This window comes from Molossus molossus, unplaced genomic scaffold, assembly GCF_014108415.1.
Source record: "Molossus molossus isolate mMolMol1 unplaced genomic scaffold, mMolMol1.p scaffold_m16_p_16, whole genome shotgun sequence".
In the NCBI taxonomy this organism is placed as follows: Eukaryota; Metazoa; Chordata; class Mammalia; order Chiroptera; family Molossidae; genus Molossus; species Molossus molossus.
In genome coordinates, this window is record NW_023425351.1 from 1,721,659 (window position 1) to 2,298,374 (window position 576,716).

The following is a 576,716-nucleotide window of genomic DNA, read 5'->3' on the forward strand; positions in this document are numbered from 1 at the left end:
GAGCATCAACCCTGTACCAAGAGGTCGTGGGTTCAATTCCTGGTCAGGGCACATGCCCAGGTTGGGGCCGATCCCCAGTGGGGGGCATGCCGGAGGCGGCCAGTCGATGTTCTCTCTCATCGATGTTTCCATCTCTCTCTCCCTCTCCTTTCCTCTCTCTCTAAAATCAATAAAGGGAAAAAATAAAAATATAAGAAATAATAGCTTTAAAAAGTACATCTTCTAAAAAAGATCCTTGACCATATCAGGACACTCTTTTTAAAACTGGATTGGTTCTGATTCATGGACCACAGGCTTCTATTTTGAGACACGGAGGGGCAGCTGCAAGGCAGGAGGCAAGCGGAGGCCGAGCTCCAGGAGCGCTGCGGACACGTGGGTGCTGCAGCCAGGAGGCTCCTCCCCCCGCCGCTCAGGTCCCGGCCGCCTCGCAGCCGCCTCCCGGGAGGGTCATGGTGAGGTTAGGCGGGCGCGCAGCGCAGTTTCTGCCGCCCAGGAGACCAGGAGGGGCGGAAACAGTCATCTGGTCACCTGGCCTTGTTAAACACACACCGGCCGGGGTCGGGCTGCACCCCAAGGCTGTGGGGGCCTGGGCCGCGCTCTTTCAGCCTGTCCCAGCCCCTGCGCCGCCTTCTCCGCGCTGCTCTTCTTTTTTATTTTTTTATTGATTAATTTTTGTTACAGATGATTCTCCTTTTTTCCCCCACTGATTCCCCCTCCCCCTCCCTCCCTGCCCCTTCCCCAGATTGTTGTCCATGTCCACTGTTCATGCATACATGCGTATAAGTTCTGTGGTCCATCCCTCCCCCAGCTCCCCACTCCTTAGGGGATTGTCGGTCTGTACCCCGCTTCCGCGTCTCTGGGACTACCCATTCCTCAGACTGTTATGTTCATCATATTCCACAAATCAGTGAGATCATATGCTCTTCTTGAACCTTCCTCTTTTGAACCGGCCCTGACGGCGGGCGAAATGGGATGCTCTCTCCTGCGTTGCGGTGGCTGTGCTGTCTTCCAGTCACCGCGTACGCGTCCACTGAGCTTCCTCGGACAGTGTCTCCTGCAGTGCAGGCCACCAGTCCCCACACCTCAGGATGCTGCAGCCCCGGTGCTAAGCAGAGCGTCTGCCCCGTGGCAGAGCCGCCAGCAGTGGTTTAAACTGTTGAATTGTAAATAGTATGAAAGACTTCGGCAACCACTCAGAAATTTTTACAGCCAAATAAATTAATATCCTGTTCACCTCAGTTTACTCCTTTCAGTTGTTGGGACATAACATTTGGATTGTTTGAAATAATCAACTTTAACTGTACTTTTCTCCTTTTTTTTTTTTTTTTGCATGTGGCAATTGATGTGTTTGCTGTTTAAATGGTATTGCACAGGCCAAAGGTGATAGAAAGGTGTAGCTCTGCAGCTTCGTGTCCTGCTCAGTCGTAGAGAGTGGCAGGAATGTCCCAAAGGTGAGGCCTGAGGTCACAACAGCAGCATTCTGGATGTCCAGCCATGACTCAAGCTACATGTTTTCCCTACTCATTTTAAAGGACACTGTTTATTTCTCTACCATATCAAAAATTATTCTTATGTTTATTTTTGTTTGTATTGAATATTGAACCTTAGAATACAAATTGATTTCTCATTTCAAATGTGTATTCACATGAAAGTTATATGCTTTCTCCTAATATTTGGGTGCTCCGTTATCTTTTTTTTTTTTCTTTTCAGGAAAAAAAGCATTAAAACATAAAATAGGTTTTACAATAATATAAAAAGAAAATGTAGATCAAAGTTGGAACTGACTTGTCTTTGTAATGCTACCTTAACTTTATAGCTGATCAAAAGCATGATGTATAACATAAAGAGTGTTTAAGTTAACTTGAAAAAAATATACTCGTATTTTACTTATGATGGCATTAAAATATAAAGCCATAAAACATTGGTGTTGATAAATGGCTATTTCTAAAACTATATATAATAAGGTAACTTTTAGCAGTTAATTCTCCACCCCAAATGAAGTATATATTTGTGTTTTTTCTTGAAATGAAGCGAAAAAGCATGAGAATGAATTCTCAGGGAACAAAAGCCACGATGCTCAGTGAGTGGGATTGTTTCACGCAGAAGCATCTGGTGTCGGAAGCTGCGGAGACACGGTAGGAGTCTCTGCAGGGTGATTGCGGGCAGGTGGGCAATGCTACGGTGAAAATCTACAAAAGGGCCCTCGGACCACACACAGGGGACACCCACCCAAGACAGAGGGGCTAGGAAGTCTTTCTAGAAAATGTTGCGCCTGAGTTGAGTCTTGAAAAAGTCGGAGGCGTCACTAGGTGAACGGGTTGAAAGGGAGCCGCGTTCCGGCAGGAGGCAGTGGTGAGCAGACGGGCCAGCGCGGCCAAGCAGGGCACTGCTCTCCTGGAAGTGAAGGGACCGGAACACGAGGGCTCACACCCTAAGGCACAAGCTCACGTCAGGGAGGTCACCCGAAAAGCAGAGAGAGTCCCTCTCGATCCTTGGCACTGGAGGAATGAAGACAAGGGTGCTCGTGACTGAGGGGGAGCCTGGAGAACAGGGAGAGGACCCCTGTGCTGGCCTCTGATTTCTCTGTAAATGCATTGCTGAGATCGTCTTCTGTGAGGAAGGAGAGGGGAGCAGTGTGTTTATGAAGGTGCTGAAGGCTGGAATATCAGCTGTGGGGAAAGGGACAGAGAGCTGACCATGCGAGCCTCGAGACGTGACCACTGCTCAGCGTGCGCCGTCCTCTGCATCAGCCGTGGAGCTCAGTCCACAGGAGTCCAGCTGTCAGGTGGAGCTGAGGTTTGGGTTTCACCTGGGACAGGAAACAGGATGGAGGGTGGAGGAGGTTGGAGAGATGCCACACGATGGGCTGTGGGTCCTAACTGAATAGGGAAGGAGTGGACAGGATGCATCCAATTCAAAGTAGACACTGAGCTCAGAGGTCCAGGACAGGGGCGGAAGAAACAAACATATGAGAACCTGGGAAAGGTGGAGGGTGTGTTTAACAATGTAGCGTGTTGGAGCTTAAAGTTCTAATGGTGGAGAAGTTCTGCAAAAGGCCAGGAGATCCATCTGAAAAACGACTGGAAACAATGATATCATTTCATAAAAGAGCACAGTGAAAATGAAACAATGAAGTCTTAAAGAATCTCATTATTTTCACTTCTAGGATTTATTCACCAGGAATTAATTTAGGATGACACAAATATTATTAACAACCTACGATGTTCGTCAGAGCCATGTAAGGAAAAGCGAATGATTGCAAACAGCTCGAAAGTAAAATAGCGGATGAGGGCTTAAGTGAATTATGATACATCAAAATATCTGTGGACGTATTCATTGGCAAAACCTTTATGGAAGCAAGTTGGCCCTGTCCATCAATTTTAAATGCAAATACCATTTAATTGGGAGTTTCATTTCTGCAAATGTTCCCTACAGATATATGTATTCACATGCAACATGAAGAACGCACAGATACTTTGTTGCTGCCTAGCTTGTAAATGTGAAATGCCCATCAGTCAGGAACTGCCTGGGAACAGTGGGGTCCATCCATTGAGCTGGGAAAACCCTTTACTGATGGGAATTGTTCTCCAGGATACAGTAAAAAGCAGTACAACAAGGTTCAAAACAGGATGTGCTGGATAATGCCATCTATGTAAAAAGGGGGAAGCCCATAGGTGTATTTACATAGGTATGTTTAATTCTTTCCGGATAAAATTTTCAGAAAATAATAGCATTAATTACTACTGAGAATGGAATTTGGAACGGGACAAAAATGGGAAAGAAAACCTGCATAGCTGTTTTATCACACCTCTTTTCTTTGTGACTTTTTAATTATAACAATGTGTGACCATTTGAAAATTTAAAGACTCAATCTTTTAATGTAACACATGTGAAAGTTATTGTGCATTTTTATTTTAGTGACTTGGAGTTATATTTAAATAATGAGCCTGGGAGAAATGAAGAGAAAATTATAAAAGAATATTATACATCTCTTGTATAATGCAGACATAGGAATATTATAAGAAAATATCCCCCAAAATATTAGTAATGGATATAACTGGTGGTGGGATTGGATTGCAAGTAATTTTTATTCTCCTTGTTTACTTGACTACTTCTCAGTGTACATGCCTTATTTAAATTTGGTAAATTGGACCAATGTGCCATGAATTTTATTATTTAAGGGAAAGTGTTAAAAAAAAAAACAAAAAAAACCTTTCAGATAACCCCTGATCTAGTCTTTCAAATGTGGAAGGTATGGTGTAAATAGTGGGCACTAAAATTTAATAAAGATAAATGTAAAATATCTTCCATTTGAATAAAAGACTAGTCTTTGGACAGATGTACCTGCTAAGAATTTATTAGTACATAAACAAACAAAAAAAAACAAAATAAAATCACTGATATAAACTAAGAGAATATTGCAAAAATGAGTCTCCAAAAGAAATCTAATGAAAAATAGTATAGATTTTGAGAAGGCACTCATAATTCACAAAATAAATGGGGATTCTCCTTTACATCTTCAGCATAATTGACCATAAAGAAATAGCTCACATTAAACATTTCAGATCAATGAGCACACCCTATAAGTACAGCGTCTTACAAAATCTTGCTTTCAGGCAAAAGCTAGGAATTTTAGTAAAATTTTAAAGTAAAATCTAAAATACCACTGTATTTTTTTAACTTGCTAATTCACAAATCTATTAAATGCATAGTCATGAAAGAGATCAAAAGGGATGTTAGGTTCATTCATGGCACAAAAAAATTTCTTTTAGAGTTTGTATTCAATATATCTATTCTAGTTCAATTTAGATTTTTTGAGTGTTTTTAGAAATTTTTGAAACTCCTAAGCACTAAGAACATATATGTGTCCATCACTCTCCAGATCCCATCTGCTCTCTTCACAGGTACATGACAGGGGTACTGTTACCATGGATGCACCGATACTGATCTATTATTATTACCAGAAGTCCATAGTCCACATTTGGGTTCACCGTTTAGGTTATTCTCTGAGTTCTGACTAGTGCATGATGACAGAATCTCACCACAACAGTGTCATGTGGGATATTTTCACAGCCCTAAGAATGCATTTGCACAAATGGCAGCGCCGTCTTTGTTCTCCCCAGCAACGAGTGAGCGTGACTGTGGCCCACTTCAGCACCAGCACTTGGTGCTGTCGTGTCTTGGATTTAGCCGTTCTAATAGCGGTGAGTAGTATCTCTCTGAAGCTTTAGTGGGCCATCCCTGTCCACATAGGGTGCCGAGCGTCTTTCTTATCCCTCCTTGTGATCTGTAGATCTTCTTCGGCGAGCTGACTATTCCAATACGTTGCCTATTTTCAAATTCTTTTCTTTTATTTAATTAATTAATTAATTAATTAATTAATTAATTAATTTTTGTTACAGATGTTTCTCCCTTTTCCCCACTGATTCCCCTCTCTTCCTCCCTCCCTGCCCTATCCCCAGCTTTGTTGACCATGTACATTATTCATGCATACATTCATATAAGTTCTGTGGTTTATATCCCCCCCATCCCCTCTTCTGGGGATTGTCAGTCTGTACCCCATTTCCACGTCTCTGGGACTACCCCATTTCTCAGACTGTTATGTTCATTATATTCCACAAATAAGTGAGATCATGTGATATTTGTCTTTCTCTGCTTGGCTTCTTTCATTTAGAATAATACTCTCCAGGTCCTTCCATATCGTCTTAAAGGATAAGAGGTTTTTCTTTCTTACAGCTGCATAGTACTTCATTGTGTATATGTACCACAGCTTTTTTATCCATTTGTCTACTGATGGACACTTGGGCTGTTTCCAGATCTTAGCTATGGTAAATAGTGCAGCTACAAACATGGGGGTACATATATTCTTTCTGATTGGTGCTTCAGGCTTCTTAGGGTATATTTCTACAAGTGGGATCATTGAGTCAAATGGAAGTTCAATTTTTAATTTTTTGAGGTAACACCATATTGTTTTCCACAGTGTCTGTACCAGTCTGCATTCCCACCAGCAGTGTACTAGAGTCCCCTTTTCTCCACACCCTCACCAACACTTGTTGTTTGAAGATTTGTTGATGGCGGCCATTCTGACAGGTGTGAGGTGATACCTCATTGTGGTTTTAATTTGCATCTCTCTGATGATTAGTGATGTTGAGCATTTCTTCATATGTCGCTTAGTCATTTGTATGTCCTGTTTGGAGAGGTGTCTATTTAGTTCCTCTGCCCATTTTTTAATTGGATTCTTTGTCCTCCTTTTGTTGAGTTGTATGAGCACTCTATATATATTGGAAATTAATGCCTTATCTGATATATCATTGGCAATTATATTCTCCCATACAGTGGGTTGCCTTTCCATTTTGATGATTGTATCTTTTGCTGTGCAGCAGCTTTTGAGTTTGATGTCCCATGTGTTCATTTTCTCCTTTGTTTCTGTTGCCTTAGGTGATGTATGAGTGAAAATTCTGCTGCATATGATATCTGAAATTTTGTTGCCTACAATTTTTTCTAGGATTTTTATGAATTCATGAGTCACATTTAAGTCTTTCATTCATTTTGAGTTCATTTTTGTGTATGGTGTAAGTTGATAGTCTAGTTTCATGTTTTTGCATGTAGCTGTCCAGTTTTCCCAACACCATTTATTAAAGAGGCTGTCTTTACTCCACTGTATGCTCTTGCCACCTTTGTCAAATATTAATTGAGCATATTGCCTTGGGTCCATTTCTGGGTTCTCTATTCTGTTCCACTGGTCTGTATGCCTGTTCTTGTGCCAGTACCAGGCTGTTTTGATTACATTGGCTTTGTAGTATAACCTGATATCTGGTATTGTGATCTCACCTACTTTGTCCTTCTTTTTCAAGATTATTGTGGCTATTCGAGATCTTTTTTTGGTATCATATGAACTTTTGAAGTATTTGTTCTAGTTCTGTGAAGTATGTCTTGCTATTTTGATGGGGATTGCATTGAATCTATACATTGCTTTGGGTAGTATGGACATTTTAATGATGTTGATTTTTCCAATCCATGAACAAGGTATTTGCTTCCAATTTTTTTATATCTTCCACTATTTCTTTTTTCAATGGCCTGTAGTTTTCTGCAAATAGGTCCTTTATATCTTTGGTTAAGTTTATTCCTCGGTATCTTAATTTTTTTGCTGCGATGGTAAATGGGATTTTTTTTTAGTTTCTCTTTCTGTGAGTTCATCATTGGTGTATAAGAATGCCATCGATTATTTGAAATTAATTTTGTATCCTGCAACTTTGCCAAATTTATTTATTAAGTCTAGTAGATTTTTGATGGAGTCTTTGGGATTTTCTATGTATAGTATCATGCTATCTGTGAATAATAACAGTTTCACTTCCTCCTTTCCAATTTGGATCCCTTTTAATTTTTTTCCTGTCTGATTGCTGTGGCTAAGACTTCCAGTACTATGTTAAATAAGAGTGGTGAAAGTGGGCATCCTTGTCTTGTTCCTGTTCTTAAGGAAAATGCTTTTAATTTTTGCACATTGAGTATGATGTTGACTGTAGGTATTTCATATATGGCCTTTATTATGGTGAGATATGTTTCCTCTATTCCCACATTGCTGAGCATTTTTATCAGAAATGGGTACTGGATTTGTCTAATGCTTTCTCAGCATCTATAGATATGATCATATGATTTTTACCTTTCATTTTGTTTATGTGGTGTATCACATTTATTGATTTGCGAATATTGTACCAACCTTGCATCCCTGGGATGAAACCCACTTAGCCATGGTGAACAATTTTTTTGATGTATTGCTGGATTTGACTTGCTAGTATTTTGTGCAGGATTTTGGCATCTATATTCATTAGGAATATTGACCTGTACTTCTCTTTCTTTGTAGTGTGTTTTTCTGGTTTTGGAATTATAATTATGCTGGCTTCATAAAACAAGTTTGGAGGTCTTCCTTCTTTTTGAATTTTTTGAAATAGTTTGAGGAGAATGGGTATTAATTCTTCTTTGTATGTTCAGTAAAATTCCCCCATGAAGTCGTCCGGGCCTGGGCTTTTGTTTGCTAGGAGAGTCTTGATTGCATCTTCTTTTGTTGTTACTGGTCAGTTCAAGTTTTCTATCTCTTCCCGGTTCAGTTTTGGGAGACTGTGTGTTTCTAGAAATTTGTCCATTTTGCTTAGATTGTTGAATTTGTTGCCATATAATTGTTCATAATATTTGTTAACAATCCTTTGTATTTCTGTGGTGTCAGTTATTATTTCTCCTCGTTCATTTCTGATTTTGTGTATTTGGGTTCTCTCTCTTTGTTTCTTGGTGAGTCTAGCTAAGGGTCCATCAATCTTGTTTTTATCTTCTCAAAGAACCAGCTCTTTGTTTCATTGATCCTTTGAATTGTTTTTTTGGTCTCCATGTCATTTATTTTTGCTCTGATCTTTACTATTTCCTTCCTTCTACTTGCTCTGGGGTTTTCTTTTTGTTTGCTTGCTAATTCTTTAAGTTGTGAGGTTAGATAGTGTATTAAAATTTTTTCTTGCTTCTTGAGGTAGGCCTGTAGTGCTATGAACTTTCCTCTCAGAACTGCTTTCACTGCATCCCATAGGTTTTGTGGTGGTGTGTGTTTGTTTGTTTTTTCGTTTCCAGGAAGTTTTTAATTTCTTCCTTGATTTCCATGGTACCCATTTATTGTTCAGAAACATGCTATTTAGCCTTCATGTTTTCAAATGTCTTTGTATGTTCTTGTTGCAATTGATTTTTAGTTGTATGTCATTGTGATCTGAGAAGATGCTTGATATGATTTCAATCTTCCTGAACTTGTAGAGACTTAGTTTGTGTCCTAACATGTGGTCTATCTTTGAGAATGTCCCATATACACTTGAGAAGAATGTGAATTCTGCAATTTTGAGGTGTAATTCTCTGTAGATATCTATTAAATCCATTTGATCTAGCACTTTATTTAGAGTCTGTGTTTCCTTGTTAATTTTTTCTCTAAAAGATCTATCCAGTAATGTCAGCGGGATATTGAAGTCCCCTGCTATGATTGTATTGCTGTTGATTTCTCCTTTGAAGTCCTCCAAAAGATTTTTAATATATATTGGTGCTCCTATATTGGGTGCATATATGTTTACCAAGTTTATATCTTCCTGTTGGATAGATCCTTTCAATATTATGTAGTGGCCTTCTTTGTCTCTAGTTATGGCCTTCATTTTGAAATCTACTTTATCAGATATGAGTATAGCTACCCCAGCTTCTTTTTGCTTTCCATTTGCTTAAAAGATTTTTTTATATCTCTTCACTTTCAACCTATGTGAGTCTTTTGGTGTGAGGTGGGTTTCTTCTAAACAGCATATATGTGAGTTATGCTTTCTTATTCAGTCAGCTACTCTGTGTCTTTTTATCGGAGCATTCAAACCATTTACATTTAAGGTGATAATTGAAATGTACTTATTTATTGCCATTTTTGTTTAGTGTGGTTCTATTTTTATTTCTATTCCTTCTACTAATTACAGCACTCCTTTCAGCATATCTTGCAGTGCTGGTTTGGTGTTAATATATTCCCTTAGCCTTTTTTTTTGTCTGGTAAGCTCTTTATTTGACCTTCTACTTTGAATGATAGCCTTGCTGGATAGAGTAGTCTTGGATTCAGATCCTTGTTTTTTATGACTTTGATTACTTCATGCCACTCCCTTCTGGCTGGTAGTGTTTCTGTTGGGAAGTCAGCTGAGAGTCTTATGCAGTTTCCTTTGTAGGTAAACTGTTGCTTATCTCTAGCTGCCTTTAGGATTCTCTTTGTCTTTAATTTTGGGCATTTTAATGACTGTGTGTCTTGGTGTGGGCCTGTTTGGGTTCATCTTATTTGAGGCTTTCTGTGCTTCTTGAACTTGAATGCCTTCTTCCTTCACCTAGTTAGGAAAGCTTTCTGTTACTATTTCTTCAAATATATTCTCTAACTCTTGCCCATTTTCTTCTTCTTCAGGGACTCTTATGATGTGAATGTTATTACATTTCCAGTTGTCCCACAGTTTTCTTAAGCTGTCTTTCTGTTTTTTAATTGTTTTTTCCTTTTGGTTTTTTGATTGGTTGATTTTTTTCTACCTTGTCTTCTAATTCACTGATCCGGTCCTCAGCTTCCTCTACTCTGCTGGTTAGTCCTTACAATGTGTTCTTCATTTCTGCTATGTCATTCTTCATTTCCACTTGGTTGGTTTTCAAAGTTTCTATATCTTTACTCATGGTGCTGATGTCCTTACTCATGCTGTTGAGCTTCCTCGAGACCATGGCTCTGAACTCTACCTCTGATAATTTGCTTAGCTGCATTTCATTGATCTCATCTTTGATAGAGTTCTCTTGTTTTTTCATTTGGGGTTTGTTTCTTTGTTTCACCATTTTGGCTATCTGAGTGAGTTTTGGAGCCTGCCGAATTTTCCCTGTGGGTGTTGGTGTTCTGCTGTTTGTGGCTCCCTCTGCTGGGTTTGGATGAAACTGGGTGGGCCCATGTTAAACACCACTGTCAAGTCTTACTGTCCTTGGTAGATTTGCAAGCCCAGGAACGGTTCAGTTATCCTCTAGTTTTTTCCTGGAGGCTAGTAGTCTCAGTTACTCAGTGCCTTGGAAGGTAGCCCTGGTGTCCTGCATAAGAGGATTTCCAGAGGGTGGTATAGATACTGGCTATTAATGAGCATTTCTTTATGTCACCTGGAATAGGCTAAATCTCAGAGGGCGGGGCTGCTGCTTTTCCCCAAAGCTCTGGGAGGGAGCACACTTGCCACTGTCCTTTGTGGCCACAACTCAGCAAATCTCTGAGTGCCCCCCATATCCCAAATGTCCCCACAGAGTTCCAGCCCGGTCTGCCCTCCCTCTGCCATAGCCCCCAGGTGAGTGGCTGTGGCTATTTTAGCACTCTGTCCTGGCTCTCTGTGCTCTGGAGTGGGCTTGGTCTTTATTCCCCAAGTGCACCGCTCATAGCTAAGATTGCTGCTGTACCTTGGCTCCCAGACCGCCAACCTCTTGAGCCTCCACAGATCCTACCTGTGTCCCTGATTATATGGTCCTATCCTGATGCTTTTCTGTTGCTTTTTATCCTAGGACTTGTCTTTATTTTAGTTGTAATTCCTCATTGGTCCTGGGAGATCTTCTGAGTAGCTTCTATTCACTCCCCCTCCATTTTCACATTCTCTACGCATATCTTTTGTGTAGCTGGGTCACACAGGCCTTCCTGGTGGCCCTGCACCTGCAGGTCCCACGGGTAAGTTGATCACACAGTCCCGTTGGGGACCCGGCTCTATGCCTAAATTATGCATTGCTGGGTGGCACAGGCCTCTCTGGTGTTTCAGGTTCCTGCAGGTCCTGTGGGTAACTAGATCACGCAGGCCCTGCTGGGTCACACAGGCCTCTCTGGTGCTTCAGCACCCTGCAGGTCCTGGGGGTAACTAGATCACGCAGTCCCTGCTGGGTCGCACAGGCCTCTCTGGGGCTCAGGCTTCCCATTGCTCTTGTGAGCTACTGGACCGCACAGACCTCTGTGGAGCCCCAGGTCTTGCCGCTGGTGGCTGGGGAGTGCTGCTGCCCCCTGGAGCTCAACTTCTGCTCAGCTTTTGCTGAAGTTTTTGGGGATGGGTCTCAGGTGCTGGTCTGTGTTTCTGTTGCCTGGGGATGGACGTCTGCACCCCAGCCTCTGTTGCTGGGGTTACATCTGGACTCTGATTGGGCTGCTACTTCGGGGGATGGTGCTGGGCTCTAGGCTGTTTGTGGCTTCCATGACAGGCACCTTGGGAGCTCCACTACTGTGCACTGATCTGTGTTGATGCAGAGTGTCCACTGGTCCAATGGTGCCAGGTGCACTGGTGGGCTCAGGTTGCTGGGCCCTAGCTGCTCCCACTGCCTCCTCCCAGGTAAGACCCAGGATCTTCCAAAGTGGTGGGACCTCCGCTTAGCGCAGGGAGAAGGTCCCTGAAGGGCCGCTCACCGTGGTAGCCGGTGCTCTGTCCACAGCACAGGGACCTTCTGCTCCGTGGCTCCGCACTGCTCGGGTTTGGTCGTCCACCTTCTCGTCCACTCACACTCTCTCACAAACTCGGTCACTCTCTCACACACTCACCCTCCCTCAGGTCCTGCCCGCTGCCATCTTTTTTCTCCAGTTCTTTTCTTATTGTTGAGTCCAAGCACTTTTTGTGTGTGTTAGGTACCGGTTCTTTCTCAGGGATGTCTTTTTCAGATACTGTCTCCCAGCCTGTGACTTCTTTTGTTCTCTGATGGTCTGTCACAGAGCACAAGTGTTATTTTAATGACATTCAACGGGGTTGGTTTTTTTTTTTTTCTTTCATGGATTATGCTTTTAGTTTTGTATCTAGAAAGTCAACACCAAACCCTGTCACTAGATTTTTTAACTAGTTCATTTTTAGTTCATTTTTATGAGAGATGCAAGGTCTGTGTCTAAGTTTATTTTCTGCAAATGGATGTCAAGTTATCCCAGCATTATTTATTTAAAAGGCCTTTGTGAAAGTTGCATTTTTTTCTGTTTTATTTGCTGACTCTCTGGTCCCCTCACCAACTGCACAGCTTCCACCTCATTTCTACTACCTACTCCAAGTCTTCCCCTTACAATTCCAGTCTTGGGGAAGAAAGATTTCCTATTTTTCCAAACATGTCTAAGGGAAGAATCTCTTCTGTAGCATTCCTGAGGCTCACCGTGAAATCCTCTTTAAGGGACAGGTGACTGTCCCGTGAAGGAAGCTGTCCCGGTCCTGGATAACCCGAGGTGCAATTCATCCGCGCCTTCAGCCCAGACCACACACCCTCCGTGTGTCCTGTACCCGGAGTCGCTCAGTGAGCCTAAAAAGACAGGATCCTATTTGCTCTTCCACAGCATGACTGTGGTGTGTGTCAGAGGACCTCTCCCTGGAACCGCCCTGTCCTGTCAGGCGTCCCTAACGCGATGGTGACGTGCGCTCGAGTGCAGGCTCCCTGTGTGCTCCTCCCGGCGTTACCGGCTCCAAGTACAGGCGCTCGCGAAGGCACAGCGGGCTCTGTCCTCTCTGACCCGAACAGCCCCTTTGTTAATTGAGCCTTAAATCATCGGTACTTTGGCTGTCAAAATAACATAATGCACCAGTATATTAACTTCATTACGAAATTGCAGGTGCCTGGTGGCCATGTTCAGTATTGTTTGGCAGGTGTGGGGAATCTCTGTGTGAGGGGCCGTGTGGGACCGTGGTCAGGGGACTTGTTTTAATTGACAAGTTTTCATTGAATTGAATATTATACCAAGGTATCCAAAGAGGCAGTGTTCTGCAAGGGTCCCTGGGCGTGGACGGCGGCCCCGATTTGGAAGGTAGACGCGAATAAGTAACTGAGTTTCTTTGAGCATCGGTTTACTCCTGTGTGAAATAATGACAGTAACAATTCTTTCCCAATCTATCTTCTAGTGAGTTTTGAGAAATGAATGTGAGAATATCCATGAAAATTATTTTTAAGTAAGGTTCACTGAGGAGTAATTTACAGACAGTAAAAAATCGCCCTTCTCGCTGTACAGCTGTCTTAGTTCCCACCGATCGCGGGGTCGCGTTGGCACTGCCGGTGTGGGCCCATCCGTCAACCATGTCCCCGCCTCTGCTCACTGTGTGCCCCAGAAAACATTGGTCTATCTTGTGTTCTCCTGTTGTTGACTTTTTATTAAATGTACCCAGGTGCCACCGGTTGAGAAGATGATGTGAGTTTCGAGTGTCCCGTGTTACGTATGCATCATCTGCACGTAGCATCCTGTGCTCAGTTCCCAAAGCACAGTCTTCTCTGTGTCCCACACATGTGACCCCGCAGGTGCCTTTGCAGAAGGAGTCAGACCGCTCGGTTCCTTCACTTTCACCGATGTTCTCGGAGGCTCACCACGCTGACACCTCCCCTGTGCTGTGTTCCTCCGCACTCACCTCTGAAGAAGAGATTTTAAAAATTGTGTTAAAGTCCAGTTACTCTATTTTGAAAAAAATAAAACTATTGCTTTTATTATAATTATGTTATTATTAAATCACTTCGCTGAGTGAAGAGACATCTGCCCGTGTAGAACACAGACGCGAGCATTTCCGTCGTCTTCGCGAGCCTGCACCGTGACTTTGGGTTTTTTTTTTGTTTTGTTTTTTTGTTTTTTTTAATCCTCACCTGAGGATATTTTTCCATTTTTTGTACAGACAGAGTGGGAGGGAGAGAGAGGAAGGGAGAGAGAGACAGAAACATCGACATGAAGGGACACATCGAGTGGCTGCCACCCGCACGACCAACCAGGGCCGGGGACAAACTGCAACCGAAGTACATGCCCTTAGCGGGAACTGAACCCGGGTCTCTCCGGACCACAGGCCGACGCTCTAACCGCTGAGCTGAACCGGCCAGGGCATGCACCGTGACTTTGGAAACGTGCGTTACTTCCCCGTGGGCACTGCATTCCCAGGGGCACAGGGCGGGAGACCCAGCTCCATCCTGTCTGTGGGCGTGCAGGTCGAGATGGAACTGAGAACGGGGTGGTTTCCTCAGAGCGTGTGGGACCAAAGGCCAGGGTGTGATTGAGTGTGCGGGTTTTTTATTTTCCTGTTGCCAAAAAAAGCCCTTCTGAGCTGAACAAGAAAGGTATAAAATTAGGGTAATTGCACACTTCAGATTTCAGTAGCAGCAGGAGTGCTGCTGGCAATTCAGTGTCTTACGGAGGTGAGGCCGCTGGCCTGTGCTGAGGCCCATGCAGGGGACGCTGCCCGCTCTCCTGGGGACTCTGCGTGCTCCCGGGAGGGGCCCTCGGGGCCCCCAGGAATGCCAGCCTGTCCCAGAGCCAGCCGCTCCACATCTGAAAGATTCCCTGTCCTTTTTGGTTTGCTCCTAATTCACTGGTCATTTGTACAATTATATGTTAGAGGGATGACCACACAGCAAAGAATTCCAGTCGAACTCGGCTTGTCAGTGTGGGAAGCTGTGGTTGCCATCGTCTGGGGGCTCCCTTCCCTGAAACACAGAAGCCACGTAAATGCCACCTAGACTTCCGCCTCGGACCCTGCGCGGGTCAGAAGGACCTTTTGCTGGCATGCGGTCATCACTGACACTTCCTTGCAGTATTGGGCAAATAAAAATGGAATAAACATGGGGCATCCTATCAGAAGGAAGACTTCTCCTCAAAATTGTTGCTTTTCCAATTTTTTTATGTAGAACATCAAATTACACCATACCCATGTAAAATAGATCAAATCGGTATATTGCAAAGTTATTGCTATAAACAGGAATATGGATTTTTTTAAGTAAAGCTTTGGATTTGAGGTTTTTTAAGGTAAAACAAAATACTATCAAGGCTCAGAAGTTCCCTAGTCTCCCCGATGCCACAGCACCATTAATTAGGGTGTATGGGATTGCAGGGTAGCCGACATTCTATGAAAATAAGCAAATCAGCATTTTTCTAAGCAAACCTCATTTGAATGGACATTTCATGTCCTAACGGTGTCCTCGGAGAAATGTCTCACCCTCTGTGAGCATCAGTCTGTGTCTATAAAATGGAGATGTCCCAGTTTCTTGAGGGATTTGTGAGAATAAAATGAATTATATTGATAATGTTCTTGGGATATGTACTTGGCGTGTAAAAATCACTGTGGAGTGTTGGTTTCACGAGGGAGACAGTCCGGCGATGCCGGAAGCCGGACAGCGACTCAGCATCGACATTGGAGGCGCAGGTCTGGCGGGCAGGCTTCTCGGCAGACACCGCTGCCTTGACCGGTTTGAATCTTTATCCTTTCATAGAAGTATTCGGAGGATTTACCCCGCGTCCGCTAACTTCTGGCTGCTGTCCAGAGGCCTCAGCACCCACGCACACCATTCACGTTTCAGCTGATCGTCCCTTCGTCCCTCACGCACCCGTCGTTCAGAACCAGGGGGTCCTTGGTGCTACGTGTCTGTGTGTGGGCTTGGCTGCCTCTCGGGTCCTCTTCGAAGGGAGACACATTTATGACTTTTTGTAAAAGGGAAAAAGGATGTCTGGTGGCAGATGGCAGGTGAAGACATACAAGGAACAGGCTGTACTGTCCTCGCAGGGATCTGGAGGGCTTTCACCGAGCTGCAGGAAGGGTTGGTTTAGGAGGAAAGTCCAACACAGTGAACTCGGAGACCTAAGAGGTCACAGAGTCTCGTAGCGTTTGGGGACCGCGTCCATTGGATTGGAATTCCCGGAGCACGTAGGGGAGGCTGGGGGTCAGACTGGACACCGCTGGACCAGACCACAGCGGCCTGAGAGCTCCCTGTGGACAGACAGGTCTTCCTGGGGTGGGCGCTCCAATCAGCAGGCGAGGACACGGCTCAGAACTTTCCGGGACATCGGTCTGGGCACGATTATGAGTTTGGAAGAGGATGAAAACGATGTTTTGACTTATTCTTACTTTTCCAAAATCTCCCCTTTATTCTTCTAACAGCTCCCCAAATATGTCTTGCAGGAAACTTTTATGTGGATTGGCAACCACTTGCTTACCTAAAAGGGTTTGTTTGTAGGGAACTGTCTGAAACTGCGCAAAACACCCTTCCTGTGGTGTCTGTGAGACCAAACCCCTGGCCGCGTGGCCACGGCTTGAGTACGCCGTCAGCCCAGGGGAAATTCCGGAGCTTGGAATTCTTTCTCATGGTCTTCCCTTTCTCCTGCAACTCTGCAGGAAGGGGGGCAGAGGGGTCCGGCTCCTTTAGAATAATCTATGTATTACCAGTTAGATTTATATGTGTTCTCCCTTTGCCTTTTGAAACTACCTTATTCAGAATTTTTAAGAATTAAACCCTCAATATGTAATGTAATATTTTGGTTATAAATTCTTAAGAAGACTCTAAACTATATGCTTAAAAATCAGCCCTGCCCTGGCTGGTTTGGCTCCGCGGTTAAACTTTGGCCCATGGATCAGAGAGGCCCGGGTTCAGTTCCCGCTAAGGGCACGTACCTCAGTTGCAGTTTGTCCCCGGCCCCGGTTAGGGTTGTGTGGGTGGGAACCATTTGATGTGTCTCTTTTGCATTGATATTTCTCTCTCTCTCTCTCTTCCTCCCTTTCTCCCTCCCACTCTGTCTGAAGATAAATGCAAAACTGTCCTCAGGTGAGGATAAAAAAAAAAAGAAAATCAGCCAATGTAGCTTAATGGTTGAGTGTCAACCCCGGCACCAAGAAGTTTCTGGTTCAATTCTTGGTCAGGGCACATGCCCAGGTAGTGGGCCCGACCCCCAGTGTGGGGCGTGCAGGAGGCAGCCAGTCTATGAGAGTTCTCTCTCATTGATGATTCTATCTCTCCCTCTCCCTTCCTCTCTCTCTAAAATCAATAAGAAAGAAAAAAATTCAAAAAGTAAATAAAAGAAAAGGCTTCTGTCTGGCTGGTAAGGGGATAGGTCAAGGGTGGGAGAATGCATTTGCTTCGGGAAAGGAGATGTTAGGAGCATATATTTGTGGCAAAAGCAATTCTGAAGAATCAGACCTTTCGGTGGAAGTCAAGGCAGGACTGGAAGGTGATTCCACGAGATGACGTTGAAGAAAAGGACCACAGGTGTCGCGGGCCCTGCGATGCAGGTCGTGGGCTCACACCGAGATGCCTCTTGTGTTTCATGCTTCATGACGCTCCGTCAAGGGCAGGCCTTACGCACGCTGTTGTCCAGGTTCAGTCCCAGCTCTTTCTGTTCTCTGGTCTGCAGTGGCTCTGTGGCCATGTGGCCCTGAACCACAGGTGGCCTCTGGCTCCCGTGTCCCCGTGGCCCACGTCTGCGCTGCAGGAGGGAACTGTGCGTGTGGACGGTGGTGTTCTCCTGGTCAGTCCCCGGCCCTGTGACTCTCTCGCCAGGGCCCCCGCCCCCTTCAGTGCCCGACCTCCTGTCATGGTCACTGTGTCCAAGGGCGGAAGTACTCAGCAGTGTTTGAAAGTGGGATTTCAGTGAAAACCAGTCAATTACTCTTCCCAGAGAGTGATTTCTAACATTTCATCTTGATTCTCAGAACCGAGACAGTAAGATATCTGGCATTATTTCTTACAAAATGACTGCAGGATTCGGGGGACAGTGTACTACCGGCCAAATGGGCCTGAATAGTCATCCCAGCAGCCGAAACAATAAAGTACAAGAATAGCAGAGTAGAGACTCCTTTCTCCTAGGTGAGGTATTATTTATTTTCTATTGAGTTTATTGGGGTGACATTAGTTAATAAAATGATATAGGTTCAGGTACACAGTTCTGGAATACATTCTCTGTATATTGTATTGTTGAAAAACAAAGTTGTTTTTTTTAATTCCATAGATAAGGTAACATAAATTTTTTTCATATTTTAAACTCCCTCTCATCTCTTTCCAGCATAGCGTCCTAGGGGAATATCATCAGAACCCTCCGTGAGACAGGACATGCATCCGTGTGGCGGATTACTACTATGACTAAAACCAGAAGTTTTACGTAGACTGAGACTCCTGAGCCCTCTAAGTCTCATTTCCTTTTGTAAAGAACCCTTTCTGAAAATCTTCTAGATTGCCCACTTTAAGCCTTCACCTAAGGTTCCAGACCGCTGCACGCAGAGGTCACCTGAGGACCGGATGCTTCACTGAGGGCACTGTCCTGCTTCCACCCCGGACCTTGTCCTCAGACACGGGCCACGGGGCATCAACTCAGAGCAGAGTTTGTCCAGCCTTTGTATTAACCACAAAACTGGCACACGGTTATTTTTCCAAAATGACTGGACCCTGCATTGAGGATTCAGAGTGACTGACACTCTAAAACTAAGGATCCGTCTCACCCTGGGAAGCAACCAGGGTAGTTATATCCAAACCACTTTGTTTCTTACCTTCGAGATGGTCCGTTGCTGAGAGTTTCAGTGTCTTTCCGGGAGACTAGCACAGTGTTGTTACAATGAATGATTATTCATAAGGGAGGTCGAGGTTGTGCAGCGGGAAGCACACAGGGAACCTGGCTCCGACTTACACTCTGGTCCCTCCCCACCCAGTGTCTAAACATTACAAACCGTGTGTCTGTCGTAATTTGAGAGCATCTGCTTAATAAAACTCCAGCTGTTGTCTGTCTGTCTGTCTTCCCAGCGCAGTGTTGACTCTGCAGACAGTCGGGAAGCAGGTAGGAGTTGGAATTCAACACCGACCTGAGCAAAGGGATTCTGATTCATAGGAACATTTTAGACCATCTCACTGAGGAGGGGCGAGAGAATGAACATGCTGGGAACTCATTTTGTTTCCAAAGGAATTGTCATCAATTCAATCACAGATATTTGCTGAGCACTTACTATGGATCTTACCGGAAACCATTGCTAATGTGTTTTAATTAGTCATACAATACACTTGAACTACTAGACAGGGGGAGAAGGGAGTACAGAGACCCTTACTTTGATTGTTTTCAAACAAATAGGCTTTGATGACTAATGCATTATATTTAAAGCTGAATAAAAACAGTAACGATATTTTGAACTATTCAAGAGATATCCATCTGGTGTATGTTCCAAGTTTGCAACATTATGAAGAATAACTGGAAAAGATAAAACCAAGAGGTGGGTTTCACTTGACAGAACCATGACCAGGAGGCTGAGTGGGTCCCTGATGCTGAGGTCGCCTGCCTCACTGAGGGGACAGTGTTGAAAGGACTCCCTTAGGAAAACCACTGTTTTTATTTAGGAATGTGCCTTCGGCTTTGCAGTTAAGGACTTCTGTTAGATAAGGAAGGAAAACAGGCAGCCTCAACGCTGATGGAAGAAACCGCTCCGCAGAAAGTGCACACAGGCCTTGGAGGGTGGAGGCAAGTGAGTGGAGAGGGGGCCGGGGAAGGGGCCGGGGCCGTGGTCAGAGGCTGGGGTTCTTGGTCAGGAGTGAGCAGCCCTTTTCTAGCCATCCTGCTAGGACACAGAAGGGCCAGCGGTGGCAACAATGACTTTTATGTCCCTACGCACGGCTGATTCCGAGCACTGAGGCACAGACCCAGAAAGTGGCCCAGGTAGATTTAATAATTAGTTTTCTCTGCAGCGGACGGATGACCTCATAGGTGAGGAACTAGCACAATAAAGGTGCACAGTGAAAGGTGCAAAGGGAATTGGATACTTTTACATTCCTTTAATTCTCTATATTAGGATAATGTTTAGTGTCATATGAGTTTACACTCCGAGCATAGTTGCTACACAATAGATGCTTTGTTATTGTAACCAGTGGGTATGAAGAGCAGAGATGGAGTTGGGTTAGCAGAAGGTGTTGATGTCTTGGCCAGAGAGAAATGTAAGGACAATTAGAATTTGAAAACAGATTGTTTTTAAATTATTTGTGCCAGAAACATATCCATCACCTCTAAAAGCTTCCTCCTACCCTCCTGATTTGTTATACTCATCTCCAAACTCATTAAGCCATGTACATAAAATATGTACAGCTGTTTGTGTCAATTATACCTCCAAAAAGTGATTTTTTAAAAAAGAGATACATAACTATTATAAATAGTGTTTGTCTAAATCTCATTTCCCAATTTCTCACTAGATCATATAGAAAGACATTGCTTTTTGCATGTTGACCTTGCATCCTGTAATATAACAAAGTTTAAATATTAGGTTTTTATAACATTCATAAAGATATTTTCCATAAACAATGGTATTGTCTACAGATAAAGACCATTATACTTCTTGATTTCTTATCTATGTGCCTCCTATTTGTTTTTCTTAGAGTACTGCGTTGGCTAGCAATTTCAGTGTTGAAAAGGAGTGGCAATATCAGATACTTTCCTGGGCCCTTCTCTGGGGAGTGGGGCTGATAGTTCACATTCCATATGGTGTACACTGTGGGTTCACGGGTGCCTTTGTCTGGCCAAGGAAGGTCCCTCCATTCCCATTTTTAATTATATTGAAAACATACCTTGGTCAATGCTCACAGAAGTCCTGTTTATAATAATCAAAACCTGGAAACAGTTTTAATATCTATCTGCAAAAGAATGGGTGAAGAAAGTGAATAGATAAAAACAAAGTGTAATATATATTCATGCAACAGAATGTTTGACAATTAAAAAAAGGATCCACTGATAACATGTACCAACATGGACAGACTTTGCAGACATCATAAGAAGCTAGACAGAAAAGAGTGCATGTATTCCATTTGTATAATGACATAGAAAAGTACATCTATGGTGTGGAATTAGAAATTTAAAAGATTATTTCCTGAGGCCAGACAGTGGGGTTTGACTGGGAATTGACAAGAGAAGAAATGGGTGAAGTGTTCTTGTTTTCCTTTTTCTTTTTTAGTTTAAATACATTGAATTAAAAACAATAAAGTCAGTGACCCTCCCCCCAAATAAACAAAGAAACAAATAAATGAGACTAGACCTGAGTATAGCTTGATTGACTAAAATATACAGCGATTTTCAAGTTAGGTCCTAACTCTCAGAACTAATACATTTGCAAATAGGCAGGTTCCAAGTATAAATAGGCTTAATTTTTTAAAGAAGAATTTTAAAAACCTGAATTTGGTACAACTTTGTGAGTCCAATTCAATTGAAATGGAAACTAATACAATGACATATCCTCAGCTTATCTCTAGTTTATTATTTTAATTCATAGTAATTCCTGAGCACTAGCCCAAATGATGGAGTTTGAGTATGAAACATAAAATCTTTGCTATCTTAACACAAAAGAAGCCATTAAATAAAACTGTCCCTTTGACTCGGTGGACGGTGGCTTTCTCGAGAACAGCTGTGGTATTCCCTCCGCAGAGCAGACGTGTTCAATGTCGGCTGATGCGCTGATGTCTCAGCACAGACCAGGGTGACCAGAATCTGTCTTCCTGGTTTGCTTCGGGACATCCCAGGAAGATCCTACTTCCCCACCCAGAATCCAGATACGGGGCATAATCTAGTGCCTCAGACGTTTTCATTAAAAAAGAAGAAGGAAAAAAGGGACAAGAGAATATTCTGAGTGATGAAAACACCCTGTATCTGGTGTAAATGTATACAATTGTCAGCCCTCATAACACTGAACATTTAAGTGCTAGTTTTAGTATATGTGAATAACACCTCATTTTTAAAAGAAAATAAGGCCGGCCGGTGTGGCTCAGTGGACTGAGCGTGTCCCGTGGACTGAGAGGTCCGGGTTCCATTCCCGGGTCAGGGCACGAGCCGGGTTGCAGCTCGATCCCCAGCAGGGGGCGTGCAGGAGGCGGCTGATGGATGCAGCTCTCTCACATCCATGTTTGTATCTCTCTCTCTTCCTCTCTCTCTAAAAAAACCAATAAACACATATTTTCAACAAAGAAAAAAGAAAATAAAACCCTGAATTTTTAGAAAGCACCTGTGTTCTAATATTGTTCTGTAGACATGTCCACAACTATGTGAGGGAAACTGGTACATTCATTCTAGAGTGGGTTTGCTTCGGTTCCCATATGCGTATGGTTAGCACTTGACTGGAAACAAACCAACCAATAAACAGAAAATTAAAAAGCAATGGGGAGAAACACACTATTGAGACCAGAGTAGTAGCACCTTTACATCTTTATTTTCTGAAAAAGGACAGAGGTAGCATCCCGGATCCCAAGGCATTTTTTAAAAAATACCCCGTGTAATACTTACCTCCACCTCCAGCCCTGTCCTAGGGTCTGTCGTCAAAGTCTGTGCTGGCCTGGTGATGTGAGTGTTCAGCACAGCCAGTTTTATTTTGTCGCTGTCGCTTTTGTGTGCTCACTTACACTCAAAGAATAATTTTGTTCTGTTTTGTTTACTATTCAACAATGCAACTGTTTATCTGTGCTTATCTGCAAGCAAGTAGCTACTTTTATTTTTTAATTTTTTTTTCTTTATTGATTTTAGAGAGAAAGGAAGGGAGAGAGAGAGAGAGATAGAAACATCGATGAGAGAGAGCATTGATCAGCCGCCCCCTGCACGCCCCCTACTGGGGATTTGGCCCACAACCTGGGCATGGGCTCTGACCGGGAATTGAACCGGCAACCACTTGGTGCAGGGTCGAAGCTCAACCACGGAGCCACACCAGCCGGACTAAGATGCATTTTTAAATCAGCACCTACTTAATGCGCCTTCCCCTCCTGAGAAACTTTCACTGAGTTGGTAGGTTTCTTGAAACAGATAGCACCTTGGAAATCAAGATAAAGCGTTATTCAATAAGCTGGGTCATCTAAGGACCATGTCGTGGGTACCCGCCCTGCCAGGACGAGGTGAAGAATGGGAAGCTGCACTCTCCTCGCGTCCCTAACGGTAAAATGAGCGAGAGCAAGCGACTAGAGGACGGCGCCCTCGGTGTCTCCTGCAGCCTCGGCGCGCGGGTTTAATGCTGCAGGGTGAGCAGGGAGGGCTGGGTCGTTCTGGGTGCGATCAGAGGAAGATGGGGTGCAGGCGGGAGAGGACAGAACGAAGCAGCTTGTGAAGCATCAGGCAGTGGGCAGGGAGAGGTGAGTTCTGGTCCAACTGTTCAACTTCAGTGGTGAGCAGAACCTTTTTTTTTTAAATCCTCACCCAAGGATGTTTTCTTATTTATTTTCAAATGGAGTGGAGGGAGGGGAAGAGAGAGAGAGAGAGAGAGAGAGAGAGAGAAACATCAATGTGAGAGGGACACATTGACTGGTTGCCTCCCGGACGACCCGACCAGGGCCAGGGACCAACCACAACCGAGGTACATGCCCTTGACTGGAATCAAACCCGAGACTCTTTGGTCTGTGGGCTGATGCTCTAACCACTGAGCACACACCACCAGGGCTGAACAGAACCCTTTCAAAGGGAAGAACTCTCTTCCCAATTGGTAGCGTTAACACAACTGATTTTTATTGTTATTTTTACCTATGTGATATTTCTTCTGTTCAACAACAGTAAAGGTCCCAAACCTATTTGGTCGTTAAGTAGGGAACAGAGTCACAAAACCAGCTCAGGCCTCATTAGCCACATCGATTGAAAGGGATATGCCGTGTTCTTTGGAGCACGGGGAACTCATTTTGAACCGGCTGACCCAGCGATCTGTGAATCAGGCCCGTCCATGGAAGTATTTCTCAAAATAGGATTCATGATCATTACGACCAACAATGGCTAGTGTCATGGGTTCTAAACCCTTTCCACACCTGCCACCGACTTGTTTCCAGGCAGTATCTTTGGACTCTCGGTAAGAGTCAAGCGCGGCCCGTGACCCCTCTCACCACCGGGCCCCCGGCAGGCCCTTTGCTGAGTCATCTGGCTCTAACTCGCTGATGCTGGAGCTCTGGGAGCCCATCCTCCTTCTGCCTCTGTGCTTCAGTAATCTAATAGGTCCCGGAATGTCTGTCCCTCCGTATCCTAGAAACATCGCATCGATGTCCAACCCAGACTTCTCCCTTAAACTCCGAAGTTCTATATTAAACTACATTGAACTGCCTGCCTGGTGTGGCTCAGTGGTTGAGCGCTGACCCAGCACCAAGAGGTCGCGGGTTTGATTCCCGGTCAGGGCACATGCCCAGGTTGTGGGCCTGATCCCCAGTGGGGGGCATGCAGGAGGCGGCCAATCAATGTTCTCTCTTATGAATGTTTCTCTCTCTCTCTCCCTCTCTGTCTAAAAATCAATAAAGGAAAAAAATTTTTTTTCAATTTCTAAAAATAATAAAAAATAAATGACTGTGTGGGTGCAGGATGTGAAGTACCACCACTCGGCCTCAGGTGGGTTCAGCCCTTCCAGCGGGTCACTCGGGGACTCTGGAAAGGGGTTGTGGGAGATGTTTCAGAGACTGTATGATGGGGACTGTCTGAATTAGCGTCTACATTGAACACAATGTGTTTTCTTTTCTTTGTTGACCACCTTCCCCTGTGTCACCTGTCCCCCCACCCCTGACAACCTTCCATCTCTGAGTACTTTGTTCTCTGTATCTGTGAGTTCATTTTTTAGATCCTATATATAAGTAAAATTATATGGTATTTGTCTTTCTCTGTCTGACTTATTTCTGAGCATAACGCCCTCAAGGTCCTCCTATGTTGTTGAAATGGTAGGGTTTCCTTCCTTTTATGGCTGACTGACACCCGTTGTATATGCACGCTACACCTTCCTTACGCATTCGCACAGGGGTGGACACGTCCATGTTTCTGCCTTGGTTGTTGTAAATAATGCTGAAGTAGACATGGAGTGCAGATATCTTTTTGAGATAGTGATTTCATTTTCTTCAGATAAATAACCAGAAGTGGAATTGCTGGATCCAATGGTAGTTTTATTTTATTTTTTTGAGAAATCTTCATACTGTTTTCCATGGTGGTTGCACTAATTTACATTCCCACCAGCAGTGCAGTGGGGTCCCCTTTTCTCCGTCCTAGCCAACGTTTTTATCGTTTTGATGATAGCCTTCTGACAGGCAGGAGATGACATCTCAATGTGGTTTTGATCTGCGTTTCCCTGGCGATGAGTGATGCTGAGCACCTTTTCATACACTCCTTGTTCATTTGTATGTCTTCTTTGGAAAATGTCTCTTCAGGTCCTCTGCCCATTTTAATAGGATTGTTTTCTGTTGAGTTGTAGGAGTCTTGTGCATGTTGGATATGAGCCCCGGGTCAGCTCTATGCTTTGCAGACATGTCTCCCGTTCGGCAGGTGCCTGTGTGCTCCTTGAGGTTTTCCTCGGCGGCAGGAGGAGGCTTTTCAGTTCGCTGCAGCCTCACCTGTTACAATGTTTGTGTTTGTTGCCTTTGCTTTGGTGTCAAATCCAAAATATTATTGTCATGCTTTTTTCTTTTAAGTGATACAACAGGACAATTAAAGTATTAAAATTTGCAAATAACCAAAGCCATTGTTTCGAAGTTAGAGCAACAAAACACTTTTTTAGGCAAAGCTCCTTCAGGACACTGGTTAGAACGGCCTGGTGGACGTGCCGGCCGCTCCCCGCGGGGCGACTGGATGACGGGTAATGAGGAAACCAGAGAGACTTATTTATCAGAATTCTTTAGATACAATTGCAGAAATTACCTTTTGCTTCAGAGCACTTCTTTACAGAATCTTCATAGATGATACCCACCCTCGGGATTGGTGGAGCTTTCCTGGGAAAGGTCCTTTAAGGGTGAGATTATTTCCTCACCTGGGCAGGACGCAACGAACCATGGCCCGAGGCCAAATCTGGCCTGCCACCAGCTTTGGTCAGTCCTGTTTATTGGGACAAAGCCCAGTTTATTCATTTACATATTGTCTGAGGCTGTGTGGAAGCTTCAGGGTAAATTGAGTCCTTAAAACAGAAACCAATATCACACGATCTCACATATGTGTGCAATCCGGCTAACGAAACAGGACCACAGACCAGGAGGCAGGGAACCCACTGAGGGACCTCAGAGGAAGAGGTAGGAGGGCGGGAAGAGATTCATCAAAGAACGTGCCTGCGTGTAGGCACAGCCGGAGGCCACGGACACAGTGCGGAAGGCCTGGCTGGGGCCAAGGGCAATGGGCACCTCTGCACTAGTCTCAACCATGAAACAAAATACAATAAACAGAGACCAAATAGTCTGTAAGCCTCGTATTTTTACTGTCTGTCCCTTTACAGAAAAAAAAAAAGGTTGCAAACATTTTATTCATCACATTTTATACAAAGAACTGGGTTTATTCTTTAAGGAGTTTGTGTGTGTAACTGTGGTCCTGGGGAAGAGGGAAGCAGAGGGTCAGAGTCCGGGGGATGTGGGCAGCGGGGTCCACTCCCGGAGGACAGCGTCACTGTCTCACTGTCCGGGGGCTGTGGGCAGCGGGGTCCACTCCCGGAGGACAGCGTCACTGTCTCACTGTCCGGGGGCTGTGGGCAGCGGGGTCCACTCCCGGAGGACAGCGTCACTGTCTCACTGTCCGGGGGTGTGGGCAGCGGGGTCCACTCCCGGAGGACAGTGTCACTGTCTCACTGTCCGGGGGGTGTGGGCAGCGGGGTCCACTCCCGGAGGACAGCGTCACTGTCTCACTGTCCGGGGGGTGTGGGCAGCGGGGTCCACTCCCGGAGGACAGCGTCACTGTCTCACTGTCCGGGGGGTGTGGGCAGCGGGGTCCACTCCCGGAGGACAGCGTCACTGTCTCACTGTCCGGGGGGTGTGGGCAGCGGGGTCCAGTCCCGGAGGACAGCGTCACTGTCTCACTGTCCGGGGGGTGTGGGCAGCGGCGTCCACTCCCGGAGGACAGCGTCACTAGGGAGCTGTGCTGCTGGCCAGGGGAACACGTCAGTGTCCCTGACGTGAGATTATGAAATACCGACTCTGTGTCGCAGTCATACTGGAACCAAAATAGCATTTACAGAGAAAGAATGATTGAAGCGTTAGCATCCGTCCAAGGTGGAGTCGCACGAAATAACTTATCACGGGATGATTTATCACTTTGCTTTGTCGAGACAGTTATTTTCATGGTACAAATACTTTGTGTCTGGAAATGATTGTAACAAATGTTCTCCTTCTCCCTTCAGCGTAAATTGCATCACCTGCTTCACAGGTTGGGCAGTAGGAATACAGCCGAAGATGGTCCTCGTCCAATTAATTGCATGAGTTATCACTTACCCATTTCAGCACAAGCTACAGTTGGGTTTTGGAGGCCTTCTCCCCATCCAGATGCTGCAGGCTCAGGGCTTCCTTAGTCCAAGGAATACCCAGAGGGAAAGCCAGGGCACCCAGGTTCCATCCACAGTGGCCCTTGGCCCCCATGGCTGTCCCCGCCACAAACTGCTCCTGAGGCAGAACTTCCTCTTCTCTGGGCCCTGGGGTGGACCTCTGAGCTCTGCTCCTTTCTTCCAGGGCCTCCTTGGACTATTTACAATGCTCTGTTTCCTCCTTTAAAATATTTTGTTATTGGCTCAGCCAGTGTGGCTCAGTGGTTGAGCATCAACCCTGCACCAAGAGGTCGCTGGTTCGATTCCCAGTCAGGGCACATGCCCAGGTTGTGGGCCCGATCCCCAGTGGGGGGCGTGCAGGAGGCAGCCAATAGATGTTCTCTCTCATTGGTGATTCTATCTCTCTCCCTCTCCCTTCCTCTCTCTCTAAGGTCAAAAAAATACACACACACACACACACACACACATTTATTTTTTTAATTTATAAAATTTATAAACATTTATTTAAAAAAATTTGTTATTACCAAGGTCAGGGGCATATTGGCCAGAGCGCTGCGGCCAAGCCCCTGCTCCGTGCTCACAGCGACACTCGCCACATACGCATCCCCAGAGGCCCTGCAGGAGGTTCGTACAAAGAACGTCTCCAAGGTAACACTGCGCCCCCCTTGGCAGGACGTGGGCCACAGCTTCCCGTGTCTCAAAGGATATGGAACGTCCGCCTCACGAGCTATCCTCGTACCTTTTAGAAATGGCATTAGTAAGAAGTGTAATTGGAAATACTAAGTGCTTTTGAGTGTAAAAGAGCTGCCAAAGTATGTAAGAAGTATCACTTCTGTAATCTGGGCTGGAACACTGACAATAAGCCCAGTTATCAAAATAAAGGGAGGCATATAAAGGCTGAATAAGAAGATACATCTGTTTAAACAAATGTCCAGTCTTATTCACAATTTTCACTTGCTACCTATGTTTACAAAGTATACTGCTCCATTATTTGTACTCCAAGAGTTTCCCTCTCAAACCTGAGCACATGTAAACGCTGTTACACTGTAACAAAGGAGGTGCTTTCGGAACACGTCACTGATTCACACAGGCAACGTGCATGGGATTTGGAAATTGTTTTAACTACCTTGTTGGTCTTTTATTTCCACTTATCTTCACTCTGCAAATGTCAGGTGCTCATCTGTTTATCATCTTACTCTTTACAAACGTAAAATTCAGCAGACTTGCGTACTGTCTCTCTCCATTGGTTGCCTTCAGCTCCTCGCCATCAGGAGCGGGAGTGAGCTCGTAAGGCCCGTCTTCAAAAGCAGAGACGGAAACCACTGCGTTACCCGGTACCAGTCACTGCCACGTCTTTTGTCGTGGGAAGACACTGACTTGGAAGAGAGCACACAGACCGCTCCCGCCCTCACTAGCTGTGTGCTCTCTGAACAGTCCCGAACCGCTCTGCGCGTGTGCCCGCCTGCTCCCATGGGTGAGGTGACGAACAGCAGCGGACCCGTCTGCCAAATTCATTCTTCTCTTGACTTTGTCATCTCAGCCTCACAGCAGTTGCTGTTGAACCATTGAGACCCCAGACTCTTTTTCATGGAAAGCAGCCAGGTAGTGAAGGACTAGTCGCGTATGAGATATAAAACGTCACAGTCCAGAGTGTTCACGCCTGGCCGTATGGCCCGCAGCTGTTCATCTTTCATTGGAGGGCTGCATCTGGAAGCCAGAGACACCTTCAAAGGAAGTTGGGTATGATTGACAGGTTGGGTGTCTTGTCACTCCCGGTGTTGATTATTGATTTAATAACTATCAACTCCTCATCATGACGTACTTGATTGACGCAATTATCTAACCAAGCAAATGCAGCTACTGCGTATATGCTTAATTCATGTCAAGACATTGCTATCATTCTCAGAATGAACTCTCCCAGTGAAGCAAACATTAGATTATATATATCCATGAAAACATATGAGTATGTTCATATGCACACACACACACACACACACACACACACACACACACACATCCAAACCAGACCTAGATTATCAAGAACACTTCTCATCACAATCAGATACAAAGTAACTACCAAGAACACTTCACATCACAAACAAAGTAACACAACTGCAATTTCATCTTCAAACTTTTCCTGCCTTTTAGCATTTATTATAAGCAATCAGTGTAGTGTTAGGACAGTTTTAATATTTTTGCCAGGGTATCATGGCCTTGATATGTGAAAAAGAGGGAGAAAGGGAGGAAGGAAGAACTTTCCTCTCACGCCCATGGGAACGCCCAAGAGGGCTAAGCCCAGGAAGAAAACAGGTCGCAGGCCAAGCATGCCTTTGTGACAGCTGCCTGGGTGTGCAGCATCCTGTCACAGCTCTGGGGGAAATGGGTCAGGGTTCTTCTTGGGATTGTGGTCTAAGATTGGACCTCTTAACACCCATTAGAACCACCATCCGGAGCCTGGGACCCTACTGCGTTGTGGTAGTAGGTAGAGAACCGATACGTACTGCATTATGGTACAGAAACGTGTCCCCGTGGTCACAAGTCTCAAACATGTATGTGGAGGCCAAACAAGACAGAGGACCCATGTAAGGCCTGAATCACTTCACTCAGGCCCCCAACTCAGGGGCAAGGTATGGGTGTGTCCCTTTCATGCCACGGTCGCTGCTAGTAACAGGTGTCTCGTCAGATGGCTCAAAATCCACCCACTGATGACCTCCTCCCTTGCTTGTACATAAGTGTAAGTGGAAAGACTGACATGTGGGTGTGACCTGTCATAATAGACTCAACTCTTCCGATTGCGTAGGTAGGGATAGCAACGTTCAGATTATTTACAATGTTTTCTTCGTCTATGTCATGCACACAGATTCAGGAAAGGAAGTGAATGATTTTTAACTTGACTTTTATTTTTGACACGTAAAGAAATCTCCCCGTGTCTCCTGCTGGAGGCCAACACAACTTTGTTGTGGTCCTGCATCACGTGTCTCGGAGACGCTAGTATCATGTAATAGCAGATTTATAAATTACAAATCCATGAAGGAGTTTTGTGCTCCAGAGATAAGCTCTGGAGCCTGCTCCTTGTGGACAGAGTATCATCCCCTGGGTGTTATTTTCATTGTCTGATTAGCTCTCCAAATCCTAGTTGCTTATCGGGCAGGATCAAGTCCTCTTCCATAGTCAGTGTCATTTTCTGTGATCGGATGGGATGATACCATATGCATAATTCCATTAATTACTCACTTGGGCTAAAAGGCCTCATCACAGCTACTAATGGGTCTCCTTTCAGGGCTGGTTAGCACAGCGCCCCCCCGGGTGCTCAGTGTCTGGCAGCGAGATGCTCTTCTGACCTCTGGGTGCTCAGGGTCCTCCTCTTCGGTCTCCGGTGTGGAGAGTCTGCAAGGCCACAATTGCTGACCATTTGTTTCATCATCGCAGCTTCTGTGGACCTCTATACATTTTGCTCCTATCATATCCAATGGAACTGCCCTTTTCCAGTACAGGTTTCCCTTGCCTGAAGGTAGGGTGTTCCTGTGAACCCTTTCACACCTAGAGAGGGCACAAGCTGAAGACGCAGTTACCGGTGATTCGCAGGGAACAATGTCGGACACCCCCGACCCCGCGTTCAGTGCGCCCTGACGTGGCTCATTCCATTTGCAGCAACGGACAGGGTGACTCATGTCGTTTTACACACACCCTCTCCCTTCTCCGGTCTCGTGGGCTTTCCCTCGCTGCCAAACAAACTCTGAGCACGATTTTCTTTTTCCTTTTGTCATAAAAGCGAAAATCATCTTCGTACTTCCTCAGTTGTAGGCTTTCATGAAAGCAAAGAGGAATAGACTGAACTTTGCAGAGCTGAGGAGACCTGTACATTATCTTAGGGGATCAGTGATGATGACATACTGTCCACAGATGCCGTGTGACCACGGTGCAAGAGAAAAGCACAACCACACGCTGCCGAAGTCGAACTGTTGCATTTCCTGAAAGGAGAGGGAACTTTGTATGATTCCAAAGAACAAGGCCAAAGTATCGGCCATGATAACTCTATTTAGCTTTGCTTTTCTGTCACCTATCGATGGTTAACAAACTACTGATTCAGGGGATGAGGGTGTTTTTGGCTAATGTTTTTCTTCTTTTGTGCAAACTATCAAATGCACGCTTTATTAGGCAAAACTGCGTTAGTACTTATTGTGTGGATAGTCTTATGAGAAACAGGTAGAAATACAATGTGAAGAATATGCAATCAGCTTTCTTCGGTATCTTACATTGTTGTGGATACGTTTATAATAATTTTTTAAATATGTTTTTATTGATTTTTTAGAGAGAGAGCAATAGAAACATCGATGTGAGAGAGAAACATCAATCGGCCACCTACCGCATGCTCCCTCCTGGGGATGGAGCCCACAACCCAGGCGTACGCCCTGATGGGGAATCGAACCGGTACCTCTCAGTCCGTGGGTCGATGCTCAATCCACTGAGCCATACCAGCAGGGCTATAATAATTTTTAAAATATCTTTTTCAAACTAAATGACCCTCCTTGTTATCAATAACATATTGACATATTGGTTTACGGAAAAGAGGAGTAAAATTAAGTTAATGACTTGTGAGGTCTGTGAGCAACTCTTAAACAAAATGATGCCACAATCAAATAATTGAATGTGTGCATCCTCTCACATAGTAACCACCCCCTCATCCTTGAGAAGCTTGTGCACCCTCTTACCTTCAGGTATACCACACAACACTGTTAACTATAGTCACCTTGTTGTTCTTTACATCTTCAGAACTTACTCATCATCATAGCTGAAACACGGTACCCTTGACCGGTGTCTCCGTTTCCCTCTCTCCAACCTTTGGTATTGGTCTACTCCCTGCTTCTGTGGGCTTGACTAATTAAGATTCCACATATAGCCCTGGCCGGTTTGGCTCAGCGGTTAGAACGTCCACCTGCGGTCCTGAGAGACCTGGGTTCAGTTCCCGCTAAGGGCATGTACCTCGGTTGCAGTTTGTCCCCGGCCCTGGTTGGTCGTGCGGATGGCAGCCACTCGATGTGTCCCTTTCATGTCGATGTTTCCCTCTCTCTCTCTTTCTCTCTCTCCCTGCCACTCTAGCTGTACAAAAAAATGGAAAAATGTCCTCGGGTGAGGATAAAAAAAAAAAAAAAAAAAGATTCCACATATAATTGAGAACCACAATGTATACATTTATCAAAATGCCAAGCTGTACACCTTAAATATATTCAATTTTTATTTGTTGATTATACCTCCATAAAAAAGAAAAAAACAAGAAAAAAATGAAAGACATTGAAAACCAGTAATAAGATCAGAGATGGGTTATTATTTTTTTAAATTTTTTTTGTTAATCCTCACTGGAGGATATTTTTTTCATTGATGTTTAGAGAGAGTAGAGGGGAGGGAGAGAAGAGGGGGGAGAGAGGGGTGAAGAGAGAGAGAGACACATGGGTGTGAGAGAGACAGACTGATTGGTTACCTCCCGCACCCTCCCTGACCAGGGCCAGGGATCAAATCTGCAACCCGGTGTGTGCGGTGACTGGGAATCCAATTCCTGCCCCTGTGCCGCATGAGCCAATGCTCTAAGCAGTGCTCTGCAGGCCAGGCTTGGAGAATTTTTTTTTACTTAAATCTTACTTTCCCATGTTACCACCTTCTAAGCAATGAAACAGTTGTGTATTTGAAGCATTGAACACAAGTGGCCAGCCCTGCTGTGGACTGCGCGCCTGGTGTGTGGTTTAGGGAGCCCACAGGCAGGGGAGCCGCCCGGAGGGAGCGGTGGTGCTGCTCAGCTTCCCGGGAAAAGGCCCAACCCTGGAGCCACAGAGGGCGCAGCAAACCCACTGGCATTTCTTAAGAAACAGCCAGTCCTCCTGATTTGAGGGCAGTATACATGAAATGATTTTTAACGCATTTTTTTCTCCTACACCCCGGGTGCTCTGAGGCAGTACACATGTACCACCCTGTATGCAATACGTAAAACAACTTTCTATAAAACTGAGCTGTAATGACTTCAAAAGCAGACTGTCAGCACGTGACCGGTGGCTGCTTTCGGTGTGCTGTGCTCTGCCTGCTGGGGAGCCTCCTCGGGCCTCCAAGCCGGGCTTCGGTTAGCGCCTGTACCCGCGCCCAGCGACCCCAGAGCTCCCGTACCCGCGCCCAGAGACCCGGGAGCTCCCGTACCCGCGCCCAGAGACCCGGGAGCTCCCATACCCGCGCCCAGAGACCCGGGAGCTCCCGTACCCGCGCCCAGAGACCCGGGAGCTCCCGTACCCGCGCCCAGCGACCCGAGAGCTCCCGTACCCGCGCCCAGAGACCCGGGAGCTCCCCGTACCCGCGCCCAGAGACCCGGGAGCTCCCGTACCCGCGCCCAGAGACCCCAGAGCTCCCGTACCCGCGCCCAGAGACCCGGGAGCTCCCGTACCCGCGCCCAGAGACCCCAGAGCTCCCGTACCCGCGCCCAGAGACCCCAGAGCGGCAGCCAGGGCGCGTCCTGTCCGCTGCGGCCTTCGCACTTGCTCATTGCATGGCTCTGTACATATTTTTAATTAACTATTTTAAGTGCTGCTATTTAATATCTTTTCCTGTAGCTGTGGAATGAAAAATGTTCTTTTTATATTGAGGCCCTGGCATAAATGGGAATATTCACAATTAACGTGGTGCTAATGAAGGCACTTAAAATCGAGGTCTTCACGCTTTATTGTCCCTCCTTGTGTCCAATCTAATACCAATGTGGGGGTTCATACAGATATTTGTAGGAAAAACTTCATTCTGAGAAGTCACTTCTAAATGCTTGGCATCTAAAATGTTACTAAGTGGAAATTAATTGCTTTTTATATATAAAAAAAAAGCAACAGGACATTTTACACACTGTGTAATCGCATTAACGTAATGACTGGCTGCGCGAATGCAGTTGAACGGGATCTGGGCGCTCGGGAGGGGCCGGGCGCTGGGCTCGCCTGGGAAGGGGCCGTGTCCGTTCCTGCTGAGCAGGTTTTGATTCTCAAAATAATTAGTTCTGTCAAAAAATTAATTTTGTTGACAGGACCAAATTGAGAATATGCAACCTACCTCACATACATTATAATTATTTCCAGTGTCCTGTGGACACGATGATCTCAAACAATAACCTTCAATTCCGGCTGTCAAACTCCATCAGATCATTTCTTCTGAGACCCCCGTGAATAACCTTGAAGGGACAGGGAGGTCCTCACGGAATGCCCTAGGTGCGGAATGCTCCTTTGTCTCTGAGCGTGCTGGGTGGGAGCTAGGAAGGGCTAGTTTTACAGAACTCTGCGCCAGGAGGTGAGTCGAAAACCAATATTTAAATTTTAATTTACCATTTTCTGATGTTCTTTTAAAAGGTGCAGTGATGTCTTTCTCTTGCTCTCCAAAGTTAGGTAACATTTAAAAAATAAGTACTGTTTGCCCTTCAAATGTCATCGCACATGCAATTTCACTTTCTGCACGGATGTTTTATTATTTATTTATTTATTTTTTAATCCTCACCTGAGGACATTTTCCCAGTTTTTGTTCAGATAGAGTGGGGAGGGAGAGAGAGAGAGAGAAACATCGACGTGAAAGGGACACATCGAGTGGCTGCTTCCCGCATGACCCAACCAGGCCCAGGGACAAACTGCCACTGAGGCACATGCCCTTAGCGGGAACCGAACCCAGGTCTCTCTGGACCTCAGGCCGATGATCTAACCACTGAGCAAAACCAGCCAGGGCTTCATGGATGTTTTAGAACACTAGAAATAATGAATCATGTCTTAACATACACACTGTTTATTAGCTAATTAAAATTTTTTGTTTGTTTTTTAGAGAGAGAGAGAGAGGAAGGGAGAGGCTGAGAGAGATAGAAACATCCATGAGAGAGAACATTGATTGGCCGCCTCCTGCATGCCCCCCACTGGGGATCAGGCCACAACCTGGGCATGTGCCCTGACTGGGAATCGAACCGGTGACCTCTTGGTGCAGGGTCGATGTTCAACCACTGAGCCACACTGGGCTGGCTAATAGCATCAAAATATTTCCATTTAACATTATTCTGTAAATCCATGGTCAATGCAATAAAACAAACATGATAGTATTTTTCAGAATGACCATTTCTTACAGACAACATGATAACCAATATACAAACGAAAAAATCACTAGAATAAATATGAGTGTTGAAGACGCATTTTATTGCGCGCGCGCTCTCTCTCTCTCGCATAAAATCAAAATCTTTGGGGATGATTCTCAGGTATCATTTTTTTTTTTTTTTTTTTTTTTTTTATCCTCACCCGAGGACATAGTTTCACTTTTTGTTCAGGTAGAGTGGGAGGAAGAGAGAGGAACAGAGAGAGAGAGAGAAACATCGATGTGAAAGAAACACATCGAGTGGCTGCCACCCGCACAACCAACCAGGGTTGGGGACAAACTGCAACCGAGGTACATGCCCTTAGCGGGAACCGAACCCGGGTCTCTCAGGACCGCAGGCCGACGCTCTAACCGCTGAGCCAAACCGGCCAGGGCTCAGGTATCATTTTTTTAAAAATCTCCTTAGGTGGTTCTTTAGTACAACCAGGATTAGGACCTGTTGATCTATATTTTTTTAAATTATATTAGAATTTTTTGCTCAATAATTCTTTTTTAAGTTTTAAGCAAATAAAGTTCTCTCAGCCATGTTTCTGGAAGGTAAGATTGACTATTGTAAAGATGTAGATTTTTTACCAAATTAATTTATAATTTAATAGTAATCCAATCACAACAGCAGTTTTTCAACACAACGATCAGTGATTCAAGAGTCCTTGTCTGAGAGCGGATGCCGCGTGTGCGTTTCGCTGGGAAGGAAGCCGGGAGACAGGCCGCAGCGTCAGACACCCACCGACACTCTGTGCAGACAGGGACCGCGGGACCTGGGTCTCTGAGCGCATAGGGTTGCGCAGACCGTTAGGGAGGCTCCGTGGATTGAGCGGCGGCCCATGGACTGAGAGGTTCTGGTTTGATTCCAGGTCAGAGCACATGCCAGGGTTGCAGGCTCAACCCCAGTAGGGGCGTGCAGACGACAGCTGATCTTTGTTTCTCTCTCACATGGATGTTTTAATTTTTCTCTCCCTTCTTCTCTTTCTAAAAAGTCAATAAAACAGGCTTGCTGGGTGTGGCTCAATGATTGAGCGTTTACCCATGTGCCAAGAGGTCACAGGTTCGATTCCTGGTCAGGGCACGTGCCCAGGTTGAGGGCCTGATCCCCAGTGGGGGACATGCAGGAGGCGGCCAATAGATGTTGTCTCTCATCGATGTTTCTAGCTCTCTCTCCTTCTCCCTTCCTCTCTCTCTAAAAAAATCAATGATGAAAAATGTGTAAAAATAAATAATCAATAAAAACATATAAAATAAATAAATAAAAATAAAAGAAATAAAATGACTATCAGGGAAGTTTGTTAAAGTTGCGATAATGTTAGTAGGTGGCAAGATTAGATAAATAGCATTCAGCAAAACGCTAGCAGCATCCATTGTTCCTGGGGACACTCAGTATATGGTGGCTATTTTTATTTACACATATGCTATCATTTTTACTCAGGTGCAACTATCATTATGTGTTGAAATTTGCTTTGCTTTTTTTTTTCCATATCTTATTTGGATTTGTTAGCAAGTTGTGCGAGGAATGCATGCTATTTCGGTGGGGACGGTGGCTGGTGACTCAGTGAACTGGAGTGACACCAGAATCGCCCTGTTCTCTGGACCTCTGCACTGTTTCCAGGGACCCTGTGACTCTCTCATGACCAACGGTCCCAAGTGGACCCCTGTGCCATCGCTGATATTTTACGTGTTTACTCTGCACACAGATGTAGTGATAATTGCCTTCCTCTGCATCCCAGCTATACAAGGAAGGTGGTACCACTGTTCTGGTCTTACAGGTCGGGCAGATGACATGAGGGGCCTTGACTGACTTTCTCAAGGACACCAGGTCACCGCAGACACTGCCATTTGAACCGGGCGGCCTGACCCCAGACCCGGCGCCTCCAGCTTCTGTTCTGGCCGCCGTTCCTCTAACTCAATTAAACAGAAAATTGGATTTCACCAAGTTCCAGCTCTGTCATTAATTATTACCAAGTTTCCAGTTCAAATTGTTTTCTAAAACATTAATAATCAAACTGTTTTGTGAAGTATTGGGTCATTAGGGAATTTTTTTTTTTAGGTTTGGAAATATATTTAGTTATGCTAAATGAAATAATGATTTTTCTCATGGAAAGGAAGTTAAGTATTTCGTTTTTCTAAATCTCATTAGAATTAAAAACGGTTTTAGAACTTGAGTAAAATAATATATTAGGTCACAGTAGACTAATTTCTAGTTACTTTGTATTTTATCCAAAAATGTGGTTTAAATTATTCCACAGATAAAAAAAAAAATTAATCTACATTTATAAGATTCTCATACTGTGTGTGACTTTTAAGTAGTTGAATGGAGCAGGAATACAAGTAAAATTTTACCTGGTGGAAATAACATTTTTAGATTGAATACTGTTGGCATAAATCACTGTGCAGTTTAAAAGTTCACAAGACCCAACATTTTGCTCCCTCCTGAAGGTGAAAAAATAAGTTTACACCTGAAACTCATCACAAAGCAGCATTTAATGTAACCACAATTGTACATACTTGTGTAGCCAGAGAAAAGCTATCATCCAGCCGGTATTGATCTAGAAACCACTGCATTTGACACAAGTGTCTAGGACATACGCGTGAACTAGGTTTTTGTCACTGACCAGCCACAGTAACGACGGTAGTTTTGCACTGTCTCCCATTTTTCCCACTACCCTTGCCCCATCTCCTTTTCTGAAAGAAAAACAAAAGCTACCATTACTACCATACTGTCCCCAAAGCCCATGGACCCATCAGATCTAGAAACAGAGTCATCTGCACGTCAGATTCTGCTCTGACTGACCTTTGAGGAGCGCAGGTGTGAAGAGTTGAATTAAGAATCGTTCTAAGTTCAGGAGGCACAGCTATCATTGGTCCATGTGCGACTCCCGTCCTTCTGATTAATTCTTTAATTATCAGGCACAGAATGTAATGACGGCTTCTCCAGGCGAGCTGTTCTGCAGGGAGGCGGCGAGCAGAAAGCGTGGCTGGTGGGAGCTCGGAGGCTTTGGTCGGAAACGCAGGCTTGGCATCTGGTGAGGACCTTGTGATTAGGGGAACGGCAAACGGCTACCCAAGTACAGAGATATTAACTCGCCGTCAAGGATGGGTTGTCGGATCTCATTACACAGAGGTTCCGTCTGCCCTTGTGCTCTGTGACACAGGAGCTCAGCCCAGGGGACAACAGCTAACAAGGCTATTGTCCCCCCCCAGTAACAGCAGGTGCTTGGCACCCAGGAGGCCCTGCACTGGCAGAGGGGGCTCTGGCCGCTGACTGGACAGTCTGTGGACAGTCAGAAGCCACCAGCTCATGTGTGTCGTGTACCTGGTAATGATCAGGTCCCAATGACCCTGCAGAGACGCAGGTGTTCCTCTGGCTGACCTGGGTGCAGGGCGGAGCCTTTCTTGAGGAGGAGGAGTAGGACATTTCAGGAATGGACACCTGGCGGTAGATAAATGACTGACATTTCTGAGACTGTTGTCAGCACCGAACATTTAAATCAACTTGTTGGCTTGATAAACAGAGTCCATGTTCTCCTACTGGGCACCGTGGTGGGAGTGGGCAGGGCAGGTAACTGGAGGAAGGTATATCTGACACGTGGAAAGATCCCACAGTGCTTTAGAAACACAGTTTTTTCAAAAAATATATATTTTTTTCTTGTTCACAGTATTACACTTTCCTCATTTTCCCCATTTAGCCCCCCAGGGCCTTCACTATACTATTGTCTGTGTCTGGGGGTAAGCATATAAGTATATATGCATTTTGGTTTATCTCTTCTCACCCCCGTTCCCCTCTGAGATATGTCCGTGTGTTCCATGCCCCCATGCCTCGGGACTTATGTTGTTGGTCAATTCATTTTGTTCATCAGATTCCATAAATAATGAGAACATGTGATATTTGTTTTTCTCTGATTGAATTATTTCACTTAGCATAATGCTTTTCAGGTCCCTCTATGCTGTTTCAAAGGGTAAGAGAGTCTTCTTTTATACAGCTGCATAGTATTCCATGATGTCAATGTACCACAGCTTTTTTTTCCCCACTCATCTACTGATGGACACTTAGAGCACTTATTTTTAAAGAGAGAGAGAGAAGAAGAAGGGAGAGAGAGCTAGAAACATCCATGTGAGAGCGAAACATCGATCGGCTTCCTCCTGCACAGCCCCGACTGGGGATAGAGCCCAAAACCTGAGCTTGTGCCCCGACCAGGAACTGAACCAGGACCTCTCTGTTCATGGGACGATGCTCTATCCACATCCACTGAGCCACAGTGGCAGCACTATTTTTAAGATTTGTATCCCTCAGAATAGAGTTCTTGTATCATGGATGTTCTGGTTTGCACAGAGAAGGGCATACGATCCTCTAATTTATGAACAAGGTAAATATTTTCCAAGTGCTTGAGACCTTTACTAAAAGACCGAGGACTGAGTAAACGCAGTGGTGCGTACTACCTGCATCACAGACAGGGGCATCATATAATGTAAGTGCTGAATCAGGGGTCAGCTGGTCTGGGACTCAGCCTGGAGCTGCATGATCAGTATCACTGGACACGAGTATGAAATGCTTTCTGTGCAAACAGCACCAATAATACGCAAGTCCCGTCTCCTTCCCATGGCCGCTATATGAATGGAAACAATCGCAGTGAAACATTTTGTAAACCTCAAGTTGCTGTACAGGTGCAAAATAATTCAAATGAAATGTGGAAAGACTGGTGACGTGCTAGCGAGGTGGACCGTGAACGTGGATTAAATAGCACTATTCCATGATGAGTGTGTGCACGTTATCTGCAATTGTTCTGTAAAAGTTTTGAAACACTTGTGTTGGGTTTCAGCCTGTAAAAAGTGGAACCCATTCTGCTTGGAGGAAATCAAGGGTACCAAGAATAAGCATTTTGCCTTTATCGTGATTCTTACTCTATTGCTGTTCTTTTTAAACCAGCTGAAGATGCATCATAAAAATTCTAATAATAAAGGAACTGAAACAGATTTTTCAACTCGAGTAGACATATTTTATATAATTTAAGGACTAATTATAACTAGATTTTTCAAGTAGGGTAAATATTCATGAACATGGTAATGACTATGTTTCTTAAATAACTAGTCTGAGGACTCTAAAAATATTTTTCTACTTACACATTTGCTTGCCTAATTATTTTTAGAAAAAAATACACTTAGCATGTTAATTACAGATATATTCTCTCGTAAAAGGTATTTGTTGGAGAAAGAAAAATTCCTAAAAACAATACCATGCACTGTCTGCTACAGTCTGTGAGGGGTGGGGTGTCTGCCGGGATGGACCATCTTCTGATGGACAGGTCACCAGGGCTGGTGCTGGTGGTGGTGCTTTGAAGGAGGGACCATCTGGGAGCAAGAAGGAACAAGACTGAATGCATTGGAGGCGCTCTGCCCCGTCCAGTCCTTTAGCATTGAAATGTCAAGGGAGCGCTGCTGCCCTCAGAGCACCAGGGGGTGGGGCTATGACGAGCAGACATTGGTTTGAATCCAGACTCCACCTGGGATCCGTGTGCATCATCTCATTGGTCTGTGCAATGTGAAAACACTGCCTTGCTTTCGGGGGTTTTGGTTCAGTGCTAACTTATGAACTGTCTGGAAAAGACATGGACAAGTCTTGGAGCCCAGCAAGGCACAGCTCTGGGGAACCCAGTGGGAGACCTGAGAGCATACAGTGCCCTCAGCCATGATTCTAACCTTTATGTTGGGTGTGGACTGTGGGCTTCAGGTATGGACTACAGGCATGGGCTGTATGTGTGGGCTGCAGGCATGGGCTACAAGTGTGGGCTATATGTGTAGACTGCAGGCGTGGGCTACAGGCATGGGCTACAGGCATGGGCTACAGGTGTGGGCTGCAGGCGTGGGCTACAGGCATGGGCTATAGGCATGGACTACAGGTGTGGGCTGCAGGCATGGGCTGCAGGCATGGGCTACAGGTGTGGGCTACAGGTGTGGGCTGCAGGTATGGACTACAGGCATGGGCTGTATGTGTGGGCTGCAGGCATGGGCTACAAGTGTGGGCTATATGTGTAGACTGCAGGCGTGGGCTACAGGCATGGGCTACAGGCATGGGCTACAGGTGTGGGCTGCAGGCGTGGGCTACAGGCATGGGCTATAGGCATGGACTACAGGTGTGGGCTGCAGGCATGGGCTGCAGGCATGGGCTACAGGTGTGGGCTACAGGTGTGGGCTGCAGGCGTGGGCTGCAGGTGTGGGCTACAGGTGTGGGCTGCAGGCGTGGGCTGCAGGCATGGGCTACAGGCATGGGCTACAGGCATGGACTACAGGTGTGGGCTGCAGGCGTGGGCTACAGGTGTGGGCTACAGGTGTGGGCTACAGGCGTGGGCTGTATGTGTGGGCTGCAGGCATGGGCTATAGGCATGGACTACAGGTGTGGGCTGCAGGCGTGGGCTACAGGTGTGGGCTGCAGGTATGGACTACAGGCATGGGCTGTATGTGTGGGCTGCAGGCATGGGCTACAAGTGTGGGTTATATGTGTAGACTGCAGGCATGGGCTACAGGTGTGGGCTGCAGGCGTGGGCTACAGGTGTGGGCTGCAGGCGTGGGCTGCAGGCGTGGGCTGCAGGCGTGGGCTGCAGGCGTGGACTACAGGTGTGGGCTGCAGGCGTGGGCTATAGGCATGGGCTACAGGTGTGGGCTGCAGGCATGGGCTACAGGTGTGGGCTGCAGGCGTGGACTACAGGTGTGGGCTGCAGGCGTGGACTATAGGCATGGACTACAGGCGTGGGCTGCAGGCATGGGCTACTGGCGTGGGCTGCAGGCGTGGGCTACAGGCGTGGGCTATAGGCGTGGACTACAGGTGTGGGCTGCAGACGTGGGCTATAGGCATGGACTACAGGTGTGGGCTGCAGGCGTGGGCTACAGGTGTGGGCTGCAGGCGTGGGCTATAGGCGTGGACTACAGGTGTGGGCTGCAGGCATGGGCTACAGGTGTGGGCTGCAGGCATGGGCTACAGGCGTGGGCTGCAGGCGTGGGCTACAGGCATGGGCTATAGGCGTGGACTACAGGTGTGGGCTGCAGGCGTGGGCTATAGGCGTGGACTACAGGTGTGGGCTATAGGCATGGACTACAGGTGTGGGCTATAGGCATGGGCTACAGGTGTGGGCTGCAGGCGTGGGCTATAGGCATGGACTACAGGTGTGGGCTATAGGCATGGACTACAGGTGTGGGCTATAGGCATGGGCTACAGGTGTGGGCTATAGGCATGGACTACAGGTGTGGGCTATAGGCATGGACTACAGGTGTGGGCTATAGGCATGGGCTACAGGTGTGGGCTGCAGGCATGGGCTACAGGTGTGGGCTATAGGCATGGGCTACAGGTGTGGGCTGCAGGCATGGACTACAGGTGTGGGCTGCAGGCATGGACTACAGGTGTGGGCTGCAGGCATGGACTACAGGTGTGGGCTGCAGGCATGGACTACAGGCGTGGGCTGCAGGCATGGGCTACAGGCATGGGCTGCAGGCATGGGCTACAGGTGTGGGCTGCAGGCGTGGGCTACAGGTGTGGGCTATAGGCATGGGCTACAGGTGTGGGCTGCAGGCATGGGCTACAGGCATGGGCTGCAGGCATGGGCTACAGGTGTGGGCTGCAGGCGTGGGCTACAGGTGTGGGCTATAGGCATGGGCTACAGGTGTGGGCTGCAGGCGTGGGCTACAGGTGTGGGCTGCAGGAGTGGGCTTCCCCAGGAAGGACTGTGCAGGTGCTGGTGTTACCGTAGGTGAGGACGTCCTCTGGAGAGGCTGAGAGTCCTGGCAGGTGGCTCCCTAAAAGTGGCTGTTATATGTGAAGTATTTTATGGGATGTGGAGATAATCAGACAACACTGCAGGCGAGGCCGTGGACGGCGCAGTAGGTAAGAAAGCACCGCCGTCTTTTAAAGATCATTTTGGCTCAGGACGCTCAAGACTATAAAACCCGCTTACATAGTTGCAATAACCTATGATTTTCTGTGTAAGTCTTTGCCACGCTGAGGTCATTACTGTTTGTGTTTATCACCATAAGCGCTATTCAATTTTATTTTACCAAATAAACTCCACAGATACCCACTAAACAATAGCTCCATCGCGAAAGCAATTATTTCTAAATATACTTCAGTAAAAAAACAAGCTTTTATATTATAGATGGAGGGAAACACTCCCCACCCAATTTTTTTAATGGTTCTTCTTCTTCTCTGAATCTGTTGTGCATCGTGGGTGCTGAGATGTTTTCGTAGAGAGAAGTGTTTTAGGCACATTTTACATGCTGAGCTCTGTCCCGACGCGAACTGCCTGTCCTGTTCTGTTCTGAGCATGAGTCCTCTCAGACTCTTCAGAGATGGCAGTACAGCAGTAGCTGATAGTTTCTTCCATAGCTCTGCTTCTTGAAGCTGTGCTTCTGCTGTTTGCCGAAGTATGCTCGTCTCTGAAAGATTACTTATGTTAGCCTACTTAATTTCATATGCATTTAATTTACATAGCTCTTCTGTTTGATTTAGATGGTTGGTCATGCCAGAAGGGTAATGATCACTATCTCTGCATGTAGGGACACATTATATGTATATAAATATTCAAATTATATTTATGTATATATAAATATTCAAATTGTGTATATTTTATAAATATTCAAATTGTACATATATATAATTTTCAAATTATATGTTTATATATATATGTTTGCATATAGATTAAAATTTTCCATTGGCACAACAGGGAAACACACGTTCCTGGCACATGAGCTCCAGAAGAGCCTGTTACAAATGTCAGCAAACCAGAGAGAATTTCTCCTTCTGCAGAATCTCTGACTGCTTCTGTCGGAAACTTTGACTCCCGGCAAAATCCATCTTTCTATCTTTGAGAGCAGTGGATTAACCAACGCCCACTGTCTCAAAAGTCTCTAAAGAAAACAATGTAGTTGCTCTTTGCCTGTTTGGGGGAGTTGGAGGGGTACTGTTGCTGTAGCTGTTTATATTTAATTCAAATAGAGCTGAATCTCCATGAGAGCTGAAAATATTGAGTCATTGCTCCGCCTGGGCATTCATATTTTAATGTTTACAGCAAGTAAGTGGACTCATTGGAATGAGTTAAGCACCTAATTTGTTCAAAACCCTGAGCTAAATTATATAAGGAAGAATTAATACAGACATGACATCCCTGGACAGTGTGGCTCAGTGGGTGGAGTGTCGTCCCATGGACTGAGAAGTCCGGGTTCAGTTCCCGGTCAGGGCACAGGCCTGGGTTGCAGGCTTGATCCCCAGTAGGGGGCGTGCAGGAGGCGGCTGATCGATGTTTCTCTTTCCCTTTCCTCTCTCTCTAAAAAATCTTTTTTAAAGAAGTATAATATAAATAAATATTTTCCTACTAAGAAAAAGAATGCAAGTAAGAAAGTCCGAAAGGAGAGACACGGGCCATGAGCAGCGCACTTTGTTGCACATGTCTCCTCAGAGGGTCGGCTAAGTCCCCGGTGAGCACAGACCTGCCTGCCCTGTGGCGGTGACGCCTTGCCCAGGACTCGGACTCCGGACGTGAAGTCCAGCGGAGCAGCGTTCTGGTGCCTCGCTCGCGCAGCGCGGGCCGTCCCAGCCCTGCGGTCTCAGACACCGCCGTAACCGTGGGCTCCGAGGCGTCGCCGTGACGTCGTCCGGAAACTCTGCGGTGACGACCCTGTTGAACCAAGGGCACATAGTAAACCAAGTGAAGGGTGAGAGTCATTGTTTTGGTTAATTCTCACCCAACGATATTTTTCCACTGATTCTTTTTTTTTTAGGTAGAGAAGGAGAGAGGAAGGAACATCGATGTGAGAGGGACACAGCGATTGGTTGCCTCGCAAACGACCCCGACTGGGGCCAAGAGCTGAACCCGGCAACCCTTCAGTTTCAGGGCCGACGCTCTGACCACTCCGGGGCGGTAAGGGCTTCTTCATGGCAGAAAGGGTCAGGGCTCCAGCTGCAAGCCAGGCTGCGTACCAGGGCTCAACACCACTCTGCCTCCCAGGCCGAGCTGTCCTGCGATCACGTCCCCAGTGGCAGGTGCTGGTGCAGGTGGTTCCCTGGCCTGGGGGCGGACTCTCCAGCTGCCCATCCAGGTTTCATGTCATTCTGAGACACAGGTCTGTTCTGGCCACATCCTGTCATGTGGGTTCAGTGCAGACATTTGTACGTGATAAGCCGTTTCTCCCGGCGCCTGGGTAATTTACCGTGTGAATATCAATCTCTGTCTCATCAGCCTGGAGCTCACAGGAGCCGCATCCGGCACATTCTGAATAAATGCAGCAGTCTGCCTTGACTTGGCCCCTCTCTGGCATCTCCCCTTCCTGCCAGGCCTCCCACAGACTGCCTCCTGCTCTGCAGCAGAAACTGTAGGGGACACTTCTCACGCAAAGGTTCAGAAGGAGCCCCGGCCACCCCTGTCACCCGAGTAGGCGAAATGTACCCTGCATCACCCAGCCCCGCTTGCGAAGCCGCATAAACCACGAAGGCCATTGCTGAGAGTGTGCGGAGAGTCGAACACCGGGCTCTGCGACATCGCGTCCTGGTCACGCACCTCTGCTGGGGCTCCAGCTGGGTCCGCACACCCAAATCAAGGGACCTGCAGATCCTCGTCGCCATGAGCCAGGTGAACACCAGCCATGGCCATGACCTGTCCCTTGGTAATTAAACCCTCTCTGGTATGCCATTCACAAGAATCCTGTTGAGAATAGCGTGCTAACTTCAGGATTACGCAGATCTCAGATGTAATGTCAGAGGCTGTGTCCTGTCTCCAGAGGAGCCTGTGAAACGCTCTTTGGGAAGCACCTGTTTCTCACTAGAAATCAGGTGCAGGTTCCGCCAAAGAGAATGTACCAGCTTACCGGAGAATTGCCTGAGAACGTGGACGGTGCAAAGGGAGATCTAAGAGACCCTTGGATCAACTCAGTGTCCCTGCAAATAGATGAATCTAATCTTCCCTGAAGAAAGAGTGGACGGCGTGAATTTCTAAGCTCTGCATGGATTCTGAGTCGTAACTGCGCTAACAATTCCTGTGTGCCAAATAGTGTTCAGTCCTGCACACACCTCGCTGAGGCCTTCAGCTCATTTGTCAGGAGCTGCCAGTGTTCCTGAACCTCAGGCGGGAACCGAGACAGCACGAACGACTGCGCAGTGCCAGATCCTGGGGTCACCGAAGGACAGCGTCCTTGAAACCAAAGGGAACGTCCTCCCCACATCTGACAAGTCCTACCAGTGTTAGAACCCAACACAAAGTCTCTGCAAAGGCTACAAACGTCCCGTGACTAACACATTCGAGTGGCACAGGTATCTCAGGCCTACGGTCAGCCCTGTCCTTACTGTGATTTCCGGAGTAAGGTCTTAAAAAGTCTTCACCTATGGGTGATCATTAATAATAACAACCCCAAAGCTATGACTTAGAAAGGGGCATCATAATTTTTCATTTCTCCATTGCCTGCGTCTTCTGATCCTTGTGGAGAGGCTGCGTCGTGTGGTGAAGGAGAAGGAGACGTGGGAAGCCTTGGAGATCACCGCAGCCTAGTGCAGCCACAGAGAGGCTCTGCTCTGCCAGAGGAAATGATGTTCCGGCGGCTGTGTGCAGCCCTGGCAGCACGTGGCCTCGTTCGCGCCCTGCATCTGCATTCACAGCAGTGGGGCTGGAGGAGCCGCTGAACAGGATTTTTATCTGATCCAGACACTCAATAGGTTTTTTCACTATATCATTTTTATTGGTGCTTAATACAACCCTGCACATTCTTGCCTGTGGGGAGAACTGCGCCCCTGCGTGGATCGTGGGCGTTTATTTATATTTTGGAGAGTGCATACGTTTCAGGGCCTTGGTTGTGGGATTTAAGACCCTTGGCTCTAGGGCCAGTCTTCGCAAAGCCTGGTCGATAATGAGCGAAGGCTGTTCATCTCTGTGGGCAGCTTAGTGGCCTCTGTGAAATCACTCAGTGGTCTGAGCTTCCCTCCCGCGGGAACTGCCCTGATTGACAGTTTGAGCAAAGAAGACAAGAGTGGAATGGACCCTTAACTAGGCGTGAGTGGATTTCTCCCGTGGGCATGGCAGAGTTGACCTGCAGCTCAGTTCTAAGCGCCTGAGTGGTTAACGATGAGGATGTGTTTCATTCTGAGGAGGGACGTGAGGCTGGAGGAGGCTCACCCAGGGGCACACAAAGCCCCCTGCCTGCCTGTCCACTGCTGGCCTCGCACATTGCGTCAGCTGGACGGGACTGGGTGCTGTCTGTGCTCTGCCCCTCCAGTCACCTGCTTCGTTTTGTTAACATGAACCGTTCACACCATGATCACTGTGTGACTCACAGAAGAGAAGAATGCACGGTTGTGTTTTCTACTCTGTTTTATAGGCTGCCGCCCGTGGCCCTGCCGAGTGCCTGCCCTGGTAGCAGTGTCACAGGGTGTCTGCCCTTGGTCACAAGCCCTGAGTAGGGAGAGCACCCATCCCAGTGTCTCCCGTGACTCGGAGGAAGCCTATGCTTACTTGTCCCGTTTCCCAGGCCCCTCATCATGCAAGAGGGTGCTGCCCCGATTGACCAATCCCCCCACATCAAGTGGGAAGAGCCGGTGCGTGCTGGTCGGACTTCTCCAGTCAGGCTGCCTGGTGGGAGCTGTCCTGGTCGTGACCACAGACCGCGTCGACGACCACTCGTGTGGGTCACGGTTCTCTGGCAGAAGAGAACGCTTTTAAGAATTTCATGTTCAGTAAATTTTCTAGAAAGGTATCAGTTGGCCTATGTTCTAGACACTACGAGGGGACTTCAGGAAAACCCCATGGAATGAGTACTTTTTAATTTTATCACTATATGTTTTTATCCCTTGGAATCTATTTGTCTTTGATTTAAATTTGGTGGTTATTCCTTATTTGTAACCATGTCATTTTCTAAAATCTTTCAAACTGCCCAGCTGGTGTGGCTCAGTGGTTGAGCGTCGACCCTGCACCAAGAGGTCACCGGTTCGATTCCCGTCAGGGCACATGCCCAGGTCGTGGGCCCATCCCCAGTGGGGGGCGTGCAGGAGGCGGCCAGTCAATGTTCTCTCTCATCGATGTTTCTATCTCTCTCTCCTTCTGCCCTCCTCTCTCTCTCTAAAATCAATAAAGAAAAAATTTAAATAATAGTAATAAAATAAAATAAAATCTTTTAAACTGAATTTAGTGATTGGATAGTAGTGAACCGTGACAGGATCCCAGATAGAACAGGTATAAAACACCAACCCAGCCTGTAGGCACAGAGGGAGCTCACCCGTTCCCCATAACTCCGAGGTGGGATGACGCGGCCGATGGGACTTTAGGGATTAACTTATGTCCCCTCAAAGTGTCTGTGCTGGAGCCCTGACCCCTGCAGTGCTGTGTGGAGGCGGGCCCCCTGGGAGGGCAGGAGGGTGGGCTCCATGGTGGGGTCCGAGTCCTTATGAGGAAGCGACCCAGGCCAGAGCTCAGCCTCTCTCCACCGTGTGAGGACATGAGGAGGGGGCCACCTGCGAGCCAGGAGACGTCTGCCCCAGGACCTCTGTCAGGAGGCACCTCAACGGTGGACGTCCAGCCTCCAGAGCCTGGAGGAAGGACCGTCTGCTGCTCCGTCGCCCGGGCCGGGCGCTGTGCTGCGCAAGCTCGAGTGACAGCTGCATGAACGGAGGAAGGGCTGCGGGTCACTGTTCCCTTCTCTGCTCTTGAAGCGGGGACTGTACCGGCACCTTCCAGACGGTCGCCATGTCCACGTGGAGGTGTCTGACCCTCACACCCCTGGTGACGGTTCCTTGTAGACCCGCCCTTTGCCAGAGAGTGGCTGGGCCTGCAGCTCCTCATTAAACATTTCCCAAGAGGTGGTTTCACACACAGCATTATTCCTTGTTTACAAACCTTCATTTACTAGTTTACGTTGTCCAAGATGGTTTTAAGCTTAACACAAAAGTTCACTAATATTTCAGATTCTTAATTAAGTTTGAAATGTTGACTTTCCAATATCCATTGATTGATTTTTAGTGTTATTTACAGTAACCAATACAAAATCATTAACTTTTTGTCACCATAGTTGTTATATTATCCACACCTATATAGTTATATTTATATATTTTTTGCTCTCCAAGGATGTACTCTGTCTTCAGATGAAAAATATGTATTTCTTGGTAGTTAATGGTCCTAGTTAAATCCAATCACTGCTTTAAGATGTTTTAGCTAGCATTGTTTGCTTTACAAAATGAATGATATTCTTATTTTATATAGTAATTTTACTTTTATGTTGCTTAAGTAACTATATTTAATGTCTATGCTCTACCTTGAGTTGTTGAAATACTATCATTTGCCTAATTTTTAAATTTCTCTACATGTTGTGAAGTGGTATTTTAAATCATTTTTTCTTTCTAAAATCTCTCGTATTAATCAATTTTCTGTGAAATTTATCATATTGCCTTTATTATCAGTGGGTCCTTACTAATGGCAAAATATTTTATAACTTTACATTTCCTATATGCAAACTAGTTAATTAAAAAGAAAATGGAAGTTGAGTTTTTAGGTTCTTACTTGATGCTGTTGCCACAACATTATACTCAGTGTCTGAGGTGCATAGTTTTAAAAAAGTATGAAGAATGATTGGTGGTGAATGTAATGAACGTGTTTCCAGGACCTTTGCGTGTCGGAGCTGCCGCCTGTGCTCTGCTCATTACTTACAGCTGCCTACCCGGATGGAGGTGCAGACAGAAAGGCTGTGGCAAGTCAAGAACATTCACGTGCAGTGTTTTAAGTTTCTTTGTAATCAACCATTGCGTGTTTAGTAAACATCAGCTACACACCATTGTGACACCCCAACATGTTAAAATGGAACCTGTAGATGTCACAAAATGTGCATTTAACAAAGGAAAATTGAATCATTTGTATTAACATTTTTAAAGAATAACAACTTTGGAGCTGTGCCTGGGAAACTTCAAACACAAGTTCATTTTTCTCTTAATGCTCGGGAATTATGCTGGGTCTGTGGTTAGCGCCGCCCTCGCTACCTTGTAGCCAAATCAAGAAACAGCTCAGCCTCCCCTCCTACCAAGTCCGAGGCCTTCCCCTCTCTGCGGGTCAACCTGCCGAGTCGGGACTGAACACCCTGAATGCAGCCCTAGGGCGGAGCTGGCTCCACAGGCCTGGAGCTGAGTCCCCCGCGGGGGCGGGAAGGCTGTGGGACCTTTCTGGGAAACAGCTGAAGACAGACAGCTCAGCTGTGGGCAGTTCCATCTGGTCCACAAAGGAGCTTCCGTACTTGGAATCTTTACTGAGCTTGTTGGAATGTTCATCTGAGAAATCTTTGCAATCTGAAAAAACTGGAAACAGCTAAGTGTTCATCAAGAAAATGAAGAAAACGATGGTATAGTTTTATTACCACGCAACTACTTAAGTTATAGCCAATAAGATTATTTAACAACATAATAAAATGGGTGTTTTAATAATAAACAGTGGTCCTTGGTATGTAGCTTATACTGACTTTTTTCCTAATTCACAAATTTTCTAAGTATTAGGAAAAATGACAAGGGAACTATGACATTGTAACAGTCCTGTCTTCCGCCGGCACCCGGTTTCTCCCTCTCCTTGCGCGTGTGCTCACCCTTCACGTGTCCACGCTCCCTGGAACCCTCGCTGAGAAACCCACACCTGGCTCATTTCAGGGAGCGGTCTGAGGTGTAAGACTGAATCTTCATTTTAACTGGATTGATCTTTATTCTGTACCAAGTAGACTTGGTGATTCCCCATGAAAACAGTGTCCGAAGATATTTTGCAAAATAATGTTTATGACACATAAGATCTTGAAGAAGTGTCACTGGTGAATATAAGTTCTAGCTTTCCAAACTGTAGATGGTATTCTTAAGAATAAATTTAGCCTGGCTGGTGTGGCTCAGTGGTGAGCGTAGACCCATGCACAAGAGGTCGCTGGTGTGATTCCGGGTCAGGGCACATGCCCAGGTTGTGGGCCCGACCCCGTGCAGGAGGCGGCCAGTCGATGTTCTCTCTCATCAATGTTTCTATCTCTCTCCCTCTCCCTTTCTCTCTCTCTAAAAGCAATAAAGAAAAAAAATATTTTTTTAAAGAATAAATTCAGCCCTGGCCGGTTTGGCTCAGCGGTTGGAGCGTCGGCCTGCGGTCCAGAGAGACCCGGGTTCGATTCCCGCTAAGGGCACGTACTTCGGTTGCAGTTTGTCCCCAGCCCTAGTTGGTTGTGCGGGTGGCAGCCACTCGATGTGTCCCTTCACGTCGATGTTTCTCTCTCTCTCTCTCTTCCCCTCTCTCGCTCCCGCTCTATCTGAACAAAAAATGGAAAAATGTCCTCGGGCAAGGATAAAAAAAAAAAAAAAAAAAAAAGAATAAATTCAACCTTTTTTTGACATTCTTTTGGTTTATTTTGTCCAACAAAAGATACTTCAGTGCATTTGCTTATTACAGGTCAGTTTTCCCTTTTTTTTCTAATTATAAATCTGAGCAATTTTTATACCAACTTGTTTAATGAAAAAAGTATTCAAATCCATGAAGATGAATTAAAAAATATTAGGAAAACCACTGTCTTCTTGAGCATGCTGAGAAGTTGACTGTGTGCTGACTGAATTCTGTCAATATCTTTAAATAATTAGTTCAGCCCTGGCTGGTTTGGCTAAGCTGTTAGAGCATTGGCCTGTGGACCAAAGAGTCCCGGGTCCGTTTCCTGCCAAGGGCACATAGTTCGGTTGTGCGGTGGCAACCAATCAGTGTGTCTCTCTCACATCAGTGTTTCTCTCCCCACCCCCCTCTGTCTGAAGGTAAATGTTACAATATCCTCAGGTGAGGATTAAAAAACAAAACAAAAACTAATGATTAATTCAAATATCTGCTTCAAGAAGTGTTATGTGGTCCTCTCAAATAGATATGAACTTTCTAATTTTCAGAAATTCAATGCTCTCTGCCTTGTAGCATTTGCCAGACGTGACTTTCTATGATAGCATCCGCTGTAGACCTCAGGCGGCAGCGACCAGGGTGCGACGTGTGCCCTCTCATTAGTTTCCGGTCCTCGGACATTTTACCAGGCTCTTGGACGTGGTGTGTGCTAGTATTGTCGGTTGACTTTCTTGAACACCTGGGCATTTCTTGTTGTCACTATTATTTTTGTGGCTCAATCTTCATTCAGTATGAGTGTCTGAGTGAATCTAAATGTTTGATTGGAAATCCACCACCACTTAAATTAAGAGGCTGGAATATACTTCCCTGTCAATTTTGCTCCAAAATGTTTCCTCTAAAGCCCATTTAAACATTGTCTTTATTTCATAATTAATGTATCCTTTTTAGATTCAATGGTGGAAATCTCTCTCAAACACAGAGAAGAAGGCTGTATTTATTCTAAACACATTCTTTTAGAGTTACAGAGCATTCGTCTTTCCTAGTCTGGTATTGTTGTCATGAAAACCCTGCTTGGAAATTAGTCCTGATACGGCAGCTATTTGACATTCTATTTGGTTCTTCTAAACTATATCTAATATCGTCATATCGCTCACAAGTTTTGGGGGCCCAAAAACATACATGAATAGCCAAATTGTTTCTGGTTCACATTTACCCTATATTTTTAAAGGACCAGAGCCCTGTTAGTCTTTTCGGGTAGAATGACCCAGTGAAACGCTGCCTTGATTGTAATCAAGTAGAACTCAAGCTCAGTATCCCAAGCACACAAGCCACATTTCAGGCCCTCAAAGTCCTGCGGGTTATGGACTTCCCTTCTGGATGGTGCAGCTGTAGAACATTCCGTCATTACAGAACTTTCTGTGGTTACATTGTCTCCTTATTGTAGCTCAGTCTGCACAGAAACCTCAAGCAGCTTAACTCAAAAGCAGACACATTCTCCATTAGTTGCATTTTTACTGAATCATTCCCTTTTCCTTGTCATTTATTTTGTAGTTGTAACATTGCCCGACTGTCCTTCGTTGTTGTTTTTTCTTTTGTTTTGTTTTTGTTTTTTAGAATGTAGGGATTTTTCCAAAGTCTGAGAGCTCCCTGATTTTCCCCGTTACTGCTGGGTTTCAGTAATCCCATTATGATGTGTCTGGCGGGGCTTTGCTCTATGTTTCTTCCAATTGAGATTCAGAGAGATTCTGGGATCTGTGAGGTCATCATTTTCATCCAATTTAGAAGATTTTTGGCCATTATTTTTTTAAACATGTTTGCCCCTTCACACGAGATGTTAAAGGACTAGACATTTGTCACACAGGTTCCTGATGCTCTGCATTATGTTTTCCCAGTGTTTTATCACTATGACATGTTTTAGATACTTATTCTCAATTTCTGTAACTTCAAATTCACAGATCAGTTCTTCTGAAGAATCTTATCACTTACAATATTCATCAAGTGTATTTTTAAATGCTTCATAATATATTTTTATCCTTACATGTTCCATCTGATTCATTTTATATATATTTTTTTCTCTCCTGGTTTTGGGTACATTTTTCGATTCTTGGCATCTCCAGGAGTTTTTGATTAGATGCTAAAGATTTTATATTTTATGTTGTTGAGTGTTTGGGTTTTTTTTTTTTTTTAAGAAGTATTATAGTTTGCTCTGGGAGACATTCGGGTGTTTTTGGTTTAGTTTGAAATTTCATCTTAAAATTTATTTTTAAGGTGTGTTGGGGACGTTGCAGAGTACCTTTCACTGTAGGGACCATTTATCTCCATGTCTAAGCCCTGGCCCTTGAGGGTCTAACTTTGTGCATTAGGAGCCGACTTGGACTTGCCACAGTGAGTGGCAGGAACTTGAGTGACCCTCGGCCTCTGTGGGTCGCGAACCCACCAGCTCACAGCTCCCCAACACTGCAGCCAACCTCAGCCTCCTGACGTGCAGCCCTGCACATGCATCCCAGGAGTCAGCACAGATTCGCGAGACCTCGATGACTTGGTAGCTCTCTCTTCTCCCTGTGCCCACCGGTCCCTGGGTACGGTGGCGTGTGTAATGAGACCTCAGGGTACAGCTGTGCCCTCATATTAATCGGACACAGGGTCGCCATCAAAGACAGACCACTGGGTTCTGTAACCATGGATGGACCTAATCTAACAATTCTTGTGTTTGTATCCCTGTCTGGGTGTCTGGGAAATAAAACATCGGCAATGCAAATAGTTTATTCTTAAAAATAACTCTACAGTTTTTCCAAAAATATCATATAAGAGCAAGAGTAAAATATTATTTCTGGGGATTATATTCCTGACGTTGGCTGAGGGACGAGAAAGGTTACCACCCATCAGCTCCAGAGCCCACAATTGGTCTTTCAGTTTGATGTGCCCCTGGTGTGATTCAGCTACTCTGGATTACATGAAGCGGCTGAATGTTTAAAATGCACCTATCCACCTTGGTGTTCCTTGCTTCCCTTGATTCTCAGAGTGTTTGTCTTGAGGTAAGCGAGAGCTTAAATTGCAGGCGCTTTTACAAAGTATCAGCTTGTCATCCCTGCAGCCCGCACCTGGAGACCCCGAGTAACTCAGGAAGGAGCCGCTGGAATGTAGCAAAGCTGGAGCGGAGCCAGGGGCAGGTTATCCTGTTCCTGACCGTGTGCTCTCCGCTTTCAGTGACTCACTGCATGTTTCTGACATTCACCCATTGTAAGGAGATCTATGTAACCTTGAAGGTGCAACATCTAGGAAAATTCTAATCCTCCAAGAAGTAAGAGCAAGCTGTCTGACTTAAACCCTTTTATGTGACTTGGTTGCTCCTGATCTCAGAGTTGCTGGTTCAAGAGCACAGGAAGTTTGTTAGCAGATCCATTCACATGTCTCTAAGACTTCCACATTTAATGCTCAAATTAGAAATGTCATTGAAGCCTGGTCACTGCGGTTCAGATAGTTGAATGTCGTGCCTTACACTAAGAGATCATTGGTTCGACTCTCAGTCAGGGCACAAACCTGGGTTGAGGGCTCCATCCCCAGTAGGGGGCATGCAGGAGGCAGGGTGTGTGTGCAGGAGGCAGTGTGGGGGGCGTGCAGCAGGCAGTGTGGGGAGTGTGCGGGAGGCAGTGTGGGGGGTGTGGGAGGCAGTGTGGGGTGTGTGCAGGCAACAGTGTGGGGGGCGTGTAGCAGGCAGTGTGGGGATGTGCGGGAGGCAGTGTGGGGGTTGCAGGAGGCAGGGTGTGTGTGCAGGTGGCAGTGTGGGGGTGTGTGCAGGTGGCAGTGTGGGGGTGTGTGCAGGTGGCAGTGTGGGGGTGTGCGGGAGGCAGTGTGGGGGTTGCAGGAGGCAGGGTGTGTGTGCAGGTGGCAGTGTGGGGGTGTGTGCAGGAGGCAGTGTGGGGGTGTGCGGGAGGCAGCGTGGGGGTGTGTGGGAGGCAGCGTGGGGAGTGTGCGGGAGGCAGCGTGGGGGTGTGTGCAGGAGGCAGCGTGGGGGTGTGTGCAGGAGGCAGTGTGGGGGTGTGTGCAGGAGGCAGTGTGGGGGTGTGCGGGAGGCAGTGTGGGGAGTGTGCGGGAGGCAGTGTGGGGGTGTGCGGGAGGCAGTGTGGGGGTGTGTGCGGGAGGCAGCGTGGGGGTGTGTGGGAGGCAGCGTGGGGAGTGTGCGGGAGGCAGCGTGGGGGTGTGCGGGAGGCAGTGTGGGGGTGTGTGCAGGAGTCAGCGTGGGGGTGTGCGGGAGTCAGCGTGGGGGTGTGCGGGAGTCAGCGGGTGTGTGCGGGAGGCAGCGTGGGGGTGTGCGGGAGGCAGCGTGGGGGTGTGTGCGGGAGGCAGCGTGGGGGTGTGCGCGGGAGGCAGCGTGGGGGTGTGCGGGAGGCAGCGTGGGGTTGTGCGCGGGAGGCAGCGTGGGGTTGTGCGGGAGGCAGCGTGGGGAGTGTGCGGGAGGCAGCGTGGGGGTGTGCGGGAGGCCGCGTGGGGGTGTGCGCGCGAGGCCGCGTGGGGGTGTGCGCGGGAGGCCGCGTGGGGGTGTGCGGGAGGCCGCGTGGGGGTGTGCGGGAGGCTGCGTGGGGTTGTGCGGGAGGCCGCGTGGGGTTGTGCGCGGGAGGCCGCGTGGGGTTGTGCGGGAGGCCGCGTGGGGTTGCGTGCGGGAGGCCGCGTGGGGTTGCGCGGGAGGCAGCTTGGGGGTGTGCGGGAGGCAGCGTGGGGGGTGTGCGGGAGGCGGGGGGTGTGTTTGCGGGAGGCAGGGGGTGTGTTTGCGGGAGGCAGCGTGTGTGTGTGTGTGGGAGGCAGCGTGGGGAGTGTGCGGGAGGCAGTGTGGGGGTGTGTGCGGGAGGCAGTGTGGGGAGTGTGCGGGAGGCAGTGTGGGGGGGTGTGCGGGAGGCAGCGTGGGGGGGTGCGGGAGGCAGGGGGTGTGTGTGCGGGAGGCAGCGGGTGTGTGTGGGAAGCAGCGTGGGGATGTGCGGGAGGCAGCGTGGGGTGTGCGGGAGGCAGCGTGGGGTGTGCGGGAGGCACCGTGGGGTGTGCGGGAGGCAGCGTGGGGGTGTGCGGGAGGCAGCGTGGGGGTGTGCGGGAGGCAGGAAGGGCAATGATAAATGTTTGTATCTCCCCCTCTCTCTTTCTCTAAAAATGTCAATGAAGAAAATTTTTAAAGCAAAATGTGTTATTTGGAATTACTTTTTAAAGAAGCACTTCAATTATTTTTATAACTATGAGACCAAAGCAGATTCTTCATATACACATTTATTTGGCACTGATAAAATGTTTCCGTTAGCTAATGCTCAACATGGTTATCAATGTCCTTGTGGAATGTAGTTCCCTGTGTGGGTGTCTTTGGTGACGGGCGCTTTATAAGAGAATATCAAGCAGCTGAAAACTGGTGCTTAGTAAACACTGTTGAATGAATGAATGGAAGGATGAGAGAATGAATGAATGCATTTTTAAAGCCTTGAAAACTAAACCTGTAAGTGCTAGAGTACTTAGAAATAAAATTTTTATTGAGCTTAATTAAGCATATTAAACACTATGCCAAACTCACAGAACTGTTTTTGGAAAGACTAGCCATTTTAGGCAATGTAAGAGCTGTTAGTTAAATGAATTAAAAACGAGGTTGAGAGAAGAAATTTCAGCACAGACACCCAGTCCACTAATTTGCTAATCATTGAATGAAAACCAGCTATATAGGCGACTTCTTTGTGTTTTTTGAGGGAGGGCTGTCATGTGATATCTGTTCAGTTAAGGAGAATGTACTGAAAGTCTTCTGGTTCATTTTATTATTTTTTTTATGTTTTCTTAATGTTGAGTTTTCTAACTGAATTTTTTATTTTAAACACCTCTTTTCCTTTTCCACAGCATGTCATGGAGTGGATTGTCAGTTTCCAGTAGGAGGGTTCTAGTAGGAAAGAAACAAAAATGTGGAGATAAAAATCCACCTTCTCAACAATAAATGGAGGTCACATTCCCTTATTCCATCATAGCTGTGTGGGATTTTCTTTTCTGTTGATAAAATAAGGTGGCTTAGTCCTCAGACTTGCTTCTAAAGAACTGATAGACTTAAAAATAAAAACTAGGCAAGGTTGAGCCATGATGCAGGGCTCCACTGTGGGTGGAGAAGGCAGGAATCCATTCCTCGCGCTACGCGAAGTCATTACCAGTGCGGTTTCACCTGTTACCCTAATAACCTTACTCTCCAAACACGCAGCCACGCCCAGGGACCTGAGGTGACCTGTGCCGTCTGAAAACGGCGAAAAGCCAGTGCGCGATGCCTGTCCCGGCCGGCGGAGCATTTACCTTTCGTTGTTGTTTCCTCTGTTTCAGGATTAAAACACAGTGACCCAACCATGACGGGCAAAACCCAGACCAGCAACGTCACCAATAAGAATGACCCCAAGTCCATCAACTCCCGCGTTTTCATCGGCAATCTCAACACAGCCATTGTCAAGAAGGTTGACATCGAAGCCATTTTCTCCAAGTACGGGAAAATAGTGGGCTGCTCCGTGCACAAGGGGTACGCGTTTGTGCAGTACCTGAGCGAGCGGCACGCGCGAGCCGCGGTGGCCGGGGAGAACGCCAGGGTCCTCGCGGGCCAGCCCCTGGGTGAGTGATGCGACCGCGGTCAGGCTCTGCGCGACCGACGGGCCGGGGCTCCCTGCGGAGCCAGCGCGGTGGCCGTACTGTTCCGGGGTGCGGGTCTCACTGTCCAGTCTCCACACTGGGGCCTGCTGCACGGCCCTGTCCCCTGCGCCCGCCCTGCCAGAGGCAGCGCGTGAAAAGCGGGCGTGAGATTTCGTGGGATTTCGTGGGATTTGGTTCGAAGCGGTGTCTGTCTTCCACTCTGCTGTGCAGAGAATTAAATTGCTCCGTGTACTTGTTGACGCAGGAATGTCCGAAGCTGGAGGATGTCGGTAAAAGTGTATTGGCGCCAGCTGATGGCGCTGCTGAGAAGCAGGATCTGAGCGCTCTGGAGAAGGACAGTCTTTCAGGATGTTTATGCGTTTAGAACAACGGGGGTGCCCTGGCTGGTTTGTCTCAGTGGTTAGAGCATCGGCCAGTGGTCCCCAGAGACCCGGGTTCGGTTCCCGCTAAGGGCACGTACCTTGGTTGCAGTTTGTCCCCAGCCCTGGTTGGTCGTGCAGGTGGCAGCCACTGATGTGTCCCTTTCACATTGATGTTTCCCTCTCTCTCTCTCTCCCCCTCCCACTCTATCTGAACAAAAATGGAAAAAAAGTCCTCGGTGAGGATAGAAAAAATAATAATAAAAGAACAACGGCGGGGGGGGGGTGACTCAAGGAAGATTACCAGGAGGTGGCAGGAGACAGGGTTCGGGGATGCTGACAAGACCATGCACTTCCTGGAGTGTGGTCACACTTCTGAGGGGTCAGAAATTGGCTTACTGCTGGCCTGCCAAAGGTGTGTGCAGATGGTGTACACGCATGAGGGACAGGGCTTGTTCAGAACCCTTCACCAAGGAACGCAGGGGCCGGGTGTGCCAGGCTCCGCGACCTGTCCAGGGGGAAGCTGCGATCAGACACTGTGAGGTCATTTCGGTCACTGGACTTGTTAGACTTCTTGTAGAAAGATGTTCCATCCACCTGCTTATACTACTGGTTCTTAGGGTGCTAATGTGTTTTTCTCCTTTTCTGTTTTTACTTTTGGGGGAGAAGGGATAGAAAAAGAGCAAAAGGAGGTAAATTTTCAGAACTGGAAAAAGAATATAACCCACTCATTATTATCAAGTCAGGAATCATGCCTCTTCCCTCATGTGCAGGACACAGAACTATACCCAGTGTCCAAGGAATAACACAGTTTCTTTCAAAGAAAGGAGAAGAATCTAGTCTAAGGTAAAATGAAAACATTTAGAAGAAAATATTTTGTAATTAATATATAGATAAAAAGTAAAAATTAATCTATTACTTTACATAAGGAAAAAAGTATAATGTGTATACCAGTGGTTCCCTCATTTATGACTAGGTCCATATGTGCATCCTCCTCTGGATCTCTGCAGGTGTCCCAGCTTCACACGCCCGGAACAGACTCTCCGTTCCCGAAGCCCCGCCCTGCTTCACCCCTGCTCTCCCCGTCACGGTAACGGAAGCTTTCGTTGATCAGGTTTTCAAACAAAAACCCAGTGCTCAACCCTGATTCCCCTCTTCCCCCAACCCTCCAGGTATAATCCATCACCCCCCTTCTGCCATCAGTGTGCCCCAAACCCAATCACCTTTGAAATGTCTACCAATGTCCATGTCACCTGGTCCACCTGTATCTCAGGTGCACTATGAAATGGCCCTCTGAGCGGTGTGTGTCCCCACTGTCATGGAGTCCCTTGAGAACACAGCTGAGATTGTGCCGCACACTGGCTCCTGAACCCTGACACCTTGCCCTCACCCCGGATGGGAGTGTCTTCTGTCCCGACCTCTGGAGCCCAGCCCTGCTACATAACCACGCCCTCCGCCCCACTCCTCTCGACCCCTGGGACCAGGGTGACATTCCCAGGCTGTTCCCGCCTCACAGGCTTTGGGTGTGTCCTGCTCACAGGACAGCTCCCTGCCCTTACTGTGAGCTAGCTCCAGCCCCTCTTCCCCAGGGAGGCTGTCCTGCCCGCTGTTTCAATGCAGTGGAGGCCGGGGGCTACTCTGCAGACAAGACCCTCGGCCTTGAATTCATTGAGCTGCTCTTACACTTCAGCCTCCCTCAGCACACTGTGCCCCAGGGGAAGACACCTTGGTTTGTCCCTCGCCTCCCGCCTCTGACGATGGGAGGGACCCCCACCTTTCTGGGGGAAAGGGCAGTGGGTGGCATTTGATCCATTTATTCGGGGGTTCTTAAAAAGTCAGACTCTAGATGTGAAAGTCTTCTGAAATGGAAAAAAAAAATTGAAGCACAATTTCTATAATGGCAAAAGCCCCTTACAAAGTTTATCTCGGTTATGTAATGAAACGTAAATGTGAAAAGGGAGATACTAAGCTAGCCTCTTAACAGGCTGCTGGATTTGGAGTCTGAGTTTGTTACTATTGGACGTATTTCTTATGTTTTAAATCTAAATCTAGTCGTTGGAACCTTTTCTCTTCAAACACATTATGTGAAAGATGACGTAGACTTTTTAAGTGTTTAACGCTGACCATTTTTTTTTTTATGTGAGTTCACATATAAAACGTCCTTTTGTACTGAAATACCACGCAGAGCTCGGAGACCGAGTCTAGACGGGTGTCATACTGGCTTCACGACACGCACGCCATAAACAGTCCTTGGTAGTATCTTTATTTTTAGATTATTTCACCATAATGAGTCTTGCTCAAGACACAGTTTATAAACTGGAGAAATCAGTTATCAGTGGTAGGAGGAACCCAACACCAAAAACAACTCGTCTGTCCAAACCAGCCTTGCCCTTGGGTGAGGGAGATGCCGCTGCCCTCTGCCCTCCCAGGTCCTCGGCCTGGACGGAGCTCCCGCGCGGGCTCAGTCAAGCTGGCGTGGACTAACCGAAGGGAGAGCAGTGTGATGTGTGCGTACACAGACCATCCGTGATGGCAGAGATGAGCAAAGCGGGCAGCTTCTGATTTTCAACAGCGAGGTGCTGCATTTGGGGAGATTTTACGGGACAAAGACACTTAGGTCCGGCTGCTCACTGGTAGGTGGAAGGGAGGGAGGGCTGGGCGGGGCAGTGGTGCCGGAGTAGCGAGGCCTGCTCACACGGGCACCTCGGCCCTCGCTCCTACCTCTGGTGACAAGGGTCTCTCAGCCCTGCCCCCAAGAGGACAGGCTCACAGGGAGATTGATTTCCTGCCTGTGAGGGGACAAGGGAGGGCCAGCGGCTCCCCCTGGCCCTGACTGCTTATTAAGTAACTTTAATTCAATGTAATCAATATGCCACTCTGGGATAACTGGGGGTGGCCTGCCCTGGGGCCTGAAACTGAAAGCTGTATACAGGTCCCTGTCGTCTCTAAACAGTCGAGCTTCGACAAAGAATCCATGAAATAGAGAGCGAAGTGGATTCGCTGCGTTAGAATGTCTCACGAATGCCGCAGGGCTTCGAAGGACAGCATGGGGGAGGAGAGTGCTCGTTCTGAAGGCGGTCTGGCGGGGAGTCTTAGTCCTGACCTGGAAGGAAGGATGGACACTCATGGGCAGAAGGGAAGGGACGGGAGAGGGGTGCTACCTAAGGGCAGAGAAGAAAACCACACGCAGAGCCCATCACGCGTGGCCAGGATGCACTGAGTGTGCTGGTGTCCTCAGCTGCCAGTCTGCATCCGGAGCGAGCTTTCCGATGTGCAGATCTGATCGCGTCACCCTCTGATACACTTTCAGTGATGTGTCTGTGTTCTCAGAAAAAAAGACTGAAACACTTGCTGTGGACACTCGAAGATTTCTTTCTTCTCATCCGCTGCTTTCTGTCACCACACTCCCAGCCTTGCTTGGTCTTCGTCTCAGTTGACTTTTTTCCATTCTTTGAACAAGTCATCTTCATCACCTCCCCAGGACCTTTGCACATGCTATCTCACTGTGTGGAATGTCCTTCCCTACTGGGCACCCCCACGTCACCCTGCCTCTTCAGCCTTCAGATCCCAGATCAAACGTGATTCCTTAGAAACCTGCTTTGATCCCTCAAGCCTCATGGGAATGTCTTACCTCCTTTCCAGCCGGCATGTTCTTTGCCGATCTGTTTCTGCATTTACAGGTCCGTCGTCGGTGCGCGTGCCTTCTCTCCTAAGCCAGGTTCCCTGGGACCAGTGCCTGTGTGTTTTTGTGCGTCCTCTGGGCGCTGGCAAGGTTGACACGTCCATGGTGGAGACCCAGTGCCCGTGGGGGAAGGGCTGGATGGCGAAACGGGTGGCTTTCACTAGAGGGCTCTTCCCCACCCTCTCCAACACAACAAGGTGAAGACAGAGAGCGAGCAGGAGGAGGAGGAGAGAAGGAGGCGGGAGCTCGTTCCCTGCACAGTGAGGAAGGACAGTCGGGTTCTCCACAGAGCAGATGCCTTGGGCTCCTTGTGTGGCAACCGGGCATTCAGTCTCTTCAAACAGCACCCCAGAGACAGCTACTCAGTAGGCCAGATCCAGTTTTTAAAAATATAATCCAGTCTTCAATAAGGATCAAATATTAAGGCATCTCTATTTTAGTCCGAGGTTACAGTAAATGGCATACCGGTTTAAAGAAAGGTTTTATCGCGATGGACATCCTCTCCATTCCTTCAAGTGCCCCTGTCATAGTTTTGTTACTCACGGCTAGACTTCTGCCCAGGGTGTCACCCCTCCAGGTTCTCTCCGGCAGATGTCTCCCCTGGCTCTCCCAGTGCTGAGAGGCGGGCACAGGGGTCTGCATGCCTCTGCCACGGGCTGGAGCTCAGCTGGGAACCCTCTCGGTACCCACAGACGGCGGGCAGAGGATCACACTCACCTTCCGACCCGAATCCCTTCCGCCTTGATCCTCGCCGGCAATTCTTTTCCTATCCGTGCATCAGGAGGGTGACTGCACTTCACCGTCCCAGCCAGGACATGTCCGAGTGAGGAGAGGTGCTGTTGTCATCCGGCCGTGCCGCCAGGCCTAAACCAGAATGTCCCTGAAGGCATGGCCCTCGCTGTCTGTGGATCCTAGTGAAGCAAGCTGCCACCCACCTGTCTTTCTCACAGGGCAGTGTGTGCTGCCCTGGTTACGGTAGCCATGCCCAGTGTCAGATGAAACCTGACATTTCAATAGTTAATAGAATTGAAATTGATTTCCTCACATAAGGAGCCATCAGTGCACCGAGGAGACGAGAGGGTGGGGTGGGTACTGTTCTCTTTCACCCGAGGACCAGCGCTGGGAGCCCTGGCATCTTGGCGTGGGTGGCTCCCAGGCTCCTGAAGGAAGTCAAAGCAGCAGCCGGAGAGCAAAGCGAGGCCGCAGCTCCGCCGTGTGGTCGTCAGCCTGCAGGTGGCGCTCGCGTCTGCTTCCCCCGCCGAGCACCCCTGGTGCAGGCCGCTGGGCGCCGGCGCCCCAACCCCAGAGGCAGGAAGAATAGAAACCTTGGCTGTGTTGGTTACAAGCCATTTGCTGAATGTTCTCTATCGATTTACTTTCTCGTCTGTGAGTGAAATGAGCCCGTGGCTGCGGGCCCTGGTGGCCTTCCGGCCGTGTTTCCTAACCTCAGCGGGACTGAAGTGTGGAGCCCTTGTTTGGGGGCCACTTGATGCATTTCGTGGTGCTCAGCAGCAGACCTGAGTGCCCGGAGCGCCCCTCCCAGCAGGGACAACCAAAACAGTGCCCAGATGTCACCAACGTCCTCTGAGGAGCAACATCACACTGCTTTAGAATAATCATAACAGAACGAACTCCTCCAGATGACCCTCCAGATGAAGGATGTAAAACAATGCTTTGCGTTGTTTTGACAATAGCTCTGAATTCTAATGAGGAGCCCCCTTTCCTGTCGTCCAGAAAACAGCCCGACGCATTTCCGAGGGATCCCCCACCTGCGGGGGACTGATCCTTAAAACACAAACGCCAGGAACACCCTGATCTGTCTGTACAGTGGACATGTGTTTATGTTGACTGATTTTAGATAGAAAAATGAATAGTTTTTTATTTATTCCTCTCTCATGTCCATCTTCAATATAACGTCCTTCAGAGATGTGCCTCTCCCCCATGGAACCCCTGCACTCGACGCTGGGTGGCTGCAGGAAGCCCGTGCAAGTGCTACTCGGCGCTCGGGATGATGTCCAGGCCCAGGCCTGTTCCAGCAGTGCACTGAAAGCTGGTGACAGCGCAGAAAGCGAGACGTGCAGCCTCCCTGGGTCATGCTGCCTCAACCGGACGCAGTGGTTCATCCCTGTACCCGTCTTGCTCCGTGTCGGTCGGGTCGTTCCCCGCGGCCCCGGCGGGACGAGGCGCGGCTGCCCTGGTGCGGACACGCCGACGGGCGCCGCAGTGCCGACCGGCCATCAGTGCGCACGCACCCCGAGGTCCACCGCCGAACCGAACCGGGAGAAGTGCGCCTGTCGCACCGTGAGCCCCTCATGGAAGTCTCATCAACATCCAAGCATGCGGCAGAGGATCGGAACGCTGGAAGCAAAACAGTATTATATAAATCCTTACGGTTGGCACTTACACAAAAAGAAGAAACATATTTTTGCTTCAGTGTCTAGAGAACATATTGTCATCATTCTTCCTCAACTTGATAGTTTGACGAAGCGTTCTGTTCCCATGATACAGATCATTAAGTTAATTCTTTAGTAGGTTCAGCCCTGGCTGTAAGGAGCATAGGAATGTTGAATTAGTACATATTTGAGCTTTTATTCCTTTGGTATAATTCACCATTCCAGCTTTCTTTCTGCACTAAAGAAATGTCCAACACATCCCTGTATTTTATTTTATTTTTTATGATTAAAAGATTTACAACCCAGTATTTTAAACAACCAATTTTCCAACAGATTTTATATTATACAGATATTTAAGTGGGTATCAACAGCAGAATGTTAACTTTAGATAACTTTTGTTTATTTATTTTATCAAACTGTAATTTATGAAAGTTTAAAATGACAAAAAACACAAATGTACAATAATAGAGAACTAGTAAACTGAATATTAAGCATTCATTAGAGGGATAATATATAACAATATATGTATGTATGTACATATCTACATATCAAAACTTACTATTTTGTGATAGGATTATTAGTAATTTATATTTTGTTCATTATATCAATTCTCATCTTATTTCTAGAATTTTTTTTAGTGAAGACACTATTACAGATGGTCCCCATTTTCTCTTCCTTTATTTTGTCCATTATATTCCAAAAATAAGTGAGATCATGTGGTATTTGTCTTTCTGTGATTGGCTTATTTCACTTAGCATAATACTCTCCGGGTCCCTCCATGTCATCTCAAAGGGTAAGAGATCTTTCTTTCTTAAGCTGCATAGTATTCCATTGTGTAAATGGACCACAGCTTTTTTATCCATTCGTGTACTGATGGACACTTGGGCTGTTTACAGATCTTAGCAATTGTAAATAGTGCTGCTATGAACATAGGGGTACATGTATTCTTTCTGATTGGTGTTTCGGACTTCTTAGGATATATTCCTAGAAGTGGGATCACTGGATCAAATGGCAGTTCAATTTTTAATTTTTTGAGGAAACACCATAGTGATTTCCATAGTGGCTGTACCAGTCTGCATTCCCACCAGCAGTGTACTAGAGTCCCCTTTTCTCCATACCTTCGCCAGCACTTGTTGTTTGATGTTTTATTGATGGCAGCCATTCTGACAGGTGTGAGGTGATACTTCATAGTTGTTTGAATTTGCATCTCTCTGATGATTAGTGATGAGCATTTTTTCATGTCTATTGGCTATTTGTATGTCCTTGCGGGAGATGTGTCTATTCAGGTCCTTTGCCCATTTTTTATTGGGTTGTTTGTCTTTCTGGTGTTGAGTTGTAGAAGTTCTTCATGTATTTTGAAAATTAACCCCTTATCAGATGTATCATTGGTGAATATGTTCTCCCAAAAAGTGGGTTCCCTTTCCATTTTGCTAATGGTTTATTTTGCTGTGCAGAAGCTTTTTGTTTGATGTACTGCCCTTTGTTTATATTTCTCTTTGTTTCCCTTGCTCTAGGAGAGAGAGATGACCATTATGTTTGTTTCAAATTCTATTCACAAGGCTGAAGGGTCTTGAATGGTACATTAGGGTGAAGGAGTAAAGAATTACTTAGGACATGGTATTCAGTATAAGTTATTTTTATGTACTCTTTTCTGTGGTTGAGAGAAATATGTCACCATTTTAAACATTTTTTGTAATAACACCTTTATTTATATGTTACTTTCAGCTATCAGACTTCTCAGAGACATTCAGTGCACGTTCTGTTGTATCTTTAAAATGATCTTATCAACCCCCTTCAAGGAAGCTGTATAATGGATTCCATTCGTCCTGTTTTACAAATAAGGGACTTTGTAATGAATGTATTGAATGTTAAAGAGAATATGTTTTCATGAAGGTAAAAGTCTTTGAACTTTCTTCTAATGTTTTCAAAATTACTGTAAATTACCCTTAATTCTACTAACCTAAGCACATGTCTGCCGTCCAGGAGTTGCCCATGAAGTTTTCATCACTTCCCTCTTCATCTTCGTGCCCCTGTTCTCAGAAAGTATTCAAAGCACAGTGCACATTTCAGGTTTCCAGTAATTAAACAGAGCTACTTAATATGCTGTAAACAAATGCTAATTAGCAAACTTCCATAATAGAGTGAATTATGGAACTAACGGTCTGCCAGCCAAGGAGATGCATGTCCCCATATGTGATGGAAAGCCTGTGGGATTTTCTCAGTGCCTCTAAATTGGTTATTGGACTCAGTGGCTGAACCTGAATTAGCAGAAGCAGTGGGGGTAGCTACGTCCTTGAGCAGTTTCTTCTCCACCACTGGAAACTCCTGAGCAACCTTTAAAAGGATCTTATTAGTTCTAACTCATTCTAACTTATCCCCCAGAACAAAGCTGGATGTAATACTGTATAGAGCACAATACCTCAGGTTACCTTTAATCCGGTTAATAAAATGTACAAAAGTCACTTGTGAACTAATTTCAGGATACTGTAGTAATAGGAACATTTATTCTTTGAACAGTATGTGTGCAATTGTGTTAGATGCTTGCCAAAATATGCTAAGCCCTAGCCCAGACGGTGTGGCTCAGTGGTTGAGCATTGACCCAGGCACCAAGAGGTCACTGGTTCGATTCCCGGTCAAGGCACATGTCCAGGTTGTGGGCCCGATCCTCAGTGGGGGGCACACAGGAGGTGGTCAGTCAATGTTCTCTCTCATTTATGTTTCTATCTCTCTGTCCCTCTCCCTTCCTCTCTCTCTAAAATCAATAAAGAAAAAAACATTTTTTTAATATAAGATAAGCCCTAAAGGCACATAGAAAAACAAAGCAACACCAAAATTAGATTAGGTTAGCCCGGCCAGTGTGGCTCAGTGGCTGAGCGTCGTCCCATGCACTAGGAGGTTGCCAGACCAAATTCCCGGTCAGGGCACATGCCCAGGTTTCACGCCTGATCTCCAGTCGGGGACATGCAGGAGGCAGCCAAATGGTGTTTCTCTCTCATCAATGTTTCTATCTGTCTCTCCCTCTCCCTTCCTCTCTCTAAAATCAATTTTTTTAAAAACATATTAAAGTAAAATAATACAATAAAATAGATGACTTCCCTTGGCACTGTTTTCTTATCTGCAAAACGGACAGTCATAGAAAGACCCAGCTTCGAAGGGGCTGTGTAGAGACGGTGAACAGCTCCCGTGGAGTCTCGTGGGCCTCAGTTGTCTTCAGCCCGAAATAATCCACATGCCAGGGCGGCACATGTTGGGAAGACTCATACTGAGCACCTATTATAAATAAATAAATAAATAGTACATAATATAAATGTAAATATAAATATATTAGCACATATTTTATATATAAGTATATATAGAATTATATTATTATCAACTGATGTATATAATTTCACATATGCTGTAGATACACTGTAAATAGTACTGATAATACTGTGAATGGCACCATTTGGGACATTTTATTTTCTAATCGCTCATCACCGGTATGTATATGTATTAACATACTTACAGATTTTCTAAATTCAGTTATTAATTCTCACAGTTTACTCTCTGTTTTGTTGTTTTCAGATTTTAAAAATATTTTATGTGTACAGCTATGTCTTTTGCAAATAGTGACAGTTTAATTTCTCATCTTCCAACATGTTTAATTTCTCTCCCTGCCCGGTTACCATGGCTGACCACCCCTAACGTAACACTGCGGAGTTGGAGCGGGGCAGAAAGCTGTCAGTATTTTGGGCTTGTCATTTGCCACAGGATTTTATTTTTGTCCAATGTTCCTATCATACTAAGGAAGTTCTCTTTATATTTCTAGTTGGCTATTAATTTTCACTGAATTTCATTCAATACTTCTTCTGCATATATGGAAATGAACAGTTGGTCTTTCTCCTTTATTCTTCAAGGTAGAGAACGACAGTGGTCTGTGGACGCCTGCCATTGCCTTCTTGGCCTGTCCGCGCAGTCCTGCTGTTGCGGGGAAGCCTCGGAGCGTCCCTCTCCTCCCGCTCTCGGGGGTTTCCATGGGACTGACGTTATCTGTGTCGTGGATACTTGGAGAATTCACCAACGGCACCATTTGAGCCAGTAGAGTTTTGTGGGAAAATCTTTAATAGACATTCAGTAGTTTTAATAGACATAAAACTATTCAGATTTATATAAGGTTTTTATTGCTTTCTTTTTAAGGGAGAGGGAGAGAGATAGATAGAAATATCCTTGAGAAAGAAGCATCAACATTGATTGGCCCGGCCGGTGTGGCTCATTTGTTGAGCGTTGACCCTGCACCGAGAGGTCACTGGTTCAATTCCCTGTCAGGGCACATGCCCAGGTTGCGGGCCCCATCCCTGGTGGTGGGCATGCAGGAGGCAGCCCATGGCTTTTTCAGATTTTTAAAATTATTCTTGTGCCAGTTTTGGAGAGAGAAATTTTCTAAGGGATCTGCTAATTTGATATATATTTTCAAATGTACGGACCTAAAGCCATTCATGGTATTCTCATATTTCATTATCATTAGGATTTTTAAGGATGTCTATTTGCAAATCCTAATGTTGGTAACTTTAGGCTTAACTTCTTTAGTCAGTTTAGTCATTTATTCAAATAACTGAATTATGGCTTTGTGTATTTTCTCTATTGCATATTTGCTTTGTTTTATTAATCTGTAATCTTATCTCTATTATTTGTTTCTACTCTGGTTTAATTTGCTACTCTTTCTGTAGCTTCATGGATGAAGACTTAGATAATTAATTTTCTGCTTTCCATGTTTTTTAAAACTGCATTTAATTATTTGATTCTGAACACAGCTCTCACTTCATCCCACATGTTCAAATACTGCATATGTTCAGAATACATTAGTTGATAAGTATTTTCTAATTCATATTGATATTTCTTTTTTGGTCTATTGGTTATTTCAAAGTTTGTTACTGAATTTATAATTTTTTAAATAGATTTTTGTTTAATTCCAACCAGAGCATGAATGAATTAAGATACACCGAGACCTCTTTGGTAGCTGGGTGGTCAGTGTGTATGTGCCCTGTGTGCAGTTGGTAACCAGTCTCTGTGTTTGGCAGATTCTGGTGTGTTCAAACGGCAATAATTGCTCATTGAATTTATCTGCTGTTATCATTATTGATGTTTGTCTTTTTTTTTTCATCAATTATTACAAGAGGTGATTTTGATAATGGATTCATCCATTTTTCTTTTTAATTCTTTTAATTTTTGCTTTATATATTTGAAGCAATAATATTTGGTAATGACACGCTTGAAATTATTGTATCTTTCTAATGGGTTCATCCTTTTATTAGTATGATGTTTCTCTCTCTCTACAGTAATAATTTTTGTCTTAAGGAAAAACTAAACATAGCAAACTCACGTCCTTCTGATTAATGTTTTCATAGTGTCTCATTTTTCATCCATTTTAATTTCGGTGATTCTGTGTCTATTTAAAGCAGGCTTGTCAGCAACATGTGATCTTTTAAATACACAGTCTGACAGCTATGTCTTTTACTTGTCATGATTTATTCACATTTAGTTATGATATATTTGAATTTATGTCTATGAGTTGGATATTTTTTCCATTTGTTCTATGGTTCACATGTTATTTTTTTCTTGCTTGCCTTTGTGAGATTATCTTTTTTTATTGTTTTATATTTTCCATACTATTAGCTTACGAGTTCTACAGATGTTTCCGTTCTTGTCCTGTCACCCTAGAGACTGCAGCAGGTACCCATGACTGATCTGTTTAATGTATATGATCCTTTCTTCCACTTTCCTGAAACCCCGGGTGCACAGAACATTTTGAATTATAATTGTCATGGATTTTAATTTTGCATATATTTTGCTTCATTTCTTAACTGTGTGTTTCAGCGATTTGCAACTTTATACAAAAGTAGAGAAGGTGGTGTAATGAACCAAATGCGCCCATGTGCCCATCTTGGCAATTGGCAGCTCACAGACGGGTTGCATTTTGCTGTCCTTCAGCCATTTTCCCTCTACTCCCTGACTCGTTTTGAAGCAAGTCCCTGACATGTAATTTAATCTGCAGGTATTTCATTCAGAATATATAAAATATAAATTAACAAAAAACATAACCATAATATCATGATTTCACCAAATATAATTTGTCTTTAATATCAGTCGAATAATAACTCCCTGTTTTCCACAATTCCCTCTCTTATACTTTAATTTAAAATGAATTTCTTTGAATCAGAATTTAAATATGATACAAAGATTGAGATCTGTGAATATGTCCCTAAATTCTCTAAATGTACTGGCTCTCCTCATATATACCTCATCTCTCCTGCAATTTATCTATTGAAAGAACTGGGTCATTTGTCCTATAAAGTTTCACAGGCTATTTGGTATAACAGCATCCCTGCGGTATCATTTAATATGCTGCTCTCTTCCTTATATTCCCTGAAAACTGTTAGTGATATCTAAAGGCTCGATCAGATCCAGTTGGAATTTTTAAAGATTTCTTCCCATGCAATCATAGGTACTTCCATCAAAAGGTACATGGCTGGTTTTCTCTCCTGATAATTAGCCACTGAATGTGGTCATTGATTTCTTTTTTGTTTCTTTGTTTATTAGCTGTAATTATTCTAAAAAGAGATACTTCATGTACTTCATTACCTCGAGGGACTATTGTATAGGAAAAAATAGGATACTATTGATTCTTTCTGTTCATACTAATATTCATAAAGTGGTTCCCTAGCCCTCACTCAAGATTAAAAATGAGTTTTACAAAAATGATTATAATTTTTGAGCTCAAGAATTAACCGTAGTTAATATGTTTCCATAGAGCTGTAATTTCAATTAACAATGAAACTATCCTGCGCTTGCTTGTGGTGCCGTATTCAAATTGTCCTTTAGTCATGTTGACATGACTATAGTAGTCTGATAGATTTCCTCTATCTCTGATATGGAAAAAATGTTCCAGGAACATCATCTCTTGCCCAATACAGTGAAATATTAGACAGCCCTAAAAATAAGGCAATTCTTCCATTTGCTTTTCTGAAACATATTTTGTTTTACAACTATGTGCAATACTTACATGATGCCAAATCAAATGGAAAACCAGATATATTCAAAGTGGTTTAGCTTTTATCTCTATCCACTCTAACCAGTGCTCTCTGCCCCATAAAAATAGCTATTTATTTATCTATGTATCTAGATTTATCCATCTTTTATCTGAACTCTAATCTGTCTGCTTATATACCCTCCATTGTAGATAAGTGATAACATACTAAAAGTACTTTTATCCATGTCTTATTTTTACTTAGTCTATTCTGGTAATGATTCCAAATCTCTGAGATATTCATGTTCTTTTTCACAACTGCATACTACTGTATCATGTACGTGTTCTGTGTACTTTAGTTTATCAATCAGACCTCTGAAGTGGACATTTGAGTTTTCCCAACCTTCCCCTATTACAAATAGCGCTGCAGTAAGTAGCCTTGTAACACGTTATTATAAATTTTATTCAGGGTACTTTGAGCTACATTCCTAGAAATGAGAAAATGGCAATTTTCCCCAGGTTTTCCACTGAATAGCTGTTTTTTAATTATCATAGCAGTTTTATTAAAATTAAATTTATTTTATTTATTGGAACTTCTTGTTTTATTTACTTTTCTATTGAAAGTTAGATTTCTATCAAGTAAAGTCTAGAGAAGAATAGAAATGGTACATGAAATTAGCATTTTCAAATATTGTTATAACAGAAACATCAGAATTTTTTAACAATATAACTTTTCATTGTCTCTGTGAACAGGCTTGGTTGTGTGTATTGATGAGCATGGTGGTTTCTGGGTTGAAGAGGGGAATATCATGAGACAGTTTCTACCTCAGGAGTAATTACACCCAGACCGAGCTGAGGTCCTGGGATGAAGAGATGGCTTTGCATCTGGGTGTGGGGTGCTGGGTGAACACGGGATAAATTAAGGGAGAAGCTGAGCTGAGGTAAATTTGGGAAGCATTTTCTTCTCTAAAAGGTGACTTTTGGGTTAAACCGTTAAGTAGCTAAGGACTTGATGAAATTGATAGATGAGTGAATTCTAGTTAAGAGGGACAGCTTTTCCAGACAGAACTGTAAGGAAAGGACGTCCCGAAGCAGATGACACAGAGAGGGGCCTCACAGCAGGGGTGGCAAGATAGGAGACAGGGAAGGTGACTGCAGAGAATGTTCATCTGTAATGCGCAAGTGCCCCTGGGTCCCTGCAGCAGTGTGCACGGTGGGCGAGACATGGAGACAGCCGAAGTGCCCTTCATTAGGTGATCGATAAAGAAGATGTGGTACATTTATATAATGGAACATGACTCAGCCATAGAAAAGATGAAATACTGCCATTTGTGACCACACAAATGGACCTTGAACACATCACGCTAAGCAAAATAACTCATACAGGAAAAGCTAAGAACCCTATTATTTTACTCACATGTGGAACATACAACTAAAAGCAACAAAAGAAGGCCCGGCTGGTGTGGTTCAGTGGCTGAGCATCGACCCTGCACCAAAAGGTCCCCAGTTCAATTCCTGGTCAGGGCTCATGCCCAGGTTGTGGGCCCAATCCCCAGTGGGGGGCATGCAGGAGGCGGCCAATTCATATTCTCTCTCATCAATGTTTCTATATCTCTCCCTCTCCCTTCCTCTCTCTCTAAAATCAATAAAGAAAAAATATTTTTAAATAAAAACAACAAAAAAACAAACAAGACACACAACAAAGGAAAACTCATAGACACGACAATAGTATTGTCATCACCAGAGGAGAGGGGAGGGGGGAGGTCGTCAGGGAACAAGGGGGTCAAAGATTTGACTTTGGGTAGTAAACATACAATGCAATATACAGGTGATATATTCTAGAACTGTACACTTGAAACCTGTATAATTTTATTAACCAATGTCACCCCAATTAATATGAGAAAAAATTAAAAATGAAAGATAGTGGGTCCGTGTGGGTACCCATGTCTATTTTGTTCATGGCTGTATTCTGATCTCCTTGGCCGGTGCACACTGCTGAGTAAATATTGACAAGAATCCTTGTCATTCCTCCCATCGCTGGACCAAGATATCAACTGTGTAAATGCAAAAGAATCATTTAATCATGCATTTATTTCTAACTCTGCTTTGAATGCAGACCGCAAAGGGATACAACAGTGCCTGGCTCTGCGGGTCGTCACGTTCTCCTGGAGGCTGCAGAACGTCAGGGATAGATATCATTTCAGTACATCTGAGAGGTTCCTGCCAGAGGGGAATAAAGGAGTGACCATCAGAAACTGTCAGGAGACCAAGTTTTACAACTTGTTATTGGATGTGGAACATGGGGGAAAGATGTGTGAAAACGAGTGGGAAAATCACTCGGAAGCTGGGCAGACCTGGGTTTCAGAAACATTGTCAGAAACAAGCAGTGTGGTTATGCGTCCAGTTAAATTTAGAACTTTAGAAACGTGTTTGCCCATCATGCGAGCTGCGGTGGGATGTGTATTTTCTGGAAAATGGGGACACAGTGTGGCTGTGTGAAGTGAAGCCATGGGGGACGTACTGTGCGCTCTGCCTCCCACTCTGACAAGGCGAGCAAACTGCCCGCCTGCAGGTGAGAGCGGCCCGCGGGGGCTGGACGAACACAGCTGACGGCGGTGCTCCCCTCGACACCGCTCCGTCCTGTGAGCTTGGCACTGTTCCAGCTGCTACTCTGAGTTGGACCTTTGTTTGGACGTCGGCTTCTAATGAGACCACGTTCTTCTTCATATCTGCTCTGTTTGCACCTTGTTACAGCTTCATGCAGTAGGCGCTCACATTGACTCGGTCCAATTCACCCGCCTCCCATTTAAAATATTTCCATCACATCTTTATTTAGAAGTAGCTTTTATGCCCTGGCCGATTTGGCTCAGCGGTTGGAGCATCGGCCTGCGGACTAGAGAGTCCCAGGTTTGGTTCTCACTAGGGGCACATACAAAGAAGAAGTAGCATTTAGAGTGTGCAAGTTATTCTAGTTAAAGAGTCCTCAACATTAGACAGAGTGATCATGGAAAAGGGGCCAGGGAATAAAGTGCTTAAAGATGCTGAGAAGGGGTGGGGTCAAACGGAAGGAGAGACAAGAATGTCCATACACAAAGAACATACACACATAGAGATACACACAGAGAGAACACACACACACACATGCATACACAGAGATACATGCACACATACACAGAACATGCACACATGCATACAAAAATACATGCACACACTTGCACACAGAGAACATGAACACAACCCATACACAGAGATATATAGCACACATGCACATGAATACACATGCATACACAGAGATACATGCACACACAAACCCAGAAATACATGCACACACAAGAGATATATACCTAAATGAGCTGCATGAGGAAAAATCTTATGCCATTATTTGAAGAAAATTAAATGTTAATATACAAATATTTGAAAATTTTAAAAAATTGATTTTATACATAAAGGAAGGGAGAAGGGGAGAGAGAGAAACATCGATGTGATAGTGCAACATCTGTGGTCTGCCTCCTGCATACTCCCTGCTGGGAACTGAGCCACGGGACCCGCGCCCTGACAGGGAATCGAACCAGGCCCTCTCAGTGCACGGACAGTGCCCAGCCAACTGAGCCACACCGGCCAGGGCCGAAGTTTAAACAATTCAAGTTCACATCAATCAAATCTAAATAATCAGATACGGAAAAGAAGCCACTCCTCATCGCCAAGTGTGGCGGGAAGGCCCGGCAGGGCTGGAGCGGAGGGGGCCGGCCCGTGGGGACACCGCCCACCAGCACCACGCGATCCTCACGGGGCACTGTGGGCCTGAGCTCTGCACCCCAAACTGTTTCATGGTAAAAATAACACAATTAAACCTTAGCAATGTTCCCCAAATATTATTTATTAAATTATTTCAGAAACTCGTAAAGGAGGTAGCATAACCTTCATTGGAGGTGTTAAGAACATCATGAAATTTCGTCATTTCCTGGCCTCTGTGCCTGGAAAGAAAAATGAATGAGAATGTAATAAAAATCGGGCCATAAACCCAAGTAAAATCAAACCAGAGATGACAGCGGACCTTTCAGAAATTAATGTTCCCGGCCTTGGTCGCCTGCCTCCTCCTCCGGACGCGCATCTTGTTAGCAGATATTTCTATGCCGCTAGCCTAGCGCCACCACGTGGCCGAGGCAGCAAAAGGAACCGTTGTTCCGACATTCACTGTGAGATGAATCAACTTTGTACTCAGGACTATTTTAAAATACTTTGCAATACTAAATTACACTCTAAAAAAACGCTTTAAAACAAAGAATTAATGTGACAATCACATTCTTAATAGAGTTTTATTTTCTCATATTCCTTTAATTCTCTTACTGAATTGAAATTTAATAGGTTCCTTTTAGAAATTTGATGATCATGAGGCAGTCGTGGTTTTATAACAACAAAATTCCTTTGAAATTAACTAATCATGGCCGAAAGACATCTATCCGTGTTTGTGGGCTATAATATTTTATCATTAGCCAAAATCATCTCGGAATTCTTCGTCTTGTCTTAATGAGACCATCACACTGAGGATCAGAAAGTGAGACAAGTCACTGCGTCTTCGGCAGTTCACTGTGCTTTGCTTCCCAGCCAGAATGCGTTCCATGCAAAGCAACATAATATCAAAGTGACCGGGTTAATGATCAGCCAGTGTTTTATTGCACGTACATATAAACCCACATACCAGGTGCCTTTGTCTCTGCAAGGACCATTTACCAAAAACAGTTCAAAAAAGCAAAAATACAAAACATTGCGAACCATATTCCAGTCACTATTTGCGTCAATCGAACACTGAAGACGAGGCAGAGCTGTGGTTCCAGTACTCACAACAGCCCAGGTGTACTTCTCACCAACGCCTGGCGGTTCTGGGGGCTTCCTCTCCGGTCTCAGAAGAATCCTTCTGCCCACAAAATTTTCCATTTCCTTATCATAACCAAGCCCCAGTCAGGTCCACTCCCAGGTCACAGCACCTCTGCAAACAGGCCCTCATGGACAACAGTCCGCCAGCCCCTGGATGAAGAATCCTAGGTCAGTCCATGTATAGGAAATGTAATGTGGAAAGCATTCTGTAGGTCTACACAGAATTCTTGATAAATTATTTCTTCCAAAAAATAGAGTATGACCAAGTATCCATTTTCATCCTGTGCGAGTCCTGTTTTGGGCCCAGTTAGGACATTTTCGAGGATAATTTTGAGTCTACCATGTGGTGCCTCTGAGGGCTGTCTCTGGATCCGAATTCCATGCAACACATCCCTCCTCCATAGTCATGTGCTGACACTTCCTTCTCATCTGAGAAGCTGTTTCCATGACAATCAGACACCTCTCCGTCCGGCACAACAGCGCATCCCCAGTGGCTAGCACACGGCCTGTGTGCACTTACTTGGGGGACATTTACTGGGCCCGGTAGAGCCCCACTGGGGTGCCCCATGCCACAAACTCATCAGGGGCATCTCTTCTTTCACCGATGGGTCCAAATCCATTCTAGGAACCATTTTCCTAACCAATGGCCTTTTTTTTCCTTTTCTATTAAGTTTCTCGAGATGACATTAGTGAACAAAGTTATATAGCTTTTCGTGTACCATTCTATTTGATGGACTAAAAGTAATGCTAAAGTTTTGTTAGAAACTTATTGAAGAGCATGTTCTAAGGTTTCTTTTAATGTCTTAGAGATAAGTTTAGCTTCTAAAATCCGGCCTCTGGTCTTCTAGCAGCGGCCCGTGGGCATCGTGTAGGACATCTCCTGAGTATGTGAGGGTCCCTGGAGCCTCTAGGGCAGTTTCTTCATGCAAATGTCATCACCGTGGAGACGTCACAGCCAAGCCACTGGCTGACAGCTCAGGGTGAGATGTCACAAAGGGAGAAGCACCTCAGGACGGGCACATCAGGGATCCTGAGTACAACTTCCAGGGTTTTGCACAATCTGCTTTTACAAACAATCATGAACATTAAACAGAACGTCAGAATCTAAAATGACTGGCTCCTGGGCTCTCTCAGCAGCAGACTTCCCGGGGATGTTTACACTCCTCCCCAGATGAATGGCTTTCATATCGTACCTATTTGCCAGAACAATGTGACAAATGATCAAAACAAAATAAGGTCATTTGATTAAGGACAAGAGTGATGTATGCAAAATAGTATTAAAATGACTACATGTATTTAAATTGCACATGGGCTCCCCCTTCCAGAATTAAAGCAAAGAGGAGGGAAATGCGAAGATGATGGATGAGGGACGAGGGGAAGTGTATTAAGGGACAAGGCAGCAGGAGTGTTACACGAAGGACCCCGTTTCACACCTGTCACACAGCGGAGACAGATGCTGTTGGTTCAGTTGTTCCGGTGAGGACGCTGGCGGTCTTGTCCAGCACCAGCAGCAAATGTCTGCTCTGGAGTCTTCTCGGGGCGCTGAGCCTGGCGACGGAGCTGCGGCCGTCTGGGCTGTGTCACCACATCCCAGGCACACTGCTGATAGTGGTCACCTTTGCCACCTCAGGCTGGACTCCCCGCAGGGACTCCCGTGGGCAGTCATCTCTGGGGCAGGGCCGCCGGGAAATCCACTTTGACTAATACGCCCAGCAGGCTGGGTACTGTTGCTGCAAAGACAAGCTAGACATGTGCTCCTCTGCGTGGCTGCTGCGTCTGCTCCTGACTGTGAGGACACCAGCGTGTGCTGGGCCCGGGCCCTGAGCCTGAGGCTGCGAGGACCACACACAGGGCCGCGTGACCACAGCCTGGAACAGCCACGGCGGCCACGGCGGAGCATGTGAGTGGGAAAGAAAGCCCACCGCCCCGGGATTCTGGGCTCAGTGAATCCACAGTGTACCTTAGAGAAATCTGACTTGCTAATCCCAGGCTTAGTCTGTCTTCTCAGCCGACTCCCTGGGCTGGTCGTGCATCCAGCTGCCGTCCCCTTAGCCCGGGTCGGCTTTTCCAGACCATGTCCTGCACAGCTGGGGCCCGCAGGTGCCCTGTGCCGGCCTGCACCCCCGCCTCCCGCAGAGCCGGTGGGGGGGGGGGCGCTCCCTGCAGCAAGAAATAGGCCTGAGTCTCAGTGTGTCACTTTAAACTGTTCTGCGAAGTAACACTGGATCTAGGAATTCCGAGCACAGACATTCTTTCTTGAAACGGATTCAGGCAAAGTGCCTGTGTCCCTGGCCACGTCCCCTTGAGAGCGAGTGGGCCAAGCCTTTCTCCACTGGGAAAACGCACCAGTGCATTGCTCTTCTTTCAGCTGACCTTTGTCTTTCACCCGAGACCGACGTGTCCTTGGGAAAAGGACTCTGCCAGGCCGACATACAAGGACAGGGATGGTTTCCCGTGGCCTGGCTGCTTCAGTGACAGCCGTGTTTGCGTGGGAGGAGGTAGCGGCTCTCCTGGTGCTCCACTTCAGGCTGGTTTTTAAAAATTGTCTGGGGATGAGAGTTGCCATTCCTGTTAGCTGAACTCATTTCTGTAGCTTTAATGTTTTCCCGGTTCTGCAATTATCAGGGTGTGTGTGTGTGTGTGTGTGTGTGTGTGTGTGTGTTTCTTTCCCTGGGTTTATGTTGACCTATATATACTGAAATTAGAATTGAACATTTCTGGTCGCTGCAGAGGGACGTTCTGACGGAGAGAATCGGGCGGCGTGGGCGGCCTCCGACGCCTGCTGCAGGCTCTGGGCTCCGCCCTCGCGATCGCTCCGCACCTTCGGGTTTTGTCCTTGGCGAAGCTTTGAGCTCGGCAGCACCTGAAACACCTCTCTCCTCCCCTAAAGCAGGTCACTAGCCTCGCTGCTGGGAAGGAACATAGCAATCCCCAGGAATGTCCAGCTACAAACAAAATAGCGAAACCACAGGAAATATTGCTCACATTTTTATGTAATTATCATCAGATTTTTTTTTCGAAAAATGATTGAATATTCATTGTCAGAGGCCCAAAATCGCATTTTTTGTTCATTGGTATGGTTCTCCATCTAATATTTTTGTGGAAGTGGCTGTGCAGTATTTTCTATTGATTTGGGGGAAATGATAACACTCTTTTTATCGTTGTGTTAGCGGTTTGATTAATGAGGTGTTTTGGGTAGCAGGTTCATAAATATTTATTATGAGAATTATTCTGAAACCGTGCAAATGCACAGGGAGATGGGGGGGAGCACTGGGCTTGCGGGTGTGCAGGGGTTTCCGAGAAGCAGACAGGGAATGTCCCACGGCCGACGCAACCACGAAACACAGTGGGGGCAGCCTGAAGGGCAGACATGAGAGCCTTTGTCCTTCATTTCTTAAATTTTAAGCCATCGACATAACCTTTGCTGTAAGTAGGACCATTGCTTCTTCAGAAAATACTGATTTCTGATAGAATTAAATTTGCGTCTCATGCTGATTGGCTGTTCAAATAAACGACTGTGGCTTCGGCTGATTAAATCGGACTGTTTAGTATTTTGACTCATCACCGGAGCATGAGAAGTGGTATGGCAAAACGAGAAGATTAGCATGTGATTACCAAGTAAAGAGTAACAAGGTACAGACCCAGTATAAAAATAAAAATGCTGTTCATGACCGTGATAACTCACTTCAGAATACAGGGCCGCGGGTGGGGAGCAGTTGCGTCGTAGGATGTGGCCTGGCTGTGGTCCAGTATTGGCAGTGTCCGGTCAGGGCAGCTCTGGAGGGACGGACCTGGGGAAAGGAAGCTGCTGGGAGGCCCCGAGGGTCAGCGACAAGTTCCAAGGGGCTGCAGAGGCTTCCTGAGTGACAGCTCCACCCCAGCCTTGCAGAAGCAACATGGGGGGTGGGGGGCTTTTTTAAGTCGCCAGAAACACATACTACCTCTGGCCAATCGAAACCGACAGAATGTATTGAAAGGCTGTGAGAGCTCACAGCATCCCTGAGAAGGTGGGGGACCCACACACAGAGACCAGGTTTCATAATTTCTCCTTAATAGCCTGTATCTTGGAAACACCAGTGGTTTGGGACAGATTTAAGGACTTTCGTGTAAGCAAAAGCTGAGTCAAAAGCTTTTTTTTTTCTAATTCCCAGGCATCACTACACTGCAGTGAACTTAGATTTTTTTTTATCCTCACCCGAGGACATTTTTGCATTTATCTTCAGACAGAAGTGGGAGAGAGAGAGGAATGTAGAGAGAGAGAGAAACATCCATGTGAGAGAGACACATCGACTGGTTGCCACACACACGACCCAACCAGGGCCCAGGGACAAACTGCAACCAAGGTACGTGCCCTTAGCGGGAATCGAACCCGGTTCTCTCTGGTCCTCAGGCCAACGCTCTAACTTCTGAGCCAAACCGGCCAGGGCAAACTTAGATTGTTTTTTGGTTGTTTTTACACACAGAAAATGGCTTCCCCAGAAATAAAGCATTTTTCCCCTTAAACTGTGGTTACATAAATGTTTTAAAGGGCTGCCTCTCTGTTATTTATTTCACTTTTTCAGCTCATAATATTATGAATCTGTTGCTTATTTTAATTTTTTCTTTATTGATTTTAAAGAGAGAGGAAGGGAGAGGGAGAGAGAGATAGAAACATCGATGAGAGAGAACATCCATTGGCCGCCTCCTGCATGCTCCTCACTGGGGATCAGGCCCACAACCTGGGCATGTGCCCTGACCGGGAATCGAACCAGTGACCTCTCGGTGTATGGGTCGATGCTCAACCACTGAGCCACACCAGCTGGGCTCTGTTGCTTATTTTAATAACATGATTCTCTATACTATATTTTTGAGATATACTTTATTATAGGTTTTTGTCAAATGTTATGTTTCATTGTTTGGACTTCTTTATTTGATATTTGAGGGGCATAATGTTAACAATACAAAGATTCCAGTGTGAATTCAGAAGGTCCTAGATTTTTACATGTGTGCAAACGTGTACTCACCAACATCGCTGGAGGGTATGACGGCAAAAGGAAAAGTATCTTCACACAAACTACCCTGAAGTGAGTGTATATTGTCCTGTAGCCATTGTCCCTCTGATTTAATTCCTCTAACATGTTTGTTCTGTCGATTCTCGCCTTGAGATCAGTGGGATGGATAGAAAAAGTGGCCCAAAAATAGAAGTTCAGTAGCTCTGCCTTTCTCAGTGGTCTGTTGTTTTTTTGTTTTGTTTTGTTTTTAAATTATTTTTATTAATTTATTTTTGTTATAGATGTTTCTTCTTTTTCTCCCACTGACACCCTCCTCCCCACCCCCCGCCCCAGCATTGCTGTCTGTGTCCATCGGCTACGCACACGTGCATCTCAGTCCGGTGGTCGGTGTCTGTTGAGATCAGTCCCCTTCTGGTAGGTGCCGCGTGCGCCAGCCCTTGTTGTCTGATGATGTGTCGCCGGCGGGAATTCTGGCAGGTGTGAGGGGCTTCGTCATAGTTGTTTTAATTTGCATCTCTCTGATGATTAGTGACGTTGAGCATTTTCTCACATGTTTTTCGGCCATTTGTATATCCTGTTTAGGAAAATGTCTATTCAGGTCCTCTGCCCACTTTTTAATTGGGTTTTTTGTTTTCCTTTTGTTGAGTTGTATGAGTACTCTGTATATTTTGAATATTAACCCCTTGCGCAATCTATCATTGGTAAATATGTTCTCCCAGAGAATGGATTCCCTTTCCATTTTGATGATTGTATCTTTTGCTGTGCAGAAGCTTTTTAGTTTGATGTAGTCCCATATGTTCATTTTCTCCTTTGTTTCTCTTGCCTTAGGTGTTGTATCAGTGAAAATTCTGTTACATGTGATATCTGAGATTTTTCTGCCTAACTTTTCTTCTATAATTTTTATGATTTTATGAGTTACATTTAAGTCTTTTATTCATTTTGAGTCTATTTTTGTGTGTGGTGTAGGTGGTCTCGTTTCAGTTTTTTGAGTAGGTACTGGAAAGGGTGTGGAGAAAAGGGGACTCTAGTACACTGCTGGTGGGAATGCAGACTGGTACAGCCACTATGGAAAAAAATATTGTATTTCCTCAAAAAATTAAGAATTAGCCCTGGCTAGTTTGGCTCAGCGGTTGAGCATTGGCCTGTGGACCAGAGAGTCCCGGGTTCGGTTCCCACTAGGGGTACATACCACCAAAAAAAAAAATAAGAAGAAGAATTGAACTGCCATTTGACCCAGTGATCCCACTTCTGGGAATATATCCTAAGAAGCCTGAAACACCAATCAGAAAGAATATATGTACTCCTATGTTCATAGCAGAACTGTTTACAATAGCTAAGATCTGGAAACAGCCCAAGTGTCCATCAGTAGATGAGTGGATAAAAAAGCTGTGGTACATGTACACAGTGGAGTACTATGCAGCTGTAAGAAAGATCTCTTATCCTTTGAGACGACATGGAGGGACCTGGAGAGCATCATGCTAAGCGAAATAAGCCAGTCAGAGAAAGACAAATACCACATGTCCTCACTTATTTATGGAATAGTAGGAACAAAATATGCTGACAATAAAAATACATCCAGAGACGTGGAAGTAGGGAACAGACTGACAAACATTAAAGGGATGGGGGATGGGTGGGTTGGGAAGAGATAAACCAAAGAACTGCTATGCATGTGTGCATAACCAATGGACACAGAGTGGGGAAATCAGGAGGGGGTGGGAGCGGGAAAGAGGGGGCCAGTGGGGGTCAGAGGGAGTAAAATGGGGGGGACATCTGTAATACTTTCAAGAATAAAGATTTTAAAAAATGAAAAAATAAAAAAAGAGAGTAGCTGAGACAGAACTCTTCCTCAGGACGAGTCAGCCACTGGCTGTCCAAGCTGCTCTGGAAGGGCCCTGGTTTCAGCCTGTCGCAGTGGCATAGTTCCGTCACAGGTCCACCTGGCTGTGGCTCGCTGTGAAACCTGGACAGCTGACCCTCTGAGCTGCCGCAGCGCCCTCACCTGTGAAATGTGGCAGATCACCCCCGGCGAAGAATTGTTAGGGTTCCGTAGACCATTGATATAGACCAAATAGAGCAGACTTCTTGTTCCCTTATCCCAGCCCTCCCCTGTCCGTGAAGATGGGAGTGTTCATTTGCTTCTGCCTCAGTACATTGGACACAAAACCAGCTCATTGGGATTCCGTCCGGCAGGAGCTCGGTCTCAGCTTCGGCTGTGTCTGCAATGGACCATCACGTGTGGCTTTTCCCCGGCGCCGTTAGACGGAAAGCCATCCGGGCGTCTTTAGGAGAAAGAATGATGACCCTGAACTGCACAGAACATTTCTCGCCTCCTCACCCTGAGCCCTTCATTCTTGGTCTTTTTAACAGAAAGTCTTTCTGCAACAAAAAAAATTTTAAACCATGTCCTGCTGGTCTGCTGCTATAGGGGACACCCCAAAAATGACAAATCCCAAATCAATCCACAGTGAGAAATGGTGGGTAGGGTGGGTCAGCGAACCTTCAAAACGGTAGATCTGCTCCTGAATTGGCGTCAGAATTCAGTCCTGCTGACTGAGGTGTTTTTGCCCTGGTGGCGTCACTCAGTTGATTAGAGCATCATCCTGATACACACCAAGGTTGCAGGTTCGATCCCGGCCAGGGCCCATAGAAGAATTAACCAATGATGCATAACTAAGTGGAGCCACAAATCATTCTGTCTCTCTCTCTCAAATCAATAAGTGAAAAAGAGAGACTTGAGAATGCTATGGTAGAATCAAGGATTTCTTTTTTTATACATAAAGCAAGTGTTTTTGTTTGACTCACATTATACTTATTATATTCAATAGGCATGATTGCTTTCCTCGGTCATTTTATTCATGGATGACAAGTGCAGGCCGGCCCCTGGGTGTCTGTTCGGAGGTATTGTCACTGAGACATCATACCCATGCTATTTTCAGGGGTTGCTGACCTTTATGGTTCCATTATCCAAGTTAATGTGGGAATGAAATGAGGCAGTAATCTTGAGAGTAAATAATCCCAAATTTCCTGGGTGATACCACATTTTTTAAAAAAATAAGATGTGGCCCTGGCCGGTTTGGCTCAGCAGTTGGAGCGTCGGCCTGCGGTACAGAGAGACCCGGGTTCGGTTCCCGCTAAGGGCACGTACCTCGGTTGCAGTTTGTCCCCGGCCCTGGTTGGTCGTGCGGGTGGCAGCCACTCGATGTGTCCCTTTCACATCCATGTTTCTCTCTCTCTCTCTCTTCCTCTCTCTCCCTCCCACTCTGTCTGTACAAAGAATGGAAAAATGTCCTCGGGTGAGGATAAAAAAATAAATAAAAAATAAAAAAATAAGATGTGGGCAGAATAGATACAGGTTTTTTTCCTAAAACCAGTAATTATATTTGGATAAGTCATTTAAATTATTGAAACACTGGGCCTCAATGTCCCCAACTCTCCAAAATAAGAGAGTTAACACTGTTTTCTTTCAGCCATATACTCAAGTCTGTGATCATATTTGTTTTTTCCAAGGGACTGTGGTCACATATCTGACTATAATTCTGTCACTGTTTCTTTTTTAACTTCTCCCATTCCTAGAACAGCCTCCTCATTTTCATTGAATCTGGGCAGCATTACATCTTAGAATAGTTCAAATTATCACTGTAAGAATTAACTTGTTAAAAAATAAAATATTTTCTTAATACAAAGATTTAGTGCTTCTCAAAATTTGAGTTGTATAAAATACCTTAAAATTTTATTTTATTTATTCTTTTTTTTCTTTATTGATTTTAGTGAGAGAGGATGGAAGAGATAGAGTCATGGATGAGAGAGAACATCGATTGGCCGCCTCCTGCACGCCCCCACTGGGGATCGGGCCCACAACCTGGGCATGTGCCCTGACCGGGAATTGAACCGGTGACCTCTTGGTGCAGGGTCAACGCCCAACCACTGAGCCATACAGGCCGGGACCACCTACTTTATTTAGCTTAAGGTTTTGATAGGTCTTGGATTTGTAAGTTTATTGATTTTATTAAATTTGAATATTTTTATCAAATACATTTTGGTCTCCCACTCCTTTTTGAACTCCATGTATATTAAACATTTGAATATTTTTAGCGGGTTTTCTGAAGTTCTTGATTTTTTTTTCCATTAATTGTGTTTGTAATTCAGTTTGGATAGTTGCTATTTCTGTGTCTACAGTAATCTTTTCTAGGATAGCGTCAAATAAACTATGAATCCCACACATTGTGTTCTTCACTCTGACATGTGTTTTTAATCTGTAAGTTCAACTTGGTGTTTTATGTACCTGCCGTTTCCTCGTTGTTATATTTATGTCTTCCTTTCAATCTTGAGTCCACCTAGAACATCTCTTTAAAAGTCTGTGCCCAAAACAACTTGATTAAAAAGTGGCCAAAGACCCTAACAGACACTTCACCCCGGTAGGTGTACAGAGGGCAGGTGGATCTGAAGAGACGCTGTCTGTCCTCAGGGAGGGGCAAAGGAAGACGAGATGCCACCGCACCCCCGTGAGATGACCAGCAGCCTTGGGGACGCACTTGCGGATTTCCGGGTCTCTGCCCGGAGCTACCTGTTCTCTAGTCCTTTGCCCTGGGGGCCCAGCTGCCTCAGCTTCCCACACCTGTGTCCCTGCCTCATGCACTCAGCAAACCTGTCTTAGCCGCACCTGTGTCCCGCTGTTCCTGGGCAGGGATCTGGAACACACCACTGCAGAAAGGGGGGGTGCATGGGAGTCACTCATGTCCTTTTCTCGGGGTTCTCAGACCCGCCTGTCCGCTGATCCTGTCTGAACCTGCGTGTTCCGTGTGTGTTCACATATCCAGTCTCATGGCGAGCGGGCGAGGTGATTTTAGTAACATGCATGGTTGGGAATGGCAGTCCATCACGCTGTGTGCTGATGTTTACACCTGGCAACAAGGCCAAGCATCTGGGCGTGTCCGCATTCACCTGTCAGACCAGGACTTGGCTGAGGATTCCCAGCTACTGTTTCCGTTCGGGGCCAGTGGAACCCTAGTGCTCCGGCGACGTGGAGGATGAAGCCCTGGGATGCGCGGTTCTGTGCGTCTCCACCCCGCGTCACGCTAAGCAGGCAGTTGCTGTCATCTCGCTCCCTGGCTGACGCAGGGGGCTCAGACTTGCCCGTTAAAAAGGGGAAACATCACTAGGGTTTAAAACAATAGCATTCCATCGGTATTCTGCTTTAGAGAGGAACAGTCCTTCCTATTTATTTTAGTGCCTCTGAATCTCCCAGTTACTCTCCCGTTAAAACCGCACGTGTGTCTGTTGCTTGTTTTAAATCAAAACTAAAAGCGCATCTCTTGCTCGTCACCGAACGCGCACAGAAAACCGTGCCTGTGAAATGCACGCCCTTCTGTGAAAGAGAGCGCTCAGGAAAAGTGTCCCTCGGGTAGGCCGAAAGACGTGTCGCCTTCAGCAGATCCCGGAAAGGGCGCGCTCGCTTTGCTTTGCTTTGGGCTGAGCATAAATGACTCCAAGGAACGTGCGCTTTCCCTTGGGGCCTCAGCGCGGGGCAGTAACGCCGGCCTGCAGGGAGCTGTTCCCTCCCAGGGCTCAGGGGGGCAGCTCGCTCAATAAGGGATCGTTCTTTGCGGCCTCTTTTGCTGATACAGCCCGAGCTCATGCTTGATGCTCGTGTGCATCTCGGGGTACCCACGGCCCGGTGGCCCCACCAGAGGCCCCTTCTCGCGTGAACCTCACCAGCGGAGGGGGGAGCGGGGCAGTGGGGAGGGAGCGGCGCTTGCGTCACCGCGGTGATCAGAAATGAAGGCTGAGGGTGAAACATGGGGTGAGTCCATCACACCCTTTCCTAAGTATAAAGCAAGAAGATGATTGTGATAGTTTATCCAGTAGTTAGTATGAAAAGTAGCGTCACCGTCACGGACGGGAGCAGAAAATGGCCAGCCGAAGGGGCCGTGCGTTTCCCTTTCCAGGACCGTTGACCTGTGGGCTTGGGGGAGACTCCGTACAATTCTGAGTTCAGACCGTGAGCGGAGCCCCTTTCACGGACTTCCCTGGAGAGTGCTCCTCTGTCCTTTACCCTGGACGTGAATAAAGCAGACAGGGAAGGGGAGTGGTCAGGAACCCTAACCAGAAGTTGAAAACACAGAACGGACTTTTTAAAGCATGTGTTTTCTCTATCCTGCAAAGCTATCATTTAGAATTGATGGACATAGCAAGGGTTTCCCAGACAAGAAAAAGCTAAAGGAGTTCATCACCACCAAACCAGTAGTATTATATGAAATGTTGACGGGTCTTCTTGAAGGAGAAGAACAAAAATATGAACAATAAAATGGCAATAAATACATATCAATCAACAACTGAATCTTTAAACAAAATGAGCAAGCAGAACAGAAACAGACTCATAGATACAGAGAACTTTATGTTGCTTGCCAGGTGGGGGGATGGGTGAAAAAGATGAAAGGATTAAGAAGTACAAATTGGTTGTTATACTGATGAACCTCAAAAGGAAGCAGGGAGGTAGGGTGGGAAGACATAAACCAAAGAACTTCTGGGCATATGTGCATAACCAATGGACACAGACAATAGTGTAGGGAAGGCAGGACGGGGGCAGGATTGGGGGGGGGTCCATGGGGGAAAAGGAGGGGACATCTGTAATACATTCAACAATAAAGATGAGTTAAAAAAAATAAAGCATGTGTTTTGATCACTGTGCATGAAATTCAGCCCCACAGGTAGGTGTCCGTGTGTAATTGAGATTGCAAAAGAACATGGGGTGGACCTTGGGAGACGAGCCCCAAGTCTGATTTTGCTGGAGACTAGACAAGTCCAAGGTGAGGCAGGAGGCAGATACCTGTGTGCCTTGAGGCCAAGATGGAGTGCCCTCGGGCACTGTGTTCGCTCTTCAGGGGGCACAGACGCCCTCAGCCCCCGCAGCAGCCTGGCAGAGGTCAGGAGCTCCAGGGCTGGGCAGATTGAACCTGACGCCGCGGGCCCTCCGTGTGACCTCAGCACAGTCTTGCCTCTGATTACTGTCTGCGCAGTGAGAGAAGCCAGGATCGCCTCCTAGCGTTTGTGTCCAGCTGAGTGAAGACGTGTGTACATACATAAATACACCGCATACACAGTACGAGGTGGAGCAGCAGTAATAACCACACCTGGTCTCTTCACAAGCACATCGCACCTGCCGGTCCTCAGGAAGGCACCGATTCCTGGCAGAAGCCCCACCAAGCGAGGCTTCCACCGCCCAGAGCCCACCCTGGTGCTCGCCCACCCGCCTGCCGGCTGCCGCTCACTGGACCTCTGACTGTCCATGGAGCTGACAGGTGTCTTCCCACAGCTGTCACCTGACAGCTTTCGGGTCCTCCCGAGCAGAGCCGTGACAGGAAGGCCACCAGACCCGCGGGCAGCAGCCGCACGTGGCGCGATGACACACTTCTCGCGGGAAGGACAGCCGGTCTGACGACTCTCAGCCGCTGACACCCCCACCTGGTCGGCAGAGCGCACGCAGGGTTCAGACGCTGATGGATGGGAGCGGGCAGAGAGGCAGAATGTCAGGCTCTGAGGACGGAGCTGCAGGCGGGTCCCAGCAGCCTCAGAGGGGAGATGTCTGGAGCTGGGAGTGACAGTGACGAGTGGCAGCCTGTCGGGAGTGCCGGCCGCGGTGCTGGACCGAAGCAGAGAGGACTCGCTTCTGCCTGCACAGTTACTGCACCTGCCGTGGCTTTTCCTGAAATAAACTTTGAATTTACTGTTGAAATGTTTGTAAAAATTTTCTTTTTAAAACAGGTCCCAGGATATTGAGACTGTGTTCAAAGATGATTTTATTTCATATGTTTTTATCACTGTGGTCTCTACTTTAAGAGGTGTTAAATCTTGGAAGATAGAAATGAATGACATTTGTGAGAGGAAAATACATTTAAAGTGAGTGAGAAAATAAAGGCACTGTGTGAAAAAGGTTGATGCATTTTAGTGTGAAGATAGAGAAAAGAATGTAAAATATTCAGAATTTTAAATAGGACAACAAACCAGTAAATAAATCCTTAGTTTCATAAAAGTCAGCATCTAATGGGACCATTAGTTTCACTGTGTGCGTGTCTAACACCAAGTCTTTTCCCCTTATTTTGGAAAGACAGGCAATTAAAATGCATATATCAGTGACGTGGGTGACAGAGATCGTTGGATATGCTAAAGTCAGTCTTCTTGCTTTTCAGAATTGGAGAAAATTGCGGCAAGACAAGAATTATTATAAAACACAACAATTTTATTATGCTCAGCTGCCATGGTGCAATCTGTTTTCTTTCACTAATAAGTATCAAATCATTCTTCTAAGCAAAAATGATAGTTCAGTCCAGTTCTGTCCAACAGATAAAACACGTGAATTACAGTTAAAGTTTCAACTTTCTAGGAGTCAAATTAACAAAAATAAGTAAAAATTAACAGGTGAAATTACTATCTAATGTATTCTAGTTAAACCACTACCCAAAATATTACCGTTTTAGACATGTAATCAATATAAGAACTACTGAGGTAATATCCAAAATATTATGTGGGTGGTGAGTCAATGTAAAATTTTAATGAGATTTTAGGAAACCTTTCTCAGACTCGGCCCCCCAGTTCTGGCGTGTGTTTTCCCTGCGCAGCTCCTCCGTTCTATCAGCTGCACAGCTTGAGGTCATTCCCCTCCGTTCCACTCATCCGTTTATTGTGAGCTTGAAGTCCATAAATGACACATTCATTAATGGCAGGTGCATTTTATGGGCTGTATTCTACGCTAAATAATATTATCAAGTTCTACCTGGTAGTATTCTAATTCCGGCTAAGGAATATGCACTTTCAGCGGGCTGTCTCAGGTGCCCTTATCATTGTGAATATCGTTAAAATTATTAAAATCATTCCCTTTGCATACCAGTCACCCCAGATTGAATCAGAAAAACACAATGTTTTTATTATGCTCAGCTCCCATGGTCGGTCTTCAAAGGGGCAGAGCAGGGGCGTCTTGTCTCTGATCTGCAAGTTCTGGGCCCTTGAACGGGAGACTGGACCGCGGGCGTCATCCGGAATCTCCTGCAGTCGCTAGTCTGGTGTCTAATCAGGGAGACTGGACAAGAGCCGCCCGCCACAGCGCCCCCATGTGTCCATCCGCATGAGTGGCTCCTCACAGCGGTTGCCCTAGTGTTTGGACTTCTCTCAAGGGGCTCAGGGCTTCAAGGGCAGCAAGTAAGACCCAAGTCCATTGTTTCTCAGGACTTAGAAGCCCCAGAGTGTCATTTCCACTCCTTTGTATTGGTGACAGGCGTGTCCTGAAGGTCAGTTCAAATGCAAAGGGGGGTGACGTGGACACACCTCTCTAGAGGGTGAAGGAGCTTGAGTAAATGTTCGCAAAGCACCCCATTGTTTGGCTCCTGAGGAGTTTGCATCACCATCTCCACCATGAAGCGTGACCTGAGAACGTGGCCCAGGCTTTCTCCGCAGGAGCGGCAGAGCTCACTGGAGAGGAGGGACGGCGTTTCTGGATGCCCAGAGCTGAACCTGCCCCAGGCGTGAGGCGTGGAGTCGTGAGGGCGGCACCAGCTGATGGCAGGCTCGGTGGTCTGCAGGGCATGGCATGCGGTGGGTGCTAGAAAATGGGGAGCTGTCGTGTCCCGGAGAACAGTCACCATGACGACAACTCTCTATGTTCCAGCCCCAACAACACTTGCGACACATTTCCCTCGATTATGTTACTTGAGTTCTCTTAAGCCTCTGTTTCCCTTTCGTAAAGTGAAGGTCATAGTAGTCCATTTTATAGGCTATTAATAGTATCAAATGCAATAATCTGCATAAAATGTTTATGATAGGGCCTGGTACACATTCAGCTGAGTATTTTATACATGTTTGTCCATAACTTCAACAAGAACTTTGAATCAACAATGTATGCCCAGCTGGTGTGGCTCAGTGGTTGAGTGTTGACCCTGCACCAAGAGGCGCCAGTTCGATTCCCAGTCAGGGCACATGCCCAGGCTGTGGGCCTGATCCCCAGTGGGGGGCGTGCAGGAGGCGGCCAGTTGATGTTCTCTCTCATCAATGTTTCCATCTCTCTCCCAGCCTCTCCTTCCTCTCTCTTTCAAATCAATAAAGAAAAAAGAAAACAATGTAGAAGAAGAGTTAGTTTTATTTCAATCCATACAGAGAGGACAGTTCTGGAGCAGATTAATTATGATTTATTTTATTAGATAAGATTATTTATGTTCTTGAAATAGTCTAAACAGTCATCAAATCGAGTAAATTTTCAGATTGATATTAATAGTCACTGGTCCTCTATTGAAAACATTTAAAAATGTTTTAAAAATAGGATAACCAGGTGTGTTCACACATGACTGACTCTCACCGTGGTGTAGAACGTTGAGAGTTCCACGCTTCCTCGTGATTCCAATCCACACATGTCGTTTCTCCGAGTCCTTGCTAAGTGGCCAAGAAACTGCCGATGTAGGTGTTCAAGTATGTTTAACCAGAAGTTTCTACTCCAGTGGTGACTATCAGAGTTTACAACTGGTTAACTTTACCGATTCATATCGAGGAGTGCTTTTATTGTATATCCTGTCATAATGAATGCAACTTGAACTTTTGTTCGAATGTTACCTCTTACCTGAACAGTGAGTCGAGCCATGTTGGAGATGGTCCGTCAGGCTGCCGCTCTTTCCCTTGTCTGGGGGTTGCCCTAGTCCTCCTTACCTGTCAGCAGAGTAGCTGATCATGAGAGTGTCCCAGGCCGTCCAGGCTGGTTTGGTATATAACGCAGGTGTAGTCCAGTATCTGTAATGCATTGATCATAAACTACGCCTAGAGTTGTGTCTCATTGTAATGACCAATATGACGTACACAATCTTTATAGGCTAAAAGCTACATATAGTTTGGGATGCTATGAGACACTGATTTAAATTTTCTTTATTCCCAAATAATTGATGACATTCTTGACTTACTTCCTGACTCCATCTCTCTGTACACTAGGGGGCAGGGAGCGGCCTTAGTAAGAAAGAACAATGATACTGATTCGCTCTTTGGCTTCCTTGTTCCTGCGTTCTCTTATCCTAGTAAAAACTGATCCAGCCCTGGCCGGTTTGGCTCATGGTTAGAGCGTCGGCCTGCGGTCCGGAGAGACCCGGGTTCGGTTCCCACTAAGAGCACGTACCTTGGTTGCAGTTTGTCCCCAGCCCTGGTTGGGTCGTGTGAGTGGCAACCACTCGATGTGTCCCTTTCACGTCGATGTTTTTCTCTCTCTCTCTCCCTCTCACTCTATCTGAACAAAATATCAAAAAATGTCCTCGGGTGAGGATAAAAAAAAAAAACTGATCCAACATTTTCGGGACCTTCTGACAAATAACAATGCTATTTTCATAAAATGAAATAACTTCATAGGCTGTTTACCCTTCAGTTTACATGTGAACTTACTGATTCCAGGATTGTGGCTGGCTAGGCTGAGTGTTTCTGGACTGTCGAGTTTGAAAGTTTTCCTAATTAGTTGTTGAATTCCTGAATATGGGTTATAAAATTAATTGATAAAAGCGGTATCTGTATGTACTAAACTTCCTTTCTGTCTACGTTCAGACCGTACAGTCATCTACAGTTGTATTATGTTTCTGGAAGAGTGAGAGAAATCCCTACACACTGAAAAAGCTTATTTTTAAAACTAATGTTCTCAATGGCGTAATGTAAGTCAAGCACTGCTTGGAGGCAAAAATATCTGGCATCACTAAATCCTTGCAACAAATGGTGATGTAAGTTATCTTTGAAAAGTCAAGAAAACAGAAGCTTATAAATGGTGAAATTATTCTGCAGGAAAAGGTTTAGAGCCTAAATATAACCCGTGACTGCAAAGCTTAGCTTTCCCATGTATTTGGTGAAAATGGAATTTTTTTTTTTTTTTTTGGTGGTACATGTCCCTAGCGGGAACCAAACCTGGGAGTCTCTGGTCCGCAGGCTGATGCTCAACCACTGAGCCAAACTGGCCAGGGCTGGATATATTTTTAATTGGAAAAAATCTAGGTAATATCAGAACAGATTATATGAGAGAACACAAAGGAATTTATGAAAACAAATGTGTCACATTTACATAATTTTTTACCTTTCTTTAATATCTTCAGGGATTTAATATTTAATAAATATCTTTAGGGATTAAATATATTTAATTCAATGGGGATAAAATAATGTTTTACTATTTGTTATTCTTTTAAAAGTTATGAATCTTTCTCTCTCTTCCTCTCTCTCCCTCCCGCTCTATCTGAACTAAAATGGAGAAATGTCCTCGGGTGAGGATAAAAAATTAATAATAATAAAAAAATAAATAAAAATTATGAATCTTTGCCTTGGCTGGTTTGGCTCAGTGGTTAGAGCATCGGCCCATGGACCGAAAAGTCACAGGTTCAACTCCAGTCAAGGACACGTAACTCGGTCGCAGTTCATCCCCAGCCCTGGTCGGGTCGTGCAGGAGGCAACCAGTCGATGTGTCCCTCTCACGTTGATGTTTCTCTCTCTCCCTCCTACTCCATCTGATGATAAATAGAAAAATATCCTCAGGCGAGAATTTTAAAAATAATAAATAAGTAAAAGTTATGAATCTTTCAAGTTTCTTTTTCCGTGAAATAATATCTTTTGCAATCACCTGAGATGCACAGACGCAAAGAAGCTGACTAATGCTTGTGTTAAAGAGCTGAGATTGGTGAGCTGAAAACTTTAAGACAATAGCAGTTACCTAGAGATAGTAGACCCCTGAAACACACCTCCTTTCCGTCATCTCGTATCTTCTTAAGGTTGGGAAGGAACTGCTGGACAGGTGACTTTTACGTCTCTGGAATGCTTTCTGTGAACGACTGTACATAGAGCACCTCTGTTCTGTGCGTGTTACTCAGAGTCTGCGGTAGCTCATCCCTGGTTCTGCATCGCTAGCTGTTCGATGATTACATCTGGTCCTTCCCTGACTTGAGACTTTCTGGTCCATGTTGCCTCAGACTGTGAGCTTGAGTCCTTGTGGTTGTTGCAGGTGTTTTCATAACGGTGATGAAATTGCACTATGCACTTGAGAATCTCTCCCTTTGCTCTTAAGTATCAGGTATTTCTCTGTGTGCCATGATGCCACTCATGTTCTTCAGAATGCATTAACCTTTATCCTCCGGTTGTGTCTGGTCTGTCTGTCTCATTTGGGATGAAGGGCCCCTGGGAAAAGTCTGATTCAATGCCGTGTGCATTCTACACTCATCACATGAGCTCAGTAAATACTTGTTAATGAATATTGTCAACATTATTAGTGCATGTTATAGATTAATAGTAGTAATAACAATATACATTGACTATTACTGGAAGGAGATAACTAGACTCAAGTCTCCTTGATAAGGGAATACAATTAATGTGCATGTGTATATGTATGTGTATACATTATATATACGCACACACATACATACACACATATATATGCATATACAGGGTGGCCCCAAAAAATGTCTTCAGGGTGTCTATAGATTCTATTATATTCTGAAAAGGAAATGTATTTTAATAAAAACTGGCTTTATAACTATTCAAAATTGTGTATACATTTTTGGGATGTGTGTGTGTGTGTGTGTGTGTGTATTTGACAATTATTGTTTTTCACATCCACATTATAATAGAAAATATTTCTTGGATGAACATTTTATGATTCATTTAAATATACTTTAAAATAATCATGCAAGTAAGCAAAATATGGCTACATGTGGTTTGCGCTCACATTTGAGTTATTCAGAAATGTCTTTTCTTTACACATTAACAAAGATGCCAAGTACACCCAGTATTCTGTACACATGGAGACAAAGTCCATTGGGAAAGAAAGCAGCCGTGTGCTGTCCATGGTGCTGAGACAGGGTGGGGTGTGCAGAGGGGAAGGGTGTGGAGGAATCCCTTTAAAAAATTGCTGTTTAAGATGTTTTTTCTTATTCCAGATGGGGCTGGTCTTGTTGAGCACTACCTGTATTTAAGCTTCAAGGAACCCGAGGAGGCATTTGGTGTCTGTGTTCATGTGGGAGTTTGTGATGACCTTGTCCACGGTCACACAGCAGAGGTCTGAATCAAGGTCGGCCATGCCCAGGGCCTCCGCTTCCTTGTCTCCTTGATGACACCCCCAATACGGCTTTAAGTTCCAATGAATTTGACAGTTAGGAAGCCTGCCCTCATTGATGTATTAATGGATGAATAATGAACTAGAATGTGAATTGCTGATAGTTATGATCCTTAGGAGATTAGCAAGTAGTAGTATTTAAATGCTTAGTCTCAAGCTGATATGGTAAAGTTGAGCTGGAAAATCAGAGTGCATAGTCTTTTATTTTCTTTAAAAAACTGTCCTTGGCAGATTTCTGTGTGGTCCTAGGGCTAGAGGTAAATCTCATATTTTTATATTTTAAGAATGCCTTCTGACCTGATAATACTCTGGACTTACAGGAGAGGCATGTTCTGTGACCCAGTATTGTTAGAGTGCCACAGAAAGTGTTTTATGATTTCTACATCACTGTAAGAAAATGATAGGACTCATTGTGTTCACTTTGTCTGGGTGAGAGGGCGACACTGGTGTCTACGCTGTCCATGGCTGAAAAATGGATTGTTACTGAACGTATCATTACACTCAGCACTCGGTGACAAGCTTCAAGAAGCAATCCTCACGCTGGAGGAGAACAGGCAGAGAGAGCCCTGTTAGCCACACACGGGGTTTATCTGCTGTTCACAAGCTCTCTCCGAAGAAGACAGGGTTGTGGAATAGAGATACAGAAAACGGGACCTTCTCTTCCCTCATTCTGATGGCAGACTGACATACAGTATTTCCAGCTAAAAGTTATAGTAGCTGCTTTTCTATTAATTTCTAGATTTATTTGAGATTACAGAGATAGCATGAAAGCAGGTCCTGGAAGCTGCTGACGTCATGCTGCCCGGCAGTCTCTTTTCTCTTCAGAGTGACCCCCTGAATTTTAGAATGTTTCATAGTAGTTTTGAAACATTAGGTTAAGTATCTCTTCCCCAAATTGTGCTCCAGAGACATTGTTCCATAAAGTATCACAGTTCACCATAGTTCACATAGAAAAATATTCCGTTGGGTGAACAAAATTAAGTTGTTGTTTTTTGTTTTTTTTTCTGTAACACTTTTTAGAAGTTTTCACCTCCCAGGGAACCGTTAGGGTATGTAGCATTTCAAACCTGATTTGACCTTTTAAAAATCCAAAAATAAGGACTCTCATGGCATGAGAACACACATAAAGTGCCACAGGTATTAACTGAAATTTTAAATTAAGTCCTTCTATGTATATAAAACACAAGGGACAGTTGAGTGGGACTTTCTAGATGTCTCCAGTTGTTGCTGAAAATCTCAGACCAGGAATAACAGATTATGACTAGTCCACAATCTACTAAGAATGGCTAGCAGGCAACTCTTCTTCATTCCACATGAGACAAGACCAGAAATCCCACAGGATGGTGGCAGAAAGCCACGCAAAGCAAGTTGTCAATTTCATGGAGAATGTTGTCATTTCATTTGCCCAGTTCTCCTGCTCCCCACCCATTCCAGACACACACACACACACACACATACACACACACAGAGGAGGGGACTGCTGCTCCCTCCTCTCAGCCAAGGGACCCACTTTTTTTTTTTTTTTATCCTCACCCGAGGACATTTTTCCATTTTTTGCACAGATAGAGTGGGAGGGAGAGAGAGGAAGAGAGAGAGAGAGACAGAAACATCGACGTGAAAGGGACACATCAAGTGGCTGCCACCCGCACGACCAACCAGGGCCGGGGACAAACTGCAACCGAGGTACATGCCCTTAGCGGGAACCGAACCCGGGTCTCTCCGGACCGCAGGCTGATGTTCTAACTGCTGAGTCAAACCGGCCAGGGCAAGGGACCCACTTTTAAACGTGGAGTTCTGCTCATGGTCCATACAGCTTCCATCTCCTCCACTGCGGAGCTGCTGCTGAGCTCTAGAAATGCACAGGGCTAACCTGTGCACAGGAGGGACACTCAGCCAGGTATGTCTTGAGAGACCTAGATCTAGGTCATTGAATTAAGGAGCATAGAGACCAGGGCCTGGTCCTCATGTCTCCATTGTTCCGAGCGTGGGCAGTTACGGGGAAGCAGGCAAGCTAAGGAACGGAGCCTGTGTTTCTGCATGTCCAAACCACGTTGCAGGTGTGAGTCTCCAGTGCGCTGAGGGGTCCTGTCGAGCGTCAGGGCAGCGTCAGCTCAAGGCTACCTGCTGGGGAGAAAGGAGCTGTGCCCTGGATGGCAGCTGGGCTGGGAGGAGTGTTAGGGTGGCCCAGCCCACGTCAGGGAACCGTGCAGTCCCACGCACAGGGAGTGGGTTCTGGAAACCACAGATGTGCCCCTAAAAGCCAGTGTTTGTAGACCGCCATTGTGGGGGCATGACCATCAGCCAGCGTTAGCTGAGGGAGGCTGCGCTGAAGCTGGGACAGACTTCACCGCTGCCCTTCCTCCTGGCATTGACCCTGGGAAGTGCAGTGACAGAGGCCAGGGGAGCTAATGACGTAGCCATACTCCCTCCCCACTGGGGGTCCAGACCCAGAGTTCAGGCCAAAGATGAAGCAGAAGAAAAGCTTCAAACTGGATGTCAGCGTGAACCTTTGATGGTGTACGGCTGGAGTTACTAATGACTAAGGGTGGCTTCTGTTTGGGGGCCTCACCTTCGACCTGACACCTGTTCTCATGATTGACAGCAACCGACCATGAATGTCTAAAGTCCATGGAGAACACATCCAGCAGGCTCATGGATTTTCCGAAGTCCAGTTGGAACTTATGGGTTTGGGGAAAACAAGACCTTTTTCTGATTGTGTCCTGCAAGGTGCAGCCAGTCAGATGTGCCAGGGGCAGGCGCTAGGTTCAACTTCCTTGTTTTCAGCTTCGTGTTATCAAGTTATGTCACTTACCCAAAATCATGCAGACGTGTCGACATCAGCTGAACTTGATTACACCACACTTAGAAGTAACATGTATTTTACATACAGGTGATAAAAATTAGATAGATAGATAGATAGATAGATCATTAATGAACACAATTTACTCTGATAATATATATTTCAGAACATCAGATTATATATTAGAAAACCACTTTTAAACAGCCAGTATTGCACTTTATGACCCCAGTCTGCAGCGAGAAGCCCAGTTATCATATGACTCGTGTCCCGTCCTCAGATCTGGCGGTCACAGGACCAGGAGGCTCATGGCAACTGAACTGAGCCACCCAGGTCAGACTTTAGGAGAACATCAGAACACCAAAAAGGGAAAAGAAGCATATGAATATGATATAACCTCAGGTACTCTATTTTGTAAAATTATTAACAAGGCACATGTAATGTTTCTATATCACGTAGCTGGTGGCAAAGACGTCAATCCTTGTATTATCTGTACATTGAACAAGACAAATTGATTTTATTCTATTGAGAGGATCCAGTTACTGAGAAATGAGGAAAACACACAGAAGCCCGTTAGCGCCAGGGGCCACGTGTGGTCAGTAACGACGCGTGGCCTTCTCTGGTTTAGTTTTTTTGTTCCGCGCCTTTTCGAGCACATAGTTGCCCTGATTCATTTCTTTAGAGAAAAGTCAAACACTTCATCCCTCTCAAAACAGCAAGGGGACACCACAGCCATCCCGTCAGTGTGGTCGCAGGTTCTGTCCTTCAGTTCATTTTTCTGGTCCTGAATTATCTGTAAATAACAAACATTAGCTTATCGGTAACAATTGGGTCGGCACATAAAAGCCGTTCAGTAATTTCTTGTGATCATAGACTATGGGTCATCTTCTGCAGCCAAGAAAGAGAATCCAGATTCAGAATTTTTCACGAGGCTGGACTTGAGGCTGCCAGCAGCCGGCATTCCGGCGGGGAGTGGAACATGGGCCCGGGCTCCGCTGCTCCCTGATGCGAACAGTCCAGCAGGAAATGAGTCTGAGGAACATTTGAAGGAAGTGTTTGTGGAAGGAGGATTAGAGCTTCGCGCCAGTGAAACTGCAAAATTTATTTTTAGACAATTTTTAATTCAAGAAACAACACGTTTACAAGCAGAACAATCGCGTGTGGAAATGCCAGCTGCGGCGGACGGCGAGAGCCTTCTCCTGGGCGAACCTGGCTGCTCCTAACCAAAGGCGATCTGACGTTGTCAGGAAAGCTGATTATCAAAAAGGCATTTCTGCAATCAGATCTGGAAGAAATGATGATGTTAATTCTAAGGTCCCTTCTGAATTTAAGATTCCTAGATTGTATTTCTTTTTCCACTTATAAAACCCGTCAGCTCTCTCATCGACATTGGTCTTGTCTCATTAATTATAAGTATCTCTGTCTAGCTCCTTGGTAGATTTTGTTCTCTATAGAGTGTAGTAACCAGATTTTATTTATAGTCGTATCTCCTTCAGGAGATCTAGAAGCCTTGAACAGAGAGGGCACCAAAGCTATTGGAGTATGTTATGAAATCAAATGTAATAATTTCTTAAACGACATATAAGAGAAATAGTTACAGTAACATTAAAGTAGCATTTTTATGAGAGACAGCTTTCAGGACCTGTGAGGAGTGTGAGGGTCTGCCTAACCTGTATCTAAGAGGTTAGCCCACCTACCTGAACACCCAACATTCTTGGCTCAGAGAATACCACAGTTGCATGAATGTTAACACGACTCAAGGCCCCCAAGTTAGACAAAGGACTGTATTACTCACAGTACAGCTTAGTGCACCAGCCTCCGCAGGTGCGGCTCGGTGCCCCTGACTCCCAGATGGTGCGTGCCCAGTGGGTTGCATTATAGGACAGAAATCTGAGCTTGCATGGAGAACCCCAAATCTTTTTTTATGGGTAGTAACCATGTTTTCCTCTGCTCCAAAGGGATAAATGTCTACACCTTCCTAGGTTGTTTGGAATATAAATATTTTTGAAAAGTTAGTGCAAAGAAAGTTTAGCTAGTGCCTGTCACAAGACACGCAGAAATATGGGAAATACAGAGAATCGTCTTCTGAAGATATCGCTCGAGACGTGTTTCTACCTTGTGAAGTAAGAAGACCAATGTTTGCAGCAGACTTTGATGTGTGACGGTGATGGGGAAGAGGAAAGGACACGAAAAGTGAAATTTTCAGATCCAATGTGTTCAACGTGACCTTGAGACTATGCATCCGCTCTAAATAAAGAGGCTGCCCAGTGAGCAGACAACGCTGCCATGACTACCATGGTACTGGTGACTTTTACTTACTGTAGGACGCCTATAATTCCATCTTACCCATTGCTGTGTCTTCTTGGTTGTTCAGATGTACCTGTGTTCATCTTCCTTTCCGAGCCACACACGTGAGCAGCTAATTAGTGCATTTTGGGGGACGGTGATCAAACCAGGATGGGAGACTATTTTAAAATTGACCTATAAAACACAATTTTCAGAAAGCCAGGTCCTCTAGAAATAGTGCTGTAACATAGCTGCTTCCCACACCCGGAGACCAGCAATTCTGTCCAAGTCATGGGAAGACGTAGTGGATATTGTAATGGAAATACACTGGAACAAGACCTTTTTATTCTTTAAAAGTTTTAGAGGTAGCAAGCTTCTTTAAAAAAAAATAATAACAGTGTTCTGTCTCCCTCCATAGATGGGTGACTTTATACTTTGATACACAGCTGTCTATTTAGGATGTCTGAAGTGTGTGGTTTAAATGTCCTTAAATGCTATGAAACTGCTATAAATAATTATGAATCTTGATCTCACTGAATCTGTTGTCATCATTAACATCAAATGCTATTTTTGAAGTGCTTAATGGAATGTGGACCAGTGAAGTCTACTGGGGAAAAAGGTAATTGATGCATACCAAAATCAAGTAGGCGACTGTAATGAGATCTATTCTCCCACCACACTAGTACTTAGGACAGAGGGAAAATATCCAATAGCTCAGGTAGAACCGAGCAGACTGGGTTTCAGAGAACAAACATAAAAATTACAACTTTCATAAAACGTTTCGACAATCATAAAAAGAACTGAATGTCATATTTGCTTTATTACATTTGTCATTTCTGCCTTCATCATTCTCTGATTTTCATCCAAGGATAGAGTCCACTAATAGATGAACGTTGTTTCCTCTAACAGACACGTGTTCAGCGGGCAGGATGCCTGAGAATCCCTGAGCCATGCCCCAGGTGATAGGGCACAGCGTGAACCGTGCCCAGAGCTCCAGCGCGAGGCCCCAGACCACAGTCACGTGTGTCTGCTTCTCACAGCAGCTCCTCCTGGTCACATTTCAAATGGATTTGTGTGGATTTTATCCTCTACTTTCAAATAAATATAATTAAATGAATATCTTTTTTTGGGGGGGGGGGTATGTGCCCCTAGCAGGAACCGAACCCAGGACTCTCTGGTCCGCAGGCCGATGCTCCAATCGCTGAGCCTAACCGGCCAGGGCTAAATGAATATCTTAATTTCTTAATTTAGAAGAAACAAAGAGAGTATTTAAAGGCCAGACTGAGGCTCCAGAGACCTACAGAACCCCTCTTCTTCAGTAGGACGAGAGGGTTCTGAGCACAGGCCCTGGAGAAGGGATATTTAGTAGAACTCTGTCCCTACCCCTGATTCTTTGGGCAGTCGACAGGAAATAATCAGTCCTTGTAATCCTCAGTTTCCTTCTGTTTATTGTTTTTTCAATTACAGTTTACACTCAGTTTATGTCATATTAGTTTCAGGTGTGCAGCATAGTGGTCAGATATCTGTATAATTTACAGTCTCCCCGCCCCAATAAGTCTAGTACCCTCAGGGCTGCATACAGTTATTACATTATCGACTATATCTGTATGCTGTACTTTACATCTGCCTGTTTTGTACCTTTTTCTTTCATCCTCACCTGAGGATATTTTTTCATTTGTCTTCATATAGAGCGGGGGCGGGGGGAGAGAGAGAAAGAAATATCTTTGTGAGAGAGACACATTGATTGGCTACCTCCTGTATGACCTCGACCAGGGCTGGGGACTGGACCGCAACCAAGGTCCGTGCCCTTGACTGAAGTCGATCTTGAAACTCTTTGGTCTGCGGGCCGACACTCTAACCTCTGAACCAACCCAGGGCGGTTTTGTGCTTCTTAGCCCTCCTGTTTGATAGGTACTGTACCATGCCATCAAGGTTGCGCAGATCGAAGGAGAGAGCATAGACCCCCTTATGCATGTAAAATTGTATGATTTCAGCCTCTCTAGACTCAATTTCTTTAACTCTGAAAATAAGACTAAACTCTATGGTCTCTAAGGCCTTTCCAGCTCTGACTTTATATATAAGCGGTGTCCTTTATATTTTTACCTGGGGCTCCTTGTTTGCTATTGCCTATGGTTCTGCTCAGTTTTGCTGTCTTTCTAAAGCGATTTTTAAAAATTATTCACTGAGCGGTGGCACCTCAGGATTAGAACACAGACGTATAATCATGCATGCACCCCACTCCCTCAGGACAGACAACCAATATCAGGGCACCTGCAGACTGTTCATGCACAGTCTTTCTACTCCCTGGCCCTCATCCTTTCTGATCGCACCCAGTGCTGGGGACCAGAGTGACAGAGACAAGAAAAGAGACAGGGAGAGACACAGACAAGGACTGGGACACAGAGACAGAGACAAGAAAGAGGCAGAGAGAGAGAGATAAAGAAACAGAGGCAGAGACAAAAAGACAGGGACAGATATTGACTGAGTATCCGCTCATTCCACAGTCTCATGCCATGAGACGCTGGCCATAGGGAGCGAGGGTCGGCTGTCACAGGAGCACGGACATCTGACAGAATTTGGGTTCTGGGATACAGACCGTTTCCACCAAGAACAGCTCTTGATTTGCAGAAAGTGCCCACATTGGTAAAAGGCCAAATGATCCAACATTTTAAGCAGTGAACTCAATTGTCTTTAGAGTCTAGACATTATTTGATACTACATTAGACACTGAGAGTAGTTTAGAAACTCTTTTTTTGGCATGAAAAATAGCAGTAAGTGGTGTCTCTAATATCTTTAGTGAGAAAATTACCAGAGAGGTAATTTAGAATTTATATGGGAGGCATATGACTCAATAATTACCTATTTTCATAAAAAGTTCATCCTTTTTTTTTTTTGAGGTTGTAACTATAGATTTTTTTTTAGTGTGAGAGATTCATACACATGCGTATAAGTAGCTAATGACCTCACGGCCGCTGCTCGACAGAAATCTGGGTGGCTTCTTGTGTGCACCCAACGTGGTTGCAGTTCCGGGATGTGCACGAGGTCACTGCTGACACACCTGATCACCCATCCAGCTTCCATAGGTTGTAAGTAACGAGACGACAATATCTCAGCCACTGATTTGACAGAACACATCAAATGCCATCACCCAGCCACTGAGAAATGTGTCCTTGACAAGGAAAAGTTGGACATTGATTTTCTTAATTGATTTAAAAATTTCAAAAGTCATATTGATATCTCTTAAATGAGTATCTTAGTGCCTCTTAAAACATCTCCATACGTCTTACATAGTTTTGCTCATAGAAAAAGCCGGGTTGGCTTCTCCCAAAGATGGGCAGTGGTCTTCCTGCGGACGCTGCGGCCTCTAGGGTCCCTGGAGCAGCGTGGAGCCTCCCCTCCCTTGGCTGTAATCAAAGTACCCCGTGCGGCTCCTGTCCCCACCGCTCAGAGTTACGCAGGAAATGACACGGTCCGCCTCGATTCTGCCATGTCATGGGGGATGTGCCTTCCTTTTCCAAGAACCCTTTTTTTTAATCCTCACCCGAGGGCATTTTTGCATTTATCTATGGGAGGAAGAGAGAGAGAAACATCGATGTGAGAGAGACATATCAAGTGGTTGCCACCCGCACAACCCCAACTGGGGCCGGGGACATACTGCAACCGAGGTACGTGCCCTTAGCGGGAACCAAACCTGGTACTCTCTGGTCTGCGGGCCAACGCTCTAACCGCTGAGCTACCGGCCAGGGCTGAATAGAATACTTTTTAAACAGCTCCTCTGATAACCTTCCCCTATGATTCCCAAGGGAAGGAAATGCGCTTGCTGTTCTCAGGACTGGCTGATTGCTACTCGATGAGATTACAGAACATATCTGCTTCTAAAGATATGTATTCTCTGCCATGCCACATGGTGAACAATGTATCCCTGCATCTGGAATGATCTGTGTACTAAGAACAGAGAAAGAATATACTGAACAAGCGTTGGATATTTTGGTCATTGGTTTCTTTGAAAATGCTCACACAAATTACAGTTACATAATAGACTTTTTTCCTGGGATACCTTTAATACCTTAGTTTTATAAAATGGGGTAACTGTAAATATCAGAGGTCAGATAGGGTCCCTTGAAGGAAAGTGGAGGCCACAGTGGATTCCTCGTGTGGCAGATGTACCACCTTTGAGCCCTCAGTTACTTTTCTGGGGCCCAGTAACAAGGCACCACACATGGGGGGCTTCAGACAAAGGAATGGGTTCTCCCAGGCTGGAAATGAGAGTCTGGAATTAAGGGGTGAGCGGAGTTGGAGTCTTCTGAGTTCCTGGAGAGGGGCTGCAGCCCTGGGCGTCCCTGGGGTGCGGAGGCACCGGGCCAGCCTCTGCCTTCAGACTCCACAGCACCCTCCCTGCGTATGTCTATCTCTTCCTACAGGATCACCAGCCATAGCGGATCAGGGTTCACTCCAGGGACCTCACTTTAACCTCAGTGCATCTTCCAAGCCCCTATTTCCAAAGAGGGTCCCATTTGGGGGCCCCAGGGTTAAACGTCAGCATGTCGTTCCATAGCAAATGTGTTGGAAGGACAGCCGTCAACCCCTAACAGGCGAGTCGGGTTTGCAAATTCAGCAGCAGAAAGGCAATGGCAGGTACTGCCGAGACTCTCAGCTGAACACTGACAGGCGCCGCAGGGGGTTTCGGGGTTGTTTTCTGTGTGAGTCGGTGTGCCCATTTCACACTAAGAAACAACTGGGCATAACACACATCGTAAACACACCAACACAACTGTTTTCGGTGAATTAGCGGGTTTTATAGGAAGACCATTGAACTTGTGGTCTAGCATGCTGATTTTTCAGTAAAAGATGCTATTGACAATATGAATATTGAAACCTAGGCTAGCTTGTTAAGCTCTTCTATAGTTTTAAAAATTTAATTTGTTAAGAAAGAAGTCCAGAAAGATGCCTAAAATATATATTGACACATTGATTCTTTCTTAGCAAGTAAAATTTTGAAATTATATAACTATAAAATCTCCACTTGAACAAAGGCTTATGTAACTTTAAAATCACATAATAATAATAATAATAATAATAATAATAATAATAATAAAAATCACCACTTGAGCCCGGCTGGTGTGGCTCAGTGGCTGAGCGTCGACCCTGCACCAAGAGGTCCCAGTTCGATTCCCGGTCAGGGCACAGGCCCAGGTTGTGGGTCTGATCCCCAGTGGGGGGCGTGCAGGAGGTGGCCAATCGATGTTCTCTCTCATCTATGTTTTTATCTCTCTCTCCCTCTCCTTTCCTCTCTCTCTAAAATCAATAAAGAAAAATATATTTTTTAAAAGTCTCCACTTGAACCAAGTCCTTACAAGGGTAACCCTGTAGGAGTTTTCTGTTGGACATTCACTGCTGACACCACAGGAGAATGGTTTCTGCTCACTGGATTTTGAGATGTTCCCTCTACTTCTTCTTACCGCTCTTTCTGCATAGTGCCATAGCTCAGTGACACCCTCAGACAGTGTAGGCTGTGACATGCAGGCATCATGCAAACTTCTGGGTTCCAGACATCTGGACTCATGTACCAGAGACCAATATTAACTGAGTAACTGTGGTAACAAGGGTGACTGTGTTTGGCACACAGGTGTCTAGGTCACAAAGCCAGAATTTAAGGAAACAGGAAAAGACATGTTGCTGTAATTAAGGACACATAAATGTCATTAAGAAACTGATAGAATGCAGCTTTTTGTTATTGACTCTCATGACAGCCTTTTGAGGTGTCAGTGTGCACCATGTGCTTCATCCAATTCAATGATTTCTTTAGGGTATTCACAGGGTCGTGCGACTATCACCATAATCGATTTTAGAACATTCTCAAGCCCAGGAAGAGACCTCATACCTTTAGCAGCCTCCTTCCTAGGCAATAACTCTTCTGTTTTCTATTTCTAAGTGCTTGGCTATTCTGGACCCTCCATATAAATCAAATTATACACCGTGTGGTCTTCATGGCTACCTTCTTTCTGTTAGCATAATAGTTTCAAGGGTTCATCCACGATGTAGCATGTGGATACACCTCATTTTATTTATACGTTCATCAGTTGGTGTAAATTTGGGTTTTTCTACTATTTGACTATTTGATTAATGTGGTTATGAACAGAGGTGTACACAGTTTTGTGTGCACATTGGGTTTCATTGCTCTTGGATATATACTTAGGAAGGTAATTGCTGAGTCTAATAGCAACTTTATGTTTAATCCCTGGAGAAACTACCAGGTTGTGTGCCAAAGTGTCTCCCTATACATTTCCACCAGCCATGTATGTGTTCAAATTCTCCTCATCTGTGTCAACACTTATTATTGTCTGCCTGTGATTATAGCCATCCTAGTGCATGGAAGTGGTATCTCATTATTATTTTAATTTCAACTTTTCCACTGGCTAAGTAATGATGTTGGACATGTTGTAATACACTTATTGGCCTTTTGCCTATCTTCTTCGAAAAATGCTTACTTGTATCAGATATATGATTTACAAGTATTTTTCCACATTCTGTAGGTTGACTTTTTACTTTCCCAGTGGTGTCATTTAAAACACAATTTTTAAAAATTTTGATGAAGTCAAATGTGTCTGTTTTTCTTTGGTTGCTTGTATTTAGGTGTCATATCAGAGAAAACATTGTCCTATTCAAGATCATAAAGATTTGCACCTATGTTTTCTTCTAAGAGTTTTCTAGTTTTAGCTCTGATATTTTGATCTTTGCCCCATTTTGAGGGTTTTTTTAATGTGTATGATAGGGGCCCAGATTCATTTTCTTCCTGCTTCTGTGTAGCTCTTACTTCACCAACAACCTCGTTCTCGCTCTCCCTGCGTATCTGTCTCTGCGTCGTGAATCTGGCTAGCTGGCCTCTCCCGATTGTTCATAGTTTCTGCAGCTCGGGGTTCTGGCTGTTTGGGGTTGTCTGTGTTGTGTCTTAGGGGTTCTGGCTTCTGTTCTGTCAGATAATATACTTTCTTCCATCTCCAGTTCAGAGCCCGGAAAAGCAAACTCCGGCTGACACTGAACACAGAGATCTGGGCGGGCTTTGGGGAGACCCCTGACAGATTCTCCACGGGCTTCCCTCCGGGAAAGGAGTTCACCTGATGCACTCACCCTCTGGTTGGGGATTTTGTAAAACAGAATGTGGACACGTCGTGTGTTGAATAACATGTAGCTGTGTGCTTCTCACGGGTGTCATGGAGCAAGCTTCCACATTTCAAGCATTTCTGGTTTTATATGTCCAGTGTAAATCTCTGCACACAGATCATGTCTGATTTTATAAATTGGATGTTTTGTCTCCAAGCTGATTCATTTCAAGCAGAGGCCAGGATAGATGTATCATGCTTACCTTAGGCCTATGGGGATTCTGCATGTAATTCTTGGGTTTGAGATGTGACTTTTTCTTTGCAGAATGAGCCTCTTCCTTCATAGCTGCCGAAGTACCCATCTGTCCTCGCTACATTTCCCTGGATCGAACACACACAGTACAGGCTCGCACTCTGCTGTTTACACTCATCTTCCGTGCAGCTGCACCTCCTGTCTCGGTCACTGCCGTTTGTGTCTATTTTAGTGCCTCCTGTAGCTCTTTCTGCCCGACCCTGTCACGGTTCCTCACAGGCCTCAGCTTCCCCTCCAGCTTCCTGCGGTCCGTCTCCGAGGCCCGGTCCTCACGCAGCCCCGAGCACCTCCGGATCCCCTCCTTTCTGCAGCACCTGTCAATCAACCCCAATACCTGTGAGGCAAAATTTTCTCTGTAACTTAACTTTTCATCAGGGATAAAAAGTGTCATAGTGCAATGTGCAATAAATTAGACAAAATAAGATGTTTCAAGCAATATAGTTATGTTGCATTGAATGATGTACTCTAAATTATTCATCATAAGACAAAAAAGGTTTTTTTCTTTCTTTGATCCTCCGTGGAAACATTGTAGGCATTTATTTTATAAGCAGATTATATTGAAGCTCATATATGCATTGAAATGAACATAATTTTTGTACAATCTTAGTATTCATGGTATTTATATTATTATTAATAACACTGAGGAGCAAGTAGCAGAAGCATTCTGCTTTAGCTTCAAGTGTGCAAATGACAAGCACCTGTGTTAACAGAGAATGCGCGTTCCCGTCACAGCACGAAGCCCGGGTCCCTGTCTGCTGTGCCGTCGCTGCGGTCAAAGCCACCGTGGCTTCTGGCTAACAGAGGAGACATGTTCATGTTCACACCCCTGGGAGTTTTTTAACCTAAATGATTCAAATAAAACTGATTTATGTCATTAAATGGCATTCAAACCAAAGATGTCTATCAAGTTAGGGTTCCAGCCTGAACGAACCACCTCCATTTAGAAAATTAATCTTCACGTCGCACCGTCGTTAACCTTGAGTTTTTAGAGCATAGCTGCTTCAGAGAGAGACAGAGGGAGACCACCTCCAGTCACATTGTCCCTCCAGACAAGCCAGGGTATGGGCGTCAGAGGGAACTACCGAGGGGCCATGACTCCCCTCACACAAGCAACATGAACAGGCACACTTCTGAACACACGAGCTGGACGACGTTGAGAGCGGCGACGAGGACGTCTGTGCCCCGGACAACTGCTAGGACAGTGCATGCCGGTGCCTCTAAAAACGGAAGAAAAACTCCAGTGAAAACAGCAATTCTCTAATGATTACTTTTCTCACCAAATCATGACATCTCCAGTTAATAAATTCTTGAATCATGTTTATGAAGAGTTGAAAACACCTTGAACACGTAATGAATGATGTGTCGTGCCTCTCAAGGTGCCATTGAAGGGGACTTACCGACCTGTGGGAGGGGACTTACCTGACCTGGGGGAGGGGACTTACCTGACCTGTGGGAGGGGACTTACCGACCTGTGGGAGGGGACTTACCTGAACTGGGGGAGGGGACTTACTGAGCTGGGGGAGGGGACTTACTGAGCTGGGGGAGGGGACTTACTGAACTGGGGGAGGGGACTTACCTGACCTGTGGGAGGGGACTTGCCGACCTGTGGGAGGGGACTTGCTGACCTGTAGTTTGGGGCTCAGAACTGACTGAACTCAGGACTGTCCCAGTGTGAGCGGCTCCCCAGCTCTGGAACTCCTGCCAGGAACCTGGCTGACCTGCTCCAGGTGCTGCAGCTGGAATTCAGACTTGGAGCTCAACACACCTAGATGTGAATCCCGCAGCAGCTCTTGAAAATGTTTTGTGTTGGATACGTGTCTTCATCTCTGCAAGGCCTGTAGAGTCGAAGAACACACTTTCCTGGGGAGGAGCGTCACACAGGATAACTCGCTTTCTAACGCCCAGCCACTAGCCCAGCAGGGGTGGTAAGTTCTAAACCTGACCACAAGGGCACAGGAATCCGGCCTTCCAGGCCAGCATTCTCCCTCTGCACAGAAACACGAGCAAGATTAAATCAGATGTTTGTTCGGTTGGTGATGTTCTCAAGATCCATATATGTTGTCAAAAATGGCAGCATTTTATCTTTTCTTATGGTGAGTAGAGTTCCAGTGTGCATGTGTGCGCATGTATGTGTGTCTGTGTGTGCATATGTGTGAGTCTGTGTGTGCATATGTGTGTCTGGGTGTATATATGTGTGATGTGTGTAATATATGTGTATGTGTGCGATATGTGTATGTGTGTGCATGTGTGTGCGTGTGTGTATCTGTGTGTGCATGTGTGTGCATATATGTGTGATGTGTGTATGTGTGCGATATGTGTGTCTGTGTGCATGTGTGCTTGTATGTGTGTATGCATGTGTGCATATGTATGCTTGTGTGTATGCATGTGTATGTGTGCTTTTGTGTGTGTATTGTGTGTGGTGTGTGCGTGTGTCTGTGTACATGTGTGTATGTGTGTATATATATGTGCATGTGTGCTTGTGTGTGTATGTGTGCATTGTGTGTGCATGTGTGGGCGTATGTGTGTCTGTGTGTGCATGTGTGTGTGTGTGTGCATGTGTGTATGTGTGTATGTGTGTGTGTATGTGTGTGAGTACCACATCTTCATCTATTGAAGGACACTTTGGACAAACCAAAAAACAAGCTCATAGACACAGACAACAGTGCAGAGATTCCAGAAAGGGGTGGGGGACGGTAGTAAAAGGTAAGGTGCTCAGATATATGGAGACAGACGGAGACTTGATTGAGTGGACACACAATGCAGCACACATGTGATACATCATAGAATCATCCACCTGAAACCCATATCATTGCATTAACCTGCATCACACCAATATGTTTAGTAACATTAACAATATATAAATAAAAACCAAAGTACCTGAAATCAGGATATTTTTGGGGTGCTCAAGAAATCAGAGCAAGGAGGATTTGAACCATGAGCCCAATATTTTCAGCATGCATCTCCAAAAAAGAAGATAACAATTTCCATGAAAACTGAGCAGAGATCTGTAACAAAAATGTGACATAAAATTATGTTCAAATATTTAATTTTGATAAAATATTACAAATAAGCCCGAATGGTGTGGCTCAGTGGTTGAGTGTTGACCCTGCACCAAGAGGTCACTGATTCAATTCCAGGTCAGGGCACATGCCCAGGTTGTGGGCCCAATTCCCAGTGGGGGGCGTGCAGGAGGCGACCAGTTATGTTCTCTCTCATCGATGTTTCTCTCTCTCTCCCTCTCCCTTCCCCTCTCTCTAATATCCATAAAGAAAAAACAATTTTTTTAATATTACAAATAAGATGGTTGGTGACATTGCCACAAGAATCCTCCAAACTTAAGCTGATTTCTTTATTTGCAAAAATAAAATTTTACTCTAGGCCTGGATAACACGATCAATGAATATTTAAACAACTCAGCTTATCGTTATCTCTTATTATCAGGTGTCACTGACCATTAAAAATATCTAAAATGTACTATGAGTATAAATAGGGGGAAAACCTCATGTAGCTGAAATAATTTATATGCACAATCTGCACTGATAGAAAAGATTTAGTGTGGTAACATTCAATTTCTACAGGAGGCTTTGTATTTGTTTTGTAAGTCAAGAAACTGAATTTCAAAATAAACTGCTTCATCCACTAGAAGTTAGTAAAATAATCACAGCAAATATACCACAATTTAAATATCAGTTCAATGTCATTTTTTTAAAAATCTAAGATGATATATATCTATGGAACTTACTACTATAATTAAAAGTTACTGTTAATTATGAGGCATAAAAAAGTATTACTTCCTTTGATGTCTCCAACTAGGAAAGAAGTTTAATATTTTAAGTGCTTTGATAATTTGTTTCTTTATCAACCCTTCATAAAAGCATTTGGATTGATTCAATGACATGGACATGTATATTTCTTTTTTTACATATGTTTTTATTGATTTTAGAGAAGAGGGGAGAGGGTAAGAGAGGGGAGCATCCATCGGCCGCCTCCTGCAAGCCCCCTACTGGGGATCGAGCGTGACCTCTGGCCATGTGCCCTGACCAGATGGAGCCAGCAGCCTTTGGAGCATGGAGCGATGCCCAACCACTGAGCCACACTGCCCAGGGCAATGTCTGTGCTCCTTAAAAAGGAAGCTGGGCTTCAGATATGAAAAATAAGGTGCTTTTTTCTTCAAGTTAAATTTTACAAACACAACACTCTGCTCTCCTTGTTGCAAAGTGATGTGCAAAGTGGGTCCTAGGTATAGCCGGATGTATAGAGATGTTTTCTTTTGTCATTACCTCGATGAACCCCATTAATTCACGTGGCCTGATTGCATTTGAGGATGGGGTTGCTATCTGTTTTTATGCCAATTTTTATGTCTCCAGTCTTTGCCAAAGCAATGGGTGACATCCTGAGCAACGGACATCCTGAGCAATGGGTGACATCCTGAGCAATGGACATTCTGAGCAATGGGTGACATCCTGAGCAACGGACATCCTGAGCAATGGGTGACATCCTGAGCAATGGACATTCTGAGCAATGGGTGACATCCTGAGCAACGGACATCCTGAGCAACGGACATCCTGAGCAATGGGTGACATCCTGAGCAATGGGTGACATCCTGAGCAACGGACATCCTGAGCAATGGGTGACATCCTGAGCAACGGACATCCTGAGCAACGGACATCCTGAACAATGGGTGACATCCTGAGCAATGGACATCCTGAGCAACGGACATCCTGAGCAATGGACATTCTGAGCAATGGGTGACATCCTGAGCAATGGACATCCTGAACAATGGGTGACATCCTGAGCAATGGACATCCTGAGAAATGGACATCCTGAGAAATGGACATCCTGAGCAATGGACATTCTGAGAAATGGACATCCTGAGAAATGGACATCCTGAGCAATGGACATTCTGAGAAATGGACATCCTGAGAAATGGACATCCTGAGCAATGGACATTCTGAGCAATGGGTGACATCCTGAGCAACGGACATCCTGAGCAATGGACATCCTGAGAAATGGACGACATCCTGAGCAACGGACATCCTGAGTAATGGACGACATCCTGAGCAATGGACATCCTGAGCAACGGACATCCTGAGCAATGGGTGACATCCTGAGCAATGGACATCCTGAGCAACGGACATTCTGAGCAATGGGTGACATCCTGAGCAATGGACATCCTGAGCAATGGACATCCTGAACAATGGACATCCTGAGTAATGGACATCCTGAGTAATGGACATCCTGAGAAATGGACATCCTGAGAAATGGACATCCTGAGAAATGGACATCCTGAGAAATGGACATCCTGAGTAATGGACATCCTGAGAAATGGACGACATCCTGAGCAACGGACATCCTGAGTAATGGACGACATCCTGAGCAATGGACATCCTGAGAAATGGACATCCTGAGCAGTGGGTGACATCCTGAGCAATGGACATCCTGAGAAATGGACATTCTGAGCAGTGGGTGACATCCTGAGCAATGGACATCCTGAGCAATGGACATCCTGAGAAATGGACATCCTGAGTAATGGACATCCTGAGAAATGGACATCCTGAGCAATGGACATCCTGAGAAATGGACATCCTGAGAAATGGACATCCTGAGAAATGGACATCCTGAGAAATGGACATCCTGAGAAATGGACATCCTGAGTAATGGACATCCTGAGAAATGGACATTCTGAGCAATGGACATCCTGAGAAATGGACATCCTGAGAAATGGACATCCTGAACAATGGGTGACATCCTGAGCAGTGGGTGACATCCTGAGCAATGGACATCCTGAGCAATGGACATCCTGAACAATGGGTGACATCCTGAGCAACGGACATCCTGAGCAACGGACATCCTGAGCAACAGACATCCTGAGAAATGGACATTCTGAGCAGTGGGTGACATCCTGAACAATGGGTGACATCCTGAGCAATGGGTGACATCCTGAACAATGGGTGACATCCTGAGCAACAGACATCCTGAGCAACAGACATCCTGAGAAATGGACATTCTGAGCAGTGGGTGACATCCTGAGCAATGGGTGACATCCTGAGCAGTGGGTGACATCCTGAGCAACGAGTGACATCCTGAGCACACCCGCTTGTGGCTGGTCCTAGTGTCTATTCTCTATCACTATCTGACTCATTTATTCCTGAAACTCTTCATTTGAAAACTTGCTGTTATTGCCCTGGCCGGTTTGGCTCAGCAGTTAGAGCGTTGGCCTGCGGTACAGAGAGACCCGGGTTCAGTTCCCGCTAAGGGCATGTACCTCGGTTGCAGTTTGTCCCCGGCCCTGGTTGGTCGTGCGGGTGGCAGCCACTCGATGTGTCCCTTCACATCGATGTTTCTCTCTCTCTCCCTCCTGCTCTATCTGAACAAAAAATGGAAAAATGTCCTCGGGTGAGGATTAAAAAAAAAAAAAAAGAAAACTTGCTGTTATTATTTTGCATAAATATTGGCTTTATTATTTTGTGGGGTTTTGTCTCTGGAAACAAAATATTAGTGTAATCTTTAGTTACACTCTGTCCCCTCAGTAGGACTCAGCCTCCATTCACCCAGTGGAATCTATTTTTAACCACGTGAAATAATAGCCCCTCCCCGGGGCTGAGCTGGGGCTCTGGCTCCTTCAGCAGACATGTCAGAGGCTGAGGGTGAGTTTCTCCTGCGTGTCTGCTTTCTGCTTGACGCCTCCTCTCGCCGACTCACTTATGTTGTGACTGTCCCCTTTCTGCTGCTGGCCTGTGGAACTCACACTGTGCCTTTCACACTGTGTAGAAAGGTCTGCTCTGTAAGAAGTTACCCTGTGCCAAGCTGGTCTGGGTACGACTGAGAGGAACGGGAGGGAATTGGAAAACTTACTTTCATAATTCATTTCTTATTTGGCTGCAAACTTCCTGGTCAGGACACATGTGGTTCTACCATTCTGAACACACCGGTGACCTGACATTCAAAATGAACATTCTATGGGCCTGCCGCCACGGGCCTGCCGCCATGGGCCTGCCGCCACGGGCCTGGTGCCATGGGCCTGCCACGACGGGCCTGCCGCCACGGGCCTGCCGCCACGAGCCTGCTGCCATGGGCCTGCCACCACGGGCCTGCCGCCAAGGGCCTGCTGCCACAGGCCTGCCACCATGGGCCTGCCGCCACGAGCCTGCCGCCATGGGCCTGCCGCCACGGGCCTGCCGCCATGGGCCTGCCACCACGAGCCTGCCACCACGGGCCTGCCGCCACGGGCCTGCCGCCACGAGCCTGCCGCCACGGGCCTGTGGCCACAAGCCTGCCACCACGAGCCTGCCACCACGGGCCTGTGGCCACAAGCCTGCCACCATGAGCCTGCCGCCACGGGCCTGCCGCCACGGGCCTGCTGCCACGGGCCTGCCGCCATGGGCCTGCCACCACGGGCCTGCCGCCACGGGCCTGCCACCATGGGCCTGCCACCATGGGCCTGCCACCACGGGCCTGCCGCCACGGGCCTGCCACCATGGGCCTGCCGCCACGGGCCTGCCACCATGGGCCTGCTGCCATGGGCCTGCCGCCACGGGCCTGCTGCCACGGGCCTGCCACCATGGGCCTGCCGCCACGGGCCTGCCACCATGGGCCTGCTGCCATGGGCCTGCCACCATGGGCCTGCTGCCATGGGCCTGCCGCCACGGGCCTGCTGCCACGGGCCTGCCACCATGGGCCTGCCGCCACGGGCCTGCCACCATGGGCCTGCCGCCACGGGCCTTCATGTCAGGAAGGTGTCCAGTGTCACCTTCACCTGTTTCTCTTTGACGGTGGCCTCTTGTGCCGGGGCCATTATGGTGCTATCACTGCAAGGACTGGCCTTAATTCCACAGCAGGGTCCAGAAACAACATGTGAGCGCCTTTAATGGACAGAGCAAAGTGATAGGACATCTTAGCATGGTCTCTTCCTTCCAGAAGTTTCCACGCTCTGCATGGAGGAGCTCAGACGTGTTCAGAGAATAAGATGAATGCATTCGATGCAGTAGGTCCTGGGGATAGGAGACCTCTTTCATCTTAGTGCTGGACGTCGTACTTCTCCAGTGTATTCTGTGTCGTCTCGGTTCACCCTGTCACAGGGAGGGCACAGCGGGCTGTTTCCGGTGTCCTTTCTCCGCTCACTCACGCGAGTGACTCACAATGTAGCTAACACGTCCGGACGTAATTACTTGCTCATTTCCCCCAGTAGACTAACCTCCTTCCAGGCTTATCCTGGAACCTATTCATCCTTCCTGTTTTCTTCTTTAATTCAATGTATTGGTGTGACACTGGTGAATAGCGTCATAGGGTTCAAGGGTTCACTCCTATGACACATGATCTGTTCATTGCATTGTGTGCCCACCACCCAAAGTCAAACCTCCTTCTGTCACCATATACTTGACCCTCTTTTCCTTGACTACCCCACCCCCTTCCTTCTGGTAACAACCATACTGTGTCTGAGCATGAACTTGTGTTTGTGTGTCTGGTCACTTGTGGTTTTCAGTTGTATGTCTCACCCGTGAGTGAAACCACAGGGTTCTTGACTTTTTCTGTCTGACTTGTTTAGCTTAGCATGATGTTCTCAAGATCCATCCATGTTGTGGCAACGGGCAGTGTTTTGTCCTTCCTTGTGGCTGAGTGGTGTCCGTTGTGCACCTCACCTCATCCTTATCCTCCGTCACAGGACACTTGGCCACAGTGAATAGTGCTGCAATGAACATAGGGTGCACATGTCTTTGGCAATTAATGTTTTCAAATTTGGGGGTAGATACACAAGAGAGGGGTTTCTGGGTCATACAATAACTCTAGTCTTAATTTTGGAGGACTCTCCATACTATTCACCTTTAAATCGACGGTGTACAGCCCTGGCCGATTTGGCTCAATAGTTGGAGCATCAGCCCATGCACCAATGAGTCGCAGGCTTGATTCTGGTCAAGGGCACGTACCTCAGTTGCAATTTGTCCCCAGTCCTGGTTGGGTCGTGTGGGAGGCAGCCACTCGATGTGTCCCTTTCACATCGATGTTTCTCTCTCTCTCTCTCTCCCTCCCTCTCTGTCTGAACAAAAATGAAAAAATGTCCTCAGGTGAGGATAAAGAAATAAAACATAATAAATAAATCGACAGTGTATAGCGGAGAACCTACGTCAGAGTCAGAACCTCATGAATGCTGTTGAGTCGATGGAGGAATGAGGCCCAATGGTGACCCTGCACCTTGACTACCGTGGGAGAGTTGAGAAAACATTAGAAGAATCTGGGGGAAGGGGAGAGGGGAAGGAAGGACGCTCCGCGGCTGAGTCCACGGGGGTCACGCGGGGCTGTGGCTGAGGCTGCCTCCTGTGCTCCCGGAGCCCAGGGAGCCCGTGAGTGGGGAGCAGCTCCCAGCGGCCGGGAGGGAGGGCGAGGACACAGGTGCGACCCCCACGCGGCCGGCAGCAGGCAAGGGCCACCCACACTGCGCAAACCAGACTTCGCACCACGTCACCGGCCCTTTGGCACACAGAGATGTGTGTCCTGTTGGCACCGATGCGTTGTTCTTGGTATCTTTTGGTGGAAGCTGGCATCCGTGTGGCTCCCTGTCACCTCCTCCAGGGCTCTGCTGAAAGGCCACCTCCTGAGAAGGCTTCCCTGTGTCCACGCTGAGGAGAGCTCGCCACCCTGCTCTGGCTCCTCTTTTCAGCTCTTTCGGGGATTTTTACGACTCCCCCTGGCTGGCACGGTCTGTCCACCGCCTGCGTTTTATGAGAGCAAACCTGCAGCCCGGAACCTCATGGAGCCAACGACGTGAGTGACGGAGACAGTAGCTACCTGTCTCCAGGTTTCCTCCTCTTGTGGAGCGTCCGCGGATCTAGGCAGGCCTCCAACGATACAGTGAGTGTCGCGCATCGTCGGCATACGCCACGGTTGCGGGCTCGATCCCCAGTCAGGGCACATACAAGACTCCACCAATGAATGCACGAATAACAGATCTCTCTTCTCTCTCTCCCTCTCTAATCCATAAATAGAAATATTTCTCCAGTGTATTCTGAGTTCCTCGTAAGCTGTGGGATCAGGAAAATGAACGCAGTAGCACAGGCTTTGTCAGGACCGGACCGCGTTGGCAGCCCTGCCCTGGGCTCAGCCACGTTGACCTGGAGCCCTGCGGGAGGTGCCGGAGGCTGACTGTGCCCTGCCCCCCCCCCCCCGCACCCCCCGCTTCTCCAGCAGGGCTCCTCTGCTTCCCTGCGAACAAGCCTCGCCCTGCTGAGCTGAATTTCTGCACATCACTGGCGTATTTCTCCAAGTCTATTCCCGATACAGACTCCCTCCACGCCCTTTCCGAAGGCACTGTCTGAAATCCTGGCGCATTTACTAGGGCTCTTTCCCGTCTGTTCCTGCTTCCTGCCATGTCCGCGAATCAGCAGCTGCGCCGCATTTGGGGTTTGCTGCCCAGAAAAACTCCGGGTCAGCGGGCTGCTCCCGCTCCGCGAGGGATGCTCCGCGAGGGATGCTCCGCGAGGGATGCTCCGCGGCTTTTGCTTAGGGCCTGTGATGATGGAGAAAGCCAGGCAGCAGCTCCGGCTGGTGCGTGGACTTTGCACAGTGCGTGGGCGCCACCCTGTGGTCACTGGGTGCTGTCCCAGCCACTGAGGACATTTTGTCCATTCTGCTCGCCTACAGGGTTCTTGTTCCATCACCTCCCTAAGATCCAGCTTCCCGTGATCCTGAAAAGTGGATTTTTAGCATAAAGCGGGTTAACCTGGACTTGGGCTTCCTCTGTGCACAGCCTCGGACACGCACGACTGCATTCTCGTCGGAGGAGCGTGATCCCTCTAACGGAGTGTGTAGGCACAGTACCGCGGCTGTCCAGGGAGGGGGAATATTCTCGGCCCCCCACCCACAGGACAGCTGACTCTCCTGACGACTTGGGCAGCCGGCGCGCGACCACCACCGGCACCCCTGAAGCCATGCTCTCGACCCCTGTCTTTAGCTTTGCCCATCGAGACACCCTCCCCTGCCCATCGCCCACGGGGGCCCTGCCAGGCCTCCTCCCGGCTCGCACGTTCTGTGAGGCTCCCACCGCCCACGGACGGCCTCTGTCCACAGGGCGGCCCTGTGGGTTGTGCAGGTGGCCGGGGGGGGGGGTGGTCAGGGTCCTCACCAGTCTCCTTCCATCCCCGCAATCCTGGGCTCTTGCTCTGGACCTAGATTCTGTGGCCCAGGGAGATCCCCTGTGAACGCTGGGCCCATCTTCGCTGTGCCACTGGCCCGGGAGCATGACCGCTGGTTCGGACCGTCTGGGAGGCTGGGCTGGGATGTCCGGGCAGCTGACCTCAGCCCTGCTGCTGCAGTTCCCGCTGCCGGCCAGAGCCGGCCAGAGCTGGGTCCTGGGCTCCTTGGTGGGCAGGCGCCCCCGCACAAGCCTGCCTGACCCTACTCCTCTGCTCTCTGTGGGCATCGCAGCGGATGGTGTACCCAGGTGGGCACGGGCCCCTCCTCTGCTCTCTGTGGGCATCGCAGCAGGTGGTGTACCCAGGAGGGCACGGGCCCCTCCTCTGCTCTCTGTGGGCATCGCAGCAGGTGGTGTACCCAGGTGGGCACAGGCCCCTCCTCTGCTCTCTGTGGGCATCGCAGCAGGTGGTGTACCCAGGAGGGCACGGGCCCCTCCTCTGCTCTCTGTGGGCATCGCAGCAGGTGGTGTACCCAGGTGGGCACGGGCCCCTCCTCTGCTCTCTGTGGGCATCGCAGCAGGTGGTGTACCCAGGTGGGCACGGGCCCCTCCTCTGCTCTCTGTGGGCATCGCAGTGGGTGGTGTACCCAGGTGGGCACAGGCCCCTCCTCAGCTCTCTGTGGGCATCGCAGCGGGTGGTGTACCCAGGTGGGCACAGGCCCCTCCTCAGCTCTCTGTGGGCATCGCAGCGGGTGGTGTACCCAGGTGGGCACAGGCCCCTCCTCTGCTCTCTGTGGGCATCGCAGCAGGTGGTGTACCCAGGTGGGCACGGGCCCCTCCTCTGCTCTCTGTGGCAGGACAGCCCGGCCCCCCTGAGGCTGCCACCGTCTCACACACACCAGATAAACCACCACCTGCTCCTCGGTCTTTCTTTTTATTCCTTTATTTTTTGTCATTTTTATGACTTTATTTTTGTTACAGATGTTTCTCCTTTTCCCCCCAAGACACCCTCCTCCCCATCCTGCCCCCCAACCTCCCTAGCATTGTTGTCTATGTTCATTGGTTATGTGGACATGCATGTAAGTTCTCTTTGGCTCATCTCATCCCCCCTCCCACCGCCCACTCTTCTCTGAGGTTTGTCAGTCTGAACCCTACTCCTTTCTATGTCTCTGGGTCTATTTTGTCATCAGCTTGTTTTGTTCATTATATTCTACAAATAAGTTACATCATGTGATGTCTGTCTTTCTCTAACTGGCTTACTTCACTCAGCATAATACTCTCCAGGTCCCTCCATGTTGTCTCAAAGGATGAGAGATCTTTCTTTCTTACAGCTGCATAGTACTCCATTGTGTACATGTACCACTGCTTTTTTATCCATTCGTCTGCTGATGGGCACTTGGGCTGTTTGCAGATCTTAGCTATTGTAAATAGTGCTGCTATGAACATGGGGGTACATATATTCTTTCTGGTTGGTGTTTCAGGCTTCTTAAGATATATTCCTAGAAGTGGGATCACTGGGTCAAATAGCAGTTCCATTTTTAAAATTTTGAGGAAACACCATATTGCTTTCCATAGTGGCTACACCAGTCTGCATTCCCACCAGCAGTGCACTAGAGTCCCCTTTTCTCCACACTCTCGCCAACACTTGTTGTTTGATGATTTGTTGATGGCAGCCATTCTGACAGGTGTGAGGTTGATACCTCATTGTTGTTTTAATTTGCATCTCTCTAATGAATAGTGATGATGATCATGTTTTCATATGTCTCTTGGCCATTTGTATGTCCTGTTTAGAGAGGTGTCTATTTAGTTCCTCTGCCTGTTTTTTAATTGGGTTCTTCGTCTTCCTTTTGTTGAGTTGTATGAGTACTCTATATATGTTGGGAATTAACCCTTTGTCTGATGTTTCATTGGCAATGATGCTCTACCATAGAGTGGGTTCCCTTTCCATTTTGATGGTTGTTTCTTTTGCTGTGCAGGAGACTTTTTAGTTTGATGTAGTCCCATGTGTTCATTTTTTCCTTTGTTTCTCTTACCTTAAGCATTGTATCAGTGAAAATTATGCTGTGTGTGATGTCTGAAATTTTGTTGCCTACATTTTCTTCCAGGATTTTTATGGCTTCATGAGTCACATTTAAGTCTTTTATCCATTTTGAGTTTATTTTTGCGTAAGTTGGTGGTCTAGTTTAATTTGTTGCATGCAGGTGTCCAATTTTCCCAACACCATTTATTTTTATTTATTTAAAAAATATATTTTTCTTTACTGATTTTAGAGAGAGAGGACGGGAGAAGGAGAGAGAGATGGAAACATCGATGAGACAGAACATCGATTGGCTTCCTCCTGCATGCCCCTCACTGGGGATTTGGCCCACAACCGGGGCATGTGCCCTGACCAAGAATTGAACCGGCAACCTCTTGGTGCATGAATCCACACTCAACCACTGAGCCACACCAGCCAGGCATCGAACATCATTTATTAAAGAGGTTGTCTTTGCTCCATTTTATGCTCTTGCCAACTTTGTCAAATATTATCAGTTGAACATAATGTCTTGAGTCAATTTCTGGGTTCTCTGTTCTGTTCCATTGGTCTATATGCCCGTTCTTGTGCCAGTACCAGGCTGTTTTGATTACAGTGGCTTTGTAGTATAACCTTAAATCTGGTAATGTAATCCCTCCTAGTATGTTCTTCTTTTTCAAGATTGCTGTGGCTATCCGGTGTCGTTTTTGGTTCTATATAAACTTTTGAAGTATTTATTCTAGTTCTGTGAACTATGTCACTGGTATTTTAAGAGATGGTATTGAATGTATAGATTGCTTCGGGTAATTTGGACATTTTAATGATGTTAATTCTTCCAAATCATGAACAAGGTATATACTTCCATTTTTTTAGATCTTCCTCTATTTCTTTTTCAATGTTCTGGAGTTTTCTGCAAATAGGTCCTTTACTTCTTTGATTAAGTTTATTCCTAGGTATCTTAATTTTTTTCCATATTGAAAATGGGATTTTTTTTTAGTTTCTTTTTCTGTGAGTTCATTATTGATGTATAAGAATGCCATCAATTTCTTGATGTTAATTTTGTATCCTACTACTTTGCCAAATTTGTTTATTAAATCTAGTAGATTTTTTATGGCAGGTTTAGGGTTTTCTATCTACAATATCATGTCATCAGCAAATAATGACAGTTTCACTTCCTCCTTTCCAGTTTAGATCCCTTTTATTTTTTCTTTCTGTCTAATTGCTGTGGCTAAGACATCCAGTACTATGTTAAATAAGACTGTTGAAAGTGGGCATCTCTGTCTTGTTCCTGTTCTTAAGGGAAATGCTTTTAGTTTTTTGTTTTTTTTATCCTCACCCGAGGACATATATTTTTGTTCATTTATCTTCAGATAGAGCAGGAAGGAAAAGGGAGGAAGAGAGAAACATCGATGTGAGAGAGACACATCAACTGATTGCCACACACACAACCCCAACCAGGGCCGGGGACACACTGCAACTGAGGTACGTGCCCTTTGCAGGAACCAAACCCGGGACTCCATAGTCCATGGGCCGACGCTCTAACCACTGAGCAAAACCAGCCAAGGCATGCTTTTCATTTTTGCCCATTGAGTATGATGTTGCCTGTAGGTTTTTTATATATGGTCTTTATTATGTCGAGATATGATCCCTCTATTCCCACATTGCTGAGCGTTTTTATCAGAAATGGGTGCTGGCTTTTGTCAAATGCTTTTTCAGCATCTATTGATAAGGTCCTATGGTTTTTATCTTTCATTTTGTTTATGTGGTGTATCACATTTATCGGTTTGAGATATTGTACCAGCCTTGCATCCCTGGGATGAATCCCACTTGGTCATGGTGAATAATTTTTTAATGTATTGCTTGATTCAATTTGCTAATATTTTGTTAAGGATTTTGACATCTGTTCATCAGAGATATTGGCCTGTACTTTCCTTTCTTTGTAGTGTCTTTATCTGGTTTTAGAATTAGAATTATGCTGGCCTCATAAAAAGAGTTTGGTAGTCTTCCTCCTTCTTCAATTTTTTTGGAATAGTTTGAGAAGAATGAGTGTTAGTTCCTCTTTGAATGTTTGGTAATAGTCCCCATGAAGCCATCCTGGCCTGGGCTTTTGTTTGCGGGGAGTTTTTTTTATTACATCTTCAATTTCCTCAGTTGTTATTGGTCTGTTCAGGTTTTCTATCTCTTCCCAGTTCAGTTTTGGGAGACTATGTGTTTTTAGAAATTTGTCCATTTTACCTAGATTGTCCAACTTGTTGGCATATAATTTTTCATAGCATTTATTAACAAACCTTTGTATTTCTGTGGTGTCAGTTGTTACTTCTCCTCTTTCGTTTCTGATTTTGTGTATTTGGGTTCTCTCTCTTTGTTTCTTGGTGAGTCTAGCTAAGGGTCCATCAATCTTGTTTATCTTTTCTAAGAACCATTGATCTTTTGAATTATTTTTTTGGTCTCTATGTCATTTATTTTTGCTCTGACCTTTACTATTTCTTTCCTTCTACTTGCTCTGGGTTTTTCTTTTGGTTTTCTTTCTAGTTCTTTAAGTTGTGAGGTTAGATAGTTAATTTAAAATGTTTCTTGTTTCCTGAGGTAGGCCTGTAGTGCTATGAACTTCCCTCTCAGAACTGCTTTCGCTGAATCTCATAGATTTTGTTGTTTGTGTTCATTTTCATTGGTTTCCAGGAAGGTTTTAATTTCTTCCTTGATCTCCTTGTAACCCATTCATTGTTTAATAACATGCTATTTAGCCTTCATGTGTTTGAATGTTGTTGCATGTTTTTGTTGTAATTGATTTCTAGTTTGATGCCATTGTGATCTGAGAAGATGCTTGATATGATTTCAATCTTCTTGAACTGGTAGAGACTTAGTTTTGTGTCCTAACATATGGTCTGTCTCTGAGAATGTCCCATGTGCACTTGAGAAGAATGTGAATTCTGCAGTTTGGGGGTATAATTCTCTGTAGATATCTGTTAAATCCATTTGATCTAGTGTATCATTTAGAGTCTCTGTTTCCTTGTTAATTTTTTGTCTAGAAAATCTACCCAGTGATGTCAGCAAGGTGTTGAAGTCCCCTGCTATGATTGTGTATGCTGTGATTTCTTCTTTGAAGTCCTCCAGGAGTATTTAAATATATTTTGGTGCTCCTATATTGGGTACATATATGTTTACCAAGGTTATATCTTCCTGTTGGATAGATCCTTTCAGTATTATCTAGTGACCTTCTTTGTCTCTAGTTATGGCCTTCATTTTGAAGTCTGTTTTATCATATATAAGTATTGCTACCCCAGCTTTTTTTTTTTTTCCTTTCCATTTTCTTAGAAGATTTTTTTCTATCCCTTCACTTTCAACCTATATGAGTCTTTTGTTGTAAAGTGGGTCTCTTGTAAACATCATATGTATGAGTCATGATTTCTTATCCAATCAGCTACTCATTGTCTTTTGATCAGAGTGTTCAATCCATTTACTTTTAAGGTTATAGATATGTACTTATTTATTGCCATTTTTCTTTATTGTGGTTATATTCTTTTTCTATTTCTTCTACTAATTACAGCAGTCCTTTTCACATTTCTTGCAGTGCTGGTTTGGTGCTAATATATTTCCATAGCCTGTTTTTGTCTGGGAAGGTCTTTATTTCACCTTCTATTTTGAATGATAGCCTTACTGGATAGAGTAGTCTTGGATTCAGATCCTTGTTTTTCATGACCTTGATTACTTCATGCCATTCATTTTTGGCCTGTAGTGTTTCTGTTGAGAGGTCAGCTGAGAGCCTTATGGGGGTTCCTTTGTAAGTAACCTGTTGCTTATCTCTTGCTGCCTTTAGTATTCTCTCTTTATCTTTAACTTTTGGCATTTTAATTATTATGTGTCTTGGTGTGGGCCTGTTTGGGTTCTTCTTACTTAGGGCTCTCTGTGCTTCTTGAACTTGAATGCTTTTTTCCTTTACCAAGTTAGGGAAGTTTTCTGTCACTGTTTTATTTGCTAACTCTTGCTCATTTTCTTCTTCTTCTGGAACTCCTATAATATAGATATTATATTTCAAGTTGCCCCACAGTTCTCTTAAGCTGTCTTCCTGTTTTTCTGTTTTGTCTTCTTGATTTTTTAATTGGGTTATTTTTTTCTACCCTATCTTCTAATTCATTTGTCTAATCCTTGGCTTCCTCTATTCTACTAGTTATTCCTTCCAATGTGTTCTTTATTTCTGCTATGTCACTCTTCATTTCCATTTGGTTGGTTTCCAGTGTTTCCATATCTCTACTCATGCTGTTGAGTGTCCTCATTATTATCGCTCTGAACTCTACCTCTGACAATGTCCTTAACTACATTTCTTTTAGCTCTTCTTTGATAGGTTACCTTGTTCTTTCATTTGGCATTTGTTTCTTTGTTTCACCATTTTGGCTGTCTCAGCGGGTTTGGGGCCTGCCAAATTTTCCCTGTGAGTGTTGGTGCTCTGTTGGTTTTGGACGAGTGTTGGAGGACCCACATTAAACACCACTGTCAAGTCTTACTTTCCTGGGTAGATTTGCAAAACCGGGAAAGGTTCGATTATCCTCTAGCTTTATGCCTACGGGCTATTAGTCTCAGTTACTTGATGAGCCTTAGGTTGTAGCCCTCAACTGAATTTTAAAAATCCCTCAGGTGTTCAAAGTAAGAGGATTTCCAGAGGGTGGGGCAGATGGTGGCAGTTAATGAGCCTCAATTTGCACTTCTCTGGCCTGGTCAGGTGGTGTTAAATTCCTGATGGAGGGGATGTTGCTTCTCCCTGGGGCTCTGGGAAGGGGCTCTTTGAGTAAGATAGCTACTATCCTGTGAGGGAGTGATTCAGCACAAAACTCCCAGTGCCCTCCCAGCTCTCCAAGCTCCTAAGTCTCCACACAATTCCAGTCCAATCTCCCTTCCCTCTGCCAGAGCCCAACGTGAGTGGCTATAGCTAATTTAGTGCTCTGTCCCAGCCCTCTGTGCTATGGAGCCAGCTTGAAATTTTAACCCCGAGGAAGCTGTTCACAGCTAAAACAGCTGCTGTCCGTGGGCTCCCAGCCTGCCCCCTCACACCTCTGCAGTTCCTACCAGGCTTGATTTATGTCCTCTTTCTGTCCGTGCTTATATGGTTCTCTCCAGCTGCTTTCTGTTGCTTTTTCCCAATGACTTGCCTTTATTTTACTTGTAATTCCAGTTTGGTCCTGGGAGATGATCTGTGTAGCTCCATTCACTCCGCCGCCATTGTGGAATCCTCCCCAGTATTTCCCAAAGTACCTTCAGTATCAACCTGAGTTTCTTCGGGCAGGGAAAGTGGAACACATTGTCCCCAGCAAAAGCATTCATCCATCATCAAACAGGAACATGCCTCACACACTGTCCCCTTGCCCTTGAGACACCCCTTAATTTAGTGTTTGTCTGAATCCCGGAGACTGAGAAAGACTGAGGGTGTGTTTTTAGGTTGTTGCAATTTAGGAAACACAAGAACAGAGCTTGAGAGCCTGGTGTCCTGCTCCGTGTACAGCAGATGGTGAACCACGAAGCCCTGAATACTTTAGCTGAGTAATACTCCTCTGAGTTCTCCCTTGAGATGCTGCTGTATTCTAGGTGTGTCTCTGCAGAACAGGAGGGTCTCTGCACTGCGCCCATGTGAGCCTATGTGGCCGGTGTGGGCTCCCATGTGAGCCTATGTGGCCGGCGTGGGCTCCAGAATGTTCACCCAGACGGTGCTCATCCAGGGGCCCGATCGACCCTGTGGCCCTCCAGCTAAGAGAGGTTGCTGGGATAATGCATACTACTTTTTGCAAGAAAAGTATTGAGAAGTCTAGTCAAAAAGAACGATGTGCAGTACATACATACGGCTAAGCTGTTGCACGGGGACTCAGTGTGGGGCTGAGCAGAGATCTGGAATCACGGGTCGTCGTCTGACACTCCCCTCACCTACCAGCACTGTGTTTCAGTGGGAACTTTTTATACATTGGGAAAAGGATGCTCTCCTTCTGGAAGTTCTGCGTGTGTGATTAAAGATGATGGAGCTGAAGTGCTGTACCTGTGACTGCTACATTGTAGTTGTCCTACAATGGTTATGGTTCAATGTAACCATTTAACTCAGTAAAACTGAAGCAGCCCTTCTGATCTTCTATAATTCCTTCTGACGTCCCTCCCCATTTCTCTCCTTCCTGCTGCTCCTTCCCTGCCTCTCCTTCGATCAAACATGGGAAAGAAGCACAAGTCTTACATTTTCGTAAACCAGCTGCTTAATTTCCCTCTGGGCCTGCCTGGCCAGGATCGTGTTTCTGAAACACGGGGTGTATCACCCAGTCACTGCGAGAATGGACACGGACAGACACCAGACATCCACACAGCCTTCGGAAACTACCAAGTCCTCCAATAACATGATTATTTACAGAAGTGTGGAGAAGGCTATAATTCAGAATGTGTGTTGTTTCAGTCTATTAAGAAAAACTAACCATCTTCTTACCTTTGTCCTGACACATCCCTTCACAGGGTGACCTTTTATCATGAACGCAAAGAAATGTCCCCATGGCTCCAGCACGTCCTGCTCCTTCTAAAACTTAATTTATCAACGATTCTGAAAATATGTCTATGTTTATATTTTTTGAAACAAAACATATTTTATCCTTAAGAGAAGCAGGTCTCCTAAGGCAGTTGAACTCCTGTTCAAAAGTCTGAACACACAGCTGGCTAGTGGCTGTTGGGCTCAGGGAGCCAGTAACAACGCGTGTTTGTAGAAAGGTTGAGTCGTGGGTGCTGAAGGGTGGAGACCCGGGGACAGGCCAGCTCTCAGGAAATAGAACTTTTATAGCATATATGTGCAGACACGTAAACATGGAAGCCATGTAAAGGATGAAATATGCATGATTACATAACTCCCACGTCAGAATCGAGACATGTAGAGGGGGCAGAGAGGGCACGCAGACCCCAGCCACCGTCGGGATCTGAATGAGGAAGCTGATCGCCTGGAGCCCCCACCGCGGGCTGGCTCGCGCTGTGTAACTGGGGTGCCGACGAGCTCCGGACCACGTTTGGGGGTATCGTGCTAAGACCTGTATTCTGAGACCTTTTCCCTTCATGCGGCTGTGGATGGAGCAGCTCAGACACAGCACTTGGTAGGAAATTTCTGTTTTTCAAAGGCGATTTCAGTAAGCGTATTTTCCTTTCAACTGTGGGATCAGGACAGACATCCAACCGTTTTTCGAACATGTCCCACCATCTCGGAGCTCAGAGCTGGGAGACCCTCTCGCACAGTGCGCAGGACCAGGAAAGGCAGGAGCCCGGGTGCCGGCGGCTGCCCGGCCTCCGTGTTCTCGCCGGACGCACGCGGCACGTAGCTGTGCGCCTACCTGCGCCCGCGTCCCGACAGGTGGCCCTCAGCTCTCTGCACAAGGGGCCAGGCTTTGGCCACCACTCTGCTGAGCATCAAAATTTTGATAAAATAGCCCTGGCCAGTTTGGCTCAGCGGTTAGAGCATCGGCTTGCGGTCCAGAGACCCGGGTTCGGTTCCCACTAAGGGCATGTACCTCGGTTGCAGTTTGGCCCTGGCCCTGGTTGGTCGTGCGGGTGGCAGCCACTCGATGTGTCCCTTTCACGTCGATGTTTCTCTCTCTCTCTCTCTGTTCCTCTCTCTCCCTCCCACTCTATCTGTGCAAAAAATGGAAAAATGTCCTCGGGTGAGGATAAAAAAAAAAAAAAAAAAATTTTGATAAAATACAATTAAAACTTCTAAAAAGATAAATTTATTTCAAAAGAATATACATTGCAAACATCTGATTTTTTTTTTATCCTCACCAGAGGACATTTTTCCATTTATCTTTAGATAGAGCAGGAAGGAGAGAGGGAGGAAGAGAGGGAGAAACATCGATGTGAAAGGGACACATCGAGTGGTTGCCACCCATACAAGGCCAACCAGGCCGGGGACAAACCGCAACCGAGGGACGTGCCCTTAGCAGGAACCGAACCCGGGACTCTCTGGTCCACGGGCCGACGCTCTAACCGCTGAGCCAAGCCATCCAGGGCAACATGTGGTTTTTTGTTCTTTGCTGCCAGCGACATAAAATCCGCCGGCCGAGCAGCTGTGGCCACCAGGACTCTGCCTCCCGCTGTGGGAGCAGCCTCTGCGCTCCCTGGGAGGCTCTGCCCAGGCCCAGCAGGACCCGCCCCACTCCGCCCCTCCCCCACGGCCCCAGGCCAGCACCAGGGCCAGCGCCTCCCTCCAGCTGCCTTGGAGGGTGGGGACCCACAGGCCCGAGGGGTCTCCCAGGAGCAGCAGGAACTATGGGACTGTGTTTCTGCTTGTTCCTAGTAGTCAAATATATTCATTATTTTCTAATTATTTCTGGCTCTGGTGTCCTTTATGAGGCTTTAAAAGCTGTTGCTTGACCCTGGCCGGTTTGGCTCAGTGGTTAGAGCGTCAGCCTGCGGTCCTGAGAGACCCGGGTTCGGTTCCCGCTAAGGGCATGTACCTCGGTTGCAGTTTGTCCCCGGCCCTGGTTGGTCGTGCGGGTGGCAGCCACTCGATGTGTCCCTTTCACGTCAATGTTTCTCTTTCTGTCTCTCCCTCCTGCTCTACCTGAACAAAATGGAAAAATGTCCTCAGGTGAGGGTGAAAAAAAACCAGACCTGTTGCTTGTTACAGACAGTTTCAGCGTGGCCATGGAGTTGTCTGTGGTCACCCAAGCCATGAGCACCTGTCTGAGCGGTCACCAGACGGGCCAGCTCACAGCGTCCCAGAGAAGGCACAGCAGCTGCCATCCCTGCCTGGCGCGCGCTGCTGGCCTGCGGGACGCTCACCCTGGAGCCGAACGAGGCCCGTGGGCTCCAGGACAGGGACCAGCGCCGTGACCTGCCTCGGAAGGTCGCTGTGAGAAAGCAGTCCGCCTGTCGCACCTCAGGAGGGGGACGCACAGGGACTGTAAAGCTTCTGTCTGAGAGACTATTCCTTTACAGTGATACCTCGGTTCTTGAACGCCTTGACTTTCGACCAAATCGGTATTCGACCAGGAGATTCGAGAAACTTTTGTCTTGGAATCCGAACAAATATTTGGAACTCGAACTTCCGAGATGAGCCGAGTTGAGCCGAATGGCGTTCATTCAGCCCAGCGCGCCTTGCTTGCGTCCTCAGCGTGAGTGCAGAGAGAGAGTCACGCTTTGTGGAGAGAGTCACGCTTTACACTGAATTTAACCCTTAGACATACTGCACACTTTTATTTCTTGTTGAGACTTATGTTTTTCTACATATTATATACAAATTAGGCCAGTAAATAGGCATTTTCTGCGGCTTGGAACGAATTAATCCAGTTTCCATTATTTCCTATTGGGTTTCATTGCTTCGGTTCTCGAACAATTTGGTTCTCGACCGTCCTCCTGGAACAAATTATGTTCGAGAACCGAGGTATCACTGTATTTGGGGGTAGTACTTTTCTTTTAGTGACGACAATCTGAAAAGCTGTGGAAAGTGTGCACGTCTGTGGGACTATGAGGACTCCGTCGGTGGGTACAGGGGAGTCGTGAGATGGTTTACAAGGCCTCTGAACAGGGGACAGAGTCGAGCGCTTGCGCCGATGCCTGGGAGCGGCTGTGTCCCCCCACAGTGCGTGTTCGTGAGCCTTCAGTGACGCCGTACGAAGAGAACACTCGCTTCATGGAGGCCACTTGTGTTTTCCAGTAAGTACAGCTCAGTCGTGCTGGTAAAATCCACCGTGGACAGAGGGCTGCCTGCCGCTCCTTCGGAGGGGTTTGGAGTGTCGGCTGTGGCCCAGGTTCACGGAGCGCAAGGCCCTGGAACCGATTCGGGCTCATGAGTTGCTTTAGGCGACAAAGCTAATCAAATGCTGGAGAAAATATAGAACAATTGGGCAAACAGAATTTCAATATATACGGTCTAAGGTGAGCAGAGTCATGCTTGTCTTACAAAATTACCGTCAGAGATTCTGAAAATAGGTCTATTTTTAGTTTTTTTAAAATAAAACTTGGGTTAGACTTAAAAGATGCAGGCCTCCAAAGGCTGTTTGATTGGTCCCTTCATTTTATTGTTTAAACCATCAGTGGCAACAGGCTGATCATTGGGTAAAGCGTTAATGAGTCGTTACCACATAATGTTGATCTAAAACCTTCCTTTGGGCCAAGTTTACCATGTGAAATAATAACTCTGACCCCACATCAACTTTAAAGGTGTTCCTTGCCCAGCCAGAGCGGCTCAGTGGTTGAGCGTTGACCCTGCACCAAGAGGTCGCTGGTTCGATTCCCGGTCAGGGCACATGCCCAGGCTGTGGGCCTGCTCCCCAGTGTGGGGCGTGCAGGAGGCGGCCAATCGATGCTCTCTCTCATCGATGTTTCCATCTCTCCGTCTTCCTTCCTCTCTCTCTAAAAATAAAGAAAAAAAGTAAAGGTTTGCCTTGCTGTCTCTAGGAAGTTTAGTGGTGAAGATATGTGTGTCTGTGACATTACTGAGTTCCCAGATTAGTGTTTTAAAAAACGTGCCCTGAGGTCCCTGTAGTCCGTCACAAGCATTGGGGGGGGGGGGTCAGCTTATAGTCTCGTGGTACTGAGATCATCGCCGACCTTGGAGCATTCTCTTGGAGAAGTGTAGGGAGGAGAGTCCGCTGGCTCGAGGACAGGGTGCAAGGGGGCGACCCGGAACAAGGGTCACAAATGCCTCTTTGCAGGATTTTTGTCATTCACTAGATCAGAAGGACACAGTACAGCAGAAACTTAGTTACTGATGCGAATATTGGCGTACAGGGGGTGAGGGTTTCCAGGTGGTGCCAGCGGGCAGCTGCACTGTGTTAACTCTGCCTCGCTTTACCCTCTGAAGGCTTTCTCAGTGAAATTCTGAAATGTCCCAGGACGGTGGAGAATTAGCTCCCATGCTCTATTACTGTTGTATTACTTCTTCCTGGCCACGCGAGGGCGCCAGTACTCCATGTTTCCACTTCCTGAGTTTGAAGAAAACCTATCTAGTCAACTAGACATAAAGACATTTAATCTATCAGAATATTCCTCTGGAAAATGTAGGTTCCATTTGACAAGGAGAATGAAAATTAATTCAATGAATATTCACAACCAGCCCCTGATGATTTCCTGATGAAATTTGGGATGGCTGAAAAATAATTAATCCAGCCAGGAACATTGGTTTTCATAATCTTGAAAAGAAACATTGAAAAGGCATAAATGTATAAGTGCTTGGGAACAGAATGCTGTTTCATAGTGATGGATTTAATACTAACTTTGCTTAAATTACGTTTTGAATTTATTTAAAATAGCTGAGTGATTGAACACAAATATATTATCAAGTGGCATTCTATTGATATGTGTCCCTGCTGAGTTTTAAGTATTTACAGGAGAATGTCAGGTTTGGGCTTTGATGAAGAATGTGTGAGAATAAATAATAATGATGATAACTGTTTGGGGAGCACCGTAGTTTGCCTGTCCCAGGCTTTATTTCATGAGATGCTGAAGGACCTGTCACATCCTTATTCCGGGGAATATTCACTTGACGGATTCCAGAGAAAGTGGAAATTGGTAGCTTATGTGTTCATACCGTCCTTGGCACACACTTGTTCTTTTCATTTTTTTCTTTATTGATTTGTAGAGAAAGGAAGGGAGAGAGAGAGATAGAAACATCGATGAGAGAGAACATGGACTGGCCGCCTCCTGCACGCCCCCCACTGGGGATCGGCCCACACCCTGGGCATGTGCCCTGACCGGGAATCAAACCAGGGACCTCTTGGTGCAGGGTCGACGCTCAGCCACCGAGCCGCTCCGGCAGGGCACACACCCTTGCTCTTCAGGTGATATCCTAAGTGTGTCAGAACGCTTTTAAATACCACCACAATGGAAGATCATGGTCCTTGTCCGTTCTGGGCTGGACTGATTACCCCGCAAGGGCTTCAGACCCTGAAACTGTAGCGCCCCTCTCTCTCCCCATTTGTTCTGGTCTGGCAGGTGGCGGTTTGGGGAAGACCCCTCGCCTGGACCGGGAGACTTCCGAGGTCTCTGCTGAGACTCTGGGCCCGATGTTCCTCTGCTGGGGGACCCCTTGGTGTGCAGGTGTTGTTTGGGGGAAGCCTCGGTGGGACCCCCTCATCCCTAATGTCTCTGTCGCCTACGGTCCTTCCCGCCGCTGCCCACAAAGAACACACGCTGACTTCTCCAGCCCGATGGACACGCTCACGGACAGTCTTCAGTTCTCATCTCGAGGGGTCTCTCGCTTACACGAATGCTGTTTCCTTCCTCCCAGGACAGATGTTCTTGGCTTCTTGCTGCATCTCAGGTCAGTCGACCTCACCCTCCTTCACGCCTGACTCGATGTTATGATGAAAAGGTATTGAATGAAATGAAATCCGGGCGCCCAGTCCCCCAGTCTGCCCTGTCTGGCTGCTTGCTCCACGCGAGTGCACCCGTCCAGCAGGTCATCTGTGAGGCCGGGGTGCCACCTCCTTGGAGCCTCGCTTCTTGCTCCGGATTATCTGAGGTCACCCGAATGTAACCGGCACCTCGCCAGGAGCCGCCTTCCGTATCCTCTGCCCTGTCTGACGTTCCTACTCTTACCTTCGCCCTAAATTGTCTGCCGTGTACTCCGCCAGGCGCGCCACTGGGGCCCTGGTCCGTGCTTCCTCGAAGACGTGGACGGTCCCTCTAGCTTGCCCTCAGCAGAGCAGATGGCTTAGCCTCGCGGAAGAGCCCTCCCTGCGAGGTTCCCTGCAGAACCTCCGTGGGAGCTCCCACGTCGAGGCCCGTCCCATGGCCGGCGGTCTCGGGGCCGACGCCTCCCGCAGTTGGCCGGCTTCATGGAGCACCTTCCACGAGGGGGCACCTCACTCCTCGGTGCCTCGTCACCCCGGGTGCCTCTCTTTGTCCCACCCGCCCAGTCTGGGATCTCATAAGCTTTTGTCTTGTTAACAAACAGGGCCATTCCACGCTTACTCATTGGGTCATTTTCTTTTTGAAGAAGAAAATCCTTCTACAGCCATAAAAATCCACCACGTGGAGTGATGTGTATTTTTTTTTAAATGAAAAGAAAAAAAATATATAGCAAGAATTAAAATGCACCTTAAAATCTACTTTAAAATGAGATAATATCTTCTGCTCCCTGCAGGAAAAAAACAAAACTCCTCACCACTTATTTCTCAGCATCAACCCAAGGCAGGGGCTCTGCTAACCACCCCGCGACCCCTGGTCTTCATCAGGGCCAAGCTGGGCCAGTCATATCCGAACATCGCAGGGAGATGTCTCAGATCACAGTGGCATGAAACTACAAATCAGTTACAATAAAAACACTCAAACACATGGAGGCCAAATAGCATGTTATTGAACAATGAACGGGTTACCAAGGAGATCAAGGAAGAAATTTAAAATCTCCTGGAAACCAATGAAAATGAACACACAACAACACAAAATCTATGGGATGTAGCAGTTCTGAGAGGGAAGTTCATAGCACTACAGGCCTACCTCAAGAAGTAAGAAAAATTTCTAATTGACTAGCCTCACAACTTAAAGAACTAGAGAGCAAACAAAAAGAAAACCCCAGAGCAAGTAGAAAGAAGGAAATAGTAAAGATCAGAGCAGAAATAAATGACATAGAGACCAAAAAAACAATTCAAAGGATCAATGAAACAAAGAGCTGGTTCTTTGAAAAGATAAACAAAATTGATGGACCCTTAGCTAGACTCACCAAGAAACAAAGAGAGAGAACCCAAATACACAAAATCAGAAAGGAAAGAGAAGTAACAGTGACACCATGGACATACAAAGAATCATAAACAACTACTATGAAAAATTATATGCTAACAAATTGGACAATGTAGGTGAAATGGACAAATTTCTAAAAACACATAGTCTCCCAAAACTGAACTGTGAAGAGACAGAAAACTTGAACAGACCAATAACAACTAAGGAAATTGAAGATGTAATCAAGACTCTCCCAGCAAACAAAAGCCCAGGCCAGACAGCTTCACGGGGGAGTTTTACCGAACATACAAAGAACTAACACCCATTCTCTTCAAACTATTCCAAAAATTTCAAGAAGAAAGACTTCCAAACTCTTTTTAGGAGGCCAGCATAATTCTAATTCCAAAACCAGATAAAGACACTACAAAGAAAGAAAAATACAAGCCAATATCCCTGATGAACATAGATGCCAAAATCCTTAACAAAATACTAGTAAATTGAATTCAACAATACATTAAAAAATTATTCACTATGACCAAGTGGGATTCATCCCAAGGATGCAAGGTGGTACAATATTCACAAATTAATAAATGTGACACACCACATAAACAAAATAAAAAGTAAAATCATATGACCATATCATAGCATTTGACAAAATCCAGCACCAATTTCTGATAAAAACGCTTAGCAAAGTGGGAATAGAGGGATCATACCTCAACATAATAAAGACCATATATGAAAAACCTACAAGCAACATCATACTCAATGGTAAAAACCTCAAAGCATTTTCCTTAAGAACAAGAATAAGTCCAGCTGGTGTGGCTTAGTGGTTGAGCATCAACCCTGCACCAAGAGGTCACAGGTTCAATTTTCGGTCAGGGCACATGCCCAGGTTGTGGGCCTGATCCCCAGTGAGGGGCATGCAGGAAGCAGCCAATCGACGTTCTCTCTCATCGATGTTTCTATCTCTCCCTCCCTCTCCTTTCCTCTCTCTCTAAAATCAATAAAGAAAAAAAATTAAAAAAAGAAAAAAAGAACAGTAACAAGACAGGGATACCCACTGTCAATACTCTTATTTAACATAGTATTGAAGTCTTAGCCACAGCAATTAGATAAGAAGAACAAAATTAAAAGAATCCAAATTAGAAAGAGGAAGTGAAACTATCATTATTCACTGACAACATATTGTACATAGAAAACCCTAAAGATGCCATCAAAAATCTACTAGATTTAATAAATGAATTTGGCAAAGTAGCAGGATACAAAATTAACATCCAGAAATTGATGGCATTCTTATACACCAATAATGAACACTCAGAAAGAGAAACAAACAAACAAACAAAAATCTAATTTACCGTTGCAACAACAACAACAACAAAATACTTAGGAATAAACTAAACCAAGGAGGTAAAAGGCCTGTTCTCAGAAAACCAGAGGACATTGAAAAAAGAAATAGAGGAAGATATAAAAAACCAGAAACATATACCATGTTCATGAACCAGAAAAATCAGCATCATTAAAATACCCATACTACCCAAAGCAAGCTACAGATTCAATGCGATCCCTATTAAAGTACCAATGGAATATTTCACAGAACTAGGACAAATACTCCAAAAGTTTATATGGAACCATAAAAGACCCTGAATAACCACAGCAATTTTGGAAAAGAAGAACAAAGTAGGAGGGATCACATTACCAGATTTCAGGTTATACTACAAAGCCACTGTAATCAAAACAGCCTGGTAGTGGCACAAGAACAGGCATATATACCAGTGGAACAGAACAGAGAACCCAGATACTGACCCAAGACATTATGCTCAATTAATATTTGACAAAGGTGGCAAGAGTATACAGTGGAGTAAAGACAGCCTCTTTTCCCAGCTGGCGTGGCTCAGTGGTTGAGCGTTGACCCTGCACCAAGAGGTCACTGGTTCAATTCCTGGTCAGGGCACATGCCCAGGTTGTGGGCCTGATCCCCAGTGAGGGGCATGCAGGAGGCGGCTAATCGATGTTCTTCTCATCAATGTTTCTTTCTCTCTCTCTCTCACTTCTTCTATCTTTAAAATCAATAAAGAAAAATAAAAGACAGTCTCTTCAATAAATGGTATTGTGAAAATTGGACCACTATATGCAAAAAAAAAAAAAAAAAATTAAACTAAACCACCAACTTACACCATACACAAGAATAAACTCAAAATTAATAAAAGACTTAAATGTAACCCATGAAACCATAAAAATCCTAGAAGAAAAGGTGGGCAGAAAAATCTCAGATATTATATGTAGTGAAATTTTCACTGATACATCACCTAGGGCAACAGAATCAAAGGAAAAATTAGTACATAGGACTACATCAAACTAAAAAGCTTCTGCACAGTAAAAGAAACAACCATCAAAATGAAAAGGGAACCTGCTCTCTGGGAGAACATCATTGCCAATGATACATCAGGAAAGAGGTTAATATCCAAAATATATAGAGAGCTCATACAACTCAACAAAAAGAAGACAAAGAATCCAATTAAAAAATGGGCAGAGGAGCTGAATAGACATTTCTCCAAACAGGACATACAAAAGGCCAGGAAACATATGAAGAAATGCTCATCATCACTAATCATCAGAGAGATGCAAATTAAAACAACAATGAGGTATCACCTCACACCTGTCAGAATGGCCGCCATCAACAAATCATCAAACAATAAGTGCTGGCGAGGGTGTGGAGAAAAGGGGACTCTAGTGCACTGCTGGTGGGAATGCAGACTGGTGCAGCCACTATGGAAAACAATATGGTGTTTCCTCAAAAAATTAAGAATGGAACTGCCATTTGACCCAGTGATCCCACTTCTACGAATATACCCTAAGAAGCCTGAAACACCAATCAGAAAGAATATATGTACCCCCATGTTTGTAGCAGCACTATATACAATTGCTAAGATCTGTAAACAGCCCAAGTGCCCATCAGAAGACAAATGGATAAAAAAGCTGTGGTATATATACACAGTGGAATACTATGCAGCTGTAAGAAAGTAAGATCTCTTATCCTTTGAGACAACATGGAGGGACCTGGAGAGTATTATGCTGAGTGAAATAAGCCAGTCAGAGAAAGACAAGTACCACATGATCTCACTTATTTGTGAAACATAATGAACAAAATAAGCTGTTGATCAAAATAGATCCAGAGACATGGAAGTAGGGATCAGACTGACAAACCTCAGAGGGATTGGGGCAGGGCGGGGCGGGGGGGGATAAACCAAAGAACTTATAAGCATATATGCACATCCAATCCACAGGGACCCCAGGCTGGGGAGGGCAGGAGGGGGTGGGAGCAGGAAAGAGGGGGTCAGTGGGGGCGAAAAGGGACATCTGTAATGCTTTCAATAATCCAGAGAAAACACTGACATGAGAAGATAGACTGCCCTTCAGAAAACAGCCCAGGGCTGTGCACGGGCTTTGTCAACTTAATTGTAGTATTAGAGATGTGTCCGTTTCAAGTTCAACCTTCTGTGAGCCTGTGTGAAGGACAAGGTGTGGTTCCATTGGATAGAGGGGCCCAGAGGGGACCCTGCTCTGTGCGTCAGGCAGGAGGCGGTGTGTCCTGGCCCACCCTGGCCCCCACAGTCAGCCGGTGGAACACCGGGCTGTGCCCTCCTTCCTGCATCCCGCGGAAGGCACAGAGGACTGTGGAAGGCCGGTGGGCCACAGTGACACCCTGAAGCCAGGGTGGGCTCCGTGCAGAGAGGACACTCGGCAAGAGCCTTGACCACACCGGGAGCATGTTGGCTGCCTCCTTTTTCTAGTGAATTCGGAGGAGTGGACAGAGAAGACAACTGTTCTCTTGGTTGACTTAGGTTAACATGAGACGTTGGGGCCAGTTTCGTGGGCACAGGATTACGTGTGGCAGTAGGAAGCACACTTGACGGTCCTGGCTTCAGACGGTCACTTCCCCGCTGACCAGAGGGCCATCCACTGGCTCACTGGGTCCTTCGCCGGTGTCCAGCGGCATCTCCTCCTGCCAGCCTGCGTCGGTGTTGGGGTGGTGGTCGTGAATGGACACGACCCCTCTGTCACCCGTGGGCCGTGGACGGAGATAGACGAGGGCAGGAGCCACGTGCAGCAGACAGCGCATCACAGGGGCGTCACAGCAGCACCTGCAGGGGTGTTGAGCGACGTGTGCTCACAATTTTAGGCGAGAAGCTCGGGAAGGACCAACTGAACAGGGACATCAGAGTTAAACCAGGAGAGCCCGGCCGTGTGGCTCAGAGGTTGAGCGCCGACCCTGCACCGTGAGGTTGCTGGTTCGATTCCCGCTCAGGGCACATGCCCAGGCTGTGGGCCCGATGCCCAGCGGGGGGCGTGCAGGAGGCAGCCAGTCCATGTTCTCTCTCATCAATGTTTCTATCTCTCTCTCCCCTCCCTTCCTCTCTCTAAAAGCAATAAAGGGAAATAAAAGCAATAAAACAATTGGACGTTGAAGGACGCAGGGCTCCATGCGGAGGTGCTGACTGCACTGGTCTACTCACCTGTAGTGTGGGGAGGGGTGAAACAGAACCGTCTGTGTCCAAGGGTCTGGCTAAGGAATGTCACCTGACTGTACTCTTCACAAAGGAGTCTCTCTGATGGCCAGGGTCAAGGTCGGCCGCAGAGGCTCTGTCTGCAGCCCCTGCGGAGTTTAAATGCTGTTACAAAGACATGGACAGAGCCAGTGACCCTGGGAGGGTGATTTGGGCCCCGGTTCGCTGGTTCGGCAGGATGCTCCTGGGAGGTCCGCCCCTGCGGGGTTCAAGATGAGTTCTCATTAGTAACTGGAGGCAGCATCAGACTCCGGGGTGCAGCGTACGTCTCCACCGCCCAAACCGCCGGCTGCTATCCGTGTTGCTGACTCCGAGCACCTGTCATTAAGGAAAAGCCAGGGGGACCTTTCTGTTTTATTCATTCAGTGCTGCTTGGTATGTGCTCTGACTAGCAAGGCAAGCCTGCCATCAGCAGAGGGCGCCAGAGGGCCGGCTTCTTTCATTCTAATGGTTCACATTCATAAGAGAAATATTGTCAACAACTTAGTAAAAATATATTCACTCTTTGAATATATATCACTGTAGTTCATTGAGTTATGCGTAGGTATGTGTATTTGGTGTACACACACACACAGTTTAATAATATTGAACTAGCTTAACAAAACGGTATGGGGAACGGGGGCCATTCCCAGGTACCTGTCTGGGAACAGTGCCTCACCCCAGCCTTCGTCATGCGGTGACAGGGAGTCCTCTTCACTCAGTAAACAGTTGTTGAATTAAAACCTCTTACAATCATAGCTTGCTTTCAATCCTCTATTTTTTTTATAAACAGTTTAGTAATTAACAATATCAACATTTTCCTGGATACATAACAATTGCATGTTTTCAGTCCAAACCTTGGTTACAGGTGTTCATGGAGCGCGGGCACTGGGACACCTCCCCTGTCACCTAGAACAGCGCCAGGCGGCGGGAGCGGGGCACTGGGACACCTCCCCTGTCACCTAGAACAGCGCCAGGCGGCGGGAGCGGGGCACTGGGACACCTCCCCTGTCACCTAGAACAGCGCCAGGCGGCGGGAGCGCGGGGCCAATGCTGCCCTTCCTGAGGCGGATTCAGCTCATAGCTGCGGTGTGAGGATATCGTGTGCAAAGCCACAGTGATGGGTTGTTGTCCTTGGGCCCGAGCCATGAAGACACACACACACTGCATTAAATGAATTCCAGGTTTGAGGCAAGTTGGGAGATGTCTGGAGACGTGGAAATGTACTTCAGATTCCAGGTATTGGGAGCAATTAAGTTTAGAGACAGAAGCAAATGCTTTCCATGTACTAAATACAGTGCTTGGAGTTATGTCCTCTGAAAAAGTTCGGTGTCAGAAATAAGCAGCAGAACATGTGAATCTGTCATTTGACATACACTACAGACCATGCATGTTGATGAGAGTTAAGATTGCTATTGAAAGTTATGATGATTTCATAAAGCGTTTATGTTGTATGAAAAATAGTCACAATGTCAAAGTCTGTGGGCAGAGCCTGGGAGAGAAGAGCTGACCGACTGGATTAGGTCATTTAAAAGAGGAGAGCATCCACCCCCAGACCTGAGTCGGGGTTCAACTTGGGGGCGCATACCTCGGTTGAGGGTTCAATCCCTGGCCCCAGTCAGGGTCATGCATGAGGCAGCCAGTCTATGTACACCCCCCCCCCAACCCTATCTGAAAAAGAGTTAGTGGAGTAACATGAGGATTAAAACAAAGAGTGGAGAGCGAGTCTGCCTCTTGAATGTCAGAAAATGAGAACATTTCAACAAGTCTTTGTATAGAAGACGTCTTCGGACCTTGGCCAGCATCCTCAATGTCTGTGACGTGAGGACTGAACGCTCTCAGCTCTCAAGGGCTCGACAGTCCCAGCAGGAGGCCAGTCTCTGGGATACTGCAGAGATCTGCAGAGCAGGGCATCTGGGGACAGTGCTTCTCCAAGTAGATCCCACCTTCGACTATACTTTTAAGAGGAAGGGAAAATTTTAAATCTCTCTATTAAAGAAACTTTTGTTATCGAAAGTTACCATGTTGCCCTGGCCGTTTGGCTCAGCAGTTAGAGCTTCAGCCCACAGACAGGAGAGTCCCAGGTTCGGTTCCCGCTAAGATCACATGTCCCCGGCACCAGTTGGGGTCGCGTGGGTGGCAGCCAGTCAATGTGTCTCTCTCACATCGATGTTTCTCTCTCTCTTCCCCCCTCTCTCCCTCCCACTCTGTCTGAAGATAAATGCAAAAGTGTCCTCTGGTGAGGATTAAAAAAAGTTGCCATGTTGCCCTGGCTGGTGTGGCTCAGTTGGCTGGAGCTTTGTCCCCTACACAGAAAGGTTGCAGGTTCGATTCCTGGTCAGGGTACATACCTTGGTTGTGAGCTCATTCTCAGCCCCTGTAGGGACACGTGAGGGGCAACCAATGGCTGTTTCTCTCTCATTGACATGCCGCCCCATTCCCTTCTCTCTAAAAATCAATGAAAATGTCCTCAGATGAGGATCAAAAAAAAGTTACCACATTGAGGCAATCAATCTGACAGCGAAAAACTTAGAAATCATTTCTTTATTATAAGGTTCATTATCCTAATATTATGACTAATGAATTCTGTTTCATGGTCTCATCCTTCAATTATTATGATTTGAGTTAAAGAAATAAAGATCACACCCCTGTGCCCAGAACCACCACCGGATACTTCACTAGTCGCCAGGTGACTATAGTCCCACACTCGCATGGCCCCGGAGAGTTCTCTCCCGAGAACTTCCACAAGCATCGGACATAGTTCTTCTCACCCACTCGTCTTTGCTTAGCCCTCATTTCTGAGGCCCCTGCTCCGGACGTGTCCGTGTTTCCATCTAAACCACCGCTCCTGGCGCGCAGAGTGAGGGCTCATTCTCCTCCCTGCGGACCCGAGCAGCCCGGTGAGGGTCTGGCTGCAAAGGTGGGTTATGCTGTGAGAAATTCTGTACCTGCCCAGCCCCCCTTGCCTCCCGTCTGGCCTGGTGTCTGGGGCGGTTCTGATCCATGACCTCACACTTCATCATTTCTCCTCTACCAACGTGCCTGGCGTCGGGTGGTAAAGCATGTGGTCTCTCTAGTCTCCCTCAGAGACCAGGAGCATTTCATCAGTGTTCCTACGTAGCCTCAGTTCGCCAGAGACCGGACATGTGGTCCTACTTGAGTGACAGACGCTAGCTCCACGGTGCTTGGTGACGAGTGTTCGGCCTTTTCCCGTCACTATGCATTCGCGCGCCAAGATTCTACTGTGTGCATGAAAAATGAGCATAAACATGTATGCTTATCGCAAATTGATGTGGATTTCCTATAAATTGGGGAAATTGCAAGTTAGAGGAAACATTATCTGCATATTTTTCAATATGCTTTAAATGCTCATAACATGAGTAAAGTTCACTGCGGCTTAATGCGCACTTGGTTCAGGACCCACGTGAGGAAACCGGCCGGCCACGTCCCCACGGAAGGCCCATGTGGCCGGCAAGGCTCTCGTCCCGCTGGGCCCCGACGGCCTGGCTTCACACCCTTCGGGATCCTGGTTTTGGATTCCAGCCCAGGATCAGTTCAGAATTTTCTCTCCTGAAAAGATCCCAAAGGAGTTTGAAAGGCCTTGTTTTGTTCTCGTATTTTCTAAGGCAGAGGGTTACCCAGAAGGCTTGCGGCCCGACTCCCACTTCCGGTGGGACCGCTCCTTCCGCAGGGGCGTCGGGAAGGAGGCTCGGGAATCTGGTCTTTCTTAGAGATTGCCAAACACTGGGAGGGTTTTAATAATGTGTTCTCATCAAGACGTTCTCGTTTCTAGAAATCTGTTCATCTGATGCTCCTGAAGAAGAAAATTGCCAAGACCTTGCTTCACCGACGTGACTGTCATATCTGTAAACCAGGACGAGATCTTGGATGGTGAACTGTTCAGATCTCTCCTTCTTTGGGGGATGGCCCTGGGGCCTCCAGAAAGGTGGGCGCTCTGGACTGGGCAGGTGTGCTGGGCCCTCCCTGCCCTCTCCCCCGGCCACACAAATGCCACCTCCTCAGGGTCCCCTGGCCTCCATACTTCCTCCACGGCCTGCTGCAGGCGCGCATCGTGGCACAGGCTACTAAGTACTAAAACACATAGTTCCTGTTGTCACTGTCTCGTCAAGACTGAATGATCCTGGTGGACAGGACGATTCATCTTTTATCACCAGCATTTTCTTTAGCATATTCTGGGTGCTTGGAAAATATGCGTTAAATGACCCTGTCTGCCTTAGAGTGGTGTGCTGCTGCTCACCGGTAACGCGAGACGCTCAAGACTCCACAAGGTGTTCTTCGAAGTAAACAATGTGACTTAAATTGTTCTTTAGATTTAGTTTTACTTATTTTTACTTACTGTTTGATTGTAAGAAGGTATATGCCAATATTTTGGAAGGCAAAAAAAAAAGGAATACATAGAATTCCCTATCTACTTTTAAGTAACGTTGAGCTCTTAACACATGTGTAAATATTTAAAACGTCAGACCCATAACAAAGATTTATTGTATTGCCAGTTCAGAACTGTTTGAGAAACATATGTTATTCTAAAAGTTTAGCAAATAAATATTTAAACTGAAAATTAATTTTAATTTTTCCATGAACCTTCTTAGATATGCTTATTAAACACTTTTATGTTTAATTATAATGTGACTTTTAATTATTTAGGTGTTTCAGTGAATTTCTTTTTTTCAAAAGTATATGTTCAAATATAAGCAATTCACCAATTTTATTGTTTTTCCACTAATGTTTTTAAACTAAATTCTCTTAATAGAGGCTTACATAATACCCCTTAAGTAAATGATATGGGAGAACTAAATGAACTTGCCTGATTCCCTAAATATGAGCTTAAAATTCACTTCATAACTACCAAAATTATCACCCAAAATTTGGGGAAAACTAAATTATGAATGAAAATTTTAGAGGTTGATATTTGACTTAGGGAACAAATATTTGATGGTATTTATGCCTCAAATTCAAACCTATCTTTTCTAGTGAAAAGCCACCTTTGTCTCCTGTGTGGAACCCTCACTAGCTCATGCTCATGGGCGCTTGCGAGGTCTGCCTCCGGCCCACTGCCCACAGGCGCCACACCACCCAGGCCTTCACCAACCCCCCCAAGTATACACATCCGATGATCTTTTCTTTGTCAAATGAAGTGCTAGGAGCTATTCTTTTTTCTTTATTGACTTTAGAGAGAGAGGAAGGGAGAAGGACAGAGAGATAGAAACATCGATGAGAGAGAACATCGATTGGCCGCCTCCTGCACACCCCCACTGGGGATCAAACACACAACCTGGGCCTGTGCCCTGACCAGGAATTGAAGCAGCAACCTCTTGGTGCAGGGCCGACACACAGCCACTGAGCCACACCGGAGATATTAATTACTTAATGTCGTTATTTGAAACAATGTTTCCCCCTTTGGAATTTTTTTATCATGAAATCTCAAAGTCAGGGGACCTCTGACCTGGAACAAATGATATTAAGTGTGAGTTGCTTGTACTGTGGTCACATTAGATGCACAGTCTGACTTTTTAGATGTCCAAATGGCACCAAGAGGCCGAATGTGCAGCCTGTGTCCATATGCAGAGCTTGACCGCAGGCCAACACTTCCCTCCTTTAGACTTGTTATGAAGGTGTTGCCGTCGAACCATGTTCTGCCCTCCCTACGTGCTCCGTGTCTCAAACAGCAGTCATTGGGTGAGCAAACTCATTTCACATAGAATCCACATGATGTCTATGTTACGTGTAATAGCGATGACCATTGAAGGCCCCACCCAATCCTGAGACAGCACTATGGACCCTACAGAGCTACATGGTAGCTCGTTCTGCCATGCGGGTACCAACCAGATGACTCTTGAGGGCCTCTGTGCTCAGAGTTGTGGGGACACAAAGATGCTGCAGAAGTACCACCCCCTCAAATGTCATCACTTGCGTAGGGTTGATTGCACATGCATGGACACATGGGACGGACTCACATGCATGGACACATGGGATGGACTCACATGCATGGACACCTGGGACGGACTCACATGCATGGACACATGGGACGGACTCACATGCATGGACACATGGGACGGACTCACATGCATGGACACCTGGGACGGACTCACATGCATGGACACCTGGGACGGACTCACATGCATGGACACCTGGGACGGACTCACATGCATGGACACATGGGACGGACTCACATGCATGGACACCTGGGACGGACTCACATGCATGGACACCTGGGACGGAATCACATGCATGGACACATGGGACGCAGTCTTTCCTGGAGGGGGAAATGAGGAGTTAGAAGACTAGAGAAGCAGAAAATTTCATGTAAATGGGGCCATTGGAGTTAAGAGTCAAAGCCTCAATTTGTTTTTCTCTAGTTGTCAAATGTCCTAGATAAAATAAAATTTATTAAATAAACTAACGAAGAGTTAAAAATTGTTGCATTATAAATAATGTGGTTCAGTTATTTTCAAACAGTACTAAATATAGATCGGAAATTATATAAAAAGTTAAACTTGGTGAAGGCACTACATATAACCTTAAAAGGAAATTTTTAAAAAGTATGGTAAGTGGCAATAAGAATAGATTACCACCCTGGCCAGCATTGTTCAGTGGTTAGAGCGTCAGCCCATGCACCAAAGGTCATGGGTTTGATTCCAACTCAAGGGCATGTAACTGGGTTTCAGGTTCAATTCCTGGCCCCTGTTAATCTCTCTCTCTCTCTCTCTCTCTCTCTCTCTCTCTCTCTCTCTTTCTCTCTCTCTCTCTCTCCCACCTCCTCCCTTCCACTCTCTAAAAGTCAATGGAAAAAAATCCTCAGATGAGGATTAACAAAAAACAAAAAAAACAGATTATCTACCAGGAAATGGTATTTTGTAACATCAAGAATAAATAATGTACCTATTTCTTAATGATCACGACAGAAGGTGTCTTTCAGAGACTTTTAGAATCAGAGAAGTGCACCGCAACGGTCTATCCAGCCATGTGCACTGGTGCGAAACTGGGAAATAGAAAAGAACAGAGATGGCCCTGAACAGGAAATGCTTACACAGCGTTGTGTACTGACACTCCACGTAATAACAGATGAGATTACTGCAGCTGCTGTCTCAGCTGGGCTGTGTGGAGGGAAGACTCGGGGCGGCCCACCCAGCGCCACCCGAGGTGACGGTCCCGCACAGCCAGTGACGTGCCCCGGGCCTCTGTCATCAGCCTGAACTGCTCTCCCCGTCCCCGCCTCAGCTAGCATGTTGCAGGAATAAGCACACGCCACACACAGACAATAGCACCCCTTTCTGCCCCCGTCTGTGGGAGGCTGGACCCCTTTGGCCCGCCGGAGCTACGGATTTTCCCGAACCTGTGCTTCGGAGTAAAGTCAAGTGATAGTACTTTTCTCTCAAATGACCAGCCAACTGAAGAAAATCATTAGTTCCCTATTTCAGAGTCCACCTGTACTGTAAGTTATACGAGAGCACCTTTCTTTTCTTGCGGGTTTTTAACACTGTCTGCATGAGAAAGGACAGCCCCTAAGCCGACCGCCTCCAGCTCGTAGGGCCTCTTCCGTCCTGTGCCACGGGAGCGTTGTTTAATACAACCAACAACAGGTGTGTGATAAAGAATGGACAAGGGAGCCACCACAGGTCAGAACAGTTATTTTTATCTACTTGAACATGTAGTTCTTTCTTTAATCTCTTTCTTAGTTTCCCAGTTCCTGAGTGAGCATTAGCACATAAAAGAAGTAATAGTGCCCTGGCCAGTTTGGTTCAGCAGTTAGAGCGTCGGCCAGGGAATCCCAGGTTCAGTTCCCGCTAAGGGCATGTACCTCAGTTGCAGTTTGGCCCTGGCCCAGGTTGCGTCGTGTGGGTGGCAACCACTTGATGTGTCTCTCTCACATCGATGTTTCTCTCTCTCTTCCTCCCTCTCTCTCTCCTGCTCTATCTGAAAATAAATGCAAAAATGTCCTTGGGTGAGGATAAAATAAGAAAAATAAGTAATAGTAATGGCTGCCGTTGACTAAGGACAGGACACTTGTGCCAGGCCCCCACATGGGGCACCTTTGTTTATTCAGTAGGTACCTACTGAGCACCCACCGTACACCTGATGGCACAGAAGGAGTTAGGGGAGGGGAGGTGATCACTGCTGTCAAGGAACTTATAATCAAATAGTAAGAGTCCAGCCAGTGTGGCTCAGTGGTTGGGCACCGACCCTGCACCAAGAAGTCACTGGTTCGATTCCCGGTCAGGGCACATGCCCAGGTTGTGGGCCCGATTCCCAGGCGGGGACATGCAGGAGGCGGCCAATCGATGTTCTCCCTCATCGATGTTTCTCTCTCTCTGTCCCTCTCACTTCCTCTCTCTCTAAAATCAATAAAGAAAAAATATTTTTTTAAATAGTAAGAGTTGTTTCTAAGGCCATATAAGGATACGCAATGGGAATGATAAAAGCCTAGACCACTAGTCTGAGGCAAAGCCTTCTGGAGAAGCTTAGGGTTGTGCTATGTATTAAAGAGTAACTTTGGAAGATTAACACCCACATGTGAAGAGATGATTGAATCTAAGAAATTGTGTGAACGAAGGCATTGGTGGGAAAACATGACACGTGTTTAAGAAACTCCAGAGAGGCTGGCAAAGAGGAGGCTGGGAAGGCGCGTGGAGGTGAAATGGTGAGAGAACTGGGGGATTATTAAGATATTTAAACTTGATCCTTTAGGTTTGGAAACCGGCAAGGGTTTCCAAGTGTCTGCATAGCTCACACACATTGCGCATCAGAGGGAGCCTGAGGGAGGGCCGGTTCGCTCGACGGCCCACAGACCACCGTAGCCCGGGCTTGCAGAGCAGATGTTTATTTTGGCACAGTCTGGAGCCTGGGAAATTCAAGGTCAGGGCGCTGGCCTGGCGGGTTCGTTCTGTGACCTCCTCCCTTGGCGGTCAGGCGGCCATCGTCGGGCTGGTGCTCACATGAACTCTGCTTTGATCTTGAGCTTGGTGAAAGCAAACTCTCTGGTGTCTCTTCTTTTGAGGACCCTAGTCCTATCGGGCCCCACCCCATGACCCCCCCAAAGGCCCATCTCCAGGTATCACAGCATCTGTGGCTTCGACATATGAATCTGGGTGGGCACACACCTTCTGTCCTAATACAGCCATGGGCATGACGCCTTGCGCTGGGCGGGTGCCAGGCACAGAACGGATGGCTGGAAGCGGAGTTAGGTGAAGTCAGCGGGTTTAGCCGATCGCTTGGTAGACACGGGGGAGGAAAAGCAATCTATCTTTCCATCTCTGTCTTCCATCGACTGCCAGCCACCTTGGGCCTGATTCTTCCCCTGCACCTGACCCAGCTCCCAGCACCCTCTGCACCGCCCCCCCCCCCCACAGGCCATAAGAGCCCCACACAGCCTCTTTCCACTCAGGCGTGTGCGCCCCCTCATGGAGCACACAGGTAGGGATGCAAACAAGGGCGCCAGGGTCCTCCGGGTCCCCGTGAAGCGCACAGGAAGCCAGAGACCCTCACTCATGCTCCAGGCACTTGCAAAACGCAATGAAATCCCACAGCACTAAGGAGAACACCAGGGTTTGGAGCAGGCCTTCAAAAATCTCATTACTGGCATCTTTTTGAAAGTGATAAGAACTTAGCTAAGGGCACGTGCCTCGGTTGCAGTTTGTCCCCGGCCCCGGTTGGGGTCTTGTGGGTGGCAGCCGGTTGATGTGTCTCTCTCACATCGATGTTTCTCTCTCTCTCCCTCCTGCTCTATCTGAAGATGAGTGCAAACATGTCCTCAGGTGAGGATAAAAAAATAAAATTAAATTAAAAAAGTGATAGGAACCTAATAAAATTGAAAGTGGTGCTACGGTCTTGTTTTTTAACACAATTGTCCTTGAGCACAAAACACAAACCCTGGAAGCTAGACGTGCAACCACAAAGTAGCAATATCTTTGTTTGCAAAATATACACTATCACAGGAATAGCTGCACTGGTACTTTGTTACACAGAACCATGTAAATGATGTTTAGAGTGTGGCCGGTAAAAGCCAGGGTGAGGGGCTTTGGGGTGCCCTTTCCTGTAGGGTCCCTGGTGACCTCTGCACAGAGCTGAGTGCTGGGGTTCAGTCAGCAGAAACCAAGGCATCCGCCTTCTTAGACACCACTCACAGGGACAGACCTGTTAGAAGAAGAAAAAAAGATTAAAAAAAAAAAAGCTGTGGTACATGTACACAATGGAGTACTATGCAGCTGTAAGAAAGAAAGATCTCTTTTCCTTTAAGAGGACATGGAGGGACCTGGAGAGTATTATGCTAAGCGAAACAAGCCAAACAGAGAAAGACAAGTATCACATGATCTCACTTATTTGTGGAATATAGTGAACAAAAACAAGCTGAGGAACAAAATAGACCCAGAGACATAGAAGTAGGGTTCAGACTGACAAACCTCGGAAGGGGGGGACAGGGGATAAACCACAGAACTTGGATGCATGTATGGTAACCATGGACATAGACAACGATGCTGAGGGATGGGGAGGAGGGTGTCGATGAGGGAAAAGAAGAAACATCTGTAACAAAAATAAATAAATAAAAAATAAATAAAATAGAAAAAGGAACAAAGGGAAATTGGGGTGAGCAGGGCAGGGCTCCCAGCAGTCGCAGGCGTGTATATTTATATAAAAGCTGAGAACGGCACAAATAACACAACAGGGTCCTGTCGCATGAGTCCGCCGTTCGCTCCGGCCTTGTAAGGCTGCGGGTGCCTGGGTGACTGAGAGGGGGGGCCCGGCTGAATGGAGGGGCGGTGGGGCTGCACACAGGAGCCCAGGGGGCCTGGGGGCTGTGGGTGCGAGGCCTGCCCCACCCAGCTCTGGTTCTTTGCACTGACCCCGCGTTTCTCGTGGGGGAAATCACGCGTAAGCGACCTCAGACGGGGCCCTTGAGTCAATCACACGGAACAGATCCACAGCTGGAAACGAGCAGTGCAGCAGAACCGAGTGTACCTGTGCCCCAGCAGAGGGGGCGGCAGGTGGGCGTGACCCTGCTGTGAGACCGGGACGGAAAGGGGCGGGGCCTGGGCCCCAGGTGCTAGGGCCCGAGGAACCGGGCTCCTCTGTGGCGCTGCCCAGGAGACATTGTCCACTTTAATCCATTAGGTTGGTTTTGAAAATTATTTTTGTCTTAGCAGTTGTCTTAATTGGTCCCCTTTTCCCACACTTGCTTCTTCGTTTATGGTAATCTTGGAGAAAATTATTTTATTTTTTTTAATATCTAAAGTCTTCATTGTATACGGTGCTTTTAATTTCATGTGATTCCCCGGATACCCCGACAGCACCGCCGGGCCACAAAGGCCTCCGCCACCCCCCACCCTCCAACGATTAACACCTGGATCCGCCTGCCTGGCTGTAAACCTGTACAAACCATCCTACCGGGTCCGAAAGCAAGGAAACAACATTCACATACTGGAAATCACTAAACGGCACCTGGCCAATTCTGTCAGAGGGGTAACCCCGTTCTCATTTTATCTTTGTCCTAAATATTGCAAACCAAAGGCCAAAATCAATGTTAGAATTTTCAGTTTCACCAAAGAAATATTGCGCCTGGGGGGTTGATATAATTGAGTCTATTGCAAGCTAATGAAATATAAGACATGCTCTTACATTATACGGACTTATTGTATGGTTGACAATCAGTCATCAGTGCCCGCAGCCCTGGGGCTGTCCCTGTCTCAGTGCAGCTCAGACCTGTCTGCAGGCCCGTCCCTGCGCGCGTGCTGGGCGGTGCTCGCTCGTCCTGAGGGACGCACCGGTGGGAAAGCACTTCAGTGAGAGCAGCAGAACTACTTCATCCACTCAGAGGACTGTGTTCATTGATTTCCTGATAACGCGGCCTTTCCGTTCCACTTGGATGATCGAATTTATTTTAGAGTTGAGTCCTTGGAGGACACTGCAGTCTGAGTTTTTCTGGAACTTACTGCTTTGTAGGGACAAATGTCTGTATCAGCTGGTGCAGTCAGTCACTGGAGATATCGAGTATTAGAATAATGAAAACGTGCGTGAGAACAGCATAGTCACCCAACCCCATGTCCCACGTGGTGTCCTGTGGCGTCCATGAAGGGTTCTAGGTCCTTCTTTTTCTTCCTCACACTGTCCGTCACGTTGTAGTGTGCTGCGTCCGTGAGCTCTCCACCTGCATCTCACCGACACTTGGTCTGCAGGAATCTCTGAGACAGTCATCGTCCTCCCAGGACTGTGTAGACCTTGGATTCTTCCTTCTCTCTTCTGTCCGTTTGCTCATTTCAGATTTCTCACTTTGCTCATTTTGGTACTTCACTGATGAGAGCAAGATGGCAAAGATAGTACGCTCCTATCAGCAAGTCCTGGGACTGTTTATTGGGATACACCAAAGGAAAAGGATTAAGATGGATAAGTGAGAACAGAGTATTTCACTGTTTCAGGCCCTCCCTCCGATGGCCTTGAACCCGGCCAGCTCTGCTCGTGGGTTCTCCCTCTCACGCCAGAGCTGCGGGAAGCGCCTTCGCGTCTCGAAGCACGGGCACACTTCTTCCTGTAGAATTTACGCAGCGGTACCTGGAAAGTACGCGCACGGGCAAAACGCACGAAGAGTGAATTAGAAATCACTGGTGGAAGAACGGTGATGTGTGTTCTAATGTAGAAGATGAAACCGGTCCCCAAGTTCTGCAGCAGAGATCAAACCACTAAAACCAGCCAGGCGAATGGGAGGCAGCGTGGGCCTGAAAGACCGAGTTTGGAGACAGCACCTGTTATTTCACGTGGTCTATGAATCTGTCTGCGCGGCTGAGTCCGAGAGGTGAATCGACGGGCTGGTGTGACTGCTTTACCAGGCTGTGATGGCCGGGGTCCTCCCCTCGTAACAGTGACCTTCGGGGTTCAGGGGGAAAGCAATCGGCATCTGTAAGCATTTTACAGTGAGAATATTTGCACAGGCAAGGGAACACGCTGCTTGGAAAATTTCCACATGGCTGGTATTTATTCAGCCTCAAAGTTAAGATGACTTTCTTCCATTTTATCGGAGGACACACATTTTGGGTTGTTTGTCAGGGTGACTCTCTGAAAAGGTCTGGAAGCGATACATCTGCTGGGACGAGCTTCTGCTCCGAAGTAAAAGCTGAAGGGACTTTGTTCCCATCACATATAAAGCATGTACTCGGGTTCCAAGGGCTTATCTCCCTCCGCACAGCTCTCCCAAGATTGGATCTGGGACATTCTAGCCGTATCTGGCTAGCTGAGAGTAGAGATTATCTTTTAGCTTTCTGAATCCCTCTGCCGGAGGAAAATTAAATTGTGAATTTTAATAAGAACAGTTTATATTCATTGCTAAGTAGTTGAAGTGAGAGAGCACTGAGAGAGGCTACAATAAGATTCAAAGGGAGCCTGGCCGGTGTGCTCAGTGGCTGAGCGTCGACCCTGCAACAGGAGGTTGCTGGTTCGATTCCTGGTCAGGGCACATGCCCAGGTTGAGGGCCCGATGCCCAGTGGGGGGCGTGCAGGAGGCGGCCAGTCGATGGTCTCTCTCATCAATGTTTCTGTCTCTCTCTTCCTCTCCCTTCTTCTTTCTCTAAAATCAATAAAGAAAAATGAATAAACAAAAAGATGACAGCAATTTTGCTTTTAAAAAAAAATTCAAAAGGGAAGATTAAGACCTTCAAATTATTATTTGATTATAGCCTAAAGAATTCATCTTAGCTCCATTTAATTGAAGAAAGATTTGTGGCGCACCTGCAAAGTGACAGGCATTGCAGCCTTGGCCCCTCCCGGTCTGGGTGGAGATGGGAGGCCTGGGACAGAGGCTGCCCAGGTGTCCTGAGACCATGGAGCAGGTGGCTCCAGCTCCCGGAGAGAAGGCAACAGGGTGGTCCACACGGAAGGAAAGCCAGGCCGAGCAGGACGCCGGCACCAGCGCGGCGGTCTGAGCTCTGTCACGTGCACGGGTGCAGACACACATAGAGAAAGTCAGCAAGGCAAAGCAGGGAGCCGCAGGGAGGAGGACACGTCGGGACCACACTGGGGTTTCTTCTAGAAATGCCAGCCTGGTGGAACACTGAAAAATCAACCCAAACACTGGAGAATCACAGGAAAAGTCGTAGGTGTTAGTAGATGCAGAAAAATGTATGACCAAGTTCGAGATCTAATCCTGTCACAAACTCTTGGAAAGCAAAGGGAAAGCCTTTCATGTAATAAGGAGCTTCTGAAAATAAAATAGAGGCACTCAAGGGCAGAGTCGTACTTAGTGGTAAATTACTGGAACTTGTGCCCTGAAGTCAAGAGCAAACAGGAAGCCTGCTCTCCTCTTACCCAGTGTGACCCTGCGGGACACGCGCTGCAGAAGGAACAAAAACGATCTCTGTTTACAGATAACTTGATTGATATGTGGAAAACCTAAACAATATTGACTGATTGAATATACTAGAATTCGTTTAGCAGTTCTAAAAGGGCAAACTGCAAAGTCAAACTTTTCCTACACGCCTTCCAAAGCAATGAATATGTCAGAAATGAAATTTTAAGGCACATCATCCAGCTCTCCAAAGTCCCAGCACTTCGGAATAAAGCTGATTGACAGCGTGGACTGCCTCTGCTCGGGAACCTGCAAACCCTGTCCACAGCTTTGCAGACCTGCCATTATGTTGTCATTGCTCCCTGACCCATCTCCAGATCCAGGGCAAGCCTAATCGAAGTCCCCAAAACACTCCGAATCAAAAACAGTAGAGCTCTGGCCGGTGTGGCCCAGCTGGCTGAGCATTATCCAGTGCGCTGAAAGGTTGCCGGCTTGATTCCTGGTCAGGACACATGCCCAGTTTGGGGTTCAATCCCCAATTGGGGTGTGTACTGGAGGCAGCAGTTCAATCTCTCTCTCTCTCTCTCTCTCTCTCTCTCTCTCTCTCAAATCAATTTCAAAAACCTTTTTAAAATGGTAGACTTACAACACTAGATATCAAGACTTTGTGTGGTATGAAGTTACAATGGTTAAGCAATATGGGTGGTACGCTGCACGGATCACCAACAGACAGATGGGACCGAATATGGAGTTCAGATATAGATTAATCAACATGTGATTAATCGATTCATATCAGGAGACAGTGCACTACAGAAGGAAAAGATAATCTTTTAAAATGGTGTGGGATACATTGTAGCTCTTTTCATTTAAAAAAAACAAAGCTCACACCATATAAAAAATTTATTTCAATGGAGATCAAAATGTGAAAATAATAAAACTTCTAGTAGTAACCATAGGAACATACTTTCATTATCTTGGTGGGCACAGCGCTTTTTTAAAGATATTGGAAAATAATAACCACCATAGGAAAAAACTGAAAAATCGGACCTTATTAAAAATAACAACTTGTGTTTATCACGTGCATTATTCCGAGGGGGAAAAGTGAGACACAGTGTGGAAGATGACTTGTATGGCAAAGATCTCCTACCCAGAATTGGTAAAGAATTTCTATAAGTCAAATTAGAAGAAAACAAAAAACACAGAAAAATGGGGGGAAACTTGAAAGAGCACTTTAGAGAACAGAATACACAAATGAACAAAAACAAAGTGGTTTTCAACCTCATTACTCACTAGGAAAATGCAAATTAAAACTATAGTGATAACCTTAGACACACCACTAAAGTGACTCAAATAATTTCCTGACAAGCGTCGCCAAGGATGTCGGACACCTAGAACTCCCTTCTCCGGCTGCGGGGCGAGGGACTGATTTTCACACTTTGGAAAACATTGTATTGCTACAATGATTAAAGTAAGTTCTCAGTCCTATCTAATAAAGCCGATCATGCATTACCTTATGAATTAATCATTCTACTCCTAGATGTAAAGATAAATCCCCTAAAAATATATATGTTGTACAAGTATGTTCGTAAGGGTGCTATTTCTAGTAGCCCCAAACTAGGAAACACCCAGAAAGTAGTCCGACAGTCGAATGGACAAAGATACTGCAGTGTATTGATACAATCAGACAGTATGTATCGATAAGAGTGACCAGACTTTAGGGCGCCCACCAGTTTTTAGCGAAAGCGCTGAGTACAGGCGCACAGCGGGCAAGGTTCTATTTACAGCGAGTTCAGAACAGGTGTGATCGCTCCGATGCTGTGGGCCGGTGTGGCGGCAGCTTTGGGAAGAGGTGACTGGGGAGGGACCGGAAGGGGACAACTGCTTGGTCTGGGTGCTGGTTACATAGTGCTGGCTCTACTGTGTATTCTGCATGTATCTACACAGGTGTCCAGCTCCAGACGCCTCTGCCCTGGTTATTTTCCAGTGTGAACTGACCCCCGGGAGCAGTCTCAGCCTGGGCTTTTCCGTGGTGTTTTCTGTGTGTCTCCCCAGCCGAAGGTTCATCTTTAAGTTGACTGGCATTGACCCGCAGCATCGGTCTGGGGAACAGCGCGGTGATTCTGCTTTCTAGGCCTGGGGAAGTGTCCCGCGGTAAGGCGGTACCCACGTCACCAAGCAGTCGTACTGTTCTTGCGTGGTCCCTGCGCCTACACCGCACCCCGCGGCTTCCTTACGTGGTAACTGGACGTTTGCCCCTCTGTCCCCTGCATGTTTGTGAGCAGAGACCAGCTTGTACGTCTAGTGCAGTCCCTGTGCACTGTCCCCAGGATCTTATTAATGGAATGAGACTCACAGGACATTTGTAAGTGGAGAGCACCAGGGATATCTGCTGAGAACGTCATCACTGCGCTTCAGAGAGCTTCATAATGTCCCCGGGGTGTCCTGTTGAGGCAGAGCAACGCTCTACATGAGCTCCTGTGACCTTCTTACCACCCCCCTGCACCCTCCCCACTCCCTCCCGACACCCTCCCCACCCCCACGGCACCCTCCCAGTCCAGCTCTGCCTGGGAAGCCGAGCTGCACAGGGAGTGCGGCCGTTGCTCTGGTGGCGGTTGTTAGGGGCTCACTGGGTTCCCGCGGAGCCCCGGCTTGCTGACCCGGGCGGGCGGCCTGGCCACACGGGGCTCAGCCGGGCAGCACAGAGCCTGCTGTGTGCTGGAAAAGGCCTGGCTGCTGGCTCTGCGTTGGAGCTGGAGCTGGGAGCGCCCTTGGGAGGGCCAGTCCGGGTCCGGGACTGGAGCTGCGCAGCCTCTGCTCAGTTCCCTCTGCACGCAGTACCTGTGGGCGGGCTCGCTGGCCTGGTCCTGCGGGACGGGAAGGAGCAGGGCCAGCGCCCTGGACCAGGAGGAGGCTTGCACTACACGGGGAAGGAGCCGTCCTGTCTGTCATTAGCGGTGGATGCTGGCGCTCTGTCCGTGGTCACACGACTACTGAACATCATCTTGTCAGTGCAGTCCCTCACCCACTCCTGAGGACGCTACATGACAAGCTCTATCTTAGGAAGCCCGATAACATCCTCTGTTCCAGCTATCAGGGTCTGCCTGGGAAACACACCCACTAGGTGTCCTGGTGCCACCAAACAGTGACTCTGCGGTATCATCTACCCTCTCCCATCTGCTCATCCCTCCAGGCCATTGTATTTGCTCTGTGCTAGTGGGCCAACAGGTGCAAGCAAGGACCTGGCGTGATTTACTCCCACAACAGGGTAGAAAAGAAGTATAAAAGTCATGATGGGTCACGCTATATGCACACACACATGCACATGTATATGCACACATATGCACATGCACACGCACATACATACACGCATGCACATACACGCATGTGCACGTGCACACACATACACACATGCACGCGTGTGCACACAGAATCAAACATGAAGTCCTGGACATCATGTCTATTTCTTTAGTCAGAGGAGAAGAGAATCATTTCCCTAAAAATCACAAAAGAGGATATTAGCAATTTACTTAGTTTTTCCTCAAGGAGTTAAGCCACATTTAACACTATTTTATGCATCATAATGGCTACTAAGTATCTCTGTGTGTGCTTGCCTCTTGATGGATTGTTTCTTAATTTACTATTTCACAACTTGTACAATGTTTTATTGAGCACCTACTAAGTACAAAGAATGTGGGACACTATGGGAGACTGCAGGTACCTGAGAAACGGATTCTATCTTCAAAGGGCCTATAATCTTGGGGGGAAAGCAGACAGAAATTTACATTTAATTACAAAGCAAATTACACTATAGCTTATCATATATTGTGGTCAATATGTTAAATACATTGTTGTGTGGGTATAGAAGAAAGAGAAAGAGATTCCCAAATGAGAGTGTTGGAGGAAGCTTTAAGACACATGTTTTGTTTGTGTTGAATGAGATAGAACAGAGTACCTTTCAAGGCATAAACATTATGAACAAATACTATTCAAAGGACAGTCAGGTTTCTGGAAAAACCTAGGTCTCTTTGCCCTGCCTATGCTAATAGGGCGGACAGTGGGAGAAGCACAGGTCATCACAGAACAGCTGAGGCCAGATTATGGAGGACCATCAAAGCCATGCTAGGAATTGTAGACCTCATTCTCTAGTTATTTGGAAGCATTTGAGCAAGTTACTCCAATGTGAGGGTATTCGAAAGAACATTCTGGTAGCAATGTGAAAACTGTCGCCCAGGTGAAATAATGGAGCTGAGAGCTCTCTAAATCACTAGTGGGTGGCTTTGCACGGGAAAGGGTGGTGGTGACAGGGACAGGGAGAAGCCACCCGCCTCAGGAGTAACGGAGTAGCAGTGAGTGAAGGAGCAGCTGAGAACGTGCGGGGGGTCCATCCTCCCTCTGTGCGGTAGGCAGACAGTGTTTTCCTGAGATGCCTACACGCTAATCCCCAGAACCTACAGCAGCTGAACATCAATGGCAAAGAGACTTGGCAGGTGTGTGGTTCGACTGAAGATCTTGGGGTGGGAGAGCCAGTCCTGGCCACCTGGATGGGGCCGTGTTGACATAAGGGGCCTCGTAAGACGGAGGCTGGAGGGACAGAGTGACGAAATGGAGATGTGTGATGGAAGCCGCCACTGATGCAGTGAACTCTGCAGTGGAGGAAAAAGCCGTGAGTCGGGAAATGTCATCTCCACGCCGAAGCATCCAGGTGGAGGACAATGCTTCCCCAGGCCATTCCCAGGGGTCTTGTCATCTCCACGCCGAAGCATCCAGGTAGGGGACAATGCTTCCCCAGGCCATTCCCAGGGGTCTTGTCATCTCCGCGCCGAAGCATCCAGGTGGGGGACAATGCTTCCCCAGGCCCATTCCCAGGGGTCTTGTCATCTCCGCGCCGAAGCATCCAGGTGGGGGACAATGCTTCCCCAGGCCATTCCCAGGGGTCTTGTCATCTCCGCGCCGAAGCATCCAGGTGGGGGACAATGCTTCCCCAGGCCCATTCCCAGGGGTCTTGTCATCTCCGCGCCGAAGCATCCAGGTGGGGGACAATGCTTCCCCAGGCCATTCCCATGGGTCTTGTCGTCTCCACCCCGAAGCATCCAGGTGGGGGACAATGCTTCCCCAGGCCATTCCCAGGGGTCTTGTCGTCTCCACGCCGAAGCATCCAGGGGGAGGACAATGCTTCCCCAGGCCATTCCCAGGGGTCTTGTCGTCTCCACGCCGAAGCATCCAGGTGGAGGACAATGCTTCCCCAGGCCATTCCCAGGGGTCTTGTCATCTCCACGCCGAAGCATCCAGGTGGGGGACAATGCTTCCCCAGGCCATTCCCAGGGGTCTTGTCGTCTCCACGCCGAAGCATCCAGGGGGAGGACAATGCTTCCCCAGGCCCATTCCCAGGGGTCTTGTCATCTCCACGCCGAAGCATCCAGGGGGAGGACAATGCTTCCCCAGGCCATTCCCATGGGTCTTGTCGTCTCCACCCCGAAGCATCCAGGGGGAGGACAATGCTTCCCCAGGCCCATTCCCAGGGGTCTTGTCATCTCCACCCCGAAGCATCCAGGGGGAGGACAATGCTTCCCCAGGCCATTTCCATGGGTCTTGTCATCTCCGCGCTGAAGCATCCAGGGGGAGGACAATGCTTCCCCAGGCCCATTCCCATGGGTCTTGTCATCTCCACCCCGAAGCATCCAGGTGGGGGACAATGCTTCCCCAGGCCATTCCCATGGGTCTTGGCTTACATTCCTATGATGTCCCCTGAGGTGGATGTAATTTACTCTGCTTCCACTGAAATGTCCCAGGACGTCTTGTCCGGTGATCTCCAGGAAATGAGGTCTCGTTAGACACTGACAACATCACATGACTTTCCATCACCCTCGGGACCACTTTGCAAAACTGGAACCTGCATGTGACAGTCCCGGACACATTTGTCCTCTCTACTACACACAGATACTCTAACTGCTGTTCTCATCAAAACATTTTTTTAAAAACTTTTGGATTCACAATAGCTATTAGTAAAAATATGTGCAAGGTTCGACCACACTGGTCTGTCTTCCTCTGCCTCCTTGGGTCTTGCAGAAGCAGACACTTGATAGGTGTTTGTGGAGTGGAGTAATGAGGCGTAGAATTCCATTAACTCTCGTTGTCCAATGTGAACAATGAACGATTGTTTGGACTGTGATTATCAACATGACTTGTTGAATACAATGGTGTGCCATGGTCTGCTCAGACTTGAACATATTCCCATAAGCTCCCCGCCGAGCCCAGTGACCTGCTAATACTTTCCGGCCATCTCTTATTCTGTTATTTCAACTCTCCCTTCCTAGGGTTCAGTCACACAGCCTCAGTGAATGCCTGCAGTCTCCACTAAGGTAAAAGCTCGGGACTACACGATCCAGTTGCACGATTTGAATGCACAGAGTGTAGGTGTTGGATATATGAAAAAAATAAAGTTGTCCGGCCGGTGTGGCTCAGTGGTTGAGCACTGACCCATGCACCAAGAGGTCGCAGTTCAATTCCCGGTCAGGGCACATGCCCAGTGGGGAGCATGCAGACGGCGGCCAATCGATGCTCTCTCTCATCGATGTTTCTTTCTCTCTCTCCCTCTCCCGTCCTCTCTCTCAAATCAATAAAGGGGTAAAAAGGTCAACTTGATGTCAGTGAGGAGCCACAGGTGGAGCCCTGCATTTTACAGTAAAGAATTGGGTCAATCTGACCTAGGCGGGAACTGGGTATTTATGTCACTGGAAACACAAGTCACCCACTCAGCCCCACCGACCAGAAAATAGTCAAAGCAAAACACAATTTTTTTTTCATTGACTCAAGATCAGGTAGTGACAGCAGGTGTCTCAGTTCGTTTTCTGTTATACTGTTTCCTTACATACATTTCTCTCAGTAGTCTTAGAAGTTGGGAGCCATGGCTTTCTAAAGTGGAAAATCACCTTTCTGCATGCTGCGCTTGCGTTCAAGCTTCGTGAGCCCACTAATGACGTTTCAGTGTCTGTTGCTCCGTCCGGTGGGCTTGCTGAAGCTTCCCCAGGCGGGATTTAAAGACGGCGCGAGGCCTAGTGATCACCCCACTAAAAAGACGGTTTGGGAAATAAAATGGAGACTCTTTTCCTGTAGCTCCTTCTTCTGTATCCAAGGCCGTTTAGGTAAACATCTAAAGACAGTTTTTATAACAGTAAGAGAATTGTGAATTCCATTTGCACGCTTCCCGGTCGCACGCTGCTGTGCAGGGCTGGCGGGCACAGCGCACTCGGTGCTCGTCTCTGAGCACATGAGCCAGGTCCGTCCGGCTGGGCGGCTCCCAGCCCACCAGCAGCACAAGCACACACAGGTGAGGAGCGGCCCTGGGCCTGAGAGGCCCTTGGGCTGGGCCGTGCTGCACCACACCTGAAGACAGGCTGCCCGAGGCCGCACGGGCCGAGGGGTGCGGGGACGGCCTGCTGTGTACTCCTGGGGGACAGCGGACACGGACATGATTAATGTACGCGAACGAGGTTGAATGCACATCTTTCATCAGAAATTATTAGAAATGTAGAGTGGCGAATATGGCATAATCATTGGATACCAAAGGTAGCTGAATGGGATCCATAAAGAGAAAGTTACATTTAGCTAGTAGGTTTGAAAAGTCCATGAAGAATCACACATTGTAGTATCAGTCTTTGTCCATTTTAAATATCATATATTTTATTTAATTATATTTACTGGGGTGATATTGGTTAATAAGATGATACAGGTTTCAGGCATACAATTCTATAAGACGTCATCTGTGCATTGCACTGTGTGCTCACAACCCACGTCAAGTCTCCTGTCACCGTGTATCCTCCTGTACCCTCTGCCCCCCCTTCCCTCTGGTCATCACCATGCTGTCGTCTGTGTCCATGAGTTTTTCTCTTTGCTTAATACCTTCACCTATTTCACCCAACCCCCCACCCCTCCCTCTGACAGCTGTCAGTCTCTTCTCTGTATCTGTGAGTGTGTTTCTATCTCGTTCCTTCCATCACTAGCTTCCACATATAAGTGAAATCATACGGCATTTGTCTTTCTCTGACTGGCTCATTTCACTTAGCATAATACCCTCGAGATCCATCCATGCCGTCGTGAAAGTTAAGATTTTCTTCTTTTTTTACAGCTGAGTAGTATTTCATTGTGTAAATGTACCATGTTTAAGGTTAACTTAATTGTATATGGCTTACTCTTCTTTTTTTCAAAAGTTCTTCTACTAACCATCAAGTAGTTAGACCTATGCAAAGGATGTGGTTTTTAAAAATGATAGCATTCCATTATCTTGAACACGATGCAAATTTATCCAGATACAAATGGGAAACATTTAGATGTCGAAGATAAGACGAGTCTGAACAAGCTCAGTTAGGCCTACAGAAAGGGGACAGGGGACGGGAAGGTGGATAAGATGGGAGGAACTATGCAAAGAGAGGGAAACGGCAGAAGGGAGGACGTTCAGAAACAGCGGCCACAGGCTCAGTGCGCTACAGCCCATTAAAACCGAGCGGTGGCCCTGGCCGGCTGCTCAGCGGTTACAGCGTCAGCCTGTGGACCAAAAACACAGGTTCGATTCCAGTCAAGGGCATGTAGCTCGGGTGCAGTTCCTCCCCAGCCCTGGTCGGGGCGATGCAGGAGGCAGCCAGTCAAGGTGTCTCTCTCACACCGATGTCTCCCCTCCCCCCTTCCTCCCACTCCATCTGAAGATAAATGGAAAAATACCCTCGGGTAAAGATTAAAAAAACAAAAAATGGAGTTGTAGAGGAGAACCATTTCAACTATGTTTAGCATGTGCAAATATTAAATATTTCAGAAATTCATGATTTCGAAGACTTACTTGAGACTAGAATGGAGGGAACCGGGGGCTCCAAGGACACAAATGAGACTTCACGGAGCCCGTGGCAGTTTACAAACAGCTCGGAGACGTTCTGAGACAGAGGAGAGGTCGCCGAGGCAGCGGCCAGCCCGCTGCGGAGCTGGGCAGGGTCTGCGGCCCCAAGCCGCCCACCTGGTTCCGGGATGCCCACCCGCCAAAGCCGAGCAAGTTGTGCAGCAGTGCTAGTTGTCAGGGAAACCTGACCCTGCACCTCAGGCCCCCGACCTCCCCAGCATGTCGCCCTGGCGCGCGAGAGGGTCACCATTCACGCAGCGCGTGGCCTCCAGCTCCTGTGTACCCTCCTCAGGAGCCATCTCTCAGCCTCAGTTTATAGAAACATAAAATGAGGACAATTATTCTAAAATGAGAATGTTGATGACCACCCATCCACCCATCATCAATCGCTTTCAGCCTTCAGTGAGTCATGGTTTTAGGTTGTGCGGCTTATTGGCCTTATGGCCTACGTAACTTTCATTTTCTATTTTATTTTTTCCATTTTTTTTGTTCAGATAGAGTGGGAGGTTGAGAGGAACAGAGAGAGAGAGAAACATCGACATGAGAGGGACACATCAACTGGCTGCCTCCCACAGGACCCCAACCAGGGCCGGGGACGAACCACAACCAAGGTATGTGCCCTTGACCAGAATCGAACCCATGACTCATTGGTCCACAGGCCGACGCTCTAACCATTGAGCAAACTGGCTCAGGCTGGGTAACTTTTATTAAGGAGCAGTTGCTTACTGGTTGTGACTTTGGTTCAGTAAATTTTTTTTTTTTTTTTTTTTTTTTAATCCTCATCCGAGGACATTTTTCCATTTTTTGTACAGACAGAGTGGGAGGGAGAGAGAGGAAGAGAGAGAGAGAGAAACATCGATGTGAAAGGGACACATCGAGTGGCCGCCACCCGCACGACCAACCAGGGCCGGGGACAAACTGCAACCGAGGTACATGCCCTTAGCGGGAACCGAACCCGGGTCTCTCTGGACCGCAGGCGGACGCTCTAACCGCTGAGCCAAACCGGCCAGGGCTGGTTCAGTACATTTAAATGATGTCCTTACACCTGTGAGTACATACCAGTTCATTCAAATCAGTGAATGCCTTCACGTTAACCATAGGAGCGAAAGATAGACGTAAAAATAACAAGTATTTGCTTTGAGTAAGAAAATAGCTTTCTCGATGAGTGTGAATTGGGCTGTTGTCTGAATTCACTGAAAAATAATCTGTGTTTGTATTGTCTCTGTAACTTCAATTTTTCTGTAAACAGTCATTTACTCCACAGATATTTGCAGAGAGCTGCTTTGTGCCGGCTCTGAACTGACCTTGGACAGACGTCTCTAGACGGGAGCGAGCCCTGTGCTCTGTCCTGACCCCAGAGGCCGGCGGGGGAGGCCAGCATGTAAATACAGGTGTTTCAGGGACTAGACAGCGCTGTGGAGACAGCTCGGGCAGGGACGGGCCAGTGGAATGGGAGGTGTTTTCTGTGTTGGTCAGAAAGTTGCTTTACTGAGCTATCCTCAGCTCACTATTGGAGAAAACCCAAGGAACACTCTTCTCATGTTTCACTTCGTGTGCAGACAGACACAGATGCCGACGAGGCCGCACAGGAAGGGACGAGCCCAGGGGCGAGTCTTCCCGAATGGTGCCGTGTGTTAGTCAGAGGTCAAGGAAACTGGACAGCCCTGCTAACACCCGTGGAGGTGCCGTTCTTGAGGTCGATGATCATGAAATGTAGTTGTCACTTAAGTATGAAAATGTTCTCAATTGCTAAAAAAAAATCCTTCTAGGAAGGAGCCTTGTGGGGCCCCGAGTTCCCCAGCGGAAGGGATGTTGGCCAGGAGACATCTCCTTGCGTGACCAGGAAGTCGTCACTGGTGCAGAAACCCTTCTGGTCTTAAGTAGGAGGTGCACCTCAGATGCTGGACTTGCCCACACAGGAGATTTGAAATCATGTGCTTTGGGGGGCTGGGGGGGCCCAGAGGACGACAGGGAGACAGCTCGGGGCAGTCCAGGGGCGGCAGCGTGGGAAATGGGCTGATCAGGGATGCCCCCGTACTGGGAAACAGGTCTGAGGACTCCGAGGAGGCCTCTCTCAGGAGGGGACAGCGTGCCAGCCCCAGAGGGCACCCGTGAGCTGAGACCTCACTGTGCCTCCTCGATGAGACCAGGTGCCAGGAGAACATGTCCTTCCCGCTGTGCCTGACCAGCACCCTGTCCAGAGAGTAGACAATACTGAGTGACCACCGCCTTGATGAGGGAGCAGGCAGAGTGCAGGGGCTCAGGGACAGGAAGAACGGAGCGGACATTTTAAATAACACACAAACCGAAATATTCTGGAGCAGCTCAAAGACTCGGGCACATCTGGAAACGGCAGACGAAGCGTTTAGATTTCAGATCTGGAGGTTCCGGGTCGCGTGTTCTTGCCAAGCCTGCGACTCTGTCCTTCCTGCGACTCGGCTTCCAGCACAGGGCCGGGCTGGTGCCCAGGGTGAGGGAGCCCCTGGTGCCAGAGGGCAGCGGTCAGGGGAGCACGGTTGGCTCCGGCAGACCTGCCTTCGGTGGCGCGGTGACGGCGGTGGCGTCCCCTGTGGCTCCACGAGAATGGTATCACCCTGGCTCGTGCGCCCGCCGCTGCCCTGTCAGTGACGGCAGCCCTCCCGCCAGCAGGAGCCCAGCCGGCTCTTTGTCTGCGTGGGCACAGCAGTCACCCCGCAGAAAGTGGGATTTCCTCAGCATGACCATGTACAGGAGCAAACGCAGACATCAGAGGTGTAAGTACACTGGGACCCAACTTTTCGGGAGACGGTGGGAGAGACAGACGTGATCTGTTGGGAGACTGACCGTGACTCCTTCAGAGATTTCCTGGGAGTAGAAAAGATACCGTAGCTTTTGTCACCCTGGCCTTTGTCTCGGTGCCTGTGACATGCCCGAGAGATGTTGGGGGCGAGAGGGGGATTCGCCTGTTACTATGGAAACCATTGGAAGGGTTTACAAAATCAACAGAGAAGCAGCTCAAAGGCAATGTCCTGAGCTCACGCCCCTCATTCAGACCCGGGAGCGGGCAGTTCTCCGTCTCTGCCCCTCTTGCTGGGACTGGCAGCTTTGTTTCCCTGGAAGTCCATCGAAAGGTTGGGGAAGTGAGCCTGAAACTTCTGTTTATTCATCCGATTTCAACCATAACTCTCAGAAGGCACGAAAGACTTCAGAACGAAGGGGAGAGAGTTCAGTGGGAATATGTAACAGGATGTTCCTTGTTGCCAAACTCTCGGTCCGGGGATATTTGTGACATAATTCACCACAGGTAGCATTTAAAGGGTTAAGAGGAGTCCCTTGCAATCAACCCCAAAGGGGCTGGTTCTGACAGAAAAGGGCCGTGACAATGTGGCCAAGCGTCCAAAACGAGGGTGGTTGCAGACGGAGTGCCACTTGGATTTAGCTGAAATCAGTCCCCTGATTCAGAGTTTTGGGGCTGGCGCTGCCCCTGGAGTGACAGGCTCCCGCCCCCACCTGTCTCCAGGGAGCCCTGCTCTGGTGTCCAGGGTGAAGGCTGCCCGTTGAGCCAGTGGCCCTCAGGACTGTGACCGCTGCCTTAGACAGGTAACTTGTTCCGTTGTCCACACCGACACTCCTAATGCTCCTCTGCTGTCTTGGGGTTTTCAAATACTGAAAACCCAGAAACAAACACAGAAAACCCCATCAGCAGCAATTGCTCTCTCACAGGCCAGAAGGTGACGGGCATACAGTATTGACAGTGTGATCATGCATTATTCTCTGGTCCATCGTCACCACATTTCTCTTGTTCCAAGAAGTTTTACGCTCCACGGAGCGCTCCGCGGGCCGGGACCGCAGTGCATTTCAGAGCCGGTTCCTCTCCACGCCGTTCTCTTGTGATTGAGAGACAGCACATGAGAGCGGCGACTTCTTCTTGTAAACATGGTTGGCACAAAGCCGATGAGTCTGCGGCTGATTATCCCTTTGTGATTCCCTCCTGCAAGGAGGGATGTAAGCGCTGCACGCTTGTGAGCCTCCGCGCCCTGCTGCTCCATGCCTTGCAACCCCTCGCTTTCTTCCACGCGGGCGCCCGTCGCCTGCACACACGGCGAAGGCAAGAGCCACAGGAAAAGGGTGCTGAGTGTTTCTCCCTCAAATGTGCTCCCTGACGTCTGCAGTTAAGCAGCAGAAAGAAACTGTGAATTGCATGAGGCAGGTATGAAGATGTATAATTATGCAGCCAGGACACAGGGGGTGCACCGAGTGGTTTAGATTTTTAAAATTCAGTGTGTTACTTACCTGTGTCTGTTGGCTGTATTGTTCTGCATTAACTGTTCTACAGTCTAAAATACTGGAGAACAGGAATATTGCAAAATGAAACTAGTGAGAACCCTTAGCAATAAAAGCAAATGGAATCCTTAACTTAACTGTGAATTTGCAAACGTGGGAGGCAATGCGATTGTTTGCTATCCGATGGGCACATCATAACATCGGAATTATTCTTTCACTGAAACCCAGTGCATTTCCATTTTAAATCGTGTGTTTTATGTGTGCTTTGATCATGTGAGGACATAAACTAAGCTGGAGGCGATGGTAAGCCAATTAAAGCAATAATCGCACGCTTCGAGTCCGATGTGGGGGAAGGAAGGAAGCGTCCTTATGATTGTCTTCAAAATCACAGAAGTACATAAATAAACTGTTTCATTTCCTCATGCAGCAAAGATTTCATATCATACCCTCCAGTGAACATCATGTAACTTTCTTGGAACCTGACGAGAGTAGCAGGCTTGCCTGGAGCCGCCCCGGGTTTGACCAGGGCAGCAAAAATACACTTGTAAACGATGTTTTAAAATACAAATTGCGTGAAACCGTTGAGAATTCCTGTGGGACTTTGGGATCCATTCCTCCTTTCTAGGCTGGTTATTTGTAGTTCCCGGGGGGGGCCACGCTGAGGAAGATGACCCGCCAGTGCTCGCTCAGACGGCAGCCCTCCTGGGCGCAGCGGCGCGCAGCCGCCAGTCAGACACAGCGGGGCCATCAGAAGCCTTCGCCTGTGTCGGACGCTGCGTTCAGCAGAGCCAAACAGGTAGAAGCCACTTTGGGGAACTGTGGGGTGTGGAAAGCTGTTTTTACAAATTAGGTTGAGGTGGAATCACCATTCACACGACTTTTTCCTTTGGAGTTTCAATACGGAATTTTTTTCACACATATTACACAGTTCTATTTATTAAAGTGTGTAGTTTACGTCTAAGCTGCCAGAAACCCACCCAGTGCGCAAAGCAAGGCTTACCTACGACTGCCCTTGCTGAAATCCCACCGACCTTGAGAAAACGCACGTTTGCCTTTTGAGAATGCCAGAGATACATTCTTCAAGATGAATAGGTTTTTGGAATACGTGTTTGGAGAAACATGCGGTAGGACCCATATGACATTAGATGTAGATTTTTGAAAACCCTACACTCCCCGTTCCACAGCAGAGGAAACGGTGCCCCTCGTTTTCGGGGTAACATGTTACCTCCTCTTACTAAGTAGGGGCAGATGTTGCTTTGGGATTGCTAGTGTTGTGGGGGTAGTGCATGAGATCCCTGAGGAACGTGACTGCCGGCTGCCTCGCCCTGCGGGCCCGGCCAGTGGCTGGCGGCTCTGCGGCTGCAGTTTCTTCTCCTGCACAGAGGTTTCCTGGAGCATCTTCCCTCTCTCAGCCTCAGCATGTCCACAACACAGTTTGCATCATGTGATTCTTCTCCTCAAAGACATCGAATGGTTCCCATTGCCTAGACGGGGCTGGGCTCACCTGCTCATACCCACGTGCCTGTGTTGATTGCAAGGGGCCCTAGAATCCACCAGAGTGTTAATCATGGCCTATGTCATGGTAAAAGTATATCTATGCATATATACCCAGTGTATCACATGCACATATAGACATACTAAGTATTGTTTCTAAAGTGGTATGTTTGCCCTGGCCAGTTTGGCTCAGTGGTTAGAGCGTTGGCCCGCAGACCAGAGAGACCCGGGTTTGGTTCCCGCTACGGGCACGTACCTCAGTTGCGGTTGGTCCCCAGCCCTGGTTGGGGTTGTGTGAGTGGCAGCCAGTCGATGTGTCTCTCTCACATCGATGTTTCTCTCTTTCTTCCTCTCTCCCTCCCTCCCACTCTATCTGATGATGAATGCAAAAATGTCCTCGGGTGAGGATAAAAAATAATAATAAAAAAATAAAGTGGTATGTTTAATTAACGAACCATAAAAGGATACTAAATTTATAAACTTTTTATGCCATATAATTTATCTTATTAAAATCATATCATATTGGATATAATTGTGTTTCAATGTTTAAAGAGAAGTGTTCTCATAGACCCAAATGTTGGGAAGTCACGGGACTGGAAAACGAAACACAGACACGACATCACGTCACAGGAGGCCGCAGCTTTGCACTTGCTGCTCACTCTCCCTCGCAGCCTGTGCTCTGGGCGGGGCGGGCTGCGGTGCCCCGGCTGCCCGGCCGCTCCTGCTGACAGGCCGCCTTCGCCAGCCCCTCGTGGGTGGAAATCGTCGCTGGTCAAGGTGTCACTCAAATGCCACCTCTTTACGAATGTCTCTCCTGTTTCCAAGTCAACTTTCTCTTTCTCTTCCCCCCTTTCAGATCATTATGTTTTGCTCACACTTTCTGTGTTTCTGTCTTGTACATCGAAATGCATTTGCTTATTCCACTGAGATCTAATTTTTCTTTCGTGTGAGGTACCTTTTATTCTTGCTTGATGTATTCTCAGAGCATAATATAGCTCTTTGGCCATAACAATCCATACCTGTCTAATGAAGTTTAGTCATATGAAGAAATATTTATTGATCACCTATTATATTACTTTCTAGGCACGGCTCTGGGGCAATATACAAAACAAAGTTTTACTGGGGAAAGGACAATGAAATGCAAATAAAGGTATAATATGCCATGTGATGCTAAGTTCTATGGAGGAAAATAAACCAAGCAAGAAGGAAAGAGCATTTGGGAAGGTGGAGTGGGGAATTGCTATTTCTGTAGGGTAGACAGGAAAAGCCACTGTGATTAAGGTGACATTTGATCAGATACCCAAAGGAAATGAGGGAGCAAGCTCTGCTTCTTCCTGGATAGTTCTAGTCATACACAGCATGTGCAAAGTCCCTGGGGTACTTGGGATATTGGAGGGCACAGAGGAGACAACAAGCAGAGTTCATGGAAAGATCTGAGCTCAAAAGTCATCGGGGCATCGGATGGATAGAGTAAGACAATTAAATAGAACAATATATTTTATTTGTAACTGAGTTCAGATATAATATGTATCTACTAACTTTTAAGAAATATTATACTTCTAAGTGATTCATGAAATAGTTTTATTACAATGAAAATAATAAGAGTGATGTTTTAAAACCATTAGACTTTATACCAGTCAAGGCATCCAATCATCAATGAAAGAGGATCGAACTGGGTCATCCAGAGCCTGAAAGATATGATTTAAACAAGAATATTTTCTGATTTATCTTGTTATAGTCTTGGTATATTCATCTGCCCTCTCTTTAAAAAATGTTGCTATTCCTGGCCAGTCTGGCTCAGTGGTTGAGCGTCGACCCTGCACCAAGAGGTCGCCAGTTCGATTCCCGGTCAGGACACATGCCCAGGTTGTGGGCCTGATGCCCAGAGGGGGGCGTGCAGGAGGCGGCCAGTCGATGTTCTCCTTCATTGATGTTTCTATCTCTCTTTCCCTCTCCCTCCCTCTCTCTCTAAAATCAATAAAGAAAAAAATAATAAAAAAATCTTGCCTTGAGAAATAAATAAATTTACCGTTTGGTGGGACGTTGTCCGGGTCCTCAGGCGTTGGCAGGAGGGAGCTCGGCAGCCATTCTCAGTGGCGTGGAGCTGGTATGTCAGCAGCCACAGTGGGCACTGGCTTCGCCTTCTGGGGTTCCTGGGACAGACGCTGTCACATCCATCTCCACGACCACCCTCAGTCGTCTATGAATCTGTATGGAGGTGTGTTTTGAAATTAATACAAGTTGGATAGCAAAGATGAAAATGGGTTATTGTTCAGAACAAATATTTATGTTGCTAGCATATGTCGTTGTGAGGATGAAGTAAACATCACTCCGCAGTCCCTCGTCAGGTCACGCTCAGCTGTTGGTGTTATTTATTACAGAGCCAGTTGAACAGCCATGTGATCTAAGTTCAAAATGTTCTTTAAGTTTACACTAAAGAAATTATTTGAGCCTTGGCCGGTTTGGATCAGTGGTTAGAGTGTTGGCCGAGGACCAAAGAGTCGCGGGTTCGATTCTGGTCAAGGGCACATATCTCAGTTGCGGTTCATCCCCGGCCCTGGTTGGGTTGTGCCAGTCGATGTGTCTCTCTCATGTTGATGTTTCTCTCTCTCTCTCTCTCTCTCTCTCTCTCTCTCTCTCTCTCTCTCTCATGTTGATGTTTCTCTCTCTCTCTCTCTCTCCTTTCCACTCTGTCTGAAAATAAATGGAAAAATATCCTCGGGGAGGATTTAAAAAAAATAATTTGAGGCTTAATAGGTAATGGGCTCTGGAGGCCACTATTAAATTTCATCTTTGATTTTTCTGTTATGAGTGCTTGTTGGGAGTTCTGGTCTGACATCAGAAATTTCTTGTCTTTTCCCCTCAAATTCCTGACATGAAGTCTGTAACTGTGTAGATGGAGAAAGTGAAATGTTACGTTTTTCTCCGTGACTCACGTAGCACAGAGAGAATCAGGACGGTCCGCTGAGCACGCTCCATGGGGCGTCGCCGCAGTTCGGCCGCGGAGACGGAGGGTGCACGTCGGTCTCTCCTGCTCCTTCCCGGGCTGTGTCCAGGCCCCGCCTGCGCCTGAATGTGCCTGCAGGAACACTTTTCTTCTCTCCCTCCCACAATTCTTCTACTTCACAGTGCTCCCCATTGCCCAAGGTCACTTTTGTAGAAGGTGACCATGTGGACATTTTCTTTCAACTTGGCTCTCATGCACCACACGCTCATTTCGTTCTTCTCTTCTGAGAGTCCTTAGACCTGCACAGACACCTTGGTGTGGATGCTGCCCTACCCCCGCTGTTCAGACCCATGCTTTCTGCAGAACGGCATTTACTCGCAAGAAGGTTACAGTTAAAATGATAAGGGTTTGTATTTACTGAGAACACGTATAAATGTGAAGCAGCTAGACTGTTAGCAAAATCAGACTGGTGTACAAGTAGACTTCAATGTACGTTTTTAAATCCTGCCATGGATGCAGAGATTTTCACATGGCGATAAGGCAGGGGACCATTCAGATCACTGGTGGAGAGGGACGCGGTAGGAAGGAGTCTTGGGAGTCGAACGTGTCCGGCCTTGGGAGGCCTGAGACGCAACTTTCTCAAAGGTTGTGACCTGTTGTCACTATGCTCTTTTGGACAGTCTACCTATTTGATTGAGCTGTGCTAAATTATCATCTTTGTAAGTCAAAATTAGCAGCTTCATGTGTTGAATCTAAATACTAGCTATCACAGAAGTCGGCGCAAGGCAGAGCACGCAGGCAAACACCCATTGCGCCGACGCTAGCTGGCATTCAACGTCAAGGGCTTGACCACACTCTTTCATTAATTTAACTGTTTGTTGAACATGACTAAGGTTCAGAGCTCTTGATTATGTGCTGCACTGTTATCCACACCGTATTTTATTTTATACTCCCACTATCAATGTATACATGTTCACTGCATTGCACACTAAAAAATTGTCAAGGGCATTTATAGTTAAACAGGGGATGAGCACTTGATGTCTGAAAGACTTTAATTAATTAAGGGAATGTACTCGCTGTTGTTCTTTGGGGCATGTAAGGTTACACCAGTCACAGAGAGTGCATCCGGACTTGTCAACAGAGGCTGATCACAGGACTTGTTAGCAGCTCACCTTCTAACTGAGGTGAAGACCAGCGGAGCTTCGGGAATTGCCTGCCTCCCACCGGACTTGAGATGGTCGTTGTGAAATGTGAATTCTAATTTTCATGATTTTATTATTAGAACTTTGCATTCATCCAAATGGAAAGTGAGACAACTGTGAATGGATTAATAGTGGTATAAACTTGACAGAAATAACATTTGACAGCTCTTGAATTCTGCTAGATGTCACTTAAAGCATTTTGGGGCGTGCGACAGGGACGTGTGTGGCGGACGGTCATGGAACACATGAGAGCAGCCAGAGCAAGCTGTGACACTCCCATTTCAACATGTTACTCACGAGCTTCACATCCGCTCTCCAGGAACCAAACACCAAGTCACATTAACACGTGTATTTTGGCCCAAGTGAAAGGGTCAGCTTAGATGTCCCTTGAGGAAACAAAGAAATTAACTTTAAAAGTCAAAATATAGCCCGACCCGTGTGGCTCAGGGGTTGAGCGTCAACCCTGCACCAAGAGGTCCTGGTTCGATTCCCGGTCAGGGCACGTGCCCAGGTTGTGGGCCCGATCCCGGGGGGAGAGGGGTGTGCAGGAGGCGGCCGATCGATGTTCTCTCTCCTCGATGTTTCCATCTCTCTCTCCCTCTCCCTTCCTCTCTCTCTAAAATCAATATAAAAAAATTTGTTTTAAGGTCAAAATATGTTGTTTGCCCAATATTCCTGTTCTTTGAATCATATAAAAGCAGAAGAGCTGTCCTGAGGAAGACGCTCACCTGCACAGATGCACAGGAGCTGAGCCCGTGCACGCGTTTGCCTGGTGTGGGGCCTGTCTGCACAGCGCTGAGGGTCCCAGAGCCTGGCGAAGCAGCGTGCTTGGCCGAGCCTTGGTGTTCAGATTGCGTTGTTATCTCTCCTGATCTAAACAGCTAAACTGTGCGCCGTGACCTTTGATTTATTTTCCTTTTTGTAGTTATTGATTTTCTTGGCATTATTTTCTGAATTGCACTCATTCTGACTATGGACTTTCTGATACTTTTAGTTACATGGGGCTACATTAGATATGCATTAATACTGGCTCAAGGTCTTAATGGTCTCTTATCATTGCCATTAATTATATTATCTCTAGAACTTCTTTTGTGTTGAAAATAAAGATAAAATCCACATCTATTTTCTTAACCTCCTTATAGAGAGTGTGGCTCATGTTTCTGTGACATTTGTGCCTTAGGCTGCTTAACATTGGGAAGTGTTATATTTTATTTTATATGATTCTTTTGACCCTCGTGAACTTGAAACTGCCTTAGAAGACCAGCTGGATGTATTTCCTTAAACAAACACATATTGTTCTTCAAATTGCTAGTATCTGTCTTCTTAATGGGCTCCACGGGCAATGGGAATCTCGACTTTGAAGTCACCTCTGCAGGGTTCCAGTGAATGTCTACTTCCTACCTTTGGTCCTCCGGAATTTGAACAGTATCTTTCAACTCAAGTTTGTTTCTGAGTGTACAGCACATCGTCATAACTTAATCCTTTCCCTGTACTCTCAGATTATAACCTTTTTGTTATTCTATTTCATATGATCATTAAATGGAACGTAACATAAGATAGCAAACATATTTGACACCTGTCAATGCACACAGGATACCTGGGACGTTTAGTTCCAGCACATATATAGTGTCAGTAATTAATGAGGGTCTGGTTCATAATTAAACAATACATTTACACAAAATCAGAGAAGATTTCTTTTTAATTGAAGTACAAAGACAGTTTCATTTGCTTTGGTTTCTTTGTTTCTTTGTTTGCTTTTCATTCTGGCTTTGTTAAGGTAACAAGAGAACAATGGTCACTTGAGTTTTATAAGTGGTCATACAGTGTTTCTCCACACCCAGTGGGTCCTCCCAGAGCTATTTGTAGGAAGCGAGCCCTTCTCTAACAGAGATGATGCTCTCAGCTTGGATGACTGGGCACAGTCCCCCAAGGCTGCAGCAGGTTTCTCAGTGTGTCTGTTTATCTGCTGTTAGACAGAAATAGTTTTCAGTTTATTTTACAAAGCCCAAGCTAGATATGGGGAGGGGATTCTATTTGAACAGACATAAAAAATTCATTTGAAATGGAAAAAAAAACAGATTATTTAAATGTCTGCTTTAAAAATATTCCTTGTTATTTGGCTATTTAAGAAAGAAGTTAAGCCCTGGCCGGTTTGGTTCAGCGGTTAGAGCATCAGCCCACGGACCAATGAGTCGCAAGTTGGATTTCGGTCAAGGGCACGTACCTCAGTTGCTGTTTGTCCCCGGCCCTGGTCAGGGTTGTGCGAGTGGAAACCAGTCGATGTTTCTCTCTCATGTCGATGTTTCTCTCTCTCTCCCTCCCACTCTATCTGAAGATAAATAGAAGGGGAAAAAAGAAAGAAGTTAATAAGCAAGCACAGAGATAAGATATGAGAAGCTGTGTCATAGAAATCCCAGATGTTTGCTGCTGGGGTTTTCTTTGGGGTCCATGAAAATGGGTTTGTACAACTAGCCAGTCCTTGTATACTAAACCCACATGTCCTTCAGGTTAGAGACACTCAGAGGAGGCCACTATCATTAGGAACACCAAGCCTCCTCCATTACTGCCGAGAGTCAAGTCAGTCATCACAGTCGTTTGCCACGTGCTTCGAGGCCAGTTGAGTAAGTCCTGCCTTGTTTCTCTGGGTTAAAGGAGCAAATGGCTGGGATCCCACCCCTCAGTCAGGTGCCCACATGATTAATTTCACACGTCAACTTAGAAATAGCTGTTGTAATGTTCTGTTTCCTAACACATGTTCTAAATATTGTCATTCAGTGTAATCACTCAGTTAGGTCAGTGTCACTTCATTTCGGGGCCAGGATCATGGCATCTGGAGACGCACACGGCTTGAGGCAATGCTGACCGTCTGTCTATTCGTCTTTGTGACTAAAGTGCCAGCCCCTGGGGCAGGTGGACACTTGGAACAGGACTTTCTACTGGACAAGTTTTACACCTTGCTATAGCTTTTCAGGTGCTTAATAAGAGTGCAGCTTTATAACAAGGGCCTGCCAGGGCGCAGCCATGTGGCGATGAAGTTAGGTTCAGGTGCTGCCTACGCTGTCACGTACAGCCGGCCGTCGCTACGAGACTCTGTGCTGTTCCACAACACGGTGTGATTGAAGGAAAATTATAAACTTCTATGTGTATTTGTCATGACTAACACTCATAGCCTTCCTTTGGTTCTTGTGTCTTGGATATTTTATTATCTTCCTTCTAGAAATGTAAAATAGTAGGAATCTTCGATCAGGTCATGATCTAATTGTTAAAATGTAGTTATTGGATGGCGGTATATAGCTCCAGTACCTGCCCTAACTCAACACCTTTCGGCCGCTAGACTCTGAAAACCCAAGTCTAGAGGGCATTTCGGTTGACAGGTGAGCACCATCCCTTTGTGTGATCGTCAACTAAAAGTTATGTTGGTCATTTCTTTCAGTTAGTCTGGTCAGTTCCTACATTGGTATTAATTGAAAGCCTTAATACCATTTACCTGTCTAAACTTTATTACTTAGTTGTCATAGTGAACAAATCCTTCAACCCTTGCGCAAAAGCATATGATAGTAAACATGATCTGATTTTATGACTTTAAAAAGACTTACAGGTGTCTTCTGATCGGGTGTATTTCACGTTGCAGAACCGTTCCTTGCCATTGCACTGTGTGTACCCACTTTGGTGAATGACGCTGGATTTCCTTCTGTTCTCCTTCATTAACTCCTCGGGTTGCTTCTTCCATCGAGAATGCTTCCCCCTTCCATCCATTCAATGTCTACGCATGCCCCGGGCGCCAGCTCAGATGAGCGCCTCCTACTGGTGAAATTCTCTACGCTCCTGGTGGCTAGTCGAGTTGATCTTGCTGTTTTCCTTCGTACCCTCCATGTGCCTCCAGTCTGATTTAGGAAGCGTTGGGGACGTGGCTGTCCCCCTGGAAGACAGACCCCGTGCGCCCCAGTGTGGTACCTGGATGCCCTCCGTCGGCAGTTGTTCAAAGTTGAAAGGAATAGGTTGCCTTCCTCCTGTGCCCTTGTCTGCAACTAGAAAGTGCTGCCATTTGCCCCAAATAAACACTATGATGTCGCCTATCAGTAAGGTGTCTTCTGCCTTTTTATAGCCACAAATCTCCACAGGGGATGTTCATCTCCTAAGATCTTTTTGGTCTCAGCTTTTGTCTATTAAAATTCTAATTTACTTATTTCATAAGAAGTATTAAAAATAATTTAGCCCTGGCTGGTGTGGCTCAGTTGGTTGGAACTTCATTCTGTGCACCAGAAGGTTGTGGGTTCGATTCCTGGTCAGGGTCGCGCAGGAGGCAACCCACTGATGTCTCTCTCTCACATCGGTGTTTCTTACTGCCTCTCTCTACTCCTCTCCCTTTCTAAAAACAACAACAATAATAATGATAATAATTTAAAAATACTTATGTTATGTCCTGGGTAGTTGAACAATGTTTACCCAAATGTCAGGTCCACCTTGGAAGTGACGTGGGACGAAGAGGGTGGCCTCTCCCCCGGGCTCCGCCGCACTGACCACGGTGCCACTGGCTGTCCTGGTGACCAGAAGCTTCAGAGGCGGCGTCTTCAGAAGTGGAGACTTCTCGCCGATGACTCGTCCCCAGTTCCAGCTGCCTCTCCGCTCTCGGATGCTGCCGTCCAGGCTGTGCGGCTGCGAGCCGTTGTTCCTTGCATCGATGTTGCGTCACTTGGAGGAACACCCTGTTTGTTTCCCACAGATCTGTAGCTATGAAGCTCAACAGGAACTCCATGACTGATTTTCTCCCGACATCAGCCTCACAAAGACATAGGCTGGAAGGAGGAACTTGAACCGCGTCCAGGACATACCGGCTGCATCTATGGCAATTAGGGCGTCATGACACAAATGAATGTGTGTCACTGATTTGTTCTGCCACGTTGGGGATAGAATGAGAATGGCCCCATAAAGGAATTCCACTGCCTAGCTTGTGTTCTCTTCTTTCATTTCCTTTCCGTTGTTCTTGCTACTTAGTAGGGCATCAACCGGAAATTCTTGAATTGGAACTGAGAGTGGCCTTCTTCCTGAAGCATCGGCAGCCGCGGGTGACACCCGCTCGGGGCTGTCGGCCCGGCCTGGCCGCAGAGCACACGCTTCGCTCAGGCGGCCCCGTGACCTCACGCCCGAAGCGCGCGGCTGGGAAGCCGTCAGGTCGCACAGCGCCTCTCCGGCCTCCCTGGTACTTGTCCTGTTCTTTGCTGAGTGGAAAGAAGTTTTCCAAGACGTTTTTACCAAGGAGTCATTTTACCTCCTGGACTTGGTCATTGAAACACGATGTAATTGTTAGAGGAGCGACAAGGAACTCAATGAAGACTCGGGAGAAAAGATGGTCGGCTCGAGGAGTTCATTGTGAGCATCGTCCCTGAGCTGCTTGGAGCACCGAGGTCACCGCCGTGAGCTCTCCTTGGCTCGGTGGCCCCCATTCTGGGCCGGGGACACTGTGGTCACCCTGACCAGCCATCTCCAAAGAAGGACCTGGTCTAGGATAGCAGAGGATGAAAGAGGGAAGACAGACCGGGCTAGGGCCAGGACACAGTCCCCATAACTAGTGTCTCAAAGTAAATACACCGCTGTTCCATGTACTATAATATACATCATGTATAGCATGTGCCTTATTGTTACGTCACCTTAATATACCCGAAGAACACTTCTGCCCAATGGTGTTGCTCAGTGGTTAGAGAGCCGGCCTTCACAGCTAAGGGTCATGGGTTCAATTCCCCGTCAAGGGCACCTACCTGGGTTGCAGGTCTGATCTCTGGCCTCGGTCAGGTCGCAGGTGGGAGGCAATCGACGTGTCTCTCTCTCTCTCTTCCCCTTCTTCCCTCACTTCTACTCGCTCTAAAAACATCAGTGGAAAATATATCTGCAGGTCAGGATTAACAACAACAACAACAAAGGAACACATTCATGTTTCAGTAAACCACTATTTGTTTTCATTTTCATTTGGGAAGACAAGAAAATTCAACCAGCTTAACTTTCTTTTTGATCAAAGTCTGTGCACTTGGAATTTCGCAGGAGACAAAACAGCTCCAGTTTCAGAAAGGGCGCTTCGCAGAGGGTGTGTTCTGTCTGGAACACTTGCCATCACCTTTCATTTCGGCAGGCGTCCGTTAAACGTCGGACACTTTGAAGGACACTGAACCAATCGAGCGTGTCGTCTTCCCCCCCAGGCAGCAGGATGAGCTAAATGTCTCTGAGAAATGCTCTTTTCTGACCGTGAGAGAGTCGAAGGTGTGTTTCATCGGCGTGGGCTGGGGGAGGCTCCGCACAGAAACCGTAGCAAGTGGCTGATGTCTGGGAGGACAGCGGAGTGCCATGACCTGCTCTACCGAGCTGTGTCTCACACCCCTGCTGACGGGGCAAAGCACAGACTGCTGGATTATTTCCAGCTTGGACCTAAAGTGATCACGCTTCTCACATTTAATCGCCGTGTTTCAGAGACATGGATCCAGGTGGACAGACGGTCAGCACTTTCATCTGAAGCCATGCTCTGTTTTGTTTTAAATCAATTTCTTTATTTATTGTTTTTAATCCTCACCCAAGAATATGTTTTTATTGATTTGAGAGAGGGGGGAGAGAGAGAGATTGGTTGCCTCCCACACGTGCCCTACCTGGAGTCAAACCGACGATGTTTTGGTGTGCTGGTTGACAGTCTACCTGCTGAGCCACACCCGCCAAGGCTCTGGTCTGTTGTTAATAACTGTAACCCAGCTGCCAGGCTAACGTCCGCACTTCATAGAAGGGGGAGGCTTTGTTCCACGCCCCTGGTCACTGAGCTCCTCCTTGGGGGACTGGGGTTCATTTTGCACTATTTCATTTTTAAAAACAGAATGATTTTGTTTTGGAAAAGTTAATGTTTATAGAACTCCACATGACAACATTCTTCTCTTATATTTAAACAATTAACATCAATTGTCGAGTAGTTTGTTTTATTGTCCAGTAGTTTATCTTCCTCTTTCCAGCCTCTTTTTCTCTGCTTACCCTCCCCATCACCTGTTCCTATATTCTTCCCCATGATCCGTCGTCACTGTTAAAGAACCTATCATCCTGTACAGCCTGTTTCTTTCTTTGCATAGCTGTCTCCAGGAAACTGTGAAAACTAACACTAGATGTTTTTTTAAATCTTTGTATATTACCTTATCTGGCTCTGTGCCTGACTTCTGGTAGGAACTCAGTGAGCATCTGATAAATTAGTAAATGGATAAGTTCACTAATATTGCTGAGTTGTTGGCTTTGGTTGGTTATCTTCCATTATTTTTATTATAGTTTAAACTTATTCTGATTCCTGCCTGTAAATGGATAAATTAACACATATATTTACCTTTCTATTTAAAAAAAAAAAAAAAAGCTTTTCTTTATTGATTTGAGAGAGAGAGAGAGATAAAAACATCAATAAGAGAGAACATCAACTGGCTGCCTCTTGCATGCCCCCCACTGGGGATCAGGCCCACAACCTGGGCATATGCCCTGACCGGAAATCGAACTGGCGACCTCTTGGTGCATGGGTCAACCACTGAGCCACACTGGCCAGGTATATTTACCTTTCTAAAAATACTGCCCCACGATGTTCTTGGCAATTTCTAAAAATGCACAAAGGTTTAAACCTGTGCTCTTGTGCATGGCCACCAATCAAATAATGATTGCATATTCATTATTAAAAACGTTGCATTATCTGTCTTTCAGTGACGACCCAGAAGGCAGCTTCCATGTCTGAATTATAAATTCATTATAAATTCATTTGTTCACCTCTTCAGGGCTCAGGGCGCTGCTTAGAGGTACTCGGTCAGCCACGTGTTCACCTAGTTTCTAGGGAAACGTCAAGCCCCGCCCGCTGCTCCGGTGCCAGGCCGACTGGAAGAGTGGCATCTCTGACACACATCCGGGAGGGGTCCCCTCCGCCTCTTACTCCAGAGCAACCCGTCTGTCCTCTCCTCTCTATTCCTCATCGGATGTTTTAAAGCCAAGCTGAAGAACTCCTCCTCCACATATTATCAATGTGAAAACCAAAATTCTCGGTGATTCCTTTGGGTCGTGTTTCCTGATTTCCCCACCCTGTGCCCAGCGCCTGGTTCTGCCCGCCTCCCTTCGTCCTAGGATTTGTGCTTGGAACTTCACCAGACAACTGTCAAATCCACAGAAGCTCTCTGTGTCCTGTACGATGCTCGATGAACCCTCCCCACTGGAACGGTTCAATGCTATTTCCATAATGAGAACAGCATTATGAGATTTAAGAATGTTTCACTTTGCAATCAGCTATTAATTATGAAGCATAGCTCCATTCAGTCAACCTGCGGCTTCGGTCTGAATTCTATGGCAGTCACAGTAGTTAGGTACACTTCAATTGTAGGTATTCAATGAATATTCTATCATTTTCTCACTGCCTAAGACCTGTTTAAATCAGTACTATTTTTTAATCATTTGAGTACCAATGTCATTAAAGTGTGTTTTGTCAAAAATGTCATTTCTATCTCTCTGGAAGTCGGTTAAGCACAGTCGCCTCTCTATGTAACAGAATTGCCGCGGCCATAAATAACATATGAAGATACATTGTCATGACAGAGACCAGCCTCGACCAGATCTGGGCCACACTTGTTCTGCTTGCCATTACTGTAGAAATGTGATTAGCGATAATGGTGGCTAATTATTTTGAATAATGGGCCCAATCAGTCTAATCGGCTCACCAAGGAGAAAGGATCATACAAACAAGAACTTTGATACGATCACCATGGGCTGCTAAAATACATTAATTAGTCTGATGCCTGCTTTAATCAAAGCCATGTTGGCATGTCCTTGAGTAGATGATACATCCGTTCACAGGAAAAAGAAAGTCTCTTCAGAAGTTGTCGTTGTCCGCTCCGTTAATGGTTGAGTGTGAACACTGTCTAGACTACGTATGTGAGCACTTCCCTGTGGGAATGTGGGTTCCCGCGAGAGGCCAGCGAAGCTGCCAGAGCCTGGCTGGTGGGGCTCATCACAAGTGACAGTCCCGCGCTCTGCTCACAAACATGGACGTGCTGAAAGGCTCACCTGGTGGTGAGCAACGTGCCTGATGCAGTTGATGCTTTTCCTGGGGGCATAGAGGAGTAGCAAACACATTTAATAACACTGAGCAGTCGTCGTTTAAAATCATCTGTTTTCTTTGCATCGAAAATGAGAAGTGTGAAAATAATTGTGCTTTACAAGCATCTAGGTTGATAGTTTCATTGGAGGTAGGACAATAAAATATTACCACTTCACAAAACTTTAAGACAATTAAAGTTTTTATTATAAAAGTAAAGCCAGGCCCTGACCGGTTTGGCTCAGTGGTTGGAGCATCGGCCTGCAGACCAGAGTCCCGGGTTCGGTTCCCACTAGGGGCACGTACCAAAAAGTAAACCCAGTTATGTAAAGTGGACTTAGAACTGCTTAAATATATACATTCACCATGACCAAGTTGCTCATACATCGTTGTCCCATACACCGAAAGGTTGCGGGTTCAACTCCCAGTCAGGGCTCACACCCAGGTTGCGGGTTTGACCCCTGGCCAGGGCACCTACGGGAAGCAACCAATCGATGTTTCTCACATCAGTTTCTCTCTCTTCCCCACCCCACCCCCTTCCTTCCTCTTTCTCTCAAATCAATTTTTAAAAAATACCCTTGGGTGAGGATAAAAACAATTGTAATATATGAAATCATGAAATCCTTAAACGAGCATCATTTCGGATGACTGCTGAGCCTGCGGAGCAGGCCGTGATTCATCACTTACACAGCGTCCTGTTGGAAGTGCAACTCCCTGTGATGTCTTCCCTACAGAGAATGTGTGAACAATGAGGGAAAGTCCGAAAGAGGTGTTTCATTTAATGCCTAGCAGTTTATTTTACTTTTGTGGACTATAACTGAAGGATAACCATTAACCTAGAATGATTTAAACTCTGTTTAAACTTTCAAAACACAGGAACAGTTCTAAGCCATACCAAACAGCAATGTGTGCAAAACAGAAATGGGCTTCAGTCCACATTTGAAAACAAAGCATGCACTATTATATAAACTATCCCCCAAGAAAATATGGTGTAGAAAGAACCTGCTTTATTATTCACGGTATAAGATAGCCGATTTCCAAAAACTTACTGTATTTTTCTCTGCTCTCATCAGATTTTTTTCAAGTCGTTTTCAGGGCTCCAGCCCAAGTTCCTCTCAGCTTCTAAGCGATGAAAGCATTTCATTCACTCATCTGTTTAGCAAACATTTATTCAATGAGGAATGCATTTTGCTGGGCTTGGCAGGGGCTGTGCGTGTACACGAGAGCGTCTCCGCCCTCACGAAGTGCACACAAACACCACGCAGAGGGGCAGGAATTCCCTGCAGGCCTGAGAAGATGAGAGTACTTCTGCCTCAGCATTAAAGCTGGAAGGACAGGCAGACAGGCCATGGGAAGCAGGGAGGCGGCCATGGAGTTGAACAGAAAAGCAGACTTGAGAGATGGCAGGTGTGTTCAGAAAATGAAGAGAGCTTCAGTCTCTCCCCAAGGCAGAGGGGCCAGGAGGTGGCAGCAGTAGTGGACACGGTGGGGACGTCTTCGGGGATATATGCACAGCTGGACACCCTTTGGTGATAACGATATCCACTGGTCAGGGTCTCCTGGCCTCTGAGTACATTCTCTCAGCTGTCTTCACAAGGCACCTCTGAGGCAGCGGTTCTCAACCTGGGGGTCGAACAACCCTTTCACAGGGGTCGCCTAAGATGTAACAGTAGCAGAATTACAGTTATGAAGTAGCAACAAACATAATTGTATGGTTGGGGGTCCAACGCGAGGAGCTGTGTTAAAGGGTCGCGGCGTCGGGAAGGTCGAGAGGCTCAGGAGTTAGGGCCTCTGTGCTACAGAAGGGGACATCAAGCCTTAGAGGCCTGGACTGAGTTCCGTCCAAATTGCTGAGCACCTGAGCCCGAAACAAAACCGGAAAAGCGAGCCTTTCTGCCTCCAGGGGCCTCCGCGCTCACCACCTTGCATCCCACACGGCCGGCAGGACAGTCAGCCGCGACGAGAGTAGTCGTCAGGAGCACTGATCGGACGGGTGTGGCCGTGATTGGGAAGTGCAAGCACACGCCTGTCTCTGCAGAGGATGGAAGACGGCAGGCCGCACGCGCTGGTGGCGGGAGTGGGGAAGGGGCCAGGAAAAAGGAGGCCATGAAACCAAGTCTTCTTGAGATGAGTGAATGTTAATGAACAGGGAGAAGGGGAAGAGGAGGTACCGAAGGGGGTGAGGAGGACGAGGAGCCGAAGAGATGGGCCCGACGAGACTAGAAAGTGAGGAGCAGAAGGGGGAGTATTTTTTGTTGAAAATCCCATTTCATTAAAAGTAAACTAAGGAAGCCCTGGCTGGTTTGGCTCAGCGGCTAGAGCGTCGGCCTGTGGTCCAGAGAGACCTGGGTTCGGTTCCCGCTAAGGGCATGTACCTCGGTTGCAGTTTGTCCCCGGCCCTGGTTGGGTCGTGTGGGTGGCAGCCACTCGATGTGTCCCTTCACATCGATGTTTCTCTCCCTCTCTCTTCCTCTCTCTCCCTCCTGCCCTGTCTGAACAAAAAATGGAAAAATTTCCTTAGGTGAGGATTTAAAAAAAAAAAGATATGTGTTATAGATCTCAATAGCCAGCTCTGGGCTAGGTGTTTGATACAGTAGCCAAACTGTGCATTTTTATGATAAAAAGACAATATAAAAGTTCATCTTCTCTTCTGAGCAAGGACAATTGGGGAAATTACTTAAAACAAGGAAAAGACAGTATAAGACAGACTATAGACCCGTGGAAAATTTAGTAGTATTTCTGTATTATAGAAACTCAAAGGTCAAAAAAGCTTTGCACCAGAAGAAATGTGAATCAGGTGTGCAAAGCGTGTATGGAAGTGTGTATGGATAGCTTATTTCCCTATTATCTGCCACTAGGTAAGCATTTCTGTTCTCATGGAACTAGAAGTCCCCAAGAGAAAAGCTCAGAGGCCCAGCTCCGTGCGTTTACAGTTGAAGAGGAGGTTTCCGTCTTCCCGGAGAAGACTCGATCATTCTTATTGTCGCTTGGTGTCCAGAATTGTTTGCTGTATCTAAGCCAAGGCATTTCACCTGCTGTTAGAGCAATTATTGTTCTCATTGGTACCTACTTCATGAAATGTATTGTATATCTCTTCACCTAACATGAAAACATCTTTGAAATAAATATTTCGTTGTGTTTTCTTCTGCAGATTGTGAAAGACAGATGCAGAGATTAGTACTAAAACGAGTCTCCGTCCACGGAGCACTGAGCTGCCGGGCTCTGTCCTCGGCATTTCCCTTGTGGGTGAGGAAATCGTGGCTTAAAGAAGCTAAGTAGCTCTAAGCAGGAAGAGGGGAACGCCAAAGTGAAATTTCTGTGTGGTTCCAAATGGTCTAAATCATTAGATGTTTAGGCAGAAGTATTTTCAAACTCTGAATCTCGGGAAGCTATGAGTTGTTATTATTAGCAGTCGGCACTTCATTTTTAGTTAACAATAAACGCATGCTTAATTTTATCCTAACTCATAAAGTACATTAACAAATATAAATATTACATTGATATTAACCATTATGAAACATTGTTCAGTATGAACCTATGGACCGTTAGTAGTCAAACTTGTTAGGAGTTATTTTATGACCTTGTTTTTTTCCCCCATTTTACCCTGAATAATATTCAATTCATCTAGCTGACTCAAAGATTATTTCAGACTTTGATAGGATATAAAAATAGCACCGTTAGAGTACACATGCATCAAATAAAGAATGTGCCTGAATGAAATGTGCGTGTACAGTTCCAAGGTAATTAGATGAATCTTCAAGGCAAATTTATGAGAATCGGTCCTATTTTTATTAAACACACATTGGTTGCTTAGTCTACATCAGACCTTGTGTTAGGCGTTGATATGGGGTGAAGTGAAGCAGGGTTCCTTTCTTGGATGAACTCGCAGTCTAACGAGATCTTCAGACGGGTAAATCGGATCGCCGAGCGTCGGGTACAGGAGGCTCAGCGAGGAGCAGGGAGACACCACCCAGGTCCGTGTGACAGGAGCGCGGGAGGCGGGGCCGCCGCCTAGCTGGGTCGGAGGAGAAGGAACTCAGGAAGAAAGAGGTAAAGGGCGTTCCTGGTGGAGAAGACGGAGGAACAGCGGAGGAGCACAGAGACGTCCTCAAGGGTGTGGCCCAGGGCCAGGCGGCGGTTCACCTGCTGCCAACGCCGAGGTTCCACGGATCTCCGGACACCTGAGGCCCTGCAGGACGCCGAGCAGCGTGTGGGGACGGCCCCTCCAGACACACGGCACACCTGGTTTACAGCCTCGCGAGGAGTTCCTCACAGATAGCTCACGTCCTTCCTCATTCCGCACTTTCTATCTCCCCCCAACAGGAAGACTGGGAAAGCATCCAAGGTCCGCCTTCACGCTCCGTCCTTAGCAGCCACAGCACACTGTGAGCTGTTGTTCTCTTGAACACCATCGATAACAACATAATTCTTTACAGGGCAGGTATACTATGTATACTACGACTTTAGTACACTATGACCACACTCAGAAACCCTCAACACCCGTGTGCGTGAGGTCTCAGAACTACTGTAACCCTGTGATAATGAAGCTCAACCGCTTGGTCCATAGTGATTGTCCAAACCGCTTAACACGGGTTTAATCTTTGCAGTTGTTGAGAGGTTTAGAATTGATTATTTTCTTAACTAATGGAACTTAATTATACAATAAAACATCTATTTCCTAAACTCACCACTCCGTATGAAGCTGACTAGGAGATGAAAGGCCCATAAAATAGAGGCTATTTTGGTAACACATCTTTTTTAAAGATGATTTCGTGCCTGGCCAATGTGGCTCAGTGGTTGAGCATCGACCCTGCACCAAGAGGTCACCAGTTCAATTACCAGTCAGGGCACATGACCCAGGTTGTGGGCCAAATCCCCAGTAGGGGGCGTGTAGGAGGCGGCCAATCAATGTTCTCTCTCGTCGATGTTTCTCTCTTTCCCTCCCCCTTCTTTTCACTCTTAAAAAATCAATAAAGGGAAAAAAATTTTTTTTAAAAAAGATGATTTCAGAACTGCCGGTAGAAGTCTAAAATTAAGTAATAGAATTTCAAATTGATTGAGGAGTACATTATAAAGACATTTTTTTCCTGCAAATTTAAATGTGTATGTTGCTTCTTCTATAGCACCCACTGAGAATGACGCTCTCTGTGCTGTTCCACTCGGCTAACAATACTTAGGACTGTTGTTTTCTTCATTGATTTTAGAGAGAGGGAGAGAGATAGAAACATCGATGAGAGAGAACATCGACTGGCCGTCTCCTGCACACCCCCCACTGGGGATCGGGCCCACAACCTGGGCATGTGCCCTGACCAGGATTTGAGCTGGCGACCTCCTGGTGCAGGGTCGATGCTCACCACTGAGCCACACTGGTCGGGTGATATTTAGGTCTTAATGCTGTATTTTCCTTTGGTAGGTTCATAAGTGGGTATCAAATGATTGTGTTGATTCATGAACAAGTGTCAAATGCTTCCCATTGTATTATCACTGAGAAGAGAAATGAATTAAAGTGCTTATTGTTTACTACAAAAGAATCCAGGAAAAATGAAGAGCAAATAGAAACATAAAATAAGATCATGTAGCCCTGGCCGGTTTGGCTCAGCGGTTAGAGCGTCGACCTGCGGTCCGGAGAGACCCGGGTTCGGTTCCCGCTAAGGGCGCGTACTTCGGTTGCAGTTTGTCCCCGGCCCTGGTTGGTCCTGCGGGTGGCAGCCACTCGATGTGTCCCTTTCACGTCGATGTTTCTCTCTCTCTCTCTCCCTTCCTCTCTCTCCCTCCCACTCTATCTGTACAAAAAAATGGAAAAATATCCTCAGGTGAGGATAAAAAAATAAAATAAAAAAAAAATAAGATCATGTAAGTAAAAGACTAGATACATACCAAGGAAGTGAGGCGTCTAGACGTGAAGAAATATGAATTAAAGAAATATTTTCAAGGAGAAATGTTTTGATCTATGTCTTGAAGAAAATAATGAAAACCATTGAGCAGGAAAGAGTGACATTTCAGGTAGGAGAAATCGTTTGAGCAAAATCCTGAAGAAAACAATGATGCCGAAGCAGTATGTTTAAAGGCTGGATTCAAGTGGTTCCCTTGAAGGAAACCGATGAATCATTTCTAATCCCGATGAAAGGTCACCTTGGAAAAACGTAGCTGGGAACAATCATTGAATGGGACTCACGGAGGTTAAACATCAATACGAAAGACAGTCAAAACCAACTGGGATGCCTTCAAAAAAGAATGAAATGAGTCTGGCCCATGTGGCTCAGTGGTTGAGCATTGACCCAATTCCAGGTCAGGGCACATGCCCAGGTTGTGGGCCCGATCCCCAGTGGGGGGCATGCAGGAGGCGGCCGGTTCATGTTCTCTCTCGGTGATGTTTCTATCTCTCTCTCCCTCTCCCTTCCTCTTTCTCTAAAATCAATAAAGGGGGGAAAAAAGCGTGAAATGATATTACAAAAGGAATCGAAACAGACATATGAAGAGCAACAGAGAGGAGACGGAAGTGTGAGTCAGATGTGTATGGGGGCTGGTCTGAGAGTGGCGGCCGGAGTGACAGAGAAGAGTCAGGGGTCATGAGAGCTTAGCTCCAGCATAACCACGGATGGTAGAGGGAGATGAAGAACAAGCCCAAGAATCATGGAGTAATGGAGCGAAAAGCTGGGGGGGGGGGGGGGCAGTAGTCCCGGGCTGAGAGCGCAGATGGAAAGATGTCTTTAGCGGAGGAAGAGGCCAGCCCCGTTCTCCACGCTGCACTGCGAGCACGTGCAATGGCCCTCTGGAAACAGAACACTTCAGAAACAAAGGGAAAGATCTGGAAAGTTCTAGAAAGAGTCATCCACGGGAAGGTCGTTTTCAAACCTGGAGCATCAGTGACGCTCCGCAGGACAAAGCTGAGACAGAAACAGGACTAGGGACGGAGGGTTACTGCTAATGGTCCAGAGAAGGACGCACACAACAGACTACAATGTATCCTGCAAAGAAGTCAGCGATTTAAAGGAAACATTTGAAGGTTTCATTGGAATGCCCACGACACAGTTACTATGTCTCAGGACTTCATTATAGCTCCAGGGGTTCAAACAAGAAATCACAAGAACTGAACTGTGTGGCGTGAGAGGTTGATGGGTCCCCACAGACGGCTGAGATGCTCCTGTGTTACCCTGGCCTGAGCCCACCATGGGACTAGCTTCTGCTTAGCTCGGGTTCAGTGATGCCAAGTCCCTGCAAGGTGCCAGAGGACAGCTCTTTGAATTGTTATGATACATATACACCAACATGATATGTCCTCTGAGGCCTGAAGCGACTTCACAGAAAATAGAGGAGGGGAGAAGGGAACGCAAGAAGGAAGGAGAAAGGGAGTTTGCTTTTCATTTTTTACTAGAGGCCATCGAAAAGGAGTGGGGGGCTCATCAAGCTCAAGTCTCCAAAAGTGGCCTTGGGAGAGAGGGTAGTTACAGGGGTCCGACTCCCCTCCTGCCTAGCACGTCAGTTTCCCGCCCTGGGCGAGACCAGGAACGGGCTGGAGAAGAAAGGACATCGTGTCTGGTGTAGTGGGAGGAGAGAGGGGGTCACAGCCCGGGGAGCCCCCGGGCCTCTCACCACTGCCTCCGGCTGCGCCTCTGGTGATGTGACCGGAATACCTCTGTGGCCCACAGGAGGAGATGTGTCACCAAATGGGCCCCTCCCGTCGGCCCCGTTGTGAACAGGGAATGCTTACGTTGACGAGGTTCCCCCTTCACAGTGCTTGGTACTGCACGTTCATTTGGCAGCTGGTCGACTAAAACTATAGCCAGTATCAGCCAAGTTTGGGAAACTAGACTGACCTGTTATGTCCAAGGTCATATATATATATATATATATATATATATATATATATATATAATTTTCTTTTTCATTTTCCTTCTCTTGCTGTGGAGCCCGAGGTGGGCAGGGTGTGGTGGGGAGGGGTCGCTGAAGAAGAGGAGAAGTCAATGGACGTCCAAGGATGAACGTGCTCAAGAGCTCAAAGCCCAGGGCCCTTGATACCCTTGTCTATCCTGAACCCCACAGAGCCCCTGGCCAGCTGTGGGCAGCGTGAGACCCTTGCCACGTGGAGTTCACAGAAAAGATCCAGTGTAACACCGAGCACCTTCATGGACAATCAGTTAGTGTCTACATATGATAGCAAAAGCCTCTGCCAGCAAAAGGAATTCCTGTTCAGATAACACAGTACCATTAATTTTTTTTTGAGACATTTCAAACTACCATTAAATTTTATTTTATTTGTTCTGGAGACATGTCCTTCGCAAATAGTACGAGTGCAAAATGGTATAAAAGACCAATAAATGGGGTGGGGGGGTAAATATTCCTAGAGTCCACAAAGCTAATTGGATCACACATATTTATTTTAAAAGGTTCATCGTAAGAAGTTAACTATATGCAAAAAGATGACAGACAGTGGAGCACATCCCAGACCCAATTCAGGTTGTCCTCGGGCTGACTCGGGCCCTGCCTTTGGTCACATGTCACAACGGGGCTCTAAGGAGTAGGAAAGATCTAGAGCAGCGGTTCTCAACCTGTGGGTCTCAACCCCTTTGGGGGTCGAATGACCCTTTCACAGGGGTCGCCTAAGACATAACAGTAAGAAAATTACAGTTATGAAGGAGCAATGAAAATAATGTTATGGTTGGGGGTCACCACAACATGAGGAGCAGCATTAAAGGGTCGCAGCATCAGGAAGGTTGAGAACCACCGATCTAGAGAAAATTGGGAGAGGGAGCATCACATCCTCCAGGTAGTTTGATCCGGTGCTTCCCAAGCTTGAAAAGCAGGGAAGTACAGGAGAATGGGGCGTCTTCCAGGTCAACCCTGGGTCCTAGGGGAGCCGCCCAGAGAATAGCTGTCCTCCGCAGTCAAATCAGGTTGTCATCCGATGGACTTGTCCTCAGTTTAAATAAGGGAAGAAGTTAATTGTCCTAAATTTTATGTGCTCCTGGCAGGGGAATCATTTAAGGCAAACGTTACTGCTGCTTATTGACTTGTTGACCAACGTCAAGCTCGGCATTATTCAACTCATCGTCCCCTTTCTGGCGCCTGACAGAGTTATTTCTCTCCTGCTATTTCCTGGCGATCCCAGGAAAATTAATTACAGTCACAGTATCTACTAGTTGTAACAATGTATTCAATTATTCTTGCTGCAAAGTTGAAAGCTGTAACACTTGCTAACTTCAGACAAATGGACTGCAGGGTGCGTGTCTCCATTTCTGTTGGAAGCACCGCAGAGTTTCGCAATGACAGTGCTGAAATGAGACAGTGGGTCCCCGACGCGGGATGAGGCTAAGGGGGACCGTTTCACTCTGCTCTCTTCTCCACCTCGAAGGTCACGTGGAGTTCCCTTTCCACCTCTTGCATTGGAAACAGAATTTGACCACAGTGAGTGTCAGAAAATCAAAGCTACTCTGAAGGAAATGTCATTTCGCTTTCTTGCTGATTTCGTCCCCTCACCAAGCTAAAAGTGCCTCTTTAGAAACACTGTCCCTCTATGCTCGATAGTTGAAGACACACTGATCTAAGAAAGGGTTTCCAGTGCTGCAGTCACTGGTTCTGTCTGGCGCTGGGGAGACCCACAGGGGACTGTGTCAGACTCACTGCAGAAGCGAGGCCCCAGGCAGCTGGAGGGCTCTGCGTGGATTAAGACAAGAAGGGCGTCCGGCCACTTTGCCATGCTGCCACCCAGACGCCACAACGCAGAACGTCTAGAAATAAGCATGAAGGTTGTTAGCCAATGTCAAAGGAAATCAGAGACAGGGATATGACGCATTCTTTAAAAGGAAAGACATTCTTTTCATACAAAGGATAAAACTCTGAAGACATGATGCTCAGTGAAATAGACCAGACAAATATCACTTACTTCCGGCGGCACCAGGCACCGAGAGTGGTCTAGCCCACAGCAGCACCAGTGGGGTGGGGGGTCCAGGCCAGGGGCCCGGCATGGGGAGTTAGTGTTGAAGGGTGCGGAGTTTCGTTTGGGAAGCTAGAAAGTTCTGGAGATGGTGGAGGGGATGGTTGTACATGCATGTGTGTAATGCCACTGAACGGCATGCTTAGAAAAAGTTGAAGTGGTAATTTTTCATACACATTTTATCACCATTGAGAAAGTAAAAATAAAAGGAAATGGGAGAGAGGGACTGGAGAACTGTGAGAGGGATGAAGAGGAGACGGCGTCTGTCTCCACAGGCACTGCTCACTCTGCAGCATCCACTCTCTGAGCTCCGCGCTCTGACAGCCCTGACCACACGGATCCCGGTCCCATGGCTGGACAGGGCAGGGGGCAGCCTGAGCCCCACTCTGTGGCACCAGACCCACACCAGGTGCTGCTGGACAGAGCCCAGCCTTCTCTGCTGTGGAAGGTCCCAGCCAAGCAAAGCAGGAGACCAGCTGTAGGGACCGAGCGCAGTGAATTGGGCCCAGCAAACTCGACCTGGTCCACAGGAACGAGAGAGGAGGAGCGAGCAGTGGGAACAGGCTGCTTGTACCCTGTGAGCTCCTGCAGGGGGCGTGGGGGACTCAGACACTCATGGATAGGCCCAGCCCACAAACACACACCCCACAAACACACACCCCACAAACACACACCCCACAAACACACTCCCCACAAACACACTCCCCACAAACACACACCCCACAAACACACTCCCCACAAACACACACCCCACAAACACACTCCCCACAAACACACACCCCACAAACACACACCCCACAAACACACACCCCACAAACACACACCCCACAAACACACACCCCACAAACACACACCCCACAAACACACATCCCACAACCACACACCCCACACACACACATCCCACAAACACACTACCCATAAACACACACCCCACAAACACACACACGTACACTACAAACACACCCCACAATCATACACCCTACACATATCCCACAAATATACACACTTATACCTCAGACATACACATACCACAAGCACATTCACACACAAGCACACACACACCGCAAACACACACACACATTCACACACAAACACATACACACATACACCACAAACACCCCCACATACACACAAACATACACATACAGCACAAACACCCCCAATATACACACTCACACGCAAATACATACACAAACACACATATACCACAAAAATGCACACACACCACACACATACACATTCACACCCAAACACACACACACATTCACACAAAAACGCACATACATCCTTCTTTAGTGTCTACCACTCCCTCGGCCAGCAGCCGCCTCAGCCCACCGTATCCGTGTCAGCTGCTGGGATGATTGCACGCCCCGTTCCCCACTTTGCAGCACCTCCCAAGCCCCCCGGAGGCCCCTTCCCCAAGCCTACGTCAGGCCTTCTCTGCAGGTCAGGCGCCTGTGTATTGACTGTAACGCTGGTGGTTCGGCACGTGTGAAACTGCCACCACTTGCATTAGGGGCCTTTCTCCTGTGCCCCCGAGGAAGTGGAGTGCTGTGTGGTTCTCCAGACGCCCTGCGGGCTGACCGTGTGGTGTGGCCAGTCCAGTGACTTCGGGGCCGTGGATGCCACAGCAGAGGTGCCGCCGTATGGAGTCGGCCACAGGAAGTCCCTCCCACGCCTCACAGTGCAAGGACAATGCATCTTCTCCTCTGCACTGAGTGTCCCCTTGTCTTTGTGAGGTGCCCCTCGCTGGGGAGACTTTCTCTCATGACACATGTCACTTATGCCAGGGATGCCCTCCCAGGCTCTGTCCCTCCAGAATCCTAAACAAAACTGTATTTCTGTCTTGTCCATCAACCCGTTTATAGGGTCCACAATGCATGTACGTCACTGACCCCTCCTGCTCTGTCCCTGTGTCCTCTGACCTGTACCCTTTGGGATAAAACACATAACTTTTTTTCATCTTTTTGGCGTGGACTTTTCTTACCTGTTACTCCTCTTCCATTGGCAGCCAGGCTCAGGGCTGAGGCGGATACGTGGGAAATAGCCCCTCCACTGTGACAGGAACTGGGGGAGTCTGCGGGTGTGTGTCTGCAAGGGCACAGGAGCGAAGGCGACCCTTCGTCCCCCACAGCGCCTGCTGCTCGAGGTCGCCCCCGGCCGCGGTCGCAGACACCCAACCCTACGTGTGCACGCGTGGAAGTGGGCTGTCCCCTCCGCCCATTCTTGCAGCAGGCAGAGCAGGCCTCAGCAAAGGCAGTAGGATGGGGGACACACTCCGAAGGAAATATAAACTTATAATACCAATTTTCTTTAACAAACACTAGTTCTCATGCAGGTATCTGGCCTTCTCTTTGGATTGGCATAGGATAGTATTTTCTATCAGAAAGAAAAAAAATATCAATGTTGGAAAACCTGTAAGACTGCAATTTTAGTGATGCATTGAGCATGCTGAGAAAAATCTTACCTTTCCTAAGTTCTGGTTCCAGTCAGACAGTTTTACCAAGAGATTCCATGCTGCAGGAAGGGCGCAGCCGTCTCTCACCCGGGCCCAGCGCAGACGTGGCGTCCAGTGAGGGCAGCAGCGATCGGCGCTGGGCCACGGAGAGGGCCCAACGCTGTTTCACCCGACTGATCCGCCACACACAAGTCTTGGAGGCAGTCTTCTTACAGCTTGTTCTTGGGAAAATAAATTCTCTTTAGAAGGAATGCCATTAGAAATGGTCTAGAGTTCCCCCAACATTGCTCAACAAGAATCGAGCTCAGTGCATGTAGTAGAAGAATATAGAGAAATGTCTGAACCTACCTGAATCTCATTCACTCTGAACCAATGCAGCTCTCAAACAATTAGCAAAATGCCCTTAATCACCAAAAACTAGGCTATTATTTAAAATAGTTAATGTCCATCTTGAGGTTTGTTGTTGTTGTTGTTGTTGTTGTTGTTGTTGTTTTGTGGTACGTGCCCCTAGCGGGAACCCACCCCTGGGACTCTCTGGTCCGCAGGCCGATGCTCAACCGCGGAGCCAAACTGGCCAGGGCTCCAACTTGAGTTTTGTTGGTAGATATTTTTTAAAGAATTTTTATTTACATTAATATTTAATGTATTCAAGTTACACATTTAAGTTTTCATTTTCTTAATAATTTAGGTCCATTCATCTTACATACTTTTAAATTCAATTTATACACTTAGTAATTATATTAAAATAAGAATGATTACATGTTCTTTGATTATTGTTCAAATTGTCTTTTAAGAGATTGAATTCCCTTATAAAGTTTACCCCATTTGCAAACAGTTAATTCCTTGAAGATTTATGACACTAAATATGTAACATTAGTGCCTCTGATCTCCTCCATAGTTTAAATGCCTGAAAGAGAACACATAAACCTAGCATGCAATTTTTTCCTAAGCAGTTCTCATAGATACTATTCACTTATAATTATTGATTCAAATACCTTAAATAACAAATTAAACAGATCACACTAATTATTTTAAAGTTAGCAGAAACATCCTAGTAACAGCTTGATTTCACTTGTCACTTCTTGCTTATCTTTTAACCTTTTCAGTGTTTTAACAATATTTACTTAGGTAAGGAGAACAAAGTTACTGTTGTAGACAGAATTCAAAATGAAGATACAGAAATGTATCTTTTTTTACTTTTTTTGTTTCTTTGTTTATTGATATGTTAGAAACAGAGGAAGGGAGAGCGAGAGAAAGATGGAAACATTGATGAGAGAAAACATCAACTGGCCGCCTCCTGCACGCCCCCACTGGGGATCGGGCCCACAGCCTGGGCATGTGCCCTGACCGGGGATTGAACTGGCGACCCTTGGTGCGGGGTCGACACTCAACCACTGAGCCACACCAGCTGGGCCAGATATGTATCTTAATTACGCTTTGACCAAACCACAAGTGAGCAACGAGAAGCTTTGCTTAGAGTTAGTTTCTTATGCTGAGTCACACAAAAAGTCACATGTTTCAGCGGAGAATTAGTTTCACAACCTAGAGAATCACTCTTCCCTGTTGTATCTTCGTTCCTTTGGTGGTTTTGGCTGACGGGGAGGGCGCCTCACTCGGTGACCCCACTTACGTCCCGGGAAAGTCCTGAAACACGAGAGGGACCCATCTGATCTCACTCCCCAGAGGACTCTGGTTTCTGATCAGAGTTCCTCTGTCTCACCCTTGGCCATGGTTCGCCAGGTGGCTGAAGCAAGCTCGCGTCTGCAGGTAGAGGGCGTGTCTGGGGTGGAATGGGTGCAGTTGACGCAATTGTCAGAGGTGCCACTCCCATCATCATATGAGCTGAAATAGCATCTGGATAGCACGAGGGACGGTGAGTGAGAAAGGAGAGGAGAGACTCAGAGGACATTTGAGAGGATCCAGTTCTTGTCTGGTTTTTAATCTTTGGAAAAATCTCTCAGGACAAGATGGTCTGTTATAATGCTGCCCTGTGGTCCTATGTCTGAAATTCCTTGAGCTACTTAAAAAACAAAGGAAGTGATATATTTTCTGGAAAGGCTTTGAAGTTAGCAGCTGCTACAGCAAAACAAAAAGTGTAGCTTCCAGCAGTCCTCTCTGTCTCCTGTGACAAGTCTCCATGGACAGATCACTTCATGATGATCGACTCCACATCTTGGCTTTAACCTGTGCTCATGTTCAGTCCTTTGATCAGAATCTGGACTCTGCTCCTGGTTGATTACAAACTTTGAATTAATATTTGTTTAACACTATGGAATGATGTCATCCCATAATCAAAACATTCCAAATACTAGGAATGCAAGGCATCACCGTGTAACCTGTTGACTGTGTCTTGATATGGGTTTGATTCCGGGCAGAGCGTCACGGAGCAGCCTTTCCCAGGTTCCCGCGTCCTCCGTCTCCTCTCTGGTCAGCCTCAGCTGCCCGAACGTCTGCCTTCCCGCGGGGATTCCGTCACGTCTGAGTTGGTACCTTCTAGAAGGGGAATTCCCTGGGGAGCATCAGCACTTCTCTGAGACTGGAGCAGTCTGCTAACCCCCCGGTCGTCCGGTAACTAGTCAAGGGAGGCAGTGAAGCCGGTAGCTACTAGTTCACCAAGTTTATGAGCCGAATGTGCAAAGAAGTGCAGATGGCCCTGGCCGGTTGGGCTCAGCGGTTGGAGCGTCGGCCTGCGGTACAGAGAGACCCGGGTTCGGTTCCCGCTAAGGGCACGTACCTCGGTTGCAGTTTGTCCCCGGCCCTGGTTGGTCGTGCGGGTGGCAGCCACTCGATGTGTCCCTTCACATCGATGTTTCTCTCTCTCTCTCTTCCTCTCTCTCCCTCCCGCTCTATCTGAACAAAAAATGGAAAAATGTCCTCGGGTGAGGATTAAAAAAAAAAAAAAAAAAGAAGTGCAGATGGAAATCTAGGCCGAGGAGTCTTGGATCGAAGGGCATGGGAGATGAAAGAACGTAAGTACCACGCCCTTTCCCAGTGAGGGCAGCAGCGATCGGCGCTGGGCCACGGAGAGGCCCCGACAGCACTGTGTGTGAACCTCTCGCTTCCACCCGCACTGTTTGAACCGTGTCTTGACCGACGGCCCCGCCCGACAGAGTGCTCGTGGCCTCCCCTCCCGGTCCTGTAGCCACATCACTGTCCTTTAGCACAGTTCGGAGTCTGTTGCTGTCCTTCGAGGTATGTATTTGCTTAGCCCGCAGCCCGGCGCTAAGCGCTGCTGCGGCCGAGTAGCTGCGCACCTGTCACCGAGAGGCCCGCCGTGTCCCAGCACAGCTAGGCGGGACGGGGCCGGAGCTGATAAAGAACCTTACCAAGAAATCAGGAAACGTTGTCCACAAGAAATTATAGCTAAACTGAGTTTTTAACGAGCGAAGCAGAAAAGTAAAAAATCACAGGCAAGAGTTAGTAAGGGAAAGAACCTGTGGGTGTGGATATACACAGCATCTGCAATACAAAAGAACCTTTTTATCCAACATCATCAGAACCAGCATTTTTGGTTAAACAGTTAAAGAGATGAATGATTTTTTTATTTTTTTATCCTCACCCGAGGACATTTTTCCATTTTTGTTCAGATAGAGTGGGAGGGAGAGAGAGAGAGAGAGAGAAACATTGATGTGAAAGGGACACATTAAGTGGCTGCCACCCGCACGACCCAACCAGGGCTGGGGACAAACTGCAACTGAGATACATGCCCTTAGCGGGAACCGAACCCGGGTCTCTCTGGTCCACAGGCCGACGCTCTAACCACTGAGCCAAACCAGCCAGAGCGAGAAGAATGATTTTAAAAGGACGCGTTGACACTGTACCAGATGGAGATTAGGCAACTGTAAGGACATGCAGTGATTTGAACAAGACAGAAATTCTTTCACACACGAAGCTCTGAGCGCAGCTCTCAGGATGGATGTGGTAGCTCGTGGTGACCCGGGCACTTTCTCTCCTGCCCTAGTGTTACCCTCTGTCCCGGGCTGGCATGGTCACCCAGTCACTCTGGCCAGCAGGTGCGGCCATGGTCACCTGCCCACGGTCTCCACTTTCTTCCCTTCATTTACTTTGCTTGTGTGGAGAGGGGAGAAGACAAAATAACTATATACATTGTCTTCATTTTGTTTTGTTTCTTTAATATGTTTTTATTGATTTTTATGGAGAAAGGAAGGGAGAGGAAGAGAGAGATAGAAACATCCACGAGACATCAATTGGCTGCCTCCTGCATGCCCCCCACTGGGGATCAAGCCCACAACCCAGGCATGTGCCCTGACCGGGAATGGAACCAGCGACCTCTTGGCGCAGAGTCAATGCTCAACTACTGAGCCACACCGGCTGGGTGACATTGTCTTCTTATATATCTTACTTTGGAAAATTGTTAGTCATTTTGTGGCGACATCATCCTGCTATGTAGCTCATTTTTCTAGCGTGATCAATACAAGTAGTGGCCTCAAATATCTCTCCTGACAAAGAGTTCAGTTTCCGGTGGGACCGGGTGTTTGGTCTGATGCCAGAGGGTACATCACTCCAAAGTGTTCTGACAGGTGCACCTTTTGCCCCGTGTTGAGACAATTCCAGGCAAGTAGCCACAAACCTCACTGCCCTCCATGGATAACTCATACTTTTCGGTGGCCCATGAAGAATCCGGAGGGAAGTCTGAGCTCAGAGAGGTGACCCTTGGCCTCTGGACTTCACAGTCCCACCTGACTCTCCCCAGGTCCCTGTCTGCTCAGCAGGACGTACTAGGAAGGTCAGTCCAACTGAGGGTTGAGTCATCGTCCAAGGGAGCAGCTGAATGTCAGGCTGAAATCCTCACCCCTGGTGAGTGATGTTCTGGTGTCTCCTGCCCTCGGATTCAGAGACATTCACTAGCTGGGCAGCCGTGTGTCCTTCCTCAATGTCCAGGTGAAAGGAGATAACAGTTCAGAGGAGCTGTGCCCCCCCAAAACGCAACTCTCCCCATCCCAGCACCGTCTCCTGTCTTGAATCGGGCACAGAGAGACGGGAGAGCAGGAGGCATGGGGGCAGATGATACTCGGGTAAGAACAGCAAGAACTCGCCACGGAGCGCTGTCCATGCAGGCGCTGCAGGTCTTCCACGCATTAATTACTCAACATCTCTCCAAAGCATTATGAGGTCGTAATTTTTTTTTTTTTTTTATGGATGAGTTTAGGTAATTTGCAGTCTAGTAAATGCTAGAGCTAGGAGTTGATCCCAGGCAGCCTGGCTCCTGAGCCTGGTTCTGAGACCAGCTGCAGACATACTGATGCTTAGCCCTGGACACTGAGGGGCAGCTGTCCAGGTGACAAAGGGAGCGGGCAGACCTGCGGTGCCAAGCGCTGCTGGAACCGAGCTAAGCGACTCAAGTGTGCTGTGGAACTAAGGCGGGATCAGAATGAAGCCCCAGGGGTCCATCCGGTACAGAAGCAGCCAAATCTCCCAACCCCAGCAGCAGCTTCCGCACAGACGTGCTGTGCCCACCCTGCTGACCGAGCGTCGTCAGCCGCCCGCCGTCACAGACGCGCCGGCTCCAGGCATCAGGGCATGATGTACAGCAGGTCCTTTAAATCTCCATAGTCCCACATCTGTAGTGACTGTGGCACTGTGTCCCAACTGGCCCGGTCCCCATAAATAAGCCGCACCTCACTTTTGCGAGGTCGAACTAAAATATTTAATTATTTTCCAGCTAGAACTACAAATCGCTGTGTTTACAGAAGCAGTTGATTTTGCGGCGTGGTTGAACTAGCATGTGTGTGAGCGCTGTTTTTCTCTAAGAGCCAGTAAGGAGTCTGACGATCTTAGGTTTTTTATAATATTGAGCCACGTGTATTTTTAGTGTGAATGCAAAGGTAAAGGAATTGTGTGGCCACAGTGAACACCCGAGACAACTCCAGTTCCACCATGTGGACTGAATTCGCATTTAGTCTACTCGTTCTCTCTGTACTGTTAATCCTCCCGAAGATGTGTTTTCCTTGATTGTCTTAGCGAGAGTGGAAGGCAGGGAGGGAGGGGAAGAGAGAGGAGAGGAAGTTAGGGAGAGAGAGAGACAGACAGACAGACACATCAATGGGCTGCTTCCCACACACCCCCTGACTGGGGCCAGGGGATGAACCTGCACCCAAGTACTTACCCTTGACTAGGAATCGAACCCGCGACCCTTTGGTGTGCAGGTGGGTGCTCTAACCACTGAGCCACAGAGGCCAGGGCAGTTGACTCATTCTTTACTGCAAATGTTTTCTGACTTGACAGCTATTATTAAAAAGGTAAAATATGATAGGTTGTAAAAGAAAAAAAAGACTCTCACCAAGTGTTCTTGACATTTGACAACACCATTCAGCGGAAAGTATTGAAAACAGAGTCTTAAATCATGTGAGCTGTGGTTAAGCTGAACTTTTCCAAAAAAGGTTTATAGGAAATTTGTTATGATTTATGACCAGGAACAAATAGAGGCCACCGACATTTTTCTGAATGTTTGAGGTTAGTAATAGACCCATAAAGCATAAGGAACATACGTTATCTGGACCAGTATACCACGGATATTAGTACCCTAATGACATCCACAACCCTGCCTTCAAACCATAGGGATATTTAAAATACAGCCCGGTCGGTGTGCTCCGTGGTTGAGCATTGACCCCTGCACAAAGAGGTCGCCAGTTCGATTCCTGGTCAGGGCACATGTCCAGGTTGTGGGCCCGATCCCTAGTGAGGGGCATGCAGGAGGCGGCCAGTCAGTGTTCTCTCTCATAAATGTTTCTATCTCTCTCTCCCTCTCCCTTCCTCTCTCTCTAAAATTAATAAAGAAAAAAAAAATTTTAATAGAAATAAAACACGGAGTGACAAAATGTTTTAGATGTCCCCTTAGATGCCTAAGTTCCAACAAAGAAGGAAAGAAATGGAGTAAAGCTAGTAACAAGGTCGAGGGAGGAGATACAACTGTATTGATAGGTGTCCCTCAAAGGGAAGGGACAATGCTATGGAAGCAGCTCCCCAAACTAGCCAGACAGCCCCTGTGAACCAGTCCCCCCCTTTCCAGAGAGATGCTGTCATGTGTTGACACAATCAGAGAACAGTTACTGCCTGGTCACAAATCACACCTACAAGTGAAAAGCATTCGCTTTGCTGTATTTGAATTGTCGCCTTTCTGAGAATAAATGGAAGTGGCTGATGCCCCTTGAAGGACATATCCCAGGAACCCACTGGTAAATGTGCCTGTCTCCCCAGCAACGTCGTGTAGACAGGCTGCCCGCCCAGCTCAGAGCCACTCTCTGAGGAGGGGAGCAGCCGCGTAACTGTCGTCCTGGGCTCCTGTTCCTATTCCCAGCAACGTCGTCTCGTCGTGATTTATTGCCAAAGGTCCTGTGCGAGGCGACGACAGGACAGCAGACCCATCACAGCAGGCCCCATCCCGAGGAGCCCAGGGCGCTTTCCCGGCATATGGGGCGTACTCGACCCTCTGTGCATCGAATCGCGGTTACTGTTCTCTTGTTCAAATGTGCAAAAGTATGTTTCTTCTTTACCAATTCCTTACTTGACTAAGGTCAGTGCAAGGGGACCACTCTGATTTGACATTTCCTGTGGTGCTATGACCTGTACCTGCTCTTTTCTTTTTTGGTTAATCCTCACCTGAGGATTTTTTCCACTGATTGTTAGAATAGAAGGGAGGAAGGAAGGGAGGGGAGAGAGGGAAACATCCATGTGAGAGAAACACATCCATTGGTTGCCTCCTGCACGACCCCAAACAGGGCTGGGGATCGAACCTGCAACTCAGGTATGTGTCCTTGACGGGGAATCAAACCCAAGACCTTTCAGTGCATGGGCTGATGCTGTAACCACTGAGCCATACTGGCCAGGGCGACTTGTACCCTCCGAATGAGGCAGTGATGACATGTGACTGGCACACTAACAAGAGAGATTTTAAGTTAAGGGAAAAAGGGCTTTGGATGAGAAATAGTCCATAGGACCTACACTGTCATGACTGAATATTAGTAGACATTAGAAATATCTCTGATAATGTATCCATATTGGATTATATGCCATTCATTAAATTTGGATCAGATGTGATATTAAATATCACTATAGCAAGAGAGGCCATAAAACAATAAAATACATAATTTCTACCCTCTGCAAATCTCTTTAGCATTTAGTTTGATTCCCAGTCAAGGGCACGTACCTGGGTTGCAGGTTCGATCCCCAGCCCTGATCTGGGTTGTACAGGAGGCAATCAATCAATTGATGTGTCTCTCTCACATGGATGTTCAAAAGGTAAAACTAGTTCTGATTTCAGAGAGAAAACAGACACTAATTAACAAAAAGACGATTTTCCCTATTGCAACATTTTGGCATGGAAACTCATTCAACTTTATGGCGGGTGGGGGGATCCCCAGGCTGTAATTTGCCTTTTTCTTCTATTTGTCCATGGAGATAATTTGTATGCTAGTAACTATTAAGCTGGGCCTGGAGAGCTATGTTTCACGTTGGATTTGATTCCCTAACACTTCCATTTGAAAGAAGCTGCGACCCGAATGTCAGTAGAATTAAGACGTGTAGAGAGAACCCGTCCACCCGTCCTGGGCTATAATTACACTAATAAAGGAAAAGAGAAAAAGATGCTCTAGTTTAATAATCATTTTCCAGTTGAAATTCAACATAAAAGTATCACAAAGTGAATGGCATGTGTACAGGAAAGTTAATTAGACGCTATAAACTGCAGCGCGGAGACTATTCTCCACAGCAACGTGGAAAACCCGTGAATTAATCTCAGTGTACAGCACGCTTTGTCCCACTGAGCACAGCCGTCCGAGGAAAGCAAAGACGTGGAGAAGAAGGAACAGGGGAAAGTAGAGGTGAAGGGTCTGCCTCTCGGCCGCTCTCCCACCTCCGCGCCGCTGCAGCTGTGTCGAGGTGGATGGCCGTGTTCTTGGACGGCTGTGTGGTGAGAAGGTTTGCTCTCAGCACTGAGGTTTTCATCCCACTCACAACCTGCGGAGAAGCTGAGTGTGGTACAGGAGTGTCGGCTTTCACGTGTGTGGCCGTGGCGCTGAGAACAGCGGGCGGTTTCCTCCTAACGCACAGCAGCTGCGCGCGCACACCGGGGGCTCCGGAGCAGTTCCCTCCTGAGGATCATGTCCCTCTCGGCAAGGACACAACATCTAGAGTCATTGCATTAGTGACCTGTTCTACACAACAAATCACCCCAAAACCGCCTAGCCTAAAACAGCCCCTTGCAGAACGTCACCATTTCTGTGGGTGGGGAGCTCAGCGTGACTCGCCTGGGTGGTCTGGCTTAGAGTCTCTCGTGAGGACGCCGTCAAGGTGACAGCTGGGGTATGATTGTATGGGACACCGGGTGGCTGCTGCAGGGCTCCCGTCCTCAGCAGGTGGCCTGTCCACTGGATAACGGATGACATGTCAGCAGCTCCCTTAGAGGGAGTGACCAATCCAGGAGAAAGTGAGAATTCACCCAAAAAGGGAGACCCAGTCTCTTTAGAACCGAATCCAGAAAGCAATGTCCATCTGTGCTCAGGTTCATTCGAAGGTAGTCACTAAGTCCGCCCACACTCAAGCGGAGATGACATTGTGTTCCTGTTCTATCGCTGCCGACAAATGACCACAAACTTAGTGGCTTATAAAACAATTTAAATTCCATGTCTTAGAGTTCGTAGGTCAGAGGTCCCACAAAGGTCTCAGAGGGCAGAAGTCAGGGCGTCAGAGGTGCTCGGGAGATGCTTCCTCGTCTTTTCCAGCTTCTAGAGGCTTCCGCCACGCTTTGCTCGTGGTCCCTGTGTCCCATCTCCCAAGTCGACGGGGTGAGCTGGGCCCTTCTCACATGGCGTTGCCGTGCCCTCTTCCTCCTGCCTCTTCCAAAGTTAGGGCCCACCCAGGTAAGTAGGGCAATCGTCACCTCTAAATGCCAGCTTGCTTCCCCTTTGCTACGTGACGACATAGTCCCAGGCTTCGGAGTCCAGATATGCCTGTCCTCCAGGGACTGCTGTTCCGCCAAGTGCGGGTGTGAGAGTTCGCGGACGTCTTTTCTAAACTACCACAGTAATTGGTGACTGTCACGTAATGCTCCTGGCCTCCCTCCTGAACGCACAACGCGGCACCGGGTCGTCCAGAACACGGCTCAGAAGCTATGGAGCGCCGACCCGACCAGGGCACCTCTCTGTCGCCAAAGGGCATCCTCTCGGTGCAGAGTCCCCTGCGGTGGGGGAGGGGCTGCTGAGACGGCGGAGATGTGCAGGTTGCTTTATGACTCAGAAATGTACTCGAGTTTAGTCTGCTCTGTTGTCCCAAATTGAGTCTATTTTTATGAAATGATGACTGTTAACCCCACTACATATCTGTGATGTTAACTTTTTTCCACAAATGCCCAGAGGTCACTAGGGAACAATATTTCTTTAGAGTCATAGTCTTGACCTCTGACTGATGATTTGTACCTGGGAGCCCCGAGACGGGTACTAACCCAGACATCGAGCATCCCGTTCAGAGCTGGACGGTCCCAGGTCCCACCGGCATTTATCCTAAGGAAATGGGACCACTGCCTGGAGGAGGTTACCCACCAGGGGGCTGGGGAAAAAGTTTTTTATTCCTTTATTGATTTTAGAGAGAGAAGGAAAGACAGGGAGAGAGAGATAGAAACAACGAGAGAGAACATTGACTGGTCGCCTCCTGCACGCCCCCCACTGGGGATCGGGCCCACAACCTGGGCACGTACCCTGACCGGGAATCGAATGGGCGACCTCTTAGTGCGGGGTCAACGCTCAACCACTGAGCCGCACCGGCCAGGGAAATTTACTTTTAACGTGTGTGAAAACACGACCAGCGGCTAAGTGACCCACCGATGGCAGCAACAGTAACGGCCATCGAGGCGACGCTGAGAGAGCGCTATTTTATTCTGAGCCTTTAAATTAAAACTTAAATTTAAACTTAAACTTTTCAGGTCTCTTCCCTAAAAGCTTCATTTTACTCCTACTAATCCTCACTACTTCCTTTTCAAAACAGTCAAAAAAAGATTCTGAAAAAGAATTGAGGGAGGGGATTTAAGCTAAATGCACAACATGTCAGTGTTTCTCAGACTCGCCTGTACGTAGGGGTCACCTGGCGTCTTGTTAACATGCAGACCTGATCCTCAGGGCTGGCCGCCACCTGGACTCCGCATTTCAGACCGTTCTGCAGGAGACCAGCAGCTGCTGCCCCACGCCGACCGCTGGGCAGCATGTAGCCCGCTGTCCGCGTGGAAGGCACTTAGCTCCCCAATATTAGCTTTGACATTTCATTCTGATTACAAATTGTAAAATACCTAGTGCAGTAGCTTTGGTGTTTTAAACACTGCGTATGAAGTGATCCCAAAAAGGACCCGAGAAAATAAGTGCATATATAGTCATGTAAAAAGAAGGAAATTCCAAGTGGAAGGAGGCAGAGAGAAGCAATAGCCAAATCTTGGGGTCCCCTTGGCTTCACCGATGGGAGTCTGAAGTTCTCAAGGAAACACATCATCCAGACTCCTTGTTGGTTGGATTTCACTTTCCTAAAGCAGAATTTTGTCCTCGAGGATGAAACTAAATGGATCCTTGGGACACAAAGACACTCCTAATGTTAAGTCCATGCATTATAGTGAGTGTACGGCTGAGATTATTTTTCACCAGTGTTTTTGGTTAATGATCATGAGGCCATCTCCACTGCTAAGGTCAATATATCATTAAGTATTATTGTAAAATTGTCCGTCGGAGTCCGAAACACATCCATGGCACTGCAGGTGAACATTCACTCTCTGTTTGACTCATTTGGTTTCTAGAGGTTTTATCTCGACAAAACAGGTCCTTCATTGTGACCTTTACAGAGATTTGAGAGATGTTTGTGACATGTGAAAAAACAAACTTCAAAAAAGTTCTCCCGGATAAAATAAGAGAACATGATAGGGGGAAAAATGAAGTTGAAATTTTAGGAATTAAGTAAATCCACGTTTGATGAGAGGTCTCAGTTGGTGTCTGCTTTGTACCCATGGGAAAGTGTGACTGTGCTCTCTGCTGAATCTCCTTATTTTAAATATTCTTACTGATTTTTTTAGAGAGGGAGAGCGAAAGAGAAACTTTGATCACCCCCACCGGGGATCAAGCCCGAAACCAGGCATGTGTTCTGACCGGGAATTGGGTGCTTGGGATGACGCCCCACAACTGAGCCGCACCAGCTCTGCTAAGTCACTTGAAACTAGACATTGATTAAACACACAGCACAGCCACAGCACTATCAGTTTCACGACCACTTACGCCTCGAGACCAATCAAAGGTATTTGACAATTAACCAGTGGGAGTTTTGATGGGGAAAAAAGAAAGGAAACCAACCAAAGAGAAGAAGCAGGTCCCTGCGGTCAGCGGACAGCGCTGAGGCGTCTGCAGGCTCTGCTGAGGCCGTGAGTCTGTGCAAAGGCCCACGACCACCTCACACAGGAGCAGACCCTCCCTGCGGTCAGCAGACAGTACGTGAAAACGGGCACCCAGACGTGGACACGTGCACAGTTTTTTCACCTAGTTCTGTTGGGGAGAAAGGAGCTCAGACAGTGATTAGCTCACCAGGTCATTCTTGGGGAGTTCGAGTCCCCAGTTGCATTTGTCCCTGCAGACAGAGCCCGGGAGCAGAGTCTTTCCGGGGAACAAACGGGAGTCGGCCCCCCACATGGTCTGGGCATCGGCATTGTAATCACCGGGCACCGGCAGCTGCGCGTGTCAGAACTAATCTGTGCGCCTCGGTGCGAGCGCTCATTAGTACCGTCACAGTTCAGCGGCGCCCGGTAAAAGGAGACTGTCGCGCCAGCCCCGTACAGCGAATATTTTAACATGCCATTAAGGACACGTTGCAGATGCTGAAGCTGGATTTGATTCCGTTAAGGGAAAGCCAGCAAGCTGGGGGGGGGCCATGCCCTCCATGTAAAATGGGCCGTGCTCACTCAGCTGCAGGCCGGGGGCCCCCAGGACCCCCTTTCAGAGCACAGGCAGGCTGGGCTCGCATTTGCAAGCGGAGCATGGGGCCGTAGGTGGGAGCCCTCCCGGCAGCCCGTCTGACCACAGGGCGGTGGGTCTCCCTGGCCCAGGCATCTCAGGCGGAGGCTCCATGAGTGCGGGGGGCATGTCCCCGTCCCTGCCAGACAGCATCCCTTCAGTGCTGCAGCGCCCTGATGCTGAGACTCCTGGGCTCAGGGTGCATCACTTCACCGCCGCGCTCCAGCCGGCCAGGTGTGAGTGGCAGAGCAGATGTGACTTCCTGATCTGGTCAAGAGCCAGGACGCAGAAGTTCCGCTGGGCCTGGGGCGCAGGGAAGGGATCCCCTGACCAACTAGTTCATTGCCTGGTGACGGACTGAGCTCAGGGACAGAGTTGTCCTGAAGTGAGCTAAGGACACTATTATGGGAGCCCTTTAATTTCTCAGTCTCCCAAACATCTATGTTCATGACAGGCGGATAACGATCCCGCTCCGCTCATTTCACGGGATTGCTCGGAGGTAGTACCCCAATGATCACCGCAGAGCCCGCTGTGAGGGGTGCCTGTGCAGGGGGTGGGGCACCCTGCAGAGCCCGCTGTGAGGGGTGCCTGTGCCGGGGGTGGGGCTCCGTGCAGAGCACACTGTGAGAGGTGCCTGTGCAGGGGTTGGGGCTCCGTGCAGAGCACGCTGTGAGGGGTGCCTGTGCAGGGGGTGGGGCACCCTGCAGAGCCCGCTGTGAGGGGTGCCTGTGCAGGGGGTGGGGCACCCTGCAGAGCCCGCTGTGAGGGGTGCCTATGCCGGGGGTGGGGCTCCGTGCAGAGCACACTGTGAGAGGTGCCTGTGCAGGGGGTGGGGCTCCGTGCAGAGCACGCTGTGAGGGGTGCCTGTGCAAGGGGGTGGGCCTCCCTGCAGAGCACACTGTGAGGGGTTCCTGTGCTGGGGGTGGGGCTCCATGCAGAGCACACTGTGAGGGGTTCCTGTGCTGGGGGTGGGGCTCCATGCAGAGCACACTGTGAGGGGTTCCTGTGCTGGGGGTGGGGCTCCGTACAGAGCACACTGTGAGGAGTGCCTGTGCTGGGGGTGAGGCTCCATGCAGAGTACACTGTGAGGGGTTCCTGTGCTGAGGGTGGGGCTCTGTGCAGAGCACACTGTGAGGGTGCCTGTGCTGAGGGTGGGGCTCCCTGCAGAGTACACTGTGAGGGGTTCCTGTGCTGGGGGTGGGGCTCCGTGCAGAGCACACTGTGAGGGTGCCTGTGCTGAGGGTGGGGCTCCCTGCAGAGTACACTGTGAGGAGTGCCTGTGCTGGGGGTGGGGCTCCGTGCAGAGCACACTGTGAGGGTGCCTGTGCTGAGGGTGGGGCTCCCTGCAGAGCACACTGTGAGGGGTTCCTGTGCTGAGGGTGGGGCTCTGTGCAGAGCACACTGTGAGGGGTTCCTGTGCTGAGGGAGGGGCTCCGTGCAGAGCACACTGTGAGGGGTTCCTGTGCTGAGGGTGGGGCTCCGTGCAGAGTACACTGTGAGGGGTTCCTGTGCTGAGGGTGGGGCTCCGTGCAGAGCACACTGTGAGGGGTTCCTGTGCTGAGGGTGGGGCTCCATGCAGAGCACACTGTGAGGGGTTCCTGTGCTGAGGGTGGGGCTCCATGCAGAGCACACTGTGAGGGGTTCCTGTGCTGAGGGTGGGGCTCCCTGCAGAGCACACTGTGAGGGGTTCCTGTGCTGAGGGTGGGGCTCTGTGCAGAGCACACTGTGAGGGGTTCCTGTGCTGAGGGTGGGGCTCCATGCAGAGCACACTGTGAGGGTGCCTGTGCTGGGGGTGGGGCTCCCTGCAGAGCACACTGTGAGGGGTTCCTGTGCTGAGGGTGGGGCTCTGTGCAGAGCCCGCTGTGAGGGGTTCCTGTGCTGGGGGTGGGGCTCCGTGCAGAGCACACTGTGAGGGTGCCTGTGCTGGGGGTGGGGCTCCATGCAGAGCACACTGTGAGGGGTGCCTGTGCTGAGGGTGGGGCTCTGTGCAGAGCACACTGTGAGGGTGCCTGTGCTGGGGGTGGGGCTCCGTGCAGAGCACACTGTTGGGGGTGCCTGTGCTGGGGGTGGGGCTCCATGCAGAGCACACTGTGAGGGTGCCTGTGCTGGGGGTGGGGCTCCGTGCAGAGCACACTGTTGGGGGTGCCTGTGCTGGGGGTGGGGCTCCATGCAGAGCACACTGTGAGGGGTGCCTGTGCCGGGGGTGGGGCTCCGTGCAGAACACACTGTGAGGGGTGCCTGTGCTGGGGGTGGGGCTCCGTGCAGAACACACTGTGAGGGGTGCCTGTGCCGGGGGTGGGGCTCCGTGCAGAGCACACTGTGAGGGGTGCCTGTGCTGGGGGGGGGGGGGCTCTGTGCCTAACTTGTCAGATTGAACAGACTGTTTTCTTTGCCTCCTGAATCTGTGTTCAATGAAACAGGAATGCATTCCTAAATCTTCCAAGTGTGAACAATAAAAGACTCGGAATGCCATTTTCTGGCAGTCACTGCACCGCGGCTGAATTATGTAAACTTTTATTGAATCTTGGGGAAGGAGCAAAACAAAAATATCCGTAGAATCACGATACAACGTTTCATTACGTCACTAAGGAAACTCCTTCTTCCTTTAATGTTTCTCCCCTCTAAGGAAAACCACGTTGGTCACGCGGATGCCCATCACCCTGTGAGGCAGACATCTCTTTGACCGCACGGTTAGCTCTCTGGACACGAGCAATACCCACAGGACCACACCAGCAGCGCTGGGTAGCCAGTGTTCACTTATTGTAAAATGTAAATAAGATGTGGTTAAAGATTAAAATGACTTTTTAAATGAGGATATTCCAGATTAAATATGTTCCAAAGAAATAAATATAAAACATTTTCCTGGAGGCCTCCGGGTGTCTCATGAAGCGGGGCTCCGAGGCTCTGTCCACTGGACATGCACGGAGTGCCGTCCGCACTGCCGGGTCACGTCTGCATACAAGCGCCGACGGGAGCCTAGCTGAAGGGTGCTCCCAGGACCCGATGCCTCAGTATCCATCACAAACAGCCGAGAAAGGGGTAGATTATGGCATTTTTACCAAACTTATTATACCCTGATTCTGTTTGGCAACATAGCTGACTGCATCTTCGGAAACTGTTCAGGTCAGTACCCCACTGGGCAGGTGGTGACCCAGAGTGACCTGGGACCCAGCAAGCCGCGCAGGGCTCCCCTTGGTCTTTGCACTGACTTCGCTGACAGACTCCTGCGCACCTGCTGGACGAGCACCTGGGCAGGTGCAGAGGGCACGAGGGGGCGGCGGGATGGCTGACCGCCGGTGGGAGTCCCAGGCCACAGGCACAATCAGCAGTCAGCGGATCGGTGAGACGGCGCAGGCTGGAGAGCCACACCTGTGGGGTCTCGAGTCGGAGGTGTCTTCCCGAGTCGGAAGCATCAGAGAACAGAATGCTGGTAGTGCCCTTGTTCGCAGTGTGTCACCTGTCACCCAGCCGGCCGGGGACGCATCCCAGCTGGAGGCTGTCGGTTCGGGGGGTGGCACTCGGCCACGTTTCCTCACCTCGGTCCGAGCTTCACTTCAGCTCACGGACTCTTCCCAGCTCCGTAACTTTCTGGTTATTTCTGTCACGGCAGAGTGACAGGGCTTATTTGGTCAAAAACTAAAGAAGAAAAAAAAAACTCATTAAATTCTTTAGGACACTGAGTGTAATTTAAGGAATTCACTGTGAAAAGGTATCGTTAATAGCCCTGTAGAATATTTTTCTACTGTTTGAATCTGAGGTTTTGCTTTAGAAGAATAATTTTGGAGCACATTTTCATCCACGGGTTTTTTACGCTAACTTGAAATAATGAAAACTCAAAATAGATAAGAGTTTTGTTCTGGCAGCCCCTGAGTTTGTCCTCCCAGAGGCTCATGGTATCACCTGCCCCTCCCCCCCGTGGGCGGTCTGCTGTGTGGTCCTCTCCTGGTCACCGGCAGCCTTCAGCCCCCTTGCTTTGTCCTGGTGCCCGGAAAGGGGTCGGGGCACATCCTCCACACAGCTCAACCCACACGGAACCCTTCCAGAACCTGCTTTTTATTTATTTATTATGCTCACCCAAGGACATTATTTGCATTTATCTTCAGATAAAGCTGGAAGGGGGGTGGGGATGGAGAGAAACATGGATGTGAGAGAGACACATCGAGAGGTTGCCAGCCACACGACCCCAACCAGGGCCGGGGACAAACTGCAACCAAGGCACGTGCCTTTAATGGGAACCGAACCCAAGTCTCTCTGGTCCGTGGGCCAGTGCTCAAACTGGCCAGCGCCAAAATCTGCTTTTTAATGGTGCTTCCTTGTTTCACGACCCTCTACCAAAACGATTCTCATGCTCAGAAACGGGCCCACCGGCGTGGTGCACAGTACCTCCGTGGGTGCTTCTCCACGAGGAGAAATGCAACGAGGGCCCTGGCCGGTGTGGCTCAGCGGTTAGAATGTCGGCCTGCGGACCAGAGAGTCATGGGTTCGATTCCGGGCAGGGGCACGCACCTCGACTGCAGATTGTCCCCAGCCCTGGTTGGGGTCATGTGGGGGGCAGCCAGTCGATGTTTCTTTCTCTCCCTTCCACTCTATCTGAAAATAAATACAAAAATATCCTCAGGTGAGGATTAAAAATAAATAAATAAAAATTAAAAAATAAAACAAATGCAACTAGGATTTTGTGGACTATCTGAAAAGAATTTTTCGAGAGTGATGAAACCCACACCTTTTTTTGAGGCTACTGGGAGATCCCTAAATATGAGTGTTTGGTATGAATCTGCAAACACATGCATTGAAGAAATAACACTTAATTTTCTGTCTCAATATTTTGCTCCAAGCCCGTCCATGTCGTATGAGAGTGGCATGGACGGGCACCTTGGGCATCCTTCTTCTTGCCCTGCCTGTGAGCCTCGAACCCCTGCCAGGACAGCGGGAGAAAGCCTGAGGTCTCTCTGTCCCTGGTTTGTGTGGCTCCTTCAAGGCCGCCAGCTCTTGGGACCTGACAACCTGGGCACCTGCTCCAGAGAAGCTGGCTTGTCTGAAGACACCGTCAGATCTTGTATTTATAAAGTTTAATGCGGAGGAAGTGCCCGTTCATCCCGACCTTGGCAAGGCTTCCTGTGCACTGATACCTGCGCTCCCTGCCCGCTGTCCCTTGTCCCCGGCCACAACCAACCCTCTCACCCTCATCCCTGTCCACGACCACTAGGTTTTGGATGCTCATCACTAAAGCAGTGTAAAACATATTAATTTGCCTATTTCAGAATAAATTTTCATGCACTCAAAGGGACATTGTGCGTTGGAACACGATTCACCGTCTATAAGGATGTTTCTTACTCTCTTCTTAAAATACATTGTGTTTTATGTAGAAACTTTGCTTGCCTTCACTGCTGATGGCTTATCCGTGCCTAACATGGGGTCCACCCTGCAAGAAATACAAGTCTTCCCTTTCCTTTCTTGCAAAGTAATGTCCCTCATTTCTTTCAAATTTTACTTCAGGTGTGCCTCCTTTAGAGTTTCCTTTCTATATCCTTTGGAAATTTTATTTTTTGTTTTGTAAATGTACCACAGTTTCTTTCTTTTTTTTTTTTTAAATTTGTTTTTGTTATAGATGTTTCTTCTTTTTCCCCCATTGACACCCTCCTCCCCATCCCCCGTGCCCCATCCCTGGCTTTGTTGTCTATGTCCATTGGTCATGCATACATGCATATAAGTTCTGTGGTTTATCTCTCTCCCCAACTCCCCTCCTCTGAGGCTTATCAGTCTGTACCCCACCTCTATGTCTCTGGGTCAATTTTGTTCATCAGTTTGTTTAGTTCATTATATTCCACAAATAAGTGAGATCATGTTATATTTGTCTTTCTCTGCTTGGCTTGTTTCACTTAGCATAATACTCTCCAGGTCCCTCCATGTCGTCTCAAAGGGTAAGAGATCTTTATTTCTCACAGCTGCATAGTATTCCATTGTGTACATGTACCCCAACTTTTTTATCCACTCATCTACTGATGGACACTTGGGTTGTTTCCAGATCTTAGCTATTGTAAATAGTGCTGCTATGAACATGGGGGTACATATATTCTTTCTGATTGGTGTTTTAGGTTTCTTAAGGTATATTCCTAGAAGTGGGATCACTGGATCAAATGGCAGATCAATTTTTAACTTTTTGAGGTAACACCATATTGTTTTCCATAGTGGCTGCACCAGTCTGCATTCCCACCAGCAGTGCACTAGAGTCCCCTTTTCTCCACACCCTCACCAGCACTTGTTGTTTGATGATTTGTTGATGGCGGCCATTCTGACGGGTGTGAGGTGACACCTCACTGTCGTTTTAATTTGCATCTCTCTGATGATTAGTGATGTTGAGCATTTCTTCATATGTCTCTTGGCCATTTATATGTCCTTTTTGGAGAAGTGTCTATATAGGTCCTCTGCCCATTTCTTAATTGGATTCTTTGTCTTCCTTTTGTTGAGTTGTATGAGCACTCTATATATTTTGGAAATTAACCCCTTATCTGATGTATCATTGGCAATTATGGTCTCCCATATAGTAAGATCCCTTTCTGTTTTGATGGTTCTTTCTTTTGCTGTGCAGAAGCTTTTAAGTTTGATATAGTCTCATGTGTTCATTTTTCCTTTGCTTCTCTTGCCTTAAGTGTTATATCAGTGAAAATTCTGCTGCGTATGATGTCTGAAATTTTGTTGCCTGCATTTTTTTTAGAATTTGTATAGATTCACGAGTAACATTTCAGTCTTTTATCCATTTTGAGTTTATTCTTGTGTATGGTGTAAGATGGTGGTCTAGCTTCATTTGTTTGCATGTAGCTGTCCAATTTCCCCAACACCATTTATTAAAGAGGCTGTCTTTACTCCACTGTATGCTCTTCCCCCTTTGTCATATTGCCTTGGGTCTATTTCTGGGTTCTCTATTCTGTTCCATTGATCTATCTGCCTGTTCTTGTGCCAGTACCAGGCTGTTTTGATTACAGTAGCTTTGTAGTATAACCTGAAAAATCATATGATCATATCAATAGACATTGAAAAAGCATTTGGCAAAATCCAGCACACATTTCTGATAAAAACGCTCAGCAATTTGGGAATAGAGGGATCATATCTCGACATAATAAAGGCCATACATGAAAGACCTACAGCCAGCATCATACTCAATGGAAAAAAACTAAAAGCATTTCCTTTAAGAACAAGAACAAGACAAGGATGCCCACTTTCACCACTCCTATTTAACATAGTACTGGAATTCTTAGCCACAGAAATCAGACAGAAAGAAAAAATAAAAGGAATCCAAATTGGAAAGGAGAAAATGAAACTGTCATTATTCGCAGATGACATAATATTATATGTAGAAAACCCCAAAGACTCTATCAAAAATTTATTAAACTTAATAAGTGAATTTGACAAAGTAGCAGGATACAAAATTAATGTCAAGAAATCGATGACATTCTATGAAAAATGGACATGGACAACAAAGCTGGGGACAAGGTGGGGATGGAGCTGGGAATCAGTGGGGGGAAAAGGAGAAACATCTGTAACGAAAATAAATAAATACATTTTTTTTTTTTTAAAGAAATCGATGGCATTCTTATACACCAATGATGAACTCATAGAAAGAGATACTAAAAAAAAATCCCATTTACCATCGCAGCAAAAGAATTAAGATACCTAGGAATAAATTTAACCAAAGAAATAAAGAACCTCTTTGCAGAAAACTATAGGTCATTGAAAAAAGAAATAGAGGAAGATATAAAAAAGTGGAAGCACATACCTTGTTCATGGATTGGAAGGATTAACATCATTAAAATGTCCATACTACCCAAAGCAATCTATAGATTCAGTGTAATCCCTATCAAAATACCAACGACACAGAACTAGAACAAATACTTCTATTTACAATATCATGTCATCTGCAAATAACATGTTTCACTTCCTCCTTTCCAATATGGATTCCCTTTATTTTTTCTTCATGTCTGATTGCTGTGGCTAAGACTTCCAGTACTATGTTAAATAACAGTGGCAAAAGTGGGCATTCCTGTCTTGTTCCCGTTCTTAAGGAGAATGCTTTTATTTTTTGCCCATTGAGTATGATGTTGGCTGTAGATTTTTCATATGTGGTCTTTATTATGTTGAGATATGATCCCTCTATTCCCACCTTGCTGAGCATTTTTATCAGAAATGGGTGCTGGATTTTGTCTAATGCTTTTTTAGCATCTATTGATATGATCATATGGTTTTTATTTTCCTTTTGTTTATGTGGTGTATCACATTTATTGATTTGCGAATATTGTACCATCCTTGCATGCCTGGGATGAAACCCACTTGGTCATGATGAATAATTTTTTTTGATGTATTGCTAGATCCGATTTGCTAATATTTTGTTAAGGATTATGGCATCTGTGTTTATTAGGGATATTGGCCTGTCGTTTTCTTTTTTTGTAGTGTCTTTATTCAGTTTTGGAAGTAGGATTAAACTGGCCTCATAAAATGAGTTTGGAAGTGTTCCATCTTCTTGGATTTTTTGGAATAGTTTGAGAATGAGTATTAAATTTTCTTCGAATATTCAGTAAAACTCCCCTATGAAGCCATCTGGGCCTGAGCTTTTGTTCGCTGGAAGTTTCTTAATTACATCTTCAATTTCCTTTATTGTTATTGGTCTGTTCAAGTTTTCTATCTCTTCCTGGTACAATTTTCGGAGGCTGTGTTTTTCTAGAAATTTGTCCATTTCTCCTAGATTGTCCAATTTGTTGGTGTATAATTGTTCATAGTATGTTTTGATGATCCTTTGTATTTCTGTGGTGTCAGTTGTTACTTCTCTTTTATTTTTTATTTTGTTTATTTGGTTTCTCTCTTTTTGTTTCTTGGTGAGTCTGGCTAAAGGTCCATTGATCTTGTTTATCTTTTCAAAGAACCAGCTTTTTGTTTCATTGAACTTTTGGATTGGTTTTTTGTGTGTGTGTGTGTGTTTTTAGTCTCTATGTCGTTGATTTTTGCTATGACTTTTACTATCTCCTTCCTCCTACTAGTTCTGTTTTTGTTTGTTTGTTTGTTTGTTTGTTTACTTTCTAGTTCTTTAAGTTGTAGGGTTAGAAAGTCAATTAGGAATTTTTCTTGTTTCTTGAGGTAGGCCTGTAGTGCTATGAACTTCCCTCTCAGGACTGCTTTTGCTGTGTCCCATAGATTTTGTGTTGTTGTGTGCTCGTTTTCATTGGTTTTTCAGGAATTTTTTAATTTCTTCCTTGATCTCGTTAGTAGCCCATTTGTTGTTTAATAACATGCTATTTAGCCTCCATGTGTTTAAATGTTTTTGTGTGTTTTTATTGTAATTGAGTTCTAGTTTCATGCCACTGTGATCTGAGAAGATGCTTGATATGATTTCAATCTTCTTGAATTTGTAGAGACTTGCTTTGTGTCCTAACATGTGGTCTATCTTTGAGAATGACCCATGTGCATTTGAGAAGAATGTATATTCTGCAGCTTTGGGGTAAAATGTTCTATAAATATCAATGAAGTCCAACTGATCTAGTTTTTCTTGTAAGGACTCTATATCTTTGTTAATTTTTTGTCTAGAATATCTATCCAGTGGTGTCAGTGGTGTGTTAAAGTCACTCACTATGATCATGTTGCTATTGATCTTTTCCTTGAAGTCCTCCAGAAGTTTTTCAAGATATTTTGGTGCTCTCATATTTGGTGCATATATGTTTACCAGGGTTATATCCTCTTGTTGGATTGATCCTTTTAATATTATGTAGTGACCTTCTCTGTCTCTTATTATGGCCCTTGTTTTGAAGTCTATCTTGTCAGATTTGAGTATTTTCTTCACCAGCTTCTTTTCCATTTCCATTTCCTTGGAAACTTTTTTTCTATCTCTTCACTTTCATCCTGTGTGTCTTTTGTTGTGAGGTGGGTCTCTTGTAGACAGCATATATATGGGTCATGTTTTTTTAATCTAATGTCTTACCCTATGTGTTTTCATTGGAGCATTTAAGCCATTTACATTTAAGGTAATTATTGATAGAGGGTTATTAGTTGCCATTTTAATCTTATGCCTGTGTTCCTCTCTCTCTCTCTCTCTCTCTCTCTCTCTCTCTCTCTCTCTCTCTCTCTCTCTGGTTCTTCTTCTTACAACAGTCCCTTCAGCATTTCTTGCAGTGCTGGTTTGGTGGTGGTGAATTCCTTTGGCTTTTGTGTGTGTGTGTGAAGCTCTTTATTTCTCCATCAATTTTGAATGATAGCCTTGCTGGATAGAGTAGTCTTGGATTCTGACCCTTGCCTTGCATTCCTTTGTACACTTCATGCCACTCCCTTCTGGCCTGCATTGTTTCTATTGAGAAATCAACTGACTGTCTTATGGGAGCTCCCTTGTAGGTAACTTTCTAACTCTCTCTTGCTTCCTTTAAGATTCTTTCTTAGTCTTTAATGATTGCCGTTTTTATTATGATATGTCTAGCTGTGGGTCTTTTGGGGTTCATCTTGCTTGGGACTCTTTGTGTTTCCTCGACTTGTGTGACTTTTTCCTTCACCAGTTTAGGGAAGTTTTCTGTTATTATTTCTTCAAACAGGTTCTCTATCCCTTTTTTTTTATTCTTCTCCTTCTAGTATCCCTATAATGTGAATGTTGTTACGTTTTGTATTGTCCCACAGCTCTCTTAAACTTTCCTCCTGCATTTTAATTTTTTTTTTTCATTTGCTGCTTTATTTGGGTGTTTTTCTCTACCTTGTCTTCTAAATTGCTGATTCGGTCTTCGGCTTCTTCTAATCTACTATTGAACCCTTCTAAGGTATTTTTCATAACAGCTGTGTCATTCTTTATTTCTTCTTGATTTTTATGCATAGTTTCTACCTCTTTTTTTAAGCTGAAGTAGTTCCCAGTGAGCTCTTCATAATTCTTATTAAATTGCTTGTAGTTATCACCAAATTGTTTGAGCACCCTTAAAATCATTGCTTTGAATTCTTTATCTGACAAGTTGCTGTCTTCCATTTCCTGTAGTTCCTTTTCTGGTGATTCCTTTTTTTCTTTCCTTTGGGTGTTGTTTCTTTGTCTCCCCATTTTAGCCATCTGGTAGCTCTAGACCCAGTGAGGGATGTTTGGATGTGTAGGCAGCTCACTGTATACTAAATAAGGCTACTGTGCCTCCCAGACTGTTTTGTTTCGTGTCACCTCTTGCCTGCTGTGGATCCTGGAGGACTGACTATGGGGGGCTGGTATTGGTGTGTCCTGGTAGGTGCTGCTGCTGGATCACATGGGCCCCTCTGGAGCTGTGTTCCCAGCTGGTCGCTGGTGCCACCTGTAGCTGTATAGCTCAGGCCCTGCTGGAGCCGTGCTGCCTGCCAGTACCACGGGCAGCTGTGTTGCACAGGCCTCACTGGAGCCCTGGCTCCCTGCCGTTCTTGTGGGCAGTTGGGTTGTACAGGCTCCGTTGGAGTCTCTGCTTCCCACTGATCCCCTGGGGAGCTGAATCACACAATACCTTTGGAGACCCAAGTCCACACCTATCTTGTGGGCAGATGGATCACACAGGTCCCTCTGGAGCCCCAGCTTCCCACCGCTCTTGTGGGACACTGGGTGGCACAGGCCTCTGTGGAGCCCCAGGTCCCACTGCTGGGCGCTGGGGAGTGCTGCTGCCCTGCAGGGCTCAGCTTTTGCTGTAGTTTTTGGGGATAGGTCTCAGCTGCTAGTCTTTGCTTCTGTTGCCTGGGGATGGATGTCTGCTCCCCAGCCTCTGTCGCTGGGGGTATATCTCGACTCTGATCAGGCTGCTACTCTGGGGTGGTGCTGGGCTCCCGGCTGTCTGTGGTTTCTGCAACCTGCACCTTGGCAGCTCCGCTACTGTGCACTGGTCTGTGTTGACACAGAGTGTCCACTGGTCCGATGGTGCCTGGTGCACTGGTGGGCTCCTAGCTGCTCCCACCGCCTCCTCCCAGGGAAGACCCGGGATCTTCCAAAGTGGTGGGTCCTCCCCACAGCGCAGGGAGAAGCACCCTGAAGAGCCGCTCACCGCAGTAGCCGGCTACTCCGTCCACAGCACAGGGACCTTCTGCTCCGCGGCTCTGCACTGCTCGGGTTTGGTCGTCCTCCTTCACGTCCACTCACACTTACACACTAGCTCACTCTCTCACACACTCACCCTCCCTCCGGTCCTGCCCGCTGCCGTCTTCCACATGTACCCTATCCTTTGGAAAATTTTAATCATATTAAATCTAGTAGGTTATTTTATTTCCCAAACCTTTGCCACTCTACTTTCCAATATTTTGTCTTACACATTTTTTTAAAGACTGAGGTTGGTCAATTGTATGCAAATACTATTTTGTCGTATGTTTAAGCATCTTGTTTTATCTTACCAACTTTATCAGAATTATAGTTCCTGATACAATGTATTAATATTTCTCTCTCTGCCCCTCATTTTTAGTTAGCATTCCTAATTCTCCTACCTTGTTCAACATTTGCTTTTTTCATACTACTTACCATGTTCCAATAGGTTATGAACTTTTCCTACCTATTATATGTGTTGCCTACAGTCTGTCTCCCCAGTAGAAAGTGATTTCCACGAAGAGGTGCATCTAACCTATTCAGTACAAATGTCTTTCAAACCGGGCGTGGCCTAGAGTCAGTATTAGGCAAACACGTGTTGTATGAAAGAATGGCATGCAACATGGTTACAGAGACACGGCCGGAAGGAACATAACACGTCACAGTTTACTTTCCTGACATGACGGCACCTTTTGTTAAGCCGTGGTATTTTCTCTTATGCTTTCAGATATCAACATGGCAGGGGAACCCAAACCCTACAGACCGAAGCCCGGAAGCAAGCGGCCGCTTTCTGCACTCTACAGGTTAGTGCCGGGCGTGGTGCGGGGTCGGAACCTGTCCCCCAACGTGACAATTCAAACGTCCTCGTCTAACAAACCTCCCCGGGACAGCTCTCTAGGAAACGCTAATGAAACCTCTCATGACTGCCCGGCAGGTGGCGGGAGGGCTGCATTTGTGGATCACTGTGGATCACGTACCGGGGTTCCGCGCACGGTGTTGGATTTCCTGATTTCACAGAAGTGTCCGATGTCGGTCTTCAACAAGCTGATGCACAGCTTCTGAGCAACTCCCCTGGTCACACCAGTGCTCAGACTCATGCCTTCTGATGCTGTACCCCGAATTCCATCCACCTGACCATGCAGCCTCTTTGTGACAAAGTATATGTTCCTATCACCCCCATTCCCCCAAAACAGCAGCACGGTCTTCTCTTCCCTGGAGAGGCATCTCCGATTCCTTCCATCTTTCCTGATATCTCGGGTCTGAGTCAAGTTGCCATCTGGTCTTTTCCTGTCCATTTTCCCATGTCTCGAGCCTGCGCCTCAGCTGGTGCCGCAGACAGAGCAGATCTGGTTAGTGTCTTCATTGCTCTGGGCATGCTTTTCTTGGGTTATGTACAGTTCAGTCAATTTGGGGAAGAAAACAAAAGTAAAGCCTCGGACCTTTTGGTTTTTTACAAACAGCCACTTTGATTACAAAAAAAAGCATGCCCCTGGCTGGTTTGGTTCAGTGGTTGGGGCATCGGCCGGCAGACCAGAGAGTCCTGGGTTCGATTCTGGTCAAGGGCACATACCTCAGTTGTGGTTTGTCCCTGGCCCTGGTCGGTTGTGCGGGAGGCGACCAGTCAGTGTGTCTCTGTCACATCAATGTTTCTCTTTCCCTCCTTCCCACTCTATCTGAAGGTAAATGGGAAAATATCCTTGGGTGAGGACTGGGAAAAGAAGCCCTGTTCTGCTGCCGAGTCGACACCCCACTTCCTGCCCTTCTCCATTGGTTTCTGGGCCATATGAGCTGATTCTGAGTCTCTGCTCGGTTCCCTGCTGGACACGGCCAGTGTCCCAGGCAATGGCAATCACCTGTCATTCTAACCAGTCGGGCCTCTCTCAGATGCCTGTCTCCACCCCATCCACGTCCCCAGCCCACAAGCTAATGTGAGTGCTGAGAAGTCTCCTTCCCCTGAGAGTCTTTGGATAAAGGAGAACTGTTATACACAGCACAAAGGTTCGGTTCTGACACAATACAGTCCTGAAAAGATGGCTCGGAGCCGTACGCCAGTCTTGGTTCTCTGAGAACTGCATCCTCCCCTTAGCCACTCGCAGCCCTGCTTTCAAGCAAGATGAACCCATGGCCTGTTCATGCCCCTGTCCCGTGCAGTCTCATGAATGATCACTGGAGGTCTGAAAAGATACACTGGAAATGTATCTTGATTGATCTTATTATTTTGGTTGTGTGAATTTATTTAATTTCAACTGAACATTTTTGTATAAAAATGGAAAGCTAAGCGGCTTAGCAAATGCTGGTGACTGTCCCTCAGGCAGTACTGATGTGAGGGGTAGGGGGTGCCATTTGCACTGAAGCCCAGCTGGCACCGCTGAGAGATGCATCGTTCTCTGAGCAGGTGCATTTGTGAATGGATGCAGAACCTTTGAAAAGTCAATATTCAGTTATGAAAAGTGGTCAGTGCTGCCTTCTTATCACAGAGTTCACACTGTCTGTGGGTCATGTTCATTTTCCCATCGCCCTGGGGCCATTCAACTTCCTTATGACGATAGATGCTCAAGAGAAGAAACAAACACCTTTGTAACTGTTACTTCTCTGTTACTCAGTTACACTGAATTGTGAATTCAAAAGGAACTAGAAGCAGAAGTTCATTTCAATCTGACATGTTGTGCCGTCTCTCGGCCTGCTGGGATTGGTGCAACACAATGAAACTACAAGCACACACTGCTTGGAGTGAGGGGGAGCTTTGCAAGGGAGCAAATGCTCCAGATCTTTGGACGCAGTCCCATTTATTTGCAGATTGGTTCTCCCAGGTTACAAGTGGATTTATGTAAATTATTTTCTTGAGATGGTGTTTCTGAAAACCATACAGCCTAGCTTTGTCTCTTGCTTTTTACCAGAAGAGACTTTGAAGCCAAAAGATAACAAACCCTTATTCACATGCAAATGAAGCACTCAATGCACCTGGGCAGGCCAGGTTTCTGAGAATGCATTAACACGAGGTTGAGAGTACATTAACACAAGGTTACAAAATGTACATCTTCCAACCCTCCAACCCCACAATGTTGTCCCCAAACCACAATAGTGGGAAAATGCGTATTTATGCATTTCTTCCCCATTTACACAAATGAAGGCTGGGTGCCCTGAAATCACTGACCAGGCAGGAAGGGGACAAAGAGACGCGCGTCCCTGGAGACCCTTTCCGACAGGCTCTCGCGTCCTTACCTAAGCTTGGTGATAATGACGCCTCGCTTTTGTGGGACCTCCTATGTCTGCATAGTCATCCTTCTTTGTCCACCTCCTAAGTCCAGGGTAGGGTCATGTGACAGCTGTGTAGATGAGAAAGGCCAGCTTCTGAGACAAGGATTTGCCTGAAACCAAGTCCCCAGGGTAGAGACTGCCTCTGGTTGGCAGCCCGTAGCCTGGTGCTCCTGCCCTGGCTTGCAGCTGTCTCCTGACCAGCTGCCATCTCAACAGCACAGGTGTGAAAGCAGATGTCTGCCCCCCAACACCTGTAGTCAGTTCTGTCTCTGCCTGTGACTGTGTGTCACACAGGAACATGCAGTACCCCCACTGGGTGTGGCCACAGACAACAGGTTTGGGCTTCAGGTTCTTCTCACATGTTGGTTGTGTGATTTTTGGACAGGGTGGCGCTGGGTCGTTGTGGGAAAACACCCAGCAGTGCGGGAATGTGGACATGGCCACAGCTCGCGTGGGCTGTCTGCTGTCCTGGTCTTCGCATCATGGGGTATTTTTCCTTATCTGTCAACTGAAAGGGCTGGAGTGATGTCATTTGTTCATTCCTTCACACAGAGCATATCATTGTGTATTTACGATAGTGTGGCCACCGCCATAACTGATCTTGGCGAATGACACAGAAAAATGCCAGGCTGCAGGGCAAGGGGAGAATGTCATGACATAAAAGTGATTCCTTGTTCTGGTCATAGGAAACCTCTGATTTACCTTCGTGCCCTAAACGGCGATGTCTCTGTACCCATGTGCTCAGTGGGGGTGGAAATGGTCCCCATCAGACCTTCCTCCCCATCATCGACCACAAAGCGTGTCCACACGGAGTGTCCACAGAGACATCACTTGCCTTGGTCCTGCTCAGGACTGCATTCTGATTTAGCCAGACAGGCTGCCCTGAGCATTTGGCATGTGCTAGGCTAACACGGCCCACAAAGAAGCCACACATTTTTCAAACATAGTGAAGCTGCCAAACACTGCCTGTCTCATACATGAGTTGGGTGTGCCTATGAATAAGGACGTCCCTGAGCGTGAGTGCCTTGCAGGCATGTAAGGAGGGAACAGAGCAGCACTGAGTGCTGGCGGGGAGGGGCCGAAGGCTGGCGGCCGCAGGAGCTGGCTCTGACCAAGCAGATGGTCACTTAGCAGACAAAGGGCACTCCAGGCTCAGAATCCGCAAGGGCACAGCTCAGAGACCAAGAAGAGCGTGTCATGCTGGGAGCAAGGAGAGGCCACTTGCAAAGAACCAGAACCGGAACATCCCGCGGCCCAGGCTGTCTGGATCCCCCCGACCTGCTTCTCCGATGATGCAACGTGGCTTGTGTTCTGTAGGTGACAAGGAGCTGTCCCCAGGGGCCGAGAGAGTGGAAGCAGGTATGGGATGAGCGAGAAGCACAGACGTGCCAGGGTTCCCAGCGCAGGTAGCCGGGGGTGATCTCATGACTGATGGAAAGATGAGAAAGGCTGGATAAGCAATGGGCTCGGGCGTAGGGTGGGGGGAGGGAGAAACAAGAAACAACTTCCGTCTTGGACATGAATTCATCAAGACAGACAATCCATGAAAACAGTGCTTGAACTAAAAACGTCTCTCATCAGAGGCTATTTGTGTAAGAAAGATAATTAGTCATTTGAGAACATTCCATGAATACTGGAGCTTGTCCTAATGGTGAGCAGTGAATGCATTCTCTGGGGAACATACCGTAACTGCTGATCCCTGCTGCTTCCAATGTGCTGGGCCCATCGTCCCGTGTCTGTGGTGGTCTGAAATAACGACCCTCCCCCAGGAAGGGAGCCCCCCCCGCCCCACCCCCGCACGCCAAGTTCCAGTTAGTGCTAAAGCGTCGCTCAGCGGGAAGACTTGTGAGATGTTTTCACTCCTGCTTGGAGAGGAGACAGACCCTCCTCTCTGACGTGAGTAAAGCTGATGGTGTATCAGAGCTGAACAAGGGCAGGTTTTCATTCACGTCAAGGCAGCCGACCCAGCTGGCGAGGACGTGGAACACACAGCGCCTGCCCGCTCCCCGCGTGGCCGTGGTGCCCTCCCCGAACATTGCCCGTGCTGTCCAACTACTACCTTGCTTACAACCTGCCCGCCCACAGAGGTACCTTGGGAATCACAATCGTCACTGCAAGTAACTTCAAGAGTCCTTAAGACTGTGGCAGGAGGGGTGAGTCACAGCAGCGCCACTGTAGGTCCCTACCCTTGGTGGCCACATATGTGGATTGTGTCAGACACGAGCCAAGCAAGGTGACAGTGCAGCAGGTCCTGAGACTTGATCCTGAGTCCTGTTGTCATCCTTCCTGTGACTCTGTCCCATCAGGGGACTGAAATGTCCCCTGAACCTTGCATAGAAAGGAAGCAGTGGAAGCTAATCTCACCTCATGCCAAAGACCAAAATCGGTCTGGGGGAGTCTCCGGCACTCCGCAGCAGAGCTGGCTCGGTGCTGGAGATCGTGCCGACGATGCTGACTGCTCCGGGTGTTGTCTGTCTCCCTTCGTAACGTCCAGGGCAACGCACACTCGCTTTCAGGGGCATCGTGCTCCAGGGCCAGTGTCTCCCTCTGCCCCGGTGAGGGCTGCTTTGGCCCGCCCTGTCAGTGGGTCCACGCGGACAGCTGTCCAGGAGTGGGCGCTGGTTGTAAACGGAGCGCCAGGAGGTCAGGGAAAGACTGCCCTGCCCCTGCGCTGCACCCCCACCTTCTGGGGGGGACACCAGTCCCAGCACTCGCATGCCTACAAGGGTCCGTTCGAAAGTCAGTTTTTGAGTTCTTTACATAGTTTGAATATTAGCCCCTTCTTGGATGTGTCCTGGATGACTGTCTCCTTCCCTTCAGTGGGTTGTCTTCATTTTGTTGATGGTTTTCTTTTTTCTTTTTTTATTGATTAATTTTTGTTACAGATGATTCTCCTTTTTTTCCCCACTGATTCCCCCCTCCCCCTTCCCTCCCTGCCCCTTCCCCAGATTGTTGTCCATGTCCACTGTTCATGCATACATGCGTATAAGTTCTATGGTTCATCCCTCCCCCACCTCCCCACTCCTTAGGGGATTGTCGGTCTGTACCCCGCTTCCACGTCTCTGGGACTACCCCATTCCTCAAACTGTTATGTTCATTATATTCCACAAATAAGTGAGATCATATGATACTTGTCTTTCTCTGTTTGGCTTGTTTCACTTAGGATGATACTTTCCAGGTCCCTCCATGTAGTCTCAAAGGATAAGAGATCTTTCTTTCTTACCGCTGCGTAGTAGTACTCCATTGTGTATATGTACCACAGCTTTTTGATCCATTCGTCTACTGATGGGCACTTGGGCTGTTTCCAGATCTTAGCTATTGTAAATAGTGCTGCTAAAAACATGGGGGTACATATACACTTTCTGATTGGTGTTTCAGGCTCCTTAGGGTATATTCCTAGAAGTGGGATCACTGGGTCAAATGGAAGATCAATTTTTAATTTTTTGAGGAAACACCATATTGTTTTCCATAGTGGCTGCACCAGTCTGCATTCCCACCAGCAGTGTACTAGAGTCCCCTTTTCTCCACACCCTCGCCAACACTTGTTGTTTGATGATTTGTTGATGGCGGCCATTCTGACAGGTGTGAGGTGATACCTCATTGTTGTTTTGATTTGCATCTCTCTGATGATTAGTGATGATGAACATTTCTTCATATGTCTCTTAGCCATTTGTATGTCCTGTTTGGAGAGGTGTCTATTTAGTTCCTCTGCCCATTTTTTTCTTGGATTCTTTGTCTTCCTTTTGTGGAGTTGTATGAGCACTCTATATGTATTGGAAACTAACCCCTTATCTGATATATCATTGGCAATTATGCTCTCCCATACAGTGGGTAGCCTTTCCGTTTTGATGATTGTATCTTTCGCTGTGCAGAAGCTTTTGAGTTTGATGTAGTCCCATGTGTTCATTTTTTCCTTTGTTTCTATTGCCTTAGGTGATGTGTCAGTAAAAATTCTGCTGCGTATGATGTCTGAGATTTTGTTGCCCACAGTCTCCTCTAGGATTTTTATGGATTCATGAGTTACATTTAAGTCTTTTATCCATTTTGAGTTTATTTGGTGTAGGGTGTAAGTTGATGGTCTAGTTTCATTTTTCGGCAAGTAGCTGTCCAATTTTCTCAGCACCATTTATTAAAGAGGCTGTCCTTACTCCACTGTATGCTCTTGCCACCTTTGTCAAATATTAATTGAGCAAATTGCCTTGGGTCCATTTCTGGGTTCTCTATTCTGTTCCACTGGTCTATATACCTGTTCTTGTGCCAGTACCAGGCTGTTTTGATTATGGTGGCTTTGTAGTATAACCTGAAATCTGGTATTGTGATCTCTCCAACTTTGTTCTTCCTTTTCAAGATTGCTGTGGTTATTCGAGGCCTTTTTTGGTTCCATATGAACTTCTGAAGTAATTGTTCTAATTTTGTGAAGTATGCCGTTGGTATTTTGATGGGGATTGCATTGAATCTATAGATTGCTTTGGGTAATATGGACATTTTAATGATGTTAATTCTCCCAATCCATGAACAGGGTATGTGCTTCCACTTTTTTACATCTTGCTCTATTTCTTTTTTCAAAGACCTGTAGTTTTCTGTGAATAGGTCCTTTATTTCTTTGGTTAAGTTTATTCCTAGGTATCTTAATTTTTTTGCTGCAATGGTAAATGGGATTGTTTGCTTAGTTTCTCTTGCTGTGAGTTCATCATTGGTGTATAAGAATGCCATCGATTTCTTGACGTTAATTTTGTATCCTGCTACTTTGCCAAATTCATTTATTAAGTCTAGTAAGCTTTTGGTGGAGTCTTTGGGGTTTCCTATGTACAGTATCATGTCATCTGCAAATAATGACAATTTTACTTCCTCCTTTCCAATTTGGATCCCTTTAATTTTTTCTTCCTGTCTGATTGCTGTGGCTAAGACTTCCAGTACTATGTTAAATAGGAGTGGCAAAAGTGGGCATCCTTGCCTTGTTCCTGTTCTTAATGGAAATGCTTTTAGTTTTTGCCCATTGAGTATGATGTTGGCTGTAGGTCTTTCATATATGGCTTTTATTATGTCTAGATATGATCCCTCTATTCCCACACTGCTGAGCGTTTTTATCAGAAATGGATGCTGGATTTTGTTGAAGGCTTTTTCAGCATCTATTGATATGATCATGTGGTTTTTATTCTTCAATTTATTTATGTGGTGTATCACATTTATGGATTTGCGAATATTGTACCAGCCTTGCATCTCTGGGATGAAACTCACTTGGTCATGGTGGATAATTTTTCTGGTGGATTACTGGATTCGATTTGCTAGTATTTTGTTCAGGATTTTGGCATCTATGTTCATGTTGATGGTTTTCTTTGCTGTGAAAAAACATTTTTGTTTGATGTAGTTTCACTTGTTCATTTTTTGTTTCCATTACCAAGCAGATATATCCAAAAAAATATTACTAAGTGATATCAGAGTGTTTACTGGCTATTCCTCTAGGAATTTTATGGCTTTGAGTCCTACATTTAAGTCTTTAATCTGTTTTGAGTTTATTCTTGTATATGGAGGTCTAGTTTCACTTTTTTGCACATGTCTGTCCTGTTTCCCCAGTACCATTGATTGAATAACTGTCTTTAGTTCAGTGTATGCTATTGCCATCTTTGTCATAGATCAGTTGACCACATGGGCATGGGTTTATTTCTGGGATCTCTGTTCTGTTCCACTGATCTATGCATTTTTTTTTATGCCAGTACCATGCTGCTTTGAGTACTATGGCTTTGTAATATAGTTTGATATCAGGTAGGTATTCCTCTCTGTTCTTCTTTCTCAGGATTGCAAAAAAAATTAAAAAAACAAAGTATGTTGTTGCAGAGTCTGCACAGTCTCTTTTTGCTCCTGATCTAATCTTTCTGAATTATAAGCATGGAAAAGTGGGATTGCCAATATCTGCAAAATAAGATAAAAATATAAAAAGTCCACTTCTGACACTCAAAGCTGAATACCCATTCATCCGGGAATTGAGGGTGAGTTCTCTTTAATTCACACTTCCCGAGAGAACACGAACTTCTGCTGAAGCAGGAAAGGCCTCTCCCTCTTGGGATGGTTATAACTGTGCAAATGACAGGTCAGCTCCCAAGGAAGAGGAGGAGTTTCCTGGAAGGTGACATATCTAAAGGGCTTGGGTCTGACAGATGCCCTACACATTTTAGTTAGTCTCATCTTTATGGTTATTCAAAGGAAATGATCTATAATAAAATATTTAAAGAAGTTATTTTAATTTTTTTTTTCTTTATTGATTTTAGAAGGAGAGGAAGGGACAAGGAGAGAGAGATAGAAACATCGATGAGAGAGAACATCGACGGGCCACCTCCTGCATGCCCCGCACTGGGGATCGGGCCCACAACCTGGGCATGTGCCCTGACCGGGAATCAAACCAGTGACCTCTTGGTGCAGGGTCGACGCTCAACCACTGAGCCGCACCGGCTGGGCTGTCTCACATGTTTGTAAAGCACCATTGAGGGTGCTATCCAAGGCCTGGCTTATGTAAGATTGGCGGGAAGTTCCGTTCATGATGCTCCTTCCCAGAGGGTGACGCTCGGGCCACCTCACTGACGGCTCCTCTGAAGGCAGCTTCCCAGCCACACTCCCATCACTCACACAAGGACGCTCGGTGGCCGCAGTGACCACTTCCCGACGAACGACTGGGAACAAACGGTGCTAAGAAGTGCACTGCGGAGTGGGGGGTGTCTGAGCCACGCAGATGCGAGAGCAGAGGTGGATGTGCGTCTGCCCTACAGGAGGACGCGGTGGTCCCCAGGGGCCAGGGGCTCCCCGTCACCTTGCCTCACCTGTGCCCAGCGAAGGGCCATTTACCTCTGACATTACGTTATAACATGAACTACTTCTATTATCTTTACAAAAACGTGTCCCATTCATCCAAGTGTGAAAATACTGATCGCAAATCATAAGCTAAGAGAAAATACTGAATTATAGAAATAATTTTTCGAGGCTTTAATTATGAAGAAGTAAAATAGTGGAGTTTATATGTGTGTCCACTTGGGCTGGCTTCAACTATATCAATTAGCAAACAGTGCACACATTCTTGTAAAAATTCCATAAACTAGTCGGTGTCTCTGCAGAGACCGCTGGGAGCTGTAAGTGCCAACAGGAAGCAGAAAGCCTTGTTTTGGGCGCCTACACCGATGAGGGCAAGACAGCAGCCAAGTCTCGCTGGAGGACGTCGGCGTGCGTGAGGAGTACTTCTCCCCGAGATGGGTTCTTTTGGAAATTAATTGCATTTATTAAACTTTCAAAACTCCTTTCCCCTGGAATGGTCATGTGACTGTAACCCATTCTTGTTGGTACTGTTAAAGCCAGAATACTTCGAGGCTGAGGGCGGTCCTTCCGAACCTGGCGTCGACACGGAGTCCGGGGACGTTCGTGAGGTTCGAGAGATGCACAAGGAGCCTGTCTCGATATGTGTTTGAAGTATCTCCTTCTGGGACAATCCCTGCTGATGGGTTAGAAGTGCTTGGTCCCAGGAGACGTCAGCGGTCGTTGGAAGGCTGGGTTGGAAGTCAGACAAGCTACACCCACAGCGTGGACGCCAGCCAGCTGCTTCGACTCCACCCACCTCCTTGAACCCAGTTTTCTCAGAACAACAGGAAGGAGTTGAGCTAGGCCCCTGCCTAGCGTACCCCGTTTCTAACAGGCAGGGATGGTGCCTTTCCAGTCCAGCCACAGGAGATGCACCTGCTTCCTTACCGAGTTCCTTCCTTTTTTCTTCAAACTCTATACAGTATCTGAAAATATTCACATCTTTTGACTAAGTGATTCCATTTTTGAAAGTGTATTTAGAAATAGCTTAAGAACTTTAAAAATGTAAAAAAATTTTGAAATTATTCCCCAGATTTTCTTGGCAGTTTTATTCATAATACTGAGTAGTCTGGTATGACCGAAATGTTACACGGTGGCGGGCGTGGCTTTTCCATCACATGGAATATCCATAAATGTTCATTGGGACACAGGGGAAGACACAAAGCTCGAGAAGCAAAAAAGTAAAATTATATAAACAACATAGATAACAGTATATAATTATATAAACAGTACATATTATATAAACACACACCCAAAACTATTTAACACATGACACAGATATACTGAGAAAACACAGAGATGAAAAATATTCTTCATTGTCTTTGGACAGTGAGACTGTGGATGAGTTTTTGTTATTTTAATACCCCTACACATTTTCTCCGATGAGAATTTTACAGCCGGGAAGAGAAGCGATGAGAGAGATTGAAGAGCCAGGTTCTCCCGGGCGACAACAAGCCCCCACCGAACTCTTCAGCCCGCTCGGCAGGCCGCCCTCCACCGTCGGGAACTCACTCCTTCGTCTCCGTGGGGATCGGAAAAGTGCATTTTCTAAAGGGCAACTTTATTCACAGGAGTCTCGAAGGTCCGTGGGGCCAGCAGCCCTCCATGGGGGAGTGTCACCAAGCACCCCACGCGGGCTCGGGGGCTCCAGCGGGGACAGGGGTGCAGCCAAAGTCACCTCATCTTCCAAAACGAACAAGTCAAAGTGTCTGAGCCCTTCAGGGGTGCAGTGGGAGACGTCTGAGGAACACGGGGGGGCGGGGGCCGTTCCAGGTGCAGGTCGGGGAGCCGCGATGAGACAGGGGTGCCAGCCTGATGGACATGACCCCATTGTAGTGAGAGCTGTAGCTCGGTCTTCGGCCACTGCAGCTTTGAAAGGGCACCGTGTGCTGAGCGGGCACAGGGCAGGGAAAGAGGGACAAGTCTGTGCCCTCCTCTCAGCGGTGAGGACATCGAACGACAGGACAGCTGTGCTGACGAGGCAGAGTGCAGTAATGGGTCAGAATGCGCTTTTTATTGTTTCGTGTTTCTACTGATTTTTTTTAGAGAGAGCGGGAGGGAGAAATAGAAACATCGATGTGAGAGAGACACATCAACTGTTGCCACCCACACGACCCCAACAAGGGCCGGGGACAAACTGAGGTATGTGCCCTTAGTGGGCACCGAACCCAGGACTCTCTGGTCCGCGGGCCGATGCTCTAACCGCTGAGCCAGACCGGCAGGGCACAGAATGCACTTTTAAGGAAACGTCGGCCAGTAGCTCTATTTGAAGTGAGGTAGAGGACAGCCCACAAGGTGCGCAGCGTGTGTGGGGCACCGTGCCCAACGCGGCTGGCGAGGCCTGTTAGAGGGACAGAGAGTCCCTGTCCTACTAACGCCGCCACAACGTCCGGGTGAAGACAGGGTTTAACAGTGGAAATTAGAGAAGAATTTCAGTGGTATTGTAACTTCTGTTTTCACCTCTGAAAATGTGTTGCTTATTCATGCTCATGTCTTTTTTTATTGAATGTACTGAAGTGGCATTGGCCAACAAAACCACACTGCAGACTGCCTTTGTCTCATGTTTTTACCTCCTTCTGACCTGAGCACAATATGGCAAATCTCATGTTTAGCGGGTTGAGAAAAGAAACATCATAGTACCCATATTTGAAAATATGAACTAAGTTGAGTGTAAAAAAGCGGAAACACATTGCCCAGCTGGTGTGCTCAGTGGACTGAGCATCATCCCGTGGACTGAGAGGTCCTGGTTTGATTCCGGGTCAGGGCGCATGCCCGGTCGCAGGCTCGATCCCCAGTTGGGGGCGGGCAGGAGGCAGCTGATCGATGTTCCTCTCTCTCTCCCCTCCTCTCTCTCTAAAAGAAAGGGCAGCACCCAGTGCAGCAGGGATGTCTAAGAGCCCCCCACCCAGGGCGCTGGCACCCCTGCTTGGCCAGTGGCGGTTGGGTGACTCATGAAAAGCAGAGCCCAGGACGCTGGGCAGGAGGAGGTGAGCGGAGCCGCACAGACCGAGGGAGGTGCCACATGAACCCCCAGCCCACGGTGTCCTCGGCTCCCACTCGGGGAGACTCGCAAGGCGCTGAGCAGAGCAGAGCCGAGCGAGCTGTGCATGTGGGGTGTGCTGACGGACGGGGAGGGACGGGGACACACAGCGGTGATGGCAGAGTGTGGCCCTTGTGAGGTGTTAGGTCAGGGAGGCTCTGGCAGGAGGGCCGCCCAGTCGCTGGCAGAGGGACGTGAGCTGTGAGAAAGGACAGCGCCAAGGTCACCGCTGTCTACTGCTGGATGAGGCGTGCTGGCTTACAAACAACTTACTGCCTGGCTCCTGTGGCTCAGTGGTTGAGCGTCCGCCCTGCACCAGGAGGTCACCAGTTCGATTCCCGGTCACGACACATGCCCAGGTGGTGGGCCCGATCCCCAGGGGGGGGCCTGCAGGAGGCAGCCAGTTGGTGATCTCTCATTCCTGTTTCTATCTCTCTCTCCCTCTCCCTTCCTTTCTTTCTAAAATCAATAAAGAAAAAGACCTTATTGTTTGTCCTGTCCAGCAGTCTGGGCTGGGTTCGGTGGGGTGGTTCTGCTCTGTGGGGGTCTGACGGGGGCTGCCTGAAACAGCAGAGAGCCTGGCCCTCTCTCTGCAGTCTGTCCACATGGTCAGCTTCCGGCCATCACAGCTCAGCGGTCCCGAGTCATCCGAGTTTTACACGGTGGGAGGAAGGAGCTGTAGGAAGGAGCTGTTGTCCTCTGAAGACCGAGGGTGGACGTTCACAGTGCACCATCTGAAAGCAGGTTAGAGGCCAGTCCCTGCAGAAGAGGAGGGCGCGGGCTCCCCTCTGGATGGTTGCCAGGAGGAGCTGATGAGGCCAGACTGTCCAGCACAGGGCCCCCAGGTTCGGGGACCAGGCTCTGAGCACAGGAAGCTGCCGTCACGTGGGACGAGCCGAGCTGGAGGAGGAGGTGGGGCAGGCGGGGTGGGTGCGTGGTGGAGACAAGCTCAGCTCTTGAACGTGTTGAGTCGAGATTCTGTTCCAGTGCTGGCTGGAGTTGTCAAGTCAGCAGCTGGCGGCTCAGCCTGGGGTTGAGAAAGGCCGGGACTGGCTGTGCTCACACATGCTCATGCGTGCTCATCTGTGCTCATTTGTGTTCACCCGTGCTCATGCGTGCTCATATGTGCTCATCCATGCTCATGCGTGCTCACCCGTGCTCATGTATGCTCATCCATGTTGATGTGTGCTCATCCATGCTCATTTGTGTTCATCCGTGCTCATCCGTGTTCATCCATGCTCATCCGTGCTCACCCGTGTTCATGTATGCTTATCCGTGTTGATGTGTGCTCATCCATGCTCATTTGTGTTCATCCGTGCTCATCCGTGTTCATCCATGCTCATCCGTGCTCATCCGTGCTCACCCGTGTTCATCCGTGCTCACCAGCGCGCAGGTGATCCTCGCTGCCACGACCCTGGAGCAGAACAAACGCTCGGAGTCACTCAGGGAGAGGAAAGGGAGGAAGTCTGAGGGCTGAGTTCTAGAACAGGCCGGTCTGTGGAGTCAGGAAGCAGCAAAGTGACACAAGGCAACGAGTGACACACCCAGGCTCGGGGTGCAAACCCCAGGAGGGGCGTGTTTGCAGGCAGGAGTAGTTCACCGGATTGGGGGTTATTCGAAGTCCGTGCTACCAGCAGTTCCCCTCGGCACTGTGAACTGTGATTCCGCTCTCGGGGTCGGACAGACAGACGGCTCTCAGGCTGGGGGCACGGCTGGATGCTGCGCAGCAGCCCAGGGAGCCGCCCGGAGCGCATGGAGTAGAACTCACGCTCCTGGGAGACACCTGCAGCCGCGGGGCGGGAGGGACACCCAGGTGGGGCTCTCGGCGCCCCGGGGAAGGTGACGATGACAGAACCAGGAAGGTGACTGGCTTCACACAGTCGTATCAGCATGTGACGGTTGGAGTCATTACATTCTGACATTTGGTTCCAGGATTTAATTTTTCAAAGGTCTGGGGCACATAAGAAGCTGGATCTGAGTAGGGCTGAGGTTACCAAGGCAGGAACGTGAGCAGGAGATTGATCGGCCGGGCGCGTGTGTCCCTAGGAAGGGGGCAGCTGCACAGTTAAGCAAAACACACGCAGAAGTGAGCTATTCCCCGAGCCTGCCGCAGACGCTGACCATAGCTTGGGCTGAAGGGTTTTCATGTTTTACGAAGAGAAGGCAGAGGAAGGGTGGTTGCTTCCGGGACCTGAACAGGGGTGAGTTCGGGCACAGGCGCAGGGTGTGGAAGGGAAAGGCGCTGAGGGAGGCCGTTGACTGGTGCCCTGTGAATACATCGTTATGTCATTAACACCATTCCCAGGGCCCAGGCTGTTACCCCCAGCATGGGAACCTGCAGACTTGTCCTGACCTTCATGCCTCACTTACTGTGGAGGGAACCGAGGTGCATGACCACGAACTCTGCGGAGCCGACTGCAGCCATATCTGAACCACGACTGCCGGACGACCCGCCCCCTCCGCCTGTGCTCGCAGGGCCGGGCTCTGCAGGGCCGCGGGCTGAGAGCCAGGAGCGCCCAGGCGAGGCACAGCGCAGCTCAGCAGCCCTGGCCAGCATGTCTCCACGGGCCTCTTTCTGCTGCATAGGCTTGGAGCCGAGAGGAGCAAGCGCGCTGCTGTGCAGCTAAGTTTGAAAGTGGCTCGTTGTGGCATCATTTCCCTTATTTTAAGGCCAAGGTGCAGAGCTGTGTGTGCTCACATCCAGGGCGACGGGTGGTGAGGTCACTGACGGAGTCAGCACAGCAAGGATGACCCTGTGCCCTGCCCTGACCGCTCCTGGACTGCAGCCTCGGTGCCCAGGTCCCGGCAGAGCTGGCAGGGGTCGGGGCTGCTCACTGCCAGCAGGAGTCTCCTCCACACCCAGTCCTCCTGCTGGACTCCCGCCCCCGGGAGAGGGGGAACGGCACAGCCTGTCTACGAGGCGCGCCCTGCACCCGAGTTCCCAGTGTGGCATCGTGACGGCGAGGGTCCACACTGGCTGACGCCTCGCCCCCGTTCCCCTGCCCCCGGAGGGGGAGCTCCGATGGGGTGACTGGAAGTGGAGCGTCCCCGGGCTGATGAGAGCCGAAGCAGACACCTCCACCGGACACGGAAGCCCCTGCGAGGAAACGGGGGAGGACTGCTTCCCAGCAGACACGTGGAATCCGCGTGGGCAAACCCCCGCCCTCCGGCTGGCTGACGGCCGTCGAATGGCCAGGAAGTACCTCCCGGAGGGCGGCCACATGTCCTGTGACATTCAGAGCTCACCTCCTGGTCAGGCGGCCGGAGCTACCCTCCGCTGTGACCGTCCAGCTCCGAGGGCTCGGGAGGGCGACCCAGCCTCTCTCTGCCTCATCTCCTATGTGAAAAACAGAGAGAATGGCCACAGGGAGCTTATGACGATTAACTGTGATAAAATGCTTAGGTTAGTGTGTCAAATTCCAAATATTGGCTCTTATATGAGGCATTAAATATACAGTATCTCCCGGGCGGTGTGGCTTTGTGGTTGAGCGTCGACCCTGCACCAAGAGGTGGCTGGTTCGATTCCCGGTCAGGACACTTGCCCAGGTCGTGGGCCCAGTCCCCAGGGCGGGGGGGTGGGGGGGTGCAGGAGGCGGCCGGTCGATGTTCTCTCATTGATGTTTGCATCTCTCTCTCCCTCTCCTTTCCTCTCTCTCTAAAATCAATAAAGAAAAAATATTTTTTAAAGTACTGAGATAAATATACAGCATTGTTTGCACACAGGCAGATGGACTGTGTGCCTGGGAAGCTAGCTTCTCTCAGATGTAACCCTCTCTTCCATTTGTAAATTTGAGCAAGTTCAGTGGTCCATCTGCCCAGAGCTGGTAAGTCCACATTCCTGTCCTTCCCTCTGCTGCCTGCGAGGCAGCCCTGGGTTGTCACAGCCCCTTGCCTGCAGGCCTGAGCGCTCGCAGAGTTCTCGTCCACGAGTGTTCCCAGCAGCCACCATCCATCAGTCAGAACTGACATACATCATACGTGCTTGACCTCTCAGCTTCTGGGCTCACATACTTTCAGGGGAGCATTGCCCCGCAGTCTCACCCCGACTCTGCGTTGCTGCGAGTGTGTCCGCGGGTGTCACCCCGACTCTGCATTGCTGCGAGCGTGTCCGCGGGTGTCACCCCGACTCTGCATTGCTGCGAGTGTGTCCGTGGGTGTCGCCCCGACTCTGCACTGCTGCAGTGTGTCCGTGGGTGTCACCCTGACTCTGCATTGCTGCAGTGTGTCCGCGGGTGTCACCCTGACTCTGCATTGCTGCGAGTGTGTCCGTGGGTGTCGCCCCGACTCTGCACTGCTGCAGTGTGTCCGTGGGTGTCACCCCGACTCTGCACTGCTGCACTGTGTGCGCGGGTGTCGCCCCGACTCTGCACTGCTGCAGTGTGTCCGTGGGTGTCACCCTGACTCTGCATTGCTGCAGTGTGTCCGCGGGTGTCACCCTGACTCTGCATTGCTGCAGTGTGTGCGCGGGTGTCACCCCGACTCTGCATTGCTCCAGTGTGCGCGGGTCGACGGGGCGTGGCGGCCCCGGGGGGAGCAGCCCTTGGCGCCGGCGGCACTCTGCTCTCACAGGCAGCCACCTGGGGAAGGGCTCTGCCCTCGGAGGGCCTGCTCATGGTCAGGGGACAGAGCATCTTTTTGTTTCCATCACAGTCGACACTCAGTCTCACTCTGTACTGCGCTCAGGTGTGCAGCATAGTGGTTAGACAGCCACGCACTTTACAGGGGTCCCCTGATGTTTCCCCTGCCCACCCGGCCCCACGCAGTTATTGCAATAGTGCTGACTCTGTCCCAGGGACTTCTGCAACTGCCCTCTTGGCCACTGAGTCGTGCCGAGTCTTCCCGGGGTGAATGGGGACACAGTGCCCGTGCTGGCCGGGGCGTCTCTGCCCTGACTTCTCCCCGCGCCTCGATCCCCCAGCCGGAGCTCACGGAGGCCGGGGCTCCTTTCACTGTTGTTTTGTTTTTTGTTTTTCTTTCAATAAAGATTTTAGAGAGAGAGGAAGGGAGAGGGAGAGAGAGATAGAAACATCGATAAGAGAACATCGATTGGCCGCCTCCTGCATGCCCCCCACTGGGATTGGGCCCACAACCTGGGCATGTGCCCTGACCGGGAATCGAACCAGCGACCTCTTGGTGCAGGGTCAATGCTCAACCACTGAGCCACACCGGCCAGAGAGTCAGGAGACAGATTCTGAATTTCCATGGGTGTTGAAGAATTTATGTGGGAACAGTCTGTTCATATTACATGAGGAAGACACTTGTTTTAATCTTTTGGCAATCGATGGATTTTTAAGATCACTGATAGAATCGCGTTATGTTTTAATATGCAAATGTTCAGTGAAGGAAGGTGCCTGAGAGTCACGCGTGCTTATCTGGGATCAAAGAGATCTTTAGCTCACCGGAGCCACTCGCCTGGGGAAACGTCTGTTTACGTCAGAAGGCCTTGGGGTGACGGAGGTGTCACCTGGACGTGTTCACTGTAAATGGGTGACGATGAGAGGCCACCTGGAACGGGTCAGAACGGGCCCCAGGCCCCTCAGGAAGCCCGGGCTCTCCGTGCAGCAGCGGGTGAGAGTGCTCGCTGTGAGCGAAGGTTTGGCGAGGCGTTAATGCCATGACCGGCGTCCGGGACAGAGGGTCCTGGGGCAGCCTGCTGCTTGGAGGAAGCAGCGCCAATGGCCGGTCACGGAGGGATGACCCACCGCCCGCGTGGGAGCTGACGGGCATGTGGACTGTGGCGGCGGAGCTGAGGCGTGGCCGGAACGAAGAGGACTTGCTGTTGTCGGCAGGCGGGACTGAGAAACCGTGTCCTCCTCCCAGCCCATCACCTGAGTGGCGAGCGACACCGCCGGGCCCGGGGAAAGAGGGACACGAGAGAGGGCAGCAAGGACTCCAGTCTGGGACACGCTGAGGCACAGGCGCCGACAAGAGGGGCGGTGCTGGGCAGACGCAGCTGTGCATCCAAACGGGGTGATGCCAGAGGTGGACATCGGGGACGTCTGGGCGGTGGACAGCGTCGGACATCGGACAGGTCCTCGGGAGAACTGAGAAAGGGTGAGGGGAGGACTTGCGGCAATGCCATCGAGGGCGCACCCGAACAAGCGGCAGCCTCGAGGGGTCGTGGCCCACCCTGAGACTGGCCTGCGCACCTGGGGCCAGGCGCCTGGAGGCAGCGTCACCTCCTTCAGCTGGGACCTTGGGCAGGACACCTGGCCTCTCCGGGTATCAGTGTCCTCACCTGTAAAATGAGATCCGCCTCAGGGGGTACCAGGATGCTGAAATAAATCCTTGTGTATAAAGCATCGTGAATATGGCCTGGCCCTCAGTAGCAGCGTCATGTTTTGCTGTAGTAAAATGCAGCTCCGGAAGCTGTTAGAGAAGCTCAGAGAGAAGTCGCTCCTGCACGGGGAAGCGAGGAGGACTCGGCAGGCATGTAGAAATGGGAGGCTGAGGACCAGGGCAAAGCGAAACCAAACGTGTTGGGCAATAAGGAGACACATTTCCTGCAATACAGTGGATGGTAAGAGAGGCGATGGAGAACAACGCGAAAGCCCTGGCCAGGTGCCTGCGTTGGTTGGAGCTCGTCCTCTACACCAACAGGCTGTGGGTTCAGGTTCCGGTCAGGGCACATTCCTAGGTTGTGGGTGCCATCCCTGCTTCGGGTGCATGTGGGGAGCAACCAGTCGATGTTTCTCTTTCTGTTTCTCTCTCTCTTTCTTTCTATCTCCCCTCTCTCTCTCTCTAAAAAATTCAATGAACATACCCTCTGTGAGGGTTGAAAATAAAAAGCACATCATGGAAATCTTCATTCGTGAAGATCTTTCAGAGGACGACTGCAGGGGCAGGCACCCTCTGCTGGTCACTGAAGTGGTCAAGAAGGGGCTGATACACACGTAAATACTATATGTTCAAACAGGGCTTTTTGAGAACCTTAAGCACCGGGATTTACATGAAAACGTCTTCAATATTTGCCTACATTTAACCTGTAATCATCTGATAAGAAACTGATATGAAAATAAAGTGGCCCATATACACACCAACCGGTCTCCTTATTTATTAATTAGGAAATATTGAGAAGGGATACTTTTCTGATTGCCTTACCTTTTGCAAAGAATATATAGTACACCCTGGCCAATGTTGCCTAGTGGTTAGAGCGCCGCCCTGGGGACCAGAGAGTCACAGGTTCAATTCCCAGTCAAGGGCACGTGCCTGGGATGCAAGAGGCAACCCATCGATGCGTCTCTCTCACATCGACGTTTCTTTGGCTCTCTCTCCTCCCCACCCCGGCCTCCCTCCCACTCTATCTGAAAATCAATGAAAAAATGTCCTCGGGTGAGGATTAAAACCATCATCATCATCATCATCATCATCATCATGTACAGTTAATTGGTGAAAGAAGGAAATTTGCTGGATGCAATTCTAGCCTGTGTTCTGAGAACAGGAAGGCCCGGGATGCTTTTGTGTGTGTGTGTTTTACTAATTTTATTTTATGTATTTATTTTTATATTTGCCTCCTTATGTTTTTCCTGTATTTTATTATTTTTTCTGTCACCATGTATCCTCCATATGCCCACTGCCACCTCTCCTCACTCCCCCCCACACCCCGCAGTCACCGCACTGATGTCAGTGGTCAGGAGTTCTTTCTCTACTTTTTTTCTTTTTTTTTTAATTTGCTTTTTATTGCTTTTTTGGAGAGAGAGATGAAAACATTGATGTGGGAGAAATACATCAGTGGGCTGCCTCCTGCACACCCCCTGCTGGGGATTGAGCCGCAACCCGGGCACCTCTCAGTCCCTGGGACGCTCAACCCGTTGAGCGTCACCGGCCAGACCCTTTCTTTCTGTTTTCTCAGCTGCTCCACCCTAAATGTGTCTTAAGCAGCTTTTTCAGGGTGCCACAACCAAGCAGAGACGTCAGAATTAGATTCTCCCTTAATATGTGAGGAGCCACAAACAATTCTTGGCTCCCAGGAGACACGAGGGAGCAGGACACGCTCGTCTGTGTCCTGACTTCCTGTCTGGGTGGTGGTGTCGCAGGCAAGTGACCAGAAACATAAGGAAGTCACCGTCTTCGCGGTGGAAGATTTGCAGGAAGTAAATTATTTGACTAATATGCAACTAAATACATTGTAACTTTTTACTACTCCAACAATCACAAAGAGGTATATTAAAACTTGTACAAACAAATTACTGTAAAAAAAAACAGAAAAAATAGATAGAGAGAGCACAAATCAGAATTAGACTAACAACACTGTTCTCCTGCTTTGGTTCAATGCTGTCTTTTTTTTAGCTTCTCCATTAATATAGCTAGAGTCTGAATTAGTGCACACGAGGTGTTAATATATTATTTATAGCTTTTTACTGGTGCTGATTGCATGATTTTCATCCCAACAAGTATGACAATCCTGTTAGATTTACACAAAAGCAATTTTTAAGTGTAGAGCATATTGTTTTATTAAAATACACTTTTTCTATTTTTTCAGACTCGAGTCAAAGGAGCCTTTCCTGTCTGTTGGGTGAGTACATGTCTAAACATGAAATCTTAATATTTAATCAATGTTTAATTCAAATTGACAAGGTTCAGGTGGGATCAGGCCGTGGACCCCATGCTCGCAGCCCACACAGCACCGCACGCGTCATTTCTCAGCAGCTCTGCCGTCCGTGCTCCATGGAGACCTCAGTATAGTGCACCCCAAGCTGTTTTGTGACCTCAGAAATTCAGCTGATGAACATACATGAACTCCTGTATCCTCAGTGAACCCTGAACAGGGTAGACAGAAATGATCTATATTCTCGTCAAGTAAACATAGCTCAGGTTGGTTCTAAAAAATCCTCTGAATCACTGTTTCCGAATCTGGCCACCAATCTCTGCCCTTCTTTTCCGTCTCCTCTCCTCAGGCTTCTTCTGCCGTTGTCTCTGTCTCTCTCCAAAATCTCTACCTTTTCTGCCTTTTTCTCGTTTTACTTCTATTTCTGCACTCACACCGACGGCCTCTCTGGGCAGGCTGATGGTGTCGTCCTGAGTCAGGATACATGATCTAATAATAATATCCTGTGGACAAGAACGCGTACGATTCCCAGGCATTCAGAACTAATTAAGAATGAGCCAAGTTGTTTTGAACGGGTCTGTCCGATAACCCTTGACCACTATGTTAGAGTGTCCAGTTAAAGGACTCCGCATGCTCAGGTCACCGTCGGTGCCGTCACCCTTCAGAAAGTGTTGGAGATGTGCCGTCTGCCTTGCGGAAGTCATGCAGTATTAGATGAGAAGAAATCACGTCTCAGCGACCAGCGTAGTCATGCTCGATGACCAGAAACACGGATGGGGTTGGATTTTTGAGCGATCACAGCAATTCTTTTTCATGACTTTGTTTGTGGCCTTCAAATATTTCTGTCACCATTGAGCACCCTGGTTCCCTCCCCCTTCTGCTGCTCAGGAAAGCATCTCCGAAAGCCATTTGAACCACAGGGATCAAAACAATTGTCTGGGATGCTGGGGAAGAAGAATGGAGCAGGTGATTTATTGGAGGACTTCATGGGAAATGAAAGGTCTAGCTGATCTGGTCCAAAGAAATTGCTAGCACATGCTTCTTCCTTCACTGGCCATCAGCTGCTATTGTTAGAAGCGTCACCCCTGAAAAAGTCTTTTATGTGGAATGCACGCGTGTCCACCCTGCAGTCAGGGGCCGGGCCAGCTTCTCTTCATGCCTGGCTTAGCACGCCTTCTGAGCGCATCTCATCCTCACCGTTGAGAGGGGGAGTCACTTTTAATCCACACCCTCGAAATCTATGTTCCAAACTTAGCAGGAGTTTAAACTCAGTAGTAGAGCCCTGAGAACAAGTTTCCAAAGAAGAATGACATATAACTCAACAACTACGCAAAACGAGGAAGCTCACATGATAGATGGCGATATGACTTAGGTGTGGCTTAGGTATGATTTAGATGTGACTTAGTATGAATTAGGTATGACTTTGGTGTGACTCAGGTGTGACTCATGCATGACTTAGGTGTGGCTTAGGTATGATTTAGATATGACTTATGTATGATTTAGGTGTGACTCAGGTATGACTTACGTGTGACTCAGGTGTGGCTTATGTATGATTTAGATGTGACTTATGTATGACTTAGGTATGACTTAGGTGGACTTAGGTATGGCTGAGGTGTGACTCAGGTGTGACTCAGGTATGACTTAGGTATGGCTTAGGTATGATTTAGATATAACTTATGTATGATTTAGGTGTGACCGAGGTAAGACTGAGGTGTGACTCAGCTATGACTCAGGCATGACTGAGATATGTGCAGGCTGCTCTCACAGACATTCATGGTCTCTGGGATCTCTTCAGAAAACCTTTGAAGTCTAACTTCCCATCGCCTGTCAGTTTCGGAGGCGCAAGGTGGAGGAGACACGCTGGCCACCCCTGCCCTGGAGTCCAGCTGTGGGCAACCGGACAGGTCGAGAGGCCGCAGGCATGCGTGGAGTGGCCCGGTCACAGGAGCCCCCTGCCCGCGCTCAGGTGCCTGGAGCTCCTGGTGCTGACCCAGCCCTGAGCCTGTGTGTGGCTGTCCTCAATGTCAGGAGTTACATCATTACATAATAGAATTGAAACACTCAATGTGTAGTTTCATTAAATATTAATAAGTGTTTTATATTTCAAATTTTAAATATTTCTTGTATAGATGTATTATTTATATAGGTATTACATATATAATTTATTATAAATATATAATGTGAAATACTTTTATATAGATAAAGTAAGTGTAATTAGATTTACAAATTAAAACTTTTTCATCTCACCCATCTAACCGTAGGAGATACCAGCTAAGCCGCCTGGACTCCCGCACAGAGCTCGGGCTCACTGGCTGGGAGAGCATCAAGCGGCTGATACTCTCTGCTCATCCTCTAAGCATTACACTGAAAACATTCATTTTCTTTACTGACTTTGAGAGAGAGGAAGGGAGAGGGAGAGAGAGACAGAAACATCGATGAGAGAGAACATCGACTGGCCGCCTCCTGCATGCCCCCCACTGGGGATCAGCCCACAACCTGGGCACGTGCCCTGGCCGGGAATCGAACCGGGACCTCTTGGTGCAGGGTCCACGCTCAGCCACGGAGCACACGGGCCAGGCTGTAAACATTACGGTTAAATCAGTTCCAAAAACCTCCTAGAAACACCTCCTTGATGTGGCCTCAGACAGATTCTGATTTGGAAATGAGCAGGGGAAACAGGCATCAAGTTTGCATTGGATTCTAAGGTCCCAATCTTAGTGTAAAAGCAGCTTTGCCCTGAGGAAGCTTCTCACAGCCCTTTTAATGAACAGTACGGAGGAAGGGAGCAGGAGGTTTCTGTTCTTTTGATGTTTGAGAGTCACAGTGTAAAAGTACACCTTGGTCCCTGGCCAGTGTGCTCCGTGGTTAGAGTCGAAGGGTCACAGGTTGGATTCCTGACCAAGGACTTGTACCCGGGTTGTAGGTTCGATCCCTGGGCCCAGTCAGGGTGCAAGCAAGAGGCAACCAGTCGATGTGTCTCTCCTACATCAATGTTTCTCTCCCTCTTTCTCTCCCCTTCCCTCCCTCCCTTCCACTCTAAGAATCGATGGAAAAAATACCCTCTGGTGATGGTTAAACAAAACAAAGAACATGCTGGGATGGTCTATGAGTCCTCTTCAAGTACAAGTTGCAGACCCTGAGCCACTTTAAGAATATATTCAAGGTGCTAAATGAAAACTTCCTTGTGAATTACTTCCCTCTTCAGCCCAGAGCTGATGTTGTTAAAAGGAGACTTTGCACATTAATTGGTTCTATTGGAACTGAAACTGATTCACGCCAGTTTTTCAGTGGGTGCATTTCTGCCCGAGTGGCTTTTTCACGGGAATGATGATTTCTTGCATGGGTAAACACTCCTTTCAGACTTGTTCGCTGTGTAGAATTTAAATAACTCAGACTAATTTAAAAATTACATTGATATGGTTCAGAATATATTCTCTCTCCAGCTTGGCTGAGAGGCATTCGGAAACACATTCGGGTTACAAACCCAGTCATTTGGATCTCCGAGGAGGCGCGAGCTCGGAAGGGAGCTGGCCCTGGCCGGCCAAGCCCGTCTCCGGATCCTGAGACCTCTTCTCAGTCCAGACCAGAGGGCCTGGACACTGCGGACGTGTGATGGAATATCAATGAGCCCTTCAAAACAAAAAAGGAAATCCAGCCCGGCTGGTGTGGCTCAGTGGCTGAGCGTCGACCCTGCACCAAGAGGTTGCCGGTTTGATTCCCGGTCAGGACATATGCCCAGGGTGTGGGCCCATCCCCAGTGGGGGGCGTGCAGGAGGCGACCAGTCGATGTTCTCTCTCATCGATGTTTCCATCTCTCTCACCCTCTCCCTTCCTCTCTCTCAAATCAATAAAGAAAAAAATATTTTTAAAAAAGTATTAAAAACAAGGATGTCTGCCATGCGTGATGACCGGTGAATCTGGAGGACACTAGTGAATAAAGTAAGTCAGGCACCAGACACAGGAAGGCAGACGCTGCGTGAGCTCCCTGGGTGTGGGAGGTCGGCTAGCGAGCTGAGAAGCAGAGGTGAGGGGTCGCCGGGGACCTGGGGCGCTGGGAGACACTCGCAGGTACTCAGGATCGGCTACTGTGGAGCCTGGTGACTGTCGTTAGCAACACTATTGTGTACTTGAAATTTCCTTTTTTCTTCACTTATCTTTATTGTTGAATGTAGTACAGATTCCCTCCTTTTCCCCTGTGACTTAGGTATGACTTAGGTGTTCTCATTCCAAGAAAGGACCTGTGTGGGTGATGGGTGGCGTAGTTAGCTTGACTGTGGAAATCACTTCACAACATGTACGCTTATGAAAGCGTCACGGGGTGCCTCTTAAATATATACAGTTTCCATCTGTCAGAAAAGAAAAAAAAGATCTGTAAAGAAAAAAAAACAAAACAGAAAGAGAATGCCTGATGAAAATATCATTTTCTTTAAGGATGTCAGAATCAGCGTGAGAGAGTGATGTCTTAGAGGTTCTCAACTGAACTTTGTGAAATCATGGTGACCGTGGGACACCCTAAAATCCCTCCGTGGTGTCCAAACTAGGGGAAGGGGACAAGGAGGTGTCCCCAAGCTTCAAACAGAGCTGTCTGCCATCATGGAGTCACCAGGGGCCCGTCAGTGACTCTCTCTCGATGGTGTGGTTTCAATTTTCTCTGGGTCCCCAGGGAAACAGGGACAGGGGGAGAAAGCCAATTTTCCCTGTCTAAAAATCTATTTTCTCATTCTTTAAACTCAGACAATGCCACCACAAAATTAATGTTTCCTTTAGCAACCGTGCCTGTTATTTCTCCAAGGCCCTCCGGGCTGCTGCTGCCGCGAGGGGAGGGAGCTTCTGAGGGCACTATTGTCGTTTTAATTCACCAGCCTGCCCTGAGCCAGATGCTGTGAAGTCACGGAAACTGCACCTGTGGGTGGCCCTCTGCACTGTCAAGATCATCCAAACCGCATGTGACGACATGTACAATGTCACTGATAAATCGGGCACTCTGTCACGGAGGGGTCTATTCCGGGAGCGGTGCCTCAGAAGCAAGGATGTGGACTTTTCAATAATAAAATACAGTGGAAAGCAAGGACCTACAACCAAGATTGCTCTGTCCTGCAAAGCTCTCATTTAGAATCGATGGCCATATCAAGAGTGTCCCAGACAAGAAAAAGCTAAAGGAGTTCATCCCCACCAAACCAGTATTATGTGAAATGTTGAAGGGGCTTCTTGAAGAAGAAGAATAAAAGTATGAAAAATAAAATGGCAGTAAATACATATCTATCAACAATTGACTCTACAAACAAAATGAGCAAGCAGAACAGAAACAGACTCAAAGATACAGAGAACTTTTTGTTGGTTGCCAAATGGTGGGGGCTGGGAGGGTGGGTGAAAAGGTGAAGGAATTAAGAAGCACAAATTGCTGATGACCCTCAAAGGGAAGGGGGAGGGAGGGCGGGATGAGAGAAACCCAAGAACTTCTGTGCATATGGGCGTCACCAATGGTCACAGACAGTGTGGGGGAGGCAGGAGGGGTGGGAGTGGGGAGGAGGGTGTCAAGAGGGAAAAAAGGGGGGACATCTGTAATACATGCAACAATAAAGATGAGTTTTAAAAATAAATAAATAAAATTTTAAAATAAAATAAAACACAGTGGAGTCACCACACAGCCATCCTCGGTCCATCCGATTTAAAAATGTCTTGGGAAGAGCGGGGCCCACTGCGGCTGACACGGCCTCCTCAGAGGAAGGGGGTGGGGAAGTGGTCGCCGGTGCCGGCGGGTGGGCAGAGCAGCGTGGCCTGGAGTCAGTCGTTGAGCAGATTTTTCTACGTTCTGCTCACAAGGAGCGTGGCGGTGCAGGCTCCATACTGACGATTCGGAGGAGGGCCCCCGCACCCCGCCACTGCCCCAGGTGCTGGCGCCCCATTAGCCAAGTCCTGGCTGGAGAGCTGGCATCATTACGTATCACAGGCAACCCCCAGATTCGGGTGGTACCTGTGATCATCAAAATTAAAGTATTTAAAAAGCAATCTAGTCTGGTCGGTGTGGCTCAGTGGTTGAGCATCGACCCTGCACCCAGAGGTCCCAGTTCGATTCCCAGTCAGGGCACGTGCCCAGGTTGTGGGCCTGATCCCCAGTGGGGGGCATGCAGGAGGCGGCCAGTCGATGTTCTCCCTCTTCCTCCCTCTCTCTCTAGGGTCAATGAAGGGAAAAAAAACACACCTTTTTTTAATAAAATAAAATTAAAAGCAATCTATCATTTGATAAAGAGAGAGAGAGAACACACTATTTAGTCCTTAAATTCATTCTCCCGATAGCAAATCTGATGTCCTACAGGCTCCATGTGTATTGAAGATAAAACGGTGTTAAAATTGCTAATTAAATAATTGGCTAAATAACCAAACCTCACCCTCTAAACTCTTAGCTGAAGCAATCTTTACCTCTTATTTAGTTTTTTAAACTATGTTTTATTGATTTTTAGAGAGAGGAAGGAAGAGGGAGAGAGAGAGAAACACCAGTGTGAGAGGGACACATGGATCGGCCGCCTCCTGCGGGCCCAGCCGCTGCCCCTGGGGTCTGGGCCCTGCAGCCCGGCCGCCTGCAGCCTTCCTTCCACCCCTCGCGTGCTCGAGGAGCAGTTCAGACTCTGCAGGATGAGTGTGCTCATCCCAGCCGTCCACAGCTGTCCTCCGAAGGTGCTGAGCATGTTCTGCGTCAGCCACCTGGCAGGACTCTGAGGTCTCTGCAAGAGACCCTGCCCCGATGGAGGGCAAGCTGTCATCGGCCCAAGGAATGAAGGTGAAGGGGACTCGCTCTCCAGAAAGCTTCCCTGTGATGAGAACGTGTCCAGGTTTCTATTCAGTGGTGTCCAGCACAGGGTTTGGGACTGGGAGCACTGGCCACCACCACGGGGTCTTGCGGGCTTCCCCGAAGGTGTGCATGCTCGGCCCAGCCTTTGCTGAACTTCTGCATGGACTGCCTTTGGTTCAGAACACCTTCCGGCCAACTCTCTTTTTCTTCTTAAAATGTGTCGGCTCCTTACTATGCAAACCCCAGAGCAGGGGCTCCCAGGGACACCCAGAGCCCTGGGCCTGGTCTCGATCTTCGGACCCCACCCACGGGTATCTGCACTGCTCCAGGCCAGCAGGGCTTGGGCGGCGGCTCCGCAGGACGCACAGCTCTGCCTGGAGGGCCAGCGTCCTCTGGGCCCCCACTGACCGTGGGGAACGCTGCAAAGTGTTCCGTCTGTCACAAACCAGTGCCAGGCAACCAGGGCAAAGCGCCATCAGGGCTGGGGGCGGGGGCGACCAACCAGACCTCCGCTCACGGCCCTCCTGGAAGGATATTACCTTGTGGCACCTCTGGGAGTGGACAGGGCAGACTGCAGGCGGGAACGCGCCGGGCCCTGCAGCAAACCTAGAGCGTCAAGGCGGTGCCCTGCCCCTCTCCCGGGAGCCTGCCGGAGCAGAGTGCCGAGGCCTCCGCCGGGTGAGGCTCGCTCTCCTGGTCTCCAGGCTCCTTCTGCCCCAGGAAGGCTGGTCCTGTCTACACATGTCCCAGGGTCACCTTCTCTAAGACTCCTCCTCTGTCCCAGTGCTTGGGCAGGAACAAAGACCGACAGGTCTCCCCAAGTGGACTGAGCAAACTTCACACTCGGTGTGAGAACTCGGAGCCGGTCACCACGGGCAGCTGTACACGTTCACAGCTTTTGTGTGGAGCCAGCTTCCTGGGTGCGGTGGCTCAGGGGCCTGAGCTCCTTCCCGGTGCGGCCCCCGCATCCTCAGCGTGTGGGCCAGGGCAGCCCTGGGAGGGCTCCAACCGAGGTGCCCTCCAGCGTGTGCCTGCAGAGGTGTGGGCTCTGCCACCAGCGGGCCCTTCAAGCCCATCCCCCCTTGAGTCTCCACGCCCTGCTGAGCGCCTCTGCCCCTCCCAGACTCTGCCTGAGCAGCCGGTGGCCTGGCCCTTGGAGGGCCCGAGCGCCAGTCTGACCGAAGTTCAGGGAGGGTGCTGGAAATGGGGCAGAGCAGGGCTTTGGGAGCATGGCGCCTAGTGGCCAGGTCCCAGTCGGTGGTGGCAGCAGGTTGAGGAGGTGGCCGCGGGGTCTGCATCAGGACGCCGGGCTCAGAGGTGCAGGGGGCGGCTGTGCACTTGGTGGCACTCAGCAGCATGTCATGACTGTGTGGCTCCTGGGTGATGTCCCCACAGCCTGTCTATGCCCCTGCCACTGCACCCTGCTCTGAGAGAGGATGCATCCCACCTGCTCCGTCTGTGCCCCTGCCCCTGCACCCCGCTCTGAGAGACGATGCATCCCACCTACTCCGTCTGTGCCCCTGCCCCTGCACCCCGCTCTGAGAGAGGATGCATCCCACCTGCTCCGTCTGCGCCCCTGCCCCTGCACCCCGCTCTGAGAGAGGATGCATCCCACCTGCTCCGTCTGCGCCCCTGCCCCTGCACCCCGCTCTGAGAGAGGATGCATCCCACCTGCTCCGTCTGTGCCCCTGCCCCTGCACCCCGCTCTGAGAGAGCATGCATCCCACCTGCTCCGTCTGTGCCCCTGCCCCTGCACCCCGCTCTGAGAGAGGATGCATCCCACCTGCTCCGTCTGCGCCCCTGCCCCTGCACCCCGCTCTGAGAGAGGATGCATCCCACCTGCTCCGTCTGCGCCCCCTGCCCCTGCACCCCGCTCTGAGAGAGCATGCATCCCACCTGCTCCGTCTGCGCCCCTGCCCCTGCACCCCGCTCTGAGAGAGGATGCATCCCACCTGCTCCGTCTGTGCCCCCTGCCCCTGCACCCCGCTCTGAGAGACGATGCATCCCACCTGCTCCGTCTGTGCCCCCTGCCCCTGCACCCCGCTCTGAGAGAGGATGCATCCCACCTGCTCCGTCTGTGCCCCCTGCCCCTGCACCCCGCTCTGAGAGACGATGCATCCCACCTGCTCCGTCTGTGCCCCCTGCCCCTGCACCCCGCTCTGAGAGAGGATGCATCCCACCTGCTCCGTCTGCGCCCCCTGCCCCTGCACCCCGCTCTGAGAGAGGATGCATCCCACCTGCTCCGTCTGCGCCCCTGCCCCTGCACCCCGCTCTGAGAGAGGATGCATCCCACCTGCTCCGTCTGCGCCCCTGCCCCTGCACCCCGCTCTGAGAGAGGATGCATCCCACCTGCTCCGTCTGCTGCCCCCTGCCCCTGCACCCCGCTCTGAGAGAGGATGCATCCACCTGCTCCGTCTCGGCCCCTGCCCCTGCACCCCGCTCTGAGAGAGGATGCATCCCACCTGCTCCGTCTGCGCCCCTGCCCCTGCACCCCCGCTCTGAGAGAGGATGCATCCCACCTGCTCCGTCTGCGCCCCTGCCCCTGCACCCCGCTCGAGAGAGGGATGCATCCCACCCTGCTCCGTCTGTGCCCCTGCACCTGCACCCCGCTCGAGAGAGGATGCATCCCACCTGCTCCGTCTGCGCCCCTGCCCCCTGCACCCCGCTCTGAGAGAGGATGCATCCCCCTGCTCCGTCTGCGCCCCGCCCTGCACCCCGCCTGAGAGAGGAGGCATCCCACTGATCCGTCATGCGCCCTGCCCCTGCACCCCGCTTCTGAGAGAGGATGCATTCCCCACCTGCTCCGTCTGCTTGCCCCTGCCCCTGCACCCCGCTCTGAGAGAGGATGCATCCCACCTGCTCCGTCTGCGCCCCTGCCCCTGCACCCCGCTCTGAGAGAGGATGCATCCCACCTGCTCCGTCTGTGCCCCTGCCCCTGCACCCCGCTCTGAGAGAGGATGCATCCCACCTGCTCCGTCTGCGCCCCTGCCCCTGCACCCCTCTCTGAGAGCTGGGGGACAGCCACAGGGCCCCGGGAGAGACCTGGGGACAGCCACCAGGCCCGGAGCTGAGTCCCCTCCTGCACCGCAGATGCCCTTTCTTCTCCTTGATCCTCTTTAGTTTCACATTTATTCAGATGTCACTAATGTCTAAGTAACAGCTGTACTTACTCGGGAAAACAGTTACCTGCATAGAGAGTTATTGACTTGCTCTCAGATCTGCATCTGAAATGCTGGCAGGAGCTGGGCCCGCCCTTCCCCACTGCCTCCTGGTGAGCCAGCCAAGAGGGCCGATCTTTATCCCATTCATCTCCAAATGGGAACTTTTCCACAACTAATGACATTTGCAAAGTACAGGCTGCTTTTTCATTCAAAAGATGTCCTACTTAACTCCACAGAGCAAGTCAGTGATCCCAGCGTGGCCGCCCCAGACATCAGCAGAACCGGGTCGCTGCGTCTCACAGCGTAGGAGGGACACAGGACGCTGAGCGGCTTTTGGCACGCCAGCCGCGCTGGGTATTAGCACAGAAACCCAGCCCCGGTGTCCGAAGCCTGGCTGTTTCTCTGGGGAACTGTGTGCGGGGCCGCTGGAGCTCACCCTCGGCTCCCACAGGCCACCTCCAGCACCAGAAGGCCAGCGCTGTACCCAGGAGGAAAGTCCTGACGCAGGCCCGGCCTCAGTGAGGAACGGAAGGGGGAGAGGGCTTCGGAAGGCATCTCCCCGGGCGCAGCCACATCATCCAGTCACCCTGGCGGTAGTTCAATCAAGGATGAGTCGGAGCCCAACTGGATATGAACAATCTTGAAAGCGAAGCCCCGCAGAGAAGTCACTTTAAAAATGTGTTCCTTAATCCTGGGCCTCTGTCACCGTTCACGCCAGTGGGCAGGTGGCGGACTCAGGACTCCCAGTCCTGGTCAGACCACCAAGGGCCAGGCTGGCTGCCCTGTGAGCCCACGCTCGTCCCTGGCTTCCGGCGGTGCCCAGGCTGCAGTCTGAGGCTCTGGGGAAGGTCCTCAGCACCGCTCCCGTGCAGCGAGCAGCTGCCCAGCTCTGCGAAGCGTGTCAACTCGTCATTTGAAGGGCGTGTGAGCGTGTGCAGAATATTCCGTGAGGGCCATGGCAGCGGCTGCTCCAAACTAGCCCGGGACAGTTCCCGTTCCTGACTGAGCGGTGGGCTCCTTCCACGGCACAGACATCACGACTCCGAGTCATCACTGCTGCGCTCAGTGAAGGACCCAGACACGGATCCCCGGTCCACACCCGTGAAGGGCGGCACCAGACCCAGACACGGATCCCCGGTCCAAACCCGTGAAGGGCAGAACCAGACCCAGACACGGATCCCTCCACACCCGTGAAGGGCAGAACCAGACCCAGACACGGATCCCCGGTCCACATCCATGAAGGGCTGCACCAGACTGTTTAGACTCAACTCCCTAACCTGTTGAAAACAGTTTACAGCTCTGGCCAGTTGGCTCACCAGTTAGAGCATCAGCCTGCAGTCCAGAGAGACCCGGGTTCGGTTCCCGAATCAGTTGCAGTTTGTCCCCGGCCCTGGTTGGGTTGTGCGGGTGGCAGCCACTCGATGTGTCCCTTTCATGTCGATGTTTCTCTCTCTCTCTCTCTCTCTCTCTCTCTCTCCCTCCCTCCCTCCTTCCCTCCCTCCCACTCTATCTGAACAAAACATGGAAAAGTGTCCTCGGATGAAAATTGGGAAAAAAAGAAAAGAAAAAAAAAGAGTCTACAATTCACGTTTTGGGTGTTTTGTTTTGTTTTTTAATATATTTAAAGTGTTTCATTTTTATACAATGGAAGACAACATCATTTTGTATTTTTGAAACACTGAGGAAGACATGCAACATGATTCCACTCATTTAAAGTTCAAAAAACAGGTAGTAAAACTATACTTACATATGTTAGTATAGAAAAAACGAAACAGTACATTTGTGGAAAAGGCAGGGCCAGGGTGGAAGCAGAGAGGAGGGGGCCAGTGGGGAGAAAGGAGGGACATCTGTAATACTTTTGACAATAGAGATAATTTTTTTAAAAAAAGAAAGAAAAAGAGACCTGTGAATTATTTTTAAAAAGGAAAAGGCCAGCCCTGGCTGGTTTGGCTCAGCGGTTAGAGCGTCGGCCTGCGGTCCTGAGAGACCCAGGTTCGGTTCCCGCTAAGGGCATGTACCTTGGTTGCAGTTTGTCCCCAGCCCTGGTTGGTCGTGTGGGTGGCAGCCACTCGATGTGTCCCTTTCATGTCGATGTTTCTCTCTCTCTCTCTCTTCCTCCCACTCTATCTGTACAAAAAATGGAAAAATGTCCTCAGATGAGGAAAAAAAAAAGGAAAAGGCCAGACATAAAATGTGCCTGTCTCAACCCAGAGGTAACCACCAATTCATATTATTTTTGAGAACACTGATAATTGCTGAACCTTTAAACCAGTGTCAAAAAGAGGACGTGCTGAGATGCAAGGAACCAACCAGCAGAGGATTGGCAGATATTTGAGAAATACTCTAACGTGAAAGAAAGAAAGAAAGCCCAGAGTAAATCAGAATTCCATAGAAGTAGAGAAAATATGGAGAAAAACTGAACCAAAAAAAAAAAAAAACTGAAAATCTATCATCAGTTCCCCTGGAGATAGGAAAATAGGTCACCTTTCTATGAAAAGTATACTAAAAAGAAACATAAGCAGGAGAAGAAACAGTTTCTTAGAAACTGAAACATTGTAGCACAATGCACATTTCAGTCAAAGTCTAGAACCGGAACTAGACCCGAAAGATCAAAAAGTCCAAAACATGGACAGTAGTGGAAAGAAGATTTTAAAACAATTAAGATTTATTCCAGGTGGTCAGACCTCGTAATGGCTGTTTCAAAGAAAACAGAGGACATTGTCCAATAAGTAATGTGAGAAAATTTCCTAACACTGAAAGACAGGCGTTTTCGAATCGGAAGTGCTCAGCAGGGAGGGTGAAAATGGGCCAAGCGGAGGCAGGTGCGTCAGAGGTAAGAGCTTCACCTGGAAACTGGGGTTAGAGCCACATACGAAGATACCCAATCAGAATAACATCAAACTTCTCAACATAAGAAAATTGTAATTATTAAATATTAATGTAATAATTTTTCAAAACCAAGGACATGTGCACAACAGAAGACACAGTATATAGAGATTTGCTAAAACCTCCAAGTTATTTTTTAATCATAATTGTGAGCCCTGGCAGATTTGGCTCGGTAGTTCAAGCATCGGCCTGCGGGCCAATGAGTCTCACGTTCGATTCCAGTCAAGGGCACATACCTTGGTTGTGGTTTATCCCTGGCCCTGGGCGGGGTCTTGCAGGAGGCAACCAGTCAATGTGTCCCTCTGACATCAATGTTTCTCTCTCTCTCTCTCTCTCTCTCTCAAAAAACTAAAAGTCTATCATCAGTTCCCCTGGAGATAGGAAAATAGGTCACTCTATCTGAAGATAAACAGAAAAATGTCCTTGAGTAAAGATTTAAAAGAAAATGGTGAAAAAAGTGATCATTCTCATTTTAATTTAAATGTTTTTACTATTTTCGGTTAAGATAATAATTTCTTCCTGTTTGGAGGCCATATGTATTTTATTTGACTTGTTTTCTTGACTTAGAATATATCATAAGGAATACCTCAAATTTTATCAAATGCTTCTAGTAGCTATTAATGAAACTCATATTTTTTCTCCTTTCATTTCTTTTTGTGCCAGATAATGCTTACAGTTTTTCAAACTTCAACCCACCCGATATTAATTTCCTCTCTCTGGTTGACATTGGCTTATGGTGTTGCTTTCTCTCTAATGAGATTCAGGCTGAGTTTCTCTCTTTCCATCCTCCCTCTTTCAGAAGGTCGGCATCTAGAGTTCTATGCTGTTCTGCGTCAGGTCTGCACTGTGTCCCGTAAGTTTTGGAAGAACCTTGTTTCTTCCTGGATAACGTGGCAGTGCTGTTCAGCTTCTTCTATCCCCCACGCATTTGAACGGGGTCAGCCTGGTGCCGGTGCCGAGCACAGGGGGGGCAGACTCAGTCCCCCCTTCCAGCGTGAAGAACGCCGCATTCCGCGTTGACAATGGAATCCGATCTCAATAAGACCCTAGAGCTTCAACTTGGATGATGTCTCAGGGTGGTGAGAGGCACCATTCTCCCCTCTGCGACACCCTGGCTGGCGGTTGCAGGCCCTCCCGAGGCACGCGGGGTGCTAGAGCACACTCTGCTTTGAGACGGACTGTCCCTGGGGCGATCCTTCTCTTCCCACACCGCATGCCCTGGTCGTGTGCGACAGCAGCATTCTCCCTTGTCATTGCCGGTCATTGGTATCCGGGCCCTTCTGAGGTCACAGAACAAATCCGGTGCCTTTCCGCTAGGCAGCCTTTCAAGCATCTACACGACGGCTGCTTCCCTTCCTGAGGCCTTTCTTTCCAGACCAAATACCCGCATTGAACCCAGCGTCTTGGTTACAGGGCCATTGCTTTGAGACTGCTTGCCGTCCCAGATGCCTTCATCGGGGCGCGTTCCAGTCGCATAAAACACCCCGGCGCTGCCCTGAAGCCCGCCACACGGACGTTCCCAAGGACGCATCAGAGGGGAACGTCCTAGTGGAGTTATTAACCTTCTTTTCCGAAGACACTGCAGCTCATGTAAGGCCTGCTAAGATGTCATTACTCTCTGGTGGTGAGATCTCAGTAGTAAATATTGACAAAAATGTCTCTCGCACCAACATCTGGTAAGGCACAAGCAATGTGGTTGATGCCCTGAACCTCAACAGGTTCTATCAAAGCCTTGGTTCTCTCATTTTAAAACATTATGTCTTGGTTTTCTCATTTAAAAAATCAGGATAGCCCTGGCCAGTTTGGCTCAGCAGTTAGAGCGTCTGCCTGCGGTCCAGAGAGACCCGGGTTCAGTTCCCGCTAAGGGCATGTACTTCGGCTGCAATTTGTCCCCAGCCCTGGTTGGTCGTGCAGGTGGCAGCCACTCGATGTGTCCCTTTCGCATCGATGTTTCTCTCTCTCTCTCTCTGTTCCTCTCTCTCCCTCCCACTCTATCTGTACAAAAAATGGAAAAATGTCCTCGGGTGAGGATAAAAAATATAATAAAAAATCAGGATAAGCCTGGCCGGTATGACTCAGTGGTTGAGTGTCGACCCTGCACCAAGAGGTTGATTCCCGGTCAGGGCACATGCCCAGGTTGTGGGCTGATCCCCAGTGGGGGGCATGCAGGAGGCAGCCAGTGGATGTTCTCTCTCATCGATGTTTCCATCTCTCTCTTCCTCTCCCTTCCTCTCTCTCTAAAATCAATAAAGAAAAAATAAATAAAGAAAAAATAAAAAATCAGGATAATATTAATACAAACTCGGGGTTTTAAAGATAATTAAATAATTTGATACATGAAAAGCACCTGGAACAGAGACTGATAAATGCTAAACATCCAGTGTGTTCACTATTAACATTATTGTCATTGTTGTTGTTGTTATCATTATCCCTCTGACATCACTCCCATACGTGAAGAACATGGCCAGTTTATATGTTTTACCCTCGAAGGAAAAGCCTTCAGAAAAATTATTATAATCCAATAAGTTAAACATCTAGTGCACAATCAATGGCAAAAGGTTATTTATAAGTAGGCAACCTGTACCCTTTAACTCCACGTCCCCTGTGGCCACTCTCAGAGGTGTAGACTATAAGACTGCCTGCATGGGTTGTATCAGTCTAGGTCCGGTCGAGAGGCTGCAGACAGCCCAGCGGTGTGGCTCAGAGGAAGGAGCATCGCCCAGGACTGAGAGGTCCCAGTCCGATTCCCAGTCAGGGCACATGCGGGCTCGATCCCCAGTGTGGGGTGTGCAGGAGGTGACCAATCGATGTTTCCCACTTTGGTCCCTGGGCTGACGCTCTAACTGCTGATCCAAACTGCTTGGGCTCAGTGTTTCTCTCTCACAGTGGGTGTTCCTATCTCTCCCTCCCTTCCTGTCTCTCTAAAAAACCAGTACAAACACATGAAGAGACTGGAGATAGACACCACGCCAGTCGTTTTAAGAGGAAAAGTTAACGTGAGGCGCTATTAACTAGTGAAATGTGGTTAGCTCCAGCACAAGGGGGAAGGAGACAGCAGAAGCCATCGGAACTGAAAGTGCAGGAAACCATCACTGTCTCTTGGCTGAGGGTCAGAACCAAGGTGGGAACAAACCAGGAGTACCCCCTCTCCTCCTGGGCTGAGAGTCAGCCCACTGCGGAGGGCGTGGCTGCAGCCCACTGGGGGCAGGGGCCTGTTGGGGTGTTGATGGGCTGGGGTAACGAATGGGCTTCCTCCTGCTGGGGTGCCAGTGAGTATCAGTGGTCCCCCACCTGGTGCTGACCCCATGGAGGAGGAGCACATGGAATCTAGAAAAAGAAACTCTTCTTCTACACCTTTCAGTCCCTCCAGCGCCCCCTACTGACAGACCCGAGCAGTGCCAAACAGATTTACAAAATCATCCCCACTACCACAAAGCAAGAGCAAAAAAAAAAAAAAAAAAAACTGGATTGAGAGCTGACAGGCAATACTTTGATATTTATTGGCAAAAAGGTCTAACCCACATGGCAACTGTAATGGTCTGAAATTCTAACATTAATATTCAGATATTTGAAAATCCTTGAGTAGGCATTTTGTTTTCTTACAAAAAGTAATAATAATACATGTTGCAGTAGGAAGTGCCACAGAGGTGTAGCATTCATTCAAAAACTCCGTGCTGGGTGAGCACACGCAGCCTCCCTTGCGGGCTCCGCCTGCCCCGCCTGCCCCGCCTGCCCCGCCTGGGAGGCAGAGGCGTACTGGCCGCTGGCCGGCCACCTGCGCTGTGTCCCCTAGACGCCTGCCGGGGAAGCCACAGGCACCAGCTCACAGGGACCGAACTCAGTTAAAACAAAGAGACAGTGTATATCGCAGGATTTCGACACGAGTCCTCCTGGAATAGTTTCCCTGAAAACTTCAGTGTCGAGAGATTCAGACAAATTCGATGAAGTTCAAAGAAGGAAGACGGGGTGATGAATGGGTTGGAGAGACTGGTGTGTGAAGGGAAAGGCCAACAGGAATCAATCTGTACAGATGAGCTCTGTGCGGGGCAGCAGAGCCGACAAGCGTGACTCCAATACAAATCGAAAAGACAACCAGCAAACAGTGACACCAGCCAAACAAGACAACAGAAACAGATCAGCGCAGCAGGTGAGATTCACTCTAACTGAACAGACTTTGTGACTGAGGACGATGCGTGGGCCTTTAAGGACGGATGTGTACCCACCACAAACAAGACACCACAGGGTGACACCACCCAAGCAGAGCCCCAGCAGGGAACCGTTGAGCAGCCTGCGGCTGCAAAGACCACGTGGACAGGGAGCGTCTCTCTGAGAGCACGGAGCTCCTCTGTCTCCACAAGGCAGGGCTGGGAAGCGCCGAGTGACTTCAGAGTCATCAAGCAAACCGCTGAAGGACGTCGGAAGGAACAGCCGCCCTTCGAGGAGAAATGAAGCGTCGGTCTGCCTGCTGCCTGTCGGCCCTGTGGTTCTTGTTTATTCTGACTCTTTGGAACCAGAATGCTCTCAAGTCGTTGGTGGCATATCTGGGGTAGGAGGACAGGAGCTCGTGCCCAGGAACACCAGCTGGGAGACATCTCGCTGGTCCAGGGGAGACTGCGCATCTCCAGGCGGGGCTCAGAGTAGCTGGATGCTTGGTTCACCTGCTTTCATCGTTACAGTTCTCTCATCCAATGCATCAGGATGTCCATAGAAAATACGTTTTATTCTCATTGCAGCTTTATAAAGTAATCATGAATTGAAAAGGATTGTATTTGTATATTTATTTTCATTCCTTCTAAATCAGAAGACAAGTGAAAAGTAAACACACTTTCAGAATTATACATGTAAACATTTTTCTGAGAACACAGCGCAAGGAAGGGTAACAGCTCGCCCCTGCAGGGTGATACTTCCAAAATCAGAATCTCTTTGTTAACTCAGCCAGAAGAGAAAAAATTAGTTCTCTTTTTCTTTTTGCGTCTCTTCCCCTCTTGTTCCCAGAATGTAGACTTCACGCACCTTTCCAGTGCAGTGATCACCCTCTGACGTGTGAGACAGTAAGCGTGACTCCCAGCAAGTAGGGACCAGACTTCATCCCTGGGCCAGTGGGCTGTTCTCATCTTTGAGCTTCTTAGTCACTGTCTTCTTAACCTGTCAGGTCCCGGCCCACAATTAGCCTGGAGTTTTTTTTTATTTATTTATTTTTTTCTTTATTGGTTTTAGAGGGAGAGGAAGAGAGAGAGAGATAGAAATACTGATGAGAGAGAACATCGATTAGCTGCCTCCTGCATGCCCCCACTGGGGATCGGGCCCACAACCTGGGCATGTGCCCTGACCAGGAATCGAACCGGCAACCTCTTGGTGCAGAGTCAATACTCAACTACTGAGCCACACCAGTTGGGCTAGCCTGGAGTTTCATAAACCCTTTAGGTTCCCACGAGTTTCCTCCTCCAATCCAAAGGTTCTTGATAGTAAATTGAGTATTTTGTCAATGATATTTAGACTAAATAAGTTAATTCACTGGTTTTGAATGTTGAATCTGTGTGTGCATGTGTATCCACTGTGCGTGTGCGTACACACACACTCCACAGTAAATTTACAGATGTATGCATAGAAAATGGACAGATTGTTTTCACACGTTATCTTGACACAATGTAAAGTTTGCTCAACTCTGTGTGTGTACTCTGAAAGTTGACACCTGCACCCGTGTCATGGCAGGCTGGAAGCCGGAAGGACGGGCAGGTCCTCAGGGACAGTGCCCTCCGGACAAGCGTTCAGTCAGCCGGGCCCCACTCTGCACCCCTGACTCCCCCGACTCCCACGGGCGCCGAAGACAGTGTCTGAGAGCGAGAATGGGTTTCCTCGAGCCCTTTCTCCACTCACTGCACGTCGCTCTGCCCTGATCCTCGGTCCGCTGAAAGGACTGCCCGTTGGCCGTTCCAGAGGACCAGCTCTGACGCCGTCTCTTTTGTGACACTTTTGATCCACGTGTCCTGCCAACCGTGTCCCATGCGCTTCCCCGCACTTTTGATCTCTGTTCTGGCTCTATCGAAGTCGCTCTGAATCACGGTCACATGTGTGTTGTCTAATCCCTTACACCTCGAATGGCTTTCCTCGAGGTTAGAAGCCGCACTCCGCCGATGTTATCGACAACTCCCGGGATTGTGCTTACTAAGTATTCAATAATTGATTACTCAGTTTACTATAGGGAACCCAGCGCAGTCCTGAGGAGGCCCCCGAACAGGCATCACTGGCAGGGTGTCTATTAGGAGCCATTAACATGCTCCCTCCTTGTGCCAAGAAGTTTATTAACATTCTTCAGATTATATTTTAATGAAGTTTTGTGATGGAAAATGACAAGAAATACTTTTGTGTATTCGTCTACTCCTACAAAGCTGGTTTTATGAATTCAAAGGGATTAGAAAAAATTGATCTCATATATTGCAAAACCCAATGAGTTGTGATTTCTCCTTCTGTAAATGAAAAAGTTTAAATGAAATTCCAGAAATGTTGCTAGGTTTCATTTAATCTTTAGTAATAAAAGAAAGAGAGTATGTGTGTGACTCTCAACAATTACTTTACCAATTCTGATTTCTCATTAAATTTTTAAGGAATCTGAGCAAATAGAATAAAGGTACATTGAAAATTAGAATAAAGCCCTAAAAGTGTACCGGATTTTAAAATGAAAATACAAAGCATTTGGGTTATATATTCAAACGTTTGTTCCACTTTTCAAGAAAGTCAAGTACCTGCCCCTCACCACGGACCTTGCCCTCAAACGACAGCTTTGACATTTGCTGGACTTAGTTCCCTCCTGGACAATGCCCTGAACAATTTAACTTATTATCATTTTCTTTTCAGTGACCTAAGAACCAGATTGTCATACAAAATTATTGCGATGAAATTTGCAAAAGTTTCTCCCTTAAAATCCAAAAAAGATTAACCCCAAGCGTAGCAGCTGCGTTCTTGGCCTGTGGGGTGGAAAAGGATCTTTTCCATGTGAAAGGCAAGTTTTTTTCAGGCAGTAAAACTCTGGGATACATAAAACACCTTATAAACTTCAATGTGACACCTGGAAATGCCTTTTATTTTTTAATCCTCACCCAAGGGTATTTTTTCATTCATCTTCAGATAGAGTGGGAGGGAGGGAGGGAGAGAGAGAGAAACATCGATGTGAAAGAGACACATCTACTGGTTGCCTCCTGCACGACACAACCAGGGCCACCGAGGTCCGTGCCCTTGACGGGAATGGGTCCTCGGGCGAATGCTGTAACCGCTGAGCCAAACTGGCCAAGGCAGGAAATGCCATTTTGACAGCTAATTTCCAGTAGAGGTTTACACAGGAATAAAAAGGTGGGATTTATTTTGAAAGAAATATAATCATAGGAGGGTGTCAGGAACAGCCAGGGAGGCAGAGGAACGCGCATCAGGCCGCCCCCGGTGCTCTCAGCTCCGCGGTCCCTTCCTCCGCCTCCGAACCCGCTGCAGTCCCAGCTCATGACCTGAGCAGCACCGCCCTGGCATGTCGGCTGCAAGTCCAAACCACAGAGGCAAAAGCAGGCTTGCCGCCATCTCTAAGACGGCTCTGTTTGTGCGTGCCATCGCGTTCCGAGCTGGGAGGGTGAGGTTGACTTCACGACCCTGGGGCTGGGAGGTCAAAGACTCTGGATGCTCATGGCCCCTGTTCTTGAAAATGCGCCTCAGCAGCCGGGGTTGAACTAGCACAAGCAGATTAGACAAGATCATGGAAGCAGCCACTGAGCAAAATAAAAATGGATTCTTTTTTCTCATGCATTTTAATATTTCCAGAAGACCGTTCAATTATTGAAGTGTCTCCTGAAGGTTGAAGACCAGGAGTGGGATTATCACTGTCATCCATATTAGGGACGTGCATTCATTGGGTCATGTGGTGTAGTTTCTTCTTGCTATTAAGCTCTGCTGTCTGAGGTTATAATATTTAACAGAGTCTCAGAAAAAAAGATGATAAAACATAATCCCCATACCAGCCGTGAGAGAGAGCATCCTGCCGTTTGCGACAGCATGGGTGGGCCTTGAGGGCGTGACGCTGACGGAAGAGAGTCAGACAGAGAGACACAAATACTGTATGAATTCACCTATATGTGGAATTAGAAAAAATAATCTCATAAACAGAGCGTGGAATGTGCCCTCGGGCCTGGGCACGGGGGAGATGGGCAGACATTGCCAAAGGGCGCCAACTTCCAGTTATAAAATGAACATATTCCTGGAAATAATCAAGCAAGATAAAATGATTACTCGTGACAAACGGGAATAAAAGTACCATAACTTTAATCAAAAAGTGGTGTATATCTATATACATGTGTGTACAGTCATAAAAAGGAATGAGATTCCGTTCTGTGCTACAACCCAGATCCACCTTGAAACATTATGAGAAATGAAACAAGCCAGACAGAAAAGGACGCATCCCGAGTGATCCCGCTAATGCGAGGGACCCAGAAGAGGCAGATGCCGAAGACAGGAAGTAGATGGTGTTTAGCAGGGCTGGAGGCAGGGATACAAAGTTTCCGTTTGGGATGAGGAGAAATTCTGCAAGTGGACAGTGCTGATCTTTCCACAACTTGTGAATGTGCTTACTGACACTGAATCGTATACTTGAAAAGGTTCAAATGGTAAAATGTATGACAATTGAAACAAATGACTAAACACTGAAAAACAATCCCTTTCTTGAAGAACAGACACTCGGTTCACAGTGAGATTGAATGTCTTCCAGCTCAGGCGGGTATGTGGTGTGGTCCCCAAGCTCCAGGCTTGAGCTCAGAAGATTCGCTTCTCTGTCACTTCCTAGTGACCACAACTTGAGTGGTTGCCCTGGCCAGTAGTCAGATGGTTAGGGCATTGTCCCAAGACGCTGGGATTACAGTTCCCAGGTCAGAGCACATACAGGAATCAAGCGACGGACACGTAAATAAGTGGAACGACAAACTGATCTCTCTCTCTCTCTCTCTCTCTCTCTCTCTCTCTCTCTGGCTGTCTTCCTCTCTCTCTCTAAAAGTCAATAAGTAAAAAATACATATTTTTTAAATTTTTGAGCAAGTTACTGAGGTCCTTTGTACTTCAGTTTCTTCCGGTTATAGGACCCAGCAGAGCTGTTTTGAGGACAAAACTAAAAGGGAAGGTGCCTGGAGAGAGCTTTATGAACACCCGCGACTGCACTGTGCGCGGGCCTGTGTGCTCCGTGTTCCGTTCGTGTGTTTGCTCCTTACAACCGCCCACTGAGACACACTTCGACCCTAGTTAAATACCTAGAATGTTGTCGTTGGTAAGAGTCAGCCAAGGTGGTTTTTTAAAAAACGTTTTTCTCTATATAAAGTATTGAATCACAGTTTTTAGAATTGAAACAGCTGAATTTCTGAGGAGACCGCATTCCTATTTGCCACTGTTGGAGTGAACAGGTCACTGGCCCTTTCTGTCTGCTGTCGCAGCCCAGCCTGTGTCCACCCCTTAGGGAGAGGGACAGCTACATTGCTGTTGCCTAGGAAAGAAGTGGGTTTCCACTGTATTTACTTACAAGTAGTTAAAAAATGTGTTGCTGCCTGATCTTGTCTTCCATCTTAACCGTTGTCAGCCTCCACAACCTCAGACAGGTGACAGTCTTTGACATTGAGTGCTCGTCAATGAGACATTATCTTATAAAACTCTTTGGATACACGGTTGCATTGGAAAATACGTATTTAAAACCTGACCTAAATTGCTTGCTAGAACTCATGAATTAGTACCAAGACTCACTGTGATTGAAACTAATGCCAACAATTTTTGTTTCCCCCTCAGTGGCTACGTCTTTGACTATGACTACTACAGAGGTGATTTCTACAGCCGGTAGGTGCATTTTCCACCTTGGTTCCCTTCGATTTAAATGATCTTTTCAGTAGCTTGTACATTTCATTCACAGGTATTCTTGATTGGTGTGTTTAAAATAATATTTTAGAGTAAAAACAAAAGAAAATACTAAGTCCCCCCAAGTGCAATTTAGACAGCTTTTCCTATTTTCATTGTACTTATTGAAGTATATAAAGCACAGCTTGGACTATGGAGGTGCTGAAGCCTAAAATTGGGCATCTGATATTTGAATAATATTTTAGAGATTTAATCAACCAAGGTTATTTTCCAGGTCTGTTGTTGACTTGGAATTCCTTAAGACGGAGCTTTATAAACTCCAAAAATGACTTCTCCCTCCGAAAACACATCTGTTTTCCAAAGCATATTCAGCACGCTCGTGGGTTAGGCGGAGTGAAGTGTATATAGACTTGCTCAGCGTAGCAGTGTGGGGGACCCGACGAGGGAGCACGCCGCGATGCTGATACTCACTGGGAAACTGGACTTTCCGTGGTCTTTCAAAATGTTTGCTACCACATCACAGGCTCTCATACTCTAGGTTACAAATGTATAGGGAACTGCAGTAAAACCAACAGTGACTTAGGACACTGTCGTTTAAAACAGCGAGAAGATGGAGAGTTCTTTCCTTCTTTATGAAAAAGACGTCTCCATGGTCTGAGCAGGGTTCTCCGGAAGGAAGCACACAGCCGGCAGCCGTGACACTGAGTTCTGCAGGGGGCTCTTTTCTGTCACTTCCTCTGGGACACCTCCCCCACCTCCCGGCCATCACAGCCTCCTCCCTCATGTGTGGGGATGTGCTTGCTTTTCCTGACTCGCCCGGCTCCTCCCGGGTCCCGCTGGCGTTCAGTGCGCTGCCCGAGGCCCAGCTCCCGCTGCCCCGCCTCTCCCCAGCACGCCGCGCTGTGGGTGCCCGTCTCTGCAAAGTGCCACGTGGCCTGCGGTGAGGGCACAACCCCATCTGCTGTGGGTGTGACCCGAGCCACAGGTGGCAGCAACCCATCAACGACAGCCTTCGAAAGAAGCAACGTGACTGAGGAAGATAAGAAAACATGACATTTGTTTTGTTTTTCATTGAATTTATGGGGGTGATTTGGTTAATACAATTATATAGGTTCCAGGTGTACAATTCTCTAATACAGCATCTGCATATTGCACTGTGTGCAGTTTTCCTGGGTATACATTGTAGCCCAATGAAACCGTTCATTAGATTAGATGTCATTAGGGAGGTGGGTGTGGAGGGAGGGAGGGAGGGAGGGAGATGGATGGATGGATAGATCTTACCTGCCAAAGGCAAGAGCCTTAATCCGCCAAGTCATGATAGCATCTGGTTCTCCGAATGCCTCTCCACGGCACAGAAAAAGTGAACTCTGAACAATTTCTAAAATTTGTTTGTCTTGCAAATAATCTGGCACGTATGAAGCTCAGTGGTTGGCTTGCGAACAGCCCGTCCGAGCCATCTGTGCTCATTCGTTTGTCTCCCGTCTTTTTCACTGGGCTGACGAAGACCGCACACCTGCCTTGGTGGCCATGGTCAGGAGGTCCCTGCGGACCAGGTCTCCGCGGATGGGGAGGCCAGACGAGAGACACAGCTCAGAAAGCCGGTGCTGACAGTGTCATCCACAGTGACTCCTCTGTGTACTTGTACTCTGCTTGTACTTGTGGTTAATTCTTGTCTTTTTTTATGGGTTTGTCTCATCCATGAAGTGAGCATGAGATTAATTGCTGCCTCATAAGGGCCTGCTGAGAGTTAAATGAAATACATTGTAGCTGTCAGCATTATGCCTGGTATGGCTAGTGCTCCCCGGGTGTTAGTTAAGCAGTAACCGTTAACTAGCAGTAACCGTGGACAGTGACGGTAAAAGGATTCCTTATACTGATATTCATGTAGCAAAGTCCCAGGGACACAGAGTGACAACTGGGGGTCAGCTGTCCTTCCGTAACTGTCCATTGTGCCGCTCTGGCCATCCTAGTTCTCCCTTCTTCGGCCCCCAGGGCACTGGGCGCCACTGACCACACCGACCCGCAGGGAGGGAGCTCGGTGCTCTCCTTTAACCCCAGGCCGCGGTCGGGGTCAGGGAGCAGATCACACATCACATTCCACAGGGATGATTATACCTGGAAACTGACTAAGGACCTGAACAAGCAAAGAGGAAACTGTGATGCAGTTGAGTTCGTGGCTGCAGGGAGCAGCGACCCCTCCAGGGCTGCAGGCTGTCTGTAAGACTGTCAACAATAAGACAGACTTCGTGCCGGCCGGTGTGACCAGCGCAAAGGGACTCCGCTGCTGCTGCTGGAACTAAGGGCCGCTACAGGGTGAGGAAACAGGGCCGGGGGATGGGGACAGGGCCCCTCCGGTCCAGCCATGGCCCTCGGGGCCCTCACGGGTGTGGTCTGCAGAGTCCCAGCCTGCTGGGATCAGGACGTGGCTGAAGCTGAAACAGTCCTCGTGGTCCCAGCACCCAGTTTCTGCCCCACCTTGGGGTGCTCATGCACTTAATTGGAGATTTCCAACCTTAGGTAGTTTTAAGCGCTTAGGAAACTTCTTTACACAAAGTTCTATCTTATTGTGGTTGGCTTTTTGTTTTTTTAATATGTTTTTATTGATTTTTTAGAGAGAGAGAGATAGAAACATCAATATGAGAGAGAAACATCGATTGACTGTTTCCCACATGCCCTCCTGGGGATCGAGCCCGCAACCCCGGGCACGTGCCCTGCCTGGGAACCCAACGAGGACCTCTCCGTCCGTGGGACACGCTCCATCCACCGAGCCTCATTGGCCCAGCTTATTATAATTGTTATGTTTTTTTTTAATCCTCACCCAAGGACATTTTTGCATTTATCTTCAGATAGAGCGGGAGAGAGAGAGAGAAACATCAACATGAGAGAGACACATCGAGTGGCTGCCACCCACATGACCCCACATGACCAGGGCTGGGGACAAACTGCAATCAAAGTACATGCCTTTAGCAGGAACTGAACCCGGGTCTCTCTGGGCCGAGGGCCAGCACTCTAACCACTGAGCCAAACCAGCCAGGGCTATTGTAGTTGTTTTGATACACTGGCCCAGCAGTGACTTTTCCAAAGACTAATTGAATGTCTATCCCCAATTTTAGGGTCAATGTAGAGTATCATACAATAAAACCTGAGTGGCTATTCCAAACCTTAATTTTTTATACCACAGACAGCAATGAGCAGTAATTGACAGCATTCAATGGCATTTTCTTCTAAGAGGTCATGTGTGGCTCCCTATGAAGGATTGCACATGTTACTAAAACAAAACATAAATACTGACTCTCTTTTAAGTAGAACGAAAGGAGATGGGCGCCCCAAATTGTATTGCCTCTCCCCAGGGAATGTTTCCAGTTTCTGAGCTGGGAGCCGTTCTCAGTCGGCCTTTATTCAGTAGCATCAGGGAGCACACCGGGCAGTTTAAACTCCCAGAACGAGGGGCTTCTGCTAACAGAGGAGAAGAAAGACCTCGGAGCAAACATTCCCAGTGAGCGGTCCGAGTGGGCGTCGCTCAGCTCCGGCACCCTTCCGCCTCTATAAATGAACAGAAGAGGACCGGCTGCAGTTGCAGTTCATGAGAAACTCGAGGTTGCCGCTGTTTCAGACCATTGACCGTTCGTGAATATTGGAAACACATTAGCGGGAGGCCATGTCTGTGTCATGATGCAAATTCAAAGTGCCACCTGGTAGCATGGTCTCCTGCTGAAAACGTGGAAAGGCCAGTGTGGTGCAGTTGGCACGGGCTATGGTTCTGAGGCAGAAGACCCAGTTGTGCGTGTGTTGACAGGTTCAATTTGGACAAGTCACCTCCTCCGTTTTTTGTAAGTTTCCTTCATGGGCAAAATGGCTCAATGTACCTATGGCAGAATTATAAGACTAAAAGGTGCATTTCATTGCTATTCAAATGTATTACCTTTTCATTTTTATTTTTTAATTTTTTTTCTTTATTGATTTTTAGAGACAAAGGAAGTGAGAGGGAGAGAGACAGAAACATTGATGAGACAGAATATTGACTGGCCGCCTCCTGCATACCCCGCACTGGGGATCAGGCCCACAGCCTGGGCATGTGTTCTGGCTGGGAATCGAACTGGTGACCTCTTGGTGCAGGGTCCATGCTCAACCACACTGGCCGGACACCTAATACCTTTTTAATTACCCAAAGCTATATACAAACTATAGCAGATAGCAAAGTTGTACAAAATATTTTACAAATATGTTAAGGTCCAAATATTGCAAGAAAGATCATTCAAGATCTCCTTCAGCTTGCCTTGAAAGGCCTGTTCAAGACGTATTTGCCCAAGATGTAGGGCACTGACGACACCACTGAAAATCTTGGACACATTTAATGACAAAAAACAAAAAGAAAAGTTAATCATTGACTGGTCTCAAGTGAAGGGAATCTTAAAAAATTGTTTTCTGATCAGTTGTAACCAAAAGCTTATCTGATGTCTGGATGGAAATTATAGAAGAATTTATGAATGTAGAGTCATTCAAACAGTAGAGACAAAAAGACATACTAAAAGACTATAAAATTCTTGTATGTGGATTTTAAATGTAGCTTTGTTTAAAAATAAACGGGCACCTTCATTTGGTGCTACAGACTGTACATCTCAGAAGTTAAGCAGTGCTAAAGAGGAGGGGTCGAGGTTGACTCGAGGCTGAATCTGGTCCCCTCGTCATTGGTCACACACCTGCTAAAAGGCCCCAGTGAGCACATGGTCCCAGCAGCCCGTGGATTTAGCCCCTAGTCCAGTCCACGTATTTTTCTTAGCATTAAGCACATAAGTGACTATAAGTTTTGATTCATAAGTAAGAAAAATAAAAGTATTTTCATGAAGGAAATTTAGAAGAAAACAGGTAACTGCCAATTCTTGAACTCACTATTTATCTAAAATGAAAATTTAGTGTTCAGTGACAAAATGCTATGCAAGTATTACATTTAAAAAATTTTTTTTTAATTTTAAAATTACACCAGCTGACCATAAAATAACAGGCGTTCAGTCAAAATCCATCAGATGACGATTTGTTAGAACACAAGGCATGTACCTGAGAAAAACCACAGCCATGAAAATAATCATGAGGACGCCCATGCAGCAGGCTTGAGAATGCTTTCACCATAAACCAAGGTGACTTAGCCAGAAAACATGACTGTACAGATACTGTATTTCTAATTACGTGGAAAATATGAATACTTGTGGAAACAAGAGTATAATGGTCATTGTTTTGGAGTGTGAGACTAGCAATTGGGGTTTTTTTCCACGTATTTTTCCTAAATTGTTGCTTCATTATTGTTAAAGTTTATTTTACTTTTTCTCAATATGTTTTTATTGATTTTAGAGAGAGAGGAAGGGAGAGAGAGATAGAAACATCAATGTGAGAAACATCGACTGGCTGCCTCCTGCATGCCCCCTACTGGGGATCGAGCCTGCAAGCCAGGCATGTGCCCTGACCAGGAATCGAACCGGAACCTTAGACCATGGGCCGATGCTCAATTCACTGAGCCACGCCAGCCAGGGCTGATTATTAAAGGTTAATAGTAACAAGTTCTTATTAAAAACAAACATTCAAAATTATATTCATTTTATGTATCAATATGCCATTGAATTGCCTTCATCCAAAAAGCAGCTATTTTTAATAGCTAGTATCTTTATTCTTCCTAGAGATGTTGTATCTATTTTATCAAGTAAATTATTATTAAAATTATTTACCAACTTCTAGCTTTTGCTACCTAATAAAATTGCATGTCTCTGACATTATTAAAGCGAAGAAAATTTCAAACAAGAAATGAGATACATAAAAAGTAGAAATAAGACACATGAAAAGTAGAAATGTTTCTTAAATAAAACAAATCCTCAAATTTCCTCCAAGGGTTGCTTTCATTAAATATGTCTACATTCATTGTATTTAATGCTAGAAAGCAGACCTTTCGGAGTTCTTATTTCAAAATAGATCTTGGGGGAAGGGAAAATTATGTTTGACTTCACTGTAAACCATTATCTATTTGGTCAGTAAATAGTAAGGGCAACACAGTACTTTGGTTTTTAGAGGTTTTATTTTGGGGAAAGAAAACTGAAGTGTTTGGTTTTGTCATAAATAATTTTCTATTTGACCAGTAAATACGGGGGGTAAACAGTACTCTGACTAAGCAGTATTGTGGGAAATGGACAACATTACTGAAAAGGAGAGGGATCTATACAATTCTAAGAGTGGAAATATAAAAAAACAAGAGGAAGGAAGAAATGTTAAGGTTTTGGCTGACCTTTGGGATTCGGACCCCACTGAACCCTGTGGGCTGCTGTCTCTGTTGTCCGGGTACAATCCTAAACAGACTGTTCCTTTGTCTCAACCCCAATACTTTGTGAAGGCAAACTTTCTTTGCGCTGCAATCCACAGAATTCTGACAAGAAGCCAATGTGTGGGTCCCCTTCACCCTGCCTTTCGCCCACTCCCCCTGCACGCGGAAGGACCCCACATCGCACCCAGGGCCCTCCCAGCCTGACCTTGCTATGTGCCTGTCACTCGGACGGGACCAGCCTTCCTTCCTCTCAGTCCTGGTAGCGCAAGTGTGCCCAGGGAAAATTAGGGAACTCCCAACGTCAGTACTTCTGTCAAATTAAAAATTATGCCCTTCTGTGAAGTTCCTAAACCTTTCCTTTGGCTGCTTTTGTTTGTTTATTTGTTTTTTTGTAAATTACATATCACTTTTATTTTTTATTTTTTTCTTTATTGATTTTAGAGAGAGAGGAAGGGAGAGGGAGAGAGAGATTGAAACATCAAGGAGAGAACATCGATTGGCCGCCTCCTGCACGCCCCCCACTGGGGATCGGGCCCACAACCTGGGCATGTGCCCTGATCAGGAATCGAACTGGTGACCTCTTGGTGCAGGGTCGACGCTCAACCCTGAGCCATACTGGCCGGGCACAGATCACTTTTGAAGAGTTATGTTCTGGTGCTGTATGTCTTCCCATCAGAGCGGAAGAGAGACTGGGTGAAACCAAACCTGGTTCTTTGGTGAGAAAGAATCATCCCCCTTTGAAGCAACTCACCAAAATATTCATAAAACGGGGCTAGGGCTTATGCTCTGTGGGGATTATCAACAAAGGACACAACACATACTGAGAATGTCACGTAAATGCGTGTCACATACTAAAAGTATGACACAAACACAGCTGTTTTTTCTGAACATGTGCTCAGACTCGGCCAGCACGGGACGTCTGTGGGCCTCGGCTGGGAAGGCGGTAGAGAGCAGCAGGCGCTTCGGTTCCCTCTGAAATATCATTCGATTGCATTGTCCCTGGAGCAGCGACGGACAGTGGCTGTGTTTGGCCTGAATTTTCATGATAGCATGCTTACGTCCTTACCTATTTTAGTTGCGCTTTAGAGATGTTCTTCAACAAAAGTGTCGGTTAGCCTGGTTGATGACGCTGCTAGATTGCGGGCCCCGACGGCCGCCGAGTGAGCACCTCTCACGTCAGCGGTGACGCTGCCCGGGGAGACGTGAGCCCACGGCCCTGTCTTCTGCTCCCTCTATAGCACTGGGGGTCGTGGCTCACGAAACTGCCTGCCTGTTTCGGTTCACTAACTTACGGTGCTCTTCGAATTCAGTTCATAAATAAGGAACAGAGGCCTTGTCTGTGGTGGACATGAAGGGCGGGCTTGGTTGACCCTCTTGATTGTCCGGCCCTGGGGTAGAGACGGCCGTAGGGACGGATGGCGGTCAGAACCCTGGTGGGCACCCGCCTGCCCTGCGCAGGGAGCTGTGTGGGCCCACGACCTGCCCTTTGCCAGCAGTTCCTCGGCTCTAAAGAACTTGGCTTATTCGCAGAGGGTGGCACCTCCCTTGAACTCTCTCATTTCATTTATTTTCCTTCCCAGAGAGCTCTTAGCTTTCCTGAAATACATTTTCAAAAATTTTTTGAACACGTTAACTTACTATTGCTGGACATTTCTAGCACTAAGTTCTGCTTTGAATGTGGTTCATACTCATCTGGCCAGTGTGGCTCAGCGGTTGAGCATTGATCCTGCACCAGGAGGTTGCTGGTTCAATTCCCAGTCAGGGCACATGCCCAAGTTGTGGGCCCGATCCCCAGTGGGGGGCATGCAGGAGGCGGCCAGTCCATGTTCTCTCTCATCCATGTTTCTATCACTGTCTCTCTCTCTCCCTTCCTCTCTCTGAAATCAATAAAGAAAAAAAATGTGGTTCATACTCTTTACTTTCCCAGCTGAATTAATTAATGTTTGGAAGCCAACCTATCTTAATTGTTCTTATATTTCATATCTTACTCTCCAAAAACAATCATCTCATGTTCATTTGTATGTGTAAATGACTAATTTTAAGAAACAACCTGTTACAGAAGGGTTTCAAACCTTTTCTTCCTGTTGAAGTGTTCTCATTTCTGACTTTCATACTAGATTATTTTTTATTGACTGTTTTAAAGCAGTGATGAGAATGTAATGAGCATAACGGTGTCACAGTAACTATGTAGCAATCCTCAGCCTGAATCAATAGCACTAGTTTCTGTATAATGCAAAGTGTAAATAGATTCTCATTTTCTCTGACCTTTTATGCTTCTCAAATGTGCTCAGCTGTGCAAAACTTTGTTGTCTGTGTGTGTGCAGTATAAACATAGGAAGCTCTTAACTCTATGAATTACATATTTATACAAATGAGTAAATATCACACTTTTTTCTTTTCATTGTTTAATGGAAATGCATTGATTGCGGTGCATGTCATTTTCCACATTTTTGGGAAAAGCTTGTAAGAGTTTTGTTGGTGTTGTTGGTGGGAGAAATTTTCAGTAGATGACTATAGAAATATCGCCAGTCTCCATTCGCACATCTAACAGATGTCAGAATAACGAGAGATTTCCTGAGGAGTATTCCCACCAGGACTCAGCCAACAGTTCTGTCTCACGCCAGCATCATTTCATTCAAACCTAGTCCCCTTTTTCCCACAGGGGAGCTGTTCCTTCCTCAGAAAGTCCTTGGAGAGAGGTGCACACGGTATTGACTCGTCTCTCACAGCTCATTTCTTTAAGCTCGTCCTCTCATTTTCTCTCTCCTCCTGAGCTATTTTCTGATCGGACAGTAATTTCCTTTGCTCTGTTCCTGATTCTCCACGACCTTTTTTCTTTTCATGTGAACGTGCTAATAGGTGTCTGTCGGGGAAGAGGAAGATGTCTGTTGCCAAGAAGGACAAATCTGTTAAGCCAAGCAAACAGCATACTAAGAAACAAAGATCGGCATAATTTCAACAAATCGCAGGATCTATACACACACACACACACACACACACACACACACACACGTCCTTTCATACTTGACAAATAAGTTTATATTGGAGAGTCAGAGTCTAATGTCCAGAAAACATAAACTACATTTTTATCTCTTGTGAAAAAAATGAATCTTCCAATAAATGCCTATGTCTGACTATTAAAGACAACAGTAACTAAAACCTGTATTGAAATGTTCTGCAAGGCGTCCTCTCATTCACCCCACATGGGATGCAGTGCTGAGACATACACCAACCTCGTGTCTGTCCCCTGCAGGCTCTTCGACTACCACGGCCGTGTGCCTCCACCTCCCCGCGCTGTCATCCCACTGAAGCGCCCCAGGGTGGCTGTTGCGACCACTCGCCGGGGAAAAGGAGTCTTTTCCTCGAAAGGGGGATCGAGGTCGACCGTCAGTGGGTCCTCTTCTTCGGGCTCAAAATGTAAGCCATCTCCTTTGTCTCCTCTTAGAGAAGGTGGGGATAGACGTCTTTGCGTGAATGCCTGTATTCAATGGTCAGTCCAACTGCCTATAGTCAATAGCCAATCCAACTGCCTGTAGTCAATAGTCAATCCAACTGCCTATAGTCAATAGCCAATCCAACTGCCTGTATTCAATGGTCAATCCAACTGCCTATAGTCAATAATCAATCCAACTGCCTATAGTCAATAGTCAATCCAACTGCCTATAGTCAATAGTCAATCCCACTGCCTGTAGTCAATAGTCAATCCAACTGCCTATAGTCAATAGTCAATCCAACTGCCTGTAGTCAATAGTCAATCCAACTGCCTGTAGTCAATTGTCAATCCCACTGCCTATAGTCAATAGCCAGTCCCACTGCCTATAGTCAATAGCCAGTCCCACTGCCTATAGTCAATAGCCAATCCAACTGCCTGTAGTCAATAGCCAATCCCACTGCCTGTAGTCAATAGTCAATCCCACTGCCTGTAGTCAATAGCCAATCTAACTGCCTGTAGTCAATAGTCAATCCAACTGCCTATAGTCAATAGTCAATCCCACTGCCTGTAGTCAATAGTCAATCCCACTGCCTGTAGTCAATAGCCGATCCAACTGGTATAGAGCGTCTGCTGTGCACAGGATAGAAAACAGATAAGAAAGGGCGTCTGTTTCCAGCACAATCCATGTGGGTAAGAGGGGGAGACAGACTCAAACATGGCCCACCAAAACCCAGGACCCACTGGAAAACTTTTATCTGAGCAAATGACGGATGTCAGCCCCTTAGCTTGTCCAGTCCTGACTTGGACGTGCTGCTCTCAGAGCGGAACGATTTCACTCCCGAGCAGAGCATACATGCTCTTTCCGGAGGAACATAATGCAAAGTCAGCGCATGTCTGAGATCTGAAATGCATCCGGGTAACGAAGAGAGGGAACCCACAGCACAGTCGTTAAAAGCGAAACTGGCCATCCTATTCTAAACTATTAGGAGAGTTATGTGTCTGAAAAGACATTTCATGTCATGAAAAACAAGTTATACTTGCATGATTTCACATGGCTGAAATGCAGAGACACAGACTTTCTGAGTAAACACACTTCTCAACTTTCACAGAGACTGAGTCGGGAAAAACTCTAATTTGCTATTAGAATACTATTCCCAAGGAAAGGAGATCAAACTTTCCTGTGTGTTTTGAGATTACATTCTGGCAGAGAAGAAGCAGACAAGTTAAAATAGGAGCTAGCACACAGTAGGTCGTTGCTATGTCAAAGAATAAAGCAGAATAAAGCGACAGGAAAAGCTGGGAGAACTCTAAGTGACAGGATAGACTGTGACAACCTCTGAGACGAGGTGGCCTGTGAGCGGACACCACAGTCAAGTGCATGAGTGAGAGGGTCCTCTGGCTCTGTCGGGGCAGAGGTTCTGGGCAGAGGGCACCATGGACACAGACACCTTACATTGTATACCTGCAGGTTGATGCAAAGTATTCGGTATCATTCTTAGTAAGAGAACTTCTCCTGACTCTGGCCATCTCATACTCTACTTTCAATAAAAGTAGGATAGTCAACATGATGCGTCTTTAAATATTAAGTGTGGATTTTGATGAGTTGGGGTGGAATTGAGAAAAAAATGTAAAATAGTGTTTGCCAAAGGGAGACATTCTTTCCTTATTCTCTAATCCTAGTGCTTCTGATGAGTGAAGAAAGGAATATTTCCATGCTAATTTGTGTTTTGCATTTCCTGTTTGCTTATCTATCCCCACCTGAGACAGCCAGCTCCAACTTAACGGCCCAGCGCACATGCAAAGCGTTAAATCGGATTTGTTAGTCTGGTTGAAATTGGCGTGCAATGGCCATGCTTGCTTACACACACCTACAGACCACCTGGCATTTGCTAATTCTGTACTGGGTTCAAGTTGTATTCTTAAGTTCTGTTATGAATGGAGAAGGGGAGGAAGGAAGGAAGGAAGGAAGGAAGGAAGGAAGGAAGGAAGGAAGGGAGGGAGGGAGGGAGGGAGGGAGGGAGGGGAGGGAGGGAGGGAGGGAGGGAGGGAGGGAGGGAAAAAATGGATACCCTCTCTCCATTCAGGGAGTTTTACTGTTGAAACCCTTTGATGGCATAAATCCATTAATAAGTCATACTTCAGACAACCGCCTCACATTTCTTCTTTTTAAAATGCAATATTGGCCCGGCCAGTGTGGCTCACTGGTTGAGCATCCACCCATGCACCAGGAGGTTGCTGGTTCAATTCCCGGTCAGGGCACATGCCCAGGTTGTGGGCCCGATCCCTAGTGCAGGGCATGCAGGAGGCAACCAGTTAATGTTCTCTCTCATTGATGTTTCTATCTCTCTCTCCCTCTCCCTTCTTCTATCTCTAAAATCAATAAAGAAAAAAATATTTTAAAAATAAATAAAATGGCCCTGGCCGATCTGGCTCAGCGGTTAGAGTGTCGGCCTGCGGTCCAGAGAGACCCGGGTTTGGTTCCCGCTAAGGGCACAAACCTCGGTTGCAGTTTGTCCCCGGCCCTGGTTGGTTGTGCGGGTGGCAGCCACTCAATGTGTCCCTTTCACGTCGATGTTTTTCTCTCTCCCTCTCTCTCTCTCTCTCTCTCTCTCTCTCTTCCTCTCTCTCCCTTCCACTCTATCTGAACAAAAAAATGGAAAAATGTCCTCGGGTGAGGATAAAATAAATAAATTAATTAATTAATTAATTGATTAAAAATGTAATATTGTCAGAGAGCAGAATAATATATTCATCAGGAATCTGAATAATTTTTCACGGATCTGGTTTATGATGAGAAAGATAGGAAGTTTCCATTAGGTCTGAGTTAGCGTTTCTTCTTGAACGTGTTCATATCATTTTTAATTAGAGAAGTCAGACCTCAAAGCCCCGACCGGTGGTAACAGGAGCCTATGAGTCAGGAAGAGGAGGAGGAGCTCAACCAAACCCAGAAAGCATGCACAGCCACGCCCTGGAGTCCTCCAGGGCCCAGTCAGACCCTCACGCTCAAGGGGTTTGATGTGAAGAGTGAGTAGACATGAGAAGCCACTGAGCAGGTGCCAGGTGCGGCCCCCCTCCAGTGGTCAGTCAAGGGAGGGTTCATAGACGGAAAAGGAATCAAATGGTTCCTGAAAGGTGTGTGGAGTCGTGACAGCCATATTTGTGGGAAAGCATGTGTTTTCTGGGATAGGCCTGGAAAGGATAAAATTAATAGTAACTGAAATAACATCTTCCGCTTCTGCCCTCACTGGCCTGACGCTGTGAGCTCGGCGCGTGTGTTTCCTGTGCGCTGGGTCAGCACGTCCCCAAGGCCGGGCTCTGCGGGCAGAACGGGCTGACAGCCCGGGAACCTGGGTCTGAGCTGCGGCAGAGACTCCCCCGGGACGCAGACTGCTCGGGTCTGCGGGCCCGCACTGACGCATCAGCACTGCCTGCCGTCCAGGCGAGCGTCTGCCGCGAAGGAAGGGGCGCACACCACGGAGAGCTGGCGGGTGCGCGTGCGCGTTTCTGGCCTGTTCCTAAGAACCTGGGACTTTGGGGATTCCCAGCAGAAAGGGCTCGCTGACTTCTAACACCACTTCGAGGGCCCCGCCCGAGAGGACAGGCAGGCGGAGCGCAGAAGCCCAATGGAAGGGGCAGACAGAAGGCACAGGAGAAAAGGAAAAGATGTAAAATAGAAAAGAGAGAAATGGACAGGGTGCTTTGGACCTAAGGTTCCTCTTAATTCAGAACTAACTTTCTTTTTTTGGAAAAATTTTAGACATAACATTGCAAAGATTATTTAAAATTCTAAGTTTAGAACTCTGCTGTAAAATATATGTCAATTTTGACCGAGTGGGTATAATCGGACAAGAAATGAATGTCACCCACCAAGTGGCAGAGAAATGGTTAACAGCGGCCAGAAAAGGTAGGGAAAAAAGGCAGAAAAGAGGTAGAGAAAGAAGCGCAGACACAGACCGAGGTGGCCCATCCCAGCATCCCGGCCGGATCCGGGCGTAAGACAGAGCCGCCCAGCTGCTTGGACACGGCTGCTAGGGTTCCAGCAAAGGGGCCGCGGCTGCTGGTCCTGTCCCTGGTGTCTCTGAGCTCCAGTAGCACTAGCTCACTGGACCCAATTTCACGGCCATCTGCCGTGACCAGAGGTGCACCTGTAGTGCCAGATGCGAGTCCAGACCAAGGACCCTCACCCCCCACACTGACAGATCCCTATGTGGTGAGTCCAGGTTGCTCGTTGGCTTGTAACAGTCTGTACAAAACTGGGCATTGGTGGTTTATTTATGTATTTTAACGAGACAAATTAAAATTAGTCCATTGCATCCCTGGGTGGAGTGGCATCACTTACTGAGAGATCTATTCTGTCCCCTCCCAGCCACCATCCTGTTTCTCCTGCACCAAGAGCTGATGTTAGAAAATATTTCTGATTACATTCGATGGGTGTAAGTAAAGCTACATGACATGCTTTCATCAAAGAGAATGAAAATCCTTCTTCAAGCAGAATCAATTTGCAGTTGTGACAGATGATGTTTTCCAAATTGAGCTGCAATTCAACAACGGCACTTTATGTCTTAAATAATTGACAGAAGGACTTTAATCTGTGTTCTGCTTTCATTTGGGTTTTCCTCAGAATAGGAACACTCTGCGGGGCCCCTGATTCTTGTTGCTTTTCTTTTGCAAAGCACTTTGCATGATAAGTAAAAATCTGTTTTTATGAAAAATGTATGAGTTTATAATGGAAAATGTTTTCTCGTTTATATATTGGAAAAAAATTGGTTCCTCCTTTGTGTGATTAGTGTATATATTAAGGCATAATTGATCATGGATATGATATGATATATCTTAGTTGAAAAATAGCTCGATCTCAAGCAAACATAGATTGCATTTAGTTTTTATTCTTTATAATAAATTTCCTGAAGACAAAAGAAGCAAGTGAAACACCGTTTCTTCTGAAATTTCCGGGGACTATCCAAGGTGAGGTCATGGTGACTTAAATGGAACATGAAAGAGAAGAGTAGTTGATGGTGTCAAGGTCAGTGTCCCAGACCTTTTTTTCTTTTCCTGTAAGAGGGCGAGGGGGTCCCAGACCTTTTTTAAAAAAAATTTTATTTATTGATTTTTAGAGAGAGGAAGGGAGAGAGAGAGAAATTGATTTATTGCTACACTTATCTATGAATTCAGTGGTTGATTTTTTATTATTATTATTTTCTTTATTGATTTTAGAGAGAGAAGAAGGGAGAGGAAGAGAGAAATAGAAACATCGATGAGAGAGCACACTGGCTGCCTCCTGCACGCCCCCACTGGGGATCGGGCCCACAACCTGGGCATGTGCCCTGACCGGGAATCGAACTGGGACCTCTGGGTGCAGGGTCGACGCCCAACCACTGAGCCACACCGGCCGGGCAGTGGTCGATTCTTGTACGTGTCTTGACCAGGGATGAAACCCGCAACCTTGGCGTGTGGGGACTATGCTCTCAACAGCTGAGCTACCCGGCCAGGGCCTATGCGCCAGGCGGTAAGCACAGCTGAGGCAGACACCCCAGACCCAGCAGACTGAGCCGCCGGGCAGGAGTAGCTGGCCCGCGGCGGACGCGCAGCACCTCCAGGCTCGGGCCGTGGGCCAGGCCAGCCCTGCAGCCGCTCTCAGCGAGGGGAGAAGAGAGCGCGGCGGGGCGCCCACGCGCGAGTGTGCATCGTCCACAGGTGTGTCTGCTGAGCCGAGGCTTCCGTCGTTTAAGCCCTTTTCTTTGTAATTATAATTGATGGTAGGATGTTTGTTGTCGTGGTTGTTTGACATCCCCACGTGGCAAAGTGCCAAGTGTCAGTCCCCTGTTTCCACCTGTGAAGCCATAGTCAGCAGCACTGGAAGCGGGAACCGTTAGTGTAAAATGTGAACGGGAACTTCAGTGAATTTTCTCTTCTTCCCGCGTCGGGGCTTAATGAGAGGCCAGTACGGTTCCTTGCCTTCGTTTCTTTATTTTTTAAGAGGTCAAGTAGCACCCGGCCAGTGTGGCTCAGTGGTTGAGCGTCAACCCTGCACCAGGAGGTCGCTGGTTCAATTCCCGGTCAGGGCACAGGCCCAGGTTGTGGGATGCAGGAGGCGGCCAGTCGATGTTCTCTCTCATCGATGTTCCATCTCTCTCTCCCTCTCCCTTTCGAATCTCTCTGCAAAAATCAATAAAGAAAACAATTTATTTTTTAAAAAACAGGTCAAGTAGCAAGAGTTCTGCAAGTTGGGAAACTTCTCTAACATCTAAGATATTTTACAGAATACATGTGATATCCTGGTTGTAATCACTCTCTCAAGAACTGGATTAAAAATACTGCTGAGCCCTGGCCAGTTTGGCTCAGCGGTTAGAGCGTCGGCCTGCGGTCCGGAGAGACCCGGGTTCGGTTCCCGCTAAGGGCACGTACAGTTTGCAGTTTGTCCCCGGCCCTGGTTGGTCGTGCGGGTGGCAGCCACTCGATGTGTCCCTTCACGTCGATGTTTCTTCCTCTCTCTCCCTCCCACTCTATCTGTACAAAAAAATGGAAAAATATCCTCGGGTGAGGATAAAAAAAAAAAAAAATACTGCTGAGCCCTGGCCGGTTTGGCTCAGCGGTTAGAGCGTCGACCTGCGGTCCTGAGAGACCCGGGTTCGGTTTCCGCTAAGGGCAGGTACCTTGGTTGCAGTTTGTCCCCGGCCCTGGTCGGTCGTGTGGGTGGCAGCCACTCGATGTGTTCCTGTCACATCGATGTTTCTCTCTCTCTCTCTGTTCCTCTCTCTCCCTTCCACTCTACCTGAACAGAAAAATGGGAAAATGTCCTCGGGTGAGGATAAAAAAAAAAAAAAAAAAAATACTGCTGACTGCTAAAATGCAGGTTACCACATAGTCCTCAAAGTCGCATTAACACACCTGTCAAAATGTAACCCTCCCTCCGTCTGAGTCCATCTTAGACTCACTCAGCTATTTGCTAAAACCGAATTTAGTACCAGTTATGTCATAAAATGTTTCTAGATCCTTCTACCTCTGCGCCAGCCCTGGTGCAAAGAGGGTATCGAAGGCTCAGTCACAGAGGACGGCTGCCTGTGGCCGAGCCAGCGGCTCTGCGGGCGGGCGGCGCGGTGGGGACCTGCCGAGCCCTGGAAGCACCCCCAGGATCTGACACTGGGGGGGACACGGTGCTTGCGAGGGGCGCTGAGTCGTGTGCTTTTGACTGTCTGTCCCTTCTCCCCTTTCCAGTGAAATCAGACGAGTTACAGACAATCAAGAAAGAACTCACCCAGATCAAAACGAAGATTGACTCCCTGCTAGGGCGCCTGGAGAAGATGGAGAAGCAGCAGAAAGGAGAGGGAGGTGAGTGGACGGGCCCGTGCCCACGGGCTGGGGCTGACACCAGAGACAGTCAGGGAGCCAGGTGGCCGCGGCCTGAGTGGGCTCGTGGAGTTGACCACAGACCCACCCAGAATTCTGTAGCCTGGAGTTGCAACCATGGAATCTAATCTTTTACTTTTCAGAGAACATGAGCCAGTGTGTCTAAAATTTATATATTCACAAAAGGGGGGAAACAAGAAGTATGTTGATGCTAATAAGTAACAGCTGGATTGCACTTGGAAGTTTCTATCTCAATATCAAGTAACCTTTAAGAAAATCAAGTCCACGCATGGACAAATGCTGTCAGGCTGGTAATAAAATCCATACGCCATTAAATTCACTGCAGCAAAGTTGGACAGGCTTCAAAACCGAGATGACAAAGCCCCTCCCCTGCATTGCTGTGAACTTCCAGGACCCCATTTAGAGTCTCAGCACCCACAGGCCCAGCCACCCGCCAAGTCACTGATCACAGCCACACCAGGCCCTCCATGCTCTGACGTTCAGCCCTGACCTTGGCCCCCTGCCCCTCCCCACAGGATCCTAACGCCCTTTGCTGTGATGGCAGATGTGGTTTAGAATGACGGGTGTGAGAGCTGGTGACTCTGGAGGGGCCCCGGGGCCCCCAAGGTCCCTGGAGATGCGATGAGGGTGGAAGGGCCCAGGCGCGGGGTGAACCTGTCCATCTGGCCTTTGCTCCCAGTCACCTCAGCCTGTTTTACCCGCCGGGATTCTACACAGGACTTTGTTTGCAAAAAGTTTCCCTTTAAAAAATAAATAAATCATACAGAGGGGCAAGCAGGCCAACGGAAGTGTCCCCAGCCACACCACAGTGAGTGACAGGCCAGGTCTTGAGCCCCGGCCTCGGGTGCGTCCGCTGCCCTGTCCCATCTGTAGTGTCCGTCACAGGTGCCACCAGGCTCATCCCAGGCTGTCACTGCCCTGAGGCCTCCTGGGGAGACCCCACTGGGATTGGGCCTGGAGCTGCGGCACAGAGGAGCCGGCCAGACATGGACGGCGCCGCCGGGGGAGGACCATGTGGCCCTGCTGTCGCGAGGCATGTGGCCTCCTGGTGACAAGAAGAGACTCAGATCCAAATCCCCCACCCATGCCCGAGCCTCAGTTTTCTCTCTCAGAAGGAGGACAGTGACGAGGTGTCACACTGTGAGGATGACAAGGGAAGTTCTGTCCCTGGCACCTGCTCGGCGTGAAGGCTCCGTCGCGGTGACCTGGGTTGGTGGGAACACACCGCTCCGGGCCAGGGGCTTCCCGCTGGCCGTCCGCCTGGCTCAGGGCAGCCTCGCCTGCCGTCTTAGTTCATTGGAAGACAAACGAGAGGGGAGACAGAATCACGTCGATTAAACATTTCTATTTCAAATGCATGTTTTACGGAGCAGAGATTGGCTGCCTACACCTCTTACTAAAGTGTCGGCCACGCGAAGTGTGTCACCTGCTGTCTGGGCAGAACCTGGAAGCTCACTGCGCCGGCGCTTTCCTCCGGCGACTCAGGTGCGTCACTGTGTCACACCACCCTGCGCGGAGCAGCTCTGACAACCAGTTTCCACTGCAGTGTCAAGGACTGCGGAGAGCTCACCTCGGCACAGATCTCCTCCGGAGGACCGTGGTGCCGGAGCCTCCCCAGACCTGGGCTTTCCGCACGGAGGACGCCGCCCGCCCTCCTCTGGGGAGGTCATCTGTGAGAGACGCTGACCCGGAGCCTGCGTTTCTTCCATGACGGGCTGACACCTTATTTTCTATACGCGTTCAAACGTCCCCGGTCATGAGACAGTTATTGTTTAAATGACAGGCTTAGTCCTTTGATATTTATGTCTTTCTTCCTTTCACATGTTAGACAAACATTAATTGGTCATTTATTTCTCTTACTAATTGTCTCCTGAACCACATTCATGTTTATGGAGATAAAAATAATTGTTTTCTATATATTTTTATGCAAAGAAGTCAGGGTTGTATGAAAAGAGTTAACCCCACATTATAGAAAGTGGAGAGAAATACAAAGAAATTCTTTAACAGTCTCGGGGTCTCCTTGAGAAACGGAAGGCGACACGCATTTGATTGCGTATTTGGCTGCAAGCTAAGTATTTGGTAGCTAACACTGACTTCGATCGTTCCTGTGCATTCATCTCTCGTCCCACTCACTGTCCGGGCGAGGAGGCCAGCCCCGCCTAAGCGCCGTGCGGGGAGGAGGTGCAGGGGCACCCGCCAGGCTCGGCCTCGGCTCACGGCCACCGTGCCCCTCTTCCGTGTGGCAGGAGGCGAATTCCTAAGCTCCTGGGAGTAATTGTGAGGAAGTGTAAGGGTAGCATGTGGACTCTGCACCAAACCCGCTTCTGACAGGTCTCAGGCTGGTATGCGGTCTCTTCCTTGGACTCTGGAAACTTCCGGAGCACAGGCCACGGCTTCTCTCCCTCCCTCCCCCAGCCGCCTCCCACGCCCTGGGCACGGCTGAGCAGGGGTCTTCTCTCGGCCTCAAGCCCTCCTCGTAACACAGAGGAATGGGTCGCGACCTCAAACCTGCCCTAGCTCTGACATCACGAGGAGCATGAATCCACCGTGCTCCTGGCATTGTCTCCGCTGAATAATTCAAATGACAATTTGGGGGTGTAGTGACTATTCATTGAAAACAACAAATAACTCTTAACCTCACTTAAGCTTCTAAATGTGCCTCATTCCTAGATGATTCTTTTTCTTTTTCCTTTATTGGTTTGAGAGAGAGAAGAAGAGAGAGAGAGAGAGAGAGAGAGAGAAACATCAATGAGAAAGAACATCGACTGGCCGCCTCCTGCACGCCCCCCACTGGGGATCGGGCCCACAACCTGGGCATGTGCCCTGACCGGGAATCGAACCGGTGACCTCTTGGTGCAGGGTCGACCCTCACCACGAGCCACCCTGGCTGGCAGGTTTGCTGATATCTTGATGCCTCTGGTGTGCTGGTGTCACTTACTTGGTCCCTGTTTATAGTTGTGTCTCCTCTGGTAGATTCTTCTGTCCTGACCCAATGTATTTGCTTTCACTTGGTTCAGTTATCCCTTTTATGTCCTCGACACCGAGCGTCATGTCTAATCCCTTGTGAATGTAACAGCCAATTAAATATTTAAAAGGAGCGGTAATCCCCTCACCCTTCCAAAACCTTTGAAGAGAACATGGATGTAATTGGCCCAGAGATGTTCAACTTCGCTGCGTTTAGATTCTGATCACAGCGTTTTTGCAGTCTTTTCTCCAGACAAGCCTCAGTGATCCCTTCCGCTGCTTCTCAGGGTGGATTCTGCGTTCGGACCGTCGCCATCTCGCTCTGGCCGCCGGTGGTTTGCTGCCCACAGAGCGTGGCCCTCGGGGGGGGGGGGTGCTCCACGGGCCTTGGCCACCACCTATGACGAGACTGTCTCTGTCCTGACACTTTCCTGTTGTTGACAGTTTGGATCCGATTGCTGGAGCTTCTGGTTAAAGATGGTGAGCAGACACACGAATTGAGCTCTGCTCCCTCCTGAAACTGCATTAAAAGTATGATGGGATTTTAAAGACAAAACCCCCTCGTCTGAAGGGGAATGGGGACAGGGCTGTAGAAGCCGGTCCCAGATGGAGACATGGACCTGATTCAGCACATCCAAGCCACCTGGGTCTGGTTTTAATCACCGAACCCCCAAACTCTCAGCAGAGGTCATCGCTTCCTCTGGAGAAGAGGGAGAACGCGGCAGACCTCTCGAGGACACGACCCCTGCGTCGCCTCCGCTGCTCCTGGCCGGACGCTGGAGAAGCGTCTCCTAGGGACGCGAGCACTGCAGACCTCAGGCAGACGATGGGAGGCATTTGAAAGCAGAGAGAGGGCGAGTTCGCGCCATTGCTACAGAAATGCCAAGTGTTCTCCCCCACTCAGGACCAGACTCCCGGCAGGCACAGGAGAGGTCTTACCTGGAAGTGTGAGCGGCCCGAGGAAAAAGACTTAAAGATGCTGGTGTGGGGGCCGCCCAAGGACATGGGAAAACAGGTCACCGCGCAGAAACAGCCCCCCTTGCTCACGACATTGCCCGTCGGGAACCTGAGACCCCACTTCCCGTGAGCTCACACACATCACCAGACACAAAACAAGGTGTGATGTGAAAAGCAGACACCGAAAAGGAAAATAAATTGGAGGACCCAGAGATTGCGCGGGAAGAATAAAATTTCAAAAACACAAAAATGCTGATTAGGAGAGAGAGACGACATTGCGTTCATGAAATAAGTAAGTGAGAAGTACCTTTGTTCAGAGCCTGGTAAAGGGCCCTTTGGGAATTAGCACATGTCAGCACAGGTGAACAGCTCAGCGCAGGACTGGGGGACAAGTGGGAGGGACTCCCCAGAACACGCAGACGAAAGCAGATGGAAGCCAGGAGGGACTGCGGCGGACCCTGCACCCTCGGCCGCCGAGTGTGACGGGAGCGGACCGGACAGAAAGCAGCGAGAGAACACGGTACAGAGCAGAAAGGTTCTTCGTGTGTAAAAGAATCGGCTGAGCCGGCGGAAAGTTGTTCATGTGCTGGAACTAGGGAACAGGTGGGGACAGAAGAAAGCTACTTCTCATAACAAGTCTCAGAAATATCAGTGCAAAAACTCAATATTTTAAAAAAGCTAAATTTGGGGTGGGGTGGGATTGAGTTGTCTTGAGCAACTCAATAAAAACTTTCCCAACGACTATGGAACAGTAGCTTCCCGGAGATCACTGCAGAAGAAAAATTGAGCTGGACCCATTAAAAAATGGCCAGGAAGACTTCATTCAAGACTTTGCAATAGGCATCAAGACTGTTGGAATGGCGGTGGAGATTGAACTCACTGCACTAAAGCAAAAGGCTGGGGGAATTTTAAATACTGGAGAAAGCTAATGGGAAAGTATTCCAGGACATTAACGGGAGGTTGGTCAATAGAACTTGGGCATCTGTCTTTGAGGGGACTCCAGGAAGTTGGTTTTGCATCTCCCACTGACCCTGGGAGGCGGGTCCTGTTTTTTCTTTTTATTACACTTCAAAGGGATGCTTTCTAGGTCTTGAGAAGAAGCATCTGAATTATAAAAGATTTACATCTCAAAGGGGCAGAGTAGGAGTTTACAATGCCAAGTTCTCTAAAGTCCCTGCTCTAAGAAAAAGGTCAGAACCTCGAGTCAGGAAGGGAACTGTCCAAAATTTAGTCAGGCCGAGGGGAACATGAAGGCCCTTGGTAGCAATCCAATCACAGCCTTTCAAAATTGGACCCTTTCTTTCCTACATATGTTCTTGCCCAAGGCCCATCTCTGCCACACCAGCCTGGCATCAATCCTGCCAATCAAACTGCCAACCTCCAAGCCCCTCTCCGGCCAGTGTTGCACCCCCACTGGGCTCCCCACTCCTCCTGGTTTCCCAGAGTGAGTCCCAGTGCTCAAACCCTCGCCCTCTCTCACTGGCTCTAATGTGCCTTCTTCACTGAACAACTTCATTGAGGCACATTTTACAGAACATAAACTTACCCCTTTCAGGAATGCAATTCAGTGACTTCTTAGTAATTTCAGCAGCAGTACAACCACACACCAGTCCGTCAGAACCTCCCCGCACCCTAGCATCGCCAGGTGCCCCCTGCACGGCTCATGTGTCTCCTCCCTAAGGCCTCTTCCTCCTGGCTCACACTGCTGACTCGCCTGAGGCCGATTAGGAACAAGCAGAGCAGGCTCACAGCCCGCCGAGAGCTGTCCCAATCTGCTGCACAGGACTTGGGAAGGGCCTTATAACATGTATTAAAATGGGGAAAGTAATATCCAACCCTTAATATTATCGGGCATTTATAGAAACACAGTGTCGCAGTCATTTTTTTAATGATTTATATTGGATTTGTGATGACCTCAACAACCCAGGGCACTTTGAGTAGACAACTTGGGGGTCATTTTCTCCAGGAATGTGCTAGGTCACTGATGATTTGCTCTATGGAACTTTTCTGATGCTCACGTATGTTCTTGTTGGTAATATCAGCCGTAATAAGCTGCATTTTTCTAAATGGCATTTATTGGAATCATTGAGTGAAATTCAGATTATATGCAGGTGCTATAATGTGGAATTTTTTAAATACAGTTGATGCTGGTATGCAAAAACAATGGTTTTAGGGTACTAGCTTGGTTCCAATGAATAATGGCACTGTTTTTGTATCAACATGCCTTCCAACCATCTGCTAAGTACAATTCAGCCAGCAATTAAGCCAGCATGTCAAAAAATTTAATTGCCAACTCAACCAACTTTCAGAGTTACATTAATGGTCATAGCAAATTGAATTTAATAAAAATGCTTTGAACATAAACGCCAGCCATTCTAACGTGTTTCCTGAATCCTGTGTAGCTTTTGAAATAGAAATGAGATGTGCAGAAATAGTCCAACGTGAGGACTGAAAGTTCAGATAATGTTCTCACCCTCGAGGCTTTCTCTTCACAGAGGACTCACCGTCACCCTCTCTTCCCCTGCCCTGACCATCCTCGTTCAGCTCCGGCAAGGGCTCCTCACTGAACAGACCAATTCATTCTCGAATTTAACATGCTCTGGTTGCTGAAGAGAGCCAGAGCGTTTGGTGTGTCAAATCCACCTTTTTTTCCCTAAAGCTACCGTGGAATCTGGGTTCCCCAACTCAATTCATTCCAGAAGGCTGTTCGAGAAGCGATTTGTTAGAAAACCGAATCGTGTTTGCCTGTTAGAAATAATGTCAATTGGATTAATCCGTTCTAGACCCCCAAATCATTCTGGTTTGACCTTTCTTATATACAGCACATGTCTAATGTACTGTTTAATCTATAACTAAACACTTCTTTTCTTGCATGTATCGAACCAGCCTGTACTAGCCGTAATGAATGTTTCATCTATCACTGCCCCTGAAATGCTATCACCAGCTAACTGCTTTTCATTTACCCAAATCAACACCATTTTCCTGCCTCTTCAAGGGCCTGAGACAGTTGTTTCAGGAGCATGTCACACCCTTAACACCCTCAGCACAGTGGTGGCCTTTTATGTTTTAAAATCCTGCTAATCATGGATTTCACTGGCCACAAAAGCATTCTCTCCTTTGTTGCCTGAAAGACACTTTTTGTCATGCTGAGGTATCCATGAGAGGGTTTCAGGTCAAAAATGGAAGTTTTGTTCCACAGCCAAGACCATTTTTCCGTGAACAGCTTGGTCAAGAAGCGAATTGTCGGAGATGGGAGAGGTCTGAGAACTGAGGTTTGACTGTCCGTTGAAGGACAGCCCAGGCTACGGAGCCAGAAAACCTTCCGTGGGACTTCCAGCCCTCATCCGTAGTATCTGTGTGACTGTGGACTCCTTACTGGGTGGATTATGCCTCAGTTTCCCCATCTGTAAAGTGATCAACAAGCCTACCCCACAGGCAGTCAGTCGCAAGGCCTAAAGTTAATGCATTTTGTATGGTCAGCATTTTGTAAGTGCTCGTTGACTTGCAGCCAAAATAAACATTTTACTTTTCCTGTGGATAACGATTTTACTCTAGGAAATTCTCAGACCCCACCTTTGACTTTGACTTAGTGATGTGAGGCTGCAGAATGTCACGAGGAGGTGGCTTTGAACCTCGCTGTGGAGTCTCATGTCTGCTACCAAGGAGCCAAATTCAACCCTCCCTCCAACTCCACAAAAGTAACTCAACACCCAGCCCTGTATGGTTAGTTCCATGAAAAGTCATCCATGCATTCAGCAAATATTTAACGTGCATATAAGACTCCGAGTTAGCCACCAGGAATACAAAGATTAATAAAAATGTTTCTGCCCAAAGAAGCTTTCTAGTAGAGGCATAACTGTGTGCACACACACACAACACATACACACTCATACACACGCATGCACACAACATACACTCATACACACAATACATGCACACTCATACACATACACACAACACATTCACACACACATATACACATACACAACAAATACATAAATAGATACAACACATACACACAACACAACATACACTTACACATGTATACACAACATATATATACATACTCGTACACATGCATACACACATATAATACACAGTTATACACACATACAAAACGCATGCACACACAACACATACACTCATACAGACACATACAAAACACATTCACAGCCATACACACACACACAAAACACATTCACAGTTACAAACACAGACACACACACAAAACATTCACAACCAGACACACAGACACACACACATACAAAACACATTCACAGTTACACACACAGACACACACACAAAACACATTCATAGTCAGACACACACACAACACATTCAGTCATACACACACACACAAAAAACACATTCACAGTCATACACACAGACACACACACACAAAACACATTCACAGCCATACAGACACACACACAACACACTCATAGTCATACACACACACAAAACACATTCACAGTCATACACACAGACACACACAAAAAACATGTTCACAGTCATACACACAGATACACACACAAAACACGCTCACAGTCATACACACAGACACACACACACAAAACACATTCACAGTCATACAGACACACACACACAAAACGCGTTCACAGTCATACACACAGACACACACACATAAAACATGGTCACAGTCATACACACAGACACATACATGCAAAACACATTCACAGTCATTCAGTGAAAACGTGATAGTAGAAAAGGGTTATGCAGATAAAGAGATTGTTATGAAAATAAAAATAAACTAAAAAATATTACTCATTTCTAGTAGAATTAAAATTAGATAATTAGTCATAAAAAATAGAACAAGTTGCTTTTTCCGTCTCAACAGAATAGTCACTGGGTCCGAGCTGCTTTTGACACTGTGACCCAGAGTCTCACAGACACGCTGTGCCCTCCTGTGTTCTTCATTCATGGATCCTCTCTGCTGAGTGGTCACAGCATCTCCCACTGGGGACGAGGAACTAGGAAAAGTACAGATCTCAAATCCTGCACCCTCTTGGATACCTTATCTCATCTCTTCTCTGTATAAAGTACTCAATGAAGGAATTGAGCACATCAAAATATGTCTTGAAAACTGACACATTGTACTTTTCATTCCACAAAAGACCAACACCTATATCATCCCCTTTGAGCGTGATGATGACCTTTGAAGGCAATAGCTCAAGTTTCAAGGGAAGGTCAACACGAGTGAGAACACAGAAGACAACAGCAGGACTAACTAACTGTAGAGCATTCGATCTCGGCTTCGGTTGATCCAGGGAGCAGGGATCACGTTCAGAGCAGGGTCAGCAAAGTCAGCGTAAACCCTCGAGGCATATGCAACAGTTCATACTCAACACCGGACGAGGACTGTGCCTCTAAGGTCTGGGCCAGGAGGTTCTCAGAAACTCCGTCGCGCTGCATCAGCTGGAGACTTTTCTAGAAGAAAAAAGAGAACATTACTTTCAACAGCAAAAAGTGACACTTCTCAGAAAAATATTTCTAAAACCACTAGAGAATACATGGGTGTGCTAGACCAAGAATATAGTGTCCATTTTAAGCAACAGTCCATTTATGTGACATTAACAAAAAATAAACACAATGACCGAAAATTGAGAAAGTTCAGCTTTAGGGAAAGTTGTAAGATTTGGAACAGTTTTCAATGCACAGTTGATCCTTGATCAACACAGGGGTTAGAGACACTGACCCCGCAGTCAAAAGTCCACAGGTAACTTCTCACTCATCAAAAATGTAGCTATAATAGACTGCTGTGGACTGAAGTCTTACCAATAACACAAGCACTTAATTAATATATATTTTCATGTGATGAGTATTATATACTGTATTCTTAAATAAAACAATCTAGAGAAACAGAAATGCTATTAAGAACATCATAAGGGAGATAAAGCACATTTACAGTACTGTATGTGTTTATTGAAAATAAAATTGACCTATGATTGGACTCACACGGTTTAAACCCATATTGTTCAAGAGTCAGCTGTATGGGACAATAATTGTCCAATCCGGAATGTCCACTTCTCTCTCTCTCTCTCTCTTGAAATATCAACCCTAGCCCTGGCCAGCTTGGCTCAGTGGTTAGAGCATCGCCCTGCAGACCAGAGAGTCGTGGGTTTGATTCTGATCAAGGGCACCTCAGTCGCGGTTCATCCCCCGCCCTGGTTGGGGTTGTGCAGGAGGCAACCAGTTGATGTGTCCTTCTCATGTCAATGTTTCTCTCTCCCTCCCTCCCTCCCACTCTACAAGAAAAAGGAAACACCAACCCCAGGACTTGAGAGCCAGGGCAGTTGAACAGGAAGCATCATCACCTGGACTGGCTGGAAGTGAGGGGGCAGGTGACAAGTACCTGAAACACTCTCAGGAGAAAGAGACTGAGGGTCCAAGCAGAGTATCCAGATCCACTGTGCAGTCAAAGGACCAGTGGTGGTGGGGGTGGCGGGGTGGAGCTCAGGGTGTGATTCACGGCAGAGGACGCCAAAGTTTGCAGTGCTCAGACCAGTCTGCCCATCACAGCCTCTTCTCAGCGGGCGCTGGCCACGGGCAGGGAGCTCAGGCAGCCTGGACTGAAGGTCTGGAACTGGAGAGGCCAGTGATGTGTGGAAGGGAGGCAGGGTGAACGGAGCCCAGCAATATTCTCTGTTTGGGGATTTTTGTTTGTTTCTTATTGAAATATTTTTGACATATAGCATGATATAAATTTAAGGTGTACAACATGTTCATTGAGTACATTGATACATTGTAATATCATGGCCATTACAGTGACAGTTAACACCTCTATCGGGTTACACAGTGGCTCTTTTCAGTGGTTGGAATAATCAAGATCGAGTCTCTTAGCAAGTTTGATGGCTACACTATAATATTGTCTACACTCTCTATACGGCGCATTGGGTCTCTGGGGCTTATTTGCTACCTGTTGCAAATTCACGCCCTTAAACAACATCTGTCCTATCTTCTCCTAGAAACTGCCAGTTCACTCTCTGTTTTTACAAGTTTGGCTGCTTAGATTCCACATATAAGTAACATCATCCAGTACTTGCCTTTCTCTGTCCGACTTGTCTCACTGCAGTAGAACAGGCTCCAGACCAATAGCAGTTAAGTGCGGGTGCTTGGGGTCTTTCTTCTCATCTAGCTACTTGGATCATCTTCCCTACATTAAACCATTGTTTTAAAAAAATTGTAACTCCCTAGTTCCCTGTTTAATCCAGGTGGTAATTTTCTAGATTTAGGACAAATAATCCTGGTGCAGTTTCATCGGCACCTCTTGAGAGTTTCCGTGGAACTTTCTCTGCTTCCTCCGCTGAGCATTTCTCATTTGCAAATGACTGGACAGGCTGAGTGACCACCCCGACTCTGAGAGTTACGCAGAGACCCAGCTGTGAGGGTGGGGGGACCAAGGCTCGCGGAGGTTCTCACTTCACCGCCCGCTTCCCAGAGTTCGCCCAGGAGGCAGCTCGAGGCCGAACCCAGGCCACCCAGCACCAGAACCTGATTCTCGGCCATGCGGTGAACCCCACCTGCCAACAGGATTTAGACTACAAGGTCAGAGGACCGTCCACATGATATGCTGTGTGGAAGATAACATACCTGCTTTTGTGCTTTTCCCTCTGTGAGTGTTTCTCCCTTTTACTCAGGTTTGAACTTGACAATGAGCTTTTTCATCCTCCTGTTTTGAATGAACAAGTCTGTGTTCTCCCTGACTCTTGTCCCCCCTTTTATGGTGTATGGTCCCCCAGAGAGAACATCCTTATCAGAAAGGACTACATACAGGGTGGGACAAAAGTAGGTTCACAGTTGTTCATAGGGAAAATAATGCAGTAACTAATAAATAATAACAGGTAAACTAAGCCTCCTTTGGCCACCCTGTTAGCCAGAAGGCTCCATCTGTTTCTGTAAATCTTTGCTTACCTCCTAGTATCACCTGGATTCCCCATATTCTTCTAACTCATTAGAAAACTAAATAAACATACACGTAAACTAGATACATGAACATAACATAGGTGCCTGGGGAAATCCGACTGGAGCTAAGGGCCTCAGCTCTCGCGCCCGTGAGGGAAGGGTTGGCCTCTGAAAGGTTCCGTCGCTGCCCACGGTTTCTCCACGTGGCTCCTGAGCAGCCCAAGGCAGTAGCCGTTTGCTTTCTCCCCCCAGAAGCGCAGAAGAAGCAGCTGGAAGAGAACATAGAGCTGACCCAAGAGGAGTGCGTGTCGGAGACCGCAGACCACTCTGCAGAGGAGCCCGCGGAAGGGGGCCCGGACGCGGACGGGGAGGAGCTGGCCGACGGCGCGGAGGAGGACTTCGATGAAGACGGGGGTCACGAGCTGGTAGGAACTGAGCCTCCGGTGCCCACACCCTTTGGGAGCAGCACCGGCACGTCAGCAGCTCCTTCGTTTAGATGAAATATTTGGGGCTGGTCCCTCTCTCCTGTGCGTTGACCTGAGGCCCCACCAGCCCAGTGCTGTGCCCATGAGTGCTCAGTGCACCTGCTGACCCACAGCAAAGGGGGGGGGTGAGGCGGCCTTCGGTCTGGAAGCAGGTTCTCTGCCCCAGATGCTCCACCGAGAAGGAGATCCTGTGTCTGTTACGCATGAACTGCACATGGATAGAATATCCTGGTGACACGACCATTCACAGGAAGACACTCGGTGCCCCCATATCTAAGCGTCACTCACTGAGGACAGCTGTCTGTACTGGTCACAGGGCAGCAGTCCCCCCGACTCCCTCACTGAGGGGACCCTCCAGCTTACGGCCAGTCCCCAGCTCTGCACTGTGCCGCTGCGTGGCCAGTTCGTGTCCCTCAGCACTGGGGACGTGGCTGAGACTTCACAGGTTGCGTGTTTCGTTTTCCCAGTGTTGCCATCATTGCGCTGCTCATTCCAGAAGCCCTTTTCTGTAGAAGGCACTGGGGACTTGGTAAATATATGCTGATGAGGCTGCTCGTTCTCATATTTTATCAACCATGAAATTAAATGTTATGTCTTAAGGGACTAATAACAGTGATGAGAGGGCTCGCGCGTGTGTGTGTGCACATGTGCGTGGCCAACTCTCAAATATCTGTGGATAGTCACTGAACCCGCCTCGCCCCACGCCGTGTCACATCCTACTTTGTTGTGATGCCTACGAATTGCCCCTTCCAAATTTTGCCGTGGTGCTGGTTTTGTCATGAGAACCACCCTCTCGATCGTTTTATTTACATAACTCTGTATCCATTTTTAACATTGTAGCTCTGTTTAAATTGCAGGGCACTTTCAGGTTTTTATTTTTTTATTTTTTTATCTTCACCCAAAGACATCTTTGAATTTATCTTCAGATAGAGTGGGAGGGAGAGAGGGGAAAGAGAGAGAGAGAAACATCGATGTGAGAGAGACACACTGAGTGGCTGCCACCCACACGACCCCAACCGGGGCCGGGGACAAACTGCAACCAAGGTACGTTACCTTAGCGAGAACCGAACCCGGGACTCTCTGGTCCCCGGGCCAACGCTCTAACTGCTGAGCAAACTGACCAGGGGAGGGCACTTTCATTTAAACTTTCCCAAGATCAGCCTTTAACAACCACTCTTATTTCTGCAAAAGTCTGTATCAGTTTGAAGGACGTAAGGACCTTCCTTAGGACGGTTCTCGTGGGTGCTGCGCAGGGACCACAGTGGACTAGGGACGGACGACCTTTCTCAGCGGCTCCTCAGGCAGGACTGGCCTCCCCGGCGCCGCTTCCTCCGCTGCCCCCGTCAGACTCCCCCACCGTCCCCTCGGGGCCGCGCGCTGGCGTCGCTGTGGGCCCCCATGCTGCCCTGCCCAGTGGTCACCTCTCTGTTCTCATTTTAGTTCACTTCTCAGAAGAATTTGGCTGAGAATTGGTTACCAGTTGCTTGCTTTCCTCCCCTAGCAACTTTCCCTGCTGACCCCCACTTTATTTACTTGTTTTTTTCTTTATTGAATTTTAAAGGGAGAGGGAGAGAGAGATGGAAGCATGGATGAGAGAGAACATCGATCAGCCGCCTCCTGCACGCCCCCCACTGGGGATCAGGCCCACAACCTGGGCATGTGCCCTGACCGGTATTTGAACCAGCGACCTCTTGGTGCAGGGTCGACGCTCAACCGCTGAGCCTCACCGGCCGGGCCAGACCCCCACTTTAAGTATTGCCACAGCCCAGCCAAGGGGCCGCCTCCTCCTTCGGGACACTTCCCCAAGGTGACCCCATCCAATACCAGCGCTTTAAATAGCATCCATAGGCCAAAGATTTCTAGATCTAAATTTCTATTCCTGATCTCCTCCTGGAATTCTAGACTCAAGAATTTAAATGCTCGTCCCCTCACAGATCTCAGGAAACAGCTGAAATGTAACAAGCCAGAAGGAGACTTGACTTTTTCCAGTCGTCTGTTCCTCCCCGTCTCCCTCATTCTGGTAAAAAAGAAATGTCATCATCCATGCAGTTTAAAACCAAAAGGCTAGGGTCACCGCTGAGTGTCTGCACCCTCCCCATTCATTCCACCTCCAAGTCACAGCCCACCCCCCCACCCCCCATGCCAGCCATGCCATCCGCTCTCCACACGGAAAGATGAAAGTCTGTGTCGACGACGCGCTGGTCATGCTCCCCCCTCGCTCAAACCCGGCAGTGCTCCGGGTCACACCTAGAGTCACAGTCGCCAGCACGCGACCGTGGATGGGGACACGCTGGGAGGAGCCCGCGGCTGGAGGGCACTTGGTGAAGACAGAGGGGGAGTGCAGAGCTGCTGACAGCGCCCCTGAAGGAGGGTGGCTCCAGGAGCGACGCCCGGAGCGTGGGCCTGGCACAGAGTGGGCCTCACTGAACTGTCACTCAGTGTTTGTGCTGTGCTCGGGGGCATTTGGGGCCTTGTGTGTGCTTGGCTGTGCCATCCCTCTAACACCATTCAATGAACTTTGTGAGCCCTGGTGTGTCTGTGCCGACCCATGCAGGGTGTAAATTAGGTCAAAGTCATACTAATGACAAAAGTCTCTCAGGTTCATAGGAACCCTGCATAGTTTTAGTTCTGTGTCCCCCCACCCCCAGGCTCTCCCAGGAAGTGTCTCAGCTTCATCCTGAACGTGGCTGACCATGTGCTCCCCTGCCTGGCCTGCCCCTGTGTCCACTCGGGGCACCGTCCTGCCACAGCCACGCTGCTCTCTGGCCAGAGGGCCAGCTGCCTCTTTCTTTGCACCTGGCGGTCTGTGAAACACTGTCTTATACCTGCGTGGACACGCTCTTCCTTCTGCCTCCAAAACCCTTCCCCACTCGTTATTTTGTCTGACTGGTCAATACACCCCATTGTCGTCTGTCATGACTTCATTCCTGAACAGGCCCCCGATCTGTCCTGGACACTTGGGGTTCGCTTCTCTCGTTAGACCACACTCTGTATACATCTCATCCTCCTGTGACGAGTGACTGCTTCTTTCTGGGCCACTGGTTTGTGAATTCCTCGGGGCTTATTTTATTGGGTGTTTTTCCTGAGTGTGGTACTTCACACATTAATGCATGTTTTTTAAAGAAAGGGAGGAAAATGTCCTCAGCTTACCTCAAACTAGGAGCCCCTCTTCATTTTCAAGCACATTTTATTGTGTGTGGTAATCAGATTGTGTTCTAAACATTACTTTTGTGTGCACACCCTCTGTGGTTCAGAGGCGTGTGACACAGCACGAGCCCCCAGGGGCAGCTGCCAAGTCTTGGAGGCAGGACATCCGAGTACACACCGCAGTGCTGACTCCACCTTACCGCGGTCCCTGTCCGTGGTTCTGTGGTACTGCCTCCCACGGGCAATAAAAATGCAAATTCGAAGCAACTTGGATTTAGTTAGCAAACCAGAAGCCAGCCGAGTTAGCAAACAAACAGAAAAGAAGCCCCTCTCCCACTCCTGGGCTATCACGTTTAAGCCCAGACAGTCCCCCGAAAGCTGGACGGCAGGAGTTCGTAAGAAAATGAACCTCAGAGACGTCAGAACAGAGGTGAGTGTGGCAGGGGCGGTGACCCCCGCTGTGGCCAGGAGGGCTCTGTGGCCTGTAGAAATCAGGCCTGGAGCTGCAATTTCCAAACTGCCTCTAATGGCGGTCAGAGGTAGCCAAGGGAGACAGTGAGTCTACAGTGTGGATTCGAACAGAATAAAATATTTCCGCCGCCCACGGTTTCTACACAGAGGGAAAGGAAAGAGGCAGAGAACAGGAAGGTGCTGAAGTCCTTTGCAAATGAAGGCAGTCCAAAAATGAGCCTTACATATGCAAAAGGGGAGGGCTACTTTTCTAGAAATGCTAGAGGAAAATAGAGAAATCTCTGAAGCTGTCAGATTTCAGAAGGCCAGCTATGAAGGCTGTTGGAGAAATACAGCCATGTTGCCAACAGAAAGAACCTTCCCTACCAACACAGAATAGAAATGCAACTTGTTGAGTCAACACCCACAGGTTTACAAGCGTGTGCAATTCCAGGGTGACGACAGTGTCTGTGTCACTGGGCTCACATTGGACTGGTAGGAAGACTTCAGTGAAGATTGGCGGGCGGGACCAAGACGTGCAGTGGAGGATCAACACTGAAGTTGACTCTGCTGAACGCAAGGCGGCGCAGTGTTTACGCAGCAAGCAGGTGGGACGGTGGAACGGACTGAGGATGAGAGAGCAGAGGCTGGTCGTGCTGATTTGTCTGTGTTCGCTAATTGTCACTTATCTAAATGGGATCCTGCCCTCCCAAGGAGACTGGGAGATAGGAAGCATTATCTTCCTTTTTTAATTAAATGGATTGGCGGGACATTGGTGACCAAGATTCTACGGGTTTCAAGTGTACGATGCGATGATACATCATCAGGATGTTGCGTTGTGTGCCCACCACCCAAAGTCAACTCTTCTTCCGGCACCCTATATTTGACCTCCTTTTACCCTCTACCACCCTCGCCCCCTTTTCTTCTGGGGACCACCATACAGTTGTCTGTGTCCATGAGTTTCTGTTTTCCGTGTTTGTTCATGTGTTGCTCTCCATCATATAGCCCACATACGAGTGAAATCATCGGGTCCTTGAGTTTCCGTTTTGCTTAACATGATACTCTCAGGATCCAGCCATGTTGCTGCAAATGGCACTATTTCATCTTTTCTTGGATCTAAGTAGTATTCCATCGTTACGGGATGGGGCAAAAGTAGGTCTACAGTTGTTTGTAGGAAAAAGAATACAATAACTGATCATAATAGCATAAGTATAAGCACTGTGGTGTTCTGTGTCCTCACAGCTGTCAACCTGCCTTGGCCCCACCCTGTCTAGGTATCCCATCTTTACCCAATCATCTATCAAAGACACTTGGTTGTTTCCATGTCTTGGTCCACAGTCGGGAAGAAGCCCGTCTAATGTTTAGTCACACTTAGGAAAACGTAAGGCCACTGGGTCATGAGGACAGAATTTCACACAGAGCAGGTATCTCCCCAGAGACCAAAAGTTTACCCTCACAATCTTTGTATAACTCCCAGGACATCTCAGATATCTCATATGTATACGTGTGTGTGTATGTGTGTGTGTGTGTGTAGTCCAGCCGGTGTGGCTCAGTGGTGGAGCCTTGACCCTGCACCAGAGGTCACCAGTTCGATTTCCAGTCAGGGCACATGCCCAGGTTGTGGGCCCGATCCCCAGTGGGGGGCATGCAGGAGGCGGCCAATCGATGTTCTCTTTTATCAATGTTTCTGTTTCTATCTCTCTCTCCCTCTTACTTCCTCTCTCTCTAAAATCAATAAAGGAAAAAAATTTTTTAATTAAAAAAAGCATACACACACACTCTATATGGATTTGGTGAGGAGTTGCTTTATTAAAGGAATCTTGACAGGGATTCCAACAGTCTTAACCATAGGCTCTGCACGTATCCCAGGAGTGGGCTGAAAAGGTTTTCCCTTGTACAGAGAGGCGTAAACAAGGTTTGAATGAACTGACATGGGGCAGTGGGTGAACAGTGCCATATTGGATAGTAGACCACATCCTATTTGACCCTGGGGCCAGCCTATGTTCCATGAGGGGCCCTTCTGGAACACTGTCCATGGGCTCAGGATTGTGGGGGGCCATAGTCTGGAGTTCCGGATAGAGAGAAGCTTCACCAAAGTTTGGTTAACAAGCATTTTATTCTCATTGGCCAACAGGGATAAAACAGTTCGGCTATTCATTTATGTGAGCAAGGATAGGGATTTGGAGGACCTGCGTCTAGCTGTGTGGGTCCTGTCTGAGCCATACAGGGAAGGATGGTTCTTTGCAGTAAACCATCTACTCGAATAAAAAGGAGGAGGTGTTAACTTTCCCTGTTTTTTAGGAGCCGAGGACAGGTAAAAGTCAACCTTATCATATATTAGAGAGATTATGTGGCCCATGATCTTGGTGGTATCTGGCTCTCTCCACTATAAATATTGTCAATTCACAATAGGACCAGACTCACTAGACCCTGAAGAGACCATCTAAGGAAAGGGGCAGGGGAAATTGGTCTCTTTACCTTTCTGACATGGAGAAAAGTCTTCTTATTCACCCTTCAAAGTGCAGGTACAAGTTCAGCAATTCAGTTCCAAGAAGGGTTATTTGGGTTTCTGATTCAGATAGATGATCCTTTTGATGGCTATAGGACCTTAGGCAAACCCCAAGTCCACGGCTGTTCAAGGAAGTCTTTGCAGGTTATTATAAGAGGATTAAATAAGATCACTTGTATAAAAATCTCCACTATGAATTTCTGTGAATGACAAACTTATTCTCTCCCCTTGAATAACAAAATTCAGTGGAGATGCCCATTGTAGAAAATTTTAATAATTTTAAAAGGAAGGAATGTAAGTGATTTGGCTACACTGTTTATACATGTTCCCTGTGAAGTTCACTGTCTTGAAATTCCAGTGTATTCTGTTAGCAATGACATCTCTCACCTCAAATGCTCTTCAGAGATCATTTCCGTTGGCCTGAGCACAGGGCTTGGAAGGCTAACAAAGACGCATTTGAAAGCCCTGAGAAAGTGGCAGAGATCACAGGTTTGGAGAAACTTACTGGGGAACACTAGGAGAAATGAGCTGGTCGGCTGGCCAGTGTGGCTCAGCTGATTGGCGCATTGTCCGTGCACCGAAAGGCTGCGGTTCGATTCCGGCCAGGGCGCATGCCCAGGTGGATTTGATGTCTCTCTCTCATATCCATCTCTCTCTCCCTCCCTGCCCTTTCCTCTTTCTAAAATCAATAAGCATATCCTCAGGTGCGGATTAAATATGTCAAAATGTCAAAGAGCAGACACAATTATCTCATTAGAGAAAAGGATTTGTCCATCATTTACTTCGCCATACATAATCAGACTTACCCAAGTGAAGCTTTTTGTGTGTTAGTCTTTGGATCTCTCTCAGTCCCACCCCTTAACACTCACCACTGGAACCTTGATCCCCTCACATTGATCTGAACCCCAAGACCAGATTATTGATGGGAAGGAATTCCCATCCCGCTGATCAGACACACGCACATAGCAATGAGGAGCCCCATGGGGAGAGCTGTCTTGTTCTGGCTTCGTAGGAGGTGACTGCCGTTGTTCCCTTAAGGATGAGTAGGGTGCCAGACCCAATGTCTGGAACATGCTTCTTTTTTAATCCTCATCCAAAAATATGTTTTTATTGAGGTTTATTTAGAGAGATAAACACCAATGTGAGAAACGCCCATTGGCTGCCCCCTGCACACACCCTGACTTGGAATCAAACCCGCAGCATTTTGATGTACAGGACAATGCTCCAGCCAAGCAACCCAGCCAGGGCTAACATATGGATTTTTAGCCCACATGCATGGTTTGTTCAGAATGCCTGTTTTTGTGCAGATGGACAAAACCCAACCCTAGTTCTGATGTTGTCTAGCCTAGCAACATTAAATCAATAAACTCCTCTCAGAGAGGCAAAAACATCTTTTTCTTCCTGTAAATTATCCCCAAGTCCCAAAGGGCAAGAACTTTTGGAAAGTCCAGTCGGTGTGGCTCAGTGGCTGAGCATCGACCCATGCACCAAGAGGTTCCAGGTTCGATTCCTGGTCGGGACACATGCCCAGGTTGTGGGCCCAATCCCCAGTGGGGGGCGTGCAGGAGGTGGCCAATCGATGTTCTCTCTCATCAATGTTTCTATCTCTCTCTCTTTCTCCCTTCCTTTCTCTCTAAAAATCAGTAAAGGGCCCTGGCCAGTTTGGCTCAGCGGTTAGAGCGTCGGCCTGCGGTCCTGAGAGACCCGGGTTCGGTTCCCGCTAAGGGCACATACCTCGGTTGCAGTTTGTCCCCGGCCCTGGTTGGTCGTGCGGGTGGCAGCCACTCGATGTGTCCCTTCACATCGATGTTTCTCTCTCTCTCTCTCCCTTCCTCTCTCTCCCTCCCACTCTATCTGTACAAAAAATGGAAAAATATCCTCGGGTGAGGATAAAAAAAAAAAAAAATCAATAAAGGAAAAAAAAAATTTTTAAGGAACTATTGGAAAGAGGGTCCTAGTGATACTAAGAGTTTTATGCAACAGAGACAATTTAACCTAGATGTGTGCTTTTCCATTCATGCAATTTTTTAAAAAATTTTTTCTAAGTATGTTTTTATTGATTTTCTAGAGAGAGGTAGGGAGAGAGAGATAAAAACATCTATGTGAGAAAGAAACATCTATCGACTGCCTCCTGCATGCCCCATACTGGGGATCAAGCGCAAAACCTGGGCATGTGCCCTGATCAGGAATCAAACCAGGACCTCTCAGTCCATGGGACGATGCTCAATCCTCTGAGCCACACTGGCCAGGTTATTCATGCCATTTTTATTCATGCAGCCAGCAAATAGTTATTAAATGAGTATCATGCTCAGACATCATTCTAAGCAGTAGTAGAAGGTAGTGAATAAAAAAGAATAAGCCTCTTTTGGGGTGGAGGGTGCTTCATTCTCAGATGGAGGCTTATATTCTAGTCAGAGACTTACATTCTAAAAACATAGTCTTCGATCTGAACAACAAAAACAGTAACCAGGTATTAATTTCATTGTTACTTGATGGTTCATTGTTAAGCAACCTTTGCTGTTACTTAAATTTGAACTTGCCAATTAAAAGGTCTATTTGAAATTCACTGAAGAAAATGATACAGTGGACATTTTAAATAGAGAGCCTATTAAGGGTAGATAAGACTCTAAGAAAAAGCCCAGCCAGTGTGGCTCTGTGGTTGAGTGTCGACCCTGCACCAAAAGGTTGCCAGTTTGATTCCCGGTCAGGGCACATGCTCAGGTTTGGGGCCAATCCCCGGTGGGGGGCATGCAGGAGGCGGCCAATGGATGTTCTCTCTCATCAATGTTTCTAGCTCTCTCTCCCTCTTTCTTCCTCTCTCTCTAAAATCAATAAAGAAAAAAAATTTTTTTAAAAAAGACTCTAAGAAAAAACAACTCATAGACCCAGACAGCAATGTGGTGATTACCAGAAGGAAGGGGGTAGGGGAGGGAGAAGAGGGTGAAGGGGGATAAATGATGATGGAAGGAGACTTGACTTTGCGTAGTGAGCACACAATACAATCTGCAGATGACTATCATACAGTTGTACACTTGAAACCTATATAATTTTATTAACTAATGTCACCCAAGTAAATTCAATAAAATTTAAAAGAAAAGAACATAAACATAAGTTTTGCTAACCATCTCCAGTTAACCAGTGTTTTTCTAATTTCTAGATTTAAGGAAACCAGTATTCAAACAATATGTGATGTTAAAAAAAAAAAATGCTGGCATTTGCTTGATGCTTTCAAGAAGTAAAAATCGTTTGAGCAGGTAATGGAACGCACCAGAGAGCCAAAGGAAAGAATTTTATTTCCACAAGAAAACCGTTCTGAAATATATAAATATATGTGCTTAGCAAAACTCATCGCGTATTTTTGTAAATGTTTTCACTTTTCTGTCAGCCACTCGTGAGAAATAATTTACCGATTGCCTAGTAGGTGAAGATTTGCTCCATTTGACTTAAAAGGATCATTTTAATGAGAATTACCTCCAGTTTATGGGGAAATGTAAAGACTCCGCAAATTGCATTGGGTAAAAGGGCATTTTTTAAAATGGCACTGTAACCATGGAGATATCATCTGGAATCATGAAATCTTAACCATGCTTTGTCCGGTCCCTGCCTGGTTTGAGACTTGTTCCATGCATATCCCATTCAGTTCTCCAATGTGTTCCTCTGTTCACCGGTTTCCGTGGACAGTCGTCAGTGAAAACTGCAGACCCGCAGTCACGGGAGTGAGTCCCCACGTTGGTTTAACAAGGTGACAATCGTGTTTTAGACTTTCCTGCCTGTCTTTATGTTCAAAGAAAGCACATAGACATCATGTCCTTCATCCTGCAAAGTCATGCTGGGCCCCTCAGCCGACAGCGACCTGTTCCTTGAATTTTCTGGTACACTATGTGAATACATACTAAACGTATTTTGAAATTATTCTCATTTTATTCTTCTAGATCTGAATGTTAGTCATGCCTCCTCTTTTCTATAATATTGAATCTATAAAAACACTGAAACCTGTAGCTGTATGTTTTCTTTATTCTGAATCTAAAATGTTGGGCACAGCAATATTCCAGATGGACCTGGGGCCAGTTCCTTCGCTGTAGCAGGCAGTTCGTTCCTCTAAGTGTTCCAGTATATTAAAATCCCACAGGGAGATGTTCTGACATTGGATCACTGGGTAGAGTAATCCTGTTTCCAGGGGAGGCTTACTTGACTACAGACACTGGCCACCCAGTTGCCTTTTCCAGGGGTCATTGAACTTAGCGGCTGAAGCATTTCATCTGCCAAACTGCTAGCAATGTTTTCCAAATTCAGGGTGGTTTTTTTTTAATGCTTCAAACATAGTTGATTCATTACCAAGTGTGTAGGACTTCATTGATTATTTTTCTAGCTATTTTTTAAAATGTTGAACATGATCAACTTCAAAAACTTCAGGATAAAAGGAAATGGGTGGATAAAAGACTGTCTTCATTTGATAAATATCAGTGGGAGAAAGCTGGATTCGAGCACGCGGAGGAAGTTATTAGCAGAAGTCCTTCTGATGGAACTACGTCCTACCTGCTCGCGCTGCACCGACTCTAACAAGCTGTGACGAGGAATGGGGACAGGTAGGAGCACATTCCATTAAAACGGACACTGAAGGGAAGGAAACCGTGGCTTCCTTTTATTCGATCTTATTCACAGCCTCACAGGCTCCCAGTGGAAACGAGAATCATTTTCTAAATGGTGCTGACCTTTTACAATTCTGGAAGTTAATTTCTAAAATGAGAAAAAACATTTTCCTGGGATGACACCAGTGTTGATCCAGGCAGTGTGTGAGCTGCAAAGAGCCTTGTTGATCGCAGCTGCTCTGCACCTTTGCCTCCAGGACAGCCAGGTCCTGGGACTGCTGACCTTCAGACGGATGCAAACCCGGCCCGCGGCCGTACTCAGCCCAAGGTCTCCCCTCGTCCAGCCTGGCCGTCTTCACAGTGGCTCTAAACGTGAAAAACACGAGCTCCAAGGCAGCCGGAGATGAAGAGACAGAGATCTTTGGAAACCTTAAAAAATAATAATAACAGCCCTGGCCGGTTTGGCTCAGCAGTTGGAGCATTGGCCTGCAGACCAGAGAATCCCGGGTTCGGTTCCCGCTAAGGGCACATACCAAATAATAATAATAACAATACTACTAATAATAAATTCTTATCAAGCAGAACCAGAGATGTATTCTGGATCCCATCTGCACATTTGATAGTTTCCCATTGCCACAGTTCTCAGGAAAACATTTTCACAATGATCAGTAATGTTTCCTAAAAGCGACCTTGGCGAGCTCGGCCTGTCTGCTGGAGGAAACGCTCCCCTGCCGTTCAGAGCAGGTGACCGGACAGGCATGGGGTTCCCTGGGCCTGCGCTGTCTCCGAAGGTGGGGTGGCTTCTCTGAACAGGCAGAAAGCCGAGGGGTAGGACACACAGGGACAGAGGAGACTGATTTCACGTGAAGACTCAAGTAGAAGGGGGACAGAAACAGTATTTTCCGTGTCCACTGCCTCCAGGAATAATGCTGAGTGTGTTAATACACACCATTTCTTTTATTTCCGAGACGCCTTGAGGAGTCGGGACTCGACAGATAGTCGAGGTTTGGAAAGGTCACGTGACACCCCCAGGTCATGCTGCGACTGAAAAGCAGAACCAGATTCAGCAGGATCCATGAGATTCCAAAACCCTTACACATGTTCACATCAGTGTTCACAAAGTTCATGCACTTTAATTTGTGTGATACCCTAAGTATTTTTGCCATATATACCACTGGTAGTACTTTTAACTTAAATTTTTAAATTAAATTGACATTTTCTTCCTTAAAATAAATGTATCTTTAGAACCAAATTTTAGTTCATCTCAATAAATGAAAAACCAAGTACCCCTCTGCATAAATATATAGTTAAAATAAATATAATGAAAGGGCAAAACTTTTTTTAAAAATTTAGCTTGGTAGTTTTATATGACAAAAAACAAACAAAACAAAAAGCAACAAATTGTTTCTGTATTCCTCTCTCCCCTCTCCCCACCTCTGTCTCTCTCAAAATAAAAAAAATAAAAAATAAATAAATATTAAGTACAGTGCAATTTTGGTGCCAGGAGCTTAAGAGAAGGTACGGCTGACCGACGACGCCCAGCAGGGCCAGCAATCCCTGCACGCCAGTCAGAATTCTGCACTGCACTGTGTCTTATGTGTAGTGAGAAGTTTGTAAAAGCCACATGTAGTCCCATTGTTTAGAAAAGGTAACAGCTGAACAGTTGCTCGGTCAACGTGATCAGTAGCGTAAAAATTAATGAACAGAAACGTCATTTCAATTGGAGTGGGGGGCTGTCACACCCAGTGGATCAGCGCCCAGCTGGGAGAACCCGGTCAGCTTCCCCTTTTCCGCCATAAATGAGCTCCTGTCTTCTGTTTCCCTGGATGGTGCCTGGATCACCAGCAGACCGCTGCCTCGGGCTGCAGTTCTTTGTTGTTCCCAAACACCCGCTTTTGCTGGAGAAATATCTGGCCATCTGTGTGTTCAAGGTCAGCAGCGCTAACAACAATACAGAAGATTCCTGCTGCTAAGTCGCTGCTCCTCTGTGAAATGTTCTACCACTTGTGTTAGCCATACATCTCTTGTTTTACTTTTATTCCATACTCAAGGATATATATATTTTTTATCCTTACCCGAGGACATTTTTCCATTTTTTGTTCAGGTAGAGTGGGAGGGAGAGAGAGGAAGGGAGAGAGAGAGAGAAACATCGATGTGAAAGGGACACATCGAGTGGCTGCCACCCGCACGACCAACCAGGGCCGGGGACAAACTGCAACCAAGGTACGTGCCCTTAGCGGGAACCGAACCCGGGTCTCTCTGGACCGCAGACTGACACTCTACTGCTGAGCCAAACTGGCCAGGGCTATTTTTTAACGTATTATCAGATAGCATAGTGAGAGAGCCACACGGACTGGGTGCCTCCCACACGACCTGACCAGGGCCGGGAATGAACTGCAACCGAGGTGCGTGCCCTTGACCAGAGTTGAACCCTCAGCTCTGGTCCTCAGGCCGACACTGTAACCACTGAGCCAAACCGGCCAGGGCTGTCCACATATTTCATTTCACCTTTTTTGCTTTTATTTATTTATTTTTATTTTTTTATCCTCACCCGAGGACATTTTTTTCCATTTGTTGTTCAGATAGAGTGGGAGGGAGAGAGAGAGAAAGAAACATCAATGTGAAAGGGACACATTGAGTGGCTGCCACACGCACGACCCAACCAAGGCTGAGGACAAACTGCAACCGAGGTGCGTGCCCTTAGCGGGAACTGAACCAGGGACTCTCGGGACTGCAGGCCGACGCTCTAACCGCTGAGCCAAACCGGCCAGCGCAATTTTACCTTTTTTGCTTTTATAGATGCTACCTAAAAATACAGATTACCTACACTTTTTAAATTATTTATTAGTTATAAATCTCAATTAAGAAAAAAAACAGAAGCGTTTCTGGTATTAAAGAAGTCACAGGACATCTTAAAAAGGACAGTTTCAGGTAGAGCTGTAAACCAGGTGTGTTTATCCCTTATATTTTCCTTCTAATATGTTAATTATGTGGCTTGAAATTAAATGCGCTTTTCCTGTAGATGAACATTATCTTTTTCGTCTTTGTCAAGTAGAAGTCAGTTCTGGGTTCAGGGCCACCCAGGCGCACCCGAGTGGCTGTGTGGTTGTTGCTCAGACACGGGCAGATTGCCAGTGAAGGTCGCTCATGCTCAGGGGGACTTGCCTGGAGAGCACCGGCCCCCAGCCCGCAGGCCACCTCCCCGTGCAGGAGGGGAAGGCACGCTGCGCTGTGCGGGCGCCCTCCCCGCAGCTGCTTTGGGGGCTGTCCTTGAGAAAAGGGCATCGAGGGTGGCTCAGTCGCCCCCTTCAGCCCACGCCCTCGATGCAAACAGTCAGTGAGTATGTTTTCAGGTTTTGACAAGGAGAACTGCATTCATGACCTGCAGCTCCGCAGAGCAAAGGTCAGGACGCTTTTCTTGTGCACGCCCAGCAGCCAGCCACACTGAAGCTTCCCAGCAGGAAATGAGCCTTCCGCGCCTTATTTCCAACCCCGCCTCCTTCCAGAGGGATTTTGTGTAACTGGGCACAAGCCCGGAGCAAAGGAAGGGGAGAGAGATCAGATGGGGTGTGGAATGGGCAAAGGACAGCGAGCTGTTGTTTTCTTCTTTACAAAATGGGTACTTGCCAAGTCTCATGACCTCTTTTGAGATGATCAGAGTACTTGAAGAATATACTAAAGTGATGTCCCCACCAAGATGACCTGAAGAAATAGGATGGTTAGTAAACGTACCCACACAGTGGGCACGGTATTGGGAGCACCTTGCCCTGCAGAGAAGGCCCCCAGAGGCCCTGAGAAGGAGCCTTAGCCAGTGCCAGCCATCCACACCCACCCTCAGGGTGCTGAGCACACGCCCAGCCATCCACACCCACCCTCAGGGTGCTGAGCACACGCCCAGCCATCCACACCCACCCTCAGGGTGCTGAGCACACACCCAGCCATCCACACCCACCCTCAGGGTGCTGAGCACACGCCCAGCCATCCTCACCCACCCTCAGGATGCTGAGCACACGCCCAGCCATCCACACCCACCCTCAGGGTGCTGAGCACACGCCCAGCCATCCTCACCCACCCTCACGGTGCTGAGCACACGCCCAGCCATCCTCACCCACCCTCACGGTGCTGAGCACACGCCCAGCCATCCACACCCACCCTCAGGGTGCTGAGCACACACCCAGCCATCCACACCCACCCTCATGGTGCTGAGCACACGCCCAGCCATCCACACCCACCCTCAGGGTGCTGAGCACACGCCCAGCCATCCACACCCACCCTCAGGGTGCTGAGCACACGCCCAGCCATCCACACCCACCCTCAGGGTGCTGAGCACACGCCCAGCCATCCACACCCACCCTCAGGGTGCTGAGCACACGCCCTGCCATCCACACCCACCCTCAGGGTGCTGAGCACACGCCCAGCCATCCTCACCCACCCTCAGGGTGCTGAGCACACGCCCAGCCATCCTCACCCACCCTCAGGGTGCTGAGCACACGCCCAGCCATCCACACCCACCCTCAGGGTGCTGAGCACACGCCCAGTCATCCACACCCACCCTCAGGGTGCTGAGCACACGCCCAGTCATCCACACCCACCCTCAGGGTGCTGAGCACACACCCAGCCATCCACACCCACCCTCAGGGTGCTGAGCACACGCCCAGCCATCCACACCCACCCTCACGGTGCTGAGCACACGCCCAGCCATCCACACCCACCCTCATGGTGCTGAGCACACGCCCAGCCATCCACACCCACCCTCAGGGTGCTGAGGCACACATGTCCACATTGTCCCAGAGGACCGGTGTCATTGTGTTTGCTGAGGCAGCCATTGTCACAGTGATCCTGCATAGTTTGGGGTCTCTGCACACAGGAAACATATAAAATTTCCTTTATGCAACGCAAAGAGTAGCACACCTACCTTCTACCATGAGTTCAAACCTTTGGGTTGTAAAATTTGATGAACAAAATAGAACCAGAGGTGTGGATACGTGGACACACTGACAGCTGTCCGAGGGGAGGGGTTTGGGGGCTAGATGAAAGAAGGTGAAGGGATTAAGCAAATATATGTGTGTGTGTGTATATATATAATGTTTATAAATGTTATGTTTATATAGTGTTTATATATATAAACACAGATACACAAACACACACACGCACACGCACACACAAACACAGACAGGAGTGTGGTGATAGCCAGAAGGAAAAGGGGGTGGGGGTAGGTGGAGTGGGCCAACCGGGGGAACTGAAGGCAGAGAGAGACTTTGGGGTGATGGGCGCACAGTGCAGCATGAGCATGATGTTGTATTGAGCTGTACACTTGAAACCTGTATGGTTTTGCAAACTGATGTCAACCCAATAAAATCAACCAGTCAATAAAGAGACTAATAGGCACTTCCCTTGTACAAACACAAAGGCTGGAATTCCATGAAGAACACATTAGAATAGCATTTCATTTTTAGAAATACACCCATGTGGTCAGGAAGCGTATAGTCTAGAGGTCAGGAGCCCAGGAGGAAGGACAGAAAACAGTGACAGGAGAATATCCAAAACCACGTGATGCGGCCGCCCCCGGCGCTGCTTCCCTACGGATGGAAGGGTTTGGTGCTGTGGCTGGAGGAAAGACTACCAAGGGTATATAATTTGTTTATTTTTAGTTGCTTGATTTATGAGAGTTTTAAAATCAGCATTGTTAGGCACTTATCATTAGGGATCTATTTATAAGTATAGCACATTTACAAATCTTCTAGGAGTACTTTGAAAAAGGATTGTCCAATTAGTTTATCAAATGCACTCAAGCATTGTAAATGCCATTTGTGAATTTTATATTGTGTTTTTAAGTACTTTGTTTGTCTGGTTTAACTAAATCTTTCTGAGGATGAAATAATTCTTAAAATCTAATAAGTTAAATGTATCAACATGGTGACCTCGTGTTTTCTTGGAGTTTCCAGTTTCATGCACAAACAAGAGATTTGGACATAAGACGTCAAATCATCAAACTGAAACTATGTCTCAATCATTTTTTTTCCCTAAAGCCTCTTTTATGGAGAGACTCTGATATTAAATTTATTGGGGTGATATTGGTTAATAAAATTGTTTCAGGTGTATAATTTTGTAATACATCATCTGTATATTGCATTGTGTGCACACCATCTGAAGTCTAGTCTCCTTCCATCACTATATATTTGACCCCCTTACCCTCTTCACCCTTCCCCCAACCCCCTCTGTCTGGTAACCACCATACCATTGTCAGTGTCTATGAGTTTTTGTTTGTCTTGTGTTTTCATTTTATGCTTCTGTTTTATATCCCACATGTGAGTGAAATCATGGGGTTCTTGACTTTTTCCGTCTTACTTATTGAGCTTAGCGTGATATTCTCAGGGTCCATCCACGTTGTCACAAATGTCAGTACCTCGTCTCTTCCTTCGGCTGAGTCATATTCCGTTGTACGTATGCACCACATCTCCTTTATCCAATTATCTAATGAAGGCACCTTGCTTGTCTCCGTGCCTTGGCCACCGTGAGCAGTGCTGCAATGAACACAGGGGCGCATGTGTCTTTGGGAATAAATGTTTTCAGATTTGGGGGTGATACCCAGAGGAGGGGTTGCTGGGTCATATGATAACTCTATTCTTAATTTTTTTCAGGAAATTCCAGACTGTTGTTCATAGTGGCTGTACCAGTCTACATTTCCACCAGCAGTGAATGAGGGTTTCTTTTGTCCACAACCCCAACACTTGTTATTACTTGTCTTGTTAATATTAGCTGCTCTAACAGATGTGAGGTTGTATCTCATTGTAGTTTGGGTTTGCATTTTCCTAAGAGGTAGAGAAGTTGATCATTTTTTCATGAATCTGTTGGTCAATATATGTGTTCTTGGGAGAAGTATCTATCTGTTCAGGTCCTCTGCCCATTTTTTATTTGTATTTTTTGTTGTTGAGGTGTATACGTTCTTTCTATATTTTGGATAATAACCCTTTATTGGGGGTGTTGTTTTCAAGCATTTTCTCCCATTCAGTTGGCTGTCTTTTTGTTCTGTTGGTGGTCTCTTCTGCTGTGCAGAAGCTTTTTAGCTGGAAATAATGCCTTTCACTTATTTTTGTTTTTACCTCTCTTGCCTTTGAGGTGAACTCCATAAACTCCTAAGACCCATGTCCATAAGTTTAGTACCAGTGTTTTCTTCTAGGTCAGATCTTTAGGTCTTTGATTCATTTGCAGTTCATTGTGGTGCGTGGTGACCATCTAATTTCATTCTTTGAAGGTGGTTTTTCAATTTTCCCAGCACCAGTGATCGAAGGGGCTTCCTTTTCTCCCTTGTATGTTTTCGGCTCCTTTGTCGAAAGTCATTTGCCCATGTACATGTGAGTTTATTTCTGGGCTCTCAGTTCTACTCCATGGCCTGTGTGTCTGTCTCTGTGTCAATATCATGCTGTTTTGGTTATTATCGCTTTGCAGTCAGGGACTGTGATACTTCCCACCTTGTGTTTTTTTGTTTTGTTTTCTTTTGTTTTTAATACTCAGTAAGACGGTGTAGAAGGAAAATTCCTCCAAATAATAAAGGCTGTATGGCAAACCCTTGCTGATATTATTCTGTGGTGAAGAGCTGAGAACTTTTCCTCTAAGATCAGGAACAAGGCAATGATGTCCAGTCTCGCCCTTATTCAGCACCGTCTGGAGTCCTCGCCAGAGCAGTCAGGCAAGAGAAGGAAAGAAAAGGCATCCAAATTAGGCATGAAGAATTAAAAGTGTCACTACTTGCAGACGACATGATTCTTTATATAGAAAACCCTAACGACTCCACCAAAAAACTACTGGGAACAAGTACAGTGAAGTTTCAGAATGCAAAATCCACGTACAAAAACTCAGTGTGCACATTTCTGTATACTAACAATAAAATTTCAGAAAAAGAAATGCATGAAGCCATTTCTTTCACAATTTCAACAGAAAGAATAAACTTGACAAAGGATGTGACGGCACTGGACACTGAAAGCTACAGAACGTTGTTTAAAGAAACTGAAGAAGACACAGGAGAGGGCGAGAGTCTGTGTTCGTGGACTGGGAGAACTGACATGGTTAAAATGGCCAGAGTGCCACCAAGGTTGTGTGACTCAGGTCAGGACCTGGCCTGGCTTTTTACCCCAGGTGTGTGGGTCTGGGAACGCGCTGTTGACGCCTTCCAGGAAACATACACAGGCCAGTCTCGTCGAGGACAGCTAAAAGCCCTTAGCAACCCACATCTCGTTCCCTAATCTAGGGTGGCAAGCGCTTTTGCTCTGGCTTGGACAGAGCTCAGGGTGAAAAACTATTGCTGATCTCAGGCATTAAATTAGCTGGACTTAAAAAAAAGTCAGGGTGCTATAAGTTCTCTAAAGACCTAATTCTTCTTTTGTCCTTCTTCTGATGAAGCCTTAAAATCTAACTTACACATACACATGCTACCAGCAATGAAGCACAAATCTCTATATTTTAAAATGCTTTTTTTTTCTTTTCTCAGTTTCTACAGATAAAGTGATCTGAATTATGAATGATGCCACCAAACAGAAAAGCGAAGCTCCAACAACCCCCAGAAATGTGACAGGAGGTTCCTTCCTGGGGAGCAGCATCTTTGGTCTTATTTATATAAAACTCAAATAAATAAAATGGACAGTATTGTTCAATCTTAGAAGTTCCATTTCTTCTATGTTCTGAGCTGTATGATTGTCAGATTTTTATGGTTTAGACTGTAAATGTGTTTCCATTGCTAATTATGTTTGGGGTTTGTTTTTTTGTTTTGTTTTGGTCTTAAAAGTCTTAAAATGTGAAGGATATTATGAATGGAAAGGGAGACACTATATACAAATGTATATTTGTAAAAGCTATTTTTATGATTAGCATGTTTGACCATTGATCGTCTATCCAGTCGGGTGATACTGCAATTCTACGTTTAAAGCTTATTTCCGACAATGTTATGTAAGAAAAGATACATCATATGCTAGTTTTTTGTAATTTATTTTTAATTTATGGTTGAAGTACTTCAGCTCACAAGGATAAAACACTGGAAAAGGCTGCCTGTCTGCCTCTCTGAGCACTCTGTGTTAATAAAGAACGCAGCACTTCAGGTGTGATGCGCGCATGGGAAGGACTGCGGGTTTGACCTGTGATTAAACTCAGCCTCCTCGCCGCTGCTGGGCCGAAGGAACGACCCAGTGATCGCCCCGTACTCCGGGGGTGGGGCCCGGCAGGCTCAGAACAGTGCAGGTGGGAACCAGGAAAGGGTTGTCCTGTCTCTGGATCCAGATGTTGAAAGGGGTGCGGACATCGTGCATCTCCTGCGCCTGAGACCCCTTCCCCAGCACCGCCCCTGTTCCCAGAGTTCTCAGCTGTCGTCTTGTGCCGTGGAAATGGAAGACCCCAGCTTCCCAGGCTGTAGGAGAGTTCAGCATATAATTTCTTAATAAATTCTGTTTCTTTTCAAACCAAAGTGGTGTGTAGCTTTCCTCCGGGGTGCCCTTGGTTGCAATCTTGGGTTTGGGCTTTTAGGTCACTGTAATGCCATGAAATCAGTGCCATCACGAAAGCAGCATACTTTCACTGGCATGCCTGTCATGGGCCCCACATGCTCACACTCGTCACGTAGCAACATGTGGAACCCATGAAGCTGCCACGAGACAGAAGCCAGCGCGCGGCCTCGGTGCCAGGAGAAGCCATGCTCTGGTTGCATTTTCACACGGCATGCTTTCTATCCAAATGCAGAAATTTTAGGAAAATTATTCAGGATAGAGACCAAAACTACATGCACACGAGTGTTTATGTTCGAGTTGAGCCCTTCCACTCAACTTGCAAGTTCCTCATGAAACCGGAGAGAAGGCACGTGATGTCACAAGACGCTGTGGGACAGAGGTCTCCCTTCCACAAAGACACCGACTGGAAGATCACATTGCTGTTTTCATCTTCCACTTCAATTTCTTTAAGCTAATTTATCGTCTTTCTCTGGGTCTTTCCAGTATCAATAATTAAAATTATACCGTTTCATCCAACAAAGGTTATTACCAAAAACCGAAATGGTGAGAACACCAGTTAGCAATGTGCACAGTAGGACGGGGGCCCCGGGAGGCAGCCAGTGGAGCGTCTCCGCATCAGTGTTTCTCTCTCTCCCCCTTTTGTCCCTCCCACTCTCTCTGAAGAAAAATGGAAAAACATCCTCAGGTGAGGACAAAAGAACAAGATAAAATAAATACATAAAGTGTGTAGAATTGTTCTCTGTCACTGGAGTTCACGTTCTCCTATCGGCCTCACGTCGGACTCCGTGGGCCGTGCCCTGTATCCATGTCCATTCCTGGCTTCCGAATTTCTTCCGATGGCACAGGTGGAATGGGACCTGCGCCGGCCCCCACGCCTAGATGGTTTGGGTTATAATCCACGGAGATTTCATTCAATGAACAAAAAGGAAGCTTTTGAGAGAGGAGGAGGGAAGCGTGGGCCCCTGCTGACTCCAGCGGCGCTGGTCCCGCAGAAACGCTGAGGGAAGGCAGAGGACGCGCTCTCTGCACAGGGTTCGGGAGAGTGTGGGGACGCGGCCGCTGCTCAGGAAGGGAGGGGACTGGGCGCGCGTGACAAGGGGGAGGGGAAATACCAAGTGTGCTTCCATCACCTTCAGTAAAAGAATAGTTTGCAAAGCAGAAACAGACAATAAAGTCAGGTAGAAATGAAGCAGAAGATGAAGAGGAACCCATTTTGAACGGCTTCAAGTTAGAGAACAGGAATCCCCAGCACAGAGGCTGCGCAGGCTGGACAGGACACAGGATCGCGCGAAGCGGCCCGAACGCGGTGGCCGTGCAGCTGAGCGGCGGGCGCGGCTCGGGTCCCAGGGCTGCCGGCTCAGGCATGGGCCCGGTGGCCAGGCCTCCGACTCCCCAGGGCAGTAGACGCCCAGCGTTTCCGATGAGATGTCCGACTGGGTTTGTTTTCGTGTGAATCTGGAGGTGAGTGCAACTATGTCTGTGATTTACATCCGGATGTGATAGTGGCGAAACTTAAGAAGTCAACTTACAATAGTGAGGGACAACAGATTCAGGAGTACCTCTGTGGGGAAAGGGAGAGTGGAGTGGGGTATTCAGTGACACCTGGAATCTTTCCTGCAGTAGGAAAATGTTTGAATTAAATACTTCGAATCAAACAGCAAAAGTTAAGTTTTGATAAAATGAAGCATAGGTTACATTGGAAACTCCTAGCTCTTCAAACTATTTTCTGGTAGATAAACCGTGTTCCCAGGTGCGGCACCCAGCACACCTGCGTGAATGGTGACAGGGACGACCCACAGACTCCGACGTGTACTAGTCACACTGAATCCCCAGAACATTCTGCAGCAATTTGCCTGGAGTCATTAAAAACCGAACGGCAAGAAACACTTATAGAAAAATACCTAATGATGACCACTGGGTTCAATCAGAGTTGCACGTATATAATTATCGCAATGATATTTATAAAATTTTATGTAAAAATAGCAAACAGAAACTTTTTTAATTTTTTTATCCTCACCCGAGGATATTTTTCCATTTTTTGTACAGATAGAGTGGGAGGGAGAGAGAGTGAGAAACATGGACGTGAAGGGACACATCGAGTGGCTGCCACCCGCAGGGCCAACCAGGGCCGGGGACAAACTGCAACCGAAGTACATGCCCTTACCGGGAACTGAACCCGGGTCTCTCCGGACCGCAGGCTGACGCTCTAACCGCTGAGCCAAACTGGCCAGGGCGAAACTTTTTTAATTTTTTTATTCAATTATTTTTGTTACAGATGTTTCTCCTTTTTCTCCCATTGACACCATCTTCCCGACCTTCTCCACACCCTGTCCCGTCCCCAGCATTGTTGTCTGTGTCCATGGTTGCACATACATGCATATAAGTTCTGTGGTTTCTCTTCCCTCCCCCCTCCACCCCCTTCTTCTAGGTTTGTCAGTCTGTACCCTACTTCTATGTCTCTGGGTCTATTTTGTTCATCAGCTTGTTTCGTTGAGTATATTCCACAAATAAGTGAGATCATGTAGTACTTGTCTTTTTCTGATGGGCTTGTTTTGCACAAACAGAAACTTTTTAAAACCACAATTTATGTGTAAATATAATTGCTGGAAAACAACCTGTTTTTAATCTCAGATTGCGTTAATACAACTGATTCGAACAGGACACGAGAAGGAAATCGGGTAAACCTCATCCTCTGCGGACCACAGAAGGGCCGCATGCCAAGCCCGACAAGCCCAGGGGAAGCCTGCCCGTTGGGCCCTGCAAACTCAAAGACAGAAAGTGACCACAGGGTGGTCTGAAGTTAAAACCTCCTCACTGAAAGCAGGTCATGGTGGGTGGTCATGTCCTAGGCCTGCAGCTTCCCTGACGAAGGTCAGTCTTGACCTTTACTGAGTCTGTCTACTGTCTTTTTGCATCTACGATAACCTGCCTTTGGAATGTCAGAGTAATCCCCTTTTCCCAGACCCCTCGGGGCAGTCTGCCCGCGGAACATGACCACAGAGCCCTCCTTGTAATGCTGGGCCCTGCTCACCATCTCTGTGCTGCAAATGTCAACTGTCCTCTGAAGGAAGTGTGTGTCTGCGTTGTCCTCTCCTTTCCCTCACAGAGGTCCCCGCTCTGCTTTCTCCGGCTCCTTCATAGATCACCAGAGCATTTCATGTGACCCCTTCCGCCTCCTCCTTTGATTCCAATGTGACAAGTGAGGTGTGGAACCGCCTTCTCTGGGAAACGTTCTCAGTCTGCTAAGGGTGTGCTTCCCAGCGACTGTCCTCAGTTTGGCTCAGATAAACTCGTAGGAATTCTCTGCAGGTTTGGCTGTTTCCTACGTCAACACTGCACAGTTCGCTCACCTACAAACAGTGGCCGAGCACCCATTAGGATCAGGCACTCCTCTTGGTCCTGAGGATGCATCAGTGAACACAAGGGACGGAACCTCCACTGTGGCGAAGTTTAAAATCTTAGTATTTGTCTATATAACCCTGGAGAAACGTTGTTAGTATGAGTCTTTAGCAGTGGTGATGTAATCCTCAGTCAAACAGAAACGGAAGAATTGACAATTCTACTTTCTCCCCTTTGGGAAAAAAAACCTGTGATCATCAGCCCCATGGTGTTACAACCCTTCCAGGTCCGGACCCAAACCGGGGTCCTCCTGCCCAGTGTCATTGGCACCAACAGAATGAGACTAAGTTGGGTAAAGCAGAGCAGACACTTTATTCCTTGATCAAGGAATGGGGGAAGGTGAGCTCATGCTCTCTGGCACCTTCTCCCGGACTGGGCGGAGCCTCCGTCTTCATAGTTCGTGGTCATGGTGATTCGGTTCTTTCAGGTGCTTAGTCATCCTTGTGTTGCACTCAGCCCTTCTGCTCGCACTCCTCTTTGCACACGATGCCCCATGCCCATCTTTGACTTTGCACCCAGCACCTTGGTCTTTGCACCCAGCACCTTGGTTTTTGCACCCAGCACCTTGGTTTTTGCATTCAGCACTTGGTCTTTACACCCGGCACCTTTGGTCTTTGCACCCAGCACCTTGGTCTTTGCACCCGGCACTTTGGTCTTTGTACCCAGCACCTTGATCTTTGCACCCAGCACCTTGGTTTTTGCATTCAGCACTTGGTCTTTGCACCCAGCACCTTGGTCTTTGCACCCAACACCTTAGTGTTTGCATGCGGCCTGCTTTATTTGGGGTTGGTAACCCTTTCCGGTTCCTGTTTACAAGCATGGCTCGTGACATGGTTTAAATACTGAGAAACCTCAGGGTCTTTTAGATGATCGCCCGGTGACAAGGGCATGAGGCTAAATGAGAAAGGTGCGTGGACATCCATTGCATTTACTTCTGCCCTGAGTAGCTACCCCTTTCTGAGGCATTTGCACCCTTAGCCAGAGTGGGGTTTCCTACTACAGCAACATGTCCGTATCCTCTGTGCTGGCTGATGCATAACGCAGCTGCCGCCTGTGACAACTGGCTGACCCACGTGAGCTCGCACATGAAAGTGGCACAGATTCCGTGTTACAGCTACAGGGCAGCCAGCGTGAAAGTGGCACAGATTCCGTGTCACAGCTACGGGGCAGCCAGCGTGAAAGTGGCACAGATTCCGTGTCACAGCTACGGGGCAGCCAGCGTGGAAGTGGCACAGATTCCGTGTCACAGCTACGGGGCAGCCAGCGTGGAAGTGGCACAGATTCCGTGTCACAGCTACGGGGCAGCCAGCGTGAAAGTGGCACAGATTCCGTGTCACAGCTACGGGGCAGCCAGCGTGAAAGTGGCACAGATTCCGTGTCACAGCTACGGGGCAGCCAGCGTGGAAGTGGCACAGATTCCGTGTCACAGCTACGGGGCAGCCAGCGTGGAAGTGGCACAGATTCCGTGTCACAGCTACGGGGCAGCCAGCGTGGAAGTGGCACAGATTCCGTGTCACAGCTACGGGGCAGCCAGCGTGAAAGTGGCACAGATTCCGTGTCACAGCTACGGGGCAGCCAGCGTGAAAGTGGCACAGATTCCGTGTCACAGCTACGGGGCAGCCAGCGTGAAAGTGGCACAGATTCCGTGTCACAGCTACGGGGCAGCCAGCGTGAAAGTGGCACAGATTCCGTGTCACAGCTACGGGGCAGCCAGCGTGAACGCCCGATACTATCCAGCTGTGGTTGGGAGGCAGCGGGTTAAACTCTTAACTTCTTTTTTTTTTTTATCCTCACCTGAGGACATTTTTGCATTTATCTTCAGATAGAGCGGGAGGGGGGTGGGGAGAGATAGAGAAACATCGATGTGAGAGAGACACATCAACTGTTCGTCACCCGCACGACCTCAACCGCGGCCGGGGACAAACTGCACGCGAGGTACGTGCCCGTAGCGGGAACCGAACCCGGGTCTCTCCAAAGCCGGTCCACTTTAACTGCTGATCCAAACCGGCCAGGGCTTAAATTCTTATATTTAAGTACTTCCCCAAAATATTAGTGGGATTTCTGGAAATGAACTTGACAGTACATTGCAGTGTGTTACAGGAGCATTAACAAACTATATAACCATTAAAATTATAATTATGTAGAACTCATGACATGGTAGAAAGTTTAGGTTTAAAGAAGAATAAAAATTATATATACAGGATTCCTTCACTTTTATCAAGCAATGTAATTGTGAAATTGTAACTGATGTTTTCTCCACTTTACACTTTTCTGCACTTGGAATATATTCAGGTTTTGGTAACTGAAAATAGGTATTGTTTACAGAGATGGATGGATCAAGAAGAGACTGGGAGATAATGTATTTGATTTTGGACATGTCTGGTTTAACATAATATCAACACATCCAGTACAAAATTTTTTAGTGTTTAGTGGACTAAGTATTACGAAAGTGACCCGAACTGAAAGTGCTGTTTCGGAAGTCCTCCTCGGAGACATCAAGAAAAGCTGAGGAATAGATAAAACCCCCAGTGCTTGGGAACAGAGAGGATCGAGGGGCTAGAACATCTGGAAATCTTACTGGAAGGAATGGAGAAGGTAGGCAAATTGGTGATTAAAATACAAATATACCGCAGCCCCCATCCCGCATGTCCCAGCAGGACAAATTGATTCCACTGAACTAAAACCATCGGATGGAACCACAGGTGGTCATTTGATAACATCCCTGCAATTGGGGGAAGTGAGCGATCAAGAAAAATAAGCAGAGGACTTCAACAGCTTGTTATAAATTGTTGCAAGTATTCCTCAGCATTTGAGACCCAGCCACCCCCTAGTTGGGGACATTGAAACAATGTTTCCAGTTTCCACAGATGAGAATGCACCCCCTTCCTGGCAGCTCACACCCTCTGAGGATGACCCATCTTCAACTCTCAGATCTCAGCCTCAATTCCTACTTCCTAATTTCTCTTTGGAAACCATTTAACACCTAGAGTAACCTTGAGTAGAAGGAGAAAAAGAAGACCTTACTCACTGATCAGTGCTAAATTAAGGGGTGGAAAAAGAGGTCAAGAGAATAAGTCAGCAATCCATAAAATGTATTAGAAATGGAAGAAAGAGAAAGATTTCTTTAACATGACCCCTCTGAGAAAGACACCTGGATGCCCTAACGGCCGTAGAAAAGGGGAGGGGGGCCATCCTGGTCATTCAGATCTGGTTTGTCCCAGAAAGATTCATACGAGGGTTTAACCTCAAGACGTCCTTCCCCATTCTTCCTTCATGCACCTTCACACACACACACACACACACCTGTGTCAAAGAACTCTCTATTGATCATCTACTAGAAAATGTCCAAAATGATTAGCTTGTCCCAGGTTCTAAGCAGGATATGTACCCCCTAGAGGGTCTGCTGTATAGGTAAAGCTGGTCCAATGAGGGATGTACTTTCCCTGCCTCTTTTGGCCATTACTAACATGCCAGAGAACCTGAAATCTGCTCAAAATGCACCTTGTAAATACAATCCTGCCCGAAACTCTGCCCCACGCCCAGCGGCCAATGCCGAGCTCGTGCTCCAGCTGTGCCGGAGGCCAGTCTTCTGACCACTCGCTGCGCAGCATTAGTACTGCCGGAGCCAGAGGAGTCGTGAACGTTTGGAAAGAACAGGCCTTTCAGAGACCAGTGGTCCCTCAACCTCACTCCTCCCCAGTCACCTCCAAACGAACAAACAGCGTCTCCCCGCCACCAGCTTGCCTCTCAATGTTCTGTTCCAGTGAAAAAAGCCTTGATGTTAAAATGCTCTCTGGAGTCATCCTTCCCTCCGTGCGCTGCGTTCTGTCTTATTCAGGTACTCTAACAATGCTGGTTTCAGCCCTACGCTTCGGAGAAAGTATGATTAGCTTTGGAATCATCTCTGTGTTCGGCGCTCAGGCCGAAAGCTCCTCCTCTTCACAGACCCATGAAAAACCCTCGGAGCTGTCGTCTTGACAGTTCCTCCTAGGTGTGGGGAGGAGATCGGCTTTCTCATTCCTTCACTGAATTATTTTTGCTAATGCATTAGTCCTTCGTGACAACTGCGGGATTCAAAGCAATTCAAATGAGATTAGTTCACTGTGGTTAATATGAAAAGCTTTGTCTTCTAAAACGTGCTAAAACCTAGATCGGAAACTCTCAAGCACCCAATATATTTTGACTGTCCCTTGTTCATTTTGATACTTTACCTCATCTGACTGGGGACATCATGCAAGTGACTCAGCCTGGTGTGCACGAGGCTTTATGGCCCTGGCTGGTGCGGCTCAGCTGCTGGAACATCACCCAATCTCTCTGGTCACGTGCCGGCTTCAGCTCCATCCTCAGTAGGGGGCATGTAGGAAGCAGCCGACTGGTGTTTCTCTCTCATCAATGTCTCTCTCTCTCCCTCTTCCGTTCTCTCTCTCTAAAAATCAATACAAACATATTTTTAAAGAATAATCAATAAAGAGGCCTTTATCATTTCAATACATTTTTAGTTTATCAATCTGCAGCCTTCTCCATTAAATAGAACACAGATTCTTAAATTTTTTTTTTTTTTTGTACAGATAGAATGGGAGGGAGAGAGAGGAAGGGAGAGAGAGTGAGAAACATCGACGTGAAGGGACACATCGAGTGGCTGCCACCCGCACGACCAACCAGGGCCGGGGACAAACTGCAACCGAAGTACGTGCCCTTAGCGGGAACCGAACCCGGGTCTCTTCGGACCGCAGGCCAACGCTCTAACCGCTGAGCCAAACTGGCCAAGGCTGAACACAGATTCTTGTCCCCTGAATCTTTCTAATGCACATGTAGGATTACATCACTTTCCTTGTTTAAAACAATTACAATTTAAAATCTGAATGGCCTTGGCCGGTTTGGCTCAGCAGTTAGAGCGTCAGCACATAGACCAGAGAGTCCTGGGTTCGGTTCCCACTAAGGGAACGTACCTCAGTTACAGTTTGTCCCCAGCCTGGTTGGGTCGTGTGGGTGCCAACCAGTCGATGTTTCTCTCTCTCTCTTCCTCCCTCTCTCCCTCCCGCTCTATCTGAAGACAGATGCAGAAGTGTCCTTGGGTGAAGATAACGATAAAGCCTGAACGGCTGGCCATCCCGACATCCTCAGTCCAGTGTTCAAGGTGCAGGAAGACCTGGGATCTGCACACCTGGGCCTCCCTCCCCCACTTCCCTCCGTGTTGTGAGCAGAGGCCAGCACGCGCGAGGCTCTCCTTCATGTCCACAGACTTAGACACATGCCTGGAACACTCATGCAGTAGCTGTGACGATGGATGCCCTATGGGGCTGGAAAACATTGCTCTGCTCCGCAGCTGCCAAACTTGTTTTTGCTGAGTGAAACGGTGCATGCGCAAGGGCACCTGTGTGCCCATCTCCTTGGGACAGGTGGGCACTGCCCATCACGGCCGGTTCGTAGCACAGGTGGCTCTGGGGGATCAGGAGTCCTCTCCTGGTTGGGCTTGTGCTGCTCACTGGTTTTCCTTGATTGTGAGCACAGCCTGAATCTGCAACTTCAAGGTCGCCTCTCACACTTGATTCCATCCACACGGAGATGCGGACCCGATGAGTAACACATGAGCTAGCAAACATCTATTAATAATTGTGATACCGTAATTATGAAAAAGTCTCTGACACGCGTGTCCAACTCTAGATTTTATTGCCTTATTAATGTCATTGGTAAAGCTCATCGATCATATACAATGAATGGAATTAGACTCATGTCATCATATGATCAACAGAAGTTAATTCTTTACAAGGGTTTGCAGAGCTGGGAAATAGAGCATTTCCTCTTTCTCATAGGCCAATCGAATTGTCACTTCTGTTTTATGTGTAATTTAAATGGAGCAATGAGGCTGGTCTCCGTGAGTGTTTATTGAACAGCGGCTGCACGCAGATGCCTGCCCAGCAGACAAGCACTGAGCAGAGTACTCAGAGCAGAGTGCAAGCGATTGTCTCAAAGGCAAAGCAAAACCAGGGCTGTCTTCAGTTTGGCCTCCAGGAAAAGGCTCCCTCTGTGTCTGGAATGCAGCAGAGACCAGGACATCAGTGTCTGATGACCTGAAATAAACCTGTCAGCAAAGAAACCCAGCGGCCACCCGGAGCCAAAAAGCAGCCAAGAAGGGCAAGAAGAACCCACCTGAACGCTCACTCCGGAGACCCATCTCTGCGCGGAGGACCTCAGGACTTGGGAGGCATGCGGATGCCTCGTCAAACACGCTCCCCTCGCCCGGGTGCCCGGGTCCCGAGCGGCAGTCACAGCAGGTGTCGGGCTGCGGTGAAATGCCTGGACTCCTGGGAAGACTCCGTGTGGACACAGGTGACTCACATGCAGGCCATCTGTGAGGCCCTGGCCGAGCAGTGGGTCAGCCTGTGAAGCTATATGAGGTGCTTATTTTGGTGGCGTAACAAAGGAGTCATCATGAGAAGGTTCTGTTTCCCTTCGTTGCCACTACCTCTGCATACCAAGCCAGGGGCCAGCGTACGTTCTGAGAGTGGTGACCGGGACCCAGCCGCTGTCTTCTGTTTATGTGGACAAAAAACAGGGGTTCTCGTCCAGCCAGTGTGGCTCAGTGGTTGTGCGTCAACGCTGCACCAAGAGGTCGTGGATTCTCCATCAGAGCACATGCCCAGGGTGTGGCCCGATCCCCAGTGGGGGGCACGCAGGAGGCGGCCAATTGATGTTCCCTCTCATCGATGTTTCCATCTCTCTCCCGCTCCCTTCCTCTCTCTCTAAAAATTTATAAAGAAAAAATATTTTTAATAAATAAATAAATAACTTGTGTTCAAATAATCATTTGTTCTACTCATTAATTCACTTGCTGTATTATTAGGAAGCTTTGTGTGTCAGGCGCCGAGGCCACAGAGTGGCCTGCAGGGGTCCTCGGGTCTGCTGGGCAGACAGCTGTGCACACGCACCATTGCAGCTCAGCATGAGGGCACCGCAGTGAGCGGGCACAGGGGTGGCACAGGCCCAGTGACCATGGTTCAGTTAAAGACGACGAGCCAGGCAGAAAGAGGGCAGCAGTAAGCAGCAGCAAGTCCTGTGGAGGTCTGCAGCAATGGCCCCGTGGGACTGCGCAAGAGCAAGGTCACCTGCCTTTGGTGCCGTGGTCCTCGGTGCTCATCTCCAGGGAAACCAGGAGCCGCGGCACTGACCCTTCGTCAGGAGGATAAATGGGGATGGAAGGAGACCAGACTCTGGGAGGTGGGCACGCAATGCAATGTGCAGAGGATGTATTATAGAATTGTACACTTGAAACCTATACAATTTGATTGACCTATGTAACCCCAATAAATTCAATATATAAAAGAAAGGATTACATTGTTCTAGCTAGTGACTAACCTAGCTGTTCGACCCGAAACTCCTTGGGGCACACTGTATTAGTCTGTCTACACTGTGTGTTGGAAATGCATAGTCCTGCTTCCTGCCATGATACAGTAACAAGGATGGGAACTACAAATTGGACACAATGTGTGGGACAACAGCTTTCAAGACCTTAGACGTAGCCAAAGGCAGGGCCGGGAAGGCCAATGCGCAGGAAGCAAATGGCGGAGCCCACCCCTGCCCCAGCTTCCAGTTTGGAGATGGTTTGCAGGTGGTGGCAGGGAGGGGGCCCAGGAGGAGCCCTGAGCTAGCCTTCCTGCATTGAAGACAGAGCTGGAGTTCAGGAAAGCCAACATGGCCGTTGTTTGCAGAGCTGCGTACAGAAGAGACAAGAGCTACGCAGAGAGAGGACTTCGAGATCACCAGAGGCTCCCCCTGAGTGCTGGGTTCCGAGCTAACAGCATTTGCACAGGAGGGGACTACTGAGTCTGAAGAAGAACCACCCAGAAAGGGAACAGCACCTGGAAATCTCCCAGGGCCGGGGTAGAGCCCACACCCGCAGTAGCTGTGGGGACTTCTTCACCCCTGGATAGTGGTCACAGTATTCAAAAGGACCTTGCCTCGGTAGTGGGGAAAATGAGCCCTGGACCAAGTGTAGTCTGGTGCCACCTGGCAAAGCCTAAAACAAGGCCCAGAAAATCAAACTGTCTTCTGGCATGAAATCGAACATCATCAGCCTTCAGAACGACAGAGTATATGACCCACAAATAAATGGAAAAACATAAATCAGAGGGAATGGAACCAGAAATGGTACAGATGATAGAGTTAGTAACCAAGGACATCGTAATAGTTACTATATTTTATTCCCTGTGTTCAATTTGCTTTCAGTTTGTTGATTTGCTGTCCGTCCCATCCACAGGCTCAGGTTTCCAGAAGAAATCTCAATGTGCTAAGTGGAGACACGAGAGAGATTTTTAAATACCCAAATAAAACTTCAAGAAATGAAAGAAAATACAAGGTCCAAGATGAAAAATACAGCAAATCGGGTATGGCAGAAGAAAAGATGAGCACATAGCAATGAAAACTCTCTGGCATTTCCACATATTACCAAAAACAAAACAAAACAAAACAAAAGATACGTTCCTCTTTGCCCCTAGTTTACCCAGTTGTGTGTTCTGGTTTTAGCTCTGTGACCAGTGGCTTTAGGTGCATGACAAGTGTCCCTAAAAGACCCCGCAGGGAGCACATGCCTTGGCTCACCTGGGACCCACACCGTGGCCTCCCCGGGTGGTGACAATCTGGGAGCCCTCCTTGTGTGTGGCAAGAGCCCCGTGAGCTGTGCCTGGGGTTTCCGCCTGCTCTGATGTTCTGTGTTACCTCCTGCTGGCCGTACCCTTCATCTTTATTGAAATCTTGCAGGAATATACCTTGCATGGTTGTGTGTTCAGTATGACACTATGTAATTGACAGTTTTTGATGAAAGGGAAGTAGATTGAGGTAGATGATAACAGGATCATTATTGGAGGTAGAGTGACAGAGACATAGAAACAGATGGGATTTCTGCAGTTTTGTTCGGAAGAGGAGGAAATTGGAGAGAGGTGACATCGTGAGGGAGGTGGAGATGTGGACCCGGGGTCGGCACTCTGTTCATTTGCTGGTGGCTTTGCTTTTCTCTACCGCAGCATCCTCCTTGTGGCTGCAGCTCTGCAGACAGTAAACACCAGATGAATGTGTGTTATTAATTTGCTTTCAGTCCTATCCACAGGCTCACTGAGGTCTAAAAAATCCATATTTTATTAACTATGCTAATTAATAGTATTATTGTTATGACTTGGGTTAAATATTTATTCCAGAAACCAAAAACAAAACAAGAAGCCGGTACAAGGAAGGTTTATGTCACAGCGAAGAGAACGTCTCTCACCTCCACACGCTCCTCTCGGTTCTTGTCTTCCCCATACACATCAATTTTTCAAAAGCCACTTTTGTAGCAGGCCTACAGAGAATTGACAAATGCCTCGATAAATTATTTATTTTTATCTTAAATAATATAAAGGTAAACGTATTGAGAGTAGAGTTATAGGAGAGATTCTGGAATGAATAAAGAAAGGGAATTGAACAGCTCACTGGGGAGAATAACACCATATGAGGGTGAAATAAATCTCTCCTTTTAAATCATGAAACAGATTCAGAATCGTCTACTGTACCTTGGGTGACTGCAGCAGGAAAGAAAGGGACAGATTTCCATCCCTGCGTCAGCCACAGAGTGTGAATGCCACTGAGGCATTGCTACCCACCCACTGCGCAAGGGCTGAAAGTACATCCCAATCTAGAGACTCACAGTAACTTCAATATTGTTTCTCAGTTGCAACTCTAAGGAGGTCGATGGACTGTGCATTTTAAAATACTGCGAAAGGGAAAAGATGCTGATTCGTGTCAATAAAAACATAACTTATTAAACAGTTTATTTAAAGGACATGACAGAATGAGTGAGGATGGTGAAAAGTCTCAAATTTTACTCTAATAAGTTAGCCTGTTATTTTGTATTGCTACTGACAGACCCTGGGTGAGGGACAAAGGACTTAGGAAATAGGTGTAAGTCTTCACCAACAAATCAGGACACATTTGTGCTTGGGAAGGAATCATGAGACATTTATACAGCTGACTAGGGCTTAGGCCACAAAATAAATCTCAACAAAAGTACTAAAAAACTTGCCCTGGACAGTTTGCTCAGCGGTTAGAGCATCAGCCCGAGGACCAAAGAGCCTCAGTTTGATTCCAGTCAAGGGCACATACCTGGGCTGCGATTCATCCCCGGCCCTGACTGGGGTCATGCGTAAGGCAGCCACTCGAAGTGTCCCTCTCACGTTGATGTCTCTCTCTCTCTCTTCTTCTCTCTCTCTCCCACTCTATCTGAACAAAAATGGAAAAATATCCTTGGGTTAGGATTAAAAAAAAAATACTAAAAAACTTATTTCTCATAACACAGTATGGTACCACTAGAAAACAATGACAAAACCAGGCCCCCAAAGCTCAGACATGAGCAAAATAACAAACACATGTGAATAATTCAGGGTTAAAAAGTCAGAATGAATATTATTAAATAATTAAAACTACATGTAAAATGCAGCTAAATTAATACTTATAGGATAATCTATAGACCTGAATGCATATATAAAAATAAAACAAATATTATAATCTACATAAGCAATTCAAGAACTTAGAAAAAGAACAAAAGACTAAACCCAAATAAGAGGAAATATTGAAGGCAGTATTAATTAATGAAGTAGAAGGCAAAGAAATGATGAAGAGTAGTATCAAACACAAGATGTTTCTTTCTGTTTTTTAATTCTTACCCAAGGATACTTTTTTTCTATTTTATCTTCAGACAGAGTGGGACAGAGAGAGACAGAGAGAGAGAGATTGATTCAAGAGAGACACATTAATTGGTTACCTCCTACACGACCCTGACCAGGGCAAGATGTTTCTTAAAAATAATAAAACAGACAAATTTTTGCCATGGTTGATTAATACAAAAAAATAGAATAGATAAATTAGCAGTATTAACAATGATAAATTTATTACTTAGGTAATGCTCACTGCTAATAAACTTCAAAATGTCAGCCCTGGCTGGTTTGGCTCAGAGGTTGGAGAATTGGCCCATGAACTGAAAGATCCCAGTTTTGATTCTCGGTCAAGGGCACATACCTGGGTTGCAGATTCAATTCCTGGCCCAATTGATGTGTCTCTCTCACATTGCTATTTCTCTCTCTCTCTTTTTCTCTCTCTCTTTCTCTCTCCTTTCCTCCCTCCCTTCCCCTCTACTGAAAAATGAATGGAAAAGTATCCTCAGGTGATAATTAACAAAAAGAAGAAAATGTCAGTGACTTAACAAAGTAAGAATTTTCCCCAGGTGAGGCAGAACTTCTAATCTGAAGAACGTCCTCCCCTGATTAGGAAACCAGGTGCCCTCCATCTCAGAGCTCAAACATCCCAAGGGCTTTTGAGTCTTCCTCACCAGATCAGTGATTTCCAAACTGTGTGCCGCAATAATTTTTAAAACATGCAATACCTGACTATTTAGTCAGGGGCACTACCTCTTTCCCTGAGATTGCCAAATAAAAAAAATGACAACAGCCAGATTCCAAAATGGCGGTGGAGTGAATGGAGCTACACAGACCATTTCCCAGGACCAAACTGGAATTACAAGTAAAATAAAGACAAATCATCAGAAAAAAGCAACAGAAAAGCAGCTGAAGAGGACCCATTTAACCAGGGACAGGACAAAGGACACTGAATCAAGCCTGGTAGGAACTGCAGAGGTGCAAGAGGGCAGGCTGGGAGCCCACAGACAGCAGCTGTTTTAGCTGTGAGCAGCTCTCTCAGGGTTAAAATCCCAAGCCTGCTCTACAGCACAGAGGGCTGGGACAGAGCACTATATGAGCTACAGCCACTTACCTTGGGCTCTGACAGAGGGAAGGCAGACTGGACTCAAACTGTGTGAAGACTTGGGAGCTTGGAGAGCTGGGACAGCAATGGGAGTTTTTTGCTGAATCACTTCCTCACAGGAAAGTCGCCATCTTACTCAAAGAACCCCTTCCCAGAGCCACAGTGAGAAGCAACAGCCCCTCCCTCAGAAATTTAACTACACCTGACCAGGCCAAAGAAATGCAAATTGAGGTTCATTAACAGCCAGTAAGCATCTGCCTCACCCTCTGGATATTCTCTTACCCTGAACACCTGAGGGAATTTTTCATTCATACGAGGGCTACAACCCAAAGCTCATCAAGTAACTGAGACTGATAGCCTCCAGGCAAAAAGCTAGAGGATAACTGAACCTTTCCAGGGCTTGCAAATCTACCCAGGAAAGTAAGACTTGACAGTGTTAACATGGATCCTACCATACTCATCCAAACCTAGTAGAGGGAGCCACAATTAGCGGAACACCAACACTCATTGGGAAAATTTAGCAGGTTCCAAAACTCACTGAAATAGCCAAAATGGTAAAACAAAGAAACAAATCCCAAATGAAAGAGCAAGAGAATTCTACTGAAGATGAGATAAATGAAATGCAGTTAAGCAAGTTATCAGAGGTAGAGTTCAGAGTGATGATAATGAGGAAGCTCAACACCTGAGTAAAGAGCTCAATACCATGAGTAAAGATATAGAAACATTGAAAACAAAACAATTGGAAATAAAGAACACATCAGAAGGAATAACCAGCAAAGTAGAGGAAGCTGAGGACCATATCAGTGAATCAGAAGATAGGAAAGATAAAAAATCACCCAATCTGAAAACAAAAAAAGAAAAACTATTAAAAAACAGGAAGACAGCTTAAAAGAACTATGGTACAACTGAAAATATAACAACATTTGCAGTATATAAATACATAGTCTCCTAAAACTGAACAAGGAAGAGATAGAAAACTTGAATAGGCCAATAACAACTAAGGAAATTGAAGATGTAATCAAGACTCTCCCAGCAAACAAAAGCCCAGGTCCAAATGATATCATGGGAAAGTTTTACCAAACATTCAAAGAACTAACACCCATTCTCCTCAAATTATTCCAAAAAAATCAAGAAGAAAGACTTCCAAATTTGTTTTATGAGGCCAGCATAATTCTAATTCCAAAACCAAATAAAGACACTACAAAGAAAGAAAACTACAGGCCAATATCCCTGATGAACATAGATGCCAAAATCCTTAACAAAATATTAGCAAATCCGATCCAGCAATACATAAAAAAAATTATTCACCATGACCAAGTGGGATTCATCAAAGTAATGAAAAGCTGGTACAATATTCACAAATCAATAAATGTGATACACCATATAACCAAAATAAAAGTTAAAAACCATATGATCATATCAATAGTAACTGAAAAAGCATTTGACAAAATCCAGCATTTATATCTGATTAAAATGGTCAGCAATGTGGGAATACAGGGATCATATCTCGACATAATAAAGGGCATATATGAAAAACCTACAGCCAACATCATACTCAGTGGGCAAAAACTAAAAGCATTTCCCTAAAGAATAGGAACAGCCCTGGCCGGTTTGGCTCAACAATTGGAGCATAGGCCTGCGAACCAGAGAGTCCTGGGTTTGGTTTCCACTAGGGGCACATACCAAAAAAAAAAAAAAAAGAACAGGAACAACACAGCGATGCCCACTTTCACAACTCTTATTTACAATAGTACTAGAAGTCTTAGCCACAGCAGACAAGAAGAAAAAATAAAAGGGATCCAAATTGGAGAGGAGGAAGTGAAACTGTCATTATTTGCAGATGACATGATATTGTATATAGAAAACCCTAAAGATTCCATCAAAAAGCTACTAGATTTAATAAATGAATTTGGCAAAGTAGCAAGATAAAAACTAACATCAAGAAATTGACAGCATTCTTTTTTTTTTTTTTTCCATCCTCACTCGAGGACATTTTTTGATATTTTGTTCAGATAGAGTGAGAGGGAGAGAGAGAGAAACATCGACGTGAAAGGGACACATCGAGTGGTTGCCAGCCACACGACCCAACCAGGGCCGGGGACAAACCACAACTGAGGTACGTACCCTTAGCGGGAACCGAACTTGGATCTCTCCAGACTGCAGGCCGACGCTCTAACCGCTGAGCCAAACTGGCAAGGGCTTGACAGCATTCTTATACACCAATAATGAACTCACAGAAAAAGAAACTAAAAAAAAAATCCCATTTGCCATAGATACCTAAGAACAACAAATGCTGGCAAGGGTGTGGAGGAAAGGGGACTCTAGTACACTGCTGGTGGGAATGCAGACTGGGGCAGCCACTATGGAAAACACTATGGTGCTTCCTCAAAAAATTAAAAATGTAACGCCATTTGACCCAGTGATCCCATTTCTAAGAATATACCCTAAGAAGCCTGAAACACCAATCTGAAAGAATATATTTACCCCTATGTTCATAACAACACTGTTTACAATTGCTAAAATCTGGATGTTTCCCAAGTGTCCATCAGTAGATGAGTAGATAAAAGAGCTGTGGTACTTATACACAGTGGAATACTAAGAAATGCAGCTGTAAGAAAGAGAGATCTCTTATCCTTTGAGACAACATGGAGGGACCTGGAGAGCATTATGCTAAGTGAAATAAGCCAATCCAAGAAAGACAAATACCACCTGATATCACTTATTTGTGAAATGTAATGAACAAAATAAGCTGATAAACAAAATAGAACCAGAGACATAGAAAAGAGTACAGTTCAGAATGACAAACCTCAGAGGAGGGGTCCGGGGGTGGGGGTGGGATGAGATAAACTGAAGAACTTAGATGCATATATGCATAACCACTGTACATAGACAACAATGCTGAAGGGGTGGGATGCAGTGGCGGGATCGGGAGGATGGTGTATAGCAGGGGGGAAGGAGAAACATCTGTAACAAAAATTAATTTAAAAATAAATAAATAATATCAAATTACACAAAATCTGTCATGATCACTTAGGGTATTTCACAGTATTGAAAGGAAAATTTAAAATAGAAAATATAATTCACCATTTAAAAATATTAAAGCAAAAAATCCTATGACCCTCTTATTGTATTTTTTTAAAAAACTAAGAAAGTACAATAGTTATTTACAATATAAACTCTTACTAAAGTAGGAATCAAAGTGAACCTTAAGTTGACAAAGAATATTTATTAATGGCCTACACAAGGCTCTGCCCTCACCTCTAGTCAATATTACACAGAGGATCTATCCTTTGCTCGTGTCATATTCAATGTTAGCCTATGCAATAAAACAAGATAAGAAAATAAAAACCACTGAAAACCAAAGACAAGTGATGGTATAGGAGAGCCTTTTGTAATCTGCATAACTGAAAAAAAAAAGATTCTATAAAACAGAAATGAAAAGATCAACAATTTATATAAGAAAGGTTAAAGCATAAGAACCTCCTATTCATAGAAAAAATAGCATGGCTAATAAATATATTTTTAAGTATAAATTAAACAATATGGAATTGTTATTTCCTACTAGTACTGGGGAATAACAAGCATTTTAAGTCTGATAGTACCAAGTCTCTTAATGTGGGAGTATCAGCTACTGTGGCTGAAGTGAAAATTAGCAAACCGCTGTGCAGAACAATCACTCGATATGTAGTAAAATTTCAGATTTGCACATATTGGCACCCAGTGATTTGGGTCCTTCGTCACTGCATGCTGTTAGGAAACCTTTCAATAGTATGGTTTAGCATGCCAACTGGGCCTCCTACTCTTTCAAGAGCAAAAGCTAATTCATATCCAACATGCCAATCCTTAGAAGACATCTTAATGGTGAAGCTTGACTTTTTAATTTATTTTTTATCCTCACCCAAGGACATTTTTGCTTTTATCTTCAAATAGAGTGGTAGGGAAAGAGGGAGGAAGAGAGAGAGAGAAACATCCATGTGAGAGAGACACATTGACTAGTTGCCATCCGCACAACCCCAACAGGGGCAGGGGAATAACAGCAACCGAGGTATGTACCCTTAGCCGAACCCGGGACTCTCTGGTACATGGGCTGACACTCTAACCTCTGAGCCAAACCAGCCAGGGCTGAAGCTCAACTTTTAAACATTTGAAAAGCTTTTTTGAAAAGTGAATTAAGTTTTAAAATATACGAAGATGCAGTGCAGTTGAAATATGTTGACAAGTCGTAATTTCTTATTAACACATCAATAAAGCCCTATATCAGCTGGAAAATGTAGCGTCTGTTGACAGTGGAGCCAGACATTTCAAACTCAAAAGCAGGAAAAGGAGGCTCTCCCTCTTCGAAAGAAAGAAATAACAGTGTCTTGAGGAACAGGCGCAGAGGACGCTCTGGCCTCCAGCAACCCTAGCGACTTCTGCAGGGAGCAGAGGGCGAAAGGGCAGCCCTCATTAGAAGTGACTGTGAATTGTTCGCTTAAGGATCCAGGAAATGACGTTTGTTTCTTCCAGTTGCTGTCACCAATGGGATCTTGTCACTATACAATACTTCGATAGAACAAAAAAATAATGTTAAAGGGACAAAAATACTGCATGGATGACTTCTACATCAATTCAGCCCCGAAATGAGCAAACCCAGAGAGGGAAAGGAATTTGGAAGTGTCTGGCCTCCGGTAAAGGTGACCTATGACTATTTAATGTTTCTTCATTGGAATTAAGTAGGGGTATAAGGAGACAGAGAAGAACCAAATTTCTCACCAAGATGGTCAGAAAAATTTTAAGATGTCTTCTTTTAGAGAGAAGATATTTCCATTATTTATGTGCTTTTCTCTATGGCTAACACCATAATATAAAGAGTATATTAAATTTATCAGGATATTATACAGTTTCTTTCATAGAGTAAAGAAAGACTATAGTCCCCTAGATAGTAGAAAATAAAATAACCTAGAATGAAATAACCCATATGTACATTAAAATAGAATTTGTGAAAATGAAGCCTGCCGGATAGTAGAAGAAATGATCTCATTATAAAATCTTCAGGTTCTCATTTCTCGGAAGAGCCTCAATTATAACCTTATCTTTTTAGTGGCCAATTAACCGTATTCAGGGTACTTTCTGAAATAAATGCTTCAGTATTTTTATGACTTCCCAATCTGTATTTCCAATTCTAAGAATAGAAATCTACAATACAGCCATTTCCATAAATAAGCTAAAAACAAATGACACTGTTCTACCAACACACAAATACAAAACCTTTCGATTTTAGATGTAATGTAAAATAGAAACCCTTTATTCGCATAAGTAAAATACTTAGATGAAAACCTTGATATGACTCCAGTTTATCAAATTAACTCCTCAGAGCCTCAGAGTAAATTGGCCAGCTTTGTAATGAGCTAGTTCCTCAAAAAAAAAGGAAGAGTAGCCTCTATGCTTTTCCCAAATACAAAGGTTTTTAAAATCTTATTCTTTTGTAAAGGATCACTTTGTCCTGTAATGTTATTATTTTTTAATTTGGTTACAGAACTAGACATTCACAACGTAAGAACTGCTGTGTGCATGTGTGTGTGCGCATGTGTGTATGTGTGTGCATGTGTATGTGTGTGTGTTTGTGTGTGTAAGTGTGTGTGTGCATGTGTGTATATGTATGTATGTGTGCGTGCGCGTGTGTATATGTGTGCGTGCGCGTGTGTATATGTATGCGTGTTTGTGTGTATGCATGTGTGTATGTGTATGCATATGTGTGCACGTGTGTATTGTGTTTGTGTGCATGTGTGTGTGTGTGTGTGTGTAGTGGAAAAGGCAAAGGTGCACTGAAGTGTGGACAGGAAAAGTGACATCATGTCACAGCACACCTTCCTGTAACACCTGTCCTGGAAACGCCTCCAGAAATAGCATCAGTCCTCTGACACGGCCATTGTTCTAACGCCCCTGAGATTGTTTGGAGGGCACCAAACAGAAGCGCTGCACAACCCACTAGAATGTGCTTGGTGTGCAAGCATCTCTCACAGATGGCGAACCATCATCAGTGATGGAAAGTTGCTCATGTGCCCCAGCTGCCTGGCACCTGGCAGGCATGGACGCCCGTCCCCAGCGCTGGTCAGGAGGAGGGCAGCCCGGCACCTGGCAGGCATGGACGCCCGTCCCCAGCGCTGGTCAGGAGGAGGGCAGCCCGGCACCTGGCAGGCATGGACCCCCGTCCCCAGCGCTGGACAGGAGGAGGGCAGCCCAGCACCTGGCAGGCATGGACGCCCGTCCCCAGCGCTGGTCAGGAGGAGGGCAGCCCGGCACCTGGCAGGCATGGACGCCCGTCCCCAGCGCTGGTCAGGAGGAGGGCAGCCCGGCACCTGGCAGGCATGGACGCCCGTCCCCAGCGCTGGTCAGGAGGAGGGCAGCCCGGCACCTGGCAGGCATGGACGCCCGTCCCCAGCGCTGGTCAGGAGGAGGGCAGCCCGGCACCTGGCAGGCATGGACCCCCTTCCCCAGCGCTGGTCAGGAGGAGGGCAGCCCGGCACCTGGCAGGCATGGACCCCCTTCCCAGCGCTGGTCAGGAGGAGGGCAGCCCGGCACCTGGCAGGCATGGACGCCCGTCCCAGCGCTGGTCAGGAGGAGGGCAGCCCGGCACCTGGCAGGCATGGACGCCCGTCCCCAGCGCCGGTCAGGAGGAGGGCCCAGCACGGCACCTGGCAGGCATGGACGCCCGTCCACACGCGGCCGGTCGGGAGGAGGCAGCCCGGTACCTGGCAGCATGGACGCCCCTCCCCAGCGCCGGTCAGGAGGAGGGCAGCCCGGCACCGGCACCGGCAGATGGACGCTCCGTCCCCAGCGCCGTCCAGGAGGAGGGCAGCCCGGACACCTGGCAGGCTGATGGACGCACGTCCCCAGCGCCGGTCAGGAGGAGGGCACAGCCCGGCACCTGGCCAGGCATGGGACGCCAGTCCCCAGCGCCGGTCAGGAGGAGGGCAGCCCGGCACCTGGCAGGCATGGACGGCCCGTCCCCAGCGCCGGTCAGGAGGAGGGCATGCCCGGCACCATGGCAGGCATGGACGCCCGTCCCCAGCGCCGGGTCAGGAGGAGGGCAGCCCGGCACCTGGCAGGCATGGACGCCCGTCCCCAGCGCCGGTCAGGAGGAGGGCAGCCCGGCACCTGGCAGGCATGGACGCCCGTCCCCAGCGCCGGTCAGGAGGAGGGCAGCCCGGCACCTGGCAGGCATGGACGCCCGTCCCCAGCGCTGGTCAGGAGGAGGGCAGCCCGGCACCTGGCAGGCATGGACGCCCTTCCCCAGCGCTGGTCAGGAGGAGGGCAGCCTGGCACCTGGCAGGCATGGACGCCCGTCCCCAGCGCTGGTCAGGAGGAGGGCAGCGCCTGCCCACAGCTGACACCGCCAGCCGGCGTGCGTACTGAGCAAACCTACGGGGACCTGGTAAGGCGGCAGGGAAAGGAGGTTGGCGAGCCTTGGCGGGAGGAGGACCTTTAGAAACGCTGACTCCTCTGTCTTCTTTCACAGGATCACACCTTGCTGGAAATGTCCTGCCTGCTCGATTTCATTTTTGTTTTTAGTTCCCGGAATCATTTATTCTCTTGACTGTCTCTTTCAATGAACACAGAGCACTCTTTCCGTGGGCTAAACGAACCCCTCCCCTGGCCCAGCACCCTTCGCGGGGGTGTTGAGAGTATCCCTGCACCTGCCATAGTTGTGTGTCTGGGGACACGGCCAAGGCAGTGGCCGGTCTTTGTGGGGACAAAGCGGGAGGAGGAGAAGGAAGCCCTGAGCAAGCACCTCTGGTCAAACCGAAGCTCTGGTGCACCAGCCGATGTTGAATTATTCTGAGCCAGTCGGGGGCTGAGCACATGAAAGCTGTAGTTCGGTTCTCCTACATTTACATTCAATTTTCCCAGGGAAAAGTTCCTCATTATGCTCAGGTTGCAGGCAGGGCTTATTTTCTTTCTCCTAAGCCACCCGTGAATATAAATCACTTTATTAAGGCTCCTTGTCTATCAGATACAACAGTGAACCCTTCAGTGACAGCCTCCGTCTCCCACCACCTCCTTTCACTGTGATGACATTTCACTTCCTCCGTGTCCAGTTCGTGCCTCCTGCACACCTCTGTCCTTCTCTCGAGGTCAACTTTCAGAACCCACCACTGGCTGAATTTGGATGTAACATCAAAAGGTCTCCACACTGATCTTAAAAGGCTAGAAAATACAGTCCATTCTGCTTTAATGCTTGTTTTAAAAATCTGAATTTATTCCAGCAGGAACCATAGATGAACGCAGAAACGGTGCATAGCTGAGGTGAGCCGTGTGGGACACACAAGACAGGTCCCAGGACAGTGAGACGCCTCGTCCACCCAAGAGTCACAGCGTTTCGCTCCCCCTCACATCCTGCTCCTCCGCTACCCCAAAACCCACAGGGGGCCAAGGGCACGGGGCTCCGCCCCACCTCCTCCTTTATTTCCCACCTATTTTGTATGTTTCCTCTGTGTTCTCTATTCTCTGTTCTGTCTTCATGTTCTCTCTCTCTCTCTCTCTCTCTCTCTCTCTCTCATTCTCAACCATAGGGCAGGGGGGCTGGGAGCGGGGTGGGCGGGCTTGGTGGGCCCCCAGTTCCACAAACAAACCTTGAAAGTCTCTTTCAAGGGAAAGCGCTGTATTTACTGTAGCATTTCTACACTTTTAACTATTTAACATGTACAATGTGCTCCACGTTTCCTAGATGAAAACACTATCCAGTGTTTTGGGTGTCATTGAGTTTTGAGGTGCTGAACCCTGATCTCACATTCTTACAACCTTGTTTTCTTATCCAGACTCTGTGGTTTTTCTCGGACGACGTGACCTTGCTTCGTGCTTCCCAGGAGCACTGCATGCTCTTCATAACCCCCTGTAGACACTTCTGCACAGGAGCTTCCTCCAGAACGTCCTCCTGGGTTCCCCTGAAACACCTCCCTGCGACCCGCGCGTGCGTCAGACATGGGAACTCACCGTCCTCTGTGAAGTCAGGCACTAACAGGGCACAATGCCACCCTTCTCACTAAAATTCTTCTGTTTGGAAAAACATAGTTATTTTTTATAAAAATGTTAACTGCAATGAGTTTATTATTGTTTGTTTCTTTTAAATGAATGACTATGTAGATGTTTTAACCCTTTCTCTTAGTTCCTGGGAGAATAAATCGCAGCGACGTTGCGCACGCAGAGAAAAGCCCTCTAGGCACTCAGCACTCTGGAGAAGAAGACGACGCCACCACAGCCATGTTCGAGGGGAACATGGACTCAGCTCCCAGGGAGAAACACAGGGCTTCTGAGGAACCTTTCCGTTTCCGTCCACATTCCAACCCTAAATTCTGTTCTCAGGCAAAGCATGGGTAGCTCACATATCATGAATATATTGATCTGTTAGATTTTTTTTTAAAAATCATCCCTTTTGTTGCCCCCTGGAAATTCTATTTATTACATGTTACTGCGCATTTTGTTTTTAAAAGGTTAGATCACAGTGGTCATTTCACATCAATTTGGCAAGGAAGGATTTACGAGGACCATTGTTGGTATCTTTGGTCAGTGTCTCCTCCTGTCGCCCCATCAGGTGGCAGCCACCTCCTCTGTAAACAGTATTTTGAAACTCGAGCGGGTCGCCTTGCTGGGGGTAGTAGCAAGGGAAGCTTCGGACCGGACAGCGTGATAGCAGCCGTTGTTTTTATTTCTCCTCGCACATCAGTTCTCAGACAACATCGTTTTTAAAACTAAAGCACTCATTTCATGGCATTTATAGAAAGAAAGAAAATCATTCTTGGCACACACACACAAATAATCCAGTAGGCAACCCAAGGGGGTATAGGTACATTCGGTGAGGCGCACGTAACCCTCTGTGGAAGGTTCCTTGGTCATTCTGGATTTGCTTCCAGCCCCTCCGCCTCCTCTCCCATTCCTACTTTTGCTGGAAGATTCTCTCTTCCCTTGCCCCGAAGACAGCAGTACAATCATTCTAATCATTCTACCAGTAAATTACCTTCATCTTGAAAATTGGATAAGCTGTTGAGATATCAAATTATTATCGTTTCTGGGGGGAAAGCGAAAAGATAGTCCCTTCCCTCCTACATTCAGAGACCAGAAAATTATCAAGATAAGCAAAACTGAGCATGACAAGAAGAAAAGGAAACCCCCAGATGCATGATAGCAACGTGTTGTTGCCGAAACGAAATGATTCCCAGGACAGAAGGCTACAAAATCCTGTCAAAGCGTGACTTTATAAAAACTGGGTGAAGGTTACGACCGCATTTCCATTGAGGAAGAAGCCAGCTCTGCTTTGGGCTGCGGTGACCATGGAAATGAAGCTCAGAATTTAAACAGCAGGTAAGACACCCTTTACTTGGACCACGGAGTCCCGAGTGTCCCAGCAGTCTGGACAAGAGGCAGGTTCCTAGCAGCAGCTGCTGGGTATTTGGAACCTCGGGTGACAAGTGGTGTCTAAATGGATGTTGCTATTATGGACCGAAACCATGAGCACTGCCATGCGAGCCTCCAGACGATGGGTTTGATAACGCTATTACTAAGCAGCAAAGCTTCCCGTGCGTTTTATAAAAACTGATCATCCTTGCCCAGCCGGGGTGGCTCGTGGTTGAGCGTCGACCCTGCACCAAGAGGTCCTGGTTTGACTCCCGGTCGGGGCACATGCCCAGGTTGTGGGCCGATCCCCAGTGGGGGGCATGCAGGAGGCGCCCATCGATGTTCTCTCTTGTCAGTATTTCTCTCTCCCTCTCCCTTCCTCTTTCTCTAAAATCAATAAAGAAAAATTATATATTAAAAAAATTGATTGTTCTTTCCAACGTTTGAAGTAGCCTGTAATCCTGCTTTGAATTTAAACCACGGTTGCTTGATTCTCTCCTTTCTTTGGGACCCAACACAAGAAAAGTCACCATATTGAACCCCAAATGTTTAAAATACTCTGCTTCTGACCCCCAGAGCTAGCCCAGCCTGTTTCCCCAGCTCTTGGTGTTAGTGTTAACACTGAAGTTGAGAATGGCAGGGCCTGTCCATTTTCCCCAGTCTGAGGACTGAGAAGAGTCTGGAATACCAACCAACCCCTGTGCATTTGTTTTCTGGGCTCCAGGATAAGCCGTAGATAAGCGAATGGGGCCTTGGGAAGCCGGCTTTGGGATTTCAATTGCTTTTCAAATAAGAAACTGAGTAGAGATGAGAAGGCCGAGAAAGTGGAGGAAGCAGATCTCTATTTGGACTCAAAGAATACATTTTAAATAAGAGCAACTGTCTTGCCCTGGCCAGTTTGGCTCAGCAGTTAGAGCGTCGGCCTGTGGTCCAGAGAGACCCGGGTTCGGTTCCCGCTAAGGGCGCGTACCTCGGTTGCAGTTTGTCCCCGGCCCTGGTTGGTTGTGCGGGTGGCAGCCACTCGATGTGTCCCTTTCATGTTGATGTTTCTCTCTCTCTCTCTCTCTCTTTCTCCCTCCCTCCCTCCCTCCCTCCCTCCCTCCCACTTTATCTGGACAAAAAATAGAAAAATGTCCTCGGGTGAGGATTAAAAAAAAAAAAAGAAAGAACAACTGTCTTCTCCAACAGTAGGGGAGCTGGGGACAAGAGTAGTAATATAAACTCGCAAGGGCACCTCTAAGTACGGAAAGTTATACACCGAGCCATGCACTCCCAGATAAGATGGGGTACATCATCCTAGCTCTACAGTTGTTGAATTCTTAGAATGAGTTTTCTGAGTATACACCCTCAGATTTTGAGGAATCTGTATTCCTTAAAAACTCGAGAAGCATATTGAGGAGAGTACTGCTGGTCAATGATGACACATTCATACTTGGAGAATAGAGGGGAATTAACCATGCTTATTTGCCTCACTTGCTTTGGAGCAGTCACAAGGATTTAGTCTGTTCATAATTGAGCTCGGGGAGGCTGCAGAAGTGAGCAAAAGGGACGATTCAGTGTCACAGGTGAGACCGAGAGCGGGAGGGGCAGCTCGTCCGTCACACTTTTACTAATCACAGAAAAACAGGCAGCCAGGACAGCTAAGTGCGGCTACCGAATCTCACAAAGACAGTCCCCGAATTTCCTGAAAGACCATCTCTGAGTGCGGACTGAAGTCCAGTATGATTCTCTCCGAGAGTTTTCTTAAGCAATTTTATTAGTAAAATTCTGGTAAATGATATTTTCACAGACACTGTACTCAGATGTTTCCAGGAATGCATAATTTTGGCTTAGAGAAGAGCAAGCAAAAAAAAAAAAAAAAAAATGATTCACTTCACTGCATTATCTCCCCAAAAATCATTTAAAATGCAATTACTTCAAGTGCCAATAAATGCGTCTTCCATAAATCCATATGCAAAGCAAAAAAAAGAAGAATGTATTGAGCTACTTTTGTTGTTTCTGTCTCAGTCATGTGGAGTGGCGAAAATTCAGACGGCAGAGGTGTGATAATAGTGTGATAAGGTCACATGACAGTCTTTTTTTTAATATCACAACTTGTATTTCCAAATAAGTGTTAGCCTTTCTCAAGCCTTTTGGAACTCAGGGGGCAGTATATGAAAAGTGAGTGATGTCAGCTCACCATGCACCTGACACTTCCCTTGTTCAGAGGGTCCCTGCGCCGTTAGAATCACTTTCTAATTCAGTGGCGCGTTCTTTTCAATGAATGTGGCTGTGGCAAGTGCGCATGCTTTAGCGGCCTTCTATTTTTGGAACAGTACAAACATCCTTTGTTTCCAAGTCTAGTAAGCTTGGGAAGTCAATTGAGTTCTATTTAGAGGTCTGGTCCTCGGAATCAAAGATATCTTAATTCGAGAATTAAGAAAAGCATTTCAGTCTTCACCAGAATACCGGTGCAGACCCGAGAGGGATGGGGTTTTGTTGGAGGGGGTCTTTTTGTAGCGGAGTGAGACTGATGGAACATGAGGGGTGGATGCATGAGCAGAGTTGCATTCTTTCTGTGGTCATCCATCCAAAGAGCAAAAGCTATTCAAATATACAGATACTCTGTATCCTCATTTCTTTGTCAGGCCTGGAGGCCAGAGCGCAAATAGCATCTCCTTTGACAACAGTGAATTCAGGCGGAGAAGCACCAGATGGATTCCCTGGGACCTGTCAACGAGTTTCTCAACTTCATGCACTAAAAACAAGGCCATGTTCTCTGGTGAATCCATCTTCCTGGTTTCCTGTCTTCCCTAAGACAGGACCTGTAATGTTTTAAAGTAACGGTGAGCAATGTGATAACTACATGGAGAAAAAAATAGTATCTCTGCATGCGATTTCATTTATTTAGAATTGAATCACCCATTCATTATACTTTTGCTGGATTGTACTGTACATCGGATCCCTAATACAGTAAAGAGAAGCTCTCTGTGGGAAACAGTCCTAGTGAATATAGACCTTCCTTAAAAATAATGACATCATCTTGGCTTTTCATTCCCTACAGAAAGTTTCTGGAATTTAAGATTCTCTACTGAGCCCTGGCCGGTTTGGCTCAGCGGTTGGAGCATCGGCCTGCGGACCAGAGAGTCCCGGGTTTGGTTCCCGCTAGGGGCACGTACCAAAAAAAAAAAAGTCTCTGTTGATGTGAATAATCTGCATTCCTCTCTAAATAAGTCATTGTACATATTAGTGACTCCACCCAGAGTTGTCTGCTCAGCCTCTCTGATTGGCTTAGGCAGCACAGCTCTAGAAAATGTTTCTCCCCTCAATAATGGCAGATGTAATTCCATGGGGTTGAGAAAAATAAAAATGTTAATGACAAATGATAAAAATGAATGTAAATATCTGAAAAGGCAGGGTTTTCATATATCTCTGCCTTTTTTATAAAACAATTCCCACTTTATGGGGTTACTATAAAGACTGATAGAATAGTTTTTAGTTTAGAGAGATAGAAACATGGATGAGAGAGAACATCGATGGGCCGCTTCCTGCATGCCCCCCACTGGGGATCGGGCCCACAACCTGGGCATGTGCCCTGACCTGGAATCAAACAGGTGACCTCCTGGTGCAGGGTCAACGCTCAACCACTGAGCCACACAGGCCGGGCTATATCTCTGCTTTTCATGGACTTCCACGTGCTGAATAAAATTTTCGGCCTTGCTGTTGTTTTTCATTCAACCGCACACCTAGGTTAATTTTGAGTTCGCCCAGGAGTGCTCATGGCACAGAGACGAAAGGAAAAGCACCAAATTGTTATCCTCTGTTAGCAAATGACCGCTCACTATAATGCTGCCTGAGAGACCTTTGAGTGATGGATGACCAGCACCACTGCGACCAGCGTTCTGCGGGCCTCTCCACCGGCCTCTCCGCCCAGCGGTGACGCGGACAGTGGCCCAGCTCTGTCCTAGGTGCCTCGTGCATTGGCACACTGCTCACAACACCCCTGAGGAGGGAGCCACTGTTACTCTCATTTGATAGATGAAAACGTGCAGGTCTAGAGCTGTTAAGTAACAACAGACAAAATTATATTTATCAAAACCAAAAATGTTCATAAGGAAGGTAAGCTGTCAGACCAAGACCAAAATAAGCCAGAGAACGGAAGATGAACACTCCTCCAGACTCACGGGGTGACAGCTCCTGGGAAATCCCACCGTGGACAAAACAATATAAAACTATTTCCAAGCAATCAAGTGTCACTCACAGGGGCCCGCATCACCACCCTTCGCAGAGTGGCCATTGGCACATGAAGGGAGTATATTGTCGGGAGGTTAAACGGATTATGTACTGAAATGGAATTTTAATTAGAACATTGGGGAAAGGATCATTTAAATGGCAAGAACTGAAGAAATATATTAGTTGAAAACAATGAAGGAATCACTGCCTGCCTTTTAATGAACTTAAATTCAAAAATAGGTTCCATGCGCCTTGCTGTGCTGTCTGTTAGAATTGTTCAATGGCTGTAATCCAGCGATTTTCAACTGGTGAGCTGCAGTTTTTAAAACATGCAAAACAGGGGCACTGACCTCTTTTCCCTTAGATTGTCACATTAAAAAATGACCACAGCCAGCACAACAGTAGCCATCCAGTGTGAATGAATCAAAATTATACCTGTCAGGTGAGCAAAATATGCAATCTATGTTTGGGTGTGCCCTCGAATTTCATTCAATAGTTTAGGTGCCAGAGATGAAAAAGTTGAAATCTACTGCTCTGGTTGGCTGCAGGGAAGTCATTACTCTGTATCATCCCAACGATTCCTGAATTCCTAATATTAAGTTCAGGGTCCGGTTCGGTTCGGACCGGGGCCTGTGAAGGAACTCACAGCTGGGAGGAGCAGGAACCGAGGATGGTGCTTCTTCCCTTAGGCAGGGAAGGGCCCGGCCCACGCCGGCGCACTGGGCGGAGAGAGGGGCGAGCCGCCCTCCAGGCGGAGGGGTCGTATTTTAAGTCACACAGATGGGGGTGGGGTGGTCTGGGGAGTGTCCCTTTGTTGGCTCTTCGGGCGCCCTGCGCCAGGGTGCCTTCTCCGCTCTTCTCCAGCCGGCGAAGCAGAGCCCAGGCTGCTGCGTCCGACCTCATTCCAGGTCGCCGGCACGTGGGAGCCGGGGGGCACCCTAAGATCTGCTCTGCCCCTCAGGGGCCAGCTGCTGTTAAAGGGCAGAGACCCCGTGGCCACGTGAGAAAGGCAGCCAGGCAAAGGGGGAGATGGGTAACCGGTCCCAGGGAAGGGGGAGGGATGTGGGCGGGGTGGGGACTGTAACAGGTTTGGGCAAAGGGGAGGGATGTGGGCGGGGTGGGGACTGTAACAGGTTTGGGCAAAGGGGAGGGATGTGGGCGGGGTGGGGACTGTAACAGGTTTGGGCAAAGGGGAGGGATGGGGCGGGGACTGCAGGGCTGGTCCCCAGGGAGTCGCAGTCCCGGGTCCAGTGTTCCCATAACCAGGTGGTTAGTCTTCCCAGGACAGCAAGTGGCCCCCTTGTCCTCAGACGGGGAGTGGACAGCATTCCCAGGTAACCTCCTGAGGCCACACCTCCCAGCAGGTCAGAGTGGCTTTTCCTCCGTCAGAACAAAGCAGCCAGGACCAACATTGTAAAGGAGGATTAACACCTGTCTAACTGTGGCCAGTGCCCCACTGTGGTGTTTGCTTATTCTCCCATGTTTTCTATGAATTCTAACAGTCTTCCTGCCCTCCCAGTGGGGCAGACAGGCGGTTTGCAGGCACAGACACCACCATCTCCGTGTTTCATTACCAGGTGCTTCTCATAAATTGTGGGGGGAAAACAAAAAAGAAAACTTGTTGTCTGTTATTACATTAAGAATTATATGGTCAAAGTTGCATTGCATTGACCAAGTGTTAAAAATTAATCCAAGTTCTTGGCGGTATTTAAATGATAGTTTATATTGTCAAACCTCTGTGAGAGTATCTAGCTGAGTTTTAAAGTTCTTTCATAACAAATGTTTAGATTTTTTCCAGAAATGGTTATATTGAGATGATATATAAATGACACCTATAATAAATGTAAAGCGATTGATTAATTATTTTAAGCGATAGATTATGAACTGCTGCTTTGGGGACAAAATTTTAAATTTCCGTAAGTATTGAAGAAGGAGGAAGACCACCCACAAGTGAAATATTTAGAGAAGGGCTCTTGGGGAGGGCACAGCTGGGCATCAGCTCACTGGCATTGGTGAGGAGAGTCCTTTGTCACCCACAGCATTAGAATTGCACCCATATATAGATGCTGCTGGAAAACACTGGTGTCATCAGAAGTCGAATGCACTATCCATTGTGTCCAGCCGGTGTGGCTCAGCGGTTGAGCATTAACCCCTGCACCAGGAGGTCGTGAGTTCGATTCCCAGTCAGGACACATGCCCAGGTTGTGGGCATGATCCCCAGTGGGGGGTATGCAGGAAGTGGCAGTCAATGTTCTCTCATCAATGTTTCTATCTTTCTCCCTCTCACTTCCTCTCTCTCTAAAATCAATAAAAGGGAAAAAATAAATAAAAAAATAAATGTAAAAAAAAATACTGATGTTGCCCTGGCTGGCTTGGCTCAATGGTTAGAGCATTGGCCCGCGGACCAGAGAGTCCCGGGTTCGGTTGCTGCAAAGGGCATGTACCTTGGTTGCAGTTTGTCCCCAGCTCCGGTTGGGGTTGTGTGGGTGGCAGCCAGTCAATGCGTCTCTCTCACATCGATGTTTCTCTCTCTCTTCCTCCCTCTATGCCTCCTGCTCCATCTGAAGATAATTGCAAAAATGTCCTCGGGTGAGAATAAAAAAAATAATAATACTGATGTTTCCCATGACTGAGCATTATCTTTCATCCAGAAATAGTCAAAAATTGTGTCTGTGGGGAAGAGCAATGGATTGTGTTAGTAATGGAGTTTCATGTCACACTCAGTCTGAGTGCAGAGCTTGTTGATTATTCCTATTACGCATTTCATGGTTACTGGGTGCCACACTAAAGCCTCAAGATCTTTTTTTCCCATTAGATAATGTTGGATAAAATTTAAAAATTATATTGGTTTTGGAGGAGAAACAAGAGGAAGTTTGTAACATGCTCTTGTCGTTTCTACGTTCTTTAGGACACTGAGCATATAATCTTTAAGAAGTTATAATTGGTTTTCTTAACTTGATTTTAATTGTTGGAAGCATTACAGACGTCCCTCTTTTTTCCCCGTTGATCCCCTCCTTCCCATGCCCACCCCACACCTGCCTTCCCCAGTCTAATGTCCCTGTTTATTGGATATGCACACATGCATATAAGTTCTTTGGTTTATCTCTTCTCTTCCTCCCCACCCCATCCCTCTGAGGTTTGTCCGTCTGTTCCCTACTTCCATGATTCTGGATCTCTTTTGGTTGACAGCTAATTTTGTTCATTATATTCCACAAATAAATGAGATCATGAGGTATTTGTCTTTCTCCGACTGGTTTATTTCACTCAGGATAATACTCTCCAGGTCTCTCCATGTCATCTCAAAGGGTAAGAGATCTTTCTTACAGCTGCATAGTACTCCATTGTGTATATGTACCACAGCTTTTTTATCCACTCATCTACTGATGGACACTTGGCCTGTTTCCAGATCTTAGCTATTGTAAATAGTGCTTCTGTGAACATAGGAGTGCATATATTCTTTCTGATTGTTGTTTCAGGCTTCTTAGGATATATTCCTAGAAGTGGGATCACTAGATCAAATAGCAGTTCTATTTTTAATTTTTTCAGGAAACGCCATATTGTTTTCCACAGTGGCTGCACCAGTCTGCATTCCCACCAGCAGTGTACTAGAGTCCCCTTTTCTCCACACCCTCGCCAGCACTTGTTTTTTGATGATTTGTTGATGGTGGCCATTCTGGCAGGTGTGAGGTGATACCTCATTGTTGTTTTAATTTGCATCTCTCTAATGATTAGAGATGTTGAGCATTTATTCATATGTCTCTTAGCCATTTGTATGTCCTATTTGGAGAGGTGTCTATTTAGTTCCTCTGCCTATTTTTTAATTGCATTCTTTGTCTTCTTTTTGTTGAATTGTATGAGTACTTTATCTATTTTGGATATTAACCCCTTATGTGATGTATCATTGGCAAATATGTTCTCCCAGAGAGTGGGTTCCCTTTTCATTTTAATGTTAGTTTCTTTTGCCATGCAGAAATGTTTTCGTTTGATGTAGTCCCATTTATTAATTTTTTCTTTGATTCCCTTGACCTAGGTGATGTATCAGTGAAAATTCCGCTACATATGATGTCTGAGATTTTTTTTGCCTACATTTTCTTCTAGGATTTTTATGGTTCATGGGTTACATTTAAGTCTACTATCCATTTTGAGTTTATTCTTATGTATGGTCTGGTTTCTTTTCTTTTTTTTTTTTTTTGCATATGCCTGTCCAATTTTTCCAACACCATTTATTAAAGAGGCTGTCTTTATTCTATTGTATGCTTTTCTCGCCTTTGCAAATATTAATTGAGCATAATGTCTTGGGTCAATTTCTGGGTTCTCTGTTCTGCTCATTGATGTATGTACCTATTCTGGTGCCAGTACCAGGCTGTTTTGATTACAATGGCTTTGTAGTATAACCTAATCTCCGATATTGTGATCCCTCCAAATTTGTTCTTCTTTTTCAAAATTGCTGTGGCTATTTGGAGTTTTATTGGCTCCATATAAACTTTTGGAGTATTTGTACTAGATCTGTGAAATATGCCATTGGAATTTTAATAGAGATTGGATTTAATCTGTAGCTTGCTTTGGGTAGTATTGACACTTTAATAATGTTGATTTTTCCCATCCATGAACATGGTATATGTTTCCACTTTTTTATATCTTCCCCTATTTCTTTTTTCAATGTCCTATAGTTTTATGAGAATAGGTCTATTATGTCCTTGGTTATTTGATTCCTAGGTATTTTTTGTTGTTGTTGCAATGGTAAATGGGTTCATTTGTTTTATTGTCTGTTTCATTTTCTTAGTGTTCATTAATGGTGTATAAAAATCCCATTGATTTCTGGATGTTAATTTTGTATCCTGCTATCTTACCAATTTATTAAATCTAGTAGATTTTTGATGGAGTCTTTAGGGTTTTCTATGGATAATATCATGTCATCAGTGAATAATGATAGTGTCAATTCCTCCTTTCTGATGTAGATCCCTTTTATTTTTTTCTTCTGTCTAATTGCTGTGGGTAAGACTTCCAGTACTATGTTAAATAAGAGTGGTGAAAGTGGGCATCCCTGTGTTGTTCCTGTTCTTAAGTGAAATACTTCTAGTTTTTGCCCATTGAGTATGATGTTGATTGTATATTTTTAATATATGCCCTTTATTATGTCGAGATAAAATCCCTCTATTCCCACTTTGATAACTGTTTTTATCAGAAATGGGTGCTGCATGTTAGGACACAAAGCAAGTCTCTACAAGTTCAAGAAGATTGAAATCATATCTACCACCTTCTCAGATCACAATGGCATGAAACTAGAAATCAATTGCAACAAGAACATGCAAAGACATTTGAACACATGGAGGCTGAATAGCATGTTATTAAACAACAAATGGGTTACTGAGGAGATCAAGGAAGAGATTAAAAACTTTCTGGAAACCAATGAAAATGAACACACAACAACACAAAATCTATGGGATGCAGCAAAAGCAGTTCTGAGAAGGAAGTTCATACCACTACAGGCCTACCTAAAGAAAGAAGAAAAATCTCTAATAAACTATCTAACCTCACAACATAAAGATCTAGAAAGCAAACAAAAAATCCCAGAGCAAGCAGAAGGAAGGAAATAGTAAAGATCAGAGCAGAAATAAATGACATGGAGACCAAAAAAATAATTCAAAGGACAAATGAAGCAAAGAGCTGGTTTTTCTTTTCTTTTTTTTTTTTTATTTTTTATTTAATTAATTTATCCTTGTTACAGATGCCTCTCCTTTTCCCCCCACTGACACCCTACTCCCCTACCCTCCCCGTCCTATCCCCAGCTTAGTTGTCCATGTCCATTGTGCATGCACGCATGCGTATAAGTTCTGTGGTTTATCTCTACCTCCCAAGCCCTCTTCTGGGGATTATCAGTCTGTACCCGACTTCCACGTCTCTGGGACTACCGTGTTCCTCAGACTGTTGTGTTCATGATATTCCACAGATAAGTGAGATCATATCATATTTGTCTTTTTCTGCTTGGCTTGTTTTGCTTAGGATAATACCCTCCAGGTCCCTCCATGACATCTCAAAGGACTAGAGATCTTTTGTTCTTACAGCTGCATAGTACTCCATTGTGTATATGTAACACACCTCTTTTATCCATTTGTCTACTGATGGACACTTGGGCTGTTTCCAGATCTTAGCTATTGTAAATAGTGCTACTAAAAACATGGGGGTACATATACACTTTCTGATTGGTGTTTCAGGCTCCTTAGGGTATATTCCTAGAAGTGGGATCACTGGATCAAATGGAAGTTTAATTTTTAATTTTTTGAGGTAACACCATATTGTTTTCCATAGTGGCTGCACCAGTCTGCATTCCCACCAGCAGTGTACTAGAGTCCCCTTTTCTCCACACCCTTGCCAACACTTGTTGTTTGATGATTTGTTGATGGCAGCCATTCTGACAGGTGTGAGGTGATACCTCATTGTTGTTTTAATTTGCATTTCTCTGATGATTAGTGACGATGAGCATTTCTTCATATGTCTCTTACCCATTTGTATGTCCTGTTTGAGAGGTGTCTATTTAGTTCCTGTGTCCATTTTTTAATTGGGTTCTTTGTCTTCCTTTTGTTGAGTTGTATGAGCACTCTATATATATTGGAAATTAACCCCTTATCTGATATATCATTGGCAATTATGCTCTCCCATACAGTGGGTAAACTTTCCATTTTGATGATTGTATCTTTTACTGTGCAGCAGCTTTTGAGTTTGATGTAGTCCCATGTGTTCATTTTCTCCTTTGTTTCTATTGCCTTAGGTGATGTATCAGTGAAAATTCTGCTGCGTGTGAGGTCTGAAATTTTGTTGCCTACATTTTCTTCTAGGATCTTTATGGATTCATGAGTCACATTTAAGTCTTTTATCCATTTTGAGTTTATTCTTGTGTAGGGTGTAAGTTGATAGTCTAGTTTCATTTTTCTGCATGTAGCTGTCCAATTTCCCCAACACCATTTATTAAAGAGGCTGTCCGTACTCCACTGTATGCTCTTGCCACCTTTGTCAAATATTAATTGAGCCTATTGCCTTGGGTCTATTTCTGGGTTCTCTGTTCTGTTCCACTGGTCTATATGCCTGTTCTTGTGCTAGTACCAGGCTGTTTTGATTACAGTAGCTTTGTAGTTTAACCTGAAATCTGGTAATGTGATCCCTCCAATTTTGTTCTTCTTTTTCAAGATTGCTGTGGCTATTCGAGGTCTTTTTTGGTTCCATATGAACTTTTGAAGTACTTGTTCTAGTTCTGTGAAATATGTTGTTGGTATTTTGATGGGGATGGCATTGAATCTATAGATTGCTTTGGGTTATATGGACATTTTAATTATGTTAATTCTTCCAATCCACGAACAGGGTATGTGCTTCCACTTTTTTATATCTTCCTCTATTTCTTTTTTCAATGACCTGTAGTTTTCTGCAAATAGGTCCTTTATTTCTTTGGTTAAGTTTATTCCTAGGTATCTTAATTTTTTTGCCACAATGAAAAATGGGATTGTTTTTCTAGTTTCTCTTTCTGTGAGTTCATCATTGGTGTATAAGAATGCCATCGATTTCTTTTTTTTTTTTTTTCCTCACCCAAGGACATTTTTCCAATTTTTGTTCAGATAGAGCGGGAGGGAGAGAGAGAGAGGGAAACATGGATGTGAAGGGACACATCGAGTGGCTGCCACCCGCACGACCAACCAGGGTCGGGGACAAACTGCAACCGAGGTACATGCCCTAAGCGGGAACCGAACCCGGGTCTCTCCGTACCGCTGGCCAACGCTCCAACCGCTGAGCCAAACCGGCCAGGGCTGCCATCGATTTCTTGACGTTAATTTTGTATCCTGCTACTTTCCAAATTCATATATTAAGTCTATTAATTTTTGATGGAGTCTTTGGGTTTTTCTATGAATAATATCATGTCATCTGTAAATAATGACAGTTTCACTTCCTCCTTTCCAATTTGGATCCCTTTTATTTTTTCTTCCTGTCTGATTGCTAAGTCTTGGCTAAGACTTCCAGTACTATGTTAAATATGAGTGGCGAAAGTGAGCATCCTTGCCTTGTTCCTGTTCTTAAGGAAAATGCTTTTAGTTTTTGCCCATTGAGTCTGAAGTTGGCTTTAGGTCTTTCATATATCACCTTTATTATGTCTAGATATGATCCCTCTATTCCCACACTGCTGAGCGTTTTTATCAGAAATGGATGCTGGATTTTGTCGAATGCTTTTTCAGCCTCGATTGATATGATCATGTGGTTTTTATTCTTCATTTTATTTATGTGGTGTATCACGTATATTGATTTGTGAATATCATATCAGCCTTGCATCCCTGGGAGGAATCACACTTGGTCATGGTGGATAATTTTTTTGGTGTATTGCTGGATCCGATTTGCTAGTATTTTGTACAGGATTTTGGCGTCTATGTTCATCAGGGATATTGGCCTGTAGTTTTCTTTCTTTGTAGTGTCTTTTTCTGGTCTTGGAATTAGAATTATGCTGGCTTCACAAAACGAGTTTGGAAGTTTTCCTTCTTCTTGAATTTTTTGAAATAGTTTGAGGAGAATGGGTGTTAGTTCTTCTTTGAACGTTCAGTAAAACTCCCCCGAGAAGCCTTTAGGGCCTGGGCTTTTGTTTTCTGGGAGAGTTTTGATTATATCTTCAATTTCTTCCATTGTTATTGGTCTGTTTAAGTTTTCTATCTCTTCCTGTTGAATAGATCCTTTCAAAATTATGTAGTGGCCTTCTTTGTCTCTAGCTGTGGTCTTCATTTTGAAATCTACTTTATCAGATACAAGTATTGCTACCCCAGCTTTTTTTTCCCTTTGAAAGCTTTTTTTCATCCCTTCACTTTCAACCTATGTGAGTTTTTTGTTGTGAGGTGGGGCTCTTGTAAACCACATGTGTGTGACTCATGCTTTCTTATCCAGTCAGCTACTCTGTTTATTCTTATTGGAGCATTCAAACCATTCACATTTAAGGTGATAATTGATATGTATTGATTTATTGCCATTTTTGTTTAGTGTGGTTATATTTTTCTTCCTATTTCTTCTACTAATTACAACAGTCCTTTTAGCATATCTTGCAGTGCTGGTTTTGTCTTAATATATTCCCTTAGCCTTTTTTTGTCTGGGAAGCACTTCATTTTACTTTCTATTTTGAATAATAGCCTTGCTGGGTAGAGTACTCTTGGATTCAGATCCTTGTTTTTCATGACCTTGATTACTTCATGCCACTCCCTTCTAGCCTGTAGTATTTCTGTTGAGAAGTCAGCTGAGAGCCTTATGGGGTTTCCTTTGTAGGTAACCTGTTGCTTATCTCTGGCTGCCTTTAGGATTCTCTCTTTGTCTTTAATTTTTGGCATTTTAATTACTATGTGTCTTGGTGTGGGCCTGTTTTGGTTCTTCTTACTTGGGGCTCTCTGTGCTTCTTGAACTTGAATGCCTTCTTCCTTTACCAAGTGAAGAAAGTTTTCTATCACTATTTTCTCAAATATATTATGTAACCCTTGCCAATTTTCTTCCTCTTCAAGGACTCCTATGATGTGAATGTTATTACATTTCCAGTTATCCTACAGTTCTCTTAAGCTATGTTCCTGTTTTTGTTGTTTTTTCCTTTTGGTTTTCTGATTGGTTGATTTTTTCTACCCTGTCTTCTAATTCACTGATTCGGTCCTCAGCTTCCTCTACTCTGCTGGTTATTCCTTCCAATGTGTTCTTAATTTCTGCTATGTCATTCTTCATTTCCACTATGTTGCTTTTCAATATTTCTATATCTTTGCTCATGGTGCTGATGTCCTTATTCATGCTGTTGAGCTTCCTCAAGATCATGGCTCTGAACTCTACATCTGATAATTTACTTAGCTGAATTTCATTGACCTCATCTTCAATAGAGTTCTCTTATTCTTTCATTTGGGGTTTTGTTTCTTTGTTACACAATTTTGGCTATCTCAGTGAGTTTTGGAGCCTGCCAAATTTTACCTGTGGGTGCTGGTGTTCTGCTGTTTATGGCTCTCTCTACTGGGTTTGGATGAGGCTGGATGGGCCCATGTTAAACACCCATTTCAAGTCTTACTTTCCTGCGTAGATTTGCAAGCCCAGGAAAGGTTCAGTTATTCTCTAGCTTTTCCTGGTGGCTATTAGTCTCAGTTACTCAGTGCCTTGGAATATAGCCCTGGTGTTCTGCATAAGAGGATTTTCAGAGGGTGGGATAGATCCTGGTTGTTAATAAGCCTAATTTGCATTTCTTCGCCTCACCTGGGAAAGCCTGAATCTCCGAGGTGGGGGACTGCTGCTTTTCCCCACAGCTTGGGGAAGGAGCATACTGGCCACCATTTTTTGTGGCCACATCTCAGCAAAAACTCACAGTGCCCTCAAATCCCAGGTGTCCCCACAGAGGTCCAGCCCAGTCTACCCTCCCTCTCACACCTCCGCATATCCTACCAATGTCCCTGGTTATATGGCCCTGTCCTTCTGCTTTTCTGTTGCTTTTTTCCGAGGATTTGTCTTTATTTTAGTTATAATTCCCATTTAGTCCTGGAAGATCATCTGTGTAGCCTCTATTCACTCCGCCTCCATTTTCACATCCCCTACATCTATCTTGTGCCCAGCTGGGTCACACAGTCCTCTCTGGTACCCCTGTACCCTGCAGGTCCCGCGTGTAACTGGATTTCACAGTCCCTTTGGTGACCCGGCTCTATGCCTATGTTATGGACTGCTGGGTTGCACAGGCTTCTCTGGTGCTTCAGCACCCCACAGGTCCCATGGGTAACTGGATCGCACAGTCCCGCCTGGGTCGTACAGGCCTCTCTGGTGCCCCTGCACCCTGCAGGACCCATGTGCGGGTCACTTGATCACACCAGTATCTCTAGGGCTCCAGCTTCCCACTACTCTTGTGAGCTGCTTGACTGCACAGGCCTCTGTGGAGACCCAGGTCCCACCACTGGTGGCTGGGGAGTGCTGCTGCCCCATGAGGCTCAATTGCTGCTCAGCTTTTGCTGTAGTTTTGGGGGATGGGTCTCAGGTGCTATTCTGTGCTTCTGTTGCCTGGGGATGGATATCTGCTCCCCAGCCTCTGTTGCTGGGGGTATATCTGGACTCTGATTGGGCTGCTACTATGGGGGATGGTGCTGGGCTCCCAGCTGTCCACCACTTCCATGACTAGCACCTTGGGAGCTCCACTACTGTGCACAAGTCTGTGTTGACACAGAGTGTCCACTGGTCCTACGGTGCCAGGTGTGCTGGTGGGCTCAGGTTGCAGGGCCCTGGCCATTCCCACTGCCTCCTCCCAGGGAAGACCCAGGATCTTTCAAAATGATGGGACCTCCCTGCAGTCCAGGGAGAAGTACCCTGAAGAGCTTCTTACTGCAGTAGCCAACTGTTCCCGTCCACAGCACAGGAACCTTCTGCTCAGCATCTCTGCACTGCTCGGGTTTGGTCATCCACCTTTACATCCACTCACACTCTCTCACACTCTAGCTCACTCTCTCATGCACTCACCCTCCCTCCGGTCCTGCCCGCTGCCATCTTCTCCCAACAAAAGAGCTGGTTTATCTAAAAGATAAACAAGACTGATGGACCCTTAGCTAGACTCACCAAGAAACAAAGAGAGAGAACCCAAATACAGAAAATCAGAAATGAAAGAGGAGAAGTAACAACTGACACCACAAAAATAAAAAGGATCATTAACAAATACAATGAACAATTATATGGCAACAAATTCGACAATCTAAGCAAAATGAACAAATTTCTAGAAGCACATAGTCTCCCAAAACTGGACTGGGAAGAAATAGAAAATTTGAACAGACCTATAACAACTAAAAAAATTGAAGAGGTAATCAAGACACTCCCAGCAAAAAAAATCCAGGCCCAGATCACTTCACGGGGGAGTTTTACCAAACATTCAAAGAAGAACAAACACCTATTCTCCTCAAAGTATTTCAAAAATAGAAGAAGGAAGACTTCCAAACTTGTTTTATGAGGCCAGCATAATTCTAATTCCAAAACCAGGAAAGGACACTACAAAGAAAGAAAACTACAGGCCAATATCTCTGATGAACATAGATGCCAAAATCCTGAACAAAATACTAGGAAATAGGATCCAGCAATACATCAAAAAAAATTATTCACCATGACCAAGTGGAATTCATCCCAGGGATGCAAGGAAAGTAGAATATTTGTAAATCAATAAATGTGATACAGCACACAAACAAAATGAATAATAAAAATCACATGATCATATCAGTAGTTGCTGAAAAGGCATTCAACAAAATCCAGCAATCATTTCTGATAAAAACGCTCACCAATGTGGGGATAGAAGGATCATATCTCAACATAATAAAGGCCATATATGAAAGACCTACAGCCAACATCATACTCAATGGGCAGAAACTAAAAGCATTTCCCTTAAGAACAGGAACAAGACAGGGATGCCCACTTTTGCTACTCTTATTTAACATAGTACTGGAAGTCTTAGCCACAACAATCAGACAGTAAGAAAAAATAAAAGGGATCCAAATTGGAAAGGAGGAAGTGAAACTGTCATTATTTACAGATGACATGATATTATTCATAGAAAACCCCAAAGACTCCATCAAAAATCTACTATACTTAATAATGAATTTGGCAAAGTAGCAGGATACAAAATTAATATCAAGAAATTGATGGCATTCTTATACACCAATGATGAACTCACAGAAAGAGAAACTAAGAAAATAATCCCATTTACCATCGTGGCAAAAAAACTAAGATACCTAGAAATAAACTTAACCAAAGAAGTAAAAGACCCATTTGCAGAAAACTACAGGACATTAAGAAAAGAAATAGAGGAAGATATAAAAAAGTGGAAGCACATACCATATTCATGGATTGGAAGAATTAACATCATTAAAATGTCCATATAACCCAAAGCAATCTATAGATTCAATGCAATCCCCATCAAAATACCAACGACATATTTCACAGAACTAGAACAAATACTTCAAAAGTTCATATGGAACCAAAAAAGACCCCGAATAGCCACAGCCATCTTGAAAAAGAAGAACAAAGTTGGTGGGAATCACAGTACCAGATATCAGATTATACTACAAAGCCACTGTAATCAAAACAGTCTGGTACTGGCACAAGAACAGTCATATTGACCAGTGGAACAGAACAGAGAACCCAGAAATGGACCCAAGACTTTATGCTCAATTAATATTTGACAAGGAGGCAAGAGCATACAATGGAGTAAAGACAGCTTCTTTAATAAATGGTGTTGGGAAAATTGGACAGCTACATGCAAAAAAATAAAACTAGACCATCAACTTACACCGTACACAAAAATAAACTCAAAATGGATAAAAGACTTAAAAGTGACCCATAAAACCATAAAACCCCTAGAAGAAAATGTAGGCAACAAAATTTCAGACCTCATACACAGCAGAATTTTCACTGATACATCACCTAAGGCAACAGAAACAAAGGAGAAAATGAACACATGGGACTACATCAAACTCAAAAGCTGCTGCACAGCAAAAGAAACAATCATCAAAATGGAAAGTTTACCCACTGTATGGGAGAGCATAATTGCCAATGATATATCAGATAAGGGGTTAATTTCCAATATATATAGAGTGCTCATACAACTCAACAAAAGGAAGACAAAGAACCCAATTAAAAAATGGGCAGAGGAACTACATAGACACCTCTCCAAACAGGGCATACAAATGGCTAAGAATCATATGAAGAAATGCTCAACATCACTAATCATCAGAGAGATGTAAATTAAAACAACAATGAGGTATCACCTCACACCTGTCAGAATGGCTGCCATCAACAAAACATCAAACAACAAGTGTTGGCAAGGGTGTGGAGAAAAGGGGACTCTAGTACACTGCTGGTGGGAATGCAGACTGGTGCAGCCACTATGGAAAACAATATGGTGTTACCTCAAAAAATTTAAAATTAAACTTCCATTTGATCCAGTGATTCCACTTCTAGGAATATACCCTAAGAAGCCTGAAACACCAATCAGAAAGTGTATATGTATCCCCATGTTTTTAGCAGCACTATTTACAATAGCTAAGATCTGGAAACAGCCCAAGTGTCCATCAGTAGACAAATGGATAAAAGAGGTGTGTTACATATACACAATGGAGTATATGCAGCTGTAAGAAAGAAAATCTCTTATCCTTTGAGATGACATGTAGGAACCTAGAGAGTATTATCCAAAGTGAAACAAGCCAAGCAGAGAAATACAAATATCACATGATCTCACTTATTTGTGGAATATAATGAACATAACAGTCTGAGGGATGGGGTAGTCCCAGGGATGTGGAAGTGGGGTACAGACTGACAACCCTCAGAATAGGGGTGGTGGGGGGAGGGAAGAGAAAAACCCCAGAACTTATATGCATGTACGCATAACCAATGGACATAGACACCAAAGCCAGGTATGGGTTGGGGAGGGTGGTAGAGAGAGGAGGGTGTCAATGGGGAAAAAAAAGGAGAAACATCTGTAACATAAATAAATTAATAAAAAATTATGAAAAAGAAATGGGTGCTGGATTTTGTCAAATGCTTTTTCAGTGTCTATTGATACAGTTATATGATTTTTATTTTTCATTTTGTTTATATGGTGCATCATATTTATTGACTTTTTAAAATATTGTACCAGCCTTGCATTCCTGGGATGAATCCCACTTGGTTCGTGGTGAATTTTTTTAATGTATTGTTGGATTCGATTTGTTAAGCATTTTGGCATCTATGTTTACCAGTGATATTGGTTTGTAGTTTTCTTTGTAGTGTTCTTATCTGGTTTTTGAATTATGATTATGCTGGCTCATAAAACAAGTTTGGAAATCTTTCTTCTTGAATTTTTTGGAATAGGTGGAGAATAGATGTTCTTTCTTTCTTGAATGTTTGGTAGAACTTCCCCTGAATCCCTGGCCGGTTTTGCTCAGTGGTTAGAGCGTCGGCCTGCAGTCCAGAGAGACCCGGGTTTGGTTCCCACTAAGGGCGCGTGCCTTAGTTGCGGTTTGTCCCTGGCCCTGGTTGGTCATGCGGGTGGCAGCCACTCGATGTGTCCCTTTCACATCGATGTTTCGTTCTCTCTCTCTTCCTCTCTCTCCCTCCCACTGTATCTGAACAAAAAATGGAAAAATGTCCTCAGGTGAGGATAAAAAAAAAAACAACACTTCCCCTGAAGCCGTCCTGGCCTGGGCTTTTGTTTGCTTAGAGTTTATTGATTACATCTTCAATTTCTTTAGCTGCTATCGGTCTGTTCAAGTTTTCTGTCTCTTCCCAGTTCAGTTTTGGGAGACTGTGTGATTTTACTCTTGTGTCCATTTTGCCTAGATTGTCCAATTCGTTGGCATGTAATTGTTCATAGTATTTTTAAAGAATTCTTTGTATTTCTGTGGTGTAACTTGTTACTTCTCCTCTTTTATTTCTGATGTTGTTTATTTGCATCCTCTCTGTTTCTTGGTGATTCTGGCTAAGGTTCATCAATCTTGTTTATCTTTTCAAAGAACCAGCTCTTTGTTTCATTGATCTTTGGAATTGTGTTGTTGTTGTTGTTGTTGTTTTTAGTTTCTGTCATTTATTTCCACACTGACCTTTACTATTTTTTTCCTTCTACTTGCTCTGGGTTTTCTTTTTGTTTACTTTCTAGTTCTTTAAGTTGTAAGGTTAGATAGTCAATTAGAAAATTTTCTTGTTTCTTGAGGTAGGTCTATGAACTTCCTTCTTAGGACTGCTTTTGCTGCATCCCATAAATTTTGTGTTGTTGTGTGTTCATTTTCATTGATTTTCAGGAAGATTTTTATTTCTTCCTTGATTTCTTGGGTAACCCATTTATTGTTTGATAACATGCTGTTTAGCCTACATGTGTTTGAATGTTTTTGCTGTACTTAATTTCTATTTTCATGCCATTGTGATCTGAGAAGATGTTTGAATTGATTTCAGTCTTCTTGAACTTGTTTAGACTTAGTTTGTGTCCTAAACTCTGGTTTATCTTGGGGAATGTCCTGTGTGCACTTTAGAAAAATGTGAATTCTGAAGTTTGAGGGTGTAATTCTCTGTCAATATCTAGTAAATTCACTTGATCTAGTACATCATTTAGAGTCTCTGTTCCCTTGTTAATTTTTTGTCTAGAGGATTTATCCGGTGATGTCAGTTGGGTGTTGAAATCCCCTGCTATGATTGTATTGCTCTCACTTTCTCCTTTGAAGTCCTCCAGAAGTTTTAAAATATATTTTGTGCTCCTAGATTGGGTGCATATATGTTTACCAAGGTTATATCTTCCTATTGAATAAATCTTTTCAATATTAAGTAGTGACCTTCTTTGTCTCTAGTTATGGTCTTCATTTTGAAGTCTATTTTATCAGATATGAGTATTGCTACCCCAGATTTTTTGTTTTTCATTTCCATTTGCTTGGAAATTTTTTTTCTATCCCTTTACTTTCAACCTATGTGACTCTTGTTGTGAGGTGGCTCTCTGTAAACAACTTATGTATGAGTCATGCTTTCTTATCCCATCAGCTACTCTGTGTCTTTTGATTGGAATGTTTAATCCATTTACATTTTAATTTATTATTGATATATACTTATTTATTGCCATTTTTATTCATTGTGGCTATGTTTCTCTCCCTATTTCTTCTGCTTATTACAGCGGTCCTTTTAACATTTCTTGCAGTGCTGGTTTGGTGCTAATATATTCCCTTAGCCTTTCTTTTCTCTGGGAAACTCTTTATTTTACCTTCTAGTTTTAATAATAGCCACGCTGGATTGACTAGTCTTGAATTCAGATCCTTGTTTTTCATTGCCTTGAATATTTCATGCCATTCCCTTTTGGCCTGTAGTGTTTCTTTTGAGAAATCAGCTGACAGCTCCTTTGTAGGTAACCTGTTGCTTTTCCCTTGCCTCCTTTAGGATTCTCTCTTTGTCTTTAATTTTTGGCATTTTAATTATGATGTATCTTGGTGTGGGCCTTTTTGGATTCTTCTTACTTGGGGCTTTCTGTGCTTCCTGAACCTGAATGCCTATTTCCTTCACCAATTTAGAGAATTTTTGTGTCACTATTTCTTCAACTATATTCTATAACCCTTGATCATTTTCTTGTTCTTTTAGAACTCATATGATAAGGATGCTGTTACACTTTATGTTGTCCCACAGTTCTCTTAAACTTTCTTCCTGGTTTTTTTTATTGTTTTTTTCTTTTTGGTTCTCTGATGGGGTGATTTTTCTACCCTGTCTTCTAATTCACTAATCCAATCCTCAGCTTCCTCTACTTTGCTGGTTATTCCTTTCATTGTGTTATTTTTATTTCTGCTATGTCATTCTTCATTTCCAATAGGTAGGTTTTCATTTCCAATTGGTTCATTTTCATTGTTTCTATATCTTTACTCATGCTGTTGAGCTTCCTCATAATCCTTACTCTGAACTCTACTTCTGATAACTTGCTTAATTCCATTTCATTTATTCCTTCTTCTGTAGAATTATCTTATTCTTTCATTTGGAATTTGTTTCTTTATTTCACCATTTTGGCTGTCTCAGTGGGTTTTGGCACCTGTCAAATTTTTCCTGTGGGTGTCGGTGTTCCACTAATTGTGGCTCTCTCTACTGGGTTTGGATGATTGTGGAGGGGCCCACCTTAAACACTAATGTTGAGTCTTATTTTCCTTGGTAAAGTGTGTGAGGCGATTGCTTTCTCCTGGGTTAAAGTTGCTTTGCTAAGAAAGTTTCTTATCGAAGAAACTTTGCAGTGTGGGTTATTGGCTCAGCACAGGAGTCTAGACCTCTGCCTTTATAGCTCAGTCCCCAGAGCGAAAGAAGGGGCAGTTGCTTCTTCCCCAGGCTAAAACCATTCTGACGGGGCTACGTGATGGAGATGACTACTGAAGCTGTGGGGCACGGGCTCAGCATAAGAACTCAGGCCTCAGCCTTTACAGCTCAGTCCTCAGAGCCAGGACCCCCAACACTGAGAACCAGGTCTAAGTCTCAAATCTTTCAGAGGATTTTTCTTTGCCTCCTTGCTGGCTGGTAGTCTCTAACTGTTAATAAGCTTCAGCTTGCATTTCTCTGGCTGGGTGGTGTTAAAGTCCTGAGGGGGGGGGGAAGTTGCTTCTCCCCAGGCTCTGGGGCAGGGCTCTTTGAGTAAGGTGGCTACCGTCCTCTGAGAGAGTGATTCAGCAAAAAACTCCTGATGGCCTCCTTCCCAGATCTCTCCCCAGGGCCACAAACCCTCGTCTCTCCTCACACAGCTCCAGTCCAGTCAGCCCTCCCTCTGCTGGAGCCCAAGGCTGGAGCCGTAGCTGTAAATTAGTGCCCTGGCCCTTCAGGGAAGTGTCGGTGTTCCCTGTGCCTCTCCCTGCTGGACAAAATCTCCCTGATCTGATGATTTTCTCAGCCAGGTGTTAGTGGGTGTCTTTCCCTGTTCCACCATTCTGTGCTGGGGAGTCAGCTTGGGGTTTTAACCCCCAACTCCTCTGAGGGAACTACTCACAGCTAAGAGAGCTCTCAGCTGTTGCCTGCAGGCACCCAGCCAGCCCTCTCACACCTCTGCAGCTCCTACCGGACTTGATTTAGGATTCTCTTTCCATCCCTGGTTATAAGGTTCTCTCCAGCTGCTCTTCAGTTGGTTTTCCTGATGGCTTGCCTTTCTTTGAGTTGTAATTCCAGTTTGGTCCTGGGAGACAGTCTGTGCAGTTTCTATTCACTCCACCATTTTTCTGTCTCTCAACTTGATTTTTTAGGAAAAATATTTTTGAGTACAGCAGATAATTTTGCAAAAACAGATGAGTGGGGACAGAATTGAGACAGGCCAGTAAGCCAGGGCAAGTGGAATGGGGAAACTGAAACAGACAGCCGAACAAAGTGACAAAACAATTTAAAACAGATACAGAAGGTCCCCTCCCTGGAGATGACATCGAGACCTCAGGTGTATTTCAGTTCCAGACCCAGAAGAGCAGCAAAACCAGGTAGACAACACAAGGACCGGCTGCATTGGCTCACAACCCCCTGACACTGACTGAGAACCAGGACCCTGAAGGACACACCTAGAAAACTGATGAATAGTCTATTGAAACCCTCCCCTGGGACCTGCCCTAAGATTCCCACCTTTAAGAGAGAAAAAAAAAAACTTAAGACAGGACTTCCGGTCAAGATGGCAGCGTTGATAAATGCGGCGCGTCCTCCCACAACCACATCAAAGTTACAACTAAACTACAGAACAACCATCATTCAAAACCGCCTGAAATCAAGCTGAATGGAAGTCGAACAACTACAGAATTAAAGCAGCAGCCACATCCAGACTGGTAGGAGGGGCGGAGGGGCTGATCCCACACCCACGTGTGGCAGATAAAAATCAGGAGGACCCCTCGGCTGGGAAGGTCCTTCCTGAGGACTGAGGGGGTCCCCGTCCCACACCAGGTGCCCCGCTCAGGGTTCCAGGGCCAGGAAGAGAATCCCCATCACTTCTGGCTGAAAAAACCAGCGGGAACTGAGGATCAGGGAGGCTGAGGCGGCTGGAGCCCCAGGCAGCTCCTTAAAGGGCCCGCGCACGGACTTATCGGACTCTCCCCCTCTAAGCTCGGAGGGGAGGCAGCTCGAGGGGCGCCAGAGACATACAGGGAAGAACTGAGCTGTTTGGCACTGGAGTGAGGGCTGGAGAGGGGGCTTTCTCTGGGACAAAAGTGCTGTAAGAGGCCTTTGTTCCTTTGGTGAGCCCTTCCCTGGGGTGGCATACGGAAGCCATATCTGGGACTCCAGCAACCTGGCTCACACTGGTAGCCCCGCCCTGCTGACTCCCTGAGGCCCCGCCCCACCCAACTTTCAGGCCCACCCAAGCTGTTGCCAGTTGCTTAACCATAGGATTGGCCTGTTTTGAATCCTGCTTCAGGTTTTCCTAAATTCTTTCAAACAAGCAGCATCTGGTCTCAGCTAGCCCCATACTGCTCGTCAAGTAATATACAGAAACAGACACAGAGAGGCAGCCAAAGTGAGGAGACAAAGAAACAGGTCCCAAATGAAAGAACAGAACAAAACCCCAAGAAAAGAACTAAGCGAAATGGAGATAAGCAACCTAACAGATGTTGAGTTCAAAAGGCTGCTTATAAGGATGCTCAATGAATTTAGTGAGGGCCTCAAGAGCATAAAAAAGGACCAGTCAGAAATCATGGATGCACAGTTAGAATTGAAGGAGGCATTAACTGAAACAAAGAATAATTTACACAGCTTCAATAATAGAGTACGTAAATCCAAGGAGCAAACCATCAATTTGGAAAATAAGGAAGCAAAAAATGCCCAATCAGAACAGCAAAAAGAAAAAAGAATCCATGCCCTGGCCGGTTTGGCTCAGCGGTTAGAGCGTCGGCCTGCGGTACAGAGAGACCCGGGTTCGGTTCCCGCTAAGGGCACGTACCTCGGTTGCAGTTTGTCCCCGGCCCTGGTTGGTCGTGCGGGTGGCAGCCACTCGATGTGTCCCTTCACGTCGATGTTTCTCTCTCTCTCTCCCTTCCTCTCTCTCCCTCCCACTCTATCTGTACAAAAAATGGAAAAATAGCCTCGGGTGAGAATAAAAAAAAAAAAAAAAGAAAAAAGAATCCAAAAAAATGAGGATAGTGTAAGGAGCCTCTGGGACAACTTCAAGCATGCCAACATTCGCATCTTGGGGGTGCCAGAAGGAGAAGAGCGAGAACAAGAAATTGAAAACCTGTTTGAAACAATAATGGCCGAAAACTTTCCTAACTTGGTGAAGGAAACAGACATACAAGTCCAGGAAGCACAGAGAGTCCCAAACAAGATGAACCCCAAGAGGCCCACACCAAGACACATCATCATCAAAATGCCAAAGGTTCAAGACAAAGAGAGAATCTTAAAAGCAGCAAGAGAAAGGCAGCTAGTTACCTACAAGGGAGTTCCCATAAGACTGTCAGCTGATTTCTCAAAAGAAACTGTGCAGGCCAGAAGGGAGTGGCAAGAAACATTCAGAGTGATGAAAAGCAAGAACCTACAACCAAGATTACTCTATCCTGCAAAGCTCTCATTTAGAATCGATGGCCATATAAAGACTTTCCCAGACATGAAAAAGTTAAAGGAGTTCATCACCACCAAACTATTATTATATGAAATGATGAAGGGTCTTTTTGAAGAAAAAGATAAAATATATGAACAAATAAAATGGCAATGAATACATATCTATCGACAATGGAATCTATAAACAAAATGAACAGATAGAACAGAAACATTACAGAGAACAGTTTGTTGGTTGCCATTTGGGAGGGGGGTTGGGGCAATGGGTGAAAAAGGTGAAGAGATTAAGAAGTACAAATTCGCCCTGGCCGGTTTGGCTCAGCGGTTAGAGCGTCGGCCTGTGGTCCGGAGAGACCCGGGTTCGGTTCCCACTAAGGGCACGTACCTTGGTTGCGGTTTGTCCCCAGCCCTGGTCGATCGTGCGGGAGGCAGCCACTTGATGTGTTCCTTTTGCATCGATGTTTCTCTCTCTCTGTGTTCCTCTCTCTCACTCCCACTCTACCTGAACAAAAAGTGGAAAAATGTCCTTGGGTGAGGATAAAAAAAAAAAAAAGAAGTACAAATTCATTGCTAGACTGACAAACCTCAAAGGGAAAGGGGTTGGGGGTGTGCGAAGAAATAAACCAAAGAACTTATGTGCGTAACCAATGGACACAGACAATAGTGTGGGAAAAGTGGGAGGCGGGCGGGAGTGGGGAGGAGGGGGTCAATGGGGGAAAAATGTGGAACATTTGTATTACATTTTACATCCAACAATAAAGATTTAAAATAAATAAATAAAAACCTTAAGACAAAGGACCTGGGGTGTGCTCTCCCTCCCAGGAGCATGCCTGCACCCCACTTTTCTTCCGCCAAAGGCAGGCACCTCCTAGACTCCAGGGGACCCCACGAGGCTTGCCACCAAGGCAGCAATGGGCAGTGGCAGTTCATACAGGCAAACCCCCTGAACTTGTCCCCAAGGCCCTTTTTCTATAGCTTCTTAGTGAGTCAAAGTAGCCCAGCCTAGGCTCATTTCCCCAACCTTCCTTGTTTGACTGTCCCCAGCTCTAGTAAATGTCCTCCAAAATTCACCTGGTCTTGTGTTGTGAAATTTTTCCTGAACAAAGTCAAGAACCCACACACTACGGGCCTGACCCTAGGCAGACCCGCTCAGGGCCACGTCCCCTTTCCGGGAACAAAATGATTTGCAAAGTGAAGTTCAGTGTTTTATTTTACCACTTAGAGAAAGCAGTTTCAGGTGAGAGAGTGTTTCCCCCTCTAAAGCCGTTAGTCGCGAGAACAGAACAGCGGCAGAGTGGCAGAGGCTGCTGCAGACGGAGTCGCGTCCCAGCCACTCCTGGAGTCCCCGAGGAGGTGCGAGAGCACAGCATTGGACACAGGCCCTTCACGTGCGCCCAGCTTTCCAATTCCTTCAGCAGCTTTGGAAACATTATCACTGATTAATTGAATTTTGGAATGAAAGGGTATATGCTTTAAAGGGTTTCTTTTCTTTACAGTTTAAACCATCATTCCATTCTACACATCTGCACACACACGTACAGCAGACGCTCGGAAACGTGCTTCTCCTCCTGAATGCTCCTCGCTGCCCTCCCTCTAAGCCAGGGTTCGACTCTCCAAGCTCCATGTGGTCTGTAGGAAAGGGGCCCTTCACTGTCACTCCAGCTGGTGCCCAAACTCCAAGAGGCTTGTTATGTCACCAGACACAAGTACCATAGCAAAGACAGCAAGGGGGCCCAGTGACACAGGACGCACAGGATGAACTCGGACTGGAAGAGAGATGCGTGCAGCCAGAGTGGCCCCGCCAGCTCACTTGTGAGGTGTCTTAACCACACAGCGTGCTCACGAGCAAAGCAAGAGGGCCTCCATGTTGATGCTCATTCAGGAAGACAGTGTGTGTGTGTACAAGAGTTTGCATGTGTTCTGAATGTAGTATGTTTATACACACACACACACACACTATATGTAGTAGGTCTCCAATCTCCTCTGGGACATATCAATAGTGCTGTCACGTTCAGGCATGTTCTCAAGACTTGGCAGGTGTGTGGCAGAGAACTGTCCCCTCTCGGTGGCAGCCTCTTTCCCAAACTTCCCGACAGTTCGCTTCTTCATTCTGCTCATCTTCTCTTTGTCCCGTCCCAAGGCCCTAACACATATTCATCTAATATATATTTACTGTAGACTATGTCCCTAATAGACACCCAGAGGGTTTTTAAAATTTTTTTTTTCTTTATTGATTTTAGAGAGAGAGGAAGGGAGAGGGAGAGAGAGATGGAAACATCGATGAGAGAGAACATCGACTGGCCGCCTCCTGCACGCCCCCCACTGGGGATCGAGTCCACAACCTGGGCATGTGCCCTGACCAGGAATTGAACTGGTGACTTCTTGGTGCAGGGTGGATGCTCACCCACTGAGCCACACCAGCTGGGGACATCCAGAGTTTTTATTCAATCCTTTGAATGTTTATAGAAGCAAACTACGGAGCCAGAGGGATGAACAGGGCGTGCTGGGGCCCAGAAGACCTTGCCAACGACTCATGCTCTGTGTGAGCTGGGAGCCAGGCAGAGCCTGAGCAGAGGGCTGAAGTGAAGGATGGCTGAGGATCAACTGTAACCACAAAAGCAGGAATTATACTTATTTATCTTTGAGTGACAGGTGCCTATTAGAGTGAATAGCAAATTTCTTCTGAGGGAGAAAATATTTGTTTAGAAAGATAAAGCAGTCGGGATAATAGCCCAAAGAGCCCAGACAGACAGAGCTGAACCGTTGTGCATGACGGAGCTGGAGAAACGCCAAGCTCTGGACCATGAGAAGGAGGTGGATGGATGGGAGCCTCTGACCAGAGCGGGCAGCCCAAGGTCAGAGCACAGAGATTCAGGCAGTCAGCATCCTGTGCTGAGAGGGACACCGAGGAGAAAAGGTATGAGATATCCCACTTCAGCCCTGGCCGTGTGCTCAGTGGTCAGAGCATCAGCCCACACACCAAAGGGTCTGCGGTCAAAGGCAAGTACCTGGGTTGCAGGTTTGATCCTGGCCTGGTCGGGTGTGTTCAGGAGGCAATCAACAGATATGTCTCTCTCACATGCCCCCACCCTATCCCGGCCTCGCTCCATAAAAATCAATGAAAAAATATTCCTGGGTGAAGATTAACAAAAAATAATAATAAATTAGAAATATTCCATTTCAGATATTCTGACACACTGTTCCAAGATACAGGAAATCCTTCAGGAAACACCTAACACACAAAGACCTCTGTGAGTGGTGCTTTGAGCAAATGAAGGGGAAAGACAAGGACCCCCTGGGGTTGAGCTGCGTGAGGGCGGCTCAGGAGCTGAGAACAAGGTGTGAGCACAGCTGGGACTTGAGAAGCACTAGCAGATGTGAGAGGGGCCGTGGAGTTTATAAGGGAGATGCCGCGCGTTTCATTGCGGCGGGCAAGATTCACGACACTGTTTAAAATTAACATCAAGAAATCGATGGCATTCTTTTTTTTTTTTTTTTGGTACACGCCCCTAGCAGAAACTGAACCCAGGACTATCTGGTCCGCAGGCCGATGCTCCAACCACTGAGCCAAACCAGCCAGGGCACGATGGCATTCTTGTATATCAACAATGAACTCACAGAAAGAGAAACTAAAAAAAATCCCATTTACCATTGCAGCAAAAAAAGTAATGTACCTAGTAATAAAATTAACCAAAGAAGTAAAGGACCTATTTGTAGAAAACTATAGGACATTGAAAAATGAAATAGAGGAAGATATAAACAAGTGGAAGCCCATACCTTGTTCATGGATTGGAAGAATTAACATCATTAAAATGCCTATACTACCCAAAGCAATCTATAGATTCAATGCAATCTCCATCAACATACAAACAACATATTTCACAGAACTAGAACAAATACTTCAAGTTCATATGGAACCAAAAAAGACCCCAAATAGCCACAGCAATCTTGAAAAATACCAGACATCAGGTTATACTATAAAGCCACTATAATCAAAACAGCCTGCTACTGGCACCAGAACAAGCACTTAGATCAATGGAGCAGAACAGAGGACCCAGAAATGGATCCAAGACATTATGCTCAATTAATATCTGACAAAGGTGGCAAGAGCATACAATGGAGTAAAGACAGCCTCTTTAATAAATGGTGCTGGGAAAATTGGACAGCTACATGCAAAAAATAAAATAAAACTAGACCACCAACTTACACCATACACAAGAATAAACTCAATATAGATAAAAGACTTAAACGTGACTTGCGAATCCATAAAAGTCCTAGAAGAAAATGTAGGCAACAAAATTTCACATATCAGCCCTGGCCAGTTTGGCTCAGTGGTTAGAGCATCGGCCTGTGGTCCAGAGAGACCCAGGTTTAGTTCCCGCTAAGGGCATGTACCTCGGTTGCAGTTTGTCCCCGGCCCTGGTTGGTTGTGCGGGTGGTGACCACTCGATGTGACCCTTTCACATCGATGTTTCTCTCTCTCTGTTCCTCTCTCTCCCTCCCACTCTACCTGAACAAAAAATGGGAAAGTGTCCTCGGGTGAGGATGATAAAAAAAAAAAAATTCACACATCACACACAGCAGAATTTTCACTGATGCAACGCCTAAGGCAAGAGAAACAAAGGAGAAAATGAACACATGGGACTACATCAAACTCAAAAGCTTCTGCACAGCAAAAGAAACAAGCACCAAAATGGAAAGGCAACCCACTCTATGGGAGAGCGTAATTACCAATGATATATCAGATAAGGGGTTAATTTCCAAAATATATAGAGTGCTCATGCAACTCAACAAAAGAAAGACAAACAATCCAATTAAAAAGTGGGCAGAGGACCTAAATAGACACCTCTCCAAACAGAACATACAGATGGCCAGGAGACATATGAAAAAAATGTTCAACGGCACTAATCATCAGAGAGATGCAAATTAAAACAACTATGAGGTATCACCTCACACCTATCAGAACAGCCACCATCAACAAATCAAACAAGTGTTGGCGAGGGTGTGGAGAAAAGGGGACTCTAGTACACTGCTGGTAGGAATGCAGACTGGTGCAGCCACTATTAAAAACACTATGGTGTTTCCTCAAAAAATTAAAAATTGAACTGCCATTTGACCCAGTGATCCCACTTGTAGGAATGAATATACCCTAAGAAGCCTGAATACCAATCAGAAAGAATATATGTACCCCTATGTTCATAGCAGCACTATTTACAATTGCTAAGATCTGGAAACAGCCCACGTGTCCCATCAATAGATGAGTGGATAAAAAAAGCTGTGGTGCATATACACAGTGGAGTACTAAGAAATGCAGCTGTAAGAAAGAGAGATCTCTTATTCTTTGAGACAACATGGAGAAACCTGGAGAGCTTTATGCTAAGCGAAATCAGCCAATCGGAGAAATAAAAATACCACATGATCTCACTTATTTGTGGAACATAATGAACAAAATAAGTTGATGAACAAAATAGACCCAGAGACATAGAAAGGAGTAGGGTTCAGACTGACGAACCTCAGAGGAGGGGTGTGGGGGGAGGGAAGAGATAAACCAAAGGACTTAGATGCATATATGCATAACCACTGGACATAGACAACAAAGCTGTGAGTGGGGGACAGGATCGGGAGGTGGGTGTCTATGGGGGAAAAAGGAGAAACATCTGTAACAAAACTTAATTTAAAAAAATGCATGCACATAGGGAATTAAAAAAAAAAAAAATGCGAAGGAGTTACTCCAACCTTGAACTGTCGGAGGAGGCAGTGAGACGTAACCTCCCAGGTTCCCTGGAGGAAATGGATTCTGAAATAGCTCACCATGATGTCTGCTGGGTGGTATTACACCTACCATGGACCTGTGAGCTTCCCAGTTCTGTTATGTGTTGACTTCTCAAACTAACATGGATTTTGAGTTAACTGTGTTCCAGATCCTGGGCTAAGTGCTCTATGAGGACCCAGAAGTTACGGACCAGAACCCCAAGTCTCAGATAACGTCATTTGCCCAAAGATGTACAACCAGTGGGGTGGGGTGGGGTGGGGGCAAAGACAGGATTGGAATTCAGGCTTCGGCGTCCAGAGCCCAGAATCTTAATGTCATCCCTGTGTCCTTCTGTCTCAGTCATCACAGTTCTGCTCAACACATGTCATTAATGCAAAACATGGACAACCTGAACCTTTTGCAGAAAAGTCTGTAATAAACACGAATGTGTACAACTGCAGGACAGTCTGATCTTGTTTAAAAATTCTAATGTGTTTATGCTAGAGGAAATCTAAACACTGTAATGCAGAAGAGAAATGGGCAAAGTGACCTGAGTCCGTAGAATCAAAGTCGGGGGGGTGGGGAGGGGGACCACGTGGAGTCCGGAAAGCTTGGAAGATACATTTCCTGAGTATGGGTTTGGAGCCCCCAGTCTTCAACAGGGGAGTCTGGGGACAGGGGACTGGAGATTATACAGTTCATGGTACAAATGAAAGGAGTTTAAACCGACATGTCTTGGCCACGTTTTTTTTTTTTTCTTCTTCTTCTTCTTACAGTTGCTTGCAAGATAAACTCTGAGTGACGGCTCAGCCATCCTGGGCTGCAGAAGGCCGGCCGCCGTAACGTGACTGGATAATCAGGAAGGGACAACTGTCAGCGCGGATTAAGGAAGGGGAGCTGCGACGCTGATAAGACCTAATCCTGCACTGGCAATTTTCTTTCCTTTTTTTTTTTTTTCCTGTAACTGGAAAATGCCACAGCTTATAAAGTGAGTTGGAAGAAATAATGAGTTTTTTGCCCTTGAAATACTTTTTTCTATGGAAAAAAAAAGATGAAATTCAAGTAGTTGAAGTGTTATGATATAATTGAGTCTGTAAGGAAGAAATAAAAGACCGCTGGAGTTAATGAGTGCCCAGGACCTCGGGCATCTCTGGCGCTGGCCCCGGGGCGGCATCTCCCTTCGGAAAGCGGGGCCACGGACGACCCTTCCCTCCTCACAAGCACAGGCACTGAGCACAGGCACCTGGCAGCCACCGAGGGGCCCTGGAATTGCTTGCTTATCTAACAAATATTGACTGGGCACCTACCATGGGGTAGTGATGCCTTGAGACGTGGATGCCAAACCAGAAATAAGGAACATAGTCGGTAACCTTGTAATAACTATGCATGGTGACAGGTGGCCACTAGACTTACCAGAAGGATCACTTCATAAGTTATATAAAGGTCTAATCACTATGCTGTGCATCCGAAACTAATATAATATTGTATGTCAACTATAATTTAAAATATTCATTTTAATTAGACAGACACAGTTCCTGCCCTTGAGTTACAGCCTGGAAAGCAGCTGGACATGCAGAATCAGAAGTGGGGCTCCGCTGGCGGGCTCAGCTGGCCTCTCACCTGTTCACAGCTGCATCCTATGATGCTAGTGCCATGCCAGAGTGGTTACTAAATACTTTCAGTATCGCCCCTGTAAGCAACTGCAGTGTGACGTGGCATGTCCTCTGTTAAAGGCACATGAATGATGCTAGAGAAAAGGCACTCGTCACATCTAAGTGGAATGATGAGTAGCCTCACAGGCTCTGTGGTGCTCTCCCCAAACCTACCAGCCCACAGTGATAGTTACAAAGAAACACGGGCTTTTTAGGTTGGAAGGGATCCTAGAAATCAGCTAGACCACCCTCTCCACTCTACACAGAAAAGGGTAGAATCACAAAATGCTTCTGTGACTTCTGCAACCACCTGCCTTGGTACCATCAGATGTGCTTTTAGACGGGTGAGCTGTGGAGTGGTTGGTCAATTTCAGCCAGGTACCATGCGTCCTCTTGGGGCATGTGGCACCTGTGAAGGCCATATTTTAGAGGGATGATGGCTTGGTTCCTGTTCTTCTCAGGTAAATTCATTTCGCAGCAGCACACCTGCGGGGCACGAAACGAGGGAGCTGCTCCCATTGGATGTCCAGGGAAAGCCTGGGAAACCCTTTTACAGCCCTTGCCCCCAGCGCCCTCCGTGAGAATGGGGATAGGGACAAGATTAGTTTCCAACTTTGTAGCAGCACAAAACTCTCTTCAAAGAATCTATTGCCTGAAAGGTGAACAGACAAGCAGGGCTTGTCCAGCCAGGGGTGGGGAGGCAGCTTGAACCCTCACCTGTGTCCCAGACAACTCTGTGTCCTCAAGGAGCTGCTGAAGGTTCCACAAAACACAGTGTGAAATCAAAAAGCATATGATCACTAAGATCTAAAATCTGAAAATCTCTAAAATTTCTGTGAACTTCTACAATGTGTTCCTACTGCTTGGGCTGTTCACTGAGACCAAAGGAAGGCTGCAGTGATGAAGGGCCACACCAGTACAAACTCACAGCAGAGGACACTGTGATCCGCGATGCAAGAGAAACGACAGAAAACAGGCGAAGCTGAGCCACTGTAACCCATCCGCACTCCCTCTACATCTCAGGATGTAATTCCAACCTACTATCAATGGAAGATAAAGTGATATTAGAAAAATAAAGCAATTACAATAAAAGTCACATTGATCATGAACAGTTTGCTGTGTTCTTGAGATATCTACATACATTTATACATACTCATATACACAGTGTGTATATATATTTATACACAGTCCTCTTCCAAATTTCCCTTTGTTTCATTTTGGGAGCTTGTTTGCTCCTTACTAGATCTAAGTTAGACCCCCAAAGCTACTATCTCTATACACTGATTTCAATGATACCTTGGTGACCATTTTTAACCCAATGATTTGAATAACTTGAGAAAAGTTGGAAATGTCATAAAATCTAACGAGTTATCTGTTAAAAATGTAAATGCAATCTCATGGTTAGTGTGCTTGGGACACTTCTTAGCTGCCCACCTGTGCTCGACTCAATGTGAAATCCACATCATGACGGGCCCTGGGGACCTCACCAGCCTTGTGTCCTACTCCTCCCTCCCCCCACTTCTGGTCCTGAAGTGGCCATGTGGCCTTGTCTCCCTTCCATGTTCTCTCCCATCCTTCGGCCTAGAAAGGACATGTTTCGGCCAGCTGTTCTAACAGTCTTCATCCTGCACACCCAGCATGAGCCTCACTTCCTCCAAAGCCTTCTTTGATGCAGTCGACACTAGGTATCCTGATCGACATTCCAGGAGCATCTTAACGTCTTTTCACAAACTTTGTGTATTTGAAACTGTCCAATTTATCATCTGTAATTATTGTTTCTGAATTCTTGTGGCCAGCAAACTATATGTGGACAGGGCTAACTGCATTGCTATCCCTGCGGCCCCAGCATCTCACAGGACCTGGCACTTGGCAGATATTCAGTAAATGTTTGACAATAAAGGACACTTAGAAAATTAACAAATGTTTGAACTTATTCCCGAATGACTAGTAGTGGTTTTAAACTGACTTTCATATTTTTATGTAAATGCTCTTTTGTTATAACAGATATTACGATGCCTTCACACTCGAATGAAAGGGCTTGTTCAGAACATCGATGCCTTCATAGAGCCATCTAGTGTCCACGGTGTTGAGTGACACTAAGTGAGGAAGGTACAACCTCCACGTGCAGCAGCAATTTAGTGCATCAGCTGGCCTTTGACTGATTCTTTCTCCCTCTGCCCTTCACCACATAAACACTGTATTCGTCATTCTAGAATTCTGGTAACTAAAAATGTGATGAGAGTTTGATGGTTGATGTGGTATGTGCTGCTCCCTGCTGCTTTGTGAAACCCCACTACAGTGACAGGAAAGAAATCAAATACAGTGATACCTTGGTTCTCGAACATAATTCGTTCCAGGAGGACGGTCGAGAACCAAATTGTTCGAGAACCGAAGCAATGAAACCCAATAGGAAATAATGGAAACTGGATTAATTCGTTCCAAGCCCCAGAAAATGCCTATTTACTGGCCTAATTTGTATATAATATGTAGAAAAACATAAGTCTCAACAAGAAATAAAAGTGTACAGTATGTCTAAGGGTTAAATTCAGTGTAAAGCGTGACTCTCTCCACAAAGCGTGACTCTCTCTCTGCACTCACACTGATGACGCAAGCAAGGCGCGCTGGGCGAATGAACGCCATTCGGCTCAACTCGGCTCATCTCGGAAGTTCGAGTTCCAAATATCTGTTCGGATTCCAAGACAAAAGTTTCTCGAATCTCCTGGTCGAATACCGATTTGGTCGAAAGTCAAGGCGTTCGAGAACCGAGGTATCACTGTAGTAAGATAACCCTCAGAACATCTCAAAATTGAAGGCACTGGTAAAGTTACCCTTCTCAAGAGGCTCCTGTGCCACATGTGCTCCAGCAGACTATAAACCAATGGAAAACATGGTATCCAGGACACAGTATACAACAAGGGGAGAAGGCACTGGGATTTGCCAGGATGGTCAAGAAGGGACAGCTCAGGAATCCAGCTGTGAAGTGAGGATAGAAATCAGTTTGGACAGTCTTGCAAGAGAGTGAGCAGAAGCATGCAAGATGTGTTGAGGTTCACCACCAGATGTCTTAGACTAGAACTAGAATTCCAATGAATTCTATTATCAATCAATCAATTAGTCAATAAAAGTCACAAGCAAGCCCAGAATCAAAAAGCCAGTAGTTTGTACTTCCACCTCCTGTTGGAAGAATCTGGAGACACAAGGCAGTGTGTGGTTATAGGGAACAGAGAATTGTGGCTACAAGGTTTAGAATATGATGGGTATAGCTAAACAGTCAACTAACAATGAAGCCTGTAGATATTTTCAATATTAGATGAGAAAGTTAGGCCTTCGTTTGATATGTCATGAGGGACAACGTCAGAATTTAGTTGTCTTGATAGCTTCAGAGTTGAGCTATACCTTGCTCTCCATTCATTTTAAAACATCCCTATGACTCAGAGAGCAATCTAATCTAATGAGTTTCTTTGACCTTCTTCGGTATTGTCTTCCTCCTGGGATGCCAGGCATTGTCAGAGCTCCCCTGACCTAGCAGGACTGCATTCAGTGGTGGGCAACTTTCTTTGGGGATGTTCCCCCACTACCCAGAGCACAGTGCAGTCAGCTTCCATGCCCCTGTGTTCTTCCTAGTGTTACCCAACCTTGAAGGCCAGGTTCTTGAGTCTCAGTGTGGGAGAAATGAGCACGGGCCTGGCCGGTGCAGCTCAGTGGTTGAGCCTTGACCAGGAGATCACCAGTTTGATTTCCAGTCAGGGCACATGCCCAGGTTGTGGGCCCAATCCCCAGTGGGGGGCATGCAGGAGGCAGCCAGTCAATGTTCTCTCTCATTAATGTTACAATCTCTCTCTCCCTCTCCCTTCTTCTCTCTCTAAAATTAATAAAGAAAAAAAATTAAAAAAAGAAATGAACACAGTACAAGACCAAGCAGATGCAGTATTACTGAAAGCAGCCGGTACACCAGGGAGTTGACCAGGAGAGAGAAGTCCAGCTCCCTGAGGGGCTCCAGTGTTTGCCTTATACAGGGCCCTTGGGATGCGCGTGGGGCGTGGGAATGAGGATGAGGTCAGTGCCCCAGATCACCATCCGGCTGTCCTTGACTTCCGAGTCGTCACGTGGTGTTTCCCACCATCAGCGGCCCCTCGCAGGGCCTGGACAATAACGCCTGCGTGAACATCCTAATGACTACTGGACAAACAACGACTGTGCAGAACGTGAAGTTAAGGAAGGGAGTCGCTGTCGTCCGTTCTTCCCTTGGAGGATGCGGTCGGGTCATGTCAACAACGGAGTTTCACTGGAGGTCGGAGTCGTGGTCCGGCCTGGAAGGCGAAGGTTCGGCCGCGACGGAGCCCGTGTCCCCCTGCACTGCGTCCCAGCGCTCCCCCGCTGCACTGAGGGCTCCCGGGACAGGAGGCTCCGGCGTGGACCAAGCAGGGAGGGGGCAGCTGCGGAGCGGCAGGGTCACAGACGCGCACACCGCCGCTGGGGGCGTCCGCAGGAGCGCGCCGGCCACGCGCACAGACCACACGGAAGCGCCCGGCAGTGCGCATGCGCCTGCCGCACCGGCGCCGGAAGCTGCTCGCTGTGCGTCACGTGCCTGGCGGCGCGCCCGGGATGCTGTAAAAGAAAGCGAAGCCTCAGGCGCGGAGGCGCCGACTTCCGGCTTCGCGGCGCCCGCAGGCGGGAAAGCGCGGCCTTCGGTTGGAGGGCGCCCTGGCCCCACCCCGCGGGCCACACTTCCGGTCTCCGGGAGGCGTGTTCCGGGGGGTTGGGCCCAGCGCCGGGCGCCGGTTGAGACACCTCTCGGCGTCCATGGAGGCGCCGGTGGAGGCGGAAGGCGAGAATGAGGACGGCGACAGCAGCTGCGGGGACCTGTGCTGCATGGACAAAGGCCTGCGGAGGTGAAGGGCGCTCCGGGGGCGGGCGGCACCCCGAAACTGCCCGCGCCCCCCGGGCCCCGTCGCCCTTGCCTGCCGCGTCCCGTCTACCCCCCATCCCCGGCCCTGCCGCGGTTCGCGGCTCCAGCCCGCGCCTTGCAGGCCCCGCCATGCATGCGTTCTCGTCCTTTCTGCAAGGCTCAGCTTAACCGTCTTGGGGCTCCCGACTCCCTCTTTCCTGCGGCCCAGACCTGGGCCCGGGGTGCCTGGCCCCTGCCCACCGCCTCCGCCCGCCCTCGTGCCGTCCCCCGTGGCGCCGGTGCCGGGCCGAGCGCAGGTCCGGCGGGGCCTCCAGAGCCCCCGGAGCCTTGGCACGTGCTGTGCCTTGCGGGGTCCGGCCTCTGCCAGCCTGGCTGCTCGTAACTGAGGCCTCTTGTTCTGGGTCCTGGCCTGGAATTTGCTGGAAGACCCCAGGGAAACATTTTTCAAAGGGAGTTTTATGTGTACTAGTAGCTGCCCTTTACGTTACACGCAGGGTGTCCTCCCCAAAATGTAGACACAACTGAGTGATTATAAAGCTGGTGTTTATTAAAATACATTCCGTTTTCAAATTGTAATAGAATCTGCAGACACCCTGTGGATTATCACAGTTCTGCAGGGCGGGAGACTCAGGATGTGAATAACTCTAAGTCTCCTGCAGCTGGTGAGCGATTTGCTCGAATTCAAACCCATTTCCGTCTCATTTCACTGCCGCTTCCGTTGTGCCCGATGATCTGCACAGTATTCATTTCCAGAAGCAGAGATGTTTCAGAAAATAGATGTCTGTAGTTAAGTAGCAGCTCAGTAAATGACAAAAGCTAGATGAGTGGGAAACACTTCAAACAGTCGCACCTGTAGAGGTTGCTAGTTTGACATGCAGCAGTGCTGCTCCCTTTTCTGCGGGGGACAGAACATGGAGCAGACGCCAGGGCGGTGCCTGTCCCGGTTCCCGACTGCCGCCATCCAGCTCCCCTGAACTGTGTCCACTAGTTTGTATTCCTGGAATGGCTGTCTCCAGAGAGGTTCTGCTCTGAGTGGCAGTCATTGAGTGAATAAAGAGACGAGTTCCCTATAGGGGAGGTACATTCCAATTGTCAAGTAGGGGAGACCCGATTTTTCACTAGAAATGGCACCACCTGGTGGTTTCTTTTGAAATCAGCTACATTCTGGGTTAGGCAGCTGTTGCCAACAGTGAAGGAAGTAAGATTATAAACCTCGGAGCCAAATCTGGATTTATACCGGCTCAGTTAGGTAATTACAAGAACTTGGGCAAATTATTTAATTTCTGTAAACCTCGGTTTCCTTAGGCTACCTGCAGTTTAGGATTTTGAGAGTTGAATGAGCTGTGGATCCAAGGCTTAGTGAGGTTAACTCGTTTGCTCATGGAACACAGCAAAATAGTGGAGTGAAGATTTGAGCTGGGGTGTAGGGACCCCAGGACCTTTACACTGATACCTTCGCTGGGTGCTGATCATGTGGGGTAGAGAAGCTAGACATGCCCAGGGTCCCTTGCCTCTCCTGAGGGGGTTTCTGGTTTATATAAATGGTCCAAAATGCTGGTTTGTGGTAAGAATCACTGTACCTCATGAGACATTTCAAGGCTACCACAAGTAGGAAGGGTTTTATTATAGGATGAGTAGGAGTCACACTTATCTACATGCTGTTGGGTTAATTTTACTTATTTGATCATGATTTCAAAATCCATTTTTTACCCGCTTTCGATACTACATGTTTTCTCTTATAGCATATCAGAGTTATCCTTAGATTCAACCCTCCATGCCATCAATCTGCATTGCAACAACATCTCGAAGATCGAAGGCATTGATCGTGTTTGGAATTTACAACATTTAGATCTGTCATCTAATCAAATAAGTCAAATAGAAGGGCTAAGCACCCTGACGAAGCTTCGCACTTTAAATCTGTCCTGCAATCTGATCACCAGGGTAGAAGGTCTGTAAGTGGTTTCCGTGTGATACTTTGAATAAGGGAGATGATTTAAGTCCATTTTTTTCTTTCCCAGAAGAAGGGGATAAATAGTAAACTTGAAAACTGACCTTAAAATTTATTGTCAAAATTTTTCTTCTAGAAGAGTTATCAGTTTTTTAAAAATATTTTGTATAATACCGATAAAAATTAACTTCACTGTTACTTCATTTGAAACTATAGACTTGCTTCAGAGTAATCGGAAATAGTGTTGTAGTGCTATATAGCTTTAATTGATCATTTGAATCCTATAAAAGCTTTATTTTATTTTTTATTTTATTTTATTTTAGGACTTGAAGCACTAATTAATCTGACTAGACTGAATTTATCCTATAACCACATAAATGATCTTAGTGGTGAGTAGCTGTGCTTATTTTTCCTGTAATGCTGAATATTGCCATGTGTGGTGAGTTAGACTGAGCTCAGCATGTTGAAAACTGAATAATCCAATTTGTGGCCAAAAATCTCATCTGGGGCATGTGTTGGTGCCAAAGCTACAGCTGAATAAAAAACTGGAATACAAACTAGGGTGATCTTTAACAGAAAAAACTTGAGTAGGAAGAACCTCCTTTGGGGCAAATAATATTTTAATCTTAAATAATTAACGAATAGACTGCTCTGCAGAGAGGAAGAGCTCCGATAGAACTTTCTACAGTGATGACAGTGTCCTACATCTGTCTGTCTGGGACGCATCCAACAGCCACGGTAATCTTTGAGCATTTGAGCTATGCCTGGTGCACTGAGGAACTGGATTTGTCATTTACTTTCAATAAAATTTAAATTTAAATTGCAAAGCCACTTTAGGTCCTCCTGTATCTGGCACACCCGTGGCAGGTGTGCGTGTAGCATCCAAAGGCAGTGGCAGGTGGAAGTTCAGAGGTGCGCTCCTTCCTTTTTGATTTCAGCTTGTCTAAGGTGAACATTGTCACCTACTTTTCAGTTGAATAAAGATATACACTGATAAAATGAACAAAGTTTTGTAATTATTCTTCCAATTATCAGTTAGAACCAGCAGTTCCTCTAATTATCTTCATAATCTCTCTCGATATTTGAAACGGCCTTATTTGTTTGTTTTCTGCCCTGCTAGAAAGACTACCTTACACCAGGTGTTCAGTACACAGAAAAGTGAAATGATATAGTCCCTGCCCTTAAGCTAAAGTAGCAGCAGTATTTTAATTTTCTTTTTAATGTTTTTTCCCAAAATTGTGAAAGTGTTAGGACTGACTATTGGTTGTAGGTCTATCACTGCTTATGGCTGTTGAATAAAGTCTGTTATATTTTGGATGCAATTACCTCTCCTGAAAAATGTGACTCTTGGAGAAGCTCAACAACTATTTGCTAAAGATCACCGTGTGGACAGATACAGTTCTTGTTGCTGGGCGAGGTTGTGGAGCAACTGGAACTTAGATATGTTGCTGGTAGAATTCAGGATGGTACAAGTACTTTGGAAAACAGTTTGAAGGTTTCTCATAATGTTGAATGTACACTTTCCATTTCATACAATCCCTCTCTAGGCATTTACCCAGGAGAAGTGAAAACATGTCTGATCAAAGACCTGTATGTGAATGTTTATTTGATTGTATGGCTTTGCATATAATCGTGTTTCTAAGATTATGTATTATCTCCAAACACTGGAAACCACCACTGTCTGTCGCCTGATAAGCAGGTGAATTGTGGTGCATCCATGTGATGTAATATTACTTTTGGCCACAAAAAGGAGTGAACTACTGATATCTGTAGCAACGTGGATAAATCTAAAAACAATTATGCTAAGTGAAAGCAGACAGAAGGCTACACTGTATGAATTCAGCATTATAGCATTTCAACAAAGGTAGAATTATGGGCAGAAATCAGACCACTGGTTGTCAGGGCTTGAAGATGGGAGAGAACTGACGACACAGGGTCACGGATGGTGGAGGTGGCAGTGTTCTGTCAGTCATGGCAGAGGGTAATGGCTTCGTGGTGGTCAGAGCATGTCGACTCCACACCTCAAAGGGTGGATTTCAGTGACTAAAGAGATCGATGAGGAACGTGGAGAACATGTAGTAGGCAACCCTGGAAGTTCTAAGAGCTAATTCTTAGAACGACTGTATGTTATCGGTTCAGGAACACCTCGATAAAGAACAGTGGTATATGTGCTAGAGCATGCAGGGGGCACTAAGGCCTGCTCATGCCTGCTGGGTTGAGGGTCAGAGGGAAGGAGGTGTGGCTGGGGAAATGAGGGGTTCGTGAGCAAGAAAAGATAAGAGCACACTGGCAAAGGGGGATGGTTGCATGTTGTCATAGGTGTGACAGCAGCCGCTGGAGGGCTTTGAACAAGTGACGCGGTGCATGTGTTAAAGGATCACTCGGGCTGCTGTGTGAGGAGAGCGGATGTGAGGACGGGTGGGCGTTGGGGAAGCTGTCCCCAGCATCCGGGATGAGATGGTGAGACTTGGACGGGTGGAGACGGGAGACGTACTGTGTTTGCAGAGGGAGGTCCTAGGACTTGATGGGTGAGATGAGGGAATGGAGGAGAACGGAATGCAAGATGGTGAACACGCGCTTTCTCTGTAGTGACAGGCGCATGATGGGACTGCCTCCTGGCGTGGGAGGGTTGGGGAGGGATGCGCAGAGATGAGGAGATGGGAAGTAAGGATTCTCTTTTAGATTGGAGAACCTGCTAGACGTGTGTGTGTGTGTGTGTGTGTGAGAGTGTGAGATCAGGGGTTGGAGCTAAGGTCTGGCTCATGAATGGTATTGTAGCCGTTAAACTGCAGGATGTCCCAGAGCACCTGTGGATAGAGGAGGGACACTCCAGGGGATGTGCCCGCGTGCGGGTATGTGTGTAATTGGTTGCAGCTGAGGTCTGACATGTCAATGATATTTGTAACCATGAGACTGTAGGAGGTCCTGGATCACCTGTGGTTGGAGGAGGGACACTCCAGGGGACAGCCAGGGTTGTGGAACAGGACCTTACAGTTCGGGCTGCATCTCAACGGCCCTTCCGAGAGAAGGGAGGCTGGGACATGGGCCCACTGACAGCCTCCCTTCTCCAGGGCTGAGGGGGCCCTGCAGGCATTGACACCTCACACTTCCAGACCACACCTTTGCTCAGCAAACTCCACTTGGAAGCAAGTTCTGGGGCAGGAAAGAGAATCGGCCAGTTGCCCCCCTGTGTACATAACAGCACTATTTACAGTAGCTGAGATCTGGAAACAGCCCAAGTGCCCATCAGTGGGCGAGTGGATAAAAAAAGCTGTGGTTCATTTACACAATAGAATACTCTGCAGTGTAAAAAGAAAAGAGAATGTTACCCTTTGTGACAGCATGGAGGGACCTGGAGAGGACTATGCTAAGCAAAATGAGCCAGTCAGAGAAAGACGAGTACCACATGCTCTCACTCATGTGGAATCTAATGGACAAAATGAACTAACAAGCAAAATAGAGAAACAGCCAGCCCTTCGGGGGATCCTTGGGCAGGGTACATGGCCCAGGGTACCACGGTGGCGCCAAGCTTCAGGATGGGTTTCCTAGCTTACCACACCCTAGAGAAGTTGGGGCTACAGATAGTACCAGGGGACCAAATCAAGTAGCTGCTGTTTGTATTTGATGGTCAAACCAACAGTTGAAGTGGACTCGGTGTCTGCTTGTCAGAAAGGAGCCGGAGCCCTTGCCTACACTGTTCTGTGAGTGCCGGCATTGCGGGGGGCCCGTGGGTTTTGTTTGAAGACAACTCACCCCAAGTGGACTTGACAGGTCCTCCCTGCGGTGCAGCTTTCACAGCGAGGCCTCCCCCTCGCTGTGCCTTTGCCTCGCAGTGGCACCCACACCAAAACACTCCATGTGCCGTTCGGGAGACGTGCTGTGGCGTCAGCGGGGCTCTGTCTTGCAGGTCTGATGGCCCTTCATGGGATCAAACACAAGCTGAGGCAGGTGGACCTGCACGGGAACTGCATAGACAGCATCCATCACTTGCTCCAGTGTGTGGTCGGCCTGCACTTCCTGACTCACCTGGTTCTGCAGAAGGATGGCGAGGACAACCCTGTGTGCCGTGTGCCAGGTGGGGCGGCCCGCTCAGTGCTCTTGGTAGCCGTGTGCAAAGCAGTGCTGTGGACAGCCTGCTTTTATTGGTCTTAAGCTTTGCAACGTTTTACTGTGTGTTTGGAAAAACATAATTGCAGACGAATTATTTTATTTAGACAAACTAAATTGCTGTTAGAAGAATACGGTGAGCAGATTAGTACTATTTAGACAGTTTTACATTTGGTAAGTGAGTGCCTCAAAACTAAATTATGTCATTGAGATCTGTTCTTAGAGTACAGCTCGAGGCATCCATCGGTGAAACATCTGGTAGCTACAAATTCAGTTGATTCCAAAAGTAATTAACCTTTTGAACACGAGTTTTCACTTTGAATGATATGTCTCAGGGTACCAGGCAGTTATGCTGCAGACTCTGCCGCAGCTTCAAACCCTGGACTGCAAGAACACATTCGGCGAACCAGTGAGCCTGTCGGAGATGAACTCCTCCAGTCTGCAGTGCTTTGACGGTCTTTTGGATAAACTAGGTTCATCTGATTGTCCCCTCAATATAAGTGAAGACGAGGTATAGTATTGAATTTGATCCTAATATAAAGATACCTTCGGCTTAAAACTGGTCGTCGTGTGTGCTGAGGATCTGGGTTGTGTCTGTCCTAGGTCGTTGATGGTGTGCCATTGGTGACGGCCCCCCTCGGTGACAACATGGCCCCGCTTGACCAGTTTGCAGATAACCCGGCCGAAACTGGGCTGCCATCCTTCATGTCTGTGTGCCCGTCTTCTGAACCAGAGAAGGCTGATCATGACACCGATTTTCAGAATGAGATGAAACTTCAGAAATTAGATGATCAGTTTTTACAGCTTCTCAATGAAGTAACTATTTTCCCTATTCTTCTAAGTTATGTGTTTTCTAAGTCATATGTCGAAGAAATCATAGTTCAGAAAATTTAAAGTACAAATTGATACAAGAGGACCAGTCAGAAACACTGTACTGTGTGTGTGTGTACGCGTGCGCTTGTCTTTTCCAGAAGCGGATTGTCACGGCGCTGGTGGTGGGGAAAGGTGACCTCTTTCTCCTCATGCTCCTCGTCCTCCTCCAGACCTTCACCATGTGGTTCCCGCTGTGCCCACCTTATTCCCACCCACCCACCCACCTGTTCTTTCAGACTGAAGGGAACAGAAGTCTTCGGACTCGTATCTGTAAACATGAGGGATCGGGGGTCACTTTTCACCTCTCCTGTCATCTCGTCATTGTTTGATAGAACCACTTCTGAAACTCACAGCCGAGTTCAAGTTCATGTATGCACTTCCTGCGTCAGTTCTGTTTACACAGACCCTCCCCAAGTCAACCTCTGCTTCCCTGAGATGCTCGTTCTCTTCACCACTTTCAGTGGTTTTCAGTCTTTGAATGTATGGGTGAACTACTGTTCCCAGACTTGCTGCTGTTCGGGTCTCTGGCCCTCGCTCCAGCGTTCTTGCTCTGACCTGTGGGCAGGTTGGTCTTGACTGCACACCTCCCAGGACAAAGCACATTATAACACTCCCCAGAGTGGCAGGCTGTTGTCAGCTGTCGGCGCGACCTCACAACGTGTAATTTTCATGTTTCATTTTTTCCTGGAAGCAGAGGATGCGGTGGGGTGGTTGCTGTTGGGTGGGTGTCCATCCTGAGCTGCTGGATGAGCACGGTCTGCCGGGCAGGCAGGGCTGCGGGGCTCCTCGTGCCCAGCGCCGAGGCCCATGTCTTTGGGCCCCAGAGGAGACAGTGATGGAGTGGGACCTCCACGCTGGCCTGGCGTTCTTAGACGTCGTCAATGGCACACGGCTAGGCTTCCAACTCCGTTCCTCGGGTTTCACGTCCATCTTTCCCGTGACCGGCTCTTCAGCCAGTGTCAGGACTTAGGCCAGCTGAGCTTGAACTTGGAGCACACGTTGCAGCTCCTCTCACACCTGTGTCTTTGTCAGGATGGCCCCGTCAGGTGCGGGTGCCGGTCACTCCTGTCCCATGGCGTGGGAAAGGAGCCGGGGCTTATCTGAGCACTCTGTCGGTGACGACGTGACCACCTGCCGGCCTGGAGCTTGGTGGCCTGGAGTCTCCCGGATGACTGGCTGTGGCCTGGCGGACTGCTGGGGCACCAGGGCTGATCTGTGCTTGTCCTCTGGCTGGTTTCCGGCTCTGTGGCCACTGCTGTGCAGGTCTTTTTGTGAACTCTTGTCTTCACTTTTGTTGGGGGTGTGCTCAGGGACGTGAGGAACTGTGGGGCTCCCCCAGAGCGCAGGGCATGTGTCCGGCCCCAGCAGTGCCCACACCCCTGTGTGGTGCCACTGACCCTGTCCAGCCACTGCTGTGTCGGAGGCTCGGGGGTTCTGCTCCACATGTCGCTCGTGCTCATCAGTGGAGCACGTGCGTGGACTCACTGGGCATCGCACTCCTGTGGGAGGTGGCTGTCAAGCGTCTGGTCTGTGTTTTTACTGGATCGTCAGTGTGCTGCTGGGTGATGCCCATTCGTCGTGGTCTCCTTATGGGGCAGCGCTGCTCTAGACCCAGCCGCGTCTGTTTGGGAAGGGAGAGAGAGCAGCAGCTGGCGTCCTCACCACTTCTCCAGGCAAGCGGTGCTGGAGAGGTGGGGGACTCGGCGGGCCAGCCACACACAGTCCACCACGTGGCCTCTCCTGATGTCGGAACTTGTCAGAGGTATCTGACTCTTTTCTCAAATTGTGGATTGTATATTCACTTATTTTGATGGAAGTCCAGTTTATCCTTTTTGTTTTTTACGGTTTTTGCATTCTGTGAATTGTAAAAGTCTTGGGTATCCCCAGGTCACAGAGATACTGTCCAGCCCGGCTGTGTGGCTCCATGGGACTGAGGGGTCTGATTCAATTCCCGGTCCGGGCACATGCCCAGGTTGTGGGCTTGATCCCTAGTAGGGGGCGTGCAGGAGGCAGCCCATTGATGTTTCTCTCCTTTTCTCCCTAAAAAAATCAATAAAAACATATTTTTTTAAAAAGGATACTGTCCTGTGTTCCTCTCTAAAAAGCTCTGGTTTTCTTCCTGTGCTGAGTCTGTCTGTGGTGGGCAGCAGGGTCAGAGGTCACTGTTGTCCCCACGGATGGGCGGACGTGCTGTTTCCTAGCGCCACTGGTGGGAGGGGCTTTTCTCCCTCCTCTGGTGCTTCCGCTGCCTCTGTTGAAACCTGACCTTGCAGATTATAGAGCCCATATCTGATCCCTGTGTTCTGTTTGTGTGTGTGTTTTATACTAAGCCAGAACCACTCTGTCTTGATTTTTGTTATCTTATAGTAATTTTTGAAGTCGGATCATGTAAATCTTCCAATTCTTTCATTTTTTCCAAATTACTTTGGGTGTTCTAGGTTCTTTGCATTTCTTTAAGCTTTGGAATCAGTTGGTCTGTTCCTTAAAAATATGTATCTTAACATTGAGTTTTAAGTCTGTGATTGTATCTCTTATTATTTAGATCTCTTTCATTGTTCTTAATAGTTTTCAACCTATAAGTTTTATACATCTTTTATTGAATTTATTCTTAAGAATTTGGTTCTATAGCATGATCATAGACTGAACAATTTTTGTAGCTTTGTGTTCCAATTGATCGCTGCTTGTATGTAAAATGTAGTTGATTTTTATATACATAGCTTGTATCCTGTGACCTTGCTAAATTTATGTATTAGTTCTAGTCTTTGTTTTGTATCTTTCTGATGATTTCCTACAAGGAGACGTCCTCCTTCTTCCTGATCGAATGCCGCACCTTCCGCTCTGTGGCCATGGGTGGGGTCGCCAGTGTGGGCAGAAGAGAGTGGTGAGGTGGGCATCTCACTGGGCCCAGAGCATTCTCTGTGACACTCAGTGATGCTCGTGCAGGTGGTGCATAGATGTCCTTCCTCCAGTCAGGTCGTCTGTCGGGTGGGTGTCTCCCATGCGGTGAGCAGGGTGTGTGTGCAACTGCGACGTCGGGGTAGGGCGCCGCCTCGTGTTTTCACGGCTGTGCTGACTTCCAGTTCTTTTCGTTGTGTGAAGATGTGAAAATGCCCCACTGTGATTGTGGGTTTGTCCACGTCTCCCTTTAACTTTCTTAGCATTTACTCTTGCTTTTCAACAGTTTTGCTGCATGGTACCTGAGGATGGTTTTTCATGTTTATCCTGCTTAGGGTTTGTTTCTGAGAGTATTTTAAATCTAAACTGATGTCTTTGCCATCTGTGGAATTGTGGACATCATTTCCCCAATACGTTTCTGTCCCGCTCTCTCCTCTCTTCAGATTCCACTTGTCTCTGACGCTGACCGCGTGTGCTGAGGCGGAGCCCCTGGCGGGCCTTCCCCTGCCCTCCGTGCTGCGTCGCTCCCGCTGAGCTGCCTGTAGCAGCCGCTTCCTCTGCCAGCCTGCTCTTCTGTGAGCAGCCCGTGGATTGTTCCTTCGGACGTTATGCTTTAACGTTGTGAAATTTCCTCTTTTTAAAAAAGAATTCTTTTTCTCTGCTGAACTTTCTGCTCTCTCTGGTCATGACAAGCATCCTGTTTGTGTCACTGAGCACAGCTCTGATCACTGCTGTCAAGTGCTTGTCTGCTGGTTGGATATTGGGTCCTCCAGGTCAGGGCTCCTCTGGGAGCAGGTCAGGCCTCGAGGCTCCTCTTGCGGTGGGCACTGTGGGGCTTGCTCCGGGCTCTGCAACCATCACGGGTGCAGACACAGTGCCGTCCGGGGCCTTGGAGCACGTCCGTACTTCGTGGTGGCAGGCGTCCACCTTGCTTCGACCTCAGCTGTCACCTTGTCCCTGGGCCTGCCTACTCTTGCTCTTTACTGGGCGGCTCACCGTCTCTGCTGTCCTCTGGCTGCTCAGACCCCAAAGGCTCCTGCATGGTGTTCACTGACGTGTCCTCAGGTTAAAGCCACAGAGACAGGAAACACCCCATCAGGTGCTTTTCCCACGTCAGCTCCTGCAATAGGCCTGTCTGCTCACTTTTCAGGGCCTGCAGGTAGTTTTTGTGTGGTGTTCTGTGTGTGTTTTCCCAGAGTCTGCAGTGTCGCCGTGAGAGAGTCAGCCTTGTAGGAGCCTACTCGTTCGTACTGGACGCTGCTTCCCTGCGTTTCATCCCAGACACGCTTACCTTATAATCCCTTCGTCTGGCAGAAGTCCATCGTACTTTAGGGGAGTTCAGATTGAGTCTTTATACCAAATCAAACTGCTAACAAACTTTGTTGGTTTTTTTATTCTAGACTTCTAGTTCTTTAATAGATAATGTTCCCGAGAAAGACCTGAGACAGAAAAGAGACACAGATATGACTTCGGAAAGTGACTATGGAAACAGGAAAGAATGTAATAGAAAAATTCCTCGAAGATCAAAAATCCCGTATTATTCCAGAACAATTCAGACTATTAAGCATCACAACAAAAGCAGCAACCCTTCCGTAAGGTACTTGTTTCTGTGTTAGACATTCAAACAAAACGCACAGCTCATAGTGCTGGCCGCCTCCTCAAGCCCTCTTGTGACATCACGGACTTTCCCAATGTCAGTGGCGCGCTTCTTGGCCGGCTCCGGCTCGGTCTGTGCGCCCCTGGACATCTGTCCCAAGGGCCCTTTGGGAGAGACCCGCTTCAGTTGTGGAAAACACAGACCCTGCACATTCTGTGGGTTATTCTCTGTTTTATTCTCTGCAGCTGTAATCGTAAAACGAAACAGCCTTACTTTAAAGACTTGTATGTAAGGTCATCTCTAGCCAACTGCAACCAATTGGAAGAAGCAGAAGAGCAGAAGATGGACATGGTTAAAGTGGACAACAGTGGCTCGGAAGACAACACCTACCGGGTAGGACTGGAGAGTCGGAAGAGATGAATGTGAAGAACCTTAGTTTTAAATGCAGTTAGTCCCAGAAAAATAGTGCCTGTTCTTATGAGCAAAAAGGATTGTGTTTATTTCTGTTAGAGTGATGGAAATTAGTTTGTTTTTCCTCCTGGCTTCCAGATTTTGTGCAATGTTGCCATTTTTGTAACTTTTTAAAATACGTTTTTATTGATTTTATTTTAAAGAGAGGGGAAGGGGGAGAGAGATAGAAACATGGATATGAGAGCGAAACATCAACTGGCCACCTCCTGCATGCCCCCTATGGGGATTGAGCTGCAACCCAGGCATGTGCCCTGACCGGCAATCAAACCGGGACCTCTCAGTCCCTGGGACTGCACTTAATCCACTGAGCCCCCCCTGCTGGGCTGTTTTTGTAATTTTTAAGGAAATGGCAATTACATGTTTATTTAAGATCAGATTCCAATGAAATCCTGTATTCTTGTGGAGGAGGAAACTTGCCTAAATTTTCATTCTTATTTATTTATTTATTTTTTGATATTTTGTTCAGATAGAGTGGGGGGGGGGGGAGAGAAACATCGATGTGAAAGGGACACATCGAGTGGTTGCCACTCTCACAACCCAACCAGGGCCGGGGACAAACTGCAACCGAGGTACATGCCCTTAGCGGGAACCGAACCCGGGTCTCTCTGGACCGCAAGCCGACGCTCTACCCACTGAGCCAAACCGGCCAGGGCTCATTCTTATTTTTTAAGCAGGGCTTTCTGATTTTTGGCTTGCAGGTTCTGTTAAATGTGTAAAGAACTCTGTAGGTCTTCTCCAGGACTCTGCCCTTGTGCACACTGCCAGGATGTGTGTGTCACTGCAGGGCTTTCAGGGACCCCGACACCCAAGTGTGGACCAATGGACTCCAGATTAAAGGCATTTAAAATTTTTTAACTTCTTTTAAGAGTTGCCTGAGTCATTCATGTTGAGAGTGTTTAGTGGACTGATGTATTTGTAGTTGTATTGACTTGCCCTCATGTTACTTGTGAAGTGCTGGTTCTGGTTGTGATGTGCACTGTTCCTCCAATATAATCATTTTCAATGATTTCACACCTTTCTTGCTATTGGTGTCCTCCTCTTATTCTCAAGTGTAGAGGCTTTGACACAGAAAGTAATGGCAGTTGTCACTGCGACAGTGACAGCAGCCAACACTGCCTGTGTGTCGTGTTCTGGGTGCCGGGCCGCATGCGTCACCCCATTAGTCTGCTCAGTTCTTCCGCAGCCCTGGGATGAGATGCAAGGAGTAGTCAGTGACCTCTCCAAGGTCACAGCACTGTTGTTTTCTTCCAGACACTTGTTGAACAGCTGGACCAGGAGAGGGAGAAGAGGTGGAAAGCTGAACAAGCTGAAAAGAAGCTCATGGACTATATCGACGAGCTGCACAAACATGCAAACGAAAAGAAGGACATCCACAGCCTGGCTCTGCTCACCTCGGACAGGTAAGGGCAGCCTGCGCCCGGAGTACCTCCGTCCCAGCGAGCGGCCGTGAGGGCAGAGCAGCCTGGAGCTGAGGCTCTGCTTCGCTGGCTTGTTCAGAACAAGGAATGCGGGCCCACGGTCTGGGCTCCGCAGGAGGCGTAGACAGGGTGTGATCTCCAGTGAGGACAGCACAGCTCCTAGAGGGCACGCCTGCTCGCCCTCAGCCACAGCGAGCGCTGCATTGTTCAGTCCCCTTCGCTGTGGGCCAGTTCGCGTGACTGGTTTCAGGGACTCAGGAGAGTCTTCTTCGTGGCGCATGCTCGTTTCGGGTGGGGGAGGCGCTGGGTTCTGGTTCTAAGCCTTTTCCCATCTGATGCTGCAGTTCTCAACCTGTGGGTCACGGCCCCTTTGGGGGTTGAATGACCCTTTCACAGGGGTCGCCTAAGACATAACAGTAGCAAAATTACAGTTATGAAGTAGCCACGAAAATAATTCTATGGTTGGGGGTCATCACAACATGAGGAGCTATACTAAAGGGTCACGGCCTCGGGAAGGTTGAGAACCACTGGATTTCTAGTGAGAGTTCCTCTCCACTGCGACTCGATGCTGCTGCAGTTTCATCCTTTCCAATGAGTAATACACGCATCTGATTTCTGCTTTAGGTTAAAGGAAATTATTTTTAAAGAGAGAAATTCCAAAGTGCAACTTGAAGTTATGGTTCACAGACTTCAAAATGAAATAAAAAAACTAACTATTGAGTTACTTAAAGCGCGAGATCAACAGGAAGACCACATCCGACACCTGCGAGCCCTGGAGAGGGCGCTGGAGAAGATGGAGAGGCAGAAAGGGCAGCAGCAGGCGGCCCAGGTACTGCCGTCTGTCCGCCCCGCAGCGCCCGTCCTGCTCTGCCCCGTGGCACTGTAGCCTGGGGTTGTTTCCAAACAGGCTCCTGGCACTCAGGAGGCCTCCAGAGGACTGGGTGGGCGGGTTGCTAGGCATGTGCTCCGAGGACGAACAGCAGGATCCCTTGGGGCACCTGAAGGGTTTGGGCTGTTTTTTTTTATTGAATTTATTAGGGTGACATCGATTAATAAAATTATATAGGTTTTAGGTGTACAATTCTGTATCATCTGTGTATGTTTGTTCCTAGTCCCTTCGTCTGTTCACTCAGCCCCACAACCTCCTTCCCCTCCTGACAGCTATCAGTCTGCTCTCTCTCCGTGCGTCCGTTTCCTCTGACTGTTGCCTCCACACATTCTGGGCTGGATGACGGGTGAGCCATAGACAACACGACTGTCATGCTCTGGGGCTGGACTTCAGGGGACCACAGCATCATCACCTCAGACACTTTGAACATCACTTTAGGCACTGGGTTCTGTTATTTAGAAGATGCTTTTCTGGGGGAACTGGCATTAAATTGGAAGCAGGGGTTATGATCTAACTGCTATAACTGGGTGTTCTCCCCAGATGCGGCTTATTGAGGAGGTGGAGCTCAAAGCAGCAGCTGCTGACCAGGAAATCAACTTGCTTCGGACCTCCCTTCATCAAGAGAAGGAGCAGGTGCAGCAGCTGCATGATCTTCTGGCGCTGAAGGAGCAGGAGCACAGGTGAGCATGCACCAGGGCCGCCGCTGCAGTGCGGGAAGGGGCGCTCAGTTCTGCTCCCCTCCAGCACCAGCCAGGTCTGAGCAGTGGAGGGGCCAGCTGAGCCCACGGGCGGGGACAGCTGTGTGCAGCCGTCGGTCCCTGTGCAGGGGCAGCGCACAGACAGGTGGCTTCCCTGCGGAGTGAGTGGCTGTGAGCTGGACGCTGTTCTTGCATTTCTGCAAACCCAACCTCAGGTTGTCATTGTCATGCGGAGAATATTCCGCTGACCTCCAAGAAATGGCATGTTCTTCCCCCCCTGTGGAGCAGGTAGGTGCTAACCCACTTCTCCTGTGCAGGGCCAGGTAGAAAGGATTCCAGGCTTTGAAGGCCACCCCTGCCTGGCTGAGTTCCAGTAAGTTTGTTTCCAGAAACACCGGCGGGTCCCTGGGCTGCAGAGGCCCACCCTGCTCTGAGTCTGTGGCAGTGGGAACATTTTCGGCTGCTTGTATCCTGCTGCCCCAGCTACTTTTGTGTCATCACGAGGGATTAGGTATTGATGCTCTGGGCAGGACACTGTGAAAGATTGAGGGGAAATAATTTAAAAATCTAAAAATGTTTGCTTAGTTTACTTTACAATATTTTTTAACTTCTTCTAGTTTAAAGAAACCCAAACTGGAAATAATGGATTTTATATTATGGGCTTGATATAGTCAAGAATAGTAATGGAAAACTCTTAAGGAATGAACTCACATTTAAAGAATAAAACTGGCCTATCAAAAAATTGGTGAATGATTTCACAGTAAACTGGTTTTCTTGATCAGCCGCCTGTGCCGGCAGGCTGTGTCAACTGGATGTCAGACTCGGCCAGAGAGAAGGCACAGGGAGGCGTTTCTGCAGAGACAGCAAGAACTCTGGAGTCACCCTGGCCGGGTGCACCCATGGTTGGAGCTTCACCCCCTGCACCTAAAGCTTTCGGTTCAGATCCCAGTCAAGGCACATACCCAGGTGTGAGCATGTGCAGGAGGCAGCCGATCACCGTTTCTCTCTCTTTGCCTTCCTCTCTCTAAAATCAATTTTAAAAAGAACCCTCGAGCCATAGAGTGCACCTGAATGTCTTGGGAACTTAGACGTGGGATCCTCCTCTGACCCCATCTACTGAGCAGCCAAGTGAAACTCACACTCCCTCTCTGTTCGCCCCAGTTCTGTGTCTGAAAGTGAGGGGCTCATCTCAAATGACAGGGAATGTAGAATATTTAATAATTGTTTAGAAACCTTTAAAGTTTGTCTTTCCTGTGATTTTTGTTTGTTTTTCGTTGCAGGAAAGAACTTGAAACCAGAGAGTTTTTCAGTGAGGCCGAGCTGCAGGAAGCCGTGGCCAAGGAGGTGGCCAGAGCGGAGGCGAAGCACGAGCAGGAGGTCCAGGAGCACCGCGCGAAGGTGGACGCCCTGCAGCAGCAGTACCGGGACCTGGAGAACGAGTTCCGCATCGCGCTGACTGTCGAGGCCAGGAGATTCAAAGATGTAAGAATTGCATTTAGCTTTTCATTGAAAACACAACCAGCAAATGTGGTGTGATGAGGACCCCACTTGGAGGTCTAGCTCTAGACATGTTGGCTATATGACCTTGAGCAGGTCACTTAAATTCCTGAGCCCTAGTGTCTCCACTGAGCTCATGCCTGCTCTAGGAGGTGGCAGAGCCCATGAGGTGGTTGGGGCCAGGTGCTCTGCTGTGGCCGGGCCAGGGGTTGCAGACCAGACCCGGGCTGCGGCCTCTCTGTCGTGTGTGACTAGAACGCAGCATGCTCTCTTGTCACAGACAGAGCTGAGTACTTGCAACACAGACCACATGGCCTGGCCCTCAAAGCTCATTTTCTCTGAATTTTATTCCTTTACTAAACTTCTGTGATTCTAAACGTGAAAGAAGTAAGCTGTTTCCAGAAACAAGTATTTTGTGACTATTTGGAGAACTGCTATTCATAATGCAATTTTGAAATATAGGTTAAAGATGGTTTTGAAAGTGTTGCAACTGAGTTAGCAAAGAGCAAGCATGCTCTTGTGTGGGCCCAACGGAAGGAAAACGAGTCTTCCTCTTTAATTCAAGATCTGACCTGCATGGTGAAGGAGCAAAAGGCGAAGCTGGCAGAGGTCTCCAAACTGAAGCACGAGACCGCAGCCAGCCTGCAGGTGAGACGTGGCCCCTTCCCCGCCGGGAGTGGTTTCAGGAGGTGCAGGGTGTTGAACTTCTGAATCACGCTGATTGTGTGTGTGAGGAGTGTGAGAAAGGATCGGATGGGATGGAAGAGGTGCCATGATGTCACAGAGTGTGCTCTTACACTAAGATAGTATTGAATACACCTGGCCGATGTGGCTCAATGGACTGAACATTGTCCCAGGGACCGAGAGGTCCCGGTTTGATTCTTGATCAGGGCACATGCTCGAGTTGTGGGCTCAATCCCCAATGCAGGGCATGCAGGAGGCAGCTGATCCATGTTTCTCTCTCACATCGATTTTTCTCTCTCTCTCCCTCTCTAAAAAAAATAATAATAAAAATAGCCCTGGCCAGTTTGGCTCAGCGGTTAGAGCGTCGGCCTGCGGGTCCAGAGAGACCCGGGTTCAGTTCCCACTAAGGGCATGTACCTCGGTTGTAGTTTGTCCCTGGCCCTGGTTGGTCATGTGGGAGGCAGCCACTCGATGTCCCTTTCACATCGATGTTTCTCTCTCTGTCCCTCTTCCTCTCTCTCCCTCCCACTCTATCTGAACAAAAAATGGAAGAATGTCCTTGGGTGAAGATTAAAAATAAATAATAATAAACATAGTATTTAAATAGAATAGGCGAATTATTTTTTAGAACATACTGAGTCACTGGTGCGCAGCTGCACAGAGCGGGCAGAGGGGACACCAGTGCGCGCGCTGCTGGAGTTCGGGCGAGCGCGTGGGTCTCCGTCACTCTGTGACGTGCTGGTGTTTTAGATGGGCCTGCTCTGGTAGTTTTACATTGACTTCTGCTGTTGCCATTTAAACACAAGGGATATTTTGCCAAGAGAGTTTCTGTCCTGCAGGTGATCTCGAGGCTGCTCGTATACATTGCTGAGAATTTTTTAGTATTACAGGTGTAGTTGCTCTCTTAGGGCATTAAAATAAAATTCAGAGTATTTGAAGGGCTGTCCTCTTATAATTTGACTTTTTATTTTCTAACCTGCATTTATCTTTACTTAATAAAACTAAAACTTTTTCCAATGTAAAATTGAGGGATATTTACTTGTGTTTGTTTAAATAACATTTTTTCTTACTATAAAATGCAAACAGTGGGAGATAAAGAAGCATTTAAGTATAACAGCTGCTTTGTGTGTTTTCCGATGTCCGGGGAGTATACAGAATCAGATCAGCACCTTCGAGATTCTGATTGAAGACGACAAGCAGAAGAGCGTCCAGATCGAGCTGCTCAAACACGAGAGAGTCCAGTTGATTTCCGAGCTCGCAGCCAAGGAGTCGCTCATTCACGGTCTACGGACAGAGAGAAAAGTGTGGGGACACGAGCTGGCGCAACAGGGTACAGCAGATTTTCAAAGGGAAATGAGCTCGTTTTTCCTAAAAGAACAAGCTGTATATTGGGGAGAACAGGAAGGGCTTCCCTGCCCCACAGCCACGAGCAGTGGCCACTCTGCACGCATCTCCTGGACATGGGCAGCGGTTTATCGCACTGACTGGGAGGTGCCACTCTTGAGTCTTTTGTGGTCCATTTCTTCCCAGTGTAATTGGTTTACTTTCTGAACAGGCCTCCCTTCACCATGCCATAGCTGAACAAGTTGTTGAAATGTTTCTTCCTCACACAGTGATTTTACATAATTTGTACAGATGCAGCATTCAGTTTTTTTCTAAGACTGGTGTTAATAGTTACTTGTTACATGTGGAGACATGCGAATGGTGTGTGGACAGAAACCTCCGTCACCTAGGTGACCTGCTCTCAGTCCCTTCCCCTTCCAGTCACTGCACACAACAGATGGCTCTGTGGGCATCACAGATGCCCTGCGGTGCTGGCCTTCACAGGGAGGGGCCGTCTGTGATTCTGTGCAGAAGCCTCGCGCTCCGTCTCATTGTCTCTGTGCCTGACCAGTTAGGTAGCGCTGGTCCGGCTCACTTGTTCTCATTTTGTGGTTTTAGGTTTTCAAACAGCCACAGGTGTTTAGGCCTTTGTGTTGCTCTCTGGCCCTTTCCTCTTCACACTGTGTGCTACTATTTATCTTTTCAGCTCTCCTTTCTATATATCACACTGTGCGTTGTTAAATTAGATGTTCGTAGAAGACAGGTCCCAGAGTTGTGACTGGTGGTGTTTGCTTCTCAGGATCCTGTCTGGCCCAGGACCGAGGGAAACTGGAGGCGCAGATCGAAAGCTTGTGTAGAGAGAATGAGTCTCTGCGGAAGGCAAGTGAATGCGACAGGGACACGCTGCGGATCAAGTGCAAAATCATAGAGGACCAAACTGAGACCATCGGAAAGTTAAAAGTTGTAAGTTTGATGTTTTATTTTGGGAAGATAGCATGTGGCAGATTTGAAAGTCAGAGTAGAGTATCCAGTGAGTGTGTGTCTCTGAGACCCTACTGTTGAGGGTATAGAACACATTTCCTGTGTTCCCTCTGCAGGATCTGCCACTTTGCTTACAGAAGTGAGTGTGTGTCTCTGAGTCCCCGCTGTTGAGGGTATAGGACACATTTCATGTGTTTCCTCTGCAGTGTTTGCCACTTTGCTGGTAACAGTGATGTATGGCATTATTTATTAACTGGAAATTACTTTTACTTCAAAATATTATGGAGATACCCGGCCAATGTGGCTCAGTGGTTAAGCATCAACCCATGCACCACGAAGTCACTGGTTCGATTCTTGGTCAGGGCACATGCCCAGACTGTGGGCCCGATCCTCAGTGGGAGGCTGCCAGTCGACGTTCTCTCTCATCAATGTTTCCATCTCTCTCTCCCCCTCCTTTCCTCTCTCTCTAAAATCAAAAAAGAAAAAAAGAAAGAATAATACCCTTTTAAAGCATGGTTTTAGGATCTTTTAATGTTGCTGACTCACTTCTCAGAGTTACGACAAACCTACTATCCTGTATGTAAAAGTACATGAATAAATTGCAAGATTTCTGCTTGTTCCAAGGAGGAGTGCGTGCCCACCCTCGCCTTCAGCTGGGTCTGTCCTGGAGGATAGTGACAGGATCGCTTGTTTCATAGCATCTTCATGAACGTTCTCCAGAGAAATTTTCTGAAAATTATCTTGAGCACTAAATCAAACTTGAATTCCAAAATTTTCAAGTGTAAAAATAACTGAAATGGGGGCTTTTAAAAAAAAGAAACTTGTAAATGGGGTTGTCACTTGTAAAGTTAGAGACTCATTTTTTAGAGAAATTATAACTGCCTAATATTTGATTTTTTTCCTTGGTCATTTTCAAGAAACTCCTTGAGAACTTATTTTATCAAATACAGAATATGAAGAAACCTGTTTGCCCCATGTTGCTTCCTCCGCAGCCAGTGTAGGTGTGAGTGCTTCCTCCACGGCCGGTGTATGTGTGAGTGCTTCCTCTGCAGCGGGATGTAGGTGTAAGTGCTTCCTCCGCAGCCGGGTGTAGGTGTGAGTGCTTCCTCCGCAGCCGGTGTACATGTGAGTGCTTCCTCCGTGGCCGGTGTACATGTGAGTGCTTCCTCCGCGGCCGGTGTAGGTGTGAGTACTTCCTCCACAGCCGGTGTAGGTGTGAGTGCTTCCTCCGCGGCCGGGTGTACGTGTGAGTACTTCCTCCACGGCCAGTGTAGGTGTGAGTGCTTCCTCCGCGGCCGGTGTAGGTGTGAGTGCTTCCTCCGCGGCCAGTGTACGTGTGAGTGCTTCCTCCACGTCCGGTGTACGTGTGAGTGCTTCCTCCGCGGCCGGGTGTAGGTGTGAGTGCTTCCTCCGCGGCCGGTGTAGGTGTGAGTGCTTCCTCCGCGGCCGGTGTAGGTGTGAGTGCTTGGCTGGGTGGGCACTCGCTCCGCTGGAATACATCTCTGTCCAGGGTTCCAACTGCATCTGTCATGTGTGTCGAGCTGTACTGACAGGTGCTGAAATTTTTAGCAGTAAGACTTTTTTCTTGTTCTAAAAGTTGAGCCAAGCTTATTTTCTTTTGAACTAGGATAACTGAAACAGAAAGGCTATGGTTTGCTGAGTCCACAAGGCGAGATGCTGTGTGCGAGGCGTTGTCTGACCACACAGCAAGGCCGCGTCTCTCAGTCCGAGGGCACGAGGGCACGTGGAGATGGCTGAGCGTAATGTGGCTAGTAACTTACAGGGGTCGTGACCTGATCTGCAACATTTGTAGTTTGATGTTTTCAACCAAGTAGATCCTGTAGGGAGCTTCTGACTGGAAGCCAGATACAGAAAGTTTTTGACGTTCTGCTTTCTCCCCTGCATTATTTTGGTCAGTGTGTATGGATCACGAGGCTGTGGTGCTGAATGTTACTCTGATTGTGAAGACGGTTCATTTGTGACTCTCGAGTGGCTGTTGTGGGTTCCTGATCATGTGTGTCGTGACTGTCCACGCCTAAGCACTTAGACTTGTGGGAGAACGGAAACACTCCATGACTTGTGCAGGTTTGGTCAAGGCAACCCGACTGTGCTTGCTTAGACCTTTTAGCTCCGTAACACCCTGAGGACCTGACTGTCCTTGCTTAGACCTTTTAGCTCCGTAACACCCTGAGGACCCGACTGTCCTTGCTTAGACCTTTTAGCTCCGTAACACCCTGAGGACCCGACTGTCCTTGCTTAGACCTTTTAGCTCCGTAACACCCTGAGGACCCGACTGTCCTTGCTTAGACCTTTTAGCTCCGTAACACCCTGAGGACCCGACTGTCCTTGCTTAGACCTTTTAGCTCCGTAACACCCTGAGGACCCGACTGTCCTTGCTTAGACCTTTTAGCTCCGTAACACCCTGAGGACCCGACTGTGCTTGCTTAGACCTTTTAGCTCCGTAACACCCTGAGGACCCGACTGTCCTTGCTTAGACCTTTTAGCTCCGTAACACCCTGAGGACCCGACTGTCCTTGCTTAGACCTTTTAGCTCCGTAACACCCTGAGGACCCGACTGTCCTTGCTTAGACCTTTTAGCTCCGTAACACCCTGAGGACCCGACTGTCCTTGCTTAGACCTTTTAGCTCCGTAACACCCTGAGGACCCGACTGTCCTTGCTTAGACCTTTTAGCTCCGTAACACCCTGAGGACCCGACTGTCCTTGCTTAGACCTTTTAGCTCCGTAACACCCTGAGGACCCGACTGTGCTTGCTTAGACCTTTTAGCTCCGTAACACCCTGAGGACCTGAACCGCACTGTGTGTGAGGCTTCACAGTCCACCTAAGTTGGACGTGTCCAGCACTGTGTGCTGCCTCCTTCTTCCCAAGAGGAACAGAAGGCGGTGGGGCAGGGGAGAATCAGCACAAAGGAGACCCGTGTCTGTCTGCACACTGGCAGCTGGTGCTGGTGTGCAGAGGCCGACAGGCGCCCCGGTAGCCTGTACAGCAGACTGAGGTCACAGGGGTTACTGGGAAACAGCCCAGGCGAGGCCTGGACCTGCGGGCATTGTGCCTGCCTCGGCAGTCCTCCTGCTGTCTGACTCACAGCACAGAAGACACAATACAGAGACGTTGAGGGTGCAGAGCCTGTTGGCATGTGGTGTTCTGGCAGTCCTGAGACCGTGCCTTTTTCACACCTGAAAATCGCCTCATGTGCCCTTGCACTCTGCGGACGGCCCTCTCGGCTGCACTGCTGTTGGCCTCCAGAGTGTCTCTCTGTCCTGAAGACAGATTCTTTCAAGTGCAAAATTGTGTTAGTTGAGATTTTCATTGTGTTACTTTCTCCTGCCTTTCTACTCCCTGTGTGATTACTAACTTAGTTAGCAGTTACTAACTTCCTGAAATAAAAAGTGTGAATAGGACAAAAATTTTCTCTTAATAGCACTTAACGTTCTATAAATCTTTTCTAAAACACTCATTTGAACATTCAGTTTATTTTTAACCTGTAGTTTTTAATGTAATTTTAAGCCATTTCTAATGAATGAGGAAATGAGACATCTAAAACTAATAAAGTACTTACTATATTCTTGAAGAGTTTACAGGAAAGAGAGGAACAAATCAAAGAATTACAGGACAGCATCGCCGAGATACAGAAGTGCTCTCAGGAGCAGCTCGAGGAGAAGTCTTCGCAGCTGGACGACATCATCGAGAAGCTGGAGAGACACAACGAAAGGAAAGCTACACTGAAGCAGCAGCTGCAGGCCAAGGAGCTGGAGCTGGAAGAAATCAGAAAAGCCTACAGGTATTCTCGGCGTTCCCGGTGGAGGGAGCTGCCCCGGCCTGGGCCCGTCTCATGTCTGCCGCCTCCCGCAGCACGCTCAACCAGCGGTGGCACGACAAGGGGCAGCTGCTCAGCAGCCTGGAGATGCAGGTGAAGGACGTGAAGGAGAAGTTCGAGAACAAGGAGCGGAAGCTGAAGTCGGAGCGAGACAGAAGTTTGGAACTGCAGAAGTAAGTGCAGAGTCCTCGGCTTCAGAGCCTCTGGGAACAGGGACACTGAGGGGGCGATGGGGGAAGAAGCGGCGAAAACGTGTGGGACGTGGTTGTTGGCCAAGCAGGTCTCCATTCCCTCTATTAAGGGAGCACACTGGTTCCCTTCGTGTCCATGTGATAGCACAGGCCTGGCGCGGAGTGGCGCCTGTGAGTGTGTGCTGGTGCCGGGGTCTTGTCTCCGTGCTGTCCGGTTGGAGCGGCTGGTCCCGGGGGTTGGAGCGGCTGGTCCCGGGGGTTGGAGCGGCTGGTCCCGGGGGTTGGAGCGGCTGGTGCCGGGGTCTTGTCTCCGTGCTGTCCGTTTGGAGCGGCTGGTGGTGTTTGGGCTGCTCTGTGTGGACTTGAGAGCAGGAAGGCACAGAGAAGCTCATTTCAGAGGGAGAAAGTGTGTTCCTGGTGCCACGTGTGTGGGCTTTATAAGTGCTCTAGAGCAGGAGTTCCCAACCTGGGAGTCGAACGACCCTTTCACAGGGGTCACCTAAGACCATCGGAAAACACATATTTCCGATGGCAATTCATAACGGTAGCAAAATTACAGTTATGAAGTAGCAACGAAAATAATTTTATGGTCGGGGGTCACCACAACATGAGGAACTGTATTAAGGGGTCACGGCATCAGGAAGGTTGAGAACCAGTGCGCTAGAGGAAATGCAGGCATCACCTTGTAACTCCATGACTACCCCTCTTAAGGTGGTTTATAAAGTTGACTGCCCTGGAAACAGGCAGCAAGTTTCACAGTTGGTCTCATGTCAAGGACAGGGCGGTGTAGACAGACCGCGTGGCTCACACACCCCATGGTGCTGATTTCCTTCCAGTGAGTTTCGTGGGACCGGAATTGAATTCCCTCCCACGCTTAACTCTGTGCAGTCGGAAGTGCTGTTCTCTGCAGGGAGGGTGACTGACAGCAGCTCCTGTCTGCCTGCCACGAACCTCGTTGGGCTGGGCTGCAACCCGCTGGCAGGGTCCTCGGCGTGGGGCCTGCGCCCTCCGTCCTGCCAGGCACAGCTTTGGGAGTGGCAGTCCTGTGGGTCCTAGGAGAAAGAATCACTTCCTATAAATAGCAGTTCTTAAACTGAGGAAACATCATTAAGCCTGACAAGGTTTACAACCTCGGATATTTCATTGTTAAATGTGTCACTAATGACAAAACAACAGAACTTATTTTTGTGTTAATGCCTTTATGACTAAAATTCATATATGTAAAAGTTTCTAATTCAGTCGAATTTTAATGAAATAAGTAAGTTATTGTTAATAACAACAAATTGTATTTGTATAGCTTTTTAATGTATAAATAGATTTTTTTATATATATATTTTAGTTTGAACCCAGCAGTAATACTGTCGGTGTGGCCTTAGTGTTGCCCTCGGTCACACATGGCTGTGTTGCAGCAGGGACCGAAGGCCGTGCACTCTGGGCCTGATGCTCAGCCCACTCTCTGTGGCCTTAGTGTTGCCCTCGGTCACACGTGGCTGTGTTGCAGCAGGGACCGAAGGCCGTGCACTCTGGGCCTGATGCTCAGCCCACTCTCTGTGGCCTTAGTGTTGCCCTCGGTCACACGTGGCTGTGTTGCAGCAGGGACTGAAGGCCGTGCACTCTGGGCCTGATGCTCAGCCCACTCTCTGTGGCCTTAGTGTTGCCCTCGGTCACACGTGGCTGTGTTGCAGCAGGGACCGAAGGCCGTGCACTCTGGGCCTGATGCTCAGCCCACTCTCTGTGGCCTTAGTGTTGCCCTCGGTCACACGTGGCTGTGTTGCAGCAGGGACTGAAGGCCGTGCACTCTGGGCCTGATGCTCAGCCCACTCTGGGCAGTGCCAGCACCAGAAAAGTGATCCCTGTGGACTTAACTTCAAACAAAGGCACTTGTAGTTAATATGAAGGAGTTGGAGTTGGAACTTTTAGCACTAAAACTGTGTGAATACTATTTAATATTTTATTAACCTAGGATTTTATCTGTTAAACATTAGGACAGGGAAGTCAGACATACCTGCTTATAAATATGAACTTGCCTGTAATATACAGTTCTCAAGTAATCATCACACTGCTAATATACTGAGATATACAAAGTGTGGTGGTAGTCGCCATGAAGGCACTTGTAAACCACCCCCTTAGGCTCGGAGGAAATGAGAACCAGAGCACTGGACCTTCTAGAGGGCGGGCTGACGAGCGTGCACAGGGGCTCTGCCCTGTTCTGCTGCTCGCAAGTTCTGCTGGAAGGTGAGCTGCTTGCATCCAGAGTTACCGGAGACAGACAACGCTTTGCTACTTAGTAGAGTTGTGCACCCATTAAAATATGCATGTAAGATCTGCATCTCAGAAGAAAAAACACCCTAACCCTTATACACACAGATATGCGGATTTGTTTTCTGATTTCCAGGGATGCTATGGAAAAGCTCTACAGTATGGATGATGCCTTTAAAAAACAAGTGCAAGCAATTGTTGAAGCTCATCATGCTGAAATAATGCAACTGGAAAGTGAAAAGCAGAAATATATTGATTCTGCAAATTTAAAGGTACTGTAAGTAAAATGCACTTTGATTATCAGTATTAAATTGTTACAACTAAATAAATTGAGAATTATAAAGAGAAAAGGCAGCATGATTTAATGACCAAATTGATATGAAAAATGTTGCCAAAACTCTCATGAAGCCAGGCCAAAATGTTGGTGATACCTAGATTGGTTGTAGAATATAATTCTAATGACACCAAGATTGTAAGTTTGATCCTGGTGTGTACCTGCTCCGTGACCTCTGGGTTAGAATCGCCGTCTCCCTCCCCAGTCTCAGAGCAGAGCCCTTTGCTGGCACACAGGCGGGCGAGGATGATGTATTCAGTACCGCCCATCACTGCCTTGGAAGAGCTCTCAAAAAGTAGTGTTTTATCAGTAACTAGGTTCCAGACTATCCAGTGTGCCCTGTTAATATTGACAGAGGAGCTTTTAATAATACAAATAAATGTATTAGCTTCCCCTGAAATTTTATTCTCGAAGTGTGGAGTCAGACCCAGGCTTAGACATTTCTAGGACTCAGCAGGCGATTCTGAGGTGAGCCCTCTGCTGACATCTACGAGCCTACAATGCAATTTTGAAATTCCGTGTTTCCCTGATTTTGAAGTGGTGATAAGAAACAAATACAGTAATGAGCCCCTCCCCCACCCTAATCTACCATTTGCTCTCTGAGGTTTCAGTTACCTGCAGTCAGTTGTGGTCCAAAATATTACATGGAAAAATCCAGAAATAATAAGTTTTAAATTGCGCACCATTCTGAGTGGTGTGATGAAACCCATCCCGCCTTGATCCGCCCAGACATGAGTCATCCCTGTGTCCAGCATCTCCACGCTGTGTGTGCCCTGTTTGTTAGTCACTCGGTGGCCCTTGGTGATCAGATCAACTGTCGTGCTCTCACAGTGCTTGTGTTCCAGTCACATTTATTTCACTTAATAACGGCCTCAAAGTGCAAGAGTAGTGATGCTGGCAACTCGATTGTGCTGAAGAGAAGCCATCGCGAGCTCCCTTTAACTGGAAAGGTGAACATTCTGGGCTTAATAAGGAAAAAAAGAATCCTATGCTGAGGTTGCTAAAATCTACAGTACGAACGAATCTTCCATCTCGAAATTGTGAAGAAGGAAGAAGAATCTATGCTAGTTTTGCTGCCGTGCCCCAAACTGCAGAGTCATGGCTCAGAGCATGGTAAGTGCTTAGCGAAGGTGGGGAAGGCGCTCAGCCTCGGGTGGCGGCACGGACAGAAGAGTGTCCCCGCTGCAGCAGCCTGCTGCTCCAGAAGCACCGAGCCTGTGTGAGGACTTGCACAGGGGCCCGAGACAAGCGCCAGCAGGCCCTTCGCTGCGCGTGGGGGTGGCACAGACACAGCAGGGCTGGCGTTCTGTCCGCCACGCCGTCCGCAGAAGGAAGGGCGAGTGCAGCACGGTGCAGGCAGCACAGTGGGGTGTTCTGGCCACGCCGCGGGCTTCCCTTACAGTCCTCGCCCCAGTCATTCTAAGTCCTTGTCGGTCTCTGCTGTGCCTGTTTTATAAGTTAAGTCTTATCATGGGTGTGTGTGCTTAGGAAAAATATAACATATACAGGGTTTGGCACTGTCCATGGTTTTAGGCAGCCATTCCCGAGGATAAGGGGGACGGCTGTCTTCTCTAAGAATCGAGACTCAAACCGGCCGCTGGAAAAGAGCCCAGTAACAGAATGGGACAGGACTACTCCGTGTCACTGCCATCCAGGGCGTGACCAGGGACATTGCCCTCGGGAGTCTGTGAAGAGAGACGGAGGAGGGCTTTGGAAATCTTCGTGATGAACAAAGAAGTATGGCTTATTCAAAATGTAGTTCTTCACTTCATGTCCAGCAGGTGTTTCGGATGTTTATTTCAGATCTGCCCGTGTTTGGCAAGGGTACACCAGGCACTAAGTCAAGTATAAGGTCGGGCCCTTTCTTAGCTGAAAGGGAAATGCGGGTTCCGTTTTGGACCTCCCGCGGACAGAGTGTCATATTAAAGGTGGGTCTGTTGGGGAATCAGAGAGGTGGTACCAGAGCTTCCATGGGACAGTCAAGAAAAAAAAATGTGAGGCATCACAGAGAAGATAATTGAATGTAGGAGAAATATTAGCTTTCTTGGGGAGAAAGAGTAGGAAATCTGTATCAGATTAGGAAGAAGGATGGGCATAGTGGTAGCCTATTGGGAGAGCTGTATCAGAGGAGAGAGGTTCAGAGAACTCTAGGAGAGTGCAGGTGAGGAATAACTGATAAAATGACCTGTCAAACAGATGGCAACTGCAGAAGTGAGTTTAGTAGAGTATCTTTGGGAAAGGAGGTTATGTTGAGCTTGAAAGTCCCTAAGCGTCTGGTGTTTAAAGTGAATACATGACTCAGCACTCCAGGCAGCACAGGACGGTGCAAAGATGAAGCCAGAAGAAAGCATGACTCAGCACTCACAGCAGCACAGGACAGTGCAAGATGAAACCACAAGAACGCATGACTCAGCACTCACAGCAGCACAGGACAGTACAAGACAACGCCAGAAGACTGTTTCTGTCCAGATGTGCTACTGAGAAGCTGAACTACCTTCAACGAATTGTCTAAACTCTAAAATAGAGTCTAAATAAATTGCCATTTGTCCATCACCAGAACCTATGAGAAATACAGTACATGTAAGTACTTTGTCTACAACATAAACATCCTTTTCCCAATTAGTATTTGAACAAGTTACTTTAACCTCTTTGCTTTAAATACATGTCACAAATTGCAAAACACATAAGAATCCATTTTTGGCTTTTTTCTTTCAGAATGCATTTTTAAAATAATTCTCTTTGAGAAACTTAAAAGTAAAATTTATATTTGATTTAGGTTCATCAAGTTGAAGAAGAAATGCGTGGACTTCTGCAAGAAAATTGCAAGAACAAAAAAGCAATGGAAGCAAAAATTAAGCAACTTGCTTTTACTCTGAATGAAATTCAACATGACTTGTGATGGTTCTGAGAACGAATGCAATTGAAATGGACCAGCAGGCATATTGTAAAAATGATTAAATATTGTAACAGTAGTAACTGCTACGACTTCGAAATGTCTCTTTCTACACATTTCATTCTGATTATATTTCAAAAGACTTTTATAAAAGTGTTTAATTGTATATATAGGTCTTTATAATAAATTGTTGATAATTATGTATATTAGAAAAACCTATCAAAATAATGAGACTCAAGACATTTTTTGTTTCTGTGCTATACATTCTTTGGTAATTACACATTTGCCTGTAAATATGTAAATGAAAATTAAGATTAGCTTTTGACTATATTAAGGAAAATATTTTAGTGGTTGTTGCCTTGTGTTGATGAAGAACTAATTATATTTATTGGTTGTCCTATAGTTGATGTAGCTGCATTCTTTCAAAATGCTCATACATAAAGCCAAAAAGTATCTGAAATCTGTGTGGTCAGAGGTGGGACACTCGTAAGAAAGCGTATGTCGCCATCTCTGTCATTTCTAAAGACCCCTTTTCTATAATGCTTGTGACTTTTATTAAAGATTACATTTAAGGTTTTATAAACATTGTCTGTTCCAGAGGAACACTATTGTTCCACCCTCATTTTCTTATTTTCCCTTTTAATCACTGTATATATGAAGAGAATTCTTATTTTGCAACTGAAAACAGTTTCTTTCCGTTCCATCCATTTATTCACTTTTGTCATCCCCCATGTTCCTATGCATGCAAAACAGAAACCTAAGTACCAGTCTCCTTCCTGTTTTTGAAAGATAATATAATACCATGTTTTTAGTAATATCCAGTGAACTAAAATTTTAAAATTAAATGGAATCAGAAAAAATGTAATTGCTTTTAAAAGAGGGCTGCGTTTCATTATGAGCAAGCTTCTCACTGACATCCATGGGATAGTATCGGCATACCAAGGTGTAACAGGAGTTGGGAGAAGGGGAGGGCATAGAAATATTTGGGAGAATAATAGCTGAAAACTTCCTAAGTTTGATGAAAAAGAACCTACAGATCCAAAAATTTTTATAAAACCCAGGATAAATGAGAACCACACCTAGACTCTTTATAGTCAAACTGTTGGGAAGATCTTGAAAATCGCAAGAAAATATGGTTTATCTCATACAGAGCAGCAGTATAATTAATAGTTTACTTATCATAAACGGTGCAGGCTAGAAGGCAGTGAGTGACATATTTGAAGTATGGGAATACAAGGAACTGTCAATCAAGGATGCTACATCCAGCAAAACTATCCATAAAATGAAAGACAGAAAATGTAGTGCTAGCCAAACTACCTGAAAATAAATGTTAAAGACGGTCCTAAAGGCTGAAAGGAAACTATATCAGACAAAAACTGAAATTCACTGGAAGAAATAATATTGGAAACAAGTGGGGATACATTTTTATGAGACTATATAATTTTCTTCTAATAGACATGTAAGGCAATTATAACACTTGTTGAATCTATAGCATTGATACATATGTGACAAAAATAGCATGCCCTTGGAAGAGGGAAATATAAGCTAAGAAAACTGATAAAACATATTGTAATCATGGTTTAAAAGTTAACAGGTTCCACTTCGGGAATGGAGCAGGAAGATCTCTGTGGACCTGTTTCCCAGCAAAACTAACTGGCAAGTAGGGTTTTAAAATACCCATTTAAAGTCTCTGAAAATTGTTCCAAAGCATACAGCAAATAAAGACATTCTTTGAAGAAAATTAACTAAATCTCTGTCAACAACAAAAGCCTGAGGCACCAAGCCATGGCCATCTCCCACCAGCCTCCATTCAGCCAATGGAAATTCCACGGTGGATTTCATGGCAAAGGAGATGGGTATCCCCTTCACTCAGCTCAGTCTCCAGGGTGGGCAGGCCAGGCCCACAGCCTTAACCCTGAGCTTGAGGAGCCAGCAAGGCTGAAATTACTGCAATCAGGAATGAAAGCAAGGATAACGGGAGGGGAGGAAACCTTGGGAGTTGATGCCTGTGTTTATGGCCTTAACAGTGAGAATTTCATGGTCTGTACTCATCCCCACTATTAAGCTGAATAAATGTCCGTTGTACCTCAATAAAGTGGTTTAAAAAGAAAAATCCATTGGCAATGGCATCCAAAAGAACAAAGTGTTAGGTTAAATTTAACAAAAGAAGTGTGAATCGTACTCTGACAAGTACAAAACATTGTTGAAAGAAGGTATTCATCGCCCTGGCCAGTGTGGCTCCACAGCATGTTGGCCCACCAGCGAACGGGTTGTGGGTTCAATTTCCGTCAAGGGCTTGCAGGTTCCAGCCCTGGCCCAGGTTGGGGTGGTGCAGGAGACAACCAATCAATGTGTCTATCCCTCCCTCCCACCCTCCCACTGTGTCTAAAAATCAATAGAAAAATATCCTAGGGTGAGGATTAACAACAACAAAGATGTTCATGGGTTGGGAGACTTAACATTGTTGAGATGATCATTGTCCCCAAATGTATCTCCGAATTCAATGCAATCCCTGTGAAAACCCCAGCTCGCTTGCTTGTAGAAGTTTCTAAGATGATCCTAAAATTCATAAACTCAAGGGACCTAGAGTGGCTAAAACCACGTTGAAAAGGGAAAACAAAGTTGGGAAACGCACATTCCTGATTTCAGAACACTAGAAAAACCAGGCACTAAGTGTGTGACTAGCACAGAGATGGAAGTGCAGGTCTACGGATCCAACGGCCTGAGAAAACCCGCGTGGCCCTGGGAGGCCACAGGGCTGGGGCCCAGAGCAGCTGCGGACGAGGCGGGGCGGTGGGGACGCTGGCCCCGCCCCTCCTCCCGCCGCCGGCGCGTCTCCCGGCAACGGCTGCCGGCGTCACTTCCTGCCATTTAAACTCGGCGTCGGCGGGGCGCACTCGGGATGGCGGCGGCCGAGCCCGGGAGCTCGGGGCCGCCGGCGCCGCAGGGCCAGGCTCAGGGCCAGCGGCCGCCCCCCGCGTCCCCCGCGCCGCCGGCGCCGCTCGGGGGCCCGGCGGGCGGGAGCAGCCGGCACGAGAAGAGCCTGGGGCTGCTCACCGCCAAGTTCGTGTCGCTGCTGCAGGAGGCGCAGGACGGCGTGCTGGACCTGAAGGCGGTGAGCGCGCCGCGGGGCCGCGGGACGGGACGGGACGGGGCGGGACGGGACGGGACGGGGCGGGGCGGGACGGGGGCTGGCCCTGAGCCTGGCCGCGCTCCACAAAGGCCGCCTGCGCGCGCCGGGCCGCGCCGGGGTCGCCGTGCCGCGGGGACTCGGCGGGTGCGCGGGCCGCGCCGCGCTGCCGAGCGCCCGGGGTCCGAACAAAACCAGCCCGATCCGCCCGCCTAGGGCCGGCCACAAGGCCTCCTCCTCGGCCCGCGTCGTCGCCGCGGCTGGCGCATTCGGAGTGGGACTTCGTGCGGCCCCGGACACGGGTCTCCAGGAGGGCCTTCTGTCTTCCGGAGCCACCGTGTCGCGGGGCGCGCCCTCCCTGGGCTCCAGCTCGGGCCCTTTCAGCGACCGCGTGCGCGGGAGGCCGGTGGGCATGCACCTGACCTCCCCGCGGGCGCCGGCGCCCCAGCACCGAGGTGGCTGCCGCAGCGGAGTCACCCAACACCAAGTTCCTTAAAGCACCAGGCTGCAGACACCGAGGGCACCAAGTCTGAGCCGTCAGCCCAGTCCCTGCCGACGCCCCCAGGTGCTGTCCTGACCCCGGCTGACGGCGTTGTCCCCGCATCCAAGGGAGCCAGGACTCCCACCTGGCTGGGCTGTGTGGCTGCGGCCCCCGAGCATCCTCTGGGACCTGACAGTGCCCAGGGAGGGGTGTCTCGGGGTCCTCGCTTCCCTGGGTGTCCAGGGGTTCAGTGAGTGGCTGTAGGCGGACAAGCAAACGGGCCTGCAGCACGCGTTTTGTAGCAAGTGTTATTCCTGGAGTTTCCACCTGTGCACATTTCCTGTTCTCCCCACCTGAAGTGCTTCGTGGCACGTGCTGCTCATCACGGACCTGGTCCTGAGCTAGAGCGCATTCTGCTCAAAGAACTGCACAGGTGTCCCCAGGATGTTACAAAACGGCGCTTGCAGACAGGCTGCTGTTGAAAAGCTGGGATTCGGCCCGAGCCTGTGAGTTGAGTAAAAGGAATAGGCGAGTTTGGGGTTTCCGGAGAAAACTGAACCCCGAGGGCGGATTTTAAGGGCTTCTCCCTCCACTTGCCTTGGAATAGAAGGCAGCCGAGCCCCCGAGCCCCCGTGCCCTCCGGTTCTTTGGCTTCCACCTGTTTTGTGAAATTGCCCATGAAATTGCTCTCTGGGATTCTGGGCAGCGAGCAGGAAGTGAGTTTAATATTCAGTCACAATTCCCTAGAAGTTCAGAGGTTTCTGCAATAATACTGCCTTCTTATATTAATGATTTTGCTACTCCTAGGGAAGTTTGAGTATCATTCTTTTTACATAAATCTGAAAAAAGATATCATTTATTCACTTATATGTTTTATTTACTTCTATATATACGTGTAAAATGTTATGTATCTAAGAAATTTTACGTTGAAATCTTCCCAGTGGTGTTTCTCGTTGTTCACCATAGTAAAGCATCATTAACACATTTTCTTTTCTTTTTCTTTTATCGTTAACACATTTTTGACACTACAGCTCCTCTCATGAAATTATAAAATCATTTTTTTCTTCTATTACTTTGGGAGGGGTCTGTTTTCGTCATCAGTTATGGACACTTGAGTTATACACTTGATATTTTTTAAGGAGCAATTAAACCTCATTTTTGTGAATATTATGAATATGAAAAATTATATCAGTCTTCACATCTGCATGTCTTGGGTACTATAAAATATCCAAGAGCACACGAACATCCTTTCTTGTCTAACTTCTGACACACACTGCTGAAGAGTGGGAACACTGCTGTCCCCGTGATGCCTGTCTTCAGGAGACGATCGGAACGAAGTTCCGCTGTGAAAGCCTTGGCAGCTGATTAAGAATCAGAAGTAAAAATGGGAACAAATCGGGAGTGTGTGCACTTCAGAACTCCTGAGTTCGGGGTGGAGGACACACACGAGTGGTGTTTCCGGGAGAGAGCCCCGGGGGAACCCAGCGCGGAGGTGGAATCAAAGCAGCATGTGTGGCTTCTGGGGGGAGCCTTTGTGTCCTCAAAGTTCGTTTTTAATTTCCCCACAGATTGCATGTCCCCTGCAGTGTCATTGGAAGCACACAGCAGCCTCTCTTGGGAACTCTCCCTTCGACCTCCACCCAAGTAGTTCCTTTTTCTATGGGACTATTTTTTTATTAAAAAAAAAATTTTTTTTCCTTTATTTTTATTAGAGAGAGTGGGAGGGAGAGGGAGAGAGAGAGGGAGAAACATCGATGAGCGAGAACATCAGTTGGCCGCCTCCTGCACGCCCCCCACTGGGGATCAGGCCCACAACCTTGGATGTGCCCTGACCGGGAATCGAACCAGCAGCCTCTTGGTGCAGGTCGACACTCAACCACAGAGCCACACCGGCTGGGCTGTTTCATTTTTTAAACCTCATTCTGCAACATGTCAGCCACAGTCCCAAGCCTGAGACACGTATACACTTTTTTATTAGTGTTTGTCATTTTTAAATAAATAAATGGACATGAAGATGTTCCCACTTTTTCAGGCCATTCCGTACACTCCAGGTGAAAGCCCCCCGAACTGCTCCTTTAGGGGGGTTACGTAGCTTTGAATTTCTTTCTGCCCACCCACTCAAGTCACTTCTAAGTCCAGGAGCTCATTTGAAAATGTGTTGCCACAAATGTGTCTTACGAATATGTCATCAATGCCAGACTGCACCTGGCTATGTTAGCCTTCTGGAGGCTCCTGGACAAGGCAGCTGGGGGGTTGACTTAGACAGCGCCTGCGCAAGGTGTGAAGCCTGGTCCTGTCACTGGCTTACAGGGGTTCCGTGTTGATGATCTCTGACAGTGTTTGTTTGAAATTAGCCAAAATCCCAGCAGGGCACAGCACACTGGGGCAGAGTGGAAAGTGTGTTCACTCAGGTTTTTTTAAATTCTCATTAAAATAGTTCATCCGCAATCTTGCTGAGCTATTTGGGGTCCTGCCACCTCACTTTCGGGACCATCACTGCATGTGCGTGTGTAACAGGTTGGCCGTGTGTAGTGTTGCTTGCATGTTTGTGGGTTTGGAAGCCTCGTCACATTTGACAGCCGAGGTCCTGGAAGATGAGACCCTGAGAGACGGGTGTTTCCTGGTTACTGTTGCCCGTTCTTGTGCTGTCAGAATGTCCTTGGGCCAATGAGTTGCAGCTAATCCTAAGCAAACAGCTACCCTAGCACCTGCCCTCCTCCCAGAGCTCACGCTGGTCCAGGACACCGCTGTAGGCCAGGTGGGCCAGGGCACTTTTCAGCACCTGCAAGGGTCTCTCTCCTCATTCCTCGTCGTCCACCTCCTACCAGCGTCCCAGGCTCGAGTGTCGTTCCACCTGGAGGCGTCACCTTGCTCCCGTTGGTGACATTGCTGGGAGAGGACTTGGTGTTTGGAGGGGGGACCTGTTTCCTTCAAGCCTGTCAGAGCAAGTGCACCTGACTCAGGTGACCGCGTGTATTTGGCAGCCGCAGTGGCAGTGTGGGGCGAGGCTGTGCCGCTTGGCCCTTGTGCCCTGGTCAGGATCCGGGAAAGCCAGTGATGCCAGGGTCTGGGTGAGCTCACCACTGACCGGGGCCCCGGCCCTCCTGCTGCTCACCTCACTGCTCCAGGAGGGGAGTGTGACACTGTTCTCAGCCACTGACTCCCCTCGCCTTCCCTGCAGCCCCCACTGATGAGACATAAAAACCCGCCACAAGGAGATACCTAACCTCTTCCTACCTGTCTGCCATGTACCTGCATCTTTTAAAGAAAAGACACTTCCTGGAGGGACCCCACAGTTCCGTATGGCTGCTGCCCGAGCCGTCCAGCATTCTGCCCACTTCCCGGCATCCTTCCTTCATTAAGGCTGTGAGTCCCTGACTTTGCCCAGACAGCTGTGACATGGTCCCCAGTGGTCCTTCCAGAGTCATCTCCAGGGACCAGGTGTCAGCAGTTGGTGTGGTCCCCTTTGTACTGTCCCCTGGGCTTCCAGGACCCCCTCTCTCCTTCTCTGACTTCCCCAGTTGGCCCCTGGGCACCTGCGTGTGCCCTGTTGCAGCCTGACCCTCCAGGGCCGCCGTGGCTGCTGGCGTGCCCGCCCCTGCAGGGCCTGCCAGTGAGTGCTCTGTCCGTGCTGGCCATTTGACGCTCGTCTGCTCCAGGAGTGTCTGGAAGTGATGTTGGTGTTGGAAATCAGGTTAAATGTGGAAGTTGCCAAGCAGTAAGAAACTACAAACTAAGCTGAAAGCACCCAGGCCAGGTTGGCTCTGCACTTAAAGTGTCTGCCCTCAGACCAAAGGGTCATGGGTCCGATTCCCGGTCAAGGGCATGTACCTCAACCCCAAGGGCTTGTGTAGGAGGCAACCAGTGATGTCTGTCTCTCACATTGATGTTTCTCTCTCCCTCCTATCCTCCCTTCCACTCTATTTAAAAATCAATGGGCCCTGGCTGGTTTGGCTCAGCGGTTAGAGTGTCGGCCTACGGTCCAGAGACCCGGGCTCAGTTCCCGCTAAGGGCATGTACCTTGGTTGCAGTTTGTCCCCGGCCCTGGGTTGGGTCGTGCGGGTGGCAGCCACTCGATGTGTCCCTTTCACATCGATGTTTCACTCTCTCTCCCTCCCACTCTATCTGAACAAAAAATGGAAAAATGTCCTCGGGTGAGGATAGAAAAAAAAAATTGATGGAAAAATATCCTAGGGTGAGTATTAACAAAAAAATTAAGGTAAAAGCAAGACCTCATGGCCCCTCCCCCAAGGACCTAGGCCAGCTCTGGGGTCTGGTCCATGCACACATGTCCCGATGCCCTAACCCTTGTGCCGCGAGCGAGGCTGTCTGAGCACTTAGCTGCGATGACCCAGCGGCCCGTGGTCCTGGGCTCCCTCTCGGGGGCAGAGAAATGCACCCACAACTCCAGTTCCTAGGGTATCTTTGCAGCGACCACTGCTCCTAGAAAAGCAGCGCCAGGCTCCACAGCAGGAACCCCGAGCACAAGGGCGAGGGCACAGTGGGACCAGGCTGGTCCTGCCAGAACTGCCCGGGTCCAGGGGCCTCAGTTCTGGGTCCCCGTCTTGGCCACATCCGCTCCCCAAGGACCTGAGTGATTGAGCAGGAGCGGCCTTATGGTTTGTGGTGCATGGGTTCCCAGAACCACGTCGCACTTGTGGGCTCCAGGTGCCAGAGGCTGGTGCTCACTTGCTCCTGTGGAAGGAGGGCCCGGCTTGCAAAACTCTGAGTTTTTTAAATTTTGTTTCTTTATTGATTTTAGAGAGAGATGAAGGGAGGGAGAGAGAGATAGAAACATCGATGAGAGAGAACATAGACTGCCCACCTCCTGCATGCCCCCCACTGGGGATCGGGCCCACAACCTGGGCATGTGCCGCGGGAACCGAACTGGCCACCTTTTGGTGCGAGGTCGACACTCAACCCCTGAGCCACACTAGCTGGGCAAAGGGCTGCTTTTTCAGACTCGAGAACGTAGCGATGCCCAGGGGAGGCTGGTCATCGTTGCATGCAACTCAGGGTTGTCCAGGGACGTAGACAACGTGCTGACTGAGGGCACTGAGGACACGGGGCTTTTTGGTGACCGCCATGAATCAGAATGTGACACATACTCGGCAGGCTGTGCTGAGCCCACTTGTGAGAGCTAGGGGGTCCCCCATTCCTTGACTTTCCAGTTCTATTGGTTGGGGAACCAGTGTCTGAAATGCAACTGGGCACTGGCTGGGATTCCGAAGGCAGCCATAGCTGGCATGTGGTGTTGATCATGCCAGGGCCAGAAGCGCTGAGCCCTGGTCAGTGCAGATGCTGCCTTGGGCTGGGCCGGGCCTGGGGCAGGGCTGGGCCTGGGGCTGGGCTGGGCCTGGGGCTGGGCTGGGCTGGGCTGGGCCTCGGGCTGGCTGGGCTGTTTTGAACCCCCTGGCCAGTCTGCACTGTTGCAGAAACACAGGTGTTGTATGTCAGGGTTCTACGTTTAGAATTTTCCCCAGGTATGTTAACTGAATTATTTATAAAAATTATCAAGATATAATTTTTTAAAGTTTCAAAGCAGGGTTGAAGCTGCCTTTAGACAAGACTTTATGACGTGAGCTGGGATTGACAGGGTCGGCAGCCTGCCGTTGTGGATCAGTCGTGAGGAGACTCCAGGTGTCCTCGCTGTTCTGTTCCTTCCCTGGCTCTGTGTGGCCACTGCTCCACCTTCTTTCTGGTTCAGCATCTGCTGGCTTGGGGGATAATGTCCCCCGGGAGGAGGGGGTGAGGGCAGCCTTGAACTCTTGGCCATTATGCCAGAGCTGGGCTTGGGCCCTGGAGCTGCGAGCTAATCACCAGCCCTCTTTTCCGTAAAATATGAACTGTAACTGACCTCACTGGCCTTCGTTCCCGCCCCTTTAAACAGGCTGCAGACACTTTGGCCGTGCGGCAGAAAAGGAGGATTTACGACATCACCAACGTCTTGGAGGGGATCGACCTGATCGAGAAAAAGTCCAAGAACAGCATCCAGTGGAAGTAGGTCGCACAGCAGGGCTCTGGCCAGCTGCGCTCTGCCCTGAGCCCCGCCCAGCCTGCGCCAGCTTCCCCGGGCCCTGCCCGCAGGGCATCTGCCTGGGCCAATGGGAGGCCCGCCCTTGCTCCCTGCTGTTGGATTTGCGCTCTGCCGAAGCCCCTACACACCCCACGCACTGCCTTGTCATCACCCCTCCGCAGACACGCCCTGTGTCTGCCGCCCCTCTCGGATGGGGCCCGAGAGCAGGAGCTGCGTCCTGCCTAGGGACATGTACCTTGTAAACCAGTCGGATGGAATGCACGGGCCGTGACCTGGGGTGGGTGTAGGTTGGAGTGCCACCGACACCTTCTGTTTTGCAAATCTGACCCCTTTGGCCTTCGTTTTGTGTGTGTGTGTGTGTGTGTGTGTGTGTGTTTCCTTTCATCAAAGTGCTTGAAGGCCGTCATTCACTTGACCTGTGCCTCGGTCTGCCCCGAGGTGCCCATTGGGCTGTGACATCTTTCTGATGACCGTCACCAGCCTGACCTCCGGATGACAACGCTGTGAAAAATGCTGAGAACCTTGTAATTTAAATGTTCTTGCCAAAAATATTCTAAGCCATCACATTCAGAGGCATGGCAGTTAAAGGTTTTGGTCCTTGATGTTTACAAAAGTGGGGAGGTTCGTCTTGCATACATGGCTACCGAAGCCCGTTTAGTGCACAGAATCCGGCCGTGCTAGCCCGGTCTGATGGGGTCGTTCTCCCGTGTCAGAGGCGTGGGTGCCGGCTGCAACACGAAGGAAGTGCTGGAGAGACTGCGAGCCCTGAAGGCCGAGATCGAGGACCTGGACCTGAAGGAGAGGGAGCTCGATCAGCAGAAATCGTGGCTGCAGCGCAGCATCCGCAACGTGATGGACGACGCCGTGAGCAGCAGATATCCTTCCGCGGGCGGGACGCGCGGCCCAGTCGGGGGTGATGGCGAGGACGTACCCTCCAGCGGGGGAAGTGTGCGTCCGGTTGGGGGGGATGCGGAGGACATATGGTCTGGCTGGCGGGGGGCGTGCGGTCTGGCTGGGGCGGGGGGTGGCGTGCGGTCTGGCTGGAGCGCGGGGGGGGGGGCCGGCGTGCGGTCTGGCTGGGGCGCGGGGAGGGGGGCGTGCGGTCTGGCTGGGGCGCGGGGGGGGGGGCGTGCGGTCTGGCTGGGGCGCGGGGAGGGGTGGCGTGCGGTCTGGCTGGGGCGGCGGGGGGGGCGTGCGGTCTGGCTGGGGCGCTAGAGTGGGGGGCGCGTGCCATCTGGCTGGTGGATGGGGAGGACCTGCAGTCAGGCCTCTCCCAGCTGGAGGTCGCACTTTGTTCTTCTGTTTTCAGAGGTTTACATGTAGAAAGTAAATGCAATGTTTTAGTTTTCTGTTTTAATCATTTAAAGTTTCTACCTTTTTAAGCTGTGTAGTGACCTAGCACCACCCTCCAGTGCGGCCCTGAGGAAAGCAGCTTTGTCCCTCAGTCCACCCAGGGCTGGGTGAGCATGCAGGCCTGTTGCGCAGGGCGTCGGAGGTCGGACCCCACGATGAAGTGCGTGGGTCACTGTCCCTCATTCCATGCCCTGCCCTGAGGCGACAGGCATTCAGTCACTCTCAGAGCTTTGGAAAGTTAGTGTTGGTTCGAAAATGAAATCTCATGGCCCTGAAAGGAGTGCGATGCTTTCATTTTTTTTTTTTATTAATTTTTGTGATAGATATCTCTCCTTTCACCCCCTAGACACCCTCCTCCCCATCCTGCGCCCCACTCCCAGCATAGTTGTCTCTGTCATTGGTTATGCATTCATGCACATAAATTATTTGGTTTATCTCATCCCCCTGCCTCCCTCATCTGAGGTCTGTCAGTCTGAACCCTACTCCTTTCTATGTCTATTTTGTTCATTATATTCATTCCACAAGTAAGTTAGATCATGTGATACTTGTCTTTCCGACTGGCTTATTTCTCTCAGCATAATACTCTCCAGGTCCCTCCATGTCGTCTCAAAGGGTAAGAGATCTCTCTTACAGCTGCATAGTACTCCACTGTGTACATGTACCACAGCTTTTTTATCCATTTGTCTACTGATGGACACTTGGGCTGTTTCCAGATCTTAGCTATTGTAAATAGTGCTGCTATGAACATGGGGGTACATATATTCTTTCTGATTGGAGTTTCAGGCTTCTTAGGGTATATTCCTACAAGCGAGATCACTGGGTCAAATGGCAGTTACATTTTTAATTTTTTGAGGTAACACCATATTGTTTTCCATAGTGGCTGCACCAGTCTGCATTCCCACCAGCAGTGTACTAGAGTCCCCTTTTCTCCACATCCTCGCCAACACTTGTTGTTTGATGTTTTATTGATGGGGGCCATTCTGACAGGTGTGAGGTGATACCTCATTGTTGTTTTAATTTGCATCTCTCTGATGATTAGTGACGTTGAGCATTTTTTCCTATGTCTCTTGGCCATTTGTATGTCCTGTTTGGAGAGGTGTCTATTTAGTTCCTCTGCCCAGTTTTCAATTGGGTTCTTTGTCTTCCTTTTGTTGAGTTGTATGAGTACTCTATATATATTGAGAATTAACCCCTTATCTGATATATCATTGGCAATTATGGTCTCCCATAGAGTGGGTTCCCTTTCCATTTTGATGGTTCTTTTGCTGTGCAGAAGCTTTTTAGTTTGATGTAGTCCCATGTGTTCATTTTTTCCTTTATTTCTGTTGCTTTAGTTGATGTATCAGTGAAAATTCTGCTGCGTATGATGTCCAAAATTTTGTTGCTTACATTTTCTTCTAGGATTTTTATGGATTCACAAGTCACATTTAAGTCTTTTATCCATTTTGAGTTTATTCTTATGTATGGTGTAAGTTGGTGGTCTAGTTTTATTTTTTTGCATGTAGCTGTCCAATTTTCCCAACACCATTTATTGAAGAGACTGTCTTGACTCCACTGTATGCTCTAGCCTCCTTTGTCAAATATTAATTGAGCATAATGTCTTGCTCAATTTCCGGGTTCTCTGTTCACAGTTTGATACTTTCTACCTGTACCAACTCAGAGACAGACCACCCCGTAGGGTGGAGTTCCAAGGCTGGTGTGTCTGTCGTGTTAGAAGGATGAGGGACACTCTGGGCTTTTCACACCACTGTCCTCTCTAGTGTCTGTGATGCTCGTCATCTGTGAGTGCACCTGTGCTCTTTGGGACATTTTAACCTCATCGGTCGCGTACTTCCTGAATTTCTGACCGAGGTACACAGGTGTCTCATCCTCAGTGATCTTGTTTGTTACTTCTTTCTATGGATCAGAGCTCCCTAAGTGTGAGAACTGGGGGTTTTTAAGCTGTGCTCTGTGGAGCCCCAAAATTCCAAGTCCGTTGAAGTGGTCGACCTTGGACTTTGCTGCGCTGCTTTCCAAGGTTCTGGCCACACCCTAGTCTCCCGACTTTGGCCCAGGAAGGTTCTGGATGTGGAGGCGTCTGTGGATCCTCTTCCCCATCAGTGCCCCGCCCCACCCCAAGAGCCTGGCTCTGTAAGGAATGGGTTTCCATCCGTCTCCCAAGGGCCCACAGTGCTGCACAAATCCAAAGTGGCTCTTCTCCAAGCACAGATGGCGTTGCTCTGGGGCCCTCTGCTTGCTTGTCTGCTTTCTCAGACCAGAGTGCTGCTCCTTCTTACCTGACCGGGCATGGCAGCCCTGCAAGAGTGTCGTTTTCATGTAGGCCTCAGGTGTATTGTCTCAGTGGCAGCACTTAGACTGGGTGCAGACATGTTCCTTAACTCCGCGATGGCACGTTCTCCTATGTGACGCACGAGGACATCTGCAGCTGCTTTAGCGGTAAGTGCGCAGCTCGGGTCAGAGTCTGCAGAGACTCGGAGCCCCGTGCTCCCCAGGTCATCGCCGGAGCAGGCGCCCTGCTCACCATGTTCTCGTCACGGCTCCTGTCACCGTGCTCGCTGGCCATAGCTTTGTGGGGCAGCTCAGTCACGGGCCCAGGTTGGGAACTTGAACATGAGCCGGGTGCCCGCCGCTCTCTGTGCCATTGCAGCGAGTGTCTGCTCTCAGACGACGGAAGAAAGCAGGTTCATTCCTGACCCCGTGCCCCCGCCCGCGCTCTCCCCGGAGTGACCCCGTCAGGACGGATAGCTAACAAGATGGGGCTGCATGCCCGTGATGTCTGACCCAGGTCATGGACTGTGGGTGCTCCAGTTTTATTTAATCGCGCTTCTCGTGGGGACAGCCTTTCGCCGACTTTCCAGGGGGTGTTGACGTGGCCACCAAGGGAGGTCTCCATCTTCATGGAGACGGTTGCAGAGTTTGTCTTTACAAGCTCATTCACTGGGCTTGAGTTCAGTGTGTCACGTCTGTGGTGTCCCCAGGCATTTAGGCAGTTTAGATATGTCAAGTAAACTGTGATTTAGTTGAAGTTGAAAGGTTGCCGGAGCCCTGGCCAGTGGGACTCCGTTGGCTGAGCATCATCCTGAGCACTGGAAGGTTGCTGGTTTGATTCTGGGTCAGGGCACGTGCCCGCGTTTCCGGCTAGATCCCCTGCAGGGGTCGTGCGGGAGGCAGCTGGTCGATGTTCCCTTCTCCCTTTCTCTCTCTCAAAATCAAGACACTTGTTTTTAAAAAGAGGTTGCCAGAATCTCAGACTTCACAGGAGACCGAGTGAAAACAAGGTCAACCTGAGCAGAGCGTGGTCGTGAGAAGAGATCTAACGCTGAGGGTTTGCCTGTTCTGAGACCTGATGGGCCTGCCCCTCCTTTATCCTCAGAACAGCCTGTGCCGTGCCCTCCACACGCCCGGGCCCGGGCCCCGAGCCCAGCCACCTGTCTCCACCGCCCATCCGCTCGCCACTGTTCCTGGATCGCTAGTATTTCCCAAAATTCTAAAGTCTGTCTTTATTGTCTGACAGGTGACACGCTTTTGGCCATCCAGGCACCGTCTGGTACGCAGCTGGAGGTCCCCATCCCGGAGATGGTACGTAGGCTTGTCCCGCGGACCCGCCGGCTCAGACCGCGTGTTTTCTGTCACTGAACGCGAGCTGACTGTAAGCACCTTCAGGTTGTGTGTGCGCGGGCATCCATGCTGGGTGTGGACGTCCTCAGCGCTTCAGTAACATTGTAGGTGTGACTGAACGAATTATGTAACATCTTATTTATTTTTTTTTTTTTTTCTTTTTTTTTTTTTTAATCCTCATCCGAGGACATTTTTCCATTTTTTGTACAGACAGAGTGGGAGGGAGAGAGAGGAAGAGAGAGAGAGGGAAACATCGATGTGAAAGGGACACATCAAGTGGCTGCCACCCGCACGACCAACCAGGGCCGGGGACAAACTGCAACCGAGGTACATGCCCTTAGCGGGAACCGAACCTGGGCCTCTCCGGACCGCAGGCGGACGCTCTAACCGCTGAGCCAAACCGGCCAGGGCTGTAACATCTTATTTTTTAATTTGATTTTATAAGTCATGGTATAAGTTAGTAACCTTAAAGCACCAGCCTGACGATGTCTGTAACTGATGTACCGATCCTGACTGAGGAAAAAGTTCTATTGAAATATCAACAATAGCCCTGGCCGGTGTGGCTCAGCAGTTAGAGCGTCGGCCCGTGGACCAGAGAGACCCGGGTTCGGTTACCGCTAAGGGCACGTGCCTTGGTTACAGTTTGTCCCCAGCTGTCTCTCTCACATCGATGTTTCTCTCTCTACCCGTCTCCCTCTTGCTCTATCTGAAGATAAAATGCAAAAAACTTTCCTCAGGTGAGGATGAAAAAAATATATATATCAACAATACTATAATGCTTTAAATTGGATCTCTTTTAGAAACATGTTCTGGCTTATCGAGTCAAATATATTTATTGACTCTGGGCTGTGTATAAGTGTCACGACCTTAGTTTTGAATTCAGAGTTCCTACCACAAGCTTATTTGAAAGCGGTACCAGTGGCGGGGGGCGGGCAGGAAGAGGTGAGCGCGTCCTCCGCCCCCAGCCCCGGCCGCCCTGGAGCCTTAAGTCAGGCCCTCACTGGACTGGCTCTAGCCCAGGATACAGATCACCCTGGACCTGCAGGGACGCGACACCTGTGTCTGGGAAAAACCCTCATCTTGTGCTCTTGCCGAATGGGGAACAGTGACTTGTGAGACAGGGCCGATGGGGTGGCAGCTGATGTGGGGCCATGCCTGCGAGGACGTGAGGCGATGGTGACGTAAAACGCAGGGTTGCCAGGATTCCGCAACAGATTGAGACGGCCCGGTTTCGAGAAAAGCTTCCTTCAGGCAGGTGGTTAGAGCCTCCATATGCCAGGGTCTCCACTCTCCCTCTCGACTTCCTGCCTGTTCTGTCGTGTGGGCCGTTGGTCCCGAGAGCTGTGGCTCGTTTCTATGTTATAGTCGCCCATGTGTCTGCACCCCTCCACTCCGAAGGGTCAGAATGGACAGAAGAAGTACCAGATCAACCTGAAGAGCCCTTCGGGCCCCATCCACGTGCTGCTCATCAACAAGGAGTCCAGCTCAGCCCAGCCCGTGGTCTTCCCCGTGCCCCCACCGGACGACCTCACGCAGCCGTCCTCCCAGCCCTCGCCGCCCCGGACGCCGCACAAGCCCGGCCCAGCCCCGCGGAGCCCCGAGCCCGCCTCCGACAGGGGCCTGGGTCCCCAGCACGCGCCGGCCACGGACCCGGCTCCAGGTGGGCGCAGAGCCTTGGTCCTAGACAGCAGGGCTCTCTGGGTCTGTTGTCCCATGTGCCTGTCTGACATGGGAGGGAGACAGGAAGTTAGTTTAATCACAGGTGTTATTTAGTGTCTGTCCAGCACACGGACAGGTTTATGAGGAATATTTAGAAACAGATCCTGTCTCTTTATATTCGTGACTACCATGTTTGGTTGTAGTGACATGTATTGTCATGTAAGTATTTTAATCACGTCACTGCAGATCTGTTCCGTAAGGTACATGTGTAAACACGGTCTGGTTGCACATTCAGAACGTGCAGTGGCGGGGCCATGACGCGGGTACAGCTGCGGGATGATGGCCGCTCTGCGGGCCGGTCACAGCCTGACTGCACTTTTCGGAGGGCTCCCTCCCAGGAAGCAGCCGGTGTGGTCCTTTGCGCCATTGTGGCTGGTGCACGCTGCTCCATCTGCGCTGGCTCTGCGCACCCGTGGGACAGCTGGGCTGTGGAGCGCAGTGGCCGCCGTCTCCCTGTCCTCACCGCTGCGCGGAGGTGCTCAGGGACTGGGGTCACGCCATCTAGATAGTGCTCACCGCACAGCGGCTTCGTCTGCACTGTCGGGACCACCCTGGGGCATGGTGGGGGTCTGCTGCCCTGGTCACTCGGGCTGGGCAGGGTGAGGCTGTGAAGGGAGGTCTGACCCGCAGGGGATCGCTCGGTGTCCCGCCTGGTCCCCACCCCACTCCTGGTAGCATTTCCACCCTCGGCTGTAGAGATGGCCAACCAAGGCTGGTCCTGAGCAGCCTGTCCTCAGTTAACGTGGGGGGTGGAGGAAGCAGGCTCCGTAGGTGTAACTCAGACAGCTAGTACACTGGCTTCCCCAGGCATTAAAACAACCCAAGTAGTTCGTTCCTGGACATGATTTTGTACTGGAAAAAGCGAGGAAGGTAGTTTGGGGTGGGATTGAGGGGTCTTGACTGCGACTAAGAGGACTGGCAGGTGGCTAGCGAGAGTCTGACGGGGTGGCCGTGCAGGCGGCGGGTGCTGAGCACAGGGACGTGGCGGGGAAGGCGCCCGGGAAGCCCAGGGCAGGGGCGGCTGTGCGGCCATGAGGGCAGAGACACAGCAGGGTGGTGGCTGCAGAAGCAGAAACAGCACGTGAGAGATGCTGTGTAGGGAAAAGGAGGGCCGAGGGTCGTGTGCAACCTGGAGAGGAGCTGACAGCAGGGACAGGAAGCGCCACCGCCGCGAGGTTGGGTGACGGAGGGCCATGGCATCACTGCGTGTACACCGCAGGAGGAAGGCTTTGGGGCTACATCCTGGGTTTGGAGGTTTGAAAGCAGTCAATGGGGATGAAAATATTCTGAGTTTCCTATGCTCCGCTCGCTGCTGGGACTCAAGCTGAACTGGGACCGTGAACAGGTGGAGCTGGGCCCCAGCCAGCTGCCTTCACTCACGGAGATGCCCAAACCTGACTCGTGTGTCTCCCGCAGGCTCTGTTACTGGAGATATCATCGATGAGTTGATGTCTTCTGATGGTGAGTCGTTCAACTTTTCTGAGATTTGTCGGTGGCACGATTTATTTACTTAGTGTACTGTGACGACTCATAAACTCCTTTAACACACGTGAGTGTTGACACTGGAGGGAGGCTCTGTGAGGGACGCTCTCCCTGAGCTGTGAGCTGGCGGTGAACTCGCCCCCTCTCCCTATGAACAGGAGCGCACTGTGAGCCCGGGTGGTCAGAGACCCTGCTGAGTCTCCCCCGCCACCCAGCGGGAAGTCCCTGTACCGCTCCTACCGTGGCCCTGTCGTCGAATTGGAAATCCTTCCAAATCAACAGCCACAATTCTGTGATCACCTCCATGATCACTCGTGTGGCTCCCCCTTTCTGTAAGGTCTGGGACCGAGCCCTGGCTGCAGACAGAGGCGACCTGGGAGGGGGCAGCTGTGAGAGTGGCCAACAGACCCGGAGCCACTAGAATCGCTCCACAGTTCTGAAGTAACAGAGCAGCGCACGTTAGCCTAAGTCTCTTGCTCTGTTGTCGCAGTCCAGTTAGCAGACCAGAGAAAGTAACTGGACCGTGTTTATAAATTATGTATTTTAGCGAAAAGTTCAACCAATCTTTTAACCTGTTTCTCAAGCTTATACCTATAACCAGTGCCGTGTTTTCCACGAGACTCAGTCCACAGGGTAACACACGCTGCCGCAGGGACGGGCCTTCCCTGGTGGGGGCGGAGCTTGCACCCGGAGCCAAGCTGCGGTGCGCCTGACCGCAAGCCTGTGCTCTGCCCGCAGTGTTCCCGCTCCTGCGGCTCTCGCCCACCCCCGCGGATGACTACAGCTTCAACCTAGACGACAGCGAAGGCGTGTGTGACCTGTTCGATGTCCCGATACTGAATTACTAGAGGCCATGGGAGCTGGACTGCCACCCTCTAACTGCGGCGCTGTGGGCGTGCTGGTGACCTGAGTGAGCACAGCAAGCACAGCAGCTGCTCACCCTGATGCTTCTCTCTGACGCCACAGGCGTCACCGTGGAAGCCAAGGGCTCTTGCTTCAGGGAAAGTGATCCCGTAGCCACCCCTCCGGTAACTGCATTCTGGGACTTGGCCTTTTCTCCCAGCCCCCACTCCTCGTTTCCACTCCTGGGAGAGGCAGAAGTAGGCTTCGGGGCATCAAACCCAGACCCCGCTAAGGGCTGGTCTCTGCTCCGCCTCGACTGCCTGCTGGGCTCCCGCGAGAGGCTGTCCCTGCCCGGCCTGTGCCCACCGACGGTCGCTGCGGGGCAGCTGGTGAAGTGCCTTCCTGCTGCACTCGGGCTCCTCCGTGTGGCCGGTCCTGACTCCACGCCCTCGTCACAGGGGCTGCGCGTGTAGTTTGTGTTTAAATGTGCCAATGCCTGTACATTAACAAGATTTTTAAAAAATAAAGTTTATAAAACCTTTAATTGCTTGGTCTCTGGGGGAACTGGATGCATTGCCACCGTGTCACAGCTGAGCCATTAACCATGTGGCTTCGTCAACGTCCACAGGCTGGTTCTCCTGGCCCTTCTGCGGAGCCTGCGGAGGAGAGTGTCAGTGGGTGAAGCGTGGGCAGTGGAAGGGCACAGAAATGACATTCTGTTCACAACGTTATGAACATGCTGTACTTACTGCACAGCCACGCACACCAGAGCCAAGTGCCGAAATCACTTCCCTTAAAGGCTCTGGAAACTCGGGGTTCGCATGACCAGCCTTCGGTCCATGAGCAGCGTGACCCCTACGCAGCAGCTGCTTGTGTGGAGGCTCGAGGGAGAGGCCCGTGGAGAAGTGAGCGAGCTCCTTCTGTATGTCCACAAACGCTGCGTTCATCCTCCTGACCTTCACCTCGTTCACAATGTTTATCTTTCAAAAAGAGAAAACACTCATCCGTCATCTCAAAACCATGTTGGATAATATATTCAACCTTAATCTGACCTTATTAAACCTCAACTCTAACAAAAAGGTTCTGTTTTTAAACGAGAATTCTGTGGAATGCCCATATCCTGACTCCACTGGTTTAATTAGAGGCCAAAGGACAGCTCCCTCTTCCCAGAGGACAGCTGTCACCGTCGCCGGGGAAGCCAGGAGCCCGCATCCCACGCAGCGTCCTCACAACACCTCTCAGCCACCGCAGCCCGCCCCGCGTCTGAACCCTCCTGCAGCTCTCAAGCCACGTCTCCCATGTCTCCATCTCCCATGTCTCCGTCACAAGTCTCAGCCCCTGTGCACTTGACGCCTCGGGACCCTGCTGCCCTCCCTCTGCTGCCACCTGCCAGCTCCAGGAGGACCTGCCCCTTCATGAAAGATCTCCGACCCTGGCTCAGACTTCCCTCAGGTCTGCTCAGCATGCTCAACTCCTATGGCCTCGTCATCTCCAGGTCCTCACCTCCTGTCCTCGTACCCCGAGTCCCCTCACGGTTCTTAAATCCCACCGAAGCCTCCAATTCTGTCACATTTCACTCTCCGGCCCTTCCTTTCTCCTTCACCCGGCACAGATCCCCAACCATTACTGCACGAACCACTAACATTCCTGACTCTTCACTTCTCTCCTGCAGTCACACTGGCTGAGCAACCCAGCAAACAGCTGGCAGACTTCACTGGAGCCTGAGAAACCACACTGGGTGGGCGGCTCACTTTCAGTCCACGGTCACACACTGCAACTGACCATTTACATGGCCACCTTCCTCCACCCCCCCGCCCCAAGGCAGGCTCCTCTGTGGGAGTGCACACCTATCTGCCACCCGCCACCCTCCCTCCACCCGCCGCCCTCTCCGCCCCCCGCCCACGCCCTCCCTTCACCAGCCCCGCGAGCATGCATGCGGTGCCCAGTACTCCCCGCTAATGGAATAACGTGGGCCTTGCTGTCCTCTGCCTGGAACACACCCTGCATCATGAGCTCCTGGTCACTCAGGTCTTGGCTACAGTGTCTACTCTGAGGAAAATTCCATGTGAATTGTTGCTCCAAACCTCCACTGTATCATCTAGCTCTGCTTCCTTTACAGCATTTCCAAAGTCCTAAAACTGCTCCGCAAAAAACTGAGCTCAACTACTTCATGAAAACTGAAGAATAGATGGTCCACTTCTGTGGACTAGGACGGTCATCACCAAGCCCCAGAGAGCTGATGCCATGTACCACTTGAACAGTTTCCTGAGGAGTCGACTATATCTTGATGAAGAAATTTCCCATTTCCCAAATATTTTGAAGTAAAAACAAAAAAGATAAACTTGTCAAATTTTGCATGTGGAGAAACAATATTTTATCTTCATTTGACAGGTTCTTAACCATGTGTGAGTTCAGAGCAGTTCTGACACCACAGGCGGTTTCTGTGCTCCAGGAAAGCCATCCAACTTCTTTGCAGCCTCACACGTTTGCATTTTTTTTCTTATTGTGCATCTGTATTCAAGAAAGGGTTGTTTTTCTTGATTTTTTAAAACAGATCTTTAAAATCCCTTGTACGAAAGGCTAAGAACCTGTTTAAAATAAAACCATTCAGCTCACCAGGAGCATCACCACCATGCTTTGCTTGTAAACACTAAGGTCAGGGTGCTTAATGCTCACCTTCTTTAGATGAGTGGTAACTGGTTTTGCTTTACTTTTACCCTTAAAGTTTTTTTGGCTGGCTATGTGAAATACATTCCTGGACTTCTGCCCTCTTCGTTTGTTCTTGGCCATTGTCTAGAAGAGAAAGAACAGGAGCTCAGTTAAGCTGCCCACATTTATGACTGTCAGTCCATTTTAGTCTGAAGAGTACAGGTACCAAGGATCTGAAAATGGCAACAGAGCAAAGGGAAGTGACACAGACTGTCTCCCGGGACCAAACTGGAGTCACAACCAAAATAAAGATAAATCATTGGGTAAAACACCTGAAGAGCAGCTGGAGAGAATGCTTATAACCAGGGATGGAAAGCCAGGGATTATAACCAAATCGAGCCTGGTAGGAGGTGTGGAGGTGCAAGAGGGCTGGCTGAGTGCCCATGGGCAGCAGCTGACGGCTGTCTTAGCTGTGAGCAGTTTCCCGAGAAGTCGGGGGTTAAAACCCCAGGCCGGCTCCATAGCATAGAAGGGTGGAGCAGGAAAAGGCTCCCACATAACACCTGGGTGAGGAAATCACAAGAGCAGAGGAACTGGGAACACCAGCACTTCCCTAAAGGGGCAGGGCACAAAATCAGCTACAGCCACTCTCCCTGGGCTCCGGCAGAGGGAGGGCACACTGGACTGGAACTATGTGAGGAGAGTCAGGGGTTTATGGCACAGGGGAGACAGCTGGGAAGGACATTGGGACTTTTATGCTGGATTACTCCATAATAGGACAGAAGCCATCTTACTCAAAGAGCCCCTCCCAAAGCCCTGGGGAGAAGCAACGGCTCCTCCCTTAGGAACTTAACACCACTTGGCTGGACAAATGCAAATTGAGGCTCATTAACAGCTAGTCTTCCAGCAAGCAGAGGGGGAGAAAAAAAGAAGCCTGTTGAAATTTGGAACCAGCTCTGTGTTGTGGGTCATGGCTCTGAGGACTGAGCTGTGAAGGCTGAGGCCTGAGTTCCTATGCTGAGCCCCTCCCCCACAGCTTCACTAGCCATCTCTGTCAAGTAGCCCTGTTTTAGTCTGGGGGAGAAGCAACTGCCCCTTCCTCGGGAATTTAACACCACCCTGTGGTTCTGGGGTATGAGCTGTGAAGGCAGAGGCCAAGACCTCCATGCTGAGCCAAAAGTACACACCACAGAAACCAGTTTATCAAAGCAACTTGAACCCAGGAGAAAGTAATTGCTTCACCCACTGGAAATCCTCTTACCCTATTGACCTGAGGGATTTTTCATTCAGCAGTGGGCTACAACCTCAGGCTCATAAAGTAATTGAGATTAATATCCTGCAGGCAAAAGCTAGAGGATAACTGAATCCTTGCTTGGTCTGCGAATCTACCCAGGAAAGTAAGACTTAACAGTGGTGTTTAACATGGGTCCTCCCACACTCATCCAAATCCAGTAGAGGGGGCCACAATCAGTGGAACACCAACACCCACAGGGAAAATTTGGCAGGATCTAAAACACATTGAGACAGCCAAAATGGTGAAACAAAGAAACAAATCCCAAATGAAAGAACAAGAGAATTCTATGAAAGATGTGATAAATGAAATGGAATTAAGCAAGTTATCAGAGGTAGAATTCAGAGTAATGATTATGAGGAAGCTCAACAGCATGAGTAAAGAGCCCAACAGCAGGAGTAAAGATATAAACAATAAAAATCAACCAATTGTAAATGAAAACCTACCAAATGGAAATGAAGAATGACATAGCAGAAATAAAGAACACATTGGAGGGTATAACCAGCAGAGTAGAGGAAGCAGAATATCAGATCAGTGAATTAGAAGAGAGAGTAGAAAAAAATCACCCAATACAAGAACCAAAAAGAAAAAAAAAAAACAGGAGGAAAGTTTAAGAGAACTCTAGGACAAAATGAAACATAACAACATACACATCATAGGAGTACTTGCAGAAAAAGAAAATGAGCATGGGTTTGAGAATATATTTGAAGAAATAGTGACAGAAAACTTCCCTAACTTGGAGAAGGAAAAAGGCATACAAGTTCTAGAAGCACAGAGAGTCCCAAGTAAGAAGAAGTGAAAGAGGCCCACAGCAAGACACATACTAATTAAAATTCCAAAAGTTAAAGACAAAAAGAGAATCCTAAAGGCAGCAAGAAATAAGCAAAAGGCTACCTTACAAAGGAGCTCGCATAAGGTTATCAGCTGATTTTTCAACAGAAACATTACAGGCCAGAAGGGAATGGCATGAAGTATTCAAGGCAATAAAAAAAAAAAAAAAAAAAAAAAACAAGGATCTGAACCCAAGACTACTCCATCAGGCAAGGCTATCATTCAAAATACAAGGTGAAATAAACGAGCTTCCCAGACAAAAATAAAAGGCCAAGAGAATATATTAGCACCAAAACAACACTGCAGGGAATGTTAAAAGGACTGCTGTAATAAGCAGAAGAAATAGGGAGAGAAACATAGCCGCAATAAATAAGTACATATCAATAACAACCTTAAATGTAAATAGGTTAAATGCTCCAATCAAAAGACAGAGTAGCTGAATGTATAAGAAAGCATGACTCATATATATGTTGTTTACAGGAGAGCTACTTCAGAACAAAACACATAGGCACTCACATAGGCTGAAAGTGAACGGATGAAAAAAAAATTTCCAAGCAAATGGAAAGGAAAAAAACAACCCGGAGTAACAATTCTCAGATCTGATAAAACAGATTTCAACATGAAGGCCATAACTAGAGACAAAGAAGGCCACAATATAATATTGAAAGGATCTATCAAACAGGAAGATATGACCTTAGTAAACATATGTACAACCAATATAGGAGCACCAAAATATATTTTAAAACTTATGGAGGACTTCAAAGGAGAAACTGAAAGCAATACAATCATAGCAGGGGACTTCAATGCCCCACTGACATCACTGGATAAATCCTCTATACAAAAAAATTAACAAGGTAACAAAGACTCTAAATGATGCACTAGATCAAATGGATTTAATAGATGCCTACAGATAATTTCATCCCAAAACCGCAGAATTCACCTTCTTCTCAAGTGCACAGGGGAGATTCTCAAAGATAGACCATATGTTAGGACACAAACTAAGACTTTACAAGCTGAAGAAGACTGAAATCATATCGAGCATCTTCTCAGATCACAACGGCATGAAACTAGAAATCAATTACAATAAAAACACACAAAAACATTTAAACACATGGAGGCTAAATGGCAATGTTATTAAACAATGAATGGGTTACCAAGGAGATCAAGGAAGAAATTAAAAACTTCCTAGAAACCAATGAAAATGAACACACACCCCTGTCCAGTTTGGCTCAGTGGTTGAGCATTGGCCTGCGGACCAGAGAGTCCAGGGTTCGGTTTCTGCTAGGGGCACGTACCACAAAAAAAAAAAGAAAGAAAATGAACACACAACACAAAATCTATGGGACACAGCGAAAGCTGTCCTGAGAGAGAAGTTCATAGTACTACAGGCCTACCTGACGAAAGAAGAAAAATTTCTAATTGACTATCTACCCCTACAACTTAAAGAACTAGAAAGTAAACAAAAAGAAAAACCCAGAGCAAGTAGAAGGAAAAAAATAGTAAAGGTCAGAGCAGAAATAAACACCATAGAGACAAAAACAAAAAAAACAAAACAAAAACAATTCAAAACATCAGTGAAACAAAGAGCTGGTTCTTTGAAAAGATAAACAAGACGGATGAACCCTTAGCCAGACTCATCAACAAACAGAGGGGACCCAGATAAAATCAGAGATGAAAGAGGAAAAATAACAACTGACACTACAGAAACACAAAGGATTTAAATTTTATTTTATTTTTTTATTGATTTTGAGAGAGAGAGGAAGGGAGAGGTAGAGAGAGAAACATCAATGACAGAGAACATCAATCGGCTGCCTCCTGCATGCCCCTCACTGGGTTTCTGGCCCACAACCTGGGTATGTGCCATGACCAGGAATCGAACTGCCGACCTCTTGGTGTATCAGTCAACACTCAACCACTAAGCCACACCTGCCGAACAATACAAAGGATTTTTAAAGAATACTATGAACAATTATACGCCAACAAACTGGACAATCTAGGTGAAATGAACAAATTTCTAAAATCACAGTTTCCCAAAACTGAACTGCGAAGAGACAGAAAACTTGAACAGACCAATAACAACTAAGGAAATTGAAGATATAATTAAGAAACTCCCAGCAAACAAAAGCCCGCGCATGGCTTCACAGGGGAATTTGACTGAACATTCAAAGAAGAACATCCATTCTCCTCAAACTACTCCAAAAAATTCCAGAAAAAGGAAGACTTACAAACTCTTTTTATGAGACCAGCAAAATTCTACTTCTAAAACCAGATAAAGAAACTACAGAGAAAGAAAACTACAGGCCCAAATCCCTGATGAACATAGATGACAAAGTCCTTAACAAAACATAAGCAAAGCAAATCAATCGAATCCATCAATCCATTAAAAAAGTATTCACCATGACCAAGTGGGATTCATCCCAGGGATGCAAGGATGGTACAATATTCGCAAATCAATAAATAAACATAAACAAAACAAAATGAAAGATAAAAATCATGTGATTATATCAATAGATGCTGAAAAAGCATTTGAGAAAATCCAGCACCCATTTCTGATAAAAACGCTTAGCAATGTGAGACTAGAGGGATCATATCTTGACATGATAAAGGCCATATATGAAAAATCTACAGCCAACATCATACTCAATGGCAAAAACCAAAAGTATTTCCCTTAAAAACAGGAACACTCTTATTTGTGTCACTCTTATTTAACATAGTACTAGAAGTCTTAGCCACAGCAATTAGACATGAAGAAAAATAAAAAGGATCCAAATTGAAAAGATGGAAGTGAAACTGTCACTATTAGCTGATGACATGATATTGTACATAGAAAACCCTAAAGACTCCATCAAAAATCTATTAGATTTAGTAAATGAATTTGGCAAAGTAGCAAGATACAAAATTAACATCCAGAAATCAATGGCATTCTTATACACCAATAATGAACACTAAGAAACAGAAACTAAAAAAAATTGCCATTTACCACTGCAACATAAAAAAATAAAATACCTAGGAATACATTTAACCAAGGAGGTAAAAGACTTGTTCTCAGTAAACTACAGGACATTGAAAAAAGAAATAGAGGAAGAAATAAAAAAATGGACACATATACCATGATCACAGATTGCAAAAATCTACATCATTAAAATATCCATAGTACCCCAAAGCAATCTACAGATTCAATGCAATCCCTAGTAAAGTACCAATGGCATATTTCAGAGATCTAGAACAAACACTCCAAAACTTTATATGGAACCATAAAAGACCACAAATAGCCACAGCAATTTTGAAAAAGAAGAACTAAGTGGGAGGGATCACAATACCAGATACCAAGTTATACTACAAAGCCACTGTAATCAAAACAGCCTGGTACTGGCAGAAGAACAAACACATAGATCAATGAAACAGAACAGAGAACCCACATATCGACCCAAGACAGTATGCTCAATTAATATTTGACAAAGGAGGCCAGAGCATACAATAGAGAAAAGACAGTCTCTTCAATAAATGGTGTTGGGAAAATTGGACCACTATATGCAAAAAAATGAAACTAGACCACCAACTTACACTATACACAAGAATAAACTCAAAATGGGTAAAAGACTAAAATATAACCCATGAAACAATACAAATCCTAGAAGAAAATGCAAGCAGAAAAATTTGAGACATCATATGTAGTGGAATTTTCAATGATACATCACCTAGGGCAAGAGAAAAAAGGGAAAATATTAATAAATGAAGACTACATCAAATTTAAAAGTTCTGCACAGCAAAAGGAACAAGCATCAAAATGAAAAGTGAACCGACTCTCCAGGAGAACATATTTGCCAATGATACATCGCATAAGGTTAATATCCAAAATATAGAGAGTTCTCATGCAACTCAACAAAAGGAAGACAAACAGCAGGTGTGGCTCTGTTTTTGAGTATCGAACCATGTACCAAGAGGTCGCCAGTGCAATTTCTGGTCAGGGCACATGCCCTGGTTGTGGGCCAAATCCCCAGTGAAGGGCATGCAGGAGGTGGACAAGCAATGTTCTCTTCCATCAATGTTTCTCTCTCTCTCTCTCTCTCCCTCTCCCTTCCTTTCTCTCTAAAATCAATAAAGAAAAAATTTTTTTTTAAAAGAAAGACAATCCAATTTAAAAATGGGCAGAAGACCTGAATAGACACTTCTCCAAACAAGACATACAAAAAGCCAGGAGATATATGAAAAAATGCTTATCATCTCTAATCATCAGAGAGATACAAATTAAAACAACTAGGAAATATCACCTCACACTTGCCAGAATGGCTGCCATCAACAAATCAAACAAGTGCTGGCGAGGGTGTGGAGAAAAGGGGACTCTAGTACACTGCTGGTGGAAATGCAGACTGGTACAGACACTATGGAAAACAATATGATGTTTCCTCAAAAATTTAAAAATAGAACTGCCATTTGACCCAGTGATCCCACTTCTTGGAATATATCCTAAGAAGCCTGAAACACCAATCAGAAAGAATATATATATGTACCCCTATGTCCATAGCAGCACTATTTATAATAGCTAAGATCTGGAAACAGCCCAAGTGTCCATCAGTAGATGAGTGGATAAAAACGCTGTGGTACATTTACACAATGGATACTATGCAGCTGTAAGAAAGATCTCTTACCCTTAGAGATGACATGGAGGGACCTGGAGAGTATTATGCTGAGTGAAATAAGCCAGTCAGAGAAAGACAAATACCACATGATCTCACTTATTTGTGGAACATAATGAACAAAACAAGCTGTTGATCAAAAGAGATCCAGAATCATGGAAGTGGGGAACAGAATGACAAACCTCAGAGGGATGGCAGGGGTAAACCAAAGAACTTATCTGCATATAAGCACATCCAATCCACAGGGACACTAGGCTGGGGAAGGTAGGAGGGTTGTGGGAGGAAGAAGGAGGGGGTCAATGGGGAAAAAAGGGGTACATCTGTAATACTTTCAACAATAACAAGAACAATCTTACTGCTGGTTATTTTTAAAGTTGCTGCACGTATTAAATTATTTCCTTGTCTTTTTGCCCCCTTTAGATTTTCTACTGTTGGAGTGCAGAATAGGTAAGTCTTTTCTGCATTTCCAGCACCTGACCCATAGGAGGCACCACATTCACTTCTGCTAGTTGAATCGTTAATAACACAGTTGCTTTTTCAGCTCCCTGCAGTATCCCACCAAGTTAACCATCACCCCCCTATTCTGCTAGTTCACATGCTACTGTGCCACTCTGGTGCCCATCACACCCTAGGGCTGACTCCCTTCTTTTCATTCCTGTCTACTTGCCCCACTTCCTCTCCTGTGTGCCCCGCCTCAAAATCAGATTTTAATCCTGCACTTCCTGCCTCCCTCCTCCCTTAACTTACTTTCAAGTCACCTCTCTGTTCATGGCTCTTGCCTTAAAACTTCATATAGTCTTTGTTCTATAGCTAAACACACACTACCCCTGAACATTCTACCTTGAACATATCTCTCCAGTCTGTCTTTAACAATACATGTGAGGAACAATGTCTAAATATTAACCGATAAGATTCATTGAGCTTTTACTATGTGTACCAGTACTATGCTTACATTTTATGTGCTTTGAGTAATTTACTCACCACATTTTGTGGGAGGTACTATCTATCCCCATTTTACAGATTTAAAAACAAAAAAAAACTGATGCAAAGGGAAGTGAATATGCCCACTGCCACCCTGGCAGTCATTAGGGAATGCCTAGATTCAAAGCCAGATCTAGTTGTGGGATATGGCCTCTCCTATAAAGGGTGGGGTAAAAGTAGCTTTACAATTGTGAGTATGTGAAAGTTTATTCTTGTATTATTATTAATCAATTATTGTATTATTTTCCATGCAGGCAATTGCAAAACTACTTTTGCCTGAACCTGTATACATAAAAATGCAATACGAAAATATGACAATATTTATTGGGTGACTGCTACAGTCCCTAGGTCTATTTGGATAGACCATGGGCTTGGGCAGACTATGCCTAAGGACCAAATCAGTTCAGGCACCTCTCTTTCTAAATAAAGTTTTATTAGAACACAACTTTATCCATTCGAGTATGTACTGTCTTATGGATGCTTTTCTAAAGTATTTACTATCTGGTGCACTGAACCTTCCAATGTCAAAGGCTCCTCCAAGGCACAAGGAGCAATATGCCCAGCCCTTGCTGCTGGAATACATCTGCCACTCTCCTGCTAGTCTCCACTGGCACCCACCCGCTCAGCCTGTTGTCTCTGAAGACACGTGCCCGTGCCGGCTGCCTTCCCTGTGCTCCCACTGTACCTCTCCCCTGAAGCACATCCTCCACGTCGGGCCTCAGGAAAGTACGTCACACCAACCCTTTCGACCCCAGCAGTACTTAATACTTAAAAATAACGAACACGATGGAAAAGAAATTATTATGGAAGAAAACGCACATAATAAATCCCGCCAAGTTAAATGATCTAAAATCCAACAGTAACCAAAATCCAACCACTCATTAATCAATTACCACTATGCTCCAGGTGTGGCCCAGAAGTGCCGTACGCGTGATACATACAGACACATAGTCACAGGTCCCCTCACAGGCAGGTTCCTGGAGAGGTAATACCCTAGTTGAGGGTACAGGGAATACCCCTGACAGCCACGTGGAAACCATGACAACAGACGCGACCACAACCTGGCCCCGGCCCAAGGCCCACCGGCCGGAGAGTGCACAGCGGACGCGGACCGCCCGCAGCAGCAGCGCGAGCCCCGCCAGCCCTGCCCCGGCCCCGAAAAGTTCACCGACCTCTCCCCAGGCGCACCTCTGACACCCTCACGCAGTCGCTTCTGCTCTAGGACACGCCACAGGCCGGCGTAGGACCCAGGAAGTTCCGGAGGAAGCAGCCAATTAAACTTCTCCCCTAGGTCGTGGTTCCGCCCACCGAGCGGAGTCCCTCCCACAATGCGAAGTCTCGTTGGTGACTCGGCCTGATGACAGACAAGCCCCGCCCACCGGCCGTAGCCCCTACACACTGCGCGGAGTCCCTGCCTCGGAGGCTGGTGGTACTCAAGCCCGCCCACTTAACGTAATGCACGTAATTCCGCCCCCTGACGTAGTCCCGCCCACAGAGCCCACTCTATAGCTTGGGGCATCGCCACTGAGACAGTGACGACCCGCCCCCAGGGCAAAACCCAGCCGGGCGTTTGGCCGCTGCTCTTGGGCCCGGGAGAGGGCGCTCGCAGCCCGGGGCCGTCCACGTGCGGGGAGTCGGAGCGCCTTTTCCAGGCTATTTCCTTGCTTCAAGCCACGTGTGGGACGACAGGCACGCAGGGCCCTAAAAGGTGTCCACCGTAGCCCGAGCTTCCGAGCGCGGAGGAGCGAGCCTCGCGGTGTGAGTCTGCGCGCGCACGTCCCGGTTCTGCCTTCCGGGCCCAGGTCCAGAAAGGGGCCTGCGCTTCCCGGGCCTCCGCGCCGAGGTGAGCAGTCACGTGCTTCGCCACGGCCTTCGCGGACCTCCTAGAGGAGTCGGGGTCGGCCCCGCCCGCGCACTGCCGCGTGGGAGGCGGGGACCCTCCAGGGAAGGGGCGTGACTCGCGGGCCAGTCGCAGGTGCACCTGTGCTCGCTGCGTTTTCTGCAGTTCCCACGGTTCACGCCGTGCGGCCTCTGGTCTGCAGTCGTCCCCGCCCCACGCCGGTCCTGACTCGCCTGTGTCCCACCCAGTCCGCATTCCCATTCATGTGCACGGGCCCTGCGACCTCAGGAGTAGCCAGGATTGGAGCCCCAGAAACCGACTCTGAAGCTGAGTCATCGTGACGACACACCTGCGGGAACACTTCTGTTGTCTCTGCTCCACAAACATGTTTTCAGTGCAAGAAAGCCGGTTTCATCCAGAGTGCTCTCCTGGCCAGATGCCTGGACATTCCAGACCCGAACATAGCAAATGCTGAAGGTTGAGACCGGTCAGATGCCTATCACAGGGGCCATAAAAATGCCCAAAGGGAACCTGAAATCCTTTCGCGTTTGTTAGGGTGCCTGATTGAAATGGGAGTCACGGTTTAAAATGACAGGAATTGTGAAACAGTGGGCAGGGGCATGTTTGAAACCCAGAAAACTGGCCAGGGCAAAGAAGGACGTGTGTTGGTAAATTAGCATCTGACACTCTGGACCCCAGCAGTGTTTAAAGAAAAAGAAAATGAAAAGACACTTTGCATTGTAATTATCAAGTTTAGCTGACAACAATCACACTGTCTAACGCTCAGCAGTGATTTCCTTTTTCAGTTGAAATTATATCTGCACAGACCCAAGTCAACAGTTTGTGACAGTCAGTGTTGTTTGAGAACAACCCCAGGGTGCTGGAATTTTGCTAAGAATTGCATGGGTGTCTGTATTATGATAAATACAAGCAAAAAACAAACGTTTGCTCCTTGCAGACTTCCTCCTCCTAGACGAGAACAATCATGAAGGGTCCTTGTGGGAATTTGGAAAACAAAAGCATGGAGAGGAAGCGCACCACCAGCAATGACTGGGTTCTGGCCTAGCTCCCCATCGTCTTTGTCTCACCTGGACAAGGCAGTAGGTTCCCCTGCTTTCATCTCCACCCAGCCCAGCAGCCAGAGGAATCCTGCTGAAGGTGATCAGATCACGTCATCCCTCAACTCCAGACTTCCGATGTTCCCACATCACCCAGAGTAAAAGCCAGAGCAGTTACAAGGGCCTGTGCCTGCTCTGTGGCCCCTTCTGACCCCCACCCCCACTGCTTTCTCCCTGTCCTGTAATCATGGCCCCTGAGTGTCTGCAAGGCTCCTCCCTTACCTCTCAGGTCTTATTTCAAAGGGCACCTCTGTACAGTCCGGGTCCTCCTGGCCCTCTGCCCCTTCTCTGCCGTGCCATTATCACCATGTACTATATCACTTATTTTGCCTATTATTTGTCTTCTCCATAAAGACAGCTTTTTTTTTTTTTTATTCCTCACCCAAGGATACTTTTCTATTTATCATCAGATAGAGTGGGAGGGAGGGAGAGGGAGACACAGAGAAACATCGATGTGATAGAGCCACATCGACTGGTTGCCTCCCGCATGACCTGACCAGGGCCAGGGATGAACTGCAACCGAAGTACGTACCCTTGGTCAAAATCGAACCTGCAACTCATTGGTCAGCAGGCTGACACTCTAACCAAAGTCAAACTGGCCAGGGCCAGGCAGAGCTTTTTATCTGGTTTTGTTTGCTTCTGTCTGTTTTCTCAAGCATAACAAATCACCCCAAGATTTAGTTGCTCAAAACAAGTCATCTTTTAGTATCTCACTGGGGGATGAACTTTGGTAGGGGCTTGGCTGGACACATCTGGCTCAGGTCTTTCATGAGGTTTCAGTTTGATGGTGGCTGGGCTGCAGTCACCTGAAGGTTTAGCTGGGGCTGAGGGCTGCTGCCAGGCACCTTGACCCTGGGCTTTAGCTGGTGCTGGCCAGGTGCCCCGAATCCTCTCCAGGAGGACCTCTCTGCAGGGCTGTGTCCCCATGATATGAAAGCTGGTGGCCCCCAGGCCAAGAGATCCAAGAGAAAGGGAGACATTGCAATGTCTCTTGTGACCTGGACTCAGAAGTCACACTGTTGCTTTGCCAGTTTGATTCAGTGAGGAAGGAGACTCACCAGGGGCCGGCTATGCAACTGCTCCGACCCTGTGACCAAAACGATCCACATAAAGAGAACCCCACAAGTATTTTTAAACAATAAATAGATTCCACCATGCAGATTTTTAAAAATATTTGCAGCCTTTTTTCTAAGCAAATAAGCTATGTTGTTAATTAAAAATCAGACTATCTCTCTAGATTAAAATTTATAATCACCCTGGCTGATTTGGCTCAGTGGTTAGAGCCTTGGCCCACAAACCAAAGAGTAGTGGCTTCGATTCAGGCCAAGGGCACGTACCTCTGTTGCAGTTTGTCTCCGGCCCGGCCCTGGTCAGGGTTGTGCTGGAGGCAACCAGTTGATGTGTCCCTCTCACGTCGATGTTTGTCTCTCTCTCTCTCCCCTGCTTCCTCCCACTCAATCTGAAGATAAACAGAAAAATATCCTCAGGTGAGGATTAAAAAAAAATTCGTAATCTATAAATGTAAACAAATAATTGTTAAGTATATTTTTAAATGTAATGTCTAATGTCTTTCTAAAGTTACGTCTTTTGGATATACAAAAAGTTATTTCCACTCTCTCCTTATCATTAGCATTTCTGTTCCTATATTTCTATAAATACATTGTGATGAACATCCTTTTACATAAATCTTTGAGGGCATCCACTAATGTTTTTTGGGGAGCATGCCTAACAATAGACTTACGCTTACGGACGCTTACAGTATTCGCTTACAGGCCAAGGAACCAGTCTCCGTTCTGGCACAGCTGGGTTGTTTTGATCTGAATAATCCGGACTTTTACTTATTTTTATTATTATTTTTTTAAATCCTCACCTGAGGATATTTTTCCATTTTTGTTCAGATAGAGTAGAAGGGAGAGAGAGAGAAACATTGATGTGAGAGAGACACATCAACTGGTTGCTTCCCGCATGACCCGACCAGGGCCCAGGACTGAACTGCAACCGAGGTACGTGCCCTTGACTGGAGTTGAACCCGAGACTCATTGGTCCTTAGGCCAAAGCTCTAACCGCTGAGCCAAACCAGCCAGGGCTATCTGGACATTTAAACATTGATCTGACTGATATCTATACAACTTCACTTCCTTTTAAATAATCTTAGCTCCCTTTTTATATACTTCACTTTTGTGATATGCTCAGATAAGATATGAGACTCTCAAAATAGGGTGTGGGTAAATTATTAGAAAACTGTATGAGAGGAAACAGAAGAACAGAACTGTACAATGTAGGGTTTTAGCAATGTATCCTTTTCTGACAAAAGAGGACAAAACGTTTGTCTCCAGTTTCGGAAAGCTGGAATCTGAGCAGTGACTTGAGTCGTGATTCACTGGAGAATTCTCCTGGCATGAAACCTGGGTCACGAGCAAGTTCTTCAGCCGCTTGGGCTTACCTGCAGTCTCCCGGGGGGTCTCTCAGGCACCTTTGCTTATGCACCGCACACCGTAAGGTAACCATAGGAATGGGAGGTAAAGAAATCAAAAGTCCATACAGTGTCAACTCCATAAAATCAACACTCTGCACAAAGATAGCAAATGATAAGACATTCCTGTGGTTAATAAGACTAGCTGTGCGAATCACAGGACCGATGAAGGCGGGGAACGGGCACTGCGGGAGAACACCCCGGACTTGGGACTCTGCAGAGGGGCTGTGTCCCGCTGTGCCGCTGGCCTCCGGGTAATGAAGAATCTTGCTCCTTGCTTTCCTGCTTGGAAAACTCAGATGAAAAAGGCCACACGGTTTCACGTTTCAGCTTTCTAAGAATAATACTTTGGAAAATGTGCGTCTCAGAGAGAATCTGTGCATACACTCTAATAACACAGTGTCCATTCCTTCAGTATCGACATCACTGATGTTCCCTTCATGTGTCCCTGCACTTCAGGAAATGGCTTTACTGCTACAGTTATAACGCACAAGTACTGCTTGGAGTGTATGTCGTCAGCCACCTTGAAGAGCCCACTAAGCTTGCTTGCTGCAGGGAAGGCTGGGCTGGATCCAGTCCATTCGAAAGTGAAGTGCAGATGATGACCGTGGCCTCGGTCAGGACGCCTGGGTTCTCCGGTCAAAGTTAATATTTTACTTGCTCGTACTTGATGGTTGTGAACCTGGAGACAGAGGCTCTTTGTTAAGGCAGAAATCCACAAATAGTTATAAAGGGTTATTTAGCAAGTTAATGGGTTCATTGACTCCAGATTTTTGGAAAAAATTGAACATGTACAGAAAAATGGTAAGACTAGTCTCATGAGCACCCAAACATCCTTCTGCTGGGTCCACCAGTTACTGACCGAGACACAGGGTCAGTTGCAGGCAAGGTGTCAGGGCACTCAGCTCCAGGGCTTCATCTGCAGCCTTCCCAGCACGTCGCCGCACCTACGAAAGTGACCATCCATTCCGTGGGGTCACCCTCACGCTGTCATGGCAGCATTTCTCCAGCTGACCCAAAGCATCTGTTTCATTTGCTTTTCCCGAAGTAGGACCTAACTGAGACTCACACATTGTGTTGAGTTTTTACATATCTTTTGTCTCTGGATGCTAGACTGTATAAATACCCTGTCCCCCATAACCTTTGGTCCAGAAATTTCAGCTCCCATGACCGACCCTTACCTGAACCAGACATTACACTGGCCTTGTGAAAATGGTGGTTTTAAAATTATGTCCTTCCGTCTGTATTCGATAGCTGGCATTCTTTCTCTCTCGCTCTTTCTCTCTCCTCATGGATATTTTGGGAGCAGGAGATTATAATCTATTACCATCATTAGTCTTTTTGATGGCCTATGGTCCCAGATTTGGAATGGTACCTCCTACAAGCCAGCTCCTGTGGGTGTTGTGTATTTTACATGATCCTGTTAGTTTTTGTGCATTTACTTTGTTTTTTCTTAAATCTTTATTTTTTAACAGTAACTTTAAATTCACAGCAAAATTGAGAGGAAAGTACAGGGATTTCCCATATACCTCCTGCCCTTACAAATGCAGAGCCTCCTCAATTACCAACACTCACAAAAGGGTAACATTTGTTACAAGTGATGAACCTACATTGGCCCCTCATTATCAACCAAAGTCCATAGTTTACCTTAGGGTTCACGCTCCATGTTGTACATTCTGTGGGTCTGGAGAATGTATAATGACATGCATCCATCTTTATAGTAATACAGAGTATTTTCTCTGCCCTAAAAATCCTCCATGCTCATCTATCCCTGACCTTCCCAGTCCCTGACAACCATGTTTTACTGTCTCCGTAGTTTTGCCTTTTACAGAATGTCACAGAGTTGGAATCCTATAGTACATAGACCTCTCGGATCGGCTTCTTTCACTTAGCAATGCATGTCTTTTCAGGGCTTGGTAGCTAATTTCTTTTTAGTTCTGGATAACATTCCATTGTCTGGATGGACCACAGTTCATCCATTCTCCTACTGAAGGACAGCTTGATTGTTTCCAAGTTTTGGCAAATACCAATAAAACTACTGTAAACATCCATGTGCAGGTTTTTGTGTGGACATAAGTTTTCAGCTCATCTGAGTAAATACTAAGGAGTGTGATTGCTGGGTCATATGGTAAGAGTATGTTTAGTTGTGTAAGAAAAACCTCCAAGCTGTCTTCTGAAGTGTCTGTACCATGTTTCGCTACCACCAGGGACGAGTGAGATTCCTGTTGCTCCACATCCTCGTCAGCACGTGGTGCTGTCTGTGTCCCCGATTTCCACCACTCCAGTGGGTGTGCAGTGGCGTCATTTTAATTAGTGCTCCTCTGATGACATGCTGTGAAGCATCTTTTTACGTGCTGATTTTTCATCTGTACATCTTTGATGAGTGTTTTACCCATTTTAAATTCAGGTTGTTTGTATTCTTATTGATGAGTTTTAAAAGTTTTTTTTCTATATTTTGTATAATAGTTTTTTTTAATATGTGTGTATTTAAATACAAATATATATATATACATATACATTGTATATATGTACATTATCTTCTGTGATGAAAGTGAATATAGATCAGATATGTTCTTAAAAGTTTGGCTCCTGATTAGAACAAATGAATCCAAATGTGCCACAGACCGTGGATGGGGAAGCCAGGCTTCCTCTAGGTGCAGGAGAGCCCCCCCCCCCCCCCCGCAACCCCCTGAGCACAGTGGGAGCAGAGGAGCCAGGCTGCACTAGGGGTGTTCAGGTGAGGTCTAAAGAGCATTTCAAAGCCATGCTTATTCGTGGCTCCTGAACAACCCAGGGGTTGACCAGAAGAGGGGCCTGGGGTGAGCAGGCAGCACACGGCAGCTGCTGGGTGAGGGCAGGAGGAAAGGGAAGGATATTCGAGCAGCCACTCTTCAGTCTTTATGGAAGTTTCCTGCCATCAAGAGCTCTTTGCGCTACTTTGCCTTTAGTGACACTGCCCACTTCAGTTTGAAATTTCAAATGGACCCAACTCAAAGCCTTGGGCAACTGAGACAGTGATTCCAGTCCTGCCAGGTCACAGGTGTCTCTGTTTTTCACTGGAGCCCAGCACAGTCACCCTTCCAGGACAGAAAGTCAGCCTGCTTGGATCCCAAGCAGAAAGGCCCAGAGCATCCAGGATGGGACTCACACCCTGATCCTGCAGGGTACAAAGGGTTGCAGAACTTGGGGACCAAGGCACCTGGGCCACCGCATGCGGAGGATGTCAGAGAGCCGGGATGAGGGGCAGGAGGGACCTGCAGGCCCAGTGTGGGGTCTGCCAGGGGAGGTCACTGACCCTTCTTTGGACTCTGGGGAACTTGGAGCATCCTCCTCAGTGTAGTGCTGGAAGGACCTCCTGGGAAATGGGAGTAAACACAAGGGTCTGGCGGGGCTGCCCCTCGCCAGCTTGGTTCAGTCCCTGTAGGCTTTGCAGTGGTCCTAGTTGTTCTGGGCTTGCAGTCTCCGCTACCAGGGCCACCCGGTCTCTGGCCGCACCGGCTCCCCGCAGCCTTAGCCGCACCCCCACCCCCACCCCCACCCCGGCCGGCCGGGTGACTCACTGTCCTGGGACAGCCCATAGGCAGCGCGTCCTTCTCCGGGAACTCGTGCATCAGGCGGGAAGCCCCTGCCTCCCTCCTTCCTTAATCTCCTCCCCACCACCCACTGTTTTCTGGGTTCAGAGCAGGGGTACCTGCACCCCTGACTCGGCCTAGCTCCGCGCGCCCCCTTGTGCCAGCCGAGCGCCCCGAAGACTCCGGGCCCCAGTGCGCGCGCCAATCCAACTAGTGCAGCGGCCGCCAGAGTTCTCTGTGGTCCCTCCCTCCCTCCCTCCCTCCTGGGGAACATGTCGCGGCTCAGCTGGGGATACGCCGAGCACAATGGTGAGTGCCCAGGGGACGGACAGACTTGGGGAGACAAGGGATGGGGGGGTGTCCAGGGACGGTCCCGCCGCGCCCTCGGACGCCTGGACTCCTGGGACCCCGCCCTGGGGCTGTCGGGTACTACTTGGGGGCCGCCCTTGGGGCCAGGGTGCCCGGGACCCCAGACTTCATGTCTGGCCTGCACTGCCCTTGGGAAGCCGGGGGAGGGGCGGACTTGCCCTGCTGACAGTGCTGGTCAGTTAAAGGCAGTCCCAGGACACGGGAATGCGGGAGGACAACCTCCCTCTGTCTGGTAAGTTCGCTATTCACGCCGGGGAAGAAATCGTGGAACACGCACGAACACAAGTTTGAGACATGTGGATAACTTGAATCGCAGCTCTGAAAATGCAGGTTTTCCAGTGACGGTGACACGTGCCACCGCCCCGCGCCCCTGCCTGGCCCCACCCGGCTGAGGTTCTTTCTGGAAGGTGAAGTCGATTCCGGCTGCCCTCCAGCCTGACCCGCTGCTCCCGCAGGCACCCCCGACACCCAGGGTGCCCAAGGACTACCGAAATGAGAGCTCGTGGGCAGAGCCAGTTACTGGTGGGTGCTGCAGAAATGCCGCCCAAACTTCTCCTCTCTCTGTCCTCACCATCAGAGTAAACCCATCTTATTTTCCACCGTGAACTGAACTCATTCTTGCAAATACTGAGTATCTGAACCAATTGCAAAGAGACACCAAGAAAGCCTTATAGTGAGTCAGCATCAAAATTATGCCAATGAATAATAATTATTATTATTGGACTAACATATATTATTGAACAGTACTGGATGGTCGAATTTTATAGAAACCTTACTTTCACAAAGCAATAGTTTTCACTTCTAACTGTAGCCTTTTGAAGCTGTGATCAATTTGCCAGTTTGAAAAAATGGTAGCAAGTCAAGTTTAGGACTTTAAAAATGAAAGGGGTATGTTGGGTGGATTTCTTCCTGGTGGAGGCTATAATTATAAACTTATATTTTGCTAATTTCCCATTTTTGTTTAGCAAAAACCCACAAAATCTGTTTCATTTCATTTCCTTCTCTGCTGGAAAAATTTTATTTTTGTTGATGAATAGTTATTGTGTGCCCTAACTATGCTTAGGGAGAATGATGTTTTCGACCAGTGAGTTTTGATTACTCTATAATATATGAGAAAACACTGAAGCTGTCTTCAGAAATTTTTAAATCCTTCTTAGGCAAGCCATTAGCAAGGAGTGATTTCCTAGTTCTCTAAGAGTGAGGGAGGGGCGTACCTGCCCTGCTTCAGACACAGCACTCTGGGGAGACACCTGTAAGTGGATCACCTGTGGCAGGGCCCCCTGGGAGTGGTGTGTGGCTGGTAGACTGGCCAAGGCTGTGAATGAGGCGGCTGGTTGGGGGGCAGGGGTTGGGGGGCAGGGGGCACCTTCACAAATGGCTTAGAACTTCTTCCTAACCTTTCACCCTTCCACAGTTTTATTGGCTCAGTTTAGAAAGCGTGACAGTCACCAAGAACTTAGTGTCCGTATGCATATTCAGAATCAGTGGAAGGAACACCACTGCTCTCCATAGCACAGTGCTTAAATGGGGGGGGGGGGGGGGTTCTTAAGAGGCAGGAAAATGAACCCACCCTAGTAGTTAATATTTAATATTGAGTCTTTCAAAATGGTCTGGTTATAAGAACTGGGAGCAGGAGAGTAAGCATGAGAAGGAAGGAAGTCAGCAGCATGTCGAAACACACCCTTGCCTATCAGGAGCCTGATCTCTCCAGGTTCAGTCAGGCCTGGTGGCCCTGAAATAGAAAACAAGGACTAGATTGTGAGAGCACCAGAAAGGTAAGTGACAGGACCTAATAAATAAGGAAATGAAGTGCTTTTTCTATAATAAGTTGTAAGTAAGGACTTCTTTTTTACAGTGTAACTTTTTTTTTAATCCTCACTCGAGGACATTTTTGCATTTATTTTCAGACAGAGCAGGAGGGAGAGAGGGAGGAAGAGAGAGAAAAACATCGATGTGGTTGTCACCCACACGACCCCAACCGGGGCCTGGGGACAAACTGCAACCGAGGTACATGCCCTTAGCGGGAACCGAACCCAGGACTTTCTGGTCTGCGGGCTGATGCCTCAACCACTAAGCCAAACCAGCCAGGGCTACAGTGTAACAGTTTTATATTTAGAGTGAACCAGGTGGACTCAGGTTAGATGATCCCAGTGTTGTCGGCAACCTCTGAAGCATCAGTGTCAGGGGCCAGCAGAGCCTGTGCCTTCCTCTCTCCATCAGGCCTGAGCAGGGTGCTGACCTTGGCCACGTCAATGTCATAGAGCTTCTTCACGGCCCGTTTGATCTGGTGCTTGCTGGCCTGCCGTCCGCAGTGAGCACAAGGGTGCCGTTGTCTTCTGTCTTCTTCGTGGCTGACTCGGTAGGCGGGGGAGCTTGGTGACAGCCCATGGTCAAGCTTGTTTCTCCTGGGCGGCTGCCCTCAAGCCACAGTGTCTTAGGCTGACGGAAGGAGGTGACGTGCGGCTGTGGACGCCCTTCAGCTCCGTTTTCACTGCCTTCACAGCCTGGCCTGGCTTCGGGAGCGGACGAAGCTTCCTTCTCCGTTGTCGGCACCCTCTTTGTAAGAGGCTGTAAGCAAGGACTTCCGACGGTCAAGTTGATTAGTCCAAAGCATCAGACTCATGAGAAAACAGCTTCTGAGTTGTGTGTGAGGTGTGCATTCATGCTGTGATGTCTTCCACCTGGAGCTTATGTGAAGGAAGACACACTTTTTTTTTTTTTTTTTGTCAAAATGAGTAATCGAGCATGCGAGTTAGAGATCGAAGCTGTTCTCAGTTGTGACATACCTGCATTTCTTCAAACTCTATTCTAAATCTTATCTTTGAAAATACCTATGTTGTTAGTCACCGTACAGTTCATCGTCATGCTGTGTCATTTGTACAAGTACTTGCGTTTGGGAGAAACCAGGTCAGTGGTTGGTGAGGTGGGCGGGAAGAGCTTCCTCAGTGGTGCTGAGTTCTCAGCTGGTGGCGGCTGTGCCAGCTGCAGGAACAACGGCAGCGATGACAGCGTCTGAGCCAGAAGGAATCAAGGTCTGTCTGTGGACAAGGCACCTACCTGGAGCCGCCACCTGGCCCTTGGTTTTGAGGCAGAACTCGAATCGAGACCCCCAGAGGAGCACAGAGACTACACAAGGGAACTGTGGGCTGTGGGCTCACATTAATTTACCAACTTAGGTCTGATTGAGGGACTTGATGCAGTTGGGGCTTTTTGAGTAGAGAGAGGGTCAGGGTTACCAGTGGCCCTTGCTTTGGAGTTCAAATGTAGCATTGGCGAAATAACCACAGAAGGACTTCCTGAAACGTAGAAAGAGAAATAAAATGTCGTCTGAGTCCACAGCAGGTAATCCATGATATTACATTTCCCGACATGGGGTAGCCATCGCCTTTGAATCATCCCATGTGAGAATCTGCAGATGACTGGCTGCATATTCCAGGACATTGCGTGAGGCCTGGGTGACTCCCGAAGGTACCATCGAGTGATGGAAGGGCGAAGGGGGCACTCTTAACTACGCCCTTGTGTGCTGCAGCCTTGCAGCTCCTGTCGTTCTCTCAGCCGAAAACGGGGCGAGCGCTGCAGCTGCCACCGCTCTTCTTGGAGCTGACACTGGATCTCCTCGTTCTCGGTGATGAATTGTGCCACTGTTTTTAGTTTGGCAGACCGGTACCTTTGGAAAGCACCTTATAAAACATACGTGCTCTTTTGTCTACAAGGGTTCGTTTAATTCTGAAAATGAATGAAGGCAAACCAGGACATTTCCACACCTATACTTAGAGCGTGTCAACACACAACAGGACGCGAAGGTCCTGAGGACGACGGCCGTACTTCATTAGCCCTGATCCCTCCTCATTCTCAGCACAGGGCCTCGCACTCAGTGAGGATTTGTTGTGTGAAATCACTTGTTTAGTCCTTTTTTTGGTTCTGTGTGTTCAAGGTCCTGCTCACTGGAATGAACTTTTCCCCATCGCTGATGGGGACCAGCAATCCCCGATTGAGATTAAAGCCAAAGAAGCAAAGTTTGACTCTTCCCTCCGCCCTCTTCGCATCAAATACGACGCTAGTTCTGCGAAGATCATCAGTAACAGTGGCCATTCCTTCAGCGTGGACTTCGATGACACGGAGGACAAGTCAGGTGGGCGCTGGGGGGCATGGGCTCGGACGCCTGGACGGTCCTTCTTTCCTCCCTTTCCTGCACAGTAGACACGCGCTGTCACCTTCGCAGGTGGGAACACTCAGTGCAAACCCTGGCTGTGGAGCCCGGCTAGGCCTCAAGGGGGCAGAGCTGTGCTGATCCGAGTTTACAGCCTGGATTCGGAGCAGGCTTTCCAGAGCTCGGCCAGGATCCTCGGACGTCTCCCTGTTGACATATGCCCGTGGGCGTCATGGCCTTTTTCCTGGCCAGCGAGCGGGCGTCTCCTCTCTGTCAGTGGTGGGCAGACTCCTCGAGCCCTCCGTCTGCGTTGTAGGTGTGGAAGGATCACTTGCAGTCGCTGTGGGAGGTTCTCGCCCCTCTTGTCGTTCTCAGAGGGCTCGGACAATAGCCACCTTTACTTCCCGTGGAGAAGCCCGGGTCCCAGTGCGTCTAAAGGACCTCTGACCATTCAGCCTTCCAAAGATTTTATTACACATGCTTCCCAATTTTTCCCTCGGCAGGTTTGAGGATTAGAAGGGAAGGGCACCCAGTCCACCTCCCGTTTAAAACTGGAGAAACAAACCCAGATGGAGGCACGCAGCTGAAGCCCACAGAGGCTTGGGTGCGTTTGGGGAGAGGGCATCACTTTGCAGCTGAGCAGGGACTATTCCCAGGTCTGCTGATCGAACGTGCCCACGCGGGGACAAAGGTGTCCCCAGTGCTGGCTGATGCACAGAGGTCTGGACTCACCGTCCACAGCCTGGCTGGGGAGGTTCTGCGCCGGCAGCCCACCAGCTTTCCCTTTTGTTTCTTGGTGTTTGTAGAAAACAGCACATGAACCTCTTAACATTGTTCCTTCTTATATAAGGTGGGTCATTCTTGACACATTTTGCAACTATTCCTATAATCATGTGCATGTAAACATCTAATGAGGAGGGTGATCAAGACCCAGCTCTTGTTAAGGCTGCACCTGGCCCGTCAGCTTCGCACTGTTGGTGTTCATGGAGATCCGTCCTGTTAGTGGTGGGTGGTGGGTGCCTCTGGGCCTCTGGACCCTTTAGGTCCTGCCCAGTAGAGATTCATTGGCAGGAGACACGTTAGGAAGATTTTCTTTTCTTTATTGATTTGAGAGAGAGAGGGTAAAGGAGAGAGAGAGAGAAACATGGATGAGAGGGAACATGGATTGGCCGCCTCCTGCATGCCCCCCACTGGGTATCGGGCCTACAGCCTGGGCATGTGCCCCGACCCGGAATCGAAACAGTGACCTCTTGGTGCAGGGTTGATGCTCACCCACTGAGCCACACTGGCCGGGCAGGACTATTTTCTATTAAGAAGTTTTCCTGTCCACTTACCATCTGATTCCGTTGCCAGTTTTGGGGAGCATGTCTGTGAGGCAAAGTGCTGAAGTACACTCTGCCCGAGGGGCAGCATCCGGTGGACTTTTACAGAGAGTTCCTTGTGTCCCGTGTTTCCTGCTTCTGAGCAGACAGGATCCAGCATGGACACTGTGCTCACTTCGCCTGTCTTTGCAGAAACCACAGTCACAGCAATCCCAGCTCCCGGGCCCAGCGAGCTGCGTGCTGAGGCAGGCTGAGGGCTGTGTGCGCAGGTTTCTCCTTTGCCCCAAGCACTGGGAGGGGACACGGGACTCTAAGGTCTCGGACCTGACAGCTGGGGCTTCAAGGTTAGAGTTTGTGCAAGGTCATGGGTGGTCAAGTGAGTCCGAGCCCAGGGCTTCCAAATGCTGAAGGCTCTTCTCCCAGGCTGCTCCCCAGTTCAGGGTGGACCTCCACACGTCAGGTCCTCGTCCTCGGGGCAGCGTGACCTCGAGTGACTCCCTTTTGCACTCCAGCCAGAGTCTGCCGGGACCTTCATGTGCTCCTGCAAACCCGCCTGCGGACTCTCGCCGTCTCAGATGTTTGCTTTCGCTCCCCACACACCCGAAAGCTCCATTCCTGCTGGCGCACATTCCTCGGGGACACGACACGCCGAGCAGGAGGCAGGTGTGGGTGGGGCCGCACGCGGACACACTTTTCCACTTTTCCTTGCTAACAACTCGAAATGTGTTGCCGTTCAGTCCTGCACGGGGGTCCGCTCACCGGAAGGTACAGGTTGCGACAGTTTCATCTGCACTGGGGGTCGGCCGACGACCACGGCTCGGAGCACGTGGTGGACGGAGTGCGGTACGCCGCCGAGGTAAGCCCCCACGCAGCTCCCCTCGCGCTGTCCTCTGGTGGGAGGGAAGGGGCGCGGGGGAGACTTCCTTGACTTCCCGGGTCCGAGCGGGCTGGGGAGCAGCCTGTGCTGTGACCTCATTTTGTGGTGAGTCTGTCAGCGCAGGAGCTGCAGGTGGCCCTGAGCCTGGGCGCGAGGGTGCCACGCCCGCCGCAGGAATGGGCACCTGGGGAGACGGAGCGACTGCTCTGGGAGCACCGGGAGCACAGGGCTGCGCGTACCAGTCACAGACGCTCTGCAGCCTCTGTCCCACTTCCCGAAGGGCCCGTGAGGAGGGACAGGAGAAGCCCTGGCTGTAGGCCCAGCTGTGTGCGTACTTGGTCCCGACACAGGTACGCACCAATGTCATGTCGAGTCCACGTGACAGAGGAGAGAAAGAAGGGCAGAGGCCCAAGTGGGGAGGGAGACACACTCTCCTGCTCCTTCCGTGGCTGTCCATCCACAGCCGTGGGCTGGTTTCTGTTACTCACTGAGTCGCTGGTGTGCAGAACACAGTCAAGTCTGATTTCTGTTTCGCCGGAGAGTTGCTCCTTCTCTCTCTGATTCGATTCCCTAAGAATACTCGGCTCCTTCTGACCCTCTGGCTAAAGGACGCAGCATAATGCGGGTAAAGCCTGCAGCTGGCCGTGACATGGAAGGATTAGCACAGGACGTGGCCAAAGCTACTGTGGCGAGAACAGCGTGGCCGAGAGCCGTCTGGGCAGACGGAGCATGTCCCCGTCGGGCTCCAGGTCCTTCACTTCCTCAGGGTCACTGAGCGGGGAGTTAGACCCTCCCATAGCCGCACTGTTCAGAGAAGCCAGCACACAGCAACCGACTTCCTTCTCGTTTTATTCTCCCACCACTGATGCACCTGCCGTCTGGGGCCGTGAACCCAAAGGTCATTTGCTCCCTGAGGCACTTGTCCCAGGCCAGGGGCTCCCAGAGTGGGAGCTGCTCCGTGACAGCAGGCGGAGATGCCCGGGCTGTGGCAGGCGAGGCCTCAAGTCAGTGCGGTGCCTCGGTTTATATCGTCGAGTAGTTGTCACGTTTGCTTAGTTTTGTGTGTAAACTTGGCCCGTTCGGACTCTCAGAAGCTCTGTGGGATGGAGAGCTGGCTTGTCACTTTCTGAAGCCGCTTGGGAAATGTGGCCCCCGTCTGCACACCAAGTGTAGCCCCCCGGGAGGTTGTTCTGCGTTGGCGAGCGGCCTCCCGAGAAGGACCCGGTCCTGGAATGTGCCGGAGGCGCGGAGCTGCGCCCTGCAAGGCTCCCTGTAGACCGTCCTTCTCGAAGTGGGCGGGGCTTCACTGGCATGCGGCTGAGTAGAGGGTCCTCGTCTCCTCAGGTCATTTGTCCCCGAACTCCTGCGTCCGTCCTCCATGCACCCTAAGGACATGTTGGGGTCCCACCTCATCCTCCACCTTTGCCCGGCTTACTGTGCTCGGCCCACAGGAGTGCTGGGCGGGTGGGATGGTCAGGGGATGTGTCCCTGTGGGGGAGCAGGTGTGAGCCAAGGAGCAGGCCGGGACAGCGTGGGCCCCCAGATCCACGCGTGGGGCTTGGGGTGAGAGAGCCCACACCCGGGAAGAAGAGAATGGCAGCACGACTGGAGTGTGGACGAGGGGTGGGGCTGGCAGGAGCTGGCAGGGCCATGAACTGTCCTTGAAGAGCAAGGACGCCGACTGGCTTTGAATTGGAAAGTGATCCTTTTAGTATTTAAAAAGTGTCATTCAAGCTGTTACTAGAGGAGTGATTGGGGTGAAGCAGGAGTGGATAAGGGGGTCAGTGAGGAGGCTCTAGGGGAGACCAGGTGGCCTGGTTGATAGTGTTCGAGGGTGAGGAGGGGAGGGGCAGGTGTCTTCTGTGATACCGGGATTCTGCTGGAGAGAGAAGTCTGGCTTTCCAGTGTGCGGGTGTCCCAGGTGGGCAGTAACCACACAAACAAATGGGACCCATGACAGGAGCTTTGCCACGTGGTCACATCGAGTGGCCGAGTGGTCAGCAAGGGCCCCTTGAATGACCAGAAGCCATCGAGAGAAAACCCAGAGAGAGCTTTCTGAGAAGCGGGCTCAGCGGGAGCAGCAGCCGCAGGCAGGAACGAGGTCGGCAGGTTCGCGTTGAGAGGACAGAGACGCTGGCTTCCAGGATTGGAATTAGTGAGACACGTCACAGCCACGTCCTGGAGAAGCGGTGGGGCCAGGCCGCGGGCGTCTGGGTGGGCAGGAGGTGCATCCGAGGGGGCAGGACGAGCGCGGCGGGTGGTCTGAGCAGGGGTGCCGAGCATGCTGCATGTTTTACAGAGCTCGGCGCCCCCTGTGGGCACAGGGAAGCTGGAGACAGGTCAGAAGGCCTGGAGGTGGTTTTCCTGCTACTTTGTACCTGATTTCAGGACCATCGTCACGTTGCGTCCTCTTAATAAATAAAAAGAAGTAGGAAAAAATGAAAGGAAAAAGCCATTTAGAGCTGTAACATATGAAATTTAATTTGGGGCTAAATCTGATGACTCATGATAGTCCAGACAGAAGGACAGGCTGTGAATTGTGAAGGCTTCATCTCAGGAGCTACCCAGCTGCAACCAGCAGCTGATGGATGCCCACATGTGGGGGTATCTGACTGCAGTTTATGCCATACATACATATATATGTGTGTGTGTATGTGTGTGTGTGTGTGTGTATGTGTATGTGTGTGTATATATGTGTATGTGTGTGTATATGTGTATGTGTGTATATGTGTATGTGTATATATGTGTGTGTATGTGTATGTGTATGTGTGTATATGTGTATGTGTGTATATGTGTGTATGTGTGTATGTATGTGTGTGTATATGTGTGTGTATTTTTGTGTGTATATGTGTGTGTATATACGTATATGTGTGTATATACGTATGTGTGTGTATACATGTGTGTATATATGTATATGTATGTGTATATATGTATGTGTGTGTATATATATATGAGCTTATTAACTATGTAGTTGATTGTAAAATTATGATTTAATATTAGATTTTTGGCACACTAGGTGTATTTTACATATCAATAGTATACAGTTTAAAAATACCTGTTAGCCCTAGTCGGTTTGGCTCAGCAGTTTGAGCGTTGGCCTGTGGACCAGAGAGTTCTGGGTTCAGTTCCCGTGAAGGGCATGTACCTCGGTTGCAGTTTGTCCCTGGCCCCTGTTGGGGTCGTGTGGGTGGTGACCAGTCAATGTGCCTCTCTCACATCGATGTTTCTCTCTCTCTCTTCCTCCCTCACTGCCTCCTGCCCTATCTGAAGATACATGCAAAAATGTCCTCGGGGGAGGATAAAGAAATAAAAATACCCAAGTTGAATAACACCCTTATTCAGCAGTTGTTTCCCAGTGGGGAGAACCCCATCGTTTCTGTTTTCTCCGGGGCTGTAATCACATCTTGCCACAGCTCAGATCACGGCACAGCTCAGTGCTTGTCGGGAAGCGTGGCTTTGCCCTCGGCTCACACGCAAATGCCACGGGGGAGGCCAGCTCCAGGGAAGGGGCAGCAGCCAGTGCCAGGGGTGTGTGGGGGAGGGGCGCGTGTAGACAGACCGAAGACGTGCTCTGCTGCCTGCAGGGCCCGGTCACTGCTCTTGACCCAGCGCAGGACACAGACTCCTCTCTTCACTTCCACATTTGTTTCTGACCCGTGGTGCCGTGAGCCTGCGGAGTCATCTCCCGTGTTTCTGTCTATGGGTGGTCTCCCACCAGGCGCGCGGCGTGTGGGCATCGGGCGTGAACAAGCTGCGGTCCTTCCCGCCCTCCCAGTGCAGCACCGTCCGTCCGTGAGCCGAGGGGTGTTCCTTCACCCGTGTCTAAGGGTCCTGCCTCGCCTTCTCACATGGCCTGGGCCCTGCTCCCTCCCGGCTGCACTGTCTCAGGGTGTAGAGGTCACTGCTTACGGTCACCCTTCTTCATCCAGAAAGCCTCCGTAGTCGTTGTCTGCGACGTGGAGCTACCTGGAAAGGACCGGATACAAGCATGTGTCCGAGCAGACTAGGCCCACGGACAGACCCCTGCAGGAGGGCGACGTGTGCGTGGTCCCTCGGGTCCTCCCTGGGGACAGGGTCCCTCGAAGGAGGTCCCATGGGAAGCCATCTCCCTCACAGGCCCTGTGGCTTCCGTTTCGGTCTGTCCTTCCCTCAGCAGGAACGGGACCCTCCAGGACTGGCTTCTGCCACTTGCCCGTGTGTTTAGGACACGGTGCCATGTGTGGTGGTGGGACGCCTGGCCACCGCCTGGCCACCTTTGGGTTTGTCAGAGGCCGGATGCCTGTGGGCAGAGTGGGGGAGTTAGTGAAGCTGCTTTCCAGCGTTCCGGGCCCTCCGCTCCTCCGCCCCTCGCCTTCTCCCTCTGACGCCCCTGCCTCCAGGACCAGCCTCTGCGCCCGGCTAACGCGAGGCTCTGGGCCCAGAAGGTGTGGGTGCGTGAGCACTGCGTCCAGCAGTGGCTCCTGAGGAGAATCCGCAGCTCACGCCACACAGCCTTCAGCCAGGGCCCACGACGTCCTCCCCGCAGGGTCGTCCTGGGCACCACGGACTCCCTACCCGCCTCAGCCTGGATGCGGCCACGGGCTGGGATCTGACCTCAGGCTGCCCAGTGGCCGTCCCCAGGGTGGGAGACAAGGGGCCCTTGTCACCTGGGAACAGTGGCTGAGGTGGTTTGGATGCGGGCGGGTGGCAGGGTGCTCGGGCGCCTGTGAGGGAGCAGTGGGTCGGGGGTGCGTGATGTATCATGACACACGTGCATGGCCCCAGAACCCCTGGGCATGCAGGTGCTGTGCCGTGTCCCCCCTGCAGCTCCACATGGTCCACTGGAACGCAGACAAGTACCCCAGCTTCGTGGAGGCGGCGCATGAGCCTGATGGACTGGCGGTGCTGGGGGTGTTCCTGCAGGTGAGAGCCGCCCGTCCCATCGGGACCGGCTACTCGGCTGGGTGCAGTGTCGGTCTCAGAGCGGACATTCCGCCTTGTTTTTTATTAGTTTATTGCTTTTGGGAGAGAGGGAGAGAGAGAGACTTCAATGAGAGAATGCAACATCGACTGGCCGCCCCCTGTACGCTCCCCACCGGGGGACAAAGCCCGCAGCCTGGGCATGTGCCCGACTGGGGATCGAACCGGCGACCTTTCAGTACACGGGACGACGCCCAGCCTGCTGAGCCACTCGGCCAGGGCCTACCGTTTCTAAGTAGTAAACTAGTCCTAGGTTCCATGTTTTCCCTTGAAATGGATGTCAGATTCTCTGGTTATGGTTCCTCTCAGGGCCCAGAGCTGCCCTGGGAGCTTTGTCTTCCAGCCTCTCCTGTTGCCTGTTGATCATTCTTACTGATTAGCAACAACAGTTGCCGAAGTGACAAGTGAGGCCCCGAGAAGAACGCCTTTGTCCTGGGCTCTCCATGACCGCACGGTATCAGGGCAGACGAGTCTGCCTCCCGACTCCTGAAGCACTGGTTGGACCACACTGGTTTGTTGTCCCGAATGCACCGACCATTTTCTGTTGCTGTATTTTTTGTCTTATTCACAAGTGGTCAGACAGGTATCACTGGGGCCCACCTGCGTGTGGGCGGGGCTGCTCCACGCCCACTGGGACCACATTCTTGCAGGGCAGTGCTCTCTGTCACAGCATCTGCGGGCACGGGGAAGAGGCGCCCACATCCCGAGGAATTCTGCTCAGGGTGACACGGGGCCTTGATCCGGGGCCTCGGCCAGGTTAGGCTGAGCCGCCGTCACGGTGGTCCGTGTGGCCGGTCTGGCCGGCAGGCCTGGTCTCGGAGTGCCGGTGTGATGCGAGCTCCCTGAGCCAGGTTTCTCGCTGGCTCGCCTGCGTCTAAAAGCTGCAGAGACAGCGAACCGTTGCCGCCAGTTTCGGGGTCACACTTACAGTTTTCCCAAGGAGCCTGTGACGACCTTGTTCAGATTCTGTGAGCATGATAAGGCCAAGGGGGCTGCATCCAGCAATGACAGTTTGATCTGGGCTGGCTTGGGTGTTTTCTTTTTTAAAAATAATTTAAAATCAGGACTGAAATGGAGTGGTTCAGACCTGATCTCCAGCAGTAACCACTTCTCATGAAATGTCATGTTTTCAGATTGGTGAAGTCAATCCCCAGCTGCAAAAGATTACTGACATTTTGGATTCCATCAAAGAAAAGGTAAAATTAACTCTCATTCACTGATGACTAATACAGTCCTTGTTTTCTGCTGAATTCTCTGATCTTCTTTTAAAAACAGACCCGATTCAGAGCCTGTGAGTTGCCCCCCTCGAAGCAGGGCCGGGTGTCCTTGACCCGTAGAGCAGAAGTAACGTGTCGCGTATCTCCTGAATTTACGAGGGAGCCTTCAACCTAAAATACTCTCATCAATCTATTTACGCATAACTGGTTTCTATCACAGAACTTTACAGAACAAGCCTTTGGCTGCAACACAGTTTAAACACGATTCATATGAAAACAAATCGTGTCCTTTCAAATACAGCTCAGCGATGCCCAACTTCCTCTAAAATGTCGAGATGAAAGCAGATATGAAAGAAATGCATTTTTCATTTTAAATCCTCACTGGAGGATATATTTCTATTTATCCTCAGAGAGAGAGAGAGAAACGTCGATGCAAAAGAGACACATCGACAAGTTGCTTCCCGCACGACCCGACCAGGGCCGGGACAAACCACACCCGAGGTACGTGCCCTTGGCCGGAATCGAACCCGTGACTGTTGGTCCGCTGGCTGATGCTCTAACCACTGAGCAAAACCAGCCAGGGCTGGATATTCTTTTTCAAATACAAAAGGCAGATACTAACTAATTCCGTGAATGGGTAGATCCCAGTGAAGTCCTGTTTCGTGGGGCGTGTGTTTCTGAGGTCTGTGGAAAGTTCCCCGTTGCATCTGTGGTGTTCTGTTTTCTGGCCCAGGGCAAACAGACTCGGTTCACAAACTTCGACCCCTTGTCTCTGCTCCCTCCATCCTGGGACTACTGGACGTACCCTGGGTCTCTCACAGTCCCGCCTCTTCTCGAGAGTGTCACGTGGATCATTCTGAAACAGCCTATCAGCATCAGCTCTCAACAGGTACGGCGCTGCTCCAGGTTCATCCCGGTCCGTGAAGGAAACGGGCTGTGTTTCTTTCAAACCCTCTCTGGTGTCTGCTCCCCTCGCTGGTCACACGGGTGGTTGGACCAGACGGGATTTCTGTCCCTAACTGGACCTTCTGTGATGCAGTGATTTCTTCCCCACCTGTCAGACACACGGACACACGGACACCCGGGTATGGCAGACCGTTCCATTCTGTTTCCTTTTTGGTCTGAGACACAAGGGGCTGGGATACCGATGGGACCAGGAGGCCGCTCTCAAAGGCAGAGTTCTTCTCCACCCCGGCCCTAGACTTCACCTCTCGCAGGTTTCACAGTCAGAAATCGGACAGGGAGCTCCGGACCCTCACCTGCTGACTTGGAGAAACCTGGGTGGCCTTTGGCTTTTGCTGATGGACCTTACGTGGGGCGCCTGAAGGGCTGTAAGTTAGACGTGAGGCGGCCTCTTCCCTCTCCTCCTCCTAAGTCTGTGGCCTGGGGGGGTCTTTGCCCAGAAACTCTGCGGGGGGGCCAGGAACCTGCACCCCAGTTTTCCAGCACCCCAGTGCCCCAGCGTCTGCCAGATGGACACTGTGTGTCCTGGGAGGCTGGTCTTAGTGGGCCTTGTTTTTTCTTTTTCAATTATATATGGCAAAACCTCAGCAAGGATGTGGTCTAATACTTTTGCAGCTGATGGAGCACTTCTGTTCGGAGCTGGCCCACCTGCCTAGCTGTTTATTTTTCCCCGTCAAAGCCTTTAGCAGCTCATGTCAGGGAACCTCTCCCCTGGCTGTGAGGAACACATTGACCTTGTCTTTAGGGGGAAGGACAAATAATACCAGGGGCATTCTTATGCAGAGCTTGCCTGATGAAAATTGCTGGGAATGCCTTTGCATCAGATCTAAGGTGCGTTGTGTCATGAGGATAATGACCTGTGACTGTCAGTGCCTCACTGGTGGCTTCCGTTCCCCTTCCTGTGCTGACGTGTTTACGTCCACAGTTCCTGTGAAATTCGAACAGAGAAACAGTACGTGTTAACACATCATAACGTCAAGAAAGCAATGAGAAGGGGTCGTGTTTTACCTAAGATTTCAAGGGTATCTTTATTCCTTAAAGTCGTATAGAAAGTAACTTTTAAAAAATCCACCTGTGGTTTGGAAGAGAAAGTATCAAAATATATATTAGTTCCTTAAAATGCATCAAGTTAACCCAATCGAGACAACTTTCTGCAAGTTTTGGGATTATGACTGCCTAGCTGTGAATTCACTGCTATATCGTATTTGAGGCTCAATTAATTATTGTTAATTATGAGCTCGATTTTTGTGCAGTAGAGTGTATGAAATGAGAGCTGAGTTTTAGAGTGTTAGTGTGACTAGTGATTCACTTTGAAGTGTTCGCTTAAACCCACAGCACTGGGAACACTTACAGACATTTTCTTGTTGTTCATCCTCACCCAAGGATATTGTTTCCCATTGATTTTTAAAGAGAGTGGAAGGGAGGGCGGGGAGAGGGAGAGAGAGAAACATCGATGTGAGAGAGACATTGATTGGTTGCCTCCCGCACGGCCCAACCAGAGCCAGGGATCAAACCTGCAACCCAGGTACATGCCCTCGACTGGGAATCAAACCCGAGACCCTTCAGTCCAAGGGCCAATGCTCTAATGCCAGACATTTTTATTTGCAACCATATTGAAGTCATTACCTGAGTAATAATTCAAATTATTATATTATGGCATTATAGTGATTTTAAGACTTAAGAATGTAGCAAACAATATTTTAAAAGTCCAATCCAAGTTTTAACCATGAGAAAAACATCAGACAAAGCCCATTTAAGGGACATCCTGCAAAATACCTGATCAGTACTCCTCAAAACTACCAATGACATCACAAAACAAGGGGAGCCTGGGAAATTATCATGAGCAGGAAATGGAGATGTAACTAAGTGTAGCACTGTTTCCTGGTGGGATCCCAGAGCAGAGAAGACTCTAGATAGAAACAAAGGAGATCTGGGTAGAGGATGGACTGCAGTTAAGGATGACATGAGTATTGGTGCATTAACTGTGAAAATGTACCGACGTAAGACGACAATCGTAGGAGAAGCTGCGTGTGGGGCAGACAACAACCCTGCGTACTGTCTTTGCAATAATTCCGTAAATCTAAACTGTTCTAGAATAAAAAGTTTATTAAAAAACTCAAAATACGATGCCCTGGCCAGTTTTGCTCAGTGGTTAGAGCGTCAGCTCGAGGATCAAAGAGTCTCGGGTTCGATTCCTGTCAAGGGCACGTACTTTGGTTGCAGTTCGATCCCCAGCCCTGGTCAGGGTCCTGCAGGAGGCAACCAATCAATGTGTCCCTCTCACACTGATGTTTCTCTCTCTCTCTCTCTGCCTCACACTCTATCTGAAGATAAATGGAAAAATATCCTCGGTGAGGATTTAAAACAAAAACAAAAACAAAAAACCAAAACACGAGAGGGTTGGTAAGATCCTCAGTTGCTTAGTTCTTTTACACATAGTGAAATGAAAATGTCCATTGTGTATGCCGCTGACTTAAGGATCGCTTCCTAGATGCTTTTCCCTCTCAGTGAGGACACTCTTTATTTTTGAAGTTGCGGGAGCGTTCCATTGACTTTGCGACCCCACCGTGAGTCCTCTTTGCAGCCCCGCGGCCAGTCGTGCCCACCGCCCTTTCTGCCAAGTCCCTGTTCGACCTAAAGGGCGGATCAGAGGGTTTTCGTGTTCTTTTTCTTGACTCAAGTGCATGCTCTCCCCAGAGTCACTTCCTGAGATGTGGGTTTAAGTGCCAGGCCAGGAGCAGACGCTCTGCTGTCCGGCCCGCCGCTGCCCTGGCGGCTGGCCGTCCTCGCCAAGCCCCGGCTGTGCGGCGCTATCCACATCGGCTTGCTCACCTGCCGCAACCCACCGTGCGCGCACTGCCTTTGATTCTAGGCTCTTTAAAACTTCTCCTCTTTCCTTTGTTAAGCTGTTATTTGCATACAGTCACACTCGGACCTCGGGGTGCCACAGCTCTGTCTTTGTACAACCCGGCAGTGAAGCGGACCCTGCATCGCGGAGGCCAGAGGCCGACCCTGGCCCCGGACGGCCTCGGCCCTCTGCACGCCATTCACCCACGGCCTCGGGACACACTGGCTCTGTCACTAGGCTTTGTTCAAGTGGAATTACACAGACATACACTTATGTTTGGTCTCTTGCTCAGCATAATGTTTTAAAGAGGCACCCCCCCCCCCTTTTTTCTTCATTAATTTAGAGAGAGAGGAAGGGAGAGGGAGAGAGAGATGGAAACATCGATGAGAGAGAACTTCGATTGGCTGCCTCCTGCACGCCCCCCTCTGGGGATCAGGCCCACAACCTGGGCATGTGCCCTGACTGGGAATTAAACCGCCGACCTCCCAGTGCATGGTTGACGCTCAACCACTGAGGCACACCGGCCAGGCGAGAGGCATCCCTTTTATTTATTTTAGTTACTGAGTAATATTCTGTGGTATGGATATATCACTATTTTTTTAAATCTCTTTACCCATGGGCTGCTTCTCGTTTGGAGATGCTATGAATGTAGCTATCCATACCTGGATGCTCGGAACTCGGAATAATTGACGTATACACTTTTCTGCGGACAAGTTTTTGTGCCTCGTGGAAATGCCTAAGACTGCATTTCGAGGTCGAGGGGTAAACTCTTGTTTAGTTTTATAAGGAACTGCCATGTTGCTTCCAAAGGGCTAACCTATTCTCAGCAATAACGAGCTTTCCTGTTGTCCCACGTTCTCGTCAGCACTTGGTGTTGCCTGTCTTAACTTTAGCCATTCTAGTGGGTGGGTGTGATTTTTTATTTATTTTTTTATTCTTTTCTTATCCTCACCTGAGGACATTTTTCCATTTTTTGTTCAGATAGAGTGGGAGGGTGAGAGAGTAAGAGAGAGAAACATCGACGTGAAAGGGACACATCGAGTGGCTGCCTCCTGCACGACCCAACCAGGGCCGGGGACAAACCACAACCGAGGCACATGCCCTTAGCGGGAACTGCACTCAGGTCTCCCTGAACTGCAGGCCGATGCTCTAACCGCTGAGCAAAACCAGCCAGGGCTGGGTGGGCGTGATTTTGATATGCATTGATCTGAGCAGTGATGTTGAGCATTTTTTCCTATGCTTACTGGCTATGCATGTATCTTCTGTGAAGTATCTGTTTACATCATTTGCCCATTTTAAAGTTGGGTTGTGTCTTACTATTGAGTTGCAGGAATTGTTTGTATAATCTAGATAAAAGTGCTCTTCCAATACTTGTTTCTGTAAAAGTTTTCTCCCAGTCTGTGTTTGTTTTTTGTTTTGTTTTTTTTTCACTCGGTCTTTGGAGAAGAAAAAGTTCTTGATTTTAACCAACTCCATTTTATCAATTTATCTTTTATAGTTTGTGCAAAAGAAAACTGTTGAAGAAATCTTTGCCTAACTATATGCCACAAAATATTTTGTTCTGCTTTAATAGTTTTAGCTGTTACATTTAAGTTTTTGATTCCTTGTGAGTTAAATTTGACGTATGCTGCGCCTCACCCTCTCTTCGCTTCCTTCGGGTGTTCTAATCGCACGTACTCTGGGCCGCGGCGGAACCAGGGACTTGGCTCAGAAAGCCAGTGCCGGTTCCAGGGTCCCATTTTGCCTTTGAGGCGACACTCTGATTTCTGACTCTGTACTCTTTTTAATATTTTTTCTTTATTAATGTTTTGTTTTTGTGAGAGAGAAAGGGAGAGGGAGAGAGAGATAGAAACACAGATGAGAGAGAACATCGACTGACCGCCCCCTGCACGCCCCCACTGGGGACGGGCCCACAACCTGGGCGTGTGCCCTGACTGGGAATCGAACCGGCGACCTCTGGGTGCAGGACGACGCTCAGCCTCGGAGCCACACTGTCTGGGCTGGCTCTGTGCTCGTTTAACCTCCCCCCACATGCTCCTTCCTCTCGAGACTTGGCCCGGTCGAACGAAGAACGCCAGCGCGTTTGCGGGCGTGAGCGTCCAGCAGAAGAGCTGCTTTGCCCGCGTGACCCGCAGCGTCCCGTTCCTGGCAGGGGAGGGTCTGTGTTTCTCAGCTGTCCAGGCGGGCAGCTGGCCGCCCCGGACACCGTGCACCTGACGCTGTCTCCCTCCCCCGCAGCTGGCCGCCTTCCGCTCGCTCCTGTGCACCGCGCAGGGCCAGCCGGCCGCCTTCCTGCTGAGCAACCACCGCCCGCCGCAGCCTCTGAAGGGCCGCCAAGTGCGGGCCTCGTTCCACTGACAGCTGAACCTGGACCACCCCGATGTGCCCTCGGAGAGATGACAGCACCACCAGGACACAAAGTCCCTCCTGACGCTCCTCCCTAGGCTTCTGGTCTGCGGTACCGGGTACCGGGTACCGTCCGCCCAGCAGCACCAGGAACCTCTGCTCCCGGCCATCGGACTGCTGTCCAGGTGTGGTGCCCGGTCTCCGAGCAGGAAGCACTGGGCCACACGTGTGAACACCCATGGGATGTGCCCCTCCCCCGTGCGGAGACGGCCGGCCATCCCCAGCTCAGCCCGCCTCCAACTCCTCCCCCGCTGTGGAGACCGCACCAGTCAGCTGGCCAGGGCGTGGGCGAGAAGTTCGATTCTAGACCTTTTTCTAAAGCGGTCATTCTGCTCAACGTCTTGCTAGTATTCCAGTTCACAGAGTTGGCAGTTTCCAGTTCTGCAGTGGAGGTTGGTTTTAGGTTGCTGATGCTTTTGATGAATGGCCAGGAGGAGGGCTGGTGGTGGCGGCCCAGAAACAACCCACACAGATTGGGTGACAGTCCTCGGATAGAAGACTTCAGACTCCTGTGAGTGGTACTGTACATCACACGCACTGATGGCATCAGTGAACTGGCTAGTGGTCAGTCAGATGTGTGCCGGTCAACTTGCCCATTACGGTCCTTTGACGCGAACAGCTCAGGAGGCACCGTGCCAGGGCTTGGTGAAGCTGGGCCCACTTCTCCCTGCATTTTGGCAACAGAGCAGGGACAGTCCTGTGCTGCTCCTTCTGTCAATGGGTGGAAAAAGTCACCTGAGTCTCAGATAAATGTACAAGCTGTCCATGAACCCCCATTTCCAGGGCACAGCCACCTCTCCTTAACCTTGTCCCTAAGTAATCTTGTCAGGTGGCTCTTGATATTCACTCGAACCTATTACTCTGGTGTGTTTGTATTTGTGTTTGGTGAAGGGGGATGGGTTGGGGGTCCTTTGCTGTTTCTGGTACAAGGAGAGACACTATGCATTAAAGAATCAACTATCCCCTTCTCAGAGAAGGTTGCCCGAGTCTCCTCGAGTCCGACGGTTTGTTCAGGGCCCCTGTGTTCCTCTGGGTGTAGATGTCGTAGTTGAAATGACTCTGGGGGGTCTTCATGGGGTAACTGGGTGTCAGAGCTGGGTGATAATTATTTCCGTGGTGGCAGGAGACGGGCTCCTGGGCCTCGGGCTCACAGCTGGTCAGTGTGGTCCCCCAGGACCCAGCTTGGGGCCTGGCAGGAGGTTCATGCTTAGTAAATAGCTACTGAATCAAATCTTTAACAAGTTTTATTACATCTTTAGCAACTATCTTGCTGCTGAGGATCAAATGCACCTGAAGTTAATGTAACAAGTAAAATGTAAGTTATCTCTGGCAAGTGGTTTCTTCTTGAAGGAACATGATTAACTCCACCTGGGGTAGACATTCTAATGGTGTCAAGAACACCCATGGGAAGGCAATTCCTGAGTTTGGAAAGACACGTTGTGAGATACCTTAGCCCGAAAAAGGAGTGTGTTTCACACTCGGAGGACAGTTGCTGTACCTGGGGGGCATGTAGGGTGGGGATTCTGACTGCCAGGTGAAGGGGTCTCCTTGGTAACACGTGGCTTCCGCAACAGTACTGGTTCGTTCCCTGCTACACATTGGACTTTCTGTGGACTGAAAATGTTTACACAATACCGACTTTCTTGAAGATTGTCTGCTAATTTATTTCTCTCAGAGGTGGATGCTCTCAGTGTGTGTTCAAGATGTCATCTCCTGGAAATATTAGAGTTCTACACTCTAGCAGAGGTCTCTGGTTTCCCACAACACATATCAGACATATGCTTGTTAGGCATTGTGGATTTTAATTTAAATTGGATTCAACCACAATAAAGAAAATGAGACAAACCTCGAATCACCTTGGGGACCTGGGGATGAGATCATGGCAGCCCTGGGCTGAGAGTCTGGCTCTGTCGCCGCCCCGCGGTCATGCCCCTCTGCTGCTGGACGGCTGCCCTCACCCCTCCTCTTGCTGGAACGAGAGCTTCGTGGGCCGTCATCTGAAGACGGGGACAGTTAGGGCCAGCTCCAGAATTTCATGGGGCCATAACGATGTCCCTGAGAAAGGATAACAGAAGAATCTATTTCTGTTTTAAAATGAGCATAATGGAACGAGATGACATTCTTACACTTATTTAGAGAATAATTTCAGACTCAGGAAAACTGCCAACAGAGCAGAAAGCATTTTTGTTCTGAGTTATCAGAGCGTACGTCACCATCCTGCTGCTATGGACTTGGGTGTGTATGTCCTGTGAGCTGGGACAGTGCCTTGCATGGCGTGACCTGGCCTGTCCCAACTCCCTCCCCGGAGACTGGGCTCCGCTCCCTGTCTGCCTTTGCTTTGCTTTTTATTTTATTTTATTTATTTATTTATCCTCACCCGAGGACATTTTTCCATTTTTTGTACAGATAGAGTGAGAGGGAGAGAGAGGAAGAGAGAGAGAGAGGGAAACATCGACGTGAAAGGGACACATCGAGTGGCTGCCACCCACACGACCAACCAGGGCGGGGGACAAACTGCAACCGAGGTACATGCCCTTAGCGGAAACCGAACCCGGGTCTCTCCAGACCACAGGTGGATGCTCCAACCGCTGAGCCAAACTGGCCAGGGCTGCTTTGCTTTTAAAAAATCCTCACCCAAGGATATTTTTCCATTGATTTCTAGATAGAGTGAAAGAGAGAGAGAGAAATATCGATGCGAGAGAGACACATCAATTGTTTGCCTTCCTCACAACCCCAACCAGGGCTGGGCATCAAACCTGCAACCCAGGTGCATGCCCTTGCCCAGAATGGAACCCGTGACCCTTCGGTCCGCAGGCTGACGCTCTCCCGGCTGAGCCAAACCAGCAGGGCCTGCCTTGGCTTTTCGTGGCCTTACTCTACAGCAGGCACAGGTCAGTGATTTCACAGCAGGGCTCAGTCCGGGTCTGCCCCTGGGTCCTTGTGACTGGATGCGGATCACGCGTGGTTGGCGCCCTGGCTGCTGCGTGGGAACAGGGGCTGCTTTGACCCCTCTTCCAAGCACCTTCTCCCCAAGCCGCCTGCTGGGCTGCTGCGAGGCAGGGCCCTCTGTCCTTTGTCGGGACGCGGCGTGCGTGTGGAGACCGCGTCAACATCCCGTTCCTTGTTCCACGTCTACTGCATTCCCTGATTTCCTAGATGGACTTAGCAGTTTCCACCTCATTCGGGGGCGCTCATCTGTTGTCATTATCGCTGTGTTCTCACAGGCAAACTTCTGCTTTGGCGAGTAGGGGCCTTCAAGCTGGCCCGTGTCCCACATGTCCCCACGTCTTTGCTTTCTGCCAGCCACTTGCTATGAAAGGGTGACTCACAGTCACATCAGCTCACACCAGCTCAGACTGCGGGGTCACCCCTCCTCTGTGGCCCTCCCGCACGGGCCCTCGACTCCCGACATCCTGCTTCGGCCGGAGGAACGGTGTTATTTTCTCTAAGTTTGGTTTAAAGCCTTGAATGTCAGCCCAAACTACTTACTGTGGTCACTGGAGCTCCTGGCCAAGCAGTTCCCTGGGTTCTGCCAACGGAAATGCCCCACCGACTGTCGGCTTCTGGCAAACCGTCCTCCTTCTGTTGCAGTCACTCGGGTTTGGAAAATTCCTTCCCAGCCCATTATCTTTTTCTGATGGTGGATTTCCGAACGGGCCGACCGTGAACTGACTCCACGTTTCTCTGCCCTGTGCTTCCCCCATCTCACCTCTTACTGTGTTGCCCTCCCCTCCTCCCTCCCCTGCCCTCAGGGGGTTGCCTCCAAGGCCCACCAACCACCTGTCTTGGCAGATTAGGGATCATTCAGCTTTCCTGCCAGGTCACCGCAATGCGAAGGGCATGTGGCCAGGGGCAGGCCAGGTGGCTGTTTCCCTAAGGAGTCCCGTGAACTGATACAAAGTCCTTCGGGCCTAGGGTCAGGCCCTTAGCTCTGCAAGGTCAGACACCTAATTTGTTAGCACAAGGAATTCCTTTCTCAGGTGCAGACTCACCAGACCTGAGCTCACAAGGCTGCTGTACAGAACAACAGTCATGCATGCCTCATGGGTAGTGCAAGACTACATGAGCCGGAGACTGCCGCGACCAGCATCAGTGCTTCCGAGGAACAGTGACTGCACCCCCCTGGGAAGGCCGCCGTAGCCGGGAAACCGGGTCAGGATCAGACGCTGGCTCAGTGAGCATGACTCGGAACAAAGGCTACAAAGTCAGTGCATTATATTAGATCTGGAACAGTCTGAAACTTCCAGCTACCAAAGGGGCGGGGGGGTGGGGGTTCAAAGTGAGTTCAGAAAAAACAATTTTGTTGGCTGTACCTCCCAGCATTATCTCCAAACTAAGGACCATTTTCCCAAAAGGACTAAAATCCTTGGTCTGTTGGATAATGTTTTCTCCATGTTGGATCATGTTTGGATAAACTCCAATTATGTGTGCGTCTGTGGTTTCCAATGTTTTATTCCTCTGTGACAAATCAAGTATTCCCTGGTTCTTTGGACATGTCAAATAGTAGCTTCACATGGAAAGTCCACTCACTCTGCTCCTTCAGGAGAGTTTTTATACGTTTGCCCTTATCCATAAGGTACAGATTATAAAGCCCAACGCATGGAGCTCTTTGGCTGATGTATAGAATTTTAAACTTTTTCTTAGTCTCAAGATTTTTGGGAAAGTCCCAGTGCAGCCTCCAAGTACACAGTTTTACTGTTCACATCTGCTTATGGAATGGGTAAAAAGACAACAGAAAATAATACAGCATATCTAAAAGAATTCAGACAGCCCTATTTTTTCATTTCTGCCTGTTTTGTTTTCATGGGAATTCTCTTCTGGGAAAACTTAACTTTTGATGCAGACAAGAAACAGTGAGATCAAAGCAGGAACAGATGACTTGAGAGGTATAGACTGACAATAATATGAGGCTGGTTACAATTCCGCAACCAACTAGACATTCTGCAGGCATAAAGACTTTAAAAGACAATTTTCAGGTTGCTATATAATAAAATATCTCTGGGATCCAGGACACTCCTGCAGCCCTGATCTCAAGCCCCCCCCCCCCCCCAGTGTCATTTACCTATTGGAGCCCTTTCTGTTGGTGCGGGGACCAGGCCACCCCGATATCCTGCGGTCAGGCCGTGAAACAGTGATGCCCCAGCCCATATTGCATGCTGTGTCCAGAAAATACTTTGGGAAGACACGCCATCTTTAGGGTGGGAGTCAGAGCAACAGTGCAGATGCATGTATGTTCACAAAGTGTCTTCCGCAGTGCGCTAGGACCGGGAAAGGCTTCCAGGAGTTTTCGCGCAGCAGTCAAAGGTGAAGCTCTCACTGTCTTGACTCCAAGACCTTCGCTCACAATTTGGTGGACGCCGTGTTTCCAAGCGCAGGTGGCTGCTTCGGCCTGGACTCCTCAACACTACCAGGGTGAAGCTCAGGGGACGATGTCCTCATGGTAAATAGTCAGCATGTGAAAGAGAATATGCAGCAAAAGCATTTCAGCAGTAATTAAAGAAAAAGGGCAGGTGTTAGGGGTTGTTCCTTTGTTAACCACCAGGGGGTGCCGTTGGAAAAGAAAAACTGGTTGGCTCTCAGCGGAGTGGGCCCGCCGGTAGGAGACTGGACACCATGGCCTTTAACAGGTGACTATGCTTTACTCCCATCTGCTGGTGCTGGGTCCCAACCCCTCCCCCCCCAAAGGGTTCCTCTCCTCCTTCACTTCTCAGTGTTCCCAGGGAGTATCTCATTTGAGCTCAAGATTAAATCAGCTCACACCTGGTGTCCTGTTGGTCATTCCTTCTCACCTCCCCAGGTGCACCTCCAGGCCACTGACCCCGCTGAGAGCATTCTGCCACCTGCTCTGGGTGTCCTTACTCCTCTGGACCCCAAGTCTCTGGCCCCAGAGACTCGGCGAAGCCGACTCTGAGCTCTTCCTTCTGCAGGATTTTGGATCTGAGATCAAGGGCAATGGTGGAGAAGAAAGTGCCGATTCTCAAGGGGAGGGAGGAGGGGGAAGGGCAGCGCCCCGAGTACGGGCAAGGCTCCGCACTGCTCAGATCACACTTCCCTAACCCACAGCAACGCGAGAACGGGATCCACCTAACGAAGGGGTCCTGCCTCTTAGGTGAGCGAGGCACTCAAAGGAGTCCCGCGGGGCCGCACCTTCAACCAACGCTGGAAGGAGAGGCGGAGACATAAGGACCATCCGGCCGTGCCAGGGGCCTTTCAGATCCGGACACTAGGTGTCGCTGTTGATGTTCGGGGCTCCCCAAAGGGCGGTTTGAAAAGTCCTAAAAAAAGAGGGTTGGGAGGGATTGCTTCTGTAAGAAGCCAAGCCCGGAAGCATTCCTCTGAATACTACTTTAAGGGAGAGTCAGACTTGGGGAGAAGGTAAGGCTTTAGTCCACAGATTGAGACAAAAGGAGGCCAGTGTGGTTTGGGGAGTAACAAAGTGAGGCCTATACAAAAACGCTGCTGAGCTACACTGAAGAAGCTGCTGCTTCTGGGGGGACCCGAAACTAGAGGTCCGATGACACGTGGAGCGGGGACGCTGGCAGACAGCTGAAGAGCCAGCGGAGGAAACACTGTGAGGCCTCGGGCATCCTGCTGCCCCTGAGCCGGCACACTCAGCTTATCGCGAGGACACGTTTCAGAGAAATGTCTCCTACGTGACCTCGTCACTGCGAACACCACCGAGGCCCGCTCGCAAACCCAGATGTCCTCGCCCGCGGCTACAAGCCTGGGCAGCAGGTTACTGTATAAACACGTGGGTAACAGCTCTACGACGTCAACAAGGCTGCAAGGTCGACTCGGTCGTGACGTCAGCACGGCTGTGACGTCAGCACGGCTGTGACGTCAGCAAGCTGTGACGTCGTGGTGGTCCGGTGTCTCCAGGCCCGGGGATTCCTCGCTCCATGGCGGTCTTATGGAGCTCGGTTTCCTGTGGGTCCACCTTGACCAAAACGTTCTTAGGCGGCGGGAACCATGTCCATAGGACAGGTGACATCAACTAATGTGACCTTCCCGCTCAAGATCTCATCAGTGTACTTCCACGCTGAAGCCTGATTTTAAGTCCCTGCTCTGGTCTGTGTATGGAACACAGTGCTGGGAAAAGCTACAGCCCAAAGCGAGAATTCCTGGGCTCAGGATCTGAGCCGACAGAGCGTGGCACCCCTGGGCTGAGGGTGCTCATCGCGGTGCAGGCCTGGGGAGGGACGTGCTACTTTCCCAAATATTAAAAAGGGGTCAGGTTGGGGAAGCGCCCCCACCACTGGTCCTAGGGAGTCCCAGCTCCAGCCTGAGGATCTGGCCAGGCACCGAGCGCCTGGAGCCCAGGGCAGGAACGTGGCTCCTTTTCTGTCGCAGCTGAGCGTGCTGAGTGAGGGTGTCGCTGATGACAGCTAAAGCCTGCGGAGCGTCGTTCTCCGAGCTGCGCGCCATCCACGCATTGAGGCTCCGCGAAGGGCTCTGTTCTCGTGCCCATTCCACGGACAGGAATGCCCAGCAAGGCGGCTCCCTGCCGAAGCGTCCAGCACTGCCAGGGAATGTTTGGTTTTGTTATGGTTGTTTTTAATTTGTCTTTATTGTTGAAAGTATTACAGATGTCCCTCCTTTTTACTCCCATTGACAGCCCCCAGCTCCCCACCACACTGTTGTCTGTGTCTACTGGGTGGTGTATCAGTTCTTCGGTTTCTCTCTTTCCTCCCCTCAACCCCCTTCCCTCTGAGGTTTGTCAGTCTGCTCCCTACTTCCATGTCTCTGGATATATTTTTAACTGCCTTAAGAGTATTTTATTTATTTATTTATTTTAAATGTATCTTTATTGTTGAATATATTACAGATGCTCCCCCCCCCTTTTCTCCCATTGACTCCCCTCCTCCCCACTCCTTCCCCTCCTGCCTTCCCCACACTGTTGTCTGTGTCCATTGGTGATGCACATATGCATAGAGCTTCTTTGGTTTATCTCTTCCTGCCCCCTCTCCCCTCTTCTCTTTGAACAACCAATTTGTACTACTTAATTCCTTCATCTTCTTCACCCATCCCCCAATCTCCTCTCATCTGGCAACCAACAAAAAGTTCTTTGTATTTAAGAGTCTGTTTCTCTTCTGCTTGTTCATTTTGTTTGTAGATTCAATTGTTGATAGATATGCATTTACTGTCATTATATCGTTCATATTTTTGTTCTTCTTCAAGAAGACCCATCAACATTTCACATAATACTGGTTTGGTGGTGATGAACTCCTTTAGCTTTTTCTTGTCTGGGACACTCTTTATATGTCCATCAATTCTAATTGATAGCTTTGCAGGATAGAGTAATCTTGGTTGTAGGTCCTTGCTTTTCATCACTTTGAAAATTTCTTGCCACTCCCTTCTGGCATGCAAAATTTCTTTTAATAAATCAGCTGATAGTCTTATGGGAGCTCCTTTGTAGGTAACTAACTGCTTTTCTCTTGCTGCTTTTAAGATCCTCTGTTTTTAACCTTTGGCATTTTGATGATGATGTATCTTGATGTGGGCCTCTTCATCTTGTTTGGAACTCTTTGTGCTTCCTGGACTCATATGTCTGTTTCCTGCACCAAATCAGGGAAGTTTTCTGGCACTATTTTTTTTCAAATAGGTTTTCAATTTCTTGCACTCTCTCCTCTCTTTCTGGAACCCCCATGATACGAATATTGGTATGCTTGAAGTTGTCCTAAAGGCTCCTTACACTGTCTTCATTTGTGTGTGTGTGTATGTGTGTGTGTGTGTGTGTGTGTGTGTGTGTGTATTCTTTTTTCTTTTTCTGTTCTGATTGAGTATTTTCTGCTTCCTTATATTCCAAATTGATGGTTTGCTTTTTGGCTTCACCTACTCTACTATTGATTCCCTGTAAATTATTCTTTGTTTCAGTTAGTACATCATTCATTTCTCCTGGTCCTTATTTATGCTCTTGAGGTCCTCACTAAGTTCCTTGAGCATCCTTATAACCAGTGTTACGAACTCTGCATCTATTAGATTGCTTATCTCCATTTTGTTTAGTTCTTTTCCTGGAGTTTTGTTTTGTTCTTTCATTTGAGACATGTTTCTGTGTCTCCTCATTCTGGCTGCCTCCCTATATTTGTTCCTATGTATTAAATAGAGTTGCTATGTCTCCTAGGCTTGGTAGGGTAGCTTATTGTAGTAAGTGTCCTGTAGGGTCCAGTGGCATAGCCTCCTTGATCAACCCAACTGGGCCCTCAAGGTGCTACCCTCATATGTATTGTTCACCCTTGTGTTGTAATCAAGTCTTTATTTTTATTATTAATTAATTTATTTTTGTTACAGATGTGTTTCTCCTTCCCCCGCCCCAGACATCCTCCTCTTGATCCTGCTCCCCTATCCCAAGCTTTGTTGTCCATTGTTTACGCATACATGCATACAAGTTCTGTGGTTTATCTCTTCCCTCCCTCCCTCCCCCTCCTCTGAGGTTTGTCAGTCTGAACCTTACTCCTTTCTATGTATCTGGGTCTATTTTGTTCATCAGCTTGTTTTCAGGTGATATTTGTCTTTCTCTGATTGGCTTGTTTCATTTGGGATAATACTCTCCAGGTCCCTCCATGTCATCTCAAAGGGTGAGAGATCTTTCTTTCTTACAGCTGCATAGTGTTCCATTGTGTACGTCTACCCCAGCTTTTTTTTATCAATTCAACTACTGATGGACACTTGAGTTGTTTTCAGCTCTTAGCAATTGTAAATAGTACTGTTATGAACATAGGGGTACATATATTCTTTCTGATTGGTGTTTCAGGCTTCTGAGGGTATATTTCTAGAAGTGGAGTCACTAGTTCGAATGGCAGTTTCATTTTTAATTTTTTGAGGAAACACTATATTGTTTTCCTTAATGACTGCACTAGTCTGCATTCCCACCAGCACTGTACTAGAGTCCCCTTTTCTCCACACCCTCACTAGCACTTGTTGTTGATTTGTTGATGGCGGCTATTCTGACAGGTGTGAGGTGATACCTCATTGTTGTTTTAATTTGCCTCTCTCCGATGATTAGTGATGCTGAGCATTTTTTAATATGTCTCTTGGCCATTTGTATGTCCTGTTTGCAGAGGTGTTTATTTAGTTCCTCTGCCCATTTTTTAAATTGAATTCTTTGTCTTCTTTTTGTTGAGTTGTGTGATGAGCACTCTATATTTTGGAATTAACACCTGATCTGATGTATCATTGGCGATTATGTTCTCCCGCCCTTTCCATTTTGATGGGGTTTTTTTGTTGTTGTTGTTGTTTTGTTTTGTTTTTGTTTTTGCTGTGCAGAGCTTTTTAGTTTGATGTAATCCCATTTATTCATTTTTTTCCCCTTGTTTCTCTTGCCTTAGGCATTGTATCAGTGAAAATTCTGCTGCATGTAATGTCTGAAATATTGTTGCCTACATTTTCTTCTAGGATTTTTATGGAATCACAAGTCACATTTAAGTCTTTTATCCATTTTGAGTTTATTCTTGTGTATGATGTAAGTTGATGGTCTAGTTTCATGTTATTGCATGTAGCTGTCCAATTTTCCCAGCACCATTTATTAAAGAGCCTGTCTTTACTCCACTGTATGCTCTTGCCCCCTTCGAGCATAATGTCCCAGGTCAATTTCCAGGTTCTCTGTTCTGTTCCACTGGTCTATATGCCTGTTCTTGTGCCAGTACCAGGTTGTTTTGATTACAATAGCTTTGTAGCATAACCTGATATCCAGTATTGTGATCCCTCCTACTTTGTTCTTCTTTTTTAAGATTTCTGTGGCTATTCGAGGTCTTTTTTTGGTTCCATATAAACTTTTGAAGTATTTGTTCTAGTTCTGTGAACTATCTCATTGGTATTTTAATGGGAATTGCATTGACTCTATAGATTGCTTTGGGTACTATGTACATTTTAATGATGTTAATTCTTCCAATTCAGGACAAGGTATATACTTCCACTTTTTTATATCATCCTCTATTTCTTTTTTTTTAACATCCTGTTGTTTACTGCAATTAGGTCTTTTACTTCTTTGGTTATGTTTATTCCTAGGTATCTTACTTTTTTTGCCACAATAATAAATGGGATTTTTTTTTTTTTTTTTTTTAGTTACTCTTTCTGTGAGTTCATTTTTGGTGTATAAGAATGCCATCAATTTCTTTTTTTTTTTTTTTTCTTTTTTTTTATTGATTAATTTTTGTTACAAATGATTCTCCTTTTTCCCCCCAGTGATTCCCCCCTCCCCCTTCCCTCCCTGCCCCTTCCCCCGATTGTTGTCCATGTCCACTGTTCATGCCTACATGCATATAAATTCTGTTGTTCATCCCTCTCTCAGCTCCCCACTCCTTAGGGGATTGTCCTCAAACTGTTATGTTCATTATATTCCAGAAATCAGTGAGATCATATGAAATTTGTCTTTCTCTGCTTGGCTTGTTTCACTTAGGATGATACTTTCCAGGTCCCTCCATGTAGTCTCAAAGGATAAGAGATCTTTCTTTCTTACCACTGCGTAGTACTCCATTGTGTATATGTACCACAGCTTTTTAATCCATTCGTCTACTGATGGGCACTTGGGCTGTTTCCAGATCTTAGCGATTGTAAATAGTGCTGCTACAAAGATGTGGGTACATATATTCTTTCTGATTGGTGCTTCAGGCTTCTTAGGGTATATTCCTAGAAGTGGGATTACTGGGTCAAATGGGAGTTCAATTTTTAATTTTTTGAGGTGACACCATATTGTTTTCCATAGTGGCTGCACCAGTCTGCATTCCCACCAACAGTGTACTAGAGTCCCCTTTTCTCCACACCCTCGCCAACACTTGTTGTTTGATGATTTGTTGATGGCGGCCATTCTGACAGGTGTGAGGTGATACCTCATTGTTGTTTTGATTTGCATCTCTCTGATGATTAGTGATGATGAACATTTCTTCATATGTCTCTTAGCCATTTGTATGTCCTGTTTGGAGAGGTGTCTATTTAGTTCCTCTGCCCATTTTTTAATTGGATTCTTTGTCTTCCTTTTGTGGAGTTGTATGAGCACTCTATATGTATTGGAAATTAACCCCTTATGTGATATATCATTGGCAATTATGCTCTCCCATACAGTGGGTAGCCTTTCCGTTTTGATGATTGTATCTTTCGCTGTGCAGAAGCTTTTGAGTTTGATGCAGTCCCATGTGTTCATCTTCTCCTTTGTTTCTATTGCCTTAGGTGATGTGTCAGTAAAAATTCTGCTGCGTATGATGTCTGAGATTTTGTTGCCCACAGTCACCATCAATTTCTTGATGTTAATTTTGTATCCTGCTACTTTGCCAAGTTGATTTATTAAATCTAGTAGATTTTTTATGGAATCTTTAGGTTTTTCAATGTACAAGATCATGTCATCTACAAATAATGATATTTTTACTTCCTCCTTTCCAATTTGGATCCCTTTTATTTTTTCTTCATGTCTAATTGCTGTGGCTAATACTTCAGTACTATGTTAAATAAGAGTGGCAAAAGTGGGCATCCTTGTCTTGTTTCTCTTCTTAAAGGAAATACTTTTAGTTTTTGCCCATTGAGTATGATGTTGGCTGTAGGTTTTTCATATATGGCCTTTATTATGCCAAGATATAATCTCTATTCCCACATTGCTGAGCATTTTTATCATAAAGAGGTGCTGGATTTTGTTGAATGCTTTTTCAGTGTCTATTGATATGATCATATGGTCTTTTTGTTTATTTGGTATATCACATTTATTGATTTGTGAATATGTACCATTGTTGCATCCATGAGATGAATCCTACTTGGTCATGGTGAGATTAATTGGTCATGGAATAATAATTTTTTTTTTTTTATGTATTGCTGGACCCGATTTGCTAATATTATGTTGAGAATTTTGGCATCTATTTTCATTAAGGATATTGGTCTGTAATTTTTTTCTTTTTAGAGTCTTTATCTGGTGTTGGAATTAGGATTCTGCTGGCCTCATAAAAATAACTTGGAAGTCTTCCATCCTCTTGAATTTTTTGGAATAGGTTGAGTAGAATAGATGTTAGTTCTTCTTTAATGTTTGATAATTCCCCTGTGAAGCTGTCCACATTAGGGCTTTTGTTTGCTGGAGTTTATTGATTTCTGCTTCAATTTTCTTAGTTGTTATTGGACTGTTCAGGTTTTCTGACTCTTCCTTCCCTGTTGAGTTTTGGAAGATTGTATGATTCTAGGAATTTGTTCATTTTGCCTAAGTTGTCCAAATTGTTGGCATATAATTGTTCATAGAATTTCCTTATGATCCTTTGTTTTTCTGTGGTGTCAGTTGTTACTTCACCTCTTTCATTTTTGCTTTTATTTATTTGGTATTCTGTCTTTGGTTCTTGGTGCATTTGGCTAAAGGTTGATGAATCTTGTTTATCTTTTCAAAGAGTCAGCTCTTGGTTTCATTGATCTTTTGTATTGTTTTTTAGTCTCTCTGTTATTTATTTCTGCTTTAATCTATATTATTTCCTTGTTTCTACTAACAATGGGTTTTTCTTTTTGTTCTCTTTCTAATTTTTAAGTTGTAAAATTAGATTGTTTATTGATTTTTTTCTGGTTTTTGAGGTAGGCCTATAGTGCTATGAACTTCCCTCTCAGGACTGCTTTTGTGTTGTTGTGTATTTATTTTTATTTGTTTCCTGAAAGTTTTTTATTTCTTCTTTGATTTCCTTGTTAGGCCATTCATTGTTTAATAATATGCTATTTAGCTTCCATGTGTTTTAATGATTTTGAGTGTTTTTATTGTAATTGAGTTCTAGTTTCATGCCATTGTGATCTGAATATATGTTTGATATGATTTCAGTCTTGAACTTGTAAAGACTTAGTTCATGTCCTAACATGTGGATTCTTTGAAAATGCCCTGTGTATACTTGAGAAGAATGTATATTCTACAGTTTTGTGATGAAATGTTTTGTAAATATCAATTAAATCCATCTGATCTAGTGTGTCATTTAGGGTCTCTGTTTCCTTGTTGATTCTTTGTCTAGAAGATCTATCCAGGTGTTAAAGTTCCCTACTATGATTGTATTGCTGTTAATCTTCCCTTGAAAGTCCTGTGAGTATTGCTATCCCAGCTTTTTATTTTTTAATCCTCACCTGAGAACATTTTACCATTTATTTTTAGACAGAGTGGGAGGGAGAGATAGATAGATAGATGGATGGATGGAAAGAAAGAAAGAAAGAAAGAAAGAAAGAAAGAAAGAAAGAAAGAAAGAAAGAAAGAAAGAAAGAAAGAAAGGAAAGAGAGATGTGAGAGATACACATTGACTGGTTGCCTCCCGCATGACCCCAACCAGGGCAGGGGACTGAACTGCAACTGAGGTACATGCCCTTGACTGGAAATGAACCCCTGACTCTTTGGTCTACAGACTGATGCTCTAACTGCTGAACCAAACTGGCCAGGACCCCAGCTTTTATGTTTGTTTGTTTCCATTTGCTTGGAAAATTTTTGTTTCTATTCCTTCACTTCCATTCTGTGTGAGCCTTTCATTCTGAGGTGGGTCTCTTGCAGACAGCATATATATGGGTCATGTTTTTTTATCCAATCAGCTACCCTGTGTGTATTGATTGGAGAATTTAAGCCATTTACATTTAAGGTTATTATTGATAAGTACTTATTTGTTACAATTTTTATTCTCTATGCCTGTGTTCCTCTATCTCTCTTTTTCTTCTTCTTCACAACAGTCTCTTTAGCATTTCTTACAATGTTGGTTTGGTGGTAATAAACTCCTTTAGCCTTTTTTTGTCTGTGAAGCTCTTTATTTCATCTTCAATTTTGAATGATAGACTTGCTGGATAGAGTAGTCTTGGATTCAGTCCCTTTCTTTTCATTACTTTATATACTTCATGCCACTGCCTTCTGGCCTGTAGTATTTCTATTGAGAAATCAGCTGACAGTCTAATGGGAGCTCCCTTGTAGGTAACTTTTTGTCTCTCTCTTGCTATGTTTAAGATTCTTTCTTTGTCTTTAACATTTGCCATTTAAATTATGATGTGTCTAGGTGTGGGTCTTTTGTGGTTCATCTTGAGTGGGACTGTCTGTGTTTCTTGTACTTGTGTGACTTTTTCCTTCACCAGGTTAGGGAAGTTTTCTGTCATTATTTCTTCAGACCGGTTCTCTGTTCCTTTCTCCCATTCTTCTCCTTCTGGTACCCCTATGATGCAAATGTTGTTACATTTCATATTGTCCCAAAACACCACTAAACTCATCCTGCTTTTTCATTACTGCTCTAATTGGGTAGTTTTTATACTCTGTTCTGTATCTCACTGATTCAGTTCTCAGCTTTTTCTAATCTATTGAATCCTTTTGAAGTGTTCTTTATTTCAGCTATGTCATTCTTCATTTCCTCTTGATTATTATTAATAGCTTTTACCTCTTTTTCCAAGCTCCCACTGAGTTCTTTATTATTCTCATTAAGTTGCTTGTAATTCTCACTAAGTTGTTTGAGCGCCCTTCCTACTATTACTTTGAATTCTTTATCTGACAAACTGCTTGCCTCCATTTCTTTTTGTTCCTTTTCTGGTGATACCCCCTTTTCTTTCATTTGGGTTTTTTTTCCCTTTGTCTCACCATTTTCAGTATGTGGTAGTTTGGGACCCCCCAGGTTGTGCTGGCAGGTTGTGTGTCCAGGGGCATTGGATCATGCTGGTTTCAGATTGCTGATCCAGTCCGGTCATCTGGAGGTGCTGTTGGCTCTCAGAGGTGGCTGCAATGGGGTGGGGGGTCAGTGGCTCTGGGCTGCTGTGGGTCCAAGAGGATTGCCAGCTGGCAGCTCGTGTTCCTGTGCTGTAGGCACTGCTGGTGGTGCAGGTTAAGCCCTGTCCCTGCTTCCAGGAAGCACAGCTACTGTGTGCTGGCTGGGCAACCCATTGGAGGTCACTGGTCCAATGGTACAAGGTGCACTCATAGCCATGGGGTGCTGGTGCCCAGCCACTCCTTGCTGCCTCCTCCCAAGGAGGACCCAGCAAATCTTCCAAAATGTCAAGGCCTCCCAACCCCGAGCAAGGAGAAGTGTCCTGCCAAGCAGCGCACAGCAGTAGCCAGCTGCTTCCCTGTGCACAGCACCAGAACCATCTCCCCTAAGTGTCCACATTGCTGTATGGTTGCTCGTCCATACTCACATCCACTCACACTCTCTCACACCTGCTCACACACTTACACACTCACCCTTGCTCTGGTCCTGCCTGTCACCATGTTCATCTCCAAAAAAAAAAATTAATGTATTAACTCGTGCAGGTAGTTGATATAAAAGGTCACATCAAAGGCAAGAAAAAAAAATCACTCGTATCTTCCCTTCCATGGCAACGACAGCCTGGCCATGTTGCCGTCGGGGTCGAAGTGAATCTCTGGTGCTCGTACACAGTTTCAATCATCCGTTTCACTGTTTGTGACTCGAATACTGCAGTGGAGAACTGGAGGACACAGATACCAGGTGTGACTCCGTGCTGGTGAACGTCACATTTGCTGCCGTGTTGATGCACTGGGTAATCTGAAGACGGGGGCTGCGTTCTATCCAGAGTGCGGTTTGTTTTCCTCCATCCAGCATGGAAGCCCTCCCGCTGGCCTTTCCGCCTGCAAGCTCAGCAGGGAACGGAGCAGCTGTGCTGTCTGTCACCCCCCAGGTGACATAGCCAGGGCAGGATGGTGGCACGTGGTCGAGGGATGTCCCACACTGCCCTGCAGTGCTAATCTCTCTTCTCATAAAGCAGAGATGTTCAGGCTCCGGTGCCACACAGCGGCCGGCCCAGAACGGAGCACACAAGGGAAGAATGCCTGTACGCACACGGGTTCGAGGAGATGCCCGGATTTTAACGGGGCATTCATGTGTCTTTTCACATAGAAAATTTTATTTTACGTTTGGCTGCATGGGGCACAGCCAGGACTGGACGAATGGGGCCACAGATTCTCTGACCCCACATGTTCCCCTTGGGTCCACAAACTGTGCACCAAAAAGGGTCTCCTGGGAGCAGGGACTGGTCCTCGCCCACGGCCCCAGCTCAGGCTGCCACCCTCACTCTCCTGCCTTCAGTCCCCGCCTCACCCCTGAACTTGTCGTCTCTCTGGGACGTGGGCCGGTGGTGCTCCCAGGTCACACCCTTGGTACAGGCTACACAGCCCAGGACGGCACCAGAGCCTTGCAGAGGTCTGCCTGCAGGGACCCTGGGCCCAGCCACCATGCTGCATCCAGACCACCCTACTGTGGGGTCTGCAGCCCCGTCCCTCCTCCCCACTCACACACACTTCCTGCCCACGCACTCCCTGCTGCCGTTACTTTGCCCTGGAGACCAGCACGCAGGCGGCCTTATCCTGAGATTCCGGTTGACCAGTCTCTCCTGGGCAGGGCTGTTGCGGGTCGTCTCCACCCCCGCTCTGCTCACAGCTGTGCCCACCTTGACTGCGGGTCCCTGGAGCTGCCTGTCCTGCTCCTGGCCCACGGTGGCTCCTGGTGGACGGCACATGCCTACTTCCTGTTTTCATGCCCAGAACCAACACACTGGCAGGTGCTTCTTAATGTTCTGAACAAGCTCATGTATTTCTAAATAGGTTCTAGCCGCTGCTGAGGTAATGAAAGGTAAGTAATGGTTGTTCAGAAAATGTTATTCATATATTCAGCCATCCTCTACTGAGTCCCGCTGCGTGCGGGACATCGCAACGGGCGCCAGTGTGTGCAGATGAGTGGCCACTGTCCCTGGCTGAAGGGGCCCCGGGCTTGTGACACAGGCGGACCTAGAAGTGTGAAATGTGGCCACTCATTCATTCTGTAACAGAACAATGTTCTTCATGTGGATGAGTTTCCTTCGTGAAATTAGAGTGGATGGGGCATTTTAAGAGCATAAGTGACATCTAATCTATGGTCTGCACGTCTCAGAAAGGTCTGGTTAGGAGTGATTCCTCTTTCCTCACCAGCAGGGACACCTTCTGGGGCTGCACAGCGGTGTGCGAACCTGGGAGGTGGGTGTGCCCGACTCCCACAGGCAGGGACACCTTCTGGGGCTGCACTGCGGTGTGCGAACCTGGGAGGTGCGGTGTGCCCGACCTCCCACAAGCAGCGGCCGGCCCAGGCCTGGACGCAGACCCGAGCTGCAGGGCTAGGAGTGTGAGTGTGAGCTGAGGGGCACCCGCTCCGGGCCGCAGCCCGCTCCACGCGGCGCCCCAGCAGGCCCCAGCCGGGCACAGCGTGTGGATCGCACCGTTTGGGCAAGGGAGGGATGAGCAGAGTTGAACCAGTGAGCAAAGGAGTCTCACGTCCAACTTCGATTTCTGGATCAGCGTGTCAGGTGTGCCTCCTGTTGGGCCACGCGTGACAGGAGTGCCCGTCATGAGTGAGCTGACAGGCAGAGGAGTAGCAGCCTGAGACAGTCAACTGTCACCTTGAAAAGGTCAGAGTCCTCTGAAAGGACATGTGTGGAGGCTACAGTCGTTCTTCCAGGAGGATGGACCACAGGGACGTCGGAGGTGAGACGACCCAGACAGGGGGACATTCAGACATCCCGAAACCAGGGGTGAGCAGAACAAGCCCAGTCACCTGGTCCTACTTTGGAAGCCAGCATTTTCCCAGAAAACGGCCGGGCGACACGGGCACGGTGAGTGAGCTGACACGGCGCAGCGCGGGGCCCGTCCGCGTTCACGGCTTCCCCGCCTGCCGCCCTCCGCCACTGTCCAGGGCTTCTCTGACGATTATGGAAGATCACGGGTGTTGGAGCTGCTGTATCGCCACGAGACCACAGGACCTGCAAGACACCGTGGACACTAACGTCAACCCTCCTCGGGGCCACGGCAGCTCCGCGTCGGCTCCAGGCGTGGACACACAAGCCCACGGACACAGATGGACTCCGGAAGATTTTCCGCAAAGCAACGACAGGCTCGTCGCAGTGTAAGTGACCACACGTATCGGTCCCAGCCCTTCTGTGGCGGTATTTTCAACCGTGTGAATGTATTGGCCTTCTTTCCTCCCTCGTCACGTTCTCAAAGCCGAGCGCAGCTTTTTGAAAAAGATCACATGATGCCTTCTGCTACCACTTTCCCAAGAGAGTGCCGGGCACATTGCAGCGGGCCCGTCAGCCCGCGGTGGGCGTGTGTGGCACCGGCCGGGCAATGGCAACAGGGACTGATCAATGGGAACGAGGCCCCGGCGCTGGGGTGGGGAGGTGTCTCGTCCAGGTGGGTCCAGTCTGACCACGCACACCCTGGAAGACGACACCATCCCTGCTGTGCTCGGGGAACGGTGAGCTTCCGGACGTTGGGGGAGAGAGATACTAATGAGGTAAATTAATTTTTAATTATGAAAAAACTTACTGTTTCCCCCCAGCTTTATTGAGGTATCATCGACAAATAAAATTATATATTGTTAAGTTGAGAGGCACGGTTTTTTGTTTTGTTTTGTTTTTTATCCTCACCCGAGGACATTTTTGCATTTTTTGTTCAGACAGAGCGGGAGGGGGAGAGAGAGAGAGAGAAACATCGATGTGAAAGGGACACATCGAGTGGTTGCCACCCGCACGACCAACCAGGGCCGGGGACAAACTGCAACCGAGGTACGTGCCCTTAGCGGGAACCGAACTCGGGTCTCTCTGTACCGCAGGCCGACACTCCAACCGCTGAGCCAAACCGGCCAGGGCAAGAGTCATGGTTTTTAAGATGCACAACAGGATGACTTAATCCACGTAGACACTTTGAAATAATCACCACAATCAGGACTTCGGTCACCTCGCGTGGTTACCTTCTCTGTGTGTGTGGTGAGGACATTGCTACTCTTAGCAAATTTCAAGTGCATAATACAGTATTATTAACCATTATTGATCACGCCGTGCATCAGAGCCCCTGAACTTCCTCATCTATAACTGGAAGGGAGCGTGTACTCTTCAACCAATATCTCTGAATTCCCCACCCATAGCCCCTGGCAACCACTATTCAACTCTACTTCTGTGAGTTTGATTAGATTTCATATAAAAGTGACATCACATGGTATTTGTCTTTCTGTATCTGGCCCGTTTCACTTAGCATAATGTCCTTTGGGTTCACCTGTGTGGTCACAAACAGCAGAATCTGTGTGTGTGTGGTTGGATAAATCATATTATTATATACGATATATACTGTAGTGGGCAAAAGTAGGTTTACAGTTGTGAGCACACAAAACACCAAGTTTATTTTTGTGTTATTATTTGTTAATGATTGTATCATTTTCCATATGAACACCTGTAAACACCCCTGTGCATGTCCTATATGTACACGGACCACAGGTACGCATCTTCTGTTCGGAGGAAGCTGTGTTTCCGGAAGCTGGAGAAGAGCGATGCTAATTAATTAAATTAATTTCTAATTAAAAAATTAATCCAAGTTGTTTTCATATCCTGGTTATTATGAATAATGGTATGATGACTATGGGCATGCAGATACCTCTTTGAGATACTGATTTCATCACCAAGATAAATACCCGTAAGTGGGTTTGCTAGGTCCTACAGTAGCTCTGTTTTTAATTTTTGAGGAACCCCCTACTGTTTTTCATAATGGCTGCTCCAGTTTGCATTTCCACCATGTGGACAAGAGTTCCATCTTCATCCGGCCGATGTGGCTCAGCGGTTGAGCGTCAACCCTGCACCAGGAGGTCACCGGTTTGGTTCCTGGTCAGAGCACATGCCCAGGCTGTGGGCTCGATCCCTAGTGGGGGGCATGCAGGAGGCGGCCAGCTGATGTTCTCTCATCGATGTTTCTATCTCTCTCTCTCTCTTCCTTCCTCTCTCTCTAAAACCAATAAAGAAAAAGAAATTAAAACAAAAAAAGGAAGAGTTCCATTTTCTCTACATCCTCACCAACAGGTGTTATCTTTTCTTGCCTTTTGGAACCTGGCTGTTCTCAGAGGTGTGAGGGGGTATCTCCTCGTGGTTTCCTCTGCGTTTCCCCGATGACTGGTGATGCTGAGCACCTTTCCATGTGCCTGTTGGCCATGTGCATGTCTTCCCAGAGCTGCCCAGAAAGGAGCTCAGCCCTGCGAGTAATTTGATTTTAGCTCCATGAGAGCCATGTAGAATTTCTGACCTAGGAAATGGTAAGATAATACCTCTGGGTTGTTTTAAAGCACTAAGAGTTGCTCACTTGTTATGGCAACAACAGAACTTGTAAAGGAATTACGGTAATTATCGTAAATACGTGACGAGGGGAGTTGAGTCCAGCGCACAAAGGGACCCACAGGACAGCTCTCTGGGGTTCCTTGGGGGGCTGTGGTGCAGGTGGAGGGTTTAATTGTTCTGCTGGAAGGAGGAGGAAGTAAAAACCTCAGCCCCAGCCTGGAAATCTGGAGATCACGCAGATTCTCATGAGCTCTTCTCCTGTGGTTGTCAGTTTACTGCTGTGAATTAAAATGTCCTGGTCACTTGACAACACATTTCCTTTGATCTTCACAAGGATCCTGGTTTGTAGTTCTACTTTACATAAGAAAAACTCTAGTTCGGCTCACATGGCTCAGTGGTTGAGTGTCAACCCTGCACCAAGAGGTCTCCTGTTCAATTCCCGGTCAGGACACATGCCTAGGTTGTGGGCCTGATCCCCAGTGGGTGGCATGCAGGAGGCGGCCTGTCGATGTTCTTTCTCATCGATGTTTCCATCTCTCTCTCCCTCTCCCTTCCTCTCTCTCTAAAATCAGTAAAGAAAAAAAAAAGAGAAAAACTCCAGGTAAAAAGTTAGCGGAAATTGCAGGTAAGATGTCAAGTAGTCCATCCATCATATGGGGTAGGAAAGACTGAGAAGCCACGTTAATGCCAGGCAGGTCCTCTCTTCCCAAAGCAGACGTTTTGTGCCCTACGATGAGTCCTTCCTCTCCTGATCTTGCTACGAATCCTTGAGGATTGAAGCACAAGAAAGAGTTCCTCCAGAAGCTAGCTTTCGTTTTCCACCTATGGAGTAAAAATGAATCTATCTTATTTTCTCCGAACTGTTTTTGAACTTATTTAAAAATTTTAAAACTGGAGCAATCTCAGCCTCAGGTTAGCTGACTTTTGTTTGACTTCATTGACGGTTCTCCCCTTTCACGGCCAGAAGCCAGCCCGGTGGAAACCAGGAGTATCAGCTACTGTTTTATTCAAATAATGTGAATTCAGCAGCTCTATATAGGAATGTGTACGCTTGTAAAAGTGATACGGTCGGAACCTAGCACCGTGCAGGGAAGGCATTTCCCTGTACTCCGGGAACAGCCAGTCTCCAAGGAAAGTCAGCCACTGAAACATAATTGCAAAGTGTGATGTTTCAAACCCACTCATGTCTCCCAGCCAGTTAGGACTTTCACAAGTGAACTTTTAAAACAACAGCTTTATGGAGATACAGTTCCCATACCATACAGTTCACCCCTCGAAAGTATACAATTCAGTTTTTCAGTATATTGCATTATTGATATTTTAAAATTGTGATAAAATATATATAACAAAGTTTTGCCATTTTGAACTGTTTTTATGTGTAAGATTCGGTGACATCCATTCCACTTACCATGTTGTGCAACGCGTACCACGATTCCAAAACACTTCGTCGCTCCACATGGGAACTCTGAGCCTGTGGAGCAATAACTCTCCGTTCCTTCCTCCTCCCGGCCCCGGTGACCTCTAATCCACTTTTTGTTTTTCTGAATTTATCTATTTCAGATACTTCCTATAAGTAGAGTCATACAGTGTTTGTCCTTCTGAGTCCGATTTGTTTATTTACTGTGATTTCAAGGTATATTCATGTCGCAACATGTATCAGAACTTCATTCCTTTCTATAGCTAAATAATATTGTATTGCATGTATCTATTTTGTTCTGTGCGTTGTTGATGGGCACTTCGGGTGTTTCACCTTTCGGCTGGTGTGAATGCCGCAGCTATGAACATCAGTCCACAGATACCTGTTCAGGTCCATGCTCTCGGTTCTGTTGGGATCTATGTACCGTGGAGGGGAGTTGCTAGACCATATGGTGGTTTTCCACCTGGCTGCAGAGTTTTACACCCCACCAGCAAGGCACAAGGGTCCCAATCCCCCGCACCCTCCCAGCACCGTCCCAGCAGGTCTGGTTTTGTACCAGTGAGCTTTTAAACGTCAAGCTGTTGCTGCCGCTTCTGACTACCGTGAGCGGACACCACGTCAGCTGTCTCTCCGTGAGTCAAGGTGGGACTCCCTCTCTCCTTCAATTTCCCTCCGTCTTGTGCACCTCACATTACTTTTAGGTGTTTACTGTGGCTCCCCAGTTACCCCCACATCCCCAGTGTTCTAGGTCTGGCCCTTTCTTAGGAAGATCCCAGGGCTGTGGAGGAGACTCAGGATCAGAGAATAACTGTAGATGGAGGAATGTGCCAGAAGGAGATATATTTAGTGTATAAAAGAAAGAGGGAAGTCTGGCCTGTGTGGCTCAGTGGTTGAGCATCGACCCTGCACCAAGAGGTCACCGGTTTGATTCCCGGTCAGGGCACATGCCCAGGTTGTGGGCCTGATCCCCAGTGGGGGGCGTGCAGGAGGCAGCCAGTTGATGTTCTCTCTCATGGATGTTTCTATCTCTCTCTCTAAAATCAATAAAGAAAAAAGATTTTTTTAAAGAAAGAAGGAAAGGAGTGTACATCATGAGGTATGCATTTTATAAAAGATGATAAAAATATGTAGGAGAGAGAGAACATGGGAATGCACGGAATCAAGGCTTCCTGTGGAAGGGGAGAGGGCGGATCGGATTCAGTCAGTCTCCTCTGAGGAAGGATGATGGCGCTCCCCCTCCCCCCAGGACAGGGATCTAGCTCCTGAAACCCTGCCAAAGCTGGGAAACCCATGTCTCCAGGGCACCTTCAATTGCCACAGATCATCAGACAAGTACATGGGCCCCACGGATCTGCGGTGGGTGCTAAGGCTAGTCTGTGAGATTTTTGAAGGCCAAAGAAAGCAAAAACCTGTCACTTTTTTAAGGGGTTTCTCTCTTTCAGAACATGATGCCCGTACTGGGTTGATGGTTCCTGGGCAGCGGTAACTGCCCTCCACACACCGTCCCTAGCACATCTTGTCTGCCTTTCGGAGGACATGGTACACCTAAGGCTTGAAAACACGCACGCCCTTCCGTCACATTCACACCAAGAAGAAATGCTGGAGGCTGGGTGCCCATGCTGATGTTTACGTTTGGCAAGATAATCAACTCAAAGCTGCCTGTCATAAAATTATGGCAACTCAGGTGTCTAACTGTAAAGAATTTGTTAAATAAATGATACTCCCCCACTTACCAGAATGATAGATGGTCATTACAGGTGATCTTATAGACACATATTAATTGACATGGAGGAATATTACTAAATTATTGACAAATGAAACAAGAATGGAGTCTCAATTTGTAGTTGATCTCTATCTCTATCCATCTGTTTCTCCACCCAGCCCTTCTCCCTCTCCCTTTCCCCCTCTCTCTCCAGGTTTAAATATCTGGAAGATTACATACCAAAATCTTAGGAGTAGTCTCTGGGCAGTAGGATTATGGAGAAGTTTTATTCATTCATTGGGATGATTTGTCTTTCATAAATTTTATACAATGAACCTGTTCATAGCCCCACATCTGTCACCCACACGTGCTGGAAAATTCCAGATGGTGGTGCCTTCACACCTCTGCTCACAAAGGGGCTGCTTCTGCACTTCTACCACCTCCTGCCTCCCGGTCTCCACACGTCTGGAAGAAAGCATGGCATTCTAGGGGTCCTTTAAAAACAGAGTTCTGGCCCTGGCCGGTTTGGTTCAGCGGTTAGAGCGTCGGCCTGCGGGTTCAGTTCCCGCTAAGGGCGCGTACCTCGGCTGCAGTTTGTCCCCGGCCCTGGTCGGTTGTGCGGATGGCGGCCACTCGATGTGTCCCTTTCACATCGATGTTTCTCTCTCTCTCTCTGTTCCTCTCTCTCCCTCCCACTCTACCTGAACAAAAAATGGAAAAATGTCCTCGGGTGAGGATAAAAAAATAAAATAAAATAAAATAAAAACAGAGTTCTGAATTCCTCCTAGAGAAGCCCAGCGAGATAGGCGCCCACAGGCAGCAGTGCCCCGGTGGGGTGGTTCAGCGATGACAAATCTGCCTGGTTTGGCCACAGAAGAGGAGAGCGTTGCCAGCTTTCGCCGTCGGATGCTTTTGCTGCGTCTTTTCTTTTTTTTAGTTCGGGATTATGAGGGCAAGGTGCCCATGCCGGAGCGTTCAACGAGGCACACCCACCCAAATTCAGAGCTCAGTGTGATTACCACCAGCTTTGAGAACTGTGCTAGAGAGGAGCTCGGCTCTTAGCAGCGAGTCCGTTCCTGCGCGTGCCTTTCGTGGCCAGGAAGTGAGCCGCTTCAGTGCCTGCAAAGGCGTTGGCTCGGACTGCACTTCAGCAGAGTATCAGCTTTCGGTTGCTTTGTTCATGAAATGTCCAAACCATCTCTGTCCGCACCGACACTCTGCGGTCGGCTCTCAGAGACTCCTGGTGCCTTGCACGCACCAGCACCAGCTGGTCTCACGCACCCGGGCTGTCGATGAGGACCAGTGGGAAGGACTGAGCCCACCAGTCCTTAGTTCATCGTGTGTTCATTTGTAAGATCTAAAGAAAACACTACAACCGAATTTGAAAAAGTTACACTGCAGAGTGAAACGTGGAAAGTTTTAAAGTTCCTTTTTGAAGTTATTTCTTTTTTTTTATCCTTTTTTTTTTTTTTTTTTATCCTCACCCGAGGACATTTTTGCATTTTTTGTTCAGACAGAGTGGGAGGGAGAGAGAGGAAGAGAGAGAGAGAAACATCGACGTGAAAGCGACACATCGAGTGGCTGCCACCCACACGACCCAACCAGGGCCGGGGACAAACTGCAACCGAGATACATGCCCTTAGCGGGAACCGAACCTGGGTCTCTCTGGACCGCAGGCCGACGCTCTAACCGCTGAGCCAAACCGGCCAGGGCTGAAGTTATTTCTGAAGAGTCCCCTGAAACAGGTTGAGTTGAGCCGGTGTTCAGTCTCGGTGTCTGTGTTTCTAGAGCCACCCACTCACCAGGTCCCAAGGGAGATACAACAAATCTGAACACACCAGGTCAGCAAGGGAGAAAGATGTTTAAAATGTAATGATGCGGACGAGGGTTACGTTCTTTCCTCAGTCGGGCTGAGAATGTTCAAGGAATGAAGCACAACTTCACCCCAGGAAACCGGAAAGTGATTGAAGAACTTCTTCTGGTGGATTTGGGGAGTTCCTTAGTGAGGTCTTTCAGATGGGCTCTTGACATTTTCTCCACCCAAGTTCTTACCTAAACATTAATCGGCTTGCTCTTTTTCTCCTAGAACTATCTCTTCCAAAAAACAATCAATATTTCCACTCAGCAGATGGAAAGAGCATGCATTCAATGTGGACCCTGCATCTCTTTCTTTAATATGTTGTTCTTTAGACTGTTCTTCAAAAAATCACTGTTGTCTGAAAAAATTATTCCCAGTTTGCACATGAGGCAGTGAGGTGCTGAGGGCTGCTGCGGTCTGTCTACTGATCTGGTCCCCTCTCCTCCCGACTTGCCTGACTCCCGTTCGTCCTCTTGCCGGTCATGTTCCTTTAAGAAGACCTGTTCTCTTCATGAAGTTTTTAAGAAATGGAAGGTTTGGGAAGGCAATCAGGAAACTAGTGTATTGTCTATGTAAGCCCTGCTACTCTCCATGAGAATGCTGGCAGACATTTTCTGTTTATTTCCACAAATCTTCATTTTCTCCTCCCCCAAGAACAACAAGATTTCACTTAGAGGGAAGACAAAACAAACGTACCTTATTGACAAAGCGGTTGCTCATGTCAATGAACAAATATTTATGGAGCGTTTGGAATGTGGCGGTGAGATAAGGTCCCTGACCTCATGGAGGTCACAACCCCAGTCAGCAGTTACGCGTGGAGAGTGCTGGGAGGAGGCCCGTGGGGACTCGAAGGCTGCGCTTTCTCCTCCGTTCACCACCTCTTAGGAGTTGCTGCTCTTTGAGCCTGTGTGTCGAGGACCCACTCTATGGGCAGCAGACGGACTCTTGGAGAATATAGAGTGAATGTATAAACAGCACAGGTGTGCTCACAGAAGATAAACTGCATTTCAGGCTACACTGATCTCGGGGCTCTCTCTGTTCCTTTCATCCACCCTTCCTTCAATTCCGGCAGCCCTCCTCCATTGTTCTTAGCTTAGCGACCAGTATATGCATTTACTGCAACTCTGGGCCTTTCTAGCGTGATGTCACCCTCTTCACCACAGCTGCTCATGCCCAGTGTTCTTGCTTCGTCAGGGAAGTGGTTGGCCCTCTCCGTCCACACCTGATCCTCCAGTGACAGTTCCTCCACCTCTCACCATGCTTTTCTGATGACATGGTCCAGTGCAGCCTGCCAGGGTGGACACAGAGTTATTCAACAGCCCTGGGCTTATAAACTTTAATCCCTCCCTTTTTGTCCCTGTTAGCAGGTATGTTTTATGAAATCTACACCTGTTAATTTTATTGTCCTATTAGATTATAAAATCTGTGACGGTAGAGAACGTCGCATGGAAAGTTTATGAACTCGATGGCCCAGAGCACAGTCAGTCACATACATTCGTGGTGCCAGCATCGTCTAATTGGTTCTGGGAAGGAGCCTGCAAGGTGTTGTCTGAGCCCCAAACATGATCTGACAGAAGGACTCTCATTTCATACTGTCACCAGGAAGATACTCATAATGCTCATGAACTCCCTTTACCGTACAACAGACTCAATAGCGCTCATAGATGCTTCAACATCCAGGTCACTGAGGAGCACACTGTATTTCTAAGGGCTCATATCTAAGCTCATTGTTTTTAGTCCCACTGACCAAGAAAATTACTTTTTTTTTTTTTTTTTTAACTTACTGCCTACTAAACTTCTATTGTTGTTTAGCTTCAAAATGCTTTTTTCCATTGAAATTTTTTTATGACAATTTAAGAAAAATTAAGTTTCCAGAGGAACCTACACACATGATATCTGCCTTCACTCAGGCATTTATTTAACAAAAAATGCACAGCCACAGCTCAAAGTCTTCGCAAATATTAGCTCATTAATTATTTCACTTAATGCTTCAATCCTAATAACAAACTAATAGTAACACTTTTGTTATTTCTATTTCATAGGTGAGGAAACGCAGGGGCTGGGAGGTTAAGGTAAGTACTTCAGGTTAAGAGACAAAACCAGAGCCAGGATTCCTACCTGGGTAACTAGGCCCAAGGATTCATGGTCTTAGTGCACGAGCTGCCTTGTTTTATTTATGTTAACTCAACCAGTTACTTGACTCCTACCCTGTGTTAGGAATTGTCCTAGGCACTTACTTGGGTTCAAAGATAAAGTCTTAATTCAGTGGTGAGGAAAGATTTGTGAGCAAATAATTATCACAGTGTTGTCTATCCATACAAAACACACACGGGGCTGAGGAACAGCAGACTCAGCTTAACCTGCGGGTGGGGTGCAGGTGGAGACCGCGTGCCATGTGGCCAAATATTTGAACACGATAAGTCAAGTTTCACAAAGCTGCTTTTATAATGACAAAGTTGAAAGTATGTGTAAATCTGTGAATGTTTTATTACTGAAAGTTGGCAGAGTACCATAGACAACTAAACTTATTCACATATTAGTGGGCATGCCTATTGAAGGGCTGGCAATGTTTGAGCGAGAAATTTAAAAAACATAATTCATAAATGAAATGTACTTATTCCACAAATAATTTTTCTGACCTTAATTTTATCAAAATAACATAATTTTATAATAAAAATCTTTACATTATTGTATACTATTATCAATAATAAACTGTGTCTGAATATATCCTCGTGTTCAAAGTGTATAGAATTTGAACATACAATCATAAAGTTGTAAATTAAAACAAGTGCACAGCCTGGCTGGTGTGGCTCAGTGGTTGAGCGTTGACCCTGCACCAAGAGGTCGTGGTTTGATTCCCGGTCAGGGCACATGCCCAGGTTGTGGGCCCGATCCCCAGTGGGGGCGTGCAGGAGGCGGCCAGTCGATATTCTCTCTCATCGATGTTTCTATCTGTTTCTCCCTCTCCCCTCCGCTCTCTCTAAAATCAGTAAAGAAAAAAATATTAAAAACAAGTGCACAGAATTTAAATGATTTCATAATTTTTCAAAAATTTATTTTTCATGAAAAATAATTGGTTATATATTAAAAATAAAATATAAAATAAGACATTAATTTAAAATGTTTAATTAGCCAGGGCTGAAATTTCCAAATTAGTTTTTTGAACATTGAAATCAATTTATGAACTGTTTTATAAAAGTAAAATGAATCTCAATGCTGGAAATCAATTGGATGGTTGAGTCACACATTATTTATATACAAATTTAAGAGTCATGTGAATTGTTTAAAGTTTTAAAACATTCCTTGGCCGCCCTGTGGGACTCCTGTGAACACTCGCTGCTGCGTGAGTGGCCGTGGAGCGTGGGCTGGAGCTCGGCTGTGCAGGGGTGGCGGGTGTTTGCAGGGTCTGCTGCACATGCCCGGAGAGTGAGCACTGGGCCTCTCGCTTCAGCACGGCTCCTGCGTGGATCCCCTCGCTCAGGGGTCTCCAGCACGGGCTGCGGCACAGCCCAGGACCTCTGCGTCGTTCAGCTGCGTCAGGACATAGAGCCAGGAGCGGTGCTTCCCTGAGCCGGAGCCCTGTTAGTCCTCGAAGCAGACTTTCAGACGTGAGTCTGACCCAAGGCTGAGCCCCGCTCCTGGGAGAGGTGTCTGTCCGTCCTTTCATGAAGGTGTCTTTGCTTGTGATGTATGAGCCCTCCGCAGCAGTGGGTCCTTCTCGCTTGGGTTTGAGGGACACACTGTAACCCCTACCCACAGGGCCGAAGGGTTTTTTTTTCTTATTTTTGAAAATTTTTTTCTTTACTGATATTAGAGAGAGAGGAAGGGGAGAGAGAGAGAGAGAAACATCGATGAGAGAGAACATCGATTGGCTGCCTCCTGCACGCCCCTGACCAGGAACAGAACCGGTGACCTCTTTCTTGATACAGGGTCGACGCTCAAACACTGAGCCACACCGCTGGGCCCGAGGGGTGTTTTAGATGCGGTGGAAGTATGGTTGAGTCTTAGAGACAGAGCCATGTGGGGGGTGTTGCTGACAGCATATGCAGAGGTACTGGGGTATTTCGTGGTGCAGCCTGTTCAGGGAACTTCAGAGTGTCTGGGACCCAGGAGGCTCCGGGCAGTGGTGAGAAGGGAAGCAGGAATGATACTCTGGGACACTGAGGTCTTAAGAACCATTCGGAGTTTATTCCGAATAAAGGGGGACCCTTCCAGGGTTTTCAATGGAGAAACTTCTATCGAACCCTGACAGCCAGGAACAGGGGCAGAGACACGCACCGGGGTGGTCCCGTCCCAGGGAAATGCAACAATGACCTTGACAAAGCTGTGGGAATGGAAGTGGCCAGTGAGCGTGGGAGGGACCTGGGCCGAGGCCCGGCGCAGGCCTCGCACATGCTGGTTGCTGAGGGAGATGCTGGACTGCCTGTGCCCCTGCATTTTAACGACACCATCACATGCCTTTGTTTCTCTGTGTATTAATTTCAGGATACTGTATCGACACTTTGGATTGCAAGGCGGTGCCTCCTCACTGAGGGAGACTGGCGAGCCATCCGGAGGTTGGTCTGACATCCTTACACACTGCGTTTGTTCCGAACACGAGCCACTGTCTCCCGAGGCAGAGGCGCTGGTCTCACAGGTGCACGAGGTCACAGAAGACCGGGTCACGATGTATACTGCTCACCGGGGAGTTTTCTGGGTGGGCCACACTGCCCTCAGCACCTTTTGGGAAGACTCACTCTGCCCAGCGAGGAAACTTGGGGATTGTTGAGTTTCCTGAACAGACGGTAACTTGACCAGATGCTCACTCTGTTCTTTCAAACGTCGAATCTTTTATTTCTAAACCACGTGGGACTGAGAACGACTTTCTGTTGTGATTTGTTTGACCTGGCCAGGTCCACACGCCCCAGCCCCCGCCTGCTCGGAGGACAGGCACGGGGAGCCAGCTCCCAGGCGACGCTCCCCACGCCCACCTTGGCCCTCCTCTCCCCCAGGAGCTGTCTGCGGGACGCCGGCCAGGTGCAGTCTAGCAAGGCCGAGCAGGCAAGTCGTCGGTCCCTGTCAGGCCAGCCGGGGCCCACCGCCTGGACACAGAGTGGCTGTGGTTCGCGAGCAGAGGTCTAGCCAGCAGCAGGACCAGACTGAAAAGGGAACATTCCTTAAAGCTTCCGTTTCCTGAGGGCGCAGCGGGTCTTCAGCGCTCGGCGGAACCTCTGCAGCACTGCTTCACTGAACTCTCACCGTCACCAAACTCGGTACTTGAATCTCTGTCCTACGCAAGAAGACATGGAGACCTTACGGAGGTGAAGATGCCGCCTCGGGGGCACGAAGAAGCTGGGGCTTAAAGCTACATCCACCTGTCCGGCCGGCGTGGCTCAGTGGTTAGTGTCCACTCTGCACCAAGAGGTCGCCGGTTCGATTCCCGGTCAGGACACATGCCCAGGTTGTGGCCCGATCCCCAGTGGGGGGCGTGCAGGAGGCAGCCAGTCAGTGTTCTCTCTCATCCATGTTTCCATCTCTCTCTCCCTCTCCCTTCCTCTCTCTAAAATTAATAAAGAAAAAAAAGGAAAAAGTTAGACCCGCCTAATTCTGAAGTGCAGGCTTTTCTTAGCCTCCCATCAGCAGACGCCCCTGCCTGCAGGAGTCTGTTTTCGGGGGACAGGACTAGAGGACGGACTCGGGCGTCGCCCGCAGCCCCCCTCAGGCAGGTGGCCCCAACCCTGCCGAGCCGGTGGCGGTGTTCTGTCCACTGAGTTCTCTCCTCACTTTTGATAATTTGGTAGAAAAAATAACTTTAGATTTAGTCAATCTATTTTTTAACTTCATTCTGATTGTTGACATGATTACAGATGTCCCCACGGTCCCACCTCCACCCAGCCCCCCCCCCCATCACCACTCTGTTGTCTGTGTCCGTGGATTACGCATCTGTGTCCTTTGGCAAACTCTCTCCTTTCGTCCAGTCCCTCCCACCACCCTCCCTCTGACAGCTGTCAGTCCGTCTCATGTGTCCATGCCTGTTTATATTTTGTTCATTAATCAACATATTTGGAAAAAAAGGGCCTCCTTTTCGACGACATGGTGATCCAGCACATTCCTGTGGGGTGGGAGTCCATTTGAAGTCTGGGTATGGTTACTCTGAACCTGAGCTGCCATGACCCTTCCCTGCGTTAGGGACCCAGGGGTGTCTGTGCCCCCAAGCAGAACTCTCCTGAGGATGCACCTAGAGTTGGAGTCCCGACACCCCACCCATTACTGCTTGTGCTTCTTTTTCTGCTTATAAATGTTGCCTCTTTCCATTTAAAATCAGACAAAATGTAAACATCTCAGGTGGCGCTCACTCCGCCTTCGCCATGGCCCCTCCCGCTCCCTGTCCTGCCCTGTGTCTTCAGAGCCGAGGACTTGGCCCCCTCCGGCCTCTGCAAGGCTCCACTCCATCTCCAGAGCCCTCTGACGGGCGAGCAGGGGCGAGGAGGGAGCCTCTCGTCTGTCCTGACGGAATGTGCCAGGTAAACCCAGACGTACTTGAAACAGAATCAGGGCCAACTAGGCTGTTTGAAAAAAATTGTATTTTCGATAAAAGTAATGCTAAGGTACCTACATTAGTTTGATACAGAATTGCTGAATTAATAACAGAAAGAAGTGTTAAGTTACATATATGTCAATCATATCTCAATACAACTGGGGAAAATAAACATAAAGATTTTAGCCCCAGCCCTGGCCGGTTTGGCTCAGCGGTTAGAGCGTCGGCCTGTGGTCCAGAGAGACCCGGGTTCGGTTCCCGCTAAGGGCACGTACCTCAGTTGCAGTTTGTCCCTGGCCCTGGTTGGTTGTGCGGGTGGCAGCCACTCGATGTGTCCCTTTCATGTAGATGTTTCTCTCTCTCTTCCTCTTCCTCTCTCTCCCTCCTTCTCTATTTGAACAAAAATAAAAAACTGTCCTCGGGTGAGGATAAAAGAAAAAAAAAAAGATTTTATCCCCACAAAGAGTGATTTTTAAATGTTTAAAGAATGGTGTATAGAAGGTTTTATTTTAATAACTACATTGGTTTAATTTTCAAAGTTGATGAAAAGGCGCTAATGGGTTAAAGGAGGGGAAAAGAAAGCTTTTTTTTAACTTATGAAAAGGAATTTAGAGGCCAGATGTTACTGAAAACATGTTCGAGATAAACAGTAGATATTACCCTCCGGAGACCTACTCTTAAGCCACATGCCACAGCTTTAGCTCTTCCTTCACAACAAATAAAATTCTTGCCAAAAAATAACGAAAGTATGGAGAAGTAAAGATTTACCATGATTATTTTTAAATTTTACTTTATTCTCTCATCAGCATTTATTTACCCCTCCGATGTCCTCGCCCACCTCCCCTCCCCCACAACCCCCACACTGTCGTCCAGGGCCCTCAGTTCTGTTTCTTTCCGCTCAGTCTCTCCACCAGCACCCTCGCCGCCGCCCGAACCAGAGCTGCCCACTTGCTCCCTGTGAGTCTCCTCGGTTCCGCTCGGCGGTTCAGTACCGTGGCTGCTGTTATCAGGGAGAACTCACCGCACTCTGGTGGCTTAGGGTTAGGCTGGAAGTGAGGACAGGGACAGAAGGACAGCCACATGACATTTTAATGATGACAGCGGGCGCTCTCTCACGTCACCCGAACGTCCTCCCCCCCAGAAGTGTGTTGTTGCGGGTGCGCAGCAGGGCTGTCCCTGGTAGGGCGGGGTCGTGGGGACTCGCATCCCAGACCTGCCGTTTCTGCCCGAGACCGCAGGAAGCGCTGTGGGCCGTGTGCGCGCCGGGACGTCTTGACGGGTTCCACAGTCCTCTTTTCCTTCCCCTCACCGAGACAGCTCCCCCCTTCCCTCTTTCCAGGGGTGTCTTTGTCTCCGTCCACACCGGGCGTGACCCCACGTTTGGGCCTTCGCCCTTGCTGTGTCCCCTGGACCATTCTGAATGCAGACCTTGGCACAGACACGGCGCCCCTGACCTCCTGGCACCGCATGGGTCACTCCGTCTCACTCCTTCCGTAGCATCTGTCAAATCCTGAACGTTCTTGTCCGCTTGCTGAATGTCTGCAGCCATATCTGAAATGACATCTCCGTGACGATGGGGCCTTGACTAATATTTTTAACCCGTGTTCACTTGATTTATGATATGCCTGAAAGACAGCAGTGCCCAATACATACCTGTAGAGAGCGAATATATACTTATTATTAATCCAGCGGTCGTATTTTTAGGCGGAATGCGGCGCGGCCCGCGGCGGCCCAGGGGCGCCAGTCTGCTCCGGGCGGCTGGCACGCTGCGTTTGGACGTGTGGGTGACATGTGCCGGGGGTGAGCTCATGCTTGGATTTGGAACTCAGGAGAAAGCTTCCCCGCTCGGTTCTCATCACGGGAGGGACGAGGCGCCTGCCGGTGTCTGCCCGTCACTGTGGGACGTGTCTCGGGAAGTGTGCAGCCTTAACTCTTCCAATGTGGCTGGAACTTTTCGACACATGAATTTCCAAACTCCGTAACTCTTCTGGCTTTTACCTTGAATGGTAATTAAAGAAACACTTTCAACCTTGTATTTCCTGTCTTGGAACATTTTATTTTTATTTTTGAAGGCAGTTTTTTTTTTTAAATCTACTCATGAGTATGTTTGATTAACCACCAAGCCAACGGTCCACAGTGACCTGCTTTAATCCACGGCGTAGAGGCCTTCTCTGCTCCTTCGCGAGGTCATGCTTTCGGAAGCATTACTTTTGAATACTTCTAGTGGACTCTTGTGCTTATTGAAATGACTGGCTGGAAAGAAAAACTGAGACGCTGAGAACAGAGGCTGGTAAACCCTTAGACTAATGGTTAGGAATCTCTCCTACCGGGTGACTGGGGACGTGAGCAGGTTAATGCTGTCATTTAAAAAAAAAATTTTCTTTATTGATTTTAGAGAGAGAGGAAGGGGGAGAGAGAGAGAAACATCGATGCGAGAGAACATCAACTGGCCGCCTCCTGCACGCCCCCCACTGGGGATCGGGCCCACAACCTGGGCGTGTGCCCTGACCGGGAATCAAACTGGTGACCTCTTGGTGCAGGGTCAACGCTCAACCTCTGAACCACACCAGCCGCGCTAATTCTATCATTCTTATATTTATTTTTACCAAAATACTATTTATATCTTCTGTCTCCCACTGGGGCATTGATGACCCTCTCTAACAGCTGAGACGATGGAGCGCTGTTTTCATCTAAGAAAAGCTCGTGCAGAGCTGTGCGAGCCGCAGAAGGCGGCAGGCGCACAGCATCCACTTTAGCCCCCCGCCCTCCACATGGTTTGATTTTAACTTGCAGGTAAATACAAGATTAAATAAAATAAAACAGTTCAAGTGATTGCATGTGGTCAGAGATGCAAACAGTTGTGTAAGAGAAATCTGCTCGCCACAGATTAAAGCGAGTCCTCGTGTAATGACGAAAGGAGCTAAGTTCTCGACTGTAAATACCAAGGGAGGTGAAGGTCTGCCTCATCCCTCACCCTGACGTAACCTCTTTCATGCAAATGTTTTGGGGTCCACCTGCCTAAAATTTACCTTAAGATTTAAGAAAAGTTTCTGCTGACGCCCCTAATAACTGTGTTCACCCTCAAACTCTTTTGCCGGAGACTAGTCTTCTCAAACACATTTGCAATTGAACACGACTGTTCTGACACCAGTCCTCCTTCCTGTCTCGCCTGGAGATCAGCTGTCTGGGGCTCACATGTGTGCGAATTAAAAGGTGCCCGTGTGCCCCCCGCAACCCTTCACGTTTGTGAAAGCAACAAGCCGGTTATGACGGCTGAGAAGGACGGAGCACTTTTAGTAAGTTCTGGTGCCTTTTCAGACATAGCTGGGGCTACAGGCATCGACCTCCATAATCTAATCCCCAAAAGACATGTTTTCATAAAGCAGACCAAACGAGTTAGAACAGTCTCCCAAATATATATCTGTTTTTAGCAAACAGGTGCAAAACAGTCATTCGAGCCCCGGCTGGGTGGCTCAGCTGGCTGGAGCATCATCCTGTATACCAAAGGGTTGCAGGTTCAATTCCTGCTCAGGGCAGGAATTTTGGGTTCAATCCCTGGTCAGGTGAGTATGGGAGGCAATCGATCAATGTTTGTCTCATACAATGATGTTTCTCTCGCTCTCTCTAAAATCAGTTTAAACACACACACACACAAACATATCCTTGGTGAGGATTTAAAAAATAGTCATTGGACATGTCTGTGGTCAGGAAGGCCGACTGTAGAGGAGGCCCCCCCAGCACCTGGCATGAAGGACTCACTGCAAAGCGGCTTCCGTGGCGCTGGGCTGGCGGTCAGGCCACCGGTGGGGCCGCCGAGTCGCCTGGGGCCTGGACCGCTACTCCACAGAGGCACTCATGGGCTGGCCTGTCCGCTTCTGAGTCTGTTCAAGAACAAATTCTTCCTCGTCCATCTCTGCTCTTGGTACCACTAATTTAATGAGTGTAAATTATTTCTCATGTCCTGGATAGTAAATGACAACTATTTCAGCATTAATTTAGCGACAAATATGCCACAGAACCGCCTCTTAAATGCCAAGTCCTGGTCAGGACACTGTTAATCCTTCCCACTGTGCATTCGGTTATACAGTCAAGAACATTACTGATACTGAAGTGACGTATAAATATAGCCCCTCTCGTACCAGATCTCTGTAGGGAGGCCTGGGAACCTGCATTGTTAACCAACATTCTCAGGTGATGTTTTCACTCTTACAAACACGTTTTAAAGGCCCTGAATGTCACCTTCTCCTTGAGGAAGAATACTGACTGTTCAGGCACTTCAAAAATTCTGTTTTACCAAATTAACCTTTCCCACACTATCTCTTAAATCCTTTCATGCTCTTTCTAGCACTAAACTCCAGAGAAGAAATCCTTTTCCGACATTTGTTTTCGCAGTGCCCTCGTGTCCCTTGGATGAGTGTGCTACCCGCAGTGGGTTTGAGTCAAACACTAAGTCAGGTTCGTGGTTAATTAAAGACGGGCTCTGTAACCCAATGCCTTTCGCAGTGGAAATCCCGACTGCTCCCTGCAGGAGGCGGTCTTCGCTGGTCCTCGTGCTGGGAGGTCGATCAGAGAGAAGAGGTGGGAGCATTGCCTGGGCCTGGGGTTTGCCGAGTGGCTGATCCAGGGTGGAGTGCCCAGAGACCGTGCACACCGTTCCTCCGCGCTGACCCTCGGCAGTGAGCACAGAGCCCTCGTGGGGAAGAGGCCGTATCCACAGTGACCCTTCCGTCTCTGAAGATGGTCTTTGCTTCACAGCTATTTCCGGCTGAGCATTAACTATAAAGTTCTTTTACCTCTCAACCCCATTCTTGGGGTAATGCAATTTCTTCATCGTGAACTGAGTTAATCATAGCACTTGCCTCGGAGACCTTTAGGTGAGGCTGAGAGATAAGGGCACAGAGCAGCGGTCCAGGCAGAGACTGCTCTTCGTTTTTACTGACTATACTGGTGACAATGGAAAACTACGTGCACGTGGGTCAGTAGGTGGAGGGAGGTGGGGAGGACTTAGAGCCGTGTCCCAACTTCCAAGACTGATGGATGAAGTAATTGCCTAATCAGCCGGGAACCCTGGGGCCTCATCCTCTCCCGGGCTTTTTCCAGGAAGTGGGTGATAAGTAACCGGAATGGTCACAAGGGCTTCCCGGGGAAGAATTCTTTACCCGGATCAGCCCCACCGAAAGGGGCTTCCGCCCACTGTCCTGCGACCCCCATGACCTGACCTGCGGTGCTGGCGGGGCCCAGGGAGCAGCTGGCGGGGCCCGGGGAGCGGCGTCAGCCCGTCCCCACGCGAAGAGAGGCTGCCATCAGCGACCGGCGCACTCACCCAAGGCCAGGGGTCCGTCCGAACGTCTGGTCTTCAAATGGTGCAGGTGTTCTTCCCACTACGACAAACTCTAAATCCACCAACAACTGTTTACTTGTTTCCCCATTACTTTTGACTTCACTACTACAAGAACTCAGTGATCTGGTGAGCCGTTACCCAGCCGTTTGTAGTTTCTCTAAAGCAGACCCCACCCGTCGGCACAGACAGGACTTGGTTCTGTCCGTGGGGTCCGGGTACGAGGAGGGCGAGCACCTTTTCTGAGCAAGTGGGTGCTGTGGTGTGCGTGTCTCCAGGCCACAGGGCCTCGCACACCCAGCAGCATTTCTGCGGACAAGCCGACAGTGAGCGATTCAACGCCTGCTCCGTGGAGCTGGTGAGCGCGTCCTGCCACGAAGCCTGCCTCTTTCCTCCCAGCCCAGGGACGGGTCGGAGCACAGGGTGGGACATCATATATCCTCCTACCTTCTATTGCTCCGACTGGAAGAAGGACAAAAAGAAGCAAATGTACATGAGCCTTCCCACCGCAAGACTTCAGGAGAGACTCCTGTCCTTGTAACTAAAACAAAGTAGCAAGTGCTCCCTGCTGTCTCCCTGTGCAGGCTCCATGTGTTTTCTCTTGAGTCCCCAGTTTCTCCTTCCTTTTCTCCAAGCTGCTGCGAGCAGGTAAGAGCCACCTACACGCAGCTGGCGTCGGAGACGGCGGGGCTGTGGGCGAAGGGCGAGGACCCAGGAAGACCTCTGGCGCATGCTTGGTCTCTGGCTCCCCGGGGCTGCGTTAGCCTCTGGGCTCAGAGACCTCGGGAGAGGCCTCCCTGCTTGGAGAGAAGGCCCCGGCTTGGCTTTCCATCCTCCGGGGTGCAGACTGGGGAGTGTTGCGGGGGAGCCTCCTGCCCACTCCCCTTGCACCCAGATCATCTGGCCCCGGGGTGCAGTTTCTTAACAGGCAACCTTTGACATGGCAGTAATATTCCCGAATCCCCCAAGACTCTCCTAGCCTCGGCCTTGCGCTTGCTGGTAAAGTTCCACGTAACCTTTGTGCCGCTGCCCGGGGATGGCAGAATGAGGGAAGGACACCTTGGCAAGTGCCCGGGTTTTCCATCATCGCCCGGGAGGCCGCTGGAACCAGTCTAGTGAGAAAGAACTCCAGGAAAAACACCTCCCGGGCTCGTGTCAATAAAGCTTTTAGAGTGGAGGCCGGGGCGGCTCGGAACCAAGCGCCAGTCGGAATGACGTTCGGACTGCAGGCTCCCCAGAACAAAGGGGCTGATTCTGGGCAGCGACTGGACCGGGGGGAGGAGAGTTCCGGGCCTAGTTATCAATTCCTCCTGTGGGTCGCTCCTGGGGTGCTCGCTGGTTTCCGTCCGAGCTTGCCACACTGTGTCCTTTGTGCCCAGCCTGGCTCCGGCTCTGAGACCCCCCGTGCAGCGGGCAGGGCTCTCTGTGGGCTTGCAGCTGGCACCGGCCCTCGCTCTGCTTTTCTGTCTTGATTTGTTTTTTTGGTGAAGATTGTGTTTGGAGCCCTCCCCGACTTCTGGTGTTACACAGGCAGCGCCAGGGCTGCTGCCGAGCATGGCACCGTCAGGAAGGGCCAGTGGCTTCTTCCAGGAAGGCACTGACCCTCCCGGGCACGGGCTGGCAGCACTGTATGCTTTGGTTACTATGATGTTTTTAAAAGAGTCATTTTAAATTTTAAAATAAGGGGAAGCAGATAAAACTTGGATTCGCATCCTTAAAACATGAAGTTGGACCAGCGGGGAGGAGGGGTCATCTGTCGGCGGCAGCTGGCCAACCACGTGTGGAGAGAAGGTGGGGTGTCTGATCAGACCAAACACGAGCGGCCATGCTGCGACTCGACGAACATGCTTTCTGCATGAGATAAGTATGACGGACACCCACTCACAAAAACAGCCCTGGCAGAGGGACACCGATGGCAACAGAACTGACCTTTCGGGACTGCGGCCACTGGCAGCGCCGAGGGTAACCCTAGATCATCAGTTTTCCTCTGGACATCGAGGAGACGGACGGGACAGGTGTCCTGCCTGAGCCACTGATTTATGATGATCTGTGTTCAGTCTCCCTCCTGCTTGCCTCTTCAACCTGAGCTTGGCCACCCAGGCCTCGCCATCGCTCTGCGGGGCCTGCAGGGGAGACCTGGCACCTCGTCCGTCACCCGCAGGCCGCGGCGGGACTGCTGCGATGAGCGCCTTCGAGGACGCCGAGGGGCGATCCCGGTCCGGTCGCCGAGTCCAGGAGAGGCGAAGGGCAGCCCTGACAGAGGACTGTGTCCACAGAGAGCTAACGTGGGCACAGCTAAGTCCCTCCGTCGAAGCAGGAACAAAGACGAGAATACATGGTGCACGGGCAGGCGCTGCCTTCGCCCCGGAACAGCTGGCCGCGGAAATTAACTGGGGCTGTGTTTTGTGGCACAATAACCCACACAGTGTCAGTGGAGTCACCAGCCTGCCTCTTGAGCCATCGGGGCTGACCCGGGATCATTCACCCCAAGTCCAGGGAAGCGACGGTGACCATGGCTGATAGGGGATACAGTCTGGGCTCGACACACGGGGTTCGGGAGGGGCGGGAAGGGCACCCCCTCCCGCACACGCACCAGCGTACGCGCAGAACCCCGCCCGTCCTGTTTGTCCTCGGCAGGGAAGGTGCGTAGCCCAGCACAGGGGCAGCCTCAGAGCTCCTTCTGGCAGGGACACCTGTGAGGCCATCTTTTCTGGAAGTTCACATTCCCAGTGCCAGCTTGAGTGACAAACCTATACCTGTGTGTTGGGTTTCAGTCCTGTCAGATGCCATATGGGCAGCTATGCTCTCTGGACCTCAGCCCCAGTATCTTCCCCCACACTCCCACCCCTGACTCTGAACTTGCCTTTGACTTGGGGTCAGACCTTCCAGTACAGACCCTCAGGGCCCCTGCCCACCAGCCCAGCCCTGCTTCTAATTCAGGCTCCTCTTGCCCCCTACCCCCTGCTCTGACACTGACCGTCATTGGAGTCCAGGCCCAGAGGACCGTGTGACCCGGAGGCTGAGAGTTTAGCCCGGGGAAGGGTCCTTCGAGGGGTACCCGAGCATCGGGAACCAGCTCAGGTCAGCCTGGGCCAGGAGCAAAGGACAGTGGGTGCTGTCCAGTGGTCGGGATGATGTGAGGGAACACGTCCAGCCTGAGTGGGAAACAGTGAAGCAAAGAACGGGAGCCGCGACTGTGAGCCACAGCAATGGCGCCTCATGAGATCAGGCTGCACCTCGGGCAGATTTGGGCTCCGAGTTCTCCCTGCTGAGAAAAGGCATTTATAGATATTCTTATCTGCAACTTTAATTTCTTAATAGGTAATATGTTTACGGTGTTCTAAACTGAAAGGAATAAAACACTACTAAATGTAAACCTTTCCCTCCTCTCCATCCCAGGGAGAACAAGCCGTCAATTCCTTCATACTCTCCTAGAGACATGATGCCAACATGACAACAGTGCTCTGCGGTTCCTCGCGTTTAAAATGCAAAGACTGTAACTACTTTGGGGCCCTTACGTTTCCCCTTAGCAAGCTGAAATGTGGCCATATCACTGCAGAATGCTCTTTGGGAGACTTCAAAACATTCTCCTGTATGGATTGCCACTCGTCACTCAGCCCTCCGCAGGTGCTGACGGCAGGTGGCTGCTGGTTGTTATAAACAGTGCTGAAAGGAACGTGCTTCACTGGGCACCAAGAGGAGGGGTGCTGGATAAGGAGGAGCGATGACATCAAAACTCTATAAATGTAGATTTTTGTTCTTTTCAATGTCCTCACCTATGTGTTACTAAGATGCTAATCGTGACCTTTGGAGGGAAACGTGATATAGGCATCGAGTCTTTCTGTTGTTCGATGTAATTCCCATGACAGCCCAGGGACTGACTGAAATGGTCTTTGCTTCACAAATGAAGAGATTGAGGCTGAAATATTTGGTCGCTTCCTGGAAGTCACACTCCAGAGGGGCTGTCTGGATATTTGGTCCCTCCAGGTCCAGGGCTCTACCCGTCGCATTCAGAAGTGTTCAGGTTAGAAGCACATTTCATTCCATCTTCTAATGTTAGCAAGAATAGCAGGCCAGGAAGAGAGCAGTCCACCCAGAGAGCGTGCGTCTCAGGAAATCTCCGTGGTCACCCGAGAGGACCTGGCCCTCATTTCCTCACCTGCCCCTCTCTTGGTACAACTGAGGCAGGGATTTGGCTCACTGAGCTTGTTTCCTTATTTGTGAAACAACAACAATAAAATCCACCTTATAGAGCTGTCCGGGTAACTAGTGGTGTATATGAATGCTGATGGAAAGAAGCACTCAGTGAATGGTCGTTTCTTAGACCATGAGACCAGGTGGACGGGATACTTCATAAACCACTGACCTGTCCATGCGAGGTGCTCTCATGATGACTCTTTTCTTACGTTTCCCAGTATTTAATCATTATTGTGTGTGTGTGTTTTAATAGTTAGATACAGTTAGTCCATTCACTTTAGTGTTAAAGTTCTTCTAAACTATTACCTTAGGAAATGAAAATGTAAAAGTCAATGTAACTAAAATAAATATCAGTGCTTCTTAAAAGTGTTTTCCCTTTTTTTCATTTTATTTTACTTTAAAATGAAGTATCTTTCTGCCTGAACAAATAACCCGAAATTTCTGTTGGCATCAAATATAGTAAATATCCTGGGATCAGGAAATGAAGCTGTTGAACAGAAAAGTAAGAAGGTGAGGCACATGAACAAACAGCAACCACCCTACATTCTTTGTGTACTAGAGAAAAAATCCCCTCAGCTCTGAAAAGTTCCGTGAACTATGAAGTGACGCAGATGTAACTGTCGCGGGCTGTGCATCTGGCCGTGGTGGGCGCCTGTGCGGCACCCAGAACGTTTCGGCCACACAGAGCTCATGTCCCCGAGGCGGCCTCGGCAGGCCCGGGCAGGCGCTCTGCGGGGCGGCACTGTGTTTTCGAGGTGGGAAGTGTGCAGAGCCGTGCTCAGTGGGGCAGCCCAGGACTCTGCAGAGACTTGCATCCGCGCAGCTTCTGCTGACAAATGAGTTCAGCTCGGGTCTTTGCAGAAAAACTTCTGGTTTTAGAAAGTTTGGGATTTCAGAGCTGGGAGCGGGGCCCAGTGGTCCTGTTTCCCTCTCCTAGGCTGAGCGGGGCAGCACCACACAGTGGGGTGGTAGGAGGACCACCGGATCTAGACTCAGGTGGGTCTGAAGGCCTAACACTGAGTCCTTGGTGTCTCTGTGGAAGTGGCTTGGCCTCGGTAAGCCTCTGCTTGCTCACCTGAGAGGGGAGGAGAGGACCCCTACCTTGCAGGACTGGCATGAGAGTCGGTGACAATGTGCTTCACAGGTCTGCTACCTGGTAAGCACACTGCTATCATTGCTCATGGGACGGAAGGAGTGTCCAGTGAAACAGAATTAAAGCTATTTTTTCTTTAATGAAGAATTGAAAGGTGGCAGGAGAAAGAGGCGGGAAGTTTGCATACGAATCCCAGGAGAGTCTTTTAAGGAAAAGGACCAAGACCCTAAAGCTCGGTCTCCGGAAGTCAAATGTACCGAGACCCCGCTGGGCAGTGCTGGTCATGGGAGGAGTCAGGGAAGTTCCAAAGAGCCTTGCAATGAAGCTTCTGGAAGGACCCACTGCAGAGGGAGGCTGCAGGAGCAGCAGCGCCGCCCTCAGGAACCGACCGGAACCGCGGCACCGCAGCCCAGGCCCGGAGGATTGAGAATGCATGCAGCCAGGCACCGAGCAGTTCTCTCCGGGTATTGAACAATCACAGGTGTGTGAACACGTTCCAGAGACATCCAGACCCAGCACTGTCTTCAGGGTGTTCTAGTTTATTGGGGACTTACGTAAACAACCAGCCATCAAAAGAAGCGTGTAATTCTCCTGAGGAGGGGAGGAGGGGACTGGGGAGGGCAGGCTGGGCTGGGTTCCTCTGGGCAGAGAGGGCTGGGAAAGAGGAGACCGGACACCGAGCCGAGAAGCCACCCGCCGTGAAGCGGAGCAGGCAGGTCAGCGAGGGCCGCGGGGCAGGGGCAGGAGCCGGGTCGCCTGGAACATGCTGCCCCCAGGCCACAGGGCTGGCTCCCGTCATCATTCAGACCTGTGCTGTCCCCTCAGAAGACCTTCCTGCCCTCGCCTCACACCACGTTTGCACGCTGCCAGGCACTTTCTACCCCCTGCCCCGATCTGTTTCTCCAGAGCTGTTCTCACCAGCTAAAGTTACGGGTTATTTCTGCTCCTGCTGTGTGCCCCCTCGGGAGGACAGCTCCTCCAGGGCCCGAGTGTTCCTGAGCGTCGGGTGGCTGAGTGAAGGGAGGGGCTGTGTAAAGACCCTGGGGTCAGATGGAGCCTGGTGCGCTCTGGGAAGGGAATCAGGCCTCTGGCTTGGACCACACGCTGGCCCAGGGAATCCTGGTCCTGGGACCAGTGTCCTCCTGGAGCCCCAGCCACACTGGCTCTTTGGCCAATGGGACATCAACACAAGCTCAGCTTGAGAAGTGTGTGCTGAGAACACGGATGAGCTGCAGGAGAAAGCCTGGCCTGGTTCCCGCCTCCCTCAAAGGGATGCAGCACTCGGACAGCAAGGCCTGCTAGCCCAGGGTCCCCGCTGAGCTCACCCCGCCCCGTCCAGTGAGCGAGCCCGGTGGCAGATAAGGAAGACCACTTGCCAGTTACTGTCTGTTTCCCTCTGTCTATGCGAGAGCCCAGGGGGAGCTGCTTGCAAAGGCACCCCACATCGTACGGACAACTGGGTGGGGGTCACAACACAGCTCCTGCCGTCAGACCTGTGGGCACGTGTCATCTCTGAGCGCGGACCCCCTTTCAACACCATGGAGCACCCAGGTTCTCAGAAAACCAAGTCCCCAAGTAACCACAGCTGTCCGCAGCCGGCTGCCGGGATCACGTGGCCACGCCGCGGAGACCGGATTCCTTGGCGGGACCGACGGCAAGTGCTGACTTCTCCTCACAGATTATGTTTCCTGGCTGCAGCATCTGGTTACAAAAGGAAGTTAAAAAACAAAACAAGAAATAAAGAAACAGAAAGGATAGTTTACACCCCATCAAATCCTCGTCAACCAGTCTTTGGGCACAAATTCCGCAGCTCCTTGTCCATAAACCCCCCCGGAAAGATGAAAAAGACGAGCTGTTGCGTTCTTTTATCCCCTTGACCTTACCTGCTTGAAGTCTTTACTGACTTCGGATCTTCAATGAGAAATTAAGCCAAACCAGGTCTCAGCAGCCCAGAGGGAGCTCACTGGAAACGGTGCCCACCTGCTCCAGGTCCACAAAGAGGACGAAGCCGCAAACACGGCCCCGCGGCACCCCGTCCCTGGGGAAGGCCCTGCGGCACCCCGTCTCTGGGGCAGGCCCCGTGGCACCCCGTCCCTGGGGCAGGCCCCGCGGCACCCCGTCCCTGGCAGCCACTGTGAGCTCAGTGAGCACCTCTCCCGTCCGCAGTCAGACACCCTCCACCTGCTGCTTGGGGCCGAACCACGGGCGAGCGGTCTGTGCATGAGCCCTTCCCGAGCAGGCTCTTCATCCCTGCAGCTCTGTGGTTCCCCTGGATTTAATCCCAGTAATTTTCAAAGCCAGACATTTGCGGGGCTCCTTCCTAGTGTCAATTCCAAAGCTCAGGTGCCCAGGGGAGATGGGAATATCATTCACCCCTCCTGGCTGTGGCCCTGTCTCCGAGCGTCCCTCTTGTCTCTGCTGTGGAGGTGAGTTTGTCTAGCTCTCAGGTGCTGTCAGAGGACGCGCCTGTGCATCTGCTGTGTCTGCGGAGGCAGGGAGCTCAGGGTCTCCGTGGGCCGCGTCCTGGACCTGCCCTCCCTGCGCGCTCTGTGTGGGAGCTGAGAGCCTCGGCCGGCACGCGGGGGCCTCAGACCTCTTTCCCAGCGTATTCCTGCTCGTCCCCTACGCGGTCGAAGGAGAGCAGTCACCTGTTAACTCCAACTGGATCCGGGTCTCTCCTCACGGTCGGGCTCCGCCCGTGCTGCCCTTTCCTGGGAACCGCCGCTTCCCGCCCTAAACAGGCACGTCCGCTGTGGAAATCTAACCTGGAGTTCAGAGCGTCTCAGCGTCTCCTTAACGAGCCCGTCACGAAACCCACACTGTCGCGTTGGGAGAGAGCTCTGTACGGCCATAGAATTTGTTTTGTGTCTCTTATGATACTTGTTGTAGCCGAACCTCGGCTATGTTTACACACACGTGTCTCTCGGTAGGTTGCAGACGCCAGGAATCTCCTGCTCTCCTTAGCAGATAATAAACACGTGTTGATGCTGAGACGAGGAAGCAGGTGGAGTCGTTCGTCTGTTTCCACGGGAAGCTTGTGATGCTGTGAACAAGCCACTTGGTCCCCCGAGAATGAAACCTGCCCGGAAGTGGGAACACCGCAAATCGATCAGGTAAGATGGTTAGAGCGCTCACCGAGCCAGGGAGCGCGTCCTGCCTGGCCCGTGCGCCAGCATCGTGGTACGCCGTTTTCAAGAAAGGGGTACCGTTCCTTCGTCTGAGACCTGGTCTAGCCTTAGCACAGAACCCGAACCCTCCTGCCTGGAGAATGCTCACGTCGAGTTCTTAACCGCTGGGAGACTACGACGGGCTGGGGGCGTCCAGTGCACGTGGCCCCGCCGCCCGCGGAACCGCCAGCGTGCGGGAACAGCTGCTGGCGGAGGCCGAGGGGCTCGTCCCCGCAGCACCGCTTCCTTGGTCAGAAAGCAGCCCCCTGCCCTCCCTCTGTGGCCAAGAGATGGGTGAGAAAGTCCAACCGCTCAGAGATCCAAGGGGAGCGGGGTGGGCCCTGTGAGTTCAGAGGAAGAGCCTGGGGTCCGAGGTGAGTGGGACTGTCGAAGCTGGAAGATGAGTTGGATCCCCATCAGTCTGCAATGGTGATGGCATCTGAACCGTTATCATGGCTGCTGGAAGGGTGACACTCCGTCAGTTGTGGGACAGAACGGCTTCTGTCTTCCGGAAGCATGGGGTCATCTGGGAGCCTCGTTTCAGAACAACGCGAAGACGTACAGGCAGGCACATCTGAACATAGAAAGCTTTGGCTCCCCAGGTGGCAAGGAAAGGTGAGGGGCGTGGCGGGAACTGTGCCTGACCATGGGCACTGCTGTGACTGAGGACAGGGAAGCCCGCCGGGCTGGACACAGCCTCCTACTGTGCTGTCTGAAAGCAGTTCCTCGCGCTGCGGCAGGAAGCCGAAGATGGTCCTCACGCCACGGGGCTCTGCAGCCATCCACACGCACGACGTCGGCTTGAAGACGAACATCGGGAAGAACTGGTGGGTCCCTTAGTAGACTTTGCTTGTGTTTTATTCTAAATACATTTATAGAAATTTGATCCACTTTTAATACTTAAATAATTTTGTTCCCTTGACCTTCAATGCAGACTGGACATGCTCATTTATTTTTAAGTTTGTGGCAAACAGCTGGCTATGATCTCTGGGCACATGGATGAAGAAAATAGAAGGAATCGGGAAGGTGGGCAGCCTGGCGGCACATCGCTGACCCCTCCCGTGGTCCCCTGGTGAGTCAGCCTTAGAATTGGCAGGGCCCCTGTGCAGGGCCGGCTGGCTTCCAGCCCCTCTGGGGAGGAATTACGGCCTTGACCAGAGCTGGTTAATCCACACAGGTGAGGAGGGAGAAGACCACTGGCCCTTTCTAATCTGCACAGACAGAGGTCACCTTCTCCCCTTTGCGTACCAGTGGCCAATAGTGTGTGAAAACATGTTCTGTGGGACCATTGTGTAGGAAAATAGAAATCAAAACATTGATAAGACTCTTCGTGGAAATGTACCATGACTAGTTCATAATACATACTTGAATTACCAATGGACATAGACTTGGGTCCCAAATACCATATTTAGAACTCATGGACACCAAAACACGAACAAAGGGCATTTGAAATACATGGAAAAGGATGCTGTTGAATCTGAGTTTATTTCAAAATGACCTGAAGCCGATGCATGAAATCATGAGACTAGGTAACTGCATGTGTGAATTTTAGGTGCAAAAAGTGAAATGGCAGGGAAGGTGCTCGGCCGGTGTGGCTCAGTGACTGAGCGTCGACCCTGCACCATGAGGTCACCGGTAACATTCCCGGTCAGGGCACATGCCCAGGTTGTGGGCCGATCCCCAGTGGGGAGCATACAGGAGGCGGCCAATAGATGTTCTCTCTCATCAATGTTTCTATCTCTCCCTCTCACTTTCTCTCTCCCTAAAATCAATAAGGGGGAAAACAAAACAAAACAAGAAGCTGTGGCCAGCAAACCCTGACCCCAAACTTCTTCAGCCTCGGTGGTCACCGCCATGAAAACAACTCACACCCGTGCGTTGGTGGCAGGAACTGGTCTGGTGTTCATGTCTTTCATCACCCTTATTTTCAATGGTACTTTAAACTAAAAATAAAGGGATGAATTCCCCCCAATAGAACGTCATGGACTAGTAGGTGCATGTGTTCTCAGATATGTACCCCGACTTCCAGTAAAATCACAGGGTTTCTATGAGCACCAAGGCCCACCTCGGAGGGGACCCCGAGGGTTGCAGGCTGCAGTGCTCCATGAAGCGCACGCAGGAAGCAGCCCGAGAAGGCAGCGCCCTGAGGCACATGCCGCCACCCCGCCTTGCCCTCTGGGCCACTGAAATCTGGTCGGCAATAGTCAGAGTCCGCTCAGCAGAGATATGCGTCCAAAGCAGTACCTGGAGACCCCTGTGACTTACAGGTTTATGAGACAATGAAGTCATGTGCTCGTGTGAGCGAGCATGAGAGAAAGGGAGAGAGGCTCCTACACCGAGAACTTCCTCACACCCAGGGACCACGGGGCAGCAGAGCTCTGAGGGATATTTTTCATTCCACACAGAAGAACTTTATTTTTATTTTTTCTTTATTGCTTTTATAGAGAGAGAAAGGCAGAGGGAGAGAGAGATAGAAACATCGATGAGAGAGAACATCAACTGGCCGCCTCCTGCATGCCCCCCACTGGGGATCGGGCCCACAACCTGGGCGTGTGCCCTGACCAGGTATCGAACTGGCGACCTCCTGGTGCAGGGTCGATGCTCAACCACTGAGCCACACCGGCCAGGCCACACAGAGGAACTTTGGAACTCCAAGGAAGCCCAAGGTTTGGGGGAGCCCCCTTTGGATAAAATATACTTCACACCCAGTATATAGTGACTATTAAAAACAAAATAAATCAAAACAGAAAATAACCACTGTTGGCAATGACAGGGAGAAGTGGGAACCCTCGGGCGTTACTTATGGGAATACAAAGGGAACACGAGATTGCCCCCGGGGAGAAGGCGATTTGAGATTGGAGCGAACTACCAAGGTTGTCCTTCTCTGGCTGGACATCAGCTGCACCGATGTGCGGTGTGGTGTGCGGTGTGGTGTGTGGTGTGTGGTGTGGTGTGGTGTGTGGTGTGTGGTGTGGTGTGTGGTGTGGGGTGTGGGTGTGTGTGTGGGGTGTGGTGTGTGGTGTGGTGTGGTGTGGTGGTGTGGGGGTGTGGTGTGGTGTGGTGTGTGGTGTGGTGTGTGGTGTGGTGTTGTGTGTGGTGTGTGGTGTGGTGTGTGGTGTGTGGTGTGGTGTGGTGTGTGGTGTGTGGGTGTGTGGTGTGGTGTGGTGTGGTGTGTGTGGTGTGGTGTGCGGTGTGGTGTGTGGTGTGGTGTGCGGTGTGTGGTGTGGTGTGGTGTGTGGTGTGTGGTGTGGTGTGTGGGTGTGTGGTGTGGTGTGGTGTGTGGTGTGGTGTGTGGTGTGGTGTGGTGTGTGGTGTGTGGTGTGTGGTGTGGTGTGTGGTGTGTGGGTGTGGTGTGGTGGTGTGTGGTGGGTGTGGTGTGGTGTGGTGTGTGGTGTGGTGTGTGGTGTGTGGTGTGGTGTGGGTGTGTGGTGTGTGGTGGTGTGGTGTGGTGGTGTGGTGGTGTGTGGTGGTGTGGTGTGGTGTGTGGTGTGTGGTGTGGTGTGTGGGTGTGTGGTGTGTGTGTGGTGTGCGGTGTGTGGTGTGCGGTGTGGTGTGTGGTGTGTGGTGTGGTGTGCGGTGTGGTGTGTGGTGTGGTGTGTGGTGTGTGGTGTGGTGTGTGGTGTGTGGTGTGGTGTGTGGTGTGTGGTGTGGTGTGGTGTGTGGTGTGTGGTGTGGTGTGTGGTGTGTGGTGTGCGGTGTGTGGTGTGGGTGTGGTGTGGGGGTGTGGTGTGTGTGTGGTGTGGTGTGTGGCGTGCGGTGTGGTGTGTGGTGTGTGGTGTGCGGTGTGGTGTGCGGTGTGGTGTGTGGTGTGTGGTGTGCGGTGTGTGTGTGTGGTGTGGTGTGGTGTGTGGTATGCGGTGTGGTGTGTGGTGTGGTATATGGTGTGGTGTGTGGTGTGGTATGTGGTGTGGTGGTGGTGTGTGGTGTGTGTGTGGGTGTGGGTGTGGTATGCGGTGTGGTGTGTGGTGTGGTGTGTGGTGTGGTGTGTGGTGTGGTGTGGTGTGTGGTGTGGTATGTGGTGTGGTGTGTGGTGTGGTGTGGTGTGTGGTGTGTGGTGTGTGGTGTGGTGTGTGGTGTGTGGTGTGGTGTGGTATGTGGTGTGGTGTGTGGTGTGGTATGTGGTGTGGTGTGTGTGGTGGTGTGTGGTGTGGGGGTGGGTGTGGGTGTGGGTGGTGGGTGGTGTGTGGTATATGTGGTGGTGTGTGGTGTGGTGTGTGGTGTGGTATGTGGTGTTGTGTGTGGTGTGGTATGTGGTGTGGTGTGTGGTGTGTGGTGTGGTGTGTGGTGTGGTATATGGTGTGGTGTGTGGTGTGGTGTGTGGTGTGGGGTGTGGTGTGTGGTGTGGTGTGTGGTGTGTGGTGTGGTATGTGGTGTGGTGTGTGGTGTGGTATGTGGTGTGGTGTGTGGTGTGTGGTGTGGTGTGCGGTGTGTGGAAGCCGGTCCATGGCGAGTTCAACCGTGAACGCGAGAGACCCTTCAGTCTGATGTTTCTCTGGGTAGCTGCGGGGGTGGGGCAGTTTCACCTGCCTTGTAGGTGTTTGCAGGGCCCGCGGGCCCACCTGAGGATGCGGGAGAAGGTGGGTGTGGTGCTGGAAAGGGGGAGGCGAGGGAGGAGGATGAAGAGACAACGGTTCAAGCACTGGGAAGGAAGCAGAATTCTCCTGCTCTTGCCAGGAGTGTGCCAGGGTGGATGCTTTGGAAAGGTTGCCCTTGAGGAGAAGAGGTGATGGTATCAGAGGCATCCTGACTCTTGGAAGCATGGTGGAGACATTGGACTGAGCCCCACACGGGCTTAATGTGGCACAGGGTTGAATTACAATTGTGGGGTGAACTCAAGGTGTCCCAGTTATAGCAAAGCAGAGCTGAGTCGTGCAGGAAGCAAAGTTGCACTGTCCTGGTGGGTCCCGCTTTTTAAAACAGGACCCAACTGTATAATTAGTGACGTAATTTCTACCTAACTGAAGGGGAGACACCCAGTCCCTGTCCGCAGGGGTGTGACCGTCTAGCGGGCAGACATGGCTGGAGCCATGGCTGTTCCCACGATCAGTTCAGTGATGGACATGAGCACAGGCTGCTTATAAGTGTCCCTGAGCCTGCAGGTGGCCGGTGGGGCTCTCTCGGAGGGGCTTCCTGGGACAGTGGCAAGGCAGCCACGAGGCATGGCCCTCGAGAGAGCACAGGCCGTCCAGGCCGAGCCGCAGCGTCCGCCAGCACAGCCGACGACTCCGGAAACTGCCGAGTGTGCATTGTCCAGGATTATCTAGTAACCCCACACCCACTTCCGTGTGCACTTGAGGTTCGGGTGGTGGGCATTTCCCCCACATCAAAGGTTACATGGCAGTTGATGAGTAGGAGCCTGGATTCAGGCCCACGACTTCCGATTCCACAACCCCCCCTCCTTCCCTCCACCCGCGTACGACCAAGAAGGGACTCCTGAGTTCAACAGAGTTGGCCCCATGGCCTGCAAGCTTGGGGCTGTGCTCCAGGAATGACATCACGGCCGTGCCTTCCCCTTGCAGGTGGTGTTTCGGCGCCTCCAGACACTCGGGGTGGTCCGTCCGTGACGCCCATTAGCAGACGTGCACAGGAGTGTTCAAAATCGCACCCTTGCGTCAATGTCGGGACCAGGCCAGCTAACAGTCCCTGGACGCGACGTGTCGCTGGGCGGACAGATCTGACCCGGGTGATATTCGAAAGCCATGGACAACCGCTGTACTTGGGGTGATGGCCCTGCGTTGGCCCGGAGTTGAGGCGGACACTCAGAAAGGGCCCAAGGCCAAAACACTGGGCGTCAGCAGTGGGGAACGTAGTTCAGCTTCACTGAACTCATCCACAGACCGAAACCTCCTCTGGGACACGGGATTCCTGATCGACTTATTACCAAAACCGAGAAAGAAAACTCTGAATCGTTTTAGTGATTTTATCCGTATTTCTTCTTTAGTCAGCAGCTTTTATTTCTTAAGGAGACACTGTGCCCACGAAATTCATCCTTAGGTGATTTTACCTGAATTTTATTTTTTTCTTTATTGATTTTAGAGAGAGAAGAAGGGAGAGGGAGAGAGACATAGAAATATCAATGAGAGAGAACATCGATGGGCCGCCTCCTGCACGCCCCCACTGGGGATCAGGCCTACAACCTGGGCCTGGGCCCTGACCGGGAATCGAACCAGTGACCTCTTGGTGCAGGGTTGACGCTCAACCACTGAGCCACACCGGCTGGGCTGACTTTACGTGAATTTTAGGAAACAGTCATTTCCCTGTTTCCTCATTCTCTAGGCAGCTTTTGGGGACCGGCCAGAGCCAGGTAGAAACAGCAGAAGAGACAAAGAATATAGACACTTTGCAAATTCTGTGTTCAGGCTCTCTTTTCATTGAGAATTGGTGATGACTACCTGAGGAGCAATTTATTCTACATTTTTGTTTTAATATTTTTTAATATAATTATTATGGAAAAGTTATTCAACACCTTGGTTTGCTTTTCTGGATCAGCCTTGCGATCAGACAGGAACTAACGCTAAGCATCATCACTCTTTAAGAAAGGACACTCTCCAAAAATAAAGCTCTCCCCATCAATCTCGGAGGAAAGGGAGAGGAGGAAGTTCATCACCAGAATCAACGCTGCAAAAGCTGCCGAGTCAGCAAGCACCTGTCCACCCACCGCCCCAGCTCCCGGGCCATGGCAGGAATTCAGACGGGCTCTGTCCCAAGCCAGGTTTCCATCGGCCCTGTCCACTCACCGCCCCAGCTCCCGGGCCATGGCAGGAATTCAGACGGGCTCTGTCCCAAGCCAGGTTTCCATCGGCCCTGTCCACCCACCGCCCCAGCCCCAGGGCCTTGGCAGGAATTCAGACGGGCTCTCTCCCACCCCAGATTTCCACCGGCCATTTGGAACTGTCACTGATGGTCTAGGATGCTGAGTCAATGATGACATCTCAGAGGACAACTGACCCCCTGCAATTTATGGTGGGCTCCGGGCTTCTTGGACACCCAGTCACTTCTTCACCACTGGCTTCCTCTGGCCACTGTGTCCTGTGGGAAGTGTGACCGTATATTTATATAACGCTGAGTTTGCTTCTGACAAGAGACAAGTGGGAAAAGACCAGCCAAACCTACTAGAAGATAAGTGATGATCCAGAGCAATCTAAGGGAATCGCATGTCCTAACACACCCCACTTCTCTGGATCTATTCTACGGTTGGCTTATTCACGGCATGAACAGACACCAGGCTGGCAGGTGCTCCCCTGCGGACCTGCTGTGTGAAGGCGTCTCCCCCGCTGGAGAGCGGGGTGCACCATGAACAGTCAGGACGGTGGGCTGTTGGCAAAGTTCCTGCGCTTCTCAGATTCAGTCCCCTGACCTGTAACAGCGGTTGCAGTACCAGGGCACAGGGTGTTTGTGAGGGTGAAGTAAGACCATCCTTACAGTGCAGACTGCCCGTGGTGGACAAAGGACCGTGCGGCTGGAAGAGGGAGATCGTGTGTAAGACCGAGGGTGGAAAGGGGCGGGACTTGGCGTCACAGAGGGTGAGGAAGCCGCCGGGTAGGTGAGGGGTGCAGATCTCAGGGTTGTGGTGAGGAGCCAGAGGACGAGGCCAGAAGCCCGGCGGAGGTGTCAGACCAGCCAGAGCACCGCTGAGTCTCGTCTCGTCATCGGGAAGTCCACGCTCCAGAGAAGAAGGTGTTAAGATTGTGAGAACAGAAATTTTCAAGGTCCACCGATTGGAAGACCCTTTGGTAGTTTCTTACAAAACAGCAGACTCCTATCCTAGGATCCAGAAACCCCTTGAGTTGAGAACAGATGTTCACATGGAAACCTGCACGTGGCTGTTATTACCGCTTCGCTCCTGTTTGCAAAACTGGGTAGCCACCAAGGGCTCCGCCGGGGGGGTGGGTAGGTGGACTCGGACCGTCCAGACAGAGGACTGTTATTTGCGCTAAAGAGCAATGAGCCCGGAGCTGTCAGGCCTGAGAAGGCGTGGAGGGACCTCAAGCATGCCACGCCGGAAAGGCCATCTGGAAGGCTGCACGCTGGAGGGTCCCAGCCGTGACATTCTGGAAGAGGCAAAACTATGGCGACAGTGAAGAGCTCGGTGGTCGTGGGGGTGGGACAGAGGAGGGAGAAGGGAGCACAGGGGAGTCTCAGGTCGGTGCAGCCGTCCGAGCCGTAATGGCGGCTGCATGGTCCGGTGTCTGTCCAACCACACTCACCAACACCAAGCGTGAGCCCTGATGTGAGCCGTGGGGCTTGGACGCTCATGCTGTCGGTGCAGGGTCACGGGTTACGACAAACGTCCCCTCTGGTGAGGGGTGTCAACAAGGGGGAGGCCCTGCGCGTGTGGGCAGAGCGTGCCTGCAGCACTGTGCTTCCTGCTCAATTCTGCTCTGATCCTCAAAATGCTATAAAATATAAAGTCTATTTTTTATTTATTTATCTATTTTTAAAATATTTTTTCTTTATTGATTTTAGAGAGAGGAAAAGAGAGGGAGAGAGAGAGAGAAATATCGATGAGCGAGAACATCGACTGGCCGCCTCCCACATGCCCCCCACTGGGGATCAGGCCCACAACCTGGGCATGTGCCCTGACTGGGAATCGAACCAGTGACCTCTTGGTGCAGGGTCGACGCTCAACCACTGAGCCACACCGGCCAGGCCAAAAGTCTATTTCTTAAACAAGTCAACCATCAAGATCTTAAAAGGGCGTTCCTGAGGTTCTCTTGGAAACCAAGTCTGAGCTCATGGCGAGTGTGTCTCTTCTTCACACCCGGGCTGGCTCGGTCCTTCCCAGAGGAGCAGGGTGGCCGTCCTCAGGTGGCCCCGCGTGTGAGACCTGCCGGGGCTGCCCGAGCCCGGTGGGAAGGAGCTGTGTCCGTCCGAGTCTCCTCTGGGCAGCCACGTTCAGACACTGAAGCAGAACAGTTCACTGGTAGGAGCCGCCGGGCGGGCCGGGCCGAGGGCCACAGGGAGGCAGGGCTTCTTGGGAAGTAGGGTGCAGGTGTGAGGGGAGGTCACAAGGCAGGGAAGAAGCGTGACTCCTGCTGCTGGTGGGACAGGCCGTCTGGCTGTCACCCTCCCGGTTCCCTTCTCTGTAACGCAGCTGTCTGGGGGCCCCTGTCCTGAGAGCTTTTCAAGTCCTGTTGGCCTTGTCTTCACAATCATCCGCTGCCACTCAGCTGTCCTGACAGGGTCTCTGTCCACACACCCAGAGCCCCTGCCTGACGGGCGCGTGAGGGAGGAGAGGACACACTGAGGCAGAGACAAGTTCAGTCCACGCCACGGACCTGTCCTCTCTTCAGGTCGGACACCACGCCCTGGGAGCAGGAGCGGTGCAAACAACCAGACGCGTTTCCGGACAGCGTGCTTCTGCCGCACGGTGCAGGTCCCCCTAAGAACACGCCTCTGCTCTCTGAGCAAGGATGGTTTGGTCCATCCTGGGGGTGACCCATCCCACAAGTCTTCGCGATGACTGCAGCCCAGCTCCTCACGGGCTGTGGTCACCGCGAGGCTGGTGCAGCGCTAACACACGGCTGAGCAGTCACCGAAGTACTGCCCTCAGCTGGCCTGAAGCAGGTCTGCGCGTCCCCCTGAGGAGTGGAGGACCCTGGCAGGACACGGACCGAGAGCGCGAGCGCAGTGGTGCAGCTGCCATGTGTGGCCTCGTTTCGGGGCTCTGGCCGCCTCGAGGTGGTCTGTCCTCCCAGGAAGTCCCAGTCCAGTGGAGGAGGCAGGAGAGGAAACCAAATCCATGCGGTGTGACGACTGAGCAGGGCCGGGGAGCGGGAGGGGAGGGCGAGCGGCCGAGGGAGAGGAGGAAGGACCGGGCCCTCCGCCGTGCTGCCGAGTTCCGCCGGGCGTGGGAGCGGCAAGGACCGGGAGCGACATGGCCACCCCCAGAGGCGTGTGCACTGAGTGGAGACAGTCTCAGCACAGAAAACGGCACCTCGAAGGACACTGGAGGGACGAGAGAACCTCGTGGGCCGGAACCATCAGCGGTTGGGCTGCGCGTCAGTCGTCATTGGCCACACTCAGATCACACTGTGTAACAAGTCTCCCCGGTCCAGTGACTTAAATGGGCAGCATTTACTAGGCACCATGAAGCTGTAGGTAGCTGGGCGACTCACGCACGCCTCTGGGTCAGCGGGGACCCTCCTGGCGCTGGGGGCTGGCCCACCCGGCACCTGTGCTCGGCGACTGTTCTCTGTCCACGTGGAAGCGCGTCCACCACCCGGGCTGGGCTTGTTCCCGCGGCTCAGGCAGCTGCTGAGACAGAGCAGAAGTGCGCTGGTCCCTGAAGACCACTCGTGCGACCAGCACCCCTCGCCTTGTCTGAGCAGAGCGAGTCTCGGGCCGGTCCGGACAGAGAGCGCCGCGGTCACCCAGCAGAGTGCGGGGGCACGGGCCAGGCTCGCCAGCAGCCAGTGTCCCCACGCGGGGTGGCAGGCGTGTCGGGAGGTTGTGGCTCCCAGACCGGGTAAGTGGAGGGAAGAGAGGCGAACCGGCGGGGCCGGGCTAGGAGGGCTGGCGGCAGAGCGGGGCTGGGACCAGCTCTCACTTTAGGGAAGGGCCACCGCAGCAGCGCAGGGGCGGGGTGAGGGGCCAGACCTTTCCCTGTAAACAAGAATCTGAGATGGAACTCTGCATCGTTTCCGTTTATTTATAGCCCACCTCATTCCAAAGAGGTGCGATGCCTCAGTTCTTCCATCGCTGCTCCCAAAACACATGCACAGGTGCTCGGCCACTTCTAAGGACTCTGGCGCAGCCCCAGGGCCTTCTGCCCAAAGGCCCTCTCGGAAGCCTGTCATTGTCTGTCAGCCCGGCCCGGGACTGCCGGCGCAGCCCGAGTATTCCTGGAGGCGAAATAAACAGAGGTGAGCCTGCCCGGACGGCGTGTGTCAGCCCTTTATTTAGCGCTCCGGTCCCAGGGTGGCTGAGAACAAAGGAAGGAATGGCGGGTGCATGTTCAAGAACGCCGACCATTCGGGCCCTCCTGGGCATCACGCGATCGGCTCCGCAGACTCAGGAGTGGGCTGGCGGCACGGATGGCTGGAGGAGGGAGCCCCTGCCGCCTGGGAACAACCACTTGCGCTGGAGGCCGCCGTGCAGCCTGCGGCCGGCCTTGGGAGGAGTCTGCTCTCCCTCTTCCCTTCGCATGTGAAAGCAAAGTAGAAGGGAAGGTCAGGGGCACTCAGAGGTCCAGGGAGGGTCTTCCTGAAACTCAGTCGGTTTTGTTTTTAACAACCAAGAGGGACAACTCATGTATCAAGTGCAATGTTAGTTCATGCCGTAGACCAGTGGTTCTCAACCTTCCTGATGCCGCGACCCTTTAAGGCAGTTCCTCATGTTGTGGTGACCCCCAACCATAACATTATTTTTGTTGCTACTTCATACTGTTATGTCTTAGACGACCCCTGTGAAAGGGTTGTTTGACCCCCAAAGAAGTCGTGACCCACAGGTTGAGAACCCTGCCATAGATCCTGCAGTTTCAGAACTAAGGACCTCATTCCCACCGTCGGCATCTGCCTCACACGCATTGGATACCGTTGTAATTAGCTAGTTGTTAATAATAGGAAAGGAGCTAAGAGAGGCCAGACATTATGAGCATGGTCATTTGGGCAGCTTCACCAGGAAATCAACTTTGTATTCCCCAGGGAACCACCATCCATCCTCTGCAGATCACTGGGGGAAGAGATCCAACAAAGGGGGAGATGGTACCTGTCAGTCAAACCTGGGGGTGGAGGTGGTCGGCAAGAACGGGCAGGGCCCTTGCATACCCACAGCAGTTGTGTATTAAATAATCCCCTGAATAAATGAATTCACTCTCTGGGCTCGTGGGGCTGCTTCCTCTCGCAATTGACCAATGGACTGCAGCTGGGAACACAGCTAAGCCAGCCTGGTGCTGATTGGACTGTGCCACCATGGACACTGGCTCTGATTTTAGCCCTACTGAAGGCAAAATGAGGTGTTTTTTTTTGTGGTGGTACTGGGAGAGGGGACCTTGGAAACTCGGAATTTAACTTTACGTAAATAAAACTTACCCGCTGTGCCGTGAGTCTCAGAAAATTCTTTCTCTCGGGATATTGCAAGAATTCCACACCCATGAGCAACAGGTGGGGACAGAGACTACTCCCCCCACTTCCACCGGGAGCATAGTTATTTACTGACGACGCGTGTGCGGCTCATGCCGAACACTGAGCTGCAGAGCGGTCCCTGTTGGTGAGTCACTCTCAGGGAGACGCAGAACCCGACCAGGGGCCACGGACCTCGCAGGTGTTGGACCTAAATATGAGCAAAAGGCTGTGAGGCCACAGGAAACAGGGCAAAGCTTTGGTTTCCCCGAATGTCTGCCCTCTTGTCCCAGAGCTCATATTCTTGGGACAAAAGGTGCAGCAGGACAGTGTCCTCGCTTCCTGCACAAGGGACTTGTGTGAGCAGACGAGAGGCTGTGCTTCTCGCTGGTGCCCTCCACCCGGCATGGCGCGGCCCTGGCGGCACTGCACGGCCCATGTGGAGAGTGCAGACGGCTGTCTTCCTCTCATGACAGAGATGACGCTTGTCTCCAGGGTATGCAAGTCCACTTCCCAGGCGACCCTGGCTCGTGCCTGTTATCCCGCAGTATTGACTGACACGCTCCTCGAAGGGCACCCATTTGGAGAATAAAGTAGATGGTCCCCATGGACGCTAAGGACAGCTCCCAGGCTCAGCTGGGCAGCTGAGCTGGTTTTTTCCATCAGCGATGCTTTGTGTGGGCTCCAGGTCAGCCACAGCCCTTTCCCAATGCCTATGTTGACCAGGGAGGCGGACTTTCGCAATGTCTGGCCAAGTTCAAGTGTTGTTTGTGGTTGTGCAACAAAGTTTCTCTCAGGGCAGAGCTGACTGCTCTTCTGGAGATGAGGCCTCTGGGGACCCATCGCTGGGCACTGGCCAGGAGGGACTGGGCCCCAGGAGCCGCTGGGTGACCGCAGCCTTGCAGAGGAAAGGAGAGGCAGCCCTCCTCTTGTACACGGTGCACCTGAGCGAAGATTCACACGCCCGTCTTGAATGCTCACCACTGTGCTACCCACACTTGTGTACTTGTCAAGTACTTGCCATGCTCCCTAAAAGATGCTGAAAATAAAGGTGTTAAAGAGAACTGTAGAAGGTACTAGGACAAACCTTTTCTGTTCTGTGTGTAGGGGAAGAAGCAGGGAAGCAGGGATTGGGAGTTCTGTTCTCTTTTCCTTTCACAAACCAAACACTGACTTTTTAGATATATTAATATATTGTTTTGCCCTGGCCGGTTTTGCCCAGTGGTTAGAGCGTCAGCCCACGGACCAATGAGTCTCAGGTTTGATTCCAGCCAACAGCACGTACCTCATTTGCAGTTTGTCTCCTGATTGGGGTCGTGTGGGAGGCAACCACTCGATGTGTCCCATTCACATCAATGTTTCTCTCTCTCTCTCTCTCTCTCTCTCTCTCTCTCTCTCCCTCTCTCTCCATCCCACTCTATCTGAACAAAAATGGGAAAAATATCCTTGGTTGAGGATTAAAAACTAATAATAAAATAAACCCAAATATATATATATATATATATATATATATATATATTTTTTTTTTTTTTTAATTAACTGTCTTTGTGTGATTTACGGACTGGGTGTAAGTCAAGCACTCTGCTCATTTGGTTAGGTCTTCCGGTTCAGGCTCCTACCATCACCACAGTCTGCGTGGTCTGGCCTGGGCTCAGGTGTGAACGGCGGGAAACACCAGCTCTGGTCTCAGAGCAGGCGGCCCTGTCATCTGGAGCTGTGTGGCTCTGGGGCCTCATTTGTCACCCCCAACCTCTGGACCACTGCTGCTCCCCAGTTTTAGAAACTGTATCTCACCCCATGAAATTCCCTGCGGTAAAAAATTTCTTTGACTGTGAACATCCTCAGACAGTATCAATATCCTTGGAGGAAGCCAGGGCATCTCCAGGCTTCAGAATGGGGAGACTCTTCTGCGAATTCAAGGTGTCTGTGGCAAGGAAATAAAAAGTAGGCAGGCTGCTCTCTACTTTTACACATACAGTTAATTAGGAAAGGAAATAAAGGCTATCCAGATTGGAAGGGAAGAGTAAGACTATATTTATAGATGATGTGATTTTGTTTTATTTTTAAAATATGTTTTTATTGGTTTTTTTGAGAGAGAGGGAGAGATAGAAACATTGATGTGAGAGAGATACATCCACTGGCCGCCTCCTGCTTGCCCCCCACTGGGGATCGAGCCCACAACCTTGGCATGTGCCCTGACTGGGAATCAAACTGAGACCCCTCAGTCCATGGGATGACACCCAATCCACTGAGCCACACCAGCCGGCGAAGTTGTGATTTTATATACAGAAAATACCAGGGAAGATAGAAAAACAACAATTAGAACTAATAAACAAGTTCAACTGGTTTCAGGATACAAGATAATTATGCAAAAAAAAATCAGTAATATTTTTATATACTAACAATGAACCATCTGAAAGAAAAGTTAACTTATAACATCAAAAAGAATAAAATAGTTGCAAAGAAAATTAGCAAAAGTGCTCAAAACTACAAAACACTGATTAAAGAGATGAAAGCCCTGCGTGCTCAGAAGACACCCCATGTTCACTGATGGGAAGACCTGGTGTTCCTAAGGTGACAATACTCCCCAGAGTGATCGATGCAGAAAATCAACTCCTATCAAAATCTAAGCTGTCTACCCTGGCTGGTTTGGCTCAGCAGTTAGAGTGTCAGCCCCTGGACCAAAGGGTCTTGAGCTTATTCTCGGTCAAGATCACATATCTAGGTTGCTAGTTCAATCCCAGCCCTGGTCAGGGTTGTGTGGGAGGCAACCAATCGATGTGTCTCTCTCACATCAATGTTTCTCTCTCCCTCCTTCCCTTCCACTCTATCTAAAAATCAATGGGAAAATATCCTCAGGTGAAGATTAACCAAAACAATATATAATCCAAGTTGTCTTTGTTTTTGCAGAAATAAGCAAGGTGATCCTAAAATTCACATAGAAATGTAAGGGACCTCCCAGCCAGTGTAGCTCAGTGGTTGAGCATCGACCCTGCACCAAGAGGTCGCCGGTTAGATTCCTAGTCAGGGCACATGCCCAGGTTGTGGGCCCGATCCCCAGTGGGGAGCATGCAGGAGGCAGCCAGATGGTGTTCTCTCTCATCAATGTTTCTATCTGTCTCTCCCTCTCCCTTCCTCTCTCTCTAAAATCAATAAAGAAAAAAAATAAATAAAAAAAATGTAAGGGACCCAGGTAGCTAAACGGACTTGAGAAAGAACAGCGTTGGAGGACTTGCATTTACCAATCACAACACCTCCTGCAGAGCTGAACATTCAGACCGAGGAGGTGCTGGGGAAGCGTGGACGATCAGAGCACCGGAGGAGAGCTGAAAGTCCAGAAACAACCCTCACATTCACAGTCCACTGGTTTTCAACAAGAATTCCAAGGATATTCAGTGCAGAAAGAATGGCCTTTTCAAGGATGGTGCTGGGACTCACAAAGAGCTGAGTAACTGCAGGCAGAGAATGTTAATTCATGGACTCAGCTCAACCCTGAGGGACAGCCCCAGAGTGGACACAGGCTTCTGCCCAAGCTAGCTCCTACTTGACAGTCTTATCAACAACTCAAATGAAGACACAAAGGGCAAGCTGGCCACATTTATTGTTGACACAAAGCTGGACCTGATCCTTAATATGCTCAAAGAAAGAGCTGAGATTCAGAAAGATTTCATCAGACTGTAGCTCTGGGCCGACAGTAATACAGGGCATAGGGGAATTGGCTTAACAAGCATTCACATGAAAAAGACTTGGGTGTTTTCACCGAGAGCAAGCTCAGGATAATCCAAAGGCTTGAGCCAGAAAGCTGTGGCTTCTTCTCCCGCACTGTTGAAAAACAGAGTCCGGAAAAAGGCAGATGGTTGAACTTCTGGTCTCTGCCCTCATCACACAGTTCTGAAGTATCTCCTTCAGTTCTGTCCAGCTGCTGTTCAGAGGAGAGTGATCAGGAGAGTGAATTGAGTAAGGCAAAGACCTGGGTGCTTCGCTCAATATGAAGATGGGGTCAGGGCAATGGGGGAGGGAAGGAACCTGGCCATTTGCAAAGATCTGAAGGGACATCTGATGGTTTGATCCAGTTCTGTTTAACAGACAGAACCAGTACCCACATGAGATAGGAAGACAAGTTTATGCTCACAGAATCATTTCCCCAAAATGAGTGCTATGGAAAATAGGATCATCTCCTTTGTAACTTGGGGAGCAGTTGTCCATGAGGGTAATTTAGAGGAACTTCACTGAGGGTTGGATTCAAGGACCATGCGATTCATTTGAACTCAAAGAGTCAATAACAATTGTAACAATAACCATGATGACTGTATCAGCCACTATGTACTGAGAAAGCTGTGATGGCAAATATTCTACATGCAATAACATATTTAGCTCTCACAAGAACTTGGTGACATGTCTTATTAAACCTATTTTATAGACCACGGGTACATGGCCTCTAAGTGTAGAAGCATCTCTCAAATTCAGTGCACTATGATGTCAAGGCCTCGACGCTTTTTCAAAGTTTTTTATTTTATTTTTTATTGATTGATTTTGGAATTTTAGAGAAAGAAAGAAGGAGAGGAGAGGAGAGGAGAGAGAGAGAGAGAGAGAGAGAGAGAGAGAGAAACATCAATGTGTTTTCCACTTATTTATGTATTCCTTGGTTGACGTTTTAAAACTTTTTTTTTTAATTGATTTTTAGAGAGAAGGAAAGGGAGAGGGAGAGATAGAAGCACTGATGAGAGAGAACATCGATTGGCTGCCTCCTGCATGCTCCCCACTGGGGATCGGGCCCACAACCTGGGCATGTGCCCTGACCGGGAATCAAATCAGCGACCTCTGGGTGTAGGGTCGATGCTCAACCACTGGGCCTTGCCAGCCGGGCTTTTGGTTGATTCTTATATGTGCCCTGACTGGGGATCGAACCTACAGCTTTGCCACATCGGGACAATGCTCTAACCAACTGAGCTACCTGGCCAGGGTTCAGAGCCTCTGATCTCAAATGCTCTCTGTAGAACCTCTTCCAATCTCTATGTTATTTAATATGTTATGGTTATGAGATCATTTGGCTCGCCCTGGCTGGTTTGGTTCAGCGGTTAGAGCGTCAGCCTGCGGTCCGGAGAGACCAGGGTTCGGTTCCTGCTAAGGGCATGTACCTCGGTTGCAGTTTGTCCCCGGCCCTGGTTGGTCGTGCGGGTGGCAGCCACTTGATGTGTCTCTTTCACGTCAATGTTTCTCTCTCTCTCTCTCTCTCTCTCTCTCTCTCTCTCTCTCTCTCTCTCCCTCTCTCTCCCTCCCACTCTATCTGTACAAAAAATGGAAAAATGTCCTCGGGTGAGATCATTTGGCTGAAATTGCAATCTGTCCAGAGTGAACATTTATCAAAGCTATCGTATTGTTAGATATCTGAATAAGTCAAGGTCAGTAGGAACTCTTATCTTTGTAGAGAGTAAATGCCTGTCCAGTGGAATTACAGGATCGGCACGCTCAGTGTTTGAAAAAGCGAAGGGCTAAGCTCACACTTTCATTCTTGGATTATTTTGAATGAGGCATTGCCAGAGGACACAAAAGCAGATAGCTTGGTTTCAGATTTTCATTCCTGAATTGGGATTTCAGTAGCATGCCATGGGAGCAGATGCCTCCCAGTGAACAGAGGGATGGAGGGATGGAAATTACCGTATTGACTCTTGTGCTGGGTAGATGACTTTCCAACAAGTTGTATAATGATTTTATTCTATAAATAGTGAACCGGTGACAGACAGGTGCTCTCTGATATGTGGTTTGGAAAAAAATGTGTTTAACTTTCATGTGTAGGCCCCACCACAATGCTAAGTATTTGGGAAAAAAAGACTGGTAATATATATTTATTTTTAATTTTTTTTTTGTCTTTATTGATTTTAGAGAGAGGAAAGGACAGGGAGAGAGAGATGGAAACATTGATGAGAGAGAACATTGATTGGCTACCTCCTGCATGCCCCCCACTGTGAATCAGGCCCACAACCTGGGCATGTGCCCTGACCAGGAATCAAACTGGCACCTCCTAGTGCAGGGTCGACGCTCAGCCACTGAGCCACACTGGCCAGAGGATGGTTAGTAGTTTGCTTGAATGAGTTCTTGTCTAGTTTGGGGTAACTTTGGGACATCAAATCAGACATAAATTCTTCACTCATTCATTTACTCATTGTAGAAAACAAACAGATAAGTGAAAGAAGTATACATTTTGATACGTAGAACAAAGAATAGACATGGGATGTTCTCATAAGACCTGTGAGGAGGGTCTTCCTATATGGAATAGCCAACCAAGGCCGCTGTGAGCTGGAGACGGCTCCGCTGGACTCTGCGCCATGGGAGGACAGCTGCCTGAGCACAGCCCGGGAGGGCTCTCTGGGCAGAACACGCCCTGGCTGGAGGGCTCCTATACTCCAGGCAGAGCCGGAACGATGGCAAGAGTCCAGGTGAGGGGCACCTGTGGCTTGGACTGGGATGGCAGTCGTGGAGACAGACAGGTGGATATGTGGGGGCATATTCTGGAAGTTGAACTCAGACACTAGAATAGCTGTATGCATAGATGCAATATCTCAGGTACTCTGCACACGTGTACAAATAACTTATCTGTACTTAGACTCCTTACTCCAGTTCTCTGTGATCTCCCGAAATCTTAACAAGTCTCAGTTTTTGTCAAATATTATTATTATGGTTACTTTTGTTGGGATATGATTGACATACGATATCCAATTAGTTTTCAGTGTACATTACAGTGATTTCATACAGACTACCAGTTATAATATAAATAAGTCGTGTGGAGGTAATGCACAGCATAGGCAATAGACTCAAACCTTTTGAACAAAAGCAATACATTTTCCTTAATGTGAGAGAAGGGACTGTCCTTGACGGCCTGCTATTTGTAGGTTAGGACCTCTCTCTCTCTCCCCTTCCCTCCCTCCGTCTCTCCCTCTTCCTCTGTCTCTCAGTCCCTCTCCCTCCCTCTCTCTCTCCCTCTCCCTCCCTCTCTCTCTCCCTCTCCCTCCCTCTCTCAGTCTCTCTCCCTCCGGCTCTCAGTCTCCCCCTCCCCCAGCCCTCCTTCCTCTTATCTGCCTGCCTTCAACACTATTCATTACCTGGCCAGTTGATGTCAAGCCCTGGACTAGGTGTTGGGCACATAGTTAGGAGCAGACAGTCCTGGTTTCTGCCTTCAGAAGTTGTTTAATTGAGAGCTGATTACCTCAGGACAAAAATATATCTGCTTTGCATTCCGGTGTTTTTAAAGCTCCTCCTGATTGAATGCGCACACCTCCCAGGCAGTATCCCAGGCACCTGTCAGGTGTCAGCTTCATCCTCACACAATCCCTTCTGCTCATGAGAGCTGATCAGGGCTGTGAATGACCCTAAGTAAGTGGCTGAACTGGGGTTGGTGCCCAGGTCTGGAAGTCTGAGTCCAGGTCTTAATTATAATGTCCTGTGGCCTCTCCCATTCTCATCATAAAATGGAGACCACCAGGGGCGACACCAGGGGTTACCCTGACTCTCTGACAGGACTCCAGTCTCCTGATGAGGAGGAGAGCAAAGCATCTTCTGCATCTCCCTTCTTTTGCTTCGGTGTAACCATGCTGAAAGGCAGGAGTGAACTGTGTTTCTCCTTTCTTCTTCCACGTGCAGCCGCAGAAACTCCACCATGGAAATGCACATTCTGTGTGAGGCCCACAGCTTCACTGCCTGAGAACATGCCTTGCTGGGGTCACAGTCAAATCACCCTTCCCCAGGGCCTCCCTCCTTCACCCCTTCACCGGCACCCTTCTATCCCCACGTGTGCCGCAGGGACCTCAAAGGCGAATCGCCTGTCTTCCTTGTCAGCAACTTGTCAGTGTCCCAACAAAGACCAGCTATTTTATTTTCTTTTAACTATTTTTAAATGTATTGATTTTAGAGAGAGAGGAAGGGGGGGGAGAGAGAGAGAGAATGTGTGTGTGTGTGTGTGTGTGTGTGTGTGTGTTCCTAACCAACAGAAAGTAAATCATCAAGGACACTTCCTTTCTTTCCTGGATGCGTTGTTCCACCTACTCATGCCTTCGTTCGTTGATTCTTATATGTGCCCTGACCAGGGATCAAACCCGACACCTTGGCGCATCGGGACAATGCTCTAACTAACTGAGCTACCCAGCCAGGGCTGAGGCCAGCTCTCTGCCATGACCTAACTGGCCCTCCCTGGCCTGGCCTCCACCATGCTGTCCAACCACCGCTCCCTGGATTTCTGCCCTCCCGCCACCATGTTCTTGATGTTCCTTCCACCTCAAGTGCTCCTCCTTGAACTCTTCCAGTAGTTGCCACCTCCCCTGCTTTAGTTTTTTGAATAAAAGAAAACTCTTCCATAAGGACCATATATGAGATCCCTCTTTCCCAGCCTCCCCTGGGTACTCTTTCCTGTCGCTCACAATGGAGATTTTGTTGACTTGACTTTAGTCGGTCCCACTGGCCAGGAGTGGGAGTTCAGTAAGGTCCCCTCTCTCTCTAGCTCTCAAATATCTCTGCAGGGCCCATAACAGAGCTGGACACACAGGAGGCGTTCAATAACAGTGTCAACAGCATGACTGGGTGGGGTTCTTTCACTTATTACAGTCGGTAGATGTTTCTAAAACCTACTGGATTTTGCTAAAATAGAATTCCATTTGGAATTCACTGAGTTTGGCATATCAGATGTGGTCAGAACACTGGGAATGGTGAGCAGGCCCGACGCTGTGCCAGGCATGGAACTCGGCAGTGAGCTTTCGCACAGTATTGACCTGAAAAATAGGAGAAGAGCCTGGCGGTGAGGCTCAGAGGACTGAGCGTCGTCCACAGACTCAGGGGTCCTGGCTTGATTCCTGGTCAGGGCGCAGGCCCGGGTCGCAGGCTTGATCCCCGGTGGGGGGCGTGCAGGAGGCAGCCAATCCATGTTTCTCTCTCGCTAAAAAAATGAATAAAAACATTTTTTAAAAGAACAATATGAAATGGAATACAGTAACCTTAGAAATTTCTGTCTGTTAGTGGGCAGAGAAACCATCTCTGAGAGAGAAAATTGGTGCTAAAATTTGTGACACGTCATTTATTGATATCTGTAGTAAAATCTAAATTGAAACATACATGCTCAAGACAAAGTATATTAATTGCATGAAATAAATTATTATCATTTGTTATTTTCTATGCAATTCAATACTTACATTTCAGAATTTATTTTTTTAAGTTTTTTCTTTATTGATTTTTAGAGGGATAGGGGGAGAGAGAGAGAAACATCGATGAGAGAGAACATTGATTGGCCACCTCCTGCATGCCCCCCACTGGGGATCAGACCCACAACCTGGGCACGTGCCCTGATTGGGAATCGAACCAGTGACCTCTTGGTGCAGGGTCGATGCTCAGCCACTGAGCCACACCGGCCCGGCCATTTCAGAATTTTTAATACTGTGTCCTTATTAAAAGAACAGTAAAATTTTTTACAGGGCTCCTTTACAGGTAACAGTGAAAAACTCTTTTTAGTTTATCACTGCCAAAAAGAGATTGTTTTTTGTTTCCTTAAATAATGTACCTTAAGAAACCAGAGCGGCTCTTAGCACCACCTGTCAGCGATGGAAAGTGTGAGGAAACGGCCGCTCCTCAGTCCCCACCGATGGAATCATCTTGTTAACTTGGTTTGGGCCTTGGGCCACTTCTTAATCACGGCAAGGGGACATGTGTGTGCCGTCAGCCAGGCGGGTGCCACTCCGTCTCTCATCACCTCCAGACATGCAGGGCTGCTGGTGGCCATCTGAGCACTGCGCCCGAACCATCCTCATTCTTCATCCTGTCCATCAATACCAACCTGGAAGCTGGTGACTGAGGCCGAAGGTGAGAGGATCCGACCCGCTCCGCCCTCGGCTCAGCTCTGATCCTGAGAAGAAGCTGTGAGTCCAAAGACAATGCAGCCAAGTGCTGGCCAGGCCTGTTTATTTTGGGACGAGCTGGAGCACCGGTCTGGCTGTGAGCGAGGTATTCGTGTGTCCTCCCGTCCAGCCATCCCCTTGGAGTGGGGATTTCTCTGTGTGAATGTTTGTCTCTCCTAAGACTCCTTGGCACCTTCTGAAAAGAAGAATGTCTTTAAAGTCAATCATCTATGATTACGACCGTCGTGAAACTGAAAACCAAAAACCTGGTCTGTGCGGGCACCCCGGGGGCTCCCGGGGGGACAGGACGGGGATACGCACGGCAGACCTGGCCATTCCATGAGGAATTGGCTGGGGAGGCGGCCAGCAGGACCCGGTCCAAGCAGGAGCAGGATGCGCTGGTCTCTGCCGGTGTCATTCTCCCCCGACCGGCCACGGCCCCACGGCTGTCCCACCGCCCCTGGCCTGTCCTTCAGTCTAGATCGACACTGTTGGCCCTGGAACTCGGATGTGCTTTCCGGTGTTTCCCTGTTGTTGACAGTCGTCAGTATGAACTAACAATGACCAGGTTCTCTGGTCTCAACAGCGGAGCTCGGGCTCCTCCAGACGGCGGTTCCCTCCGACGTGCCCGCCGGCCTGCTGGTCACTTACACTGTCCAGAGGGGCCTGAACGACTCACGGCAGGAGGCTGCTCTGGCCGCTCTTCAGGAACGTTTTATTTTAGCTTCAGATAGATCGGATCTTGCAAAAGCATCGACTTCGGCATTGAATAGAAACTCCTTAAAGTCTTGTGAATTCACACGATACTTCTGATGTGTGAAGAGAAACACATCATCCAGCTTGTCCTGACAGGAAACTGTGATTCCTAGAGCTTCGGTCTGGTTGCGCTCGGAATTAGCTGCAGGAACACATGTGCCAGCCTGTGATAACACACGTGTGTTCAGACGCCGGCGCTCACACGCATCTCTCTCGGCACACTGGTCCTGTGGGGTTTCCTATGGATAGCAGCCACCTTGTGTTCTGTTTCAAGGTCACAGAGAAAGAATACTGTGCCTGTTTTGTGGGGAGATGGTGAGCAGCCGTTTCAGAGACAATATATTAAAAATCTTATCAGAAACATTCCTGTGCTAAAACAAGGTGCTGGCTGGCCCATGGCCCAGAACATAAACCCATAGCTATTCACTCTCCAAATGGAATCCCCTCCCAATGTTTCCCGCAAAGGAGGATGTATCCTAACCGCCTTGAGGACCACTGGGTTCTTGTGTTTTTCTTTATAGTGATAATTGTCAACTAAGAAAGCTTCTGGCTTGAGAAAATGTGCCTCAAATTTCATACTAATTTTCAGTGATTTAAATACCAAAGACTGAACTATATGCTAGGAATTTCCGTCAACTGTAATTTATCAGAGAAACTAACATTATATCTAAATAATTTTCCCCAAAAACATTACAGTTCAAGAGGATGTATTAGGTTGTGTAAAACAAAGTAATAAATAATTTTATAGACATGTAACTGAACAAAGATTACATTTGTTTTTTGTTTGCTTGTTTGTTTTACACAGGCAATAATCAGAAGTGTCCAAAAAACTTTTTCTAAAGACCACAGATGCTAATGAGTCACATCTGGTGTTGGGTTATGTGTGAGGCAGGCTGAGACACTGTGGATGGGCTTTTGAAAATGTGCTTTGAGGTGGTTTAAATTGACAGCATCTTCTTTCCTTAGTGGGACATGAAATAGTATCCTAGGATTTGTAGCACCTGCACTGGAGGACATAAAGATGTTAAGTAGCATTGTATAGAGAAAAAAATGTTACTTATAAAATACTGAAAATTGGTAAAAGGCTACAAACTTTCAGCTATATGATGGATGAGACTTTAGGCTCCAACATAACACTGTACTGTATGATTGAATTTGCTAAGAGAAGAACTTGAGTGCTCTTACACACACACACACACACACACACACACGCACACGCACACACACCAAGATAAATAGGTGCGGTAATGCTGTCAGTCAACTAGATGGGAGGAGCCTTTCATAATGTGCATGGATAACAATTCACCACCATGCACACTTTATTTTTAATAATTTACTACATACTTTATTTTATTTTTATTTATTTATTTTTTATCCTCACCTGAGGACATTTTTGCATTTATCTTCAGATAGAGATGGAGGGAGAGAGGGAGGAAAAGAGAGAGAAACATCAATCTGAGAGAGACACACCGAGTGGTCGCCACCCACACAACCCCAACTGGGGCTGGGGACAAACTGCAACCGAGGTATGTGCCCTTAGCAGGAACCAAATCGCGGACTCTCTGGTCCACGGGCTGACACTCTAACCACTAAGCCAAACCGGCCAGGGCTTTACCGCATATTTTAATAAATTTCCACAAAAACAAACAATGTACACTTTAAATAGCTTATAATTTTATTTGTCCATTGTACCTCAATTAAGCTGAAAAAATAATGAAAATTGTGCAATAATATAGCAACATAAAATATTTTAAAAATAGATTACTTAAACTTTGTTATTTATTTGGAATAAATGGGATTAAATGGCTGCATGGTATATTCTGCTAACTGTAAGATTCCTATTAGTCTTGATTATTTAATTTTGGAAAAATAAAGAAATACTCAATGACTTTAAAAGCTATAAAAATTCAAATGGCGCAGATGTTTTTTCTGCTGTGTTCTTAGAAATTTGCTGAAAAGTGATCTCTAGTGTCTTTTAATGTCCTTGAGAGACCATGATTTTAGATTTACCAGGTTTGTGCTTTGCAAAATAGCCCTTCTAATTTTCTAAATGATGTCTTGCAAACTCCCAGCTCTTACATATTTACTCAGTCAAATCTGTAAAGTGAGAATAATGATAAATGACATGTGAGTTTTCAGGTGCTTGTACACCTATTACTTTGCTTGGCGCTAATAACCAAGCCAGGTGTCCAGGGCAGCTGTGACCATCCTGAGAAGTCACCTGACCGGCCCACGGTAGCAATACCCTACAGGAAGAAGTAGACTTGAGATTCTAGCTTGTATAGAAGTCAGGTTGGTGCCTGATTTTTTCCCAGGGAAGCAAAACAATTCACATCACATGGAAAACAATATCCCCACCAAAAACAAAGTTAAAATAACACACACACAAATTCAGAGAAATGGCTTGGCCTTAAGTGAGAATGTCTTCAGGGAAGAGAAAGCAAGTTAACAGAGACCTGATCCTAAAGGTGCAGGAACGCCTTTCAGTGTGAAATCTTTCGTGAACACTGGCCACACCGGTAATATCTTCATGTCCTCTGCACCTGTTGAGATGGACAGGTCGGCCTTCTCAGGTACCCAAAGTGAACGTGAGTCAGTCGCAGGTCGGGGAGAACAGGTGTGTTGTGGGAGAGGGAAGGACAGCTGGAGCTCAAGAGGAGGGCGGGGAGTCTGGATGGAGGCTGGGGTGCGGCTGGAAGGCAGGCAGGCAGATGTCTGAGGACCCTCAAATGCCCTTCAGAGGAGTTTGAATTTCACTTTTACTAATTTGATTATCAAATACTATACCAAGGAAGTGCAACGCTCTGTTGGAATATTATTTTTAGTTCTTATCACAGTTCATTTTCTTAGATGAGATGAATGTGTTTTGCTCAGAATTGGTGACATTGGGTTTGGAAGGTGCACGCAGAGGCCCACTGTGGGCAGGGTCACCTGGCAGCCCTGTGGAGCAGCCTGGCGGTGGCAGGGGGCCGGCTGGGTGTGGGCTGTCTTCACTGCTCCCGCCTGCACACAGGAGGGATGAGGTTCACTTCGGGCGGGTGGGTGACTTCTCGGGAGACGCTGGAGAAAGTGAACGCGCCCGGGAGGCACTGAGGTTGCTGGCTGGTGAGCGGAGCCTGCGCGGTGTGAGGGCTTCTGAGCGCAGAGCGGAGGCAGGCGCCGTGCGGCCTCTCCCTGCCTGGCCGAGCGCCTCTCCCTGCCCGGCCGAGCGGCCTCTCCCTGCCCGGCCGAGCGGCCTCTCCATGCCCAGCCCTGCGCCTCTCCATGCCCAGCCCTGCGCCTCTCCATGCCCAGCCGAGTGCCTCTCCATGCCCAGCCGAGCGCCTCTCCCTGCCCAGCCGAGCACCTCTCCCTGCTCGGCCCTGCGGCCTCTCCCTGCCCAGCCGAGCGCCTCTCCCTGCCCGGCCCTGCGGCCTCTCCCTGCCCGGCTGAGCGGCCTCTCCATGCCCAGCCCTGCGCCTCTCCATGCCCAGCCGAGTGCCTCTCCATGCCCAGCCGAGCGCCTCTCCCTGCCCAGCCGAGCACCTCTCCCTGCCCGGCCCTGCGGCCTCTCCCTGCCCAGCCGAGCACCTCTCCCTGCCCAGCCCTGCGGCCTCTCCCTGCCCGGCCGAGCGGCCTCTCCCTGCCCGGCCGAGCGGCCTCTCCCTGCCTGGCCGAGCGCCTCTCCCTGCCCAGCCCTGCGGCCTCTCCCTGCCCAGTCTCCCCGGTCGCAGAGGATGCTCCTGAGGCCAGAGCAAGCACAGGCTGTGCCCACCTCCGGGCTCGGAAACAAAACGCCATCCCACTCGTTCATGTTACAAGGAAAAACCACCCTTAAGTTATTGAGAATGAGACTCAGCCATCTAAGCAAAGGTGTTATAAAGTTTAATTAATGAGTTTCTTCCATGTAACACACAACTACTGTATTTTAAAAGAAGAGTTTGCACTGGGAAGAAAGAGGTTGAATAGATGAGCCCTGAGGATTAAATCTTCCTGCATCGCCCTGGCCGTTTTGGCTCAGCGGTTAGAGCGTTGGCCCACGGACCAGAGAGACCCGGGTTCGGTTCCCGCTAAGGGCATGTACCTCCGTTGCAGTTTGTCCCCAGCCCCGGTTGGGGTCGTGTGGTGGCAACCACCTGATGTGTCTCTCTCACATCAATGTTCCTCTCTCTTCCCTCCTCTCTCCCTCCTGCTCTATCTGAAGATAAATGCAAAAATGTCCTTGGGCGAGGATAAATATCAACAAACAACAAAAATATCTTCCTGCACAGATTGGGGGGCTCACCCTTACCTCCACGCTCACCTGCAGTGACATGATCATCTCAGGAGGGTGCATTTGGTGAGGGACACCGGCTGGGACATGGCCTCAGGCTGCTCACCCATGAATTTGCCAGGAACAGGAGCCTACATTTAAGATCCCTCAGAGTGGCTCAGCTGTCCTGTGTCCCCTCAGGGACGGCGCCTGTCACCTTCATATCGCAGATGGTGCGCCAAACTTCCTGGCCATGTTTCATGAAGGGAAAAAAAAAAACATAAACAAAACATCGCATTTTCAGGGAGGAAGGCAAAAGTTATGTATGACAGTTAAAATTCAAAATTTTGATTTTTATTAGATTTGATATTTTAGATTTATGATATTTTTATATTTATTTCATTTCTATTAAATTTCTTTTATTTTAATTTTGAATTTTTTTACTTATTAGTGATTGAGTTTTATATTTATATTTATAATTTTTATATTTCTATCACAGTACTTGTTCTATACACATAAAAATGTGATAGAAGATAGATGCCGCTGGAGCAAATAAAATATTTGAGCACAATTATGCAGTTATTCCAAATCCTGGTTTATGCTTTGGTTGAAGAAGTGAATAAGGCAGCAATATCTCCCCTTTTCCTGCTGCACTAGAAACCCCAAATGCCATCAACTTGCAGAAGATTTAACTGAGTTTTATTGCCTGGTATCTTGTGAAATAAAATGCCAAATCAAGAGTAAAAATATTTTAAAATTTTATCATCTTAGATCTTTCAAGTTTGTGATTTATTTATTTATTTATCCTCGCCTGAGGACATTTTTGCATTTATAGTCAGATAGAGCAGGGAGAGAGGGAGAAGAGAGAGAGAGAAACATCAACGTGAGAGAGACATCCCCGCACGACCCCAACCGGACCGGGGACAAACTGCAACTGAGGTACGTGCCCTTAGCGGGAACCGAACCCGGGTCTCTCTGGTCCGTGGGCTGATGCTCTAACCGCTGAGCCAAACCAGCCAGGGCAAGTTTGTGATTTTTAACATACAACTGAGTTGAAACTTCTTCAGTCAGACACCCTCTATTCACCCACATTACCTGCTGGTTTCCAGGGTTCCTTTGTTTATATTCATTTCGCCACCCCTCCTCCTCCCCGCCTCCCTCTGTAGGAACATATTCATTTGGGGGGAACTCCGACAAATGGCCCAGTGCGTGAGCTCTTCAGTACCAGTGCTGGGAGCATCGCTGTCGGAATGCTAGGGGATCATCGTAGTTAATTATTTCTAGCTCCTTTGCTGGCACCACTCACCTCAGTGTGTACCTAACCGTTTTCTTTTTTAAGCCATTCCAGAAATCTCAAAGTCTTGCACAGAATCTATAATGATCTCTTTGCTCTGTTGACAGGGGATTTTGAAATTTACAGACAAACATACTAGAATCAATCAGTAAAGATACAGATGATGAATCCGTGGTTTCTGAAAAGTATATTGTGGTTTGAAATGACATGATTTAATCATCTAAATTGTCATAAAGTTTCAAATTTTATTAACTTTCTTATAAAAACGTACAGTGAAGACACCAATCATCATTTTTCAAGGTGGCAGACCTAAAACTTAAATATTTCACTTTGCAAGTTTTATCTAGTGTTTATTTTAAATTATATGCTGCTGTGCAAGTCTTTAATTTATTGTTTGGTCATTGTGCAGTCTTTCTATTTTAATTAATGCAAATCTATTTTTAAAACTCTTTCTATGCCTAAACAGTGACACTATGAGAAATTCCTAGATAATGTTGGCTTTGCCTGGTATAAAGACTTTATTCAATACTTTTTCGTGACTATATCAAATATCACAAAATTCAGTTACCAATCTCCTAACCACACATACCAGAAGAATAGAGATTGTATCAATTTAATGAGTTGGAACAAGATCATAGTTTGTAATACAGATAATGATGCTCTCGATCGGAAACCTGACACGGTTTCACCAGCCGCGGAGGACACCCTGCACTCACAGGAAGCAGAAGCACCCAGACAGCCCAACTCGGGGACTTTCCTTCAGCCTGACATCTGCGCTCAGAGTCTCAGGGCACTTGCTTTGCTGTGTTCGCTTGAATTTTCCAAGCTCTCTCAGTTCTTGATTCCACATGGCTATTGTGTGGATCAAATAATCCCCGTCACAAAAATACCCTGGGGGGTGACTGCCCGGTCCAGGTTCTGAGCAGCTCGGGCCGCATGCCTGGGGTATGAGCTAGCCTGACCAGATGACAGCTCCTTTTCCAGCTCTGTAATCCCCAGGCACAAACACCAGCCAAAATAAAAGTCAGAGCGAAGGGGCTGTACAGACTGCAGCCCTGTGCAGAGCGCTGGAATGCAGCGGGTCTCTCCTGGCTGTCTTTCTCAAGTCATGTCTGGTCTGCAACTAAGAAGCAATTTGGAATATAAATAGTAAGTCCGCTGACTTCTTCCCCCTGCACCCCCAGCAGACTTTTGAAAACCTATCTCTGGCAGGTGGCCCTGTTTGGGCCGAGCTCTCGTCCTTTCGCCTGGTTCCTCTGTTAAAAAACAACCGGGAGGGAGGAAAAGGCAGCGGCTCTGGAAACCGTCCCTCTGCCTGTTCTCCCAGTTTCCCCGCGTGTCCTGCAGAGTGAGGTCTTTGTTCTCAACAACAGGCGCACTGTGTGCCCATGCCTGTCAGCACTGCAGAACGTTCTCTGCTCCTGAGCAGAGGCGCAGCTCGCGGAGGGGCGGGTCAGCCCCCGCTCCGCTCCGTGCTCACAGGGCTGCGTCCCGGCCAAGGGGCCCCTGGGTCTGCGCGGGGAAGCCGCCTGCTGAGGCTCAGGGCAGGCTGCAGTCCTCAGACTCCTAGGATAACTGGAGTTGGGGACCTGCCCTCCCGTCCCTCTCGGGGATCTTCCTCCCACCCGCTGCTCCTAGAACTTTCCAAGTCGCCTGCAAAGGAGTCGCGCCCGCCAGGCAAACGGCGCGTTCCTTCCAGCCGGCGTCACCGCGCGGGTCTCAGGAGCGCACAGCCACTTCCAGCGCCCCCACCAGCACCCCCAGGGAAGGAGGTGTCTTAGGTGGCAGCTGAGCAGAACTGCAATACCCTGTTCCTCCCCCCAAAATAATGCATGGTCGAGGGGAAAGGGGAACCAGGCGAAAGGCGCCGCATCTGTGCCCAGCGTGCCCGGGTGGGGCAGCCCTGCAGCTCCAGGGGACGGGGCAGGAGAGGGGGTGGCACGAGGGACCTCCGCCCACCCCACCCGACAGCTGTCAGCCCTTGGCATTCATTGGCTCCCCCCACCCCGCCTCCCGAATACCACCCCAGCCAGCTTAGCCCCCCGCCCCCTCCGCGCTGACCTAATAGGGCCGTGCAGGGTGTGGGGACTGGGATAAAAGGCGCGGGCTCCCGGGGACTCTGCGCAGACAGCGGACAGCAGTCACCCTGCGAGAGGACAGCCATGGCCAAGGAGTGGGGCTACGCCAGCCACAACGGTGAGTCCCCGACATACCTGAGGCGCCCTGCACTGAGGACCGTGGGCACTCCCCCAAACCGCGGGCGGGGTCCAGTGCGGACCCACTAAGCGCCAAAGCTGCTGGTCCTCCCCTCCACGCCGCAGCGCTCCCCAGGGTGGAGCTGTTGTTCCTACCAGCGGGAGCAAGGCTCAGAGAGGCTGGGGAACTTGCCCAACATCACACTGCCTCCGAGGTCAGACCTCAGAGGGGTCCAGCTCTGAGGCCCTAGGCAGGCGCTGGCCTCTCTGGACCTGGTGGGGGAGGACCATGCCCTGAAAGCCGCCTGTGCGCAGCGCTTTCTTCCAGCCGGAGGACAGAAGCTTGGGTCAGAGGGCGGCCAGGGCCACGGCACAGCAGCCTTGGGAGCTGCACCCTGAGCAAGCAGGAAGGCGCGGAGTTGCCTGGTCTCCAGGGTCCCACCAGCATGCTGAGCCTTGGACTGTCCAGTCTGAAACCCAAGACCTCCCACAGCTAGCAGGAGGGTTCCCATCGGGGCAAATTGATAAATCCCCTCACCTTGACTCCCTAGGTCCTGACCACTGGCATGAAATTTACCCCATTGCCAAGGGAGACAACCAGTCACCCATCGAGCTGCACACAAAGGACATCAAGTACGACTCCTCCCTGCAGCCATGGTCAGCCTCCTACGACCCAGGCTCCTGCAAGAGCATCCTGAACAACGGCAAGACCTGCCGGGTGGTGTTCGACGACACTTACGACCGCTCCAGTGAGTATGGCCCTCAGGGGGAGCCAAGGGGTCCGCCTCCGCACTGGCAAGGTACAGCTTAGGACAGTCACAGGATTGGTGGGGAGAGGGGACACGCCATCTCTGAACATGGAGGTGACATTTGACATGGAGACTGGCACATATGCCTTGAGGAGGAATGTGCCACCCTGGCCTTGCTCGTGGTGTGGCTCCGTTGTGACCATGGTTGGCTGGTGCCCAGGGTCGTGCCCAGGTAAAGCTGCAAGCACCCGGAGCCGGAGCGGGCGGAGGGGGCAGCCGCAAGGTGAGGGGTGCCTGTTCTCCAGGCTCCCACGGGCTGCACCCAAGGGCTCTCTGCTTCTCCAAGTTTGGCAGAGACTCCGTTCTGCAAAGCAAGGAACATAACAGAGAAACAGAGTGGGCAGCCCCTCCCCTGGTGTCCGGGTGGGGCCAGGCCTGGGGGAACAGGGCCAGCGTGGGAATCAAGATCAGTGCCCTTCACGCTCCCTCGGGTTTGTCTGATGAAGCCTCTGGTGAGTGGTTCGAAGTCCCTGACGATTTATCCATGGGTGTGTGCGAAAATGAAAAATTACGTTTACAAACAAAATAAAACAAAACAAAACCTCTTTATTTTACCTACACTATGAAGTGAATTGGTGAAATAAAAAAAGGCCAGTTAGAAAAGCTTTATTTCTATACACGAAGTAAGACTCTTCCTTCAGTATTTTAGTGCTTGAAGTACAATAATACACCTTCTTACAGCCATATTTGTAAAGAAAAGGTAAACTTATCCTTATTGATGCAAATAGATGAATATGCCCAGTGATGTGGTCATAAAGAATCCAGTCATACTTCCTACCCACGAGGAGGTCCCAAGTCAGAAATATCATAGAAATTATATTTATTAAGTAGTGACCTGTTACTGTTTACTCCTTCTGCATTGGAATAAAGTTCCATGTTGAAGGCTAAACTACAACATTAAACAATATCTGTTAGTTGGATCACATACTATTTTGGGGGTACACAAAAATAGTTGAATATTGTGACAGTGTCATAGGTCTATCCTAATACATTGGACGCATATGTCCAGATAATGACTGTTCCCGTTGGTTGACAGGTATACACAATAAATCAGGCCATTGTTTCTACTCGACGAAGCCCACTTGAGCCTTGCTCTGTTGTGTCAGACGGAAACAAGACCCGTCAGCCCCCATTGGTGGGCATCTCTTTCTAGAACTAAATTCTATTTTGATCGAACTTATATCGCTAAATCTTGATTTTAAGGTTTCTGGATAGTTTCCAGTGTCCTTTAAAAAACGTTTCAACCTCTTCGCCAGGCTGAGTGACGTGAGACTGTACGAAGTGACAGGGCTGAGTGCTTGGGTAACACGCCAGAATGTGCCACCGAGAGCGACACGGTGTCGCCCAGCTGTGCCCCGGGACAGTCTGACTTCCCGTTCCCTGCGCTGAGCAGGCACTGTCTAAACCAGACGTGTGAGCGCTCTGGGGCCTAAAGGAGGGAGGTGGAGGCAGGCGGCGGAGGAGGAGCTCCGTGTGCGCAGTGACTGCGGGTGGGCTCTGTGCTGGACACGCAGGTACCTCATCTGCTTTAACCCTCGCAGCAGCTCGGAGAGGTTGGCACCATCGTCACCTCCGTAGGGACGCAAACAGGGGTCCGAGGCAGCACTGCGCCCTGCCTGGGACGCCCGGCTGGTCAGGGCGGACCAGGTGTCTGCCTGGCCCTCAGCCGGCAGCCTCTGCCCCTGCACCCCAGGCCCCCCGGCCCTTGGCGCTCCGTCCTCACTGCCCACCCTGCTGTTTCACTTCATTCTCGTAACTGTTCAGTGGACATTGTAAAAACACTCAAACAAGCACACAGTGCAGACAGGGGGAGACACCGTCGACGTGGAGAGAGCCGAGATGTGCTTTGTGAGAAAGGCGCGCGGGCGCCGCCTGTGTGCCCCGCCGGCGTCCGCGCGTGTGGCCGCGGGGTGCGGGGGCTTCTCTGCTGACCGGCTTCTCTGCACCACAGTGCTGAGGGGCGGCCCGCTCAGTGGACCGTACCGGCTCCGCCAGTTCCACCTGCACTGGGGCTCCGCAGATGACCACGGCTCGGAGCACACGGTGGATGGAGTCAAGTACGCGGCCGAGGTAGGAGGGCGCTCACTGCCTGGGACCCCGAGGCCGCCCACGCTTCCCCTAAGCCTGCCCAGGGAAGCTGCCACTGCTGAGGCTGCGCAGTTCCGGGGACATGAGGGAAGACTCTTGACCGAGTGTTGAGAAGTTGGATAGCAGCGGAATAGAAAACAGGCTGGGCCCTGGGTGGGACTAAAAAGACAGGTAGCTGACACTAGGTGCTTAGGAGGGAGGGCTTGTGGGGTCCCCTCAGCAGCTCTATAAGGCAAGTGGCAGATCAGGAAACTGAGGCACAGACTAGTTACCTAAGAAGTCCCCGGAGGGGGCACTGGGTCTGGGCTCCGCCTCGCGAAGACTGGCATCTGCAACCACCTGCCTGTCGTGCCCTGGGCTGCCCTGCTTTGTTTTGTTTAAGTTTTGTTGTTGTTGTTTTCTTTATCGATTTTAGAAAGAGGGAGAGAGAGAGAAACATCAATGAGAGAGAACATCGACTGGCCGCCTCCTGCATGCCCCACTGGGGATCGGGCCCACAGCCTGGGCATGAGCCCTGACCGGGAATCAAACCGGCGACCCCTTGGTTCATGGGTCGACCCTCAACCACTGAGCCACACCAGCGGGCAAGCCCCTGTTTTTAAAGAACAAACTGTGTTTCTTAAAAATCATGTTCAATAATTCTGGCTGAAGCTCACACTCCCATCTCTTAATGAAGGGTGTGCATGTGCGTGTGTGTGTGTGTAATTATATGTGCACACATATGCACACACACGTAGATACACACAAAACTGAACATGAGCAAATACTACTCTTAGTCTCAGTGAACCCATTAAAAGAAGAGCATGGTTTGTAGCTCAGATCAAGGCACCGAATACAAGGAACAAGCCCCCGCATGTTCTTTCCATAAACCAAGTCTGTAGGAGGTGACAAGTGCCCAGGAGTGGGCACCATGCCCCTTGCCCCACCCCACCCTTCCCCCGGGCAGGCTCCAGTCGGACAGGAGCCTAGGAGCACCGTGGGCATGCCTCGGGCAGCGCAACTGCAGGTTAAACTAACTCTGGGCGACCCCCAGCACTTCCCTGCCCCTCCAGCCCATCTGCAGGTGGTGGGACCGCACCCCTACTGAGAAGGCCTCGGGACGCCTCCCCCGCGGCTGGGCAGGCCTAGGGTGTGCCTTACAGACACGGGCAAGGTGTGCACTTGGGCCCCTGTGTCGGGCTATCGCACACGTTTGCTTTTGAATGAAGCAGATTTAACTACTAGGAACTATTGTAGTCTCTTGTTCCACATACTCAGGATGAGCCTTGGACTAATTTAAGTGTTGCCTGTGTTCTAAATTAGGTGAGGGTACCACCGGCTACAAAAAAGAGGCAGATATGAAAATGTCCACTCCCTCTTTTTCCTCCCCAGTTCCCAGTGAGTTGTGACTTTGGGGTGTTAGCAGACTCCTGCTTATAGCTCTATGTGTCACTGGGTAAGAAAAAGGTGATGCAAAAACTAAAACAAATCTTTACATTAATAGTTCAATTTTTATTTATTGCTAAGTCCTAAATCTATTTATCCTGATTTTATAGGTGTTTTAACTACTAAAAATGTCACCCCAATATTGCCTGTTAATATTTAGAATTCTGTCAGCTTCTGTGAGAGCTCTCAGAAGCCCTGGGCTGGATAACCATCGGGCGGTTCGATACTTGTTTCCGTGAGCTAGGAATTGACCTCACAGCCCGCGTTCTGTTTCCAGCTGCACTTGGTCCACTGGAACCCAAAGTACAACACGTTTGGAGAAGCTCTGAAGCAGCCCGACGGGATAGCTGTGGTTGGCATCTTCCTGAAGGTACGGTGCCCGTGCGCCACGCCTGTTGTTTCCAAGCTGACTTCCTTTCCCAAGCTTAGAACAGCATGTCGCCCCCCTTTAGTTCAAAGGGGAGAAGAATGAATTTCAGTTCTCGGTCAGCTAATGTGGATATTTCTGCAAAGATCAGCTCAAAATGTTTGCTTTCCCTCAAAAGTGTACCATTTGCAGTATTTCTCAAGATAGATGTGGGTTTATAGACGAGTGTGTGTGTGGAGGGTGAGCTGGGGACATCTTGGGAGGCGCCCATCCTGGTGGTGTTGAGGGCAGAGCAGCCCGGCCAGTGGCCTGTTCCCTCTCCATCCCCGTCACCCTGGAAACCAGCAAGGCCAGTCGGAATGCTGCAGCGCCCGGGCCTGGCAGCCACAGCCCACGGTCCCAGCTAAGACAGCGCAGGGAATGTGTGTGTTGTGGAGCCAGCCTTGGTTTAAAGAGGGCTTAGTGTCGTTAATACAAGAATGTTGTGGTAACGCAATCTAGATTTTTAAGCCAGAGGTGAAAATCTCGCTTCTTTCTTTTCGAATGACCTACTTTGTCTTAGGTTCTCAATTCATGGACACAGCACAGCGGGAAGCGGGGTGCATTTAGTTTTCGATCCATTGAGCCTGTGCTAATTCCAATTCTGTTTTAAAAAAGGAAAACATAGAACAACTTTGCAGAGAAGGTCAAGGACACAGAAGCAGATCAACATATAATTTTGTGGTTCGGCCCTTCAGAGGCCTGGAGTCCAAGTTTAGTTCAGAAAATACAGACTCGAAAATCTAGGGGGAGAAGTAAACTTCTGTTTTTGCTTAGGACACGATTCCCTGGCAGATTTATAAGCACTGCTTGCAGATGGAGGCATCGAAATTGGTTTTTAAGACAGCCCTAAATGATGGAGAAGGGAAAACTGTAATGACTGGTTTCCCATTTCCTTTCAGATAGGACGAGAGAAAGGCGAGTTCCAGCTGATTCTCGACGCGCTGGACAAAGTTAAGACCAAGGTAGAAAATGCTCATTTTCCCTCTGAGAACAGAAAGCAGGGCCTGCCAGTTTTTCCATGTACATTTCAAGTGTATTTCTTTCACCTACAGTCTGTTACTGAGTTTGATGACTATGCTAAACACATGTATACATATTAATGCCATTACGTTGATACGTTTATAGCTTTTAAAGCAATTTCACATACCTCAGCTTATTTAATGCTCACTGTCAGTCTGTCAGACAATTACTGTCTCAATGAGTTGGATGAGAGTGGTCACCCCCCAGCACATGAATACACACCACACCACACACACACACAACCACAGGCACACACACCACATGTACACATACCATATGCATATACACTCCACATATACACATGCACATACACCACATGCACACAACCACATACATGCACACAACCATATGAACACACACAAACACCACATACACACACACCACATGCATGCGTGCACACACACCACATGTACATATACCATGTGCATATACACTCCACATATACACATGCACATACACCACATGCACACAACCACATACATGCACACAACCATATAGACACACACACTCCACATGCACACACACCACATGCACATAGCACATGTGCACCAGCACACACCATATGCACACACAACCACATGCACACATGCCAGATGCACATACACATCACACATACCATGTGCACACACATTTGAAGAAGTAACATGTTTGGCTCCTGGTGTTGCCCTTTCTTTCCTGGCAACACCTACATATTTTTCACGTTAACAATGGACTCTTCTAATTAACAGTCTCATTTTAATTGTTTGGGACTGTTCCTATCAAATGCGAATACCTTTTACCACCATAGAAAGTAAGTTTTCAGTGTTCAATAAAAATGTGAGCCTGTTTTTTTTATCATTAAGATCCAAAGCATTAACTGATAATGTATTATTTCTGTTGCAGTCTAGATAGGTTTCTTCTTTTTGCTGAGAGGTGATAGAATCATGGTTCTACCATCAATTAATAAGGACTAAAATGCTACAATGTCCCAGAGAAAGTCAGAACACACAGACCCGGCCTCTGCCTTTGCCCTTTATTTCTGAAAGGCTTGAACTTGGTTGGAATGCTTTGTTTTCACCACTGTGTTTGAATTTATCCCGACAAATACAGTGAGGGCCGTGGGGAGGACAGGTGCACCTGCCCACCTCACCTGCCCGCCCCGCCCGCTCTGCAGGGCAAGGAGGTGCCCTTCACGCACTTCGACCCGTCCTGCCTGTTCCCCGCCTGCCGCGACTACTGGACCTACCACGGCTCCTTCACCACGCCGCCCTGTGAGGAGTGCATCGTCTGGCTGCTGCTCAAGGAGCCCATGTCCGTGAGCTCGGAGCAGGTGAGCGGGGGGGCTGAACGAGGGCACAGCTGCCCCTGGACGCCGAGGGCAGCTGTGCCCCAGGGTGTTCTCCGTGGGCCCTGGGCCGCTAGCCAGCCTGTTCAGCTTTCCTGGGTCTGAGCTCCTGAGGGTGCCCGGACAGTGCGGCCGCTTCGGGGGTTGCTGAATGGTGGCCGGGTGACGGGGGAAACACCATTACCTGCATTAGTCTCTGTTCATCTGGAGACAGCCAAGTACAGAGCACTGGCTGGGAGACAGGAGGGTAACTCCAGGCCTCGGGAGAGGGGTGCTAATGGGAGGGTTTGTCATCCTGTGAGTGTGCTCTGTTCCTCCAGCCTTCCAGGTAAGTTGAGGCTCAGAAAAGGTAAGTAATTTGCTCAGGATCACACAGCCGAGGGCAGGAAATGAGATTCCACCTTCTCATTCGGTCTGTCTGCTTCTAATACCTCAGTCCTCTCTTCTGACTGTTCATCGAAGAACGTGCTAGACTCTCCGAGAATGGCTTGGGGACAGGGAGTGGGTGCACACACGGAGAGGAGAGGGTTAGAGCAGGTGGGCACCCTCCGCCCTGGGCTGGCCGTGGGAAGAGTCAAGTCAGTTTCCCAGCGTCTCCCACCCCAACACAGCAGTTTCTGGAGGCTGTGGACTCAAGTTCTCATGGTCACTTTTATCAACAGATCAGGTATAACCATCAGGCTCCCTGGTGGAACTATTTTGAAAGAGTAATTATCTTAAAAAGAAAAGCTAAAAATGTTTTTGTATAGAAACAGAGCATTACCAATAAGAGTTTCCTAAATTCTTCTCCCTTGAGGAAAAGAATCAATTCTGAACATTTAAAATGTAGCGTGACTGCTATTTCCTTCTGCTCTTTAAAAAATGTCTCTGTGCACATACCCAGTGAAGACGGCTCACAGGTGTTATTCGCACCGACGTGTCCCTCCTCCAGAGGCGTACACTCTGCACGGACCCTCCCGTGAAAGGGATCCTTTCAGGACTCAGGAGGAGAGGCTCGGGCCAGCAGGCCTTGCGGTCCTGTATGAAATCAAGTGCTTTTACCCAGAGAGAAAGGTCTGTCCCACCAGCCCGGCCACCCGATAGCTCTGGACGGAACACGGGAGGCGGGGATTGCCGTCTGCGTGTCCTGTAGAAAAGCCAGAGGTTTGGACGCCGATGCGCACATTTGTGTCCACGGGGTCCGATGTGGAGCTGACCGTCTCCCTTGCCCCTCACAGATGGCCAAGCTGCGCAGCCTCCTGTCCAGCGCTGAGAACGAGCCCCCGGTGCCCCTGGTGGGGAACTGGCGCCCACCGCAGCCCATCAAGGGCCGGGTGGTGAGAGCCTCCTTCAAATGAGCCCGCGCAGGAGGGACGCCGCCCCGGAGAGCTTGGTTCCTGGCCTCCTGTCAGTGCTTCTTACTCTGAGTGTATTTCAGATTCACGCTGAGCCACGAATGAGGGAGCTGCTGTCACGAGGAACCACAGTTCCTGATGACAGGGCCGGACAGGGAGCATCCGTCTGTGCAGTGACCCCTTCCCTGTGAATGTAGCCTTTGCGGTTTCAGAAAAAAAGAAAGATAGCAGAGGAAAGAGACAGAAAGGGGCTCTTGGTCACCATCTCCCTGTCATCACACATTTCACAGAGCTTCAGTTTTACTATTTCCACACATGGCGCTGTCTGTCCTAACCGCTTAGTGAGTGGTTCTACATGTAGGTGACAGGTGAATGTAAGTCACACAGCAATTAGACATGAGCACAGGTACAGTGACCGTGGACACCAAGCACTGAGATGTCCGTTGTTTGGGCCCTTCAATAAAACCAACGAGGGGTCCGTGGTGTGCTAAAACCCCAGCTCCCACGACATGACCTGCTTCGATGATCAGTGACAGGGAGACTCACTCGAGCAGGAGTTTTACAGAAACAAACATGACCTGGTATTTGCATTTCATCCTTAAGATGGTTGGCTTTAGCCTAATATTTTCTTTGCCTGAAGGAGGGCCATTTCTCTTTAATGTTGCTGCTTTGATTTCTGCATGCTTGTTAAACACTGCCGGGGCCGTCTTTGTACGCTGAGTGGGATTCACAGTTCCTGGCCCGCACGGGGGCAAACGCCAAGCAGACGGTGAGGCGGGGGCTGATCACCAAACTAATAAAGACATGAATGCAAAGAGTTCAGTGTCGTGGGTTTTTAATGAACAGGGGTTAAAGGTGATAGAAAAGAGTAAGACTAAGAACACCAAATTTGTACGTCTGGGCTGGTGGCTGAGGGGCGGTGGTGACAAAACCAAGTCTGACTTCCACTGGGCACTGCAGCCCTGGGACTGGCCATGGTGGGTGGGAGTCTCCGAGGAAGCTAGGCAGACACAGCCCCCTGTGGCCATGAATTTGGGAGTGCCGAGCAGTCTCCAGAGGTCTGAAAGCTGGGTTAGGATTTGGGGTTCATACCACAAGTGACCCTGAGGAAGGTGGAATGACTGTGGTCCAACACATCAAAAGTCCATCCACTGAGATCTTCAAAATGTTTACTGTCTGTAGGCATAAACTTTGACGTGTTTCGTCACTTCACTGGCTCTTTGTCAACTTACGTTAGACAGTGACAGCAATTTGCCACCTGCGGAATGAAAGTAGCGTTGGGCCAGGAGAGTCCTGAGAGGCCGGAAGCCAGGTGACAGAGTCCTGGGAGGGGAAAGTAATTCAATAGATCGCCACTGGGGTGCAATGAAACCAGGCTGGTCAGCAGGAACCGGGTGTGTTAATTAAATCCCTAGAAGTCAGGAGGCTCAACAGCCTTCATCAATTAGCGGCGATGAGAGGCTGATTCTCTCAGGTGTTGTGAAATGTGTCCAGCGCACAGTCCATGTGGACACACCTGAACCAGTGCCAGCTGCAGGGCTCAGGTGCGCAGGCTCCTCGGGCTGGAATTGTTTTAAGAAAAAACGTCTAATCAGGGGAGCAATCTCCCTGGAGCGTGAGCTCCATCAGAAGTGGATATGAGTCTGGACACTGACGCTCCCCTTACCGACTCGTTCACTAACACACCTTCAATAAACTTTCAGTGAATGCCTAATGAACCAAAGACAGATATGGCCTTCTTGAACAATACCTTATTCAACACGATTAAAACGAGTGCTAGTTTTTGCTCATCTTCTCCACCTTAGATCTCCTTGGAAAATGATTGCTTTCGCTCCATAGGTGGTGGCTTTGCAGTGAAATAGAATCGGCCCCTCCCAGTCTGCACCATTGCCGGTGCTCACAGTTGTAACCCAACTTACAACTTCCTCCCAACTTCTCCCTAGGCCCGAATGTCCACTCGAATACTGAAACCACCCTGTGTCCTTATTCGGTGGGGGGTCATCTTCCTGGTGGTGCACAGACTTTCAGACAATTGCATCACTGGCACACACAGTCTGCAGGGGGTGGGGGGCGGGAGCTGCCAGGGTGATGATTCTGCAGGGAAGAATCACCGCAGGCATTTTAAGATTTAAACAGAGCAGAAACTGATTTGAACTGTCATAATAGTCAGATTATTATATCCTGAGAAGTCTGTGAATAGCCATCAGAATCTAGAATTTGCTGAATCTGAGCACTGCTGGGTCTCCAGGGTGCATCTATACTATAATCCCTTTTAATGGAAAGACAAAATGTCTATGAAGCGATCAATGACTGTGCAACCCCATGACCGGAAATTCTTCCTGTGGGTCAGCGAGTGCTGGTGCAGATGAGCAGACGTGTCCCATGCAGAACAGGTAAAAGCTGCAGGTTTCTGTGTCTACCTGCGATCACTTGTCTAACTGGATACACCCGGCCGGAGTGAACTGCAGGCTGGGATGCTCGTGACAAAGCAGTATGTCAGTCACTCAGGTACAAATTGGCAAAAATAAAATTGGCTTAGAAGGAAAGCACAGGGTTCAAAACCACACGTAGGTAAAGTTAATTAGATGTCAGTTTCTCGTTCAGTGTCTTCTTACTGGATATTAAAGAGGAATTCTGGACATGCACATAACATTATTGTAGCAGAGGAAGAATAGTGAGGAAGGTAAGAAAAAAGAATGATAACTGTGAATGTCAGATTAAAATTCTTTTCAGGTATCATGTCTGCAAATTTAATTTTTTTTAAGACCCTAATGCAGCAGGCTGACTTAAAATGCCAAGGAGACAGCAAAGCCAGGTTTGCATGTTATTTTTCATGTAGGCCACTAGATGGCAGCACACCAATTACCGAAAGGACAATAAAAAGCCACCTGTTTTCCTGACATTCAGTTTAGAGCAGAGGTTTGTTTTATTCCTGGACACTCTTTCTCATCTTCTCAAATGCTTACTTCACCATCAGTACCTATCTACAAAGAAGACATGGTGAGGCGCTGTTACATATTTTTGAGAATTTTAATAGCCAAAATGAGGCCTGAGGACTCAAGGCTAGTAGATACTAAACTGAAATTTAAATAAACAAAAAAGAAACATTCTGCAGACCTGTCCAGAGGCCTGGGTTCGAGTCACCCAAAACTTGCTGGGTGTGTGGCCTCAGGCAAGTTCATTTCTCTGTGCCTCAGTTTCCCTACCTGTGAATAAGAGAGTTGTCTTATGTATTAAATGGGTTAAGTGAGTTAATATACACCTCTTAGATTAGTTACTCTAGCATGTAATCATTTCAGTAGGGGTTAACAATTACTTTCTGAACACGGATTATACTTTAACCAAGAAAAATTCTGATGGATTATTCGAGACCTACGTTTATGTTTCTTTCTTTATGGGTCTATTAATAACATTATGAATCCACATAATTGGATTTTAATTGATTTTTTAGAGACAAAGGAAGGGAGAGAGAGATGGAAACATCAATGAGAGGGAACATTGATGGGCTGCCTCCTGCATGCCCCTCACGGGGGATGGAGCCCACCACCTGGGCATGTGCCCTGACTGGGAACTGACCCGGCGACCTCTGGGTACAGGGTCAACGCTCAACCACTGAGCCACACTGGCCAGGCGGAAAAATGGAATTTAAAAGCAAGCCAATGATTCCTGTCTCATACGTTGTGGCCACACCAGAAACTAGCACAAAGCTAGAGGTGTGACCTGGGGAGACCAGAGGATTTTCCTGGGGAAAATCCTGCCCCAGAGCTCGGCACCTTACCTGAGGACATGTGCAATGGACCACACACCCAGAAAAGAAGCCTCAGGTGAGAAGTAAGAAGACTGGGTGTCCTCTGTCCCACTGACTTTTCAGTGTCGGCCAGACAGAGCTCTGGCATGCTGCGTGGGGCGGAATTAACTCGGGGCTGCACAGGGAAGGTCTCCTGCTGTGGAGTTAACTTGGGGCTTGCCTGGGCACGCTGGAGACTCAGATCCTGGATGAGTTCCACACGTCCTCCTAAGACACAAGTTTACACATCTGGGAGTGACTCGATCCCTTTGCACAAAAGCCGAGGCATAAAATCCAGAGTCAAGGGGATGACTCGGGACTAACAAACGCTTTGGATTTGAAGATGCTTCCTAGCAGCCACCTGACAATTACAGGTGATAATCACAGGTAATCAGCAGGGGTGAGAACGAGTCTAACAGCACAGCCACAGGGGCCCAGTGCACTGCAGCGGCAGGAAACCTGGCGATTTAAGACCTAACTTTAGCCAGTGACACTCAGCTCTGTGCAGTAAACAGAATCAGATCCTCTTGTATTTCAACGATCCCCAGGTAGAGGAGAGGCCTGGGAGCTCAAGGAAAATATTTGGGCCATTAAATGTCCGTATTCCTTCTTTCAACAGTCCATAAATGTCTGTCATACTCACTCAACTCCTTTAGAAGTTGAATGGTCCCTAACTCATTTGTTCAAGATACTTCTTTCCACCAAGGACATTTAACTCCCAGAAAAGTATATTAGAAATGCAGTCTGGCTGGTGTGACTCAGTGGCTGAGCATCAATCCATGCACCAAGAGGTCGCTGGTTCGATTCCTAGTCAGGGCACATGCCCAGGTTGTGGGCTCAAACCCCAGTGTGGGACATGCAGGAGGAGGAGGCCAGCCAATGTTCTCTCTCATCGATGTTTCTATTTCTCTTCCTCCCTCTCTCCCTTCCTCTCTCTCTCAAATCAATAAAGAAAAATTTAGAAGAAGAAAGTATATTAGAAAGGCAGTGTTTGAACTTACTATGCAACCTAGGCTCATAGAGTTCACACTTCTGCTCCTGGACGAGCGGCCTAATGAAGACCCGAGGCAGGCACTAGTGCATGTGGGCAGATCAGCCCCAAGGAGAGGGCTTGGCTGGGTGAGAGACTGTACAAGCCAAGCAGAGCAGGCAGACAGCAGGGTCTGTCCTGGGAAGAGCTAAGAACTGAGCAGAGCAGGTGCAGTTAGGCAGTTAGCCATTAAGAGGCTGCAATTTAGTGGAGATATAGCAGTGGGTTCTAGCACTGAAAACAATTTTAGGAATAACAAGAATACTTTTAAACTCCATCTGTGAATTAGTTGTGTGTGTGTGTGTGTATGAGAGAGAGAGAGAGAGAGAGAGAGAGAGAGAGAGAGAGAGAGAGAGATGAGTAATGGGGGCCAGAGGCTTTAGGGAGGTAAGGACTCTGCCAGTCTTGTTATACTACTGAGGCCCCAGTACCTAATGCAGCATCTAAACCTAGTCAGTGCTCAAAAAGTTCTTGTTGAATGGAAGAAGGAATGGGCACATGGACAGACACATGGAAGGAAGGAAGGAAGGAAGGAAGGAAGGAAGGAAGGAAGGAAGGAAGGAAGATGGATGGATGAATGAGTGGGTGGGTGGATGGATGAGTGGATGGGTGGGTGGATGAGTGGGTGGGTAGGTAGGTGGATGAATGAGTGGATGGGTAGGTCGGTGGATGAGTGGGTGGGTGGGTGGATGAGTGGGTGGGTAGGTGGGTGGATGAATGAGTGGATGGGTGGGTGGATGAATGAGTGGATGGGTGGGTGGATGAGTGAGTGGATGGGTAGGTGGGTGGATGAGTGAGTGGATAGGTAGATGGATGGATGAGTGGGTGGGTGGGTGGATGGATGGATGGATGGATGGATGAGTGGGTGGGCAGGTGGGTGGATGGATGGATGAGTGGGTGGGTAGGTGGATGCATGGATGGATGGATGGATGGATGGATGGATGGATGGATGGATGGGCAGGTGGGTGGATGGATGGATGAGTGGGTGGGCAGGTGGGTGGATGGATGGATGAGTGGGTGGGTAGGTGGATGGATGGATGGATGGATGGATGGATGGATGGATGGATGGATGGATGAGTAGGTGGGCAGGAGGGTGGATGGATGGATGAGTGGGTGGGCAGGTGGGTGGATGGATGGATGGATGGATGGATGGATGGATGGATGGATGAGTGGGTGGGCAGGTGGGTGGATGGATGGATGAGTGGGTGGGTAGGTGGATGGATGGATAGATGGATGAGTGGGTGGTTAGGTGGATGGATGGATGGATGGATGGATGGATGGATGGATGGATGGATGGATGGATGAGTGAGTGGGCAGGTGGGTGGATGGATGGATGAGTGGGTGGGCAGGTGGGTGGATGGATGGATGAGTGGGTGGGCAGGTGGGTGGATGGATGGATGGATGGATGGATGGATGAGTGAGTGGGCAGGTGGGTGGATGGATGGATGAGTGGGTGGGTAGGTGGATGGATGGATGGATGAGTGGGTGGAGGACCGATGAGGCAATCAGAACTCCAGAACACCGAATGACAGGGTAGACTATGAGCTAGTGTGAGCTGTCCCCACCCCGAGTCCTGGAGGAAGTCAGGGCTTTCCACTGCTGCCCCAGGCTCTCTGGGAAGAGACAGTGGGAGGAGAGAAGCAGCTTCACATGGATCCAAACTGTATCATGTGCAAATTTAAAAGTAAAAAATGCATCTAACTTAGTATAGAAGACATGTTTTAAGAGTTATCAGGGACATCCTCTACCAGAACGTGTCTCCTTCAGCACCTGCAGGTGGGCAGGTCAGCGAGGGGCCTGTGACACTGGACCCTGGAGGTACTAGTGGACAGATTGGCACCAGTGCTTGAACCTCCACACGTTGGCCTTCGCTTTCTCACTCGTGACTTTTGTCCCCCAGGGACTCAACTTTGTGTGAACAGGTGCACAGTAACTGCTCACAGGCATAAGGATAAGTCTTGTCATGGCCAGAGCGGAGCAAAGTAGTATGATTGTGAAAATTCACTAAGCATTTTGTATGGAGACATCCCACCTGACCCCAACCAACCAGGTGGTCAGTTCAGGGAAATCCCTGCCCTCCACACAACACAGACTCTACGCCACCTAGGTACTCATGCACTTGTAATCACTACGTAGAGCTTTCTTATCACATAGCTGAGAAGTGCATTTACCAGACATGACTCAGGGTCTATTTGGGTGGGGGAATGGTATTCTGTGGCTCAGCTGATAGTTTAAGGTGTTAACTGCCTGCCTACTATACGTTTCTTTAATTAAGCAATATTTTAATGCTATTTCGTCAGAGAAGGTCCAATTTCTCCCTTGTAGTTTGTTTTCTCTAACAGAGGGCCCGCTGGCCAGACGGTGAGGTGTGCTGAGCCTCTGGTCCTGCACCGCTGAACGGGCCTGGGACACTGACGAAGCCCGAGAGGGCAGAGCAGGCCAGAGGGACTGCAAACAACCGCCACCTCAAGAAGAAAGCCCGCCACGTGCTAAGAGGCAAAGCTCTCAGCTGGGCAAGGACATGCCATACTTGTTTTCTGTTTTCGTTTATTTTATTTTATTTTATTTTTGTAACAGATGTTTCTTTTTTTTCTGCCATTGACACCCTCCTCCTCCCCCCCCCCCCCCCGTCCCAGGCTTTGTTGTCCATGTCCATCGGTTATCTGTACATGCATATAAGTTCTGTGGTTTATCTCCTCCCTCCCCCCACCACCCCCTCTTCTGAGGGTTGTCAGTCTGTACCCTACGTCCACGTCTCAGGGTCGACCCAATTCCTCAGACTGTTATGTTCATTATATTCCGCAAATAAGTGAGATCGTGTGGTATTTATCTTTCTCTGCTTGGCTTGTTTCGCTTAGGATAATACTCTCCAGGTCTCTCCAAAACATGCCATACTTGATGTGTAACTTTAGAGGTATACACAAATGGCTTAAAAGCCCTCTTTTGGAAAGAATTTCATGTTTTTCAAAAGTGTTTATGTGTAGAGTATGAAAGAAACAAAATGAAGTCAGAGAACTACCCAGAAATATCAAGGAGAAGGAAGAATGGATAAGGGGGACCTCTGAGCTTTAGAACACGGTCGTACTGATCTGACGGAAGGCTTATCAGGCATGACCATGGTGCCTGGCACCCTGGGCACGAAGTGCATGGTAAACGGTGATGTCAGTGCCATGGAAGAGGGCAGACAGCAGAGCCAAGGGCGTACTGATCTGAGGGAAGGCTTATCAGGCATGGCCATGGTGCCTGGCACCCTGGCACGAAGTGCATGGTAAACAGGGATGTCAGTGCCATGGGAAGGGGGCAGACAGCAGAGCCAAGGGCATGTGTGACCACCAAAACCTGGCTCAGCCAGTGCCCCTCAGCCAGTGATGAGTCCAGGCTATGGGTGGTGCAGCCCACCAGGACATCGTGTCAGAGCACCTACCAGGGTTTCAAAAGAAATGATAGACACACAGCATTATACGAGTATATCTGTAATAAAATATAAGCAAATTGACATGTTTAGAGTGTAAAGAACTATAAACAGAGGTGCCCTATCTTATTCCTGCTGGGGCCTGGGTATCACCCCAAGGTGTGAGCCTTCTCCTAACAAGACAGGCTGTAGGGTCTCCTGCGGCCCGTGGACTTACAAGCGGGGCCACTATTTCATTCACTGTCCCAGCCTGGGGGGATTCACCAACAGTGGGTTCAGACGAGGATGATTTGGGGAGGGAAAAGCTGTTTTGCCTCTGGCCATGGCATTGAAGAATCCTGACTCTTTCCCTTCGCCAGGAGGAAATGCTTACTTATAATGCCCACATGGGCATGGGAAAGCTCGGTTGTTCTTGTTTTTAAAAGGAAGTAAAAAAATTCCCGTGCATGCTGGTCATTTCTAAGCAAAGAGAAGTTTCATCATGTGATGAAGCTACTCCTGACCCAGTGAAGGGGTCGCGATCCCAGCAGGGAGGCCACGGTGGGAGGTCTGCTCCAGCGAGTGAACAGACAGTAGTCCCAACATGCAGAGGGGCGATTTTATTCTTTTATACCCAATCCAACCAATGGAAGATGAGCGAGGCCATATTCTGGGTAAAGCACTGTCCTTGGGCTCACGGGTGTCCTGACACCTTGGTAACTTTTCAGACCTTTCACAGAAGCATCTCATAGGTGCGCGTGAGCAGGTTCTCACCTGGGTGCCATGGCTGGGCTGAGCACGGTTCGAGAGGCTGTCCGAGTGCCAGCCGCATCCCGGGGTGCCAGGCTACACACACAACCACTTGTGACACCCACAAAGTCTCCACTGTCCGCAGCCTCCGCGGGGCAGCAGGGCCGGAGCTGAGAGCCAGCTGTGAGCCCAGCTGGGCTTCTGTTCTTATTAAATCGTGTTTCTTGCTGCCGCACGTGACAGCGTCATGGAACATGAAATACTTAAAGTGCATGATTTGCATTTTTTAGGGTCATTGTCCCACTTAATTTTTTCATTCCTGCTCTGGTTGAACTCGAAACTGGGTAACAGTATTCCATTTCCTCGACTACTCTTAAAAACTCGGTGGATTTAATTCTAGAAAAGCGTCACTAGTTAACGTGAAGAAGCAAAGACGCCTTCGGGATCCACTGTTCAGTCGGAAAAGCCGTTCACCGAGGGCAGGGGACCCCGTCCGCGGCTGGATGTGCAGTTAGCGCTATCTCCGGCCACCAGGGGCCCGGGGTGGGGTGGGGGGACCCTGGCAGGGCGGCGAGGCTCCCTTGCGGAGGGGCGTCCCGGCCCTGACGCGCTGTCCTCACCCGCGCTCCGGGCTCTATTCCACAGCCGGCCAGCGGGGGGCGCGGGCTGTTGGCATCCAGCCTGCCGACCGCATCCTTGTTTGCCCCAAGGTCACAGCTCCGAAAGAGCCGTGAGCCGGGTGGGGACCGGGGGTGGCCCTGGGGGCCGAGACCCCGGCACGGGCGGGGCCGCCGGCTCGCGGCCAGGGATGCGATCACAATGGCCGGGAGGGAAGGAGCGGGCCGGGCCGCTCAGTGGGAGCCGCCGCTGGACACCGCGCCCCGGAGAAAGGGTGGGCGGAGGCGCCCGCAGCCCCGCGCGACCCCGAGTGGGAGCCGGTGCGCCCAGGGGCTCGGGCGCGGCCGCGGAGAGGCACTCCCAGCGCAGCAGGCGCAGCCCAGAGGGCGCTGTCCCCGCCCGGCCCGCCCTGCGCGGGGACAGCACCTCCGCCCTCACCTCCGCCGCCAGGTCCGCCCGGGCCCCCACCCCGGCCGCCCCCAGCATCAACTTGGCGGAAGCCTATAAAAGCCAGTGCCGGCACGACAGCGGACACTCCGTGCCGGACCCGAGCAGCCGCCGCTGGACCCGCGCCAACTCCTGCCTGCCTGACCCGCCGCCACCATGTCCCACCACTGGGGATACGACCCGGACAACGGTGAGTGCGCGGGCGGCCCGGCTCTGCACCTGGGTGGCCGTGGGCGCCGGATCGTGCGGCCCAGGTGCCCCGGCGGGGTACCCATCGCCCCAGCCCGGACCCCATGCGCGTGGCGCCCGCGCCCGGCCTGCCCGCTGCCCGAAATCCCCGCGTCCGCAGCGCACAGGGCCGGAGGGAGGTGCAGTCTTGGCGTGAGGCGCCAGGACGGTCCTTCCCGAGTTCCCGAGCCAGAGGCCCTCCTGCCTGGACCTAGGAGAAGAGAAACTAGGTTGCACAGGGTAATGTTAGATCAGAGGAAGTAGGGGCCTCGCACCCCCGCACCCCATCCTCAGCGCCACCTGTGGTGAAGGCTCTCGCACCACCTGTCCCGGGCATTTCCGGCGGTTTGAATCCTTTCGCTGATCTCTGAGTTCACCCTTCATCTCCAGACCCTCATGTCAGGGGTCACAGGAACCCGGCTTTACCGGTCACGGATCCGATCAGCGGCAAGATGCATCTTTGGGGGGTTGGGACGTCCTGGGCTGTGGGGATCTTGGCTGTCTGAGCCGTGACTGCCCTCCATACAGCAGCAGGACACACGCTGTCCTGAACCGCTGGGATGTCCGAAGGGAGCTCCCATGTCCCAGATCCTATATCCCAGATCCCATGTCCCAGATCCCAGCCATCGGCCTGCCTTGTGTCTGCCCATTGCCCTGGCTGCGTGTTGGTGAAATGGCATGAAAATAGTGAATAATTGTAGGGCAGTCACCGTGGAATTGGAGCTCACCGTCTGCTCTAAGAACTTTCCCCGTGGGGATGCCAGTTCTCGCAACAGTCTCTACAGGGAGACGTCAGTATTAACCCATAAGAGAAATGGAGAAACTGAGGCACGAGTGTTTCCCTGCCCCCTCCCAGGTTATTCAGCTCAGTGGTGCTGCCAAAATGGGAACCAAGCATCACTGCCCTTTCCTAGGGGTGTGGGTGTGCCCGTCCCCACACTGGGGCTCACAGGTCCCTTCTCAACCCAGGACCGGAGCACTGGCACAAGGACTTTCCCATCGCCAAGGGCAACCGCCAGTCCCCTGTTGACATCGACACCAAAGCAGCAGCTCATGACCCCAAGCTGAAGCCCCTGAGCATTTGCTATGAGCAGGCGACATCGAAGAGAATCGTCAACAACGGCCACGCTTTCAACGTAGAGTTTGATGACTCCCAGGACACAGCAGGTCAGTGTTTAAAGAATAACTGGAGGCTCTTACTCAGAAGCCATTTCCCAGCGGAACAAGGGGACTCCTTCTCTGCCCTGGAAGAACCACTTTGGGGACCATCACAGGTGCCAGGTGTGGAGGGGCAGGCTGATGACCTTGAAGTGACCTGATGTTGTTTCTCCCTGAAACAGTTCTGGTTACCTATAGGGCATTAAGAAACTGAAATATGCCTCTGAAAAGTCACAGAAGGCAGGGTCCCCTGGCAGGAAAGACCTGCAGTGATGAATTTTGCAAAATTGGAACTTTTAAGTTGTTTCTCATGTCGATGTTTCTCTCTCTCTCCCTTTCTCTCTCTCTCTAAAAGTCAGTGGAAACATGTCTTCGGTGAGGATTTTAAAAAAGAAAAGAAAGAAGTCACCAAAATTCTTGGAAACAACATTTCTGAGCATTTTCTGGGCACTGGGTGGGTGAGATAAAGGTGGCAGTATGTCTGAGGCCATCCAGAAGTTCACTGCCCAGTGAAAATGGGTTAGATTAGAGCTGGTGGATATATTTGGCCCATTACTGACAAAACCAATTACCATCATCTGTTTGTAATGAGCTGTTTACAGGACGCACATGGAATGCTTTGTTTTTCCCTGTTTAGACATAGAACAACTCATCCAGACACGTAGCGGCCTGGTTGTGTTTATTGCCGGTGCCCTGTTTTCCTGAGTGCTGGTCTCTGAAGGTCACTGGAGGCTGCTCTGGGCACACGAGGTTTGGGGCTGTGGGACTTGGGACAAGATGAGGAAAAGCATTCAATGGTGTTGTTAAAATGGTGCGACAATGACCTATATACTAATATATCAAATAAGTGTAATCATGGCCATTATGATTACATTGGCTATTCCTTTTCAGTACTTATCCAATATATTCAGTTTTGGGGAAAAAAATCTTCCTAACCCCTTCCCCTTTTATAATTTTTGTGATGCTGGCTTTCAAAATAGTGATTTTGGAAGATCATTCAATAGAGGATATTGCAGAGATGATATGAGCAATGTTTACAACCTGTGCCCTGGGTCACCTCATCCAGTACACAGGCACACTCACACACATGTGCACTCACGCACACGTGTACACATGGATACACACGCATTCTGGCAGAGCATTGTGGTTTACCAGACTGAGTATCAGAGTTGGTTAGTGGCAGACGTCCCCTGGAGACACTCCTGTGGGGCTCTGCTGTGTCGCCTTCCCAAGCATGCCTCCCACTCTGAAGAAACAGTGCTCTGATTATTAAGTTAAATGGGAGGGAAACAATTTCTCTCCTTCACGCATTTAGATTATAATAGGAAGATGCAAAGGTTTTGGAGGTATAGTACATAGAGAGAGGATGCTATAAAACTTTATATTTAGTTATTAAAAATCAAAGCAAAGCAAGTCAGCTACTTTAGTCTGTAGCTGTCAGCTTGTTTTTTAAAGAGACAATGTGCATTCAATGTTGCCAATGAAATCATTGTTTTCCATGTGTATACCAGTTACGTACCTCCCTGGATGCTATAAAGAATCCACTATCAAGTTATGTGCCAACTGAATGCTTCAAGTCTTCTTTGGAACAATGAGAAAACAATGAGATAAACTGTGTCAATAATATGTATTTTTTCGGGAAAGTGGATCAGCATTTAGTCTGGAGCCTAGACTGGGGTCAGACGCCCCTGGGTTCAGGCTGTAGCCCATTGGCCCCAGGAAGCGCAGTAACCCGACCTCTCGAAGTTCTTGCTTTCTCACCTGTGGGACTGGAGGCAGGGTAGTGTCCACCACAAGGAAAGAGAGTGTTTGCTGAGCTCTGAGATGACCCCCCATCACTCGAAGGTGCTTTAACATTTTATTTGTCCATGTATCTGGACGTCTCATTTACATGAAAGCATGTACTGATTTCAATGTTCAGGTAGCAATGTGTCTGCCACGCACCTGTCACTCTCTGGTGGCTTTCCAGCTCATTTTCTGCTTCTCCGGTGAGGAGCACATGTATTATTAAAGTGGCAGCCACGTTCAGACTGTGAAACGTGGAAACCGAGTGGTTTCATTTAGGCAGGGGCTCAAACCCACGCTTTAGAGACACATGTGGGCCTCACTTGGTTCTTATTTTTAAATCCTCGCAAACACAGTGACAGGCCAGGTGAGCCAGGCACCCCGCGGGCAGGCCAGAGACGGGGCTCCTGTCCTGGATCCGGTGCGTCTCGTAGGCAGGCGGGAAGTAATGGGCTGGGACGGTCACCTTGATAAGTGCAACAGGGAAGTCTTTCAGGACTGTGGGAACAGGGAGGCCTAGGAGCAGGCCCGGGCCAGGAAAGGCTTGCCAGGGCAGTGGGGCTGATGCCGAGGCTTGGAGGGGACCCCAGGCAAAGGAAGCAGGCAGGACCCTGACTTGGGACAGCACAGAGCCTGCCCTGCCCGGGCGAGGAGGCACTGGCCCGGGCACGAGGGGCAGAAACACCTGCTCCTTACACGGAGACTCCTTAGTAACTGTCCAAACTCTGCAGCATCTCCAGCTGTTTTGCTCAAACATGGAAGCATGTTTTCTCTGGAGCACAGAATGTGTTACATACTGACGTTCAGGGAAAACACACCCACAGAGTGAGCAACAAGCCACGTGAGCGTTCGTTCCGCACAGAGAAAACTCTTCAGGCTTTTTGTTAAAGGATCTAGACTCTCAGGTTAGAAGGAACTCGAGAGAACCTCTTAAAATAAACATGAAGAAACGGACACAGGGTGTAAGGAGCCTGCTGGTTATGTCCCTCCCCATCTATGGGACTGAGCCTACACAGCAGTCACTTAGAAAGGGAAATGGAATGAAATCATCAAAAAATAATCATAGTTGACGGTCAGTGTGTACATATCTTTTCAAAATACCAACATGCTTTTCTGTACACTTAAGTCTCAAAATAATTTATCCTTTGGTCACTCAAAATTTTTAAGTCAACAGGTTAACATCTCTTTTTATTAGAAGTTATTTTTGTTTTAATGTTTTTATTGACATTTTTAGAGAGAGAGGAAGGGAGAGAGAGAAATATCGGTGTGAGAGAGAAACTTTGATCGGCTGCCTCCTGCACACTCCCCACTGGGGATCAAGCCCACAACATGGGCATGTGCCCTGACCGGGAATCAAACCAGGACCTCTCAGTCCATGGGACAATACTGAGCCACACTGGCCGAGCTGTTAGAAGTTATTATTATGGCGTTAACATTTTAAATATCTCTTGCCACTTATTTTGTACTTTAAACCCTTAAGTTAATTTCCTTTTCTCCCCTCACCAAGGTTTCAGTCTTCTAGAACTTCTCATAGATCCAGCTGTTCAAATACATCCTAAATGTTCTTATACCCAAACCTGACAACTTGGGAATCAGGAGCTGAGCAGGCAGAGTTATTGCTATGGACGTAATAGGGTATACTAGAAGCCTGGGTTAACGCCCTCATCAAGCTTTTAAATTCCTTTAAAAAATAAACCACCTTAAATTAATTTAAAAAATTAGTTAATCCTGTTAGGTTGTTTTTTGTTTTTTTTTAATTTTTAAAAAACAACTCTTCCTGCTTGAGCTCTTCTTACCAGCTTTATCTGAGAGAAAAGAATAGTGGTCAAAATGACTGATTCCTGCCAACTCTTCAGTTTTATGAACGAGTTTAACACTCTGCACAGTTTGAGGCAGATAGCGCTGAAGACCACAGCCCGGGTGGCTGGGTAACCCACAGACGCTCTCGTCATGTCTGCTGCTTTAGAAATTGGAATGTTTCTTATCTGTTTATAGGTCAAGAGAGAAGGAAGGCAGCTGAGTTCTCCTGGGCTCGGTGCCGCAGGCTGTGGTCTGGGTGATCGCTAGGTCCAGCTCGCCTTTCAGGAATTTGCTTTTGAAGCTTTTAAACAGTCTTAGGTTGAAAGGAAACAGAACCACAGCAAAGGGAAGGCTCGTTGTGCAGACTGTCCTGGTGTGAGCCGGACCCTGACCCTGCAACACTGACCAACACTCGAGTTAGGTTCATGTCCAACGTGTTTCTTTCTTATTCGTGTATAATTGTCATGACCTGGGGTCTGGAAACTTCTGTTCTCTCCCACTGTAGTTGTGTTCACTGGAGTCCGAGTGACAGCTAACACTTCACTCCTTCGAGAGAAGTGGAACGTGGGCGTTGTTTCCTCCGATTTGTCTTCATGATGTTCGTCGTCTTACCTTTAGTAGAGGCCACAGTTCCTGGCCACAGCCCAGAAACCCAGACAGGAAGGCGTGACTCGGCCGTCTCCCAGCTGCTCCCGGAGACGCTGGGCACCTGCTGGAAATGCTGTTTTCAGCGGACTGACTTACTGCACTGACAGGAAACCCCCTGACATTTTAATCTTCAACCAAAGATAATTGGGTTAGTTTATTTGTATTTTGGGTCTTAGAGAGATTATTGACAGCCACTGGGATCTGTTACTCGGATGTGTCTTATATTCAGTAGTAATAAGGTTATTTGGAAGAAAGAAATTCAAAAATGTTAAATTTTCAGTTTTTAATGTGCGTAGGTGGTTTGATTTATTGCAATAGGACTGGCGTGAATGTCTTGATTTTCACAGATAACCTGTACTTTACGCAATTTTCCCACATAATCTGCCTAGGAGCACAGATTGGTCCATAAAATACTTGGTGGTTGTTTGTGTTTCATGTATTTAGTTGGTGATCATGAAAATGAAAACTGGCTACAGCTCTTGGTGTCGAGACTTGGATTTCAATTTGATTGAACGCCCTGTCTGCTTGTCCATCCCCTCAGCGCACGTTTCTGTGATGATGGATTGTCGCCCGTCAGAGCCCCCACCGCATGTCTTCATTTTACAGAGAAAAAAATGCAGTCAGTAATTCCTGCCACTTTTAAAACCTATTTTTGCGTTCAGAAAACAGTTCCCATTTTAAATTGGGGAAGTTAGACAGGGACCTGTGGCAGCCAAAGTGAGTCAGTAAACAGGCTGACCCAGAGGGTGGCATCTGCTTGCTGTCTTTGAACCAGATGTCGTCACTCCCGCTTCTCGGATACAAAGAGTTGCTGCCTCTATCTGACTACACTTCATGTTAAGAATTTTTGAGAAATAACCACCTAGTTCAAGGAACAGAAATGCTACTTTTGATAGCAATTAAACTTTAAGAATATAATACTCTTTCTTTCTTTTTAATCCTCACCCGAGGATATTTTTGCATTTTTCTTCAGATAGTGTGGGAGGGAGACGGAGAGAGGGAGAGAGGGAGAGAGAGAGAAACATCAGTGTGAGAGAGACACATCAACTGGTTGCCTCCTGCATGACCCCAACCAGGGCCAGGGATGAACCGCAACTGAGGTACGTGCCCTTGACTGAAACCGAACCCGCAACTCATTGGTCCACGGGCTGACGCTCCAACCGCTGTACCAAACTGGCCCGGGCTAGAATATAATAATCTTTTAACATTACAACAGGTGATCGATACTTAGTGGAGTAATCAACAAGCAGATGCACCCATTGTACAGATGAGGAATTAAAGTCAGAGAGAGAAAACATTCTAAGGGCACAAAGCTAGTCAGTGGCCTTTGGATTTGGATGGTCATGACTACTAAAGAAATTGAAAAACTCGTGAGGAAAAGGATTTGAGAGCGTTGAGATCAAGAATGCTTCTATTGCAGAAACTCTCAGCTGAGCCGCTGCGGACAGTCCCCGGGCCGAGGGGGGACGGCTCCCACATTTTCCTGAGTGTACAGGAGGCCAGCTCTGGCCAGCAGTACCGGGGAACCTACTTCCTCTGAGTCCCACAGGAGGAATTAATAGCTTCCTCAAAGTTTCCTCTCTGCCCCTGAATCTGTGACCCCAAGGCAAACAGAAGAGGTGTCACTGTGCTCAGAACACAGATGGGAAAAGCATTTGTCCCTCAGGCAGCACACTGAGGGAGACAGTTGCAAAGATTTTGATCAGCGCTGTGGATGAAACCTGAGTCTGGATTTCATTTTCAAAGTGAAAATGTTGTCGCAGGCATAATGCAGAACTATGAAACGGGATTCAAAGGCAGTGTTTATGGTGTGTGTTTTCTGAGCACCTGGATGAGTGTGCATGTGTACACATATGTGTACACACACACATGCATGTATTTGTCTTACCTCCCAGTGCTGAAGGAAGGACCTCTCGCTGACACCTACAGACTGATTCAATTTCACTTTCACTGGGGCTCCTGTGACGGGCAGGGCTCTGAGCACACGGTGGACAAGAAAAAATACTCAGCAGAGGTGAGGTGCCTATCTTCTTTCTGGGAAAAATGCAAAGTGACATTTAGCATTCATTCCCAAAGCTTAATTTTGTAGATTGGACGCGAACCGGAGGAACTGCTTCTGTCACAAAGGGCCCTCCCATTTGCCTGTGGTGTTCTCCCCGCTCCAAGGACAGTGTTGGCGTGGAGTGAATGACTCCAAGGGGGAGACCCTGCTTCTATAGAAATCTGAGACAGAACCTGTGTCTTCCCCAGAATATGCATCTGCTGGTTGTCGATGAAATCACGTGCTAGATGCAGACAGTGGGTCATCAGAATTACGATGAAGGAGAGGTCTCTGTTTGAAACTGCTGCTGCTTTGGAGACCTGAGCTGTGCAGAGCCTGGGGGTTGAGGGTTCAGGGGATCAGGCAGTCGGGGGGTCAGTGGACTTGGGGGGAGGGGTGCCTGCTGGCTTCATGGCTGTGCCTTGTCTCCTGTGCAGCTGCACCTGGTCCACTGGAACACCAAGTATGGGGCCTTCAGCAAGGCTGTGCAGCAGCCCGACGGGCTGGCTGTGCTGGGTGTGTTTCTGAAGGTGAGTGGACGGCCAGATTCTTTCCCGTTCCCAGGAGAGGCGCGACTGGACGGTCCACAGAGGGCCTGGGGACGCCTCTGGCTCACAAGGCTTCCAGGCCCACTCTGCCCCCTGTGGGCCAGTGCGGGGAGGCGGGCTGAGGCGGGCGGAGAGGCCTGCCGTGTTCACTAGGCACTGTTACAGGGGAACGTGAGGACGCACACCTGGCAGGTGGAAGGAAGGCGGCCGAGGCACACCGCCCACGCCTGCCAGTTTGCTTCCTAATTCAGCCTGAAGCTGGACAGTGCTATTTCTTAGTAGATGATTGTGGGGAGACACACTTTCTCTGCCCTCACCAATCTAATCAGCATACCGACATGAGACAAGAGCAAATAAGCAAATTGAATACCTACGTATGTGTGGGAACCCCGCGGACATGGGGGAGTCAGAGAGCCACACAGGAGTGGCCCTGAGGCAGACAGGGAGCATGGGAGTAAGACATCCCAGCCAGCGAGGGCCCAGGTGCCTTGGGGGTGTGACGGTCACTGCATGATAAAAGCAGTCCCTTAATTAGTAGAAATTTGCCCTACAGCTATGTCAGTCGGAGTTATCTCTGGTCATCCCTTAAAGGCAAGGCCTCTAATTCAAATTCTTCTCGGTAGTTAGGGGGAGAGGCAGAAGTTTCTCCTGAGGCTGCAGCTCAAGTTGACTTTAGCTCCAAACAATCTGCTCACCAGAGGCACCTCTGGGGGGACTCATCTGGACCCCCTAATGCTAACTGAAGAGCAGGCTCTGTGGGCTGGAGGACAGGGGCCCCGCACTGGAGAATTTCAGGCAGCGGGGCAGGCAGGTTGAGCTGCCCCAGCTGGAAAGCCAGCGGAGGGCCATCTGGCTGGTGAGTCCTGAGTCCGTGAGATCATCCGAGGCATGGAGCGCATGGGGACTGGGGGCCTCGGGAAAGATGCTGATGGAACGGCCAAAGGAACACGAGGGTCCGGGGATGTGGGGGCAGGAGGCAGAAGGAAAGCCACAGGGGAGACTGTAAAACGAGGGAGGCCCATAGAATCCCACAGCAGACTGAGGTGAGCACTTGACCAGTGGTCTTCCTGGGGCAGCTGGAGGACTTGTGGATGCTGGAGCAGGTCGGGAGGGTCATTTCAGGGGGCGGCAGGGGTAGAAGCCAAGGGTGGCCGTCGATATTCACAGGGAAGTCATAGTGAGGGTACAATCACGCTAAGACTGACACGCCAGGTGGCAAGCGTGGGGTTTGGGTTCACTATTTGCAGAAATGTTATAATACGCTGCCCAGATCCAAACTGGTGTGGTGCCACCCGGAATACAGTGTCTCGTCCCTTGTGTCTTTCTGCAGGTTGGCGATGCTAAACCGGGCCTACAGAAGGTCGTCGACGTGCTGGCTTCCATTAAAACAAAGGTACAGTTGCATTTCCTGCCACCTCCGAGGGTCTGTTTTCCATACCCCACTGGCTATGGACAAGTATTTTGTTCAAATGGAATAGTTTCCATTTGACAAGTGGTGTTTGGGACGTGATTAATAAAGGTAAAATGTATTTAACTCTTTTTTATCCAAAAGTTGACTCACGCGAGTCTGATGTTTAGACTTGTGCTTTAGTATTCCTTCTCTTTCTCCAACCGCCCATGTGCACGAGTCAGGGGCTCGTGATGGGAAGAGGCTGGAAGACCCTCGGGCCGTTACTCCCTCACTCACACAGGCTTTCTTGAGTACCTGCCACGTGCCAGCCCCTCACTACAATGGTGAACACGATGGAGAAGGCCCTGCTTCGTGGAGGCTTTTACTCTGCGACCTCCTCGAATGGGTTTGTCCGTGTTCAGACGCCTCCTACAGCACACTGGGTCGAGGTCCTGGGACATCTGGGTAAATTAACTCCTGCAGGGCCGGGGCAGGTCTGGCTCCAGGAAGCCCATCCTCACACGGAAGCAGCTGTGTCTACTGAAATGCTCACCTGCCGCTTCTACTCGACCCCTTGACCCACAGGATAAACCTGACCTGAAAACACTAAGTCAGTAGGACACCAGCACCTCACACTCACTGCAGCCATGATTCACAATAGCCAAGGCAGGGACACAGCCTACAGGGAACAGACACAGTGTCCACCAGCAAAAGAACAGATACAAAGATGCGAGATAGAGAATAAAACATCACTCAGCCGTGAAAGAATGAAACCTTGCCATTTGGGACACCTGATGGACCTCGAGGTCAGCTCACCGAGTGAGGTCCGGCGGGCTGTCCTGCTCACATCTGCCGGTCCAGACTTCCAAGTCAAACCTCTTCCGCTAAGCCCTTTCTGTTATGTTATCTGGTGAATATGGACCTCTCTCTAAAAATATTATGTTGAGGCTATTATTATGCCGCCTCCACTCCAGTCACGTGACACATCTCACCTGAGTGTTTGCTTGGGGCCAGGGCAAGAGCGCCGCCTTCACCGACTTCGACCCTCGCGGGCTCCTTCCGTCGAGCTTGGACTACTGGACCTACCCCGGCTCGCTGACCACGCCCCCTCTCCTGGAGTGCGTGACCTGGATTGTGCTCAGGGAGCCCATCAGTGTGAGCAGTGAGCAGGTGGGTCCCCCTGACGGGGTGGGGGTGCAGGTGAGGGGCTGTGGCAGGCAGACCTGGGGCCCCCGGCTGTGCACAGGGCCGAGCAGCAGGCCTGCAATGAGCATTGCTTGTTATTGACCACAACCCAAGGCTGCGCAACTGGACAGTGGAGGTCAGGTGAGAGAGGGTCTGTCCCCTAATCAATGCTTTCTGATGAACACTGGGAAAACAGAGGCCCTGGCCGAAGGGATTTCACGCCCGAGGTTACACGGGATCAGGAGAATCCTCAGCATCCTGACTCTGGCTCTGGCCAAGGCGAGGGTTAGCCACGGAGAAGAGATATCTACCCAAACTCAGGCCACGTGGCTGGAGCAGCCATGACGCACACCTGTCTTCCCAGCCGGGCGGTCCGTGCGGTCAGGCGGCGAGGGCGTGGCAGCCAAGGCAGGTGCCGGCCCCGGCTGGACCCGGACCGAAGCTGACCTTGTGGGGTGGCTATGGGAATGTTACTGAACCAAACAGATCAGGGGAAGACCACTGAGTCCTGGCCACTGACCTTCATTAGACCACGTCTCCAGTAGGGAAAGGGAAGAACCCCTGTGTGAAACCACCTCTGAGAAGTGGGAGACGGGCTAAGGGCTGCCTATGTCCACCACGGGGCCAGGAAACAGGTTTAAAAGGGAATAAAAATCAACCAAGACAGGGACTCAGCGAGCTCCCAGCTCGGGCACATTCCTCCCTGCATTTCCGTGTGTCTGTCTATCTTTCGGCTGCTGGGCTCACAGACGCTGAACCATCCTATCAGCTGCGCACACGCTGTCCTTTATCTTCCCTGGGGCAGAGGACAGAACTGTAATTTGCATTTAGAACTGTTGTTGTTCTTTTATATCTCGGAGGCATTTATAGGCTTTTGATGATAACATCAAAAGGAAAACATCTCCTTAACTGGAAATGTCCCTTCAAACGGCAGCAAGGATTCTGTGTGTTTTATAGAGGCAGACTGTGCGATCCGTGTGTGATCACGTACCTAGTGGGGACGTGGAGCACGTGCCGTGACTGCTGGGGGTGGGCTGCGAGATGGGACCCGGCCTGTGAGTCAGTCCTGCCGAAGCGTCCACGTTTGTTCTTTCAGATGACGAAGTTCCGTCAGCTCAGCTTCAGTGGGGAGGGGGAAGCAGAGAAACCCATGGTGGACAACTGGCGCCCCGCACAGCCCCTGAAAGGCCGGCAGGTCCGGGCGTCCTTCCAGTGAGAGCGTCCCAGGCCCCGTGTCCCGCGGCCAGTCGGGACTCCCTGCCGGCTCGCAATCTACTCCGCGAATCGGACCCTGGCTGCTTGGCGTCCCGAACCTACACCCTCATCTCTCGCCCAGCTTGCTTCCTATTAAAGTGGGGGAGCTGACAGCATTGCTGCGGGCGCTTCGCCCGGCCTGGCCTTTCTGTAGGAGCGTCTCACTCGAGGGAGAGCAGGAGGTGCCCTGACCTGCTCACAGCGCCGGGGTGAGCGCTGCCCCGAAAGCGCGTCTTAAGCAGCAAGAACCGCACTGAGCTCAGATCTTATCCTGAGGTCAACCGAGCGGTGTGATGAAATCAGGCGAAATACTCCCCATTCTGCGTGATGTGAACCCGATGAAGTCAATGTTCCTGACTCCAAGATGTCGTATGAAAGAGAAACTTTAAATTTCTTATATATTTGTAGCAACATTATCTTAACTATGAACTCTGTTGTAATTTAGTGACTTTCGAATTACAGAGGTGTACATGAGATATTATCTGTAAAAATTGTTATAACTATAGTTGTGATACAGAGTATATTTCCATCCAGATAATATATCCTAAGTAAATAAATGCTGTATTTTAGATATATTCTCTAATAAAATCTGGAATTCTCTTTCGGGTGATTGTATTTGATGCTGGGCAGTGGGTAGTGACGGAGGAGCTGATGTGTACTTGATAATTCACATTAATTCATTGTTAGTAATAAACCATCATAGCTGGCTCACTTATGATTGAAGGAGTCTCCACAAAGGAAAATCCTGACGGTCATCTCCTATTTGCATCCAGGGGGACAAGGCAGAACAGACTGAATTAATATACGCCCCCTGACCCTGGCCAGTGGCCCAGTGGTTAGAGCATTGGCCCAGGCACCAAAGGGTCTCAGGTTCGATTCCGCTCAAGGGCACGTAGCTGGGTTGCAGGTTCGATCCCAGCCCCGGTCCGGGCGCTGGTGGGAGACCGCCAGTCAATGCGTCTCTCCTCTCCTTCCCTGCATCCCTCCCCCCTCTCTCAGAATCAATGGAGAAAATGTCCTCAGGTGAGGATTAACAACAGTATATACATGTGCTCCCTGGAAATAAAATAAATGCTGTCTCAGTCTGTTCTGGGTTAAGCAGGTTTGTTGACGTCTTCTCCCCACTCCCACATGGGCCCACGCAGAGGGTGCCTGGGTGACAGGGAGCCAGCCTGGACTTGCACGTGGCCCCCTGGTCCTTGCTGACCTCTGATGTGGCATGGCCGACCGGTGCTGGCCAGGGCCCCTGTGTGTGCTGACCTGTGTCTCACCTGGTCTGGGGGGACCGTAATGAACTTACCCCTGCCGTTGACTCCAGGCGCAGTGCCCTGCCTGCTGCTATCATGAGCCAGAACCTGAGTACTAGGGACGGCAGTCACGGGAAGAGCCCTCCGGGACAGCTGCCTCTTGAGACCAGCTCACGAGTCCTTGCTCCACCTACCATGCAGCTTTGGTTCTGAAAGGGTGGGGCACAGGCACATGGGCATGGCCATCTTCCTCCCGCTCCCTCCCCCTCACACTGGGCCGGAGAGCTGGCTGTCCTTCCTGTAGGACGGAGCGCCCCTCACACAGCGGCATGACCTGGGTGGTCTGGAGCCTCCCGGGCCAGTGAGAGCAGATGACGCACAGAGAGAACTCGGGCTTCACGATGGGTGTGGGGATGGCTGCACAGCAGTGTGAACGGGCTGGGTGCTACGAACTGCACGCTTAAAAGGGTACAACGGTAGAGTGTATCACAGTGTTTACAAAGCCAATGGACATTACTTTTATATTATCCAGCACTTCATGCCACACTCTGCCCGTTGAAGACAGGCAAAACAAACAGGTATTTATAAATTTCATTTAGCAGATAAGAAGGACCTTGTCCACGCGCGTGGCCCTGACGGGGGATGGGACAGACGCCGGGAGGCCGTGCTAGGCTCCCAGTTCCACGGTCTGCATTCCTGGCTGTTCGCCTCTGCTGCCCAAACTGGGCAAGTCCCTGAACCTCTCAGTGTCCATTCTCTCTTCCGCAGCGTGAGGGCTGTAATGTGGATGATCACGCCGAGTCCTGGGAGTCAACCCCTGTGAAAGACATACAGCCTGGCCCGGCCGGTGTGGCCCAGTGGTTGAGCGTGGACCCTGCACCATGAAGTCACCAGTTCGATTCCCGGTCAGGGCACATGCCCAGGGTGTGGGCCCGATTCCCAGTGGGGGCCATGCAGGAGGTGGCCAATCGATGTTCTCTCTCATCGATGTTTCTATCCCTCTCTCCCTGTCCCTCCCTCTCTCTCTAAAATCAATAAAGAAACAAATAAAATAAAAAGGCATACCAGCATGCCCAGAAAGCACTAATGATATCAGCTATGACCGACCAGCAGAACTAGGGGCCGCAGAATCGACTAAAGTGAAAAGTGTTCATACGATTTTTTCCACTGACCTAGTTGTGTTCACTGAGCAGTTTGGGGGATTCCCAAGCCTTCCCACCATCTTTTCCCCCATGCCCGTGAGTTTGCTGAGTTTTTACTGTGAGCTCTGAAACAGCCGCCCTGGCTGTGAGGTTACACCGTGTGTTTGTGGAAAAGTCCAGCCCTGTGCACAATGCATGGAACACACGTGGTGGGGTTGGTGACTGCAGCAGAAACTCACCCACGTGGGGCAAGCACACTCTGCCCTGCGGGTTCATATTGTCTAGTGTATGTCTTCACAGGGGCAGGCGCTTTCACAGAACATTTGTGTAGGAGCCTGAGCAAGGAAAACACAGCACGCTACTCGGGTCCCTGGCGCCTCAACACACATTTTGTGAAAAGCATTCATTTGGGGCAAAGCCATGAACGCGCGGCCCACACCCCAGCTCCCCCAGGTCCCGGTCAGTGCAGGGCCCCAGCTCCCGAGCAGAGGCCTCCCCTGCCCCAAATGCAGTCCCACCGGCAGGAGCCGCACTGCTGCCGCCTGGGAGGAGGCCCAGCTCCGCGGCTCCGGGAGCTGACCAAGGTGCTGTTTGTGTGACTGAGTTGAGTGTGCCTCTGGGTCTGGGTCAACCCAGCGATCCTTCGGGGAGAAACGATTCACCCTCAAATTGTGTAAAGGCCTTGGATTCGGGCATGTCCTGGTCTCAGAGATTTCCTTTGAAAAAAAACTTCAAGTCAACGCCTTTTCCCTTGCTGTTGAGGAACGAGAAGCAAAGCCCTGAGGATTCCACAATGGCGGTGGGGTGAATGGAAGCTACACAGACCGTCTCCCAGGACCAAACAGGAATGACAACAAAAATAAAGACAAATCATCAAGAAAAAGCAACAGAAAAGCAGCTTGCGAGGACCATATAACCAGGGACACTGACTGGATCCTGGTAGGATTGCAGAGGTGTGAGGGGGGGCTGGGAGCCCACGGATAGAAACGGCCTTAGCTGTGAGCAGTGTCCTCGGGGTTACACTCTCAAGCGACTCAATAGCACAGAGCTGGGACAGACGCTAAAATAGCCATAGCCACTCACCTTGGGCTCCAGCAGAGGGTGGGTGGACTGGACTGGAGCTGTGTGGGGACACTCGGGATTTACAGGGCACTCAGAGCTTCTGCTGAGTTGCAGCCACGCAGGACAGTGGCCATCTTACCCCTTCCCAGGGTTCTGCGGAGAGGCAGTGGCCCCTCCAGTGGAGATTCAACCCCACCTGGTGGGCCATTGAAATGCAAATTGAGGAGCATTAAAAAGCAGCATCTGCTCCACCCTCAGGAAATCCCCTTAAGCTGAGCACCTGAGGGAGTTTTTCATTGAACTGAGAAAACAAGGCTCTTCGAGTAACCATGACTAATAGCCTCCAGGCAAAAAGCTAGAGGATGACTGAACCATCACTGGGCTTGCAACTCTACCCAGGAAAGTAAGACTTGACAGTGGTGTTTAATGTGAGTTCTCCCAGGCTCATCCAAACCCAGGAGAGAGAGGCACAAAGAGCAGAACACCAACGCCCACAGGGAAAATTTGGCAGGCTCCAAAGCCCACTCTGATAGCCAAAATGGTGAAATAAAGAAACAAGTGTCAAATGAACAAGAGACCTCTACTAAAGATGAGATACATGAGGAGCAGTTAAGCAAGTTAACAGAGCTAGAATTCAGAGCCATGATCTTGAGGAAGTGTAAGGACATCAACATCATGAGTAAAGACATAGAAATGTTGAAAATCAACCAATTGGAAATTCAAAACCACCAAGAAGAAATGAAGAACGACATAGCAGAAATAAAGAACACCCTGGAAGGTCTAAACAGCAGAGTAGAGGAAGCTGAGGACCGGATCAGTGAATTATAAGACAGGGTAGAATAAATCAACCAATCAGAAAACCTAAAGGAAAAAATAATTTAAAAAAAGGAAGACACCTTAAGAGAACTGTGGAACAACTAGAAATGTAATAATATTCCCATCATAGGCGTCCCTGAAGAAGAAGAAAATGAGCAAGGATTAGAGAATATATTTCAAGAAATAGTGACAGAAAACTTCCTTAATTTGGTGAAGGAAGAAGGCATTCAAATTCAAGAAATCCAGAGAGCCCCATGTAAAAAGAGCCAACACCAAGACACATAGTAATTAAAATGCCAAAAATTAAAGACAAAGAGAGAATCCTAAAGGCAGCAAGAGATAAGCAACAGGTTACCTACAAAGGAACCTCATAAGGTTCTCAGCTGACTACTCAATAGAAACACTACAGGCCAGAAGGGAATGGCATGAGGTAATCAAGGTCATGAAAAACAAAGATATGAATCCAAGACTACTCTACCCAGCAAGGCTATCATTCAAAATAGAAGGTCAAATAAAGAGCTTCCCAGACAAAAAAAAAAAAAAATGCTAAGGGAATATATTAACACCAAACCAGCACTGCAAGAAATATTAAAAGGACTGCTGTAATTAGTAGAAGAAATAGGAAGAAAAATATAACCACACTAAACAAAAATGGCAATAAATAAGTACATATCAATAATCACCTTAAATGTAAATGGATTGAATGCTCCCATAAAAAGATAGAGTAGCTGATTGGATAAGAAAGCATGACTCATCTACATGTTATTTAAAAGAGACCCATCTCACAACAAAAGACTCACATAGGTTGGAAGTGATGGGAAAAAAATTTCCAAGCAAAGGGAAAGGGAAAAAAAACTGGGCTAGCAATACTAATTCTGATAAAGTAGATTTCAAAATGAAGGCCATAACTAGAGACAAAGAAGGCCACTACATAATAGTGAAAGGATCTACCCAACAGGAAGATATAACCTTGATAAACATATATGCACCCAATATAAGAGCACCAAAATATAGTAAAAACCTTCGGGAGGACTTCAAAGGGAAATCAACAGCAATACAATCATAGCAGGGGACTTCAACACCCCGTTGACACCGCTGGATAGAACCTCTAGACAAAAAAATTAGCAAGAAAACAGAGACTCTAAATGAAGCACTAGACCAAATGGATTTAATAGATATCTACAGAGAATTGCACTACAAAACTAGAGAATTTACATTCTTCTCAAGTGCACATGGGACATTCTCAAAGATAGACCACATGTTAGGGCACAAACTAAACCTCTATAAGTTCAAGAAGATTGAAATATCATTTCAAGCATCCTCTCAGATCACAATGGCATGAAACTAGAAATCAATTGCAATCAGAACATGCAAAGATATTTAAACACACGAAGGCTAAATAGCATGTTATTAAACAATGAATGGGTTACCATGGAGATCAAGGAAGATATTAAAAACTTCCTGAAAACCAATGAAAATGAACACACAATAACACAAAATCTATGGGATGCAGCAAAAGCAGTTCTGAGAGGGAAGTTCATAGCACTACAGGCCTACCTCAAAAAATAAGAAAAATCTCTAATAGACTAACTTTACAACTTAAATAACTAGAAAGCAAACAAAAAGAAAACCCCAGAGCAAGTAGAAGGAAGGAAATAGTAAAGATCAGAGCAGAAATAAATGACATAGAGTCCAAAAAAACAATTCAAAGGATCAATGAAACAAAGAGCTGGTTTTTCGAAAAGGTAAACAAGATTGATGGACCCTTAGATAGACTCACCAAGAAACAAAGAGAGAGAACCGCAATACACAAAATCAGAAATGAAAGAAGACAAGTAACAACTGACACCACAGAAATACAAAAGATCATTAACAACTACTATGAACAATTATATGGCAACAAATTCGACAATCTAAGCAAAATGGACAAATTTCTACAAACACATAGTCTCCCAAAACTGGACTGGGAGAGATAGAAAATTTTAACAGACCAATAACAACTAAGGAAATTGCAGAGGTAATCAAGACTCTCCCAGCAAACAAAAGCCCAGGCCCAGATGGCTTGACGGGGGAGTTATACTGAACATTCAAAGAAGAACTAACACCCATTCTCCTCGAACTATTTCAAAAAATTCAAGAAGAACGAAGACTTCAAACTCTTTTTATGAGGCCAGCATAATTCTAATTCCAAAACCAGAAAAAGACACTACAAAGAAAGAAAACTACAGGCCAATATCCCTGATGAACATAGACGCCAAAATCCTGAAGAAAATACTAGGAAATCAAATCCAGCAATGCATCAAAAAATTATTCACCATGACCAAGTGGGATTCATCCCAGGGATGCAAGGCTGGTACAATATTTGCAAATCAATAAATGTGATACACCACATAAATAAAATGAAGACTAAAAACCACATGAGCATATCAATAGATGCTGAAAAAGCATTCGACAAAATCCAGCATCCATTTCTGATAAAAACACTCAGCAATCCGGGAATAGAGGGATCATATCTCAACATAATAGAGGCCATATATGAAAGACCTACAGCCAGCATCATACTCAATGGGCAGAAACTAAAAGCATTTCCCTTAAGAACAGGTACAAGACAGAGATGCCCTCTTTCACCACTCTTATTTAACATAGTACTGGAAGTCTTAGCCAGAGCAATCAGACATGAAGTAAAAATAAAAG

The 576,716-nt window shown here is 48.0% G+C and overlaps 7 protein-coding genes across 26 annotated transcripts; 6 read left to right on the forward strand and 1 right to left on the reverse strand.

The window, feature by feature from the left end:
• The first annotated feature begins 58,293 nt into the window (after positions 1-58,293).
• Positions 58,294-313,313, forward strand: RALYL (RALY RNA binding protein like). 2 transcript variants are annotated; one of them, XM_036264057.1, is made up of 8 exons: positions 58,294-58,552; positions 220,132-220,207; positions 241,025-241,057; positions 263,729-263,776; positions 273,352-273,515; positions 280,747-280,860; positions 292,996-293,168; positions 312,412-313,313. In XM_036264057.1, the coding sequence occupies exons 1-8, from the start codon at positions 58,297-58,299 to the stop codon at positions 312,427-312,429; spliced, it is 882 nt and encodes a 293-aa protein (XP_036119950.1). In that variant the 5' UTR covers positions 58,294-58,296; the 3' UTR covers positions 312,430-313,313. The 2 variants fall into 2 exon arrangements, with proteins under 2 accessions (XP_036119950.1, XP_036119949.1); XM_036264056.1 differs by lacking the exon at positions 58,294-58,552 and adding an exon at positions 165,644-165,754.
• Positions 313,314-376,330: 63,017 nt separating this feature from the next.
• Positions 376,331-405,490, forward strand: LRRCC1 (leucine rich repeat and coiled-coil centrosomal protein 1). Of its 6 annotated transcripts, none has more exons than XM_036264025.1 (19): positions 376,331-376,473; positions 378,233-378,438; positions 378,762-378,827; positions 382,346-382,513; positions 382,881-383,056; positions 383,149-383,361; positions 387,714-387,910; positions 388,156-388,303; positions 389,633-389,781; positions 390,424-390,628; positions 391,229-391,368; positions 392,667-392,868; positions 393,346-393,531; positions 394,723-394,897; positions 395,690-395,853; positions 399,464-399,672; positions 399,744-399,881; positions 402,295-402,430; positions 405,269-405,486. In XM_036264025.1, exons 1-19 carry the CDS (start codon positions 376,385-376,387, stop codon positions 405,389-405,391), a joined length of 3,090 nt encoding a protein of 1,029 aa, XP_036119918.1. In that variant the 5' UTR covers positions 376,331-376,384; the 3' UTR covers positions 405,392-405,486. The 6 variants fall into 6 exon arrangements, with proteins under 6 accessions (XP_036119918.1, XP_036119919.1, XP_036119921.1 ...); XM_036264026.1 differs by lacking the exon at positions 405,269-405,486 and adding an exon at positions 403,324-403,605; XM_036264028.1 differs by lacking the exon at positions 383,149-383,361.
• A 2,797-nt stretch (positions 405,491-408,287) lies between these two features.
• On the forward strand, positions 408,288-424,526 carry E2F5 (E2F transcription factor 5). The gene is made up of 8 exons (XM_036264429.1): positions 408,288-408,500; positions 414,887-414,996; positions 415,747-415,908; positions 418,779-418,822; positions 419,901-419,965; positions 421,403-421,664; positions 423,140-423,184; positions 423,944-424,526. Exons 1-8 carry the CDS (start codon positions 408,288-408,290, stop codon positions 424,051-424,053), a joined length of 1,011 nt encoding a protein of 336 aa, XP_036120322.1. The 3' UTR covers positions 424,054-424,526.
• A 12-nt stretch (positions 424,527-424,538) lies between these two features.
• RBIS (ribosomal biogenesis factor) lies at positions 424,539-435,680 on the reverse strand. Of its 4 annotated transcripts, none has more exons than XM_036264431.1 (4): positions 435,610-435,680; positions 426,725-426,841; positions 424,798-425,028; positions 424,539-424,704 (listed from the first exon to the last, which is right to left on the reverse strand). In XM_036264431.1, exons 2-4 carry the CDS (start codon positions 426,836-426,838, stop codon positions 424,633-424,635), a joined length of 417 nt encoding a protein of 138 aa, XP_036120324.1. In that variant the 5' UTR covers positions 426,839-426,841; positions 435,610-435,680; the 3' UTR covers positions 424,539-424,632. The 4 variants fall into 4 exon arrangements, with proteins under 4 accessions (XP_036120324.1, XP_036120326.1, XP_036120325.1 ...); XM_036264433.1 differs by having other exon boundaries at positions 435,626-435,652; XM_036264432.1 differs by lacking the exon at positions 435,610-435,680 and adding an exon at positions 435,331-435,451.
• An 8,024-nt stretch (positions 435,681-443,704) lies between these two features.
• LOC118631817 (carbonic anhydrase 13) lies at positions 443,705-463,876 on the forward strand. Of its 2 annotated transcripts, XM_036264441.1 has the most exons (7): positions 443,705-443,749; positions 447,744-447,941; positions 450,019-450,137; positions 454,965-455,060; positions 456,251-456,313; positions 457,068-457,223; positions 462,384-463,876. In XM_036264441.1, the coding sequence occupies exons 1-7, from the start codon at positions 443,713-443,715 to the stop codon at positions 462,501-462,503; spliced, it is 789 nt and encodes a 262-aa protein (XP_036120334.1). In that variant the 5' UTR covers positions 443,705-443,712; the 3' UTR covers positions 462,504-463,876. The 2 variants fall into 2 exon arrangements, with proteins under 2 accessions (XP_036120334.1, XP_036120333.1); XM_036264440.1 differs by lacking the exon at positions 462,384-463,876 and having other exon boundaries at positions 457,068-457,380.
• Positions 463,877-539,159: 75,283 nt separating this feature from the next.
• Positions 539,160-548,512, forward strand: CA3 (carbonic anhydrase 3). Its single transcript, XM_036264494.1, has 7 exons — positions 539,160-539,287; positions 539,838-540,035; positions 542,047-542,165; positions 543,886-543,978; positions 544,917-544,979; positions 546,191-546,346; positions 547,579-548,512. The coding sequence occupies exons 1-7, from the start codon at positions 539,254-539,256 to the stop codon at positions 547,696-547,698; spliced, it is 783 nt and encodes a 260-aa protein (XP_036120387.1). The 5' UTR covers positions 539,160-539,253; the 3' UTR covers positions 547,699-548,512.
• A 9,225-nt stretch (positions 548,513-557,737) lies between these two features.
• Positions 557,738-570,355, forward strand: CA2 (carbonic anhydrase 2). Of its 10 annotated transcripts, none has more exons than XM_036264483.1 (9): positions 557,773-557,908; positions 558,916-559,113; positions 559,460-559,558; positions 563,879-563,956; positions 565,233-565,351; positions 565,816-565,908; positions 567,257-567,319; positions 568,331-568,486; positions 569,598-570,355. In XM_036264483.1, exons 1-9 carry the CDS (start codon positions 557,875-557,877, stop codon positions 569,715-569,717), a joined length of 960 nt encoding a protein of 319 aa, XP_036120376.1. In that variant the 5' UTR covers positions 557,773-557,874; the 3' UTR covers positions 569,718-570,355. The 10 variants fall into 10 exon arrangements, with proteins under 10 accessions (XP_036120378.1, XP_036120376.1, XP_036120377.1 ...); XM_036264490.1 differs by lacking the exons at positions 557,773-557,908; positions 558,916-559,113 and adding exons at positions 563,195-563,485; positions 565,588-565,665 and having other exon boundaries at positions 559,459-559,558; positions 563,782-563,956; XM_036264485.1 differs by lacking the exon at positions 565,816-565,908 and having other exon boundaries at positions 557,738-557,908.
• The last annotated feature ends 6,361 nt before the right edge of the window (positions 570,356-576,716 follow it).

Bases quoted from the DNA above. Each gene is read 5' to 3' on its own strand.
- LOC118631817 (XM_036264440.1), top strand. From the start codon at position 443,713: ATGTCGCGGCTCAGCTGGGGATACGCCGAGCACAATG. The intron at 443,750-447,743 runs GTGAGTGCCCAG...TGTGTGTTCAAG, and splicing joins GGGATACGCCGAGCACAATG to GTCCTGCTCACTGGAATGAA. The intron at 456,314-457,067 runs GTAAAATTAACT...TTTCTGGCCCAG, and splicing joins TGGATTCCATCAAAGAAAAG to GGCAAACAGACTCGGTTCAC.
- RBIS (XM_036264431.1), bottom strand. From the start codon at position 426,838: ATGGCCAAGAACAAACGAAGAGGGCAGAAGTCCAGGAATGTATTTCAC. The intron at 425,029-426,724 runs GTGAGCATTAAG...TCTTTTTGAAAG, and splicing joins TTACCACTCATCTAAAGAAG to ATAAACATTGTGAACGAGGT. The intron at 424,705-424,797 runs GTAAGTACAGCA...TCTCCTCCGCAG, and splicing joins CTGGTGTGCGTGGCTGTGCA to GCTCCGCAGAAGGGCCAGGA.
- CA3 (XM_036264494.1), top strand. From the start codon at position 539,254: ATGGCCAAGGAGTGGGGCTACGCCAGCCACAACG. The intron at 543,979-544,916 runs GTACGGTGCCCG...ATTTCCTTTCAG, and splicing joins TGGTTGGCATCTTCCTGAAG to ATAGGACGAGAGAAAGGCGA. The intron at 544,980-546,190 runs GTAGAAAATGCT...CCCGCTCTGCAG, and splicing joins TGGACAAAGTTAAGACCAAG to GGCAAGGAGGTGCCCTTCAC.
- CA2 (XM_036264483.1), top strand. From the start codon at position 557,875: ATGTCCCACCACTGGGGATACGACCCGGACAACG. The intron at 565,909-567,256 runs GTGAGTGGACGG...GTCTTTCTGCAG, and splicing joins TGCTGGGTGTGTTTCTGAAG to GTTGGCGATGCTAAACCGGG. The intron at 568,487-569,597 runs GTGGGTCCCCCT...TTGTTCTTTCAG, and splicing joins TCAGTGTGAGCAGTGAGCAG to ATGACGAAGTTCCGTCAGCT.
- LRRCC1 (XM_036264025.1), top strand. From the start codon at position 376,385: ATGGAGGCGCCGGTGGAGGCGGAAGGCGAGAATGAGGACGGCGACAGC. The intron at 390,629-391,228 runs GTACTGCCGTCT...TGTTCTCCCCAG, and splicing joins GGCAGCAGCAGGCGGCCCAG to ATGCGGCTTATTGAGGAGGT. The intron at 392,869-393,345 runs GTAAGAATTGCA...TTTGAAATATAG, and splicing joins AGGCCAGGAGATTCAAAGAT to GTTAAAGATGGTTTTGAAAG.
- RALYL (XM_036264057.1), top strand. From the start codon at position 58,297: ATGACGGGCAAAACCCAGACCAGCAACGTCACCAATAAGAATGACCCC. The intron at 263,777-273,351 runs GTAGGTGCATTT...TGTCCCCTGCAG, and splicing joins AGAGGTGATTTCTACAGCCG to GCTCTTCGACTACCACGGCC. The intron at 273,516-280,746 runs GTAAGCCATCTC...TCCCCTTTCCAG, and splicing joins CTCTTCTTCGGGCTCAAAAT to TGAAATCAGACGAGTTACAG.
- E2F5 (XM_036264429.1), top strand. From the start codon at position 408,288: ATGGCGGCGGCCGAGCCCGGGAGCTCGGGGCCGCCGGCGCCGCAGGGC. The intron at 421,665-423,139 runs GTGGGCGCAGAG...TGTCTCCCGCAG, and splicing joins GGCCACGGACCCGGCTCCAG to GCTCTGTTACTGGAGATATC. The intron at 423,185-423,943 runs GTGAGTCGTTCA...CTCTGCCCGCAG, and splicing joins TGAGTTGATGTCTTCTGATG to TGTTCCCGCTCCTGCGGCTC.